Source organism: Homo sapiens, chromosome 8 (assembly GCF_000001405.40).
Source record: "Homo sapiens chromosome 8, GRCh38.p14 Primary Assembly".
NCBI classification, from domain to species: Eukaryota; Metazoa; Chordata; class Mammalia; order Primates; family Hominidae; genus Homo; species Homo sapiens.
Window position 1 is genome coordinate 39,449,892 of NC_000008.11, and position 576,716 is coordinate 40,026,607.

The 576,716-nt window shown below is 36.6% G+C and overlaps 4 protein-coding genes, 1 long non-coding RNA gene and 4 pseudogenes across 18 annotated transcripts, besides 17 other annotated features; 6 read left to right on the plus strand and 3 right to left on the minus strand.

Moving 5' to 3' along the window:
- Positions 1-1,153: 1,153 nt before the first annotated feature.
- On the minus strand, positions 1,154-73,098 carry ADAM3A (ADAM metallopeptidase domain 3A (pseudogene); annotated as a pseudogene). Of its 4 annotated transcripts, none has more exons than NR_024107.2 (22): positions 72,862-73,098; positions 64,210-64,264; positions 62,687-62,765; positions 55,905-55,981; positions 55,450-55,627; positions 54,083-54,148; positions 51,024-51,095; positions 50,601-50,767; positions 49,443-49,524; positions 43,220-43,356; positions 41,934-42,117; positions 40,372-40,466; positions 27,805-27,955; positions 25,532-25,630; positions 24,619-24,814; positions 24,042-24,129; positions 23,591-23,771; positions 17,732-17,809; positions 15,954-16,068; positions 5,448-5,613; positions 4,159-4,209; positions 1,154-1,270 (listed from the first exon to the last, which is right to left on the minus strand). The product of NR_024107.2 is annotated as an ADAM metallopeptidase domain 3A (pseudogene), transcript variant 1 (transcript). The 4 variants fall into 4 exon arrangements; NR_073423.1 differs by having other exon boundaries at positions 27,805-28,052; NR_024106.2 differs by lacking the exon at positions 27,805-27,955.
- Positions 30,796-30,845: a silencer, noted in NCBI's record as "silent region_19141". NCBI's record gives its function as "represses an Ori minimal core promoter by ATAC-STARR-seq in GM12878 lymphoblastoid cells {active_cell/tissue: GM12878}" and the evidence as "EXISTENCE:reporter gene assay evidence [ECO:0000049][PMID:35858748]".
- Positions 72,465-72,991: an enhancer, noted in NCBI's record as "H3K27ac-H3K4me1 hESC enhancer chr8:39379875-39380401 (GRCh37/hg19 assembly coordinates)". NCBI's record gives its function as "activates a minimal SCP1, AML or CMV promoter by ChIP-STARR-seq in naive H9 embryonic stem cells {active_cell/tissue: H9 hESC(naive)}" and the evidence as "EXISTENCE:reporter gene assay evidence [ECO:0000049][PMID:30033119]".
- Positions 72,992-73,517: an enhancer, noted in NCBI's record as "H3K27ac-H3K4me1 hESC enhancer chr8:39380402-39380927 (GRCh37/hg19 assembly coordinates)". NCBI's record gives its function as "activates a minimal SCP1, AML or CMV promoter by ChIP-STARR-seq in naive H9 embryonic stem cells {active_cell/tissue: H9 hESC(naive)}" and the evidence as "EXISTENCE:reporter gene assay evidence [ECO:0000049][PMID:30033119]".
- Positions 113,221-130,243, plus strand: LOC100130964 (ADAM metallopeptidase domain 3A-like). The gene is made up of 5 exons (NR_046245.1): positions 113,221-113,235; positions 116,815-116,926; positions 123,353-123,517; positions 125,690-125,747; positions 130,074-130,243. It is a non-coding gene; the product is annotated as an ADAM metallopeptidase domain 3A-like (long non-coding RNA).
- Positions 130,244-134,676: 4,433 nt separating this feature from the next.
- Positions 134,677-280,174, plus strand: ADAM18 (ADAM metallopeptidase domain 18). 4 transcript variants are annotated; one of them, NM_014237.3, is made up of 20 exons: positions 134,677-134,786; positions 135,385-135,461; positions 156,416-156,471; positions 159,151-159,229; positions 159,594-159,670; positions 160,638-160,815; positions 179,483-179,548; positions 187,373-187,444; positions 187,646-187,812; positions 188,574-188,655; positions 195,447-195,583; positions 198,453-198,636; positions 213,904-213,999; positions 218,107-218,305; positions 227,540-227,645; positions 230,146-230,335; positions 242,709-242,789; positions 256,899-257,013; positions 273,857-274,016; positions 280,007-280,174. In NM_014237.3, the coding sequence occupies exons 1-20, from the start codon at positions 134,732-134,734 to the stop codon at positions 280,047-280,049; spliced, it is 2,220 nt and encodes a 739-aa protein (NP_055052.1). In that variant the 5' UTR covers positions 134,677-134,731; the 3' UTR covers positions 280,050-280,174. The 4 variants fall into 4 exon arrangements, 3 of the variants coding, with proteins under 3 accessions (NP_055052.1, NP_001307242.1, NP_001177885.1); NM_001320313.2 differs by lacking the exon at positions 187,373-187,444; NR_135201.2 differs by lacking the exons at positions 160,638-160,815; positions 198,453-198,636.
- Positions 134,843-135,342: an enhancer, noted in NCBI's record as "H3K4me1 hESC enhancer chr8:39442253-39442752 (GRCh37/hg19 assembly coordinates)". NCBI's record gives its function as "activates a minimal SCP1, AML or CMV promoter by ChIP-STARR-seq in primed H9 embryonic stem cells {active_cell/tissue: H9 hESC(primed)}" and the evidence as "EXISTENCE:reporter gene assay evidence [ECO:0000049][PMID:30033119]".
- Positions 200,512-201,106: an enhancer, noted in NCBI's record as "NANOG-H3K27ac-H3K4me1 hESC enhancer chr8:39507922-39508516 (GRCh37/hg19 assembly coordinates)". NCBI's record gives its function as "activates a minimal SCP1, AML or CMV promoter by ChIP-STARR-seq in naive H9 embryonic stem cells {active_cell/tissue: H9 hESC(naive)}" and the evidence as "EXISTENCE:reporter gene assay evidence [ECO:0000049][PMID:30033119]".
- Positions 201,107-201,700: an enhancer, noted in NCBI's record as "OCT4-NANOG-H3K27ac-H3K4me1 hESC enhancer chr8:39508517-39509110 (GRCh37/hg19 assembly coordinates)". NCBI's record gives its function as "activates a minimal SCP1, AML or CMV promoter by ChIP-STARR-seq in naive and primed H9 embryonic stem cells {active_cell/tissue: H9 hESC(naive and primed)}" and the evidence as "EXISTENCE:reporter gene assay evidence [ECO:0000049][PMID:30033119]".
- Positions 201,346-201,546: a silencer, noted in NCBI's record as "peak6997 fragment used in MPRA reporter construct". NCBI's record gives its function as "represses an SCP1 promoter by STARR-seq MPRAs in K562 erythroleukemia cells {active_cell/tissue: K562}" and the evidence as "EXISTENCE:reporter gene assay evidence [ECO:0000049][PMID:32103011]".
- Positions 201,701-202,294: an enhancer, noted in NCBI's record as "OCT4-NANOG-H3K27ac-H3K4me1 hESC enhancer chr8:39509111-39509704 (GRCh37/hg19 assembly coordinates)". NCBI's record gives its function as "activates a minimal SCP1, AML or CMV promoter by ChIP-STARR-seq in primed H9 embryonic stem cells {active_cell/tissue: H9 hESC(primed)}" and the evidence as "EXISTENCE:reporter gene assay evidence [ECO:0000049][PMID:30033119]".
- Positions 277,040-277,761: an enhancer, noted in NCBI's record as "OCT4-NANOG-H3K27ac hESC enhancer chr8:39584450-39585171 (GRCh37/hg19 assembly coordinates)". NCBI's record gives its function as "activates a minimal SCP1, AML or CMV promoter by ChIP-STARR-seq in primed H9 embryonic stem cells {active_cell/tissue: H9 hESC(primed)}" and the evidence as "EXISTENCE:reporter gene assay evidence [ECO:0000049][PMID:30033119]".
- A 13,669-nt stretch (positions 280,175-293,843) lies between the features above and the next one.
- Positions 293,844-388,336, minus strand: ADAM2 (ADAM metallopeptidase domain 2). Of its 6 annotated transcripts, none has more exons than XM_005273468.1 (21): positions 388,240-388,336; positions 387,245-387,321; positions 384,053-384,108; positions 374,928-375,006; positions 371,695-371,771; positions 371,111-371,279; positions 359,519-359,575; positions 338,778-338,849; positions 338,194-338,360; positions 337,083-337,164; positions 327,134-327,270; positions 319,501-319,684; positions 317,262-317,360; positions 316,957-317,152; positions 311,285-311,390; positions 305,837-305,930; positions 299,776-299,853; positions 299,421-299,559; positions 296,581-296,740; positions 294,939-295,002; positions 293,844-294,173 (listed from the first exon to the last, which is right to left on the minus strand). In XM_005273468.1, exons 1-20 carry the CDS (start codon positions 388,292-388,294, stop codon positions 294,969-294,971), a joined length of 2,118 nt encoding a protein of 705 aa, XP_005273525.1. In that variant the 5' UTR covers positions 388,295-388,336; the 3' UTR covers positions 293,844-294,173; positions 294,939-294,968. The 6 variants fall into 6 exon arrangements, with proteins under 6 accessions (XP_005273525.1, NP_001455.3, NP_001265042.1 ...); NM_001464.5 differs by having other exon boundaries at positions 305,837-306,020; NM_001278113.2 differs by lacking the exon at positions 359,519-359,575 and having other exon boundaries at positions 305,837-306,020.
- RPL7AP80 (ribosomal protein L7a pseudogene 80) lies at positions 410,328-410,634 on the plus strand (annotated as a pseudogene).
- IDO1 (indoleamine 2,3-dioxygenase 1) lies at positions 464,000-478,899 on the plus strand. Its single transcript, NM_002164.6, has 10 exons — positions 464,000-464,118; positions 467,984-468,079; positions 468,197-468,316; positions 468,924-469,042; positions 470,209-470,223; positions 472,661-472,760; positions 473,578-473,695; positions 474,830-474,881; positions 475,332-475,480; positions 477,939-478,899. The coding sequence occupies exons 1-10, from the start codon at positions 464,032-464,034 to the stop codon at positions 478,292-478,294; spliced, it is 1,212 nt and encodes a 403-aa protein (NP_002155.1). The 5' UTR covers positions 464,000-464,031; the 3' UTR covers positions 478,295-478,899.
- Positions 480,139-480,433: an enhancer, noted in NCBI's record as "tiled region #12355; HepG2 Activating non-DNase unmatched - State 23:Low". NCBI's record gives its function as "activates a minimal TATA promoter and a strong SV40 promoter by Sharpr-MPRA in HepG2 cells {active_cell/tissue: HepG2}" and the evidence as "EXISTENCE:reporter gene assay evidence [ECO:0000049][PMID:27701403]".
- IDO2 (indoleamine 2,3-dioxygenase 2) lies at positions 484,760-566,501 on the plus strand. Of its 2 annotated transcripts, NM_194294.5 has the most exons (11): positions 484,760-485,327; positions 499,258-499,373; positions 513,717-513,812; positions 529,176-529,295; positions 532,761-532,879; positions 535,617-535,631; positions 537,980-538,079; positions 539,830-539,947; positions 555,436-555,487; positions 563,674-563,822; positions 565,356-566,501. In NM_194294.5, exons 2-11 carry the CDS (start codon positions 499,275-499,277, stop codon positions 565,709-565,711), a joined length of 1,224 nt encoding a protein of 407 aa, NP_919270.3. In that variant the 5' UTR covers positions 484,760-485,327; positions 499,258-499,274; the 3' UTR covers positions 565,712-566,501. The 2 variants fall into 2 exon arrangements, with proteins under 2 accessions (NP_919270.3, NP_001382135.1); NM_001395206.1 differs by lacking the exon at positions 484,760-485,327 and having other exon boundaries at positions 499,096-499,373.
- Positions 484,957-487,496, plus strand: LOC100420480 (polo like kinase 4 pseudogene; annotated as a pseudogene).
- Positions 500,337-501,081: an enhancer, noted in NCBI's record as "NANOG-H3K27ac-H3K4me1 hESC enhancer chr8:39807747-39808491 (GRCh37/hg19 assembly coordinates)". NCBI's record gives its function as "activates a minimal SCP1, AML or CMV promoter by ChIP-STARR-seq in naive H9 embryonic stem cells {active_cell/tissue: H9 hESC(naive)}" and the evidence as "EXISTENCE:reporter gene assay evidence [ECO:0000049][PMID:30033119]".
- Positions 502,201-502,260: an enhancer, noted in NCBI's record as "active region_27278". NCBI's record gives its function as "activates an Ori minimal core promoter by ATAC-STARR-seq in GM12878 lymphoblastoid cells {active_cell/tissue: GM12878}" and the evidence as "EXISTENCE:reporter gene assay evidence [ECO:0000049][PMID:35858748]".
- Positions 513,533-513,722: an enhancer, noted in NCBI's record as "active region_27279". NCBI's record gives its function as "activates an Ori minimal core promoter by ATAC-STARR-seq in GM12878 lymphoblastoid cells {active_cell/tissue: GM12878}" and the evidence as "EXISTENCE:reporter gene assay evidence [ECO:0000049][PMID:35858748]".
- Positions 527,845-528,774: an enhancer, noted in NCBI's record as "H3K4me1 hESC enhancer chr8:39835255-39836184 (GRCh37/hg19 assembly coordinates)". NCBI's record gives its function as "activates a minimal SCP1, AML or CMV promoter by ChIP-STARR-seq in naive H9 embryonic stem cells {active_cell/tissue: H9 hESC(naive)}" and the evidence as "EXISTENCE:reporter gene assay evidence [ECO:0000049][PMID:30033119]".
- Positions 528,920-529,152: a silencer, noted in NCBI's record as "fragment chr8:39836330-39836562 (GRCh37/hg19 assembly coordinates)". NCBI's record gives its function as "represses an EF-1alpha promoter that drives an FKBP-Casp9 reporter gene in an ReSE screen in K562 erythroleukemia cells {active_cell/tissue: K562}" and the evidence as "EXISTENCE:reporter gene assay evidence [ECO:0000049][PMID:32094911]".
- Positions 540,839-541,133: a silencer, noted in NCBI's record as "tiled region #1248; HepG2 Repressive non-DNase unmatched - State 23:Low, and K562 Repressive non-DNase unmatched - State 23:Low". NCBI's record gives its function as "represses a minimal TATA promoter and a strong SV40 promoter by Sharpr-MPRA in HepG2 and K562 cells {active_cell/tissue: HepG2 | K562}" and the evidence as "EXISTENCE:reporter gene assay evidence [ECO:0000049][PMID:27701403]".
- Positions 546,243-546,322: an enhancer, noted in NCBI's record as "active region_27280". NCBI's record gives its function as "activates an Ori minimal core promoter by ATAC-STARR-seq in GM12878 lymphoblastoid cells {active_cell/tissue: GM12878}" and the evidence as "EXISTENCE:reporter gene assay evidence [ECO:0000049][PMID:35858748]".
- LOC100420944 (nuclear transcription factor Y subunit beta pseudogene) lies at positions 547,978-548,601 on the minus strand (annotated as a pseudogene).
- Positions 566,502-576,716: the final 10,215 nt, after the last annotated feature.

Here is a 576,716-nt window from a genome sequence, read left to right on the forward strand (position 1 = left end):
AAGAAGAGCCAGCTCCCTCCAGCCCTGCTCCTCCAGGTCCACCTCAATCTCCCTATCCAACTTCAGCCTCTCACTTACCCCCTCCTAGAAATCCTCACCTGAGACAAGCCCCAGTCTCACTCTTGCCCTTCCAACAGATGCCTCAGATGCCTGGTGAATTTGACCCCAGTAAAGTCCAGATCCCCTTCTCTCTACAGGAGTTAAAGCAAATTAAGGGGGATCTTGGCAAGTTTTCAGATGACCCTGTCCAATATATAGAGGCTTTCCAGAATTTCATCCAAGTATTTGAACTCTTCTGGAGAGACATTGTTACTTTTGAATCAGACCCTGACAGACACTGAGAAGCAGGCTGCTCTGCAAGCAGCAGAGATTTGGGGATGAGCTTTGTATCACATACAGCATCAGGGAAGAGGGCGAAAATTATCCAACTGGAAGAGAGACAGTACTAATGAATTACCCTGGATGGGATCCCAATGGTGAGATGAGAGACTGGAAGAGGAGACAGTTTCAGGTTTGCATAATGGAGGGCGTGTGTAGGACCAGGACCAAGCCTCTCAATTACACTAAGTTATCCATGATTGACCAGGGAGTTGATGAAAATCCCACTGCCTTCTTGGAAAGGCTTAGAGAGGCCTTGGTAAAGCATCTCTTTACCTCCTGATTCAGTTGTGGAACAACTAATCCTGGAGGATAAGTTTATTATTCAGGCAGCCCCTGATATCAGGAGGAAGCTGCAAAAAACAGGCCCTGGGACCAGATAGTACTTTACATAACCTCCTGAAAGTAGCCATCTCAGTCTTTTATAATAGAGACAGGGAGGCCCAGGAAAGACAGGGGAAATACAGGAAAGAGACAAGGGCTTTAATATCCACCAGGCAAGCCCACAAACCCCAGAATTCCCAGGGTGTACCTGTTAACTGCTACAGATGTGGCAAGACAAGCAGACCAGCAGATGAGGGGTTTGAGCGGTGGGTGACCGAACAGGTGAGCCACTCCCCTGCCGCATGTCCTGTGAGGGAGATCAGTGATCTCTCTTGTTTCAGAAGGCTATAAAGCTTATGATGTAACAACTTCCAAAGTTACAAAGACACAAAGCCGCTCATCTCCCACTAAAGGATCATGGAGGGTAGAAGAATCAATAGACACAAGCTTGTATGCTTTTAGTCATATGATTTATTTTTTTCTGTGAAGTTGAAAGTTTTAAGTTAATGGTGAGTTTCTTGGTAATATCCTTTCTTCATCCGATGGCTTTGATTTTATCACTTGGTTACTGTTGCAGAGGAAATGCAGAAAAATAAAAATGTTAAATCTTCATTGTTAATAAAAGCTGTTATTTACTATTCAACTATTAGTAGAACACTTAATTAGTATAATGAGACACTGATTATACTGGTGAAGTCTGTGTCTGTGATTCAGGAAGTTTATAAATCTAAATTTATTTTCCATAAATGGATTGTAATTGCTACATTAAAAGGGAATATTACAAATTGATATTTATATTTTTAATTTACATAGTCTCTAAACTTTACATGGATAAATGAAAATCATCAACAAAGAGACAGAAGAAAAATATAAAGGAAAACCACAAAAAGGAAACAGAAAAAAACAGCAATATAAATATGTGAAAAAATAATAAAGAATTACTATACATTTTTCTCTATGTATCTGAGGAGGAAAAGAACTTCCAAAAACCCTCTGTGCATTTCCAGTGGGTTCTTAAATACACTTGTTCAAAGACAAACTAACTCTTCACTCCCCTCCACTTCCTCACCCCAAACCAAACCAGTTATTTCTCTACTACACAATGTGTCACTGGTAAAAGGTGTCACTATCCATTCTGTCAGAAGAGTGGAGGTTTTTTTAGTTCTCTCTTTTATTCTAACCCATAAACGTCCATCCAGTCACTACTCTAACAGATTGGGCCTCTGTCATACCTCTGAAAATGTTTTTGTGCTTTTCCTCCTCTCCAATCCTGTCCTCATCACACCTTTCTTGTGCATTCAGCAGTCTCTTAACTGCTTCACTACTTTCCATTTGTGACTGAATCTACTTTCCCTATTTTATCCCAGTGAAATTTGTAAACTGCAAGACATATAGTACCAAATCCCTTTCTTACCATCTTAAAAAGTACCTTACCTATGTTCTTAGTCATATAGAAGAATATTTAAACTCCTTATTGTGGCATACAAGATACTTATTTTGGCTTATAGTTACCTACATGGATTTTACATCTCAGCATTCATAAACTTGCAAATTCCCACACTTTGGGAGGCCAAGGCAGGTGGATCATGAGGTCAGGATATCGAGACCATCCTGGCCAACGTGGTGAAACCCCATCTCTACCAAAAATGCAAAAATTAGCTGAGCATGGTGGTGTGTGCCTGTAGTCTCAGCTACTTGGGAGGCTGAGGCAGGAGAATCGCTTGAACCCAGGTGGCAGAGGTTGCAAGTGAGCCGAGATCACACCACTGCACTCCAGTCTGGGCAACAGAGTGAGACTCCATCTCAAGGAAAAAAAAAAAAAGCCAAAATTTTGTAAATAAGGAAGGGTGGTTTTACTTTTTAGCCTTGCTATTTTCCTGCTGTATATCAATAGCCATATTATTTAAGCATTTTTTCTTACATTCTGCATCCAAACTGTCAGTACATTCTGTTGTGTTACCTTCAAAATGTATCCATAAGACCATCCTTACCACCCCTGGTCTGAAGCGCCATCTTTTCTCTCCTGGATTACTGCAGTAGTTTCTCCACATCTACTCTTGCCATCATATAGACTGTTTTCAACAAAGCAGCTTTTTAAAGGGTAAGTCACATGCTTAGAATCTGCACCATCCAGTGATTCCTCCCTTTCACTCAAAGTAAAAGACAGATGGCCTCCAAGAGTGCCAAGACCCTCCATGGGTGTTACTTCTCTGGCCTTATCACAACTGCAACCCTCTTGGTAACTCTGCTCCAGATAGAATGACATCCCTGATATTTCTCCAACATTTCTGACTTATTTTAGCATCATATCATATATATGTTTTGAAAGCTGCTGTGAAGATATTTGCATGGATAATGCCAGTATATGCCTGTGTGGGATAGATTTGATGTGCAGCTGGAATGGAAAAGCTCTATCTTTATCTCTGGGAAAGCCTGGATGTCTGGTTTTGACTTTTTCCCAGGATAAGGGGAGTAGTATTTATGATGAGCCATTTACAATTTAAAATAAGAAAGCTTGGGCCATAGCATCTCTCTAATTCCCAATGCTTAGTGGCAGATAAGGAAACAGAGACCCACTGACTTAACTATAAACAAAGTCAGATATGAGGGAATGGCAGCTAAGTAATTAGATGAACTGTTGATCTCCACTCTTGGTTGAAGTTTTGAATTTTCCATTTACTCCCAGTGATAGGCCTAACACATCAAATATAATTATTTCTTTACACATATGAATTAGAACTTTGAACAATATATATGAATGTATATTTATCCCATCTTAAAGATTAAAAAAAAAGTATCGTTCTGCCTTTGAAGAAAGGTGCATTTAACATTTTGCCTGGCATCTCATGTGTCTCAATCAATGTAAATTCCATTCCCAATCCCCAGTCATATATCAGGCTATATTTGTTCCAGATTGTGGCAATCTTAAGAGTTTAAATTCTGAAGTCGGATTGTCTTAAGTTAAACTCCACTACAATACTCACTAAAATTCTATTTTCCTGGGGAATCAATTTATTTCCTTTTATCCATTTCCTCATCTCTAAAATATGGGTAACAATACCTATGACATTTTAGTAAGGATCAATCATCGTAAATGTGGAGAGACAATCTGTGTAAATCGCCCAATGAGAACCTTACATAAGGCCAGAGGAGATAATGATTGTTTATGAATATTTTACAAAAATATTTATAATCTCTTTAACATCATTCCTTATTACAAAAATGTTGTTCAATAAATCTCTGGCTAAATATTAGTTAACATTAAATATTTCTAAATAAGTATAAAACATAATTAACATCAAATATATTTTCTTATCTTTGTTTTACTATATAGTATTAATACATAGGAGTCAAGATGATGAAATATGGGAATAATAGTTTTCTCATACTGAGGTATTGTTAAAAGTAAAAAAATACTCCATGAGTATTATTTCTTAACAATTTATTTTACGTCACCTTTAACTCTGTGACTGGCTGCTGTTACTACCGCTGTCTTCTGAGATAGATCTGTATAAAAGAGATAACATTAGGAAACACTGTAATCTTGAGCGAAATCAAGAAAAGTTTAAAAAGCTACATTTGCACTAATTAATCAATTAATATGTATCAAGTGGCCAAGTGCAAGCAGAGCAGTCAATTTGGAAACAATGGACATAGACAAGAAGGGGTGATGTCAATTATAAAGACTTCGAGTGACAAAGAGATTGACCTAGTTCCTGATCATCTGGTTCATTGCTATTTTGCTTCAGCCCTACTTCATTTCTTACCCTGGCAGCCCTGAAACCACTTACTGTTATAAAACTTAGGCTGTTGTGACCAGATTTTGTCAGTTTTAATCAATGATCCCAGTTATTCTTTCTTTTGAATTATCAAATCCCTACATATTCATAAAGCAAATTATGGTTTGATGTGGTGTTAGAGTTAAAAAAAAAAGCTGTGCAAGTACCTTACTTATAATTTCAGAAAAACATGAGCCATATTAATTATGCACAAAATACAAAGTATCCTATCTGAGTTCTCTCCCTCATTCTGTACCATCTCCAATTTTTCTTACCTTCTACATATTCTATTCACAAAATTTTCTTCCCTGACTATTTCTGTGGACCTTTTTGGCACAACTGGTTGTCAATGCAAGAGAAATGGGGTTCCTTGGGAAGTCAACAGAACTTCCTAAACAATTGTAGAAAACTTGGCTTTCTATGTGAAAGGCAATGAGGCTTTACTGAATAGCTTTAATTGTTCTTGGCCCTGTAAGAACAGGCAGGATACTTAGATGATTGAAATAAAATAAAAACATAAAGAAATAAAAAAATTAAAACTTTGCTATATGCTGAGAACTTACTCAATATTTCTTGTCTCACTCTGTTGCCCAGGCTGGAGTGCAGTGGCATGATCTCGGCTCACTGCAACCTCTGGCTTCTGGGTTCAAGCAATTCTCCTGCCTCAGCCTCCCGAGTAGCTGAGATAGCTGGGACTACAGGCACATGCCACCACGCCCGGCCGACTTTTTGTATTTTAGTAGAGACGGGGTTTCACCGTGTTGCCCAGGCTGGTCTCAAACTCCTGAGCTCAGGCAATCTGCCCGCCTCGGCCTCCCAAAGTGGCGGGATTACAGGCGTGAGCTTACTCAATATTTCTAAACATTAATCCAAACCATCCTAGAGTCTCTTCTTGGATTCTGAATTGCACTGAATTCTTCCCACAATGAATTTTAATATTAAATTAAAAATAATACATTTACTTACCTGCTGCTTACTGTTCCCACTTTGCTCCGAAATCTCTTCATTTTATTCCATTTAAGACTAACAATAGCAATTAAAATGAGCAAAGGTGAAAAAATGTAGAAACTGATCAAAAGACCATTGTTTTTAGGAGCAGCACGTCGTTTTGGAAGCAAGGGTACACTTTTTTCTGAAAACATGAGAGTACATTTTTAACTATTTGAAAAATGATGAAATCATACCAGAATTTGAATTATAGAAATTTAGAACTCAACACAGTTAAAGAATGAATATATTTGAATTTAAAAGTGTTTTTAGCCTTCTCTGACTGGGCCCCAAAGTGCATTATACATTGTGTATGTCAACTCAATACACTTATACATATAATTGACAATACACAGTCATTGGCAATATGTAATATTGTCATGAATGTACTTATTTTATTGACAGTAAAATTTTTATTCACATAAAATACATATTTATTGACATAAATTTACTTATAATCCCTTCATGTATACTTAATATTTACTTATATGATATAATCTATTTTAGTGTATCATATTTCTTTTTGTGAACTGCATTAAGTACATTCACATTGATGTGCAACCATCACCACCACCCTGCTTCAGAACTTTCTCATTCTGCAAAACGGAAATATTTTACCCATTCAATATTAACCCACCATTTTTCCCTCTCCCCAGAGGAGCCACCATTATTCTACTTTGACTCCATGAATCTGACTAACCTAGGTACTAATGGAAGCAGAACTCAGCACCGGCAACCACCATTCTACTTTGAGTCTGAGTTTGACTGCTCTAGGTACCTCATAGAAGCAGAATTGTATAATATTTGTCATGTTCTGACTGGCTTATTTCACTTAATCATAAGGTTTTCAGTTTATATCTACATTGTAGGGTGTGACAGGATTGTTCATTTCAAGGGTGAATAATCTTCCATTGTATTTCTACACCTTATTATGGTTATCCATTTATTTGTCAATAAACATTTGGGTTTTCCATGTTTTGGCTATTGTAAACAATGCTGCTATAAGCATGGGTATACAAATATCTGCTCGAGTCTCTGCTTTTAATTTTTTTGGGCATATACGTAGATGTGGAACTCCTGGATAATATGCTAATTCTGTGTTTAATATTTTTAGCAACCAGCATGATGTTTTCCACAAAGACTGCATTATTTTACATTTTCACCAGCAATGCAAAGAGTTCCAATTTTTTCATATCCTGGTCAACACTCGATATGCTTTGAATTTTTCTTTGTAATAGCCATCCTAATAGGTACAAATTGGTATTTCATTATGGTTTTTACTTGTAATTCCCCAAGGATTAGTAATATTAATATGTGAAAAACACAACTTTTTCTGTGCTTACTAGCCCACTCCACAGCTTTACATTTCCTCAAAGATGTATTAAAAGTATGCAACTACTTTGCCCATTTTTAATGAAATTATTTGTTTTGTTGTTGTTATTGACTTGTAAGAGTTCTTTATATATTCCTAATATTAATCCCTCATTATATAGATTATTTTCAATATTTTTGCCCATTCTATGGATTATCTTTTCACTCTTGATAGTATCCTTTGATGCACAACAGTTTGTAATCATGATGGATCCTAATTTATCTGTTTTTTTCATTTACTGATGGTGCTTTTGGAGTCATATCAAAGAAATCATTGCCAAATTCCATGTTATTACAATTTCCTATTATGTCTTCTGTTTTAAGGGTCTATAATATTAGTTCTTGCATTTAGATTGTTGATCCATTTTGAGTTAATTTTGGTATATGGTATCAACAAAGGCCCTACCTCATTCTCTTGCATGCAAATACCCAGATATCTCAACATGATACATTGAAAAGACTGAACTTCCTCCAGTAAATGGTCTAGGCATTCTTGAAAATCATTAGACCATACATGCGAAGATTTATTTCTGGGATCCATTTTTTATTCCTCTGGAAAATTTCAGCTTTCTTATATTTTTGTCCAATGTGATATATCAACTGTCAAGAAAGTACAACAAAGTCCTGGAGACTTCTGTCTTTCTGTCATAGCTTTTGTTGAACACATTTGAGAATTCAGCCTTTTTTTTTAACTGCTTGTAATAATATGAGGAAGACTATTGATGAAACAAAATATTATACAATTATTAATCTGACAAATGCAAAGAAACATAAAGCAACAGTTTAGCCTGTAATGATTATCTTAGTCTGTTCAGGCTGTTGTAACAAAAATATCATAAACTGGGTGGCTTACAAACAACAGAAATGTATGTTTCATCGTTCTGGAGGCAGGCAATTCCAAAATAGAGGCACTGGCAGATTTATTCTCCGGGCCTATTTCCTGGTTCATAATAATCTTCTCGTTCTAATCTTACATAGTGGAAGGGATGAAGGATCTCTCTTGGTTTTCTTTTATTAGAACACTAATCCCATTCAAGAAGGCTCTGCCTTCATAACCTAATTAGATACCAAAAACTCCACCTCCAGGTGCCATCACATTATGAATTAGGTTACATGACAAAAATGTTGAGGAATGCAAACATTTAGTCTACAAAAATGTTGCAGTTGACCATATAAATGAAATATCAGACTACAAATCTTTAGATGATGATATCCTAATTTTTTTCAAGTGAAGAATCAGTGAGTCAATGATATATTTCAAAAGACAAAATGGATACATAGAATTCTCATCCAGTAATCATATAATAGGAAGGACTTCAGCAAGCAATATTTTTCATAAATACCTGGGATTTCTTGGACTGTAAATAAGATCTAGAATAAATAGTATTCCAGCTTCTATGGAAGATGTTCATGAACATTTATTGGATATTGTTCACAAGTGGACACAGTGAAGTTAAATATTTATGCAGAGTTGATTGAATGGAGTCAGTGTAGGAGTTTAAAAACTGAGTAATTATTTTAGATGTTTATTAAAATGAACTGAAAATATTTTAATTATAGTACAAACAGGATAACATCAGGAAAACTGTGACCATCAAAGTTGTCTTTTGAAGATGTAAATGCACACACAAAAAAAGAATCACAAAGTATAGTCACCTCTAACCTACTAGAGATGTACTTCAAATGTTCCTTGCAGTCATAGAAAGGATATGTTCTAGATCCATGTTTGACAGCAGGAACTGTATTCAAAACACATAGAACACTTTAGTTATATACCCTTCAAAGACTAGAGTAAATACTGAGCTTTCTATATTTAAAATTTTTATTGAAATTTTTCATAAAGCTGATTTCACTACTTTTATTTCTACTTTTATATATTTCCTGTAATATGTTTTTTATATAAAAAATAGTTTTGGGCCTACAAGTTATAGGTAACTAATAAGGGTTAATTTCAGGCAAAATAGAATTCAAGAGAAAGATAAACATTACAGAAATAATAAAAGCAACAATGCACCAGAAATAAATCTAAACTACACATACAATAATGAAGAAACAAACTAACTGATAAAATGAAAAAAAGTACATAATTATGATTAGAATTTTTAAAAACTCCTCTCTTAGTAATTGATAGAAGTAAAAAGAAATCAGTTGGTCAGTTCCATGAAAAAGCATAAGCTACTTTAACTCATCTAATATGAAATAGATAACATTATTGTTTACATATTTATTAAGAAAATATTTATTTAAGAAAAATCTTTATTTTAAAAGCTCCCCACAGAATAAATCTCCAGACCCATATGAATTCACTGGACATTATTACTAAATATTTTTTAATGCTAATTTTAAGCAATCACTTCTAGAATACAGAAGAGGAGTAAACACTTCCCAATTCATTTTATGATATCAGTTTTAGTTGACAACAAAACAAGACAAAAACAAGTACAAGGAAGAGAGAGAGAGAGAGACAGAGACAGAGACAGAGAGAGAGGCAGGCAATATCTCTCACCAACCTAGACACAAAAATCCTCAACAGAATATTAACAAATCAAATTTAGTAAAGTACAAAAATTAATAAATAATGATGAAGAATTTATTCTATACTTTCAAAATTGGTTCAAAATTAAAAATCAATGTAATTGATCATATCAGTGGACTACAAGGTTCATACATTCCTATCAACCGATACTAAAAAGCATTTGAAAAATTAATACTGTTAATAACAAAACATCTCAATGAATACATATTAAAGGAAGTTCCTCAAACTAATAAATACTATCTACAAGAGCCCTACAGCTACCATCATACTTAATGGTGAAATACTAAATTCTTTTCTGCTAAAATAATTATTAAGGAGAGTTGTTTACAACTCTTATTCAGCATAGGCCTGGAAAGTCTAGGAAGTGCAATAAAATAATAAAAGTTATACATATTGGAAAGGAAGAAAGAAAGCTGTTATCTTCAAAGCTATTTGAAGAGGGCATAATCACTTACGTAGAAATCCCAAAGAACTTGCAAAAACAAAAAAAAATTCTCAGAAAACCGAATTCAATTATATTGGGAAATACAGGATTGATGTGCAAAAATCAATGGTATATTTGCATATTAACAAGGAACAAGGGGAAATAAAAACATAAAAAACACCCAACATCACCTAAAATTGCTCTAAAGATAATGAAATAAAAATGAAATAATAAATGCATAGGATATGGTAAAAATTACAATAGCCTGATGAAAGAAATCAAAGTAGATTTCTTTGATTTCTTTCATCAGACTATTGAAGAATCAAAGCAGATTTCTTTGATTTCTTTCAAATGGAGAGATATGCTGTGTTCATAGACTGAAAGACCCAATAATAATGAAGATGCAAATTCTTCCTAAATTGATTTGTAAAAATCACAGCAAGATTTTTAAATAAAGATAGATGAACTCATGCTAGTATGTATGCATATAGAGAAAGAAGAGCTCTGAGAATAGTTGTAGCAATTTTGAAAAAAAAAAAGAATTAAGTGACAGGAATTCCTTTTTTTCCCCCAATGTTAAAGAATGTGGTACTTGTGTATGGAATAAGACAAATCAATGGAACCGAACAGAGACCTAGTAAAATACCAACAAAAATATGTTTAATTAATTTTTGACAAAGTTGCAAAAACAATTCAATAGATGAGAGATACCTTTTCTAAAAAATTGTGCTAGAATTTTTGTAGTTTCAGGTCTTGGATTTAAGGCCTTGATCCATTTTGAGTTGATTTTTGTATAAGGTGAGAGATGAGGACCCAGTTTTATTCTCCTACCATGTGGCTTGCCAATTATCCCAGCACCATTTGTTGAGCAGGGTGTCCTCTCCCCACTTTATGTTTTTGTTTGCTTTGTCGAAGACCAGTTGGCTGTAGGTATTTGGGTTTATTTCTGGGTTCTCTATTCTGTTTCACTGGTCTATGTGTCTATTTTTATACTAGTACCATGTTATTTCAGTGACTATGGCCTTATAGTATAGCTTGAAATCAGGTAATGTGATGCCTCCAGATTTGTTCTTTTTGCTTAGTCTTGCTTTGGCTATGCAGGCTCTCTTTTGGTTCCATATGAACTTTAGGATTATTTTCGGTGAAGAATGATGGTGGTATTTTGAGGGAAATTGCGTTGAATTTGTAGATTGCTTTTGGCAGTATGGTCATTTTGACAATATTGATTCTACCCATCCATGAGCATGGGATGTATTTCCATTTGTTTGTGTCCTCTATGATCTCTTTCAGCAGTGTTTTGTAGTTTTCCTTGAACTCCTTGGTTAGGTATATTCCTAAGTATTTTATTTTATTTTTTGCAGGTTTGTAAAGGACTTGAGTTCTTGATTTTATTCTCATCTTGGTTGCTGTTGGTGTAAAGGAGAGCTACTGATCTGTGTACATTAAAAAGAACTCATTATATGAAAAAGATACTTGCACACACATGTTTATAACGGCACAACTTGGAATTGCAAAAATGTGGAACAAATCCCAATGCCCATCAATCAATGAGTGGATAAAGAAACTGTGAGATAAAGAAACTGTGAGATAAAGAAACTGTGTGATGACATATATATTTATGATGAAACACTGCTCAGCCATTAAAAGGAATGAATTAATGGCATTTGCAGCAACCTGGATGGGATTGGAGACTATTATTCTAAGTGAAGTAACTCAAGGATGGAAAACCAAACATCGTCTGTTCTCACTCATAAATGGGAGCTAAACTACGAGGATGCAAAGGCATAAGAAAAATGCAATGGACTTTGGGGACTCAGGGGAAAAGGATGGGAAGGGGGTGAGGAATAAAAGACTACAAATTGGGTTCAGTGTATACTGCTCAGGTGATGGGTGCACCAAAATCTTACAAATCACCACTGAAAAACTTACTCACGTAACCAAATACCACGTTTCCCCAAAAAGCTATGGAAATAAAAAATTTTAAAAAATATGCTAGAGTAATTGAACACCCATTTATCAAAAATTTAACTTTGATATATATCTCTCATCCTATATAAAATTACTTTAAAGTGTATTATGGGCTTAAATGGAAACCATAATGCTATACTTTTTAAATCTTCAGGTTCTAATACTCATAAAGAGGTCATATACTTGACACCAGAAGCACAATCCAGTACCTAAAAAAGTGCACCTTATCAAGTAAAAGTCATATAAAGAGAAATTTTATTCTGAGAAAAAACAAATTATAGACTTGGAGAAAATGTGTACAAATCACACATCCAACAAAATACATGTATTTGTAAAACATAACATCTTTCATAAACATGGCATTTTTTTCTTTTTCCCTTTTCAATTTCTTTCATCAGTGTTTAATAATTTTTATTGTAGAGATCTTTCACTTCTTTTAGTTTATTCCTAGGTAGTTCATCTTATTTGTAGCTATTGTAAATGGAATTGCTTTCTTCATTTGTTTTTCAGATTGTTCACTGTTGGCATTTTGTATTCTGCATCTTTACTGAATTTATCAGTTCTATAATGTTAAAATACCTGTACCACACAAAGCAATTTACAGCTTCAATGCAATTGTTCACAGAAATAGAAAAAATAATCCTAAAACGCATATGGAATGACGAAAGACCCAGAATAGTCAAAGTAATCCTGAGCAAAAAGAACAAAACTGGAGGAATCATGTTACCTGACCTTATACTACACAAAGCTATAGTAACCAAAATAGCATGATGCTGGAATAAAACGGATACACAGAAAAATTGAACAGAATAAAGAACCCACAAATGAATCCACGTAATTAAAGTCAATTTATTTTCAATAAAGGTGTCAAGAACATACACTGGGGAAAGAACAGTCCCTTCAATAAATAGTGCTGGGAAAAGTAGATAGCCATATGCAGAAGAATGATGCTAGATCCCTATCTCTTGCCATATACAAAAATCAAATAAAAATGGATTAAAGACTTAAATCTAAGACCCTAAACTGTAAAACAACTAGAACAAAACACTGGGTAACCTCTCCAGGACATTGATTTGGGCACAGATTTCTTGAGTAAGACCTCAGAAGCTCAGGCAATCACAGCAAAAATTGACAAATAGGATCACATCAAGCTAAGAAGCTTCTACATAGAAAAGGAAACAATCAACCAAGTGAAGGGACAACCTACAGAACCAAAGAAAATATTTGCAAACTACCCATCTGACAAGGGATTAATAACCAGAATATGTAAGGAGCTCAAACAACTCAATAAAAAATTAATTTTAAAATGGGCAAAAGATCTTTTAGACATTTCTCAAAAGAAGACATACGAACGGCAAACAGCTATATGAAAAGGGACTCAACATCACTGATCATCAGAGAAATGCAACTAAAAACTACAATGAAATATTATCTTATCCCTGTTAAAATGGCTTTTATCCAAAAGATAGGCAATAATGTGAGAATGTCGAGAAAGGGGAGCACTTGGTACACACTGTTGGTGGGAATGTAAATTAGTACAGCCACTATAGAGAACAGTATGGAGATTCCTCAAAAAAACTAAAATAGAATTACCACAAGATCCAGCAATCCCACTGCTGAGTATATATCTAAAAGAAAGGAAATCAGTGTATCGAAGAGATATCTGCTCTCCTGTGTTTATTTAAAGCAGCATTATTCACAGTAGCCAAGATTTGGAATCAACCTAAGTGTCCATCAGTGGATGAATGGATAAAAAAATGTGGTACATATACACAACCGACTGCTATTCAGCCATAAAAAGGATAAAATCCTGTCATTTGCAACAACATGAATGGAATGGAGGCTATTATGTTAAGTGAAATAAGCCAGGCACAGAAAGACAGATGGTGCCTGTCTGTTTTAATTCATATGTGGGAGCTAAAAACAACAAAAAAATTGAACTCATAGAGAGTGGAATCATGGTTGCCAGAGCCTGGGAAGGGTAGTGGGGATGGGGGGATAAAAAGGGAATGGTTAAGGTTACAAAAATACAGTCAGAAGTAATAAGGTCTGGTGTTCAGTAGCACAATAGAGAGACTATAGTTAACATTGATTTATTGTGTATTTTAAAATAACGGAAAGAGTGTGATTAGAATGTTTCTAATACAAATAAATAATAAAGGCTTGAGATGATGGATACCCCAATTACCATGATCTGATCATTACACATTGCATGTCTAACAAAACAGCACATGTACCCCATGAACATATACAACTATTATGTACCCATAATAATGAAAAATAAAAATTAAAAAACATAATATCTCTCAAAACTGAACATTTAAAAAACACAAACAATCCAATGAGTAAATGGTAAAATGTATGAACAGACTTTTCACTAAATAGAATATACAACCGAATAAGCATATTAAGGATGTTCAAAATCATTATCCGTGAGGAGGTGCAAATGAGATATTAATAAACAGCTAATGGAATGATTAAAATTCAAGAAAAAACAGTGGTACAATCAGATGTTGGTGAGGGTGCAAAAACGTGGTAATTCATATATTGTTGGTGGGACTGTCAAACAGTACAGCCATTCTGAAAAAATATTTAGCAGTTGCTTTTAAAATTATAAGTAGTTTACAATATGTCTCAGCTATTTCAGTCTTGTGCATATATCCCAGACAATTAAAATATTATTTTCACATAGAATCTTCCACATGAATGTTCATCTCAGTTATTCATAATAACTAAAACTGGAAACCACCCAAATGTCCTTCAGTGGATCAAAGGCTAAAAAATTATGGCATATCCATACAAATGAAAACTAGTCATCAATAAAAAGGAATTAAGTATTGGTACATGCAAGAACTTGGATCCAGTTCAGGGAAATTATGCTAAAGAAAAAAATCCAGTTGCACAAATATAAAAACCATATGATTTTGTTTATATAACATTCATAAAACCATGTAATTAGAGAGACAGAGAACCATTTAATGGTTGGAAGGAGAGTTAGAGATGAGGGAAAAGAAAAATATCTATCTACAAAGGGGTAATGTTAGACAACCATGTAGTGATGATACAGCTATGCATTGTCATTGTGATAGTAGTACATAAATCTAAACTGTGATAAAATTGCATAGAACAAACACACACACAAACACACAGACACACAAATGAGTGTAAATATACTAGAGAAATCTGATTAAGGTCTCTGTATTTTACCAATGTCCATTTCCCAGTTTTGACATTGTAGGACAGATTTGCAACATTTTAACATTGGTGAAGGATGAGTGTAGGTTGATTTATTCTTCTTTTAATTTACTTATGTATATATTTATTTCAACTACTTTTTTCATCCTAAATTAACTGAAACTACTTTCTTCAGTATCATCTACTAATAAAGTACCCCAAATTCTAAGTTGTGGGAAGAAGGAAACTCATTCTAACAACCTCTTGGCATATATTTTTTCTTGATCTTCAGTGTCTTTAACTCCTTTGCTCTAAGTTGCCATATTAAGATATTCATACATCTAGTTATATGCCACTTCAGCATATTTGACATATGAATCCATTCCTCAAGCATTTATTCAGGTATACAATTCTAATAGTAAAATAAAGGTTTAGTAAAAACAAATATATTTATTCAGGACTTTTCATCAAATCAATTTAAAAATGTTCAGTGCCACAGACTACTCATATGCTGTAGGCATGAAAAATTTAATGATTTTTCTCTTTCAATATTACAGTTACCTTTAAAGATTGAATTTGATTGTGAATTGGGATATCACAATAGGTGACATCCTTGGAATTCACAGACTATATAATAAAACTGCAACGTTTTCTATAATTTAAGTATACTTACATAGAAAACTCTGCTGTATAAATAGAAATATTCTGGGAACCCTGCTTAAAGTGAAGGGGAGGCCTTTTAAAATGTTTTCTAGGTGAGAACTAAAACTATACAGAAAATTTTGGTTGGCAGAAAGATTCAGAGCTGTCTGGCTCTAGATCCAATTTAGTAGCCACTAGTCACAGTAGTCATTTAAATTTAAATTAAATAAGGTAAAATACAGTTGAAATTTCAGTTCCTTAGTTTCACTATCCACATGTTGGGTGTTTGATAGTTATACAGGATGGCAAAGATGTAGACCATTTCTATGAGAACAGAAAGCTGCATTGAAACACAGATCTAGAGACTAACCTACTGTAAGCCAAAATCCATCATTGATACTTCCTCCTGGTGATGACATTGCTGGCTCACAATCTGGAGGAGCATAACCAGGATCACATTGACAATGGAAATGTTCATTGCAAATCTAAAACCAAAACAAACAAAAAAAGCATTTATGTACAACCAAAAATTCACTGCCTTATATGTGATTGTTAGTCAATGTAAATTTTAAAAATATTACCATTTAATATAAATTTTAAATTTAATATGAAAAATAATTTTAAAAATAAAAGGCAGTATAATAAATGTCCATGCAATATATTTTCAAACATCATAGAGGTATCTTCTTGTTTGTCTCTTACATTTCTAAATAAAGTGAATACCATTCTTGATACAATTTAAATGCTTTTTATTAGAAGGGCGTACAGATTATGATGCTAGAAACTATAGAATGGTGGGAGTAAAAATTTATTATAAATTGTGTTGGATTTAAAAAAATAGTTGTGATGAGGGCCAAATTTTATTTAAAAAAATAGGGGGGGAAAGCCAAAATTTTAAGATGCTTGCTCAATCAGATACAGACACAAAAAATTTATATAGAAAGCTAGAAAAAATGTATAAATGTGATCTGGCAGACGAATGGAAAAAGGGCCAGTAGAGAATTCAGAAATAAATGCATACAAAATTGATTACGAAAGTAAATTAAAATTAAGAAAGAAAAGAAACTGTAAATAATAGATGTGTAAGTAATTTTGAGGAAAAATTGATGTAAGCCACACAGGCAGGCCACTTTTTCCTGAATTACTATAAAAAATATGAATCATCAATATGGCAGAAGACACTGACCACAAAGAGACAAATGCATGCTTAGAATGACTTATAAAGTTTACAACATTTCTATAAGCCAGTAGATAAGTTTACAATAGATGAGCAAACAGAAATGCAAGTGGCAGATATGACCATATATACTTAGGAACTGTATTATTAATTAGCAAATAAATGCAAATTAATAATGGACTTAGCATGTTAAAAGAGACTAAAAAGATTAATACAACTAATCTGGCCAGAATATGAGGAAATGCACATTTTCACACATGATAGGTGGGAGAAAAAACTGGTATAATGTTTCTTGACGACAGCATAATACTTAGGAAAATTCAAATTGTGCATATATTCAGCCCAAATTTTATTTGCTAATAATTTAAGGAAGCATATCAATGTGCAAAGGTAAATTTACAATCATATCTGTTGTACCACTATTTGTAATAAGCTAAAATTTAACATTAATTGAAAGGCCATCAGTGAATGGCATTTTGAATATAGTATGGATGATCCATATAGTGAAATAAGTTGAAGCTGTTGAGGAATGAAACAGATCTTAATGGATTGAAAACTCTGATCTCATAAATCAATGTACATAACAGTGTGTGAATGTTCATATTGTATAAGTACACATACGCTCAATTATAAACAATATGTATGTATATGCATAAAAGCATAAGTAGAGTCCTTAATAAATCCATTTCTAAAATTTAATAATCTTAATCTAATATCATAATAATGGATTCTGTTTCATGGTGCATTTTTTACAAAGTGTAAAACTTATTTGCTCATGAAGCCCATAACAATCTGATTATATGCATAAATAATATGTATGTATAAATAGTGGATCTACTTTCCTTATTTAATGACAATTTTCAAAAAGAAATTTTCACATCTACTACTTGTGAACTTTATTATTATCATAGAACATGTTATTGACATAGATTAAAATAATTATACTGAGAAAAATAGTAACTGTTACATACCCCATTCTGTCCACAATTTGTAGTATATTTTGTTATATTTAGTTCACTAAAATTTCTGCATTCTCGGGAGTGACATACCTAAAATGTTATGAAGCAAACAGCAACAAAAATACTAAATGTAAAGTCAAGAGATAAGGAATCATATTCATACAAATATTATATGCACAGGAGATATACAGAACAGATGAATCTGAATTTCATAGCATTTTAATAAAAACCCATAGGAACAATTCTAAATGGTATGTTATTAATAAGAAATATTACAAATGAGATATTTTCAGAAAGCAGAAATATACATTTTTATTACACACTGGTACAAGAAAAAAGTAGCCAGCTTGTACTAGCAATTTTTAATTTATAGGACCTCTTTTAACACTTTTTATGCACCTTTCTTTTATTTACTCATATAGACCCTTAGAAGGAGATATTTTTGGGCTCATTTTGTATTTGAGTAGTAGGGTGGCTGTGTCAAATGGTGGGTAGTACTTTGAGAAATCTCCATACTGTTTCTCAAAGAGGTTGTACTAATTTACATTCCCAACATCAGTGTATAAACTTTCCTTTTTCTCCACATTCTTGACATCTATTGTTTTTTGACTTTTTAATAATAGACATTCTGACTTGTGTAAGACGGTATCTCGTTAAGGTTTTACTCTGATAGTTGGTGATGTTGGGCATTTTTCCTATGTTTTTTGGCCGCTTGTATGTCTTATTTTGAGAAGTGTCTGTTCATGTCCTTTGCTCACTTGTTAGTGGGGTTACTTGGTTATTTTTGTCGCTGTTGTGTTGTTTGAGTTCCTTGCAGATTCGGATATTAGTCCTTTGTTGGATTTATAATTTGCAAATATTTTTCCCATTCTGTAGATTATCTGTTTACTCTGTTGTTTCCTTTGCTGTGCAGAAGCTTTTTAGTTTAATTAAGTCCCATTTATCTACTTTTGTTTTCATAGTGTTTGCTTTTGAGGACTTGGTCACGTATTCTTTGCCTGGGCCAATGTCCAAAAGAGTTTTTTGTAGGTTTTCTTCTAGGGTTATAGTTTCATATCTTATATTTAGGTCTTTAATCCACCTTGAGTTAGTTTTTGTATATACTGAGAGGTATGGGTCCAGTGTCATTCTTCTGCATATGCTACCCAGTTTTCCCAGCACCTTTTCGAAGATGGTCCTTTCTCCAATGTATGTTCTTGCTGGCTTTATTGAAGATCAGTTTGATGTAAATATGTGGATTTCTGGGATCTCTTTTCTGTTCCATTGATCTATGTGTCTATTTTTATAATTATATCTTGCTGTTTTGGTTACCATTGGATTGTAGTGTAACTTAAAGCTAAGTAATGTGATGCTTCCAGCATTGTTCTTTTTGGTTAGGATTACTTTGACTAATCAAGCTGTTTTCGTGTCATATAAATTTCACATTTTCTTATTTCTGTGAAAAATGACATTGGTATTTTGATAAGGATTGCATTGAATCTGTAGATTGTTTTGAGAAGTATGGTCATTTTGATGATATTGATTCTCCCAATCCATGAGCACAGGATGTTTTCCCATTTGTTTGCATCATCTATAATTTATTTTATTTATTTAATTCAGTGTTTTGTAGTTCTTGTAGAGATCCTTCTCCTCCTTGGTTAAATATATTCCTAGCTATTTAATTTTATTTTTTGGTAGCTATTGTAAATGAGACTGTCTTCTTGATTTTGTCCTTGGCTAGATCATTATTGGTATATAGAAACACTACTAGTATCTGTCTATTAATTTTGTATCATGAAACTTTATTAAACTTATTTATCAAATCTAAGAGTTTTTTTGGTGGAGTCATTAGGGTTTTCTAGACAAAAACTCAATCATCAGGAATAATTTGACTTCCTCTTTTCCAGTCTGGATGACTTTATTATTTTCTCTTGCCTTATTGTTATGGTGAGGACTTCCAGTACTATGCTAAGTAAGAGTGGTAAAAGTGGGCATCCTTGCCTTGCTTTAGTTCTTACAGGAAATGCTTTCAATTTTTCCTTGTTAAGTATAATGTTGGCTGTATGTTGGCTGTATGGTTGTTGTAGATTGCCTTTATGATGTTGAAGAATGTTCCTTGTATGCTGAGTTTATTGCGAATTTTTATCCGAAGAGATGCTGAAATTTATCCAATGATTTCTCTGCATCAGTTGAGATTATCATATGGTTTTTATCTTTCATTCTGTTGATGTGATGGATCAAATTTTTGATTTGCATGTGTTGAACCATCTTTGGATCCCTGGGATGAATCCCACATAATCACGATGTATTATGTTTTTGATGTGCTGTTGGATTTGATTTGCTAGGATTTTCTTGAGGACTTTTGCGTCTGTGTCTTCCAGAGATATTGGTCTTTACTTTTTTTTATGCCGTTGTTTGGCTTTGGTATCAGATGATACTCGCCTTGTAGAATGAGTTAGAGAGAATTTCCTCCTCCTTGATTTTTAACAATTGTTTCAAAAAGATTGGTATTATTCTAATTATTAGTTATTCTATTTATTAGTTAGTCTAATTATTAGTTATTCTATTCCGGAGGTAGAATTGGGCAGTGAATCCACATGGTCCTAGCCTTTTTTGTTGTTGTTGGGATAATTTTTACTACTGATTCAATCTCACTAGTCATTATTGGTCTCCTTGGGAGTTGTATTTCTTCCTGGTTCAATCTTGGTAGGTTTTATGTTTTCAGGAATTTATCTATTTCCTCTAGGTTTTCTAGCTTGTGAGCATAAAGTTGTTCATAATAGTCTCTAATAATCTTTTGTATTTCTGTGGTGAGTTATAATGCCTGCTTTTTTATTTCTCATTTTGTTTGTTTAGATCTTCTATCTTTTCTTCTTGTTTAGTCTAGCTGGTAGTGATAGTGACAGGGGCCAGAGAAATCCTAGGCAGAAGAGGGTGGGTCCCTGGCAAAGCCCCACCATCAAGCCGAAAAGCCTGAGACCGCAGCCCAAAGTGAGAACTCATAACCCTGTTTTCCCGCTCGAATGCTGCCTTTCCCTAAACATCCATGGCCCACCCCACCCCCTCAACCTTTGCCTATGAAGACCCCCAGACTCAGCCGGCAGAGAGGAGAAGCAGCTGGATACTGGGGACTACAGCCGGACATTGGAGAGAAGTGGCTTGACTTCAGAGGGACAGCTTGACAGTGTAACTTGGAGGAGAGTCCAGCTGGAGATGGCCGGACTTGAGGGGAAGATTATCTGCTCGTCCCCTTTCCAGCTCCCCTTTCCACTGAGAGCCACTTTCCCTGGCAATAAAATCTCTCGCATTTACCATCCTTCAATTCGTTTGAGCGACCTCATTCTTTTCTGGATGCCAGACAAGAGCTCAGGAGCCACGAGTGTGGATACAAAAGGCTGCCACACTGGCCCTTTGCCCTCGCTGGCAGAGGACAGCTGCGGGCCCACTGAGCTGTTAACACTTAAGCCATCTGCAGACTGCAGAGCTAAAAGAGCACTGAAACATGTCCTCTGGAGCTTCAGGGGTCGCAGGCACCCCCCTTAGATGCTGCTGTGGGGCCCGCAGGGAGTTTGTTTCTGCCAGCACCCAAAAGCACTTGCTCCGGCTCCTTTACCCGCTCACCTGCACGCTCCCTCCTGCGAGGGGTGGAATGCAGCAGGTCCCAGCGAGTGAAGCTCACTCCTGCCAGCACCGCAGTGGCTGGCTGGTTTCTGTGCTCGTATACTCCAGTTCCCGCCCCGTTTGCTCCTGTGCTCCCTCCCGCGAGGAGTTGAGCGCAACAAGCTAAGTAAACAGGGCATCCCTGTCGTGAGTCCAACGAAAGAGTTGGGGAAATACCGTGGTTCAGTAGTGTATCAATTTTATCTTTTTGAGGAACAAACCTTTTGTCCTGTTGATCCATTGGGTTTGTTTTGTTTGTTTAATCTCTGTTTAGTAATGACGGACCTCTCTTCTCACTCTGTTAGTTCTCATGAGAGCTGGTTTTTTTGTTTGTTTGTTTTTTTCAAGGAGTCTAGAACTTTCCTCCTCTGTCTCTTGCTTCTTCTCTCACCGTGTGATCTCTGCACATACCAGTTCCTCTTCTCTTTCCACCAAGAGGAAGCAGCGTGAAGCCCTCACCAGAAGCAGATCCTGGCACTATGCTTCTTGTTCAGTCTGCAGAACTGTGAGCCAAATAAACCTATTTCCTTTATAAGTCACCTAGCGTTAGTATTCCTTCATAGCAACACAACAACTGACTAAGACACATTAAATCTCACAAGCTAAGGGGCTTCGTCCCTCAAGACTGGCCCCATATCAGGTGCAAGTATCAGGTAAACCATACTTCTGACAGACCAGATATAAATTAGGGGTTCTCATGACACCCTCCACAGGGTAACAATGTTAGAATGGCTCACAGAACTCAGGAAAATACTTTACTTGTATTTAATGGTTTGTTACATAAGATACAACTCAAGAACAGCTACATGGATGATACATTTATGGCAAGGTATTGGAGGAGAGGAGAAGAATTTCCATGCTTTCTCCAGCTGCACCACCCTCCCAGCAAATTGATATGTTTATTAACCCAGAAGATCATTGAATCTCTTTGTTTGAGGGTTTTAATAGAGATCAATTTCCAGCCCTGCCTCTCTTCTTCCAAAAGTCCAGTGAGTCAGGCTGAAAGTTCCAACCCTCTAATCACTTGGTCATCCTGATAACCAGCCCTGTTATAAGGCCAGCAAGGGGTCCCACCCTAAATCGCCTGATGGAAATAAGCACAATTTCAGGTGTGACTGAAAGGTGTTTATTCATTCTCAAGAACAAAAAACACTCCCATCACTTAGGAAATTCCAAGGGTTTTATTAGAAGCTGTGTGCCAAGAATCAGAGGCAGAGACCAAATATGTTCTGTGTTATGCTATATATATTATATATATAAAAAAGATAAAATTAGTATATCTTTTATATATAAAAGATAAAATTAGTTAATATATTTAAGTATTTATACTTCTGTATTTATAGTAAATATTTTTTCAGTTTGTTTTAAATGGTCTTTGGAGGAATGACGTATTACTTTACAATATAGTCAGCATCAGTATGTTCCTTTGATTAATTCATTACTTTTATGTGTGAATATCTTTTCCCATTCTGAGATAAGTATACTTTTCACTTAAATTTATCTTTTTATTTTAAAAATATATTTCTATATGTAAATTATTTTTATAAAAATGTGTGGTAATTGTATACTTTTTAATTAGTCAACTTATTTTTCAGTGTTACTAGTTTGAAAAGCCTTTATTAGGTATCTCAAAATTCTTAAGAAAGATAAAAATTAAAAAAACTTAAACACTATGTTTTATTGTCATGTTTTATGTGAAGGCCACATTTTAGACAAAATATGCTTATGGAAGAAGTAGTAGGAGAGCAGGTTAATGAGAAAATAATTGCTTTACTTCAATTGTAACCAAAATAATTTTTTGTCAATCACTACAAGACTAAATATTTGTCTTTTTTGGGTTTTGTTTTCTTTAAAGTTCTTGTTATTCAGGTTGTTCTGACATTTTTTTTTTGCATCATTTTATTCTTTTTTGTTCTTGGTTTACACAAATCATCACAGATCAGATCCTGGCCTAACAGGGAGTCTTAGATTCTCAAGCAAGACGAAACAAGTTTAAATATCAGTAGTAAAAGTTTAATAAAAATAACAGATAGTAAAACAAGAATTTCTTTAACCAGCCGAAATTCTGATCAGTGTATCTTAAGATCATGATATTGTAACCAAAATTTGTAGCATTCATTATAAATGAAAATTTAATCATCCTCTCAATCTCTCTCTCTCTCTCTGATACACACACTTCAGACACTCACAGACAAATCCACCATATATCGTATCAATAAAAATTTTATTTACCTTGTGTTGGCCACATGCAGTTATATCTTCTGTATAGGTCTCCGATTGTTTTGAACCATTTCTTGCATGTGCGGACAAACATACGTGACCTCTAAGGTAAGTATATTGTATGTCTAAGTCTGTCATTGGTACTAGTTCTGAATGTATCCAGTGACAAACAATCTTTCCACAAAGGATATCACTAGCAACATAAGACAGAAAAAAGTTACCCATTTGTCACTTAGGTACACAATTAGGTTAATAACAATTCAAAAGTGAGGATAATTCAAAATATTACTCAGATCATAACAGCAAAGCTTTTCACAGCACACAATGCCATATTAAATGCAACAAATAAGTCTATCTGTATATACTAGATACTGTCTCTCATTTATTTCAAGTCACTCTTTGCAGTACATACACAAAACACAACGCACGCACTTGGAAGATGTATACTTTTCTAAATACGTACAAAAAATCACAACGGGAACCACAGTTTCCAAATTTGTCATTTTGAAAATTCACTTCTTCTGTACACAGAAGATTAGCAGACTTAGCAACTGAAAACATAAGAAGTCATAGTTACTTATATTAAAATATTAAATGGTAAAAGTGTGGTAAGTCAATAGAAAGATATCTAGACAACAACAAGGCCCAGTCAGTGTAATCTGCTATAAATTTTTGATGTCATCTACTGGCTTTACAAGGAGAAGCACTTACTGAAAACTACACACATGAGAAGAGAAAAATTCATGTTATAGTGTAGAAATAATTAAGAAATCAGTCACCTGCTCTCTTATCTACTATTCTAATAGTCTACTCCCTTTGCAACAACCACCTTAAGTTGGACTAATGTCCTACTGTTGCATCCTGTAGTTATTAGGTCTATTATAACTCTTGACATCATTCAAAGTTGCTTTGATTTGCAATTTTATTTCTAAATTTGAATGTAAAACAACACTTTCAGGGATGGCTCTTGGGTGGGTTACTGACTTTAGAATAGCTACAGTTTAAATATAAACCTCAAAAAAAAAAGGTAAAACAATTACATTTTCCAAATAACTGTGAACACTGTCTATCCCTTTCTCTGCATACTCCTTTAAAGCAATAGCTAGTCTTATTACTGCAGTATTCTAAATCAGCAGCTTTCACATCAGGTACACAAAACTCAGATGTTCCATTGCAATATTCTGGAAAATCACACATATCTACACTTTTTCTGCAGACATGGCCTCTTTCGTGGATCTGTGAGAGAAAGAAAAAAAAATACATTTATTTTTCAGGCTCAATCCAGTTTGCCTCCATTACCAAGAATTGAAATGGACTAAATCAAACAAGGAGCTCCAATGGCCTATCTATACTGCATATTGAGAATGCTTGTTTGAGAATTGTCAGCTTAAAAGCAAGGATATCCAAGAGATGCATAGAATAAAAATCCTGTTTGAAACAAACACTCACTAGAGCATGAAGCCAGACCTATCTTCAATTTTAACCTAAGTTTGTGTTTATTTTTCTTCGCTTGGACATTCTTCATCCAGTTACAACTGATCAATACATAATCAGTATTAATGTTTTTATTTAAAAATTACCGGTAGGAATATCTAAGCACTCATTAGAAATAGGTAATAAAGGCCAGGTGTGGTGGCTCACGCCTGTAATCCCAGCACTTTGGGAGGCTGAGGCAGGCGGATCACCTGAGGTCAGGAGTTCAAGATCAGCCTGGCCAACATGGTGAAACCCCATCTATACTAAAAATACAAAAATTTTCTGGGTGTGGTAGCATGCTCCTGTAATCCCAGCTACTTGGGAGGCTGAGGCAAGAGAATCACTTGAACCTGGGAGGTGGAGGTTGCAGTGAGCTGAGACTGCACCACTGCACTCCAGCCTGGGCAACAAGAGTGAAAGTCCTTCTCAGGAAAAAAAAAAAGAAAGAAAGAAAAAGAAATAGGTAATAAAACTTACCGTACAAGTTTTATTGTTACAGCATGATCCAGTGCCACATTCTGCAGATCTAACTAGAGTACAATCTGCAGGATTACAGCATTTTTTATGAGTGCATGCCTAAAAGCAAATACATTAGATTTAAATGTTTTACATCAGATTTTAGTCAAATAAATAGTTTTATTTATTTTCGAAATAAAGTATCTCTCCAACTTGATTCTAATCACACCATGACTTTTGGATTCTGTATTTTTACACCACTTCATTTAAACTTAATGTACTTTCCCTATAAGAAAAAAAAAGATGACAATGAAAATATTCACAATTTCATTCTAAAGAAATTGATCTATTAAAAATTTAGTGCAATTTTTTAAAAAAATTATTTTTGTTTATAAAAACATGCATGCAAGTTTTTATATTTTTTTACTTACTATACCATAAGTACTTTTCCATATCATCAAGTCCTCTCAAGGGGAGTGGCTGGAAGAGTTTGGAGGAGCAAGATAGAAAAAGCCTACATTTGGCCAGGTGCAGTGGCTCACCTGTGATCCCAGCGCTTTGAGAAGCAAAGGTGGGCAGATTGCTTAAGCTCAGGAGTTTGAAACCAGCCTGGGCAATGTGGCGAGACCCTTTCTATACCCAAAATACCAAAAATTAGCCGAGCATGGTGGTGTGTGCCTTTGGTTCCAGCTATTTGGGAGGCTGAGGTGGGAGGATCGCTTGAGTCAGTCGGGGTGGAGGTTGCAATGAACTGAGATCAGGCTGCTACACTCCAGCTTGGGTGACAGAGCAAGACTGTATATCAATAAATAAATATGAATAAAAAGCACAGATTCTTGTTAGGGATTAAAAGACAAGAAGATGAGGGAAAGTTTTAAACTTCTTAGAGATTAGATAAATGCTCATGACCAGAATGTTGATAGAAATATAGATAGCAAAGGTCATTCTCATGAGGTTAAGATGAAACTGAGGAATAAGGTTTTAGAAGCAAGGGCCATCCTTGCTATAAACTGGCCAAGAACTTGGCTGAACTGTGACCATGCCTGAGGGGTTTGTGGAAGGCCAAACTTAAGAATGATGAACTAGGATATCTGGCAGAAGAAATTTTACATAGCAAAGTTCTCAGAATGTTGTGTGGTTGCTTCTAATTTCTTATTGTAAACTGCTAGAGAAAAGAGGAATAGAGCAGAACAACTTGAAAAACTCATAGTTTGCAATATAGTAAGGAAGGAAAGCGCATTCACAGGAGAGAAAACCAAGGATGTAGCACAGGGACACCTTTGCTTAAGAGATTAACAAAGATAGAAGAAAGCGGATATGGTCAGGATCGGTGTTCCTGCCCAATTCTCCCTACAATGTCAATTGTAATCCCCAATGTTGGAGGTGGGGTCTAGTGGGAGGTGGCTGAATCATAGGGGTAGCTTCTCATGGTTTAACACCATCCCACTGTGGAGCTGTTCTCATGATAAAGTTCTCACAAGATTTGGTTGTTTAAAAGTGTGTATCACCTCTTCCTTCTCTCTCATCCTCCTGCTCTGGCCATGTGAAATACGCCTACTTCCCCTTCACCTTCTGACATGATTGTAAGTTTCCTGAGGCCTCCCCCAGCCATGCTTCTTGTAGAGCCAGCAGAACAATAAACCAATTAAACCTTTTTTCTTTTTTTATAAGTTACCCAGTACCAAGTATTTCTTTATAGCATTGAGAGAATGGACTAATACAAAAGCCAAGTGCTATTCCTCAAGCAATGAAAGAAAGGCCCCAAAGGCATTTCAGATACCTTCGAGGCCCAGACGCCTAGGAGGGCTGAATGGCTTCAGAGGACAAGCCCAGGGCACTCTCCATGAGCTCACTGACCAATTCCACCTCAGGATGCTGCTCCTGGCCCTGCTGCACAATGCCCTGCAGCTACCACGGCCTCAGCTGCAACGGCCATAGGTACAGCTTCTATCGCAGCTCCAGATGGTACAAGTCATTAACCTTGGTGGAATCCACATGGTGCTAATTTTGCAGGCTTGCAGAAAGTAAGAACTGTGGAAGCATGGCAGCTCCCACTCAGATTTCAAAGGATGTCCTTGAAAGCCTGGAGGCCTGTCAGAGACTTGTTGCAAGGGCAAAGCCACCACAGAGTCCCCCCAGAGCAGTGCCTAGTGGAACTGTGAGAGTGGAACTATCACAGAGACCCCAGAACTATACAGCAGCCAGCATGCAATGCCAGCCTGGTGGTGTTGGGTTGATTGAGCCCAGCCAAACCATAGGGATGGGGTGACCCAATGCCCTGGAGCCCACTGTACCTGTTTATAGAAGATGCAGGACATGTCATCAAAGGAAATTATTCAGGAGTCTGAATGTCCATCATTGGCTCTCTTGGGTTTCAGACTTGCTTGAGGCCTGTTACCCATTTCTTCTTGTCTATTTCTCCTTTTCAAAATGGGGTTGTGTATGCTGTGCTTTTAAGTAAATAACTTGTGTTGATTTTACAGGTTCTTAAAGTATCCCCTAACAGACATATTGGCAGTCTTCCCCAAGGGACTCCTTGTGGCTAAAATGAGACACACCAGAAACCAGAATATCATGGCTAGCAAAATGAAGGGGTAGTCATGTATTCTGGTATAATTAATTCTATGCCAGCTGATAACCCTCTCCCGCACCTTGTGGTCCTGCCACAACTCCAACTGGACAGAAAACTGGTCTTATAAACATTCTTTATTGATAAACACTCAGGAACTTCAAGCCAGTTTCAGGCAACTTATAGAGACTGCGCACAAACTGTCTTTGTGCCCTACGGTCCCTTTTTGACATAAAGAGCCAAATTCCACCTCATTTTAGTGATAATTAAAAGTGAAGTGAATGTAGAACATATGTTACATGAATGTTTACTCACTGTACACACGCCTGACTGCCCTCATGAATATTCATAGATTTCTCCCAGTCTTGCTCAGTATGTGTGTAAAGTTGACTCTGAAAGACATATATACCACCTCCCTCTTCCTTTCTGCAGAGAATGAACTTTTGGCTTTCACTGGAAGCTATGTTCCCCAATCTACAGATTGCTTCCGCCTCTGAAAATGTCTTTTCCTTTTCTTCCTTCATGGATATCAAAGTCTTTTGTTAACAGTTCTGGCAACATGGGATGGGATCCAAAGTGGCCCCTGATTTCTTTCTTGGCACTGCCTTGAAAAATTCCTAAGTTCAATTGCATCCTGGTTACACTGGGCAAGAACTGGGTAAGTGCTATTGAATCTGAGAGTTCAGGCTTTTAGATTGAAATCTAGGGAAATGTTTTCTTTAAGAAAGTTCTGCCCATTCATCTGTGGCCTAGACCTACCTGCAGTCCAGCAGGGATGCCTGCACTAACGTTGCACTGGGAAGGCCACCTTCTTTAGGTGAGTACTGTGCGTAACTTACCCAGTAAGGAAATGGTTTTGGACCAACTGCTGTCAGAGACTCTGGAGGTTTACATGTTTAAAAACTATAGGAAAAATTCTTGTTAATATTTGGTATCCTGGATAAAAATAAGTCGGTATGACTTAAAGCTTTCTTGGTCACAATGGGGAACTTTTAACATGCCTCAATCAGTTTATCTACATGTGCAATAAAGAACAGAAGATTCCAAACCTCTCAAAAGCAGTGTGAGGTCTTTTTCAGTTGCTAAAATGAAAGCTCAAAGTGAAATCAAGGATCCCTAGTTGCCTCTTTAAAAGAGACTAAATCAAAACTTAATCAAGATCTTAAAAAATTTGAAAATTCTTCTAAATCGGACCCTAAATCCAAAACTAAAAAGGACACTGTGCCTTCTTGCCTTTCTCCTTGAACTCCACCAATGCCACCCCCATATGCATTAGCCCCATGCTGCCAGTCACTTCTCTCTGAGCTGCCTTTCTTTCCTTCACCTTCTATTCATGAGCAACCCCCTCCAGTTGCTAATTCTGCAACCCCTCTGATCACACCTTTTAAAGGGATTGCTAACTAGGCTTGCAAATTACCTTTTACTGTCCTGGGACAAAGTCTCAGCTTTCTTCTAGCGTTAGTCAAAGAGTTTTCTAATCCTAAAATAGACTCACTTGAGTTTGAATGCCGCTTTAGTTTGATTATAAATGTTTACCAGCCAGGACCTCCTGATGTTCACTAGTTGATTCAAGTCTTAGTGGAAAATGTCTTAACCCAAGGATGGATGTGTTTAGCTGACTGGACTAAGCCCCAAGATGATTTTCAGCATACTAAGGAAATAGCCTTTGAAGTGGTGAGAAAAACAATTGTTGAATTGATTAAAGCCATCTCAGCACTCTTTCCTTGACAAACTAATTGGAATGCCATTGACTCAGAAAAAAGACAAATCTGTCATTGATTCCTTTGACTGATTCAAAAGGCTTTCTTTTTTCTTTTTCTTTTTTTTTTTTTGTTTTTTTTTGAGACGGAGTCTCGCTCTGTTGCCCAGGCTGGAGTGGAGTGGTACAATCTTGGCTCACTGCAACCTCCGCCTCCTGGGTTCAAGTGGTTCTCCAGTCTCAGCCTCCTGGGTAGCTGGGATTACAGGTGAATACCACCACACCTGGCTAACTTTTTTGGTATTTTTTAGTAGAGAAGGGGTTTCACCATGTTGGCCAGGCTGCTCTCAAGCTCCTGACCTCAGGTGATCCACCCACCTTGGCCTCCCAAAGTGCTGGGATTATAGGTGTGAGTGACCGCTCCCGGCCGATTCAAAAGGCTTTCTACAAAATTCTGGTATCAAAGATCTAACTGATGATATTATAAATCTTTTTTAACTCACTTTCCCTCAAGTAAGTTAAAGCCCTTAGCACCCTGCTTAAGCAATATGATCCCAATTGGCCTTCTAAGAGACCCTATGATATAGCTTCTTTGGCCAATCGCTTCTCTAAAATCCTAGAAAAGAAAAAAGAGGCTAAAGCCACCAAGGCACTAGAATGGCAAGAAAGACAGATAAACTCATGGCCTTGCATATTCAACAACTCATAAAGTCTCTCCCAGATCAGCAAACTCCATTTAATAGTTAGAAATTAGTTTCGTCAGTTGCAAGAGGTATAATTTGCTTTTTCTGGCATTTGAAATGAGACTGTAAAAAATATAAATGAGGGCTTCAGAAGGACACCAATAAGGTAAAGAAACCCCCTTCTGCAGAAACAATAAGAGAAATACTTATTGATCAGAACTAGGGGTACTTCAGGGAAACATGGGGGATTTTTCCTCTCCTTTCAGTCAGTTGATTGGGAGAGGTTTATCTTAAAAATTAACAACAGAATAGTCCAAGCCCTAATAGATACTGCATCTGTGCTTAACCTTGACTCCTTTTAAAATCCAACCACCCAGAGTGACCAAGCTATTCAAATGGCTGAGTCACTAACCAATCTAAGACTATCTTCAAGTCTGAACTAGTTTCTTACCAACTAGGGCCTCTTACTGGCATTGCAGCTTTTCACTTCTCCATTTTGCCACAATACACCTAATAGGAAGGGACTTTCTTGAAAAACACCAAGCTTGTTTTTCTTTTACATTGTTTTAAAAGTTTCCTTGCCTGAGGCTTCAGCCTCTGACCTCAGCCATGTATTCCCCTTATTAGTCTCCAGTCATCCAGTTGATCCTGGACATCCAACTCTAAAGTAACTGTTTGAAACCCTTTGGGAATAAATCAATACGAATGTCAGCCCGATCCAGTCAGCACCACCCATTTCTACACAAATAGATCCTAACAAACCTCTACTGAACATAAAATAATATCCCCTCCACCATGAGGCTTTAGCTGGTATACAACCTATTGTCAGTAATTTCATTTTCAAGGGACTTATTAGTCCATTTATACCAGTCCCTGTAACATACCCCTTCTACCTGTTTCTAAGCTAATAGAAAGGGATGGAGACTTGCCCAGGATCTTAGAGCTATTCATAACATTTTATTCCCTTGCATCCTGTTGTGCCTGTTCCACATACCCTCTTATCCAATATACATTCTAACATCCAATATTTTTCCGCTGTTGATCACTATAGTACTTTTTTCACCAACCCGGTTGACCTCAAGAGTCCATTTCTTTTTGCCTTCACATGGAAGGGCCATCAGTTCACCTGAACAGTGCACCCTGAAGGATGCACTGAAAGCCCTATCTACTTTTCCCAGATCTTGCAGGCTGACTTAAAAGACATAACCTTCTCGATACGAACAGACATTTCTCAAAAGAAGACATTTATGCGGCCACCAAACATATGAAAAAAAGCTCATCATCACTGGTCATTAGAGAAATGCAAATCAAAACCACATTAAGATACCATCTCACACCAGTTAGAATGGTGATCATTAGAAAGTCAGGAAACAACAGATGCTGGAGAGGATGTGGAGAAATAGGAATGCTTTTACACTGTTGGTGGGAGTGTAAATTAGTTCAACCATTGTGGAAGACAGTGTGGCGATTCCTCAAGGATCTAGAACTAGAAATACCATTTGACCCAGAGATCCCATTACTAGGTATATACCCAAAGGATTATAAATTATTCTACTATAAAGCCACATGCATATGTATGTTTATTGCAGCATTGTTCACAATAGCAAAGACTTGGAACCAACCCAAATGCCCACCAGTAGATAGACTGGATAGACTGGATAAAGAAAATGTGGCATATATACCCCATGGAATACTAAACAGCCATAAAAAAAGGAGGAGTTCATGTCCTTTGCAGGGAAATGGATGAAGCTGGAAACCATCATTCTCAGCAAACTAACACAGGAACAGAAAACCAAACACTGCATGTTCTCACTCATAAGTGGGAGTTGAACAATGAGAACACATGGACACAGGGAGGGGAATATTACACACCAGGGCCTGTTGGGGAGATGGGGGACTAGGGTAGGGATAGCATTAGGAGAAATACCTAATGTAGATGATGGGTTGATGGGTGCAGCAAACCACCATGGCATATGTATACCTATGTAACAAACCTGCATGTTCTGTAAATGTATCCCAGAACTTAAAGTATAATTTTTTTAAAAAAGACATAACCTTCTCACATAGCTCAACTCTACTGCAATACATTGGTGATTTGCTTTTATGTTCTCCCTTATGAAATACCTGTCTCACTGACACTCTCCATTTACTTCACCAGCTATGTCTTAAGGGCCATAAAGATTCTAAAGATAAACTACAGTGTTGCTGACAATTAAACCTCTTGGACATCTGCTGACCCCTTGGGACTCAACATCAACCCTTTCTGCCTTCAAGGCATATTTTTCTTCCCCATTCCCACTATGAAAAGACAAAACTTAGGGCCTTTCTAGGACTCATGGACTATTGCAGAGCTTAGAACACTAATTTTTCTTTACTAGCACAACCTTTATATACCCTGATTAAGGCCTCTTCTCCTGACCTCCTTACCTGGACTACCGATGGTGAACAGGACTTTAAGTCTCTGAAAGATAAGCTGTCCTTTGCCCAATACACCCCTCAATTTGGGACACTATTTATGACCTCCCTTTTTCCCCTTTTTGTTCATGAGCAAGAGGGAGTTTGAACTGAACCACATGGGGGTAATAATTTACCCAATTGGTTACTAGATTGCCAAACTGGATTGTGTCTATCCGGGGATACCACCATGTTTAAAGGCAGTTGCCACAATCACTGTCCTTATAAAAGCCACCGAGAAAATAGTAATGGGATTTCCTCTCACTGTTTATGCTCCTCACTCAGTTAAAGCCCTTCTCACTTCTCGCCAAATCCAGTATCTTTCAGCCAGTCGATTGACTGCCTATGAAATACTTCTCTTTCCCAACCTATTTTCCATTGTAATCTCCTTAACTCTGCCCCTCTTTTGTCTTCACCAGAAGATTCTCTATGACTGCATTACCTTTACACTCTTCTTTCACCCCATATGAATTTAAAGGAAATGCCCTTACCCAATCCTGATTTTGTCTGGTAGATTGATGGGCCTTCTTTCAGAGACCCTACTGGCTTCTATTAAGCTAGGTTTGCAGTTGTTTCCCTGACAGAAACTATTGAATCAGGCCTTCTGCCCAACAGGCAGAATTCCATGCTCTTACCCGAGTTTGCCTGTTGGCCAAAGATAAAACTGCAAACATTTACACAGATAGCAGATACGCTTTTTGGGTTGCTCATGACTTTGGAATTCTCCGGAAACAGAGGATTTCTAACCTCTTCTGGACTGCTCATCAGAAACAGAGACCACATTTTGTCATTTCTTGATGCCATTCAAGTTCCTAGGACTCTGGCCATGATTAAAATTCAAGGCAATTCCTTTAGACATACCGAAAATAGCAAAGACAAACATCTAGCTGAGAGTGCAGCTAAGTCTGCAGCCTTAAACAATACCCCCCTTCTGTTATGCCTGTCTTAATCCAGGCTCCATCCTTACATCCTGTTTCTTCTAAAAATCTCTTGAAACAACATCTCAAAAAAGGTGCTCAGAACTTGAAAAGGAAAATTAGACAAAACAAGGCTGTACCTATAATCCCAGATCCCAACTATGGGCTAAACCTAACAGACATTCAGTCCTTCTAGAAAATTTACCAAGGGTCACTTTTACTTTTATATATAACCCCACCATTAGAGTTCTGACCAAAGGATCCAATGGTGTAAACAGTGCTGTTGGGGATTGCTTCTTAAGCTAATATATTAGGCAAAATTCACCCTTATACAATGCAGGGAAGTCCTTAAGGGCTACCCTAGGCAAAGTCCCAATGCGAAAAGGGCCTTTCTAAAACTGGACTACTGATTTTATCCAATTTTCCCTTTCTCAGTGATACAAATATGTTCTTGTCATGATAGATATGTAGTTTTACTGGGGGAAAGCTTTCCCCTGAAGACAAGCCACAGTGATGCCAGTAGCCAAAGTACTTCATGAGAAAATTATCTCTACCTATGGAGTTTCCACCAAGTTCCACAGTGATCAGGGAACTCATTTTACTGGACAAGTATTAAAATGAGTTGCTAATGTTTGGCCTATTCTAAGACATTTCAGCGGTGTTTACCACACCGAATCTTTTGGGCTTGTGGAATGAACCAAGAGAATATTCAACTCAATTGGCTAAAATTACAAGCAGCTTCAATCTGCCCTGGCCCAAAGCTCTTCCTCTGGGTTTGGTAATTGTGAAGTCCATCCCCACCAGAATTGCTTTTCCCCTTTTGAGGTGGTCACAGGTCAATCCATATATTTAACCGAAGAAATATTTTCCCCTGCTTAGATACAAGGCGATCTCCTGACCTACTGCCAAGTCCTGGAGGACTTGTTAATGCTCTAAAGACTAACAGCTGGTTGTGAATCCCTTTACAGTCATCAATCAGGAGATGAACCCCAATATCATAATGTCCAGCCTAAAGACTTTATATATTAGAAGAGATATTGCTGAATGACTCCCTCCAATCCCACTAGAAAGGTCCATTTCAAGTACGCTTAATTAACCCATTTGCTGCTAAGGTACAGGTCATTACTCCTAGGTACACATATCTTACCTAAAAACAACACCAGACTCTGCTGAGAACTGGACTTCAGCATCAATATCTGACACTAAGCTCAGGTTGACTAAAGCCTCAATGCCAAGACAAGAAAAGGATGACAACTGAGGTAGACTGCCCTCTCACAAAACTCCAAGCCTATATGGTCTGGATGAATCAATGTTTATATTTACCTTATAATAGTCATTGTTCATATCACTTCAGGAGTTTTCACGATTGTTACTATCCAATGTAAAATAGAACACTTATCTTTGCCTTACTTATTCTAAACTAACATGCCGAGCCTTTATGATTCCTTTATAACTGTTTCCATTATTATAACATTAGCAATCTTGTCTATCCTGGATATCTTATGCCATCCATGCTGGGATAGTTCTGTGTATTCCAATACTTAGACACCCATAAGCCTTTGCAAAACTATAAGACTTTTTGTCTGGCTAAACTCTTTGTTCCAGAGCTTTGTGAATGGTTGTGTTGATTAGTCCAGTTCAAAATAAATTTTACTCTATTCTTTATAACTGTCCCTTTGTCTCACTGCATAGAGTGACATGATAACACTTTGGCTAAGCTGTCCTGAAGTGTTGTTACAAATAGAAACCTATCAGATGGTTAGATTCACCAATAACTTCCCACATTCATTCATGGTAAACATGTGACATTGACAATACTTGTCACTGACTTCTCATGTATCCTTAACATCACCACTTATCTGGATCAACTGCTTTCCCTGTTGTCTCTGAGTCCAATTGCCTCAAGACTCAAATATTACCACCTCTTGGTTTAATTTGTCCCATGTTATTGATGTTAGAAACCCATTCTATACCAGTGGACCTCCTCGATCTTTAAACTAATGGATAGATAAATATAGTCTAAACTGAGTAAAGAAAGGTATGTCCCTACTATTCAAATGATTCATGATTCAATTCAATACTGTCAACATGAATAAATTCATTAGTGAACACACCCTTAAGGGCATCGCTTGTGCCTTCACCAGGCTTTGTGTTTATATGGGACATAGGGTCTGATCTGCCTGGATAGGGATGGTCACACCATTGCCTCAACAGCTTACACATAAAAGGTTCAGGCTTGCTTATGAAAAGACCCCCGTTCTGTCTTTATTATAAAACTAAAAGGTCTATGCTAACAGGATGTAAAGATAATATAGGTAAAAACATCCTAGAACTATTACTTCTAAGTGCTTGGGTTTATGTTACTGGAGATATAATTCAAAAACCTATCCACTACCATTGGTTAGATAGCTGATGACACTGCAGAAAGCCTTACAGCGCAACAAAAAGTTTCTGGACTCCCTTGGTCAAGTAATACTAAATAATAGAATTGCCTTAAATTGTCTCCTAGCCAAACAGAGAAGAGTCTATGCAGTAGCCCATGTAACTGCTTACACTTACATCAACACCTCAGATAAGGTAGAGGTTCCCATAAAAAGAATTTCCAAACAAGCTAAATCGTTATGAGATATGCAAACTACTGATCCTCTCCATCTATTTAGTAGGCTTCCTGTCAGACTGGAAAATTCTTTTTGAGCTGACATTCAAGTGCTTGTTGTAATCACAGTCTTCATCATAGTTTCTTCCTAATAGTTAAATTACTTGATATATATATATGTCTGTGTGTGTGTGTATATATATATATATATATGTCTGTGTGTGTATATATATATATATATGTCTGTGTGTGTATATATATATATATATATGTCTGTGTGTATATATATATATGCAACTGCTGTAAGTCTACTGTTAAAACCAGAATTATGGCAGCATAAGGTGTTCAACTGATAGATAAAGTAAACCTATAAACCTAGCTACAGTCTCATCCCTACAGTGCCGTTCTGGTGCAGGAATGTGTATATGTACGAAGACAGCTGTGCTAGTTAAAAACAAGTGTTACAATCTCCCATAAATAGAGAGTTTTAACTGTAACCCTAATGCCTATGACTTCCCTGTGTAACTGGAGTCTGTTAAGTATTTCACTGAAAGGTACCAGCCACAAGCTTGTTTACTTAGCCTCTGTAAAACATTTTAATAATCTTCCTGCCAGATTGCAGTTTTCTCCCACCTCCAACAAAATATTTTTGACCTGTCTACCCTTTTCCCCTGCCTGGCCTAAGTTATACAATTAGCTGTAAGTCTCTCTGCCACATGGGTCCCTTCAAGGGACTTGATACACTCAGGACAGGTAGCCATGCCACCCTGGCACTAATATGGGACATGGTGTAAATTGGTCATCAAGGCTGCCTACAGCAGGTTTCAACTAACAGGGAAAACAATGAATATATATTCCAACAGACAGGCAAAATGGACTCCCTGTGGCTAAAATGAGATTTAGCAAAAAACAGAATCTCATCACTAGCAGGATGGAGTATCAGTCACATATCCCAGTGTTATTAATTGCCATAAGTTTTCTCTCCAGTAACTAAGCAGAAATAAATCCCTGAAAAGCATTTCTGAAACAACTACAGCTGGAAAATTTCCCAACTGACCCTGACAGGCTGCTAATGCTAGTCAACACCCCCAACGCCCCCGACGCCTGTGCCTTGCAGTCCTGCCATAACTCCAACTGGACAGAGGACTGGTCCTTTATTGATAAACAGCCACAAATCTCAAGCCAGTTTTAAGCAGTTTACAGAGACTATGCACAGATTATCTTTGTGTCCGATTGGTTCTTTTTGATATAAAAAGCCAAATTCTGCCTTATTTTAATGCTAAAACCCTACCCTAAAGTGAACACTGAATGCATGTTACATATATTTTCACCCACTGTGCAGGCACTTGACTGCTTAATATGCAGGTAATTTCCCCCAACCCTGCTTAATATGCAGGTAAGGCTGACTCTGTAAGATATGTGTCAATTCCCCCTTCCTTCTGCAGAACAAGCACTTTTGATTTTCCCAGAAAGGGCATTTCCCAAGCTGTGGATTTCTTCTCCCTCTAAAGTAAAGTATCCTTTCTTTCCTCTGTGGACCTCACAGTCTTTTGTTCATAGATCATAGATGAGACTTTAGCCCACACATCAGTGGATAGGAGATGTTTTAAGATGGCATAAGGTATACAAGAAACAAACTGCCAAACTACCTAGGGATGAGCCCAGCTATTTGGTTTGGTTTTGTGTGATGAGCAAGGAGAAAGGGTAAAGTGGTTGCTACAGACACTGGTTATCTGATCATGTGGCCATGAAACAAGAGCAGCTATGGCAGGTGGATAATGAACACCTTAGACCCTGGGGAGTCAAGAGTAGAAGGAGAAAAAATTAAACTCTCAGCTCTCATCTGTGGGACATTTGGGCTGGCCCTATCAACTCACAATGCTTTGGTGATCATCTTGTTCCAGGCTATCACAACTGCTCTTAACCTAAGTACTGGGTGCCCCTCTTAAGGAAACTTTTCTTAAGAAAACCTTAACCTGAGACCTTTCTCTCTTTTTTTTAAAGGATCTTATTTTTTATTTCTATAGATTTAGGGGGTACAAGTGCAGTTTTGGTCACGTCTGGGCTTTTAGTGTACCCATCACCCAAATAGAGTACTTGTACCCAAAAGGTGTTTTCTTGTCCCTTACGCTCCTCCCACCCTCCCACCTTTCTAAGTCTCCAGTGCCTACTGTTCCACTCTCCATGTCCCTCTGTACATGATTTGTTGATGTTACAGGTAGGCAGCCACTACCCAAGATAAAGTTCTGCACACTAATATAGTTTCCTTTAGCCACATCTTGTTATATATGGATGTCTCCATTACTGTCAAGGAAAAGAAAGACTCTTATGTATTTTGCTCAAGCCTATAGCCACCCCTCTGAATTATATGGCTTGCTGGACCTGTCAACTCAGTAATCCTCCTGGCAAAAACCAGTAGCTATTACTATGAACACTTCAGAAATAGATTTCCTCCCACAGGAAATAATAACTTGCTCCCACTACAAAATGATGCTGAGGAAAAAGAATCAGACATAAATAAATGGAGGTGTATACCTCAAATATATCTAAAGATTCGATGCAATATCTTTCAGGAGATGAGTCTACTTTATTTTTGGTACCAATTGAAAAAAAGTCAGAAATTTACAATAAAATTCAAAGGGCCCAAAATACCCAAGATAACTATGAACCAGAAAAACAGTGTGAGGAATATACAATACAATATCTCAGAAGTTAATAAGAAATGTGTATTTATCCTGTGTCCAAGTGTTCTCATTGTTCAATTCCCACCTATGAGTGAGAACATGCGGTGTTTGGTTTTCTGTCCTTGCGATAGTTTGCTTAGAATAATGGTGAACATCACACACCAGGGCCTGTTGTGGGGTTGGCGGAGAGGGGAGGGATAGCATTAGGAGATATACCTAATGTAAATGACGAGTTAATGGATGCAGCACACCAACATGGCACATGTATACATATGTAACAAACCTGCACGTTGTGCACATGTACCCTAGAACTTAAAGTATAATAAAAAAAAGAAATGTGTATTTATTAAGATAGTGTACTATTGGTACAAGAGGAGCAAAAGCAGAAACATGCACAAATGTTCACTTGATTGATGATCAAGGTTATGATTCAGTGTAATAAAGAAAGGACAGTCTTCAAATAAATTGTGAATGTTTAATTTTATATCTTTATGTGTATATGTGTGTGTATACACACACACACATAAACTACAAACTGATTGCAGATCTAAATGAAAATGATAAAAAGTATGCCAAATATCTTGAGAAAAACAGAGCAACACACATTAAGTCCTATGTGTTATCTGTAAGTATTTGCTGCATGGCAAATACTTAGAGGCTTAAAACGATGGGTCATTTATTATTTTATGTTTTCTTTGGGTCAGGAATGAAGGTGTGGCTTAGATGGCCAATTATGGCTTAAGATCTCCCACACAGTATTGTTAAGATGAAGCTCTCCTGGTTCTGAGTGCTGTTTAATTCATGAATCATACTGCACTTCAATAAACAGCTATATTTCTCTAAAGTTTTTCTTTTCACAAATGGAAGATATCTTTAAAAAAAGAACCAAATGGAAATTTCAAAGATGTCAAATATTGCAATGAAAAATTCACTGGATCTCTTAATAAAAGGAAATATTAGTGGTCTTGAAATACAATAGTCAAATATATCCATATGAAAGCATGGAGTGAAAACTGAAGGAAAAAAAAAGAGCTTCCATGAAAGAAAGCAAAACTTTTACCACTCAAACAAAAACATATTATGAAGCTGAAATAATGCAGTTTTCAATGGAAACACGTTAATGTTTCAAGTAGTGAAATTGTTTACATAAAAATTATATTGAAGAAAATGTAAGAATATGAAAGACATTTAACATATATTAATCAGCATAAGAATATATAAATAAATAGAAAGGAAAAGGGTGGGGCATGGTGACTCACGTTTGTAATCCCAGCACCTTGAGAGGCTGAGGCAGGTGGATAACCTGAGGTCCGAAGTTTGAGACTAGCCTGGCCAACATGGTGAAATCCTGTCTCTATTAAAAATACAAAAATTAGCTGGGTGTGGTGGCAGGTACCTGTAATCCCAGCTACTCCAGAGGCTGAGGTAGGAGAATCGCTTGAACCCGGGAGAAGGAGGTTGTAGTGAGCTGAGATCACGCCACTGCACTCAAGCCTGGGTGACAAGAGTGAAACTCCAACTCCAAAAAAAAAAAAAAAGGAAAAAATACTTAATAGATGAAAATACAAATCAAATAAACCTTTCAAAGGAAAGAACAGCCATTTCACAGCAAAGAAAACTTATAGGGTTAGTCAAACTATGAAGATACAATCAATTTTACTAGCAATTAAGGCAAGTCTAATTGAAACCACAAAGAGATAATATTTTATACAAATACACTGGCAAAAATGACGGAGTCTGGCAATACCATGTGCTAAATCGGGTATAAAATAAACAACCTGTTATACAGTAAACAGTCATTGGATGTGTTAATTAGCACATTTATTTTTGAAATAAATTTCCCATTGCTAAGGCATGATCCACCCACTTGATAACCCAGAAATTCTACATCTAAGTATGTAGCCAGAAGACTCTTATGTACATCAAGAGTTAAGTACAAGACATAATAAAACTCTTCAGAATGGGAGGGGGGAAAAACCTACAAACACTCCAACTGCTCATAAATAGAAAAAAATCAGTAATTGTATATTTCCATACATAATGGATTATTACACAAAAAGTGAATAAATGAGCTACGTCACACAAAATTACATGGATATTTTTAGTAACGTAGGGGATGAAGAAAACAGTCCCAGAAGATTGTGCGATATTTTTTAAATGGTCTAAAATTCAAAGCTGATAAAAACTATGGTCAAATTATAAAATGATACTGTTAAATTAAAAATATGGATAGAATTTGCTTTTTGGACAGAGAAAAGGGTGAAAAATTAGGAATAATTGGGCCATGGATGTATCATTATTGCATCATGTATATTATCATAAATGACAATGAACCAAAGACTATAATTAGTCTAATTCTTTGGAAGCAAGTTAACATAAATGAAGTTGCTACAGATGCAAGGACTAAAATTAGGAGGTAAGAAAATAAATGAAAACACACATTTAATAACTTAGCCAACCAATGTAGCCACTTTGGTGGAATTTAAGGGATGATTAGATGATAATGATATTATTGATGCTACTGATGTGTATGGTACTAAAAGTGATATTGCTACTAATGTTTCTAAAATGATAAAAATCTGTTTTTTAAATTGATGTCACACTTACCCAGGGTTTAGACTCTAAACGTTTCAAATTTAGGATGAGTCAGTTATTGCATGCCCCATATCTCCCTATCTTATATTTGACAAAATAGTAAATATATTTTTTCAAATTTCCCCCTTATACATATCATATCTATATCTATAGATGCCATAAAAAAAAAACACAAAACATAATGAAAGAACAAATCTCTGGATAACCTGTAAGCTTTGCCACTAACCTCTTTATAGCCACAATCACACTGCTCTGTAGGTTCCAAAATTCCATTGCCACAAGTTGAAGATTTTCGGTAAGTCATTTTTGAAACTGTTTTATCCTGAAAACATTTAAGTTCAGGCTGCAGAACTATCCGTTTAAATCCATCCATGCTGCAACTGCTAAAAAACTTCATACCATGGGATCATCTAAAATTAAATTGTACTTCTTAGATAAATGGACTAAAAGAATCAAAGTAATACTCCTCAACAAAATGCTATGAATTCTGAACTACTTCACTTAGAGAAGAGCCAAAAGGAGAAGAGAATGCTTTTATTTTTAATACAGGTGATAAGCAAAAAATGAATTATTTGCTATTGTAATTTGATATGATAGACACTGAGAGAGTAAAGAAAGTTAAAATGGTAACACACTCAATAATATTTGGTACACAATAAGCTCCATTTGAGTATATCCTATTATTGTCAACATTAAGAAATAAAATTTGGTTGATTGTGTTAATGAAAAATCATAATTACTTGTTCTTTGTTAAAATTAATCAAAAAAGTTATCCCAATACTGAGGTATATAAATTGTACAAATTCTAGATTCCTTTTATTTTGTTTTATTTTTTGTATTTCTATACATTTAAGTATACTACTTAATGTGTAATTTTGGGTAATTTTGTAATAATCTCAAACTTAAATAATGCAAATATGGCCCAAAAAAATAAATTTTGTTTTCTGAAACAGTTAAGAGGCCGGCAATGTGTTCTGTGAACACTACATACATCTATGTAGTTCTTACATAGAAATGGGTTATTCTACATCAGCACCCTAGACCCTTCAAAATCATAAAATAATGACTTATTATTAATATCTAATGCTCGGACTCCATTCGGATTTTCCCAAACATCACAATCCTAGCATTTTATAGCAAAATAATCCAGTTCAGAATCAAGCATTGCAAAATTCTCATGTCTCCTTAGTTCTCATGTCTCCTTAGTTTAGTTGCTTTTCAAACTTCTTACTACCTAAGTACTATTTCACTTCATGACACTGAACAGTTTTTCAACCAATGCAACTAGACTGCTGTAAGGTAATCATTAGCATCCACTTTTCCTCTAAATAATATCACTGAATGTAGAACTATTAAGCACATTTCCTACAACATTCTATACTTTCTTTAATGTCTTAAGCACATTTGTATCTAAAACAATTTCTTAAATTATATTGCAAGAGGTTCTACATCAAGGAATACTAGAAATATTTCTTAAGAGAAAACATAGAGCTGATAAAAACAACTCCTTACATCGCATCAGGATTCATTATGCATGTAGTTCCTGGACAGTAACAATTGTAGATATCATCATATGTCAATCCCAGATTAATTCCAAGCAACTGTGCCATAACAACTGAAAAGGCCTCTGCAGTGATTTTCTTTGGATACTAAATAGAAACAAACAAACAAAAACCCAGATTTATTGCCTAAGATATTTTTTCACTCCTTTGATCTTGTCAAACGTTTCTAGCCATACTATATAAATACAAATGCAAATTTTAAAAACTGCTATTTATTTACTTAGAAATAAATTATTTCTAACTACTTAGAAATAAAAATAGGTACAATTTTTTATTCCTTTTGAGTGACAATATTTTTAATCAAAATGACATTGACCTAAAATAAGAATAATTCAATCATATATTTTTATGACATACTATTGAATTTAATTCCAGCAAATTTCAGAAAACGTTCTGAGAAGTAGGAGGATTATTTTAGTAACTACAATATTTCTCAAGAGAACACTTGGAAAAGATACACAGATTTTGGAGAGTTGAACAGGCAATCAGTTTTGACCTCAGAAATAATTTGAGAAGAGTCAATTTTTTAAAGTAGAATAATATAACATCTTACAAGTAGCATTTCTACAAACTTCCAGAAACTTTGTCATTATCTCTATATTTTTCCTATTTCTGAAAATCATATAGTGAAAATATTACCACATATAGTCTTCTAATAAGGGTTTCTCTCACCACAAATTTAAGGGTTTTCCACATCTTATTGTGGCTTAATAGCTTATTATTTAAATCACTGGGTAGTATTCCATTGTATGGATGTTCTAAAGTTTGCTCATCCATTCACCTGTTAAAGGCTATCTAAGTTACTTCCAATCTGTGGCAATTATGAATAAAGCTAAAAACACTTATGTGAAATTTTTTGGTGGATAAAAGTTTTTAACTCATTTAGGTAAATAAATGGATGGTTTACCATAAGGAGGATGATTGCTGGACCATATGGCAAGGGTAAGTTGAGTATTGTAAGAAACTGTAAAACTGTTATCCACAGTGGCTATATCATTCGCATTTCTGTCAACAATAAATGAGAGTTCCTGTTGGTCTCACAGAATTTGGTGCTTTCCATGTATGATGTTGACCGTGACTGGTAAGCTACTTTCTTGTGTTTTTCCTGATCTAAGTAGTAATGTGTTATTTACTCAAAATATGTTGTTTCCTGTTTTTTTTTTTTGTAGATGCTCTCTTTAAGTTAAATAAGTTCCCCTGTATTTTTAGTTTGCTGAGAGTGTTTATTATAAATAGTCTAGGATTTGGTTTTTCTGAATCTACTACTAGAATCATATAATTTTTCTTTTTTAGCCTATTAATATAATGGAGGACATTATTTTATATTCATGATAAACCAGCCATGCATATCTGGGATAAATTACATATATATGTACATTATTATTATATATATGTATGTTACATATATATATATACACACACACACAAGGAGATAGAAACTAAAAAATAATTTAAAAAATCTGTAACTGGATTGGGGGGGATGGAGCAAGATGGCGGAATAGAAAGTGCCACTGATCATCTCTCCTCCTGCCCCTGACTCCCACCAACGACACCAATTTGAGAACTATTGACACAAAAAAAGTGCCTTTATAAGAACAAAAAAATCAGGTGAACACATTACAGTACCTGGTTTGTTTATTTATTTACGTTTTTGAGACAGAGTCTCACTTTTGTCACTCAGGGCTGGAGTGCAATGGCACGATCTTGGCTCACCGCAACCTCTGCCTTCTGGATTTAAGCGATTCTCCTGCCTCAGCCTCCTGAGTAGCTGGGATTACAGGCATGCACCACTACGCTGGCTAACTTTTTTGTAATTTTAGTAGAAATGAGGTTTCATCATGTTGGCCAGGCTGGTCTTGAACTCCTGACCTCAGGTGATCCACCCACCTCGGCCTCCCAAAGTGCTGGGATTACAGACGTGAGCCACCATGCCCAGCTCTGGTTTTAATTTCACATAGCTGAAAGAGGTACTGAAGTAGAAAAACCACTGACACCAACCCTCGTCAATCCTGTGGCAACAGTGGCATGGTGCAGAGAGCATTTCTTTGTGCTGGGGAGAGGAGAACGCAGCAATTGTGAGGCATTGAACTCAGTGCTGCACTTTTATAGCAGAAAACAAAACTGGGCCAAACTCAGCTGATGCCCACCTACGGAGGGAGTATTCAAACCAGCCCTAGCCAGAGAGGAATCGCTGATCTCAGTGGTTGGAACTTGAGTTCCTACCAGCCTCACCACCATGGGCTAAAGTGCTCTAGGGCCCTAAATAAAACTTGAAAGGCAGTCTAGGCCACAAGAACTGCAATTCTAGGTGAATCCTAGTGCTGAACTGGGCCCAGAGCCAGTAGACTGGGGGCACATGGCCTATTGAGATACCAGCTGGTGTGACTAAGGGAGTGCTGGCATCACCTCATCCCTAACCCCAGGCTGCAGAGCTCATAGCTCCAAAAGAGACCCCTTCCCTCTGCTTGAGAAGGGGAAAGGAAAGACTGGGGAAGGCTTTGTTTTGCATGTTGGATGCCCGCTCAGCCACAGCAGGATAGGGCACCAGTCAGAGTCCTGAGGCCCCCTTTTTAGGCCTTAGCTCCTGGATATCATTTCCAGAAGGAACCCACTGCCTTGAAGGGATGGACTCAGTCCTGAAAAACGTCATCACCTGCTAACTGAAGAGGCCTTGAGACCTGAATAACCAACAGTGATACCCAGGGAGTGTGCCATGGGCCTTGAGTGAGCATGTGAGATTTGCTAGCTTTGGGTGAGACTTCATACACTCTCAGCTGTGGTGGCAACAGGGCAAGGCTCCTTCGCTTGAGAAAAGTGGAGGGAAAAGTAAAGGGGACTTTGTCTTGCACGTTAGGTAGCATCTCAGCCACAGGGCAGCAGAGCACCAAGCAGGCTCTCTGGGTCCCTGATTCCAGGACTTGGCTCTTGGGAAGCATTTCTGGACCTGACCTAGGCTAGAGGAGAGTCCAATGCCCTGAAGGGTGAGTCCCAGGTCAGGCAGCATTCACCACCAGCTGACTGAAGAGCCCTTGGGCATTAAGGGAACATTAGCAGTAGTCTGGCAGTGCTCTCCACGGGCCTGTGTTGGTGATGGCAATGAGGTGAGGCTCCTCACCCAGTTTGTCCAAACATGACAAATAATATGCTCCTGAATAACCAGTGAGTCAATGAAGAAATTAAAATGGATATTGAAAAATTTCTTTAAACAAATAATAATGGAAAAATGACATACCAAAACCTGTGGGATATAGCAAAAGCTGTACGAAGAGGGAAATGTATAACTATAAGTATGCACACCAAAAAAGAAGTAAAACTTCAAGTAAACAACCTAATATGTGTCTTAACGAACCAGAAAAGCAAGAGCAAACCAAACCCATAATTAGTAGAAGAAAAGAAATACTAAAGATTAGAGCAGAAACAAATGAAATTGAAATGAAGAAAATAATACAAAAGATCAAAGAAACAAAACGTTGGTCTTTTGAAAAGTTAAACTAAATTGACAGACCTTTAGCCAGACTAAGAAAAAAAAAAAGAGAGATCCAAATAAATAAAATCAGAGATGAAAAAGGAGACATTACCACTGATACTACAGAAATTCAAATGATCATTGGTGGCTACTGTGAGCAACTATATGCCAATAAAATGAAAATCTAGAAGAAAGGGACAAATTCCTAGAAACATACAACCTACCAAGATTGAACCATGAAGAAATCCAAATCCTGAACAGACCAGTAGCAAGTAACAGGTCGAAGCTATAATTAAAATGTCTTCCTGGAGCGAAAAGGCCAGGACTTGATCGCTGCACTGCTGAATTCTACCAAATATTTAAGAAGAACTAATACCAATCTTAAACAATTCTGAAAAACAGAGTAGAAAGGAATATTACCAAACTCATTCTATGAGGCTAGTACTACCTTGATACCAAAACCAAACAAAGACACATCAAAAAAAGAAAACTACAGGCCAATATCTCTGATGAATATTGACACAAAATTTCTCAACAAAATACTAGCAAACCAGATTCAACAGTACATTAAAAAGATCATTCTTCATGGCCAAGTGTGGTTTATCCCTGGGATGCAAGGATGGTTCAACACATGCAAATCAATCAATGTGATACATCATATCAATGGAAATCAAGGACAAAAACCATGTGATTATTTCAATTGATGTTGAAAAAGCCTTTGATCAACTTCAACATCTCTTTGTGCTAAAAATACTCAAAAGCTGGTATAGAAGATGCAGGTCTCAAAATGATAAAAGCCATATATGACAGACGCACAGTTAGTATCATACTCACTGAGGAAAAACTGAAAGCCTTTCCTCTATGATCTGGAATATGAAAAGGACACCCAGTTTCTCCACAGTTACTCAACATAGTACTGGAAGTCCTAGCTAGAGCAATCAGACAAGAAATAAAGGGCATCCAAATTGAAAAATGAAAAGTCAAATTATCCATGTTTGAAGATGATATAATCTTATATTTGAAAAAACCTAAAGATTCCATGAAAAAACTATTAGAATTGATAAACAAATTCAGTAAATTTGTAGGATACAAAATCTACAAACAAAAATCAGTAGCATTTCTATGTACCAACAGAAAATCTGGAAAAGAAAATTTTAAATGTAATAGCATTTCCAATAGCCACCAATAAAATTAAATACCTAGAAATTAACCAAAAAAGTGAAAGATCTCAGTAATGGAAACTATAAAGTATAAAACATTGATGTAAGAAATTGAAGAGGAAACAAAAAAATGAAAAAGTATTCCATGTTTATGGATTGGAAGAATCAATATTGCTAAAATGCCCATACTGCCCAAAACAATCTACAAACTCAATGCAAACCCGATCAAAATCCAATGACATGATTCACAGAAATAGAAAAAAAAAATCTGACAATATATATGGAACCACAAAAGTCCCAGAAGAGCCAAAGGCAAAATAACAAAATTGGGGGAATTACATTACCTGACTACAAATTATGCTACATAGCTACAGTAACCAAAATAGCATGGTACTGGCATAAAAGCAGATATTTAGACCAATGGAACAGAATAGAGAACCCAGAAACAAATCCACACAGCTACAGTAAACTCATTTTTGACAAAGTTTCCAAGAACATACACTGTGGAGAAGACAGTCTCTTCAGTAAATGGTGCTGGGAAAACTGGATATCCATAGGCAGAAAAATCAAACTGGACTCCTATCTCTCACCATATACAAAATTCAAATAAAAATGAATTAAAGTCTTAAATCTAAAACCTCAAACTATTTAACTACTAAAAAAGTTAGAGAAATTAGAGAAATACATAAAAGGATGAGTCCGTCCATGGATTAAACTATTAACGGGCTATCATAAGAATGAGACTGGTGGCTTTATAAGAAGAGGAAGAGTGACCTGAGCTGGCATGCTCAGCTCCCTTGCCATGTGATGCCCTGTGTCACCTTGCAGCATCCTCATCAGCCACAAGCGCTCACCAGATGTGGCCCCTTTACCTTAGACTTTGCAACCTCCACAACTGTAAGGAATAAATTTCTGTAAAATTACACAGTTTAAGGTATTCTGTAATAGGCAACAGAAAATCGATTAAGACAGTATTTATCCAAAAGTAATAAAATCAGAATATCAAGGAGATGTATGCACTTCCATGTTCATTGCAGCACTATATACAGTAGCCAAGATATGGAAATAACCTAGACATCCTTTGTCAGGTGACAGGGTAAAGAAAATGTGGTATATACTTACAATTAAGTACATTTCAGCCATCAAAACAATGGAAATTCTGTCACATGCTACAACATAGATTAACATTGAAGAGATTATGTTCAGTGAAATTAACCAATCACAGAAAGAAAATACTGTATGACTACACTTATATGAGGAATCTGAAGTTGTCGAATTGATGGAAACAGAAAGTTAAATGGTGGTTTCCAGGTGGTTAATGGGTATAGAGTTTCAGTTTTTTAAGAAAAAATGTTCCAGAGATTTGTTTCACAACAATGGGAATATACTTAACACTACTAAAGTGTACACTTGAAAATGGCTAGAGTTATACATTTTATGTTACCTGTTTTCACTCCCAGTAAGAAACCTCTTGTAAAATTACATTTGATTTCCAAAATCTAAAAATACAATTTTCAAAGATTTATCAAAACAGTGTGAGAGATTACCAGAGCAATTCCTGTTGCAAACTTTGGATCGCATGCCATTCCGTGATATGTTGCTCCCACATAAGTAGAATGGTTCCTATAACTGAATAATGAAATTTTTCTTGTGGATATGTGTATTTAAAAATAGCAATAACTTACTCATATTTTATGAGTTGGATTTCTATATAAAGGTATGCTTTCTCCAAAACACAGAAATTACATATAATGTCTTATGCTTTCAGTCATTAAGATTTGGGTATCCCCTATAGTTCATATAAAGTTAAGTCCTAAAAGTTGTTTAACATTATCTAATACACAGCTCAAAACCTAGCAGTGCATGATTCTTTCAAAAAATTAATCATCACTGGAAGGATATAATTAATTCCATGATATAAAAGTCAAAAGTGTTTATTGCTGTAATTTGTATGTAGTAAACCAACCCCAAAAGTGTGAAGAAAGGTAGGACTGAAAGAGATAGAGAAAGATAAAATATGCATCAGATTTACGAAGAGAAAGAGAGGTAGGGTGTAGAAACCATCCTTACATATTTATATCTTAATATTGCTCTGTAATCCTAGACACTCTTTATTCCAATACATTGATAAATATGTTCCACATATTGCTTAAGGTCTTTAAAATTGTGTTTTTGATTTTTGCACATGAAATAATCAAGTTGGTAAAATAAAAGTATATAAAGACTTTTGAAAGATACAAAACAAGTAGGTAAATAGCTACATCTTAGGTCAGTACAGAAATACCAGAAGGAAACCACATGGAGAATAAAGTGGTCTATTTTAGTTATTTATTAATATTTCATACTGTAACAAGCATTTTATGCAATTATTGCATTCAATAAATTAACTTATATTTATGTAATGTTAAAGTGATGGTTTCAATTATTTACTAGTGAGAAGGTCTTTACAAACAGAGAGGTATCATGTTTTTATCACAAGACTTTCCATTTTTCAGCTCGTTACATTTCTATAAGTAAACAGTCTACTATGGGCTACCATGATTTAATTAGTGTCTTACATGGTTATTAGAATCTTAATATTTTGCAGTTTGCCAACACAGTCTTCAGATAGCTTTTTAATAATTATTGTTATATAAAATTTATATATAATTATGATAGCTAAGATAATTTGATAAAACCTTTCTAAATATGAATAAAGTACTTACATTAATAAGTATGTCATATCATGAGACCTTTGAAACAAAAATTTTTGTTTCCAAGGCAAAAATCGCTGTAGTATTTCATCAGCATGACCACTTGTTGAAATCTTATTTTGATCTGACCAGATCTCCAAGGAAGACAGCATAACTGTCATATTAAGCTGGGAAAACATCTGAGAACAGAAATTACGTGTTTTACAATTTTGGGTAACCATAAATATGACACTACTTCTCAATATCTAATGATAATATATTTAATTTACTATTTTTGAAGATAAAGTCGTTGGTGGATAAAATTAGTGGTTGGGCTACATTTACATTTTTACTTTTTGTTAAAATGTAAATGCTATATATATGTACATAAGCACAAATAATTTTACGTCATTAATTGCTATATTGCTTACTAAAATATAAAATATAAATACTCACAGTGTTGATAAGACCAAAGATTTGGAAAACTTTCTCAACTGCAACTGCCACCGTGGAGCCCATATAAGCATACTGAAAGACAAATTTTGTTTCTTAATCGCTAGTAAAAACAACTAACTACCACATTTTAAGTGGATTTAAATATAAATGTAAAAATAATTCAGTGGTCAATTGAAGAGGCACTAAATAGAATTAAGATATATCACAGTTTACCAAGTTTTACACATCGGCCTAGTATTTTATAAATTAATCAATGATATTAAAATGAGGTAATTGTGATTATCTTCCTCTTTACAGATAAAGAAATTCAAAGTCAAAGTGTTAAGGTATGAAGAGTGAATAACCTACTGGTTAGCCCGGTGTGGTGGCAGGTGCCTGTAATCCAAGTAGCTAGCTTTAAAAAAAAATTAATTAATTAATTAATTTAAAATTTTAATTTGCATATAGTTGTTTTTTATTGTCTTTGTCATTTAGTTACTGTTTAATCTGTTGATATTTTGTGATTATATATCAATTGTTTATCAAAATATCAATTTTGTGACTATATATCAATTACATATCAGTATATCAGTTTTGTGTTTATATATCAATAATCACAAGATGTCAACAGACCAAACACTAGATGGCAAAGACAATGAAAAAAACAACTATATGCAAATTAAAAATGTAAAGGACCCATAAAATATAAGTACATAGAAATATTAATAATCAAAGGATGAAAACACATCATCTAGCATCAGGAAAATACTAGAAAAGAAAAAATATGTTATGTGATAATTATATTAACTAACATAATACATTGATAAGAATAAAACTTAAAGGCAAAAAATGGACATGCTTATCACAACATATTAATAAAATAATTCATCAGAGAGATGGAGACTTTTAAATTTGCTTATAACTAAAAACATGGCTGCAAAATATATAAAACAAGATTTAACACAATTAAAAATAGAAATTGACTATCATACTGAGATATTTTAAATAGGTCTCTTAATAACACATAAATTAAGAAGACAAATTAATAGGAAAGATACTCAAGACTTTAAAAACCCAAAGCAATGTTGGATAAAATATACATACATAGAAGCTTATATACAACAATGAGAATATGTATTTTTTTTCAAATACAAATGAAAGTTTTATGCACATTGATTCATATTAACCAATATTAGGCCATAGAACACAGCTTTGAATAAGAAACAGAGTGTCACTTAAATCACATTATCTGAACACAATGCAACTAAGTTACAGTGGACTTGATAAAAATATTTTAACAATGTTATTTTTAGTGAAATGGATACCTCTGTTGTGGTTATATGAGATAATAGTCTTATTCTAGGTAAATACACACTAAAGAATGTAAGAGAAAAGCTTCATGATGAGCTTCACAACTTACTTTCAAATTTAAATGAAGAGTGCACAAGTGATAATGGGATACAATATTAATAAATGTGAGAAAAGAGAATAAGGGCCCTCTTTGTATTATTTTATTCTTGTAACTTTTCTAAAAGTTTCAAATTATTTCCAAAAGAAATGTTTAAAAAGTGCAGATGAAATAAAGACAATTTCAGATGAAAAGAAACTGAAGAGAATCCAGCAGGCTAAAGAGAAATATCATACATTAAGTAACCTACTACAAGGTATGAAAAGCTCTGCAAGTGAAAAATGTATGTGTGTGTGTGTGTGTGTGTGTGTGTGTGTGTGTATATATATATATTCATATATATGAATATTTATGTATATTCATATATATGAAATACACATCTATGAATATATGAATATATATGAATATTTATGACCATATATGAATATATGAATATTTATGAACATATATACATATATTCATATATATGAATATTTATGAACATATATACATATATTCATATATATGAATATATGAACATATATTCATATATTCATATATATGAACATATATTCATATATGAATATATATGAATATTTATGAATATATATTCATATATATGAACATATATTCATATATGAATATATATGAATATTTATGAATATATATTCATATATATGAAACACTTCATTTCCTTAATTTCTTTTTAAAATAATTGAATATTGAATTTTTAAAAATCTATTTTTCAGTTTATAACACATGGAGAGGTAAAATCTTTAAAAACAGATTCATAATGACTTACCAGGGTTAAATGAAATTTTACTGCTCTGAGGCTCTTACATTATTAATGAAGTGGTATAACATTAATTCTAGATCATGATAAGTAAAGAATACTAATCAGAATCCCTAGGGAAACCGCTAAGGTTGGAGACTGGAAAGAGAGGCATAGCAAAAAAAAAAAAAAAAAAAAAAAATAGAGGGAAAAATAAAGGTTAAATATAACCCCTTGATCCAAGGGTAGGAAAGAAGAAACAAATAAGCAAATAATTGATGGTATGTAAGAACACTAATAGTAAAGTATTATTTAACCAACATCCATAGTTATCAATTCTTTTGAGAAAAAACTAAACATTCTATAATTCTTCCTATTTTTAAGATACAGAACTTCTACCGGAGATGGTAAGCAACTATAAAACATAAAGTAATCTTCTGAGGGATAATATTTAATAACAAAGATTTCCAACTGAGTAATAAAACAACTCACTTAAAAATAGAAATACATTGAAGAATTTCAATCAACAATTGGAGTAGATCTAAAAGTATCTGCAGCTAGATATGCTACAATAGATTAGAGTGTAGTGGAACCCTTCCATATGAAGTTATACATTATTGGGAAAATTGATATCGATTTAGAAATCAATATATAAATATTGATCCCCCATGTCACTGTAAAGGCAAGTGAAAACATTTCTTTATCTCCTGCTAGACTGAGACACACAGTCTAGAAATCAATATAAAAATATTGATCCCCCATGTCACTGTAAAGGCAAGTGAAATCATTTATCTCCTGCTAGACTGAGACACAATGCAGATATATTAAAATATATCTGCATTGAAAACGTTGTTTTTTATTCATATTCTCTCTGAATTTCAACAAAAGCAAAGATATAATAAACATACTGATATTGCATACCATGGCTTTATCCATAATGATTTGTATTTTCAGAGTTCTTTTCGATAGCATGGCACCTGAATTTATCTGTGAAATAGAGGACATGAATTAAATAACACATTTTCAAAATTTTTACATTGCAGTTGTCATGTGCAATACACATGCACACACACTCACAGGTGAGATATGGAATATCCATCCATTTAGCTACCCATCTATCTATATGCAGATGGATGATAGATATTCAGACACAGATACACGAATATAGATATAAGTAATAACACAAGAGGATGATGGGTACACCCTTAGCAGGTAGGATTCCAAATACAAATTTTACAAGAAAATCAGAAGCATTTTATTTTATGTTATTGATCATTAGAATTGGCAAAAAGTCACTGAAATGAAAAATCCCATATTTCCTTCCCCTTTTAACATTCCTATATACTCTGTAGCACACCACTACCTCACCAATTTTTTTTTTTTTTTTTTTTTTTTTTTTTTTGAGACAGAGTGTCGTTCTCTCGCCCAGTCTGGAGTGCAGTGGCGCGATTTCGGCTCACTGCAAGCTCCGCCTCCCGGGTTCAAGCCATTCTCCTGCCTCAGCCTCCTGAGTAGCTGGGACTACAGGGGCCCGCCACCACGCCCAGCTAATTTTTTGTATTTTTAGTAGAGAAGGGATTTCACCGTGTTAGCCAGGATGGTCTCGATCCCTCACCAATCTTCAAGGTAAACTAACATCCGTAAACATTTCCCCTAATGTTGCCTTCATTTTCTTATTATTTTTGTACTTTTACTTCTTTATGTTAACTTTATTGGGGTTTACATTCAATAAAATGTGTCCATTTTAAGTATAAACTTATTAGCGAGTAATGTATACACCATCACAATTTATAAATTGGTATTTAGAACAATTGGAAGAATTACATCAAAATATTAAGAGCACTATCTTTAAACAATGAGGTTTCACACAATTTATACAATTTCTAGTGTATTATCTTGCCCCCTTTTCACTTTTACATTTTCTATCAAAATAACACTTTTAAATAAAAAAACGCATGTGCAAAAAAACTTATAAAGCAATTTGATTAAATTGGTAATAATTTTATTAGTAAGATGCAAAATCAATATAAAAATAACTATATGTCTATAAAAATCCCTGCAATTAAGGAAACATGTTATGATGCTTTAGAATTATGTGTGTTTATAACGATTACATTTTCTAAATATCTGAATAAACAAATATATGTTTTAAACGTCCTACAACTGAACTTTTTAATATAAATATCAGTTTAAATTTATTCTCCAAATGTGTCAAATTTCAAAATTTCACTGTGAATAACTTTATCAACAGTAAGACCAATGAAGAACTCATAAATGAGAATACTCACGTCTGATTTGACAAGAATCCTGTAGGACTGATCTATATATTGAGCCACAGGATAATTTTCTTGAAAGGAGGAATGACCAATAGCATCATTTTTAATTCGATAAACTACATGCTTATATGTAGGTGAAGATTCCAATGGTTCAATACCATAACTGATATTATCTAACTGCAGTAATCCTCTGGATATTCAAATACAAAAAAGGAATAAAAATGTTACTGATAAATTTGAATACATTTTATGCTAGTGAGAGTTTTTTTCTGAATACATTTTATGCTTGCCCACCTGGGATAGAGAAAAAGAGAATAGAAAAATAGATCAACAAAACAGGTAAAAAAGAAAAGTATTTAAGAAAATAAAGTTTATATTCCTCTATATTTATTCTACCCTTCAAGAAGTTTCTGGAAATTAAAGGCTCACATAAAATCTCAATGTACATATCTGGAATACGCCATTACCTGAGTCCAGAACAGGTGCGTAGTGCCACAACTGATTTTGGAATGTCTGCAGCATATCCTTGGTAAAAGCAATGACCCTAAAAAGGAATATAGAAAGATATATTCATAAATGATTTGGAAACAAAGTCCTAGCTTTTATCTTTACTTCCTATATATTGTCAAGCATTCATATTTAACCATTATCATAATAGTATTTATCAGGTATTGAATCTCCATATCAATCTACAATCTCTTTCTCTAAGTTCTTTTCTGCTATGTTATTAGCTCGTAAACATTTTCATCAGTAACATACACTTTTTCTCAAAATGAGGCATAATCTCTATTCCCACTTGCTGACACTGGCAGGCCAAATCTACCCCTAGTAGCAGTTATCAGAGCCCAGGTGGACCAATCAATCCTACCCAAACACACATTTACAGCAATGTGCCTGTTACACTCACACCATCAAGACTAACAAACTCAGGCAGGGAAATCCATATCCTGCTCCATGTCAAGCAACAGCAGCAGTCACCTGCACTTGCAGTGGTGCCAGCAGGACCTGAATCTATAAGCCCCTCACAAAGAGGTAGAAGGCAATCCAGGTCCCAACCTCTCTCCAGCAGTAGAGAGTAATCCAGACTCAATAGCTTCTGGCTGTGCACCCAGCAGGAGAAAATGATCTTCATGAGTTACTTCCCATTTCTCCCTACTATAAGTAGAAAAAGATCATTCAGATAGGAGCTATCTTCAACCAGGGTCACTGGCAGAGATAGAATCAAGCACACTGAAATCTAGTAGCAGAGAAAAGACAGGAGAAATGTTCTCCATCCTATGGATCTTTCCTTACCCACCTCAACCGGAAACACTACCTGGCCCAGGGAAGTACGATTTACACCTCTAGCTTAAACGCTTAAGAGGCAGCAGAAGGTCCAATGCAGCCAGAACAATGAAACACAACACAATAATATTGTAAAGAAAAAAATGTTATTGGAACAGTGGACTCCAATAAAACAAAGCTCAAACTGAATGACTGTCTTCTAAAATAGAATATTAAAATAAGATCAAGAGTCTTGACTAAATGTCAAGGATATAATCAAAATAATTCATTATAACAAGGACCAGGAATATCCCAACAAGAATGAGAAAAGAAAATCAACTGATGACATGATAAGTCATAGGATATCAAAAAATATTTGAAAGAAGTAATAAAAATTGCATTAATGAATAATGACAAATTCTCTTGAAATAAATGAAATAACAGAAAATCTTAGGAAATAAATAGAAGCCAAAAAGGGAACAAATGAAAATATTATAACTGAAATATATAATAAACAAACAAGTGAAACACTGAATAAGCTCTATAGTCTGGAGTACAGATGACAGTGGATAGGATCACCAGGTTTAAGGAGAATGGATCACATATACCCAACCTGCAAAATAGAGGACAAGTGGCTGAAAAATATATGATGTTTCAAAAACTTGTAAAACAATAGCAGAAGACCTATAATTTATACTTTAAAAAGAAAAAAATGGGGTTTAAATAATATTTAAAATATTAGTACTGAAATTTTGGTCAGCCAGATTGTGAAACAGGAATCCCGGGACGCTTCTTCTCCCACAAGCATACCAATTCAGCAACATTATATGGAAAAATTACCTTTGTGAGTAATCAGAAACTAATATAGAGACATATACGCTGGGAGGATGCAAAACTAGACTCACTAAAGCTCGTAGAGAGACTTGGATCACTCTCTTGCCAGGAAACCCAAAGATATCTACACCTAGACCTATTTTAATCAAACATTAAAAGATCAAAAACAAAGAGAATTTTGTAAACTACAAAAGAATAGCAACTTGTCGCATACAAAGGAAACTCCATAGGACTATGAGCAGACTTTTTTTTTTTTTTTAAGGAGAAACCTTGCTGGCCACAAGAGAGTGGGATGAAATATTTTTTTAAAGTGCTGAAAGAAAAAAAAAAGCCAAAAAGAATGCTATACAAATCATTATGGATTTCTTATAAAATCTATAAGAAACTCACTTGAGACTTAAGCACACATATAGGATGAAGGTAAAGAGATGGAAAAATAAATTCCATGCAAATGGTAAGCAAAAGGGGCAGAGATTTGTATACTTATATCAAAGAAAATAGATTTTGACACATAAATCATCATAAGAGAAAAAATGACATTTTATAATAATAAAAGGGTCAATATCTGAAGAAGATAGATTACTTATAAATATGTGCACACTCAATATTAGAACATATAAATAAATAAATCTGAAGGAAGAAATAGACACCAATACTATAATAATAGGAGACTTTAATACCTTATTTTAAATAATGAATAGAACATCCAAAGAGAAGATTAATAAGAAAACAGAAGATTTGAATATTACTATAAACCAAATAGTTCTAACAAACATATAAAGGATTTCATTGAACAGCGGAAGAATATACTTTCTTCTAAAGTACACTTGGATCTTTTCCAGACAGATCACATATTAGGTTAAAAAACAAATCTAAAAATTTTAAAAAGATTGAAATCATAACAAGCGTCTTTTCTGAACGCAATAGAATGAAGCTAAAAATAAATAGTATAAGGCAAACTAAAATATTAACAAATATTGAAATTAACACACTATTGAATAACTATTGGCTGAAAGAATTGGCTGAAGAAATTAGAAACTATTGGCTGAAGAAATTAGAAAATACCTTGAAATAAGTGAAAGCATAAAAATAAAAGTAAACAAAAAATATTAAAACAAACGGATGCAGGAAAAGCAATACTACGAGAAAAGTTCGTAGCAATGTATGCCTACATTAAAAAAAAGGCATATCTCACATATGTTTACCTGAAGAAACTAGAAAAACAACGATAAAACTAAGTCCCAAATTAGCAGAGAAAATTTAAAAAACAAAGATTAGAACAGAAATAAACCAAATAAAAATAGAAAAACCAATATAGAAACAAAGAAGTTCATTTTTTGAAACAAAATTGACAAACTTAGCTATGCTAAGAAAATAGAAAGGATGCGAATAAATAAAATCAGAAATAAAACAGAGACATTACAACTAATGCCACAGAAACAGAAAAAGATCATGTAAGAGACTAGTATGAACAATTTTCTGTCAGCAAACTGGATAATCCAAAAGAAATTGATAAATTTCTAGAAACATACAAACAGCCAAGATTGAATCATAACGAAGTAGAAAATTTAAAAGGACTCACAACTAGAATGAATATTAGATCAGTAATCAAAACCTACCAACAAAGAAAAGAGCAGGATCAGAGAACTTTACTGTTGAACTCTATCAAATATTTAAAGAATAATTAATGCCAGAACAACCATTCTTAAACTCTTGCAAAAAACTGAAAGAGGAAACACTTCCAAACTTATTCTATGAGGCCAGACACCACAGCCACATAAATCATTACAGGAAAAGAAAACGACAAGCCAATATCACTGATGCACATAGATGGAAAAAAATCTCAAAAACATCTGAACTCAACAGCGTATTAAAAGTGTCCTACACTATGACAAGGTGGGATTTATCTCCGGAATATAACAGTGGTTCAACATAAGAAAATCAATTAATGTGGTACACCATATTATATAATAAATAATACAACTTACAGGATGAAATTAATAGATGCAGAAAAAGCAAATCTCAGCTTCCTTTATAGGACCTTATACATACATTATTATGAGCCTAATACAAAAATCAAACAAAGCCAGTACAAAACAAAACTTGCAGATCAGTATCTCTCATGAATACTGAGGAGAGAAACCTCAAGATAATAAGTCATGTGTAAAAGGAATTATAATTATACATGTCAGGACTTGGTTGTAATTTTTTAGGTATGCAAAACTATTTCAAGATTTAAAAATAAATCAATTCGATCCAACATGCCAAAAGGCCAAAAAAGAAAAGAAAAACTTGTAATCCTATCAACTGATGCAGAAAAAGCATTTTCTGTAACTAAATAGCCATTAATGAACAAAAAGAACAACATAAACTTTTAGCAGGCTAGAAATAGAGAATTTTCTCAACTTAATACAGAGACTATAAAAAAACCTAAAGCCAAAATTATTTTTTCACAATGAAAGACTGAATATGTTTTCCATGAAATTGGGAATAATCGAAGAATGCCCTCACTACGGTTATTCAACATGGTCCTGGACATTTTAGCAAATTACAGTGAGGCAAAGCAAAGAAATGAAAAGCAGACTTACATACTGGTTGAAAATGAAGAAGGAAAATTGTCTATATTTGTTAAAGACGTGTCTATGTAGGAAGTCTCAAGGCATCTATTAAAAAGCCCTTCTAGAACTAATATGTGAATTTAGCAAGATTGTAGAATAGTAGATGAAACCTGAAAAATGGATTGCATCACTAGAAAAGAACAATATACAGGTGGAAACTAAAATTAAAACACAATATCATTTACAATTGTTCCAATAAAATGAAATACTTAGGTATAAACCTAAAAAATGTATAGGATCTGAAAGCTGAAATAACAAAAACACTAGTGAAAGATATACGTAAAAGACCAAATAAATAGAGAGACTTACTGTGTTTGTGGATTGGAAAAGTTAACATAGTAAAGACATCAGTTCTCCCCAAATTGATCTACAGATTTAACACAATTTCTATCACAATCCTAGCAAGTTTTTTTTTTTTATTTGCACATGGAGTAGCTTTATCTAAATCTTACATGAAAAAGCAAAATATCTAGAACAGAATAGCTTAAAAAGTTTAAAAAAGAATAATAAAGTGGGAAAAACCACTGTAGTTAACAATCCAGAAATATATCCACACTAGATCCATGGATTTTTTTTTGACAAAGTAGTTAAAAGAGCGATTCAAAGCAGAAATATAGCCTTTTAAAAATATAGTGTTGTAACTAATATACATCTAGTCAAAAGACTGAACTTTGATCCAAATTCCACACCTTATACAAAATTACCTCAAAATAGATAAAGAATTAAATGTAAAGTATAAACTTAAAAAAAACCCAGAAAGTCTTCAGAAACTACTGCTATGTAGCGTCCGTAGGTTTGACATGAAAACAACCAATCACAACAAGAAATTGTTGATAAATTAGTCTTCATCAAAAATAAAACTTTTTGACCAGTGGCAGACCATTTGAAAAGTAAGACAAATCGGCCGGGCTTGGTGGCTTACGCCTGTAATCCCAGCACTTTGGGAGGCTGAGGTGGGTGGAACATGAGGTCAGGAGATCGAGACCATCCTGGCTAACACGGTGAAACCCCATCTCTACTAAAAATACAAAAAATTAGCTGGGCGTGGTGGCGGGCGCCTGTAGTCCCAAGCTACTCAGGAGGCTGAGGCAGGAGAATGGCGGAATGGCGTGAACCTGGGAGGTGGAGCTTGCAGTGAGCCGAGATCGCCCCGCTGCCCTCCAGCCTGGGCGACAGAGCAAGACTCCGTATCAAAAAAAAAAAAAAAAAGAAAAGTAAGACAAATCACAGACAGGGCCAAAATATTTGCAATGCACATGTTTGACAAAGGTCATATTCAAAATATAGAAAACTTAAAAATCAACAGTAATCAGCAACCTTAAACTCCAAACTCTCAGATTTCTGCTTGGTTCCACGTCTGGATGCTATGGTCCAGACTATCTACAGTAGGGGGCAAACTTAAACATGAAATTCACCTCCTGTGCTTACATTCTCTCAGGTACAAAATTCCTAATGGGCCTATTGTCACATATCTCAAAACGGGTGCCTCACGTATTTTTCTTTTTCTGACTTCTAATTGTAATTTGGTAGGGAGGGAAAATCCTTTACCAGTTACCATACCGTAGATTTCATCATCTCTCAGTTCCAATATAGCAATAGAGTGTGACCAGTCATTGCCTTTCACTTCCTCCCAGTCACGTGAATAAATGTCTTACAGAGTAATAAATACCTTACAGGGTGTAATAAATATCTTACAGGGTAAAGTGAATTTTCTCACATAATTTCAAACCTTTCTTGACTCTTTAATGTCTTTCAGCCTGTAATCCCAGCACTTTAGGAGGCTAAGGCAGGCAGATTACTTGAACCCAGGAGCTCGAGACCAGCCTAGGGAACATGGTGAAACCCCCACTCCACTAAAAATACAAAAATTATCTGGGTGTGGTGTTGGTACCTACAGTCCCAGCTACTTGGGAGGCTGAGGTGGGAGGATCACCCGAGTCTGGGAGGCAGAGGCTGCAGTGAGCCAAGATTGCACTGGGGTGACAGAATGAGCCCTCATCTCAAAAAAAAAAAAAAAAAAAAAAAAAAAAAAAAAAAAAAAGAAAAGAAAAGAAAAAGAAAAAGAAAAAGCTTTTCTGATATAACTCAAATTCTGCGGTTTCACATGTGGACCTATTAAGGTTTGGTACACTGTCTACTTTCTCGCATTCTCACTCTCACCAGTTCCCTGGAGTCTTTCTGTACGGTAATGTCTACGATTTTCTCCACTGCCCAGGCCCTCTCATATATCAATTGAAACTTCTCAGTGTGTCTTAGCTCCTTCAGACACCTTTTTTCCCCTAAAACTCCTACTAATACTTTCAGACATACAAAGTTTAAATGTCCTTTTTGGAGAAATGATTCCTAAGTTCCCAATTTTCAAAAAAGTAGTTGTTCTATTCAATATGCTTTCATAGTAATTGCCACATTATATTTAATTTTGTAATCTGTTTTCTCAATAATTATGTGGGCCATAAAGCATTCATTTCCTCCTCAACAATGGCACCTTAACCACATAAAAAATGTAAATTTACTTGGCAGAAACCAAAACTTACCTTTGAAAATGAAGAATCTGCATACAATGTTCCTGATTTGTTGTATAAATACACCAGGAAATGTGGGTGTAAAAATGACCTAATTCAATCAAAATAATGACACTTCATTGTAATTATGTCATTAATTAAAAAATAACTTCCAGAATAATAAAATTAAACAAAATTTACTTTCAATACAAACATCTAAAAATGAAATGGACTTATCTCTATATTAACTTGCTGCTTTTTGATAGCATATTGTGAATATAAGAAAGAATAATAACCAGTATAATCAGAAAAATGTGTGGATGCTTTAATGAATTTAAAATAATCATCTAGGGCCAGGTGCAGTGGCTCACACCTGTTATCCCAGCACTTTGGAAGGCCAAACCTGGAGGATTGCTCGAGCTCAGTAGTTCAAGTCCAGCTGGGGCAACATATGGAGACCCCTCATCTCTACTAAAAATAAAAATAAAAATAAATTGGTGGGTCATGGTGGCATGTGCCTGTAGTTTTAGCTATTTGGGAAGCCAAGGTGAGAGGATGGCTTGAGCTCAAGAAATCTAGGCTGCAGTGAGTTATGATTGCACCACTGCACTCCAGCCTAGGTGACTGAGTAAGACCCTGTCTCAAAAATAAAATAAAATAAAATAAAATATAAAATAAAATAAAATAAAATAAAATAAATGAAATGAAATGAAATAAAAAAATAAAAAAATAAAATAAAATAAATAAATAAAATAAAATCAAATAAAATAAAATGGCCGGGTGCAGTGGCTCATGCCTGTAATCCTAGCATTTTAGGAGACCGAGGCAGGCAGATCACAAGGTCTAGAGATTGAGGCCATCCTGGCCAACATGGTGAAACCCCGACTCTACTAAAAATACAAAAATTATCTGGGAGTGGTGGTGCGTGCCTGTAATCCCAGCTACTTGGGAGGCTGAGGCAGGAGAATCACTTAAACCCAGGAGGTGGATGTTGCAGTAAGCCAAGATCATGCCACTGCACTCCAGCTTGGTGACAGAGCGAGACTCTGTCTCAAAAAAAAATAAATAAATAAAAATAAATAAATAAAATCACTGACAGACACAGATTTATGTACAGTAATAAGTAGGTCTGCCAGATTTCAAAAGGGGTTTTCTTTTAGATTCAACTGTAATTTTATGGCTCATATACCTTAGTTAGTATTTGTTAACAAGTAACAATAGATTTTATATATTTACATTAGTTTTCATGGTGTTATACTTTGGTAAAAACAACCCCAAAATTCTTAGTGTCATAAAACAGCAATGAGTGTCCTTCGCAAGTTTACTAAAGATTCGGCTCCATCCTGCCTTCCTTCTGGAACCTAGGAAAAGGCATAGCCCCTCCCTGAAACAGTCTCAAAATGACAACCTGAAATTAATCACTAAAATGAATCACAGAGAAGATATACAATGTTAAATAAATCTAATATTCAGTCTCTTATTTAAGCTCAATTTAGGGTAGTGATTGTAAAAATTTAAGACACTAAAAATAATGAATGAAAAAAATGGTAACTTACTGTTTTTCAAGCAGGAAGTGTATGGTTTCCCCTCAATTTTGATGGAATAAGTGGCCTGTAGCAAAATATTCAGAGAGAAAGTAATTGGTAGAGATTCTAACTTCTTAAATGTTGCAGTTCCTTGAAACATATATTCATTCATATGAATGTAGGTTATATCCTGCATGTATCAAAATTGGAATGTATAACAGAATTAATTGTAATTTAAATAAACACAAGGAGTCTAAATTTCAAAACTCAGATCATTAATCATTAGCATGTATTATTATGAGATTTGAAGTCAAAATGGGGATTATGTTTAGAAATGCTGAGAAACAGTTGAAAAAACTTGAATTTTGTTATCTTTGTTCTATTTTGCAGCTCTCAGCACAAATAAATTGAAAATAAAATAATGCAGCACAGGTTCCCAGTTAAGAATAAAATAATTATTGCCCAGCTGCCAGAGGTACTACCCACAGGCAATCCTCATCTCCTTACCCACTTTGGCTATTGCCTTAGCTCAAAAGAGTCATCTTATACAAAGTCACAACTTTCTGGGACAGCCCACATTTAATTAGAAGCCCCTCCATTTAATGGAGGTTTCTTGTTTCAGATAGATTTAGTATGGTCTTCCAAAAAGATTAAATGTGGTGATATCTTCATGATAAATTGATATTTGTATCAATAATAAAAGTCCCTTTCATTTCCAGAATGGTTTAAGGCAATTTTATTTTTTTCAACTTTATTGAGCTACGACTGAAAAACAAGTTTTATTATTTATTTAAAGTGTATATAAGATGTGTATGATGTTTTAACATACATATACATTGTGAAATGATTAAAACAATCAAATTACTGTATCCATCACCTCACATAGTTACCATTTTATCATTTGTGGTGAGACATTTGAGATCTATTCTTAGCAAATGTTAAGTAAACAAAACATTATTATTAACTATAGTGACCATGATGTGCATTAGATCTTCTGAATTTATTAATCTTATAACTCAAAGTTATAACTCAAAGTTATAAGATTATATAAGAAATTAATAAATTTTAAACATATTTGACCAATATCTTCTCTTTTCATTCACACTTCCAACCCCTGGTGACTACCATCTAATTTCTGTTACTATATGTTTGACTTTTTTTAAGATACTACATATAAGTGAGATAATGCAGTATTTGTCTTTGTGTGTCTGGCTTATTTCACTTAGCATAATGTCCTCCAGGTACAACCAGGTTGTTACAAATGATGGATGGCAGGATTTCCTTCTTTTTACAAACTGAATACTTTCTGTTGTTTGTCTATTTATCGATCAACTGATCGATCATCTATCAATCTACATTTTCTTTATCCATATACCCAGAGATTAATGCCATACTCTTTTGATTATGATAGATATATAATTTACTTTTAATATATTGTATATATTTAAAGTATACAACATAAGTTTTTGATAGTCTTATCTTGATATAGAAATAGATAAGTGATTTTTGCAATCAAGCAAATTAAAATATACATCATTCTAATATAGTTACTTTCTTTTATATTTTCCTTGTTGTTGTTTTGGTGGTAAGAGTACCTAAAATCTACTTATTGGCAAATTACCAGTATAAAACATCATATTGTTAACTGCAGTTCTTCTCTTGCACATTAGATTTCTTAGATGTTTTCATCCTATATAACTACAACTCTGTACCTTTTTACCTATATTTTCACATTTGCCCCTGCACTCTCCTCCTCACATTGAGTCCCTGGTAACCATTGTTTACTCCAAGCTTCTATATATGAAAATTTTTGAAATTCCACATATAGGTAAGATCAGGCAGAATTTTTCATTCTGTGTCTAGCTTATGTCACATAGCATAATGTCCTTTACCTTATTTCATGTTATCACAATGGTAGAGTCTACTTCTTTTTTAAGACAGAATAACATTCTATTTCATATATAAATATATACATACCACAATTTATCCATTCAGCTGTATATGGACATTTTGGTTATTTTCATATCTTGACTGTTGTGAATAATGTTCCAATGAACATGAGAGTGCAAATATCTTTATGAGGTAGTGATTTCATTGTAATATAATTGGAAATGAAGAAGTGTGATGGTGCATCAGGGTTTTTTACTCAGAATTGTTTTAACTATTTTGAGTCTTTTGTGGTTTCATGAGAATTTTAGTTTAGTTTTTTTTTTGTTTCTGTGAAAAATGCCATCGGAATGTCAATGGGCATTGCATCATTGCATTGAATCTGGAGGCTGCTTTGGGTAATATGCACATTTTAACAATATTAATTCTTCCAATCCATGAGTAAGGGATATCTTTCCATTTGTTTCTGTCTTTTTCAATTTTTCTTATCAATTTACAGCTTGCAGTTTTCAGCGTACAAATCTCTCACTACCATAGTTAAATTTATTGCTAAATATTTTATTCTTTTTAATGGTATTATAAATTTTTTTAAAAATTTATTCCTCAGCTAGTTTACTGTTAGTATGTGGAAATACAGCTGATCTGTTTTATGTTGGTTTTTGGATACTGCAACTTTACTGAATTCATATCTTTGTTCTAACCTTTTCTTCATGTAGAATGTTTAGGATTTTCTATGTATAAGATCATGTCATCTGATAATAGACAATTTCACTTGGAGGCATTTTATTTTATCTTCCTGAATAACCCTTCTGGTGCAACTTCCACCTATGGTGAAGTCCAAAGATAATGTTAGTCTTATCTCGCAAAGAGGCAAGTTTCTCTCATCTAATTGTAGGGGAAGGGCTATCCAAGAAAAGTAAGGTCAGAAGGACTTCCTAAGCTAGGGGCTTTACGTCAGGGCCTGCACGGGCACTTCCTCTCTCTTGGCAAAGACTGTGGTATCTCACAGGACACTTAAGGTGACTTAGGTCTTCCCTGCTTAAGACCAGTGGCTGCCATCCAAGTCCCATCTGTGTTTGGAGAAGGCAATACTCCATTTGGCTGTAGTTGGCAGCTCAGGCCTGGCTTGGGATTTTCCAAGTGTCCCCATCCCTTGGCCTCTTCACTGGAAGCACCACATCTCCTGTCACTTGCACACTCCGCCATTGACAGCATGCAACGATTTAGTTTTCCTGTGCTTGTTTCCTGAGAGCAAGGCATTGGCAGTTCTCAGATTTCTTTGAATAAATGTGGGGTGTTATGTAAGAAATGAAGCCACAGATACACTTATTTTATTTTATTTATTTCTTTTATTGAGACAAAGTCTCACTCTGTTGCCCAGGCTGGAGTGCAAGGGTGCTACCTTGCCTCACTGCAACCCCGCCTCTGGGGTTCAAGCGATTTTCCTACCTCAATCTCCCGAGTAGCTGAGATTACAGATGCATGCCACCACACCCAGCTATTTTTTTTTTTAAGCAGAGATGGGGTTTCATCATGTTGGCCAGGCTGGTCTCAAACTCCTGAGCTCAAGTGATCTGCCCACATTGGTCTCCCAAATTGCTGGGATTAGAGGCATGGCCACTGTGCCCGGCCTGATCTCTTTACCTTTTTCAAGCTGTTCTCCCCACACCTTCCCTTTCTTGCTTCAGAACATGCTCACAAAGGCCCCCTAAGCAGTGGGTACTGGAGATAGCAGAGTGAGCAAGGCACAGCCCTGCTAGGTGCAGTGTGGGTGGCAGACAAGGATATTGGAGATTACAATAACCCAGTCTCCTGGTGGAAATGCACAGGGGATGGACCGTGGGAATGCACAAAAATGTGGCCTAGCCCAGCCTTGAGAGGGTTTTGCAGGGGGGGCTTCGTGGGCCCCTGGGTGAGGATGTGAATTCCGGCTTCCACTGGGCCTACACTGAGTGGCCCCGGCCAGGAGGGGTCAAAAGACCTACAGGAAGAAACCGAGGCACAAAATACAATTTTAAAGACTGAGTTGAAGTGAGGACTGCTGTCGGGGACGCACTTCCAAGTTGTCTTTGGGAGTGGTCCACTTGGCCTTCGTTACAAGCAGATGAAGTTCAATGTTTAACAGTAGTGGTGAGACTGGGCACCAGTGTAGTTTTCATGATATTAGAGGAAAAGCTTTCAGCTTTTCCATATTGAGTATGATGTTAGATGTAGGCCTGTCATTTATGGCCTGTATTATTTTGAAGTAAATTCTTTCTGTACCCAATTAGTTGAGAATTTTTATCATAAAAGAATGCTGGATTTTGTCTAAAGCATTTTCTTTATCTATTGAGATGATTATATGATTTTTATCCTTTATTCTGTTAATGTGGCATATTTGTACTCATTTGCATATGTTTAACAATCCTTGAATCCCAGGAATAAATCCCAGTTGATCATGACATACAGTCCTTTTATTGTGCTGTTGAATTTGGTAGTATTCTATTGAGGATATTTGCATCTTTGACCAGGGATATTGGCTCACGTTTTTATTTTGGAGTATCTCAATCCAACTTTGATATTAGAGTAATATTGTAATACTGGCTTCATGAAATAAGTTTGGAAGTGCTCCTTCCTCTTCCATTTTTTGGAAAACTCTGAGAATAATTGTTATTTACTCTTTCTAAAAAAAAGTATTTGGTAGAAATCACCAGTGAAGTCATCTGGTCCTGGACTTTTCTTTGTAGGAGATTTTTGATTATTGATTCAGTCTTACTTGTTACTGATCTCCTCAGATTTTCTGTTTTTCATTATTCACTCTTCGTAGATTGTTTCTAGGATGCTGTCCATTTTTTCCAGGTTATGCAGTTTGTTGGCATAAAATTGTTCATAGCATGATGCTTTTACTTGGTGATGTCAATTGTTATGTCTCCTCCTTTATTTCTGGTATTGCATATTTGAGCCCTCTGCTTTTCCTAATATTGTTAAAGGTTTATTAATTTTATTTATATTTTTAAAAATATAACTCTTAGTTTTGTTACTCTATTCTATGGTTATTCTACTCTTTTCTTTTTTACCCTTTGTTTTCTTAGACCAATTGGTTGTTTAAGAAGGTGTTGTTTAATTTCCACTTATTTCGGAGTTTCCTATTTTTCCCTGTTTCTATTTGATGGAATGTTTTATAGAGGTCTTTTAGGTCCATTTGGTCTAAAGTGCAGTTTAAGTCTAAATGTTCCTTATTCATTTTCTGCTGTATACATCTATCCATGGTTGAAACTGGGGTATTGAAGTCCTCTGTTAATATTATTTCTCATTTCAATTCTGTTTAAATTTGCTTTATACATTTAGGGGGCTCTGTGCTGGGTGCATATACACTTTAAATTGTTGTATCTTCTTGATTAACTGGCCCCTTTATGATTACATTATGACTTTTTTGCCTTTTGCTACGGTTTTTGACTTAAATTCTATTTTTGTCTCATAAAAGCATAGAAACTCCTTTCCTCTTTGGATTTTGATTTCCATGCAATATCCTTTTCTATCCCTTCACTTTCGGCCCCTGCGTGTTCTTAAAGCAGAAGTGTGTCTCTCTCAAGCAGCATATCTTTGGATACTTTTAACCCATTCAGCCACTCTATGTCTTTTGAATGGAGAGTTTATAGTCCATTTACATTTAGAGTAATTATTGACATGAAGACTTACTATTGCCATTTTGATTATTGTTCTCTGGCTGTTTTATATGTTGTTTTGTGCATTCTTCCTCTCTTGCTGTGTTCCTCTGTGATTTGATGTTATCCTGCAGTGGTATCTCTTGATTATTTTCTCTTTAATTTTTGTTTATTTACTATAGATTTTTGCTTCATGGTTTACCATGAGGCTTACATAAACATATAGTTATATCAGGTTATTTTAAGATACTAGAAATTTAACTTCAATCACATACAAAAACTATGCAATATTACTTCTACACATACACATAATTTTATGTTATCTATGTCAAATTTTTCATCTTTTTATATTTTGTATTCATTAACAAACTATGGTAGTGATAGTTATTTTAACACTTTTGACTTTTAACCTTTATGTTAGAGTTATAAGTGATTCATACACCACTAATACAGTATTATAGTATTTTGAAATTGACTTATATTTACCTTTACCAGTGGGTATTACACTTTCATATGTGCTCCTTTTATAATTTATCCTCCTTTCATTTTAGCTTAAATAACTCCTTTTAGCATTTCTTATTAGGCAAGCCTAGTGGTAATAAACTTCCTCAGGCTTTGTTTGTACAGGATATTTTTTATCCCTCATTTCTGAATGAGAGGTTTGTCAGGTAAAATATTGGTTAATTATATATATTTTAGTTATATTCCTATGCACTTTTCAAGTGCATGTCAAATTTCTGTATGTAATTTATTTATCTTGTCCATCATGTATTGTGTAATATCCATTATCACTTATTTCTTCTTCACCCTGTGAAATATATAGAAGTACATCTACAAATTTCTAAATGCATTTTTGAGTTCCTTGTTAAGTTTTATTCTAATTGATTGTTACCATATAACTAGTTTTATACTACCAGTATTTGATTTTTAATTTTCTTTCTTTACTATCATCAATTTTGTTGACTGTTCTATATATTCTTCAGAAGAATATACATTACTTACAGTGGCATAGAGCTAAATTACAGCTGGATTGGCAAAGCTCTATCTTTAGATCTGGGGATCCCTACACATCTGGATATTTCAGATTCTTGTCCAAAACAAAGGCAGTGAGTGATATTTATAATGGGCTTTCAGAACTCAAAACGTCCCTGGCCAAGGAAGCCTCCTCAGTGTTTGCCTAATTATTTTGACAAGCCCTGCTTGACTATTTAAAGAGTCACTGAAAGATTTCAGCTGACTTCTCCAAAAGCCAAAATTTCTCCTGTAGTTCTTGTTGGTAGACTCAGTATGCTTTAGGAACACAGAGATTGTGTTTCTAAACAGGGAGCTCACAGTGAATGTTTCTTGGATTCATGTGTAATAAACTGTAGAGTCTAGTGAGTCCTAAAACATATCAGAACTGGAGAAAACAATATATTCACTCACTGGGTTCATGTTCTATATATATCCACTGGATAAAAATATTTTTGTTGTTCAAATTTTCTTTATCTTTATGAATTTTTTTATGATTTGTCAACCAACATTTGAGGAAAACATTTTAAGATCTCGCTATGGAAATGGATTTGACCATTTCTTCCTCTAGAGCTATGAATTTTCACTTTCTAGGTGCTGAATGCATTTTATTAAATTTATACAACTTCAGAACTGTTAAATGTTCCTAGTGAGCTGAATATTTCATCATTAAAAAACAATGCTTATCTCTCACAGTGGTGTGTGTGTGTGTGTGTTTGTGTGTGTTAGTGGAAATGAGAAAATTGAACAAAGCCTAGTGACAGTTCAAAAAGATATATATCACTATTGTTTGTTAATGAGAGTCAAATGTAATGCAACTTTTCTGGAAGATATTCTGCAATGTTTACAAAAAGTTGTAATGGCTTGCCCATTGATCTACATAAACAACTATCAAAGAAATTTTATGAAACTATCTACGAGTTGAAAATTTGATAAATGTTACATCCATATGACATATCATGAAGTCATAAAAATGACAGAGCCATATTAATTACCATAAAAGTAAATCCAATATTTATAAATAAATGAAAAAGTCAATCGCAGTCATATATAATCGTTAAAAATATATGTGTGCATGTGCATGTGTGTTTAAATATTCATTTAGTATAAATTTATTATTTTTAGAGACTGGTGTGGACATTCACTGTATTCAGCATTCTCTGTATTACCTCAATTTAATTTTACAACATACCTACTTTCCTGTTCTAATCAGATGAAAGATGACATTACTTTCATTTACAAAGGATTTATATATACATGTATAGGCATGAAGATAGTCTTTATATATTATCATGTTAAAAACATGTTGCTTGGTAAATATTAGTATGACCTCAACTATATAATAACACAGATTTAAATGTACATATTTTCTAAAAGAACCCAGTAGACTGAATATGGTTCCTTTGTGTTATAGGAATTTGGGGATTCTTTTCCTGAATCTCTGTTTTAAAACAGTTATCTAACATTCATATATTGAGAAATGAAAAAAATATCAAAGTCTTGCTGTCATTCAGACCAAATGACTCCTTAGCACGGTAAATTAGAACACAAACTAAATTTCACAAAGGGATATGTATGAATTGATTGGGGCCATGTAGTCCAGAAAAAACAAAACACCATAATTTTAAAAGGTGATCTCTTAATTACATGCGTTTCTGAAACATCACCATCATTGGTGTTTGTCTGGATCTTCTGTGGTACTGTAATTTGCAGAACTGGTGTTTCAGAATCTGCATGAGGAAAAGCATATGTGAGCATTCCCAGTGTATTCATGTCACAGTGTCCTTTCTTATCACTCTTTAAGCTTCCATCACACACACACACACACACACACACACACACACACACACACACACACACACACGAGTCCAGTTCCAGGAAGACGCTCCTCCAGGCGTGGGAGGTTTACCCTAGCTCTGCCCAAGGACACTTCAGGGTTTGGTGACTTCAGCCCTGCGTGGGAGAAGTGTGGGCTGCTGCTCCCAGACCCCATCCGGCATCCCCACTTCCCACTGCAGCCTGGGGTCCGACACTTGTAAGCAGTTCTGGGGCCCCCTTCCCAGCCTGGCCTGCGCTTCTAGGCCTTGCCAAAGGCGAAAGCGGAAAGGCGGCCTCCTCTCCTGCAGGGCTCTTTACTTACGTGGGCCCGCGGAGGTCAGCCGGCCCAGGCCTGAGAGGATCAGCAAGAGAGACAGCATTGCGTAGCCGGCGGCCCAGCCACAGGGATGGCCGTTGTCCTTGGAACGGCTGCAGCTCGAGGCCAGGGTGGTGGAGGCCGAGCGGAGCGGAAGGGCCGTGGGGTCCGCGGGGCGCGGCGGGGACCCAGCTCCGTGGATCCCGAGGCGGGTGGATCCTACAGCCCCGCGCGCCCACCCACAGTGGGCTGCACCGGAGGAGGCACGTGGGAGCCTGCATTTCTGGGTACGTGGGCTCTTTTTTCTAAAGAGTTGACATTTACAACGCATTCAGGGGTAACATAGGGTTATAAAGCACATTTCTACTCTAGACCTTTTGCTGATGAAGCCTTGGCAATATGATTGTTCAACATCATAGCCTTCTGGGAAGACAGTTGAATTACTGTAGTGAAGGAAAACAGAAAAAAAAAAAATAAGAATCATAGTATGTTTAGCAGCAGCCAATTGCCAATTTTAGTAATATCTACTTCTAGTTTTCTGCTCTTAAGACTCAGGTGAAAACACAAACAGATACTAAAAACTAAAAAATCAATTTCTTAGAAAACTGTCTAAGGAGTTTAAGTAAAATGCGAAATATGGATATATGGATGTATTTTATTATTTTAGTACGATTTATAAGTATCAGGCAAAAAAATCACACCTATAAAATTACTTCATAAAAACAATCAAAATCCATTTATTTATTGACTTTTCCACACTTTTGTTTCTTAGAAAAGCTTTATGGCTTAGGGAGACTTAATGAAAAGCCAGACATATTTTCCCCCATCAATATGGAGTTCACACAAGGAATGATAATATAGTTAGTTGGAAATAATTTTATTTTATCTCTTACTGTATAAGTAGGTGGTTTGCCTAATTTCAATTTTTTTTCAATTTATTATTTATTGTAACATTTGTATTGTAGTAAAATACACAATATAAAAATTATGATCTTAATGCTTTTTAAGCCTACTTTTCAGTGGAATTAAATACATCCATATTGCTGGGCAACCATCACTATCATTCACCTCCAAAACTTTGGATTTCACCAATTTTTACATAAACTGACTTGTTTGTGATTTCGTGTATTGATTTGTGTACCCAATACAAAAATTGACATACATATTGACATACAGAACTATTTCATGACCACAAGGAACCTATATACTACGGCTATAGAGTATACTGACCTACCTTACTCGTAATTCCTAGTCACTGGCAAACACTAATCCAGTCTCCACAATCCATCTCCATAATATTATTTTTGATACTATATATAAGAAGCATTATATAGTATCTCTTGAAATTTGTTTTTTCACTCATATCATTCCCTTGAGATACATCAAATTTTTTTCTTGTATTAATAATTCATTTTGTTACTTCTGAGTAGTATACATAATACAAATGTTCCACAGGTTATTTAACCATTCATCCATCAAACAATATTTGGGTAGTTTCCAGTTTTTAAATTTGCAAAAAACATTGCTATGAATGTTCATGTACAAGTTTTTATATATAAATCAAATTATACATTAGTTAGACTAAGTGAGAAAACAGTAGACTGAAATAAATGAAAATTCGAAATAAATGAAGAGACATCCCAACTGATACCACAAAAATAGAAACGATCATGAGGGAATACTATGAACATTTATATGCCAAGAGGTTGGATAAAGAAGGAGAGATAGATACTTTTTCACATGCATACAATCTATTAAGATTGAATCATGAAAAATAGAAAATCTGAGCAGGCCAATAATGAATAAGAAGATTGAATTAATAATAAGAAGACTCCCACCAAATAAAAGTGCAAGACTTTATAGCTGAATCTACCAAACATCTGGAGAATTGATACCAATCCTTCAAAACTCTCCTGAGAAATTGAAGAAGAGGCAATTCTTCCAAACTCACTTTAATAGACAAACATTATTCTGAAACCAAACCCAGACAAGGGAATCACAAAGAATGAAAACAACAGGTAGACCGTGGTGGCACACACCTGGAATCCCAGCAATTAGGGAGGTTGAGACGGGTGGATCACCTGAGGTCAGGAGTTCGAGACCAGCCTGGCCAACATGGTGAAACCCTGTCTCTACGAAAAATACAAAAATTAGCCGGGCATGGTGGTGGGCACCTGTAGTCCCAGCTACTTGGGAGGCTGGGGCAGGAGAATCACTTGAACCCAGGAGGCGGAGGTTGCAGTGAGCCGAGATCGTGCCACTGAACTCCAGCCTAGATGACAGACCAAGACTCCCTCTTAAAAAAGAAAAAAAAAAAAAAAACTACAGGCCACTAGTCCTATAAACATGGATGCAGAAATCCTCAACAAAATACTAGCAAATCAAATTTAACAGTATATTAAAGGGGTCGTCCACTGTGATCAAGTGGGATTTATTCCTAGGATACAAGGATGGTTCACAATACACAAATGAATTTATATAATATACCACACTAACAGAATGAAGTACAGAAACCCTATGATTATTTCAAAAGTTGCATACAAAGCATTTGAGGAAATTTATTCATCCTTTTGTAAAATACTCTGATCAAATTAAGTATAGAAGGAATGTTTCTTTATTCAATAAAGGCTATGTATGACAAACACAGGGCTAACATCATAATCAATAGTGAAAGGTTGAAAGATATTTTTTCTCTGAGATTAGAAACAAGACAAGGATATCCACACTCTTCACTTTGTTCCAACATAATATCATTTCTGGTCACAACTAGGCAAGAAAAATTTAAAAATGCATTCTAATGGGAAAGGAAGAAGTGAAATGGACTCTTTGTAAATGACATGATATCATATCTAAAATTATATGTTTTATGGATATAATTTATATATATTAAAACATATAAATATGTATATATTTAATATATAAGTATATATAAAATTATATATAATTTATAATTTTAAATTAATTTAAAATTAAAGACTCCACCAAAAAACTGATAGAACTAATAAACCAATTCAGTAAAGATGCAGAATATAAAATCAGAGTATAAATATCAGTAGTGTTTGTATGCATTAACAAAAAACTGTGCAAAAAAAAGGGATTTAAAAATTAGCCTCTTTATTAAAATACTTGGGAATAAATTTAACCAAGGATGTGAGAGATCTGTGTGCTGGAAATAATAAAACATTAGTGAAAGAAATTGAAGAAGATACAAATAATTGGAAAGATATTCCTTGTTTATGGATTGGAAGAATTAATATGTTAAAATCTCAACGATACCCTAAGCAGTCTACAGATCAGTGCAACCCCTATCAAATTTACAAGAACATTTTCCACAGAATGGAAAAAACAATGCTAAAATTTTTATATACAACAAAAGACCTCAAATCATCAAAGAAATCTTGAGCCAAAAGGACAAAGCTGAAGATATCACACTGCTTGTTTCAAAATATATTACAGAGCTATGGTAATCAAACCTTCATGGTTCTGTCATAAAAACAGACTGATTAAAAAATGGAACAGAATAGATCCCAGAAATAATCCCCACAAAATTTTGGTCAATTGATTTTTGAGAAAGGTGCCAAAAACATATACTGGGGAAATTACAGTTTCCTCAATAAATTCTTTTGGGAAAACTTCATATCCACATGCAGAAAAATGAAATTGGATCCATATCTCATAACATATACAAAAATAAACAAAAATTGCATTAACGACATAATGGTAATATCTAAAATTGTAAACTATTAGGAAAACACAGGGGAGGAGCTCCACAACATTGGTTGGGGAATAGTTTTTTGAGAACTGCATCAAACTAAAAAGCTTTTTCACAGCAAAGAGAAACAACACAGTGATGACATATTTTCTGATTGGCAGAAAATATTAGTAAGCTATAAATCTGATAAGCGACGATTATCCAAAATATGTTGGAAACAACTCAACAGCAAGAAAACAACCTGATTTGGGCAAAGTATCTGAGTATAGACATTTCTCAGAAGAAGACACACAAGTGGCCAAAAAGTATATAAAAATATGCACAAAATCACCAATCATCCAAGAAATGCAAATTAAAATCACAATGAGCTATCACCTCAGACATGTTAAAATAGGTATTATCAAAAAGACAAAAGATAACTAGTGACAACAAGGATGTGGATAAAATAAAACCCTTGTTCATTGTTGGTGGAAATGTAATTTAGTGCAGCCATTATGGAAAACATTATGGAATTTCTCAAAAATATTAAAACATAGCTACCATATAATCCAGCAATTATACTTCTGGGCATATATCCAAAGAATTTAAAATCAGTATATTAAAGAGATATCTACACCAATTTTCATTTCAGCATTACTTACAATAGCCAAGATTCATCAACAGATGAATGGATAAAGAAAATGCCCAGTATTTATTTCTCCTATTCCATTGTCCACAATGGAATACTTTTCAGCCTTAACAAAATGAGAAAATTATGTCATTTGCAACAACATGGAGGAAGCTTGAGGACATTATGCTTAGTGAAATAGGCCAGGCACAGAAAGACAAATATTGCATTATATCACTTATATATGAAATCTAGAAAAGTCAAACTTAGAATTAGGGAACAGAATGATGGTTACCAGAGTTTGGAGGTAAAGAAGTGGAGAGATTTTAGTCAGAGGGTACAAAGTTTCAGTTAGACAGATGGAATGAGGTTTTGAGGTCTATCATACAGTATGCTGAATATAGTTAATAATAATGTAATTCATATTTCAAAAATGCTATTAGAGTAGATTGCAATTTTTCACACCACAAAAATAATTATGTGAGGTGATGAATATGTAATTTATCTTAAGTATTCCATAATGTATGCATATATAAAAACATCATATTGTACCCATAAATAAATATATTTATTTTATTTAAAAATTAATTACAAACACCCAATCTGTAATGTGAAAGTCACTTTTAAGGAAGTAGAGAAAAAAGTAAATTAAGAAAGCAATGATACAAAACCAATGGGAAAGAAAATCTAATGACATGTGATGGTTAATTTCATGTGTCAATTTTGGTAGGCCATGTTGCTCAGATATTTGGTCAAACATTATTCTTGGTGTTTCTATGAGAGTGCTTTAAATGTGGTTCACGCTGGCGGACTTTGAGTAAAGTGGATTGTCCTCCATAATGTGGGTTGGCCTCATCCCATCTGTTGAATACTGGAGAGAATGAAAAGACTGACCTTCCTCCAACAGGAACTTCAGCATCAGGTCCTTTTGCGTTTTCAGCCTGATAGCCTCTGGACCTCAATTGTAGCATCAACTCTTCCTCTCTCCATCCTGCTGGCCAACTCTGCTGATTTTGAACACGTCAGCCTCTGTAATCATATAAGCCAATTCCTTATGATAGACAGCTTTCTATTTATATAAACCTCCTATTGATTCTGTTTCTCTGGAGAACCCTGACTAATATAGTAAGAAAAACTAACAATGGCAGTTCAAGATAAGTGAAATTATCATGAATAAAGTAGCATGAAAACTATTCCAAGTTATTAAAGAATAGAAGTTTATTGAAATAAAGGTGCCCTGAATGAGAAAAAAAATTTCAAGAAACTCTGATAAAAACTTATATCACTGAGGTATAATGAAATTAATATATTGGACTTTGTAATTAAATAATGAAAAATCCTATGGGCATCTTGGCCACAAAGAAAGTCAATAATGAGGTTAGGAAAACTGACTCGTGTTGGGCTTTGACAAAATGGAGTGCTTACAAGTGAGTCAAATAATTTCTATGAACTTAGTAGAGGACATACAGTATCTCAACAATGTTTTACACAGTCAAATTCACATTGTAGTATAAACATTCTCACTTTTTCAAGAATTCTAAGACTGCAATATCTATGGAACTTTGTGGCAATGTTACTTAAATCAATACAGCCAAACAGGAACCGAAATACACAATTTAACAGATACATGTAGAAAATCGGTGGGATCATAACGATAGTTCCAGAAAAAATCATTTGGAAAAATTCCACATCCATTCATGATTAAAAAGTATGAATAGAGAACTTTATTGGGCCCAGAGTGGTGGCTCACACCTGTAATACCAGCACTTTGGGAGGCCGAGGTGGCCGATCACCTGAAATCAGGAGTTTGAGACCAGCCTGGCCAACATGGTGAAATCTCATCTCTACTAAAAATACAAACGTTAGCTGGGCATGGTGGCATGCGCCTGTAATCCCAGCTACACGGGAGGCTGAGGCAAGAGAATCGCTTGAACCTGGTAGGTGGAGGTTTCAGTGAGCCAAGATTGTGCCACTGCACTCCAGCCTGGGGGACAGAGCGAGACTCCATCTCAAAAAAAAAAAAAAGAAAGAAAGAAAGGAAGAAAACTATTGATCTAATTAAGAACATCTATGAGAAACCTACAGCTAACATAATAAATGTAAATGACTGAATGTTTTCCACCTGCTATAAACTGCATGTTTATGTACCCCACAAATCCACATGTGGAAACTCCCCCAAAAAGATGGGATTAGGAGGTCAGACTTTGGAAGGTAATTAGATTAGTTGATAAGAACCCAGCCCTCCTGATGGAATTAATTTTCTTACAAAAAGAGGGCAGCATTCAGAGGATCTTTATCTCTGCTCTCTGCCATGTGAAGACACAAAGAGAAGACAGCAGTCTGCAAGCCAGGAAGAGAATTCTTACCAGATATCAGATCTATGAGTGCCTTCATCTTGAACATTTTTGTCTGAAGAAATGTGAAAAAGCATGTTTGCTGTTTAAGCCACCCAGTCCATGTATATTTGTTACAGCAATTTAAACTAAGATGGGATTGGGATTACTACTTCCATTCAATATTTTACCAAAGTTTCCAGTGTAACACGAAAAGTAACAATAATAAAGGGCATAGAGTTTAAAAAGGAAATGGTAATCCTACTTATCTGGATCCTTACTCTCCACATAAAAAATCCTAAAAAGTCACCACTAAAAGTACCAGGACTAATAAGAATTTAACAAGTCACATGAAATAGAGGAATTAGCATTGTTAAATTGTTCATTATTCCCAAATTGATCTGTAGATTCAGTGCAATACTAATGGGAATTCTAGGAAGCATTTTTTTTTGTAAAAATTGGTTATCAAATTCATAAAGAAATTCAAATATCCTAGAGTAGTCAAACAGTTTTATAAGGTAGAATAAGAAGGACAACTTGTATTTTTCTTAAAAGGAAAGGAGAACATACTTCTTAAAAGACCAGATTGTAAATATCTTAAGCTTGTGAGAAATGTGGTCTGTTGAATCCACTTCATTCTGCCTTTGTAACATGAAAGCTGCATAAATGATATGTAAATAAATGATTATGGCTGTGTTCCAATGAAATATTATTTTGAAAACAGGGCCATAGTTTGCTGACCCCTGCATATTGTGTTATTGGCATAAGAATAGACATATAGAACAGTAAAACAGAATGGAGAAATCAGAAGTAGACCTATATATTATTGGTTGACTTTTTACAAAGGTGCAAGGACTTTCAAAGGGTAAAAAATTATCTTTTCAACAAAGGATGCTGGAAGAATTGTATACCATATAGAATAAAATATACTTTGACTCATGTAGAAAATGAATTAGACATAGACTTATATGTCAAGGCTAAACAAAATTTCTAGTGGAAACTTTAGGAAAAAACAAATTAGTGGGTCACAAACATGTGAAAGATATTCAACATCATTACTCATCAGAGAATGGCAAAGAAAACCTCAGTGAGCTGTCAATACAGACCAACAAGAATAAATATAACAAAAAAGACTGACAATACAAAATATAGGTAAGGATGTGGAGCAATGGGAATTGATTTATTCTTGTTGAGAATGAAAATGATCAAACACTTAGGAAAGCGATTTGGCTTATTTGTACTATTTATACACTCACAATTACCATATGACTCAGGTATTCTATTTATACATATTTACCAAGAAAAATAAGAACACATAACTGCACAAAGACCTGGATATTCAGAGAGGCTTTATTTATAATTGCTAAAATGTGTTAGTAATCCAAGTGACCATCACCAGGTGAATGTGTAAACAAATTGTGATGTATCTATAAATGGTACACTACTTAGCAATAAAAACTAATGGACAACTAGTAATCACAACATTGATGAATACTGAGTGAAAGAAGCCAGATATTTTAAAAGTGCATGCCATATGATTCCAGTTATATGAAATTTCAGAACAGATTATTGATAGTAAGAGGAAGCAGATCATCTGTTGTCTTGAATCATGTGATCTATTGACACAGTAGAGGATGTTGGAAACATTCTTTATCTTAGTTGTGAAAAATGCATATGTAGGAGTGTACTGCAACTCTTATAACTTTATACTTAAACCTGATGCATTTTATTGGAACATAAAGCTCAACAAAGTTAATATAAAAGTTATAAGTATAAAAATGATGAGAAAAGAGAGACATCATTTGGGGTAAAGTTGTTTAGCTTAAAGGTAAGGGTGATACCTTACAGAGTACCCACGAATTTTTCAGAGGATGGAAACATTAAATTCTCTCATTTTTTGAAGACATTAATTAGGAAGAATATAAAATTAAAGCTTCCTGTTGTTTACTAAAATTCTTATTTGGACTCTGACCTGCTTATTTACTAAGTAGATATGCATCCCCTTATTTTCCTATGATCTACATCTATATCTATTGTCAGAGCTATAGCTATATCTATGTGTCTGTATCTGTGTTTGTATAGAACTGTATCTACTTTACCTCTGTGCAGGTGTGTATACATATATGGTATATATAAATATATAGCATATAATAATTTCAATGTAAAATTTTTGAAATTGGTTTAATTCGTGTACTCTGTTTCACAGAAAGAGTCACATGTTGCACTATTGAAAAGAACCCTGAAAATACAAATCATTATGGATAAAGCTTTGGTATGCATTACTGATATATTTCATTATATCTTTGTTTTTTGTTTAAAATCAGGAGGAATATGCAAAAGAAATTTCTATTGTTTGCAATGCAGGCATATTTTACTCTGTTCAAAATATGTGTCTCGGTAAAACAGGACATTAAGAAATGTTATCAATGGTCTTTATATTGACATCGGGAGATATATTTAGGTATTGATTACCAAATTCATATAAAAGTCTAGCAATAATGTACACATTTTTACAGAAGAGCTCTACCACACTATAATCTACTGGATTATAACTAGTAGCAGATATTCTGGATCCACTTCAGCTCTTAGATGAAGCCTTTTACCTAAATTGATTATCATTTTAAAACAAGCTATTTCACTTATTCAATTGGAAATCTTTCTCATTAAATACTATATGTATCAAAATTATGATATGCTTTATAATTGCTCGAGTTCTCTTTTAGCGGCTCTGTATTTTAAAAATGAGAAGAATTATTTATAAGAACATTCAGGTTGCTACAGAAATTATTGTTTACATCAATCAGTTTCAGCAAGAACTTATTGTCAGTAAGTTAAATTAACTGATTTGTTCATTATCATTGATATTTTTGCATAAAGTCTCTTAATGAGTGTCAGAATGTTCTAAATTTTGTTCCTAAAACAAAATGTTTGTATAACTTAATACATTTTTATAAAAATAATAATAGAAAAATATAGATGAATAAAATAATTTATGACAAGGTGATAAATTATATGCATATATTTCTGTTTTTCATATAATGTATATATACATAAACCTTTATTTTATATATGCTATTTTATGAACTGTTTTATAATGTTTTCCCTCATATTCATTAAATACATCATGTCAATTTAATTTCAATATTTATATATTGTCTATTTAATATGTTTAATGGAATTTAATCTATTTTACTAGCAAATGCCTTTCAGGACATTTAGATTTTATTATTATTGTTATTACATGAGGAATAATACTCTTTGGCAGAAAAACAAGATCACAAGCATTGAAATTGTGCTTTGCCGCAGCTAAAATTAAATCCATCAGCCTACTTTCCTGTCCCCACTTAGCCATATACCTTCTTACCATCCCAGTAACAATGGAAACCATTTTTAATGAAAAAGCCATCCTTCAAAAACAACCAGAGAGTTTTTTTGAAATAATATCCTATGATTAGTATTTCCCCTCTTTTTATTTTAAACTTATCTATCTTTAGTTTTAAAGTATAACACTGGGAAACAGCATATTGATTGACAGTCTTTGTCCCTCCCTATCTAGTGAGATAACCCCTGCCTTTTCATTAGAACCTTTAGTTGGTTTATGTTTATCAAAAGTACTGATAACTATATATGTAAGTTAAGTTCTACTTTGCTATTAGTGTTCTTTTTTTCAAATCACTTATTTGCTGCTTTGTTCCTTGTTTCCTACCCGTGGGTTATTGGCTTATTTTTAGTACTTATTTTTATCTTTTATACTGATTTTTTTTTTTTTGCTATCTTCTGTTTCCAGACCTTCATCCCAGCAGTTTTTCTAGTTGCTACAATTAGCACTCTTATCATTATCTAGAATTACCACCTCATATATGATGTAAGAGCCATAAAACAGTAAAGCTTCATTTAACCCAAATCAGTCATTGTTATTATTGTTATTTTGTTGTTATATATATATATATATATATATATATATATATATATATATATATATATATTTTTTTTTTTTTTTTTTTTTTTTTTTTTTTGAGACAGAGTTTGGCTCTTGTTGCCCAGGCTGGAGTACAATGGCACAATCGCAGCACACTGCAACCTCCGACTCCGGGGTTCAAGCAATTCTCCTGCCTCAGCCTCCTGAGTAGCTAGGATTACAAGCATGCACCACCATGTCCGATTAATTTTGTATTTTTAGTAGAGATGGGGTTTCTGCAAGTTGGTCAGACTGGTCTTGAACTCCCGACCTCAGGTGATCCACCTGCCTCGGTCTCCCAAAGTGCTGGGATTACAGGCGTGAGTCACTGTGCCCGGCCCATTGTAATATATTTTCATTCTTATGTGTCATAAATTCACAAGAAATTAATTTTTAATTGAGTAGTTGTTGTTTAAAGAAATTAAAGAAAGAATATATTTTATGTTTCTCCACATATTTACCATTTCCAAGGCTTTTAATTCCTTCTAATAGGTCTGTGTTTCTGATATGTATCTTTTGACTGTTGAATTCTCTTTAGCTTTTGTTTGTCTGAAATTATCTTTACTTGTTAAATACTTTACTTGTAAATAACATCAACTTTCAGAAAAGTTGCAACATTGAGAATTATACAAAGAATGCCTCTATTCTCTTTATCTATATGATTTGTTAATTTGTATCTTATTATCACTTTGCTCTCTCCATGTAAAAGCAAGTTGTATATTGCATCATGGAGCATTATTCTCAAATATTTCAGAGTGTATTTACATAGAACAAGAACGTTATCTTTTATAATCACAGTGGAGTTATATGCCTCAGAAAGAATAGCCACATACTTTTATCTTCTATCACTTCATTGCTCTGTAGTTGGATAATATAAGTGATACGATGTATTATATTTAAAGAAGCTGTTTTATGGTCTAACATGGATCAGTTTAAATAAGACTTTCATATATGTTTGAAAAATATATATAATCTCTGAAGCTTACATATATGTGTATGATATCCGCCATTTGCTTGGGTTTTAAAATCTTGTGTATTGTTACCGTTAATTCATCTGCCTGATCTATTAGTTATTGAGATAAATGCATAGCAATATCTCACTCTAATAGTCAATTCCTATTTATTATTTTATTAGTTTCTTTCATGTATTTTATAGCCATATTATTAGGTATAAGTAAGTTTAGAATAGGTTTTTCTGATGAGTTGAATATTTTTATCAATATGTTGTGATAAGCATGTCCATTTTTTGCCTTTAAGCTCTATAATAGTTATATATTAAACACAACTATTAATATATAACTATCAATGTAACTATTATGTTAACTAATATAACTATCATATAACATAAAATGCTTATTTTCTAGTATTTTTCTGGTATATTGTCATCCTTTAGCTCTTAGTATTTCTGTGTCCTTATGTTTTCAGGGTTTTAAATTTGTTTATACAGGGTTTTCTTTACCCTCTTTGTCCTTTAGTATTTGATCTGTTGATATCTTGTGGTTATTTGGATTCACTTCCACTATCATGCTTTTGTTTTCTGCTGTCTTGCTTTTCATATGTTTAGCCTTGTAAAGGAGCACCTTCCCTCATACCACATATCCTACATTGTGTAAACGTGTAATACGGTTAATTGAGGAAGGTTACATACAGAGAACTAGGAAAATGTAAAACTGTTTCTAAAAGGCCTGGACTCCAAGTTAGGAAGATAACATCTCTTTTGTCTATATCAGAGAGGAAAATTCTATTTCATTATTTTTTTCTGTCAGGAGTCTTCTGCAGACTTGCTGGAGACTATTGAAGATCCCAAGCTATGAATTTTTGTGTTTTCAGCAAACAGAAATGTGTGTGTACACTATTTGCTACAATGTTTCAGAGAAAATACTGTAATTTTTCTCTTGAATGAGGATATATTATTGAAATTAATAACCATTGCAGTACTCAGGGCAGTGTGTTTAGAAGGCACATTGTTTATCCAGGATATATAGTCATGTTGTTTTATTGGAATGAAAATGAATGATGGAAGTATACAACAGTAGACAAAATAGGCTTAGTAGTTGAGTAAAAAGTCTGAGGCCTGGTTCTGATCTTTGATGAATATGTGCTCTTGTGGAACAGGAATTAAGAAAAATTAAGGAGTGTGTAAGCAGAAACTCAGTTGTATGTAAGAAAACCCAATTCCCCCTAAGAAAGAGAAAGAGTTGGAGTCCTTTAAAAATTAACTGCCTGTTTTACTGCGGCCAGTGAGCCTTATCTCTCCTCCTTTCCCAGGCATTGTGAAAACCCTGATTCCCTAGCTGTGCAGCTGCAAGGTCACTAGACAGATAAACTCAAGTCGCAAAACATGTTTTTCCTTGAAAAGTAAGAAATGATGTAATGCATGTCACGATTAATTAAATAACTGTCTTTGTTTCTCGCTTCTGTAATATGCTTCCCCCTGCACAGATCTGCCCCCGCCCCCATGAAATGCTTAAAAGGTAACAACTTGTTGTTCAGGGCTCGGTCCTTTGGATGTTAACCTGACTGGGCCGGTGCACCTAAATAATTAATAAATATCCTTCTGAACCCCATCTGTCTCTCTGATTCCTTAAAAATATCCTGCAACATTGGAAACTTCACTTTTTGACTTTTCATATATACATATATGTAAGGAAGATAATCACAACTATCTCATTTTAATATCATTAATTAATGTATAAAGTCTCTAGGGTTATGCCTCAAACTTAGCAGTTAATTTTGTTTTTGTCTCTTCACTTTAGCACTGCATTATTCTAACATTTTATATTTAAATACATTTACAATGTGATAGTTCAGTCATTTTCACTAGGGATTAAGAAAGAAAATTTGTCTTTCAGTATGCTTATATGGGCTCTGATGTGACAGCTGCAGCTGAGAAAGTTGTCCATATCTTTGGTCTTATCAACACTGTAAGTATTTATCTTCAGTATTTAATAACAAACATTTATTTTAATGCAGTAGCACTGTTTATATAAATAGCATTTTCATTTTTATAAAAACTACAGTTGTGCTAACTAGTTTCATCCACCAATGGATTCTTCTCCAAAAAATAGTAAATTGAATATATTAGCATTATGTATGGAGATGTAATGTTATATTTATGGTCACCCAAAACTGTATATCATATAGCTTCTGTTTTCAGATGTTTTCTCAGCTTAAAACAAGTATTACGCTATCTTCTTTGGAGCTCTGGTCAGATGAAAATAAGATTTCAACTAATGGGGTTGCTGATGATGTACTACAAAGGTTTTTATCATGGAAACAAAAATTTATGTCTCAAAAGTCCAATATCGTGGCATATTTATTAATGTAAGCAATTTATTCACACTGATAGGAGGGTTTTCAAATATTTAATATGTTCACTATCAAAATTATACACAAAATTTATTATATGTATAATGCTAAGACACCTTAAAAAGATTTATTAATACTGCATTACCAAAATGCAGAATATAAAAATCTGATAACCATATAATGCACTAATTAAATCATAGTAGGACATTGTTCTTAAAGTGGACCATTTACTTATGGAAATGTAATGAGCTGAAAAATGTAAAGCTTTTGGATAAACATTGTGCCTTAATAATTGTAAAGCTCTTCTTAGTGATAAATAGTTAAAACCATCATTTTATCATTATTTAAAATGTAAACCAATGGGATGCAAAATATGCAAAAATAATGAAATGCAAAAATTTCATATGATGCTGGCTACAACACAAAACATTAAAATAGTAAATCACTGAAATGGATTACTTTATGATCCCTGTGGTTCTTCTGGCATTTCTATGATAATATAATGTATAGCTGTTAAAACACTTGCTGTGTATCTTTGAAGAGTCTTTACGTGGATTTTTTTTTTAATTTTACTAATTTGATTATTTGGGGCCAAAAACACAATCCTAAAGATCTTAAGCAATACGTAATAAATTTGCAAATCTGTGATGTCTACTGTGGAAGCAGAAATAAGGTTTAGGAATTCAGAAGCAAAATTAACAAATGACTAAAATGTGTGAGGATATCGTACTACATCATCTCTCTCTTTTTTGTAATGAATGTACTGCATGTTCTATCTCTCTCTCTCACCTTTAACATTCCTTACAACGTTTAGTATTGGTTTACTATATGAAAATCATGGCAGTAAATAACCCTGACTTTTAGATTTTAGAATTTTATCCAGCCAGTTATGATGACAGCAATAATTAATTTTGCGGAAATTATCTTGCAAAATTGAAACTCTAAACCTGTTATACAACCCTCATTTTACCCCTGCCCCCAATCTCTGATAACAACCAGTTTACTTTCTATTTCTACAAATGTGACAACTTTAGATTATTTATATAAGTAGAATTATGTAGTATTTTTCTTTTTGCAACTGACTTATTTCACTTAACATAATGTCCTTACGGTTTGTTCATGTTGTAGTGTGTGACAAGATTTCATTCCTTTTTAAGGCTGAATAATAGTACATTGTTTGTGTATGTGTGTACTTGTGATTTTATTCATTCACATGTCAATGGACACTTAGGTTGTTTCATAATTTGGCTATTTTGAATAATGCTGAAAACATAGGAGTACAGATAGCTCTTTAAAATCCTGATTTTAATTCTTTTGGATATACACCCAAGAGTGGGATTGACGGATCATATAATAGTTATATCATTAATTTTTGGGGAAATCACCATACTAATTCCATAGCAGTAGCACCATTTTATAATCCCATCAATAGTACGTAATTGTTCACATCTTATACACCACACTTTTATTCCTAGTTCATTTAATATTTTTATTACAAAAGTGTGTGAAATCTTATGAAATGTATTTTCTACAACAATTGAGATGATCACTAGGTTTTTGTCCTTCATTATGCTAAAATAGTGTATCAAATTGTTTTATTTGTATATGTTGAGCCATCATCGCATTCCAGGATTGAATCCCACTTGGTCATGATGCTTAATCCCTTTAACGTGCTACTGACTTCAATTTCGTATTATTTTGTTGGGGAGTTATGCATCAGTGGGTAATGGGGATATTGGGCTCTAGTTTTCTTTTCTTGTTGAGCCTTTGTCTGGCATTGCTATTAAGGTAATGCTGGCCTCATAGAATGAGTTGAGACGTATTTCCTTTTCTTAATTCTTTGAAAGAGTTTGAAAAGAATTGATGTTAAATCTTCTTTACATGTTTCGTAGAAATCTCCACTGTAGAAATCTTATCCTGGGATTTTCTTTATTCAGATTTTGGAATACTATGTCTATTTTTTTACTAGTTCTGTGTCTTTCAGATTTTCTATTTCTTCACGAGGCAATCTTGATAGTTTGTGTGTGTGTAGTAATTTCTACATTTCCTCTAGTTTATCCACTTTTTTGGCATATAGTTGTTCCTAGAATTGTCTTGTAAAATGTTTTTATTTCTGTGGCATCAGTTGTAATACCTCCTATTTCATTTCATATTTTAATTATTTGAGTATTTTCTCTTGTTTCTTAATCTAGCTAAGGGTTTGCCAATTTTGTTGATCTTTTCAAAAAAACAAAATCTTTGTTTCTTGATTTTTTTCTATTTGTTTTCTAGTTTTATTATATTTGTCCCTGCTTTAATCTTTACTATTTCTTTCTTCTGCTTGCTTGGGTTTAATTTAATTTTATTTTATTAGTTCCTTGAAATGTAACATTAGATTATCGATTTTAGATCTTTCTTCTTTTGTAACGTGTGTGTTTAGAGGTATTAACTTCCCTTCTAGTAATGTTTTCACTGGACCCCATAACTTTTGGTATACTGTGTTTTCATTTTAATTTGAGAGAGTATTTTCTACTTTTCCTTGTGATTTCTTTGACTCGCCAATCATATAAGATTGTCTTGTTTGATTTCTATGTATTTCTGGATATACAAGTTTTCCATCTCTCATTGATTTTTAGTTTCTTTTCATTGAAACTGTAAAATATATTTTGCATAATTTGAATATTTTTAAAATTGTTGAGACTTGTTTCATTGTCTAACAGACATGCTGTGCTGTAAATGTTCAATTGCTCTTGACAAGAACATGCATTCTAATGTTGAGTGCAATGTTCTGTAAATATCTGTAAGGTCTAATTGGTTTATACTGTTGTACAAGTTCATTATTTACTTACTCGTCTTCTATCTAGTTATTCTGTCTATTGTTGAAAGTGGAGTATTGAAGTATCCAACTACTATTGTGCTGCCATTGTTTCCTTCAATTATTTAAAAACAATTGCTTCCTATATTTAGAAGCTCTGATATTTGATGTATAAGTACTTATAATTGTTATATCTTCTTGGTGAACTGACACTTTCGTCTGTAACTAGTGTCCTTTTTAGTCTCTTGTAACAGTTTTGGTTTACAGTATATTTTGTCTGATATTAATATAGCTATTTTGACTCTTCTCTGGCTACTATATGCATGAAATATGTTTTACAATCCTTTCCCTTTAGGCTAATGTGTGTCCTTGTATCTAAAGTGATTCTCCTGTAGAGAACATATACTTGGATCTTGTTTTTCATCTGATCAGCTAATCTGTTTTTGTAATGAGAGTTTATTCCATTTACATTTAAATGTATTACTGATAGGAAAGAACCTATCACTGCTATTTTATTGCTTTCTTTATACCTTGTAGATTTTTGGTTCTCTATTAGTGCCTCCCTCTGTGTTTTATTGATTGTTGTGTGTTATATGATTTCAATTCCTTCTCATTTTCTTCTGTATATAATCTCTAGACATTCTCTCTTTGTGGTTATCATTACAATTAGATGAAGTATCTTAATGTCATAACAGTCAATTTTAAACTTGTAACTTCAGTCAAATGCAAACCTCTATTATTTATAGATTCACTTCCATTTTATGTTATTGATATAACACATTATATCTTGACATGTTGTGTACCCATTATATAGATGTCCAGGAGAATTTTTTGTCTTTTAAATTCTATGAAAGAATTAAAAGTAAATTTGTGTCCCAAAATTATGACAATTTTATCACACTTTTACCTTTATCAGAGAACTTTATAATTTTTATATGGCTTTGTGTTGCTCTCTGTTTTCTTTTGTTTTCCAACTTAAAAGCCTCCTTTCTCTAACATTTCTCACACATAAGGTTAGCTGTCAATGAACTCCCTCAACTTTGCTTTATCTGGAAAATTCTTGTTTCTACTTTTACTTTAGGTTCAGGGGGTACATGTGTGGGTTTGCTGCATGGGTAAGTTGCATGTAACTTAGACTTGATGTACAAATTGGCCTATCACCAAACTGTGACTACAGTACCCAATATGTAGCCTTACAACCCACAGGCCCTTCCCACCCTTCCTCCTCAAGCATTTCCCAGAGTCTGTCTTTCCCATGTTTGTGTCCATGTGCATTCAATGTTCAGCTCCCACTTCTAAGGGAAAATGTGCATATTTGTTTTTCTGTTCCTACATTGGTCCATTTATGACAATGTCTTCCAGCTGTATCCATGGTGCTGTAAAAGACATTATTTCATTTTTTATGGCTATGTAGTATTTCATGGTGAATATGTACCACATTTTCTTTATCCAATCCACTATTGATGGACACCTTGGTTGATTCCATGTCTTTGCTACTGTAAATAGTCCTGCGATGAACATATGGGTGCATGTGTCTTTTGGGTAGAATGATTTATTTTCCTTCGGGTATATACCAAATAGTGAGATTGCTGGGTTGAATGGTAGTTCTAAGTTCTATGAGAAAACTCCACAGTGCTTTCCACAGTGTCTGAGCTAAATTAAATCCCAAGCAGCAGCATATAAGGGTTCCCTTTTCTCCACAGCCTTGCCAGCATCTGTGGTTTTTTTAGTTTTTAATAATGGCTATTCTACTGGTATAAAATGGTATCTCATTGTGGTTTTGATATGTATTTCTCTGATGATTGGTGATGTTGAGCATTTTTTCATATGCTTTTAGGCTGTGCATATTTCTTCTTTTGAGAAGTGTGTTAATGTCCTTTGCCCAATTTTTAATGTGGTTATTTATTTTTGCTTGTTCATTTGTTTAAGTTCCTTATAGATTCTGAATATTAAATCTTTGTTGGAGGCAGTTTGTGAACATTTTTTCCATTCTGTAGGCAGTCTACTTAATCTGTTAGTTTCTTTTGCTGTGCAGGAACTCTTTGGTTTAATTAGGTCCAACTTGTCAATTTGTGTTTTGTTGTGAATTCCTTTTGGGGATTTAGTCATAAAATGTTTACCAAGGCTAATGTTCAGAATGATATTTCCTGAGTTTTCTTCTAAAGTTTTTATTGTTTTAGGTTTTACATTTAAACGTGATCCGTCTTGAGTTAGTTTTTGTATATTGTGAAAGGAAGATATATGGTTTAAATTATTTGCATATGGCTAGCCAGTTATCCAAGCACCATATTAAGTAGGGAGTCCTGTCTCGTTATTTGTCATTGTCTACTTTGTTGAAGATCAAGTGGCTGTAGGTTTGTGGATTTTTTTCTCAGTTCTCTGTCCTCTTTCTTTGGTGTATGTGTCCTTTTTTTGTATCAGTATCATGCAGTTTTGGTTACTGTAGTCTTGCACTATAGTTTGAAGTCAGTATAGTATGAGGCCTCCAGCTTAGTTGATTTTGCTTAGGCTTACTTTGGCTATTAATGATCTTTTTTGGTTGCATATGAATTTTAGAATAGTTTTTCCTAATTCTGGGAAGAATGGTGTTAGTAGTTTAATAATAGCATTGAATCTGTAAATTTCTTTGGGGAGTATGGCTATTTTAACAATATTGATTCTTCTTATCCAAGAGTATGGAATATTTTCCATTTGTTTGCGTCATCTATGATTTTTTTTCAGCAGTGTTTTGTAATTCTCATTGTAGATATCTTTTACTTTGGTGAACTGTATTCCTAGGAATTTTATTCTTTGTTATTTTAAATGGGACTGAGTTTTTGATTTTGCTCTTAGCTAGAATATCATTGGTGTATACCAATACTACTGGCTTTTGTACATTTATTTTGTATCCCAAAGGTTCACTGAAGTTATTAGTTCTAGAAATCTTCTGGTGGAGTCTATGGTGTTTTCTAGGTACGGAATCATATCTTCTGTGAAGAGAGATAGTTTGACTTTCCTTCTTTCTATTTGGATGCCTTTTATTTCCTCCTCTGGCCTGATTGCTTTGGCTAGTACTTCCAATATTGTGTTGGATAGGAGTGGTGAGAGTGGGCATCCTTTTATTGTTCCAGTTGTCAATGCTTCTAGCTTTTGTTCATTCATTATGATGTTGGCAGTGGTTTTCCCATAGATGGCTTTTATTATTTTGAACTATATTTACTCAATGTCTAGCCTGTAGAAGGTCTTTATCGTGAGGGAATTCTGGATTTTATGGAGGGATTTTCTGCATCTATTGAGATGATCATGTGGTTTTTGTTGTTAGTCTTATGTGATGAATTACATTTATTGATTCATGTATGTGGAACTAACTTTGCTTTCCAGGAGTAAAGGCTGTATGATTGTGGTTAATTAACCTTCTGATGTGCTCCTGGATTTAGTTTGCTAGTATTTTCTTGAGGATTTTTGTGTCTATGTTCATTGGGGTTATTGCCCTGAAGTTTCCTCTTTTTGTTTTGTCTCTACCAGGCTTTAGTATTAGAATGATGCTGGCTTCACAGAATGAGTTAGAGAGGATTCCTTTTTCCTTGATTTATTGGAATAATTTCAGTCAGATTGGTACTTGCTCTTCTTTGTATGGTTGGTAACATTAGGCTGTGAATGCGTCTTGTCCAGGGCTTTTTTTGGTTGGGACGTGTATTAGTCTGTTCTCATGCTGCTAATAAAAACATACCTGAGACTCTGAGACTGGGTAATTTGTAGAGGAAAAAGCTTTAATTGACTCACAGTTCCATATGGCTGGGGAGGTCTCACAATTATGGCAGAAGACAAATTAGGAGCAAAGTCATGTCTTACATGGCAGTAAGCAAGAGAAAGTGTGTAGGGGAATTTCCCTTTATAAAACCAACAGATCTTGTGAGACTTACTCACTATCATGGGAACTGCATGAGAAAGACCTGCCCCCCATAATTCAATTACCTCCTACCACGTCCCTCCCACAACATGTGGGAATTATGGGAGCTACAATTCAAGATGAGATTTGGGTGGGAACATAGCTAAACCATATCGTTCCACCCTGGTCCCTCCCAAATCTCATATCCTCATATTTCTAAACCCATCATGTCTTCCCAACAGTCCCCCAAAGTCTTAACTCATTTCAGCATTAACTCAAAATTCCACAGTCCAAACTCATCTGAGACAAGACAAGTCCCTTCAACCTATGAGCCTGTAAAATCAAAAGCAAGTTAGTTACTTCCTAACTCTGGAATGGAAAACCAAACATTGTATGTTCTCACTGATATGTGGGAGCTAAGCTTATGAGGATGCAAAGGCATGAGAATAATGCAATGGACTTTAAGACTTGGGGGGAAGAATGGGAGGGGACTGAGAGATAAAAGACTACAAATAGGGTGCAATGTATAGTGTGATGAGTATACATACAGGGTGATGAGTGCACCAAAATCTTACAAAGCAACAGTAAAGAAATTACTCATGTAACCACATACCACCTGTACCTCAATAACCTATGGATAAATAAAAAATAAATGTAAAAAGCAAGTTAGTTATTTCCTAGATACAGTGGGGGTACAGGCATTGGGTAAATACAACCATTCCAAATGGGAGAAATTGGCCAAAATGAAGGGGTACAAGCCCCATGCAAGTCTGAAATCCAGCAGGGCAGTCAAATCTTAAAGCTCCAAAATGATCTCCTTTGAATCCATATCTCACATCGAGGTCATGGTGATGCACGAGGTGAGTTCCCATGGTCTTGAGCAGCTCCACCCCTGTGGCTTTGCAGGGTACAGCCCCCATCTTGGCTGCTTTCACAGGCTGGTGTTGAGTGTCTGCCACTTTTCTAGGTGCATGGTGTAAGCTGTCAGTGGATCTGCCATTCTGGGGTCTGGAGGATGGTGGCTCTCTTCTCAAAGCTCCACTAGGTAGTGCCCAAGGTGGGACTCTGTGTAGGGGCTCACACCCCACATTTTCCTTTCACATTGCCCTAGTAGAGGTTCTCCATAAGAGCTCTGCCCCTGCAGCACACCTCTGCCTGGACATTCAGGCATTTCCATACATCCTGTGAAATCTAGGCAGAGGTTCCCTAACCTCAATTCTTGACTTCTGTGTACTCACAAGCCCAATACCACATGTAAACCACCAAGGCTTGGGGCTTGCCCGCTCTGAAGCAGTGGCCTGAACCCTGTGTTGGCCCCTGTTAGCCTTTGCTGGAGTGGCTGGGACGCAGGGCACCAAGTCCTGAGACTGCACAAAGCAGCAAGGCTCTGGGCCTGGCCCACAAAACCATTTTTTTCTTCCTAGGCCTCCTAGTTTGTGATGGGAGGGGCTGCTGTGAAGACCTCTGACAGTAACTTTTTATTACTGATTCAATTTTGAAATGCATTATTGGTCTGTTCAAGATTTTAATATCTTCCTGGTTCAATTTTGAGTGACTGTGTGTTTCCAGGAAAGTATTTAATGTAGGTTTTCTAGTTTGTCTGTATAGAAATGTTTGTAGTAATGTTTGAGGATTTTTTTGTATTTCTGTGGTTTGGGTTGTAATGTCACCTTTGTCATTTCTGATTGTGCTTATTTGGATCCTCTCTCTTTTGTTCTTAATTAATATCGGTAGCAGTCTATCAATCTTGTTTAATTTTTGAAGAACCAACTTTTTCTTTTGTTTTTTTTTATGGATTTTTCCAACTCAATTTCATTCAGTTCAGGTCTGATTTTGCTTATTTATTTTCTGCTGCTAGCTTTGCAGTTGGTATGCTCTTGTTTCTCAAGTTTCTCTGGGTACAATGTTAGGCTGTTAATTTGAGAACTTTCTAACTTCTTGATGTAGGTTAGGTGTTTAGTGCTATAAACATTCTGCTCATGTGCTTTAGCTGTGTCCCAAAGATTCAGATATGTTGTGTCTCTATTTTCATTAGTTTCAAAGAATTTTTTGATTTCTGATTAATTTCACTGTTTACACAAAAGTCGTTCAGGAGCAGATTGTTTAACTTCCATGTAATTGTATAGTTGTAATAGATCTTTTTGATATTAATTTCTATGTTTATTTTGCTGTGGCTCAAGAGCGTGGTTGATATGAATTATTATTTTTCTTAGTTTGTTGAGACTTGTTTTATGGTTGAGCATATAGTTGATCTTAGTGTATGTGCCATGTACAGATAATAAGAATCTATATTCTGTTGTTTGTGGTGGAGTGTTCTGTAGATATCTATTAAGTCCAGTTGGCCAACTGTCAAGTTTAAGTCCAGAATATCTTTTTTAGTTTTCTTCCTTGATGACCTGTCTAATGCTGAAGTCCCACAGTAATACTATGTCATTGTCTAGATCCCTTCATAGTTCTCTAAGAACTTGTTTTATGGATCTGGATAGTCTAGTTTTGGGTTTGTATATATTTAGGATAGTTAAGTTTTCTTTATGGATTGAGCTATTTTATCATTATGTAATGCCATTTTTTGTCCTTTGTGATTATATTGTTTTAAAGAAGTCTGCTTTATCTGATATAAGAGTAGCAACTCCCGCTTTTCTTGTTTTCCATTTGCCTGGTAGATCTTTCTCCATCCCTTTACTTTGAGCCTATGCGTATTATTACTTATGAGATAGGTCTCTTGAAGTCAGCAGACAGTTGCAGCCTCCTTTTTTATCTAACTTGCCACTCTATGTTCTTTAAGTGGAGCATTTAGCCCATTTACATTCAGGCTCAATATTGATATTGAGGATTTGGTTCTATCATTGTCTTGTTATGTAGACTTGATTGTATAGCTGCTTTACAGTGTCAATGTAGTACATGCTTAAGTATATTTCTGTGGTGGCAGGTATTGTTCTTTCTTTTCCATTTTTAGCACTCCCTTCAGGATCTCTTGTAAAGCAGGTCTAGTGGTAACAAATTTCCTTAGCATTTGCTTGTCTGAGAAGAATTTCACTTCTCCTTCACGTATCAAGCTTAGTTTGGTGGAATATGAAATTCTTGGTTGGAATTTATTTTCTTTAAAGGTATTGAAAATAGGTCCCCAGTCTCTTGTGGCTTGTAAATTTCTGCTGAAACATCCGTGGTTGGCCTGATGGTCTTCCCTTTGTAAGTGACCTGGTCCTTTTCTAGCTGCATTTAAGATATTTTCTTTCATGTTGACCTTGCAGAATCTAATGACTATGTGTCTTGGGGATGGTCATCTTGCATAATATGTCACAGGGGTTCTCTGAATTTCTTGAATTTGCATGTCAACTTATCTAATGAGATTTGGGAAAAATTTGTGAACTATATTCTTAAATATGAGTTCTAAGTTGCTTTTCTCTCACCTCTTTCAGGAACGCTATCAAATCATACATTTGGTATCTTGACATAATCCCATATTTCACAGAGGTTTTATTCATTTATTAATATTCTTCATTCTTCATTTTTATCTGCCTGTGTTACTTTAAAGGAATTGTCTTCAAGCTCTGAGATTCTTTCCTCATCTTGGTTTATTCTGTTGTTAATTCTTCCAATTGTATTTTGAAATTTCTATAGTAAATTTTTTATTTCCAGTCTTTCAACTTTTAAATCATTTTGCTGTTTTCTTTTGGATTGGATTTCAACTTTTTCTTGAGCTTCCTTGTCATTCAGATTCTGAGTCTGACATTTCAGCCATTTCAGTTTGGTTAAGAGAAAACACTCTGGCATTTAAGATTGCCAGTTCTTTCGCTGGATCTTTCTAATCTATGAGGGCTGATGATCCTTTATCCTGTGAGGTAACTGTCCTTTGGATGGCACTTTTTGTTCTTATGATCTATAATGCCATTGAAAATTAGACTGTGGTACAAGTTGGATGTAATTGAATGGCTTCATTTCTGGATGCTTTCAGAGGTCCATGGCTCAACTCCACAATTCTGGGCTGCATGATCTAACTCTGGGTGGCTGGGACTGGGTCCACAGCTTTGTCCTCTGGTTTCTCAAGGTCAAGCACCAGCTGGGCTGGAGAAACCAGACTGCTTCCATACCACTGGTAACAATATTGTTTAGGGTACTGCATGGGGGCCGCAGGCATTAGTGCTCTGGAGGAAGTGACAGGGTTGCTTCAGGCTGGAGGTTCTCTGGTGAAGGGAAGTGGGAGCACTGCAGGCAGGAGGTGCTCTAGCAGGGGCACCACAGATGAGTGATGCTTCAGTGGAGGTGGGGGGCATTGCAGGTGGGAGGCACTTTGGTGGGTCACCTGGAGTGCTGTGGCCTAATGCGCTTTGAAGAGGTGGCAGTGGCATTGCATGCAATCACATTCCAGCAGAAAGCTGTCAGCCAAAAAGCTCCAGTGGCTGTCCCATTGTGCTGATGAAAGCACTATGGCAGTGGCCACCTGGAAAAGCATTCTGATAGGATTTCTGTGGCTGCACTGCATGCAGTCATGGCCAGGCAGGAACTCTGGGAAGGGTTGGTGGACAGTGATGTGAGCAGATCAGACTTGCTCCTGTGCCCTGGCAAAGACAGCTTTGCCCTCTCAAGGTCTGTCAGCTTCCACAGCTCAGACCCACCCCTTCCTTAGGAGTCATCCAGGGCTGAAATACATGCTGGCATGCAGCAACCCCATGCACGGTTACCAGCTTCCTACTTAAACTGTTGAGAGTTTTTATCAAGAAAGGGCATGGCATTTTGTCAAATTCTCTTCCTGCATCTGTTGAGATAATAATGTGATTTTATCTTTTGTTCTGTAAATGTGATGTATAACATTGATTTGTATACGTTAAACTAGCTTTTCATGTCAGAGATATGTGCCTCTTGGACATCGTGTAGAATTCCTTTTATCTGTTGTTGAATTCAGTTTCCTAATAATTTATCATGGCTTTTTGCATCAGTGTTCATCAGACATATTGGTCTTTAGCTTTGTTTTCCTGTGGCATTTTTGCTTGGATTTGGAATGTGTTTGTAAATATTCCCTCCAGTTGTATTTTTTGGAAAAGTTTAAAATCGAAGTGCATTAATTCTTCTTTGAATGGTTGGCAGAATTCTGCCATAAAGCCATCCAGCCTTGAGCTTTCTTTTCTGGGAGGTTTTAAATTACCATTTTAATCTATTTGTTATTGATCAAGTAAGGCTTTCTATTTATTTATGATTCAATCTTAGTAGGTTGTATTTTTCTAGGAATTCATTCATTTCTTCTGGGTTATCCAGTTTTTTGGCATACAATTTTTATAATAGCTCCTTAGAGTACTTTTGTAGTTCAGAGACATCCTTTGTACTGTCTCCACTAATATTTCAGCTATTTGTTTGTTGATTTTTTTAATGTTTTTAAGTTCTGCATGTGAATATTTCTGTTCTGATCTTTATTATTTCCTTTTTTATACTAAACTTGGGTTTTGTTTGTTCTTTTTTCTAGTTTCCTGAGTCATAATGTTATGCTATTTATTTGAGATCTTTCCTTTTTTAATGCAGAGAGTTGTTGCTATAAATTTGCATGTTAAATCTGCTTTTACTACATCTCCCATGTTTTGGTATTTTGGGGTTTTTTGTCATTTTTCTCAAGATAATTGTTAGTTTTCCTTTTAATTTATTCTTTGTCCCATTAGCTTTCATTTAATTTTCACATATTTGTGTATTTTTAATGATTCCTACTTTTGACAAACTGTACTTTTATACTGTTATGGATAGGAATAATACTTGATATGATTAGAATCTTTTTATATTTGTTAAAATTTGTTTTGTAACCTAACATATGGTCTGTACTGGAGAATGTGCCATGTGAGCTAGAAAATAATGCGTATTCTGCTACTGTTGAACAGAATGTTCTATGTATTTCTGTTAGGTCTATTTGTTCTAAAGTGCTGTTCAAATCAAATATTTCTTCATTACTTTTCTGCCTGAATGTCCTATTCATTCTTAAAAATGGGATATTTAATTGTCCTTACTATTATTGTATTGTTATTTATCTCTCCCTTCATTGCATTAATTCTTACTTTATACTTTCAGTTGTTTCAGTGTTAAGTGTTTATATGTTTATAATTATTATGTCCTCTTGAGGTATTGATCTTTTTATTACATAATGATATCCTTTGTATCTAGTGACAGTTTTTGACTTGAAATCTATATTTTAATGATACAAGTACGGCCATGTCTGCTGTCTTTTGTTTACCATTTTCATGGGGTATATTTTTCCATCCCTTCACTTTCAGCCAGTGTGTGTCCTTATAAATGAAGTAAGTCTCTTGTAGGCAGCATATAGTGAGGTCTGGTTTGTAATACATTTGTCCATTTTATGTCTTTTGTTAAAAAATTTAATCCATTTATATTTCAAATATTGACAGGTAAGAACTTATTACTGCCACTTTGCAAATGGTTTTCTGATTTATTGTAGATCCTTTGTTTCTTCCTCTCTTATTCCCATCCTTTGTAATTAGTCAATTTTCTCTTGCTGCTTGTATGATTCTTTCTTTGCCTTTCACTTTTTTTTTTTTTTTTTTTTTTTTTGAGACGGAGTCTCGCTCTGTCGCCCAGGCCGGACTGCGGACTGCAGTGGCGCAATCTCGGCTCACTGCAAGCTCTGCTTCCCAGGTTCACGCCATTCTCCTGCCTCAGCCTCCCGAGTAGCTGGGACTACAGGCACCCGCCACCACACCCGGCTAATTTTTTGTATTTTTAGTAGAGATGGGGTTTCACCTTGTTAGCCAGGATGGTCTCGATCTCCTGACCTCATGATCCACCCGCCTCGGCCTCCCAAAGTGCTGGGATTACAGGCGTGAGCCACCGCGCCCGGCCTGCCTTTCACTTTTGACAGGTTGATTATAATGTGTCTCCATGAATACCTCTTTGAGCTTTTCCTAAAGTTGTTAATCTTGAAAATCGATGTCCATTTTCTTCCTCTTCTTCAAATTAAGTTTCCCCTTCTTTCTCTTTTCCTTTTGAAACACCCATTGGTAAGGTTTCATAAGATGATAGACAATCTTCATTTTCTCATTTTTTCTACTTCCATGACTCAGTTATTTTAAATAACCTGTCTTCAAGTTCACTGATTCTTTTACCTGATCAAGTGTGCTTTTAGCCTATTTAATAAATGTTTCAGTTTATTTATTATGTTTAAGCATGGAATCCTGGTGGTTTATTTTTAAAATTTCTATTTTCTTGTTGATATATATATATACAATTTCTTCTAGGTTGTAAAGCTGGTTCATCATTTGTAAATCAATTAATGTAACATGTCTTGTCAATAGGCTAAAGAAGAAAAGACATGATTTTATCAATAGAAGGAGAAAAATTTTTACCGAATTTAAGCCAAATTATGATAAAACTTTTTAGAAAACTAAGAATATAAGAAAACTTTCTGAATTTGAGAAAGAATATCTACAAAAATACAGCTAATATTAGACTTAATGGTAAGAAACAAAATGATTTATTACGAAGATAAAGAACAAGGCAAGAATGTAGCTATGAGCCATCATGTTTGCAGTTCAAAATGCAAACCACACCAAATGTATTGTTGATGGGAATGCAAAATGATACAGTCACGTTGGACAGTTTGACAGTTTCTCAACTTACTCTTCCTGGATGATCCAACAATTGTCCTTGGTACATATCCAAATGAGTTGAAAACATATTCACACAAAAACATGCACATGAATGTTCATGCACATGAGCTGTTGAGAAATTTTCATGCTCAGCAAATATATATCCAAATGAGTTGAAATCATATCCACACAAAAACATACACATGAATATTTATTGCAGCCTTATTAATAATTAACACAAATTGGAAGTAAGCAATATGCCCTTTGATAGGCAAATGAATACATACTGTTAGTTACATAGACATAATGGGGCATTATTTGGTGATTTAAAAAGTGAGACATTAGGTCACAAAAAGATATGACAGACGTTTAAATGCTACTGTTAAGTTAAGCCATCTGAAAAGATTACATATTGTACTATTCCAACTATGTCACATTTTAGAAAATGTAAAACTATGGAAAACCCACTGGTTTCCAGGGATTTATGTCTTACTGACCTAGTTCCCTCTAACATTTTACTTTTTTAGACCAAATAAATGCTACTAACAAGATATACTATTATGTTTTTAGAAAAAAAGTAATAAAAAGTAATTTGACTATCCTAAAACTGTTTCTGAAGTCAAAACTTATTGACAATCCAAACCTTCAAAATCTGTGTATATTTTCCAAGTGTTCACTTGAAAATTAATATAGTCATAAAAATATGCTTCTACTTTTCAAAACGTTTTTCAAATTTATTAGAATTTAATTTCAAGTGTCATAAAACATATTGTGGCATTAATCTTATTTTATTATGACAATACTATTTAGATTAAAAATGCTACTATTCAAAAAATTAACATATTTTTGTTTTTTATTTCTAAGAAAGTAATTAGCTTTGGTATACCAGTTTCTTAAATTTGTATTTGCATATGGTAGTATGGCCAGAATTGCTTGACAAGATCAATGAGGTAAGTCAATTTTGATGTTTTTCTTTGTTTCTTTTTTTAGTATTCAAAGACAGTAACTTTAGAGGGATTTTCAGTTGTTATGACACAGTTGCTTGGAATTAATCTGGGATTGACATATGATGACATCTACAACTGTAACTGTCCAGGAGCTACATGCGTAATGAATTCTAAGGCAATGTAAGGTTTTTTTTTTTAATCAAATATATGTCTTCTCTTGGAAAATGTAGGCATTATTCCTTGATGTGTGATTTTTGCATTGTAACTTGAGTAAGAATGTTATTAAATATATATGTGCTTATTTAAGACTTTACAAGTTTGACTATGGGATTTTGTAGAAACCATGTTTAATAGTATTGCATTCAACATTATAGTATATATAGAGAGCAGATGTTGATGATTGTATACTTGGGTTTACTAAAGTTTATTGGAGCTGTTGAAAAATTTTTCAAGCCCAGCAAGTAAAACGGTTATTGGCTAGCAAGAAGCTTGAAAAGCTTAATAGACCTGGAATAAGGAGATTGCAGTAGGTAAAATGTTTTTAAAAAGTAGAAAGGCTGGCACTGTAAATAGGAATATTCTAGACATAGTGAAAATAAAGTGAAATACCATCAGGCCGAATAACTTTGAGTCAGGGGAAGAAACCCAGGGGTTAATATAAGAAATGAAGGAAAGCACCTGATCATGCAATCATGATACAGGGATTTGAATTTCATTTTACACACATGCACACACACACACATAAACACACACACATACATTTTAATCAATTTATTCAGTATGGGTAATAAAAAATATCTCATAAAATCAATGTAAAATAAATCAAAGGGAAAAACAATAATAATATTTGGGAGGTGGTAATTTTCATAATAATCTATAGTGGTTTATAATGATTTAGATAAAGGGAGATGCCAAGAATTATCCATAGGTTTTCATATATTATAACTTATTAACAAATATTTTAAGAGGTCATTAATTTAGGAAACGAGAATAGTGAGGGTAAATCTTGACGACGTTTTATATACATTGTATCTGGGGTATTTTAAGTAATTCACTGGAGCTGTTAACACAGAATGAGTTATATAGTTCCAGATCTCAGAGAACAAGCGATATAAAATGTACAAGCCATCAGTATATGAGTAACAATTAAAACCACAGACAGATCATTTAGAAAGAAGTTATCAAGTTAAAAGAGGTATCTTAGAGAAAGCTTTGAAAATTGCTTATATTTATAGGCTAAAAATTGAGGGAAAGTCAGTAATATGAAGGATCAGAAAGAAAGAAAATATTAGGACAACAACCATGTTAAGGTGTAATTTTACCTAGAGTGGAATCAGATCACAAGTTCAGGAGATCGAGACCATCCTGGCTAACGTGGTGAAACCCCATCTCTACTAAAAATACAAAAAATTAACCAGGCATGGTGGTGGGCACTTGTGGTCCCAGCTACTCGGGAGGCTGAGGCAGGAGAATGGCGTGAACCCAGGAGGCAAAGCTTGCAATGAGCCGAGATTGCACCACTGCACTCCAGCCTGGGCATCAGAGCAAGACTCCATCTCAAAAAAAAAAAAAAAAAAAAAAAAAAGAATAAAGGAAGGGTTGGGAGCCAAGTGGTAAAAACATCAGGATGTAGTTTAGTGTCTCCAAATTATCTTATAAAATAGAAAGAAAAACTATAAAAACATATGTATATACATACAAACACATAGAGACACACAGACACACAAAAGCATATGCAAGTTCCCCAAAACCAGAACACACAGAATACCAGCAGGTGGGGCCAATCAACTGCCAAAATAAAACCTGCATTTAATAAGTAGTGGTGTGGGAGGAAATGGAATACAATGGGGACCTAAAAATCATACAGACTGGGAACTCAGAAATTTTGGACTAATAAAAACCTCAAAAATTTTTTGTTCCCATGAAGAATGTTTATTTGTAAGTTCATAGCATTATAGGAGCTGAAATTGGTGGAGATTTTGCAAATTGTGGGTGAGAGGAAAAGAGCTATTAACATTACTTAAGATGCTGATATGGTCTCGATCTCTGTCCAGAAAAAATCTGGTAAAAATGAGCAAATGTCTCATCCAGATTACACTTTTTCAATATTATTTTCCACTAAAAGAAATATGGATATCTTGAAGAAATGACTGGTTCCAAGGCTCAGGCAGAGAAAATTAAAAATTAGCCTGGAATGCCTTCTATAAAAAATAAGGAGATTCACAAAGTATCATGGAGATAACACAAAGGCCAGTTAGAAAGGGCTCCAACAGGCCAAAACTGGGACAATTCGAATGTCAAAGATTATAATGGTACTAATGGATTACAACCCATTGAGTAAAATATGAAAACATGATTCCAAACTGATATAAATACATTAATGTATTTAAAATATAATTAGAAATGGATTGTTTACATAAAACCAAAGGGTTTCTCTCCAAGGAATTATCAACAGACAAAGGAAAAAAAAGTAATTTTCCAGGGAATACTGGCATGGACACCTTAATCAACTGATCAAAGTGACTATTCTCAGTAATATAACAAATCGAGATTGTTCACAACTTTTTGTATTGCAATGAAACAAACAAAGCAACACTGCTATAATAATATTGTAAAGATGCATAACCTCAGTCTAATCATAAAAATATATTTTATAAACCTAAATTAAGGTAATTTCTACCCCAAAATTGGCCTGTAATCATCAAACTTATCAAAATCATGAAAATCAATCAAAAAAAAAATCTTAGGAATGTAAGGTAAGGAGATGTGAGAACTAAACGTGATGTTTGATTCTGAACTGCATCATTTTGCTACAAAATGCCAATATTGTGATGTATATAAATGTTTGTACCACACCATTATTTCCTGATTTTGAAGGGTCTGCTGTGCCTATGTAGGAAAATTCAAATTTATGTAAGATCTATATATTAAAATATTGACATAGTTTGCACCTGTGTCCCAACCCAAATCTCATATTGAAATGTAATCCCCCAATGTTGGAGGTGGAGCCTTGTGGGAGGTGATTGGATCATGGGGGCATATTTTTCATGAATGGTTTAGCACTATTCTCCTTGGTACAGTTCTAACACTAGGGAGTGTGTTCTCATGAGATCTGGTCATTTAAAAGTATGTAGCACCCCACCCCTTGCTCTCTTGCTCCTGCTTTCACCATGTGATGTGACTGCTTCCCCTTTGCCTTCCGCCATAATTGGAAGCATCCTGAAGTCTCCCCAGAAACAGATACTGCTATGCTTCCTGTACCGCCTGCAGAACCATGAGCCTATTAAACCTATTTTCTTATGAATTACCCAGTCTCAGGTATTTTTTTATAGCAATTCAAGAATGGCCAAATACAGAAAATTGGTACCAGAGGTGAGGTATTGCTGTAAAGATACCTGAAAATGTTGACGTGACTTTGGAATTGAGTAACAAGTAAAGGCTGGAAGAGTTTGGAGGACTATGAAAAATACAGGAATATGAGGGAAAGTTTGGAACTTCATTTAGAGACTGATTAAATGCTTGTGGCCAAAATGCTGATAGTGATATGGACAATGAAGTCTAGACTGAGGTGGTCTCAGATGGAAATGAGGAACTTATTGGGACCTGGATCAATTGTCACAAATTTTATGCCTCATCAAAGAGCTTGGCTGCATTCTGTTCATGTCTTAGGGATCTGTGGAAGTTGAATTAAAGAGTGATGATTTATAATAACTGGTAGAAGAAATTTCTAGGAAGCAGTATTTAAGTTTGGCTTGGCTGCTTCTAACAGCCTATGTTCATACACAAGAGAAAAGAAATGACTTAAAGCTGGAACCTTATTTAAAAGAAAAGCAGAGCATCAAAGTTTGGAAAATTTACAGCCTAACCAGGAGAAAAATTCAAGGAGGCTTCTGAGTAACCCAAAGTGTAAGACAGGAAGTTTTTATTGCTCTCTTTTACTATTGATCGTAAGTACAAAAAACTTTCTGTTTTTCTTTTCTGTCTACTCTCTAACAGGCCAGTTTCAATAAAGCTTGTATTAAATTTAAGGATTTGATGCAATTTTTAAAAATACATTTCCTGCTTACTAATAGACACAACCCTAAGTTCAAAGATAAAAAAGAAACAGCTGCTTTGTTGAAACAGCTGCTTTGCTAACACATAACAGTGATTAACATGTTTGTAATCATTATTAAGATATTCCTCTTCGTAATGTCTAAAAAAATATGATTGGTACTAGATAATATTGGTAATGTATTGGTCAGTTTGTCTTGATAATGAATGGCCATAAAAGGAAAACACTGCAGAAGATCAGGTGGAAGATGGGGCTAGCCTCCTGCTAAGTGAATCTTTGTTTCAAATAGTAACAAGATTTTTGATCTATGTATCTCTTGGGTATCTTTGCATTCTGGCTGACAATTCTAACAAGCTTTCATATATGATAGCAATAGGTCATTTTAGCTCTTTGCTTTTTTAGTCCACAGTGTGCAATATTTCAGAAGAGTAGAGAGAGCTTCTCCCTTCCAACATTCATTTCAATACTTGGTAGTGGAGGAAAACATGACTGATCTTGTGAAACTGAATTTCCCATCACTGTACTATCACTGTATCTGAGGGTGAGTGTTCAGATTATTACCCTGTGTCAGAAGCAGATTCATGAGATTTATAACCCCCTCATAGTGGAGGTGGAACAGATCTTGAAAAGAAAATTACTTGAACTGCAAAATGAAAAAGATGTCTATCAGACATTTTATTTTCATTAAGCATAAATACTTTCTAGTTTTTTTTGAAGAAAAAAGATATTTTGAAGAAAATAGGATGCATTTTAACTATGAGTGCTTTCACTAGAAATTTTTTTAAATTGGAGTGAAATTCACAAATCATAAAATTGACCATTTTCAAGTGGCCAACTCAGTGGCATTTAGTACATACACAACGTTGTACATCTATCTACTTCCAAAACATGTTCATCAACACAAAAGGAAACCCCTGACCCATTAAGCAGTTGCTCACATTCTCCCTTCCCCTCAGACCCTGGAAACCGCCCCTCTGTGTTGTCTTAATGGAGTCCCCTATTCTGGATATTTCATATAAGTAGAATTGTACAATAGTTGACCTTTTGCATCTGACTTTCTTCACTTAGCATAGTGTTTTTGAGGTTCATCCTCCTTGCAATATGTATCCATACTCCATTTCTTTTTATTATTTGAAAGTATGCTATTTTATGTATATTTACAATGTATTTATCCCTTCATCAATAGATGGATATTTGGGTCCTTTCCAGTTTATTTCACTAGAATTTTTTTAGCAAATCCGTAGTTTAAATTGTTAAGTGATAGAAATGATAGATGCTAATACAATGTACCTTTTGAAATTTTCGACATTTTTTATTAACCCCTTTATATGTATGTGTGTGTGTGTGTATATATATATCTATATACACACATTTTGTTTCCCTTTGTCTCACAGATACATAAAAGAGGACATGTTTGCAGGAAAAGCATAGATCTGTGTGGTTTTACAGAATATTACAATGGAACATCTGAGTTTTGTGTACCTGATGTGAAATCTGCTGATTATGAGCTATGCAATAAGACTGCCTATTGTCTTAGAGGAATATTCCAAGATAGGGATGGACAGTGCATGCAATTATTTGGACAATGTAATAATTGTATATTTCTAGGTTCATTTTTAAACTGTAGTTATTCTAAAGTCAGTAATCCATCCTATAACCATGAAAAGAGTGTTGTTTTTTTAAATCCAAATTTAAAAATAAAATTGCAATTTAAAGCAACTTTGAACTATATCAAGAGGTAAAATGGACTTAATAATCACAGGACCAAAAAAATAGAGCATTAGTCAAATATCAGATGACAGAAAGGGAGCACACTATTAGAATAGTAAATAAGAGAGAAAATGACTGATCTCTCAATTATTTCTACACTAAAATATCACTTTTGCTCTTTCTACCCAAGTGGGTAGTTTTTAGCAGGTGTTTCTCCTTTGTGTATAGACAATAATTACATCAAAAAGTTGTGGTGGATGACACTGAATGGGCATTATTGCTATATAGATATCTCCATATTAATTTACTACATTTTTATTTGTAACTAATTTTTTAAAATGAGTAATTGGGACTTCTTTATTTATGTTTTCAGTTGCTCAGGGTGCTCCTTATCTGTGTTCACAAGAAGTGAATTTGCATGCCAACAATTTTGGAAACTGTAAAACTAGTTCCTATAATTTCGAGTACACATTTTTAAACGTATACATTTTTCTAACGTTGGTATGTGCGTGTGTATTTCAGAGGGTCACTTAATACAAATGAGAGATGTAGCATATACAGGTGAGTTTATATTTTGCACTTTATAAAGTGTTGTAGGTTCTGAATATAGTTGGTGGTGTAATCTAAGTAACATTTTGAATTATCATTATATTTTGAGCTGTTATTTACCTAGTATATTGTGTCCTTAAGTGAAAAATGGCTAATTTTTTCTGCCTTATATTCCCAGACGTGTCCTTTGTGCAAAGCTAGTTTGTCACTGGAAAAGTACAGAACTAATACGACATAAAGATGATGATGCTTAATATACTTACCTTGGAAACCATGTATGTGTGTCTACATTTTTACGAAATTCATGTGGTAGCATAAAGGATAACTCCTATGTAAAAAATGGTACTTTTTGTGGTCTAGAAAAGGTAAATAAAAATTTTACTTGATACTATATGGTGTGTTTCTGCATACGCATAACAGTGTGAGTGAGAGAGATAGGCATCTTTACTGTTTTATTACTGTTACACATGTTTATTACTGCATGATCTTGAGATTCAACATCAGAATTCTTGTTGGTCAAAGGAACTCTTATTTTACTACCTGTCATTTTTTATTTTGAATTTTGCCATAGGTATTTAAATTTTTCTCATATTTGAGAACTAAATCTCTTTGTGAGGCAAGAATCTTATCTGAAATAATATGCCTAAACCTAGAACAAAAAATGAAATCAAACAACATTCCAAAAAATAAGGTCAGAAAATCTGAATAATTAGAACATTAAAGAAATACAGAAAAAAAAAACCCAAGTATTTAGTAATTGGCAAGGACTTGTTTAATTATAATGAAAGTAAAATATTTATTTGCTCATCGACCTACTCTCTGAATTCTTTCTCCAAAATCATGACATACCTATTAAAAATTTGGCACGTGCTTAACAGTAAAACATAGAGTTTAAGCTTTACTTATTTTTGAGAGGCATAATAGATGAAGGTTTTTGAACCAGTGCCATTGAAAAATTAGTTGACTGATGAAAAAGTACAAACTTATCACACATTTTACATAATTTTTATATAGAGCCAATATTTTAAGAAAAGAAAAACAAGAGGAAAATGGAAATTAATAGTAAACTTATCTCAGAATGGGAAAAGTTGTTACCACATAAAAATAATGAAGTAATAAAGAAACATTCTTGTGCTGGTTACATTATAAAGGAATATGTCAACCTTTCAAAGGATGACAAAATTGATAAAACAAACTGACAAAAATGTTTACTATAAATATGACAGGGTAAATATATAATTTACAGCTAATTTAATCATCAATTAATTAAAGAAAAAGCACAAAAATGATGTGTATATGTGCTATACTTCAGAAGACATTTGATCTTTGTCCCTGGTTCCTGGTGCAGAGCACCTAAAACTATTAGAATTTCCTGAGTGACAGGCCTGTCCTTTGTTATTCATAATGAGCCCTTTTCAATCAACATCTGAGTTTATGTTAATGCAGTAACTTAGGGTAGGGCCCCTAGATAGCCTCAGGATGGGGCTGGTCACCAGAAAGACCAAGTGATTAGAAGGTTGACACTCTCAGTCCTACCCAATGACCTTTGGAAAGGGACAAGGTGAAGCTGGTGATTGAGCTCCATAAAGACTCTGTATGTGGCTCATGCCTGTAGTCCTGGCTACTTGAGAGGCTGAGGCAGGAGGACTGCTTGAGCCCTGGGGTTCGAGGGAAGCTCCAGTGTGTTTGAATTGTGCCTGTGAATACTCAACTGCACTCCAGCCTGGGCAGCATATGGAGGCCCTATGTCTAAAAACAAGCAAACAAATAAACTTCTGAACAAAGAGATTCAGAGACAGCTTATGGATTGGTGAACACAATGACTTGCTGGGAGGGTGACGTGTCAGGAGAGGGCATGGAAACTCTGCCTGTACCACCTTGTCCCCATCAAATACCTTGCCCAACGCATCTCTTCCAGTGGGCTGCTCCTGAGTTATACCTTTATACTCCTATACTTTTTTTTACAGTTCTATTTTATTTTTAACAGACAAATGACAGTTGTGTATTTGCATGGTATACAATATGATGTTTTGAAACATGTATATACTGTGAAATGAACAAATCAGTCTAATAATTATCATATTCATTACTTCAAATAGCTGTAATTTCCTTGCAGTGAGAACATTTATAATCCCCTTTCGGGTATTTTGAAATATACAATATATTATAATTAAGTATACTCACCTTGTTGTGCAATAGAAGATCCAAACTCATAATTAGCTTTGTACTCACTGACATGTTTTTCTTTTCTTTGTTCACTCCTCCCCTAACTCCTTGTAACCACCATTCTAGTCTCTACTTCCATGAGTTCAACATGTTTAGATTGCACATGTGAGTGAGATTATATTTGTCTCTCTGTGCCTGGCTTATTTTACTTAATGTCATATAGGCTCACCAGTGTTGTTGAAAATGAATTTCCTGTTATTTTTAAGTCTGAATAATATTTCATTGTGTGTGTGTGTGTGTGTGTGTGTATATATATATATACATATATATATATATATGTCTACATTTTTACAAAATTCATGTGTAGCATAAAGGATAACTCCTATGTAAAAAATGGTACCTTTTGTGGTCTAGAAAAGGTAAATAAAAATTTTACTTGATACTGAATGGTGTGTTTCTGCATACGCATAACAGTGTGAGTGAGAGAGATAGGCATCTTTACTGTTTTATTACTGTTACACATTTTTATTACTGCATGATCTTGAGATTCAACATCAGAATTCTTGTTGGTCAAAGGAACTCTTATTTTACTACCTGTCATTTTTTATTTTGAATTTTGTGTGTATGTGTGTATATATATATATATATATATATATACACATACACATACACACACACACACACACACACACACACACATATACACATCACATTAAAAAATATATATGCATCTGTTGATGGACACTTAGGTTGTTTGCATACCTTGTCTATTGTGAATAATACTACAATAAACACGGGAGTCAGATATCTCTTTGGCATACTAATTTTATTTCCATTAGATAAATACACAACAGTGGGACTGCTGGATCATATGATAGTTCTCTTTTTAGTTTTTTGAGGAATCACTGTACTGGTTTTCCAAAATCACTGTATCAATTTACAATGCCACCAACAATGTATAAGCATTCCCTTTTCTCCACATCCTAACCAACACTTGTTATTTTTAATACTTTTGATAATAGCTAATCCGACAGGTTTGATGTGATGCTTCATGTGGTTGTAACTTGCATTTCTCTGATGATTAGAGATATTGAAAATCTAATTGGGTGCTTTCTCTATGTGACTAGGGTTTATCAAATGACAGCCTTCATCTTGGAAGCTGAGTTTAGGCCATGATCGCTAAACAAGATACTATACTAACCACTGATTTAATTGGGTAGTGCTTATTCTAGAGGACAGAACACTCTAGAAGCCTGAATTCCACAGTCTTATGAGTCTAGTTGCTTTAGGAAACAAAATACCCTTCTAAATCTTTGGGATAAAAGTGCTGTGTGAACTGCATTCAGTCATTGAGAGGGAGAGGGAAAAGTGAGTATTGGATGTTGAGAGCAAAGTAAGTTTTGTGTACAGACTTCTGTGGATAAGTCCACATCTTAGCCATCCCTCCCCTTCCTGTCCTTTCAGCTCTTCTCCCTCAGTTTTTCCTTATAATCTTGAGGCTGCAGCTCTTCAAAGCATTGCCAGGCTAATCAACCAGGCTCCTCTTTGCCACTGTCTTTGATATGGTTGCTTTCCCACTTCATTTTATCCATTGTTGATCTTCCTTTTTATTTCGGTATTCCAGGAAGTTCTTACATCTCTCTTCTTCCAATTGCGTCTTTTTGATTCTCCTTTATTCTCTTTTATTGGAAAAAGAGGGCTTTTGTGTTCACCAGCTCTGTCAATTCAAATTGGAATTCTCTGGCTATTTTAAAAATTCATCAAAGGTGTGCTTTGTTTTCATTTGTTGTTCAACATTGTTCAAACGATTTCAGAGAGATAAGAAAGTAGAGACTTCTTTACCTCACCTTCATGAAATGTGGGTCCTTTGTAAAAATTAAATTTAACATATATTTATATTTACCTCTATCCATACATACCTATATGAAAAGATAGATGCACTTTAACATATATCCACATCTACATCTATCTATACCTATATGACTTTAGACAGATGTACTTTATTTCTTATTTGTCAGTATCAATATACATATATCTTATTAATTTGAATAAAGATTATAAATAAAACACTCATAGATTTAACATAGTAATATACTAAGTCAACAGTATACTACATGGAAATAGGCATTTCCAGCAAGGCAAATTTGCTTAATACTGGTTGTGATACAAAGTGCCTTTGAATTTGTTATTTATAAAACTTAAACAGGAGAAGAGGTTATCAAACTGATCCTAGTCCATGTATATTAGCTAGGAGAGATAAGAACATCTAAGTATAATCATTTGATAACTGAAAAGGAATATGCTTCGGGCATATTGATGAGATCATCAACAGAGAGTTTTTCAAACTAATAAGCTAGCCAGTGAATTTAAAAAATAACATTAACTGCCTTTCTTTTACTCATTCTTATACACAGGACTATAAGTAAATATGATATTCAATATTTTATAAATATATTTAATATTTTATAAAGTAATTTAATTTTAATTTACTTCATTGCTTAATTTTTCTATAAAGTTATAAAGTAATAACATATCATTTTGATAGTGACTTCAGGTTCTATTACTACAATGAACAAAAGTCATCAAATCCAAATTTATGTTTGTGTTTATATCTTATGAATATAGTTCTTGTACAAAATACAGTTGCTCAACTCTTGACTTTGCGTTTAAAATTTTTTCTTGTTATTGGTTACTTTAACATTTTAGTTATGTGATAATGGAGTTTGCCAACTTGTGAGCACATATGCAGATAGAAGACAAGGTAACTGGGAAGAAAAATGCGGTGGACATGGGGTATGTAACAGTTACCCTATTTTCAAATAAAGTTATTTTAATCCTTATCAATAACATTTTCAAGGAAAATAATAAGCTAGAGAATTTTCTGATGTAAAAATTTCTTTTAGAAAATTGCAGCTAAATAAAGGTAACATATTCTACTATTTTAACATATATATGTGATTTATATTTACAATCAAACTGTTACAGGCCTGAGAAGCAAATAAGGTTTGAACCTTGTACAAAAATACAAAAGTAAACATAATTCTTTATTATAATGTTAGAGTCAGATTACTATAATGTTAGCTTTAGAATTTTGAAAATGGATTTAATAAGGATTACACACATATATTTATATATACACATACACATTACTCATAATTGAGTGTATGTGTATACAAATATATTTATAAACACTCATACACTTAATGTATTTATCTTATACACATTGCTTATAATCTAAGTTTTTTTGTGGGAGTAGGGTTTCCTGTTCATCTGTTAAACCCTTTAAAGACTTTATTTCCCTGTATGGATCTTGAAAAGTCAATGAATCTGAAAAATCATTTACTGTTGGTCTTTTGGATAATGTTAAATTTTAATGTAACTATTGCAAATAGTAGTACAAGATACATTGTTGTACAATGACCTTTGCACATTTATCTGATAGTTTAAGTTATTAGCAATGAAATGTGATGATCCAAATATATGCACCACTTAAATATTCATAAGTATCATTATCTTCAAGAAATATCATGACTGTTTTTTTTTTTTTGCCACGTATCATATACAGAAATATACACTTCAATATATTCTGGCCAGACTAATTTATCAGTCTGTTAAATACGTTCTAAACATGCTAAATCAATTGTTAATTTGAATTTATTTGATAACTAATAATTGAGTTCTTCAGAATGCATTTGGCTTGCACTTTGGGACCAGTGTCTTCTTCCATACTTGCATTTCATATTTATATAGGTATTTCATATTTATATATGTATATATATTTATATGTATATATTCAGAAAAAAGTGACCTATCTGCATGTCTTAGATCAGAATTTTCTCCTAAATTACTTATATATCCTATTACTTAGAGTTTCTTTTCTTATTCTTTATTATTTAATTTTAATTTACTTTGTTACTTAATTTTTTCATAAGCCTATTTCTGGGTTCCCAATTCTGCCACTGATTGTTTTCTTTTTCTGTTTTTTTTTTTTTCACCTTTTAAGTTCAAGGTTGCATGCACAAGTTTGTTAACATAGGTAAACTTGTGTCTTTGGGGTTTGTTACATAGATTATTTCATCCCCAGGTATTAAGCCTAGTACACATTAGTTATTTTTCCTGATCCTCTCCCTTCTCCAACCCTCCATCCTCCAATAGGCCCCACTACGTATTTTTCCCCTTTATGTGTCCATGTAGTCTCATCATTTGCTCCCACTTATAAGTGAGAACATGTGGTATTTGTCCCTGCAAAGGAGATGGCATTGTTCTTTTTTATGGCTTCATAGTATTCCATGGTGTATAGTTGTAGGTGTGCAGTCTTATTCCTGAATTCTCCATGTTGTCCCTTGGTCTATGTGTCCGTTTTTGTACCAGTACTATGCTGTTTTGGTTACTATAGCTCTGTAGTATAGTTTGAATTCAGGTAGTGTGATGCTTCCAGCTTTGTTCTTTTTGCTTAGGATTGCCTTGGATGTTTGGGCTCTTTTTTGGTTTCATATGAATTTTAAAATAGTTTTTTTTCTAGTTCTGTGAAGAGTCTCGATGGTAGTTTAATAGGAATAACATTGAATTTGGAAATTGCTTTGGGCAGTATGGCCATTTTTGCAATATTGATTCTTCCTATTCATGAGCATGGAATGTTTTTCCATTTGTTTGTGTCACATCTGATTTATTTGAGCAGCGGTTTGTAATTCTCCTTGTAGAGATCTTTCATCTCACTAGCTAGCTATATTCCTAAGTATTTTATTCCTTGACAATTGTGATTCCTTGATGTTCATCAATGAAAAAATCCTCAAGAAAATACTGGCAAACCGAATCCAGCAGCAAATCAAAAACCTTATCCACCATGATCATCTAGGCTTTATGTCTGGATGCAAGGCTGGTTCAACATACACAAATAAATAAATGTGATTCATCACATAAACAGAGCTAAAGACAAAAACACATGATTATCTCAATAGATGCAGAAAAGGCTTTTGATAAAATTCAACATCCATTCATGTTAAAAACACTCAATAAACTAGGTATTGAAGGAACATACCTCATAATAAGAGCCATCTATAACAAACACACAGACAACATCATACTAAATGGGCAAAAGCTGGAAGCATTCCCCTTGAAAACTGTCACAAGACAAGGTTGCCCTCTCTCACCACTCACATTCAATGTAATTTTGAAAGTTCTGGCCAGTGCATTTAGGCAAGAGAATGAAATAAAGAGCATTCAAATAGGAAGACACGGAGTCAAATTGTCCCTTTTTGCAGAGGACATGATCCTATATCTAGAAAACCCTATAGTCTCAGCCCAAAAGCTTCTTAAAATAATAAACAACTTCAGCAAAGTCTCAGGATACAAAATCGGTAGGAAAAATTACTAACATTCCTATACAACAACAACAGTCAAGCTGAGGGTCAAATCAGAAGTGAACTCCCATTCACAGTTGCCACAAAAAGAATAAAATACCTAGGGATACAGCTAACTAGGGAGGTGATCATTTTCTTATTCATCCACTACATCACATTTGAAATATTTTTTAGTTTTACATATAAATGTTGATATCTGTATCCGAAAGCACACTTGCCCTTTGTTTTTGTTTGCTTGTTTGTTTTCATAAAAGTTGGCTCTGATTGCAGCTATTTTACTTAAACCTATCACAATTCAGAATACATTTTTACTTCAATCACAACATAGTTTCTAGCTTCATAATTTCTATGCCTTTCTAGCATAAGGCATTTCAATCGTATCAAGAATGTTATCTAGTTTTATTTAAAAATGCAAGAGACAAGCCCTTGCATTTTGTGGTGGCTCACTTCTGTAATCCCAGCACTTTGGGAGGCCGAGGCAGGTGAATCACCTGAGGTCAAGAGTTCGAGACCAACCTGGCCAACATGATGAAACCCCATCTCTACTAAAAAGACAAAAATTAGCCAGGCAAGGTGGTGCTGCCTGTAATCCCAGCTACTCGGGAGGCTGAGGCATGAGAATCGCTTGAACCCAGGAGATGGAGGTTGTAGTGAGCCAAGATTATGCCACTGTACTCCAGCCTGGGCAAGAGAGCAAGGGGAAAAAAATATAAGAGACAAGAGGAAACCTTTATGATACTTAGGTATTGCATGAATATTTATCATATTAATATTTTTTCACATGAAAATAAAAACTTATAATAAAATATACTATATTATTATAATAAATCAAATTGTATTATAAATATAAATTATAAAATACTTATAAATAATTTATATTGTATACAATTAATTATATATTATATTTTATATATTATAAAATTATATTATAATTTACATTAACTGTCACAAATAATTTAATTTTTATGTTGTATATATATAATGCTCTTATTTTATTTGCTTTTGGTTTTAGGTTTGCAATACTCTGAATAATTGTCAACGTGATGTTGCATATTCTCCTCAAACTTGTAGGCAAGATAGTTCATCACCAGGAGGAAGTATTGATGATGGGTTTTGGATTTTAGGTTAGTCTCTAGATCTATGTTCCAATAGAGGTTTCTGCTCTCAAAGAAATGGTCTACATCTCTGCTGTCCTATGTGGCTATTGAGCACCTGACGTGGATGGTACAACCAAGGAACTGAAATTTCAACTGTATTTTACTTTAATTTAAATTTATATAACCATTTGTGGCTAGTGGCTGGTATATTGGATAGTGCAGCTCTAGATTGTACTGTCAACCAAACTTTTCTGTACTCTTAATTTTCATCCAGAAGTCAACATTTGAAGAATCCTTTCCTCAGCTTAATTATTAACTGAGGTCCCAAGAGCATTTCTATTTATTTAAACTTCAAAGGACCTGCCAAACCATTTTCCAGAATGGCTGTGTCATTTGACATTCCCACCAATAATATATGAATGACCCAATTTTTTGGCATTCTCACTAACATTAGATGGTATCATTATTTTTTAAGCCATTCTAATAGGAGTATATTAATATCTATTGTCGTTTTAATTGTGCTTCCTTCAGTATGTAGTGATGTTAAACATGTTTACTGTGTTTATTTGGTATCTGTATATTCTCTTCAGGGAAAAGTCTATTCATATATTTTGCCCATTTGTAAAATTGGATTGTTTGTGTTTTTTTAATATTGCATTTTGAGAAATTTTACATTTTCTAGATACAAGTATTTTTTTGAGAATACGTTGCTTCACACGTATTTTCTTCAAGTCTGTAATTAATTTTTTCAGATTAATTATTTTTTAAGTTTTATTTTGATAGGGCATTTTTTTTTCCAGTTTAGGATCATGCTATATTGAACTCTCTACCTGTCCTAAGTTCTAAAGATTTTTTGCAATGATATTTCTAAAAAATATAGTTCTTTATTTTTCATTTAGGTTCATTATATATTTTGAGTTATTTTTATGAAAGATGGGAGATACTAAGACAACACTAATTTTTTTATTTATGGATGTCCAAGTTTTCCAGCAGCATTTTTTGAAAAAGCTATTACTCATCCATTGAATTTCTTCTCTCACCTATGTCCCAAACATTGGATAGATTTCTGTTGGTGTATTTCTTAATCCTCTCTTCTTATCTTTTGATCTTTGCGTCATTTTCTCCACCAGTACCACACTGCTTATTATAGCTATGTCATAATTTTTAACATTGTAAAATAATACTTGTTCTTCAAAGTCATTGTGCCTATTTTAGAATTTCTCCTTTCATATGTATTTTAGAATGAGCAGAATAAGCTTATCTATGTTTATAAAATATCTTGCTGTGATTTCGATACAAATTGTATTAAACCTATAGACCATTTTTGGAAGAATTTGCCTCTCTTCTATTATTGAATCTTCCGGTTTATGGACATATGTATCTCCCTGCATTAGTCTGTTATCACACTGCTATAAAGATACTACCTGAGACTGGGTAATTTACCAACAAAAGAGAATTAGTTGACTCACAGTTTCACATGGCTTGGGAGGCCTCAGAAAACTTACAATCATGATGGATATGATGGGGAAGCAGGCACCTTCTTCTCAAGACAGCAGGAGAGAGAAGAGAGAGAGAGAGAGAGAGAGAGAGAGAGAGAGAGATTGAGATAAGGGGAAACAGCCACACACTCATGAAGCAACCAGATCTCATGAGAACTCCACCATGAGAACAGCATGAGGGAAACCACCCCCATGATCCAATCACCCTACCAGGTCCCTCCCTCCACACATGGGAATTACAATTAGAGATAAGATTTGGTTGGGGACACAGAGCCAAACCATGTCACTCCATTTATATAGGTCTTCTTAGATTTCTTTCATCAGAATATTGTAACTTTCAAAAATACATGTTTTGTTGTTTCATTATTGAGTACTTCATTTTCTTTAGAGCAATTATAAATGATTTTTTTTTTAAATTTTCACTTGTTCACTGTAAGTATACAGATACGCAATTAATTTTTGGGTGTTGATCTTGGATTCTGCAACATAATAGAATTCATTTTTAGTTCTGAGGTTTTTTTCTAAGTACCTTCAGATTTCTATGTAGACTATCATGTTATTTTTAAAAACAGATAGTTTTTTTCAGTATAAATCCCTTTTATTTCTTATTATATTGGCTAGAATTGAAGTGAGAGTAAAGATTCTAGCTTTAATAATGATTTTAGGAGGAGAATAATTCAGGCTTTTACTATCAAGTCTGATGCTAGCTGTAGGGATTTTGCTTTGTTTTGTTTGGAGATAATCCTTATGAGTTTGAGGAAATTTCTCTCAATACCTAGTTTCTGAGATAGTTTTTTAATATATAGCATTGGGTTTTATGAATGTATTTAGTTTCAATGGCTAGGATCATATGATTTTACCTTTTTGTCTGTTGACATAATGGATTACATGAATTTTGGATACTGAACTAATCTTGACTATCTAAAATAAATTCTTCTTGTCTATAATCTATTATTTTATCGTTAGTTATATTTTTATAAAGATAATATTCTTATTATTGCTTTTATTATTTATTTTGATTATCTATTATTTATTGCACATTACTAAATTTGACTTGTTAATACTTTGTTGAGGATATTTGTATTTTTTTTAAGATAATGGTTTATATCTGTCATTCTTTCTTCATTGTACTGTCTTTATTTTGTTTAGGTATCAGTAATACTAGCCTCACAAAATGAGATGTGAAGTATTTACTTCTATATTCAATATTACTTAAAATCGACAGTATTGCTTTTTAAAGAACATTTTCCAGTTAATTCTCATGGGCCAGTAGATTTCTTTTCAGGGAGTTTTTGAATTTTTAAAACAATTATTTTTAAATTTAAAGACAAAATTGCATATATTTATCATGTACAACATCTCATATATTGATCATTTTGGTCATGAGAACATTTTAAATCCACTCTCTTTGCATTTTTAAGAACACATCTTTATTTTCTTAATACATATGTAGCCATTCATAGCATCCATTTCATATTAGCTGAGTTGAGTAGTTTGTACTTTCTGAATAATTGGTCTAAATAATTCTTTTCTACTTCTATCAAATACTGAGACAGAAGTTTTTAAAAGCTCCAATCATGATTGTGGATTTATTTCTGTATTTGTTATTTCACTGTATTTTTCATTCCATCTTGAATCTTCATTAATTGCTGCATTCATTGGATTTTAATGTTTTCGTGTGGAATAGCTTCTTTTATTACCTCTGTAATGTATTTCTTCATATTTGTCTTGAAGTCTACTTTATCTGAAAATAACCCTCAGAGGTCATCTTTAACCTGGGGCCCATTAAATCTTTATTTTGTGTCCTTTAAAAGTCATATCACAGATTATTTAGAGAAGTAGGAATAAAAGTAGCAAAAACCAGCTTTATAAAATCTTAAATTGAAATTTAAACATAGAAAATCAACTTTTTAGTCTACATTTTTATTGTATTTCAATATGAATGAGATGAGATTAGTGCACTTGTAAAAGAGATCCCAGTGAAATTCTTCACCCTTTCCACAAGTGAGGTTATAGCAAGAAGATGGCTATCTATGAATGAGGAAGCAGGCCCTGACCACACAATGTCCCTAGCACCTTGATCTTGGACTTCCTAGCTCCAGAACTGTGAGAAGCACAATTCTGTTGCTTATAAGCCACCAAGTCCGTGATATTTTTGTAATAGCAGCCTAAACAGACTAAGATAATTATCATTACAGATTAGAGTCTTGCTTTATGTTTCTTTGGATTTGTCTGATTCATATTGTGTAATGTCTTCTTGTACTGATTTTTAAAAATTATTATGGGCAGTACAGAAAAATCTGAATTCTCACTTGTGTTCAATAATAGCTAAAATAAATAGACAATTTGTCTTCAAGACTCTTCTGTACCTTCTTGAAAACTGACACATTACTTTGGAAAACAAATTAAGAAAATGAAAGATTTACAAAGAAATAAAAAAGGATCCCAGGAATAAATCCTTTCTCGTATATGGTATAATAATTTTCAACAACACCAACAAGACCATTTGATAGAGAAAGGACAATCTTTTTAAAAAATTGTGTTGGGAAAACTGGATAATCACATGCAAAAGGATGACATTGTACCCATGCTTGTACTATACACAAAAAAATAACTCACAATGGATTCAAGATCTAAACGTGAGTTTTAAAACTATAAAAATATCAGAAGAAAATACAGGGGGAAATCTTCATGACATTGGATTTGAAAATAATTTCTTGTATATGACATCAAAACCATAGAAAACAAAATAAAAAATAGATAAATTGGAGTTTAATAATTAAGAATTGTGCATTAAAGAACACATTCAACTGAGTAAAAAAGAAATATATGAAATGGGAGAAAATATTTGAAAATTATATATCTGATAAATATCCAGAATATGTCAAAAATTCCTACAGCTCAAAACAATAAAACCCGTTAAAAATGGGCCAAGGACTTGAATACAGACATTTCTTCAAAGAAGATATATAGAACACTAATGAGTACATGAAAGAAGATATATAGATGACTAATGAGTACATGAAAGAAGATATATAGATGGCTAATGAGTACATGAAAATATATTTACCATCACTAACCTTTAGAAAAACGCAGGTCAAAACTATAATGAGATAACAATTTTAACCTACTAAAATGGCTAGTATAAAAAAATTTTAAAAAATTGTGTTGACAAGAGTGTGGAAAAATGGAAAGCCTTGCACATAACTGATGGTATGTAAAGTGATCCAGGCTTTGTGGAAAATATTCTAGTGGTTCCTCAAAAAAAGAAGCACAGAATTACCATATTAGCCAGCAATTTGCATATACATATAAACCCAAAAGTATTGAAAGCAGAGACACAGACAGATATTTTTGCATCCATTTTCATAGCAGCATTATTTCCAATAGCCAAAATAGCATGGAAATAAACTTTTCTCATACATGAGGCAGTGAAGAATCTTAAAAGCATTGAGCTCTACCATAGTTTAAGGTTGCTGCATGTTTGCTTAATTTCAACAGTTTTGCATTGCAATTCATTTCTTATATAAAACATTCTGAATCACTTTTCTTTAGACAAATCACTTTGAATCAAGATATCATTGGATTGTCTGCCTGTATGTGTGTGTGCATGCATGCAAATGTGTTTTAAAGTTACTGTTTCCTTGTCTTTTTTGATGGTTACTAAATTTATTTACATTTAATGTCATAATATTTTGGTGGCAATACTGATTGCTTAATTCATTACATTGATATTTTAGTTGTCTGGTTTATTTTTTTCATTTAACTATATAGATATTTTTGCATAGATTTTTTTTCCTCTCTAATTCTCTTGATACTTATTCATTTTTATGTTAGAGGAATATCTATTTTTCTAATTAATACAGTCAAAAGTAGAATAATGTCACATTATACAAATAATGTGGAAATTTTCCATAGAAATTTTGCCATTAACTTACTTTAAAATTAGTTCCCAAGTGTGTCAATAATTTTTCATAAAATTATTTTTGAAACAGCTTATATAGTTCTACTTTAAAATTTACTTTTAAATATTTGTAATTTTAACCAACAACTTATAATTGTATATACTTATGAGGTAAGAAGTGATGTTATGACATGTCATGACATGTTATGATATGTTATATGTATACATACAATGTGGAATGATTGAATCGAGTTAATTAGCATATCAGTCCTATTGAATACTTATCATTTAATCCTCCTATCTAACTAAAACTTTGCATCCTTTGACCAACATCTCATTTTTGCTACGCCCCTAGCCTCTGGTAACCACCATTCTACTTTTTCTATATATGTTTATATTGTGGTTCCATATGAATTTTATAAATTTTTATTTATATGAAATATAGCATTGATATTTTTATAAAAATTTCATTGAATCTGTAGATCACTTTGGGTAGTATGGACATTTAAGCAATATTAATTCTAATTCATGAAGACATGAACATGTGTATTTCTATTTATTCATTATTTCAATTTAAGTACTATCATTTATTAATTTTTAGGATTCACCCTCAGATATGTCAATAATTTTTTATAAAATTATTTTGAAACAGTTTTTTTGCTCCATTTTTAATCTGAAGAACACCTTATTAGATAATATTAAGTTAATGTGTTACATGTAGCCGTTCACAGAAGGGAATATGTTAGAATATGATAGATTAGAATATATCATGTAAATAAAGATTAAATATAGCTAAAAGTTTAAAACTAAATTTGTCAATAATATTGTATATTGCCAATGGCTGTATATTGCCAAAGATATGTGTAAGTGTACTGAGTTGACATAAATATATAATGCACTTTGGGGCACAGTTATAGAAGATTAGAAAACACTTTTAAATTCAAATTTATGTATTTATTCTATAACTGTATTTGAATTTCAAATTTTAAAATTCAAATCAGCAGTATGCTTTAAATATCATATTTGTAAAAGTCACTCTCATGTTTTCAGGAAAAAGTACACCCTTGTTTGTGAAATGACATGCTGTTCCTCAGAAAAATGGCCTTTAATCAGTTGCTACATTTTTCTACCTTTCCTCATTTTAACTGCCATCATTGGTCTTAAATGGAACAAAATGAAGGGATTTTGACACTGAGCAAAAAGTGTAAGTGGAAGGTAAGTAAACTTGTTATTTTGTATATTTAATTTTACAAAAGGACTATGGGAAGAATTTGAGTATAAATTTAAATATTACAAATAGGAATTTTGAGAAGGATTGGGTTAATGTTTAGAAAAACTGAATGAGATATTGAATAAGAAGGTCTTACTATACACCAAAGTTTCTTTTCAGATTTTGGGCAGTTAGGTGTTCTACATATTCTTACAGGGCAAGGAACAACTGAAGCTGCTCATTAAATCCTCATTGCCTTTCAAATAGAAAGCCCATATTGGGGCGGGGCATGGTGGCTCATGCCTGTAATGCCGGCACTTTGGGAGACCGAGGAGGGTGGATCACGAGGTCAGGAGTTTGAGACCAGCGTGGCCAGCATGATGAAACCCTGTGTCTTAAAAATACAAAAAATGAGAAGGGCGTGGTGGCACATGCCTGTAGTCCCGGCTACTTGGGAGGCTGAGGCAGGAGAATTGCTTGAACCACAGGCAGAGGTTGCAGTGAGCCGAGATCATGCCACTGCACTCCAGAGTGAGACTCCGTCTCCAAAATAAATAAATAAATAAAAGCCATATTGGCTGAAATTGTTTGAGGATGTTCTTTGGATTTCCCAGACAACCCCACTTTTCATGCATTGACAGTCATTTGTATCAAGGATATCAATAGAGACAGTTGGGGAAGCAACTTTTGTGAATAGAATATGTAGAAGGTAAGAAAATAAAACAGGAAACGAGGGAGAGAAAGTAGATAGGAAACTGCACTTTGTGCACAATTAATATTCTTCAATGGTTTCTAAAATTATTACAAAGGTTTTTGCAGTTATTTTCTTTGCTGTAACATCATTGCATACTCAGTAAATATTTAGGGACAGAAGAATACGGATAATAAGGATAATAAGTGGATTTCTGTTTCTCACAGTTGAAGATGAAGATTAAATAATGATATAGAATTTCTACTAACACCTCTGTTTGCAAGCTAGATAATTTTATGTATCAACAAGTTAGCAGTAGCTAGCAGTTTAAAGTAATTGCAAAAACCGTAATTACTTTTGCACCAACCTAATAATTTCAGAGTAATATTCTGGATTTTTTGGAAGACACATAATTATCACATTGTTATAAATTAACTTAATTGAATGATAGCTAGCATAAGTCTTCTTTTGCTCTTAAGACATCTTGGAAATATGTGAATATTTACTATAAGTAAATATGAGTAATGGAAAAAATGTTGTAATAAGAGATTAATGGTTACAAATGACAAAATCTGTTCAAGCAGCCTCTTTTACAACCATAAGTGGTTTCAAGGCTGCAAGGGTAAGAAACTAACTAGAGTTGAAGCACAAAAGACAGTAATGAACTGGATGGCCAGGAACTAAGTCATTTCATCCATTACTGATTGACATTACCCCTTCTTGTCCCTGTCTATTCTCTTTATATTGACTGCTCTGGCTTTGACTTGGCCCAATACCTCTATCTCAACCCTTTCTATATTCACTTCCAAACAAAATAACAATAATCTTAGTCAATGTCTTTTAGTTAATATTCTCTGGAGACAGAAGAAAATAGCAGTGCAAGGGCACCTAAATTCATCCTGTATTCTATCTGGATTTATAATTCTGAGTTAGTTGTTCAAAACTTATCTTAAGAAAAAAACGGAGGCTTTATAAATACCACAAAATGAAACTAAATGTATCTGAAAGACACAGAGGCCTCATTAAGGGCCTCATTAATGAAAGAGAAATTATAGTCCAAATAGTTATTTACATAGTTATTAGTAGAAATACTGTAACTGTGTAAATGGTAATGTAAGAATTTGAAGATGTGCACTTATATATCTTTTTAACTGTGGAGAGGCATTATCATAGATATATTAGTATCTCATTCCATCTTCCATGTAGACAGGATAGAAAAAAATAATAGATTTTTAGTTTGAAATTTTTTAAAAAAGTCTTAAAACCTTTAAAAGTTAGACCAACATTAGATAAAGGCCAAACACAAAAATATATGCTGTCTGAGAGGTATATGGAAAGCAAAGTGGATATTGGTACCTACTAATTAACTATCACAAATGTAGCTTTTTTACTCTTCTTGATTTTGCTTAAGATTTTGCTTCTTGATTTTACAATGGCTATTAACCCTAAAACCAATGTTAATCTCTTTTATACGGTTCTACATCAGAAGACAGCAGTAGTAGCAGCAACAGTAACAGCAGTAGTGACAGCAACCAGTCATAGAGGTAAGTGATATAATTCATAATACATACATATTTAAAAATTTTTAACAACACCTTAGTATGAGAAAGCTATTATTCCCATATTTTATCATCCGAACTTCTACATTTTAATATCATATGCTAAGCAAAGACTAAAGTATTTTATGTTATTATTATTTTATGCTTATTTGGAAATATTTTAATGTAACTGATATTAGCCAGATATTTATAAAAAATATTTTTGTAATAAGAAGTGACTTCCAAATTATTTTACATACATTCTTAGAATATTTATGAATAATCATATTTCCTGCTCCTTCATTTAAGATTCTAATGTGTTTAGAAATTGGTAGATCTAATTGATTTACACAGATTGTTTCCCTATATTTACATTTTTTCCTTAATAACACTACATTGGTATTATTATCCTTATTTTAGAAATAAGAATATGGATGTAAAGAATTTAAATAATTCTTCATATGTATAGAGTTTTAGTGAGTTTTGCATTGGCGTTTAACTTAAAGCAATCAAACTCTAGAGTAGAAGCTTACAATCTTAAAACATATAGCCTGATATGTGGCTAGGGATAAGGAATAGAATAAACATGGATTGAGGACCTAGTTGATGCTTAGCAAAATGCTAAGTATACTCTCCCTCTGAGGCAGAAAGACAATTAATTATTTACTATGAAATGGCTTGAAATAGGCATATGTATGTACTATTCAAATTCATATGTGTAGAAAAATAATAAAGTTTGATGTTAGGCCTATCACTGGCAGTAAATTGAAAAGTTCAAAAATTCAATCTAGAGCAAGATCAAGATTTCATCCAATTGTTTATCTCCCATTCCTTCATATCAGACTTTGAGTAATAATTATGTCCATGGGTCTCTATTTCCTTATCTGCCACCAAATAAAACCTTTATAACTAGTAACCTCAGTGTGAAAATTTTATTCATGCCTAGACCAATCTCTACATCCTCCTTAAAAACTTTATTAGAAGCCCATGTCTTACCTGAGGATTCTGGCACTTGGCTACTGCCTTCTTCTCATGTCCTTCAATCAGAATCTCACCATCCTGCTGCGTGTCTTCACCTGAACTCCCTACCACCACCATCGGCCAACCACAGCCATTTTCTCCTAGAGCTTACCATTTCCCTGATTTCTTCCAACTCATAAGTCATAAATGCAACATCTTGCTTTCCTTTTTTCCTCTTTTCACAGCTTCCTTCTGCCAACAGTACCTTCTGGTTGCATTGAAGTCTTGCCTCAATAATTTGAGATAGAGGGTTAGGCTATCAGTCCATAAATAATAGACATATAAGTTGATGATATAGTAAATTGAAACATTATTAATCATATACAAAAGATTATAGCAGTAAGGATGAGTGGGGGAGTTGCTGTTGAGGAAAGTATTGGATAACAATTTTACATATTTTTTCTCTCAATAAGTCCTATAGCACAAGTGATTTGTAAGCAAATAATCTGAAGGAGGTGAAATAATTACTCAGTTTTAATCATTGAAAGGAGTTACCTGAGTTCAAAGGATGAACTCACAAAAAGCTTTTATTTAAACGCAAAGGGTACAGTGTAGCAAGAGAGAGTGCAGGCAAGCATTGGGGGTCAGAAAGACAAGGGGCTCCAAGGTTCCTTAATGTAGATTTTAAACAGCCCATTAACAATCCCAATGCCTTTTTCTCAACAAAAAGTCAAAACCAGATACCCAGGCTTTCCTAGAGATAAAGATTGAGTTTTTCCATTCTAGCTGTAAATCAAATCTATCCTACAGAGGCATGGAATTGGCAGAATTACTCATGCATATATCTAGGCAGTATATTTCCAAGCACATGAATGATATGATACAAAATAAGTTGGGAATGTTTGAAGAATACCAAAGATGTCAGTCCACCTGGAGCAGAGTTACTAAGAGGGCTATAGTTGTGGTTAGATCAGAGAAGTAACACCATGGAGGGTCTTGGAGCTTTTGGAGTCTGTCTCTGTTTTACTTTGAGTGAAAGGAAGGAATTACTGAATAGTTCAGATTCCAGCCACACGGCCTTACTCTTTAAAAGGCCGACTTGTTGAAAACTGTCTGTATGATCACAAGAGTAGAAGTAGAGAAAATACTGCAATAATACATGAGAGAAAAGATAGTACTTCAAACCAGGAGTGGTAAGGATAATCTTATGGATAAAATTTGAAGGTGACTCAGCAGAATGCATTGACTGTTTGGATGCAGAATGTAAGAAAAAGTGCTTAAATAATATGTCTATTGATGTAAAGCAGGAAAACAGCAAGGCTAAAATGTAAAACTAGGCCTGTTTCTAGAATGTGGGCTCTTCATACTTTTTAAAAGTCATTTGCAAGTCTATGAATACTGAGATATAAAAAAAATAGGTAACAGTGAGCCAAGACAAGTAACTGGTATGCCACAATAAGGATTTTAAATGTTTTTCTATATGAGCAAGAACATAAAGTATTTTTGAGGTTGTAAGAGAGATCTGGCATGACATGTTTTGCATTTACCTATTTCATTGGGATAAAGTAGGCAGAATGGATTCTGTCAGAACTGCAGACTGGTGAAGCAGCTAAGAGACTACTGAGTGCACAGGAAAGGTGTGATGAGGGCAGGATTAGAGAGGAGGAAAAGCACAAAAATATTTTCAGGAATATGACAGAGGCAGAATCTGTTGGATTGGTTACTGAATGGATATATTTGGATTAGAATAAAAGAGAGAACTACAAAGACCTCTACTTTTCTGGCAGAATGGATAGTGACACCTTTTACCAATTGTTGCAGGAAGTCAGGGACCCTGAATGGAGGGACTGGCTGGAGCCATGGCAGAGGAACATAAATGGTGAAGATTTCATGGACATTTATCAGTTCCCAAATAATACTTTATAATTTCTTATGCCTGTCTTTACTTTAATTTCTTAATCCTGTTATCTTCATAAGCCGAGAATGTGTGTCACCTCAGGACCACTGTGATAATTGTGTTAATTGTAAAAATTGATTGTAAAACATGTGTGTTTGAACAATATGAAATCAGTGCACCTTGAAAAAGAACAGAATAACAGTGATTTTTAGGGAACAAGGGAAGACAACCGTAAGGTCTGACTGCCTGCAGGGTCTGGCAAAAAGAGCCATATTTTTTATCCTGCAGAGAGCCTATAAATGGACTTGTAAGTAGGAGAGATATGACTAAATTCTTTTCCTAGCAAGGAATGTTAATATTAATACCCTGGGAAAGGAATGCAGTCCTGGTGGGGGGAGGGGGGCTGCAGTCTATAAAGGGCCGCTCTGGGAGTGTCTGTCTTATGTGGTTGAGATAAGGACTGAGATACGCCCTGGTCTCCTGCAGTACCCTCAGGCTTATTAGGGTGGGGAAAAACTCCGCCCTGGTAAATTTGTGGTCAGACCAGTTCTCTGCTCTCGAACCCTGTTTTCTGTTGTTTAAGACGTTTATCAAGACAATACGTGCACAGCTGAACATAGACTCTTATCAGTAGTTCTGTTTTGCCTTTTGTCCTGTTCCCTCAGAAGCATGTGATCTTTGTTCTGCTTTTTGCCCTTTGAATCATGTGATCTTTGTACCTACTCCCTGTTTTACACCCCCTCCTCTTTTGAAACCCTTAGTAAAAACTTGCTGGTCTGAGACTCAGGCGGGCATCATGGTCCTACCGATATGTGATGTCACCCCTGGAGGCCCAGGTGTAAAATTCCCCTCTTTGTACTCTTTCTCTTTATTTCTCAGCCAGCCAACACTTATGGAAAATAGAAAGAACCTACGTTGAAATATTGGGGGCGGGTTCCCCCAATAACCAATGACATACTGTATAGTAGGGAAAGAACTGTCTTAGGTTGGGGTGAGGAAGTGGAGGGGAGTGAATGATGATTATGGTTTTGAACGTGTATATGTGGAAACCTGTTGGAAATACACTGAGGGCTTTGGAAAATTCTCTCCCTCTGCAGATACATATATAATAGAGAAATTAATAGGAACTCTTTTGTATTTCTTCACAGGTTTGCATTGCTCTTTCCCCCTCTGTTTTCTCGTTGGTGATTTCCATTTATTGATGTAAATTTAGAGACCATGTTAATGAAACCTGTGTGACTACCAATTTATAACATTTACTTTTAATGTGGCTATCACAAATTATTCATGAATAAGGAACTTTGCTTTATGAATGTCCTGAATACCAGGCACAAATTATTAATACAACAGTATAGCAAGCAGTGTCTTATTTGAGTAATTAATTGCTATACCTGTAGTTGCATTATAAAAGTAGACAACTTTTATTAACAACGAAAATTTAACATTTCTATTTTTCTATATTTCTTTTACAACAGTAACTACATGATAACATCAAAAGCCATAAGATAGAGAAAGGATATTACCAAGAAACTTACCATTAACTGGCTTGATTCAACAATGAAAACAAAAATCGCCTTTTTTCTCCTTTCATTATGGCTTAAAGCTTTCAATTGCACAAACAAAATAAATTATATGACAGGAAGTATGCAAGCGTGTGTCTATTTATTATTCTACCTGCCATGAATCTTTAAGTAGGAAAAAACCACTTTTGCTCTTTTTCACCCAGAAACCTGTTGTCACGCGCATCCGTGTGAAGACACCACCAAGCAGGCTTTGTGTGAGCAATAAAGCTTTTTAATCACCTGGGTGCAGGCAGGCTGAGTCTGAAAAAGGCGTCAGCAAAGGGAGATGGGGTGGGGCAGTTTTATAGGATTTGGGTAGGTAGTGGAAAATAACAGTCAAAGGGGGTTTTTCTCTTGCAGGCAAGGGCAGAGGCTACAAGGTGCTCGGTGGGGAGCTTCTGATATTCATTGTCCAAGAGAAAGAATTTCACAAGGTCAATTGATCAGTTAGGGTGGGGCAGGAACAAATCACAATGGTGGAATGTCATCAGTTAAGGCAGGAACCAGCCATTTTCACTTCTTCTGTGGTTCTTCAGTTGCCTCAGGCCATCTGGATGTATACGTCCAGGTTTGGGCTCAGAGGCCTGACACCTGTTACATCCTAAACTGAAAACTTTCAGATTCTTCAGATGCCCACAACTGCTCCCGTCTCAAGAGAGGACACCAATAGCCACACCTCCAATAGTTCATGATTCCCCTGCCCTCTCTGTTCCAGGCATTAGGATACCGACTGGAAGAATTGATAGATATTCACTCTCATAGCCCCCAGATAGTCACTAGTATCCCTTCTACTTTAAAGAAATTGCTCAAACTGAGTTTGAGGTCATAGTACCATCAGGTACGTATGCTTCGTTGGCCCTGTATAAACTGATCTGGAAGATTTCTCTGTCCTTTGAGAAAACTCAAACTTGCTGCTCTATCTTCCCTGAAGTTGGGCATTTCTGGGTAAGATTTTCTTGCCTCGGTCTCCCCTCCCATCCGTCTCTTGCTAAGATGGGGGCACTTCTACATATCGCAGAGCATTACACATGGGTTAGGGATCCATCAGCCCACCTGGAGTCCAATTAGGACCTACAGAGTCTTCATCACAAACCAAGATGCTCCTTAGACAGGGGTGGAGGAACCTCACCACAGAGGTCCAGAGTTTCCTATTCCAAATATCCATCAACTGAAAAATGGGTAAACAAAATGTGGTATATCCAAACAATGGAATATTATTCAGCCCTAAAAAGGAATGAAGCACTGACACTGGTACAACATGATTGGTCCTTGAAACCATTATGCTAAGTGAATAAAGCCAGTCACAAACATCAGATATTTACATGTGTATTTGAAGAAGCCTCATTGTCTGGGGTAAGTACCAAGGTTCTCGGTCTCATGGCCAAGGAGATGGAGGTCGTGGACACACACACACAGACAAACACACAGACACACACACACACACACACACACACACACACACAGAGGGAATTTGGAGCAGGAGTTTAATAGACAAAAGGGAAGAACAGCTCTCTGTCTCAGAGAGGGGTCCCAAGCGGGTTGCCAAGTTGTCAGGGTTTTTATAAATGGGCTAGTGAGGACGGGGCTCGTGAGGAGGGGATGTCTTATCCTCCTAGGGCCAGATGGTTTGATTGAGAACAGGTGTGTTATCTGTATGGTGCAGAGTTTTTGTCAGTTCTCATCCCATTCCCTGCCCACATAGGCAGAATCTCAGTCTGTGTAACTTTGTTCTGCTTATCTGGGAGGGAGAGTTTCTGTGTCTGTTCCCAGACATCTTCCTGCATCCGCAGGCATCCCCCTGCCCCCACAAGTCTGCTTTTGGCTTCCCTATCTCAGTGTGCCTAAAGGGAAAGGAATGTGCTTATTAAAGCCCTCTGTTTTACTGGGGCCCATTGTGTAAGTGTGAAGTCTGGTGATTACCCAGGAGACCTTCCCCTTCTTTCTGTGTCCAAGCTGTTGATGTGTGATTTACAGCCTGAACTTTCAGCCTGCTTGTTGTTAGAAGAGAAGTGATTTCTTTGAACTGCCTGAGGTTAGAAAGGGAGGTATTTTTGAGCTGCTTTTTGTTAAAAGGAAAGATTTCTGCCAGGGACTCACTTTACCCTGTCTACCTAAATAATTTCTTTCTGCCTCCTATAACATATTCATTTGTATGAAAAGTCCAGAATAGAGACATCTCTTAAGATAGAAATTAGTTTAGTGGTTGTTTAGGGAGTAGAGGGGTGGGATAAAGAACTTGTTTTGGGGGTGGGAGGATACTTTATGGCTAATGGGCACAGAGTTTCTTCATGATGTGATGAAACTAATTTCAAATTGACTATAGTGATGTTCACACATATCTGAGAACATATTAAAAATCACTTAATTGTATGCTTTAAATGGGTAAATTGCATGGCATATGAATTATATCTCAATAAAGCTGTTTAAAAATACAACCTGGGATAAATTTACCAGAAAATATAACCTGGGATAATTCTACCAGATTTCTCTCATCTTCATTGCCACTAACTTATTTTGGGTCATTGTGCTCAATGGCCTGCTTCTTGTCAATAATAATTTTTGAGCTATCTGTTCAGGCGTACCAGCACTTAGCAGATCCAAGTTTTAGTCCTGATCAGTCTTATTTATTTTATTTGTTTTTTATTTTTTGAGATGGAGTTTTGCTCTTGTTGCCCACGCTGGAGTGCAATGGCACGATCTTGGCTCACTGCAACCTCTGCCTTTGGGGTTCAAGCAATTCTCCTGCCTCAGCCTTCCAAGTACCTGGGATTACAGGCGCCCACCACCACACCAGGGTAATTTTATATTTTTAGTAGAGATGGAGTTTCACCATGTTGGCCAGGCTGGTCTCGAACTCCTGACCTCAGGTGATCCACCCATCTTGGTCTCCCAAAGTGCTGGGATTACAGGCATGAGCCACCACTCCCGGCCCTGATCAGTTTTATTTTTGCACACAATTTTGCACACAATTTTTGCACACATATTTTGACACAATTCATCCCTGAAATAGGGGGTACTGGAGTAAAAGGCTTGAGTGTGATAGATGGGTTGGGTTTTGGACATGTGCCATTTAAGATATTTGTCAAAAAGTTAAGGGAGGCAGTTGCATAGTCTTCTACAGTGGTCTCAATTTTTCTCTCTCCCCTTGCCTTGCTGCCCTTCCTGTCTCCACAGTTTCTTACTTAGAGCTTAGAGTCACTGTTAACAAAACAGTCAGATTGCATTGTAAAGGTTTTCTTTTCCCTTAGAACACTATATTATAATCTTGTGTAGTAAGCAAGGTACACAGTTGAAGTAAAGTGCTTTCTGATTGTCTTTTCAAGATAAAGTTCCATTTTCTTGAATTCTCTTTATTTGCAAAAATAACACTAAATATTAAAGCTTTCCTTTCTCTTTCCTCCACTGATTATAATATAGTTTTATGAGAAAAATACACTGTTGAAGAAATGTGCTTTTTGATGGTCTTAGTGGGATCAACTCCATTTTCTTTTCTGCAAATTTATTTCAAATAATTTTGTGTATTTATAGGGTACAGCGTGATGTTTTGATCTATCTATACATTATAGAATGCTTCAGTCAAGCTAGTTAATATACCCATCTCCTCATCAATTTATCTTTTCTTTGTGGTGAGAACATTGAAAATAAATTTTAGCAATTTTGAAATATGCATTATTATTAACTGTGATCACCATGTAGTGCAAGAGATCATTAAAACTTATTCTTTCAGTCTGACTCATATTTTGTACCTTTAGATCAACATTTTCCCTTTCCCCATCCCTCATCCCACCTTCCCTGGCCTCTAGTAATCATCCTTCTATAAGATAGACTTTATTAGATTCCACATTCAAATGAGATCATACAGTATTTGTCTTTCTGTGCCTGGCATATTTCCCTTAGCATAACGTTCTCTGGTTCCATCCCTGTTGTTGCAAATGAATTTCCTTCGTTAAGGCTGTATACTATTCCACTGTGTATATTTACCACATTTTCTTTATTTACTCATTCCTCATTGACACTTAGGTTGATTCCATATCTTGGTTATCATGAATAACGGTGAAATCGTACCAGCATTAAAAAGTTCAATTTTCTTGATTTTTCCGTATTTGCAAAGATATTTAAGTCAGCAGTAGCATGTAGAAAATTGCTAGTAATAATAGCTAATAATAATAGCTGTTATTTCCCTTTTCCTCTTTCTCCTCCACCTTAGTAAATAAAACCTGCCATAAAACTGTGATATGGAGAAACAAAATTACCAACCTCACTAAAGAAAACCTCACTAAAAAGGAAAATCTAGCTTATTTACCCCAATGTAACTACTGAGGGCTTTAAACAACTTAAACGTCTCTGCAACAAATTTTGTGCAAACACCTATGCTTGCATCTGGCATTTCCCCTCCCCGCCCTGCGGAAGTGGCCCAGCTCTCAGAGCTCCTCAGACCTCACCCCCAGGGTCCTGGGGCAGCACAGGGTCCTCCCTGGCCCAGGCGCCCGGTGGCCGAGAGCCTGCCCGCGAGCTCAACGCTGCTCAACGGTCTCTGTCCTTGGCTGTGGCTCCTGCGCTCTGGCTGAGCCATGTTCCTTCTCCTCGCCCTCCTCACTGAGCTTGGAAGACTGCAAGCCCACGAAGGTAAGTCCATGGGAGCCTCCCCTTTCTTCTTCGACTTTATAGCTGGGCTGGGCTCTTACTGGGAGCAGTTTCTTGTCATTCTGGGACCCTCCCCCTCTCCCTTCTGGGATCCCATGCTGGTGCTTCTGGTGTGTCAGGGACACCTTTCCACGCCAGGCCAGGGGGAACTAAAGGCCTTAGCGGAGGACCTGTTAGCGCTCTGCATCAGCGCCCATGGTCTCAGTGGCCCACACGCAGTGCGTCTTCTGGCATCTTCCCACTCTGTGAAGGAGGGTGGAGGTGGTGGAGTACTAACTGCCTTCAGCGAACTCCTCAGAGTCCTGAGGAAGCAAGTCTCTCATCGATTCTAAAAGGGAACCAGAGGGGCCTGTAGAACTGCAATGTCTAATTTTTTTTTCTTTTTTTGTGTCTTAGCCATTTTCAATGTGCTGTTGATTATGTAGTGAAATTTGTGGACTAGAAAGAGTGTGAGCACATGAGAGAACTTCTACTTAAAATTTTAGGCGCCACCATGCAGTCCGGGATAAGAACCCGTGCTTGACTGAGACGATTGTTGATGCAAAACAAAGACAAAAACAAACACATTTTCTTACTGCAGGTTCTGAAGGAATATTTCTGCATGTCACAGTTCCACGGAAGATTAAGTCAAATGACAGTGAAGTTTCAGAGAGGAAGGTAAATGATGAGGAATATTTATTCTATATTTAAAGCTTTATGGCAATTTTTATTTACCCTTATATTAAGTCAGATCATACTAATTTGTATTCATTGCCAAATCATAATATTTTGCCTGTGCTATTTTGTCTCCTACCGTGTTTTGATCCTCTTGTTCCCCCATTTCTGCTGCTTATTTCCCTGTCTTTTCTCTTCATCTCTTCTTAACATACTACTTGTTCACAATTTCCAAGAAATGCTCAGCAATCAAACTGGTGGGAAAAAGAAATCAATATAAAATATTCATGACCATGGTTCAGCCAACAAATTAACAAATTTTTTATTGTCCAGTAAATGATGTAGAAATTTGTCATAAGTAAAATTTAGACATGCAAAATTTGACCCACAAGCATCAGTCTTAATAGCACGTAATGTACAAAGAAATTTTAAAAAAGCAAAGAAAAAATAAAAATATCACATTTGCCCTATTATGATGAAAAATATTACAATAAGTAAATATTAACTGGAAAAAGAAGTTGGAAAATTACTAACCTGCCTGCTAGATTAAAAACTGATTAAACTGAAGGCATTCAGTCTTGCATGTTTTCTTGATTGAAACACCTGAAATTGACAGATTTAAAATGTTTTATTTTACAAACTGGAAGTCACAATATAGGGGTTTATATTTCTATGCAGTCAAAATGGGCACAATATATGTCAACTCTGAAAATGTTTCAGGTTGAAAGAGTGATTTTAAAATTATGAGTAAGGAAAAGATTAATCTATTAATTCTATTTTGGCACACAATATTGGGACCTACCATGGCTATGTTCTACTAGTGAACAATTATAATAAAGTATATGTCAAATTATGTTTGGGAATCACAATAAAATGAATACTTTCTTTTAGAGAAGTTGGAAAGGATTTTCATATATAAATCTTATTTATCACATTATCCTTCTGAAATAGGATTATTTATTACATATATTCTTTTTAAAAGACAGAGGATTAAAAAATATTAATGGCATCAAATCTGTGTTAGCATGTAGAGTCTAATCTTTAATTTTTAACTCCATTTCCACTACAGTAAGCTGCTTTCTGTTGAAGAATTATTTGCATAAGTTATTTTCTGCCAACACAATCCCATCCCAACACTTTGGGATCCCAAGGTTGGAGGATCGCTTGAGCCTAGGAGTTTGAGGCTGGCTTGGGCAAGTTGGTGAGACCCCATCTCTACAAAAATAACTTAACTGGGTGTGGTGGTGTGTGCCTGTAGTCCCAGCTGTTCTGGAGGCTGAGGTGGGAGTACCCCTTGAGCCCAGCGGTTGGAGGCTGCAGTCAGCTGTGATTGTGTCACTGTACTCCAGCCTGGATGACAGAGCAAGACTTCATCTCTTAAAAACAAAAAACAAACAAACAAAAAACTATCTATCTATCTATCTATCTATCTATCTATCTATCTATCTATCTATATCTATCTATCTATCATCTATTCTGTTTTTTCCCCAGATTTACTACTATTGTACATTGTCATTGCATAATCACTGTAAACTTCAAATTTCTTACTACTTGTCAAGAAGCATATAGCAACTACGCAGGGCTTGATGAAATAGTTTTACTATGAGAGACATGCAGTATTCATTCGTTGTCTACACTTTTGGTATTATTTATATGGAATTCTTGAAGCTATATTTTATTGTATAGGGTATTATTTTCATGTTTTTAAAACTTTATTGAGTTATAATTGATATAAAAATTGCACATATCTAACGTAGACATTTTCCTGAGTTTGAATATATGCATACACCCATGATATCATGACCACAGTCGATGTACTAAACATATCCATCACCTCCAAAAATGTCCTTGCATACTTTTGTTTTGTGTTTTGTGCTAAGAATGCTGAACATGAGAATGATTCTCTTAACATATTTTCAAGTGCACAATGGTGTATCGTTAACTATAGGTACTATGTTATACAGCATATCTCTAGAACTTATTCATCTTTCATTACTGGAACTTTGTATTCATTGAGCAATAATTCCCTATTTCTCTCGACCCAGACCCCTGGCAACCACTATTCTATTCTCTGCTTTTATGATTTCCACTGTTTTATTTTATTTATTTGTTTGAGATGGAGTTTTGCTCTGTTGCCCAGGCTGGAGTGCAGTGGTGTGATCTTGGCTCACTGAAACCTCTGCCTCCTGGGCTCAAGCAATTCTTGTTCTTCACCCTCCTGAGTGGCTGGGATTACAGGTGCATGCCACCACACCTGGATAATTTTGTATTTTTTTAGTAGAGATGGAGTTTCCCCATGTTGGCCAAGCTGGTCTTGAACTCCTGAACTCAAGTGATACACCAGACTCGGCCTCCCAAAGTGCTGGCATTACAGGCGTTAGCCACCACACCCACCTATTTTAGCTATTTTAGATTCCTCATATAAGTAAGTGGAATCATATAGTGTTTGTCCTTCTGTGACTGTCTCATTTAACATAACATAATGTTCTGTGGGTTCATTCACGTCTCAAATAGGATTTCCTTCTTTTTTGAAGCTAAATAGTGTTCCAATATGTTTATATGCCACATTTTCTTTATGCATTCATGTCATTGAACATTTGGGTTGCTTCCAAACCACGAATATTGTGAATAATGTTGGAATTAACATGGGGCTGCAGATATCTCTTCAATTTCATGGCTTTAATTTTTTTGGATATGTAGCCAGAAGTTGCATTGCTGGATTATATGGTAGTTCTATTTTTAATTTTTTGTGGAACCTCCATACTGGTTTTCATAATGGCTGCACCATTCTCCATTCCCACCAATAGTGTACAAAGATTCCAACTTCTCCACATCTTTGCCAGTGCTTGTCACCTTTTGCTTTTGTTTGTGGGTGTGGGTTTTTTTTTTTTTTTTTAACAAAACCCATTATAATAGCTGTGAGGTGATATTTCACTGTGGTTTTGATCCTGCATTTTTCTGATGATTAATGATATTGAGTACTATTTCTTATACCTGATGGTCATTTGTATGTTTTCTTTGGACAGAAGTTTATTCAGGTCCTTTGCCCATTGTTTAATCAGGTTATTTGTTTTGTTTTGTTTTTGGCTGTTGAGTTGTAGAAGGTCCTTTTGACATTTTGGATATTAGCTCTTTGTCATATAGATCATTTGAAATATATTCTTCTATTCCATAAAACAATGGCTTAAATTTTAGGATATTACAGGAACTATGAAGAAGGTTTCAAACTTTCTGTTTTATCTAAGTATACATATGGAAGCCATAGTGCCATTGTTGGTTCAACACTGGGAAACAACTCTCCAGTTGGGGAGAGCTGACCTCAGTTGGGATGTGTTTATTTCCTGCTATCAATGCCTTCTTGCCAAAGACCATTGCAAGCACGCCTGCAATTGAACAAGTGAGGATTATTACACACTGCAGTGAGGGAGAATGCACACCTTGGGGAGCCATGGAGCATCTCTTTAGGAGGTTGTTAAAGTACTTATAAGATTTTGGCTTGTGTTTTGGGAATTTGGGGGAAGTTTTAGGATGCGTGCCTTTGTTCTGGTTTAGATATGGTCAGGAAGTAGGCATAATACTATGATTGTGTATCTTAGTAAGTCTTATCTAGGGCACGGGAAGACCAGAACATTCCTAAATCTGTCATTAGTTAAGAAGCAGCAGCCATTCATGCTAGCCCAATAAGGGCATATTCAATCTTTCTGTTTTTTTGGCTTGGGAGGGCTTACATTTAGTTGGTGTTCACACATGATTATGAAGTAGTCTTGGTTTTGTCTTGATGCATAATTGTCTCACAGTGGTCCTGTGTTACGTTGATGTCCTTTTAAAGTGCTTATATTCAACAGCAGAATTCCAAGTCTAGCTGATAGTGCCAAGCCAACTCCTTAATGTTACTGGCTGCTTTCCCCTTTCTTATTCTTTATGTGATTAATTTATGTTAGGCACATTATATCTTACTCAGACTATAGCCAGAAGCAAGCATTGGAATCATAAATGTCTGCACAAGACATATATATATATACTTCATAATGAATTAAGTTGTCATGGTAAGGTTGAGAAGAACCATCTATGCAGAGTATCTATTCCAAATGACTGTTGTTTATAGCTATTAATATAGAGAATATAAGAATATATGTAAGTACATATTGTGTATAAATTATGTATGATTATGTGTATGTTATGTATATCAAGATGTATGTATATCTTCCTTGACATGCGTATTTTACACACACAAACATGTCAATGATTGTGTACACACATGAAGAAATATATATATAAATATATACACCAACATGGGTGTATGTATGTATATATTTATTATTAATATTTTTATTAGAAATAATTTTTAATTACTAATTTTGTAACATGTTTAAAAATTTTAAACTTTCATTTTAAGTACTCCTGAGTCATATTCTACACTTTTTATTCATTTTTCAATATTTTAAAATGAATGCCATTTATGCAGCCAAAATACACATGAAAAAATGCTCATCATCACTGGCCATCAGAGAAATGCAAATCAAAACCACAATGAGATACCATCTCACACCAGTTAGAATGGCAGTCATTAAAAAGTCAGGAAACAACAGGTGCTGGAGAGGATGTGGAGAAATAGGAGCACTTTTACACTGTTGGTGGGACTGTAAACTAGTTCAACCATTGTGGAAGTCAGTGTGGCAATTCCTCAGGGATCTAGAACTAGAAATACCATTTGACCCAGCCATCCCATTACTGGGTATATACCCAAAGGACTATAAATCATGCTGCTATAAAGACACATGCACACGTATGTTTATTGTGGCATTATTCACAATAGCAAAGACTTGGAACCAACCCGAATGTCCAACAATGATAGACTGGATTAAGAAAATGTGGCACATATACACCATGGAATACTATGCAGCCATAAAAAATGATGAGTTCATGTCCTTTGTGGGGACATGGATGAAATTGGAAATCATCATTCTCAGTAAACTATCGCAAGAACAAAAAACCAAACACCGCATATTCTCACTCATAGGTGGGAATTGAGCAATGAGATCACATGGACACAGGAAGGGCAACATCACACTCTGGGGACTGTTGTCGGGTGAGGGGAGAGGGGAGGGATAGCATTGGGAGATCTACCTAATGCTAGATGACAAGTTAGTGGGTGCAGCGCACCAGCATGGCACATGTATACATATGTAACTAACCTGCACAATGTGCACATGTACCCTAAAACTTAAAGTGTAATAAAAAATAAAATAAAATAAAAAAAATAAAATGAATGCTATCATTCCTTTTGGCTCAAGTATTTTGGGAAGAGGACATTTTGCCTTTAATTTCCAAAATAAATTTTTTCTAGATTTTCTTTTTTAAACTAAAATAACATTTTACATTGATAAATAATACATATATCTCAATGAATTTTCACAAAGTAGACACACCTCCAAAATTAGCACTCGATTCAGAAATAGAACATAAGAGCAAGTCACAAACTCTCTCATGATTCCTTCTGGTTATTTTCCTGTTTATTTTGACTTATAATACTTTTGCTTATTATTGTTCAAAACTGAAAGTTCCAGGCATGTCTTGGAGATATTGCAGGTTTGGTTCTAGACTACCAAACTAAAGTAAGTCACACAAACTGGTATCCCAGTGCATACCAAACTTATGTTTGGTATACTATATACTATAGTTTATTAAGTGTGCAATAGTGCTATGGCTAAAAATAACATTGTATAAACCTTAATTTAAAACACTTTATTACTAAAAAATTGTAACTATCATCTGAATTTTCAGTGAGTTGTAATCTTTTGCTGGTTACAATCAGGCCTTGTCTGATGTTGATGGCTGCTGACTGATCAGGGTGGTGGTTGAAGGTTGGGGTGGCTGTGCCAATTTCTTAAAATAAGACAATGATGAAGTTTGCTGTGTCGGTTGACTCTTCCTTTCATGAAAGATTTCTCTATAGTATGCAATGCTGTTTGATAGCATTTTACCCACAGTAGAACTTATTTTAAAATTGGACTCAATCTTCTCCAACCCTGCCACTGCTTTATCAACTAAGTTTATGTAATTTTGTAAACTCTTTTTTTGTAATTTTAACAGTATTCACAGCATCTTTACTAGGAGTAGATTCCATCTCAGGAAACCAACTTCTTTGCTCACCCGTGAGAAGTAACTCCTCATCGATTCAAGTTTTATTATGAGATAGCAAAATTTCAGTCATATCTTCAGCCTCCACTCCTAATTCTAGTTCTCTTGCCATTTCTACCACATCTGTAGTTATTTTCTCCACTAAATTCTTGAATCCCTCAAAGTCATTCATGAGAGCTGTAATTAACTTTTTCTGAATTCCTGTTAGTGTTGATATCTTAACCTCTTTCCATGAATCGTGAATTGTCTTAATGACATGTAGAATGGTGAATTCTTTTCATACTTTTTCAATAGACTTTGCCCAGATCCAACAGAGGAATCACTATTTATGGCAGCTATAGCCTTACAAAATGTATTTCTTAAGTAATAAGACTTGAAAGTCAAAATAGCTCCTTGACTGGGCTGCAGAATGGACGCTGTGTTCGCAGGCAGGAAAACAGCCTTAATTTCCTTGCACATCTCCGTTAGAGCTCCTAGGTGACCAGGTACATTGTCAATGAGCAGTAATATTTTGAAAATAATCTTTTTTTCTGAGCAGTAGGTCTCAACAGTCAGCTTCAAATATTTAGTAAACCATATTATAGTTATACTATCATCCAGACTTTGTTGTTACATTTCTCATCACAGGCATAAGTACATTTAGCATAATTCTTAAGGGCCCTAGCATTGTTAGAACGGTCACTGAGTATCAGCTTCAATTTAAAGTCACCAGCTGTAATAAGCATTAACAAGAGAGTCAGCTCGTCTTTTAAAGCTAGACATTAAGATTGGGTAGAATGATAGTTCTATTTTTAGTTTTTTGATGTTTGACCCAGCAATTTCACTAACTGGTATCTAAATACCCATTTTACATTGATAAAAAAAGGAATATAGATCATTTTAAAAAGACACCTGCACTTGTATGTTTATTGCAGCACTATTCACCATAACAAAGTCATGGAACCAATCTAAATGTCCACCAACAGTTCACTGGATAAATAAAAGGTGGTATATATACACCATGGAATATTATGCAGCCATAAAAAAGAATGAAATCATGTCTGCTCTAGCAACATGGAGGAACTGGAGGCCATTATCCTATGTGGAATAACCCAGAAGTAAAAAAATAAAATATTACATGTTCTCATTTATAAGTGGGAGCTAAATAAATGGTACAGTTGGACATAAAATGATGAAGAAAATAGACTCTGGGGACTCCAAAATGGGGGATGGGGACAGAATACCTACTGGGAACAATGTCCAATATTTGAGTGATGGGTACACTAGAAGCCCAACCCCCAGCATCATGCATGTAATTCCCATGTAACAATCAAGCACGTGTACCCCTGAATCTAAAATAACAATTTAAAAAGTGCTATGCATGGATTTCCCCTCTCTAGCTATGAAAGTCTCTAGCTGAGTCCTAGATGGTGTATTCTTCCAGTAGAAGGCTGTTTTATCTACACTGAAAATCTGTTGTTTAGTAGAGCGGTCTTCATCAATTATCTTAGCTAGATCTTACAGATCACTTGTTTCAGCTTCTGTATTGGGACTTGCTGCATCACCTTGCATTTTTGTTATGGAGATATCTTCTTAAATCTCATGAACCAACCTCTGTTAGCTTCACTCTTTTCTTCTTCACTTTCTTTTCATTTTCAGTCTTCATAGAAATGAAGAAAGTTAGGACTTTTTTCCAGATTAAGCTTTAGCTTAAGGGAATGTTACGGCTGGTTTGATTGTCTATCCAGACGATGAAACCTTCTCCATATCAGCAATAGCTTGTTTGCTTTTATGTTATGGGGCCATTGATTTTTATTCTTGAGTAATGTTGCTAAAATGTCCATACTACCCAAAGCAATAGGCAGATTCAGTGCAATCCCAATCAAAATTCCAATGGCATTCGTCACAGAAATACAAAATACAATGCTAAATTTTGTGTGGAACCACAAAATAACCTCGAGTAGCCAAAGCAATACTGAGGAAAAAAGTTAGAGGCATCATACTTCCTGATTTAAAATTATATTTAAAAAACATAATATTCAAAACAGTATGGTTTTGTCATAAAAAAAAAATCAGACATGTAGACCAATAGAAGAGAACAGAGAGCCCAGAAATGAATCCAAACATATACAGTCAACAGATTTTCCACAAGTTCACCAAAAGGATACAATGGGGAAGGATAGTCGAAAGACTATCTTCTGTCAGGTTTTGCTTCTTATATTTTGCAGTTCTGTCTTTTGGGGCATACCCATTTAGGATTATTACATCTTGCTGGATTGATACCCTTTATCATTATATAATGCCTTTCTCATTCTCTGATAAATATCTTTGCATTATTTGATACTAATATAACAATTTCTACTTTCCTTTGATTTATGTTTACATGATAAGTTTTCTTCAATATTATTGCTTTCAGCCAGCCTAGGCAATTGTCTTTGATGTGAAATTATTTTTAACAGAATATAGCTTTGTCAATTTTTAAATCCAGTCAATCTGTAATTTTGCCTATTCATATCATTTATATTTAACGTCACCATTGGTGTTACATCTACCAAGTAATTTTTTGTTTTGCTTTTAATTTTTATTTTCTTTTTCATGCTTATGTATAAATTACCAGAATAACATAGTTTTTTGCTGTGGGGTTGGTTCAAGAATATATACTTGTAGAGCTCTTTTAGTGGTTACTTTAGATATTACATTACATGTACGTAACTTTTCACAGCCTACTGTCATCATTTCACCAGGTTAAGCAAACTATTTAAACCTTAATGTGTTTCTAAATATATGTTGAGGAAATATTTAAGGCAATTATAAATGGGCTAAAGTAAAGGAACACAAAGAAATAAGTGTAATAATTTTTGCCTCAATCTTCAAATTAATTTGGAAAACTCAATATGAAAAGGTAAACTTTTGTAATTACCCATACTTTCCCCTCTATGTTTTTTGTTCATTCTGGGTGTTTCAATCCTTCCTCTTTTATTTTTCCTTTTTTGTTTAGAGAAATTTATTTAGTCGTTTTCTTAGTGTAGGTTTGTATGAGACAAATTCTCTTAGTTTCCTGATCTGAGAATGTCTTGATTATCTCTTCATTTATGAAGGATATTTTAAAGTGGATTTTCATAGAATTCTAGATTTATGGGTCTTTTTTTTCATCGTATTTATGTTACGACATTTCCTTTGATCTTCATGTCTTCTTATGAGAAATTTGCTGTCATTTGTTTTTTTTTCCCTAATGGGTAAGTTGTCATTTCTTTCATTACTTTCAAGATTTTAAAAATTTCCTTTAGTTTTCAGAAATTGAACTATGATGCATTTTGCTGTGAGTTTTTTTTTTTTTTTTTTTTTTTGGTAATTGTTTCCTTTGTAGTCTCAATAGTTTCTAGCTTCTTAAATCAATAGGTTTATGATTTTGTCAAATTTGGTAAATTTTCACCCGCTATTTCTTGTGAGTACCTTTTCAACTGTAGCCTCCGTCTCTATTTGGGATTCTAATGACACTGGTAGAATTTTTGTTATAGTACCCTAGGTCCCCGAAGCTCTGTGCATTTTTTGTCATTTTCTGGTAGAATTTTTGTTATAGTACCCTAGGTCCCTGAAGCTCTGTGCATTTTTTATCATTTCCTCTCTACATTTTTTGTAAGTTTCCTCAATTTTCAGATTGGATAATTTCTATTATTCTGTCTCCCATTTCAGTATTTTCTCCCCTAACCCCATGCTGTGGTTGAGCCCTTCCACTTAGATTTTTATTTTGGTAACTTTGTTTTCATGTGTTATTCATTGTACCTAACTGGAATCCTGAATAGGTGAAGCACAGGGCTGACTTTCACTGCCATGGAGGTGGTGCTTCATCACTACAAGGAGGGACTGCAATCTCAGCTCTACACTGGACCCTGTTGACACTGTGCCTGTTGGTAGTTCCAGGTTGCTGTCTTCTCCAGCAAACCATTTACAAGCATGGGAGTCAAAAGAAAACCAGTGAACTGTTTTTATTTTTTATTTTTATTTTTTTAAATATGTATTTATTTGTTTATTTTGAGATGGAGATTCACTCTGGCTGGATTCACTCCAGGAGATTCACTCTGGAAATTCACTCCAGGCTGGAGTACAGTGGCATGATCTCAGCTCACTGTAACCTCTGCCTCAGAGGTTTCAAGAGATTCTCCTGCCTCAGCCTCCCAAATAGCTGGGATTAGAGGTGCACACCACCATACCTGGCTAATTTTTTTGTATTTTTAGTGGAGATGGGGTTTCACCATGTTGGCCAGGCTGGTTTCAAACTCTTGACCTCAAGTGATCCACCCACCTCGGCCTCCCAAAGTGCTGGGATTGCAGGAGTGAGCCACCATGCCCGGCCTGAACTAGTTATTGCTCAAGTCCTTATATCACTGGTTAGTCTGCCTTCTTGTTTCCATTTCTCCAAAATTTTTTATTTTTATTTTTCAATTATATTCCCAGGATTTCTTAGCTTTAAGAGGGAAGAACTTGGAAGAATGAGGCTATTCCATTTTGGCTGGAACCAGAAATCTGATCTTATCCATTTTTAATTTCAAGAATTTCTAAAATAAACTGTGTGTGTGGTGTTTTTTTAGAGCAATATTAGGTTCAGAGAAAAGATGAGAAGAAAGTACAGAATCTTTCAGCTTACCACTGTCCTTATGGATGTGCGGCCTCGCTGACTATCAGATCTCAGATGTTTGTTTCAATTAACAAATCTATATTGACACATCATCACTCAAAATTTCATAGTATACATTAGTGCTGTGTACCATGTGGGTTTGAACAAATGTATAATGACATGTATCCACTAATAGTATCATACAGAATAAGTTCACTGTTCTAAAACTCCTTTGTGCTCTACCTAATCATCCCTCCCCACCAACCAAATCCTTGACATTTACTTATTCTTTTACAGTCTCTATAGTTTGGCCTTTTCCAGAGTGTGTTATAATTGGAATCTTGAAGTATGTAGCCTTTTCAGATGGCTTTTCTTCCCACTTAGTATGCATTTAAGATTCTTTTATGTCTTTTAATGGTTTGATAGTTCATTTCTATCACTGAATAATAATCTATTGTCTGCTGTACCACAGTTTATTTATGTATACCTACTGAAGGATGTGTTGGCTGCTTCTAAGATTTGGCAGCTATGAATTAAGCTGCCATAAATATTTCTGTATAGATATTTGTATGGACATAAGTTTTCAGCTCTTTTCAGTAAATACCAAGGAACACAATTGCTGGATTATATGGTAAGAGTATGTGTAGTATTGTAAGAAACTGCCAGCTTATCCTCCAAAGCTGATCTATTATTTTGCATTTCTACAAACGAAGAATAAGAGTTCCTGTGGCTCCTCATCTTTACTTCAATTGGGGTTGTCAGTGTTTGCGTTTTGACTATTCAAATCAATGTGTAATAATATTTTATTTTTAATTTGCAATTCCTTAATAATGTATAAGGATTAATTTTTTTAGAGCAGTATTAGGTTCAGAGAAAAGATTAGAAGAAAGTACAGAATCTTTCAATATACCACTGTCCTTATGGATGCACAGCCTCCCTGACTATCAGGTCTCATGTTTGTTTGACATATGTCTTATTTGCTTGACATATATCTTATTTGATGAGATGTCTGTTTAGGTTTTTGTCTCTTTTTAAAGTCTGACTGTTCATTTTATTATTGTTGAGTTTTAGGAGTTGTTTAGATATTTTGGTCCTTTATCATATAGGCCTTTTGCAAATATTTTCTTTTAATCTGTGGTTTATCTCTTCATATACTTGACAGTGTCTTTCACAGAGAAGAAATTTTCAGTTTTAATTAAATCCAGTTTATCAATTATTTATTCATGGATCATGCCTCTGGGGTTGTACTAAAAAGTCACTGCCATAGCTAAGGTCACCTAGATTTTCTCCTGTGTTCTCTTCAAGTAGTTTTATAGTTGTGTATTTTACATTTTGGTCTGTTATTAATTTTAAGTCAATTTTGGTGAACTATTATGTTATGTGTCTAGATTTATTTATTTTTTTACGTTTGGATATCCAGTTGTCCCAACACCATTTGTTGAAAAGACTGTCTTTACTTCATTGTATTTCCTATGCTTTTTTGTCAAAGGTCAGTTTACTTTATTTACATAGATCAATTTCTGTGCTCTTTTTTCTGTTCCATTATTCTATTTGTTTATTCTTTAGCCAATACCACAATCTGCTAATTACTGTAGCTTTATAGTTCAGTCTTGACATCAGGTAGTGTCAGTCCTCCAACTTTGTATTTCTCTTTTAGTATTGTGTTGTGTTGCCTGTTCTTGGTCTTTTGCCTCTCCACATAAACTGTAGAATTTGTTTGTCGATATTTGCAAAATAACTAAGTGGAATTTTGATTGGAACTATCTTGAATCTATTAATCAAGTTGGAAATAACTAATGTCTTAATGATATTTAGTGTTGCTATCCATAACATGGAATATTTCACTTAGTTCTTATTTAATTTTTTCATCAATTTTGAAGTTTTTCTCATGTAGATGTTGTACATATTTTGCTAGATTTGTATCTAAATATTTTGAGTTTTGGATGCTAATGTAAATGGCATTGTTTTTACTTCACATTCCCCTCCTTCATTGCTAGTATGTAGGAAAGCAATTGACTTTTGTATGTTTACCTTCTACCCTGCAACCTTGCTGTAATTGTTTTTTGGTTCCAGAAGGTTTTTTCATCAATCCTCTCAGAATTTCTACATAGACAATCTTTTCATCTATGAACAAAGACAGTTTCATTTCTTTTTTCCCAATCTAGTATACCTTTTCTTATTGCATTGGCTAGGACTGGTAGTGTGATGTTGAAAGGAGTAGCTATCTGTGCCTTGATCCTGATCTTAGCATGAAAGGGTCTAGTTTTTCAAAACCTATGTATGATGTTAGCCCTAGGTTTTTTTAAATAGATGTTCTTTATTAAGGTTAGAACATGGCCTGCTATTCTTAGTTTGCTGAAAATTTTTATCGCCATCGTTATTATTATTCAAAGTGGGTGTTGGCCAGGCATGGTGGCTCACACCTGTAATTCTAGCACTTTGAAAGGCCAAGGCAGGTGGATCATCTGAGGCTAGGAGTTCGAGACCTGCCTGGCCAACATGGCAAAACCTGGTCTCTACTAAAAATATGAAAATTAACAGGATGTGGTGGTGCATGCCTGTGATCCCAGCTACTCGGGAGGCTGAGGAAGGAGAGTCACTTGAACCTGGGAGGCAGATGTTGCCGTGAGCTGTGATCATGCCACTGCACTCTAGCTTTGGTGGCAGAGCAAGACTCCGTCTCAAAAAAAAAAAAAAACAACAAAAAAAAGAAAAGGGTGTTGGATTTTTTCTTTTTTCTTTTTTGAGAGAGAGTCTTGCTTTCTCACCCAGGCTGGAGTGCCGTGGTGCGATCCCAGCTCACTGCAACCATCACCTCCTGGGTTCAAGTGATTATCCTGCCCCAGCCTCCTGAGTAGCTGGGATCACAGGAACCCACCAACACGCCCGGCTAATGTTGTATTTTTAGTGGAGACAGGGTTTCGCCATGTTGGCCAGGCTGGTCTCAAACTCCTGACCTCTGGTGATCCACTCACCTCGGCTTCCCAAAGCGCTAGGATTACATGCATGAGCCACTGCGCCAGGCTGGATTTTTTCAAATGCCTTTTCCATGTCTATTGAAATGATCTCATGTGATTCTTTTCCTTTAGACAATGTGATGATTACATGAATTGATTTTCAAGTGTTGCGTTACCTTTGCACATCTAGGGTAAACCTCACTTGGTTGTAATGTATAAAAAAATTTGTATAAAATATGTAAATAGTTTTTATAATGTATAAAAATAATTATTTTATACACTGTTGAATAAGATTTGCTAATATTTTGTGGAGGATTTTTCATCTAGCTTTATAGAAAAAGAAGTATTCCCTGTGCTTCTATCTCTTGAAAGAGATTGTAGAAAATTAGTATACATTATTTCTTAAATGTTTAGTAGAATTTACCAGTGAATCCATCTGGGCCTGGTGCTTCCTGTTGTGGAAGGTTAATTATCGATTCAATGTCTTTAATAGATGTATCTCAATGGGTTTATATATGTATATACACACACACACATTTATTTATGTCTTTGTTAATTTCACTAATCATTTTTCTGAAGCTTTCTAGACACAGATATTGCTCATATATTTTATAACTTTTAAAAAATGTCATGTTTTTGATGCTTGTGTAAATTCCATTTTTATTGCATATTCTTATTATCCATTGTTGTTATGTAGAACTAAATTAAATTTTAAATATTGAGCTTCCATCCTTCATATTATTAAATTCACGCATTAGTTCTAGCAACTTTTTTCATATATTACTTAGAATTTTTTCTGTGTATTATCATGTGTTTTGAAGATTTAAAAAATTTGTGTTTTTTTTTTTAAATTCTGCCTACCAGTTATTCCTTTTCCTTGTGGTATTGCACTGGCTAGAACCTCCAGTACCATATTCAATAAAAAGTGTGAAATAAATTGTCAATAAATATTTATTTCTTGAGATTGCAGAGAGGATGCATTCGATTATTCACCATTAAGTCTGACATTAGCTGTAGATTTTGTTCAATGCCTTTTAATAATTTAAGAAAGTTTTCATCTGTTCTTGGTTATTTCTTGCTAATAAAAACATATAAATTTGTAAATTTTTTTAAAGCACTGTTAAAGAAAGGTCTGTAAACTTTCTTTTAATCACAGTTTTTATTTTTCTGCAGGCCACAAAGTTTTATGGATTATGGCTTTAATCATCATTTGTTTAAAATTATTTCTAAATTCTTATAATTGCTTCTTTGACTTAGGTAATATTTAGAAGTGAGTTATTTAATATCTAAAAACTTGAGAAGTTGTCTAGATATTTCTGATACTGATTTATATTTTAATTTGATTGGATCCAGGTAACTTGCTTTCAGTGGCTTAAATATTTTTAGAGTATTGAAGCTTGGCATAAAATAAGGTATATCTTAGTAATTGTTCTTTGTGGATTTAAAAAATGTGTTTATTTCATCTTGGTGGATTGTGTGGTCTATAAATGTAAATTATTTCAAGTTGATTGATAGTGTTTAATATTCTAGGTCTTTGCTAATTTTCTGTCACTAATGCTATTTCTGTGGATAACTGCTCTCAGTTTGAGAAACAGTTTTTGACTTGCTAACGAGCCTTAATAAGACTGAATGCTTAATCAGGGCACCAGGTTACCCTGGGACCTGAGCTGCCCATGAGGAACTGGGTGTTATCTGACCTGCAAAGCTTATGGTGGGACATGCACAACAGGATTTCACAATCAATTGGAAGGGGTATAAACATGACTGGGGTTTTGAATGTGTCTGAAGGCAGTATGAAGTTACATGATGAAGTGGCCCAAATGCCCACAGTCTCAATTCCTATTTGTATTAGTCTGTTCTCACATTGCTATAAAGAAATAACTAAGACTGGATAATTTTTAAAGAAAAGAGGTTTAATTGGCTCACCGTTGGGCAGGTTGTACAGGAAGCATGGCTGGGGAGGCCTCAGGAAACATTCAGTCATGGTGGAAGGGGAAGGGGAAGTAGGCATGCTTTACATGGCCAGAGCAGGAGGAAGAGAGAGGAGGAGGAGATGCTGCACACTTTTAAACAACCAAATCTCGCGATAACTATCACAAGAACAGCACCAAAAGGGAAATCTGCCTTTCTGATCTAATCACCTCCCACCATGCCCCACCTCCAACATTGGAGATTACAATTTGATATGAGATTTGAGTGGGGACACAGACCCAAAACATATCACTGCTGCACTGTCTTCTGTCTTCCAGCCCAATGTGGCAGGGGCCAGGTGGTGGCACTTTGCTCTCAGTGAAGTGTTTACATCTCCATTTATAAGTAATACTTGTTTCCTCCACATTTGAGTTTTTCATGCATTTTACAGCTTTATGCACATTTAGATTTATATTGCCTTCTTGAGGAATTGACACTTTTATCATTATGAAATGTTTCTGCTTATTCCTAATATTATTTCTTATTATCGTGGTTTGCCTTCTTAGTTTTTAATGTACACATTTAGTTTATTTATGATTAGCATTTGGATGATATATTTCTCTTTGTTCTCTTAATCAACCCATGTCTCTGTGGGCATATAATTGGGTCTTGGTTTTTTATCCAATCTCACATTACCTGTCTTTTAGAAAAATGTATTGTACAATAACGTACATAAGATAAAATATACCACTGTAACTATTTTTAAGTATATGATTCAATGCTGTTAATTAAATTCACACTGTTATGCAACAAATCTCTAGAATTTTTTTATATTGGAAAACTGAATCTGTATACCCATTAAATACTAATTTCCTTGATGGCCTTCCCCAGCCCTTTCCAACCATCTTTCTACTTTTTGTTTCCATGATTTTGACTACATTAGATATTTTATATTAGTGCAAACATAAATGATGTATTTCATGTCTGGCTTATTTCAGTTAGTATAGTGTCCTCAAGATTCAACCTTGTTTTAGCATGTAGTAGGATTTCCTTCTTTTTTAATGCTGCATAATAATCTGTTGCATTTTCCACATTTTATTCGTCTATTCGTTACTGATGGGCATTTGGGTTGCTTCCACCTCTTGGCTATTGTTAATTATGATACCAAGAACATTGGTGTGCAGATAACCTCTTCAAGATACTGCTTTGAATTGTTTTGGATGCATACCCCACAGTGAGGTTTTAAATCATATAATAATTCTATATTTTATATGATTCTATTTTTATGTGATTTTTTGGATGAACCTCTCTAGTATTTTTTGTAATGGTTGCATCATTTTAAATTTCCACCAGCACAAGGATTCCAATTACTCTACGTACACACCAACATTTGCTGTTGCTTGTTCTTTTGATAGAAGCCATGCTATAGAGTTTAAGGTTTTGACTTGCATTACTCTTATGATTTTATAGGTGACCATGTCTCATGTAATAGACTGAAAGTCACAGTTCCACCCTTACTGGAACTGCCTTGAATCCAGATGAGAACTTTAGGGTCATTTCTGCCACACTCTTGTGTACCTTCTTGACCTTCAATCTCTTGCAAAATCCCTCTTCTGGTCTAAGATTTTAAAAATATACCGTTATTTTCCATCTGTATATCTTCTTTGTAAGATTCAGACATTTTGTTCATTTTTAAATTGGGTTGTTTCTTGTTTTTGAGTTTCAAAAGCTTTTTATGTACTCTAGTTAAGTCTTTTATGAGATATGTGATTTCCAAATATTTTTCCCTGTCTATAGCTTTTTTTCATTCTTTTAATAATGTCTTTCTTTGAGCTAGTATTTTCACAAAAATGAAGTCCAACTTGTATTTTTTTTCTCCTGTATGGATTATGCTTTTGCTATCATATCTAAAAACTCATCATCAACACCAGGAATACAGAGGTTTTTGTCCTGTGTTTCATTTTAGATATTCTGTGGTTTTGTGTATTACCTTTAAGTCTACAATTTCTTTCCACACTTGTGCAAGGTGTGATGTCTGTATTGAGATTCATCTTTTTGCATGTGGACATCCAATTGTTCTATCTTGCACACTTGTGCAAGGTGTGATGTCTGTATTGAGATTCGTCTTTTTGCATGTGGACATCCAATTGTTCTATCACCGTCAATTGAAATGACGACCCTTTCTCCATTGAACTGCCTTTGAATCTTTTTCAAAAATCAGTTGAAGGTCTATTTCTGGGCTCTTTTTTCTATTCCATTTTTCTGTGCGTCCATTTTGTTTTGCCAATATCATTCTGTCTTGATTATGATAGCTTTAGAGGAAAATCTTGAAATTAGATAAGGTAATTTCTCCAAACTTGGTTCTTTCTTCTCAAAATTTTGGTGGCTATTCTGTGTCCCTCACTACAGGCATACCTTATTTTATTGTGCTTTACTTAATTGCAATTCACACCTGTGTCAAGCAAGTTACCTGTGCCACTTGTACAACAGCATGTGCTCGTTTTGTATCTGTTTGCCTTTTTTAGCAATAAATCATTTTTTAACTAAGGTTGAACATTTATAGACATAATTTGCTTTACACATTCAGTGGACTACAGTATAGTGTAAACATAACTTTTATATGCACTGGGAAACCAAAAAATATACATCACTTGCTTCATTGAAATACTTGCTTTATTGCAATGGTTTGGAAATAAACCTGCAACATCTCTGAGGTAAGCCTATATTGTTAGTTTTGTGTTTTAAACTCTCTATATGACCCTTGATGAGCACATTAAATGATAATACTTATGTGTTCAATTTTGAAGTAGTAGTTTTTAACTATTAATATTTCTTTCACTTTATTTTTGCCTTCTTAAATTCTTATTAGTTGATATTGGAAGTCCTGGAAATAGCTTCTCTGTTTCTTATTTATTCTTTCAGATCTTTCACTTTTAAAATATTTTTGTGTTTAATTCACAGAAACTTTCTAGTTTTGATGTTCAACCTCACTAATTATCTTTCAGATATAGCCAGACTCTTATTCAGGATAATGATTTACTTAAAAATCATCAGTTACGTGGTCATTTATATCATCTATAATTGATTCATTTTTATGATTTTCTGTCTTTTCTTCAGTAAGAACTCTCTGCTCTTCGCCACATGCTGGCATTGTCACACAGTGGTAAAGCACATTGCTTCTCTGCCAGGCTCTTACACTCATTTGATGTATCATCTTTGGAGAGTTACTTAATCTCTGTTTCTTGAAATGAAAAATAGTTTTTCTGAGGATAAAAAATTACAAAAAAACATACGAAGTGCTTCGGACCATACTAGGCATTTGATAAGCCCTCATTACGCATTAGAAAATTATAGAACTAGTTTTTTGTTACACTCAATCCCTACTCCTTATAATGTCTATTTTTATTTTTCTAAAGATATTAAATATACTTATATTAAGGTCCTGTTTTATTCACACATGATACAGTTTTGTATATGTGTTCGCTCCAAATCTCATGTTGAAATGTGGTTCTCAGTGTTGGAGGTGAGGTCTGGTGAGAGGTGTTTGGGTCATGGGGGTGGATCCCTCATGGCTTGGTGCTGTCCTTGCAATGGTGAGTGAGTTCTCGTGAGATCTGGTCATGTAAAAGTGTGTGGCACTTCCCCCTACCCCCACTCTCCTCCTTGCTTCTGCTTTTGCCATGTGCAAGTTCCTGCTTCACCTTCTGCCATGAGTAAAAACTCTCTGAGGCCTCCCCAGAAGCCAAGCAGATGTTGGTCCCATGCCTGTAGAGCCTGCAGAACGGTGAGCCAACTAAACCTCTTTTCTTTATAAACTACCCAGTCTCAGGTAGTTCTTTATAGGAATGCAAGAACAGCCTAATACAACACACTTTATGGTTTTCTCAGGAGTGATTTGATAAATTACTCCTTTTATTTGTTGAATTTGTTATTGTCCCTTCTTGGTGTAGATGTACCTCAGAAGTTAGATAGATTTTTATTGTGGACTTGCCATTGGAGTGGAGATTGTGTCAGACCTTTTGCTGCCTTTGTTTTGCATTCAGTCTGGGAGAATGCATTGGATTTAACTTAGTAGCTTACATTGGTTTAAGGGAATAATGGGATGAGATTTGCCTCCAGTCTGGGTGATGAGCAGATAGCCTTCTGAGCCTGTGTGCTCCTTTTTCTTTCTGCCATTTCCAGTCATAGGCAGTATTGCCCTGTTTCTCTCTACCCAATTCACAGACTGTTCCAGCTTAAAATTAGAGACTTCTCTTGACATTTGTTTGCCTTGGAAGAGAAATGGTGGGTTTAGTAGGATAGACCTCTGTCTGCATCTGTAGACTTAGTCCAGTTACGCCCCCCTGAAGAATTTAATGGCATCACCTGCTGTTTCTGGATGCCATCACAATAGGATCATGAGCATTGTTAGTACCCAATTTGTGATAGTTTATAACTCTTGTCCCTGGAGGTATAGTCTTCCTCACTAGCTTCTTGTCTGCTTTCAGTCTCTTAGCTCTTTTTCCACAGTTTTATATGTTGAGAGAGAGATGCTAAATGTCTCTAAATAGGTATGACTGCACATATGTATGTATATATTAAAATTTGTTACTGGTTCGTTATATTTTGTGTGGCATGTGTGCCTGCAGCCATGTCTAATTTATCTTGACTAAAAATGCAAGTGTTTTTCTAAATAGAAGCAGTTAATATAGTGTTAATAATGCTAAAATGCTAAATATATATATTTTTTTAAAAATGTACTTTTCATTTTTATTTTATTTTATTTTTATTTATAGGTTTTTGGGGAGCAGGTGGTATTTGGTTACATGAGTAAGTTCTTTAGTGGTGATTTGTGAGATTTTGTTGCACCCATCACCCGAGCAGTATACACTGAACCCAATTCATAGCCTTTTATCCTTCAGCCCCTTCCTACCCTTTCCCCCAAGTCCCCAAATTCCATTGTGTCATTCTTATGCCTTTGCATCCATAGCTTAGTTCCCACTTATGAGTGAGAACATGTGATGTTTGGTTTTCTATTCTTGAGTTACTTCACTTAGAATAATGGTCTCCAAACTCACCCAGGTCACTGCAAATGCCATTAATTCCTTTCTTTTTATGGCTGAGTAGTATTCCATCATGTATATATACCACAGTTCCCCTTCACTTTTATTTTAAAAAGTCACCCCACACATTAAATTGGTCACATTGTTCCTGAATTTATTAAGATATTAAATTCTTACTATTTAGAATAATAAATTCTAAAGATTATGTTCATTTTTAATAGATAGACTCTTTTTATTAACTTGGATGAATATTGTTTTATTTTATATATTTCTGGTTTCCTTCACAATCTTTACTGATGTGTTTTATTTTAGATGATTTACATCATTACAATTGATGGACAACCTTACACTCTACATCTCGGAAAACAGTAAGATATGATTTTTTTTTCATTAAGGAAAAGGGAAAGCTTTAAGTTTAGATTTTACAGCCTTAAAGTTTTTGTGCAGTATTTAAATTCAGGAATGCTGTATAATGTAGACTTGTTTTATCAATCAACTTCCCAATTTAGGATTCATTAGGTTTTGAATATCAGATCTATAGAGCTCTTTCATTTTAATTTTCGCTTGATATTTTCAAATTATGAAATAAACTACATACTTGTAAAATCTCAAATTGCATATAAGCCGTTGAACCCAAGAACAGCAAGTTATATATTAAGTATATCTGGTGTGAAATCAAACATAGTTATGTCACTGGTGTCCGTGTGAAGAGACCACCAAACAGGCTTTGTGTGAGCAATAAAGCTTTTTAATCACCTGGGGGCAGGCGGGCTGAGTCCGAACAGAGAGTCAGCAAAGGGAGATAGGGGTGGGGATTATAGGATTTGGGTAGGTAGTGGAAAATTACAGTCAAAGGGGGTTGTTCTCTGGCGGGCAGGGGCGGGGAACACAAGGTGCTCAGTGGGGGAACTTCTGAGCCAGGAGAAGGAATTTCACAAGGAAATGTCATCAGTTAAGGCAGGAACTGGCCATTTTCACTTCTTTTGTGATTCTTCATTTGCTTCAGGCCATCTGGATGTATACGACAAGTTACACATCAAGTGATTATGGTGGGAAATTCAACTAGTGACACAATTTTTATGATATGCTGATTACAAGTGTGTCTATTTTTAACAAGTTTACTGAACCTACTTTACATGTAAAATTCTCTAAAGTATAAAGTTCAATAATTTTAATGAATTTGTGCACTGTTGCCACCATCAAATATAAATCAGTTTTAGAACATTCTTTCCCCACGTAAGAGCCCTCATGTTTTCTCAGTTAGCCTCTTTCTCACTCACAACTCCAAGCAACAATCTACTGTTTGTATCTTGATTTGTATTTTCTCAACATTTTATAAAAATAAAGTAGCCTCTTCTCTGTCTGCATCTTCAAACATATGTATTTATAGCAACTGTCCCTTGTCTGCCTGCTTCTTTGTAATTGAACAAGGCTAGAGGAAATTATTCTCACTTAATTCATGACTACCCTACTTAATTCACGTTTACTTTTCTTCCTCTACAACTCCACAAGTGTTTTCTGATAGAATCATCAGTGGTCCTCATGTTTTTGAATGCTCTGTTTGTGTTTTAGTCTTAATTTTTCTTAACCAGTTGGCAGCATTGATCATAGTTGACCAGTGTCTCCCCCGTAAAATACTTTCTTCATTTGGCTTCCAGAATACCACAGACTCCTGCTCCTGATTTTACTCTGAAGTACTCTGGGTACTTCAGTGCTCTCTCACTCTCTCTCTGTCTCTCCTTTCTCTATTTTTTTTTTTTTAATTCTTTCTCATCTCTCGAATCTTAGAGTACTCCATAGTATGGTTTCTGCATTCTGGTTTTTTTTTTTCCCCCTAGCTATATTCAATCATCTGGTTGTTTAATTCTTGTGACTTTAAATACCATCCACATGTTGGTTGCTCCCAAATTAACATCTCTACCTTATTCCTCTTAAATAAATGCCATATTCACTTATCTGAGTACTTAGTTGATAACCAAGTATTTACTAGAATCCTCATAGGTAACATGTCCAAATGGAATTCTGACTTTCTTCTCAATTTGTCTTTCTCACAGTCATGTCAGGAATTGGCAAATATATAAGTTTTTCAGGAAAAAAAAACATGTAAAAAGTCGGAGTCATACTTGACATCTTTCTGTCGTTTTCCCCTATTTCCAGTGGATTATAAACCTCTGTATTCAAAATATATCTATATCTATATCTAAACCCTACAAAATATATCCAGAATTAGACCTACCCCACTGATGCTATCTTAGTTCAAAGCACCATCATGTCTTACATCTAAATGTCTCCCTGTTTCTTCTGCTTGTTTGTCCTGCAGATTATTCTCAACACAGTGCTGATTTTATTAAAACATTGGTCTGATGCTGTCTTTATCTGCTCAAACCCTCCAATGCGTCTCATCTCTGTGACACTGTCTCTTACTATAGTCTGTCTTCATCACTCCACACTCCAGTCATATTGCCCCCTAGTTGTTCCTTGTTTGTACAAAGCATATTTCTGCTTGAGGGTCCTTGCATTTTCTATTAATTCTTTCTAGAATAACACTTCTGTGAAAATTCATGTGGTTTATTCCTCAGGTATTTAATCATCTATTCAGAGAGGTTTTCCATGCCACCCTATCTACATTTTGTAACCACCCTCCCCAGGCCTTATCTATTGTCATCTAATTGCTAGTACTATGTGCCCCTGGCTGTCACAAAGACTAAGGCTTTTTGTCTCTTGCCTAACTCTGAATCCCAGCACCTACATGAGGGTCCGTCAGATAGTGAACACTCAGTACATTTGTTGAACGTCATCATACACAGCTATACATACATATGTCTGATGCAGAGGAATCCCAGAGTCTGTCCCAGTGCTAAGTCTAAACTCTTTGATTCACCAGTTCTATGAATTTCAACTGTTATGCCTCACTAAAATCACTCAATTAAATCATGCCATTATATAAAGCTAATTAAATCGTGTTATATAAAATGTATGTAATATTTGTTTTTAACATTATATTAAGATTATGATTCATACTTTTTTATTATTTCTTGGTTTTTTAGATCATTCTTACCCCAGAACTTTTTGGTTTATACATATAATGAAACTGGATCTTTGCATTCTGTGTCTCCATATTTTATGGTAAAGTAAGATACCTTATTTTTTTTGTTAAAGTGGTTATATTATTACCATTAGAATGTGTTTCATGTTGACAGTTTAATACAAATGTTTTATCCTTACTGACATGTTACTGACTTTTGTACATAGAAATGGCATGTGATAGAGATGAAACCCAGCTGCAAGCGAATACTCACAGGGACTCTCTTGTGCCTGTGGTGCAAAATAAAGAGAATTGTCACAAATCTTTTTTTTTCTGAAAATATGCATTAATAATTAATGATCTTATTATTAAATCTTTTAATATTTTGAATCTTCTGACATGTTTGACAATACATTTTTTATTCACAACGAATTTATATACTTGCCTTTCTATACTGTTTTTCAGATGCATTGCCATTACCAAGGATATGCTGCCGAATTTCCAAATTCATTTGTGACACTCAGTATATGTTCTGGTCTCAGGTAATAGCACCTTATAAGAAATCTATAGATGGAGAACTTAAGATAGTCTTTAAAACAAAACTTAGTGACTAGCAGACACAAATCATGGAAGTTTAAGGGAAATCAAAATGGAAAGTTTTCTTTCTAACAGCTTTATTCTATTTGTATTAATGTTAATACTTAGACCTAAGGGCCTATTCCCATGAAATCAATCCAGGGTTATCGTGGAAAATGGAATAGTTTCATGGAAGAAAACTTTAAAATATCTCCTTAAGTATGATTGTTGCATTCTGCATCTGTTTTCTCAAATAGTTATGGAAAATGGCATTAGTTAGTTATATAAATATAATAGGAAAATATAGTATGGTCTCAGCTTAGTACCAGATATAAAACAACTAGTTAAGAAGATCCCTCAGGAATAAAGGATAGGGATAAGTGATTTCTGTTAGTGATGCTGGGAGTCTCACTTATGATAAGTTCATCAGGAAAAAAAGGATCCGGAGCAGAGAAAAAATGCTCCCTCTAACTTTCCTTTGGTTTCAATTGCCTGATTTCCAGAATTGAGTCACATCAACTCAGAAACTTGGCATTCTCTGAATGTGGTTTTTATAGATAACAACCTCATTAGATATATAGTCTACATACATGCCGTCCCTTATCAAACCTCTGGAAGAACAGGAACGTTTTTCCTGGAATTCTCAACAAATATATTTGTTTGTGGCAAATTTGGCCTTAATTAATGTGATTGCCTTACAAAAATGTTCTTTATTGCATTTAGATCTTTAAAATTTAAGCAAAACGAAGCCAGATATGGTGGCTCTTACTAATGATAAACTGCCCCCCCAAAAAATAATGGAAAAAGAAAATGGGCTTAAAATGTGTTCTTTAGTATAGTTTTTTAATTTCTTATGCCATTTCAGATTATCATTTTGAAGGGATCATTTGTGAGATTTTTATAACTATTTTCTTATGCCTTCTAAATTTTCAGGGGATTTCTCCAGTTTGAAAATATCAGTTATGGAATTGAACCAGTAGAATCTTCAGCAAGATTTGAGCATATAATTTATCAAATGAAAAATAATGATCCAAATGTATCCATTTTAGCAGTAAATTACAGTCATATTTGGCAGAAAGACCAGCCCTACAAAGTTCCTTTAAACTCACAGGTGACTGTCATCATTCTGATGTTATGACATACTAGAACATTGCCTGTGTAGTTTTCTTGTAAATCATGAAAGGAATTTAGTTAGCTGTTGAGTAGGAATATTAAATTTTATGTATTTTTCTACCTTTAAATAAAACATTGAAACTTCATCTAAAATATTTGGAAAGTTACATATTTCAAGCTTAATATTTTATGATGTATTATGTAACATTAATTTTTATATTTTTTTCAAACAAAATGATACTATTGAAAAAGTTTAGAAATGCAGAAAGAACAGAGTCACTGTTATTCTAGTACCTTGGTAAAATTACTTTTAATATTTTGTTATATATCTTACATACTACCTGAACATATCTTTCTAAAATGCACAGCCATTTGCATGTTGCCAGATGCTCTTAATTTGCTGGTAGACTAGGTATAGAATTCTTGCTGGCAGTTTCTTTCTTTCAGCACTTTGAATATTTCAATCCATCACCATGTGGCCTCTGTTTTTTCTGATAAAAATATTCTATTATTCTTATTGGGAATTCCTTGGACAAAATGAGTTGCTTCTCTTTTGTTTCTTTTGAGATTCTTCCTTTGCCTTTGTCTTATGGCAGTGTGCTTATCATGTTTCTATGAATGGATCTCTTTGTGTTTACCATACTTGGAGCTCAAAGCACTTCTTGGGTCTGTAAATGGATGTGTTTTGAAATTAAATTAGCTTGTGTGAATCCTGAAAAAAAAAATCCCATGAAGCTATGAAACCAACTATCTGTATGGTTCCTAGAGACTTCACACTTTTATTCTACTTTAAAATTTGTCTCGATTTTGTAGTTCATTATTGCCAAAAGTATTTACTGGGATAAATAAAAAAAGCATTCTTCTCGGGTTTCTGGTTTCAGGTAAGAGATATGGAAAGCTGGAAACAGCATTGCTTCCACATATACATCAGAGTAAAAGTTGGACAAACTGCACATTAATTATTTTTATGGAATACATCAAAAAGCTGAGGTTGCAGATTAAATCATTATCCAACATGTGGAGAAAAAAAAAAGTGCCTATAGGTTGTGATGGGAACCAAATGTATAAAAAATAGAGTTTTTCTTTTTCCTTTTCTTGTGACCACAATTAATTTGGTATCAGTTCAAAATAACCTGCTAAGACTATATGATGTTCTTTCTAAGCCTCATGATAACCACAAAGCAAACATTTTTAACAGACACACTAAAAGTGGAAAGCAAGAAATCAAAACATACTTGATAGAGAAAAAATCACTTAACCACAAAGGAAGATAGCAAGACATGAAAAAAATGAAGAAGTTTATACAAAACAACTAGAAAACAAATAAGAATATGGTAATACCAACTTCTTACCCATAAACAATTACCTTGAATGTAAATGAATTATACTATCCAGCTAAAAGAAATAATGTGGCTTAATTAGTGAAAAAAAAAAAGGGAGGGAGGAGAGCAAAGATGGCCAACTGGACACAGCCAGGAAGGTTATCTCCCACCGGAAAACCAGACAAAGAAGATCAACACATTCTGAGCAAATCTTTGGAAGGAAGGAATTGAGGGTGGGTGGAGGGAGGATGTAGACCCTGTGCTGAATGGGGAGGAAGCTGGGGACCCTGCACAGGGCTGTTAAGAACTGGGACTCATCCCTGGCTCCCAGCAGCTCCTAGGGAAGAGGTGAGTTAAATGTTAGAGGAGTGGCCCACTCTCACTATAAAAACCTCCAGAATTCTAGCTGCAGGAGACCCCATGACCCCCACAGACACTTGATCTGGCAGAGAGAGCTGCTTGGAGAAGTGGCAGGGACAGGACCCCAGCCTGTGCAGAACCCAGGGGGTTTGGTTCAGGAAGAGCTGCAGTGGAGTAAAGCCAGGAGCGCTCATACCCCAAGGCTCTTCACACTCCTCTAGGTGGCTTTGGTTTTTGTTGATTGTTGGACCTGGACAAAACAAGCCTGCCTTGCCTGTGGGACAAGGCCATTCTGATTTGAGCACCCTACTGTCTGACATATTCTTCTGGGGTTCCTCCTTGGCTACATTCATTTGCAGCACAACCTCAGATGCCCAACCTGAATGCTTCCCTGTTGCTGCTGCCATAGCTCCTTCATCAGCAGACCCTGCCTAACCATTGGAGAGATTTAGCAAATGGGCTCTTGCCAACATGCATGTGCTAATAGCCTCCTCCCACCACTTTGTTGGTGCACACTCACCCATAGCCTCCCCCATTATTTTTCTGGTATGTGTGCATGGACCTTGCTGTTGCAGCCTCACCCCTGCCAGTACATGTACACATGCAGACCCCATAGAGCTACCACCGCTAGAACACACCTGGATGCGTGGACTCCACCATGTCTCCCTGTTGCTGCTGCCATGCATGCATGCATCGAACCCAACATGCCGCTACCACCACAGGTACATACATGCATGCAGACCCTGCTACACCACTGTCCAGCCACTGCTGGTCTGCATGCAGGAGTGCAGACCCTGCTGCCATCACCCTGACAGAGCACTTTTGACAGCACCCCCAAATGGAATATTGTTGCCAGCATATCAGGAATAACTTGGCCTCTCAAGCACAGCAGGTACTTAACCTTGATGGGCCAAAGAACAAAGCCATGGGCCTGATTTCAGCCCCCCAGGGTTAGAGCATGCAGCCCAGGAGTACTAAACCAAGTATGAGCCCTCTAAAATCATCCAGAAACAAAGTCGGTTGACTGAACCCAACTTACAAACATGGTCAAACTCTCAAAGCATCAAAGAATATAAAAGCAAAAAGCCCCACCCAAAGGACAAAAACTTTAAACAAACATCAACCCACACAGATCAGGAAGAACCAGCACAAGAACTCTGGCAACTCAGAAGCCAGAGTGTCTTCCTACCTACAAATGACTGTACTGTATCTCTGTCAATGGTTCTTAACCAAGCTGAAACGACTGAAATTACATACTTAGAATTCAGAATCTGGATGGCAATAAAGATCATCAAGATTTAGGAGAAAGTTGAAACCCAATCTAAGGAATCTAAAGAATCCAATTAAACAATGAGGAAGTGAAAGAGGATATAGCCATTTAAAGAAAGAATCAAACTGCTATAATAAAGCTGAAAAATTCACTAGAAGAGTTTCATAGTACAATCAGAAGTATTAACAACAGAATAGACAAAACTAAAGAAATAATTTCAGAGCTCAAAAACTGTTTTGTCAAATCAATTCAGTCAGACAAAAATAAAGAAAAAATGCAAAAGAATGAATAAAACCTCTGAGAAATATGGGATTATGTAAAGAGAACGAACCTATCATTGTCATCCCTGAAATGGAGTGAAAGAGAGAGAGCAAGCAACTTGGAAAACATATTTGAGGATATTTTTCACAAAATATTTCCAAACTTTACTAGAAAGGTTATCATCCAAATTTAGGAAATTCAGAGAACCCCAGGAAAATGCTATACGAGACAACCATCCCAAGACACATAGTCATCAGATTCTCCAAACTCAATGTGAAAGAAAAAATATTGCAAATAGAGACAAGGGACAGGCCACCTACAAAGAACACCCCATTAGGTGAAGAGTAGATTTCTCAGCAAAACCCTGTGAGCCAGAAGAGATTGAGAGCCTATATTCAGCATTCTTAAAGAAAATAAATTTCAACCAAGAATTAAATATCCATCCAAACTAAACTTCATAAGCAAAGAAGAAATAAAATCCTTTTCAGACAAGCAAATGCAGAGAGAATTTGTTCCACCAGACCCTGCTTTACAAGAGGCCCTTAAGGGAATGCTAAACATGGAAACAAAAGACCATACAGGGCACAAAAGAACACTAAGTACATAGACAGTTGACACTATAGAGAAACTACACAATCAAATCTTCTTAACAGCCAGCTAACAACACAATAACAGGATCAAATCTGCACATATCAATATTAACTTTGAATGTAAAGGGGAAAAACACCCCACATAAAAGCATGGCAGGTTGCATGAAGAAGCAAGACCCAACTGTATAATTTCTTCAAGGGACCCATTTCACATTCAGTGACACCCATAGATTCAAAGCAAGAGATGGAGAAAAATCTACCAAGCAAACTGAAAACACAAAACACAGGGGTTGCTATTCTAATTTCAGATGGAATAAACTATAAACCAACAACAATAAAAATGGACAAAGAGCACTGCATAGTGATAAAGGGTTCATATCAACAAGAAGATTTAACTATCCTAAACAGATTTTCACTTAACACTGGCACGCCCAGATTCATAAAGCAAGTTCTTGGAGACCTACAAAGAGATGTAGATAACTGTGCAATAACAGTAGGAGACTTCAACACTCCACTGACAGCATTAGACAAAATATTAAGGCAGAAAACTAACAAAAATATCTGGGACCTAAACTCAGCATTTGACCAAATGGACCTAACATACATCTACAAAACACTCCACCCTAAGAACAGAATATACATTTTTCTCATGTGCACATGGCATGTACTCTAAAATCAACCACATGCTCGACCATAATGCAATTCTCAACAAATTAAAAAAAAAAAAACATACGGACCACACTTTTTGGAACACAGTACAATAAAGATAGAAGTTCACACCAAGAAGATCTCTAAAAACCATACAATTACATGAAAAGTCAGCAACTTACTCCTGAATGACTTTTGGATAAATGATGAAATTAAGGCAGAAATCAAGAAATTCTTTTAAACCAATGAAAACAAAGATACAACATACCAGAATCTCATTCAGTAGCAGGTTGTTTAACAAAATCCCACATGAGCATCTCAGCAGATACAGAAAAGACTTTCAATAAAATTCAATATCCTGTTATGTAAAGAACCCTTAACAAACTAGGTATTGAAGGAACATACTTCAAAATAATGAGTCATCTATGACAAACCCACAGTAAATATACTCAACAGGCAAAAGCTGGAAGCATTCCTCTTAAGAACCAGAACAAGACAAGCATGCCCACACTCACCACTCCCATTCAACATAGTACTAGAAGACCTCACCAGAGCAATCACGTAAGAGAAAGAAAAGGCATTCAAATAGGAAGAGAAGAGGTCAATCTCTCTCTCTTCATGGATGATATGATTTTATACCTTGAAAACCCTGTAGTCTCTGCCCAAAGGCTCTTAGATGTAGCAAACAACTTCAGCAAAGTTTCAGGATACAAAATCAATGTAAAAAAAATAAGTAGCACTTGTATAAGCTAATAACAACCAAACTGAGGGGCAAATCAAGAACACAATCTCATTCACATTAGCCACAAAAAAAATATCTAGGAATATAGATAATCAGAGAGGTGAAAGATCTCTATAATGAGAATCACAAAACATTGCTGAAAGAAATCAGGTGACAGAAACAAATGGGGAAAATATTTTATGCCCATGGTTAGGAAGGAAGGATCAATATTGTTAAAATGGGCCAGCCACAGTGGCTCATGCCTGTAATCTCAGCACTTTGGGAGGCTGAGGCAGGCAGATGATCTGTTGTCAGGAGTTTGAGACCAGCCTGGCCAACATGGTGAAACCTTGTCTCTACAAAAAAAAAATTAGTCAAGAGTGGTGGCGTGCACGTGTATTCCCATGTATTCCCAGTTACTGGAAAGGCTGAGGCAGGAGAATCACTTGAACCCAGGAAGCTGAGGTTGCAGTGAGCCGAGATGGCACTACTGCACTCCAGCTTGGGTGACAGAACAAGACTCCTTCTCAAAAAGAAAAAAAATTGTTAAAATGACAGTGCATCCCAAAACAATTTACAGATTCAATGCTATTCCTATCAAACAACCAACAACGTTTTTCACGCAATTAGACAAAACTATTCTAAAATTCATATGGGACCAAAAAAAGAGCCTGAATAGCCAAAGGAATTCTGAGCTAAAAGAACAAAGCTGCAATCATCACATTATCCAACTTCTAACTAGACTTTAAGGAGGTAACCAAAACAGCAGGGTACTGGTAGAAAAACAGAAACATAGACCAAATGGAACAGGTTAGAACCCAGAAATAAAGCTGCACATCTACAACCATCTTATCTTCAACAGCATTAACAATAACAAACAACTGGGAAAATAATTTCTATTCAATAAATGTGCTGGGATAACTGGCTAGTCACATGCAAAAGATTGAAGATGAACCCCTTCCTTTCACAATATACAAAAATCAAATCAAGATGTATTAAAGACTTAAAAGTAAAAGCTAAAACTATAAAAACTCCAAAATAAAACCTAAGAAATATCACTCTGAACATAGGCCGTAGCAAAGATTTTATGATGAAGATACCAAAAGCAATTGTAACAAAACCAAAAATTGACAATTGGGACCTAATTAAACTGAAAAGCTTCTGCACAACAAAAGAAACAATCAACAGAGTAAACAGACAACCTACAGAATGGGAGAAAACATTCACAAAGTATGAATCCAGCAAATGTCTAATATCTAAAATTTACAAGAAAAAAAAGAATCCTATTTAAAAATGAACAAAGGACATGAACAAGCACATTTCAAGAGAAAACATACATGCAGCCAACAAGCATATGAAAAAATGCTCATCATCAGTAATCATTAGAGAAATACAAATCATAACCACAATGAGATACCATTCCACACCAGTTAGAATGGCTATTACTAAAAAGAAAAAGTTACAGATACTCACGAGGCTGTGGAGAAAAGGGAACACTTGTGCACTGCTGATGAGAATGTAAATTAGTTCAGGCACTGTGGAAAGCAGATTGGAAATTTCTCAGAGAACATGGAACTATCATTCGACCCAGCAACTCCATTATTGGGTATATACCCAAAGGAATAAAAATCATTCCACCATAAAAACACATGCACACATATACTTATCATAGTACTATTCACAGTAGCAAAGACATAGTATCAATCTAGATGTCCATCAGTGATGGAATGCACAATGAAAATCTGTTACATATGCACCATGGAATACTACACAGCCATAAAGAATACTGAAATTATGTTCTGTGTAGCAATATGAATGGACTTGGAGGCCATTATTCTAAGCAAAGTAATGCAGAAATAGTAACTCAAATACCACATGTTCTCACTGATAAGTGGGAGGTAAACATCGAGTACACATAGACACAAAGAAGGGAACAATAGACACTGGGCCTACTTGAGAATGTAGGGTGGGTGTAGGGTGGGGACCTATTGGGTACAATGCTCATTACCTGGGTGACACATTGATCTGTACATTAAACCCCTGTGACATGCAATTTACCTATGTATCAAACCAGCACTTCTATCCCTCCAAACCTAAAATAAAAATTGGAAATGAATAAAGTTAATAAAACCAGAAACCCTAAAACAAGACCTATTTGACGCCTCCAAAGACTCACTTTATCTGTAAGTATACACATAGACTGAAAGTAAATGGATGAAAAGTATATATTTAATACAATAAAAACCAAAATAAATTAGTATTGTGGGATCTGGCCAGCAGCCCGCAATGCAACGAGGCTCTCTCTTTGTTCCCAGGTGGATCGGCAGGTTGAGAAATAATAGACACACACAAGCTAGTGAAAACTGGGTCCAGGGGGGTCACCGCCTTCTGGTCCTGTGGTGCCCAACAATGCATTCGATATACCAGCATTTATTATTAAGTTTAGTAAGGGTGGGGGTAGGTTAGTGAGGGATTTAGGGTCATTTGATTGTGAGGTGAGATGGTCACATGGGGATGAACTAATTCTTTAACATAACATCTGTATGCAGAAGTACAGTATACAGAGATAAGAATTTACAATATAGTGTGTGCATCAGTAATTTCTAACAGAGCCTTAAACAGAAACACAGTCTTTCCATAACCTGTGATTAGCAAGATATTAATCAGCAGTAACAGTTGCAGCAAAAGCTGGTTACAAACAATCCATAGAAACACGACGTGAAGCTAGACAACCGGTTAGACCAGAAATTCTCAGAAGGGAGTATGCCTTAACCCTAAAGAGGCCTAGAAGAGCCGTGGCAAGATGAGGGCATTTATAGCCCTTTCTTATCCATATGGACAGGTGCCCCCCATGTGTCCGTTTATAGACTCCCGCAAGGGTCGCATTCCATTCCCAGAGCTATGAACATCTGCTTTTCTGGGATAGGAATCTTGGTGATGTGAAACCTCCCTGACTGCACGTTCATTCATAGGCTCTCTGCAGGGGGAAGCACATCACGCGCTGTTGGCTCATTCTGGCAGTCCAACTTGGCATTGTCTTTGCACAATCCTGCATACAACTTGGTGTTTACAATAATCAGGAGCATTTCATCTTTTATCGAGCAATAGTTTCAGGGGGTCTCCCTACAAATTAGGAGTAGCTATACTTAGATAAAAATATTCTCCAAGGAAAAAAGTATAAAAAAAGACCAACAAGGGCATTATATAATGACAAAGTGGTCAATACAAGAAAAGGATAAAACAATCACAAATATCTTTGCACCCAATATTGTAGCACCTAAATAGATAAAGCAAACATTAATAGATCTAAAGGAAAAGATAGACACATATACAATAATAGGGGATTTCAACACCTCACTTTCAGTATAGGAGGAAACATGCAGGTATAAAATCAACAAAGAAATACCACGTTTTAACTCTACTCAAGATAAAAGCGACCGAATGGACATTTACAGGAGATCTGATCCAACAACTTCAGAATTCACATGTTTTTCAACTGCTTATGGAGCATTCTCCAGGATAAGTCATATTCTGTGACACAAAACAAGTCTTAACAAAGTTTTTAAAAATTGAAATTGTATTGAATAGTTTTTCTAACTATAATGGGATAAAACTAGAAATCAATTATAAGAGAAACATTGGAAACTGTACAAATACATGGAAATTAAAAGCAACATGCTCCACATAAAAAAACAGTATCATTTCTATATGCCAATAATAACCTATCTGATAAAGAATTCAAGAAAACAATCCCATTTATAATACCTACAAAAATGAAATAACTATTAGTAAGTTTTTATAAGGAGATTGAAGATCTCCACATGAAAACTATAAAACATGGATGAAAGAAATTGAAATAGACACAGTAAATGGAAAGATATTTAATGTTCATGAATTGGAATAATTAATATTGTTAAAATGTTCATATTACTTAAAGAGACTTACAGATTCAATGCAATTTCTGTCAAAATTCTAATACCAGTCTTTACAGAAATAGAAAAAAGTCAATCCTAAAATGTATATGCAACAAGAGAACACCCCAAATATCTAAAGCAATCTTGAGCAAAAAGAGGAAAATATACTATAAAGCTATAGTAACTGAAACAGCATGGTATTGGCATTAAAACAGACACATAGACCAATGAAATAATATAGGGAGCCCAGAAACAGAACTATGCATTTACAGCCATCCTTTTTTATTTTTTATTTTTTGACAATGTTGCCAAGAACTCACAACAGAGAAAGGACAGTCTCTTCAATATATGGTGCTGGGAAAACTGAATATTCACACACAAAAGAGTGAAAGTAAATTCCTATCTCTGAACTTATACAAAAAGATCAAAATGTATTAAAGATTTAAGCTTAAAACCCCAGACCATGAAATTATTAGATGAAAAGCCTAAACGAAACACTATATGACATAGGTCTGAGCAAAGATTTTTTTAGACAGGACCTCAAAAGCACATGCAACAAAAGCAAAAAAAAAAAAAAAAACAAAAAAAAATCACAAAACAAAACAAAGAAAAAATGTAAAAAAAAACCAACAACCAACCAACCAAACAAAAACACTACAACAAACTAAAAAGCTTTTGCTTGCAAATGGGCAAGATATTTGAACAGGTAAACATACTTTCTCAAAAGAACACATACAAGTAGCCAACTGTTATATTAAAAATATAATAATTTATATATTATATATGTAATATATAATATATATATTATATAACAATTTATATATTAAAATATATATAACATATATTTATATATTGTTATATATAAAAATATAACTATATATTAAAAAAGAAATGAAATCCTATCAGCAGCAACAGCATAGATGAACTGATTAACTGGAGGCCTTTATCTTAAATGAGACAAGTCAGACACAGAAAGATAAACACTGGATGTAGTTACTTATAAATGGGATATAAATACTGTGCACACAGAGATGTAGAGTGTGGAATGATAGACAATAGAGATTTGGATGGGTGAGGAGGTGAGAGGGGTAGATAGTGAGAGAATATTTAATGGATACAATATACATTATTTGGGTGATGGATACCCTAAAAGCTCTGAGTTCACCACTACACAATCTATGCATAGAACAAAATTATGTACATTTATATGCCAAAAAGACAAGCTACAGACCTGGAAAATGTGATAATGGACTGATATCTAGACTATATAAATAACTCAAAAGCCAACATTTAAAAAATACAATTAAAGAATAGCCAAAACATTAAGAGGCATTTCACTGAAAAGGACATAGACATGGCAAAAACAAAATGAAACAAAATAAAAATACATTAAAATATTTACATCATCACTACCCATTAGAAAAATGCAAATTAAGAACATCATCAGATACTATTACATACTTAATAGAGCAGCTGAGTTTTTTAAATGTGACATGAACACATGCATGACAAAATCACACACACACACACACACACACACACACACACACACACACACACACACTGTACCCATGTCAATGTCCTGGTTTTGATAAGTTTATGACCACTGGGGAAAACTGGATGAATGACACATGAGTTCCCTGATCTTTGGCATTTTCTAGTGTTTCAATTTTTTTTTATTTTTAAGTATAAAATATGGAAAATAAAAATAATCTATTAATATAATAATAATTTTGGAAGTTAATTTTATTGCAGGTAACATCCAATAATATTGTGAATATTATTTTAATTTATTTAAATGCTCAGATACTAAAGATATTTATTTTTGTTTTGAGACTAACAAGAATATAAAGTCACAATAGTAATGACATGGAATCAACCTAAATGCCCATCAGTAATACACTGGATAAAGAAAATATGGTACATATACACCATGGAATACTATGCAGCCATACAAAAGAATGAGATCATGTAATTGCAGGGATATGGATGGAGCTGGAAGCTGTTATCCTCATCAAACTAAAGCAGGAACAGAAAACCAAACACTGAATGTTCTTTTATAAGTGGGAGCTAAATGATGAGAACACATGGACACATGTGGGGAAACAACACACACTGGGTTCTGTCAGAGGGTGGAGGATGAGAAGAGGAAGAGGATCAGGAAGAAAAGCTAATGGATGCTGGCCTTAATACTTGGGTGATGGGATGATCTGAGCAGCAAACCACCATGGCACATGTTTACCTATGTAACAGACCTGCATGTCCTGTACATGTACCCCTGAACTTAAAATAAAAGTAGGAGATTTTTAAAAAGTGTATATATACATATATATTTAATTTCCAACTTTTATTTTTAACTACTTCTACTTAAAAGTTATTGACAAAACTGGTTGTTTTTCTAAAAACAAGTACATCAGCACACAAGGCAAAATTATATTCTCATTGATTAAAAACAGCATAAGTAAAATTATATGTAATATATTATGTATATTATATACATAATTTTACATATATAATATACATAATACATATATATAATGGCCTCTAGAAAGATTCCATTGAAAATGTTCACAATTTTAAATGTGTTAACCATAAAATGCAATTTTGAAAAAATCATAGGCAATGTAATGAAAATATTAAGATGATATTGAAAAATATATTGCTCTAAAATATCAGAAATATAGCATTAGAAGGAGAGACACCTAAGAAAATAAAGCACATGAGAATCTATCAAGAGCAATTATTTTACTTATGCAATTTTTAATCATTGAGAATTTGTCTTGTGTGCTGTTATATTTGTTTAGAAAAACATCTAGTTTTGTCAATAACTTGTAAGTAGTTTTAGTTATATCAAAATAATACAATCAAACTTATTAATTTTTCATTTCATGTCTTATTTAATGCTATTTACATCATGCTTGTCATATTTTACAGATACGTAACTGAGGTTATAATAAGTTACATAACTTAATAGAAGGCACAGAGATAAAAGATTTAGAGGAGTCATACACAACACACACTGATGTTTGTAAACCTCTAAGACTTTCTAGTTTTCCAGGTTACCAGTCTGTATATATTTATATATATATTTTTTCGTTTCAGTTGCTTTTTGGTATGAGGGGACAGTTACATGGATGAATTGTATAGTGGTGATGTCTGAGATTTACTCCACCCATCACTTGAGTAGTGTTCATTGTACCCAATATGTGGCTTTTAATCCCTCACTCCCCCTCTCACCTTCCCCATTTCTGAATCTCCAATTTCCATGATACCACTCTGTATGTCTTTGCATACCACTTAAAAGTGAGAACATATAGTATCTGTTTTTCCATTCCTGAGTTACTTCACTTAGAATAATGGCCTCCTCCATTCAAGTTGCTGCAAAAGACATTATTTCATTCTTTTTTATGGCTGAGTAGCATTCCATGGTGTATACATTATCCACTCACTGATTGATGTTCACTTAGGTTGGTTCCATATCTTTGAAATAATGAATTGTGCTGGAGTAAACATATGTGTGCAGAATTCTTTTTGATATAATAATTTCTTTTTTGGGGGATAATCAACAGTGGGTTTGGTAGATCTACTTTTACTTCTTTGAGAAATCCCCATACTGCTTTTCCATAGTAGTTGTACTAATTTAGATTCCCACCGGCAGTATGTACATATACTCCTGAGCTTGAAATAAGTTCCCTTTTCACCACATGCACACATTTTTTTTTTTTTTAGTTTTTTAATAATGACCATTCTGGCTGGGATAAAGTGGTATCTCATTATAATTTTTTGTTTGTTTTTTTGTTTTTGTTTTTGTTTTTGTTTTGAGACGGAGTCTCGCTCTGTCGCCCAGGCTGGAGTGCAGTGGGGTGATCTCGGCTCACTGCAAGCTTCGCCTCCCGGGTTCACGCCACTCCCTTCCCTCAGCCTCCCGAGTAGCTGGGACTACAGACACCTGCCACCATGCCCGGCTAATTTTTTGTATTTTTAGTAGAGAAGCGGTTTCACAGTGTTAGCCAGGATGGTGTTGATCTCCTGACCTCGTGATCCACCTGCCTTGGCCTCCCAAAGTGCTGGGATTATCATTATAGTTTTAATTTGCATTTCCGTGTTGATTAGTGATGTTTAGCATTTTTCATGTTTGTTGGCCATTTGTATATCTTCTTTTGAGAAAGGCCTATTTGTGTAATTTGCCTACTTTATGGTGGGATTATTTGTTTTTATCTTGCTGATTTGTTTGAGTTCCTTGTATATTTTGGATATTAGTCCTTTGTCAGATGCATGGTTTACAAATATTTTCTCCCCTTCTTTAGGTTGTCTGTTTGTTCTGATGATTACTTCTTTTTCTGTGCAGAAGCTTTTTAGTTTAATGATGTCCCATTTATTTATCTTTGTTGCATTTGCTTTTGGGGTCTTAGTCATAATTTCTTTGCCTAGGGCAATGTCCAGAAGAGTTTTTCCTAAGCTTTCTTCTAGAATTTTTATGGTTTCAGGTGTTAAATTTAAGTCTTTGATCCATCTTGAGTTGATTTTTGTATATGGTGAGAGAGATAGGGATGCAGTTTCCTTCTTCCACATGTGGCTATCCAGTATTCCCAGCGTCATTCATTGAATAGAGGGTCCTTCCCCCAATTTATGTTTTTGTGTGCTTTGCTGAAGATCAGTTGGTGGTATTTGGCTTTATTTCTGGGTTCTCTAGTATATTCCATTGGTCTATGTATCTACTTTTATACCAGTACAATGCTATTTTGGTTAGTAAAGTTTGTAGTGTGGTTTGAAGTCAGGTCATGTAGCGTCTCCAGATATGTTATTTTGCTTAAGAATGCTGATATGTTTCTGTATCCTCCCAAATCTCATGTGAAATTGTAATCCTCAGTGTTGGAGGTGGGGCCTCGTGGAAGGTGATTAGATCACGGAGGTGGTTTCTCATGGCTTAACACCATCCTCCTAGTGCTGTTCTCGTGGTAGAGTTCTCAGGAGATCTGGTTGTTTAAAAGTGTGTAGCACCTCCCCTGCTCTCTCTTTCTCCTGCTCCGTCCATGTAAGACATGCCTGCTTTTCCTTTGCCTTCCACCATGATTGAAAGTTTTCTGAGGTTTCCCAGAAGCTGTCATGCTTCCTGTACAGCCTGTGGAACCGTAAGCCAATTAAATCTCTTCTTTATAAATCATCCAGTCTCAGGTATTCTTTTATAGCAGTGCAAGAATGGACTAATAAAATTGCTTTGGCTATTCAGGCTCTTCTTTGGTTCCATGTGAATTTTAGGATTACTTTTTTCTAATTCTGTGAAAACTGATCTTGGTATTTTGATAGGAATTGCTTGAATATGTAGATTGCTTTCGGCAGTATGGTAATTTTCACAATGTTGATTCTTCCATCCATGAGCATGGGATGAATTTCCAGTTTTTTCTGCTATCTAGGATTTAGTGTTCTGTAGTTTTTCTTGTAAAGAGCTTTCACCTCCTTGGGTAGGTATATTCTTAATTATTTTATTTTATTTTTGCAGCTGTTGTAACAGGGATTGAGATCTCGATTTGATTCTCAGCTTGGTCATTGTTGGTGTATAGCCATGCTACTAATTTGTGTACATTGATTTTGTAACCTGAGACTTTACATAATTCACTGGTCAAATGTAGGAGTCTTCTAGAGGAGCCTTTTAGGGTTTTTTAGGTATATGATTATAACATTGGTAGACAGAGTTAGCTTGACTTTCTATTTTCCAATTTGGATTTCCTTTATTTATGTCTTTTGCCTGATTGCTGTGGCTAGGACTTCCAGCACTATGTTGAATAGAAGTAGTGAAAGTATCCTTCTTTGTCTTTTTCCAGTTCTTGGGGAATGCTTTCAGCTTTTTACCCATTCAGTATGATGCTCTCTGTGGGTTTGTCATATATAGCTTTTATTATTTTCAGGTATGTTCCTTCTGTGCCTAGTTTGTTGAATTTTTTTATTATAAAGAGATGCTGGATTTTATTGCTTTTTTCAGCATCTGTAGAGATTATTATTTTCAATTTTTTATGTGGTGAATCACATTTATGGATATGCATATAGTGATCCATCCCTCCTGCATCCCTGAGGTGAAACCTTCTGATCATGGGTGAATTATCTTTTTGATGTGTTATTGGATTCTATTTGCTAGTATTTTGCTGAGGATTTTTGCGTCTGTGCTCTCAATACTTTGCAATAGTTTCAGCAGCATTGGTATCAATTGTTGTTTGAATATCTGGTAGAATTTGGTTGTGAATTCCTGTGGCCTTGGGTTTTCTTTGGCAGTTTTTTAAAATTAGTGACTCAATCTCACTGATGGATATTGGTCTAGTCAGGATTTCTATTTCATCTTGATTCAAGCTAGTAGGGTTGTGTGTTTCCAGGAATTTATCCATTTCTTCCAGATTTTCTAGTTTGTGTGCATAGAAGTGTTCATAGTAGTCTTGGATGATCTTTTATATTTCTGTGATGTCAGGTGTAATATTTTCATTTTTATTTCTAAAACTTCTTTTAATCTTGTCTCTTCTTGGCTAATGGAACTAATGGTCTATTAGTTTTGTTAATCTTTTCAAAGAACCAAGTTTTCATTTCATTGATCATTTTAATATTTTTGTTTCAATTTCATTTAAACCTGCTCCGATCTTTGTTGTTTCTTTCCTTCTGCTTGCTTTGGGTTTGGTTTGTTCTTATTTCTCTAGTTCGTTGAGGTTGAGATTTAAATTGTCAATTTGTGGTCTTTCAGTCTTTTTGATGTAGGCATTTGGTGCTATAAACTTTCCTCTCAGCGCTGCATTTGCTGTATCCCAGAGGTTTTGATAATTTGTATTACTATTATCATTCATTTTGAAGAATTTTTAAATTTTCATCTTGAGTTTATTGTTAACCCCAAAATCATTCAGGATCAGATTGTTTAAAATTCTTGTATTTCTATAGTTTTGAGGGTTCCTTTTGGAGTTGATTTTTAGTTTTACTCCACTGTGTCTGAGAAGATACTTGATATAATTTTGATTTTTAAAAAATTTATTGAGACTTATTTTGTGGCCTATCATATTATCTGTCTTGGAGAATGTTCTATGTGTTGATGAGAAGAATATAGTTCTTGGGTAGAATAGTTTGTAAATATGTGTTAGGTCCATTTGTTCTAGAGTATGGTTTAAGTCCTATGTTTCTTTGTTGACTTTCTGCCTTGAAATCTGTCTAGTGCTGTCAGGGGAGCGTTGAAGTCATCCACTATTATTGTGTTGCTGTCTATCTCTTTTCATAGGACTAGTAGTCATTGTTTTATGAATGTGGGAGCACCAAAGTTAGATTATATATATATGCATATATATTTAGGATTATAATATCTTCTTGTTGGATTGATCCTTTTGTTCTCACACTGCTGATAAAGACATACCCGAGACTGGGTAATTTGTAAAGTAAAAAGGTTTAATGGATTCACAGCTCCACATGGCTGGGGAGACCTCACAATCATGGCAGAAGATGAAGGAAGAGCAAAGGGACATCTTACATGTCAGCAGGCAAGAGAGCTTGGGCAAGGGAACTCCCGCAGAAGATCTCATGAGATTTATTCACTTCAATGAGAACAGTATGGGGGAAACTGCCCCCATGATTCAATTATCTCCACCTGACCCCACCTTTGACAGATGGGGATTATTACCATATTTAGGTGGGGACACAGTCAAACCATATCAACATCCTTTTGTCTTTTAAAACTGTTTTTGCTTAAAAGTCTATTTTATCTAAGAATAGCACCTCCTGCTTGCCTTTAGTTTCTATTTGTCTGGAATGTCTTTTCCACCCCTTTGCCTTGAATCTATAAGAATCTTTACATGTTAGGTGAGTCTCTAGAAGACAGCAGATGTTTGGTTTGTGATTTTTTTTTATCCATTCTGCAAATCTGTGTCTTCTAAGTGGTGTATTTAGACCATTTATATTCAACATTAATATTGAGATGTGAGATACTGTTCCAGTCATGCTGATTGTCACAAAGATACTTTGTATTCTTCATTGTGTTACTGTTTTATAGGTCCTATGCATTGTATGCTTTCAAGAGGTCCTATTCTGGTGTATATTGACATTTTGTTTTAAGATGTACAACTCCTTTTAGCATTTCTTCTAGGGCTGATCTAGTAGTAACAAATTCCCTTAGCATTTGGTTGTCTGAAAAAGACTTTACTTATCCTTCATTTATAAAACTTAGTTTTGCTGGCTATGAAATTCTTGGCAGAGTTATTCTTTATAAAGAGACTAAAGATGAATGTCAACACTTCTTGTTTGCAAGGTTTCTGCTGAGAAAGTTAAACTTTTTAGTCATTAAATATCAATTTTAATAATTATATAATTTTGATTATTTTAGTGCCCCCTTTTCTCACTCAACATTATTTCAGTTTGAGCAATAAGTTGTATGGTCATGCAATAGTATGATCACAAAAAACACACCAATAATGAAAGTTTAAAAGACCAAACTCACATATTTTAGAATATTGAAAAAAAATGAGAGTCCCCTTTTTTACAAAATTGCAGTATACATGTATACACAAAGAGAGGATATATAGATGGATAGATAAATAAACATGTATGTCTTGATAGATGATAGACTGATAGATTTAGATGATGAATTGATAGACTGATAGATCAATAGATAGATAGATAGATAGATAGATAGATAGATAGATAGATAAACAACAATAGATATATGAGATGAGGCATACTTTACTTTCCCATGGAAATATAAACCAACCTATTTAAACAGAGACTCTATCCAGTAAGTTTGGGTTATTTGTTTGCTTGTTTACTTATTTTAACTCAGACTATTCTATTGCAGATTCAACACCCTCTTTACTCTTGTATTTTGTGGCCTGTAAATATGCTTAGATCAAAGAAGAAATTTCTCTGAAGTTTCTATATGTGAGAAGGCACTTCAGCTTGTTAGAAATAAAGCTCATGTAAAATTATCAATAAAGTGTTAAATGAGGATGTAATAATTGATGATTTATAGGTGATAATCATATGAGTACACAGGGAAGAACAGAATGTAAAATATCAGAAATAATTCAATAGGTCCAGAGCATAGGCTTTGTGTGTCATTTGATATAAAGCAATAATTATTGATTGTGCTAACATAATAACCTATAAATCATCAATTATTAATAGACAAATCACAATATTTACCTGAATTTCAGTGGAGACTATGAGTTCTCAAATATTTCCTATATCTTTATGAATGGACAATTTTCAGTATGCCACAGTTAGTGTTGCTATAGTCCTTCATAAGACAGTCAGTGAAAAATGTTCAAAGTGTAGAGTTGTCTGCAGATGAAGACAGCATAAGGTGTATTTTTATGTTTATGTTTTTTTTTTCTCATTCAGCATTAACAGAGACTAGACCCTTACATTACTCTGGCAGGTTCATTGTAAATATTTTAAGCTTGGAATATGTTTTGAAGTAAAATTTTCTACATCAGAATTAATTTTTATACTTAAGTCCTCATGAAAATCTTATATGCAATTTTTCGCTGTCTTTACATGTCATCTTTTTCTCTTAAATTCAATACATGTTAACATTTTATAAATCCCGTTGTTGTTGTTTTCCAGATAAAAAATCTTTCAAAACTATTACCCCAATATCTGGAAATATACATTATAGTGGAAAAAGCTTTGGTAAGTATGCTTTCAAGAGGTCTTTCAAGAAGGAACTAAGTATGCTTTCAAGAAAGAACTTTCCTTCTTGCATTCCTGTCTTCTTCCTTTTCTCTCTTCCTCCTTCTTTCCCTTCCTCCATTGTCTCCTTATTTTCTCCCTCTCCTCTCTTTTCCTCCCCTCCCCTCTGTCTTCCCTTTCCTTCCTCTACCCCTCCTTCACTCACTCCCTTTGTTTTCCTCCCTCCCTCCCTTCTTTCCTTGCTTCCTTCCTTCCTCTTTCTTTCACTCTTTCTTTCTTTTTATAACTTAGTGAAAGTTTTGTTTTAATTTTAAAGACATAATACAATTTTCTTAATATTTTAAAATAAAAGATATTTTATTTTAGGGGTGTTAGATAAATCAACATTTGTGACCTTTTACAACCAATTATGAGTAACAGCCCAAACTAGCCTAGAATGCCCTACACTATCGCTTCCTCCACTCCAGCTCAGTCAGTATCTCTTTGACTTTAACTCCTAATGGGCCATCCTTTCTCTTAATCTGCTCCATCCTTTCTGGTCACATTGTTTTATTGAATGCATATTTTTACCATCTTATAAAGCATATTCACTTGATATTTTCTCTTTTGCAAAGTTTTCAACTAATTCAGTTTGTTGCCTTAATGTCATTTTAAAACCTTTATTGCTAACAAAAATTTCACTTCAATAATAGTAGTGTTTATATTTTTTGTTTATTATTCTTAAAATATGTTTCAGCATAGTTTTTGAATAAATACACTTCTGGTTTTAAATGTATATTTATTTTTAAAATTAGTACTATTATATATTTACTAAATGCAAAACACAGACTAATCACTGGAAATTCTACTTTCAAGAATTCATATTTTAATGGAAAAGACAGATATGCAACCAAATAATTATGAGGCACTACGTACATTATGTATGTGTGTATATAAGTTATATATATACTTATATATCTATATATATACTCACAAAGTAACAGGATAGAATTGAGAAAGATGTAGGAATTGTTAAGGAAAGTCTTCATAGAATAGATTTTTAGATGAATGACTAGCATTTAGCAGATAAATATAATACAATCAGGTAGATCCAAAAGTGTAAATTGTAGATTATACATTCTATAGCATCTAGGTTATTTTGTTAATATAATGTCTTTAAGATTTATTCACATTGTTGCCCATAACAGTAGTTTATTTCTTGTATACTAACGTGAAGAATACCACAATTTGGTGCTATTATGAATAAAATTGTTATCACCAATCTTGCTCATGTCTTTTGGTAGACATAATTTCTTTTGGTATCTGCCTAGGAGTGAAATTGTTATATCATGGGATTGGTATGTTACCTTTGGACAATATTGGTAAACAGTTGAAAAGTTATTATAGTAATTTCGTATTCTATCAGCATTGTATGAAAGGTCCAGGAATTCTGTATCATTACAAACAATTACAATTGATAAACTTTTAAAAATCTTAGCCATTTTAGTGGATATATAGTGATATCATATGGTGGTTTTTAGGTGCATTTAACACATGATTGAGTTTGAGCATATTTTCATACCATTGTTTACTATTTGGATTTTTTGAAGAGTAAATGTATAAGTTTTTACCCATTTTAATAGTTTCCTTACTATTTTGTGGGGATTCCTTATATATTCCAAATATGAGGACTTTTTCAGATAGCTGTATTAAGGCTATTTTCTCGTAGTCTGTGGCTTAATTTTAAACTCATTTAATGATGTCTTTTGATAGACATGCATTCTGAACCACAGTTAATTTAAGTCCAATTTATGTTTTCTTAATTTCCTTTTGTTTTTAAGAAATATTTTCTTATTCCAAGGACATAATTTTACTTTCTTCCATATCATTTTATGTATTTTTCTTTACCTTTTAAAATAAGTTTTATGGTATATTTTTAATTGAGCAATGTGTACGCTGTGAGGCAGGGTTCTCTTTTTTCCATATAGACATCCATTCGCTCCATCTCCACTTACGGAAAATGTCTCTTACTCCATTCAGTTGTGTTAGCAATTTTTAAAAATTATGTAGTATAATTGTGTGTGGCCTATTCCTTAGGTTGCTGTTCACTTCCATTGCCCTATTTCTGTTTTATTGAATCAATAATTCACTGTGTTCATTACTGTAGCTTTATTGTTATATAATTTATTTGGTTTTGTCCTTTTTCTAATCTTAATTATTGCTTTGACTATTCTGGGCCCCTTTTATTTAAATCCATTTTGGAATCACCCTCTAAAATTTTCCAAAAATACTGTAATTTTGATTTTGGAATTACATTGAATGGTTAGCTCACTTTGGAAAGAATTGTGATCTTAACAATATTGAGTCATCCAATCTCTGAATAAGGAGAACCCCCTCACATTCGTCTTTACATTTTTTGTTAATTCCTTTCGTCAGTGTTCTATGGTGTTCTTGAACATCTTTGTTAGTTTTATTGTTATGCATTTGATGATTTTGTGATGCCCTAGTAAATGGTATTCTTAATTTAACATTTAAGTATTTTTGCCCTGGTTTCTGAAAACATAGTTGACACACAATTTATCTTATATCCTGTTATTTTTTGCATAATTTACTTGTTAATTCTTGTGTTTCATTTTTGGTAGATTTTTTAATGTTCTATGTACACAATCATATTATTTATGAATTTTAATTTTTTTAATTTCAAATTTTAATTTTTAATTTTTTTCTTTATCAATTTTTACTCCGTTTTGCATTTATGTATACATGTATTTAGTAATTTACCTATTTATTTTACTTTTATTTCATTTTATTGTTTTATTGTCCTTGCTTGACTCTGCAGTACAATGTTAAATAGACTGATGTGTATATTCCTAAATTTTCCCCTAACTTGCAGATTAACCATTCTTGCTAAGTTTCATGTTAGCTCTTAGTTTTTGGTAGGTGATCTTTATAATATTGGGAAGGCTCCCTTATATTCCCTGTTTTCCAAGATTTTTGTCATGGATAGCTGTTTTTCATCAAATTTTTTTTCTGCTCTTACAGAGATAATCAATGGATATAGAGAACCATACTTGTGTTTCTAAAATACACCCTACTTATCACATTTTAATCAATTTTTACAAGTAACCTGATCTTTTATTTAATATTTTGTTTTTGATTTTAGGATTTATGTTCATGAAATAATGGTATGCTATATTCCTTTCTTATAATGATTTTTCTTCTTGTTATCAAGATTATCCTAGCCTCATCAAATAAGTTAGTGAGTTTTCTTCTTCTTATAGTCTCTTCGAGAATTTAGATATTATGAGTATGACCCCTTCCACATATAGTTGGAAGAATTTACTCTGAAACCCTGTAGACCTTAAGTTTTCTTTGAGGAAATATTTTAAAGTACACATTAAATTTCTTTACATATGATATACATAGGGAAGTTGAGATTTTCTTTAAACTTGTTTTACTTTCTACAAGTTAGATTGCTATGGTTTGAATGTGTCCCCTTCATAATTCATGTATTGAAACATAATGGCCAATGTTATGACTTTAAGGCATGAGGCAATTCTGTCATGAAAGCTCCTTCCCTCATGTATGGGATTAAGTCTCTTATAAAAGAGACTTCATGCAGCATTCTGTAGCTTGCCTTTCTGCTTTCCTCTCCACGAGGACATAGCAAAAAGGTCCTCACCAGACCTGTTTGTGGAGCCTTGATGTGAGACTTCTCAGCCTCTAGGACTATGAACAATAAATTTGTGTTCTTTACAAACTACCCAATCTGTCATATTCTGTCATAGCAGCACAAATGGACCAAGACAGAAATTGGTATCAGGAGTGGGTGTTGCCATTGCAAATGCCTAAAAATGTGGAAATAGTTTTGGTACCTGGCAATGGGTTGAAGCGGGAGCTGTTTTGAAGCAAATAATGGAAAAAGCTTGTATTACTGCAAATGGAGAATGAAGGGTGATTCTGATGAGAGCTCATAAGAAGAGAAGTAGGGAAGTTGTGAATCTTTTTAGAGATTAGTGGTTATGAACAGTTTTTAGAAATTACTTAAGTGGTCATGAACAGAATGCTGGTAGAAATATGGACAGTAAAGGCTGTTCTTATGAGAGCTCAGATGGAAGTGAGGTCCAAGGTATTGGAAATTGGGAGAAAGGCCACTCTTGTTAGAAAGTGGCCAATCACTTGGCTGAATTATGCCCATGCCATAGAACTTTATGGAAGTCAGAACTTAAGAATGATGAACTCAGATATTTGGCAAAAGAAATCTCTAAACAGCAAGGTGTTCAGGATGCTGCATGGCTTTTCCTACTTATTTATAGTAAAATTTGAGACAAGATAAATGGTTTAAATATGGATTTTATAATTAAAATGGAAGAAGAATGTAAAGATTTGAAAAACTCTCAGCCTTGCCCTGTAAAAAAAAAAAAAGGTGGGGGATGGGGGGTTGGGGGAAGTATGTATGGGAGAGAATAGCAAGAGTGTGTCAAGTGACCTTTAAAGAAAATTGTGTGGATAGAGCAAGTCAGCTGCTATTTATCAACACAAGAGCAGAATAACCCCAAAGACATTTTGGAGATCTTCAAGGCTGCCTTCCCATTACAAGCCCAGAGTGCTGGGGATTTGTAAGCAAGACAGGTTAAAGAGAGAAGCCAGAATGCTTATAGGACCTTGAGACTTGCACACCAGGGCCACCTCAGGTCTAAGATCCTTTCATCACAGCCAGGCACTTCTCTGCTGCCCTGGCTTTAGCTCAGCTGGGCCCAGGTACATCTCAGACTGTGGTTTCAAAGGGTGCAGACTGTGAACCTTGGCTGTGTCCACCTGGTGCTAACTCTCCAGGCTCACAGAGTGCAAGAGCTGTGGTGGCATGGCTACTTCCACCTATAAGTCAAAGGATGCCTCAGAGAGACCCCACTAAGGCAATGCCCAGTGGAGACATAGGTGCTGGGCCACCCACAACACCCCAGAACTATAGAGCCACCAGGAAGGAACACCTGGGAAAGCTGCATGCATGCATTTTCGATGTGTGAGAGCTGAAACATGGGCTGCACACAGCAAAGCTATTAGGGTGGTGCCACTCAAAGCCTTTGGGGCTCAAATCCCACCCCAATGTGTCTCATGGGTGGGTCATGGAGTCAAAGAGGATCACTTGCAGGCCTTAAGATTTAATATTGTTTGCTCTGTTGGGTTTTCATTGGCTTGGGACCTGCTATTCCCTTCTTCTTGACTCTTTCTTCTTTCTGAAATGGGAATGTCTGTTCTATGTCTGTCCCACCATTGTATCTTGGAATCATATAACTTGTTCAATTTCATAGACTCACAGCTGGAAATGAATTTGCCCCAGAATAAATCTTGCCTTGAGTCTTACTCATATAATGTTTAGGTGAGATTTTGAAATTAGATTTTAAAGTTGATGATAGAACAAGTTAGGATTTTTTAGGACTATTTGGATGGGATGAAGGTATTTTGTACGTGAGAATGACATGAATTTTGGGAAACTAGGGGTGGAATGTTAGGGTTTGAATATGTTCCTTCCAAAATTCAGGTATTAAAACTTAATGGCCAATGTGATGGTATTAAGGAATGGGACCATTTAGAGGTGATTAGTGCACAAGAACTTCTTCCCTTACAGATGAGATTAAGGCCCTTATAAAAGCACTGTGTAGCTTTCTCTTCTGCCTTCTGCCATGTGAGGATACAGCAAGAAGGCCCTCACCAGACCAGATGCTAGCAACTTGTTCTTGGACTTCTCCACTCCCAGAAATGTGAGGAAATAGATTTCTCTTTTTTATAATACCCAGTCTGTGTTATTCTTTTGTAGCAGGGCAAATGGACTAAGGCATAGGTTTTCAAGTAGATTTTTAAAATGATCTAAATTATCAAATTTCTTAGAATGAATTTGTAACACATTCTTTTATCTTTTAAAAATTGGTATATTTGTAGTATCAGCATTTCTAATGTTCACTAATGATATTGGTGAGATATCCCTCTTTGCTCTTTAGCTGCATTTTATTATTTTAAACTTATTATTTTGAAAGAACTTTAGACTTACATGAAAGTTAAGAAACAGTAAAGATTCTTTTCACAACTTCTCCTAAGTTAACTTCTTATATAATCATAATATAGTAATCAAAACATAAAAGTTAATGTTTCTACATTATTAACAACTATTATAAAATTTTTGACATTTTTCCCACAAGTGTCTTTTTCCTAATTCAGTCCTCAATTATAAGATCCTACATTCCATTGAGTTGACATGTTTCTTTTTTCTACTCCAATCTGTGGCATTACTATGATCTTTGTCTTTCATGTACCTTGGCACAATTGGAGAATACGTGCCAGTTATTTTCTAGAAATGTTTCTCAGTTTGGACTTGCCTGAGTTTTCTCGTGGTTACATTGAGAATCCGTTTTATGTTTGACAAGAATATCCAAAAAAGACCTTTTCTTGTTAAGCTGTTGTTAAAGCAGTGTTGGTTTCATAAAACTAATTACAATGTCTGCCCTTTTCCTACATTCTGAATGATTTTTGTACAAATGCCTTTACTTATTCTTTACTTATTATTTAAATATCTGTAACCATTAAGTTTTTTTGTTTTTTTTTTTTTGAGAGAGAGAGAGAGAGAGGGGGCCTCACTCTCTCATGCAGCCTGGAGTGCAGTGACAAAATCATAGCTCACCGCAATCTCGAACTTCTGGCCTCAACCAATTCTTCTGCCTCATCCTTCCAAGTAGCTGGGACTACAGGCATGCACCACAATGCCTGGATAATTTTTTTAAAATTTTTTAAAGAGATGAAGTCTCACCATGTTGTCCACGCCTCAGTCTCCCAAAGTGTTGGGGTTATAGGCGTGAGTCACTGCACCTGTCCAACAATTAACCCTTATATTTCTTTATTAACCTGATATTTTAATGGGAAGGTTTAAAATTACAGAATCCACTTTAATAGTTATATGATTATATATTCTTTGAACTTTATCTTTGGCCATTTTGGCAAATGCCATTTTAAATAATATTTTCAAGTGTATTAAAATGTAATAAGTTATTGACATCAGTACTTTCATACTTTATTATCATCCTTTGATATTATAATCCTCTTTCATTCCTGATGTTGGCAATTTATATCTTCTCTCTAACCTTTTATTCTTTTTAAAAGTATATATGTTTAAGATGTATACATCATAATGTTTTTATATACATAGTGTTACATTTTAATGGTAAAAGTACCTAAAATCTACTCTTTTAGCTAATTTTCAGTATATAAAACAATATTGTTAATTGTAGTTCTCGCTTTGTACATTAGGTCTCTAGACTTACTTATTCTACATAACCCAAACTTTGTATCCTATGAATGCCGTTTCCACATTTCTCCCCACACTCAGCCCTCTGCCCCTTGACAACCACCTTTTCACTTTGTTTCCATGTATTTGAATATATTTGTTTTGTTTTGTTTAGATACCACATATAAGTGAGATCATGTAGTATTTTCTTTTCTGTATCTGGCTTATTTCACTTAGCATAATGTCCTCCAGATTCATCCATGTTTTCACAAATGACAGGACAACCATATTCAAGGCTTAATAATATTTCCGCATGTGTGTATTTTATATATATATATATATATATATATATATATATATATATATATATATGTATATACATAATATATAATCCATAAAATCTTGTCTCATATAAAATAGTGTAGAATTTGCTCAAATCTGCACACATTCTCCTATGTACTTTAAAACAGCTCTAGATTACTTATAATATCTAATACAATGCCTAAATATCATTTCATTCACATGGATTCAAAATAATACTTTCATGAAAAATAAAATTTCTTTTTCAGTATGATTATATGGGATCTGAAATGATGGCTGTAACACAAAAAATTGTCCAGGTTATTGGGCTTGTCAACACTGTAAGTTTTTACTTTTTCACATTTCCATTTTCATGAAAGTTTCTTTAATATAATTTGGGTTCTATCTTGGCCAATGAATAACTTAAATACTTTTTATTAGTTTAATACTGAAAATACTGGAACATGTTGTTTATTTTTTAATGTACCTTTTAAATGTAATAACTTGTTTCTTTAAAAATGTACAATACATCTTATTTTTAGATGTTTACCCAGTTCAAATTGACTGTTATACTGTCTTCCTTGGAATTGTGGTCAAATGAAAACCAGATTTCCACCAGTGGGGATGCTGATGATATATTACAAAGATTTTTGGCATGGAAACGGGACTATCTCATCCTACGGCCCCATGACATAGCATACTTACTTGTGTAAGCACAATGTTCTACATTAATAAAGATATCTGCATAATTATTTTAAATTGGTAATTTAGTGAATTTATTGCGTTCTTCAGTTTTTTGTAAGCCCCTTTGGAAGTGTTTAAAAATTAGTAGCCTTTGTCATAGAGGTGCTAGTGTACTTAAAAATATAATAAAAGTAACAATAATCAGTTTTGTATTAGAATAGTTTGGAGTGTAAGTATTATTTCAAAAACCTGCATTTCATGAACTTCTGTAATGTTGACTTTGCTACAGAAAACATATAATCCTTAGTTTATGAATGATGTAAAAACGGAGACTATTCAGTTAAAATTATTCATGATAAATTAATACATTTCATGTCTACTTTTTACTAGGAGGGATTTGGGTTTTTTTTAATATTTAATATTTAAAAATGCTTATCTTTAGGACTAGTAAGATTGCTTCTTCCACAAATTAAAAATTATTTTCTCTTTAACTTTTGATAACCAAACTAAGTTGAATTTGAGCTAATAAAATTATATCCATTTTAGGAGATATACAAGGAAATTACATTGGTATTAAAGTGAATTGATTAAAGTCAATGATTTTAGTATTTAGATTTAGTATTTAGTATTTAGTATTTTGTAATGTTTATTAGATATTACCTAGTTTGAAGCTTTATATATTTGCAAAGTCATTTTTAAAATTTTATGTGAAGAAGGTTTAATTTAATACATAAGCTTACAAATTGTTTTGCATAACTACGTTAATAAAAAATTATAATAATGTAGTTACAGGAAACATCCTAAATATGTGGGAGCAACATTTCCTGGCACTGTATGCAATAAAAGCTATGATGCAGGTATTGCTATGGTATGTAATTTTTATTCTTCTTTACATCACTATTTTTAGGCCTTATATTATATTTTGTAAGTATTAATTTAAGTAGTTAAATAGTGTAAAACCATTTGATCTTTTTCTGTATATGTATATTCATTATTATTTTATTGGGACAAAATTAATAGAATCTCAGAAAGTTTATTTATTTATAAAGTTCAAACACAAAGAATATTATGTGAACAAACCTTAGTGTAATCACTCACCAACTGGTCATAATGGACACGAACATTTGCTTTAGATTTTTAAATAAACAAAGCATTAGAGCAATGTTAAAGCCTCCTGCACATTTCCTCCAAGTTCAATAAATAGCAAAAATCATGAATTTGTGCTTGCAATTTTACACATACTTTATGCTATTTTAATAAATATATGAATGCATAAATAATATATATTGTTTTTAGATATTGAAAATTTGTATATTGATAAAACTGTTTCCTGCAAAATTTACAACCCTTAAATCATCTTTCTCAATTAGAAAATTTCTTCTTTGTAACCATATAACTCCATGTTAATTTCTTTTCAAAGAAAAGTTTTGTTGAAGTACAAAATATAGTATATAGATAAAATTCCACAAGTCAAAGTTTATAGCACAATTAATTTTTATCGAGTTTATGCATAGGTATAAACACCACAAAGATCAAAAAATAGAATATTATCAACACTTCAGAAGGTACTTGTGAATCATGCGTCCTCCCACCTATTACCCATACCAAAGGAAACCACTATCCAATTGCCTTTGTTTAATTTTACTTCTTTTTGAAGTTTATGTAAGCAGAACACAGTGTGTATTCTTCCCTGCTCTATTTTGCTCAATATTATGTCTATAGCAATCATTTATGTTCTTATGAGTAGGAATAGTTTGTTCATTCTTTTACCACGTATTTCTTAAAAATACGCCCATGAAGTTTCCTGACTCTTCAAATGTGAGTATTATCTATTGACTTCCTATTATTGAAGTTAGAATGTAACATCTTAATAGTTCATCATATCCATATTTCGACTGCTTCATTCCCCCTCTATAATTATATAACTCATTTGAATTGTGTCTTATTCCCTAATGAGCCAAGTAATGAACTAAGATTTTAATCTTAGTTCAATTGCCTTGATTGTGTGCCTTTTTGTTCTTCCTAAATTTAATAATTGCATTATATTGATTTGCACAACTATTTAATAAAATCATACATTGTTTCTAGTTTTCTCCTTGTTTCAGAAATTCGTCTTTCCTTTCTTGGAGACATTCTGGAGAAATTGTCTGTTTTACCAATCTATATTACACTTGATGCATAGACAGGGTTGGAGAATTTTCAGTCTGGTTTCCTTTGTATTATGTGTATCCCTCTTTCATATTTTGCTCATTTTGGTAGAAATGAGCTCCTATAATTTACTGACAAAGAAAAATGGGAAGTAAATTGTGTGAAAGTTATATGATAGACAAAATTTTAATTTTTTTAATTCCAACTTTTAAATTCAAGGGTACATGTACAGGATGTGCAGGTTTGTTACCTAGTTAAAAGTGTGCCATGCTGTTTAGCTGCACATATCATTCCATCACATAGATATTAAGCCCAACATCCTTTAGCTATTCTTCCTGATCCTCTCCCACCTCCCACTCCTCCAACCTCCAACAGGCTCCAGTGTGTGTTGTTCCCCCATGTGTCCATGTGTTCTCATCATTCAGCTCCCACTTATAAGTGAGAATATGTGGTATTTGACTTTTTGTTCCTGCATTAGTTTGCTGAGGATAATGGCTTCCAGCTCCATCGATGTCCCTGCAAAGGACATAATCTCATTCCTTTTATGGCTGCATAGTATTGCATGATGTATATGTACCACATTTTCTTTATCCAGTCTATCTTGGTGGCCATTTGGGTTGATTCAATGTCTTTGCTATTGTGACTAGTGCTGCAATAAATAAATGTGTGCATGTGTCTTTATTACAGAATGATTTATATTCCTTTGGGTATATAGTTAGTAATGGGATTCATGAGTCAAATGGTATTTCTGCCTCTAAGTCTTTGAGGAATTGCCACACTGTGTTCCACAATGGTTGAAGTAATTTACACTCCCATGAACAGTGTAAAAGCATTCCTTTTTCTTTATAACCTCGCCAGCATCTGTTGTTTATTGACTTTTTAATAATAGCAATTCTGACTGATGTAAGGTGCTATCTCATTGTGGTTTCGATTTACATTTCTCTAATGACCAGTGATGTTGAGCTTTTTTTCATATTTTTGGCCACATATTTTTTTTTTATGAGAAGTGTCTGTTCTTGTCCTTTGTCCACTTTGTAATGGTTTTTTTTTTCTTGTTAATTTGTTTATGTTCCATGTAGATGCTGGATAGTAGACCTTTGTCAGATGGGTAGATTGCAAAAATTTTCTCCCATTCTGTAGGTTGTCTGTTTACTCTGTTGATCATTTATTTTGTTGTGCAAAAGTTCTTTAGTTTAATTAGTCAATTTTTGGTTTTGTTGCAATTGCTTTTGGCATCTTTTTCATGAAATCATTGCCCATGTCTATGTCCCAAATGGTACTGCATAGCTTGTCTTCCAGGGTTTTTCAGTTTGGGGTTTTACATTTAAGTCTTTAATCCATCTTAAGTTTTGTATATGGTGTAAGGAAGGGGTCCAGTTTCATTCTTCTGCTTATGGCTAGCCAGTTCTCCCAGCACCATTTATTAAATAGGCAATCCTTTCCCCACTGCTTGTTTTTGTTCGATCAGACAGTTGTATGTGTGTGGTCTTATTTCTGGGTTCTCTATTTTGTTCTATTGGTTTGTGCGTCTGTTCTTGTACCAATACCATGCTGTTTTGGTTACTGTAGCTTTGTTATATAGTTTGTTGTACAGATTATTTCAACATCCAGGTATTAAGCCTAGTACCCATTAGTTATTCTTTCTGATCCTCTCCCTCCTCCTACCCTCCATCCTCTGATAGGCTTCAGTGTGTGTTGTTCCATGTGTCTAGGTGTCCATGTGTTCTAGGCGTCCATATGTTCTCATCATTCTAGGTGTCCATGTGTTCTCATCATTTAGCTCCCACTTATAAGTGAGAACATGTGGTATTTGGTTTTCTGTTCCTGTGTTAGTTTGCTAAGGATAGTGACCGCTAGCTCCATCCATGTCCCTGCAAAGGACATAATCTCATTCTTTTTTATGGCCACATAGTATTTAGAATGATTTATATTCCTTTGGGTATATACCCAGTAATGAAATTTCTGGGTCTAATAGTATTTCTGTCTTTGGGTCTTTGAGGAAACACCACGCTGTTTTCCACAATGGCTGAACTAATTTACACTCCCACCTGCAGTGTATAAGTGTTCCTCTTTCTCCACAACCTCTCCAGCATCTGTTATTTTTTGACTTTTTAGTAATAGCCACTCTTACTAGTGTGAGATGGTATCTCACTGTGATTTTGATTTGCATTTCTCTAATGATCAGTGATGTTGAGCTTTTTCTCATATGATTGTTGGCCACATGTATTTCTTCTTTTGAAAAATGCCTGTTCGTGTCCTTTGCCCAATTTTTATGGAGTTGTTAGTTTTTGTCTTCTAGTAAATTTCCTTAAGTTCCCTACAGATGCTAGATATTAAACCTTTGTCAGATGCATAGTTGGCAAAAATTTTCTCCCATTCTGTAGATAGTTTACTCTATTGAGAGTTTCCTATGCTGTGCAGAAGCTCTTTAGTTTAATTAGATCCTATTTGTCAATTTTTGGTTTTGTTGCAATTGCTGTGGCATCTTCATAATGAAATCTCTGCCCCTGCCTATGTCCTGAATGGTACTGCCTAGCTTGTCTTCCAGGGATTTTATAGTTTTGAGTTTTACATTTAAGTCTTTAATCCATCTTGAGTTAACTTTTGTGTATGGTATAAGGAAGGGGCCCTGTTTCATTCTTCTGCTTGTGGCTAGTTATCTCAGCATCATTTATTAAATAGAGAATTCTTTCCCCTTTGCTTGTTTTTGTTAGGTTTGTTGAAGGTCAGATAGTTGTAGGCCTGTGGTATTATTTCTGGGATCTCTATTCTGTTCCATTAGTCTAGGTGTCTGTTTTTCTATCAGTACCATGCTGTTTTGGTTACTGTAGCCCTATAGTATAGTTTGAAGTCAGGTAGCAACCATGATGTCTCCAGCTTTGTTTTCTTGTTGTTTTCATTTTTTGTTTGTTTTTTGCTTACAATTGCCTTTCTAGTCAGTCTCTTTTGTGGTTCCATATGAATTTTAAGATACTTTTCTCTAGCTCTGTGAAGAATGTAAATGGTAGTTTAATAGCAGTAGTACTGAATCTATAAACTGCTTTGGGCAGCATGACCATTTTAACAATATTGATTCTTTCTGTCCATGAGCATGGGATGTTTTTCCACTTGTTTTTATCATCTCTGATTTTTTTGAACAGTGGTTTGTGATGCTCCTTGTAGAGATCTTTCACCTCCCTAGTTAGCTGCATCCTAGGTATTTTATTCTTTTTGTCACAATTGTGAATGTGAGTCCCTTTATGACTTGGCTCTTGGCTTGATTATTGTTGGTGTATAGGAATACCAGTGATTTTTGCATATGATTTTGTATTCTAAGACTTTGCTGAAATTGTTTATCAGTTTAAGACGTATTTGGGATGAGATTGTGGGGTTTCTAGAGATAGTATCATGTTATCTGCAAACACAGATAGTTTGACTTCTTCTTTGGATGCCTTCTTTCTCTTGCCTGATTGCCTTGCTAGAACTTTTAATAGTATGTTGAATAGGAGTGGTGAGAGAGGGCATCCTTATCTAGAGCCACTTTTAAGGAGATTTTCCTCCTGTTTACTCTTTTGCACTGTTCTGATGACAACTTTGCTGTAATTCTTACCTTTTCCTCACTATGTAATGTATCTTCCCCATTCCTGGGCACTTTTAAGATATATTACTTTGGGTTTTGATATATTAGGGGGTCTGTATTAGATTTCCAGGGCTGCCATAACAAAATACCGCAAACTGAGCACTTGATCAACAGAAATGTATTACTTCACAGTTCTGGATAAAATAGAGTTCTGAAATCAAAATGAACAGAGTGGTTCCTCTTGAGGGCTGCGAACGACAATCTTTTCTCTGCCTTTGCCCTAGCTTCTGGTGGTTTGCTGGCAATCTTTGGCATTTCTTGGCTTATGGATGCATTACCCCAATATTTGCCTTTCTGTTCACATGAAGTTCTTTCTGTGTCTCTGTCACTTTATCTAAATACCTTCTTTTTATAAGAGTGCCATTTATGCTGGAAGTGCAAGACCATATTTCCCTCTCTGATCTAGTATCAAAAGTCTAGCTTTTGGTTTTTGTATCTTGCCCCAAAACATGATGGTCAGCCTAGATATCATTCCTCATATTCTGCTCTGGCTTTAACTCCTTTCAAATTCTGACACTGTAACTTTTAAGCATATTTATTACAGGATAATAGGAAAGGATACTTATTAGTTTATTTTTTCATATTGCCAATTCTGTGTTTTCAGTCATATACATACAAACATGTACACAATCTTTTTTCTTTTAGTTATGCATTACACAGATTTTCTAGTTATACATTTAAATGATAGAGAAAAATTAGACATGTTCTCAGATTTTTGTTTGTAATGATTAAAGAGCTAAGAAATATATCATTATTTATTTATCAAAGATAAATAATATGAAAAACACTTTGAGTCCACACTGTTAGCAAGCATTTTTTAATATCTTCTCACTTCAAATTTATTTTTTGTTTTGTTTTGGTCTTTGAGACAGGATCTCACTCTGTAGCCCAGGCTGGAGTACAGTGGTGCAATCAGCTCACTGCAACCCCAAACTCCTGGGCTCAAGTCATTCTCCTGCCTTCTCCCAAATAGCTGGGACTGCAAGTGTGCATCATCTTGCTGGCTATTTTTAATTTTTTTTTGTAGAGACGGAGTCTCACTATGTTGCCCAGGCTGGTCTTGAGTTCCTGGCCTCAAGCAGTCCTACTGCCTTGGCTTCTCAAAACGCTGGGATTAGAGGCCTAAGCCACTGCACCTGGCCCAAATTTCTTTACTGTGATTGTGTCTGACTCTCTGGCTTCTGTCCTGTCATTTCTTCACTTTAGTCATTATACACAACTTTTCGGTAGGTCCACATTCCAGCCCCCTATACGTATACATAATGTTGGGTCATTTCCCATACTTTGTATCTCAGCCTAAATATAAATTTCACAAAGAAGATGTTCTAACTACCTTACTTAACTACCTTATTTTATACCCCTCCATAAAATTTTCTATTGGAGTACTTTATTTTCTTAAAAGCATGTGTAACAATCTATTTTTACATAGAAAGTTTATTGCAGATTACTGTTGTCTTTCTCTCTTTCTATAATATAAGCTATAGATGTGAACAAAGTCCTTTTCTTTCATACATGCCACTGTATTCCTACCATCTATCATAATGCCTGACACATGAGTACACTGAATTGATATCTATTCATTGGATGAACTGATTCAATGAGAAAGTGAAATAAACATGTTGTATTGTATCAGAAATACCACCTGTTCAAAGCTATAGAATTTTGGCGTGCAAAATTTAAAACCAGAGACTATCATAGTTTGATTACTTGTTTCATGCTTCTTAATCAATAAATTACGGCAGATAAATAAATGGCATACCAAAATAATTGTTGTGAAGTATGCTTAACATAAGAAGTATTAAAATAGAAAATATGATAGGAGTAAAAATATTTCAAGTTATTACTTTTATTTTCACACATAATAATTTTCTTTTTCATGTCTTTTATTTTAGTATCCAGATGCAATAGGTTTGGAGGGATTTTCGGTTATTATAGCTCAACTGCTTGGCCTTAATGTAGGATTAACATATGATGACATCACTCAGTGTTTCTGTCTGAGAGCTACATGCATCATGAATCATGAAGCAGTGTAAGATGTTTTCTTAATTAATTTCATTTATATTTTTATAAGGTTGTTTCCAAAATGTGATAATGTTTTTAAACTTTTATATTCGGCACCACATCAATGGCTAGAAAGTTACATCATGCTTGTAAAGTTATCACACAAAAATTATGTATACTTAGGGATATATACTATAGATTGATCTATATCTTTGTCTGTGCACACACATACACATCACTGACATCGCATTCATATTCTTTCTTGTCATGCCCAACTTTTAAGCAGAGGTTTCAAAACTTAGTTGCTTTGTAACCATCTTAAACAAAAGTCTTATTTTGTAAACAATATTTTTAATTTTCAGTTGTTGGAAATTATATACTCCAGGTAGAAGATAACTTCTGAGTCCATATCTATTTATACACTAATTTTGTGTGAAGAGATTTTAGTGCTCAGTATTTGTAGCTTTTTGCATGAGAGTGTCTTGCAAAAGTATGGTAATACTTATTCCTATTAAAACAAAGTATTTTAAAATAATAGAGACAATCTGATTAAATAACATTATTCTGTGTAATATTCCTCTTACTTTTTCATATTTGTTCCACAACAAATGGCTGTTAAAATAAGCTAAGGCATTTCTTTTTGCTCTTAAACTTTCAACTCTGAAACTTTAGAAACTATACATTTCTTTCCTTGGAGGCTTAAAGGACTACCCAGAACCTCTGTCATCTCAGATTTTGCTCTTTAAGTATTGCTATCTGAGACGATTGTCTAACATAGTGCTATAGTGCTGTCTAATACATGATTGTCTACCTTGGTGCTATCCAATAGAAATAAAATGTGAGTCACATATGTAATTTTAAATTTTCTAGAAGCAATTAAACATAATGAAAATTAAACATAATTTTATGTTTTAATTAAACATAATTAAAAACAATTAAAACAATTAAAATAATCAGGTGAAATTAATTGTGGTAATATATTTTAATGATATATTTTATGTAACCCAATAGATCCAAAATATTATCACTTTAACAAGTAACCAAAATAAAAATTGTTAATTGGTTATGTTCTATTCTAGTGTGTATGTGTATTTGTGTTGGGTATGGATGGTGAGAGAAAGAACAGAGTCCAGGGTCACACCAATGCTATCAGCCTTTAGCAACTGAAAGAATGGAGTATTCAGCAACTGAGAACAGACATGGTTGTCATAAGTAGTTCAATATCACATACAGTATATTTGAAATGTGTGTTGTGCATCTATTAGACATTTCTCCTAGATATACTAGTGGAAATATACATGTGAACATGTAAATAAAGATCTCCCCGGGACTTATATTTTAGTGTGAAACTTAGGTAATATGAGATGAAATTTTGAAAATAAAAATTAATGAAGCTTATTTTTACATAATGCAAAAGTGCTGTATAGAAAAATATTGAAAGTAGAAGGAGAATGAAGAGGGGGCACAATTTAAGATAGTGTTGTCAAGAAGGATCTCTCTGGAGGGTAACATTTGAGCAGACATCTGACTGAAATGTGAAGGGGTGGCCTGCCCCTCCACACCTGTGGGATATCTCGTCAGGTGGGACGAGAGACTGAGAAAAGAAATAAGACACAGAGACAAAGTATAGAGAAAAACAGTGGGCCCAGGAGACCGGCACTCAGTATACCAAGGACCTGCACCGGCACCGGTCTCTGAGTTCCCTCTGTTTTTATTGATTATTATTTTCATTATCTCAGCAAGAGGAATGCGGTAGGAGAGCAGAGTGATAATAAGGAGAAAGTCAGCAAAAAAAAAAAAAAAAATCTGAGCAAAAGAATCTATGTCATAATTAAGTTCAAGGAGAGGTACTATGCCTGGATGTGCACGTAGGCCAGATTTATGTTTCTCTCCTCCCAAACATCTCAGTGAAGTAAAGAATAACAAGGCAGCATAGCTGCCAACATGTCTCGCCTCCCGCCATAGGGCGGTTTTTCTCCTATCTCAGAATTGAACAAATGTACAATCGGGTTTTATACCGAGACATTCAGTTCCCAGGGGCAGGCAGGAGACAGTGGCCTTCCTCTATCTCAACTGCAAGAGGCTCTTTTACTAATCCACCTCAGCACAGACCATTTACGGGTGTCAGGCTGGGGGACGGTCAGGTCTTTGTCATCCCACGAGGCCATATTTCAGACTATCACATGGGGAGAAACCTTGGACAATACCCGGCTTTCCAGGGCAGAGGTCCCTGTGGCTTTCCGCAGTGCATTGTGCCCCTGGTTTATTGAGTCTAGAGAATGGCGATGACTTTTACCAAGCATACTGCTTGTAAACATTTTGTTAACAAGGCACGTCCTGCACAGCCCTAGATTCCTTAAACCTTGATTCCATACAGCACATGTTTTTGTGAGCTCAAGGTTGGGGCAAAGTGGCTAGGGCAAAGTTACAAATTAACAACATCTCAGCAAAGCAATTGTTTAAGGTACAGGTCAAAATGGAATTTCTTATGTCTTCTCTTTCTACATAGACAGAGTAACAGTCTGATCTCTCTTTCTTTTCCCTACAAAATGAAGGAAGAAAGCTTGAACTATATAACAGAAGAGCACACTATGCAGAGGGAACAATAGATAGATGGTTAGATATAGAGATATGTAAATGCATAGATATAGATACATAGATTTAACCACCATACCTTATTGCATTACCTTGATGAGAAAATAGGTTTTTAATGCAATTTTTTAAGAGAATGTTAAAGATAAGCAATATTAAAATTTAATTATCCTTGGTTGAATCTCTGCTAAAGTATAAATTTTGGGGTGGCCATCTTGTGATTTACATGATTATGTATGGAGTGTTGTTTAGATGTGGTTTTATTAGCCAGGCTTATTTGCCTGAGGAATATTATTTTATTTTAGGAGTGCCAGTGGTAGAAAGATTTTTAGCAACTGCAGCATGCACGACTATAGATATTTTGTTTCAAAATTTGAGACTAAATGCCTTCAGAAGCTTTCAAATTTGCAACCATTACATCAAAATCAACCAGTGTGTGGTAATGGGATTTTGGAATCCAATGAAGAATGTGACTGTGGTAATAAAAATGTGAGTAACAAAGATTGAAACTCGAGCACAATTTTTATGTTTCTGATAAAACATAAGACATGTTTGTCATGGTATATATAAATGATATATGCAACAATGCCATTAATTTATAACTGAAATATGAGAAACAGGATGAGTTAAGATGTATAAATCACGTTCCCACAACTCTTAAACTGAGAAGGCAAGTCTGTCATTAACACTAGGTTTGCATTACTGTTGCCAATCATGCCAGCAGATTGATTTTGAATATATTGGCTAAATGAAGTCCTTTTTATTATACACATCTCAGTTCCTAACTCATTTGGCTTCATTCTCTATTTTCTCTACAAACTTTTACTAAATGTGATCCAAATTTTTCCCTATCTCTTGTTCTTGCAAGAATTGCTAAACATTATAATGAGGTTTTTAAATCCTTCTCAGACATTCCTGCATTTACAAATTTTTGAATGACCAAAATTTGTTTTATTTATTCATTTTAAAATATATGTATATACCCGATTATAATTTCATCAATCAAATGTTCAATGAACATTATTTTCAACAGGTGAGATGACATACTTAATCTATTTTAAATGTTATTATCTTATAATATTTAACAATTTGTCTCTATTTCAATAAAGTTTCTTCATGATTTATCCCCCAACAGTTACACGAATTCCTCCTCCCTACATAAACAGCTGTCACCACATTTTAACATACCATTAAATTCTCTCAATTCTTTTAAGTCATCCTATATTTCACAAGGTAAAACCTATATGTATGAGGCTGTGTGTATCTCTATATGTGTATATACACACACATATATCACACTTAAATGTATGTTGTACATATATAGTACACACACACATACATGTATATATATATATATGTTTCCAATTATCTCATATTTTCCCATGCTGTCTTAGTTTTCTGATAAGCTGTACTGTGCTCATCTTGCAGTCTCCTACCCCTAAATATGGTATCATTTACTGCCAATAAATACTAGCTATTTTTTATGAATCATAAAATAAAGCAACACAATCTGGGGCTAGGTTTTCACATTTTGGGTTTCTACAACTATAGAATGTAGGCAGATTGACACTAAGAGCAGATATAGCCAGTGTCCCATCAGTATTCCCTTTATATTTGCTGTTCCGGCAGTATTTTTGTTTCAAATATCAGAGACATTCTGCTGGAGTGTGCTTCCTGTTACCTCAGTGGTATGTGCATCCATTAGCAGGGTGGGCTCAATGTGCTTGGAAACTAATGACCAGCCATCAGATAATTATGATGGTGAGTACCAGATTCCTTTCTCCTTGTGAGGAAATTCTCGGAGGCATTTTCTATATCATAGTTCTTTAACTGTGGCCAGTTGGTTAAATCCAGCTGCCGCCCGCCTCTTCTTGTAAATGAAGTTTTATTGAAATACAGCCTTGCCCATGTGTTTGAATGTTGTCCATGCTGCTTTTGTGCTATAATAGCAGAGGTAAATAGTTGCAACAGATACTATATGACAAGCAAGTCTGGAAATAATATTTGATTTTTTACAGAAAACGTTTGTTAATCAAAAGGGAATTTATTGAGTAATTTGAACTATATGAAAGTTAAATGAAATGAAAACCAAGACATTTCAGAAAGATTCTATACAGAATCTGTGATAACACTCCTGACATCAGAGGCCCTGAAACACCATTACAGTTATCACAGATTCTATATTCAGTCACTTTGAAAACCAATTGTAGGCTTTTTGTAAAATAAATAAAGTTATAAATTTCTACTAATAGCAGTGAAGAAAAAATTTCTTATGCAATACTAAGAAATAAAAGGTATCAAATTCAGAAAATAAGTTAAATTGTCTCTGCAGATGACTTGATCATATATATAGAAAACCCTAGTGTCCAACAAAAATTTACAACTAATAAATAAATTCAGTAAAGTTGCAGGATACAAAATCAATATACAAAAATCAGTAGCTCTTCCTACACTAACAACAAACTGTATGAAAAAGAAATCAAGAACACAGTCTCATTTACAATATCTACAAAAAATAAATACTTGGGAATAAATTTAACCAAGGTGATGAAAGATCTGTATACTGAAAACTATAAAGCATTGTTGCAGGAATGAAAGGAAACAAATTAATGGAAAGATAAACCATGTTCAAGAGCTGGAAAAGTTAATATTGTTAAAATATCTATAGTGGCTAAAGTGATCTACATGTTCAATGTAATCTCTATCAAAATCCCAATAACATTTTGCACGAAAATAGAGAAACAATTTTCAATTTTGAAGGGGTGGCCTCCCCCTCCACACCTGTGGGCGTTTCTTGTCAGGTGGAATGAGAGACTTGAGAAAAGAAAGAGACACAGAGACAAAGTATAGAGAAAGAAAAGTGGACCCAGGGGACTGGTGCTCAGCATACAGAGGACCTGCGCTGGCACCAGTCTCTGAGTTCCCTCAGTATTTATTGATCATTATCGGGCGTTTCTCAGAGAGGGGGATGTGGCAGGACAATAGGGTAAGAGTGGAGAGAGGGTCAGCAGGAAAACATGTGAACAAATGTCTCTGCATCATAAACAAGGTAAAGAAAAAAGTGCTGTGCTTTTGATGTGTATATACATAAACATCTCAATGCCTTAAAGAGCAGTATTGCCGCCAGTATGTCTCACCTCCAGCCCTAAGGCAGTTTTCTCCTATCTCAGTAGATGGAATATACAATCGGGTTTTACACCAAGACGTTCCATTGCCCAGGGACAGCAGGAGACAGATGCCTTTCTCTTATCTCAACTGCAAAAAGGCCTTCCTCTTTTACTAATCCTCCTTAGCACAGACCCTTTACGGGTGTCGGGCTGGGGGACGTTCAGGTCTTTGCCTTCCCACGAGGCCATATTTCAGACTATTACATGGAGAGAAACCTTGGACAATACATGGCTTTCCTAGGCAGAGGTCCCTGCGGCCTTCCGCAGTGTATTGTGTCTCTGGGTACTTGAGATTAGGGAGTGGTGATGACTCTTAACAAGCATTCTGCCTTCAAGCATTTGTTTAACAAAGCACATCCTGCACAGCCCTTAATCCATTTAACCTTGAGTTGACAGCACATGTTTTCAGGGAGCACAGGGTTGGGGGTAGGGTTACAGATTAACAGCATCTCAAGGCAGAAGAATTTTTCTTAGTACAGAACAAAATGGAGTCTCTTATGCCTACTTCTTTCTACATAGACACAGTAACAGTCTGGTCTTTCTTTTCCCCACAAAATTTATAAGAAACCACATAAGACCTTAAAACCCAAGCAATTCTGAGTGAAAAGAGCAAAGTTGGAGGCATCACAATACCTGACTTCAAAATATACTATAAAGCTATAGTAATCAAAACAGCATGATAATGACATAAAAACACATAGATCAATGAAACAAAGAGCCCAAAAATAAATGGACACATTTATAGTCAATTGATTTGTGACAATAAAGGATGTTTACTAACTGGATATTCACATGTAGAAGAACAAAATTAGACTCTTGTCTCACAAAATATAAAAAACCAATGCAAAATGGACTAAAGACTTAAAACTAAGACCTGAAACTATAAAATTATTAGAAGAAAATATAGGAAAAAGCTCCACAACATTGGATCTGGCAATGATTCATAAATATGACACCAAAAACACAGACAGCAAAAGCAAAAATATAGAAATGGAATTATATCTAACTAAAAAGCTTCTACACAACAAAGGAAACAGTCAACAAAGTAAAGAGAGAACTTAAGGAATTAGAGGAAATATTTGCAAACTATACATCTGATAAAAGGTTAATATAAAAATATATAAAGAACTCCAACCACTCAATAGCAGGAAAACAATCCAGTTAAAAATGGGCAAAGGACCTGAATAGACATTGCTCAAAATAAGACAAACAAATGGACAACAGGTATATGAAAATATGCTCAAAATCACTAATAATCACAGTAATTCAAATTAAAATCAGAAAGAGATATTACCTCACACCTGTCAGAATACGATCATCAAAATAGATGAATGGTAACAGATGTTGGTAAGGGTGTGGAGTAAAGGAAACCTTTGCACACTATGATGGAAATATAAATTAGTACAGCCATTACAAAAACAGTATGGAGGTTCATCAAAAACTTAGAACTTCATATAATCCAGTGATCCCATTACTGGATATATATTCACAGGAAACAATAGCAGTATGTTGAAGAGATGTCTGCACTTTCATTTTAATTTCAGCCTTGTGTACAATAGCCAAGGAATCAACCTAAGTGTCTATCAATAAATGAATGGATTAAAAATCTGGTAGAGATACACAATGGACTACTATTCAGACTTTTTTAAAAGAAAAAATTCCTGTAGTTGGTGACAACATGGATGAACCTGGAGGACATGTTGAGTGAAATAAGGCAGGCATAGAAAGACAAATACATCATCTTCTCACTTATTGTGGAATCTAAAAATGTGAAAGTCATACCAGCAAGGAGTAAAATGGTGCTACCAGGGGCTGGGAGTGGGAAACTGGGGTGATGGTGGTCAAAGGATACAGAATTTAAATGAGATAGGAGGCATAAGTTCATGGTGACTATGGTTAATAAAGATGGATTGTATACTTGAAAATTGCTAAGAAAGTAGATTTTAAGTGTTTTTACCACAAAATAATCAGAAGTTTGTGTGTCAACGCATGTGTTAATTAGCTTGATTTAGCCACTTTAGAATGTATACATGTATCAAAACATCATGCTGTACATCATTAATACATAACATTTTTATTTGTCGATTTTTTAAAAAATGTATTTTTAAAAAAAACAACAATAATGGTCATTAAAGTTGAAATATCACTAAAGATCTATACAGATATTAAAAAATGGTAAGATGATATCATGTACATTATATAAGTAAACAACAATCAGATAAAATTGACAAATTATCCTAAAATTGTATTTATAAACACCAACATAAGTCAATATTAAAAAAGTGAATAAATAGCCTTAAAAGAAATCACATCCATAATTTCACAACCTCTCATCAGAGAGAAGTTCATGCCACATGACTCTACAAGTAATTATTTAAAAGTTAAGGAATTCTACTGATTTTAGACTTAGGAAAAAACCTAATATGCCCTAACTTCTTCGAGGATAAAATAATCTTGATGCAAAAATCTGATGAGGATATTTCAAGAATAGTTTTTATGTGTTTTTAATTGATATATCATAGTTGTACATATTTTGGGGGTACATGTTATATTTTGATACATGTATACAATGTGAAATGTTCAAATCAGGGTACCTGGGGTATATTTTCTTTGTGTTGGGAACGTTACAATTCTTCTCTTCTAGCTATTTTAAAATATGCAATAAATAATTTTAAACTATAATTTACTTATTGTGCTATTGAACACTAGAACTTATGTTTTCTATTTAATTGTATTTCTGTACCCATTAACCAACTTCTATTCATCCCACTTCCCTTCCCAGCCTCTGGTAACAACCATTCTACTCTCTGCCTTCATGAGATCCACTTTATATGCTTCCACACATGATTGAGAACATGTGATATTTGCCTTCTTGTGTCTGACTTATTTCACTTAAGATAATGTCCTCCAGTTACATCCATGTTGCTGCCACTGACAGGATTTCATTCCTTTTTTTTTTTTTTTTTTTTGGAGACAGAGTCTCGCTGAGTCACCAGGGCTGGAGTGCAGTGGCGCGATCTCAGCTCACTGCAAGCTCCGCCTTCCAGGTTCACGCGATTCTCCTGCCTCAGCCTCCCGAGTAGCTGGATCTCCTGACCTTGTGATCCACCCGCCTTGGCCTCCCAAAGTGCTGGGATTACAGGCGTGAGCCGCCGCACCTGGCTGATTTCATTCTTTTTATGGCTGAATAATATTCTATTGTGTATATAAACCACGTTTTCTTTTTCCATTCATTTGTTGATGGGCTCAGGTTGATTACACACCTTGGCTATTGTAAATAGTGCTTGCTGCAATAGACATGAGAGTGCAGGTATCTTTTGAGTATACTAATTTCCTCTCTTTTGGATGTATATCCAGCAGTGGGATTGCTGGATCCTGTGGTAGTTCTATTTTTTGTTTGTTGAGGAAGCTTCATACTACTTTCCATAATAACTATAATACTTTAGATTTCCATTAACATGTGCAAGCGTTTCCCTTTCTCAGCATCCACATTAGCATTTGTTATTTTCTGTCATTTTGATAATAGCCATTCTAACTAGGATGAGATGATATCTCATTGTGGGTTTGATTTGTATGTCCCTGATGATAACTGATGAATGTTTTCTTCATATATCTGTTGTCATTTGAATGTCTTATTTTGAGAAGTGCAGGGGATTTTTGTCCATTTTTAAATTGGATTATTTGGTTTTTGCTATTCGGTTGTTTGAGTTCCTTATATGCTTTTATATTAAGCTATTATCAAATGTGTAATTGGCAAATATTTTCTCCCATTCTTTAGGTTGTCTCTTCACTCTGTTAATTGTTTCATTTGCTGTACAGAAGCTTTTTAGCTTGATGTAATCCCATCCATTTTTACTTTTGTTCCCTCTGCTTTTAGTCTTGCTTAAAAAAAAACTTAGCCCAATTTCCCGTAGTGTTTCCACAATGTGTTCTTCTGGTAGTTTCATATTTTCAGGTATTACATTTAAGTCTTTAACTCACTTTTAGTTAATTTTTGTAAATGGTGAAAGATGGAGATCTAGTTTCATTCTCATGCATATAGATATTTCATTTTCCCAGTGCCATTTATTAAAGAGACTGTTCTTTTCCCAGTGTATGTTGTTGGATATATCCATATTTCTCATGAACACAAAATCTTCACTAAATGATTAACAAATTGAAAATAATGATACAACATATACATAAACAGTAACATTATGTTCTATTGTTGGGGATATTGTGGTTTATTTACAGAATGTAAAAAAAGTGATCATCTCAATGGATAGATAATAAATTTTGAGAAAAAAAGGAAAAGAGGGAAACTCACTATATTTAAGAAAGGGTATCTGTAAAATCTACAGTTAACATCATGCATAACAGTTGTTCTCACTGAGGTCAGAAATGAGGCAGTGATATCTGTTGTCATCTTTCACACTTATTATTGAATGTGATAAACTAGCCACCAAAGCAACAAAAAGAAAATGCATAATAGTTGGAAGAGAGGAAATTTAGATTTCATTATTTATAATCATATCATTGTATGCATGAAAACCCAAAATAATCTAGAAATAAATTATTTGCACGTATAAATGAATTTATCGAGGTCACTTGTTACATAGTCAATTCATAAAAATCAAATATTTCTTTATAAATGACTAGAAGAAAAAAATTTAAAACAACAGCATCTACAATAATACCCAGGAACATGAAATACTTAGGAATATATATAATAAAACATGTATAAGACTACTAAATATAAAACTGCAAATCATTAGGAGAAAAATTATGGGACTACTTAATCAATGCAAGGATATGTCATGTTTTAAAATTAGAGGAATTAATATTGCTAAGATGTAATTTTTTGTCCAAATTCATCATCCCGAAGTGCAATTCCAATTCATATGCTAGCAGGAATTGTGTTTGCATATGTGTTGGTATATGTAAATAGACAAGCTGATTTTCAAGTTTAAATGGAAACATGAAAGGCACAAAGCTAGCCAAGGTGATCTTGAAAAAAAAAACAAATTTGGTCCACTGAAATTTTCATAAATCTATTTTCATTATAAAATTATAGTTATTAAGGCAGTATGGTATATGTGCCTGGACAGACACAGACAAATGAAACAGAATGGAATCTAGAATAGACCTACATAAATATCATTACTGTTTTGTGACAAAAAGGACAGAGGAATGCAGTGTAGAAAGGATGCCTTTACAAAAAATGACGCTGGGACAATTCAATATACATAAGAAATAGTCTTTACCTATTTGGTTTATATATAGAACCTAATTTCAGATATATTGTTGATAAATGTGTAAAGGTAAAAAAACACAAAACAAAGTGTAAAACATAAGCGAATATGTAGTCTAATAATTTTCTCTAAATGTCAATATTACCTAATATTTACAAATTAGATGTTGATAAAATAAAATATCAGATAAGAGATTTAAAGGGTAGATTATACAATAGGAGATTGTTTTCTCCACATAAATGTGACAGGAGATATGTACTCAGATAAAGAATACATATAAATCAATAAGAAAATGACAGACTTTCAGAGAAAAGAATTGACCTAATTCTTAAACAGAAACTTTCAAAGTGGATTTACTAATCGCTAATAAATTTGTGAATCGATGCTCAGCATCCCAAAATGCAGATCAAAAGCATAATTTGAAAACAACAAAACACCATCAGAATGGCGAAAAAGAAAAAAATTGGTGAGGATAAGTAGCTATTAGGCACTACTGTTGGTAGTGAAAATTGGCACAAGTGAAAAGTGCTATTTTATTGTAAAGTTGAACACATACATAAATGTGATCCAGAATTTCAGTCTCAGGTATATATAAAACATAAAACATTCATATCATAATAGCAAAGAAAAGAAAGCAGAGAAATAGCCCAAATATTCTTCTTCAGCAAAATGAAAAACAAATTGTGCTATAATCATAAAATAAAGTATGCTGCACAAAACAAAGTGGTTGAATTCAATAAACATTATTTTGAGCAAGATAACCAAGGCCAAGAAAATTATAGTAAGTTAAAAAAATAAAACTATTATAGACTGTTAAAAGTCAAGATCACATTTCCTTTTATTGGTTAGTAGTCACTAAAAAGGTCTTTGTTTGTTTGTTTGTTTTTGTTTTTTGAGACAGCCTTGCTTTTATCATCCAGGCTGGAGTGCAGTGGCTTGATGTCAGCTCACTCTAACCTCTGCCTCCCAGGTTCAAGAGATTCTCCTGCCTCAGCCTCCCGAGTAGCCAGGATTACAGGTGCCCACCACCATGCCTGGCTAGTTTTTTCTTTTATTTTTGGTACAGATGAGATTTTGCTATGTTGCCCAGGCTGGTTTTGAACTCCTGGCCTCAAGTGATCCACCCGCTTTGGCTTCCCAAAGTGCTGGGATTACAGACGTGAGCCACAGTGCCTGGCCTAGTTACTAAAAAGGGGTTAAAGGGAACATCTCAAGACTTGATGACACTATTCATGTTGTTTTGGGGAAATGTCAATCTCTTCTAGAAGTGTATTCAACATATAACTTTAGATACGTTCATTTTAAAGGTAAACAGTACATCTAAAAAGTAATATATTGGAAATTGTATTTTGAATGAAAAAGACGTGAAAGAACAAAGCCTTTATAGTCTTAAAAATGAGAAGAAAGGAAAAGCAAAACAAAAAACCTATGATACCTCATAAATATTAAAAATATAATGATGTCATAGTAAGAACATAACATGTCAGGAATAGACATAACTGTTAAAAGGTTATATTTTCCTATTAAATGAGAATTATATTGTATTATAAAATATCCAGCTGTATGCTCTCTACATTTCCATATCTACAGTAATCAAAACACATAGGGAATTGTTTCGGGAATCTTTGAGCTGAGATTACCAATGGCACTCCTGCTGATGCAAATTAATAATTTGTTGCTTTTTATTAACTGAGTGAAATGAAACATTTATAAATCAAAGAAAAAGAACTTAAAAGAATCTATGGCAAATTCCTTAAATTGTTTTATTAATATAATTGTGGTAGGCAGAATATCATCCTCTCAAAGTTGCCCCCATCTCATCCTTGAACCTGTGTGCATGCTATTTCACATGGCAAAAGGAACTTCGCAGGTGTGATTAAGTTAAAGACCTTGTGATGGAGACAATATACCACATTATTCAGATGCATCCAATTGCTCAGATTTTTTAAAGCAGAAGAAGAAGGAGAAGAAAAGCTGATAGTGATGTGCTATGACAAGAATTTGACTTCCCTTTACTGGCTTTAAAGATAGAGGAAAAAAACATGAGCCGAGGAATTTGAGTGGCCTTCTATGAGCTGAAAAAGGCAGGAAAATAGATTCTACCAGAAAGCTTCCAGAAAAGAACGCAAGCCCACCAACACCTTGATTTTTAGCTCATTGGACTTCTACACTACAGAAGTTTAGATCGTATGTTTGCATGGTTTTAAACCGCTAAGTTTGTGGTAACCTGTTAAAGGTTACAGCAGTAAGAGGAAAAAAACACAGTTACACTAAGTAATAAGTAGGTTGTTTACGCTGGTTTCTTAGTTTACCACTGCTGAGATTTCTTTCCCAGAAATCTAAGTAAAAATAACACTGCATTAGGGAGGGTTGAAAATGGAATAATGCTTCTGGAGAGTACCGTACATGCCCCTCTTCATTATAACCTGAATGTTGGAGGGCAGATGTGCTATTACAACTTTTCTTATTTGAGTTGTGGAGAGGAGTACTTCCTATATTCTCTAATCAACATTTTAAAATAATATATTTTTCAAAATTGAGAACAAGATGAATAATAAATGTAAAGAACACTTCACATTTCCAACTTGATCTCTTGCTAGAAAACATTTAAAATAGTTTTGGGGAATGAGAATGTCTAAGTCTTAATATAGAATGCCTTCAGGGAAATTTGAGACAATTATAATGCATGAATGCATGACTGATTTTTAAAATAACCCATGGAATTTTGAAAATTACATATATTCTTTTTTCATTATAAAGTTCCCTTGCTATTAGATTATGCTTTTTAGTGACTGTTGTTATACATTATCTGATAATTGATTAGTTGTTTGATAGCTAAAATAATTGATTGGATTTTTACATGGAAAATTACCTACGAAATCTTAATTTTCAAACATATTTTCTAAGGATCCCCTAGTACTGGAATGAATAATTTAAAAAAAAAACAAGCAAATACACAAAAAAGCAAGTATGTGTGTGATATATTATGAAAGAAAACCAAATTATAAACATTGAACAGTATATAAGCAATAGCAATTACTAAAAATGTAAAAACTAAGAAGATGGGCAAGATAGTGAACTTAATATAATCAATGAGATGTCTCTGAAATATGTAAAACAAAATACGTGGAATATGCACATATCCATCCATAGAATATGCACCCTGAAATATATAAAACAAAATACATGGACCATGCACGTATCCATAGTTCATAAGGCTTTAATATACCTCTTTCAGGCTATCAAACAACTAATAAATTATCAGTAATTAACAACAGTCACTAAAAAGCATATCTAATAGCAAGGGAACTTCATAATCAAAAAAAGAATACACATAATTTTCAAAATTCCATGGGTTATTTTAAAAATCAGTCATGCATTAGATCATGCTGAAAATAATTATAGATACCAAAAAATCTGAAAATAAACGTGTATTCCCACAACATAATAAAGCTGGATATTAACCTAAAACACATTGTCCCTGACAATCCATCTGCAAAGAAAAAGAAATGCTTTATTTTTAAAGACATTTAAACTGGGGGGAGAGGTGAAGTCTTGAGTTTTTGTATGTGACTGAAGTTTTTATCAGTATACAATAATTTATTTTAACTATAAGATATTTTATGTAAGCCTTATGATAACCACAACGCAAAAAACTATGGCAGGTGCACAAATGAGAAAGGAAGTAAAACTTAACACAAAAGAAAATCACCAAATCACAAGGATAAACAACAAGAGAAGAAGAAAAGAACAAAAGATCTACAAAACAACCAAATAACAACTAAAAAAATGGCAGTAGTCAATTCTTGCCTATAAATAGTTACTTTGACTATAAATGGATTCGATTATTGAATCAGAAGACACAGAGTGGCTGAATGGATTTTTTAAAAAGATTAAATTATATGCTACATCCAGGAGCCTAGCTTTAGCTTTAAGGACCCACATAGGCTGAAAGTAAAGGAATGCAAGACTATATTTCATGCACATAGTAACCGAAAAAGAACAGGGACAGCTATATTAATAACAGATAAAGTAGACTTCAAGTGGAAAACAGTCACAAGAAACAACAAAATACTTAATGAAAATGGTATAATTCATCAAGAATACATAACAATTATAAATGCATCCAATACTGAAGTACCTAAGTATATAAGGTAAATATTAACAGACATTAAAGGAGAAATAGATGGCAATACAGTATAATAGGAGAGGATTTTAATACTCCACTTTCAACAATGGACATATCAACCAGACAGAAAATTAACAAGAAAGTACTGGAAAAGCTGTTTTAAAAGAATAATATGAACATTCCAGTCCTGTAATTAGGAAAATATAAAATAAGCATTAAAAAGTAGTAATTCTAATCAATAATAGCAAATGCAAACATTTATAATCTGTGCAATATTAATGCAATATTGTGCAGAAACAGAGTTAACGTACCAGCCCTGAAGTTGCCATCTTTAGAAAGACCTGCTTCTAAGGTTGGCCTTCAGTTCAGGTCTGAGAAGTTGAAGTTTTAAATGTTCCATAGGTGATAATGTTGGTTTGCTTTCCCAGACTGTGATGTTGAACAATTTAATTTATGGTAGATACCTGCTTCCTTTTGGGATTCTAGAATTTTGGTTACTGTGATTGATCATTTAAGTACATGATCAGGATGCCTATATGACCATACTCAAATAAAAAAAAAACCAAAAAACAACTGTTTCTTCTTCTTCTTTTTTTTTTTTTTTTTTGAGGGAGTCTCGGTTTGTCGCCCAGGCTGGAGTGCAGTGGTGCGATATCGGCTCACTGCAGGCTCCGCCTCCTGGGTTCACGCCATTCTCCTGCCTCAGCCTCCCAAGTAGCTGGGACTACAGGCGCCCACCACCACACCCGGCAAATTTTTTTTTTTTTTTTTTTTTTTTTTTTGTATTTTTGGTAGAGTTGGGGTTTCACCGTGTTAGCCAGGATGGTCTCTATCTCCTGACCTCGTGATCCGCCTTCCTCAGCCTCCCAAAGTGCTGAGATTACAGGCGTGAGCCACCATTCCCAGCCTCTCTTTTCTATATTTTTATAATGTTTCTTTGCAGTCTCTAATTGGTCTGTTAATGGTGCCTATCAATTTGAGTAATTTGTAATATTCTTGTTCCTTTAGGACTATTGGGTTTTATGTATTGATTATCAAGACCTCCACCATGCCAAGACTATAAAACAGTATCAGTACTTTATTCTTATATTTTATTGCTAATTTTAAGGCTTATAGCTTTACTTTTTGTAAAATGTATCCCTCTATATGCTGTGAAATATTTGTTCAAATATTTATTAGCAGTGATACATGTGAACACAGGTACAAATAAGGTGCATGCAGCCACATTTGTATGGGTGAGTGGGTACAAAACAGAGCTTCCATTTGTGAAAAATGGAGGATATTTATGAAGATACAGGTGTCAATGCCCTTTCGACAAAGACTACCTAGAACATATCCGTAGTGTTACAAATTAGGCTTATTTTATATATATATATTTTATATATATATAAAGGCAACCAGATATCATATAAAATCTGTTTCTGTTATCTAATAGGAACAGGGAAAGAAAAAAGCTCTGCTATGCAAAATGGTCAAAATATATGATTATTTAATTCATAAATAAAATTGCACAAATGCAAATTTATGCACAAACTCACTGGTAATCAGAGAAGTAATAATGAGAGCTTTGAGATCAGTTTTTCCATTCCTTGTTACAAATTAAAATGATTGGTCATAATTAGTACTGCTAAGTATTGTGGTACAGGGAGAGCGTCTTCATTAATTACTAGTGAAAGAATATATACACACACATACATTTATACAGCATTATTTAACTTTGGAAGGTTAAACAGTAAATTATACAATGTGATTACCCCTAGAGAATCTGGAGTATGTAATTACAATTTCAACTTCTGCTCTATATTTTATATATTATTTGATTGTATAAGCATACGTCCATTTACATGCATACATATGAAAAAGTGTGAACAAATGGAAATTTCAAAATTAAGAAGAATCCTGCCTTTATATTAAAGGACAAGATCTTTGAAACTAGATCTCTGAGTAAATAAAATTGTTTAATAAAAGAGTTAAGAATATAAAAATATGGTGTAAATGCAGTGTTATTTACATACAAATAATATTTGTTTTTTAAGATTCTTTAAAGTTATTACCTAATTTATTTGTTTATTTATTTGAGATGTAGTCTCACTCTGTCACCCAGGCTGGAGTGCAGTGGCATGACCTTGGCTCACTGCAACCTCTGCCTCCCAGGTTTAAGCGAGTCTCTTGCCTCAGCGTCCTGAGTAGCTGGGATTACAGGCACACACCACCACGCCTGGCTAATTTTTGTATTTTTAGTAAAGGTGGGGTTTCACCATGTTGGCCAGGCTGGTCTTGAACTCCTGACCTCAAGTGATCTGCCCACCTTGGCCTCCCAAAGTGCTGGGATTACAGGCGTGAGCCACTGCACCCAGCCCCTATTTGAATAATAATTGACTGCCATTTACTTTTTAAAAATAATAGGTATAGTCTTTTTTTGTTGATTTCTATTATAGTAAAACATGGTACATAAATATATACTAAGTACATTTTTATTCTACTTACTGCCTCACTCTAACTTTATTTACAATTGGAATCCTTAGTAAACAAATCACCCATGAGACCCTTGAGAAAAGTTTGTTTCTCCTAAAAACCACCTTTTCATTCCCCCAAGGATATGTTTTGGTGTTGGTAACTTACGAGTTAATTATGAAATATTTTAGCTGATGAATATTGCTGACCAACTGCTATTTTAGATGTTATTTCTGCAGTTCTTACACTTGCATGTACCTGTGGCTATTCTAGAAATAGTAAAATAGGGTCTGGCATGGTGGCTAACTCCTGTAATCCTAGCACTTTGTGAGGCTGAGGCAGGAGGATCATTTGAACTAAGGAGTTTGAGACCAGCCTGGGCAAGATAGTGACACCTAGTCTTTACAAAAAAAAAAAAAAAAGAAAAAAAATATCTGGGCATGATTGCTTACACCTCTGGTCCCAGCTACTCAGGAGGCTGGGGTGGGAGGATCACTTGGATCTCACTGGTTGAGGCTGCAGTGTGTCATGATCACACCACTGCATTCCAGCCTGGGTGACAGAGTGAAATCCTGTCTCAAAAAAAAAAAAAAAAAAAAAAAAAAAAAGAAGAAGAAAAGAAATGGTAAACTAATACAGCTTCATTGGAATTATACAATTATATTGTATAACTACAAGTTTGTACACAACAGAATATTAAATTGAAATTGAGATTAAGAAACAAGAGCTTTTAAGTGGTTAAACTGTAATAATATTTCTTCCTGTAAAATTTTAGGAATGTCAATTTAAGAAGTGCTGTGATTATAACACATGTAAACTGAAGGGCTCAGTAAAATGTGGTTCTGGACCATGTTGTACATCAAAGTGTGAGGTAAGTTACTAACATTCATTAAAAGCAAATTGAACTGTGGTAAGAGACGTCTGTATTAACTGAATCAATGTGCAATTAATAAAAAGAATATATAAGGAATTTAGTGAAATAAAATGTAGAGTGCATGAACAAACACAAGTTTAAAGGAAAATTGCTATAAAATATAAAAGTCATCTCAGACAGGTACGGTTGCAGTTACTATATGCATGGGCTCCACATACTGAACCACTTAATACGTGCAAACATGAATTAGGTGCATTAGCATGATGCATGTGAGATTTATTCCTGTTGTGTCTATTAGCAAATAATTCCTTTTTGTTGCTGAATAGTATTGCAAATATTGTAAAGATATGCCAGAGTTTATTTTTATTTTTGTCTTTATTCCCTAAACAATACAGTATAACTATTTACATAGCATTTATATTGTATTAGGTAATATAAGTAATACAGAGATAATAAAAATATATGAGAAGATGTGTGTAAGTTATATACAAATGTTACAAGATATTATGTAAAGGACTTGAGTGCCCATAGATTTAATATGCCTGAGGGTTCCTGGAACCAAATGCCCATGGATTCTGAGTGATGATTCTATTCTTTAGTGTTAAAATCACAAAGTTTACCATCTTCTAAATTATCAGATAAAAGGGAGAAAAAACACACATTACTACATCCAAAAAGTTATTAACTCTCAAATAAATTATAAAGTCAAATAAATGATGAATGATTATGGAAAAAATTGTAGCATGAATAGCAGACAAAATATGCAGCATATAGAATGTGTAAAGAACTCTCATTGATAACTGAAATGCAAATCATACACATACAATTGAAATGAACAGTATTTATTGATATTGGAATGATTACATAATTATATATTGTACAAGAGTTAGTAAATATGGACTAAATATTAATGCAGTAATATAGTATTATGTCCAAGACACACATTTGGATAAGAAAACAAGTTCCTTAGTAGCAAGATATTTTATTATTCCAATTCTGGTAAATCACCTCTATGTAAATATTCTATGTATTTTTTTTGTTGAATTTAGCTATTAATGTATAATTTAATATACTAAAATTCTGTTAGTGAATATTCCCAAGTGTCAGAAGAAACATATTTAAGCTTATAACTAGCATCATAAAAAGGATAGGTGATGTCATCACTCCTCTCTCACATTTCCCTGTGCCTCTTTATACTCAGTCCATGACTCCACCCGCAGCCCCTGGTAACCACTGATCTGTTTTCTGAAGCTGTAATTATGCTTTTGCAAAATTATCACATAAATTGAATCATACAATATGTGCAAATGTGAAGCAGGCATCTTAACATAATGTATTTGAGATACATTCATGTTCTTATGTTTATTAGCAGATCATTCCTTTATAGTGACTGCATATTAGTAGTATTGCAAGGATTGTAAGGATGTACCACAGTTCATTCATCCATTCCCCAGTTGAGGGATATTTTGGCTGTTTTCCATTTTTGGTGATGAAAATATGGCTACTTTAATATTCATAAGCATATTTGTGCATGAACATAGTGTTTCATTTCACTTAGCTAGATACCTAGGAGAGGGATTGCTGGATCATATGGTAAATATGGAACTTTATAGGAAATTGAAAAACAGTCTTTCAAAGCAACTGTACTATCTTGAGTTCCCACCAGACACTTATGAGACTTACGGTTGCTTTGTAAATTGAATGTAAACACTAAAACTATAAAATATATGGTTTTGTGTTATCTTTGCTACTGATTTGTTATTTGTACCTTTTAAAAATCATTTAAATCATTGATCCATACAAATTATTGATTATAAATTACTGATTAACCATTGCTTTATGAATCATTAATTAATCAGGCTAATTTCATATTTCATTTCATGTGTAGTGAATAATTCTTATAATAGAACATGATCATATACCATAAAAACAAAATATGTTTTTACTATTTTTGCTGTATAGTCTTTTATCTTTTAGAGTAAATAAAAGAAGAAAAAAAATTAAATGAATTAACATCATTTGTTTCATTTCAGAGGTCTATTTTCTTTTGCAGATTTCTGTTTACTATCATATTTCTTGTACCTGAAGACCTCCCTTTACTATTTCTTGTCATTTATGTCCTCTGAAAATAAATTATCTCAGTTTTTTTTGTTTGTTTGTTTGAGACAGGGTCTGGCTCTGCTGCCCAGACTGGAGTGCAGTGGCACTATCTCTGCTAGCTGCAACCTCCACCTCCTGGGCTGAAGCCATCCTTCCACCTCAGCCTCCCAAGTAGCTAGGACTACAGGCACACACCACCATGCCCAGCTAATTTTTGTATTTTTTGTAGAGATGGGGTATTCCACCATGTTTCCCAGGCTGTCCTTGAACTTCTGAGCTCAAGCAATCTATCCCCCTAGGCCTCCCAAAATGCTGGGATTACAGATGTTAGCCACCACGCCTGGCTACTCAGTTATTTTTTGTCTAGGAAAGTCTTTGTGTCTCATCCTTTTTTGAAATATATAGTTACAGGGTATGGAATTCTAAGTTGAAAAAGTTGTTTTTAAATTTCATCACTTTTAAGTTACCATTTCTTTTATTTATTATGCATCTTTGTTTCATTATTGAATATTGTATTAGTTGGTTTTCATGCTGCTGATAAAGGCACACCTGAGACTGGGAAATTTACAAAAGAAAGAAGTTTAATGGACTCGCAGCTCCTCATGGCTGGGAAGGCCTCACAATCATGGTGGAAGGTGAAAGGCACATCTCACATGGCGGCAGACAAGAGAAGAGAGCTTGTGCAGGGAAACTGCTTTTTATAAAACCATCAGATCTTGTGAGACCTATTCACTATCATGAGAATAGCACAGGAAAGACCTGCCCCCTGATTGAATTATCTCCCACCGGGTGCCTCCCATCACATGTGGGAATTATGGGAGCTACAATTCAAGATTAGATTTGGGTGGGGACACAGCCAAACCGTATGAAGTATTAATTTCATCAAACTGGATTGTATTTTGTGTGTGTGTTTGTGTGTGTGTTTGTGTGCATGTGTGTGACATCAACATATATAGCAGGACAGCATTTCAACATGGTGAACTTCACTATGGATGGCAATCTATTAGGTCAGGCCACCACAAAATTTTGGCAATAACTGTACACCTCACCTAAGTGATGCAAGGAGGCGTTTATGCTCTTAGATAATAATAAACATATAAAAATGAGGCCAGGTGTGGTGGCTCAAGACTTGGCGCGGTGGCTCATGCCTGTAATCCCAGCACTTTGGGAGGCCAAGGTGGGTGGATCACCTGAGGTCAGGAGTTTGAGACCAGCCTGACTAACATGGTGAAACCCTGTCTTTACTAAAAATACAAAAATTAGCCAGGCGTGGTGGCATGTACCTATAATCCTAGCTACTCGGGAGGCTGAGGCAGGAGAATTGCTTGAACCTGGGGGATGGCAGTTGAAGTGAACTGAGATCATGCCACTTCACTCCAGCCTGAGCAAAAGAGCAAAACTCCATCTCAAAAAAAAAAAAAAAAAAAGATGCTGATATGATGATAGCTATCATATATGCACACTGCACTGCTTACTATGTATTGTTCTAAGAACTTTTTCCATTACTCCTGTTCAATACTAATAAGAACTCTATGAGAATTTGTCTTTTATTCCAAGCTTACAAAAGTAAAACAGATAGATTGTGTTTCTCACCCATACAAATAAGGTAGTAAGAGTGAGAGACTGGGACTGAAACCAGGAAGTCTGGCTCCTGAGTTTCTCCAAGAACAAAAAGGTAGAGACAGTGTTCCTATAGTTCCAAGGAACAGGTATGTTTAATCTAATGCTGTTTGAGTCAGCTTATTTCAAAATGTAGAGCACAAAGGAGGTGAGCAGCTGCAAACTCACTGTCAAAAGGAATTCTTTCACGTCTTTGAGACAGTTTTCTCTGGGCTTCACAATGAATACTGTATTTGATTTTTTTTGGCAAACTCACGGACTTGGGAACTCTGGTGTTCCCTCAAATATCAATAATTAGAAACATTTTATGTGATAAATCTTTTCACTAAGCAATTGAGAAAAATGATTTACAGAACTTAATTTTATTTTTCCTTTTCCTCCCAGTTGTCAATAGCAGGCACTCCATGTAGAAAGAGTATTGATCCAGAGTGTGATTTTACAGAGTACTGCAATGGAACCTCTAGTAATTGTGTTCCTGACACTTATGCATTGAATGGCCGTTTGTGCAAGTTGGGAACTGCCTATTGCTATAACGGACAATGTCAAACTACTGATAACCAGTGTGCCAAGATATTTGGAAAAGGTATTGCTCTTTCTTTCGTATTTATTTTACCTTACATTTGCATCTCTCTGTAGAGTACATTATGTACCACACAACTCTAGAAGTGGAAGAAACTGAACCACAAGATTAATAAAAATTAAATTTTAGTTAAAGAAGAGTAGTTTTTTAAGAGTATCTGAGGTTTTCCAAGAAAAAGACCATACATTATTTTTATTGTGGTTTGATTTTTGTTTTTGATGATTAGCTAGCTGGGCAAAAATCCATATTTACAGCTCATCATTTATATAAACATTAAAATCAGTAGATTCTAAAATTTATATAATTTCCTATTACTACCCACATTCATGATTTAATTTTAATGGCATGAAACTTACAAGGCTCAGAGTGAATTTCATTTAAAAATAATCATATTTCCTAACTGAGGAATAACTGCTAAGATAATGGTGGTCTTAAGCCACCTGATCAAAATTCATTTTTATGTTTTGTTTTTCAAACAGCTTTGAGAGTAATTTTAATAAGACTTGTGCATATATTCTTGCTTTTCTGGTGAGCAATTATTCATAATATCCAAATATAATTTTGTATTTTTAGAGAAATTAAAATAATAGAAACAGATCAAAATTACCCAGTGAAATGCATATATATATAATTATTTTCTAGTTGAGTAAAGGTGGTTTATTTGCCCAGTGGTAAGCTCAGGAATATAATTTGTACCAAATTACATTGTATATGGTCCATCTTGTCTTCCTAATTATTTGAGTAATAAATTTCAGATTAGGAGGCTTAAACGAAATTCAACAAAAGCTGCAGAACTATGATTTCTTAAATCACAAGTCAGTTCTATTTTCTGTGTGCTATTTTTCTAGAATGCTACTTTTTATGTGTGTGTGTTTTGTTTTTTTAATACTTATTTCTGTTTGAATAGTATTGTTATTTTTAAGCAGGGTTTAAAATATCTCTTAAAGGTAAAATTAAATAATACTTTCTGTAAGGTTCATTAAGTAGCGTCTACAATATATTCTTTTATTTTTTAATTAAAAAAAACTTCAACCTAGAATTCATTTACTTGACACATGACATCTTTTTTGAGTTCTTTTTTGTTTTTTTTAAATTTTATTATTATTATACTCTTTTTTTTAAATTTTATTATTATTATACTTTAAGTTTTAGGGTACATGTGCACAACATGCAGGTTTGTTATATATGTATACATGTGCCATGTTGGTGTGCTGCACCCAGTAACTCGTCATTTAGCATTAGGTATATCTCCTAATGCTATCCCTCCCCCCTCCCCCCACCCCACAACAGTCCCCAGTGTGTGATGTTCCCCTTCCTGTGTCCATGTGTTCTCATTGTTCAATTTCCACCTATGAGTGAGAACATGTGGTGTTTGGTTTTTTGTCCTTGCCATAGTTTGCTGAGAATGATGGTTTCCAGTTTCATCCGTGTCCCTACAAAGGACATGAACTCATCATTTTTTATGGCTGCATAGTATTCCATGGTGTATATGTGCCACATTTTCTTAATCCAGTCCATCATTGTTGGACATTTAGGTTGGTTCCAAGTCTTTGCTATTGTGAATAGTGCCACTATAAACATGCGTGTGCATGTGTCTTTATAGCAGCATGATTTATAATCCTTTGGGTATATACCCAGTAATGGGATGGCTGTGTCAAATGGTATTTCTAGTTCTAGATCCCTGAGGAATCACCACACTGACTTCCACAATGGTTGAACTAGTTTACAGTCCCACCAACAGTGTAAAAGTGTTCCTATTTCTCCACATCCTCTCCAGCACCTGTTTTTTCCTGACTTTTTAATGATCGCCATTCTAACTGGTGTGAGATGGTATCTCATTGTGGGTTTGATTTGCATTTCTCTGATGGCCAGTGATGATGAGCATTTTTTCATGTGTTTTTTGGCTGCATAAATGTCTTCTTTTGAGAAATGTCTGTTCATATCCTTCACCCACTTTTTGATGGGGTTGTTTGTTTTTTTCTTGTAAATTTGTTTGAGTTCATTGTAGATTCTGGATATTAGCCCTTTGTCAGATGAGTTCTGATTGCAACAGAATGTTTAGCAAAATGTATATTCCTATAATATATGTTCTAGGATCTCCAAAAAACTAGTATGAATGCATCAAAAATTTCATCCTCTGATGCAGTGTTTTGTTCATCCCCTAATTCATTCATTTCCCATTTTCTCCTTGATTCATTTACTTAGCTTTTTACTTGCAGGCATTTTTCTTCTGTTACCAAAAACCACAGGTGGTATATTATATGGGACATGTTAACTAACAAGTAGTTACATTAAGTTTGCATTCTTTTATTAAGTAAATTTAAACTTTTAAAGAAATGTTGAAATATAAGTAGATTTGCTTAATCAAAATTATACATCGAGTGTCTAAATGCAAAGAGCCTGCAATATTCAACCAGATGGACATTGCCATATGATTATTGTACTCATGGAGCTTAATGACTAAGAGAAAAAGACAGTAAAACAAAAGAAATATAAAACCTATAGCTGTGTTCTTTGCATTTAAAACAATAAAAATAGAATGCTAAAAGAAAATCAAGGTAGTGAATAAGGAAAATACCGCCATCTGTCATCAAGTAGTCTTCAGCTATCAGCTCTTCCAGAATTTGCCTCAACTGCAAAGAGAGCTTTTGCCCAAAGGCACACACTTCTCAAGCCAGCACACATGCAATGATTACGTGAGGTGGGGGTTTTATACAAAAGTCTGCCTCTTTTGGCCCAATCAAACACACACTGGCAGGTTATTTATACCACACAGCTACCTATTAGTCTGTTCAAGAACTTGTTGGATTTGCATCCCAGTTTGAATTCTCCTCTGCTCCATCCAGCTTCCTTCCCATTTCCAAATATTCTGATCTTTAATAAATAGCCTTCATCGTATGCCTCAATTAGATGTCAGCTCCTAGATGTCCCAACTACTAACAGTTGGTAATGAGAGTGGAGTGAGTAAATACAGACTGAAAGATGAGTTTTCAAATCCAAATCACTCTCTGCCAGGCTATCAGTGAGCACCTCATCACTGGTGGAAGTTGATAATATACTCTCTCAGCAGATTGGGATAGTATACTTGTAAGAGAGAATACATTAGCTGGTACAATTGAAATTAATGGGGCAAATAGTAACTTTAAGGGTAATGGCATTAAATGGCTATTGCCAAATACCATTGAACTTAGGAAAATATAACAAAAGGGCATGCATTTGAAAGCAAAGCGTGAGTCTAGAGGGCCTCTGCTAACTTATAAAGAGCCCCTCATCTTTTAAAAAAGAGGTTAGAGAGAGATGAGGAAGACTTAATTGAGAAGTTAAACTCTATATAAGTTTGAATTCCTTATCAGGTATATTTTTCAGGTTTGGGGTTCCAATTGGGAGAAGAATGGGACCTACCCTTGGGATGGAGACAATTGAAAATATGACTACCCTAATTTTGAGGCTCCAGGCTTCTTTGAGTCTATTGAACCTATAGAATGGCTTAGATCTGATTCCTCCCCCGTCCCTCTTCATAACACGAAGTGTATTCTCATCAGTATCTTCTCGCTATCCTTCGTGGCCACTAGCTGAAAATAGAGAAAAGGCACAGAATAATAGAGACAGGGATGTGATGGACTTTATAAAGCAGTAAGGAAACTATACTCCAAAAAAGATTTGGTCCTAGCCAGCAGTTACTGCTGGCATCAGGGAAGTACACAAGGGACTGAGTTCTGAGAACCTGATCATGAGATAGAATAGAGGAACACAACATGGGATGGGGGGTATTTATTGTTTTGGAAACACTCTCCTAAAGTACAGCATTTAACATACTGGCATGGATCCTAGAAGACAGTAAAATCTTTCTACTAGGATGGCTTCCAGCAGCATGGAAAAAAAAAGATTACTCGCCCTAAGTGAAATTTAAATGACAGAATTGCCATAGCAGATAGTGGAAAAAAGAAGAAAAAGGCTCAGGGAAGTGGGAATACTGTAATCTATGTACTGTGTATTTAAGGCCAAATGATTTGGCCAAACAGGAAAGCCCAAGGCCATAAGGAATGTGCTAGAGAAAGGGATACCATATTCACCATAAATTTCAAAGATGGCTTCCTCTGCAGGTCAGAGTGGGAATGCCACTACACTCACCGGTAGCAATGGATATGATAAGATCTGGAAAAATCAAGACCAGATAGCAGTGCTTACCTACCAGAAGCCAGATGAATAATGTTGTTATAAGCAGTAGATATGCAGTAGCAGACATGGGTACCTTCCCTACCAAGTGTCAGGGAGAGAGTTAATATAATACGATTTCCCTGTGTTCTGTGAGCAGCCAATGAGGGTACTACTCAATTTGTTTCATTAAAGGAAATGTATAAAAATAGATGACCAGGAGACTGTGGAGAGTTGTCTCAGTAAATATCGCAATGTTAGGTCCACACTCTGAATCTAAACCAATTTTCAGAGCCAGAACTCATTGACTTAAGTGGGAGCAAGGGCCATAGAAGAAAATCCCCATAACACCTTGTTAACTGTTCCTCTCATATGTTCCCATATGGACTTACAACCATTTAATCACGTATCTGTTCACTGGGGAAAAGAAAATATCCAAACATTTTAAAAACTAGTGGACACAGACTGCATTGACATTAATATCCAGAAGCCCAATGTGATCATGGTCTCCCTGTGAGAGTGAGGACTTAGAGACACCAGGAGTTAAATAGAGTCCTGGCCAAGTTTCAGTTTACAGTGGGTCTGCTAGTTCCATAAATCCATTTGGTTGTTATTTCTCAGACCTAGTGTATATAATTGGAGTTGGCATATTTAATAGTTTGTGCAATTCCCTCAGTGGGGCTTTAATGTGTTTGATGTCTGTAACCGCCTGTTTCAAGAAATTAGTGCTACTTTTAAAGATCTAAAGGATGCAGGGGTGGTTGGCTATATATTACACACATTTAATTATTCAATATGATCCCTGCAGAAACAAGATGATCCTGGAAGATAATATTTAACTACTACAAATGTAATCAGGTAGTAGACTTGATTGCATTCACTGCGCCAGGGTATGTCCATGCTAGAGCAGATTAGCATGGCCTCAAATATGTGTGAGAAGTGTAACCCCTGATTTGGCAAGTGTATTATTATTATTATTATTTATTGTACTTTAAGTTCTAGGGTACATGTGCACAACGTGCAGGTTTGATACATAGATATACATGTGCCATGTTGGTTTGCTGCACCCATCAACTCATCATTTACATAGGTATTTCTCCTAATGCTATCCCTCTCCCCACACCCCACCCCCCAACAAGCCCCAGCATGTGACGTTCCCCGCCCTGTGTCCAAGTTATCTCATTGTTCAATTCCCACCTATGAGTGAGAACATGCAGTGTCTGGTTTTCTGTCCTTGTGATAGTTGGCTGAGAATGATGGTTTCTCTGTCTCTTTCAGTTCTGCTCTGATCTTAGTTGTTTCTTGCCTTTTGCTAGCTTTTGAATTTGTTTACTCTTGCTTCTCTAGTTCTTTTAATTGTGATGTTAAGGTGTCGATTTTAGATCTTTCCTGCTTTCTCTTGTGGGCATTTAGTGCTATAAATTTCCCTCTACACACTGCTTTAAATGTATCCCAGAAATTCTGGTACGTTTTATCTTTGTTCTCATTGGTTTCAAAGAACATCTTTATTTCTGCCTTCATTTTGTTATTTACCCAGTAGTCATTCAGGAGCAAATTGTTCAGTTTCCATGTAGTTGTGCGGTTTTGAGAGAGTTTCTTAATCTTGAGTTCTAGTTTGATTGCACTGTGGTCTGAGAGACAGTTCGTTGTGATTTCTGTTCATTTACATTTGCTGAGGAGTGCTTTACTTCCAATTTTGTGGTCAATTTTAGAATAAGTGAGATGTGGTGCTGAGAAGAATATATATTCTGTTGATTTGGGGTGGAGAGTTCTGTAGATGTCTATTAGTCCTGCTTGTTGCAGAGCTGAGTTCAGGTCCTGGATATTCTTGTTAACCTTCTGTCTCGTTGATCTGTCTAATATTGACAGGGGGGTGTTAAAGTTTCCCATTATTATTGTGTGGGAGTCTAAGTCTCTTTGTAGGTCTCTAAGGACTTGGTTTATGAATCTGGGTGCTCCTGTATTGGGTGCATGTATATATTTAAGATAGTTAGTTCTTCTTGTTGAATTGATCCCTTTACCATTATGTAATGGCCTTCTTTGTCTCTTTTGATCTTGGTTTAAAGTTTGTTTTATCAGATACTAGGATTGCAACCCCTGCTTTTTTTTGCTTTCCATTTGCTTGGTAGATCGTCCCCCATCCCTTTATTTTGAGCCTATGTGTGTCTTTGCATGTGAGATGAGTCTCCTGAATACAGCATGCTGATGGGTCTTGACTCTTTATCCAATTTGCCAGTCTGTGTCTTTTAACTGGGGGCATTTAGCCCATTTACATTTAAGGTTAATATTGTTATGTGTGAATTTGATCCTTTCATTATGATGTTCACTGGTTATTTTTCCCATTAATTGATGCAGTTTCTTCTCTACATCGATGGTCTTTACAATTTGGCCTGTTTTTGTAGTGGCTAGTACCAGTTCTTTCTTTCTGTGTTTAGTGCTTCCTTCAGGAGCTCCTGTAAGGCAGGCCTGGTGGAGACAAAATCTCTCAGCATTTGCTTGTCTGTAAAGGATTTTATTTCTCCTTCACTTATGAAGCTTAGTTCGGCTGGATATGAAATTCTGGGTTGAAAATTCTTTTCTTTAAGAATGTTGAATATTTGCCCCCACTCTCTTCTGGCTTGTAGGGTTTCTGCCGAGAGATCCACTGTTAGTCTGATGGGCTTCCCTTTGTAGGTAACCTGAACTTTCTCTCTGGCTGCCCTTAACATTTTCCCTTTCATTTCAACTTTGGTGAATCTGATAATTATGTGTCTTGGGGTTGCTCTTCTCAAGGAGTATCTTTGTGGTGTTCTCTGTATTTCTGAATTTGAATGTTGGCCTGTCTTGTTAGGTTGGGGAAGTTCTCCTGCCTAATATGCTGAAGAGTGTTTTCCAACTTGGTTCCATTCTCCCCATCACTTTCAGGCACACCAATCAAATGTAGATTTGGTCTTTTCACATAGTCCCATATTTCTTGGAGGCTTTGTTCGTTTCTTTTTACTCTTTTTTCTCTAACCTTGTTTTCTTGCTTTATTTCATCAATTTGATCTTCAATCATTGATACCCTTTCTTCCACTTAATAGAATCGGCTATTGATGTTTGTGCATGCCTCACGAAGTTCTCGTGCCATGGTTTTCAGCTCCATCAGGTCATTTAAGGTCCTCTCTACACTGTTTATTCTAGTTAGCCATTCATCTAATCTTTTTTCAAGGTTTTTAGCTTCCTTGTGATGGGTTTTAACATCCTCCTTTAGCTCGGAGAAGTTTGTTATTACCAACCTTCTGAAGCTTACTTCTGTCAACTCATCAAAGTCATTCTCCGTCCAGCTTTGTTCCGTTGCTGGCGAGGAGCTGTGATCCTTTGGAGGAGAAGAGGCACTCTGATTTTTAGAATTTTCAGCTTTTCTGCTCTGGTTTCTTCCCACCTTTGTGGTTTTGTCTACCTTTGGTCTTTGATGTTGGTGACCTACAGATGGGATTTTGGTGTAGATGACCTTTTTGTTGACATTGATGCTATTTCTTTCTGTTTGTTAGTTTTCCTTCTAATGGTCAGGTCCCTCAGCTGCAGGTCTGTTGGAATTTGTGGGAGGTCCACTCCAGACCCTGTTTCCCTGGGTATCACCAGTGGAGGCTGCAGAACAGCAAATATTGCAGAACAGCAAATATTGCTGCCTGATCCTCCCTCTGGAAGGGTCATCCCAGAGGGGCAGCCGCCTATATGAAGTGTCTGTTGGCCCCTTCTGGGAGGTGTCTCCCAGTTAGGCTACATGGGGATCAGGGATCCACTTGAGGAGGCAGTCTGTCCCTTCTCAGAGCTCAAATGTCATGCTGGGAGAACCACTGCTCTCTTCAGAGCTGTCAGACAGGGATGTTTAAGTCTGCAGAAGTTGTCTGCTGTCTTTTGTTCAGCTATGCTCTGCCCACAGAGGTGGAGTCTAGAGGCAGTAGGCTTTGTTGAGCTGCAGTGGACTCTGCCAAGTTTGGGCTTCCTGGACACTTTGTTTACCTACTCAAGCCTCAGCAATGGCTGATACCCCTCCCCCAGCCAGGCTGCCACCTTGCAGATTGATCTCAGACTGCTGCGCTAGCAGTGAGCAAGGCTCTGTGGGCATGGGAACTGTCGAGCCAGGCACAGGAGAGAATCATCTTGTCTGCCGATTCTAAGACCTTGGGAAAAGTGCAATATTTGGGTAGGAGTGCCCCATTTTTCCAGGTAGTCTGTCACAGCATCCCTTGGCTAGGAAAGGGAAATCCCTCGACTCCTTGCTCTTCTTGGGCAGGGGCAACGCCCCGCCCTGCTTCAGCTCGCCTTCCATGGGCTGTACCCACTGTCCAACCAGTCCCAGTGAGATGAACCAGGTACCTCAGTTGGAAATGCAGAAATCACCCATCTTCTGCATCGATCACACTGGGAGCTGCAGACTGGAGTTGTTCCTATTCGGCCATTTTGGCAAGTGTATTATTTTCTATTCCTATTTGAAAAGAAGATTAGAAACAGTTTACATTCACATAGAGTGGATAACAGGATTCATTTAGAATTTTTCTCCAGGGTTAAGTTTACTCTGTTTCCCTCCATCATAATATAGTAGAAGAGATTTGGACTTCCCATAAAATGTAACATTGGTCCAATCCATCAGTGATTTTATACTAGTCAGACAAAATAAGCAAAGTATAGCCAGCATGCTGGAAGGACCAAATAAACACATGTGCTACAAAGGACAGGAGGTAGACTCTGGAAAACTATATAAGTTCCAGAGGTTTCTGTCCATAAGTGACATGCTTCAAATTCCTCATTTCATTAAGAAGAGGAAGTTACAAGGTCAAGCCCAATATTCATTAGATTAAGAAGTATTTGCTCCCACCAGAAAGAGAAACATATTGTTTTAAAAATAATATAACTTATTGCAATAGATATAATCATTTTCTGTGTGTGTAAGATAAGACAATTATTTCTTTCTACTTGCATTGACAGGGTATGCATAGAAACAAAAGCATGATCAACAAGTACATGATCTTTTTGAAATTAAATTTCCTTAGTCTGTTACTGACAAACATTTAACTCATATTAAGAATGATAATTCAACTGACATGTTTGCATTTTAAGGTGCTCAAGGTGCTCCATTTGCCTGTTTTAAAGAAGTTAATTCTCTGCATGAAAGATCTGAAAACTGTGGTTTTAAAAATTCACAACCATTACCTTGTGAACGGAAGTACGTATGTAGAAAATGATTGCTTCTTTGAATCATAAAAATTATGTATTTTTATCAAGAGACACTAAGTAGTAATGAACACTAAAATTTTATAACATGGGAATATTTTCAAATACCAATGCATATATTTTTTCTATGAAATTCAGGATTTTCTATTATTTTCCCTTGATATCATCCTAAAAATGAGATTGGACAAAAAAAGGCTAATACTTAGTAACAGAAGAAGAAAATGGACACACACTGCCAGAAATCAGAACTGCTACTCTGTATTGAGAATTCAAATGAAGTTTTGTATTAAGTCTATAAATAGCAACAATCTTAAAGCAAACCTCAAGCTTTGATTTTTAAGACATAGAATTGTTGAGAAGAAGAAAGCTATTTTTGTTTTTGCTAATTGTGTCCAAAACATCAATATGTAAAGCATGGAAGTATCTATTAATAACTAAATTCAGACTATTGGGACATAGTGTTACTATAATCCATGTAATAAAGGGATTAATGAAATCCAATACTTTAATAAAGGAAGTGCCTACCCTGTAATGAATGCTTCCTTAATTTTATCTTCCTTAATTTCATTGAAAATTAAAGAGCCACAAAAATGTGTAACAGAGCCAGATTCACAAAATAAGAGAAAGGGAATAACATAAAAAATTTAGATATAATTAATTCAGGAAGAAGCAGACATTTAGTCTCAAAGACTTATAGCCAGGAAAAACCATAAAATCCTCAGGTAAGCACCACTATCAGTATTGTTCAAAGCAATACAGTTCCTTTATTAAGATGAGAAATGGATGAAGAAGGTATCCAGTTGGGTGGGACTAAAGTAGTATCCTCCATCACCCTCCTCCATATGTGAAATTACCATGGATTATGTATGCTGTGGAGAGGATGCAGAACTTCCCACTTGCCCCAACACAGGAGGATTAGTACATGGAAAGAAGAAAGGTGGAATCACAAAGAAAGTACTGATGAGTGGGGATCTCAGGAGGAGACCCGGCATAATCAGCCACACCTATTGGATATTAATACAGAGCACCAGGGGCCAGCAGTCTGAGTTACACCACAGTGGATCCCAACAAAGACAGAAGATGGTGGCATGACAACCCCACTTAATCTTCTTCCTGATGTCCAGAGGCACATCTGCTGCCTTTAATTTAAGATTATTCATGAAAAAAAGATAAAAGAAACCTGGAAGAAATTGTGAAAGTTAGCAAACATGACTCCATTGGACTTTGTCTTATGTGATAATAGTACATGAATTTTCCTGAAATAACATCATTAGATGAAACTAAAATTGAGTAGCATACATCGTCTGATCTAAACAGACTGTGATTCCTTTTCAAAAAAGAAAAAATAGTTCTAAGAATTTAACCATAAATGCAAATTTTGGGAAAATGGACTTGGAGGAAGAATTTGTACTCAGTAGCCAGACTGGAAGGATACATACATACCATGCAAGTCTGGTTTAGAATATATTCTATAGAAAGAGAGTGGAACCAAAATCAAAAGAAATATCAAGACCTGGGAAAGTAGAAAAGTTATGCTGGAGGGAAGACAAAAGTGAAATGTAATTTAGGTTCTGGCTCTTAATCTCATTTCAATCTTTACTTCTTGGTGTAATTAAGCTTATTCTTCTGAAAAAGCCTCAAATGATTCTTTTAGGACAAATGGGTAAAATTCCCTAAGAGGAGCCTTTTGATGAAATAATAATGACATGTTCAATAGAGACAGATCAATGGCTAAAAATGATTATTCTCATTGAGGATGAACTTTGATAATTAGATTTCAATAATTTCAAGTACAAAAAGTGACATAGATTATCTTTCAGAGCATAGTCTAGAAATACTCTTAGCCTCATAGAGAAGCCAGTATTTTACCCAATGATAGATTACAAATGGCAAAATACAGCATCCATGGGATAAGATAACCTTTGGTATGTTTGTGGCATAGAGGGGATCTAAAAGTTCTTAAATTTTTAACAGATAAGTTAAATATACTGGAAATATCTGTATGCTGGGAGAAATTGTGGATCAAAATGAAGGTTGTGTATACTGCAGAAATGTACTTTCTAGGTATCATGACAGGAATGATAGGCACAATAAAATGTGCAGAAAGAGAAATGCAATTAGCCACTCTCAGCAAATTTTGTTTAATAAGTGACCAGGCTGGCCAAGCTATATCAAAGTGGGGCAAGTGACTAATTCTCCCAGAGTGCGGTAAAATATGAACGGTCTAAGACAACTAGAACTTAGAGAACAAAATTGGGCTCTATAATGGGAATGAAGTCGTGTCTTCACGCTGAGTTAAGCATATACATTTCAATTCTGCTATTAAGACAGTTGCATTTAGTTGTTGTGCACCATAAAATAATGTTTCAGTTTGGCATTTTTCAGTTGTTATACTATCAATTAACAGTATGTTACCATTATGCAGTACTCACTTGGAACTTGTTATCATTAAGAGATAAACTGATAAGGAACTTTTTGCTTTCCACTTCCAGGGATGTTCTCTGTGGAAAATTAGCTTGTGTTCAGCCACATAAAAATGCTAATAAAAGTGACGCTCAATCTACAGTTTATTCATATATTCAAGACCATGTATGTGTATCTATAGCCACTGGTTCCTCCATGAGATCAGATGGAACAGACAATGCCTATGTGGCTGATGGCACCATGTGTGGTCCAGAAATGGTAACAAAATGTGATAATTTATATTCAGCTGTGTTAAATTATGTGAATTATCAGATACTGCATTCCATGATGACTATCACAATTATATTGAATGGATTTAAACTTGTGCTGGCATTTATTTCCCATGTGATATTTAAATGATAATTAAAACAAGCCTAAGTTATCCAATTACATTGCTTTTTGGATTAAAATATTATCAGTCCTTATGTTAAAAAAAGTACATATATATTTTAAGCACAAGATTTTACTAACTGACATCTGGTAGCTTTAAATTGTAAAATGCTAATACAAAGTTTTCCATTTTCCTTGCTTCACAAAGAACATTAATTGACTTTACATATTTCTTAAATTATTTGATTTGTATCTGATCAAAATATAAGTGTACAAAAGGTTTGGAACCAAACAAGAATCTATACTAGGAAACATTGCTATAGTGCATATACAGGCTCATGCGTATATACATGCATGAATATATATGAACACTTCTATCTATGTAGTCATAACATAAAAAGAGAACAAAAAGGCTTTAGAGACTTGGTTAATCTTGCAATATAAGGGCACATGTTCCAGAAAACATGATAATATGTGGCATCTGAAATTTCACATAGCAATTATAGAGTGTTGCACTTAAATGTCATTTGGTGCTTATTTGATGCGTAAAAATAAAACAAAACCTAGAAATGGAGGATGTGTTAGTCAATTGTTATATCTGGTGTCAGCAACCCTAATCCCTTGAGAAACCTCTATGTGGTAATCTGCTCCTGAAATGACTCTCAGTGATCCCACTTTCTGTCATTCATTCCTTTGTGTAATCCCTTCCTTTGCCTGTGGACTGCATCTAATGACTTGCTTTTAACAAATAAAATAGGGCAAAAGTTTTGGAATGTCACAAGATTAGAGGCTAGAGACAAGAAAGAAGATGAGAAAAGACAGTGACTTCTGTTTTGCATGGACTCTCTCCCTTGCCTTCTCAGATTGCTTGCTTTGCTGAAGCAAGCTGCCTTCAGGGAAAATCCTACAAGGAAAGCAATTGTGGGACAGTGAAAATCTGAGGCCCTCAGTTCAACAGCCTGTGAGGGACTGAATTCTGCCAAAACCACACAAGCAAGCTATGAAGAGCTTTGCAAGTCGGACCAACAGGTGAGACTACAGTCCCAGATAACAGATAACACCTTGATTTCAGCTTGTAAGAAGACTGTGAAGCAGAGAACCCAGATAAGATGTGCTTGAATTTCAGACTCACAGAAGTTGTGATATAATAAATACGTGTTGTTTAATGTCATTAATTTTGATGATAATTTGTTATGCAGCAACAGAAAACTGATGCAGATTTGATACCTGGACATATGGTGCTGCTGTAACAAATACCTTAAAAATTGGGTATGAATATAGAACCAGGAAGTGGGTAGAGACCAGAAGAATGTTGAAGACCAAGATACAGAAAGCTCATATTGCCTGAAACAGACCTTAAGTCCAACTCTGCACTTTGAGGACCTGGCTGGTGAGGGCTCAAGTGGTAGTTAGGAGTATATTATTGAAAACTGGAGGAAGTAAGGTTCTTTTTATTTAGTGGCAGAAAGCTTAGCATATTGTCTTCTACAGTACGTGGAAAGTAGAATGTGTACATAATAAACTTGGTGATCTAGCTTCTGACCCCTTCTAGCAGCTTATAATATAATAAGAAATGAAAGAAATTGAAGGAACTGTTAAATAAAACATAACCATTGATGATTTTGAAAATTCTTAACTTCTCCAGACAGCAAAAGATGCTAAAACAAAGAAATGGATTCCAAGAACTATCAGGAAAACATGGTCAAGAGTGAGACTGTAAAACATTAGTTAAGAGTAACAAAAGATTAGTCAAGATCAACTCTTAACTAATGTTCTACAGTAAAAGGCTCAGAGTGTTATTCAGTTAGACAAAAGTCCTTTAAAGAAAGAAAGGCTGCCTCACAGATCCTCTACATTTAAAAAAATAAGGCATCTGGAAACTTCAGAGCTTTGTCTTTCAGCCATCTCAGCAGAAGCCTAAGGTAGAAAACGGTTCATTTCAAAGATATTTGTGAGCATGTCTTTTGTTTAATGTAATAAATGCCAAAGAGATTCACGGGAGGTTCACAGTTTTTGAGAAACCGCCAGTAAAGAGAATACAAAATGAAAGGAGGCTATCGGACCCCCAAAATTCTACTGAGAGGAGGCAGGCTGAGATAATTGCTCAAAGTCAAATATGTGCTACCTTTCCTGAAAAAGGAAGGAATACTTAGAGAGTCAAATAAGAACTGAGAAGGCAGAACTGAGAGCCAAGAGAGATTTTTCACAGACCTTGAAACCCAAACAAGGAACTCCCAACATGAGCCCTTCTAGATATTTCAGAATTGCTATGGACCAGTAATTTCTTTTTAGTTCTAATCCCCCCCCACACACACTTTGAATTAAAATATCTATAAGTTATTCTATGCCTTTATTACCATTATATATTGATGGGCTTGGGGCCAGATTACTCTCTAGTGTCAAAGATCTACAAATGGAAGAGCTATACTCAAGGAAGTATACCCATGAACCTAATCCACAGCTGGAGCTAACTCAGATGAAGAAATAGGCTTTGAACTGATGCTATAATGAAATGAGAATGTTGGAGAGCTTGACAATTAATGTGGTTTTTATGTGTAAAAGATATGTAACATTAGAAGATAAACTGTGCTACTCAGCTTTTAAAATACCCTCCAATATCTTATCTTCTTCTGTTCACTCCCTTTATAATACACATTCCCTACCAACCAAGTGAGGGATGGACATAGTGACGTGCTTCTAACAAATAGAGTATGGAAAAAATGATGGAATATAACTTGCAACATTAGGATATAACAGACAGTATTTTCCGTTTTGTTCTCCTGCCCCTTCTTCATTGCTTACTTGGATGAAATAAGCTACCATGTTGAAGAGTAATACATGGGAAGAAAGTGAATATGGCCTCCATCCAAAAGACCTTGAGGAAATGAGCATGTTAATACAACAGCCTTCTGACAACCACGTGACAAATTTGGAAGCATATTCATTTTAGTAAAACCTTCAGATGAAATTGGCTGGCATTTTAATACCAGCCTATGCAAATATCTGAAGCAAAAGACCAAGCTATGCCATTCCCAGAATTCACCACTCACAGAAACTGCGATAATATGTGTATTGTTTCCTTTTCCTAAGATAAACTTCTAAGAGTGCAATTTCTGATTTGCAAGATAAGTATATTTTTGGTTCTATGAGAAACTGCTAGAATCTTTGGTCAAGTGGCTATGCCATTTTTCATTTCCACCAGCAGTGTGTAAGTGAGCAAGTTTCTTCATATCCTCAACAGCATTTGGTGTTAGCACTACTTATTATTTACTCATTTTTATATGTGCATAGTGATATTTGCATTCTTTAATGGTTAATTATATTCAGTATTTTCCATGAACTTATATGTCATCAGTGTATCCTCCTGAGTAAAGTATCTGATCATGTCTTTAGCCTATTTTTAATCAGATTGTCTTTTTTAAAAGTTCAATTTAATTGTTCTTTAAATATCCTAAAGGCAAGATGGCAAATATTTTCTCCTACTCTGTAGTTTGTTTTACTTACTTTTTTTGGTTGAATTGTATATTTAGTTTTATTTGACAAACAAAAATCACTTTGAAACACCAAGATGGGAGGATCAGTTGAGCTCAGGAGTTCAAGACCTGCCTGGGAAACATAGCGAGAACTTGTCTCTAAAAAATAATATTATTTTAAAAAATTAGCCAGGTATGGTGGCACACACCTGTAGTCCCAGCTACTTGGGAGGCTGAAGCAAGAGGATCTCTTGAACTCAGGAGATTGAAGCTTTCACACCACTACACTCCAGTCTGGTCAACAAAGCAAGACCTTATCTCAAAATAAATAAATACATAAAATAAATAGATAAATAAGTAAATAAACAATAAATTGATGAGTTTAGAGATAATTATACATCTGTGAAATGATCACTACCTTCCATGTCATAAGCTATTTATAACTTCCAAAATTTTTTCCCAATCTTTTATTTATTTATTTATTTATTTATTATTGTTACCTCTCTCATAGCAGCATTTAATATATGGCCTACCCCCTAGGAATTGTTTAAGTATATAATACATTATTGTTAACTATATAAACTGTGACATACAGTCAATCTCTAGGAATTACTTTTCTTGGATAACCAAAATGTTTTAACTGGGGCACGAACTGGGCCCCGAGGGCTCTGGGCAGCCCAATCTCAATGGATTTGCTGGTTACAGCCCATGCCACACCTCTCACAGGTTGGAATTGTGTGTCTGGGGCTCTCTTAGGCTAGAGTTTCACACCAGTGACTCAATCAGCCTGAGGTTGAGGGGGCAGTTCTGTACTCATTGTTGCCCTGGTGGGGGCTGTCTGTGCTGGCCTCACTCTTGCTCCCAGCTCCACTGGGCATTGCCCTAGTATGATGAGAGAAGAGACCACTTCTTATATAGTTTCTTATAATTTCTTATAATTTCTTGTTTGCTGAAAAGGTAAAAGTTAATAAGCAGAAGTGAAATTCATAGTCAGACAGCCCGGTGCCTCATTTCAGGCCTGGTAGTTAAAATTCAACCCCTGACCTCACCACTGTGTTATCCGTAGATTCTAGACATTGTATGAGGGAGCATTGTGAAACTCCCTGTTCTGTTCTGTTTCACTCTGATTACTGGTGCCTGCAGCCCCCAGTCACGTACCCCTCACTCGCTTAATTAATCACAACCCCCTCACTCTTTAAAGTTAGCCCTTAAAAGGGACAGGAATTACTTATTCAGGGAGCTCAGTTTCTAGTCAGCTGATGCTCCCAGCTGAATGAAGCTCTTCCCTTCCACAATCCAGTGTCTGAGGGATTTTGTCTACAACTCTTCCTGCTACAATGACAGTTCTCTGCCTGTGCTGTGAGGGCATCTGGGGCATCCTTTGAAGTCCAGGTGAAGGCAGCCATGCCTCCACAGCTTGTTCATTCTGGGCCCTTGTAAAGATGGCACCATGGAGACACCCCCAAGGTTGATTTGAATGTGCCGTCCAGAAGAACATCTCCTTGGGTCTCATCCCACCTGGGCCCAGTGGAGTCATACCCGATATGGTTGAAGAGCGGTTTGCTATAATGCAGGGAATAGAGACTTGAGGCATCATGAGCAGTAAGTGCCAAATTCCTGTGGGTGCATGAGGCTCCTCTTTTGACATAGATCTGCTCCTCAGGCCTGGTAACTCTGATCCTGTAATGGGAGTGGCAGCACTGATAATCTGTGAAATGCCTTCAGGGGCATTCTTCCATTGAGTTGGGGAATATCACCTGGTTTCTAAACCTTCTTAATCTCTTTTTCAAAAGGTGGCTTGGTCATATCCTTGGTGTTCGCTCCTGAACATGCTTTTTCATTCTTTACAACATGGCTGGGCTAAGAATTTTCCAAATTTTTTAGTTCTGCTTTCCTTTTCATTATAAATTCCGTGTTTAATATTTCTTTCTTTCTTCTCACACTTTACTATAAACTGATTTAAAAAAGCATGCTGCACCCTCCACCATCTGCTAACATATTTCTTCTTCTGTGAAGTATCTTATTTCATGGCTCAGAAATCCCACCTTCCACAAAACACTAGGACACAAACACAATTTAGCCAAGTTCTTTGACACTTTATAACAAAGATCGTCTTTCCCTCATTTTCCGGTACCTTGGTCCTCATTTCAATTGAGACCTCATCAAAATGGCTTTCACCTTCCATTTTCCTACCAATGCTCTGATCACAACCAGCTAGGTAACCTGTGAGAAAACTGAGGTTTTCTCTAAAGCTGTCCTTTTCTTCTGAGCCCTCACCAGAATCATCCTTAATTCTCCACTTACAGCAATGCAGGCTTTTTCTAGCAAGCACTTCCAAACCTTTTTCAGCCTCCGGTCAGTAGTGAGTTCCAAAGCCACTTCCACATCTTTAGGTATTTTTTATGGCAACATTCCACCTCTCGGTACCAATTTCTGTCTTAGTGCACTCATGCTGCTATAATGAAATAGCTGAGATTGGGTAATTTACAAACAAAAGGAACGTACTGCTTAACAGTTTTTGAGGCTGGGAAGTCCAAGATCAAAGTGCCAGCAGATTTAGTGCCTGGTTAGGACTCATTATCTGCTTCAAAGTTGGTACCTTACCGTGTCCTCGCATGACAGAAAGGGTGAACAAGCTCCATTGAACCTCTTTTATTAAGGCGCTAATCTCATTCATGGGGATTCTACCCTTGTGACCTAATCGCCTTCTACGGGATCCACTTTTTAATATGATTGCACTGGAGATTAGGTTTCAACAGGTGAATTTTGGGGAACACAAATATTCCGACCACAGCATGTTAATATCTTGGTTAAAGTGTTTCCTTTTTCATTTCTAAAATGACTATAGCTTGTTTATCTCTTTTGTTCTTAAATGATTACAATTTCTGACATACGAAAAACAACATTAATTAAGAAAAATTATTTTCAGACTCAGATATTTTTTATTCATTATTTGCTTTTAAGAAATGCGTAGGAATCAGAACTCTGTGCAATTGGAAGTTTCTTTGTTGAACTATTAGTTATTGCACATCACTTGCAGTGTATTATGTGACTAAAGGTATGTTTCCATTACTTTGTTTGGTGCATATTCATATGAAGCCAAGAGATCTAAGGGGAATTTGTTGAAAGTTAGCTAAGAGTGCCTTCATCACAGGATGTTGACCACATTGATTTTTTAAAATAGATTCCTATTTTTTTTTACTTGAAATATCTTTTGTCCAACTAGACTTCCAGAATGGATTGCAGAAATACAGATATTAAGTGAAACATGTTCAGTTATAATATTAGTATGTATTTTAATATAAAGCTATTTTTCACATGCCCATGTGGCCTTTTGCACCTATATATAGGAAGTTCTTGTGCTACTTAGAATACGATAGAAAATAATCTCAAAAACATTGAAAATATGTCTATGCAATATTCACATAAATTTAGACGCATACTTAAATGGCCATGCATGGCACTTTATTCTGTTTCCTAAAATTATTTACAATGCATAATTTGTCTTCTTATTTTGATCATCAATGTATAACTTTAAATTAAGCTGATGATCCAGTGAGAAATGGTAGTTAACTTAAGAGTTCATCAATTGATTATTAATTTCTTGTCATCTCCCTTCCTCTTACATACACTGGTCTAAATTAGACAATTTTATTCTATTGTACTGTATTTTAGGTTCAGGAGGCATATGTGCAGATTTGTTACATGGGTAAATTACATGACACTGAGGCTTGGTGTACAAATGATTCCATCACCAAGGTAGTGAGCATAGTACCCAATAAGTAGCCTCCCAACCCAGGCCCCTTTCCCCATCCTCCCATTTCAAGCAGTCCCAGTATCTATTGTTCCATTTTTTTACTGCCATGTGTATTTAATGTTTAGCTCCCACTTATAAGTGAGAACATGCAGTATTTAGTTTTCTGTTCCTGCATTAGTTTGCTTAGGATAATATCCTCCAGTTGCATCCATGTTGCTGCAGAGGACATTATTTCATTCTTTTTGTGTGACTGCATAGTATTCCATGGTGTGTGCGCACCCTGTTTTCTTTATCCAGCCCACCATTAATGGGCGTCTTCATTGATTCATGTCTTTGCTATTGTGAATAGTGCTGTAATAAACATATGAATACATGTGTCTTTTTGGTAGAAGGACTTATTTTCCTTTGGATGTATATCAATAGTGGTATTGCTGGGTCAAATTGTAGCTCTGTTTTAAGTTCAAGGAGTAATTTCCAAAGTGCTTTCCACAATGGTTGAACTAATTTACATTTCCACCAGCAGTTAATAAATGTTGCCATTTCTCTGCAGCCTTACTGGCCTGCTATTTTTGGACTTTAACTGATGTGAGATGGTACCTCATTGTGGTTTTGATTTGCATGTCTCTAATGATTAGTGATGATGAACTTTTTTTTCTATTTCTTCTTTTTAACTTTTATTTTTAAGTTCAGGGGTACATGTGAAGGTTTGTTACATAGCTAAACTTGTGTCATGAGGGTTGTTGTAAAGATTATTTCATCACCCAGGTATTAAGCCTAGTACCCATTAGTTCTTTTTTCTGAACTTCTCCCTCCTCCCAGCCTCCACCCTACCAAAGACCCCACTGTGTGTTGTTCCCTTCTATGTGTCCATGTGTTCTCATTATTCAGCTCCCACTTGTAAGTGAGAACATGCAGTATTTAGTTTTCTATTCCTGCATTAGTTTGCTAAGAATAATGACCTCCAGCTCCATCCATGTCCCTGCAGAAGACATGACCTCATTTTTTTTATGTCTGCATAGTATTCCATAGTGTATATGTAGCACATTTTCTTTATCCAATCTGTCATTGATGGGCATTTAAGTTGATGCCATGTCTTTGTTATTGTGAAGAGTGCTGCAATGAACATACATGTGCCCTTATACTAGACTGATCTATATTCCTTTGGGTATATAACCAGTAATGGGATTGTTCTGTCTTTAAAACTTGGAGGAATCACCACGTTGTCTTCCACAATGATTGAACTAATTTACATTCCCACTAATAGTGTGTAAGCATTCCTTTTTCTCCACAACTTTGACAGCATCTGTTAATTTTTTCACTTTTTAGTAATAGCCTTTCTGACTGGTATGAGATGGTATCTCACTTTGGTTTTGATTTGCATTTTCTTAATGCTCGATGATGTTGAGCTTTTTTTCCATGTTTCTTGGCTGCATGTATGTCTTCTTTTGAAAAGTATCTGTTCATGTTCTTTGGCCACTTTTTAATGGCTTTTTTTTTCTTGTAACTTTGTTTAAGTTCTTTATAGATGCTGGGTATTATACTTTTGTCATATACATAGTTTGCAAATATTTTCTGCCATTCTGTAGGCTGGTCTGTTTAACTCTGTTTGGTTTCTTTTGCTGTGCAGAAGTTCTTTAGTTAAATTAGATCTCATTTGTTAATTTTTGCTTTTGTTGCAATTGCTTTTGGCATCTGCATCATGAAATCATTGCCTGCGCCTATGTCTTAAATGGTATTGCCAGGGTTTTTATAGTTTTGGGTTTTACATTTAAATCTTTAATCTGTCTTAAGTTAATTTCTGTGTGTGGTGTAAGGAAGCAGTCCAGTTTCAATATTCTCTATATGGCTAGCCATTTATCCCGGCATCATTTATTGAATAGAATATCCTTTGCCCATTGCTTGTTTTTGTCAGGTTTGTCAAAGATTAGATTGTAGTAAATGTGTGGTCTTGTTTCTGGGTTCTCTGTTCTGTTCCTTTGGTCTCTGTGTCTGTTTTTGAATCAGTACCATGCTGTTTTGGTTACTGTAGCCCTGTAGGATAGTTTGAAGTCAGGCAGCATGATGCTTCCAGCTTTGTTCGCTTTGCATAGGATTGCATTGGCTATTCAGGCTCATTTTTTGTTTTATGTGAAAGTTGAAATAATAGTTTTTTCTAGTTCTGTGAAGAATCTCAGTGGTGGTTTAATGAGAGTGACATTGAACCTAAAAATTGCCCTGGGCAATGTGGCCATTTCAGCTATATTGATTCTTCCTGTCCTTGAGCATGGAATGTGTTTCTATTTGTTTATGTCATCTGTGATTTCTTTGAGCAGCGTTTTGTAGCTCTCCTTGTAGAGATCTTTCACCTCCCTAGTTCGCTGTATTCCTAGGTATTCTGTGTGTGTGTGCGGCAGCTGTGAATGGGAGTACATTCCTGATTTGACTCTGTTGACTGTTGGCTCATTTGTCTGTTGGTGTATGGGAATGCTAGTGATTTTTGCACATTGATTTTGTATTCGGAGACTTTGCTGAAGTTGTTTATCAGCTTAGGAAGCTTTTGCGCTGAGAGGATGGTCCTTTGAGGTTGAGCTCCAGTTGGGCTGGAGTTGCCAAAGTGCTCTCAGACTGCTGGCAATACCACTCCATAGGAGATGGTGGAGTCATGGGTGTAGGTGTGCTGGTGGGTGTGGCAGGTGTGCCACTAGGGCAGAGGCACTCCAGCATGTGGCACCATGGGCAGGGGTGCTTAGGAGGGGATTACAGGAGCATGGCAAGTGGAAGGTGTGTGCACTCTAGTAGGGGTCACCCTGGGCAGTAGGGGTGCTCTGTTGGAGGTCCCATGGGCAGGGGGCACTTCAGCAGGTGTAGTGGGAATGTCATAGGTGGGAGGTGCTACAGTGGGTGGTGCTGCAGGTAGGAGGCCTAATTTGGACAATTTTATAATCTTCATATGGCATATACAATTTTTTTCTTTTTATACTGTGAAAAAATATACATAATGTAAATTTACATTTCTACCCATTTTCAAGTGGACAATTCATTAATTACATTTGTATTGTTGTGCAACTGTCACTACTACTTACATACAGCACATTTTTTGTCATCCCAAACTGAAACTCTGTACCCATTAAAAAATAAATCCTTGTTATTCTCTCCCCACCAACCAAATGTTGGTGAGGGTGAAGAGAAAAGGAAACACACACGATTGGTGGGGATGTAAATTAGTTCAGCCACTGTGAAAAGCAGTTTGGAGATTTCTCAAAGAACTTAAAACAATTACCATTTGACCCAACCATCCCACTTCTGGGTATACGCTCAAAGGAAAATTATTCACTCTATCAAAGAGACACAAGCATTTGTATGTTCATTGTGAAACTATTCACAATAGCAAAGACATGGATGGAATCAACCTTGAAGCCCATCAATAGTAGATTGGATTTTTAAAAATGTACACCATGGAATACTATGCAGTCCTAAAAAAGAATGAAATCATGTCCTTTGCAGAAACATGAATGAAGCTAAAGGTTATTACCCTAAGGAAATAATGCAAGAACCAGATGATATATATGCATCTCTTACACGCATATATTAAATCACTGCTTAATGTTTTTTCTTGTTTTATATGAAACAAGAAAAGTTTATAAGGTACAATGTACCTTAAAATATGTACCATTTGTGTATATCAATTAATGTAATTCACTGCACGTATACAACGTATAATGATCATATCTAACTAGCAAGCTCATCACCTGAAACTTTTAAAATACAAAAAGTAACCCATGTTAGCGAGAATGCAGAGAAAGGGTAACTCTTATACACTGTTTGTGACAATGCAAATTAGTACAGCTAATATGGAAAACAGTATGGTGTTTCTTCTAAAACTAAAAATAGAGCTACCATGTGATCCAGCCATCCCACTACTGGGTGTTTATTCAAAGAAAAGGAAATAAGTATATTGAAGAGATAGTTGTGGCAATAAACTCCCATGTTTATTGCCACACTATTCACAATAACCAAACTATGGAATCAACGTAATTGCTCATTAATGGATGAATGGATAAAGAAAATGTGGTACATACACACAACAGAATCATTATTTAGTGATAAACAAATAAAATCATGTTATTTGCAGAACATGGATGAACTTGGAGACCATTGTATTAACTGAATTAAGCCAAACACAGATAAATAAATATCATATATTCTTACTCATACATGGAAGCTAAAAATAGTCTTGGATATCTTTTTATTTTTTGCTGAAATGCTCTGGCTAGAGCATCTGATATTTGCTGAATATGAGGGACAAAAGTGAGTTGACATATGCAACTTATAATCTATAAATTGGTTTTATGCAGATTTGAGGAAGTAATTAAAAAGCTAATTTTTATTCATGTTTAGTATTGTTATGTTGTGAACGACTTAAACAGATTTTATGGTGACACTTTGAAATAAAAAAGAAGCTTGCAAAGTCAGAAAAAAATAGAAAAACATAAATGAGGCAAAACACCACATATCTGGGTGATTATTCACCACCATATTACACATTTTGCCATAATAAAAGTTTTACAAGAAATAAATATTGTTCTTGCCATATTATTCTGAGGAATCTTATAACAAAGATTCAAAATTTATGAATTATACTTAAAACCTAAACAAAATGATTTCTGTTCCAATTTTTGAGAAGACAAGTCATTAACATCTAATCAATTATTCATAACAAAACATTAACATAATATAGAAAACTCATACGATGAGTGTCTCAATCCAATGCAAGCTATAAGTATAAAAACTGAAACTATATATAACCTTTACATTAACCATGTCAGGGCAAATGCTGTCAGTTTTTTTGCTTGCAATTACTTTGTTGTTTAGATTTTTGTATTTTTGTATCAATAAATTAAGATAATGTTAATCATATTAATATTAGTCATATTAATATTACTAAAAGTCTTTCAACTTAAGCATCTCTTATACATATATAGAAATCATTAATGTTTTTTCTTGTTTTATATGACATTTGTGAATTGTAAAATTTTTGTTTGTTTTGTTTTAGTACTGTGTAAATAAAACCTGCAGAAAAGTTCATTTAATGGGATATAACTGTAATGCCACCACAAAATGCAAAGGGAAAGGGGTAAGTCACTTTTGTATCTGAATTGCATGTTATTCTTGTGGGTAATTCAAATAAACATCTGTTTATGAGGATTGAGAGTCTAGGTTGACTTGCCTAGCTCTGGTAGACTAATATAAAGAAAATTAACTGACCTAATTTCAAACTATATAACATATTAAGTGAATTGTACCAGATACGTATTGAACTGTAAGCAGTCACAACTTAGTAATATGTTTAAATAAAAACATTTATTCTTCTTCAACACAAATAAATGCATTTTTACTTATATCATGAACATATTTCTTCTCCCACACACATTTAATAATTAAGGCATATGAGTATACAATATTTTACAGAGTATACTTAAAAACACGTTGACATATCAGGGAATATTTTTTTCTCATTGAGAGACTTCCAATAGGAAATGCAACTTCACGCAAAAAGCTTTTTTTATTTCTTCTGAATTGTCTATTTTAATCTGGTAATTTAAATTTGTTACTTTTATATTGCAGTTCCATTTATTAAAATTTATAATTTGAGTTTTAAAAAATTATTTTCCTAAAAGAAAATCAGTGTGTGATATAGCCAACATTGTAAGAGTAACCTCAAATTCACCAGAATGCATTAATATTTAATTCTATAATTTCTAAAATAGTTGGATTCAGAGGATATAAAATGCTACTACATTGTCAGTAATTTGCCATCAGTTATTAACAAAGAAAATAGCCACATTTTAATGTTTTTTTTTCTGTAATTATAATTTTTGGCTTGAATTTTTTACTTCCTCTGTTACATTTTAGTTCTTCAGCCTTATTATTTTTTACAATATCTCAACACAAAGTTATGCAATATCTCAACACAAAGTTATACGTTTTTTGTATAACTTTATACATATCTGATATGTGTAACTTATATACATTTTTATACATTATCAATTTTTGCTACCATGTTTCATTGGGTTCACAATTGTTTTCTTAATATATTATTATTTACGTTCAGTTGTTGTTTTACTTCTACTTTTTAGATTTTTTTGATAAAACCTTTTACTATGAAATATTACATTCATAAAGGAAATACATAAGGTAAAACTTCCATATTTATTTAATTTATATTTCTACATATGTTATATTTTGTAGTTAAAATGTTTAAAAAGAAAAACGACTTAAAAATAATTATAAGTAATAGAAATCTTACTGAGTCTAAGCAAATTTGCATAGACTTTCTAATGACAGGTCTCAATAGACAGCTTTATCATTTATCATTCCAGTTCAATTTTATTAGCATGTAGGTGTTCTGAAATACCATTATTCATGAAATGTTGCCAGTTATAATAGAGTTGTTCTCTTTTTATTAATGATATACTTTTCATTAGTTGCCATGAACATTTATAATTTATTACTCTGAAAATTAGTAATCTAAGCATCAGTATAAAGAAGTTAAGAACATAACAGAATATTAAATTCAGACTTTTATGCATGATTCAATATAAGTGGTAGATATTCTTGCCTTGTCCTTATTGTGAAAGAAAAAATTTCAAGGCTTCACATTTTAGAGTAATATTTGCAGAATATTTTTTATTATAATTTTCAATTAAAATTATTCTTTTATTTCTAGTTTGTTTTCTATTATGAATAAGTGTTAAATTTTACCAAAGACTTTTTCTGCATCTATTGACTTTACTCTATGATTTTCCCCTTTAATCTGTTAATGTACAAATATATTTATTGATTTTTAAAATAGTAAGCCAACTTTAATTCCCAGAATAAAACCAACCATGACCTGTTTTTAGTTCAATTTTTGAGTATTTTATTTGATATAAATGTTTCTATCTTATGGATTTGATAGTTTTATATCTTGTACTTTACGTTTCTGATTTTGTATCAAGGTTATGCTATTTTGGTGGTGCTTCTTCATTGTGTATTTTCTATAGTAGCTTTAAAAAAATTAGCAGACATTTTTCAGAGCAACGTTTGGTTTACATAAAAACAAGCACCAAGTACAGTGGACTACAATATATCTGCTCCCTCTCCCTCTCTGCTTCCCCTATTATTTTACATCTTGCCTTAGAGGGATGCCCTATAATTCCTGTGCTACTAATTATACATTATTATTAACTACTGTCTACAGTTTACATTGAGTTTAATTCTTTGTACATTCTATGGGTCCTAAAAATATATAGGTCTTTCAAAATATGCGTCTTAAAAAATATATGTGTCTTAAAAATATGTTTCCATTATTACAGTATCATACAGAATAGTTTCACTGTGCTAAGAATGCCCTGTGATCCACATATTTAGCCCTTCATCCTTTTCCATAAACTCCTAGAAACCCATGAACTTTTTACTGTTTCTTAGTAATATTTATTTATGATCCCTCCATGTCTTTTCATGGCTTTATGGCTTATTTGCTTTTATCATTGAATAATATTCCACTGTACAGATGTACCACAGTGTGTTTGATCATTCATCTATTAAAGGACAATGTGGGTTTTTCTTTTTCCATTTTGGGCAATTGTGAATAATGTTGCTATAAACACTCATTTACAGGTTTTGGTGTGGACATAAGTTTTTATTTCAGTTGGGTAAATACCAAGGAGCACAATTACTGAGTCATATAATAGCAGCATGTTTGTTTAGTTTTGTAGGAAATTACTAAATTGTCTTTCAAAGTAGATGTATCATTTTGCGTTCTCACCAACAGTGAATGAGAGTTCTTGTGGCTTGACATACTCACCAGCATTTGGTGTTTTCAGCGATTGGGATTTTAAGCATTCTAATTATTTAGTGGTAACTCAATGTTGTTTTAATTTGCAGCTCTCTAATGACATATGATGTTGAGCATCTTTTATTACACTTTTTTGAAATATGTATATCTTCTATGATGAAGCATCTTAATCTTTTGCCTGTTTTTTTAAAAATATATCCTCCATTATCCCCTTCCCCTAGCCCCTGGTATCCACTATTCTACTTGAGGTTTATATGAATTGACTACTCTAGATACCTCATATAATTGGTATTATACAATATTTGTCCTTTTGTGACTAGCTTATTTCACTTAGCATGATATTTTCAAGCTCCATCCATGTTGTATCATGTAGCAAAATTTCATTCTTTTTAAGCTGAAAACTATATCATTGTATGTATATACCACATTTTGTTCATCCATTGATTTGCCTCTACCTTCTGGCTGTTGTAAATAATATTGCTATGAACATTGGTATACAAGTATCTGTTCAGGTCTCTGTTTTCATTTCAATTATTCTGGGTATATGGCCAGAAGAATTGCTGGAGCATATGGTAATTCTATTTTCAATTTTTTTCAGAATCACCATATTATTTGCCACAGTCTCATCAACAATGCAAGCACAGGGGTTCCAATTTCTCTACATCCTGCCCAATATTTATTTTTATTTTTTAATAATAACCATCTTAATAGTTGCAAAATGGAATTATCACTGTAGTTTTGATTTCCATTTCCCTAGTGATTAGCAAAGTTGAGCTTTATTTCCCTTATTGGCAATCCATATACCTTTAGATGATTTTCTATTCAAGTCCTTTGAGAATTTTTAAATTGTGCTTCCTTTTTATTATTGAGTTTTAGAATTATTTATATATTTTGGATATTAATTCCTTATCATATATGTGATTTGCTATTTTTCCATTCTAAATGTTGTCTTTTCACTGTCTTGATAATATGTTTTGTGTACAAAAGTTTTTAATTTTGATGATGTTTATTTATTTTTTCTTTTGTTGCCTGGTCTTCTGTTTAATATTAAAGAAATCATCAAATCTAATGTCATGAAGCTTTTCCCTTATGTTTATCTCTAAGAGCTTTAACTTTTTAACTCTTCCTTCAGTTAGATCTTTTATCCATTTTGAGTTAATGTTGGTATATGTTTGAGATAAGAGTCTAACTATATTTTTACATATGGATATACACTTTTCCCAGCATTTGTTGAAACAATTGTCATTTACCCATTGAATGGTCATGGAAGCCTTGACAGAAATAATTTGACTGTAAATGTTAGGGTTAATTTCTGGGCTCTCTATTCTCCATTTGTCTATATGTCTGTCTTCATGCCAAACCACATTGTTTTCATTATTGTGGCTTTGCAGGAAGTTTTGTCCTCAGGAAGTATAAGTTATTCAACTTTATTCTTTCTTTGAAAAAACTTTTAAGGCTACCTGAAGTGCCTTGGGATTCCATATGAACTTTGTGATGCATTTTTCAATTTGTGCAAAAAAGCATCATTGGAATTTTGATCAAGATTGTTATGAATCTGTAGATTGGCTTGGGTAGTATTGTCATCTTGACAATATTAAGTCTTTCAAATCATGAACATGAGATGTTTTTAAATTTATATCTTCTTTAACTTCAGCAATGGTTTGTAATTTTGAGTGTATATGTCTTGTCTCTCCTTGGTTTTAAGTTTGTTCTTAAGTAGTATTCTATTCTTTCTAATAATATTGTAAATGGTATTGTTTTCTCAATTTCCTTTTTGGGTTACGCATTGCTAGCCAGTGTATTAAAATGCAGCTATTTATTGTATGTGTGTTGATTTTGTATCCTGCAACTTTGTTAATTTATTAGTCTAAGATGTTTTTGTGGGATTTTTAGGGTTTTCTACATATAAGACTACATTATCTGCAAATATATTTTATGTTATTCTTTCTTTCCAATTTGGTTGCCTTTTTATTTCTTTTTCTTGCCTAATTGCTTTGGCTAAAATTTTGCTGTATAACATAAATTTTTGTATGTTGTGTTTTTATTTACATTTCTCAAAATATTTTCCAATTTTCCTTGTGATTTCTTTCTTGAATGACTGGTTGATTTAAAAGGTAGTGAATTTTTTCACATCATTTATTTTGTCTTCTATATATTTTAAACATCAGAAACACAATAATTATTGTTTTCTACAGTCAACATTTATTTATTCTTGCTTAATCATATATTTACTCTTTCTATTTCTTGCATTCCTTTCTATATTTCTGTGTTTATTTCTGTTAAAAATTTTCCTCAGCCTGAAGAAAGTATGGTGGCTAAAATTAACATTTTTTCTGATAAGTGTTTTTTTGAATGTTTTATCTTTAGGTCAGAATTTTCTTTCAGTAGTTTAAAAAATATAATCTGTTTTATATTGACTTACATGATCTCTTCTGAGAAGTCAGATGCATTTTACTTTTGCTTCTTGAGGAACACCTGCTTTTAATGTTTTCTTTTTGACATTGGTGTTCAAGTGTTTGCATATGATTTGCTCAAGTGTAGTTTTCATCATACTCGTAACTTACAGAGCTACTGGATTCTACTAAGGATTATCTTTCTTAAGTTTTGGACATTTTTAAATCATTACTTAATTTTGCTTTTTCTATATTCTCTATTTAATCCTTTTGGGATTAAATTTACACCAAATTTATGGTTTTGTACTGTGTTCCAAATACATGTTAGATTTTATTCTGAATCTCTCAAGCTTTCATTCTTTGTTCTTCAATCTGGGTGTTTTAAAGCTATTTTCTAGTTCTATTATTATTCCGCCATTTCTAATTTGCTTTTACAGCCTTGTATTGTGTTCCTGACTTACTCATATTATTTTTCCATTTTTAAATTTCTTTACTTTTAATAGATTTCAATTGTGTGGGGAAATTTCATCTTCTCTATTTTTAGAATTTATTAATCAATTTTTCTCATATCTAAGCCATAATTATTTGGCATATTCTTTTTATATCCTTGTAAAGTCTATATAATTTGTAGTGATAACTCCACTTTTTTCCTGGTATTGTTAATTTATGTATTATCTTTTATTGTATTGACACCCAGCTAGTGTCCACTGGAGACCCTTTTGGTGAATTGCTTGGTGTGTGAGAAAATACCCCAACACATCAGGAGTCACAGAAGTGTTCTTTGTTGATTACATTAATTTTCTGCTACCTCTCACAGTAGTTTCAATTGCCTGATTTTCTTCTTGATACCTTTCTATTTCCTTACAAACCTCCTTAAATAATTTGCAATGGAATGTTTAACAATGATGGTAAGTTTTACAAGAGAGGCTTTATAGTTTTCTCTTGGCAGAAATAGTGTGGGTCTGATTAGTTTAAATCCATTTATGGATTGAGCTATGTAAATACAAGTTCATAGCTTTATAAATCTAAGACACAGTTTTATAAATCTCTTACACCATATTTCAATGGTGTAAGTATCTAAATCTTTCACCTAAAAAACTGCAGCATCTTTATCTCCTCAGCATCAAGAAACTCTAAGAATTACAGCAGTGCTTTAGAGAAATTTTTGAATTAGATTTTAGCTTAAGAATATGGAAAATGTGTTTAGGGAGATAATGGCTGTATGATCTAGCCCTTCACAACTCCACTTTCCAACCCCTGCATTTCAAGAAAATGATAATAATTCTGTTGTTTATTTTTGTCTCCTAAAAATTGCCCTGATTACTGTCAAGCTGGAGTTATACTTCTAAATGTGCCAAATTGGTAAGGGCCTCTTTGAAAAGAGGACAATCATTAGTTTGAAATTATCATTCCTTAAAGAACTAACAAGTCTCACTTGTTTTTTATGGTTTTTCAGGTTAGTAATTGCATGTTGAATTATTCTAAAGTTTAATAATGTACATCATATTCATTCTACGTTCATGGAAGCTTCCAATATTTGCTTAACTTGCTAAAAAATTTAGGAAGAAAGACTTTAATTTTATTGAATTATTTTTTATTATTTAATTATATCATGTGTTTTTTTCCATTAATATCTTACTTGAATGAATCGTATTAGTGAATTTCCTAAAGCTGAATGATATTTTAATTTTTAGGATAAACCCTCCTTAGTTTTGGTTTATTATTTTTTAATACACAAGTGAGATGTGTGGTGTTAATATTATATATGAATTTGTCTTCTTAAATATTCTGTGTGTAGAATTTTGGGGGCTAATATGAGATGTTTTATGATCTTGATATAAAAATAATGCAATACTTATAAATCACAGTTTTTCATCTAATAACTGGACCACATTTATACTGCTGATTGAATACAAGTGTGCCACAAGGTATTGAGTCTGATGGCCTGCAGGTGATGAGGTTGTAGAGTAAATATTGTTTCAATGAGAAGGATCTTCAAGGAGTGACAGAGCAGAGCAGAATGTGATAATGGGACCCTATTGCCCCAGGAGGCAGCAATGATGATTAGAAAAATCTTGAAATTTCTGATATTTCCCAATGAGCTGAGGATATCCAAAGAAGTACACAACCACCTGTGCAATTTTTTCAGAAATTGGTTGTAGAATGTATGTGAACAAGAGGGACACAAAGATTACAGAGAAATGTATTTTCTGGACACTCAGAGTGCATAGGGTGTAAAACAATGTGAAATGGGGGACTGAATTGGCCAGAATATTCTATCTGTGTGTGATTTATGCCACTTTGATAACACTTAAATTAACTACAATGTGATTTTTCTTAAAGTGCTTGCGTATTCTAGAAATTAAAGTTATGGCATTACTTGGAAAATGGCATTAAAAATTGATTTTTAAGAAAATCACATAATGACTAGAAATTTTAACATCAAATTTATCAACAAATAAAAAAGAATGTTGTTGAAGCTTAAAATGATTTTGTCATGAATTGTAAATGGATGTACAGTAATTTCATTTTATAATTGCTTACTTATGTAAGCAGTTTTCTCATTCAGAATTTTATAGAGCTTATCTGCCTTCTTGGTATTTCTTGGTCAGATGTATGTGACAAAGTAAACACAAAAATTGATATGAGAATATTCACAAAGCAATTCTCTCACTGAAATTTGAAAAAATGTACATAGAACTTTTAGGTAAATGTAATAGTAAATATGTGTCCTAATATTTTGCAATTAATCTTTCTTAAACAATTATGAAATCTAATGAAAATTTAATAAAAATAAGTTATCCCAACCTCTTTTTATTTAACTAATTGGGACATTATTAACATTAATTTCTGAGTATAACATGACATGAAAAATTCAGATTATAGAGTGATTTGGGGCACTTTTTATATTTTGTTTCTATGATATTAACAAGGTTAAGTGATGTAAATATATTTGCTTCCAAAATTTTTGCTCAAAACTAATAATGAATTTGGACCTGCTGTTCATATAAGACTTAGAATAATTGATTATATTTTTAACTTTTTTCCCCACCAACTATTGACCCATATAAGTTAAAATTTATTGTAATGCACTTTGGGAGGCCGAGGCGGGCGGATCACGAGGTCAGGAGATCGAGACCATCCTGGCTAAAAAAAACGGTGAAACCCCGTCTCTACTAAAAATACAAAAAATTAGCCGGGCGTAGTGGCGGGCGCCTGTAGTCCCAGCTACTTGGGAGGCTGAGGCAGGAGAATGGCGTGAACCCGGGAGGCGGAGCTTGCAGTGAGCCGAGATCCCGCCACTGCACTCCAGCCTGGGCGACAGAGCAAGACTCTGTCTCAAAAAAAAAAAAAAAAAAAAAAAAAAAAAAAATTTATTGTAATGTAAGTGTGGTTTATTTGTATTTTATACAAAAATTGGCAATTTTATCCATCTTTTAATTTTTTTCTAAAAATATATATATTTCTGATATATCTTATTTTTCTCATTCTTATTTTTGATATGTTCATTGTGGTGTATTTTTGCTTGTATTTGCTGATATATGTATTGTTCTATTTCCTAATTTTCACTTTTTAATACGTTGTGATAATCTCTGCGTTTTATTAAGATGCTTGTTGTTCCTGACATTATATGCTCTTTATTTCTTATATTTCACATTTAAACATTTTTCTTTTTTATTTTTTAATTAATTATGAATTAATTTTTGGCTTTCATTTTAAGTTCAAGGGTACGTGTGAAAGGATGTGCAGTTTTGTTACATAGGTGAACATGTGTCATGGGAATTTGTGATACTGCTTATTTCATCACCCAGGTATTAAGCCTAGTATCCATTAGTTATTTCTCCTGACCCACTCCTCCTCCCAATCTCTGCACTCAGGTGGGCCCCACTGTGTGTTGTTCCCCTCTATGTGTCCATGTGTTGTCATCATTTCGTTCCCACTTATAAGTGAGAACGTGTGGTATTTGATTTTCTGTTCCTGTGTTTGTTTGCCAAGGATAATGGCCTCCAGCTCCATCCATGTCCCAGCAAAGGACATGATCTCATACTTTTTATGGGTGCATAGTATTCCATGGTGTATATGTACCACATTTTGTTTATTAAGTCTATCCTTGATGGGCATTTAGGTTGATTCCATGTATTTGCTATTGTGACTAGTGCTGCAATGCACATATGCCTGCATGTGTCTTTATAATAGAATGAGTTACATTCCTTTGGGTATATACCCAGAAATAGGATTGCTGGGTTGAATGGGATTTCTGTCTTTGGGTCTTTGAGGAATCACCACACTGTCTTCCACAGTGGCTGAACTAATTAACACTCCCACCAACAGTGTATAAGTATTCCTTTTACTCTACAACCTTGCCAGCATCTGTTATTTTTTGACTTCTTAATAACAGCCATTCTGACTGGCATGAAATGGTATCTCATTGTGGTCTTGATTTTTATTTCTCTAATGATTAGTGATGTTAGGCTTTTCTTTTTTTCATATAACTGTTGGCTGCATGTATGTCTTTTTTGAAAAGTTTCTGTTCATGTCATTTGCCCACTTTTTAATGGGGTTTTTTTTCTTCTTCTTGTAAATTTAAGTTCCTATCAATGCTGGATATTAGACCTTTTTCAGATACATAGTTTGCAAATATTTTCTCCCATTCTGTAGGTTGTCTGTTTACTCTGTTGATAGCTTCTTTTGCTGTATGGAAGCTCTTTGATAATATCCCATTTGTCAATTTTTGCTTTTGTTTCAATTGCTTTTGGCATCTGCATCATGAAATCTTTTCCGGTGCCTATGTCTTGAATGATATTGCCTAGGTCTTATTCCAAGGTTTTTGTAGTTTTGGATTTTAATTTTAAGTCTTTAGTCCATCTTAAGTTGATTTTTGTATATGGTGTAAGGAAGGGGTTCAGTTTCAGTTTTCTGCACATGGCTAGCCAGTTATCTCAGCACCATTTGTTGAATAGAGTATCCACTCCCCATTGTTTGTTTCTGTCAAGTCTGTTGAAGATTAGATAGTTGTCGGTGTGTGATCTTATGTCTGGGTTCTCTGCTGTTCCATAGGTCTATGTGTTCTGTCCTTGTACCAGTACTATGCAGTTTTGATTACTGTAGTCCTGTGATATAGTTTGAAGTCAGGTAGTTTGATGCCTCCAGCTTTGTTCTTTTTGCATAGGATTGCCCTGGCCATTTGGACTCTTTTTTGCTTCCCAGTGAATTTTAAAATAGTTTTCTCTAGTTCTGTGAAGCAAGTCAATGTTAATTTAACGGGAATAGCGTTGAATCTATAAATAGCTTTGGGCAGTGAGGCTGTTTTCACAATATTGATTCTTCCTATCCGTGAGCATGGAATGTTTTTCTATTTATTTGTGTCATCTGCGATTTCTTTGAGCAATGTTTTGTAGTTCTTGTAGAGACCTTTCACCTGCCTAGTTAGCTGTATTCCTAGGTATTTTATTCTTTTTGTGGCAATTGTGAATGGGACTTCATTAGCGATTTGGCTCTCCGGTTGACTGTTGTTGGTGTATCAGAATGCTAGCAATTTTTGTACATTGATTTTGTATCCTGAGATTTTGCTAAAGTTGCTTATCAGCTTAAGAAGCTTTGAGGCTGAGACAATGAGGTTATTTTTAGATATAGGATCATGTCATCCACAAAGCGGAATAATTTACCTTCCTTTCTTTCTATTTTAATGCCTTTATTTCTTTGTCTTGCCTGATTGCCCTGCCCAGAACTGTAAATATTATGTTAAATAGGATTGGTGAGAGAGGGCACCTTAGCTCATGTCAGTTTTCAAGGGGAAATGCTTCCAGCTTTTGCCCGTTGATTATGATGTTAGCGGTGGTTTTGTCATACATGGCTCTTATTGTTTTGAGGTATGTTCCTTCAATAGCTAGTTTATTGAGAGTTTTTAACTTGAAGGGATGTTGAATTTTATCAGAAGTCTTTTCTGAAGGAAATTGAGACACACACAAAAACATTCAAAAGATTAACCAATTCAGGAGTTTATTTTTTGAAAAAATTATAAGATAAATAGACCACTAGCTATACTAACCAAGAAGAAAAAAGAGAAGATTCAAGTACACACAATCAGAAATGATAAAGGGGATATTACTACTGACTGCACAGAAATACAAACAACCATCAGAGAATATTATAAACACCTCTATGCACATGAACTAGAAAATTAGAAGAAATGGATAAATTCCTGGACACATACACTCTCCCAAGAATGAACAAAGAAGAAATTGAATCATTGAAAAGACCAATAACAAGCTCTGAAATTGGGGCAGTAATAAATAGCCTACCAACCAAAAAAAGCCCAGGACGATAGATTCACAGGTGATTTCTACCTGAGGTACAAAGATGAGCTAGTACAATTACTACTGAAACTATTCCATAAAATTGGAAAGGAACCCCTCCCTAACTCATTCTATGAGGACAGCATCATCCTGATACCAAAATCTGGCAGACACACAACAAAAAATTAAAATTTTAGGCCTATATCTTGCATGAACATCGATGCAAAAATCCTCAACAAAATACTGGTCAACCGAATTCAGAAGCACATCAAAAAAGATTATCCACCACAATCAGATAGTCTTCATCTCCAGGATGCAAGGTTGGTTCAACATATGGAAATCAATAGATGTGATTCATCACAAACAGAACTAAAGACAAAAAAGTCACAATTATCTCAAAAGATGCAGAAAAGGCTTTTGATAAAATTCAACATATTTTTAAATTTTTTATAAATCATTTTTAATGTTTTATCTTGCCATGACTTGCCCTAATACAAAGTAAATTCTATAATGTGACTTTGTTTTGGCTGGGGGGACCCAGTTACCTGGGAATTTAAACATTTGTTTATTTTTCCTTATTTGTCTATTTCTATGCCCAGCTTAAATAAAACCTATTTCTCCTTGCACATGCAGTTAAGGAGTGACCATTTTTGCGTTTGTACCTACCCTTTACCTTAAACCTCTAACATTTGTGGTTTTTGGGAAATTTTGGACTTGAAGTTCCTGATATTATAAGGGATTATATGCATTATGTTAATTCTGTGTTTTAATTATGTTACAGTTAAAAGTATAATATATTTAGATTTGCTATCCTAGATCAAATGTTCTGTCATGTCCTTGTACTTTCATTGGAGGGGTGGGGAACTGGAATAACACTTTGTCAAAATATAGAGGAAAATATATATGTGAGAAAAATGCATTCAGAGATATTGATATCAAAATGCAAAAATGATGGTCTTCCATATAAATGACACTTTTGTTGTTTAAGAATTATCATATTTTGGTTTACCTTCAAACTTTGAAACTCTGTTCTACTATACAGTTGCTTTTAGTCTTATCAGGGAAGAGTCTGATGCTATATTTAGTCTCTTTACACTGTACAGAATATTGTAAGGTTATCTTTTGTGTGTGTGTGTTCTTAGAATTATTGCCAGGTTTGTGCTTGTTTTTCTTTTTTCTCTTTGAAAGCCAATTGTTACGTAATCTCCAAAATATCACATTTTTCTTCATCTTTTGTTAAAGTTGCTTTGCTCTGGCTGTTTCTTTTAAAGTTAGCAAAATAAAATAATGAGATCCTTTGTTGTCTTCAGGTATTTAAATAAATGTAAATTAATTCAGAAGAGGATTACAGTTGTGGAATAAGTTAAAAAGATGCATAAGGCCAGATCACTCCTGTAATCCTAGCAATTTGAGAAGCTGATGCAGGAGGATTACTTGAGCCCAGGAGTTCAAGACCAGCCTGGGCAACAAAGCAAGACCCCATCTAAAAAAATGCATAAGTGATATTCTGATTCTAATATTAAAATACTGTGCACTAAATATTCAACAACAAAAACATGGATATATAAAATAGAATACTACTTCATGGAATTCAGGGCTATAATTCAAACTCACTTTATTGAAATCTCTTTTGATATGTAGAAAAGAGGTAATCAATTTCAATATACTATATAAACAATTTAGCAAAATGAGTATAAACGGAAAGGACACAATATCTATAGGAAAATTACAGGGAATACTTACACTACTGAATATTATGAGTCTAATTTTAAAAATGTGCCTGTGATGTCTTTATACATACAGGTATGAGAAGAAGTTCATAGTATATTGTTATGGATATTATTTGGTAAAAATCTATTAATGTATATGTGTGTTTGTGGATGTGAGTACGTGTATTTATAAATGCATTTGATATATATGAATGAAACACAACATCTTTAGCAGTTGGAAATGGGACTTAAATAGTGGTTGAGGAATTTCAGTTCTATACACTTTTATTGTTTGAATTTTACAAAATATGTACTTACTTGTTTTATTTTAAAATGAAAATACTAAACTGTAGAAATATTAATACAAAGGCATGAATAATACAGAAACATTGTCAAATGTTAACTTCTAGCAATGGAATCTTATCATAAAGTTGTATTTGATTGTTGATTTATAATATTTGCTTTGCACGTATGTTATTTTATTATGGAAAATATAATTACTTAAAAATAAAATGCACATTATTGACCAATAATGTCAAATGTTGAAAAGGGGCTAGGATAAGGAATTAAAGTGGCCAATCAATTGATATTTATTTTATCACAATGCTTTCTATAGACATTGAAGTGCATGAATAGAAAATGTCCAAATAGTGACAACGAATGTTTCCAAATTACTAAATAACAGTCATTTAAAAAATTTAACCTCTCTGAATATGAAGACTACAACTTTATTAAATCTTATTTTTTAAAGACGATTGAAGAAGACATTAATGCTCAATGTATAGAGGCCAGAAATAAACTTTCATGTAGGTATTTTCCCATTTGGCCATTATGTTGTCAAAATTTTTACCACTTTTTCTAACCTATTTCTCACATTATATAGTCATAATAATCTTAAGAAAAAATAATTATTCTATGAAATTTAGTTATTTATATCAGATACAAAGACCTTGTATCAGATACAAAGACTAAGACGACTCAAACTGTTTCTGTATTTTTCTGTTTCAGATATGTAATAATTTTGGTAATTGTCAATGCTTCCCTGGACATAGACCTCCAGATTGTAAATTCCAGTTTGGTTCCCCAGGGGGTAGTATTGATGATGGAAATTTTCAGAAATCTGGTAAGTGGAAATTTGTTTTCTAAAGCAAAATAGAAGGTTGTTTTATATAAAGTTAATTAAACAAATCTAAGTCATCTTGAATGGTAGCTTCATCTACATTGCAGCAGTCCCTCCTTATTTGTGGGGGATACATTCTAAAACCCTCAGTGGATGCCTGAAACTGTAGATAGCACCAAGCTCTAAATGTACTATGCTTTTTCCTACATATACATATCTATGATAAAGATCATCAATCAGGCTCAGTAACAGCAATGATTAACTGTCCTTCCATGTTTTATGCCATGGCGTCTCCTTTGCACTTTCATTACTGAAGGTTCTACTGGTCTTCCAGAAGACTGTGGCAGCTGATTTTTCATCAGGAGACACAGCCTCTCCAGCAATTTTTCTGTTTTTCAGTCCAAACCTATTCCTGAATCTGTGTAACCATCTCTTACTTGCAATAAATGGCTCACTCATTTCAGGGAATTCCATGCTGAAGTATTTCTACAGGTTCAAATGTCTTCTGGTGCAACACGTTGCTGTTAATCAGAACACATGTTCTGTTCATGTCTTCTACTTACAAATTTAACGTCTTTTCTGTCTTAACTAAGCATTTATCATGCACTGCAGTCTTAACTTTTGTAGTTTGAGATACATCTGCAAAACCGGTGCAGATTTCTTTCTCCTTCTTTACAATTTTATGAACTGAAGATTTGTTTTAACCATAGATCTTAGCAATGAATAGTTTCCTTATTAAGGAAAATATGTATGTATGTATATTTTGTATGTATATTTTGTCAAATGTTGACATTTGTAAATATAAACATACAAGTTTATTTAAATATTAAAATATTTATAATTATACACATACATTTGTAAGTATACATATACATTTTTTCTTACATATATTTGGAATATGTATGTATTAATATATTTTCCTTATGAAGTCAAGAGTATTCACCCTTTTCCTTAAGGAAAGAATTTTTGGCTTCTCTTTGGCATATACAAATTGATGACCTCACTAATCTTGCCCTTTGGGATCATGATGAAGTAAAATAAGGGTGATTTGAACAAAGCACTGTAACGGCGTAACAGTCAACCTGATAACCAAGATGGCAAAGTGACTAATGGACAGGTAGCATATACGGCATGTATTCGTTGGACTTGGGAATGATTCAGGTCCTGGGTGAGACAGAAAGGAATGATGGGAGATTTCATCATGCTACCCAGAACAGCATGCAGTTTAAAACTTATGAATTGTTGATTTCTGGAATTTTTCATTTAATATTTTCAGACAGTGGTTGCCCATGGTTGTTACTGTGCAACCAAAACTGTAGATAAGGGGGAGTGACTACTGTAATCTTACACAGTATTTATAATCAGATATTCTCAGAGATATTCAGCTTCAATTAACTCAAATAAGTTAGAACACAGTACTAATAAGTTTCAACAAATGTCATTCAACAAAATTTTTAAAATCTCATATAGAATTATAAAAACTAAACAAATGATTTTCATTCCATATTATTACAAACTCTGTAGGCTGTTAAAAAACAACTGTACCATACAGTATTTATTCTCAATGAACTCTGGAAAAACATGGCAAAATATAAATGCATTTCTTTAAGAAAGGATAGTAAAATCAATCACATTTTGAGTGATGGCATAACATTTATGCTTTATTTGTTTCTATAAATGAAGGCAATATTGAAACAGGATAGTTCCCTGACCCCTTCTTGGGACCTGTGACAGGGGTGCCTCATTTGCACAACCTGCAGTTCTCAACTCCTTGCAGGAGGGAGTGTGTGAGTGAATGAGGTGGGAACTGGAGTGCATGAGCACTGGAACCAGCTGGCTGCTTCAGTGCCAGCAGTGGCAAACTCCACTCACTGGGACCTGATGTGTTCCAACCCTTGAAGGAGGGAGAACACAGGTGCAGGGTGCAGGGGCCAAGGTGCAGGGGCCAAGGTGAGCACTTTTGAGCATTGGCAGGAGCAAACACAGTGCGGGCCCTGCGCCCGCATCTGGAGAGGTTCCAGTGACCCTTGAAGCTCCAGAGGGCATGTTACAGTGCTCCTTTAGCTCTGCCATCTGCTAACAACTGTGAACAGCTCAGTGGGCCCTCTTCCTTTTCATGTGAGGTGGTAGCTCTCTGCCAGCAAGGGCAAAGAGCCAGTGTGACAGTCTTTTGCATCCGCACTCATGGCTCCCGAGCTCTTGTCTGGTGTCCAGGAAAAATGAAGTCATGTGAGCAAATTGAAGTATGGTAAATGCAGGGGATTTTATTGCTGATGAAAGTGGCTCTCAGTGGGAAGGGGAGCCGAAAAGGGGATGGGGTGGGAAGGTAATCTTCTCTTGAAGTCCAGCCATCTCCAGCCAGATTCTTCTCTGAAGTTATGCCATCAAGCTGTCCTTCTGAAATCAAGCCACTTCTCTTCAATGTCAAGCCATAGTCCCTGACGTCCAGCTGCTTCTCCTCTGTGCCAGCTGAGTCTGGGGTCTTTATAGGCACAGGATGGGGGTGGAATAGGACCATGGGTGGTTTAGGAAAAGGCAACATTCAAGTGAGAAAACAGGGATATTAGTTCTCACTTTGGGCTGCAGTCTCAGGCTTTTCAGCTTGAGGTTCAGCCTTAGTTGGGGACCTGCCTTTTTCTGCCTAAAATTTCTCTGCCTCCCATCTCTGTCAATATCATAGGCTACTTATTGATTCAATTATTCATTCATTCATACATTCCCTCCACAGACATGTTATTGGGTGTCTGGTGAGGCAATAAAATTGAGATTCACATTTTATAAAGTCCACCCAGGCAGCAATGTGGTAAATAGGTTTGGTGATGTGAGTCTTAATGAATGAAAATTACTGGAAAGCAGTAGCTTTAATTTTAAGGTCCCAAAGTAAACAATAAAAGGAAAAATAAGTTGCTACATAATATCAATTTTTGTGAATAACAATGAATAAAGGCATGTTGATCAATGTGTTTTATGTATGCACAGTTATAAAAAGTTTGCATGAAAATATCAGAGAATGAACAGAGCATGAAAATAATGCATTTAAGTTTGGATAGACAGAGGTTTAGTTATCTGTGGGAAAATTAATGTGACAATATCACTGCGTGTTTGATGCTGGTGTCGTTAAGGGTATCAGGGAATGGTCATACTTAGTTTATAGGTTGTTTAGCTAATCAAAGTAACTCATGGGATGATACAGTTGTGTAGAGTGAGATGAGATAAAAACACTGGAGATAACTTCTGTAAGCAACAGTGATTCAGAAACATCTCTGAGATTATTAATCTCTGAAAAAGAAGATTAAAAGGAACAGCAATAAGGACTTCCTTTTTTGGCTGTGACAGAATAATTCTAGAAAATTGTATGAGGTATTTGTCAACAAGTAAACAATTCTGACATTTGAGAAAGGAAAAATAGATGAAATGAGTTACATGTTTCTAAGGCAATATATATTTTTCTTGTATATACTTAAAGGGTAATTCAGATAAAAAATGAGAAAGAATGTACAGAAAAGACATTTGAAAAAATAATGACTCCAAATTTTCTCAACAAGTTGAAGAAAGTCAGTACTTGTATCCAAGAAGCTAAGTGAATCTCAGGCAAGATAAATATAAATAAACTTTTGTTCATGAAAACTACTTCTGTTAACAAGGCTGCAAGTCCAGGCTTTTTTACCCTAGACTGATTTCTTACCTTAGACTAGCCTGACCCAACTTCGTCAACATGGTAGTTCAACTAGGATGAAGCTATATTTGAAAGCCATTAGGTTTGCTGCTTCAGGGTGGGGTGGGAGGAAAAAGGGAATTACTATATTTGTTGGAGTATTGTTGATTACACTGGCAGTTATGTTGTCAGGAGAACATGGAGGACTAACTATCCTGCTAGGCTGATATAACAAGTATGTTTAGAACAAATGACAGAGCAGAAAATAACTAGGAATTTAACAAGGAAATTCAAAATTACGTGGATATATGGAAAATTTAGAATGCCATATGCATGATTATTGCAAGATTCATGCTAGAAAATATCAAAGAAGATAATGAGCTGTCACCTGAGGCTAATTCCTAGGCTCAGCGAAAGTCTGGCTCAGTGTAAAAGCAGTGCTCCAGCACAGACTCAGCCTGCACTGAATAGAAGAGTTAAGAGTTATTTTGTTTGTGCTTGTTTCCTTTGTTTTTTGGCTATGTACTTATTATTAGTATTAAAAATTAGCTCCTGTTTTCCAAAAAGTCACTGTCAAAACATTACCTGAACAAAAACTCTGGGAGTCAGACTTCAGTGACTACAAAGCCAAAAAATACAGTCTTTGCAAAAATAGCCTGGTAAGTCACTAAACAAATGAACTAATTAAGTCTTCAAAAATCAAGAAACTGGCAAACCCTGAGTAAGGTAGATGAGGAGATAATCAGAGTTTCCTTGTTATGACAGTCAAATAGCCAATTTTCAACAACAATGAAAATTCACAAGGCTTAAAAAGGAAAAGGAAAGCATGACCTATTCACGGGAACAAAATTAATTGACAGAAATCATCCCTGAGGAAGCTCAAAAATCAGACTTACAACGGCTTTAAAATGTACTCAAACACCTAAAGGAAAACATGGACAGAGAACTAAAGAAAATCAAGAAAAACATGTATGGACAAAATGAGAATATCAATAGAGATAGAAATTACTAAATGGAACTGAACAAATTCTGGAGCTGAATGGTACAATAACTAAAATTAAAAATTCACTACAAGGGTTTAAAAGTGAATTTGGGCAGAGAGAAAAAAGAAGCAGTAAACTTGTAGGCAGAACAATTGAAATGGTTGAATCTGAGGACCAGAAAGCAAAAAGAATGGAGAGATTTGATCAGGGCCCAAGAGACCTGAAGACCACTACCAAGTGGAACAACATTCTCATTTTGTGAGTACCATATGGAGAGAATAATGAAAGAAAGAGAGAGAAGGACTATTTGAAGACATAATGCCCCAAAACTTTTAAAATTTTATGAAAATCATAAATATACAAATCCAAGAAGCTTAATGAACTGCAAACAGGACAAATTCAGGGCACTGAACACTGGCGCAAGCACTAAAAAATATTAAAAATGAAGTATAACATGGAATAATATAAAATGGTCAACTAAAATCAGAGAAGGCCCCCCCCCGAGAAAAAAACAGTGAAAGATAAAAGATAAGAAAAACAAGGGCAATAAATAGCAAGGGCTAAAACAATAAAACAATAGATATTAATTCAAATATATCAATAATCACGTTCAATGTTAATATCCATCCCATAAACAGAACCAATGACAAAAACCACGATTATCTCAATAGATACAGAAAAGGCCTTTGATAAAATTCAACAGCCCTTCATGCTAAAAACTCTCAATAAACTAGGTATTGATGGAATGTATCACAAAACAATAAGAGCTATTTATGACAAATCCACAGCCAATATCATACCAAATGGGCAAAAACTGGAAGCATTCCCTTTGAAAACTGGCACAAGATAAGGATGCCCTCTCTCACCACTCCTATTCAACATAGTGTTGGAAGTTCTGGTCAGGGCAATCAGGCAAGATAAAGAAATAAAGGGTATTCAATTAGGGAAAGAGGAAGTCAAATTGTCCCTGTTTGCAGATGACATGATTGTATATTTAGAAAACCCCATTGTCTCAGCCAAAAATTGCCTTAAGCTGATAAGCAATTTCAGCAAAGTCTCAGGATACAAAATCAATGTGCAAAAATCACAAGCATTCCTATACAATAACAGACAAACAGAGCGCCAAATCATGAGTGAACTCCCATTCACAATTGCTTCAAAGAGAATAAAATACCAGGAATCCAACTTACAAGGGATGTAAAGGGCATCTGCAAGAAGAACTACAAACCACTGCTCAATAAAATAAAAGAGGATACAAAGAAATGGAAGAACAGTCCATGCTCATGAATAGGAAGAATCAGTATCGTGAAAATGGCCATACTGCCCAAAGTAATTTGTAGATTCAATGCCATCCCCATCAAGCTACCAATGAGTTTCTTCACAGAATTGGAAAAAACTACTTTAAATTTCATATGGAACCAAAAAAGAGCCCACATTGCCAAGACAATCCTAAGCAAAATGAACAAAGCTGGAGGCATCACCCTCCCTGACTTCCAACCATACTACAAGGTTACAGTAACCAAAAGAGCATGGTACTGGTACCAAAACAGATATATAGACCAATGGAACACAACAGAAACTTCAGAAATAACACCACACATCTACAACCATCTGATCTTTGACAAACCTGACAAAAACAAGAAATGGGGAAAGGATTCACTATTTAATAAACGGTGCTGGGAAAACTGGCTAGTCGCATGTAGAAAACTGAAACTGGATCCCTTCCTTACACCTTACACAAAAATTAATTCAAAATGGATTAAATACTTAAATGTTAGACCTAAAACCATAAAAAGCCTAGAAGAAAACCTAGGCAATACCATTCAGGACATAGGCATGGGCAAGGACTTCACGACTAAAACACGAAAAGCAATGGCAACAAAAGCCAAAATAGACAAATTGGATCTAATTAAACTAAAGAGCTTCTGCATGGCAAAAGAAACTACCATCCAGGTGAACAGGCAACCTACAGAATGGGAGGAAATTTTTGCAGTCTACCCTTCTGACAAAGTGCTAATATCCAGAATCTACAAAGAACACAAACAAATTTACAAGAAAAAAACAAACAACCCCATCAAAAAGTGGGCAAAGGATATCAATAGACACTTCTCAAAAGAAGCCATTTATGCAGCCAAAAAACACATGAAAAAATGCTCATCATCACTGGCCATCAGAGAAATGCAAATCAAAACCAAAATGAGATATCATCTCACACCAGTTAGAATGGCAATCATTAAAAAGTCAGGAAACAACAGATGCTGGAGAGGATGTGGAGAAATAGAACGCTTTTACACTTTTGGTGGGAGCATAAATTAGTTCAACCATTGTGGAAGTCAGTGTGGCGATTCCTCAAGGATCTAGATCTAGAATTACCATTTGACCCAGCCATCCCATTACTGGGTATATACCCAAAGGATTATAAATCATGCTACTATAAAGACACATGCACACATATGTTTATTGTGGCACTATTCACAATAGCAAAGACTTGGAACCAACCCAAATGTCCATCAATGATAGACTGGATTAAGAAACCGTGGCACATGTACACCATGGAATACTATGCACCCATAAAAAAGGATGAGTTCATGTCCTTTGCCGGGACATGGATGAAGCTGGAAACCATCATTCTGAGCAAACTATCACAGGACAGAAAACCAAGCACTGCATGTTCTCACTCATAGGTGGGAAGTGAACAATGAGATCACTTGGTTGCAGGGCAGGGAACATCACACACCAGGGCCTGTTGGGAGATGGGGGACTGGGTGAGGGATAGCATTAGGAGAAATACCTAATGTAAATGATGAGTTGATGGGTGCAGCAAACCAACATAGCACATGCATACCTATGTATCAAACCTGCATGTTGTGCACATGTACCCTAGAACTTAAAGTATAGTAACAATAAAAAAAGACAGAGACTGTCAGAGTATATCAGAAGAAATTTAATAAACAAGACCAAACTCTATGTTGTCTACAAGAAGCACCCTTTAAATGTAAAGACACAGGTAAATTAAAAGTAAAAAATTGGAGAAAGATCTTTGTGTGTGTGTAACACCAGTATCAAAATAAATGAGGCAAAATCTGATTGATAGAACTTCTAGGACAAATAGAAAAATCCTCTATAAGAGTTGACTAGTCTAACTCCCTTCTCTTAGTAATTGACACATCAACATGTAGAAAATCAGTAAGTATAGTAAGTCCTCACTTAATTCCATCAAGTTCTTCAAAACTGTGACTTGAAATGAAAGGACATACAATGAAACCATCTTTTCTCATCAATATTATAATGAAACATTGTTGAAAAAACAATTTTTTCTTTGAGGACCTGCTCATATTGTTTCACTTAAAGTTGCATTTTCCAAGAACTTGCAGACAGACAATGTTAAGTGAGAATTTACTGTATATAATTGACCTTAATACCATGATCAGTCAACTTGATCTAGTTATATTTAGAGAATATTCCATACAATGAGAGCAGAATAAACATTATTCTCAAGACCACACAGAACATTCTCAATTGTAGATCAAATTCTTTGTCTTACAATGTACCTTAACAAGCCTAAGCAATGAAATCCTACTATGTATGTTCTGAGACCAAAATGAAATTGAACTAGAAATCAGTAACAAAAAGAGAACTGTAAAGCCCTAAAATACTTGGAGATTAAGCAACAAATTCACAAATAACACATGGGTTAAAGTAGTCTCAAGAGAAATTTTAAAATAATTTTGAACTAAATAAAAATGAAATACAACCTATCAAAATTTGTGAGACCCATCAAATGCAAAACTTACAGAAAAATGCACAGCATGGAATGCGTATATAATATCTAAAGTCAGAAATTTAAGCTTTCACCTTAGCAAACTAGGGAAAGAAGGTTAAAGTAAATCCAAAATAAAGAAAAGAAAACAGTACAGTAAAAATTGATAAAATAGAAAAAAAAAAGCAAATCAATAAAGGAAAATCAATGAAAGACTGGTTCTTTGAAAACATCAGTTACATTGATAAACCTCTGGCCATACCAAGAAAAATGGAAAAAAGACATAACTTATTAGTATGAAAATGAAAGAAGGCTAACTGCTGATCAAATGAACATGTAAGCGGTAATAGAGAAATATTGTAAATAACCCTATTCTCAAATATTTTATAATCTTTATAAAAAAACAATTCATTGAACAACACAATAAAACAAAACTCACACAAGATGAAACAGATAATTCTAATAGGCCTATACATACTAAAAGAATTAAATCAATAATTAAAACCCTTCCGTTAAATAAGCTGTCAGGCCCAGATATAGCCACCGGTGAATATAACCAAACATTTAAGTAAGAAATTACGCTAATTCTCTGCAATACCTTTGAGGAAATAGAAGCAGGGGTGTGACTTCCTAACTCATTCGATAATGCCAGCATCGCCCCCAGTAGCAAAACCAGAAGACTTCACGAGGACGGGAAACTACAGACCAATGTCTCTCATCAATTTCTCATAATTGTTCAGATTTTATGTCTCTCCTTTCATTCCTGATTTTATTTATTTGCATTTTCTCTCTCTCTTTTTTCTAGGTAATGTTTTATCAATTTTGTTTGCCATTTTAAAAACAGCTTTTAGTTTCACTGATTTTTGTTTGTTTGTTTTTCTGTTTTCTATTTCATTTATTTCTGCTCTAATACTTGCTATTTTTTTTCTGCTAATTTTGGGCAAAGTTCATTTTTCTCTTTCTAGTTCTTTGAAGGGTAATGTTAGGTTGTTTATTTGAAATCTTTCTCTCTCATTTTTTAAAATGCAAGTGTTAATCACCATGAACCTCCCTGTTAGTGCTGCTTTTGCTGCAGCCCATAATTTTTGGCATGTTGCATATTCATATTCATTTGTCTTGAGGTATTTGTTTCCATTTTGTTTTCTTCTTTGACACAAAGATTGTTCACTAGTGTTTTGTTTCATTCCCACATTCTGTAAATTTTCAAGTTTTCCTTTTGCTATTGATTTCTACTTACATCCCCTTGTGATCTGAGAAGATACTTATTCTGATTTCAATCTTCTTAAATTTGTTAACTTTTATTTTTATGATATAACATTTGATCTGTCCTGGAGAAAGAGCTGTGTGAACTTGAGAGCAACACGCATTTTGCTGCTGTTGAGTGGAATATTTCGTGTATGTATGTTAGGTCCATTTGGTGTTTAGTATGATTCAAACTCTCTGTTTTCTTATTGATCTTCTGTTGGGATATTTTATATATTATTGAACATGTGACATTGAAGTCTCCTACCATCATTGTATTGATATCTATTTCTCCGTTTAGTTCAGTCACTGTTTGCTTTATATACTTATGTGGTCAGATGTTGGGTGCTCAGATGTCATACCTTTCTGGTGCATTGACTGTTTTATCATAACATAAAGACTTTGTCTACTGTGACACTTTTTGACAGTCTATTTTGTCTGATATAAGTCTGACCACTTATGCTCCATTTTGGCATTTGCATGGAATATTTTTATTTATGTATGTATTTGCATGGAATATCTTGTATTTATTTGCTTTGATTACTCTTTTTGTGTGTGTGAAATTTGTATAGTTGTGTGTTGCGTGTCTGTGATTAGCTACTTGTGGCTCATATAAAGTAACTTATAAAGTCCATTTTAAGCCATTAACAATCTAAGCTCAATCACATAAAAAAACTACACATTTACACCCTCCTCCACTCTGTGTTATTGTTGTCACAATTCACATCTATTCATATTGTGTATCTTGTAACGTATTTTTATAGTTATTTTTAATACTTTTGTCTTTTAACTTTTACAGTAAAATTAAAAGTGATTTACTCATCACCATTACAGCAACACTGTATTCTATTTTTGTCTCTATATTTATCTTTGCCAACTAGTTTTATAATTTTTTATCCTGACATTTTGCTGTTTAGCATCTTTTCATTTCAACCGGAAGAACTCCCTCTAGAATTTTTTGGTAAGGTAAATCTATTGGTGATGGATTCCCTTAATTTTGGTATGTTTGAGAAAGTCTTTACAAAAGAATGAGTTGGATTCTTATCTTACACCATACATACAGATGGACTCAAAATGAATTAAAGAAAAATGTGACCTATATATGTAAAACTCCTAGAAGAAAGCATGAGAGAAAAGATTCATTACATTGATCTTGGCAATGATTTCATTGTGGGACTATATCAAACTATAAAGCTCTATACAGCAAATGAAACAATCAACAGAGTGAAACCTATTGAGTGGGAGAAAATATTTGCAAACCATGTATCTGATAAAGAGTTAATATCCAAAATATATAAGAATATATAAGAAATCCCTATGACCTAATAGTGAAAACAAACAAAGAACAAAATACCTTATAACTTGTTTAAAAAATGGGTTGACTTGAGTAGACATTGCTTCAAGAAAACACACAAATGGCCAACAGGTATGTGAAAAAATATGCAAATAACACTAATCATCAAGGAAATAAAAATCAGAACCATGATGAGATATCACCTCATACCTGTCAGGATGACTATTATTTTTCAACAAATAAAGGATGTGAAGAACTTGGGACCCTTGCATACTGTTGGTAAGGATATAAAATGGTGCAGCTGTTATGAAAAACAGTATGGAGGTTCCTCAAAAATTGAAAATAGAACTGTCATATGATCCAGCCATCCCACCAATGGAGACATATTTAAAGAAATTAAAATTAGCATCCCAAAATTAACAATTTTGTATCCATCATAGCACTATTCACAATACTCAAGATGTGGAAACTACCTAAATGTTCATCAATAATGTGTGGGTAAAGGAAGTGTGGCATATACATGTAATGAAGGACTACTCAGCCTTTAAAATGAAAATTCTGCAATATGCAGTGACATGAATAAATCTTGAGTACATGATGCTAAGTGAAATAAGCTGTCAGAGAAAGACAAATGTTCCACAGTTCCACGTATGTGAAGTACCTAATATAGTCATATTCATATAATTAAAGAATAGAATGGTGGTTGTTGGGGTGGTAGTATGATGGGGTGGAAAATTACAAATTAATGGGCATAAAGTGTCAGTGAAGCAAGATGAGTAAGATCTAGAGATCTGCTGTACAACATTGTAGCTATAGTCAACAATAAGTACACTTAAAACTCTAACAATCTAGATCTCTCGTTAGGTAGGTGCTCTTCCTACACAAAAGAAAATAAAAAATTTCACAAAAAATAGCATCAGAAAATAAAATACTTGCAAATAAATTTAGCCAGAAAATGTGAGATTGTGCACTGGAAACTCCAAGTCATTACTGAGATAAATTAAAGAAGATTTAAATAAATGGAGAGGCATGCAATTTTCATAGATCAAAAGATTCACTATTGTTAAAAGAGCAGAAATCTCTAAATTTGTTTATCCATATAAGAAAATTTCTGTCAAAATCATCCATCAGGCTCTTTTGCAGAAGGTGATAAGCTGATTGTAAACCTTATTGTAAAACTCAAAGGACCAAGAATAGTTAAAATGACTTTGAAAAAAAAATGTTGGAGGAAATACACTGCCCAATATTGAAACTCACTATAAAGCTACAGTTATCAAGTCAGCGTGGTACTGTCATTAACAGACATACAGGTCAGTAAAATAGAATAAGAAACCAGAAATAGACATGCAAATATATGGAAAATGGATTTCTAATAAATGTTCAAAGCAATACAATGGATAAACTTTAGCTTTTTAAACAAATTGTGCTAGAATAATTATATATTTATATGTAAAAAAGATAAACTTAGAGCTGTATTTCACACCATGTTCAAAAATTAACTCAAAGTTGATTACAGACCAAAATTTAAAACTTCTAGAAGAAAACATAAGAGAAATCCTCAGGGACTTTGAGCGCAGATTTTGTAGATATGACACCAAAAATATGACCCCAAAATGTGATAAGTTGGACAACATAAAAAAATTAGGACTTTTGCTATTCAAAAGCCACTGTTAGGGGAATAAAAGGGCAAGCCACTGCCCCTTAACAAATATTTGTAAAATATATACCTGATAAAGTATTTGTATTCAGAATATATAGTGAATCCTTGAAACTTAATTTAAAAAACCAACTCTATAAAAAAGGGGGGCAAAATAAGCACATGTAAAGACGCCCAACAACATAGGTCATTGGAGAAATGCAAATTAAAATCACAAATAGATGCTACTCATTCCTTTAAAAATTGTTTACATTTAAAAGGGCTGACCACATTAACTTTGGCCAAGATGTGAGGGTAGGAACCATATACTGATATTTAAAACACTGATATTTAAAACAAAATTTATAGTTTCAGAGATTCTTAAGGAGGTAAATACAAATCACATAAATCAGCTATTATACAATTTACCCAGTAGAATAGAATGCTGATGCCCATACAAAGCCTTCCATATAAATGTATATAGTAACAATTTTTGTAATAGATAAAATCTGGTAACAATGTAAATATAAGTCAAAATCTATATAGTAACAATTTTTGTAATAGATAACATCTGGAAACAATGTAAATATAAATCAACAGATGATGGCTAAACAATGTGTAGTCTCTCAATACAGTGGAATACTATCAAATAATAAAAAGAAATAAACTGTTGTTATATACACCAATATGGATGAATCTCAACATTTATGCTAAATGAAACATGTTAGACTACAAAGAATACATACAGTCTTGTTCTATTTATATATAAGTATAAAAAATGAAAGCTAATTTATAATGAAAGAATGCAGACCAGATTAGTGACTGCCTGTGTGGGGAGTAGCAACATGGCAGGATCAATGGGCTTGGGAAATGTGTATGGATTATGGATATATGCATTGTTTGCATTTTTATGGTTTCATGGCGGTACACAAATAACAAAACCTATCAAATTATGCACTTAAAGTGTGGGCATTTATTTCATGTCAATCATCTCTCAGTAAAGCTGTTAAAATAACAAAATTAAAATAATTTATAAAAGAATTTACACTATTTTGTTGCCAACTCTCGGGCACTAGTTAAACCCATTCTTTATCAAATAAAATATTAGAAACACTTTATATTAAATGAAAAAACTAACACATCAAAACAAAAAATATTTAAAATATTTGCCTCATGGGGTTTACATTTGTGAGCTTTCATCCAACTGTACAGTGGTGTTTGCATTTCATTTTATATGAGGAATAACTATGAAAAGAAGAAAAATACCAAAGATAAGCAAAAATGAAGACACTCATTTACTACTAATAGGAATATAATGGATACAACCACTTAGGAAAATCACTGGAAATATTTACTAATGTTCAATGTGGGAATATGCAAGCATTGACACTTCCCGTGTATGCATATATCTGATTTTCAAACATAATGTTGACCAAAAGACATGCTGTAGAATATTCACAGCAGCACTATTCATAATACCCCAAATTTCAAACTACCCAAATGTCTGTCAGAATATCAGAAATTAATACCTGCTATTTCTATGCAAAGGTATAGTATGCATCAATTAGAATAAACATTTTGCAACTATAAGCAACAACATCTGTGAATTTCAAAAGTCAGTAATAATGAACAAAGTCAGAAAACAATGTGCATGCAGTATAATTCCATTTATATAACATTTAAAATCTGTCAAAAATGATCCACACTCACCCTATTCAATAAATGGTGCTGAGAAAGTTGGATAGCCACATGCAGAAGAAAAAATCTATGTATTTCAACATATACAAGAATTAACTCAAGACAGGTTAACAACTTAAATGTAAGACTTGAAAGTATAAAAGTTCTTACTGAAAACCTTTTCTGGACATTGGTATAGGCAAATAATTTATGACTCAAAGACCTCAAAAACAAATGCAACGAAAGTAAAAATGGACAAATGGGGCTTCTTAATTAACCTAAAAAGCATCTGCAAAGAAAAACTAATAATCAACAAAGTAAGTGGACAACCTACAGAATGAGGGAAAATATTTGCAAACTATATATCAACAAAGTACTGTTATCCAGAGTCTATAAGGAACTAAAACTCCAAAAGAAAAAATATAAACAACCCCATCAAAAAAATGGCAAAAGACATGAACAGACACTTTACAAAAGAAGACATCCAAGAGGCCAAAAAACATATGAAGAAATGATCAGCATCACTAATCATCAGAGAAATGCAAATTAAAACTACAATGAGTTATGTTATCAGGATGGTTAGTATTCAAAAGTCATAAAACAACAGATGTAGGTGAAGATGTGGAGAAAAGGGAACACTTTTATACTGCTGGTGGAAATGTACATTAGTACTATAACCATGGAAAACAGTATGAAGATTTCTTAAAGAACTAAAAATAGAACTACCACTCAATCCAGGAGTCCTACTACTTGCTAGCTACCCAAAAGAAGAGAAATCATTATACATCATATGTTCGTTGCAGAACTAGTCACAATAACAAAGTTATGGAATCAACCTAAGTGTCCATCAGTGGAGGACTGGATAAAGAACACATTATATATATATGCACACACATATATATTTATCATGTAATATATATTGATATCATATATATATCAATGGAGGACTGGATAAAGAACACATGGTGCATATATATTTATTTATATATAAAATATCTCCTCTCATTCTATAAGGTTGTCTGCCTACTTTGTTGGTTATACCGTGTGTGTGTGTGTGTGTGTGTGTGTGTATATATATATATATATATATATATATATATATATATATATATATGCCGTGTGTTTTTTATCCAGTCGTCCATTGATGAATACATATTTATATTTCTTTATATATATATCATGGAATACTACTGAGCCATAAAAAAATAAAACCATGTCTTTTGCAGCAACATGGATGGAACTGGAGGCATTAACCTAAGTGAAATAACTCAGAATCAGAAAGCCAAATACTGCATTGGCTCACTTATAAGTGGGAGCTAAACAATGGGTACACATGAACATTCACAGTGGAATAATAGACACTGGGGACTCCAAAACATTGGAAGGTGAAAGAGATATGAAGGGTGAAAAATTACCTATTGAATACAATGTACACTATTCCGATGATAGGTACACTAAAAGCCTAGACTTCACCACTGCACAATATATCCATGCAGCAAAACTGCACTTGTACCTCCTTAATCTATTTTTCAAAGTGTATACAACATGAAAAGATACAAGTATAGTTAATGTGTCTAAATTAATAGCAAGCCAAAATGAAAGGGAAATAAGATTCATGCTCTTAGAGGCAAAATTAGTGATTTTCTTTGGGAAAGACAGTGTCTGGTAAACTAAGTTGGGGAGTTATGTTTCCTAGATTTGTTGCTGGTTACATGGTCTTGTTCAATGTAAATGTCTTTTGAGCAGTACAACTTTATGGCACACATTTTTGTTACTATGTTATATACATCAATAAATTTCACTAAATAAATAATAATTAAACAAACCATGATCATTGTAACGTTTGGAGAGGAGAAGGATTAGGAAATGTCCTGCAGTGCTTTGGAATTATAACAGGATCCTTTTTGAGACCTGGAGAGTGGGTATGTGCATATTCATTTAGTTAACTCATTGCTGATTTTGCTAATATATTTACATATTGTATACTTCTCAGAATTGTGTGATATCTCAACTTTTTAAGTATTAAAAAAACAAAGGTAATAATATGCTTATAGAATGTCAATGAGTGGAAAGATATACACATACACACATGCACACAGATGCACATGTTATGTATAGATATATAGATATAGATGCGGATACAAGTATAGGTATAAGTATGAATTTTGTTTACATACATAGAATATAAACACTAGATGGAGAGAAATGAGTCATTTATAAATGGTTTTCTCTAAGGAAAAAACTGATTTGGCAAGCGAGTGGGATGGTGGTTTCTCAAAGTATACATTTTTTAAAATTGTAACTTAATCCCTATTACTGTATTAACTTGTAAAGTATTGATGTTACAAATAAGCTGAATGCAGCAAACAGCACTCTAAACATGTATACAGCAGGTTAATATTAAATAAATATGTGTAAATAAACAGAAAATCTATGAAAAATATAGCACTGTAGTTTGCATTTATGTTCTATTTTTCCTAGTAGTTTGCAATGCATTAAAACTTCATTATATATACACGTATATGATTAAGTGAAAAAATATAAATTTATTTAAATATCCACTGAGTCCCCACTAATTTATCATATGATTCATTTCTAGGTGACTTTTATACTGAAAAAGGCTACAATACACACTGGAACAACTGGTTTATTCTGAGTTTCTGCATTTTTCTGCCGTTTTTCATAGTTTTCACCACTGTGATCTTTAAAAGAAATGAAATAAGTAAATCATGTAACAGAGAGAATGCAGAGTATAATCGGTAAATATGATATAGAATCAATGTATTAGGTTTAATTATCCTAGTCATTAACCAGTGTCATGCATTTTATATAACATTTGTTATATTAATTCTTAAATATACTATTTTAAATCTAATGTAAGTGGTATCTTTATAATTTTGTGTTTCAATAATTTGTTATTATATTGGGGCAAGCCAAAATTCTCAATGTTCTAGAACTTTTCCTGATGAGTATCCTATGCTGTACCAAAGACTTACTAGGTCAGAAAAGAATATAGTTGGTAAATTATTTTAAGTGCCCTTCTAGTTAGATCTCATTACACATTGGTGTTGGTTTTACTTACCATTTTAATATCTTTGTTCTTGTAATCCGTTCAGATTTTCTGTTCTTTATTAAGTCATGTTTGGAAGCTTGTGAATTCAAAAATATGTCCCTTTCTTCAAAATTGTATAATTTGTTACACAAAGTTATTCGTAGTATTTTCTTGTAATCATTTTAATGTCTGTAGGGTCAGTATTGAATTATCATACTTTATTCCTAATTTTGTTTATTTGCATTTTCTTTTTTTTCTTGTTCAGACCGGTTAAAGGTTTGTTAATTTTGCTGATATTTTAAAAGATCCAACTTTTTGTTATAATTATTTTTTGCTAGTGTTATTCAGTTTTGTATTTCATTAATTACAGGTTAATATTTCTTATCTACTTTTTTTTCCTTGCTTGGGGATTGGCTAGTTCTTTTTCTAGTAGTTGTAAGGCCAATGCTTACATGATTGTTTTGAGATCTTTGTTTTTCTGATACAGGCATTTAAATCCGTAAATTTTCCCTTAGGCTTAGCTGCATTCTATACGTTTTGATAGCATATATTTTCATTTCCATTCAGTTCAAAATATTCTGTTTTTTCTTGTGAATTCTTCCCTTGGACTCATACATTAGTTAGAAGTATATTGTTTAATTCCCAAATATTTATAGATTTCCCAGGATTTTTGCCTTGTTAATTTTCAACTTAGTTGAGCTCTGATCACAAAATATACTTCATTTGATTTCAATCATTGTAAATTTAAAATTTTTTAAATTTTTTGAGAATTTTTATAGGCCTAGTATATAGTCTGTCCTGAAGACTGTTCCAAATACACTTGAATAGAAGGTGTATTTACTATTGTGAATACCCACTGCGTGGTGGGGAGTTCTATAGAATACAGGTAGGTCAAGGTGGTTGATGGTATCGTTTAAGTCTTCTATATCCTTGCTGATTTTTTGTCTAGTTATTCTATCAGTTTTATACCACTTCACGGAAGTATAATTGATATACAAATACGTATACATACTTAATATATACATCTTGATGAGTTTGGAAATAAGTATACCCCTTTAAACCATCATCACCATCAAGGCCATAAATATATCACCTCCCAAAGTTTCCTCCCAAATTTTATATTATTGTTGTTGCTTTACCAAGGTAAGAACACTTGATATAGATCTACCCTCTTAGCAAATATCAAGTATACAATACAGTATTGTTAGCTATAGGTACTGTGGTGTATAGTAGAGCTCCAGAATTTATCTTGCATAACTGAATCTTTGTACCCTTTAACCACCACCTTCCCATTCTCTGCTCCCGCATCTCTTGGCAACCACTGTTCTACTCTCTGCTTCTATGAATTTGATTATTTTTGAGTCCACATATAGTTAAGATCATGCAACTTTTGTCTGACATATTTCACACAAATTTTGTCTGGCATATTTCACTTGGCATAATGTCCTCTACATCTATTCATGAGATAACAAATAAGAGAATTTTCTTCATTGTTAAGGATGAGTAATCTTCCATTACATACATTTGGCACATTTTCTTTATCTATTTACCCATGATGGACATTTAGGTTGTTACCATATCATAGCTATTGTGAACAATGCTACAATGAACATGGAAGTGCGGATATCTCTTCAAGGTCCTGATTTCAAGTCCTTTGAATTCATACCCAGAAGTGAGGTTGTCACATCATATGGTAGTTCTATTTTTCATTTATGAAGAACCGTCATACTGTTTTCCATAATGGCTATACCAATTTATATTTCCACCAACATTGTACAAGAGTTTCTTTTTCTTCATGTCTTTACCAACCTTGCTCTCTTTTCCCTTTTTTCAATAACAACTATGTTAACCTAAGATGTAAAGTAAGCCATTCTAAATGGAAAGTAATATCTCATAGTGGTCTTCATTTATGTTTTCCTGATTATTGGTGATGTTAAGTACCTTTTGATATACCTGTTATTCAATTGTATGTATTCTTGAAGAAATGTCTATTAAGCTTCTTTGACAATTTTTAAATCAGGTTATTTGCTTTCTTGCTATTCACTTGTATGAGATCTACACACACACACACACACATTTGTGTGTGTGTGTGTGTATATATATAATTTGTAGAGACAGTGTCTCCGTATGTTGCGTAGGCTTGTCTAAACTCTTGAGCGCAAGTGGTCCTCCCGCCTCAGCCTCTCAAAGTACTGGGATTACTGGCATGAGCCATGGTGCCTGGCCACCCATATATATTTTTGATATTATGAAACCCTTTATCAGATATATAGTTTGCAAATACTTTGTCTCATTCTATAGGCTGCCTTTTTATTTCATTGATTGTTTCTTTTGCTATGCAAAAGCTTTTTAGTTTAATGCAATCACTTTATTTCTGCTTCTATCGCATGTGCTTTTGGTGACATACCCAATAAAATCATTGCCCAGACCAATGGCAAGGAGCTTTCTCTCTATTTTCTGCTAGAAGTTTTATAGTTTCAGGTAAGGATTAGGCTTTAATCTCTCTCCTGATTTCTTGGAAAGTCAGATAAACAACTTAGTTTCAGTTTGGTTACATGGCACCTTAGGGTGAATGGCTCCATTTTAGTTTCTTCTGTTGGAGACTAGTGCAAGAACTCAGCTCAAAAATAACCTCCCATAAATTTTATTTGACAACCATCTTACAAAATCTTTCTAAGATGCAAAATTAACACACACTTAAAACTTTTGAATAATTTAATATTACTTTCATAAAAAGTTTATTTACTTACCCAATTAGCTTAAATCTCAAATGTGACATTCTTTTACCAAAAGTAGTTACTTTTGATAGAGAAAGCTAAATTATTTTAACTGCATTCCCAGAGAAAGTTGTATACATCCTAAAAATGAATTTATAATTTATTTCTAGCTATGACATTTCTTCAATATGTCTAGTTTCCTATTAGCCTCTGACCTACTTGAACACAAGGATGGCATCCCTATATTTTGGAAAGAGCTGCTACAAAGGTCCCTGAAATGTATTCAAGTCCTTTTCCCCATTGTCTTGGATATTAGCACTTGGCTCCTTTTTAGTTATGTTAATATCTCTAGCAAGTGGTTGCTCCACAGCCTACTTGAATTCCTCTCCTTTCAAAGCTTTCCTTTCAAAGCTTTTTCTTGCTACAAAGCTAGGCTGAAAATTTTTCAAACTGTTATGCTCTGCTTCCTGATTAAATATAAATTTCAACTCTAAATCATTACTTTGCTCCCCCATCTGATTATGGATTGTTAGAAGCAGCCAGGCAACATCTTGAAAACTTTACTGCTTAGAAATTTTCTCTGCCAGATATCCTATATGGTCATCTTTAGTTCAAGCTTCCACAGATCCCTAGGGAATGAACAAAATGCAGCCAAGCTCTCTGCCAAGGCGTAACACACATGACCTTTGTTCCAGTTCCCAGAAGTTCCTCATTTCCTTCTGAGACCTTGGCAGCCTGGACTTAACTATCCATATCACTGTCAGCCTTTTGGTCACAGTCATTTTAACTAGTCTCTAGGAAGTTCCAAATGTTCCCTCATCTTCCTGTCTTTATCTGAGCCCTCCGAACTCTCCCAACCCATTACCCAGTTCCAAAACTGCTTCCAGATTTTCAGGTATCTTTATGGCAATGCCCCACTGCTAGTACAAATTTTCTATGTTAGGCCATTCTTGCATTGCTATAAAGAAATATGAGAAATTGAGGTCAATTTATAAAGAAAAGGGACTTAATCGGCTCACAGTTCTGCAGGCTTTACAGGAAGCATGGTGCTGGCTTCTGCTCAGCTTTTAGGGAGGCCTCAGGAAGCTTACAATCATGGCAGAAGGTGAAGGGGCAAAAGGTATGTCACAAGAGAAAAGCAGGAGCAAGCGAGAGAGTCAGGTGAGGATGGTACCACACACTTTGAAATGGCCAGATCTTGCAAGAACTCACTATTACCAGGACAGCACCAAACCATGGGAGATTCACCCCATGATACAAACACCTCCCACCAGGCACCACCTCTAGCACTGGGGATTATAATCCAGCATGAGATTTGGGCAAGGACAAATATCCAAACAATATATTCACATTTTTTTTTAAAAAAGCAGCCATCCTAACCAGTCAAAGAAAATTAAGAAATTTAAATAATGAACATGTATTTCCTGTTTTGATTACTTGACTGATGAACAGAGATTTTAATAAAATCATGAGTAACTGTATTATTTATCATGCCTTCAGTGATGTATAGTAGACTTCAGAAATGTGTTCAAGTCATAGAGAGTCAGAAAGTCATTATTCTTTAATAGCAACACAATAAATCCTGAGGTATTAATTATTATCAATTATCATGTGAATTAACAAAATATATAAAAAATAAAGTCTTTAAGGTGTATAGGACTATTTAAATAAATATGACATACAACATATATCACAACGAAAAGCACATGGTTAAAAAGTAAATACTTCAGTGAAATAAAAATCTTGGCTATTTGGAAGTTATTTTTTTATGTTATTATTGTTTGTAAGTCAAACAAATATTTTATGTTTAGAAGGAAGTGTGGAAAAATGAATTGTAAAAAAGCCAACCTTATTTTGTTTCCTTCTACAAACTGGAGAAGACAATCAATATTTGATTTTGTTTTTAAATATTGCATGAAAGGTATACAAGCAAGAGTATTCCATAGAAGGACAACTTAAGCATGTCTGGCAAAAAAATTGAAATTAGGTAATTCTATTTTTATATTTTTGAGAACTGCCATACTGTGTTCCACAGTAGTTTTACAATTTTTCATTCCCACCAACAGTCCAAAAGGGTTCCAGTTTGCCCATATTCTTACTAGGATTGTTATTTTCTGCTTTTTTTAAAAAACATATTGGCCATCCTAATGGGTGTGAGGAGATATCTCACTGTGGTTTTGATTTGCATTTCCCTAATGATTAGTGATATTGAGCATATTTTCTTGTGTTTGTGGGCCACAGAGGATGGGAAGTTTTTGTTGAATACATATTATTCAATGAGGAGTTATTCTTTACTGAGCACAGAATTTCACTTTTGCAAGATGAAAATGTTTCTGGAGACAGATGGTGATAGTTTCACAATATGAATGTACTTAGTACTACTGAACTGTACACTAAAAATGGTTAGAATGTGTATTTTACTACACAAAGTATTTTTATAAAGTGAATAAGGAAATTGTGAAAAAATTAAAGTCAGCAACCTGAATATTAACTATAAAATGAAAATTATTTCCATGTTAACTCTATTGTTTTCATGTGTGAACTTCATATTAATGGGGAAAAAAATAAAGACTAACCTTTTATTTTGTCTCCCTAAGCTGTAGGTTTTTCTAAGAAACAAAGTGTATAAAACTGAATAAATGGATTTTGATTGTTTTTACATAGTCATTTCATAGTTTGCCTGGTAAATTATAAATCAATGCTAAGGTACAAAAACATATACATTTATTTTATGTTTAGCTTTTTAGTTGGACTCCTTATAATATAGATAAGTTACCTATAATATAGATAAGAACCAAATTTATCTATAATATAGATAATGTAACATCTATAATATAGATAACCAAACTTATCTATAATAATCTTTGATTTTTAGCAATTATAAAGTAGAAATTCAGTAGTAAATATGGTTTAAAATAGGCAATTGGCTACTACTAAACATATTGTGAATTTCTATTTTTTCTGTTTTTCTTCACTATAGTAATTCATCCGTTGTATCAGAAAGCGATGACGTGGGACATTAATATTGCACAGAACTTCCATAGCAAATAACCTAAAGGAACGAATGTGCTTTATTTATAACCTTACGTTATCCCCAATGCATTGTAAATGTCAAACTTTTGGAAAATAAAGCCTGCGTGCCCTCCCATGTGCCTCCTCCAGTGCCTCTTGCTGTGGTTGGGAACACCCTGACTCCAAGTTCCAAGAGTCTCTGGGATCCACAGACCTGGGTCTGGGCCGTGCCCTCCAGAACCCACCGTTCTTGGGATCTGCTCGGCCTCCCCAGCCCTGGCCAGAAGCAGCCCCCATTCCATGCTCAGCAGCCATCACTGTGGCGAGGCCGCTGGCCACGCAATGCTCTCTTGCTGATCCTCTCAGGGCTGGGCCGGTTGACCTCCGCGGGTGATTGCAAGTGAAGAATTTTTGCTGCGTACGGGGACTGCATTTCAGTGTCCAGAGAGGAAGCATGTGTCACCCTCCCTGTTCCAGTAGCTCAGGCCAAGCTGTGCAGAAGAAACAGAGCTTGTTGCTCCAGAGCCCCAGAGCTTCAAGGCCAGGCGGGCATCATCCCCTTGGTCTTGAACCTCAGGCCGGGCTGGGGAGGGGCACAGTCAGAGCCTGCCCAGTTTCAGGGCCACTGTGCCATTGGCATCTGGTTGAACCTGCTAGTTGGAGGGCTTAGCCCAGAACTCAGACAGCTGTTCCTCACTTACCTGACTCTGCTCAAGAGGGTGCATTTCCTGGAGAGGTGGGGGAAGGAGGGAGGCTGGATGGGGTTTGACACCTACAGCCCATATTTCCTTTCCCATTCTGGGTTGAGGTCACCTAGACCCAGAGTGTGGGGGATGACTCTGGGTAATACTCCCTCTTCTCTTCTAGGGGAGTCTCTTCCTGGAATTGGACAAAGTCTGGTTTTGTGGGGTGTGTGTGTGTGTGTGTGTGTGTGTGTGTGTGTGTATTGGGGCTTGGAAGTATAGTGATGTAAGATGAGCAGACGAGTGAAGAAAGGATGCTGTGATACACTGGGAATGCTCACATGTTTTTCCTTACTGCAGATTCGGAAACACCATTTCTACAAATTGTATGGCCACAGAATATTAAGAAAGACACCAATAATGTTGATGTATCTATACACATTCATCTGTGAAATTATGTTTGTGCTCATATTTACTTTGTTCTTACATTTTGCCTGAGTGAAAATAAATGGTTTACTTACTTTTTCTTTCATTATTCTTCAAGTAGTATATGCATACTAGGGAAATAATTCTTAAATATTTAAAAATACAGTCTCAGAAAAAAACAAAAGAAAGCATACCAAATTCCTAGCACATAAAAAGGCTAAACAGCCAACTTGAACTTGATTTTAACTAGCTTTATTGAGACGTAACTAACATATCATACAATTCACCCATTTAAAGCATGCAATGCGCCAGGTGTAGTGGCTCACTCTTGTAATCCCAGCACTTTGGGAGGCCAAGGTGGGCGGATCACGAGGTCAGGAGATCGAGACCATCCTGGCTAACACATTGAAACCCCATCTCTACTAAAAATACAAAAAATTAGCTGGGCATGGTGGCGGGTGCCTGTAGTCCCAGCTACTTGGGAGGCTGAGGCAGTAGAATGGCGTGAACCTGGGAGGCGGAGCTTGCAGTGAGCAGAGATCATGCCACTGCACTCCAGCCTGGGCGACAGAGCGAGACTCCGTCTAAAAAAAAAAAAAGTATGCAATGTAATAGTTTTAGTAAGATCACAGAATTATGCAACCATCACCATAATCAATTTTTGAACATTTCATCACCCAAAAAAGAAGCTCCAGAAACATTAGTAATCACTCCCCATTGTTTTCTCCTACTTTCCTTTACTTCACCTTTACTTCACCTTTACTTCTCCTTTACTTCACCAGCCCCAGGCAATCACTTATCTACCTTCTAGCTCTATATATTTGTTTATTCTGATCCTCAAAAGACAAGAAAAGCAAGAATAGAAAACAAGGGATTACTTTAAACTAAAAAGCTTTGATATAGCAAAAGAAACAGTCAATAGAGTGAAGAGACAACCTATATAATAGGAAATATTTGCAAATTATACATCAGGTAAGGGGTTAATATCCAAAATTTATAGGTGACTAAACTCAATAACAAGAAAACAAATAATATTATTTTGAAATGGGCAAAGGACCTGAATCGACATTTCTCAAAAGAAGCCATCCAAATGGCCAAGAATTGTATGAAAAAATGGTCAGCATCACTATCATCAGGGAAATGCCAGTGAAAATCACATGCAATGTAATGTCACTGCACACCTGTAGAATGGATCCTTTATTGACAAAAAAGTGCACAATTAAACATTTATGCTAAGAGATTTTTTCATACAAATTCTTAGAATTAGAAAATTTAGCAAAAGATACTTGAGCTCTGAAAAATTAATTAATACCATATGTACGATAATGGTTAGAAAGCTGAAAAGTGTTAAAGGAAGTGACACATCCAAGTCTCAATCACTTACTGGCTGTGTTTCAAAACAATTCTAATTTTCTTAACAGTAAAATAGGTAAAGTTATACCTAACTTGTGAGTATGCTGTGAGACTTTATGAGATATTTTATAAGGCGTTTAACCATGATACATAAAACTTGTTTTTCACATTTTTTGTTATTATGAGTAAGGTACAGGTAAGTTATGTTGTTGAAATATAGATTTGTGCCTTAAGCAACTGTGTATATTGTGATGCCATTACTTGATATCCAGAATGTAGAAGGCAAAATATATGTCTTTATTCTCAAACAATAGGATAAAAGAGGAAAGGAAAATATTTCATTGGCTTGTTTCCTATACAGTTTGTATCAAATACAGTTATAAGATACATCATGAAGTTCTACATATGAAAACCAATCCATGTAATAGAATGAAAGAAAAAAACCACATGGTCATCCTAAGTGAAGGAGAATAAGCATTTGATAAAATTCAGTATACTTAATGATAAAAAAGCCTCAAGAAGCTAGGAATAGAGGGAAACTATCACAAAATAGTTAAAAGTATATATGATAAACCCACAATGAATATCATATGTAATGGTGAGAGTGAAAACATTTACTCCAAGATCAGGAACAAGGTAATGATGTCCACTTTCACTGCTTCTATTCAACACAGTACTGGAAGATCTACTTAGAGCAATTAAGCAAGACAAAAAGCATCCAAACTGGAAAGACAAAGTAAAATCTCTGTTCTCAGTGGTAGAATCTTATCTATAGAGAACACTACACACAAATGCACACACATCCACACACACACACACACACACACACCATGCTATAACTAATAAATTCAGTGCAGTAGCAGGATACCAAATCAACACCCAAAAATTAGTTGCTTTTGCCCAGGCATGTGGTTCACATTTGTGATCTCAGCTACTTGGGAGGCTGAGGCAGGAGGATTGCTTGAGGGAAGAAGTTCAAGACCAACCTGGGCAAAATAGCAAGAAGTCATCTCTAAAACAAATTTTTTAAAAAATTAGCTGGCCCTGATGGCACACTTGTAGCCGAAAGGATCGCTTAACCCCAGGAGTTCAGGCCGCAGTGAGTTGAGATCATACCACTGCACTCCAGCCTAGGTGACAAAGCAAGACCTCATCTTGGAAAACAAAAGGAAAAAACTGTTGCATTTATTTACACTAACAATAAACAATCTAAAAGGGAAATTAAAAATTAAATATACAATAGCATTAAATAGAATGAAATAATTACAAATAAATTTAACCAAAGAGCTGCTGAAAGATGTGTACAATGAAATCTACAAAATATTGTTTAAAGAAAGTAAAGACATAAGTAAATGGAAAGTTATCCCATGTGCATGGATTAGAAGACTTTATATTTAAGATGCCAGTATTATGTAAATTGATCAGATTAAATGCAATCCCAAACAGAATCCTAATGGCTTTCATGCAGGAATAGAAAAACTTATTCTAAAATTTATATGGAATCTCAAAGGATTCTGACTAGCCAAAATAGTTCTGAAAAAGAACAAAGTTGGAGGACTCACACTTTCTGATTTTAAAATTACCTAAAAATCTACAGAAATTAATACAGCTGGATGTAAAGACAGATATACAGACCAAAGTAACAGACTAGAAAGACCAGAAACAAACCTGCAGGAGTATAATTAAATGATCTTTAATAAAGTACCCAAGACAAATAGGGGAAGGGCAGTCTTTTAAACAAATCATGTTGGGAAAACTAGATTTCCACAAGCAAAAGGATAAAGTTGGACCCTTACCTAAGGCCACATACAAAAATTAACTCAAACTATATCAAAGACTTACATGTAAGGGTTAAAACTGTAGAAGCCTTAGAAAAAAATATAGGCCAAAAGCTTCATGATGTTTAATTTGGGAATGATTTATTGGAGATGATATCAAGGTACAAATAACAAAAGAAAAAAATAGACAAAACAGACCTTACAAAAATTAAAAACTTTTAAGCAAAAAAAAATAGAGTGAAAAGGCAACCAACAGAATGAGAGAAAATATTTATAAATCACAACTTATAATGGATTAATATCCAGAATAGATATACAACTTCTAAAATTCAGCAACTTCTAAAACTCAAAGCAAAAAAACAGTTCAAAAGGACTTGAATAGACATTTTTCCAAAGACAAACAAATGGCCAAATAAGCACATGAAAAGATGTTTAACTCCAGAAACATTAAACAAAAAAATACAGAATCCTGAAAATAGCAAAAGACAAATAACTTTGTCACATACAAACAATGCTGAATAAGAATAATAGTTGATTTATCATTAGAAACCATGGAGGCCACAAGAGAGTAAGATGAAATAGTCAAAGTTCTGAAGGAAAGAAATGATCAATCAATAATTCTATATTGAGCAAAACCATCCTTCAAAAATGAAGAAGAAATTAAGACATTCTCAGACAGACAAAAACTGAGAGAATTTGGCACTAGCAGAGCTACCCTATAAAAGAACTGAATCCATATGAACAAAAATTAGGCACCATTAAGGGTAACTATGAAGGTAAATATAAAAGACAATATAAGTTTATTTTGGTTGTAATTTTCATATCCTATCTTATTCAAAAGACAGCTACATAAAGCAATAATTATGAATCTAAATTGATGGGTACACAATAGTAAGTATGTAATTTGTGACAATAAGACAAAGTATACTGGAGCAGAGGACAGAGCTACATATAAGCTAAGCCTGTATACTATTGAAATTAAATTGGCATTACTTCAAACTACATTGTTATAAATTTAAGATATTAATGTAAACCTCAGACCAGTCACTAAGGAGACAATTCAAAAATATATGTTAAAGAAAATAAAATTAAAATAGTAACTCAAAAATGTCCATTTACCTCAAAGAAAGCAGTAATGGAGGGAAAAAAGGAAGAGAAAAGACATAAGACACAGAGAAAACCCAGGGTCCTTTCCAAGATGGCTGAATAGGAACAACTGTGGTCTGCAGCTCCCAGTGTGATCGATGCAGAAGACAGGTGATTTCTGCATTTCCAACTAAGGTACCTGGTTCATCTCATTGGGACTGGTTGGAGAGTGGGTGCAGCCCACAGAGGGTGAGCTGAAGCAGGGTGGGGCATCGCCTCACCCAGGAAGCACAAGGGGTTAGGGGATTTTTCCTTTCCTAGCCAAGGGAAGCCATGACATACTGTACCTGGAAAAACGGGACAGTCTCACCCAAATACTGTGCTTTCCCATGGTCTTAACAACTGGCAGACCAGGAGATTCTTTCCCATGCCTGGCTCGGCAGGTCCCACACCTACGGAGCCTTGCTCACTGCTAGCGCAGCAGTCTGAGATCTACCTACAAGGCTGCAGCCTACACCTACAAAGAAACATAGACTCCTAGACAATAATAGTGGAAAAATTCAACACTCCACAAACAGCATTAGGCAGATCATCAAAGCAGAAAATTAATAGATATTCAGGACCTGAACTCAACATTGGACCAGATGTATCTGTTTGACATCTACAGAACTCTCCACTAGAAAATAACGGAATATACATTCTTCTCATTGCCACATGGCACATACTCTAAAGTCAACCACGTAATTGGACATAAAGCAATTCTTAGCAAATGCAAAAAAAAAAAAAAAAAAAAACAAATTATACCAAACACACTCTCAGACCACAGTGCAATAAAAATATAAGTCAAGACTAAGAAAACCACTCAAAACCATGCAATTACATGAAAATTAAACATGCTCATGAATGACATTTGGGTAAATAATAAAATTAAGGCAGAAATCAAGAAGTTCTTTGAAACAAATGAGAACAAAGATACAGTGATACGGTTTGGCTGTGCCCCACCCAAATCTTGAATTGTAGCTCCCATAATTCCCATGCGTCATGAGAGGGACCTGGTGAGAGGTAATTGAATCATGGGGGTGGGTATTTCTTGTGCTGTTCTCATGATAGTGAATAAGTCTCACAAGATCTGATGGTTTTATAAAGAGCAGTTCCCCTCCACATGCTCTTTCTTGCCTGCTGCCATGTAAGATATGGCTTTGCTCCTCTTTTGCCTTCTGCCATGATTTTGAGGCTTCCCCAGCCACGTGGAACTGTGAGTCCATTAAACCTCTTTTCCTTTATAAATTACTCAGTCTTCAGTATGTCTTTATTAGCAGCATGAGAACAGACTAATACAGTAAATTGGTACCAGTAGAGAGGGGTGCTGCTGTAAAGATACCCAAAAATGTGGAAGCGTCTTTGGAACTGGGTAACAGGCAGAGGTTGGAACAGTTTGGAGGGCTCAGAAGAAAAGAGGAAAATGTGGGAAAGTTGGGAACTTTCTAGAGACTTGTTGAATGACTGATGAAAATGCTGATAGTGTTATGAACAATGAAGTTCAGGTTGATGTGGTCCCAGATGGAGATGAGGAACTTGTTGGGAACTGGAGAAAAGGTGACTCTGTGCTTTAGCAAAGAGACTGGTGGCTTTTTGCCCTTGCCCTAGAGATACGTGAAATTTTGAACTTGAGAGAGATGATTTGGAGTATCTGGTGGAAGAAATTTCTAAGCAGCAATGGACTCAAGAGAAAGCAGAGCATAAAAGTTTGAAAAATTTGCAGCTTAATGATGTAATAGAAAAAGAAAAACCCATTTTCTGGGAAAAAGAAAATCAAGCCAGCTGCAGAAATTTGCACAAGTAATGAGAAGCTGAATGTTAATCATCAGGACAATGGGGAAAATGTCTCCAGGCTATGTCAGAGAACTTCTTGGTGGAGTTAGTCAGAGGGTTGTTGTAGTGTAGGTCAGAAAAGTAAATCTCATGTAAGTTGTCTTTGTTTTGTGTTGCTATAAAGGAATATGTGAGACTGGGTACTTTTTTTTTTTTATTATAAAAAGGTTTATTCTGCTCACAATTCTGTTGGATGCAAGATTGATCTCTGGTGAAATCCTCAGGTGCTTTTACTCATGGTGGAAGGTAAATGGGAACAGGCACGTGCAAATCTCACATGGTGAGAGAGGAAGCGAGACATAGGGGGAGGTGCCAGGCTCTTATTAACAACCGGCTCTTATAGGAACTAATAAGGGAGAACACACCCGTTACCATGAGGATGGCACCCAGTAATTCATGAGGGATCTGCCCCCATGACCCAAACACCTCCCATTAGGACCCACTTCTAATACTGGAAATCAAATTTCAACATGACGTTTTGGGTGGACAAACATCCAAACTATAGTATTAGGTCTTAATGTCAATCAATATAACTTACACTTTAAAAGACTAATTTTTTGCAAATAGATTATAGATAGGCAAGGGGAAAAGTGGATGAAGCAAGTATGGGGGCTGTAACAATAGTCAAGGAGAGTAACGACGGTGGTTCAAACTAGGAATGGTAAGTGTAGTCAAAGTTTGAATATTTTTTGAAAGTAAACCAATGGAGATAATTGACAAATTGAATGATTACTGTGACATCATTACTTTATAATCCAGCAATTTCACTTCTAGGTAAATATCCAAGAGAAATAGAAACATATGTCCACAAAAAACTGGTACATTAGAGTTCATAGCAGCATTATTCATAATAGAGAAAAAGTGGAAAGAGTCCAAATGTCTGTCAACTGATATATAACAAATAAAAATATAATAATGAATGGATGAAATGTACTTTATTTACAAAATGTGGTGTAACAATGAAATGCTGCATTTTTGGCCAGGTACGGTGGCTCACACCTGTAATCCCAGCACTTTGGGAGGCTGAGGTGGGTGGATCACCTGAGGTCAGGAGTTTGAAACCAGCCTAGTCAGCATGGTAAACCCCCTCTCTACTAAAAATACAAAAATTAGCCAGGCGTGGTGAGGGGTGCCTGTAATCCCTGCTACCTGGGGGGCTGAGGCAGGAGAATTACTTGAACCTGGGAGACAGAGGTTGCAGTGAGCTGAGATCATGTCACTGCACTCCAGCCTGGGCAAAAGAACAAGACTCTGTATCAAAAAAAAAAAAAAAAAGAAAGAAAGAAAAAGAAAAGAAATGTTGCATTGTCATTTTGACACTGTAACAGCACAGTGGAGGATTTGCAACAGAAGCCATGTGACTCATAATGCCAAAAACGTTTATTATCTGGCTCTTTACAGAAAAAAATGTATGCTAACCACTGGACTAAATACAAGTTATGTGATAACTGATTGAATTAGAAAGCAAGGCCCATATGTATGCCTCTATGATAAACCTCTTTTAAATATAAAAATTTAGATAGGTCAAAAGTAAAAAGACAAATGTATCAGGCAAACACTAATTAAAGTAGGTCCAGGTACTTATCCTAATTTCAGATAAAATAGATATTCCAACAGACAGTTTTCAGAGAAAAAGGAGACATTACAAATTATAAGGGGAAAATTCTCCAAGAAGACATAACAATACTAAATGTGTATGCTTGACAGAAAACTGACAGATCTGAAAAGAGAAACAGACACGTCCTCAATTATAGTTGTAGATTTCATTATTCCTCTTTCAATATCTGTTAGAACTGCTGAGAAGAAAATCAGTAAAGATATAGATGATGTGAAGAAAGCCATCAAGCGAATTGATCTAATTGGCATTCAGACACCCAACATCCGGATACACAATCTTCTCAAGTGCACATGGACCATTCACCAAGATAGATCATATTTTGGACCATAAAATAAATAATTACTACTTTGGAAATTTTCTTGCTGCTTTAACTGCACTGTAAGAAATTTGCAGAAGAACAATGATCGCAAGTAATTTATAATTAAATGTTCCTAACCAGTGATGAGAAAGTCAGTGGCGGATTATACAGGGAGGGTAGATTTATTTTACAAATAAACTGGGAGAACTCTATTCTTATATCTGTGGATGCCTGAATGTTTAGCTGTGACTCTTGACTTAAGTGAGAGAAGGAATATGTATAATTTGCTGTTTAAGGTATAATTCCCTGAAAACCTCCAGGACCAATTGACTTACCTGGAAAACCTGGTTATACAACCTGGATTTTCATTCTGTACATAAATGCATAAAGGCTCCACTGGGAACTTCTTTCATGAGCTTTCCTAGAGACAGAATTTATTCCACAAACCTTTGTCATTTCATGAAGAGATTAAGCCATGAGTCTCTGTGTACAGATATTAATAAGAACCCCAGGGACTTTGCATGTGGATGTCTATTGGATCCCTGGGGCTCACCAGCACTCTCTCTTGTGACACCAAATCCTTCGTCTTTGAATAGAACATTTAATATGAGTATGCTCTACTGAGGCTTTGAGTCCCATCAAATATCCAATCTTAAATATCTTTATATGGGCCGAATCTGTAAATTATGTTCTCATCTTGAAACATATGAGCCTGAGAGAGATTCTGATAAAGATTTTATATTTCAAATGTATTGTAAATTTATAGTGTTCCTTGCTGAGGCAATTACTAATCATATTAAATTATTCCATGTTCTAGTGTTGTTTAGCCTTTATTATCTCTAAGTTCTTAAGACTGTGAAAGATTGCTTAGTACCAAATAAATAGGTAGGGAGGTAGAGATATAGATAGATAGATAGATAGATAGATAGATAGAGATGGTAGATTTAGATAAATACATTATAACTGACACAAAAGTTTCTGAGAAAGGAAGTTTACTTCATATTTAGCTTTGCATCTAACGAAGCAGTGCATTTAAAAAGAAAATGAGAATTAAAACTCTGACCACAACCATTTCCTTAATTAAAGTAATGTTCTCTTATTGCCCCGGTGGAATTCTTTATTGCCTAATGTTTGATATTGAGGAGGGCATGGACCATTCTAAAAGTTCTCATTTAGTATAGCTGCAAAAATTAGTTAAAGGGTAAACTTTAATCAATGTCCTTCCCCTTCCTCCCATGAAAAGGACAATACACCCCATTCACACATAACACCCATACCAATTATATGTTCGGGTAAAAAGAAAGTAACCATGGTGCAGTCTTTAGAATCAAACTTTACTATCTGTAATTTCACATTTCCACTATGGTATTTCCATTTCACTCACATACATCTTAGGTCCTTCTTGTCTCTCGGAGGGATTACGGTACATTGAGTTCTTGTAGGTAACAGTTCTAAGATAATTTGCATACCAACTCAGGCCACTTTACTCAAACTATTGATTCTGCCCCAAAAAAGGCTGGACCAATATATTTTGGCCTCCCTGTCAGTCTTTTTCAGATTTATGGCTTTAAATTGGTTATTAAATTCAGCTCATTCTTTAACTATTTTCTGTTCTAAATTACAGTCCTCATGATTAGATTTGAACTCCACTGGACTAGAATAGATAAATTTCATATGCCATTGGTCTATGAGTTGGGGTTGGCGCTGGAGCAGGTCACTTACCTCTCAAATATTGATAAAGTGCTATCAACTTCTTAGTAGAAACTTCATTTATTTCTTTTTTTTTAACCACATATTTAAAACTAATGAAACAATTTCAGTCAGTGGGCCTGTTATTATGTCTACTTTATCTTTTCCTTTTTGTATTAAGTCCACTTTTTTTCAATTGACAGATAAAATTGCATGTACTTATCATTGTAACATAATGTTTGGAAACATGTATACATTGTGGAGTGATTAAATGTAACTAACTGATAAATTCATTATCCCAAATAGTTAACATTATTGTGGTGCAAACACAATCTGCTTTCTGTGTTTTTCAATAATAAAATACACCATCATTGACTATAGTCAACACGATAGATCTCTTGAGAATATTCCCCCTATTTAACTGTAAATATGTACCCTTGGACCAACATTTCCCCAAACCCCTTTTGTCTTCTAATCACTTCAGCTTCTGGTAACCATCATTCTACTCTCTACTTCTATGAAATCAGTATTTATAGATCCCACATGAGTGAGATGATGTGATATTTGTCTTTCTGTGGCTTCTTTTACTTAACGTCATGGCCTCTAGTTCATAAATGTTGTAGCAAATGAGATAATTTCCCTTTTTATGGCTGAATTATTGTATATATGTACTGTATTTTCTTTATCCATTCATTGGTTGATGGACATTTAGCTTGATTCCATATCTTGACCCTATTGTGTGTGCTGCAGTAAACCAGGTAGTGCAGACATCTATTCAACATACTGATTTTATTTACTTTGAATACATAACCAGTGGTGGGACTGCTGAGTCATACAGTACTTCTATGTTTAATTTTTTGAGGAACCTCCATACTGTTTTCTATAATGATTGTATTAATTTATATTCCCAACAACAGTGTATAAGTGTTCTGTTTTTTCTGCATCCTCATCTGTACTTGTTATCTTTTATCTTTTGATAACAGCCAATCTAACATTATATCTTATTGTGGTTTTGATATACATTTTCTGATGAGTAGTGATATTGAGCATTTTTTAGTTTACCTGTTGGCCATTTGTATGTATTCTTTTGAGAAAGTCTATTCCTTTATTGTGTCCATTGTTTAATTAGGCTATTTGTCTTCTTGGTGTTTGAGTTTGTTAATATTTTGAATATTAACTTATTATCAGATGTATAGTTTGCCAATCTTTTCTCTTTTTCTTTAAGCTGTCACCTCACTCTGTTGAGTCTCATTTGCTGTACAGAAGCTTTTTAGTATGGTGCAATTCTATTTGTCTATTTTTGCATTTGTTGTCTGTACTTTGAGGTCATATTCCAAAAAGTCTTTACCCAGACTAAATGTCGTGGAGCTTTTCCCCTATGTTTTTCTTCCCCTATACTTTTACAATTTCAGGTCTTATATTTAAGTCTTTGATTCATTTTGAGATAATTTATGTATATATTAGATCCTATATATCTAAGATATATAGGATCTAATTTCATTCTTCTGCATATAGGTAACCAGTTTTGTCAACATCATTTGTTGAAGAAACTTTTCCTCATATGTATTCTTGGTGCCTTTGTCGAAAATCAGTTGGCTGTAAATGCACAGATTTATTTCTTGGCTCTCTATTCTGTTCCATTGGTCTACATGTCTGCTTTTATGCCAGTACCATGGTGTTTGCACATTTTGAAGTTAGGTAGTGTGATTTACTTACAAATTACCCAGCCTCAGCCGGGCGTGGTGGCTCACGCCTGTAATCCCAGCACTTTGGGAGGCCAAGGCGGGCGGATCACCTGAGGTCAGGAGTTCAAGACCAGCCTGGCCAACATGGCGAAACCCCATCTGTATTAAACATACACACATTATTCGGGCGTAGTGGTGTGCGCCTGTAATCCCAGCTAATCGGGAGGCTGACGCAGGAGAATCACTTGAACCTGGGAGGCAGAGGCTGCAGTGAGCCAAGATCATGCCATTGGCACTCCAGCCTAGGCAACAAGGGTGAAATTCTGTCTCAAAAAAAAAAAAAATCCAGCCTCAGGTTTTTCTTTATAGCAATGCAAGAATGGCCTAACACTATCTTTAATTTCTTTTAATAGTAATTTGTCATTTTGTATGTATAGGTGTCATAGTTTTCCTAGAATGGTTATTTCCAAGGATTTAATATGTTTAGTGCTAATGTAAATAATATTCTTTTAAATATTCTAGTGTTTACATTTTTATTTTATATGTAAATGGGATACTTGTGTATTAAATTTACACCCAATGGATTTTTCAGATTCACTTGGTAGTTAAAATATTTTATCTATAGATTATCTTGGATTTTCTGTGTTTATATTATAATAAGATTTTCTTTGTATAAAGATTCCTATTTAAAGTTTATTTTTTACTTTTTTGTAGCCATATTTACTGACTACTATTTCCACAAAGATATATAAAAATGTTAATAGTGAATTTTCTTAACTTCTTCACAATATTAGGAGGAAAGACTAGAAAATTCAATATTAATTATTTTCATTATATAAATGTTTTGTTGATCCCTTTCATCAGATTAAAAAACTTCAAATCTATTTCTAGTATCTTAAAATCTGTGTGTCTTGCGTGAGTATATGCTTATAAATCAGATAATTGAGTCAAATAGTTTGACTGTTTTAGATACCTCATATAAATGGAATCATGCAATATTTGCCTTTTTGTGATTGGCTTATTACACTTAGCATAACGTCCTTAAATTTCACCCATGTTACTGCATATAACAAGATTTCCTTCTTTTTTCAGGCTGAATAATCCTTGTCATGTTTTGTTACTAATTTTTGCTGACCTCATGAAAGGAATCAGCATGTGTAGGACTGAAATAATATCATCCTTTACTTTAAATGTTTATATACTTGAAAATGTATCTTTTTTCAGCAGCATATGGTGAAAAATTTTTCCAAATTTTAGGATCATTGCCTTTGATTGATTTCAGACCATCACACTATAACATAACACATACCATTGCAATTTGAAATGTAACAGTGGCTTTTAATCATAGTACCACCTCATTACATTATGATATTTCCTTATACCATGCCCCTACTGACAGAATTAGTGTCTACTAACCAACAGAAATAGCGTAAGATAACTTTAAAAAAACAGAAATTTGTAATGTAAAACTCATTATCATGCATTTTTAAATAAGTAAATTATCTGTGAAATTATACATATATATCATATTTTCTGGTCAAATTAAAATCACAATATGCAGGTTTGAATCCCAGGAAACCAGGTAATGTACATTCTTTTCTTTCCATTTTTTTGTGTCCATCCATCACAGATAATTACTCTAGAAGACTGAATAAATGAAAAAAAAAGTCACCGTTATCAACAAGTTGAAATGATAGCTAGTTCAACAAATAGCATGCAAGTAACCTTATTGCAAAGTAGACTTATATCATGCAATTTATTTTTAGCCAACATTTTAAATATACAAATGCTAAAGAAGTAAAATTAACTAAAGAAAATAATTAAAAAATAACACTGTAATAAATTTTTAAGTGGAAAATTTCAAAATCATTTATAACTTGATCATGTCTATTATAAATTCTGAAAAATATAATTCCGAAAAATAGTCTCCAATTTATTTTTATTATATATAGCTATATGACTGTCACTACTTAATATATATTTATTTAATATATTACGTTCTTTCTCTCTCCTCCCCCCAACCCCCCCATCCTTAAAATATTTGGAACTCACTCATGTCCTTTGCAGGGACATGGATGAAGCTGGAAGCCATCATTCTCAACAAACACACACAGGAACATAAAACCAAACACCGCATGTTCTCACTCATAAGTGGGAGCTGAATCATGAAAACACATGGACACAGGGAGGGGAACATCACACACCAGAACCTGTCGGGGGTTGGGAGGCAAGGGGAGGAAGAGCATTGAGACCAATACCTAATGCATGTGGGGCTTAAAACCTAGATGACGGGTTGATAGGTGCAGCAAACCACCATGGCACATGTATACCTATGTAACAAACCTGCACATTCTGCACCTGTGTCCCAGTACTTAAAGTAAAATAAATTTTAAAAAAATGAAAGAAACTCACAGTGATATCATGGCATCTCTGTTGTCCAGACTACCCTTTAGGTTCACTCTCACTTTCAGGTTGCCTGCATATTAAAAATAAAAATAATATTATACTTTCTTCAAGATGATTTTACAAACCTCTGTATTATCTGTCAGTCTTGAAACAGTTCTGAATTTTTACCTAAGAACTGGGTTCACCCATTATTTGAGAATACCCTATCACTGAGAACATCTCTGCCCTGGTAATCAAGACTAATAATGAACATCTTTGCATCAGTGAATATGAAAAAAAAGCACAGTGATATATGTTTACCCGAAAAGAAACTTAGATCATTGTTATATTCATAGTATTATTGGTTAAGTATCTTTAAACTTTTTGCCATTCATTTTCAACCCTATTAATTTCTATTCATTTTACTAGCTATGCTTTTTTCCCTGAAGATATTTGATATCAGTTATTCCACAATAGTTATCCAATATAAGAAAACCACTTTAGTATATTTAAATAATGACTAAGTTATTACTCGTTTAGGTGCTGTATATTATTTCAGCAATTTCAAATCAACTTTTAAAATATATTCCATTTTCATTTACATTGTCATTTTAAGTATTTTAATGAAATTCAATTCATTTCAAGTAAAATGAAGGACATAGTTATATAACTCCCAGGGAGAAATCATTTGGTAGCATTTTCCTTGAAAATAAATAAACCAGTTTTAATGTTTACTTGTATTTTTATAGCACATATTCAGATATTTTTATTTTTAATAGAAGTTATTTGTTTTATATTTTCTGTAGACTAGCTGTGGCTATCATCTAGATTTTTAAGTCTTTTATTACTTATTAACTTTTAATCTTTTTCTACTTCTAATTGCTGTGCTTCAATTTACATTACTACCAAAAAAAAGCTAAATTACTTTCCTGGGTTTTCCTACTACCTTTCATTAAAATAGCATAAAAATTCACTAAGATATAGAAATATTACAAAGTTATTTAAGTATTATTAAGTTAAAATACATATTTAACAAGATCAAATAATAAAAGAAGATAGATAAACTTTAAAGATAAACTTTAAACTTGAATGGACAGCTAAACTTTAGCTAATCTTGCCCCTAAAAAGTCCAGATTCTTATAAGATTAAAATTGCAATTATTATATGTGTATATATGCATGTGTATGTGTGTGTGTGTGTGCATGTGTGTGTGTGTATATATATATAATTTTTTCTTTTTTGAGTCTCAGTCTCACTCTGTTGCCTAGGCTAGAGTGCAGTGGCACAATCTCGGCTCACTGCAGCCTCTGCCTCCCAGGCTCAAGTGATCCTCCCACCTCAGCCTCCTGAGTAGCTGGGACTATAGGTGCATGCCACCACGCCTGGCTAATTTTTGTATATTTTTGGAGAGATGGGGTTTCATCATGTTGCCCAGGCTTGTCTTGAACTCCTGGCTTTAAGTGATCCACTCGCCTTGGCCTCAGAAAGTGGTGGGATGACAGGCGTGAGCCACCACCCCTGGCCATTAGTTATTAATATATGAGTTATTAAATTCCCATATAAAGACAATAATTGAATTTGAATTATTACTCATTACATCGACCACATTGCTATTTACTATGTTCATAAATTATACAAATAACAAATCTTAAATATGAAATCAATATACTCATCGCTTGAATAGTCCTCAGTTCTCCATTTTTTCCTTTGGAAATTAACTTTCACCATTATAGCAATCAGTACACAGAAAATAATAAAGAAAGGAATGAATAAGAAAAATGGCCATCTCATTGGTTTGGAATGGTAAATGTTCTCAATGTAGCGCCTTTCTAGAAGAAAAAAAAATCAAAGATTTGAAAGCAAGCACCAGAAATATAGTAAAGATATTTCTGTATTTTACTACGTCTACCAAAATAAAATCTTTGAACAATTTAATAATTTAAAAATTAACATATTTTCTATGAAATAGATAACTTGAAAATATAAATGCCCAAAGTGACTCTTGTAACTCTTTTTAAAATGGATAGCTATATATGGTGGGCTGATACTTTGCTGAGGATTTTTGTATCTCTGTTCATGAAGAATTTTTTTTGTGATTTTCTTCTTTGTTGAGTTCCTTGTTTGAATTTGGCATCAGGATTATGTTTTCCTCATACAATGAGTTGACAGGAACTTCCCCACCACTGTTTTCTGAAAATAATATTGCTTTCTTCCAAGAATTTGGTTCAGTTCACCTGTGAAACCATCTATGCCTATAGTTTTTTGTTGTCGTTTATTTTTGTTGGTGGTGACCTAAAAAATCATAAACCCACAGATTAAGAAGTGTGGTTTCTGACTTTTTGTTTATGCCCTTTGGTTTATAATCCAAATAGTCCTTTTCACATCTGACTACCTTTATCAGCCTGTTTCTTGCCTATAGTTGATTGGGGACCAATGAACGTACATGCTACCTTGATCACTTTCAGTCTGAGCTAATATAATTCCTTGAATTTCTCATGTATCAAATAAAAACACAATCCATTAAACAAAGGCCACACTCGCAAATCTCTTTGACATAAGCCTTTCTCTGTATTGGATCCTGTGAGGCTGTTATGAAATGACCAGTTTAAAATTCTTAGTAGCCTTACTGTTTGAAACTTTTTATGATGCATTTACATAAAATACTTAGAAGGCCTTTTGTATAGAAGAAAGAGTCTCTAAGATATATCAACTTAAGTTTTTCTGAGATTTTAACAGAGGTGTTTACAGTCAAAGGCCTTGCTTAATTTTGATTTGAGATAAAATTTTATTGCTCTAATCTCAAATTTGGCCTTTCATTGTTTCTTACTTTAAGAAACTTGTGGAGAATGAAAATTAGTTTTACTTTCAAACCAATAAAATCCTTGCTTGGACCAATGTCCTAGAGTGCCTTATTAACATTTTCTTCCAGTAGTTTCATAGTAGGCATGAGTTCAATTTTCCACATTACCAAAGGCAGCAGTGATGCCAAACAATTTACCACTTCATAATAATGGTTTCACTTTCTGCAACGTGTTTTTAAACTGTCCTTGAATTGCTCACCAACTTCAACATGTACTAAGACTTCAATAGTTTCCTGCCTTTCTGTCTTCCATGCACTATCCAATTTCAAAGCTAAGGTCACATTTTATATTTCTATTACACAACATATTGGGAGCTAAATGTTTTTTATTATTTATTGCTGTATAAGAAATTACCTCAAGGCTTAGTAACTTAAAACACTAGATTTTGCTCACAATTTTGTTGGTTATGAATTTGAGGAGGGCTTATTAGATGGTTGTATTTTTGTTTCTGAGTGCAATCAAATTTCAAATATTGCTGATAATTTTCAAGAAGTGAATGAGAGAATGAGATTTCAGGGAATGAGAGAAGTAAGGGCTGCAAAATACCTGGCTAGAGTCTGTAGGAAGACCACGAGAGTCCTAGAATGTTAGTTCTTCACATTTTATTGATCAATCATACCACTAAAACCAACCTGGAAAGGAGTGGTCTCCACTGCTCATTGGGAAATGGCATGTGTGTGCATGAATAGAAACAATTAATTGCAGCCAATGGGAAGATAAGCTAATTGTTGCTAGTAAAATGGAAATAGCTTGAAAATACATTAATTACAAAGTTTTAAACTTACTAATCTATTACTATATAACATTAAATATAATATTTCCAGATACTGGAATTAATAACTACCTATGACTCAAAATCAGAAAAATGGCTCTACTTGTATGTACATTTAGATTTTTATATCAAAGAAAATCTCCTGGTCCTAAGTATTATTGGATATGCCAGTTAACTTCTGGCTTTCTCTAAAATTCATCTAGGCTTTTCCTCTGCTTTGATCAATATCACAGGGAACCGCACTGCCCAAGTTCCTTGACCTGCTGTCTTCCAGTCAGTTTTGATCACTGGGAATCACTAAGTAATATCTGGAGGATTCGAAGAGTAAAAATAGCTCTGATATTATTCCCCCTTCCTCTCCAGAATCTCCAACAGTGACTGTATATTCTCTATACCTCCAGCTCATGCTGGACAGTTACTCTCCCTGTGGTTTCAATCCTGCTATACATCCCTGACCATAGTTATATATCATGCTAAATGGCCCAGAATCTGATTCTAGTAATACCACCTCTTTTTATTGTCCCTACAACCCTAAAAAGTGGTAGTCATTTTCTGGGTTGCCTCACCTTTCTCTGATTAATCTTCTCATCTATGCAATTACCGGATGCCTTACACGGTGTTCTTTCTGTTTGAAAGACTAAAGTGATTTCTGTCTTTATGCCTGGGCTCTGACTGATATATCATATTTATAACATATGCTACATATGTTGTAATATATTACTCTCTGGAAGTGGAAGTAACACATACACATTCATGTGCAGTTTAATGTCTAAACATAGTCTAGATATAAATTGGTAGACAAAATATTATTTGTTATCCAATTTAATAAATTCAAATTATGTTTTAATTATTTTCTGATTTATTATTAATACTTACCAGGGAGTCTGGCTGGTATAGCTACAGGTGGAAAATTGCCACTGTCAATACTCCCACCAGGCCATAGATCTGATTGAACTGAGCAATCTGGAGGTAAATATGAAGCACTACAGTGACAGTGCTTTTTGTTATTGCATACCTAAAAGAAGGAGAAATATCACCTTATAAGATAAGCAACTAGATTTATATATGTTCAAGTAGAATTATAAAATAATATGTAGGTCAGCTAAGGCCAATTTTCCTATATGTTTTGGTGTGTGTGTGTGTGTGTGTGCGTGTGTGTGTGTGTAGCAATGCAGTTTCCTAAAATTAGGCTCAATGATTTCTATTTTCACCTCATAGTACTGCTACTTACACCTCTATCATTGCATTTGTCAGTAGTACAATCATAACCCAAGTATGAAGAACTCACACATCTTTGATTCCTGCAAACCTAAAAAGGATGAGCAAAAATAAGTTAATTGACATGCCATCTAGAGTTGCCATTTAATTAAAAGCATTCCATACCATACCATATTACCATGGACTAATAAAAAGGGTATTGATTTAGCAACAAGAATTAGTATACTAACAATGAATAGTTAATGTATTGAGCTACTATGTTTCCAGCACTAGATGAGACTCTGATTATCTAGGAGTAAACAAAACAATAACAGCTTCTTCCCTGCTTAGACTGGGATAGCAGGGACAAATATGAAATGAGTAAAACACAAATAAGTACGTAATAAATGCTGTAATGAAAAAATTGATTTGTGAAGCGTAAAATACAGGAAATGTGTCAAATATTTGAGAACAGTTAAAACCTTCTCATTGAGCCCTGATGATAGATAGGACTTAATTAGTATAGAAATAAAAGACAGAGTATTATAAAAAAAGAAGTAATATTTAAAATGATTCTACCATGGAAGACCGTATTGAACCTTTGAGAAATCTAAAGGGCAGTGTGGCCATTCAGTCATTCATTAAATAAATATTTGAGTCCTACAAATGTACCTGGCCCCAAGAAGGCATCAGTGAACAACACAAATCTCATCTTGTTCATACCATAACAAAAGAGAGAGAAACAGACAAAAAACTCGATATTATATGAAAGAAGATATTATTGGCATGATTGTGTAGAATCTTATATTCTTCATGAGCAAGTTGGTCAAATATAGCAATTTGCTATATTTACATATTGGAAGAAGGAAAGCTGATAAAAGTAGGTTTTGGAAAAGAGAATGGAAAGGGCAATAGCCTATAGATACAAAGTTAGAATGTCATTGCTGTGGTCCACAAAAATGATAAGCATACAATGAAATTGAGTGGTAGTGAGGATAGAAACCAGTAGATGTATTTGAGATAGAAAGTTGAAACCAGCTGAGTTGGAGTAATATGCATAGTAAAAAGAGATGGGTGAATGACACCAAGGATTCTGACTTGTTTAATTCTCTTGCTGGTAGTTAAATCAACTGAGATAAAGAAAGTTAAGCATAAAGACAAAGGTTTAGTAATTGTTTTCAGAGATCTCTTTCAACCTATATCAAATAATGCTATGTTTCAAAAGAACAAGAAATGTTTAATGCACTCATACAAATACTCAAAGCGACTAATGGTAAGCCCAAGAACATGTAATTAGAAATATTTTTTATTTTAAAAGTTTGCTAAAGAATATTGGCAATATTTTGGGAGATTTTTCCTCTTATAATATAGGATCATAACACACTAACTTTTAAAGTCAGAGAGTTAATCTGTTCACATAGTTTTTGCCCAACATTATTGAGTATGAAAAAATACATTATTAATTGTGTTGGCTAATTACGGCAATGCATACCTCCATTTAAGATTTATGGGGAAATGGACTAATGATGAATAGATGGCCAGGTTATTTTGGATGGCTGTGGTAGTAGTATAAAAAGTACTAGCTCTGGATACTGGATACAGATTAGTGCTGCTGTAGTTATAAATCTATCTATTCTGTTAGCATGCTTCCTTCACACTTAACTACAATTTAAATACAGTAGTTAGATATATAATTTGCAGAGCTATTGTCCAGAAAAAAGTAAACCTAATTTTCAGAACCATTAAATATATTAATTGTCTAGAGAAACAAAAGTTGAGGAAGGGTTGTTGGTATTACTGGTACCCTTTTTCTGCAATGAAGTGTTTTTGTGGGTTTTTTTGTTTGTTTTTGTTTTTGTCTGGGTTTTGTTTGTTTGTTTGTTTTTGCTTTAACATGCCTGTGGCAGAGTGCTTAACTTCAGTTGTATCATGCAGGAAGCTTTGCTAGGGAAAAGCAGCATCCAAATAAAGAAGCTAGCTAAAAAAATTAAAAATTATTTATAACCATATAGCAATAGTAATATTACATAAAAAAAACAATTCTTTTTTATTCTTCACCAAACTCTCTAAAACAGATTTATTTTTGTTTTGAGATAAGAATCATAATGCAGCCTCCTTTATTATCACTAGGCGGAATAGGTTCCTACAGAAACCTTCTTGTTATGTAGGAACTAAAATGCTAAATGAAATAAAATCTGTACATACTCTTTTTTTTTTTGAGATAGGGTCTCACTCTGTTGCCCAGGCTGGAGTGCAGTGGCTTGGTCTCAGCTCACTGCAGCCTATGCTTCCTGGGTTCAAGCAATTCTCGTGCCTCAGCCTCTCAAGTAACTGGGATTACAGGCTTGTGCCACCACGCCCACTTAATTTTTGTATTTTCAGTAGAGACGGGGCTTCACCATGTTGGCCAGGCTCATACTCTTTTTTTAAAGGCATAGTTGTACCAGAGATAAAAATCATTTTTAGGTTCAGAAAATGTGAAACAGTGTGATTTTACAAAAGCAACCAAAACTGAAGGCAGCACTCCTCCAGTGGCCACCAATGACCAAGCATTTTGGATTTAAATGATCATTTGCACCCCCTACAACAGTGGCAGAATTAGAAGCAGGTTATATCAAACTTTCAATAAATAGTCTGGGGAGGTACATCAGAAAAACGGTGATATAGAAAACAAAACAAAATCTGGCTGAAATAACATTATAGGAGCTCTGGCAACAGTCAAAGGTCTACAGCAACCAGTAAAATACTGAAGAACACATTGTCACAGTCAAAATGGTAGAAAATTTTATGGCATTTTTGTCTGAATGAGGCAGCAGCTAAATTCTCAATCCCTTCCCTCAAACTGAAGGATGCAGCACAGATTTTATTGGCAATACTCTAACTTGTCTGGTAGCTGCCTTAAGGACTGGTTTCTGATTTGCCTAACTCAAATCTCAGATGGAAAGAAGCAGTATAGACTGCTAGGGAAAGGTGCAGGGAGAGTAACATTTGCAGACACCTGGGGCAAAAGATTACGGTGGAGATGTAATTGTAGCTCCCACAATAACGACAGTGTCATGGGAGAGACCTGGTGGGAGGTAATTGAATTATGGCGGCAGGTTTTTCCCATGCTGGTCTCCTGATAGTGAGTAAGTCTCATGAGATCTCATGGTTTTATAAAGGGCAGTTCCCCTGCACACACTCTCTTGCCTGCCTCCACGTAAGACATGCCTTTGTTCCTCCTTTGCCTTCTGCCATGATTGTGAGGCCTCCCCAGCCACGCGGAACTGTGAGTCCATTAAATCTTGTTTTCTATATAAATTACCCAGTTTCAGGCATGTCTTGATTAACAGCATGAGAACAGACTAATACAGTAAAATCGGTACCAGGAATGGAGTGCTGCTGTGAAAATACTAAAAAATGTGGAAGCGATTTTGGAACTGGGTAACAGCCAGAGATTGGAATCATTTGGAGGGCTAAGAAGAAGACGGGAAAATGTGGGAAAGTTTGGAAGTTCCTAGAGACTTGTTGAATGGCTTTGATCAAAATGCGCTTAGTGATATGAACAATGAAGTCCAGGCTTAGATGGTCTCAGATGGAAATGAGGAACTTCTTAGGAACTGGAGAAAAGGTGACTCTTGTTATGTTTTAGCAAGAAGAGTGGCAGCATTTTGCCCCTGCCCTAGAAATCTGTGGAACTCTGAACTTGAGAGATGATTTAGGCTACCTGGCAGAAGAAATTTCTAAGCAGCAAAGCATTCAAGAGGAAGCAAAGCATAAAAGTTGGAAAAATTTGCAGCCTGATGATGCAATAGAAAAAAAAAAAACCCATGTTCTGGGGAAAAATTTAAGTCTGCTGCAGAAATTTGCATAAGTAATGAGGAGTCAAATGTTAGTCATCAAGACAGTGGGGAAAATGTCTCCAAGGCATATCAGAGACTTTCATGGTAGCCCTTCCCATCACAGACACAGAGGCCTAGGAGGGAAAAATGGTTTCCTGGGCAGGGCCCAGGGTCCCCCTGCTCTATACTGCCTCAGGACTTGGCACCCTGCATCCCAGCCACTCTAGCTATGGCTAAAAGGGTCCAAGGTACAGCACAGCCCACAGCTTTAGAGGGTGCAAGTAATAGTAAATCCACCGGAATAGTAAATCCATTACCTCCTTAAAGCATAAATTTCACAGGACCTATAAAACAACAAAACACACACACACACACACTCACACACACACACACAAAACAAGGTATTCAGGCAAGAAATAGCATGAAAATGGGGCAATTTAAAAACCTGCCAACTTGCCCAGTGTTTGTAGAATGGCTCTATTCTGTGAAAGTTCTTTACTAATTAATTTAGTATTATCTTAATGTTGGGGTCAACCTGAATATAAAGCTTATGATCATCCCAGGTCCTTTCTGAGCATGCATCTTTCCTAAGCCTGTGTGTGGTTTTTTAGTTTCTCAAATACATGGTTGATTTAAAATGTATTATTTTTCCAACTCATCCCATCCTCGTCCTAGTGTTCTTAGATGGCTACTTGATGGGACATCACTTTTGTCATGAACACTGTGGCAGGGTACTGCCTGTCATATATCCTTCATCCCATTCACTAACTGTGGATATAACCAGAGTTCCAATCAACCCTTTTGAAGGCCATGTAAAGGAGGATCACAAACAAGATCTATAGCTAAAAACTGGACTGAGTCTGGATCATTGATGACATAATGGCACCCAATAACTGCTCTGGATGGACAACCTCCAAAATTACTTTGTATTATGGGAAAAAAATAACTACCAACGATTTAAGCCACTCTTGGTGGTTCCCATTTCCTGTGCAATTCCTACCTCACATAACGTATTTTAGCCTATTTAGAAACAATGGAGAATTTAAAATGTAAGATAGTCTTGGGCATTAATTTGGTAAGACATTTTCAAAGTAAATTTAATAAAAGCAAATGTGTTGCACAATTTTTTAAATGACTTACATTTTGTGTGAGAATTTGAATGACAGTTTTTTTATTTGTATACACTCTTACTTACTAATTTTCTAAATGAATATTAGTAAAGTTAGCATAGTTTTCCTTTCCCTCTTTTCTTCAATAAGGGGCTTACTGTATTCTGTTACTTATTAAGCCAGAGAGGCTTTATAATTTAAACATGAGACTAATTTGAGCTTGCACCTCCTTGTGTATATACGTGTTTGTATGTATTTCATATTTCATATAATAAAAAAATCTAGGAAGGCAAAAACTGTTGATATGTATGCATAGGTACCATATTGAATGCAAAGTAAGAAAGATAGTTATGTAGACAGATAAATATTCTACAACTCCATGTGTGTGTGCATGTCTATGAAAAATTGATGGAAGGTTCATAAAAATTAAGTTATTACATCTCAGATATGCGACTGGATTGATTTTTTTCTTTATTCTGTGAGTTTGTTTATTATTTTCATCAGTAAAATGGGCATATATTATTTTAATGGCTATTTTAAAATGATTATATCAAAAGATAATTTATGACATTAGATGTATTCTCTGTGTGATATGAGATATTTAATAAAATACAGTAAATGAACAACGCAGTTCTCAATTCAGTGAATACACATAATTTCAATGAAAAAGTTACTAAATAACCAGCGAAATAGTCATAGCAATGTCATATATGCATGATTGCAAATATTTTATTCTTTTAAAGTTTGTTTTTTCCTGATTTTCTGTATTGAATATGCACTTAAATTCTGAGAAAAAATACTAATTATGTATCATTTAAGAACAGAGTCTAGGCCAGGTGCAGTGGCTCACGCCTGTAATCCCAGCACTTCAGGAGGCTGAGGTGGGTGGATCACCCGAGGTCAGGAGTTTGAGATCAGCCTGGCCAACACTGTGAAACTCCGTCTCTACTAAAAATACAAAAATTAGCCGGGTGTGGTGGTACCACCTGTAATCCCAGCTACTCAAGAGGCTGAGGCAGGAGAATCACTTGAACCTGGGTGGCAGAGGTTGCAGTGAGCAGAGATCACACCACTGCACTCTAGCCAGGGCAAGAGTGACACTCATCTCAAAAAAGGGCAAAGTCTAAAATATTAGGAAATTATTTGGGAATAAAAGACTACCTACCTTATTTGAACCACAAGAAGTTCCATCTTTTATCCACATCTTTTGGCTGTCTGCATGATCACTGGCAAATTCCACAGCAATGCAGAGATGTCCACTTATGTTGGCATAAATAATAGTGGCTCTTGGAATTTGTAATAAAAATTTACCTACATATTTACATATTAATTTTCCGCACTGCAGATTGCTATAATTTATCCACAAATAAAAATTATTAATTTTAATTTAGAGAAGTACAAGAATATAATTTTTAAAATAGATAGATTTAAATAAAGTATTCAAGGTTTGCAAGCTAATACATGCAATTCGTTTTAAAACACCAAAAAAAGAGCCTTGCCTAAATTGCCAATAATAACTGAACATTTTAGTAATTAATTATGAACTAAGGTTGGTGCAAAACTAATAGTGGTTTTTGCCACTTTTTTAATGGCAAAAGCCGCAATCACTTTTGCACCAACCTAATATTCCCTAGTTAGCCTGACAACTTTTTTTGTGATTCCTTCACTTTCCTTTGAATCTGAAACAAAATCAAACCCAAGCTCAAATGAATTTAACATCTGTTCACCTTTTCAGTGATTTTAAAAATGAAGATTTCAAGGTCACTCATATTAATTAACAAAAATAACCATTAATTAATACTACAGGGTTATCACTATATATATCACATAGGTAGTATGTCCTACAGATTAATGTGAGCATTTGCCTACAGTACATGCTACAAACCATAAGATTTTTATTTGGCCCTTGCATCCTGTTTGGAATCTTAAATGCTACCACATGACCATTGCTACATCAGAAGATTCAGGAAACCATGGAGGCAGAGAGACTAACCCTAGATCAACTGCATATGTTGAGATAGACAACATATGTTATCTAAATAGCCTCCTAATCAGCAAAATCTCAGCAGTGATGAAAATCTAAATGTCTTCAAGCAATTTTCTATGGCCTGAACTTTTCTCCCTTTGGCCAAAAGAAGACAACGAAAATGGGCAACCCAGCCCCTGAAGTGGCCAGGAGTCATCGAGGAAGGACTTGGAGTTGATAAAAGCTGTTCTGCACTCATAGTGCACACACCAGTTAAACATTAAGTAATTTCATAGAACATCAACCTTAGGCAAAGCCATTCTGTGATCATGAAAGATTAAGAAAATAAGCAAGCTCACTTCATAGATCATGTATGAACACAGAGGAGAAACAAACATTGTCCAAGCCACAGTTACTGGACATTCCCAGGATTCAACTAATATGTGTGACTATTGCTTCTTTAGCAATTACAACTTTAGCTTCACTTTAGTCTTCCCTCTTCATATATAAGATTAAGATATACAATCATACAATTATTAATATCTCTACTTTAAAACATCTAATTTACAGCAAAGGTCTATTTCCTGAAACCTTCCTAAAATCACCTAACCCAAGTCCAAATCTCTAGAACTGGCATACTCCACAATTTCTCATGATGCGATTTCTCACCACTCAACATGTAAAAAAACCCAACTTGCTCAACTACGGCTGCCTTCTTGGTGGTCTTTGGCTGGAAGGCATTGTAGTAAGGTAGAACTGTAATCTGAAACACACATGCTCACACTTTGAAGACACCGGAATGTAACCAGAAAGGAAAGGACTATATAACTGAGCTTTAAGAATGGGAACTGCAGCACCAGATATTCTGTAGATGTGGCTTTGTTTAATAATTTATGAAAGCACATCCAAGGTTGAAGATTCTTAGCTTGAATAATCCCAGGACATTATTAAAATACGGGTCTAATGTCAGTTAGTTGACTGGAAACTTAGACTGAGAACTGAAATCTGAATATAAATTTCAGGTTTATATTCAGCCTGAAACCTGGATGACTACTGAACTAATTAAGCTTGTGTGGTGAAGAATCCAGGGAGCACATAAAAAGCATCTCCCAGAGGCATAACGAAATGAACAATGTTTTCAGCTCCTGCTCAGAGACAGGTTTGCTTTATAGTTTGAGTCCAGCTATGTTAAATCCTTTCCATTACAAAATTCTAGCCTTCAGAAAAGCAAAAGTGAATGCAATTTCCGTTATGTATTAGTCATATTATATGATACAAAGTTAAGAAATATGCTAAACACACATAGAAAAAGTAAAATATAACATAGAGGGCAAATAAATTACTAGATACCAACACCAATACTACACAGACATTTCATTCAGCAGAGAAGCCCTTTAATGCAGCTTATATAAAAAGGATCAATGATGAAAAGGAAAATATAGTCATAATAGCTAGAATTTTCTTTCAGTAAGTATATGCTTTAGCAATTATAAAGCAAATTTCTGTGCATTTGGAACTTGAGTATATGAGGAAGCAACTTGTATACTAAAATGTACTTTATGGCACTTAATTGGAATTAGAATTATCACTAAGTTCATGTCTTAAATTCAGAGATTTACATGAATGAATATGTGATACATGTATGTGCATATATGAAATGCATGTTCTAGCTCCATTGACTGACAGGCTTGAGAGGTAATGAGAAGAAAAAAAAAGAAATAAAGGGCCACCATATCTGAAATTTACTCTCAAATATTTCAGAAAAGCAATTATAAAGCAATATATACATATAGTTACAAAACTGTATGTGTTTATAATGTGTGTATTTGTATATTTGTGTGTATATTATATGTAATGAAAGAGAGAGACAGAGACAGAGACAAAGAGATAGAAAATGATAAGCCAAATGTGTTAAAATGCTAAAATTTGGAAAATTTGAAGGGTATACAGGAATTATTTGCACTATTATTCTAACTTTTATATGTCTGAAATTGTTTCCAAATAAAAACATTAAAAAATAAAAAGTCAGTAAAAATAAAAAAAATTTAAAAAAAAAAGAAATAGTAGACATGCACACAGCTGGTGCTTAGGTATTTATTTTCAAATACCATCTTCTAAGAAAAGGAACCAAGGCTCCTTGGATGAATAGCTGAATCCAGAGCAGAAGTAGAAGAAGCTCAATGCAACCTACAACATCTTTTCTTGTGCTAGAAAAATTTGGAAGTTATTAAAAAGTCCTACAGACTTTTGAAAAGGACACATTAACCAGCTCAAAGGGATTCCCAATAGTCAAAATTAAGAGAATTTGAGAAAGTATCAAAATAATGATAGTAATGTATTTTATCCTATTAAATAAAATAACAATTATTGTGTCTAAACTGATATATATATAGATAAGTAAATAAAAATATAGAAGTGACTACTTCTTCCTACAGTACATTTCTAGATAATAAAGGCAAAGTCAATAATACAGTTAGAAAATCACTAATGGATTTTAAAACTAGTTAGTTAAAGTTTGAGGAGAAACAGAATATGCCCAGGGTCTCAATATAACTCCTCCAAAATTACATATTAAACCCAAAAGGAAAATAGTAATTTCACAGTTGAAAGATTTAGAGAATAATGACTTTATCAAAACATTTAACCTAAAATGTCCAATACTGAAAGAAAATGGCATGTACCTTTAAAAAAATCCAGGGTACAACAACATCACTTCAGTGATAAACATGCCAAAATGTATCACTTACACATAATTATGAAAAATTTCAAAGAAACCTAAATTGTGGGAAAATTCTACAAATTAGTTAACCGATAGTATTAAAAAAAACTAATAAAAAGAAACACAAATAAAAACAAAAATGTTCCAAATTAAAGAACTCTAAAAATACATTAGGAGTAAATGTAAATATCTGACACTGGGTTTGTTCCTGAACAAGGAAAATAGCCTAAAATTACTCAAAACAATGAATGAAATTTCAATATGAACTATGTTTGATAGCTACAATAAGTTATGTAAGAAAATATCTTTATTTTCAAGATAAACACATGGATATATTGAGGAATAAACAAGCACAGTTTTCAACTTACACTCAAACCTTTCAGAAAAATAATTATGAAGAGAGGAGAGGAGAGAAGAGTTGGAACAACAGAAGGGTAAAGCAACAGGAAAAATGTAAACAACCTGTAAACCTAGGCAAAGGGTATATGGGAATTCCTTGCACTATTCACGAAAACTATAAAGTTTATTACAGAAGTTTTACTTTACTTTTGAAATAATATCAACATAAAATTTTACAGCAAAGGAATGGGTATCAGTAACATTCTAGTTCTAATTTATTTATTTATTTTTTATTTTTGAGGTGGAGTCTCGCTCTGTCGCCCAGGCTGGACTGCAGTGGCGCGATCTCGGCTCACTGCAACCTCTGCCTCCCAGGTTCAAGCGATTCTCCTGCCTCAGCCTCTCGAGTAGCTGGGATTACAGGCAACCGCCATCATGCCTGGCTAATTTTTGAATTTTTAGTAGAGACGGGGATTCACCAGGTTGGCCAGGCTGGTCTCTAACTCCTAACCTCAGGTGATCTGCCCGCCTCAGCCTCCCAAAGTGCTGGGATTACAGGTATGAGCTACCCCGCCCGGTCTTCTAGTTCTAATTTACAAAATAATAGTAACAGATAATAGTTAGCACTCATATAGTACATACTATGTATCAGTCACCATTCTAAGTGTTTTTCATACAGCGTCTATGTTTCCCACTGGCACCAAACTGGTGATGCGTTATTAATATTCATATATTACATATTAAAAAAAACTGAAATACGTGCCTGAGGTCACACAAATAGGTAAAGAGTGGGATTAGGATTTAAAATCAAAATGTCTGGCTGTAGAGCACATGTTCTTAAATACCACGCTTTGGCCAGGCGCGGTGGCTCACGCCTATAATCCCAGCATTTTGGGAGGCCGAGGCAGGTGGATCACGAGGTCAGGAGATCAAGACCATCCTGGCTAACACGGTGAAACCCCGTCTCTACTGAAAACACAAAAAATTAGACGGGCGTGGTGGCAGGCGCCTGCAGTCGCAGCTACTCGGGAGGCTGAGGCAGGAGAATGGCGTGAACCCGGGAGGCGGAACTTGCAGTGAGCCGAGATAGTGCCACGGCACTCCAGCCTGGGGGAGAGAGTGAGACTCCTTCAAAAAAATAAAATAAAAAAATAAAAAAAAAACACATTTTGCTCCTTAAGCAGTAAAAATTCGTGTATTTTAACTTCTTTACTATGAGGATTGTCATGCTTTGTAAAAATTAAAGTAATAGCACCACTGCATTCCAGCCTAGGCAACAGAGTGAGACTCCATCTCAAAAAAAAAAAAAAAAAAAAAAAAAAAAATTAAAGTAATAGCATGCACAATAAAAATGATTACTGATGGGTAATTAATGTACCTGTATGAAAACTAAACACTTTGTGGAAAAGTACAAGGGATAATTTGGTTATAGGAGAGGAGAAATGTGTCTATGATATTTATAATTTGAATAAACATGGTCTTACTTTATGTTCAGGGGATATTTTGCTTACATAAACTTAATTGTTTGATGGTATTTTCAAATATAAGGTGATAAATAGAAGTTCTAAGACAGATTTCTGAAAACATACTCAGCTTCACACTGTGTGTATCCTGAATCACTTATACCACAGTTTCCAGATACATCAGTCTTTGAATTAAGGTGAGAATAACATTCTGAAGGGCCAAACTCTACTTCTGAAAATAAAAAGGTGAGGTTAGTCATATTAAACTTATATTAATTAAAAATAAATAACAAATACACTTAAAATTCTGAAAGGGTTTAAGATATTCATTGTACAAAATAAGATCATACTATAACATTCAAAATAAAAACTAGATTTAAGATCACACAAAACTACTTCAATGAAATGTTTAAAAATTGAAAGGACTCTGGTCTACTATTCAAAGACATATCCTAGACATACTCCAGAGTTAGCCACTGTATTGTTTAACCTCTAATCATAGTAAGTCTATAAATGCATATCTATTAGTACGTAGGAAACTTTTTTCACATAATTGACTTATTTGTCAAATAAACAGTTTTAGCATGAATGTCTTTTCAAGTCAAACAACTAACCAATTATCTTGTTTTACATCATAATTTCCTTAGACAAGAAATATATTGGAGTCACAATTGATTCATTCACCCTCCCATCATCCAATCCACATGCATAATCTGTATAATTTTAATTCTCATAAGATCCAACCTACATGGCCGGGCGCGGTGGTTCATGCCTGTAACCCCAGGACTTTGGGAGGCCGAGGCGGGCGGATCACGAGTTAAGGAGATCGAGACCAGCCTGTCTAACACAGTGAAACCCCGTCTCTACTAAAACTACAAAAGAAAATTAGCCGGGCATGGTGGCAGGCGCCCGTAGTCCCAGCTACTTGGGAGGCTGAGGCAGGAGAATGGCGTGAACCCTGGAGGCAGAGCCTGCAGTGAGCCGAGATCGCGCCATTGCACTCCAGCCTGGGCGACAGAGCGAGACTGCGTCTCAAAGGAAAAAGAAAAAAAAGCTTCAACCTACTTAAAAAGCAGTTTATTTCTCATAACCTCCAACTGCTCTACTTGATGGACTCGGTCAAAAATCTTTGACAGGGAGACTTAACCACTACATAATGTTGCTGCAGCATGAATGCTCAATAACAGAGTGGACAGACTCAGATCTCAGCTGCGACCCACAGATGATGTAGTGAACTGAAAAGTAAAAGTTCATTTTGTCCCAGAGGTCATTTGCAAGGCTGGTTATGGGTAAGAAGTCAAAATTTTAACCTTGGCTATGGTAGCAAGCCATTGCTGGTAGACAAAAAATAGGCCAAAACAAAGAAAGCCGCAATCTACAGATCAAAATGAATTTTAGGCATCCAAGAGAAACTACTGAAAGACGGTGTGATGATACATTTTATGTATCAACTTGGTTAGGCTATAGTCTCAAGTTATTCAATTAAACACTAATCTAGGCATTGCTCTGTAGGTATTTTGTAGGTGTAATGAAGTCTACAATAAGTTTATTTTACTTAAGAAATATTATCCTAGATAATGTGGATGGGCCTGATTCAATTATTAATAGTTGAAAGACCTTTACAGCAGGCTTCCCTGAAAAAGAAAAAAATTCTGCCTGTGGACTTCAATTTATGCTTAAAATTTCTATTCTGCCCTTTTAATTGTCTTGCCCTACAGATTTCAGGCTTGCCTAGCCAGCCCCACAATCTGATCAGCCAATTATTTGCATAGATATATACACAAAATTTTATATACAATAAAATATCTATATACCTATATCTATCTATCTACAGAGAGGAAGAGAGAGTGCAGAATTACATATCCAATGGATTTTGTTTCTCTGGTGTAGTTCTGGTTGATAGAATTGATAAACAAAGGGGTCGGTGATGTTTTAACTTGGGCATATTCTCATTTGTTCTCAGTGTCTCATGACAGATGAAAGCCAGCAGGCTTACAGCTAATGAAGAGGTCACATCTCCGTTGGAGCTCTGTGAAAGCGCTATGCCCAGAGGCAGCCAATAATTTATCTAAATATTTTATCTAAACTTTCCATTCCCTGGAAAAATCTCTGTTACCAGGTGGCTAGGGCTACTTGATTTGATTTAGAGCTCAGTTAAGTGAAAAAAAAAATGAATAAAAAAAATCTTGGCTTTCAGAGTGAGGTAAATTAGATAGGTTGGTCATAGCATCCCTTAAATGAGAACAAACTTGCAAAATAGATGGCGAGAATAAACCTCCCAACAGTGCAAAAACTGCATCCTGGGATACTGGTTAGAACATCCTGCAGCAAGGAGGTAAAGAAACATAAGGGAAAACACCCAAATTGGTTCAAGTGCAGAAACCCATGATTTGTGTCCTTGGAGTGACCTATGTTCATTATAATAGTAAAAAAGGCACCCTTGGGTGGAGAATTAAAATGCTAATGAGAAATGTGATGCATGTACTGGCATGTACAGCAATAGCACATGTGCATTCAGGAGACCACCTACAACATGCTAAACAACAATGCCCACTCCCACCCTTTTATGAATAATCATGTTAGGCTCCAATAAAGGGAGTTTCCTCAATGCCAACCGACGCTCTTATTCTTGTGCAGCCTGCTATCAGAGCGTACTTTGCTTTGCAATGAACTTCTTTATTTACTTTCCCTTTGGACTTGCTCTCAAATTCTTTTCGGCAGTGAAGTAAAGAATCTGAACCGGTTCACTGACAACAAAGGCATTACTGAAATAATATAAATCTGCTACCAACATCACCAGTGCCTAAGGCTGTGATTTCAGTTGAGGCAAACAAGAGCTCACTGGAAATTTTAAAGGAATTCCTGGAGAGTTAGATGACTATGTGAAACAGAATAGCTCAAACCTATTGTTCACTCTGGGTCAGATTTATCAGTCACAAAATGATTAGCTGTTTTTCAGTTGCCATCGACCCCCAGGTTGCCAATCAAATAGTCTGAACCTGAGCAGGCTGGAACTGAAGTACTCAGTTTGAAATATTCAAATCTAGGAGCATGGAACAAATTAAGAAGCAAAGGGTCAGATGCAGTGGCTCACTTCTTTAATTCCAGCACTTTGGGATGCCAAGGCAGGAGGATTACTTGAGACCAGAAGTTTGAGACCAACTTGGGCAACACAGCAAGACCTCACCTCTACAAAAAAAGAAAAAGAAAAAATAGTGGGCATGGTGACATGCATCTGTAGTCCCTGCTACTTGGGAGGCTGAGGCAAAAAGATCACTTGACCTTGGGAGTTGGAGGCTGCAGTGAGCTGTGATTGCATCACTGTACTACAGTTTGGGCAAGACCCTCACTGCCCTCTTCCCCTCAAAAAAGAAGGGAGGGGAGTCCTGTTTTATTGCAGTAAAAACTTAAAAGCTGAGGACCTGGCACCGCCTCTTTGCATGACCAAATCAGAGCCTTTCTCATCTCTCTCATAGTTACCATCTGCCTATATAACCTGCCCCCAGACGCCAGCTTAAGGAAACAGATTTGAGCATTGCCTTTTGTCTCCTTGCTGGTGGACCTCACAATAAAGCTTTCTCTTTTCTTGGAAGCTGGTGCTATTAGTGTTGGCCTCTATGCACATCCGGAAGTGAACTCATTGCTTGGTAACAATGTAACTGGATCTAAAATGCTGCACACAGGCCAGGCGCAGTGGCTCAAGCGAGTAATCCCAGCACTTCGGGAGGCCCAGGCAGGCAGATCACCTGTGGTCAGGAGTTCGAGACCAGCCTGGCCAACATGGCAAAACCCTATCTCTATTAAAAAATACAAAAATTAGCCGGGTGTGGTGGTGTGTGCATCTAATCACAGCTACTCAGGAGGCTAGGAGGCTGAGGCAGGAGAATCACTGGAACACGGGAGGTGAAGGTTGCAGTAAGCCAAGATCACACCACTGCACTCCAGCCTGAGCGACAGAGCAAGACTCCGGCTCCAAAAAATAAATAAATAAATAAATAAATAAATAAATAAATAAATAAATAGCTGCACACATACCTAGAATAGTTCTGAGAACAGAGAGTTTTCTAGTCACTCCTTACTCTATGATGTTTAGGTCCTGAACAAGCAGGAAGTGAAAGCTAAGGCTGTCTTATAAACTGCTTGAAGTTTGAATCTGTCTTCTCATAGAGATACTTTTGGCATAGGGTAGAAAACATATAGCCAAGGCATTAAAGGAAATTGGAAAGACTATTGGTGGCCACTAAATAATACTGATGTAGAGTGCTCCTTAGGAAGCACTCTGGGTCCATATAATTGAAAGAGAAGACTCAAATAAATAAAATCTGAAATGAAACAGAAAACATTACCACTGATACTACAATGATACCTTATGATATGAAGAATATAAGAGACATATATAAATAGAACAACTATATGCCAACAAATTTGATAACAGAAAAAATAGATAAATTCCTGGACACATCCAACTTACGAATATTAAATTATGAAAAAAGTAGAAAATCGGAATACACCAACGATTGAGGAAATTAAATCAGTAATTAAAAAGTTTGTCTTTTGCTCCCTCTTCTTTCTTTCTGCCTTTCTGTCTCTTTCTGTCTCTATTTTCCTTCTTTAATCTGAAAATCATCCACATTGTGGTACCAAATTACCCATTTTCCCAGGACAACACTTTTTCATTTTGTAAGTTTCTTTCTTTGCATCTTTGTTTTGTTTTTCTTCAAACCAACAGTCATTCCTAATTTTATGTTCATTTTGGTTAGTGATAAGTGCTTTGCAATCCCTTTTTACACAGAAATTAGAGTTAGACTTGCAACTTGTTCCAGTTGAGAATAAAGGTGACCACCTATCTGTTTCTATGAACATCCTAAATGTTTCCTCTGTCAATTGTTCCTGATTTTTTCGATATGGGGATGAAATACTGTTGGCATTGTTGCTGTTTCCATATTATTTAGCAAACAATTTTGTATATAGTTTGCACCATGGTTTTCTTTTTTGTTTTTAACGTCAGTGCACATCATCCCTCAATAACTTCAGAGTCCCTGGATTTTCATGAAATTTCCTTATTGTTTCCACAGGTGATTTTATGCACCTGAATGTGTGTGCCTGCATTAAATGTGGTTTGAACTGTATTTATATGACAACTTATAATTACTTTAATGTCTATAGTCATATTACTTATTCCATATTTACCAAAACAAGGGATGGATATGAAGTAAAAGTATAGTTTGTGTTCTCTCTACTTTCTTCCTTCTTGAACTCAGAAGTCCCATAGACTTTGAATCTTTCCCTCTATTATTTTGATGAAAGTAATTAATAATGTAATGATTTCACTTTTAATTAAATTAATTTTTAATTTCTAGCTACTGATATTTTTTCTGACAGTATTCTCTTTTTTTTTTTTTTCTTTTGAGGTGGAGTCTCACTCTTTCTCCCAGGCTGGAGTGCAGTGGCGTGATCTCAGCTCACTGGAACCTCAGCCTCCTGAGTAGCTGGGATTACAGGCATGTGCCACCACTTGCGGCTAATTTTTGTATTTTTAGTAGAGACAGGTTTTTGTCATGTTGGCCAGGCTGGTCTCAAACACCTGATCTTGGGTGATCTGCCCGCCTCGGCCTCCCAAAGTGCTGGGATTACATGCGTGAGCCACCGCGCCTGGCCGTATTCTTCTCTTTCTATAATTCTTTAGAATATTTAAACTAAATGTGACATTTTAAAAATCACAATCATGTATCAGCATCTATTTCTGTTCAGTTTCCAGAAAAAAACGCATATATGAGAAATCAAATGATAATAAATACCTTTGCCAAATGTGTCTGTACATTGTTTATCCCCACTCATACAAACTCCATCTATACAGATCCATTGATTCAGTCCACACGGATGCCCAGTCTGAACATAGTGGTTTTCTGGGCATGATGCAGATGATCCATTGCAATATTCAGGGAGGTCGCATTCTTCAAAGGAAGGCCTACACATTCTTTCTTTTGACATAAACTGATGGGATGAGGTAAATGATATTGAATTAAGCAGAATGAGAATACATAAGCATAATAATGATAACTACTTATGTAGGTAATATTGAAATTTTTCAAAAAGCTCTTACTAGACAGTTTTCGCAGCATGGTCCTTCAGCACAGTTTGAACCGGCTTTAAATCTACATGTGGCAATATCACAGCATGTTTCTCCAATAAGGGCACAATCCTGTAAGGCAAATCAAATGCTCTGAAGTATTTTCCAACTTGTATTCATATTGGACAGGCATGTTCATAAAGACAACATATTATATAACATACACATAGGTGCTTAACTTACATGTTGGCAAACAGAAAAATAAAACCACTTATTCATTTACTTAACAGACATTTATTAATTACCTACTAATTGCCAGACCATGTGTTGCTCATATTGCTATAATAGGTTTGGTTACACTGATAAAAGGATTCTCTGAAGCCCTGGGGTCCACCATAGCCAAGTCACTGAGAAGAGCTCTGGCTCTTGTAGACAGAGATAGTTAAATACAAGACGTAAAATAAACAGAAGTTATAATTTAAAAATTATATTGCAGTGACTACTTCTTATTAGAGTCTTCTGAATATAATATTTTAACAAGTTTCTGCATTTTATGGTATATTGTTGATTTATTTCATTTTTAACTCCCTAATTAAGGTCTGGAAAATGATATTATTTCTGAGAATGCTGAAGTTGTCACCTTTATATCATTCACTCATATCTTATTATGCCTTGTTTTATGCTTTAGTTCATCTATGCCCAGTGAATATGCTTTTAAAACTTCTATTACTAAAGTTAGTAAAAGCAATAGATAAGAAGGCTAAAAGACAATGCATTCACACACACACACACACACACACACACACTCACATTTTTTAAATACCCAGAAATTTAAAATAGGGTAAATTGGAAAAAGAAATTTGATAAATCACAAAAAGATAAATCATGAGTTTAGTAGTCTTCATATGAGTTATAGCAAGATACTTGGAAGCACAGAGTTGTCAGTATTTTTCACAGCTATTCTAAGAATTGTCACTGTCATTGCTATCTACTGTAATTCTAGAGGGGAAAGTTATATCTCAGTGGTTTAAGCCTCAATTATATAACATTTCGAGAGCTTAGATACATGATTGTCAAATTGAAGAAGAAATTTTCAAGATGTTTCCATTCAAACCCAACCAAGCAAAAACAAGTGGGTGACGAGGAACAATTTTTTAAAAACATATCACATATCTCAGGATCTATAAACATACTTTTAAGGTTGGAAGGCTACATGAGTGACCATTGTAGGGCACAATGAAGTCTACTTAGTCTTTGTGATCCTTTTGAGCCTGTACCATTCACTATGAGTTTCAATATCTCCTTTCCCTTATTTCATTCCCTTTATCTCTGCTCTCCTCACCTCCCTTCAACCCAGGTGCTTTATCTAAGATTTCTGTGGTTTGAGAAAACTAGCTCTTCTTAATTATGTATGTTACAAATCTTTTTGACTTAAATATCGACCTGGATTAAAATATTCAAAAACCACAAATGTACTCCCTAGGTTTTCTGGCTCCATAGTGAAAGCTTTAAAATATCTCTCTTTCTGAACAACAAAGGAATTTAGGTTAAATACTAGTTTTAAATTTTAGGCTTAAAAACTAGGGAAGTATATACTCAAGAGGAAAAGATTGAACCTACATCAACTCAGCTATGAAATTAGTGGCCTTGAAAATTGCTTATATGAGAGATTAGAATGGTGCTTACCAGGGACTTCAGGGAGGGGAAAATAGGGAGATGATGGTCAAGGGGTATAAAATTTCAGTTCTGCAAGATGAATACGTTCTAGAGATCAAACATGACTACAGTTAACAATATTGTATCATATACTTGAACTTTGCTAAGAAGGTAGATTCTTAGTGTTCTTGTCAGAAAGGAAAATTTTTGAAAAGCAAAAGAAAAGGAAAAAATAAAATGCTATGGTGAGATTACAGGTATGTTAGTTATCTAGATTTTAGTAAATATTTCAAAATGTACTCATATACTCAATCATCAAGTTGTATAACTTAAATATATACAATTTAAAATTGTCAGCTATACCTCAAGAAAGCTAGAATAAATAAAGGAAAATTACCTGTATATTCATACAAATCCACGTAGATCCACAAAGCACTGAAGCACTACACCAATATATATAAGTGCACTCATTAGTTGTTATAATACCTACATGCCCTCCTGAATCATTTGCAGAAAATTTAGCTTGATGAATTAAGGAAAATGGCAGTTTCTCACTCGAATTAATAAGTAATTTTTGCTGCAATTTCAGTGCGTAGTCTTCCGAATTAGTACCAACCTGTTCAGTCCCACAGTCACACTCCTCTCCTGCTTCCAGCTTTGCATTACCACACACTGCTTGCTGTTTGAAAAAAGGATCTAAGCGAGGCTGATTGTGAAGACACTGGGACTTCTGCTTTGAAATAAAATGTGCAAAGTCTTCGAAGCTGCAGTTACTAAAGATCTTCACACCACTGAAATGACTAAAGACACATCAAACGTCAAATTTTAATGTAAGGGTTTCCATAAACTACCTACCCTTAGAATAAACCTATACAACAGCATTCCACAACAGACCAAATTCCCAAGTCTGTGAGTGTCAATGCTTTCAATCTCTGTGCATGGGAAGTCAACTGTGCAAGAATGTAAATATTTTAGTGGAAGTAAATTACTAATCCATAAAGTTTTATTGGCTCTCCTATGACACTTATTCATGACACTGCTCTCTCTTGTTTAAGCTCCTATTTTCCAAAGTGCCCCATGCTGTTTCATTTGTGCTCTTTCTTTTTATAACTTCTAAGTGCTGGGACACCCCTGTATTAATAAAGAAAACAGGCTTTTCTTTTTTTTCTTTTTTCTTTTTTTTTTTTTTGAGACGGAGTCTCACTCTGTCACCCAGGCTGGAGTGCAATGGCATGATCTCTGCTCACTGCAATGTCCATCTCCCGGTTCAAGCAATTCTTCTGCCTCAGCCTCCCAAGTAACTGGGATTAGAGGGACACGCCACCACGACCTACTAATTTTTGTATTTTTTTTAGTAGAGATGGGGTTTCACCATGTTGGCCAGGCTGGTCTAGAACTCCTGACCTCGTGATTCGCCCACCTAGGCCTCCCAAAGTGTTGGGATTACAGGCGTGAGCCAACGCGCCCAGCCCAGGCTTTTCTTTTTTTAAGAAATCTATATTTATTCATAGGTTATTTTATCCATGTCTATAGTTGCAAATAGCGTCTATGCCCAATAGCTCCGATATTTGTTTCTCTGGCGTTATCACCTGAACTCAAGTCCAGAGTCTAATGCTTTATTCAGTGTTTCTTCTTAAGTGTATTTTATTGGCACCTTAAATATAAATTCCCAACACTCTTGATTCTTCTCCCCAAAAACACCCCTCACAAAGTATAACACAGTGTTTCAGAATGTGGACTCTGTGGCCAATCAAAACAAATGAGTTAAAGTCTTGGTTTTGCCATTTACAGGTTGTTTGTCCTTGTAAAAGATTTTAAAATTATATGCAGTTTAGTTTCCTCCTTGCAATATGAAGATAAATGTTTTATTTATCTCATAAAGTTGTGAGAGTATCATACATGTAAAGTACTAAAAACTGTGCCTATCCATAGTTTGTACTCCTAATATTTTCAAATTCACTACAGGGAAATTCCAACTGCCTAGTTGCTCAGGACAGAAACCTTGAGGTTATCTTATATTTCTCACAAACCCCTTATCTGCCATGAAATTTTGTCAAATCTGTCTACTTTCTATATATTCAATATGTGTTCTCCACAACAACCACTTACAGACTTTATGGTCTTTCACTACAGATTAATGCAATAGCCTACTAGCTCATCATATGCTTTGATTCTTGCCCTTTGCATTTTTTTCCTCAAAACTCAATCAATTATGTTTCCTAAAAAAGTGGCAATTTCATATTACTTCCATGTTTAAATTCACCTATAGTTACTCAATCATTCAGAGCAAAATCAGTGCGATGTATTCACCAACTCCTCCGAGGTCATTCTCCTCATCAACCTCAACTCACTCTGCTCAAATAGGTGGACCTCTTACTGTCCCCTCCATCAAATAGTCTACTATTTCCTCTGCCTGGAAAACTATTCCTTAGTATGCATGCATGGTTCCCTTTCATTCATTTCACATGTCTATACAAAATTTATGCAAACGGATATTTCCAAGCACACTTTAAAAATACCGCTTCCTTACTACCCTTTATTCCCCTTACTGACATTTGTTTTACTTCAGAATATTTACCAACAACTGGAATGTTACTAATTTAATCATTCATTAACTATCTTCTGCTAGTTCTTTTAAAGGAGTGCACTATTGAAACCACTTACTATAAATAATAAAGTTTAATTTTGTTATAATTTTGATTATTCTAAGTAGTATTAACAATGTTTAAAAAGATTATAATCACGATGGCCTATATTTTGATGGAAGACATTGTTAATAGGAATGTGATGAGTTTTAAGGTAATAAACTTGATGGTATCAAACTCTAGTCATTTGGATTATCACAAGAAAATGTTATTCACTCGAAGACCTCGAATAAATTTAGAATTTTTGAAAAAACTAACAGTGTTGGTATGACTTTTTGTGTGGTTGCATCCTGGCTGAACATCCCCTTCAGTTCCATCAACCTTAAATAATGAATTTATTATAAATTGCCAAGAATTCAAATGATTACTATCTAAATACAAGGAACCATATAGAAAAAAACTGATAGAAATTTAATATTACTGAGAACCAGGCAATGCAAGATACATTTACCATGTGTGAACTGGTTTATAGAGTATACACTTTCTGGTAATGAAATTAACATTGTCATTAGAAAGTCAAATACGGGAGGGATAGCATTAGGAGATATACCTAATGTAAATGACCAGTTAATGGGTGCAGCACACCGAAATGGTGCATGTATACATATGTAACAAACCGCACGTTGTGCACATGTACCCTAGAACTTAAAAGTATAATAAAAAAAAAGAAAGAGGGGAGAGAGAACGGTAAAAAAAAAAAAAAAGAAAAGAAAGTAAAATATCAAGCATAATTGCATCCGATTAGAGTACTTTTTTGCAGCTTGAATCTTCATGGAGATTTGCTGGATGCTTTCATTCTCTATTCTCTCACTTTTTTTTTATAATGGAGCCTCTGGTTGTTAGTTGAATGCATGACTTCATTGTACAATGTCTAAATTTCTCAGTTTTTAATAAATGAGTGAACATATATAGAAGTCAAATAATTGACCTAAGATGAGCCATAAGTTCAAGTTCTAGGAGGTAATGAGATAGACATGTTTTTGTAAGCTCCTTTATCCAATTGGTCACTTTAAATTTGGTTAATTGTTGTAATTAAAACTTCCATTAGGGATATGAGATTATTTTGGGAATGGAAGCCACTGTGTAGAAATACAGTGTGAAATTATACTGTGAAACATCACACAATTAAAAGAATGGTAATTTCTCAAAATAAACTTTTCTTTGATTGTAGCCATTATTCCTTTGTGTTTTCTGTAACTTGCAGCAAAATCTAAATACAGACTTAATCCCAATATAGATCTCAATCAAGATATTTCTTTATCAACCACATTTCAACCATTCATTTTCTCACCACAAAATTACAAAGTATTTGCAAAAGAATGAAATGTTCTAGTAACAATACAACACAAAATAAAAGAATGGAGCATCTTTTTCCTTAATCCATAATCAAAACATCAAAACATGTGTCTAATATTTTGTATTTTAAAAAAAGTACGATTCGCTAGGAAGAATATTAATATAACCTATATTTAAATATAATTTTGAAGGAATTACTACAGGCATCTTAATTACTAACTAAAAACAGAAAAATAACACCTCAACACATTCTCTCACTTTCTGTTGTACATGATGGAAGGAATCAATTTGAAAAAATGAAAAACAAAGAAAGACAAAACTAAACACAATTATTAAATAAGTCTCATGAAATTCAAAAGATAGACATCTAGAAAGTATATTTTTGGACCACAGCAGATATTAAATCAGATAACAAAAAGATACTTAGGAAATCCACAAATATTTGAAAATCAACTAACCTACATCTAAAATAGCTAGACAAAGAAGAAATCACAAAAAATTGAAAATATTTCAACTAACTGGAAATGAAACACAAAGTATCAAAAACGTGTGGTGTGTAATTGAAGGTCAAGTTCTAGGAACTTGTGATTAGAGAGAAATGCACAGCTTTAAAGGGTTTACACAAAAAGAAGGGAGGTTATTTGAATTTTTACATTAAAAATCTAGAAAAAAGATGAATAAACTTACCACAAACTAAGTAGAAATAAAGGAAAACAAAGTAGATAGGCCATGGGAAAGAGTCAATGTAATTAAAATATGATTCTTTAAAAAAATTAATTAATTTGATAAAATCTAAGTTAGAGTGATTATAAAAAGAAACTCAAATGATCAGTACCAGAGATAAAAGAGGGCATATCACAAATTATCCCATTGACTTTTAGGGGAAAATAAATGAAAGCTATAAAAGATTTTATGAAAAATTAATCAATTTTGAGGAAACAAAATATTTATTAGAAAAGGAAAAATAACCAAAATCTAAATATCTCAAAAATGACCAATTAAACACCTTTCCAAAAAGAGTTATCCAGTTCCGGACAGCTTCACTGATAAATGCTATCAAACAATTTAGAAAGAAATAGTATCAATAGTACAAAATCTCTTTTAGAAAGTTATATGAAGCCCGTGTAACTGTGATACTAAAACCAGTCAAAGGAATTGCAAGAGAATTACTACTAAAGATCTGTATCACTCATTAATATACAGGCAAATATACTTTGCCAATATTAGGGGAAAAAATCCAGCTACAAAAAGGATTAATACATTAAAAGGATAATTCCTCATTCCTTGATGCAGTTTATCCCAGAAAAGCAAGATTATTTAAACAATTAAACATGAATAAAATGTATTTCAATGTATCAACAGAATAAAGTAGAAGAAACACATGAGCATCTCAATATTTGATAAAATATATTCATAATGAAAACTCTGATAAATGAGGGTTACAAAGCTTTCTCAATCTGATTAAAAGTCTCTCTGTAAAACCTTCAGTTAATGTATTTATTGGTGAAAAGTTACAAGTCTTGCTCATAAATCAGAGTGAAACAAAGACAGCCACACATCAAACTTTTGTTTTAAATAGTACTCGAGGCCCTAAGCACTGCGATAAGGCAAGATATAGATGTTTTAAAAATATAAAGATCAAAAAGGAAGATGTATTTATAATATATAATTACATGTGAATACAATTCTCATGAGACTAAATTAGAAGTTCCAGAATAGAATATGTTAGTGTAGCAAAGCTGCAGGATACAAGCTCAATAAAAATTAATCAATACCATTTCTATATACTTGTCACAAACAATTGCAAATTTCATAGTCTCATAAACATGGTGCAATTAGAAAAACAATAAGAAACCTATTTCCAAAGGAAAAATAAAAAACAAAACTAAGGAACAGGTCCCAACCATGATGGGAATAACTTATCAGGCAACCTAACAAAATTACCTGTTTCAAAATTGAACAGAGAATACTTTGACATTATCCAAGAGGATGTGGAGGGCCCAAAGAACTTCTTATATTTGTGATTTTCTTATCCTTCCTATCTTTTCTTTACCATTACAACTATTGTAATCATTATAATCAACATTGTAAACAGCTATATTGTGGTTGAGATAAATAAAAGTTTAATGAATAATGCTCAACATTATTAATACAAACTATATAAATGTCATCTGTCTTTGTTTAGATTGGCCAGGAGAAAATACTCTAAAGCATGAACTTGATTGTAGGAATTTTATGTGGGTGGTGATTCTAGGAAGCAGGAATAAGGGTGTAAGGATGAAGAAAGAGAGGGGGAGGAAAGGTCGATATCAGCATGTATTATTGAGATGGCAATAATGACTTCTTTCTGCGGGGCCCACAGGAAAATGTACAGAATATCTTACAGAATTTTCCCTAGTTGGTCAGGAATCTGGTGTTTCACTAAAGTGGCTGAAGTTTGCTCCTAGAGAAGGAGTGCGTACATTTCATTTTAAGACTTTTTTTTAGAGTGTCCTAGGAAAAAGGCTGGTTGACATTCATAGATGTCAAAGACCTGGTCCTTGAGTGCTTCTTTTGAAGTAAACGCTGTTCTGGTGGAACTTGAAAATAAACATCTGAATGTGTTGTGCCCATTCTAAATAAATCCACATACTTCTTCCCTACACTTTCTTGTCTTTAAATGTCCAGTTTTATAGCATCTAGATCGTTCACCAAGTATCCAAGCTATTTGCCACAGCATAGGAATCTGTGTAGATTCCAATCTCTGGCACTTCTCTCATACAAGGTGGAAAACCCGATATATTGTTTACAAATATGTGCATGGGGCATGGGGACATTTACCATCCCCACAGTCTTTAGGTCTAAATCTAATAGGACTCTATATGAAACTGACTTTTAAAAAATACTTCAACTAACATATTAAAATTGGACTGAGGTTTGTTTTTCTCCATCAACCAGTTTTAGAAAATCCCTACAAGGATATTAGTGTATGGTGACTGAGAAATATTGGTGCAATAGATGTAGGTGACATGAAGATCTGGGATCCCTATTCCCTTATTTACTTGTACTCTCTGGACCTTCTCTAGCTTGCTCCCAGATTTACCATTTTGGTCATCAGATAGATTGATATGCTCACTTGATCTTATACATATATTTTTGTGGCTCTAAAACACCTCTTTTATGATGAAAACAGTAAACTTCAATAACATAGCAACTTACTATTTCCTAGATGCATGCTCAAGGCTGCAAGAGCCCAATAGCCCATTGGAAGCTATAGCAGAACTACAGGTCTGCACTGCAAATCTCCTACTGATACTTGCCAGAGATTCCACATGTATGTAATCTACCAGGAATATCCTTAGTAACATTGTATTTAAATAATCACAAGAACCAAAGACAAGCCGTCTTGCACCACAGCCTGGACCTGCTGCAGTGCACTTTTCACATTATCTTTTGCCAGAGGTGCCCTTGTTGCTATCAGATCATGTATTGATGTAGGCCCACAATCCTTTCATAAAGGTTTGTTTTCTAAAGCCACTCTGGGGTAACTATTTTAGGACAGGTCCCCCATCCCTGCCACCCCAAAAATCAGAGCCTGAGACAAGAACTTAAGCACAAATATTTTAGGGAGCAGCAGTGCGGGAATGGAGACAGTGAGATGTTTCCTGCTGCAGGCAATGAGGCTTGATTCTCTAACACATCTGAGAAACAAAGAATGCCTCCAAGAATATCCATCAGAAAGATAAAAGGCTGGCTCCAGTTACTGCCTGGTTTCCTTAAATCCCCTGGCTATTTGATCGTATTTCTACAAACATTCATAATGTACTATAAGAATAATGTTGATATCAGCAAAAAAAATTCACTAGATCGTTGAGGCCTGATTAGAATACTGCAAACGACTTTCTCTCATGACAAAGAAAAAGCTGAATGGCAGCATCTCTGAAATCAACAGATGCTGAGACTTCAGGCTGAACCAAGGCAAGTTGAAGGAGACTCATGCAGACAAGTTCATACTAATAAATACTTTTTGTGTAGTGATCTCAAGCTTGCATTTGGCTTATCAAATTATGCATCAAATTGTAAAATTATACAAGTAAACATATTGATAAATGTAGTGTTAGATCACATGTGAGAAAGCCAGTGTGACATTTGATTACAAGTGATATTGAGATAAATATGCATCGTGGGCATTGGAATACACATTTTGGTCCTGGAGTCCTCAGTCACAGCTGATCGCCATTATTATTTAACAACTTAAACTTTCTTCAACTAAATACATTAAAATTACATTAAACTATATATGTAAAGTATAAAAGTCAGAAATCTTACATTGCTTCTGGATTCATAATGCAGACAGCTCCTGAGCACTGGCATTTGTTAATGTCATCATAAGTGATCCCCATACTAAGGCTCAATAATTGAGCTAAAATAACTGCAAGTGATTCCAGACTTATGGTTCTGGGGTGCTGAGAAAAAAAAATAGATGTACACGTTTTGGGAGATTATTTTGTTTACTGGGAGAACAATGCAATTATTAAAGATCACATGATAAAATGGAATAGGGGCATCTGTTATCCCAAAAGTGCCATCCTTGTTGGTCTAACTCATTATAAATGTAAGAAAATTATGAAAAATAAAATCTGAAGTTTTATCGGTATGTAAATGGATGACTCATTTGGTGGCCTCAGACAAAGAAAAAAAATTGCCCCAGGAATTTGTTAGCTATGTCTAACAACAATTACAGTCATATTTATATTCACAAAAGATAATATCTAAAGATAAATGCATAGAAAAACATAGTGTCAAATTATGAAATTTGGTCATTACCAGAGGCTGGGAAGGGTAGTACAAAGTGGGGGATAAAGAGGAGATGGTTTAATGAGTAGAGAAACACAATTAAATAGAATAAGGTCTAGTATTTCTAGGACAATAGTGTTACTTCAGTTAACAACACTTACTGTATATGTTGAAATATGTGAGTGGAATTGAAATGTTCCTAATGCAAAGAAATGATAAAGGCTTGAGGTGATGGATATTCCAATTATCCTAATTTAATCATTACACATTGTATGCCTGTACCAAAACATCACATCTCCCCATAAATATGTATAACTATTGTGTACCCATAATAAAAATTAAAATTAAAAAAATTGATTCCTCAATGATAATATTTTATATAGCCATTTCATAAATGTTTTTATAAACTCATAAGTTAACTCACTGAATTAATTAATATTACGGTAATAATGACTGATATAAGAATTCTGACTTTTCAGTTGTTTCAATTTTATTGGGAAAACTAAAATATATAATTTATATTTATATAATTTTAATATATAATTTATATATTAATTATATATTAAATTATAAACATATAATTTAAATTTATAACTTCTCTTTTTGTAAGAGTAAGATGCTTATTATAGCACATTTTGATCACACTATAACATGAATTTTGGGAAAAATCCACATATCCTGCTACCCCTTCAAATATATCTACTAACATTTTGATGAATATACTTCATGATAGGTTTCTAGGTATACATTTTGATTTCTTCTGTTGCCTCTCTAAGTCAGTTTTCCATCATTTTCTACCTTGCCCTCCACCCCAAAAAGATGACACAAATGGATTATGTCAGAGGGATGCTTTGCCCTTGAGTTTTACCTTGATTTTTTCTAATGGAGAGAAGAGAATGAGATGTGAATGAAAGTGAGGTATTTACTACATCATTGCAAGGATGCTTACGTCTCTTTGAACCCTTGATGGGACATCTACCTTCTGTCTGTGACTCTGATAAAATGACTCTCTTCCCTCCATCAACACTTGGTACCAATTAAAGTTCTTTATTACTTGTGTGGAGGTACTGCAAAGGCTCTACATTTTGCATGCACATGGATAAATACTCCATTTATCAAATTTCCACATTTTAAATGTATCATCTGCTTTCAGAGAGACAGTGTTAGGAAGAAGAAGGAGGAGGACGAGGAGGAGGAGAAAGAAGAAAGGAATGAAAAGGAGAAGGAAAAGAAGGAGAAGAAGGGGAAGGAGAAGGAGAGAGAATGATTCTACAGGGAATAAATTGAAGGATTCAGCTAAATTTCAAGAAGCTAAATACTGTAGTAGTATATTAATACTGGTACTGTTATTTTAAACCCCCTATTTTTGAGATATTGTAGAAAAGGCTTACTGACCCATAAATGCATCTTTATACTTTTCTCTTTTTCTCCTGTTTCCTGTTATCTCTTATAATTCACTAAGATGGAAACAACAAGATCCAGTGATTTCACTTTAGGCATTTGTATAAAAGCAGGGTTTTTTTTTTCCTTCATGTTCAGTTGCTCTTGCCTTCCCTGTATTCTTACTAGTACATATATTTTTGATCTTTCCTTTTATTGTATTTCCTTTCAAAGACACTTTCAAATGTCTTTGATCATTATAGGATCAAAATACCAAAGACTTGATGGTTTAATCAAGAGAAATTTATTTCCTTGCAGTTCTGTGAAATTTCGCAGTTCTAGAAGTCCAAGATCAGGGTGCTGGCAGGGTTGGTTGGCATCTGCTGAGACCTTTTTGGCTTGTGATAGGTTGCCTTCTTGCTGGCCTTTCCTCTATGTGCGCATGGAGAGCCTTATCTCTGCTGTCTCTTCCTCCTCTTCTATGGACAGCAGTCCTATTGAATTAGAGCCCCCCACCATGACCTATTTAACCTTTCAGGTCCTATCTCTGAATATAGTCACATTGGAGGTTAAGGCTTCAACATATGAATTCGGGGGGACACAGCTCAGTCCAGACTAGTATAAAAAAATTTTAAAGATATGGAAAGCAGTAAGAGAATTTCCTACAGGTTCTTGTTATTATTATCTCTGATTTGAAAGGCAAGTGACAATAAAGCACAACTATATTTAACACTGAATTTAAAAAATATATATTTAGGGACAAAAAATTTCAACAGAGCAGACAATTTTCTTTTGGTGAATATACCTGTTTAGAACCATAGTTTTCAAATAATAACAGCAACAAGCATTTATTAGGCTTCTTATATGCCAATCATCAGACTGAGAAATTTGTAAACAAGTGGGGATTTATTGAGACTTGTTTTTTGCATAACATGTGAGCATTCTCTATAAATGTGCCTGCCATATAAGTTTTTTTAGAAAAACACTCGTCTCTAATTTTATGTATCAACATTCTATCTATGCCTTTTTTTTCTTTAATGAACACATGTTATGTTTTGTTCAACTCATTATTTAGTCAAGAAACTGGTAAGATGTTCACGCCAATTCAAAGAGTGTATTAGTCTTCTCTCATGCTGCGGGTAAAGACATACCCAAGACTGGGTAATTTATAAAGAAAAAGAGGTTTAATGGACTCACAGTTTCACATGGCTGGGGAAGCATCACAGTCATAGTGGAAGAGGAAGGAAGAGCAAAGGCACATCTTACATGGTGGCAGGCCAGAGAACGCGTGCAGGGGATCTCCCCTTTATGAAAGCATCAGGTCTCATAAGACTTATTCACTATCACAAGAACAGCATGGGAAAGACTCACCCCCATGATTCAATACCTCCCACCGGGTCCCTCCCATGACACATGGGAATTATGGGAGCTACAATTCAAGATGACATTTGGGTGGGGACAGAGCCAAACCATATCAAAGAGCATTTGAGAAGCTAGGAGTATATTAATAAACATGTTAGGATAGAATTGTAGGTTTTAGATACAAAACTGATTAGTGTTTTAGAGAATAATGAATAATAATATGTGGGTTATCTCATCCACCAGAGAGAAATTATTTGCATTTCTACCAGACAAAAATCTGCACATTAACCTCTGCCACCCAATAATTGCAAACAGCCCAGTCAATAGAAAGTCAAGTCCAGAATATCATTGAAAGAACACTTAATAATTTATTTTGCCTATATTCACAGCTGTTTCACTGTTTGCATTCTATTTCAGTAGATTTTTAGAATATACCTACATATATGTTCAGGATCATTATATAATGCTACTAAGATTTTGTTTCATCTTAAGTAATAGAAACAAAATACATATGGATTTTTATTTAAATAATATTTTGCTGCTTTATACTAGTATTGATATATAAATTATCCTATGGTTGTTATTTTTTGGTCTTTCTCTTACCCTTTAGGGGTTAAAATTCCTGTGATATTACAAATGGGTTTGAAACTTGTAGAGAAAATGCGATCAAATAATCTTTGCCTTTTACAGTTGAAACTAAAACATTGTTATCTCTTTCAATTATTGCCCTTTGGAATTATTATAAAGCTTGTTTTGTGTGGCGCTTTCATACCTTTTCTTTTTTTTTTTTTTGAGATGGAATCTCGCACTCTCGCCCAGGCTGGAGTGCAGTGGCGCCATCTTGGCTCACTGTAAGTTCCTTTCATACCTTTAAAATAATGTTTTGGATTTGATACAGTTTCATATACATATCAATGTGTGTGTTTATATGTTTATGTGTAGTTATGTACCCATATGTACACATTCATGTAGGTATAATTTATGTATACTTATGTGAAAACACATATATACACATGTATTGGGGAAGTGCATACGTGTGTACTTGTGTGTGTGTGCGCATGTGTGTGTGTGTCACATGAACCTGTATAACTACTACTTTGTACTAGACACAAAATATTTTCATCACTCAGGAAGTTCTTTTCAGCAAGTTTCCAGGCACTACCTCCACATAAAATAGAATCTTTATTTTGATCTCAGTACAATGGCTTATCTTTACTTGCACTTTAGCTTCATAAAAATGGCACCATTAAGTATTTATTATTTTATTTCTGGCTAGTTTTTCTAAAAATATAGTTTTGGAAATTCATTAATTTTGAGTGTAACTGTACTTCTTTTAATTTCTGTGTAGTGCACTACAGGATATGGATATTCCACAATATGTTTATGAATTTGATGGATAAAATGCCTCAATATTGTTGATACTAATCTCTCTTGATCTAAAGTTTCCATAAAAAGCAATAAAAATCAAACAGTTTTGTTGAAATTGCAAGCTGATTTTAAAATGGAAATGCAGAGGACTTGGAATACCTAAAACAGTCTTGAAGAATAACAGACTAGTAGGGTTTACACTACCATTTTTGATGTTTCACTATCGAGGTAGAGTCATTATGACAACGTGGTGTTGGTGGAAGGACATACAAAAACACCAATGGTCATAAAAGATTCTGGAAAGAGGCCAGCGATATGGCGACTTGATCTCTATTACAAAGGCACAACTGTATTTATTTGGAGGAAAACTAACCTTTTAAATAAGTTGTTATGAAGCAATTACCTATCCAATGTGAGCTAACTGATTCTGTCCCCTATTTTACACCAAACAAATTTCTTTAATGTGGATTATACATCTACATTGAAAGGCAAATCAATCAAGCTTGTGTTAGAGGATAGAATAGCTTCATGATCTTAGAATGGGCAAACATTTCTTGAAGATGTCTCTTTTTACATTAAGTTTGCTGAGAGTATTCAATCTTGCTTTTTTTTGTCCTAAGTAGGTTCTAAATTTAACAAATGTATCTTCTGTATCTATTTTTTAATAAAGTAGATTATAATGATTGATTTCAAATATAAAATTCATCTTGTATTCCTAGAATAATTTCTATGTGTTCACCATGTCATACTCTTTTGATATATTGCAAAATTCTTTTTGTTAACATATAGTTAACATAAATCTCAAATCATAAAACAAGGTGAGAATTAGCCCCTCCTTTTGTATTATCTAAAGTAACTTATTACAAGCATTAAATATTTTGGAGCCATTTTTTGGAAATCATGTGGGCCTAGATGTTTTGTTTGTTTTGGAGAAAAGTGCTTTAATTGGAGACTCAACTATGCCAATGGTTCAATGGTGATGCAGATTTACTTTTCTATTTAATTGAGAAAATTTATTATTCATAAAATTTTATCCATATTTATTGCCATTAATTGGTTGAGGATAAGCCGTCTTATATGTGTAATGTCTATATGATCTGTGGTGATCATGTCCCTTTATTCAACTAATATTTGGATAATTTGTTTTTTCAGCTTTTTTTGAAATAAGATACCCATTTTGGTAGGTTGTTATAACTTGTATATATCTTCAAAAAATTAGTTTGAGCTTTGATGATTTTCTTCATTATATTTTGTATTTCATTGATAGCCAATATTATCCTTAAAACTTATTTCCTACTTTATAGCGTCTCTTAGCTTAACTCACCATCTATAATGCTTTTTGGAGATGGAGTTAGATCATCTACATTCAAACTGACCTTATTTTTATTTATACATTAAAGCTATAAATGCACTACCTCTCAGCTCTGCCTTTTTGGGATCCCATAAGTTTAGATACCCTGTATTTTTAATGTCACTTAGCTCAAAATGAGTTATCTCATTATTTTATTTGCAAATCTTTCGAGATTTTTAAGTGATATTTCTATTAGTTGGTTCTCATTTAAATCCACAATGCTCAGACACTTTTCTCTGTAAGATTTCAATCATTTAATATTTATTGATACTGCTTTATTTCTCACCATATTATTTGCTTTGGTAAATACTCTACATTAGCAATGTTTCTCTTTGGTATAAGATTTTAGAAATATATATTTTGATAAAATGAAAAAATACATTGCTGAGGTAGGTTGTTTTTTTCCATTCTTAAATATGATTATGGACCTCTTTTTCCTTTATTCTCTCACATTTGCTCTATATATTTTGAAGCAATGTAATTATATGCATACAACATTATGATTGCTATCTTCCCCTTCATCATAATTAAATATTCCTCATTATTTCTTCTAGAACATCCTTCCTTTAGACTACTGCTATGGACCAAATTGTCTCCCTCCCACTCCAAATTCTTATGCTGAAACCGTGACCCCTAACATGACTATATCTAAAGACGTATAATTGTCGCATTGTAACCCTTGAATATATATGATGTTTGTCAATTAAATATTTTAAGGCCAGGCACAGTGGCTCATTCCTGTAATCCCGGCACTTTGGGAGGCTGAGGCAGGCAGATCACAAGGTCAGGAGATCGAGACCATCCTGGCTAACATGGTGAAACCCCCATCTCTACTAAAAATACAAACAATTAGCCAGGCATGGTGCCGGGCACCTGTAGTCCCAGCTACTCAGGAGGCTGAGGCAGGAGAATCGCTTGAACCTGGGAGGCGGGGTGAGTCAAGATCGCGCCACCCCATTCCAGCCTGGGTGACAGAGCGAGACTCTGTCTCGAAAAGAAAAAAAAAAAATTAAGTGAAAAATCATATGCTGATTATTCTTTCTTGTTTGTACTCAACCAAAAACTACTTGTGCTGTGGTTTCACATATAAACTTTTAGGAAGGAGCAGCATTGGAAGGATACAGACTCTAAATTGCAATCTACAGCCCTGCAGGATTAGGTAGAAAGGGTGGTGGGAATTTAAACATCAAAAGGCAGAACTTCAACTATTCTCTTCAACATCTTACTTCTGTGAACATTGTTTATAGCTGATTTTTCCAGTGAAAGGGCAGGCAAAATAACTGTGGAGAATAAGAAAGAATACTAGAAAAGCTTTCTTCCAATTGTCGTTACTAAAGAGACCATTTTTCTCTGCCCATGAGGCACAAATTGTCCAGTAAATTATGGCATTTTCTTCTTCCTGGAAGCTAGCGTGCCTCTAATTTAAAAATTTTGTTGTGATTGTTGAGATGGAGTCTTGCTCTGTTGCCCAGGCTGGAGTGCAGTGGTGCAGTCCTGGCTCCCTGTAGCCTTGAACTCCTAGGCTCAAGTGATCCTCCTACCTCAGTTAGGACTACAGGGGCCTTCCACCATGCCTGGCGAATATTTATATTTTTTTAAATTATTGTAGAAATGAGTTCTTACTATGTTGCCCATGCTGGAAGCCCGCCCTGTAGAGAAAATCAGTTCTGCTCTCCTCTTTGTTAATCAGTGAAGGCCTTGCACTCTCCATGGGAGAGTCTTGTGATTTCTTAGTGTGGCATGTGATGAAATAAACAAGCCAAATTCCAGCATTTGAGACCAGATAAATCACTTGACCATAAGTATAAGTCACATTCTCCAAACTTGTTCATAAATATTGAAGATTAATTTTTGTTGAGCATTTTCTTCATATGTTGTTGGCCATTTGTATGTCTTCTTTTGAGAAGTGTCTGTTCATGTCTTTTGCCCATTTTTTAATGGGGTTGTTTGTTTTTTGCTTGTTCAATTGTTTCACCACCTTATAGATTCTGGATATTAGGCCTTTGTCAGATGTATAGTTTGTGCATATTTTCTCCCTTTCTGTAGGTTGTCTGTTTACTCTGTTGATATTTCTTGTTGTGCAGCAGCTCCTTTGTTTAATTAAATCTCACTTGTAAATTTTTGCTTTTGTTGCAATTGTTTTTGAGGACTTAGTCATATATTATTTGGCAATGCCAAAGTCCAGAATGGTGTTTCCTAGGTCTTCTTCTAGAACCCCTTATAGTCTGAGGAGTTACATTTAAATATTTAATCCATCTTGAGTTAATTTTTGCATATGGTGAAAGGAAGGCATCTAGTTTTATTCTTCTGTGTATGGCTAACCAGCTAATCATTAGAGAAATGCAAATCAAAACCACAATGAAACACCATCTCACACCAGTCAGAACGGCTCTTATTACAAAATAAAAAACAACAGATGCTGATGAGGCTATGAGGAAAACAGACTGCTTATACACTGTTAGGGGGACTAGAATTAGTTCAGAAACTGTGGAAAGCAGTTTGGAGAGTTCTCAAATAACTTAAAACAGAACTACCATTCAATCCAGCAACCCTATTACTGGGTATATACTCGAAAGAAAATAAGTCAATCCCAGCACTTTGGGAGACCAAGGCGGGGGGATCACATGAGGTCAGGAGTTCAAGACCAGCCTGGCCAATGTGGCAAAACTTTGTCTCTACCAAAAATACAAAAATTAGCTGGGCTTGGTGGTGAGCACCTGTAATCCCAGCTACTTGGGAGACTGAGGCTGGAGAATTGCCTGAACCCAGGGAGGTGGAGGTTGCAGTGAAACGAGATTGTGCTATTGCACTCCAGCCTGGATGACAGAGACTCTGTCTCAAATAAAAAAAAAAAAAAAAAGAAAGACAGAAAGAAAATAAATCATTCTACCAAAAAGACACTGGCACTTATATGTTTATCACAGCATTATTTACAATAACAAAGACATGGAATCAGCCTAAGTGTCCGTAAATGGTGGATCGGATAAAGAAAATGTGATACATATAAACCATGGAATACTATGCAGCCATAAAAAGAATCATAGCCTTTGCAGCAACATGGATGCAGCTAGAGACTATTATTCTAAGTGAATTAACTCAGGAACAGAAAACCAAATACTGCGTGTTCTCACTTATAAGTGGGAGCTAAACATTGGGTCCACTTAGACATTAAGATGGTAACACTAGAAACCAGGAACTACCGGGGGTGGAGGAAGGGTTGAAAAACTAACTAGTGGGTACTATGCTCAGTACCTGGGTGACAGAATCAATCATATCCGAAACCTTAGCATCTCACAATATACCCAGGTGACAAACTTGTATATGTATGCCCTAAATCTAAAATAAAAGTTGAAATTATTTTTATCTCCATTTAATTGATTCATCTCTTTATTGCTTCACTTAGCTTCACTTCATTTGTTCATTGCCTCTAAGAAACTCCTGCAGATATTATACAAACACTCACACAACAAAAAGGCAAGTTCTGTTTGTCAGAATAGTGATAGTATTATGAAATAACGGCAAAAATATATCAGTTTTGAATACACTAACATTCTCTACTAGATAATTAATGTCAATTAGGACATTTGGTTCCGTTATTCTTTACTTATACCCTATGAAGCATTTTAAGGCGACTGATACTTTCAAATGTTTTATTTTAATCTGGTTAATAATTATGTTCACTACATAATTAGGAAAACATATAAAATCTAAGTTTTAGCCGAAATTAATTATTAAATATTAAGATTATGAAAACTTGAAGAGCACTTTACAGTAAGACTAAACTAGTTCACTACCTTAACTTTCTAGAAAGGATATCTTGAACTCATGATAGGAAATTGAAAAATTTTTATACATAGTGAATTGAATGAGTACTTCTTATAGTTTAAACATTTCTGTCAGCAACAGTGACAAAGATGCTTAGAACAATGCAAATTTTAATACACATAAAAATTAAATATGAAAATGTGTAACTGTATACTAATTTATGTAGCATACTTTCTATACATAACCATACCATACCAGAACAACACCTCCTGCATAGTTTGCATCACACATCTTCCCTTGAAAGGTTGCACCAACATAATTTGACTTTTCTCTGTAACTTAAGTTTAAAAAGGGATCATAATCATATAATTTTGTAAAAATTAATATGAATTTTTATAAGACAAATTTTACATTTATGATAATCATTAATATTTACATCTAACATTAATGTAACATAGCATAAGATGTGACTAAATCTTTCTGCTTCTTTTAAAAACAATAAAATAAATTTTAAAAACAAAGTGTATTTTATATGGATTTCTGTAACATAACAAAGATTCATTTTATGTAGATTTAAAAAAACTAAAACAGAAAAACTGAAGAAAAAACAAAAAATAATAAAAATAAATAAAATTCCTTAAAAGTAAAAAGCTAAGGCAATGCAACTTGTTAATGAGCAGAATCACTCTATGGACTAAAGTCTCTCATTATTCAGACAAAATTAGCCTTCTAGAGACATGAAAAAGCATGTCATATTTATGGGACAGAAGATAAAAAGTAAAATGTTTAAAACTCCATGTTTAATCTTAAAAACTCTCTCTCTCTATATATATATATACACATATATATACACACATAATATATGTATATATATTCTGAATATTGATAAAAGAAAAACAGAGTCTATTAAATAGAAAGGAAGGCTAATGTACTAAAACCTTAAGCACAATGCAGATATATTAGAGATATTAAAACATAGTGTTTCAATTACTTTGCTTACTTTTTAATTTACAACAACAAATCATAACAAGAAGGCTGAATTACTATATTTATAGAATTCAGATGTTTCTCCAAATAGATATTGTGAAAATTTTATGTATTGTGTGAGATTTTTAATAATGTGGTATATACCCTAGGGAAAGAAGTAATATGGGAACAAGATTGGGGAGTGAGTTTTAACTTCAAACCAATAAATAAATTGATATCAGTAATTCCAATATAAATACCATGTTGTGAAAAATATTTACATGGCGTGTGTGAGAAAAAAATAGATTTTTTTAATACACATTTATCAACAGTAAGATATTCGGTCAAATTGCATAAATTTTCTTCAGATAAACTTTATATAATGTCAAGATATCCTTACACAAGTAAAAATGCCACATCATGAGGACGTAAAACAAGATAAGATGTTTTCCATCTTAAAAATGTGTGTAATAACTCATTAGCTTCTCCAGTGGTTGCAATTTTATTTTCATCTATCCAAAGCTCCAATGAAGACAGAATAATTGTAATATTAAATGAAACAAAAATCTAAAATAGAAAACATACAAAAGTGTGCTCAAAAGTCACAGTTTTTAAAAATTAGATATATATGTTTGAAAACAAATTTATGATAAATATTAAACAACTAAACTATAAGTCTGCATTTCATCTTTTAAAGTAGATTAGTAAGTTTAAAATGTTACTAATAATAAAAGTAATACTTGAGATTTTATAATGCTTGCATTTAAGGAAGCCCCATACCCCATGCTTTATATAATTTAAGTCTTACAGTAGCCAAATTATGTGCATACAATTATTATTCCCACTTCAGATAAGTAAAATTTAAAATAAAACTTAATTTCCCTTATGCCACACAACGTGTGGATTCATGTAGTGTCATAATGAGGTGTAGAAATTGTTTTAGTAACACAAGAAGTGCAAAAGTACTAAGAAGCAAAGACTTACAGCATTCGTCAATCCAATCAACTGGAAAACTTTTTGAGCGACAACAGTTGTATCAGACCCCATATGATTATACTGTAAAATATTATTACATTTTAGATATAAATATATATTGCTTAACATTTAATGATTGTTATTGTTTCATTTAAAATTCAATTTGGTGAAGTAATAAATTATTTAAATTACAAACATATTAGTTTTTAGACATTATTTTCTTATACAAATTATATGTTATATGTTCAGTATAAAAACTGAAAAATATGAATTGGAATTTATATTTTTTCCATAGAAATTTAAAAAGTTTAAACATTATAAAAAGGTATAATTCTACTATCAACAAAATAATTATAATAATTATTAAAAGAAAAGTTTAGCTCTAAACCGGAATGTTTAGATGTGTGTATAGGAGACATAGTACATTTTTGAAGATACAATTCACCTAAAAGTAAAGGAACTTAAAAGATATACCATACAAACATCACTAATAAGAGAGCTAGGATGTCTATCAGGAAGATATAAAAATTATAAACATGTATGCAACCAAAAACAGAGCCAGAGAATTACACAAGGCAAAAAATAACAGAATTGAAGGGAGAAATAGAAAATTTAACAATCGTATTTAAAGACTTAAGTAAACAGCTTTCAATAATAGAATACCTAGGCAAAAATATCAACAGAGATATTGAAGACTATAACAAAATTATAAGGCAATAGATATCTATAGCACATTTCACTACAAAACAGCAAATATGCGTTTTTTAAGTGCCCATGGATCATGATCCAGAAATAAAGCACAGAAAAATGAAAATTATTCAGAATGTCCATAACAATTTTAAATAAGAACAAAGTTGGAGGATTCACATATCTCAATTTCAAAACTAACTATAAACTACAGTAACCAAGACAATTTGTTACTGGCCTTTTATTAGATTTACAGATCAGTGAAATTGAGTGCCCAGAAATAGATTCTAACATTTACAGTCAATTAATATTTGAAGAAGAATCCAAGAAAATCAAATGGAGAAAGATTAAGTTTTCAAAATTAAAAACTTCCTGCTTCAAATGACACCATCAAGAAAACAAAAAGACAACCTTCAGAAATGGTAAAAATATTTGCAAAATATATATCCCATAAAGATCTAGTATATAGAATATATAAAGAACATTTACAACTAACAACAAAAAGGCAACCTAATTAAAACATGTGCAAATAATGTGAATAGACATTTCTCCAAATAAGATATGCAAATAACTAGTACACAAATGCAAATATTCTCAACTTCATTGTGTATTAGGGAAATGTAAATCAAAACCACAAAGAGAAACAAATTCACATCCATTAGAATCACTGTAATTCAAAAGACACACATTAACAAGTGTTGGTGAGGATGTGAAGAAATTGGAATTCTTATGCATGCTGATGGAAATATAAAATGGAGCAACCATTTCTGAAGACAGTTTGTCAAACGTGAAAAGGAGTTATCTTATAATCCAAAAATTCACAGTTCTCATTCTTCACACCTACCCAATACGAGTTAAAATGCATGGCCACACAAAAATTTGTACACAAATGTTTATAGTAATGTTATTCATAATAGCTTAAAAGTGGAAAAAGTGAAATGTCCATCAACTAATGAATAGGTAATCAAATTGCGACACAATAGGCTATTTTACAGTAAGAAGAAACGCAGTACTAATCCATGCCATAACATGTATAAACCTGAAAATCACTACGGTAAATGAAAAAATAGTCATAAATCATTACATATTGTATGATACCATTTAAATGAAGTGTGCAAAACAGAAAAATCTGTATGTTCAAAAAGTAAATTAGTGATTGCTTGGCCTGTGGTACAGGAAAGTAAGGGCAGAGGGATTGGGAGTAATTGCTAATGGATGCAAAGTCTTTTTATAAGGTGATGAATATTCTAAAATTAGATTATTGTTATTATTGTTTGCACAAATCTGTAAATATACTAAAAACCATGGAATTTTACATTTCACATAGTTTAACATCATAAAATATAAGTTACATTTCAATAAAGATTTTTAAAAACAACATCAAAAAAGAAGCAGTTAGAACTTCCAAATCTTCTCCTCTTTTCAAGGAGATCAGTGGTACATCTCTCCACTATAAGCAGGTTCTAATAAAGGGCCTTTGGAAAGGGAACAACTCCTGAAAAGAGAGGATTAAATGTAATATTTTAATGTCCCCAATTAACACTCCAACCATGTCTAATTAATAGTGCTTTTCCCCCATGACAAAAATATGAAGATACAGAGCTTACCTAAAGAGCAGAGTGCTCCCCACTTGAAAATCCCATGCATCTAAACAGTTTTCAACTTTGATTTTAACAACTAAATATAGAAATATAATTATAACACTTACAATTTAAAAAAAAAAAAGGATGTAAGGCCTCGAATGGGGTGACTTATGCTAAAGTTTCATGTTAATAAACTAAAACCTAAGTTGTTTACTTGAAAGAGCTGACCTTTCAAGAATCCAGGGAGAGATAATAGCCAAGCCAGCCAGTTTTAATAAAAACAGAACATTCTCAGTAACCAATCAAAAGGGGCCCAGTTAATCTAAGTTAGCATAGTAAGAATGTCCTCTCTGCTTTAACCCATATAAAGAATGTAGCCTGATGCTAACAAGTCTATTTTTGCACTATTGCTGTTTCCTCATTTCTGATAAATCTGCCTGACACAGCTTATGTCTACTGGGTGCTGCCTGGTTCATGAATTGTATTGAAAATCAGTTAGATCTTTGAAACTCAGCTTGTTAGGATTCTGCTCTCTGACAGTCTTTGAAGATGGTATCTGAAGGAGGGTTGTGGCTATCCCTGTAACCCATTAGGTATGCAGATGAGGTGACTGCTGGCTCCTTTAGACTTCTCTGCCTTCCTCACCAAACCCAGAATTTGTCAGTAAGTTCCTCTTGAATTTCAGCTGTACTCTCTTCGTTGAGCTCTCTGATACTTTTGGCTTTCCAGTTCAAGGTCCTTTTGTGTTGTAGCAAAGCATATGACCTTTGGGTGTTTTGTGGTGCTCCATTAGACAGACAAGGGCTGAAGCTTTAGAGGTAAAAGATAGCTGTTGCCACATTCACAGGGATTTTGTTTCTCTCCTCCTTGTTTCTTATCTTATATGCAAAGGTAAAAAAAATCTTTGACTATATTGGTCAAAGGAATCTCAGAGCCGAGCCACAACTTGACTGATGGGCATGGATCAAACACTTAAAAACTGTTAAAGTGTCTGCCACCTAAAACTAGGATTCCTGTGTTAGGATAAGTTGGTGACAGAATGGGTTAGCTTGACACTAGTGCACTTGCCACTTGCCAGCTTCAAGAAAAATTTCCATTCAGTGAAGAATACTATAAAATATCACACAACACAGCAGTGTAGCACTACCATCTTGGGCTTTTTTTTTTCTCAGCTCCAAGAAACCCAAGGCACAATACAAGAATGGGATCTTTACATTCTAAAGTATCCAGTACTCTATCTTCTGGTATACCTGCTTCTCTTATGCTCAAAATGTATGTTCCTGGAAGCTGTAAATATTTACAAAAAAAAATGGCAAAACCTTACTAAACATAATTTAGAATTACAATGGCTTTTATGAGGAATGTTATAATTGCACAAAATCATCCATCTAAGAGGTGCACATGAAAATAAGCACTCCCAAATTAGGCATAGAGAATGGTACATCTATTTTCATTGATATGAAGTAGTTTCTATAAGACCTCAGGATTCTAAAATAGCTTCACTAAAATATTATTTACAAAAGACTGTAAGACTGATGAAACCCCTATTGTCCCTCTCTTTCCTCCTCTGCTTACTAATATTTTCACTTAGTCGAATTCCCTCCTCAAAGAACAAAATAAAGGTTGATAAATGCCTTGTGAAGTTAGGCCCTCAAATCAATCAGATGTGCTTCTTTAACCACCTTTATATCTTGGTCAAGATCCTGAGCTCAGAGCAGTGGCTAAAGGCATTGCTGTTCTACTGGAAAATCCCAAGAAACCATCCCCAAAGTATTTTGTCAAAAAAAAATTGTGAAAGGACTGCAAATCAATTTTATAAATAGAAAAAGAATGAACCAGCCTCTGACTATAAGTTAAGATTAAAAGCACTATTTTTAAAACATTCTGGTCTATGCATGTTGAGCCCATACATAGAAAATGCTTTTTCTGCCCTCCGTGGTAATAGGTTTAACTCTGAATTCAGTAATCTAGTTAAAAAACACAAACTGGGTCGGGAAGACAGTGATATAGCCAAAATATGCCTTTATGGCACAATGACTAACTCTAGTCAGTTATTTTGAGACCTCTTTATAAGAAAAAGTTGCATAAAATCTCCATGTATAAGGTATCCTCCCTCCCTGCACCAGGACTAAAATCATAGAAACTCTTACTTGGGAGAAAAGGCATTGGCTTAAATCTACATAGCAAGCCTTGCATTTATGTTTGAGATTCTTTTCACGATCATGTTGTCTTAATGGACTTTTACCCCCACCTTATTTATTTCAGCAAATGATAGTATTTAGGTCTGAAGTCTACGTTCTGTGCCTTTTAAATGTTAATTCTCTACCTTATCATACTTAAATGCCATCCCTTTAGAAATGCAAAATGAGAGCAGCCATCTGTAGATTGTTATTAAGAAATAGAATGAATAAAATGGACCTTAATTGGGTTAAAACAAAAGTTTAAATGTAACATTACCAAGGGATGGATGGACCAAAGGGACACCTTGGCTACTTCCCTAACATTAAAGGGTGTTAAGCAAGTCTGCCCTATTTATCCATTGGGAGAATTTTTTAAGCTAGAAGGTAGAGATTACAATGAGAAACCTGACTTGTAACCACTTGAGGCAATGGTCAGGTAGGTTAATCAAGATCAAGACTGAAAAAAGGACAAGGGTCCTTTGGCTCAACTCACTGATAAGAACTCAAAGTCTTTTGCATAAGAGTAGGTAAAATGATCAGGGCAAAAGAAATTTCCAGACTCCTTGGTATGGCAGCCTCATGTGCTGTGGTGCCAAAATCTATTGGTAAAGCCCTCACTTGGGCTACAATTTGATTGAGAGAACATAAAAATATAAAGATTGATGGGTTTCGAACTGGAGAATTTCTATTTGAGGGACATTAACTAAAGCTGCCATGTCACATTTCCTCAGACTAAGGAAAGTCTATACAGCCCATAATGTCCAACAATGGGCAGAAATAGCCTCGTCAGAGAAATAGTTTGATAGAGAAGTGAAATGGAAATTTGGAAGATTTGTTGTCTAAAAAGGAAGAGGGCAACGACAATTGGAAAAGTGACAAATAAAAAATCTTAAAAGTCTGTTTTAGCCATCTGGGTGAATAATCTTGTTCCATTAGCTACAAATATAATTCTGATCCAGATTTGCATGTGTTTTTATGAACTAGTGAGTTTTGTGTGTTACTGTATCAGGCATATGGCTAAAATTTTAGACTAAAAACTGCAAGACCTGCTTCTGTGTATGTTGATGTATGCCTTGTAGTATTTATGTATGTTTGTATGTCATATGTACAGAGTATTTTTCTATCTTTAAATGGTATTGCCAACATTAATATATGTTAAGGATCTCTAGTTAATTGACTTGAAGAAAATAAGTGTTTATATAAATGAAATATTCCTAAAACTGCTAGAAATATGGGAATGAATTCAAATGCTTTTCATGTACACTTGTTTGTGGATAACTTCAGTGCATGAAAAGTTAGCTATAGCATGCTGGTTTATTTAAAATAAGGGAGGAGACCACCCCTCATATAGTCCTTTACCCAATTTCTGCCTCCAAAGAAAGAAGAAGTAAAAACTAAAAGGCAGAAATGAAATCCACAGGAAGACAGCCTGGCACCGCACCATGGGACTGGTAGTTAAAGATCGACCCCTGACCTAACTGGTTATGTTATCTATAGATTCCAGGCATTGTATGGAAAAGCACTGTGAAAATCCCTATCCTGTTTTGTTCTGATCTAGTTACTGGTGCATGCAGCCCCCAGTCACATACCCCCTGCTTGCTCAATCAATCATGACCCTCTCATGCACACCCCCTTAGAGTTGTGAGCCCTTAAAAGGGACAGGAATTGCTCACTCAGGGAGCTTGACTCTTGAGACAGGAGTCTTGCCAATGCTCCTGGCTGAATAAACCGCTTCCTTCTTTAACTCGGTGTCTGAGGGGTTTTGTCTGCGGCTTGTCCTGCTACCAAAATAGACAAGTCTTTGGAGTTGTCAGCATTTTCTACCTAGGTTTCCTAATATAATAATTTCATGTTATCTCTATATTATGCAATTCATAAACAAGAAAAATAATTCAATGATGAATAGCTTTGTTTTGTGTTATACTTTATCTACTAAAAAAAAATCTCCCTAAATATCTTTGGTAATTTACACTTTTAAAGTTTTGCTAAGTTAAGTTGAAGAATAGATAATTATGGACTATCTAGATCATTTTCAAATAAGGCAAATGGTGAAACATCAATTTCTGAACATATGTGTAAGCTGTAAACACAAAATAAAATTCTAAGGCCACCAATCATCTGAATGACCCCTCCTCTTGGCTATAGCATTCCAAAATTAATCTGAAAAACAAGTTCAGGCCATGATGGGAAGAGGGGTGGGGGTCAGACATGCCTCAGTATACCTCCTGCTTTTTAGAATTCAGGAAAAGACAACAGCACAGACCTTAAGTCTGATAAGAAACATTTACAATCTATTCTCTCTGAAGCCTGCTACCTGGAGGCTTCATCTGCATGATAAAACCTTGGTCTCCACAACCCTTAATTGGAAACCAGACATTTCTTTCTATTGATAACTCCTTCAATCATTTAACAATCAGAAAATTTTTAACTCTACCTATGACCTGGAAGAACCTGCTTCAATTTTTACTGCCCTTCCAGACTGAACCAATGTAAATCTTACATATATCATTTGATGTATTATGTCTCCCTAAAATCCATAAAAGCAAGCTGTACCCCAACCACCATGGGCACAAGTCATCAGGACCTCCTAAGACTGTGTTAAGGGCATGTTCTTAACCTTGGCAAAACAAACTTTCTAAATTGATTGGTACCTATCTCAGATACTTTGTGGTTCACAAAGTTTATATACTTTTGGCATCTTGTTTTTATATGGTATAAAGAAGCTAAAAATATTTGGATTTGTAAATAGACATGAAAAATTGTACCATAAAGAAACATGTTTCTCACTGCACTTACATAATAATTAGGCCCAAGTTTAATGAGACTAGATTTATTCTGCAAACCCAATGGTCTTTCCTTGATTATCTTTAGTAGAAATGGGGAAGCTGTAGAGAGAAAAAGAACATGTGTCAGAAATAGAGTATATACACTCATTATTAGATTCTCTTTTTTTTTCCTTTATTTCTTCTTCTAAAAAAAAAACAGGATACATGTGCAGAATGTGCAGGTTTATTACATAGGTATATGTGTGCCATGGTGGTTTCCTACACCTATTGACTCATCCTCTAAGTTCCCTCCCCTCAGCCCCCACCCCACAACAGGCCCTGGTATGTGTTGTTCCACTCTCTGTGTCCTTGCATTCTCAATGTTCAGCTCCCACTTATGAGGGAGAACATGTGGTGTTTGGTTTTCTGTTCCTGTGTTAGTTGGCTGAGGATGATGGCTTCCAGCTTCATCCATGTCCCTGCAAAGGACACAATCTCGTTCCTTTTTTAGGTAGCATAGTATTCCATGGTGTATATGTACCACGTTTTCTTTATCCAGTCTATTATTGATGGGCATTTGACTTGGATCCATGTCTTTGCTATTGTAAGTAGTGCTGCAATAAACATACATGAGCATGTGTCTTTAGGGTAGAATGATTTATATTCCTTTGAGTATATACCCAGTAATGGGATTGCTGGGCCAAATGGTATTTTGGGTTCTAGACCCTTGAGGAATCTCCATACTGTCTTCCACAATAACTGAACTAATTTACATTCCCACCAATAGTGTAAAAGTGTTCCTATCTCTCCACAGCGTCTCCAGCATCTATTATTTCCTGACTTTTTAATAATCGCCATTCTGACTTGTGTGACATGGTATCTCATTGTAGTTTTGACTTGAATTTCTCTGATTATTAGTGATGTGGAGCTTTTTTTTCCATATGTTCATTGGCCAGATAAATGTCTTCTTTTGAGAAGTGTCTGTTCATATCCTTTGCCCACTTTTTGATGGGGTTGTTTTTTTTCTTGTAAATATGTTTAAGTTCCTTGTAAATTCTGGATATTAGACTTTTGTCAGATGGGTAGATTGCAAAAATTTTCTCCCACTCTGTACTCCGTAGGTTGCCTGTTCACTCTGATGATAGTTTCTTTTGCTGTGCAGAAGCTCTTTAGTTTATTTAGATCCTATTTGTCAATTCTGGCTTTTGTTGCAATTGCTTTTGGTATTTTTGTCAAGAAGTCTTCACTCATGCCTATTTCCTGAATGGTATTGCCTAGGTTTTCTTCTAGGGTGTTTATGGATTTGGGTTTTACATTTAAGTCTTTAATCCACCTTAAGTTAATTTTTGTATAAGGTGTAAGGAAGGGGTCCAGTTTCAGTTTTCTGCATATGGCTAGCCAGTTTTCCCAGCACCATTTACTGAATCGGAGATCCTTTCCTCATTGCTTGTTTTTGTCAGGATTGTCAAAGACCAGATGGTTGTAGATGTGTAGAGTTATTTATGAGGTCTCTGTTCTGTTCCACTGGTCTATATGTCTGCTTGGTACCAGTACCATGCTGTTTTGCTTACTGTAGCCTTGTAGTATGGTTTGAAGTCAGGTAGCTTGATGCCTCCAGCTTTGTTGTTTTTGCTTAGGATGTTCTTTGCTATATGGGGTCTTCCTTGATTGCATATGAAATTTAAAATAGTTTTTTCTAATTCTGTGAAGAATGTCAATGGTAGTTTTATGTGAATAGTATTGAATCTATAAATTACTTTGGGCAGTATGGCCATTTTCATGATATTGATTCTTCCTATCAATGAGGATGGAATGTTTTTCCATTTGTTTGTGTCCTCTTTTATTTCCTTGACTTTTATTTCTCTTTGAAGAGGTCCTTCACATCCTTTGTTAGCTGTATTCCTAGGTATTTTATTTTCTTTGTAGCAATTGCAAATGGGAGTTCATTTATGATTTGACTCTCTGTTTGCCTATTGTTGGTATAAAGGAATGCTTGTGATTTTTGCACATTGATTTTGTATCCTGAGATTTTGCTGAAGTTGTTTATCAGTTGAAGAAGCTTTTGGGCTTAGATGGTGGGGTTTTCTAAATATAAAATTATTCATCTGCAAACAGACAACTTCACTTACTCTCTTTTTATTTGAATACACTTTATTTCTTTCTCTTGCCTGATGGCCCTGGCCAGAACTTCCAATACTATGTTGAATAGGAGTAGTAAGACAGGGCATCCTTGGCTTGTACAAGTTTTCAAAGGGAATGCTTTCAGTTTTTGCCCATTCAGTATGATATTGGCTGTGGGTTTGTCATAAATAGCTCTTATTATTTTGAGATATATTCCATCAATACCTAGTTTATTGAGGGTTTTTAACATGAAGGGATGTTGAATTTTATCAAAGGCCTATTCTGCATCTAGTGAGATAATCATATGGTTTTTGTCTTTGGTTCTGTTTATGTGATGGATTACATTTATTGATTTAGGTATGTTGAACCAGCCTTGCATCCCAGGGATGAAGCTGGCTTGATTTTGGTGGATAAGGTTTTTGATGTGCTGTTAGATTTGGTTTGCCAGTATTTTATTGAGGATTTTTGCATTGATGTTCATCAGGGATATTGGCCTGAAGTTTTCTTTTTTTGTTGTGTCTCTTCCTGGTTTTGGTATCAGGATGATGCTGGCTTCATCAAATGACTTAGGGAGGAGTCCCTCCTTTTCAATTGTTTGGAATAGTTTCAGAAGTAATGGTACCAGCTCCTCTTTGTATTTCTGGTAGAATTCAGCTGTGAGTCTGTCTGGTCCTGGGCTTTTTTTGGTTGTCAGGCTATTAACTACTGCCTCAATTTCAGAGCTTGTTATTGGTCTATTCAGAGACTCAACATCTTCCTGGTTTAGTCTTGGTAGGGTGTATGCATCCAGGAACTTATCCATTTCTTCTAGACTCTCCAGTTTTTTTTGCATAGAGGTGTTTATACTATTCTCTGATGGTAGCTTGTATTTCCATGGGGTCAGTGGTGATATCCCCTTTATCATTTTTTTATTGTGTCTGGTTCTTCTCTCTTTTCTTCTTTATTAGTCTAGCTTGCAGTCTGTCTATTTTGTTAATTTTCTTCAAAAAACCAGCTCCTGGATTCATTGATTTTTTTGGAGGGGTTTTCATGTCTCTCTCTCCTTCAATTCTTCTCTGATCTTAGTTATTTCTTGTCTTCTGCCAGCTTTTGAATTACTTTGCTCTTGCCTCTCTAGCTCTTTTAATTGTGATGTTAGACTCAATTTGAGATCTTTCTAGCTTTCCAACATGGGCATTTCGTGCTATAAATTTCCCTTTTAACACAGCTTTAGCTGTGTCCCAGAGATTCTGTTAGGTTGTCTCTTTGTTCTTACTGGTTTCCAAGAACTTCTTGATTTCTGCCTTAATTTCATTATTTACCCAGTAGTCATTCAGGAACAGGTTGTTCAATTTCCATGACATTGTGTGGTTTTGAGTGAGTTTCTTAATCCTGGGTTCTAATTTGATGGCACTGTGGTCTGAGAAACTGTTATGATTTCAGTTCTTTTGCATTTGCAGAAGAGTGTTTTACTTCCAATTATGTGGTTGATTTTAGAATAAGTTCCATGTGGCACTGCAAAGAATGTATATTGTGTTGATTTAGGGTAGAGAGTTCTGTAGACATCTACTAGGTTCACTTGGTCCAGAGCTAATATCAACTCCTGAATATCCTTGTTAATTTTCTATCTTGTTGATCTGTCTAATACTGACAGTGGGGTGTTAAAGTCTCCCACTATTATTGTGTGGGAGTCCAAGTCTCTTTGTAGATCTCTAAGAACTTGCTTTATGAACCTGGGTGCTCCTGTATTGGGTGCATATATATTCAGAATAGTTAGCTCTTCTTGTCAAATTGTTCCCTTTACCCTTATGTAGTGTCCTTCTTTGTCTTTTCTGATCTTTGTTGGTTTAAAGTCTGTTTTGTCAGAGACTAGGAATACAACCATTTTTGTCTTTCCATTTACTTGGTAAATATTCCCCATCCCTTTATTTTGAGCCTGTGTGTCTTTGCACGTAAGATGGGTCTCCTGAGTACAGCACACCAATGAGTCCTGACTCCTTATCCAATTTGCCAGCTTGTGTCTTTTAATTGGGACATTTAGCTCATTTACACTTAAGATTACTATTGCTATGTGTGAATGTGATCCTGTCACATGGTGCTATTTGGTTATTTTGCACACTGGTTGATGCAGTTTCTTTGTAGTGCCATGGGTCTTTAAGTTTTGGTGCGTTTTTGCAGTGGCTGCTACTGGCTTTTCCTTTCCATATTATGTGCTTCCTTCAGGAGCTTTTGCAGGACAGACCTGGTAGTAAAGAAATCCCTCAGCATTTGCTTGTCTGGAAAGACTTTTATTTCTTTTTCACTTATGATGCTTAATTTGGCTGGATATTAAATTCTGGGTTGAAAATTCTTTTCTTTAAGAATGTTGAATATTGGCTCCCAATTTCTTCTGGCTTGTAGAGTTTCTGCTGAGAGGTCTGCTGTTAGTCTGATGGGCTTCCCTTTGTAGGTGACTTGGTGTTTCTCTCTGGCTGCCCTTAACAGTTTTTCCTTCATTTCAACCTTGGAGAATCTGATGACTATGTGTCTTGGAGTTGATTTTCTCATGGTGTACTTTAACAGTGTTCTCTGTATTTCCTGAATTTGCATGTTGGCCTGTCTTCCTAGGTTAAGGAAGTTCTCCTGGATAATATACTGAAGTGTGTTTTCCAGCTTGCTTCCATTCTCCCCATCTCCTTCTGATACTCCAATCAATCTTAGGTTTAGTCTTTTTATGAAGTCCCATATTTTTTGAAGGCTTTGTTCATTCCTTTTCATTCTTTTCTCTGTTCTTGTCTGGATGTCTTGTTTCAGTAAGGTGGTCTTCAAACTCTTATATCCTTTCTTCTACTTGGTCAATTCAGCTGTTGATACTTGTGTATGCTTCACGAAGTTCTCGTGCTGTGTTTTTCAGCTCCATCAGATCGTTTATGTTCCTCTCTAAACTGGTTATTCTAGTTAGCAATTCCTCTGACCTTTTATCAAGGTTCTTAGCTTCTTTGCATTAGGTTAGAACATGCTCCTTTAGCTAATCATAGTTTTTTATTAACCATCTTCTGTCAATTACTCCATATGATCCTCTGTGCCAGTTCTGTGCCCTTGATGGAGAGACACTGCAATCATTTGGAGGAGAAGAGGCTCTCTGGGCTTTTGGGTTTTCAGCATTTTTTTCATTGATTATTTCTCATATTTGTGAGTTTGTCTAGTTTTGATCTTTGAGGCTGCTGACCCTTGGATGAGGTTTTTGTGGGGGCCTTTTGTTGTTGATGCTGTTGTTGCCACTTTCGGCTTGTTTTTCTTTCAATAGTCAGGTCCCTCTTCTGTAGGGCTGCTGCAGTTTGCTGGGGGTTCACTTCAGACCCTATTCATCTGATTTGCTCCTGTGCATGGAGATGTCACTCAAGAAGGCTGGAGAGCAGCCAAGATGGGTACCTTCTCCTTCTTCTGGGACCTCTGACCTTGAGGGGCACCAACCTGATGCCAGTAGGATTACTCCTCTATAGGGGGTCTGACAACCCCTCTTGGAAGGTCTCACTCAGTTGGGTGGCATGGGGAATAGGACTTGTTTAATGAAGGACTTTGTTCCTTGGTGGAGAGGGTGTGTTTTACTAGGGGGAAACCCATTCATCTGGGCTGCTCGGATAACTCAGAACTACCAGGAGGAGAGGCTAATTCTGCTGGTCCACAGAGACTGGGGCCGCCCCTCCCCCTGGGGGCTCAGGCTCAGGGACATCCGGGTTCTGTCCCTGAGCCTCTGGCTGGAGTTATTGGAGATGCTGCAGGGAAGCCCCACCCACTGAGGAGGATGTGTCAGGATTAGACCTAGAGAGGCACGCTGGCCGCATACTGCCACAGCCAGTGTGTTGGGCAGTGGGAACAAATCTTGGGAACAAGCCATCCAGCCTTCCTGGTTCCAGCAGGGGAAAAGAGCAGCCTGGGACTATAGAAATGGGTGCCGCCCTTCCCCCGCCCAGGGAGCTTAGGCAGTTGCTAGTCCCAGAGCTGGCTGCTGCCCCTCCCCCAAGGAGCTCAAATGGTGTAGACAGCAGGCAGCCTCAGCCAGTGCTGGCTGCCCCTCCCTGGGGAGTTAGGTAGGCTTAAGCATATTCCAGCTGAGAGGCTATAAGAATCTGCGTGTTCCATGGTTGAGACACTAGGCCCCAGTGGCGTGGGTTCACAAGTGGGATCCATGGGTTTCACAGTTCCGTGGGAAAAGCAGTTTCCCCAGCTGGGTTGTGTGCTCACTCACTGCCTCCCTTGGCTGGGGGGAGGGGATTCCCCTTCCCCGTGCGGCTCTCAGGTGGGCTGCCACACCACACTGCTCTTCCTTCTTTCCGTGGGTCATGCCAGCCTTCTAGTCAATTTTGATGAAAGAACCTGGATACCCTGGTTGCCGCTGAAGGATTCACAAGCCTCTTATGGCTTTTTTTCAATGGGAGACTCCGAATGCTGCTGCTTCAAGTCGGCCATCTTGGCCCCCCCACCTCATTATTAGATTCTAGCTCTGTTCATTGTTTTTGAGGTTTTGTTACCCACCTATAAACTGAACTGAATCCTGAATTCTTCTTATTTCCTTCAATATCTGTGTGTGACCCTTCACACTCACATCTGCAGTTTTCTGCACTTTTCTGACTTGGAATCACTAAAAACGAAAACTACCTTTATTACTGGAGCCCCTACAAACTGGAGCTGGACAACTTGATGTAAATCTTAAGAGAAAACCTTTGTGCCCAATGTGCGAGACACTCAGAGAGTTCACCAAGGCACCTGGTGCTATAACCAGGGACTACCTAACTGCAAACCAGAAAAAAAATAGGCTTTAAGCTCAGATCTGAAAATATTTTCAACTAACTGCCCTCTGAACTCAGAGAAAAAAAAATCGTTTGTTCTAGCCATCAACTTTTGTTTTTCTTTTGTTATTTTAGTTGATTTGGCTCATGGTGACTTTGAGTCAAAAACTGAACCTCTATAACCAAGAATTATGACCAATTATTGGGTACAATTTTGCTAGTAGTTATTCTAGTAATCTCCGGAGTGCACTGCCTCCTCTCATGAATCTTAATGCTTGCTTGCAGCTATCCCCCACACAACAGTTGATCTAATTCTACAATTAGAACAAGATTGAGAGCAACAGAAAAGATCGACCATGGATCCTGAAATTGTGATTTAAAAATTTCACTCTGAGACTAAATAAAAAACTGCAGCATCATGATGACTGAGAGTGGCACTAATGCCTTAAATTTTGATCAAACCGCTCGGTATCACTGAGTCTGGCAAAAGGTGGAAACTTAAAGAAAACATGGCAGGCCTAAAATGAGTCACTCATACTAAAAATCCACATGACCATCTAAACTTAAGTTGTTTATTTGTAAGATCTGGCCTTCTGAGAATTCAAGGAAAACATGATAGCCAAATCCCTAAATGGTCCAGTTTTCAAAACAAATAGGGGATTCTCGCAACCAATCCCAAGGTGCCCAGTCAACCTGAGCCAATATAATGACGTTCCCTCTGTTTTATCCCGTACAAGCAGAGTGATCTCATGTTAAACAATCCACTTTTTTTGAGCTATGCTTCTTCCTTGTTTTTGATAAAGCTGCCTTAAAAAAGGCGACTTTTCTGCTGTGCCTGGAGCTCCTATTTTGAAGACTGGATGATGCCTCGTTCATTAATTGCTGATAAAAGCCAATTCGAACTCTAAAACTCAGTTAGTTGTAATGTCCTTTAGCATAATTAATTTTGGGGATAGAAATCAGAATCAAAATGAAAATAAGACTAGACTGAAAAGATATTTGGAGTGGTACTGGGATTAGTAAATACCGATGACCCTTTTAAGGAGCGTTATAAGTGAAAGTAAAACATCGACATGTTAGCTGGAGAGAAGGACGATTATCTTTGCTTATTTGTTTTGTTTTGTTTTGTTTTTAATATGGGAGAATACTTATTTGCTGATGGCCAAGAACTAATAAGGATTGATGTGGGCAAGAATTGTTAGAGCCACATCCTTAAGGAGCTGAGTGTGAATGTGCACGTTTGGAATTCTAGTGTTAGACTGGAGCACCATCTCATTCGTGGTAATGGCAAGGAAAACAGAGTGCATGATTAAGTATCCAGGCTAAGTGTTTGAGCAAGTGACAAGAGTTTGTGGATGTTCTCTTCTGATTTCTTTTATCAGCGAAATATGAGTCAGCAAGGCAAGACAGTGGGGAGCATAATGACGTTTCAGGATTTATGGAACTAAAGTGAGAATATGCCCTATCATTGTGTGCTTTATTGCAGTTGTGAACAAATTATTTGATGACTTGGATTTAACCAGGTTTGAGGTTTTTCCAGAGAGGCAACTAAAGGGAAAATGGCAAGGGAGTTGCAGGTGTTCGTAGGGAATGACGGTAATCATGAAACCATAGGATATGTGGTTTTCAATGGAAGAACTGAGTACATGGAAAAGGACAATGCAAAAATTGAAGAATTAATGGATAAATGTCTTGGTGGCATAAAATATTAAAGTCTGGAAATGGGAAAGAGAAATATAAGAGGGAGTATTCAAAGATTGAGAGGCTTAAATATAAGAGTAGAGAAGAGTAATGTGATAGCAATCCTGAAGTATAATATATGATGATGAAAGTCAGTGGCTGAGGCAGGTTGATGAACAATACTATTGAAATAGAGAAATCAGGGAATTAAAAAGTAAAGACACTGGAAGAAATAGTTACGTTGACATTAAAATTATAAAAAATTATGATATGAGTATTATTAAAATATGGGACAGTCATCAAAATGCTAAACACTTCAGTAAAAAATAAGTATGGTAAAGTTTAAAAATAGCTTCATATTTTTGGCTTCTGAATGCATGGTATTTTGCATTCTGGTAAAGTGCATAGCTTTACATGTCTTGCTTAAAATACTCTTAAAATACTTGCAGTATCTTAGAGTATACTTCTTCTCTACTCCTTGATGAGATGTGTGGAGTGATCATGATTGTCTTAGTCCATTCAGGCTGCTATAACAAAAATATCACAAGCTGAGTAGCTTATTAAAAACACATTTATTTCTCACAATTCTGGAGGTTGGAACATTCAAGATCAAGACACTGGTAGATTTGGTGTCTGATGAGGGTTCATTTCCTTATAGATGGTACCTTCTAGCTGTGTCCTTATAGACTGAAAGGGGCAAACAAACCTTTTTAGACCTGTTTTACAAGGACATCAATCCCATTCATGAGGGCTTTGACCTCATGACCTAATCACCTCTCAAATATCCCACCTCTTAATACCATCACATTGGGGATTATGTTTTGATAGGGACAGGAGGCAGCCAAATGCCTAGGCAGATAGGCGCAGGTCAAGAAAAGTGACTAGGGGATCTAAAGGTGACTATGACAAGGAGTAGAATGTTTTATTAAAAATATCTAGTTTACAAAGCCAATGAAAAGCAAATTCATAGAAATAAACTTGGAAAATGTAGTGAGACTCCTGAAATGGTAAAAACGATAAGCTCTGCAAATCCTTTGCACAATAAACAAAGATAAAACAAGACAAAATTGTCAAAAATCATTTCAAGATTCTGGAAAATGACCAAAGGAATACAAAACTTTAAGAATAATTTATTAAAGAAAAACTATTAATGCTATGGTAAAAAATAATAATAATAATGGGAATTTGTGGCATTTTAGCTGAGCTGTTCCCATCCTCATAGCTAGCTCTAGCCTGTGGCAATTCTACCATAACAGCTCAAGCCAGGAATCTAATAGCTTCCCTATTAAAGTAGAATGACATGATTTGTAGCTGACAGCAGGGAGACCACACGCTTAGGTACATTGTCAAAAACAATAGTTATCTGTGGCAAATGAACAGGGAAGGCCAACATCACATCTAAACATAGATTGTGAAACTGGTGATTTTAAGCAACAGATCAGAAGATTAGCCAGAAACCTAGCATGAAATTGTGGACAATGCAACAGCCAAAATGGTCTCGAAAGCACCCATATAGTCATGGTAGTCAGGAATATTCCATATATATATGAAGTAGCATCCATGCTCAGGGGAAATTGGAAAGGGCCAAGCTATGCACAATTTCATGGCTGACTCACTAGTAGAGGAGATGGGAGTAAGTCCTGCAGAAAGTAAAACTTGCCTGAGTGAAAACTGCCTGGATATTGAATACTTTTTCCAACACAAAGGTAAATCCATTGGCAAAGAGTGGAAGCCTTATTTTCGCAAGTTGTTGGAACATAGACTCTGACCAGTCAATAAGATATGCCAACCCAAGGACAACCACTAGGAATCCAGGCTCAAAAAATGAAAACGGGAATTGAAAAAAAAAATGCAAAGACATCAGTGATGACACACTGCTAGAGAGGCAGAGTCTTCAGAATTGCTCCAGCAAAGCGCTAAACAAACAAACAACAGAAGAATAGAAACAACGATTTCAAGATAGGCTTTCAGGATTCAGAATTGCCCAACTATATTATATTAAAAATGTCCCGTTTTCAACAAAGTATGACACATAATAAAAAAAAAGTTATATATAATATATTATAAATATTATATTATTTGTAATATTATTATAAACATATTATATATAAATATATATAAAATGCAGGTAATGTAAACTATGTTCTAGTGTTTTATTAGAGGTAAAACTTGTGAGTGACAAAATAGAATATTTAATTGAGAAGATTTCCAAGCAAAATGTTAGAGCATTGAGTGGCATTGTGCCTCCTGACTGCTTACCCTGAAATGCAAAATGATAGAGAAACTGTAAAGCAAAGCAGAACCAAAAGTTGAAGATTTGGAGATTTCCTGCCTATCTTTGTTGCAAAGATTGTTCTAAGGAGAACCCTAAGGAAATGGCTGCACAATCATTTGACAAAAACTTTATAGGATTATATGAGTGAAAACACTGCCTGTTTTAACTGAAAGGGATAGAGACAGGACACAATGAAGGAGGGCTGCCAGACTTCTTAGATTTGACAGGATGGAACGATACAGGTGAAATGAGCTGAAAATGAGCGCTAATAATAGAGAAGAGGAAAAGATACCCTGAAGGTGATTCAGAGATGATCGGAGCCACTGCCTTAATTTCCACAGTTTGGATGGCCTTTGCCTGTAGCCTTGCTGGCAGGACCACCCAGCGACCCCACCCATGGAAGTGACACTGCCCTCCCAGTAGACCTGGAAAAGGGGCATCAAGCCAAACAGCATTATTCTTGAGGCTTACAATCTAAGTAAATTTGTCTTGCTAGACTTTCGGACTTGCTTGGAAACCATGGCCCTTTGCTTCCTTCCTATTTTTCCCTGTGGAACACAAAGTTCTACTTATCAGGTTTCATAGCTGGAGGGGAATTTTGCCTCAGTATGAATTGTACATCCTGACTCACCCACGACAGATTGAGATGATATTTAGATGAGACTTTGGACTTTAAATGTTAGAGTTGGAGCTGTTAGGATGGAATGAACACATTTTGTCTGGGAGAAGGACACGAATATGGGGAAGTGAGGGCTGGAGTTCTATGGAGTAAATTATCTCTCTCCAAAATTTCATATTTTGGAGCCCTGAGCCCCATTGTAACAGTATTTGGAAATGGTATCTTTGGGATATCATAAGGTTTCAATGAGGTCATAGGGGTGGGCCCCTCAAGATGAGATTAGTGCCCTTATGGGAAGAGATACTAGAGAGTTTGCTTTTTGGTGGCCATCTGTAGGCTAGGAAGACAGCCCTCACCAGAATGTAACCATGCTGCTACCCAGGTCTCAGATTTCCAACATCCAGAATAAATATACTACACTATATATACAAAGAAAACCTAAGAAAACTGTTAGCAAGCTGAAGCCAGAAATATATAAAAATGATTATGCATCATGATCAACTGGAACTTTAAATTACTGTAAGACACTTAACTGATATAATGACCAAAAATTCCCATAGTCATCTGAACAGAAACAGAATGTACATTTCACAAAACTCAACACCTACTCCTGATAAAAACAGTAACAATGACAACAACACAGCAGCTAATATTTAATTTATTAGCACATTAAATGGTGAATCTATGGCTTTCCCACAAACATTGAAACTACAACACAAGTCTTCTCTCAACTTACACTTAATCATTGTCCTGGAGGTTCTAGCAAAGACAATATTGCAAGAAAATAAATAAAAAGGCTTCACATTGGAAAGGCTAAAACAAAGTTATGTTTTATCACAAAATGATCCTGTATGCAGAAAGTCCTAAGGAATACACACACACACACACACACACACACACACACAATTACAAGTAATAAACATTTTTTGCAAAAATCACAAGATACGAGATCAATTAACTTTTTTTACACTACCAAATGAACAATCAAAATGAAAATATGAGAAGTAATCATATTAGAAACAAGATTAGGAAATAGGAATAGATTTAACAAAAAGCAAAGGACTCATATACTGAAAAACTACCAAATATTGCTGAGAGAAATCAAAGAAGATCTAAATAATGGGGTGGATATATGATGATCATGGATTAGAATATTCCAAATTGTGAAAAAATATCCTTCCCAAATTGATCTATAGAATTAACACAGTCTCTATCAAAATATAATCATCCTTTTTGCAGAAATGGATAAGGTGGTCTTAAATGGAAATTCAAAGGACACAGAATTGCTAAATATTTTTTAAAACATAAGGAAAAAGTTGGCCAGGCACAGTGGCTCACGCATGTGGTCCCAGCACTTTGGGAGGCCGAGGCAGGTGGATCACGAGGTAAAGAGATCGAGACCATCCTGGCCAATGTGGTGAAACCCCGTCTCTACTAAAAATACAAAAATTAGCTGGGCATGGTGGTGTGTGCCTGTAGTCCCAGTTACTTGTGAGGCTAAGGCAGGAGAATCACTTGAACCCATGAAGCGGAGTTTGCAGTGAGCCGAGATCATGCCATTGCACTCCAGCCTGTGGGACAGAGTGAGACTCCATCACAAAAAATAAATAAATAAATACATAAAGAAAAATAAACATATTGATCACTTATTTTACCCAAGTTTACAATATTTATCATTAAAATACTTAATCACCACCTTTCATCCCCAGTATAAGCCATTATTTTCCTGTCTACAAAAAAAATGTACAGATGGGAAACTTTTATTTCTTTTTAAATAATATCCAAAATGTCAAGCATTATTTTTAAAATTCAGTATAGTTCTAGAATACATACAAGTTTCTATAATAATTCTAAAACTATTTGTAAACTATTATAGAGGTAGCAATTATTTTCTTTATGTTGCTATTTATAAAATTAAACACTATATAAAATTTGATTCTCAATTTACTACTGATATTAATAATTTAAAGTGCATTAATGCAGAGCTAAGGCAAAATTATCAATTCTTTTCTGTTAAAAATATATTCCAAATTATTATTACAATCCCTCATTGCAAATATTAAGGGACATAAATAAATCAGAATATACTTACCAATTGTTTTTCAACTATAACATGCATTTCTATATACTTTGCAAAATCTTGCTGTGGCTGAAAAAATCCACAAATTTTACATCAAAATTACAGAATTACTTAAGTATTTTTAGTGCATGTCACTACTATTAATGAACTAAATATTGAAAAACACAATTTTGCATATAGAAATAAAACCAGATAATATAAGCAACACTAGATATCATAAAATCATTTTCATCTATTTGTCACTTTTCTGTACCTAATCAATTATTTAATTTACTTGGGAAACAACTTCCCTCTATCTTCCATTCTCCATATTTTCATTGGTTCCAAGCTATTCATATTATTCTCTCTTTTACCAGGCCTGCCTTACAAGAGCTCCTGAAGGAAGCACTAAACATGGAAAGGAAAAACCGGTACCAGCCACTGCAAAAACATGCCAAATTGTAAAGACCATCAATGCTAGGAAGAAACTGCATCAATTAACGAGCAAAATAACCAGCTAACATCATAATGACAGGATCAAATTCACACATAACAATATTAACCTTAAATGCAAATGGGCTAAATGCTCCAATTAAAAGACACAGACTGGAAAAATTGGATAAAGAGTCAAGACCCATCAGTGTGCTGTATTCAGGAGACCCATCTCATGTGCAGAGACAAACATAAGCTCAAAATAAAGGGATGTAGGAAGACCTACCAAGCAAATGGAAAACAAAAAAAAAGCAGGGGTTGTAAACCTAGTCTCTGATAAAACAGACTTTAAACCAACAAAGATCAAAAGAGACAAAGAAGGCCATTACATAATGGTAAAGTGATCAATTCAACAAGAAGAGCTAACTATCCTAAATATATATGAGCCAAATACAGGAGCACCCAGATTCATAAAGCAAGTCCTTAGAGACTACAAAGAGACTTAGACTCCCACACAATAATAATGGGCGACTTTAACACCCCACTGTCAACATTAGACAGATCAAAGAGACAGAACGTTAACAAGGATATCCAGGACTTGAACTCAGCTCTGCACCAAGTGGACCTAATAGACATCTACAGAACTCTCCACCCCAAATCAACAGAATATACATTCTTCTCAGCACCACATCGCACTTATTCCAAAATTGACCACATAGTTGGAAGTGAGGCACTCCTCAGCAAATGTAAAAGAACAGAAATTATAACAAACTCTCTCTCAGACCACAGTGCAATCAAATTAGAACTCAGGATTAAGAAACTCACTCAAAACCACTCAACTACATGGAAACTGAACAACCTGCTCCTGAATGACTACTGGGTACATAACGAAATGAAGGCAGAAATAAAGATGTTCTTTGAAACCGATGAGAACAAAGACACAACATACCAGAATCTCTGGGACACATTTAAAGCAGTGTGTAGAGGGAAATTTATAGCACTAAATGCCCACAAGAGAAAGCAGGAAAGATCTAAAATTGACACCCTAACATCACCATTAAAAGAACTAGAGAAGCAAGAGCAAACACATTCAAAACCTAGCAGAAGGCAAGAAATAACTAAGATCAGAGCAGAACTGAAGGAGATAGAGACCAAAAAAAAACCCTTCAAAAAAATCAATGAATCCAGGAGCTGGTTTTTTGAAAAGATCACCAAAATTGATAGACCACTAGCAAGACTAATAAAGAAGAAAAGAGAGAAGAATCAAAAAGACACAATAAAAAATGATAAAGGGGATATCACCACCAATCCCACAGAAATACAAGCTACCATCAGAGAATACTATAAACACCTCTATGAAAATAAACTAGAAAATCTAGAAGAAATGGATAAATTCCTGGACACATACATCCTCCCAAGACTAAACCAAGAAGAAGTTGAATCCCTGAATAGACCAATAACAGGCTCTGAAATTGAGGCAATAATTAACCAAAATAAGTCCAGGACCAGATGGATTCACAGCTGAATTCTACCAGAGGTACAAAGAGGAGCTGGTACCATTCCTTCTGAAACTATTCCAATCAATAGAAAAAGAGGGAATCCTCCCTAACTCATTTTATGAGGCCAGCATCATCCTGATACCAAAGCCTGGGGCAGACACAACAAAAAAAGTAAATTTTAGACCAATATTCCTGAGGAACATCAATGCAAAAATCCTCAATAAAATACTGGCAAACCGAATCCAGCAGCACATCAAAAAGCTTATCCACCACGATCAAGCTGGCTTCATCCCTGGGATGCAGGGCTGGTTCAACATATTCAAATCAATAAACGTAATCCAGCATATAAACAGAACCAAAGACAAAAACCACATGATTATCTCAACAGATGCAGAAAAGGCCTTCGACAAAATTCAACAGCGCTTCAGGCTAAAAACTCTCAATAAACTAGGTATTGATGGGACGTATCTCAAAATAATAAGAGCTATTTATGACAAACCCACAGCCAATGTCATACTGAATGGGCAAAAACTGGAAGCATTCCCTTTGAAAACTGGCACAAGACAGGGATGTCCTCTCTCACCACTCCTATTCAACATAGTGTTGGAAGTTCTGGCCAGGGCAATCAGGCAAGAGAAAGAAATAAAGCATATTCAATTAGGAAGAGGGGAAGTTAAATTGTCCCTGTTTGCAGATGACATGATTGTATATTTAGAAAACCCCATCATCTCAGCCTAAAATCTCCTTAAGCTGATAAGCAACTTCAGCAAAGTCTCAGGATACAAAATCAATGTGCAAAAATCACAAGCATTCCTATACAATAACAGACAAACAGAGAGCCAAATCATGAGTAAACTCCCATTCACAATTGCTTCAAAGAGAATAAAATACCTAGGAATCCAACTTACCAGGGATGTGAAGGACCTCTTCAAGGAGAACTACAAACCACTGCTCAACGAAATAAAAGAGGACACAAACAAATGGAAGAACATTCCATGCTCATGGATAGGAAGAATCAATATTGTGAAAATGACCATACTGCTGAAGGTAATTTATGGATTCAATGCCATCCCCATCAAGCTACTAATGACTTTCTTCACAGAATTGGAAAAAACTACTTTAAAGTTCATATGGAACCAAAAATGAGCCCGCATAGCCAAGACAATCCTAAGCCAAAAGAACAAAGCTGGAGGCATCACACTACCTGACTTCAAACTATACTACAAGGCCACAGTAACCAAAACAGCATGGTACTGGTACCAAAACAGAGATATAGACCAATGGAACAGATCAGAGCCCTCAGAAATAGTACCGCACATCTACAACCATCTGATCTTTGACAAACCTGACAAAAACAAGAAATGGTTTTTCCCTATTTAATAAATGGTGCTGGGAAAACTGGCTAGCCATATGTAGAAAGCTGAAACTGGATCCCTTCCTTACCTTATACAAAAATTAATTCAAGATGGATTAAAGACTTAAATGTTAGACCTAAAACCATGAAAACCCTAGAAGAAAACCTAGGCAATACCATTCAGGACATAGGCATGGGCAAGGACTTCAGGACTAAAACACCAAAAGCAATGGCAACAAAAGCCAAAATTGTCAAATGGGACCTAATTAAACTAAAGCGCTTTTGCACAGCAAAAGAGACTACCATCAGAGTGAAGAGGCAACCTATAGAATGGGAGAAAAGTTTTACAATCTAACCATCTGACAAAGGGTTAATATCCAGAATCTACAAAGAACTTAAACAAATTTACAAGAAAAAATCAAACAACCCCATCAAAAAGTGGGTGAAGGATATGAACAGACACTTCTCAAAAGAAGACGTTTATGCAGCCAACAGACAGATGAAAAAATGCTCATCATCACTGGCCATCAGAGAAATGCAAGTCAAAACTACAATGAGATACCATCTCACACCAGTTAGAATGGTGATCATTAAAAAATCAGGAAACAACAGGTGCTGGAGAGGATGTGGAGAAATAGGAACATTTTTACACTGTTGGTGGGACTATAAACTAGTTCAACACTTGTGGAAGACAGTGTGGCAATTCCTCAAGGATCTAGAACTAGAAATACCATTTGACCCAGCCATCCCATTACTGGGTATATACCCAAAGGATTATAAATCATGCTGCTATAAGGACACATGCACACGTATGTTTATTGGAGCACTATTCACGATAGCAAAGACTTGGAACCAACCCAAATGTCCATCAATGACAGACTGGATAAAGAAAATGTGGCACATACACACCATGGAATACTATGTAGCCATAAAAAAGGATGAGTTCATGTCCTTTGTAGGGACATGGATGAAGCTGGAAACCATCATTCTGAGCAAACTATCACAAGGACAGAAAGTCAAACACCACATGTTCTCACTCAGAAGTGGGAATTAAACAATTAGAACACTTGGACACAAGCTGGGGAACTTCACACACCAGGGCCTGTTGTGGGGTTGCGGGCGGGGAGGGATAACATTAGGAGATACACCTAATGTAAATGACGAGTTAATGGGTGCAGCACACCAACATGGCACGTGTATACATATGGAAGAAAGCTGCACGTTGTGCACATGTACCCTAGAACTTAAAGTATAATAAAAAATAAATAAATAAAATAAATATATGTAAATAAATGTGTGTGTTGAAAAGGTGGGCAGAAAAAAAAAAGAAAAGAAAACTACACAGATGCATGAGAGAATGCCAGGAGCTGTGTGTGTTGAAAAGGTGGTCAGATGCCAATTTTAAAAATCCACAGGCCAGGCGTGGTGGCTCACACCTGTAATCCCAGCACTTTGGGAGGCCGAGGTGGGTGGATCACTTGAGGCCAAGAGTTCGAGACCAGCCTGGCCAACATGGCAAAACCCTGTCTCTACTAAAAATACAAAAAATTAGCTGGGCATTGTGGCTCACACCTGTAATCACAGCTAGTCAGGAGGCTGAGGCAGGAGAATCGCTTGAAACTGGGAGGCAGAGGTTGCAGTGAGCCAAGATCACACCACTGCACTCCAGTCTGGGTGACAGAGTGAGACTCTGTCTCAGAAAAAAAAAAAAAATCCACAATAGCCAAGCCATTTTATTAAGACAAAGTAGCCCTAAAAGGAGACAAAAGTGCTTACATACATGATGTTGAAAGAGGACTCCAAATTTAGGACAAAGGTTGCCTTGGCCAAATAAAGACTAAGGAATTGGATCTAGTCAGAAATATCAGAGAACTCACAGTATTACACTGATCCATTTGCAATATGTATGAATGAAATATTCAGATTTAAAAACGTCAAAGGTCCTTGGTTAAGAATATTCAGGAAGTTGGAAGAAAAATGTAGGTGATTGATTTATCCATCAATAAATAGACAGATAGATAGATATGGGGTGTGTGGGTGCGGGTGTCCATGTGTGTGTGTTTCAATCGAACAACCAACATGTCCTGTATTGAATTATCAACTCAGGAGAAAATTTGGACTGGGACTGAATATCTGTAGGTTACAGTAGGTAAAGCCATAGAACTATATATATATATGATATATATGTAATATATATATTATATGTGATGATAACAAGCTCAAACATGAGATATAACAGAGCAAATATCAATATTTAAAATGTGAATGTATAAGGAAAAGTCAGAAAAAGTAAGAAAGAATGAGAAGCAAGAGACAGCATTATTGCAGAAAATAAGATGACTAGAAAGTTCTAGGGAATTTTTACTTTCACTCTTTAAAAATGTATCTCAATATTTCAAAAAGCCAATTTAACAATGGATCACCACTGATTATTTGTGGAGACAGAAACTGCATTTTTGTGAAATGAATAGTTAATGAGCTGTCAGGATGGATAGTTCCACTTATTCTAATATAAAGCTGGTATGTGAAGAAATGGAAAGTGCTAGGTATATAATAGATTCTATTTTATTTCATTTATTTTTAAATCTATTTTTAGTATTAAGGAGATATGATTATGTTCGTATAATGAAGGAACTGTAGATGATAATTCAAAATATTACACATAATAAAATGATTAATGGAATAAGGTTATAGGATCTTTCTGTTTAGAATTATAAGGATGGAACTCAAGTGAGAGAAAATAATAGATACTCAAATTTAGGAATTAAATTTTTATGTTGGAAGTAGGTGGAGGATAAAATGAGGCTAGCAAATAAAATGAGATAGAATAGGAATACAGATGGTTGAGAACTGTGATTTCCCCATTGCTCTACATTTTCAGATGTTTCTTTGAATATGCTTATTTATTCATGTTTTGTAAGTGAACTTAATAATCAACTTGGCAAGCACTTCCTGGTAGAAGCTTCTTGGTATTTTGGGAAATGGGGCAGGGAATTACATGAAATTTTTAACCAAAACAAATGAATAACTTTATGACCTTTTAAATACAGCAGAAAGAATATTTAAATGATAATAATTTTTATTTCCAAAAGTGAGGACAGCATAAAACAGCATGAGGGAATGAACAGAATGAGAAAAGATATGAATTATTTAAAACAATAATGTGAGTAATAACAGTAGTAGTCCTATGAAGTGTATAATATGTATAAAAATAAAAACATATAATGATAGCACAAAGTAGAACTTTTAAAGTTTTAAATAGTTCCACCACAATTAGATATCAGTTCACACATAATAGGATGGCTATAATCAAAATGACTGGTAATAAATGTTGAAAAAAAAATGTGGAGGAGGTCAGGCACGGTGGCTCACATCTGTAATCCCAGCAGTTTGGGAGGCTGAGGTGGGTGAATCACCTGAGGTCAGGAGTTCAAGACCAGCCTGGCCAACATGGTGAAACCCCATCTCAACTAAAAATGCAAAAAATTAGCCGAGCGTGGTGGTGTGCACCTCTAATACCAGCTACTCGGGAGGCTGAGGCAGGAGAATCACTTGAACCCGGGAGGTGGAGGTTGCAGTGAGCAGAGATCACGCCATTGCACTCCAGCCTGGGCAACAAGAGTGAAACTACATCTCAAAAAATAAAAAACAACAAATAAATAAATGTGGAGGAATTGGAACCCACAGATGTTGTTTCAGGAGATATAAAATTGTCAGCCACATTGGACAAATAATCTGGCAGCCACTCAAAAGGTGAAACACAGAGTCTGCGTATGACCTAGCAGTTCAAATCTTAGTAATTACCTAGAGAAATAAAAACATATATCCACATAAAACATATATTAATGTTCCTAGCAATATTATAATATTTAAAAAGTAGAAACAACCAATTTGTTCATCAGCTTATGACTATATGACCACGAGTGGTATATTTATACCCAGGCACATGTTATTCAGCCATAAATATAAAAGAGGTACTGATGAGCTTTGACCACCTTATAAGTGAAAGAAGTCACAAAAGATATTGTAAGATTCCAGTTATATAAAATATCTTGAAAAGGCAAGTCTATATCTATGACAATAGATTTGTAGTTTCCCGGGAAGACAGGGGAATGAAGAATGACTGCCATGGTTATAAAGTTTCTTTGTAGGGCATAGAGTCTCTGTCACAACTATTCAAGTTTGCCACCATAATATGAAAGTATACATAAACAATATATAGAATAGCAGTAATAGATGTTATTTATACAAACAGCCTGTGGGCCAGATTTGGCCTGAGGGCCATAGTTTGTCAACTCCTAATTAGACTAGCCACTAAAATTATTATGTTGTAAAAATTGTTTTGTATTCACAGACTATATAAGAGCAAAATATATGAAACAATATATAATGTAAAAGCTCATTAGAGGAGAAAAATAAAAATACTTGATTAATAAAAAAGATGTAACATCATGATTAAATCCTTGAAAAAAATAAATAGATTAGATATAAAAGAAGAAAGAATAAAGGAATAAGGAACATATAAGACAAATAAGAAATGACAAAGTGGTAGATTAAATCTAAATTATGTAAGTGTGTGCATTAAAAGTAGATGCAATAAATAACCTTGGCAACTAGAAAAGTTGAGCTCATAGAAGTAGAGAGTGACATCGTGGTCATGAGAGGATAGGAAGGGTCAGGGGAGGAACGGATGGGGAAAGGTTGGCTATTGGTTACAAAAGTACAGCTAGATAGAAGGAGTAAGTTCTAGTGTTCTATAGCACCATAGGGTGACTATAGTTAACAATAATTTATTGTATGTTTTCAAGTAGCTTAAAGAGGCAATTTTGAATGTTCCCAACATAAACAAATGATAAATGTTTAAGGTAATAAATAAGCTAATTACCCTGATTTGATCATTACACATTTTATTCAAGTATCAAAATATCATTTGTATCCCATAAGTGTGATTATTATCTGTCAGTTAAACATAAAATTGTCATATGTGATTTAAAACGTTTAAAAACTTAGTAATATGTGCTTTAAAAGAGATACACTTTAATTAAAATATTATTAGCTACTCTGACCACACAAAAAAGAAAATATTTAAATTAATAAAATCAGAAATGAAAAAGAAGATTACTAAAAATCGTACCGATATTTAAAGACCTATAAGGGAGTCCTACAAACAACAATATGACAAGAAATAAATAGATAAAATAGAAAAACCTCTATAGACACACAAACTACCTAAATTGACTCCAAAAGAAATTAGAAAATTATAATAGACTTAATGAGAAAAAATTTAATTACTAATAAAAATCCTTCCCTAAAAATGTCCAATCCCAGATGGATTTTACAGATGTTGAAATAATTAAATCAATCCTCCACAAAGTCTTCCAGAATAGAGGAGACAACACTTCCCAACTCATTTCGTGAAGTTTGTAACACCCTGATACCAAAGACAGAGAAAAATATCATATGAAAACAAGTCTGCACAGCAATATTCTTTATAAATATAAATGAAAAAAATCTTCAAAATTATGCCAGCAAACTGAACCCAGCAATACATAAAAAGAATTATGCACTATAACAAAGAGAGACTGGATACAAGGTTAGTTTAATAATCAAAAGTCAATTAATGCAATACACCACATTAACAAAATAACGATAAAAATGAAATTATTATCTCAACATACGTTGCAGAACAAAAATATCTGACAAAATCCAACAACCCTTAATGACAAAACAAAAATCATTAACAAACTAACACTGGATGAAACCTTCTTTAACCTGATAAAGGGCACCTGTGAAAAAATTACAAATAACATGCTTAAGGGTGACAGACTGAATCTTTTCTCCCTAAGATTGGGAAAAGATGAGAACATCTCTTTTTCACCTATTCTATTCAACATTATAATGGAAGTAGTAATCAGGACAATTAAGTAAGAAAAAGGAAATTTGAGATATCCTAGTTGGAAAGAAACAAGATAAACTATCTTTATTCAAGATGGCATGACCATGTACATAAAAAGTCGTGGAGTTCAATAGAGAACTAATAAACAAGTTTGTCAAGTTCACAGAATACAAAACCAATATGGAAAATTCACTAATTACCAAATACTAATAATGAGAAATCCAAACTGATATAAAATTTAAATAACATCTAAAGTAATAACACTTCTATAAATAACAAAAGAAGCTTTACTGAAGACTTAGGCTTAAATATATAAAACATTGCAGAAATAAATTAAAGAATATCTAAAAACTAAAAGCTACCTACTGCTCATGGACAGAGTTAATATTGTTAATATAGCAGTATTCCTCAGGTTTATCTACAGATTCAACACAATCCTGGGTGCCATTTTTTGGAAATTAAAAATAAATAAATTTTAAAATACGTTTGGAAATGCATAGTAGCCAGAATAACCAAAATAATCTTGGAAAATAAGAATATTGAAGGATGTACACTTACCAATTCCAAATCTTACTACAAAAATACAGTAGTAAAGAAAACGTGGTAGTGGCATTAGAGTAGACATAAAGATTAATGGACTATAATTTTAAGTCTGGTAATAATACTTAACATTTATTGTCAACTGATCTTTGAAAAAAATCAAGAATGCTCAATGAGGAAAAAATAATCTCTTCAACAAATGGTGTGAGGACAGCTGGATATTGATATAAAAAAATTTGAATTTCTACCTCATCCAATAAAAAATATTAAAGTATCATATATCAAAATGAGATTAAAGAATAAAACATTTAGAAGAAACATAAGAATAAATGATGTGATATTGGTGTGATGATTAATTTTACCTGTAAACTTGGCTGGGCCACTGTGCCCAGATATTAGGTCAAACATTAGCCTGGATGCCTCTGTGAAGGTGCCTTTTAGACAAAATTAACATTTAAGTTGGTAAAGCTCTAGTAAAGCACATTACTCTTCATTATGTGGGTGAACTTCATCCAATCAGTTAAAGCCGTTTTTAGAAAACAGAGTATTTTCTAAACAAAAGGGAATTCTGCCAGCAGACTATGTTGGTCTTAAACTGCAAATCTTCCTTGGATAACCAGCCTGCCTGCTTACCCTGTAGATTTTGGATTTACCAAGCCTTCACAATCATCTGAGTCAATTCTATAAAATCTCTCTCTCCCTCTCTCTGTATGTACTCTCCCTCTCTGTGTATGTACACAAACACACACATATATATCTCCTATTGGTTTTCTATTCTCTGGAGAACCCTGATATAGATGTGGGTACCAGGAATGAGGTGCCAAGAAAAGAGAATCTTAAGCGGACATCTTCTGAATTGGTGCTGGGGTTTTGGGAATTTGCCTTCTACTTTGACTAGATTTAAAGACAATTCTATAGAGAGAAGATAGTTCATGGCATGATGTAGCAACAAAGACAGGCAAAATATTACCACTGAATACTTCTGATCAAAGACTTATGAAGGCAAGGGTCTTGGTGACCATGTATATGATACTTTTGAACATTTTTGTCAAACTAGCAAATATAATGAGATTGGCTGCTCCTAATGTTGCTGGACAAAGTGGAGAAAGAAGAGAATAAGCCAAAGTATTTGAATTACCATCTCAAGTGATGCATAAATTATCCAAAAGCTTCTTTGTGTGTCTTGAAATAAATTTTTATATCCCATAGCCACAGAGCTGAGATTACTGAAAACCAAACCCAGAATCTTATCCTGTCAGTGGATGAATTACAGTGCAAACTGAATTCCTAACCTCCCATGGTACTGCCGTCAAAGAGAAAGCATTGAGTGGGAAGCAGTGGGATCCTGAAAATTGGAATGGGAACCTAGAGAAGAACCCTAATGAAGCTGGGGCTATAAAACTCCTAAATGCTGGTGAATCTTGTTTGCTAATAGAAGCAACCTCTCTCTCACTTTCTGAGGATATTAAATAACCCTGAATCCCCTGAGGAAAATATAATGACCTCCCCTGAGGCAGTTCCCTTACAAGATAGGGGTGACTCTCCTCAGGACCCTAGATATGTATCTCCATTTTTTATGTGGATGGCATTTGTGTTTGTTACACCAGAATTTTAACATAATGGCTATGGGGAAAGGAGTACATCTGCTGACAATAAAGGTCTAGATTACAGAAAAAGATGCCACTAACAGTTGAAAATGTCATGATTGGAGTTCTGGAAAATTACAAAACTAGTTTTAAGGCTTAATGATATAAGTTATGAAGTTTCTGGTACATGTATCCATACATGTGGCTATATGTTTTGGTGTTTATGGGTGTGTAAATATGTAATTTATCAACTATAAATTTCAGTGCTTACATTGCTGTATAGTAATAACCATAGAGTTTGTTCAATTAATCACCTACCTCTACGCTTTGTAATTTAAAGGACAGATCTCTTGATTCAATATCCTTCTCATTATATAAGGAAACATCTGCTTTCTTATGTTTTACTTGGTAAATTACATGTTCAAAGCCAACTGAAGACTCCAGGGGTTCTATTCCATAACTAACATTTTCAAACTGTAGTACGCCCCTAAAAATTTCAAAAAAAAATTAATAAGTAAAACAATGCCTTGTGGAAAAGCCAATAAAATGCCACTTAGCATTATTTTTTCATGGTATGCAGATTATTTTTAGCCTGAATCTAAGGTGATAAAATAGGAGAAAGTTACTGGGTATCCACAAACTTACTGAGTGACACCGCATAGTAATGCTGTTAGCATTTGCCTAGCTATTAATATTTCATGGCTTCCAAATATATTTAAAAAATCATAATCCTGCATAAGGGCAGGAGCCATCATAAGTATTTCCATACCATGCTTTGTGAGTGGCAGTTTTCCACAATAGTCATGCCACACTTTAGAACCACTGAATATTATGTTAAAATGTTTAAAATAATTTTGAAGTAAATATTTTATTTTGTAATTCATAAAACAGTAAATTACAACCTGAGTCCAGTACATGTGCTAACCATCACCACAGATTTTGGATAACCTTCAATATACCCTTGGTAGTGGCAGAAATTCTGAAAGATAAAATACACATATCTCCATTAGAATGGTTTGTGTTACAGATACAATTTTCAAATATGTAAAACATATATGTGTTTTGTTTTTATGCATCAAACACTCATGTTTCAAAAATGGATTTATAATGTTATTAGATGAGCATATGGCTTGGTTTTCCAAAGTACTCCCCACAGATTTATAAAAAATGAGTATATTTTCATATTTCTATAGGTTTTAAATTAAGCATGACATTCTCAGTTGTTAAGAATGAGGTAAACATCATCAAAACTTATATTTTTCATACTTTTCTGACAATGTTGCATGGTAGATAAGCAAAGTTAATTTTTAATTCCATCAAAATGTTTTCATTTGCAAATTTCACCTGGATTTTGTATTTACTTTTGCTTTATAGTTCATCTTTCTACTGTGATACCTAAAATCTTAGTTTGTACCACTTTCCAAATACCATACTTCATGGACTCAATACACTGTATTTCTATTTCCATCTTATTTAGAAATTTATGTGAAAATATTTGTGCTTTTATTTTTATCACCAATTGGGGTATACTTCATACTTTATATAATGAAGGTAAAAATATCTTGAACATTCCACAGCTTTTATCTTCTTCCTTCCAGATGTGGTTTATAATATCCAGATTGATAACATTTCTAATTCTGTGGAGTATCAGGAAGTTACATCAACCTTAAACACAGGATGACATTGAGAAACTTAGAAATGAAAGAATAAGTCATTTTTAAGTCACATAGGATAAAATTTTCATGGAAGAATCAAAAAGCTTCACTTATTACCCAATATCCTTTCGCAGTTTATTTTTATCTTTTATTTTTATCAGTCAGTTTTGCATTGTTTGCCTTCACTATAATATCTTCTTGTTCAATATTACATTTGCACTTGAAAAGTATGTGTATACACTTGATATATTTGCTGAATTTCTTTCTACTTCATTTAGAAGTTTACAAAGTTTCTTTCTACTTTATTATTAGAAGAGAAGTGTTTAAATCTTCAAATATAAGTATTATTTGTCTGTTTCTTTCATTTCCGTCAATTATGCCTTCCATAATTTGAGGATTTGAGGTCTGTTTTTTTTTTGTTTTGTTTTGTTTTTTGTTTTTTGCTTTTTATGATGGAGTCTTGCTCTGTCGCCAGGCTGGTGTGCAGTGGCGTGATCTCGGCTCACTGCAATCTCCTCCACCTGGGTTCCAGTGATTCTCCTGCCTCAGCCTCCTGAGTAGCTGGGACTACAGGCACATGCTGCCATGCCCAGCTAATTTTTGTATTTTTAGTACAGACGGGGTTTCACCATTTTGGTCAGGATGGTCTCCATCTCTTGACCTCATGATCTGCCCGCGTTGGCCTCCCAAAGTTCTGGGATTACCGGTGTGAGCCACCACACCCGGCCTGAGGTCTGTTTTTATGTGCACATACATTTTAGATTGTTTAAGCATCCTGGTAATTTTACCTTTTAATTATGATGACTATCTGTTTGTCCTGGAGAGATCACAAAATCCAGGACAATGATGAATGGCTTACACTTGTCCTACTCTGGATGCAGGGAACAAACTCTTTCCTGGTTTAGCTGGCTGATTTTTTTTCTTTTGTAGATAAGTCTTTATTTATCAAGATAATATGACTTTAGGAATGGGAATCATGTGTGGACTTAAGATAAATAAATAATCCAATAAATACACCTGTTCCCAACTGAATTTAATGAGCTTTTTCCTAGGATAGAGGTAGGCCTGCAACCTTGGCAAACACAATTTATTTTCAAGGCAGCATGTTTTTACTACATTTGAGATCAACTTGCAACTACTTACCACATTCAGATTGTTGATGCTTTGAATGCTTTGTAGCATTCTTGCTTGTTTTTTTTTTTTAACTGTACATTTATCTTTCATGGTTACCTCTTGGGAGGTAGGAAGCAGAGTTATGTATGGAAGAATGATACAAAATACAGGTGTGAGATATTGTGATCTCCTGTGCCTCTGTCTTGGATTCTCACTCTATCTTCTGTCCTCTCTCTCATGCATGCAAATACAAACACACATACGCACACACACATATGTATGTGTGTGTATAACACTATGTAACAGTATATTAGTTATATATTTATATAGACTACTCTATAACTGACTCATAGAGTTGTGTACTCTCTTGGGCAAAACTTAAAGCAACTAACCATATCTATTACTTCTTCTGTTGAAATCCTAGCCTCTCTAAAAATGCTTTACTTTCAAAACACTTGATTGAGTCGCTATATAGAAATCAAGAACAACAAATGGAAAACACAACAGCAATTAGTAGAGCAGGGCTGAGGTTAAAAAACAAAAGAACAGAGGCCAGGAGTAGTGACTCACTGCTGTAATCCCAGCACTTTGGGAGGCCAAGGCAGGTGGATCACCTGAGGTCGGGAGTTCGACACCAGCCTGACCAACATGGAGAAACCCTGTCTCTACTAAAAATACAAAATTAGCCGGGCATGGTGACACATGCCTGTAATCCCAGCTACTTGGGAGGCTGAGGCAGGAGAATCACTTGAACCCAGGAGGCGGAGGTTGCGGTGAGCTGAGATCGCGCCATTGCACTCCAGCCTGAGTGAAACTCTATCTCAAAAAAAAAAAAAAAAAAAAGAACACTTCAGGCATGACTAATCCTGGCAATTTTATTCACTCTTCTTTATTATTTTTTAAAAAAATTATAGACAACATTAAATTAAGCTCTACATGTTCCAAATAGATGAAAATTTAATATACTCCTAAACGTGTGTGAAACTTCATGTGTACTTATTTGGTCCTTGAACATACTTCAAAGAAGATTAGATTCTTATTTTCTCCTCAGATTTAGCTTTCCTGATACAAGTCATGGTTTTTCATTTTACATATTTCACAACATATTTAGTCCCTATCACCTCAGGTACATAAGCCCTTAGCATGTGTCTAAATAGTTTAGAAACACTACAATCATGTCTTTTTAGTTAATCATCTGTTTAATAGGGCTAACTCAGTACATCAGTATACATCATTAACAGGAAAACATTAAACTTATGCCAAGAAGCCATGACCCAACACTTTAGACTCTAATAACATGTGGACACTAAATAAGGTGATCATAGACACTCACATGACAAAAATAAAAGAGATCATAAAAAACATACCTGAAAATCTTGGTCAAGTGGTTTCATAATTCCTGTGCCACTATAACTGTAAACTCTAAAATTATGGGGTAAAAAGTTTCTGTAACATAAAGATAAAATGGAAAAATTTGATTCTTAACCTTTTGTTTTGAAACATTTATTTTATTAATTATAGACAGGTAGGTTGACACAGAAAGAGCAAGAGAAACAGAGGGATATTTTCTAAATATATGGATTTTGTTCTAAATTTTACTCAAACATCTTACACTTCACTCACTCTATTGTTACTCTGTCCTCCTAGCTGTTTTCCAAACACAACAGGCAAGCTTGGACCTCACGATATTTGTACCATTTTGTTGGCCATTCCTGGAAAGTTCTTCAACATAGTTCATTGTTCTCCATCTACTTTAAGTCTTTGCTTATACATCAACTTCCCACTGAGGTTTATCTTGAAAATTTTATTTAAAATGTCAACTTGTTCAATCACCAAAGCATAGGATTTTTAAACCATACTCTAAATTTGCTCTATAGTTTTTGCCCAAGCATATATTACCTTCTCACATTCTTTCTACTCTATTTATTTATTATATAATTATTCATCTCATTTGATGATAATATAAACTTAGAGATTTGCATCTATGTTGTTACTAATACTAATGCACCCCAAGCATTAGTATTGTTTGCCAAAGTTACATAAAAAGTTAAGCTAATCTCAGAAGATCAGAGCATTTTTGTTTCAAAATTGATGACACAGTATCAAAAAGCTTTATGTAAATCAAGTAGGATAAAGGGAAATAAAAGTCAGATATAAATATATCATCAAAAGAAAAAAAAAGACTAACAAAAGCCCAGATGAACTTTAAAGATCTTTAAAGTTTCAAGAAAAAAGGATGTTACTTTTGAAGAAACGAATAATTCTTAATAAACCAATTAACAAATAATACAGCTACTTCATCAATAGAAAAGGAAAAAAAAGTCAGAAAACAATGGAATGATGATTTAAAAGGCAAACGACATCTTTTTCAAAGACATCTTAGAATTTATTCCAGCAAAAATTTATAAGAATATAGTTAAGTTGTTTCATATGAATTTTAGCATTGTTTTTTATTTACATTTCTGTGAAAAATGTCATTAGAATTTTGAGAGGGTTTGCACTGAATCTGTAGATTGCTTTGGGTACTATGGACATTTTAGCAATATTTATTTTTCCAGTTCATGAACATGCTTTATCTTTCTATTTATTTGCTGTTTTCCTTCATTTCTTTTAAGAATGTTTTATAGTTTTCAATGTACAGATCTTTTACCTCCTTCATTAAATTTGTCTAAATAGCCAAAACGAGCTTGACCAAAATGAACACAGCTAGAGGCATCATACTACTTGACTTCAAACTATACTGTATAGCCATAGTAACCAAAAGAGCATAGTACTGGTATAAAAATAGATATATAGACCAATGGAACAATATAGATATAAGAGAAATAAAACAACGCATTTACAGTCAGTTGGTGTTTGACAAAATTGTCAAGAAGACACAATGGGGAAAGGACAGTCCCTTCAATGAAATCACATAGAGAAAACTGGACACCCACATGCAGAAAAACAAAATTGCATCGTTTCACACACCATATTAAAAAAGCACTCAAGGCCAGGAGCAGTGGCTCACGCCTGTAATCCCAGCACTTTGGAAAGCCGAGGCGGGTAGATCACGAGGTCGGGAGATTGAGACCATCCTGGCTAAAATGGTGAAACCCCGACTCTACTAAAAATACAAAAAATTAGCCAGGCATGGTGGTGGGCGCCTGTAGTCCCAGCTACTTGGGAGGCTGAGGCAGGAGAATGGTGTGAACCCAGGAGGCAGAGCTTGCAGTGAGCCGAGACAGCGCCACTGCACTCCAGCCTTGGCTACAGAGCGAGAAAAAAAAAAAACAAAAAAACCAAAAAAAACTCAAAATGGATTAAAACTTAACCATAATAGTTATGATGCTAAAACTACTAGAAGAAAGCATAGAGGAAATGCTTGACATTGGTCTGGGTGATGATTTTTTGGATATGACTACAAAAGCACAGGTAACAAAACCAAAACTAGACAAAAACTAGACAAATGGGAGTACACAAAATTTAGAAGCTTCTGTACAGCAAAGGAAACACCACCACAAAGAGACAACCTAAAGAATGGGAGAAAAGATTTGCCAACTATACATCTAATAAGGGGTCAAAATCCAAAATGTATAGGAATACAAACAACTCAGAAAAAAAAAATTGAAAATGAGCAAAATACCTAAATAGACTTTCTCAAAAGAAGACATACATATGGCCAAGAGGTATATGAAAAACTTCTCATTCTCACTAATCATCAGAAAAAAGTATATCAAAACCACCATGGGATAACACCTTACTCCTGTTTGATTGGCTATTATCAAAAAGACAGAGGAGAACAAGTGTTGGCAAGGACATGGAGAAAGGGGAACACTTCCACAATGTTGGTGGAAATGTAAATTAGTACAACCATTATGGAAAATAATAAGGAGGTTTCTCAAAATGTTAAAAATAGAACTACTGTATGATTCAGCCGTCCCTTTACTGGGCATATATCCAAAGCAAATAAAATTAGTATGTTGAAGAGATATCTGTAATAAACATCTCCCAGGTTTATTGCAGTAGTCAAGATACGGAATCAAGCTTAAGTTTCCATCAATGGACAAATGGATAAAGAAAATGCAGTATATATGCACAATGGAATACTAGGCAGTCATAAAAACAAAAGAAATTCTTTCATTTGCTACAGGCTGGATGAATCTGGAGGGCATTATGTAAAGCAAAATAAGCCAAGTTTAGAAAGAAAAATATTGCCTGATCTCATTTATATGGAGAGTCTAAAAAATTCAAACTCATAGAAGCAGAGAGTAGAATGATGGTTTTTAGGGGCTGAGAGTGGGAAAATGGGAGATGATGGTTAAAGAGAAGAAAGTTTCATTTAGAAGGAATAAGCTCTGGAGAGCTTTTGTACAACAAGTTGACTGTAGTTAGTAATGTTTTATACTTGAAAATTGCTAAGGGATTAGATCTCAAGTATTCTCAACCTCAAAAAAGGTAAGTATTTGAATTGATGAATATGTTAATTAGCTTAGTCATTTCACAATGTATACATATCTAAAAATATGTTGCGAACTGTTTATATATAATTTTTTCTGTTAATTAGACCTTTATATAGCTGGAAGGGGAAGACTATGATTAAATAAAGATTTAATGACAAATAAAAACACATATAATTTAAAACAAGCAGTCTTATAATAGAAATATATTAAGAATTTCTGAGATATATCAAAATTAGCTTCAGATAGAAGCACAGAAATGTAGGGAGAACTAAAGATCACCAGAATTGGTAAATTTTGGTTAAATTAAAATGAATACTGACTTTATAAAAAATAGTAATACTTCATGGGGATTTAAAAATATACAGGTTTGTGATGTGTGAAAAAAAATAATGAATGGGAAGCAGAGGGTAAAGGGTGTTAGAGATTTAAGGATCTAAAAACATATGGTAATTGGTAGGAGGACTAATTTGTAATAGATTCAATTACTCAAGAGTTGATATGTTAACGTAGAGAAACTACTAAAAGAAGAGTAAAAGAATGTATAACAAATAATTTAATTGAGGAATAATGTATAATATAAATTAGTAGATTCAATCGGATAGAGGCAATGAAGAAAAAAGAGGAATATAAAACAAAAGATAAAACAGAAAAAATAATGTTTCCAAAATCATGTGAAAATTTAAACAATCAAGAAGAGTAAGCACACCTTAAAACTAAAGGACAAGTCTGGTTATAAACACCTATTATAAAGTCATAGTAATTAAAACTATGACATTTGGACAGATAAATTAGACAGGGTCTAAGAATGAGCATTTAAACAAAGAGAAGAGAACAAAGAATCCAGAGACTTCTTTATATACAGTCATTTAATTTATTAAAAAAGATTACATTACAGTGCAGTGAAGAAATATCATTTTTAAATTGTGCTGGGTCCACTGGATGCTAATTTGAAAGAAAAATAATTGCCAAAACATCTATGATGAGGAAAAAGGTGAAAAGGCTTTATCTTTAGGCTATCAAGATTTATCATAAATAGACAAATAGACCAAAAAGTTTAATCAAGAGCTTGGAAACAGATAAAACCATATATAAATGTATAATATATAACCATCATCACACAGAAGACATGTACAGAAAGATAGAAGATTCAATAAAGCTACTGAAACATTTGAAAAATCATACAGAAAAACTAAATTGGTTGTCTACCTTATAGCATATTCAAAAGCCAATTTCTGTTTCAACAAAGACCTGAATGGGAAAGGTAAAACTAAAAATATTTTAGAGGATTATATAAGATTTAGTCATGGCCTTTGAGTAAGAAAGGATTTCTTATACAAGATACAAATATAACTTACCATAATGGAAGAATTATCTTTACCAAATACCATAAGTGTGAAAACACAAGGAGAGAAAAGGTCAGATTAGAAATATCTTTTGACAAAGAACAAATGTCTTAAACAGGCACTTCACAGGGGAGAAATTCCATATGGCTAACTGCTGTATTTAAAAAGTTAGAGAAATTATTTACAGTTGGAGAAATACATATTAAATTACTTACAGTTAGAGAAGTTACTTACAGTTAGAGAAATACATATCAAATCACAGTAGGACATAAGTATATAATTATAAGCATTTAAAACTTAAAACATCTACCACTATTAATAGAATATATAATTCAGAGGAGTGTGTAAATTAGTATACTACTTTGGAGGAAATGTAATTATGAAAGTGCATGTAACTTAACCCATCAGTATGCTGTTAGTCATATGTCCTATAAAATCTTGTGCATAGGCCCAAAATAATATACATTTTAACATAACCAAACTAGACAGAAACAAAATGTTCAAAATAAGATGAAATAAATTGTTGTATAATCATGAAATTGGATGCTATACAGTAATAAAAATGAATAGCTTGGAATTACTTGCGACAACATTGAAAAAACCTCACAAACATTAATTTGAGTGACTAAAACTAGAAAAATCATCATAATTCATTTATTTAGAGTTAGAAAACAGACAAAAAGAAACCACATTAGCTAGGATAATAAATTCTAAATAAAATCAGAGAAATGGATATCACAACAATCCAGACAAGTAGTGAGACGGACTGAGGGGCTATTATAGCAAATGAAAAACAGCACAACTTCTTGAGTGCAGTCAATATATGTGTAAAGTCAGAGAGTTACATAAATATTCACTTCACGACACTTATTTAACTGCATAAACATATTTTATATTTTAATGTATGCCAATTTTATTATGCAATGAACATTTAAAAATTTTAAAGATAATTGACAGTGATTTTTGTGACAGAAAGGAGACCTATTTCCCAGTTTCCATCACCACTCTTGATATTGAAATGACAGATGAACAATAATTTTCAAATACAGGACTACACTATAAATAATGGGGTAATAAACTGGCCCATAGGTCAAATCCAGCTGATAGATTGTTTTTGAAAATGAAGTGGTATTGCAAAATAACCACACCCATCATTTGCATACTGTTTATGGCTGCTTTTACAACAGCAAGTAGTTGCAAGAGAGTATATAGAGCTTGGAGTCTAAAATATTTACTGTCTCCCCTTTGCCAAAAAATTTCCTGATTTGATTGTATTATAGGGTTAATTGGAATGATCAAAGCAATAGAAACAAAGGCTGGTACCACAGCTGAAAGAGTGAGCAGGTGAAGCTGTGGAAAGTAAGATGGATTCTGGATCAGAATCATACCTTAAGAATAGGTGGTTTAATGTCCTCTGGTCATTAGCATGAGAACACATTATTTACGACAATAGTCGCAAGCATCAGAACACATTGATGTGAGCATTTAAATGAAAGGAATAGAGCTAGAAATTTCCTCTGCAAGTTGCTAATAGAAACGAAAAAAAAAATCAATACCTGCTTCTGTCATGTCAGTGTTTGTTTCATCCCAGAATTTATATTTTGAAATCTAATCACCAATGTGATGGTTTTAGGAGGTGATACTTTAGAGAGATGATCAGGCCACAAGGCTGGAACCCTTATGAATGGGATTAGTGTCCTTATGAAAGAGATCTCAGAGAGTTGACCTGCTCCTTCTACTGTATGAGGGCACAGCATGAAGGAGCCATTTAAGAACCAGGAAATGAGCCTTCACCAGGCACTGAATCTGCCAGTGCCTCAATCTTGGACTTCCCAGCCTCTAGAACTATAAGAAATAAATCTCTGTTATTTGTAAGCTACCCAGTCTATGGTATTAATATTTTGTTACAGCAGCCCAAACAGACTAAGACACCTGCTGTACAGAGACCCTGGACAAAAGGATGCTACCCAATACTGACTGAGGCAGAAATAGCATCACATGCAGAAATGAAAACTCTAAACTATATCTCAGGCAGATGTGAAATGGATTCCAAGCAGCCCTATTATTATGGAACCCTGAGCTGATAAAGTGTAAACTTTTGACCCAGCTAATTGTCATGGCAGGAAACAAGCAAAAGCATCCATAAAACCACCCCTGAAGAGAGGCCTCCACAACACAAAAAAGATTAGAGGATGGTGGAAGATAAAGTTCACTCAAACGAGCTCATCAATGATAGTTCCAAACATATGGAAAAGTCCAAAGCTTGAAAATTGGGAGAAATCATGTAGAAAAATAGCAATAATCAAGTAAATTATGAAACTTAAGAATAAAGAGGTTTTAACGTTGAAACAGATAAAAAACAGAGATAAAAAGCCATAAAAGATTTACAAAGCACAAATGTGTCACTTTGTACAGAAATCCTAACCATGAAAAATATAGTCATTGAAAAATATTCTTGAAGAGTAGATTAGACATACATAAAGAGTAAAATGGAAATCATCGAGAATAAAGCACGAAATCAGGAATAACAGGAAATGTGAATGAGTACATAGAAATATGTGATAGATAAGTGAGTCAAAAATTGCTAACTTGATTCACTAAAATTTATATTAAGAGGCCCCAATTTTAAATATACATTTAAAAGCATCCCAGGAAAGGTTAGCAGAGTGAGAAAAAGCAACAATTAAACTTAAAAATTGATAAGAATCTCCATGATTCATGCAAGGATGTTAATTCTCAAATTGAAAATTCAGAGTCCTTAGAGATATAAACAAAAAGAAATCAATGACTACCATGTCATAGACAAACTACAGCATCTTAAAAGATATCAGAAGTACTCATTGGCTTGGTGTTACTCTAAATATCCTACTAATCTGGATCTCTTCTCAGGTTTCTCAAGGACACCTTGTGCAATGTCATAAAATTGGTTCCTGGTGTCCTTATTTTGTATATTTGAAAGCCCTCAGAAATGGTCATGTTGCCAGGAAAATGCACAGTTTGGTGCTAGCTCTGCATACAGTCCAGGCCTCGTTGTCTTTTGAAAGTAAATATCGTTATCACCCTGAGTGTCTATAAACTGTTGGCCATGCCTGAAACTAACTAGTTACCAAGATAGCCTGGGTAGGGACTGACAGGGCTTGACATAGACCAATAACAATAGCCACTAAAGGCTTCAGTACTCCACCAGTGTGGACTACCCAACAACACTTTATGCTGTCCCATCCCATAATATTATACACTTTATTCTCATCTGATGCAGGTAAAATGTAAAAACAATGAAAGCTTTGAATTTTACTTTATTATACATTTGGTTATTCATTTCTAAAATGTTTGATTTGTAATATTCTATTTCTTACTACTTTATTGATATTTTACAATAACGTTTTGAATGTTTTTGAGCCAAGAGTTTTTTGGCAACTGCTCTTGAATTTACAAATATCTGGTGATTCTCTGATGAAGGCTTTGTAATTACATTCTAATTTTATTGTGCTAGTCACTGAGGATATGGTTACTATTCAAAAGATTTTTTTATTTTAGTATGTGATTTTTTTTCTTAAGTACCTTTTCACCGCTTGTGTGCAAGAAAATAACCACATTATATGTATGTAAGGTATATAGTATGTGATTCATCCATTACATCACCATAAATTGTACTGTATATTCTATACATTTTTTCTAATAGAAAAAAGCTTAAGAAATCTACTGTTATGCTTACATTTTAATTCAGATATTCTTATATGTCTAATCATACTTTACATATTTTGATCTATATTAAACATTTATAAATACTGTATCTGTGATGCAGAAAGTAATTTCAGAGGATGCTTTACTACTGGTCACTGACTTGCTCTCAGTCTCATAACTTGACATTCTAAAGTAACAACTGTTGGGATTCTATGTCAGTTTGCTCTATGTATTTCTTGCAGAAGGCAGCACTTTTTTTCTTCAGAAAAAAGTAATTTTGAGTCTTTTTTTAATGTTATTTCTTCAAACTAGTACCGTCCATCTTATAAATAGAAAACATTTTCCAAAATTTATGATGTATAAAAAGAGTGCAGCTATGAATTCTAGAAATGATATGGATGCGTTTTTGATTTTTGTATTGATTTGGTAATTTCATTTGCAGGCTTCTGCTTTTGATAATTTGTAGAAATCTGTTCTTATCACTAGAAGAATCATTTCAATTTTCACTTTTCTTTATTTCTTAGTATATTGTGCTTGTTTTCCCCAAATTCATCAACTGGCCTGAGATTGAATTTGGCTAATTACAAATTTTATTTAATTTTAACTTAAGTCCTTAATAAGTTTTGATAAAGTATGTAAACTAGTTTAAAATGTGTCATGATTCATGACATCCAGCAATCTGCTATGTTCTTTGAAATATACCTTGAATATAAAAGAACTTAAAAATAAGCCATATATATTTTTATGAGAGATAGAAAATTATCAAAATTCATCCTTTATGAAACCTCTTGGATCACCAAATAAAAATTTGGTGCTACTGGGAACAAGAAGGAGGGGCACATACACTCTGAATTCAAGTTCTAGGTATGTATCATATATAGGCTTAAATCATATGATAAGGGATGAATGAATGGCAAGAAGCTAGAAATATTTTCAAATACAAAATAATTACATTCTGGACAATTTCAAGCAAAAATTATAAGTAGAACAAAGAGAATTGATAAAATAATGATGATTACCTACTTTTGCATTAAATTCACAGTATATGGTTTCCCTTCAATTACAATTTTGTAGGATGCCTGGCAGGAGAGCACAGTAAAAATACAAAGAAAATGAAAAAAAATGTTAGAAGGGATAACCATCATTTTACATTAATGATAATTGCATTCTAAAACACATTCATTTAATAAAAGGAGAAAAAATAGAATTTAATGCTGATTTATTTTAATGGCATTTGACATTATAATTCTAGATTTCATAATCAAAATAATGAATAAAATAATATATATACTTTATTTGTTTATTTTGAAATGTGTATGTTGATTTTATGACCTGCAACTTTATTGAATTCTGTTTGATCTAAGAGATTTATGGTGGAGTCTGGGGTTTTCTATATATGGGATCATGTCATGTGCTAATAAAGATATTTGACTTCCTTCTGATTTTGGATGCTGTTTATATCTTTACCTCTGCCCTTGATAGTTAGTACTATCAGTACTATGTTGAGAGTGGGAATCCTTGTCTTGTACCACATCTTAAAGGAAAACCTCACGCCTATTATCCCAGCACTTTGGGAAGCCAAGGCAGGCGGATCATGAGGTCAAGATTTTGAGACCAGCCTGACCAACATGGTGAAACCCCATCTCTACTAAAAGATGCAAAAAATTAGCCGGGCATGGGGCGGTTGCCTGTAATCCCAGATACTGGGGAGGCCGAGACAGGAGAATCACTTGAACCTTGGGAGGCGGAGGTTGCAGTGAGCCAAGATCACACCATTGCCCTCCAGCCTGGGCGACAGGGCAAGACTCCATCAAAAAAAAAAAAAAAAAAAAAAAAAGGTTTTAGTCCCTTTCCACTAATTATGATGTTAACTAAGGGTTTTTCATAACTGGCCTTAATTATATTCAGGTACCTTCCTTCTATACCTAAACTGTTAAGAGTTTTTAACCAAGAAAGGATGTTAGACTTTGTGGAATGCTTTTTCTGGGTCTCCTGGTGTCTTCATATCCACATGTGTCTGTGCTCAGATTCCTTGTTCTTGCAAGGACACCAGTCATATGGTATTAGAGCTGTAACTTACTATTAATTACTATTCTAGTAAACTCATTTTAATTTAATTACGTCTTTATAGACTCTGCCTCCAAATATGCTTACGTTCTGAGGCACCAGGGGTTAGGACTTCAACAAATAAACTCTGCTTTGGATTTGGGACACCTGTTCTGAAGATTCGACTTTATAAAGCCATTTCTTATTAAAATATGTTTACTATTACCTCTTCTTCTTTTCTCCCCTATTTCAGGAATGCCAATCACTCTATGCTTAAGCTTCTAATTCTGTCCTTTTCTCTTAGCCTTTCACATGTTGCATTTCATCTTTTCAGCTGTCTCTGTTCTACTCTAAATTCCTGACTTTTATATTTTCATACTGCATTTCCCACTTTTAGAAGTTACATTCAATTATTTTTAAAAATCTAGTAATTTTAGGCCATGTGCGGTGGCTCACGCCTGTAATCCCAGAACTTTGGGAGGCCGAGGCAGGTGGATCAGGAGGTCAGGAGATCGAGACCATCCTGACCAACGGTGAAACCCCGTCTCTACTAAAAATACAAAAAAACTAGCTGGGCTTGGTGGCAGGTGCCTGTAGTCCCAGCTACTCAGGAGGCTGAGGCAGGAGAATGCTGTGAACCTGGGAGGCGGAGCTTGCAGTGAGCCGAGGTTGCGCCACTGCACTCCAGCCTGGGCAACAAGCAAGACTCCGTCTCAAAAAAAAAAAAAAATCTAGTAATTTTAGGTTGAATAATCTTATGGTTTCTAGCCTTTATTAACTGTAATAATTCAAAATATATAGTTTCATATTATGTTTATAGTATTTGTTGAATTAATTAGCATAATAGCCTAGTTTGTTTTAAAAATACTGTTAATTCATTACAGTATTTTAAAAATAAACTAGGCTATTATGCTAATTGTGTATTTAACTCCCTTTAACTCCTTAACTCCCATTAACTCCCTAAGCAACTGACGGTCAACAATTATCCCTTGCACTATTTTTTTGTTGGTGGTGGTGCTTTGTTTTGGTTTTGGTAACCACAAAATCAAAAAGGAACTTTTTGATGACCAGCTATTCCAAGTTTCTCATTTACAAATGAGAAAATAATGAGCCTGATTAGTGCACAAAAGCATAAATACACATAGCATTTGTATCTGACACTGTTCTAGGCAAGAAGAATACAGACATTAACAAAATAGACAATTTTTTCCTCATGAATTTGACAGTTGAAAATGGGCATTTTTTTTTACTTATTGCAAATAACTATCTTATAACAATCAAGTTATTCTTGTTTGAAATACTTCTCTCCAAATAGATTCTCTGCTTATTTTCTACTATTATTAACATCTCCATAATAATTTTACATTAAAAATGTTTCATAAAATATTGTTAAAAGCCTCACTGCTTTTTTCTATTTAAATGATTTGTTTTAGTAATAGATATATAGATATGCATTCCTTTAAAAATGATTTAAATAACATCTTAAGCTATAATGTCTGTATTAGGATGACAAATGGATATATGCTAAGGAAATGTTTGCATTTAAATTACCAGAACATCTGCTACCAAACCAAAAAAAAAAAATTGATGTCTCAAGAAACCACATTCCACTTCAGAAATGGATTCTAGAACTTAGTGAAAATGATAAGAAGATTTTAAATTCAAATTTTAAAAAGAGAGTAATAATTCTGAACTAAAATAATCTAAAATAGCATGAAAGAAAGAGTTCTAATCATTAACATATTCGCAATCAGGGCTAAAAAAATCATTAATATAACACATCATTAATTCAAGTGATCATCATCCCATATAAGCAAGCCAAGGCTTACTTAGCAACAATGACAAAAAATTCCTCCAAATACAGCCTGAACGGTGAGTGAGAACAGAATCTCTAGAACAATCAAGCCAATGATTATTCAAAGACATCCAAGAGGAAGACAGATTCAGAAAATGGACTTGGGGCTTTGATAACCAGCATCACTGCACCATTATTTCTGTGAAACATTGTTGATCCTGGTTCATTTTCAAAAGGGCTTTTCCATTCAGGGAAAATTTGGTATAAATATAAAATTCAACAGGTGTGCATGAATGAAAAATGGCAGATTAACTTCTTAGAAACAAAATCTTTACATCATTTTAAATTTGTAAATACTGTTAGTGATTCATTACCTGCGATTCAATTCCTTCCTTTATTATTGACCGTATTTTCTCCGGAACTGTAATTTGCACAGGTAAACTATCAAAATCTGCAAAATGTGCAAAATGTTTTATTAGAACAATGCCCATCATTTCAGAGCGTGTTTTATGAGTTTTTCATCTAAATCTCTAATCTCTATTCTATACGCTGCTTCTCATTTTTATTATCTTCCCATTTCTTTCTAAAAATACAAGGAGGTTTTTTTTTCTGTTTTTCTGTTTTTTTTTTTGTTTTTGAGACGAAGTCTCACTCTGTCGCCCAGGCCCAGGCTGGAGTGCAGTGGTGAGATCTCTGCTCACTGCAACCTCCGCCTCCCGGTTTCAAGCGATTCCCCTGCCTCAGCCTCCCCAGCAGCTGGGACTACAGGCACGCACTACCACCCCCAGCTAATTTTCTATATTTTTAGTAGAGGGGGATTTCACCATGTTGGCCGGGATGGTCTCGATCTCCTGACCTCGTGATACGCCTTCCTCAGCCTCCCAAAGTGCTGGGATTACAGGCATGAGCCACCGTGCCCGGCCATATTTTTTTAAAAAAGAAGTAGGTGTATTGCTTTAGGAGTATTGCCCTGTAGGTAGGATCTGGTAACCTTGGGTCAATAGGTTCAAGCCCCTCAGGACAAATTAACTCACTCTGGACTCTTCAACTAGAGAGTACAGAAGTTGGGTCTCAACTTTCACTGTCGTGAAAAATGCAAAGCAGGATCTGAAACTACAATTTTGAAGCAACCTCTTAAGGCCTAGGACCTCCTATCTTATCTTTCCTAGGTTTCCAGGACGTGTGGGAAAGCCCTTATTCTACGTGGATTTTGGGTGGGGAAGGCGGCAATGTCGGGGATGAGCTTGGAATTGCTGAGTTGGAAACCCCTCAGGAAAGCATCCTCCCAGGGATGTCAATGTAACTTGGAGGCAAAGGGAGAGTAGCGCTGAGGGTCCCAAAAGGCCAGAGGAGGGGTTTTTCTGCTTACTACTGTCCATCCGCAGCCCGCCGAGCCCGCTGAGCAGAAACAAGACGCGCCACATGGCTTGAAGTCCTGGGTCCCAGCCGGAATAATGGCAGTTGGTGGTTACAGGGCAGTTGGAAGCGCGAGATGACGCCCCGGCCACGCAGCCTGGAAGAGGTAGGCGGCTGGGAGAGCCCAGGTGGGCTGAGGTTGGGTGTGGTGCGCTGTGGAACGTGCGAGCTCCTGAGCCCTGTCTCTTGCAGGACAAGCACTCCACTGGACGTGATGCCTAATTAAGGCAACAGCAACAACAAAATCACTTCCAACAGCTGAGGAACAGGAAGATTTATAAACACTTCTTAAGTAAAATTTCAATTGAATATATATAAACACGTATCAGGAGTTCGAGACCAGTTTCCGCAACATGGTGAAACCCCGTCTGTACTAAAAATACAAAAAAAAATTAGCCAGGCATGGTGGCGGGTGCCTGAAATCCCAGCTACTCGGGAAGCTGAGGCAGGAGAATCGCTTGAACCTAGGAGGCAGAGGTTGCAGTGAGCAGAAAGACCTTACCACTGCACTCCAGCCTGGGTGAGAGAGCGAAATTCCGTCAAAAAAAAAAAAAAAAAAAAAAAAAAGAACGAAACAAAAAACGAAAAAAAGTATATAATAAATCATAAGTTCACAGGTCAATTAATATTCAAGTGGAAAAAAAAAACAGCGTAACTAGTACCACGATGAAGAAATGAAAAAGAACCACCCAAATCCCCAGATTCCAACCTCACAACCATGACTTCTAAACAACCAAAGATTCGTTTTGTCTGTTTTTGAACTTTTCGCAAGTAGAAGCAATCACCATCTACTCTTTCATGTCTGGGTTCTTTTAATAGGATGATTGTAAGGTTCATACAAAGCAATAGTTCTGTTTTATCCTCATTGGTGTATATTACAAATTCATTAAATATAACACCACTTGTGTTTCCATTTTACTGTTAATGAATATTTTGTTTGTTTATTGTTCCAGCTATTAAAAATAATATTTAGCTATAAACATTCTTCTACATGCCTTTTGGTGTAATAAGTAAGGATTTCTACTGTGTATATTTCTAGAGTGAAGTTGTCGGATCACAGGGTATGTGTTGGTAGATACTTCCGACAAGTTTTCCAAGACTGTACTAATTTATACTCTCACCAGAAGTATATGAAAATTCCACTTCGTACACATCAATGCCTTGTTGTGTTGTTGTGTTGTCTGTAATGTTCCTTCATTGTAATGAACTTACCAACTTTTATATCAAGACATGCTGCCCTCATAAAAGAAATTAAGAAATGTTATCTCTTCGTTTAATCTTTGAAATAGTGTAATGCTGTGAATATTTATTCTTTTAATGTTTCTTAGCATTTAGAAATGGAGTGATTATGACCTGGAGTTTTCTTCATGAGAAGATTTATTTACTTTTTTATCTAATTTCTTTAAAATATTCATATTTTTTTCTTTTCGTGTTGGTTTGAGAAAGTTATGTTTCTGAAGGAATTTGTCCATTTCTTTGGGGTTGTTAAATTATTGACAAAAGTTGTTCATAATGACTTCCTCTCCTCTAGCAACTTTTTAAGGTCTATAGCACCTGCAGACATATCTCTTCTTCCATTCTCAATGTTGATAATTTGTGATGTTTCTCTTTATACTGGGTAAATAGGTCTTGGAATGTATAATTTTTATTAAGTTTTACAGGAACTCGGTTTTGGATTTCTTTATTTTTTTCTGTTGTATGTTTTCTGCTTTGTTGATTTTGTTCTTGGGTTCTTTTCCTTTTTTCTACTTTGGGCATAATGTTCCTTTTCTAGCTTCTAAGATTGGAAGTTTATATTATTTATTTTAAACATTTCTTCTTTTAACCTATGCCTTTAAACTACAAATTTCCATGTATTTCCAAATTTCTATCTATTCATTGCTTTAACTTCACCATTGTATTCTTATACTTTATTTTGATATACTTTACTTTCATTAATATTCAATTCTAAATGTTTTCTAATTTTCATCATGATTTCTTTTTGCCCCACATGTTTATTGGTGTTATTTAAATGCCACATATTTAAGCATGTATTAATTACTTTTTTATTGATGTCTAACTCAATTCCATTGTGATCATAGATTGTATTTTGAATAATTTCAAGTCATTGCAATTCACTAAGAGAAAATTCATTGCCCATTATATGGTTCATTACATTGAATGTTTCGAACTTTAAAAGAATGCAAACTTTAAAAGAATGCAGACTATTTAGCTGTGGATTATATTATTCTTTAAATGTCAACTAGATCAAGTTGGATAATACATTTTCAAATATTTTATATCCTTATTAATTCTTGTTCTTTTATTATGTCCAACTAAGAATACTTTTCTATTTTTCCTTTGTGTTTTATCAATTTTTAATTATCATATTTTGAAGATAAGTTATTTTTTTAAAACTCATTTAGGGAGGTTTTGTCTTCCTGATGAAGTGAACTTATGTCATTATAATGTCACTCTTTGCCCATACTGGCTTTTTGCCATTAAGCTTATTTTATCTATCACTTCCATAGCCAGATTTTTAAAAAAATAATTAGAATCTGCTTGGGATATTTTAAAAAAATATTTCACTTTAAAGGCATATCCTTAAAGTTTGTGTGTGTGTGTTTGTGTATAAATAACATACAGATTTTTAAATTCAGTATGATGAACCTGACTTTAATTGAAGTATTAGGTCCATTTCCTTACAGTAATTACAGACATGTTAAGTTTATGTCTCTCACCTGCTAGCAGTTTTCTATTGTTTTCCTACTAGTTGTCTGGTCTTTTATTTTTACTTTCTTACCTCTTTTGGATAATGGAAGCTGCTTTAAATTTAATTTCACCTGGTCTCGTTAATTTTTGAATATACTATTTGTTCTTTTGGGGGTTTTTAATGTTTAGAGATTATATTATATATCTTCAACATATTGCATTCCACATACCCATAATAAACAAAGTAAGAATATTGCAATAAGATAATTCAATTTAATTTAATTTAATTTTTATAGCCACATATTTTACATATATACATATATGTATAATTAATAGGCTTTTTTAGGGCTGTTCTAGGTTCAGAAAAATACCCAGTGGAAAACTGGGGTTAAGGTCACATATCCTTAACCCCACATGCACAGCATCTCCCACTGTCAACATCCTATATCAGTAAGGTACATTTGTTAAAATCCGTGAACATTGTACACATGGATACATCCTTAACAACCAAATCCATAGCTTACATTAGGGGTGACTCTTTGTGTTGTGCATTCTATGAGTTTTGACAAGTGTAATGATGTGCATCTATCATTATAGTGCCAATCAAAATTGTTTTCTTGCTGTGCTCCAATTATGCATCCCTCTCTTCTCTCTGAGCACTGATTTTTTTTACTGTTTCCATAATTTAGCCTCTTTCAGAATGTAATAATGGAATCACCAGTAGTATAGCCTTTTCATTTTGGCTCCTTTCACTTAGAAATTTAAGGTTCCTGGCCAGGTGCAGTGGCTCACACCTGTAATCCCAGCACTTTGGGAGGCTGAGGTGGGAGGATCACCTGAGGTCAGGAGTTTGAGACTAGCCTGGTCAAAATGGTGAAACCCCATCTCTACTAAAAATACAAAAATTAGCCAGGAGTGGTGGTGGGCACCTGAAATCCCAGCTACTTGGGAGGCTGAGGCAGGAGAATCACTTGAACCTGGGAGGCAGAGGTTGCAGTGAGCCAAGATCATGCCAACACTCCAGCCTGGGCAACAGAATGAGACTACATTTCAAAAAAACAAAAAAGAAAAGAAATTTAAGGTTCTTTCACTTTTTTTCATGACTTGATAGCCCATTTCCTTTTAGTGTTGAATATTTCATTGTATGGGATTTATTACTGTATCTACATCTCTATCACAAAATGTTACGTTGCTATTTTATTTACTTAATTTCAGTATCAATTTTTACAGGTCTTATATTTACACAGAGAAATTCTCTCTGCTCTTAGCTTATAAAAATTGTTTTTAATATTGTCTTCATTTCTGAAGTGCATTCCTGATGGCTATAACATTCTACATTAACAGGTATTTTTTTCCTGGTATCTTAAGCATTTCATCCCAGTGATTTTGCCTTCCGTTGCTTCTAATGAGAACTAGATTTTGCCTTCTGTTACTTCTAACATCACTCTTCATGTTGTTCCCCCCCAAATTTTTTCTGGGCTTGTTTTAAATAATTTCTCTTTATCTTTAGTTATCAACAGTTTGATTGTGATATGCCTAGATGTGCAATTCCTTTATATTGGTTATCTCAGAATGTGAAGTGTTTTCTGGGTTTGTGAATTTATATCTTTTATCCATTTTTAAAACTCTCAAATATTTTCTCTTTATATATTTCCCTATCTTATTTTCTCTTCTCCTCATATTGTGAGTCTGGTTATATTAGATTAGGTCATTTTATAGTTTCCCAGGATCTGAAATTCTCCTCTGCTTTTTAAATTATTTTCTTTCTATGTTTTAGTTTGAAAAATTATAGTGATAGTCTCTGCATTAGGAAAATATAATCTTCCAGTTGGTCCTCAGCTTATGATTGTGAATGTGTTATCAAATCTAGCATAATGATGGTTCAAGAAAGTATTATGGGTATGCTCATAAAGCACAGAAATAGAGAGGGGAAAGAGCTTATTTAGATAAATAATGACAAATACTTCCCAAATTTGGAGAAAGATGTAAATCAAAGTAGATGAAACTCGAGATTATCCAATCAAATCCAATCCAAACAATACTAAATCAAGACTTATTATAATCAAACTGTCAAAAATTAAAGAGAAGATCCAAAAAGTAGCAAGAGAAAGGAAGCACATCACACACAAAAGAAATCCACGTTGCCTATCAGATTTCTCAGCAGCAGGCCAGGAAAATAATGAGATGATGTGTTCAGAGCACTGCCAGAAAGAAAAAAAACAATAAACAAAACCTGTCAACCAGGAATACTTCACTAGGCAAAGCTATACTTCAGAAATAAAGAAGAGATAAAGACTTTACCATACAAGCAAACCTGAATGAGTTTATCACCACTAGCCCAACCTTGTAAGAAATACTAAAGGAAATTCCTCAGGATGAAAAAATAAAGATGCTAATTAGTAACATAAAAATACAGAGAAGTATAAAACTCACTGACAAGAGTAAGTACGCAGTCAAATTAGGAATACTGGAATACAGCGATGGTGGTGTGCAAATTATGTATCTCTTTATTAAGAAGGTTAAAAGAGAAAACCTACAAAAAAATAATAGCTATAATAATTTGTTAAGAGGAACACAATATAAAAGAATGTAAACTGTGGCATCAAAAACATATGTAGGGGGAATAAAAAGGTAGGGTTTTAATGCAATCAAAGTTAAGTTGTTACCAGCTTAAAATAGGCTATTATAACTAGATGATGTTTTATGTAAGCCTCACGGTAACCACAAATCAAAAACCAAGAGTGGATACACAAAATGTTAAAAAGTAAGACATTAAAGCATATCTGTTTTAATCCTTTTTCTGTTGCTGTAACAGAATACCATAGACTGGGTAATGAATAAGAGAGGTTTATTGAACTCATGGTGCTGGAGGCTTGAGAAGTCCTAGAATATGATGCTGGCATCTGGTGAGGTCCTTTCTGTGCATCATGACGTGGCAGGAGGCATCACATTGAGAGACAGAGCAAGCACACTAGTTCAGGTCTCTGCTTCTTCTTATAAAGCCACTAATACTGTCATGGAGAATCCATCCTGATGACCTCACCTAATCCTAATTACCATCCAAAGGCATGACCTCCAAAAACCATCAACATATAAATTTTGGAATTTCATTCCCAAAACAGGAAATTTGGGGAACACATTCAAACTATAACAATATTATGACAGAAAACATAATCACAAAGGGAGATGGTGAGAGAGGAAGAAAGAAAGAATCTACATTTAAAAAATACAGAAAACAATTAGCAAAGCAGAAATATATAAAGAGTTGTTACAAGTCAACAAAAAAGAAAAATAAGCCTACAAAAATGGGTAAAGTACTTCAACACATATTTCTCCAAAGGTGGTATAATATCAATGACTAATGACCCCATGAAAAGATGCTCAAGATCATTACTAATTAGATCATTAGTCATTAGGCATTAGAGAAACAAAATCCAAAACCGTAATGAGATATTGCTTCACAAGCACTATAAATAATCAATAAAATGGAAAATAAGTATTGGCAAGGATTAGAAGAATCCGAACTCTTCAAACACTGATGATGGGAATGTTAAATGGCACAGTTCCTTTGGAAATTAGTCTGGAAGTTCCTCAAAAAGATGAAAAATAGTTTGTCATATTGCCCCAAAATTCCACTCCTAGATATATACCCAAGAGAAATGACAACATATGTTCATTTAAGAACTTGAACACAAATGTTTACAGCATGATTATTCATAATATCCAAAAGGTGGAAACAGCTCAAATGTCCATCAACTGCTGAACAGATTAATATAATGTTGCTTGTTCATTCAATAGGATTTCAGTCAATAAAATGGAATGAATTACTAATAATGCTAAACCTGGATAGATCTTATAAACATCATGTTACATAATTTCATTCATAAGGGAAAGTCCTTCCTAAAAGGCCCTGCCTCTTAATACTATCACACTGGGGATTAAGTTTCAACATATTAATTGTGAGGAGACACAAGCATTCAGATAATTGCATTGGTGTTTGGTGTAGCTGTTTCTTCTTTTTTTCTTTGCTTTTTCTCTTTCTCTTTTTTTTTTTTTTTTGACAATTTGCATGAAATAATCTTTTTCCATTCTTTTACTTTCAACCTATTTGTGTCTGAATTTAAATTCTATTTCTTATAGAGAGCATATAGCTGGATTTTATTTATTTATTTTTCTAATCTCTTCCTCTTGATTGGTGAGTTCAAATTACTGATTGACATATAACACAATTGCTGATGAGGTAAGATTTAACTCTATCATTTTGCTTTTTTTTTGGTATGTGTTTAAGATATTTTCCTTCTATTCATTTATAACTCTTTTTTTTTGGTCAAATAGATATTTTCTAGTACACCATAATAATTCCCTCATTACTTCTTTTAACATATATTTTTGAATATTTTTGTAATAGGTCCCCTGAGAATTAAAATTAACACATTAATTTATAACAATATAGTTCAGATTAATACCAACTTAATTTCAGTTGTATACAACAATTTTGCTCTTATAGAGCCCTATTTCTCTCTCCTCCTCTCCTTTGGATTTTATTGCCAAATAAAATACATATTTATACACCACCCAAAATATATTTATAATCAATGCTTTTGAAATTGTCTTTTAAATCAGATAAAATAAAAAGCATTACAAACAAAAATGTATTTATACTATAAATTGCATTACCTACACATTTACCATTATCTCCTGTCTTTATTTCTTCATGTGGATTTTAGTTACTCTCAAGTATCCTTTCATTTCAACTTGAAGGACTTTCTTTAGTATACCTTATAGGGTAAGTCTGCAAGACACAAATTTCTTTTTTGTTGTTTATATGAAGATATCATTATTATCATTTTTGAAGGAAAGTTTTGCAAGATGTTGAATTTTTGGTTGACATAGTTTATTTTTCAGCACTTTGAGTATGGCACCCAATTATCTCTAGATTCCATGGTATACGATTAAATCATCTTTGAATCTTACTGAGGATCTTCTACAAATAATGAGTTGCTTCCTTCTTGCTACTTTCAAGATTATGTATCTCTGGCTTTTGACAGTTTCATTACTATGCGTTAGGTATGGATGACTTGATTTTATCCTTCTTAGAGTTATTTGAGCCTCTTAAGTGTGTAGATTATTGTTTTTCATCAAATGTGGACGTTTTCAGACCTTATTTCTTCAAATATTCTTTATGCCTTTTTATCTCCTCCCTTTCTTTTGGGACTCCCATTGTATGTTTGTAAGTCTGATTGTGTGTCACAGGTCTGTGAAATTGTCATTTTTTCCATTCCTCACCTAAATTTCTTCAACTGATGTCTCTTTAAATTCTTTCTTTGCTTTGAAACAAAAGCAACAAATACTGCATATTCTCTTACAGTTGGGAGCTAAATATTGGGTACACAGGGACATAAAGATAGGAACAACAGGCCCCAGGGAATGCAAGAATGGGAAGGGAGGAAGGGAGGGAGACCAGGGTTGAAAAACTACCTATTGGATAATATGCCCACTTCATGATTGACAGGTTCAATCATACTCCAAACCCCAACACTGTGCAATATACCTTTGGAACTAACTTACACATGTGCCCCCAAGATCTACAATAAAAGTTCATTTAAAAAAAGAAATGGGGAAGCATATTTTTATTTAAATAAATAAATACATTCACTGCTTCTCTTCTGCCTGCTCAAAGCTGTTGTGGAGCCTTTCTAGTTAATTTTTTCTTTGAGTTATTATACTTTTTAGCCCCAGAATTTCTTTTTTGATTATTTTTTATAATGTCTATTCTTTTCTTGATATTCTCTATTTGGTAAGTCATCATTTTCATACTTTCTTTTAATTATTTAGACATGGTTTGTTTAGGTCTTTGAATATATTTAAAATCGATTTCATGTCTTTGTCTAGCAAGATCAACATTTAGGATTCCTAGGGGAAAGTTTCTATTGCTTGTTTCTTTCTTGTGTATGGACCATAATTTTTCTGTATGTCTCATAAATTTTGCTGAAAATAGAACATTCCAAATGATATCATACAGCAACTCTGGAAGTCAGATTCTTCCTTCCTCTTAAGGATTACTATGACTTCTGCTTGTTATTAATAGTTGTTTGTTTAGAAGCTTTCCTCAAATCATTCTGCAAAGTCTGTATCCATTGTTGTGTGCAGTCACTGAAGTCTCTACTCAGATTCGTGGTCAGCTAATAATTAGACAGAGCTTATTTTAAATGTCTGGTGCCAACAAGCCTCCCAATGGGCTCTGTGTGCCTACTCTGTCATATCTTCAACATTGAACCAAACAGTTGAAAATCTTCTTAGCCTTCACCACTTGCTTGCTCAGAGCTTCAAGGTCAGCCAGAGATAAGAGTTTAGGGCCTTCTCTTGGTCTCAGGTATCTTCTGTGCGTGTGGACAGCTCTACACATCCTTGTTGCCTTTCAGAGTTTAGGTTTTCAAAGCTTCTATGAATATCTCACTCCCCAGTGCCTTGTGTTAAATATTTTGGTCTGGCTGTTGTTTGTTCAAACTGTTATCCATTGCCTCAGGCAGCTGAAAATTTAAAACACCTGCCTGTAAATTGTTTTTTACAAAGGATCCTGAGAAGAAAAGCTTTTTGTATACACATTCTAGTTCTGAGTCAATCTAATACAAGCATTCTTGCAAGTGGAGTCTTCTGGAGAATGACCAATCAGGTCAAATTAATGTCAGTTCTTTTAGGGTGAGGCTTTCAAAGAGTTCCATACTTGTGCTTCCTCCAATGCTTACCAGGCTGCACTAGAAATGCAGGCTGTTATTTTTCAAGGACATTGTAGATCTGGAGAGTGATAGATAGGCTAGGACAAATTAAAATACCACAAAGTTTACTGTCCTTACTGAGATTTAGCTGTTTGTCTTGAATAAATGTTATCTGGGTGGCTGCAAGCCTTTGAATTTCCAGAGTTATGAAAAAGTTGATTCTGAGAAATTTTGACATTTGCTTATTGCTTATGGAGAAGAGAATTTTCAAAGATTAATATACCGCCACTTCTGAAGATACCCTATAGTCATGTAGAACTATTTTTTAAACTCTGTATAGATCAAGGCACATAACAAAGCTGTTCTGTTATTTTCACCATTATTGAAAGTTATGTTTTATGCACAATTCAATGTGAATAAATATGAATCTGTATTTTTTGCCTTTCCTTTCTTAGACATATAGTCTTCTTTGTCTGGAGTAAGAAATTTAAATGTACTTTTGTATTTACCTCAAAAACTCAAGCTCTAATGAATCATATATCACTATCATGAATAGTAATAGGTCTCTAACCCAATAGTTTAAGGAAAACATAGATTTATTAACATTTATTGAGAAGTGCAAACAACTCAAAAGTTTGGGCAGACCAATTATTATGCAATTTACCTGACTCTAATTCTTTAAGAGTTTCCCCATCGATTACTGAATACCTGTTGTGTCTTTTTCCTTCAATTACCCTGGAGGAACCATGTATGAATAAGTGTCGTCCTGTTTTGAAGGGGGTCTCCCCTAGGTCTGGTCTGACCTTTGGTAGTCAATTAAATTTAGACATAAGTGCTCCTTCTTTAGATTTGGATCTCCTGTTAAGAAACCTGCTGGGTTGAGTGAATTATTAGTAGTTAAAGTTAAATCATCTTTTTCTAGCAAAATAGCCTTGTATTTCAGGATTCTGGAGTCAGCAAGCCACCTCCCAGCTTTTTGATTTAGTATTGCTTTAACTTGGTGGGGTGTGCTTACAGTTCCCTTAAAAGTTAACTTTCTGCTTTCTTCAACTAATATTGCCATAGTGGCAACAGATTGAATGCGTTGAGGCCACTCACAGGTAATAGGGTCTAAAACATTTGATAAGAAGGCCACAGGCTGCTGGTGGCCACTGAGTTCTTGGGTAAGCATTCCTATAGCCACTCCATTATTTACATCGACAAAAAGATGAAAGAGCTTTTCTAGAGAAGGCAAAGCTAAAACTGGGGCAGTCATAAGTCTTTCTTTCAGTTCCTCAATTTGGTCGACTTCCTCAGAAGTTCACAAGAGATGGTCAGAATTTTCTTGAGTAAGCTTCTGGTATAGCAGCTTACTGTGTAAGGTATATGAGTCAATCCATAAGCAGCAGTATCCAACTAATCCTAGAAACTTTCTGAGCTCATGCTTAGTTTGAGGCAAGGGTAAAGACACGATGCCTTCAACTCGCTCCAGCCCTATTCTCCACTTGCCTGCACTTATTAAATGGCCTAAATATTTGACCTCAGGTTCTACATACTGAAGCTTTTTCTTTGAGACTCATAACCTCTCAGAATGTAGATGATCAAGGGTACATATGGAAAAACTGGTTACTTTTTCTACATCCTCTCCTGATATGAGTATATTATCAACATACTGGAGCATGCATATGTGATTTGGAACAGAAACCTTTTCTAGCATTTATTCTAGACTCTGACTAAACAGGTTGGGTGTGTCTGTGAACCCTTGGGGCAAAACTGTTCACTGATACTGTTGTTTTCACCCTTACTGGAGGTCTTCCCACTCAAAGGCGAATATGTCTTGGCTATTTTCAGCTAGGGGTCATGCCCAAAAAGCATCTTTTAAGTCTATTACAGTAAACCATTGATGATTATATGGAATTTTACTGAGAATAAGTGTAAGGGTTAGGGACAACGGGGTGAGTGGTTTGGACTATTTGGTTGGCAGTTCTAAGATTTTGTACTAACAGGTATGATCTGTCTGATTTCTTGATGGGCAGTATTGGGGTGTTATAAGGAGACATACAAGGCTCAAGAAGCCCATTTTTTATGAGACTTTCAATTATGGGCTTTAACCTGATCCGTCCTTCTAAAGGGACAGGGTATTTCTTCCTCCTCACCACTTCCTCTGGGGTTTTTAGCTTGATGTGGATTGGGGGAATGTGAAGTTTTCCTTGGTTTCCTTCTCTGGACCAGACATTGGGGTGAATACATTTCTCATTTGCGGTGGTGACTAAATTTAATGAGGTAAGGAATCCTTTTGGACTAACTTGTAAGCCTATACCTAACTTCAACATTAAGCCTCTTCCTAATAAGTTAGTTCCTGCCTCTGGGGTCAATAAAAATTGGATATGAGTCAATCGTTCTTGGTATTGAACTTCTGTACTTTCTGAGACTTTTGCTTTAAATCCTTCCCTTTTACCCCAGAGACTAAAAGGTCTTCTGAAGAGCAGGCAATGTTAGATGAAGGGAAACAAAGGGAGGAGCAAGTGGCCCCTGAATTAACTAGAAAGGTGATAAGTTCATGATTGGGTCCAACATCTAAATTTATCAAGGGCTCCTGGTGGGACTTGAAGTAAGAGAGAGTCCCTGACCCCCCTCAAAGGTCATGAGGGGCAGGGCTTCTCTCTCTCTTTCTAATTCAGGACATTCTCTTTTGAAGTGGCCTGCCTTTCCACATCTGTAACAGCTATCTTGTCCTTATTCCCTCTCAGCTCTCGGATTTTGTGTCTTTGTTCCCCTATACTCTTTAGAGACTCTGGTAGATGAGGGCCTGCGTCCTCTGGATGGAGGCTTGGGTCTTTTCAACAGCAGTCTGGACCCTTTGTAGTTTTTGGCCCCCTGGAGGCTTTGTTTAGAAGTATGTGGATTTGGGGCCACCTGCTAGAAAGTGGATAGCATAAGTTTTGCCTTTTTTTTCCTGTTTCTTTTTATGTCTTCTAACATATACTTTTTGAGCTTCTCTGAGAAATTCACTCAGAGGTTGGTCTTCTCGATTTTTTAATTTTTGTAACGTTTTTGAGATATTTAACCAACTCTTAATGATGAAGTAGAGTTTTAACAGTCCTTGTCCAAGGGGGTCTTCTAAGTTTAGGGCTGAATATTGTTTCATTTGGTCCTTCAGTCTGTCTAGAAATTTCATAAACCCCTCATCTCTTTCTTGTTGTATATCAAGTGCTTTGGAAAGGTTGTGGGTTCAGGGTACTGATTCCCTAATTCACTTTATTATCATTTCCCTTAGGTCTTGCATATTTTCTTGGTGAGCTGGGTTATTATTGTCCCACTGGGGGTCTCGGCCAGGAAACTTTTGATCCGCGGTAGGAACGTCTTGATCGGGAGCGTGTTCACGCTCCCAAATTGCCATAGCAGCCCTACAGATCATCTCTCTCTCTTCACCAGAGAAGAGTATGCCTAGAATGGACACCAACTCGACCCAGGTGTAAAAGTGTGGTCCCAGGAATTGATTAACTTGATCTGCACCCCATAAGGGTCACATAAGAATGGCCTGAGTTCCTTCCTTAAATTCTGGACTTCTGAACTAGTTAAGGGAACACTTACAAAGCCAATAGCCCCCACACTTTGTGGTACTTCTTTCAAGGGGAAGAGAGTCAGAGCTGACTCCTTAGATGTGGAGGGAAATGGGAAATTTTGGATATCTCTTTTAGATTGTTCTACTTCACGTTGGAGTCCCTTCAGGGAGGCGCACTTAGGCTGAGAGGGAACAGATTCATGGGTGATGATTCCCAGGAATCAGGATTGTAAGGAGGAGAAATAACGTGGGCAGGGGAAGAATCTGGGGCAGGATCTGGGGTGGCAGCTGCCTGAGGGGAAGTATTGGGGGCACTGAGTGGGGGAAGGTGGTATGGGGATCCCATGCACAGGAGTCCTTTGGCATGGGAACCAGCTTTTCTGAGTCTTCATTGTGGGGTGCTAGATTGGGTGTTTCCCTAGTTTTTTTAAGGGATTGAGGAGGACAGGTCTCTGTCTCCAACAAAGAGCATAGTCTAGCTCCTCTTGAGACACTGGATTGTTTTCATTTACATGTCGAATTAGGAGTTGACACATTACATCCTCATTCGACCCAAATTTTGGCCAGAAGATTGAGGGTTTAAGGAGGGGACTCTGGGTCCAAACAAAACAGCAATATTTTATCATTTGTTGCTTGTTCTTATGTTTAGTTCTCTCATTATTTTTCCAATATTTTAACATGAGACCTAGGGGACAATTTGGGGGAATATCTTTATTGCTATTTTTATCCTTTTTACTTTCCATTGTGCTTGGGGTATTTCCCATGTTGGGTCCTAGTTAGGCTCAATTTTTGTATTAGAAATCTCTTGCCTATCCTTCCCTGGAGGCTTATTAAGGCTCATTTCCCTTGTATGAGGAATGTTTTGCCTATCCTTCCATGGAGGCTTATTAAGGCTCAATTCCCTTGCATGAGGAATCTCTTGCCTATCCTTTAGTCCCACCTGCTGGAGATTTCTGGCACCTTTCTCTTGCTTCGTCTGCTCTGGCCGCTTCCCTTGCAGGAGTATTTCAGGTCCCTCTTAGCATTGATGGCAGCTCAGTATAAACCCCTGATGGGACCCCCAAAGGGCCGCCCTAAGCCATATGAGGTGACCACAGAACTGCATATTGGACTCACTCACTCCTCACAACAGTAGTGCTTGTTACCATTCACACCATTTTAACCTCCAGACTCCCGACCACCAAGGAAATATTTTGTCGCCCCTGCGACTTTTCTTACCTTGGTCTGTGTAGAGTTTACCTAGTCGCTGTGGTATGTGAGCCCCCTTTTCCCAAGCTGCCCGTTTGTTCCTTTCCTGCATTGCTGAGAGTCTGGGTTTATTCATCATACTTGGTGGGTCTCGATTCCTCACCTTGAGGCTACCGCAACAAGGTGACTGGGCGCGCCTCCACACGGGAAAGTACTGGAGACCCCTCCCCAGAGGAGAATGGGCTCCCTGTACGGGCCACCAAAATTGTTATAAATGAATTTCCGATGCCACAAAAGAAACAGCACTCAAACATATATTTAGTTTCCTCAGCAAGGCAATTTACTTTTGCAAAAGGGTGCCACTCGTGTCAATCAAGATCGCAAGTGCACACCAAACAAAGGAGACCAGGGAGTTTTTATATCGTTAACGCGATCCCTATGTCTGTGTCCTTCCCCATGGGCTGGGGTCAGACCACACAATCTGAGATAACCCGATTGGCTACTTATAAGTATTTTTTTTTAATATGGAAGGGAGGGGGATGTGAGTTACAGTGGTGGAGTGTGTGAGACGTGCAGTTTCAGGGGAACAATGGGTACAGGTAAACAAGGGAACAGATGTGAGTTACTGATTAGAACTCACGGGAAGTTGCAGCCCACATCATGCACACAGTTACTGTTTACAGTAACTAGGGGCAAGGAGAAACGAGAAAGTTGAGTTTGAGAACAAAGGGTAAGGAAGTTAACAGGCTAAACCTTTTGAAGAGAAACTCAGAAAGATTCATTGTATTTTACATGTATTTGAGTACCTGCTTTCAATTCTTATGAGAATATACTTGGAGTGGAATTGCTGGGTTATATGGTATTTTTATGTCTAACCTTTTGAGGAATAGCCACACTTTCCAAGTGGCTAAACCATTTTTCACTCCTAACAGCAATATATGAGGATTCCAATCTTGACAGTATTTATTTCTTCTTTTCTTTCTTTAATATAGCCATTCAAGTAGATGTGAAGTGATATCTAACTGTAGTTTTACTTTGCATTTCCCCAATGACTGTGATATTGAGTGTCTTCTCATGTGCTTATTTGGTAGTTTGTACATCTTTGGAAAATTACCTGTTAAAGTCTTTTGGACACTTTTTAATTGGGTTCCCTTTTTGTTGTTCAGTGATAAGACTTATTTATATATTCTGGATTCTAGATCCCTTATGTATATATAAATAATATACATTTTATATCTAAATATGGTATTTTCTCCCATTCAATAGGTATTATTTCACTTTCCTGATAATGTCCTTCAATATGCAAAAGTTTTCAGTTTTGATGATGTCTTATTTATGTGTCATTTTCTTTTTTTTCCCCCATGCTCTTTGTGTCACATCTGAGCACTCATACTAAATATAAGGTCATGGAGTTCTGTCCATTAGTTTTCTAAGAGTGTTATAATTTTAGCTCTTATATTAAATCACTGATCCATTTTGAGTTAATTTTGGCATATGGTGTGAGGTATAATCCCAGCTTCATTATTTTGCACATAGATATCTGGTTATCCCAGCACCATTTTTCAAACAGACTATTCTTTACTCAATGTATGGTCTTAGCATTCTTGTTGAAAATAAATCGGTCATATGTGTATAGAGTTTCTTCCTGGACTCTCAGTTTGGCTCTGTTGTCTATATGTCATTCTTTATGCCAGTACCACACTGTTTTGACTACTATTGTTTTGTAGTAAATTTTGAATCACCAACATGTGAGTTTTCCAGCTTTGTTCTTCTCTTTCTACATTGTTTTTGTTATTCTTGGCCTCTCTGAATTCCATACGAAGTTGTGGCATGACTTTTACATTTCTGCAAAATAAAAATCTGTGAAATTTTCATAGGGATTGTGTTGATTCTATAAATAGCTTTGGGTAGTATCATCATCTTAACAATATTAAAGTGATGATAAGTAAATATGCATGAACTAAATAAATATCCATGAGCACACGGTATTTATTTAGTTTTTCTTAAAATCATTGAGCAATGTTTTATAGTTTTCACTGTACATAAAAATCACATACTCCTTGGTAAATTTTATTCTTATATATGTTATTTTTATAAATGCTATTGTAAATTGAATTGTGTTTCTAATTTTCTTTTCAGGTTATGTGTTGCTGGTGTAAGTACTACAACTGAATTTCGTGCTCTGATTTTTTTGTGTGTTGATTTTGTATGCTAAAACTTGGCTTAATTCATTTCTTAGCTTATCTGTGTGTGTGTGAGTGTGTGTGTGTATGTGTTTATTCCCTGGGATTTTCTGTATATTGGATCAGATAATCTGTGAATAGAGATAACTTTACTTTCTTTCTTCCAATCCTGATGCCATTTTTTTTCACTTTGCTATGGCTGAAACTTCCAGTACAATGTTAAATAGCAGTAGTAAAAGTGAGCATTTGTTCCTTGATCAAAGTTGTGAACATCAAGTATCTGAGACAGGTCTCAATCAATTTAGTAAGTTTATATTGTCAAGGTTGTGGACGTACCTGCGAGACAGTCTCAGGAAGTCTTGACAACATGTGACCAAGGTGGTTGTGGTGCAGCTTGCTTTTATACATTTTAGGGAGACATGAGACATCAATCAATATGTGTAAGATGTACATTGGTTCTGTCTAACAAGGCAGGACAACTTGAGGCTGGGCTTCCAGGTCATAGGTAGATAAGAGAAAAAAGGTTACATTCTTTTGAGTCTTTCGTCAACCTTTCACTGAATACACAATTTACATGTGAGAGGGGGACAGAGAAAGAGTCACTTATGCTTTAGTCTGGTTCAGTGAATCTACATTTTTACATAAACAATAGGGCAGAGAAGGCAATCGGATATGCACTTGTCTCAGGTGAGCAGAGAGATGACTGAGTTTTGTCTGTCCTTTGCTCTGCACCTGTGAAGATAAGCTATCGATTTACATTACCAAGGTGAAGTTCAACAGAACTGTCTTAGAGCAAAGATCTTGAGGCCCACAAGGAAAGTCCTTGTGGGCAAATTGTGAAGGAAGAACGTAACTGTTTTTAATCTTTGTAGCTATCTTATTTAGAAATACAATGAGAGGTAGGTTTGCCTGAGGCAGGTCCCAGCCTGACTTTTCCCTTTGGCTTAGTGATTTGGGGGTCCTTTATTTCATTTTCTTTTAACAGTCCTAACATGTTCTGTGTGCACTTGAGAAGAGTGTATGTTCCGCTGTTGATGGGGAGAGCATTCTACATATGTCTGTTAGGTCTAGTTGACCTAACATGTTGTTTAAGTCCTCTATTTCTTTATGATCTTTTTTCTGGTTATTCTGTTCATTATTGAAAGTCGACTAGTAAGTCCCTATTTTTGTAAAACTGTCTATCTCCTCTTTCAATTATGTCAGTGTTTGCTGCTTATTTTAGGGCCTGTCACTCAAGAGAGGTTACAGCCCACATCATGCACACAGTCTTCCAGGCTGCCAAGAATACATGTGATTTCGTTTTTAGGCCTGGCTTCTGAGATATTGTTCCAAGGTCGAAGCAGCTTATTATTTTAACAGTGTTTGGTCAGAAGTTGTGTTTAAATCTCTAGTGCCAGTGAGGCTTCTGCCCTCTGTTGTTGGATCTGTGTGCAGCATGAGGAATATTTCCAAAAATTTTTTATATCCTTTTGTCATTATCCTGAGCGTGTGGAGCTTAGCACTTGCATACACCTTCCCAACCTCAAAGGAACAATAATGAAGGCTAAATTAAGAGATTTCTAGATAAACAAAAAACTGGGAAAGTATGTTATTACCACTGCCCTGCCAAAGATACTCAAGGAAATCTTTCCAAATAAAGGAAAGGACACTAGACAGTAATTCAAAGCTGTATGTAGAAATAAAGAACACTGGTAAAAGTAACTACATAAATAAATATAGAGGATGACATTATTTTTAATTTTTGGTTTATAACTTCTCTTTTTCTTTACTACTTGATTTAAAAGACAAATGCATAAAATAATTATAAATCTATATTGTTAAGCACATAATGCTTAAAATGTAATTTGCAACAATAACCAAAACACAAGGATGGGAGATAAGTAGAGCTATATAGGAACAAAGTTTTTAAATACTGTAGGGGCTAAGTTGGTACTAATTCAAAATAAATTATTGTGTATTTTAGATTGTTAATTATAATCCTCAGGGTAATTACTAAGAAAGTAACAAACTGTGCCATATAACAGAAACATACAAAAAAGAAAAAAGAAGGCAAAGTAATAACCTAGAAAGTCAAACACAAAAGAACACAGCAATAAAAGAAATACTAAAAAAATACTAAATAGTAAATAATAATAAATACTTAAAAAATTATTGTGGATACATATAGAAAGGCAGGAGTCCTTTTTTAACAGTAACTATTTTAAATGAAAATGGATTCAACTCTTCAATTTAAAGGAAGAGATTAGCAGAAGGATAAAATAACAAACAACCAAAATGACCAAATTATTTATTGTCTAAAAGAAACCCATTTTAGATCTAAAGTCACAAACAGGTAAAAAGTGAAAAGATGTAAAGATATTCTGTGAAAAGAGGAATCAAAAGAGAGCTCTGGTGGCTATCAGACAAAATAGACTATAAGTAAAAATCGTTACCAGTGACAAAGAAGTGCATTATACATGGATGAAATAGTTTTTTCATCTAGAAGGTATAATAATTATAAACAAATACTACCTAACAACAGAACCTAAAAATATATAAAATGAAATCTAAAGGGGAAAATATACAGTTCTACAATAATAGTGGACAATTTCAATACCTGACCTTCAATAATGAATAGAACAATGAGACAAATTATCAATAAGAAAATAGAGGACTTGACAACACTGTACACTAACTAAATCTAATAACATACACAGAACACTGCACTCAACAATAGCAGAATGTCAATTCTTCTAAAGTACACTTGGGACAGTCTCCAGCATAGACCATATGTTTGGTTGCAAAACAATTCTCAATAAATTTTAAAATATGGAAATTATACAAAATATTTTCTTTGACCACAACAGAATAAAACTAAAAATCAAGAAGAGAAGGAAAACAACTCACAATATGTGGAAAGTAAACATCACTCTTACCTAATGTGCCAAAGACGAAATCCCAAGGGAAACTGGAAACTACTTAGAGATAAATATAAATGAAAATACAATTACCAAAACTTAGAGGATGCAGTTGAAAGCAGTGCTCAGAGACAAATTCATAGCTGTAAATGCCTAGATTAAAAAGGGTAAAGATCTCCGACAAATCACCTAAATTTACACCTGAAGGAGCTAAAAAAAGAACAAAATAAATTGAAAGCTAACAAGAGAAAGGCACTAGAGGTTAGTATAAAGGTTAGAGCAGAAATTGTAGAGCAGAGATAAATGAGATAGAGAACAGAAAAACAATAGAGAGTATCAAAGTTTGGTTATTTGAAAATATATTTGAAAAATATAGATTGGCCAAGGGAAAAGAAAAAGAAGTCTTGAATTACTTATACCAGTGATAAGCACAAGACAAAACTTTTTTGCACTTAAGGCCTGATTGGTTGTATTTAAATGTCACCTCTACATTAGAGGACCAGAAGAACACCTTATTTAGCAATTTAAAACATAGAATAAAAACGCACACAACGGTCTGGAAACAGTGAAGAATGCCCACTTTAATAATAATAATACTAATTTTTTTATTAATTTTACATTTGCAAAATAAATTTACATCACTTTTCTTCCTCTTTGGTTCATTTTATACAACTCAGATGGCTCTGCTTTTGTTCATCAGTTGTCACACTAAAGTAAATAAATATGTTAAATTATGTAGGTTTGCTGTAATAAACCCAAACCAGTAGAGCTAGATCTAGTTATTCCAGCAATCTTATTTGCAACTCATTCCGATTGTTGAAACAATTATTTATTTTTATAATTTTTAAAAACTTTAGCCAGATGAGATATTGTGTGTGTGTGTGCATGCATGTGTATGTACACATAGAAGTTTGCTAGAGAGCAGCGTGAGAGACTGAGTACCACCGCCCAGAGAGAGGTAAGACAAACAAGCTTACATAATGGTCCAACTAACCCTTAAAAGACTTGAGCGGTCAAAGACTCAGTTACCCCCAAAATAAACCAGAGGCTGAGCAATGGGGGAACTAGGGGATCTATCACCTCAATGAAGTGTCAGTGACTGACACGTTTAGAAAGCAAAGACTAAAGCAGGATGTCTGGACACAGCTTACCTGTTACACTGGAGGACACAGAGCAACAGTAGCCACTTTTCAGGCAAAGATCAGGGAATGTGATCCGTCTTGGGTCTGCAGCTGAGGGTCCCTGGCACTTCCCCAGAGGGCACTGGCAGCATGTCACTGGCCCTCCACTTCACCCACTGACAATGTCTTAATGGTCCCAGAGTGTGAACCTGGGCATCCCTCTTATTGGTCCCAAGGGTTCTCCCAAAACAGATACTATTCCTTCCAGAGGCTTGGCCAAATCCACTGCTACACTTCCACGTGCAACTCAGCCCCAGAAAGGGAGTCTCTTTTTGTCCTGTGGGGTCTCTGAGTTTGAGGTAATGCCAACATACTGGAGGTTGTAGAAAATAACCTATGTAGTCAGGCAGTCACTTTAAAACTTAAGCAATCTACATGCAATATTAGCTAGTTTTTACATCTCAGTAACACTTTTTACCAAAATAGTTTCTCCACACAACTTATAACGTATAGGACAAATTCAAAAATATTGCTGGAAATGGCTGGGTGCGGTGGCTCATGCCTGTAATCCTAACACTTTGGGAAGCTGAAGCGGGTGGATCACTTGAGGTCAGGAGTTCCAAACCAGCCTGGCCACCATGGTGAAACCCCGTCTCTACTAAAAATACAAAAAAATTAGCTGGTTGTGGTGGCAGATGACTGTAATCTCAGCTACTTGGGAGGCTGAGGCAGGAGAATTGCTTGAACTGGGAACATGGAAGTTGCAGTAAGCTGAGATCACCTGCTACACTCCAGCCTGGGAGACAGAGGGAAACTCTGTCTCAAAAAATAAAAATAAAAACAAATAAATAAATAAATTGCTGGAATATAATATAAATATGTTTTAAAATTCAGTGTTGAAATTCCTATGGGAAAGAAAAGGAGACACACTACTTTTCCACTTTCTATTTCGTGTCTATGGCTTCAAGTGCAAAAAAGTTCTGTCTTGGTGCTTATCACTGGTATAATGATTATTTTTGTTTTCCTGACTTTGGTCTTAGGAACATGAACCTCTTTGTGGCTTTATGGTAATGGAGTATTTCTAGTTGTTTAATCTCAAGAAATTTTTTTTACAATGTGTAAGTGATTATTGTTTTCAGGTTAAATGATTGGTATTAGTGTATATAAACTAAAATTATCTCAAAATGTATTATTTTTCTTAACTTGTTATTTTTAAATACTGAAAAATAAATGAAAATTGATAAGCCTTTAGTCATATTGAGCCAGTTAAGAGTTTTTCTTTCAGATTTTATAATCAAGAGTTGCTTATAAATATTTATGGCATCAAACTCTTCCAAGATTAGTCATCTTAAAAAAATGGGACATGAGTCACAAACTGGTTTGGTTTTTCGAGAATTCTTGATGTGAATTCCACCTTCACTTGACCATGTGTATCCACATGAACGTACTCTCTCTCTTGTTCCTTGTTACCAAACTAATCTGAGAGAACGTGGACTCATCACATCATCATTATCATGCTCAAATACTTAAAATGATTCCTTTGCCCAACAGACTCTTTGTTTTGGTACAGTGGAGTCATAACTGGTGAGATGGGTAGGTTTTAAAGACTGTGCCTAAGGACAAAATTGGGCATGCTCAAAATGATCCTTGAACATCTCCTAAATTACCAATAAAGTTCCCTTTACTGCGGTAAAAAAATAAAGATCAAGCTGGTGGTCTTCCTGCCTGCCCTGTGTCGTAAAATGGTGTCCCTTACTGCATTATCAAAGGGAAGGCAAGACTGGGTTGTCTAGTCCACAGGAAGACCTGCACCACTGTCGCCTTCACATGGTTTAACTCAGAAGACAAAGGAGTTTTGGCTAAGCTGGTGGAAGCTATCAGGACCAATTACAACAACAGATATGATGAGCTCTCCCATCAGTGGGGAGGCAATGTCCTGGGTCCCAAGTCTGTGGCTCGCATTGCCAAACTCAAAAGGGCAAAAGCTAAAAAAATTGCCACTAAACTGGGTTAAATGTACACTGCTGAGTTTTCTGTACATAAAAATAATTAAAATAATACAAATTTTCCTTCAAAAAAAAAGGAATCTAGAAAGAGAACCACAAAATAACCTCAAAAAGTACAGGAAAGTAAATAACAAACTGAAAACAGAAATGAATGAATAAAAAAATAAAATATACAAGAAAACATTTTTAAAAGCTGGGATTATAGGCATGCACCCCCACGCCCAGCTAAATTTTGTATTTTTAGTAGAGATGAGATTTCACCATGTTCGCCATGCTCGTCTTGAACTCCTGGCCTCAAGTGATCTGCCCGCCTTTGCCTCCCAAAGTGCTGGGATTACAGGCGTGAGCTACCGCTCCTGGCCACAATTAAGTACTTCTAATTCTGCTGAAGCAGCAGACAAATCAGGTTTTACTGTTGTGGCTGAGGTAATAGTCCTTGTTATAGGGCAAAATAAGGCTGTCCTGACGTGCTGAAACAAGAGATAATAATGCCGAAAACTAAGCAGTTATACCAACTACACTACACTAACTACACCTGAATTAAGACTATTTGAGAAAACATGTCCTGGGTTATTCCACCAGAAAACAAAAACGATCCTTCACTAGCTAAGGTTCTGGATGACATGAAAGAAACAAAACAAAATGTATAGTAGAAAGAGTATCTCTGTCAGCTCAGACTGCTCTTTAAAAAAATACCATAGACTGGGTGACTTAAAAAACAGAATTATTTTTTCTTATGAAGTCCAAGATCAAAGAGGTGATTTGGTTCTTGGTGAAAGCTCTCTTCCTGGCTTGCAAGTGACCTCTTTCTTGGTGCATCTTGGCATGGTAGAAGGAGGAAGCCCTGGTGTCTCTTACTTTCCTTAAAAGGGCACTGATCCCATCACCACAGTTCAACCTGCATGACCTAGTTACTGCCGGAAGGCCCTGCTTCCAGATACTTTTTCACTTTGGGAGTCAGGGTTTTAACACATGAGCTTTAGAAAGACACAAACATTCAGCCCATAACAAAAGAGGAAGCTAAAAACATCAACAGTTGCCTTGTTACCCATTTCAGAAAAGACTTTTAATAGCTATGAGTAAGTCTCTTATTTCCTTTCTCATTCTACATGAAGATTGACATTTGTCAAACTTACGGTTCATTCTTTTTTTTTTTTTTGAGACGGAGTCTTGCTCTGTCACCCAGGCTGGAGTGCAGTGGTGCAATCTCGGCTCACTGCAAGCTCCACCTGCCAGGTTCACGCCATTCTCCTGCCTCAGCCTCCCGAGTAACTGGGACTACAGGCGCTGGCCACCACACCCCACTAATTTTTTGTATTTTTAGTAGAGACGGGGTTTCACCATGTTAGCCAGGATGGTCTCAATCTCCTTACCTCATGATCCGCCCGCCTTGGCCTCCCAAACTGCGGGGATTACAGGTGTGAGCCACCACGCCCAGCCGGTTCATTCTTTAATTAGAGAACATGCAGGCCAGTTAATTCCCAGAGATGAGGGCAGTGACTGAGGAAGCTTTGTGTCTCCCTTTCTGAGAAGATGAATGTGTCTTCATTTGCATGAGTAATGATGCCTTTTAGGAAGCCAGTTACGTGTAAACAGTATGCTGCATGAAAGTTTAAACACAGCACTTTGGGAGGCTGAGGTGGGCAGATCACCTGAGGTCAGAAGTTTGAGACCAACCTGGCCAACATGGCAAAACCCCGTCTCTACTAAAAATTCAAAAATTAGGGCCGGGTGTGGTGGCTCATGCCTGTAATCCCAGTACTTTGGGAGGCTGAGGCGGGCAGATCACCTGAGGTCGGGAGTTCCTGAACAGCCTGACCAACATGGAGAAACCCCATCTCTACTAAAAGTACAAAATTAGCTGGGCATGGTGGCGCATGCTTTAATCCCAGCTACTTGGGAGGCTGAGGCAGGAGAATCACTTGAGCCCAGGAGGCGGAGGTTGCGGTGAGCCGAGATTGCACCACTGCACTCTAGCCTGGGCAATAAGAGCGAAACTCCATCTCAAAAAAAAAAAAAAAAAAAAAAAAAAAAAAAAAAAAAAATTAGCTGGACGTGGTGGCACACGCCTGTAATCCCAGCTACTCGGGAGGCTAGATAGGAGAATCACTTGAACCTGGGAGGTGGAGGTTGCAGTTAGCTGAGATCACACCACTGCACTCCAGCCTGGGTGACAGAGCAAGACTCCGTCTCAATAACAACAACAACAACAAAAATTCAAACACAAATAAAAGGGTATGTTTATGACTATTTGCCAAAAAAGAGAACATACCAAGTAGTACCTGTCATATCTCAGCTTCAGTTTCCTGTCTAAACCCTGCTCATTCTGACAGCTATATTCCCTAAAATCCTTTGCCAGTTCACTTTTTTTTTTTGTGGGGGGTTATTCTGCCAATGGGAAACAATGGCAGGAAATATAATGGCAAGAGGAAAAAAATTTTTTTCTGATATTTGACAGTGGCAGATACAGTGGTAAAAGGAGAGGCAGTCAAATGGTAGGAATGGTGAGAGTGAGCAGAGAGTGTAGACTCAGGATACACAGTGTGGTTCTGACTGCAATGGCATCTTTTATGAAGCAGTTGCAAGCTCTGAATAATATTCTTACTTTTGTTCTATTTCTGGGGATGATATTAGCTTCCTGCAGTTGTCACTGATTATGTAATTTCTTTTCCTCCAGAACCTTCAAAATTCTATATAACCAATAATTTATAAAATTCTGGAAGATCTATTAAGAAAATTTAAAGTGTAACCTGAAGCTTGCACAGCTCACTGCCTCACCCACCCGCCCCCCAACTGCTCCCCCTCACAGTTTTTAGGCACAGATCACTTCAACTATGTATATACTAAAAATCAAAGGAAAAATTATTTGAACCTTAAACAAATCCTTCAAGACATTAGAAAAGCAGGAGGTACTCCATAAATACCTTTTATAAGTCAGCCTAACCTTTATATTAAACCTGACAAGACACTTAGGAAAAGGAAAAAGTACAGGTTAACATTATTCACAGAGTAGGCTGGGCGCAGTGGTTCACGCCTGTAATCCCAGCACTTTGGGAGGCTGAGGTGGGTGGATCACCTGAGGTCAGGAGTTCAAGACCAGCCTGGCCAACATGGCGAAACCCCGTCTCTACTAAAAACACAAAAATTAGCTGGGCTTGATGATGGACGCCTGTAATCCCAACTACTTGGGAGGCTGAGGCAGGAGAATTGCTTGAACCTGGGAGGTGGAGATCACAGTGAGCTGAGATTGCGTCACTGCACTCCAGCCTGGGCGACAAAGAGAGACTCCTTCTCAAAAACAAACAAACAAAAAACATTATTCACAGAGAAACTATAATCTTAAGAAAGTCTTAGCACACAGCATTTAGTGTTATTTAAACAATGTATCATTAATAAGTTGTACTTTCCAGTAATTCAAAATTGGCTTAACATTTAAAAATAAATAAATATGACTTCCAGCTTCTACATTGGGATGTTGAGAAATAAAAGAAGTTTTCATTCTCAGTCTTACAACACAAAAAGGGCCAGATCAATTTCAAATTTATGACTTTTTGGAACTCTTTGGAGGGCTGGTATCATGGAGAAATTAAAACTGTTGCAAAATCTAAAGACAGGCAATGTCTGCTTTAAGACACAAACAAGCTATCATTTTAGGCAGGCAGAACTAAACACTTTTAAACTTTTTTAAACCAAACACTTTTAAACATTTTTAAGCTAAAATAGGTGAACAATTGGTGATGACTGAGTGAGGGCTGGAAAACCGTGTGAAACACCTGGGACATGTAGAAAGTGAAGGAATCTGTATTTCCTTTTGGTCTCTGTCTTTATGAACTTTATGTGGGCTCTAACAGCAAAATGTGCAAAGAGCTCTAAGAAGTATTTATTGTGATACAGAGCACGAGGAGGAGCCCAGCAGTCATGAAGAAGGAGCAAGAGTTCCTTCTCTTTTACATCCACTATAAAACAAATTGGCTTTCTTAGTGCATTAATGGACACTAATTGCAGCGGGGGGAAAAATGGCTGCAAAAAGAAAAAAAAATCCTACTCTCGAAAAAGGGCCAAGATTAAGCACTGAGCGCAATAACCACATTCAGAGAGATGCAAGAGAATGGAGAAGGCCACATCCCCAAGACTCAGGAAGAAAATGCATGCTCCAGACCAATAATGAAAACAAGAGAAGGTGCGTCCCCACCCCACCACCACTCTAACCACCAAACTAAGTTAGCTTTAAATAAAAAGTGACATCCATCTCTAAAATATACATAATAGAAAAAAATTAAAAATAACATGTGACAATAGAATACTTCTGGGAGAGAGGCAGGAAAGTGTTAACCTAAAGAAATGAACTGAGGCAAAAATTAATAGACAATTAATTTGGGCCACGGTTGAGGGCAGCTACCCAGAACACACTTCACAGTTGCCTTGAGGAGTGCTCTGCTCAGCCTTTGTTACAGCAGGGTCTTAAGGCAAAAGGGAACAAGGACTGGACTGACACAAAGCTGCTTGATAGGAATTCCCATTGGTTTACAGAAATAATATTGATTAGTAGCTGGCTATATATTGTTGATCTATAGGGTATCAGTTATGGTGTCCAGCATATGTAATTTTATGGCTACTTGACATCTGTATGTCTAGAGCCCACATAAGAAGTGGTTTCAAGAGGTAATTATTTAGTTCAAAGCGGTAGCGGAATGTAACTGCAGTCACACACTGTCACATTTCAGTGCCTCTCTGGGCCCGATAATTAAAGGAGCTCATGTTCATCAGATAAATTTTTTTTCTTTCTTAAAAGGAATAGACGATAGAAAGAGACCCTCTCTTATACACGGCACAAAAAGAATAACTAAAACTCAGAATCAGACATGGATCTGCTAAACTAATGCTCCACCAAAAGTATAAGCAACCTCTATAGGAATTTGAAGCCCATGGTGCACTGAAAGTAACCATGTGACGACAACCAAGTGACTCCTAAAAAGATTAGCAGGATGGGTGCAGTGGCTCACTCCTATAATCCTGAGGTCAGGAGTTCAAGACCAGCCTTGCCAACATGCTGAGACCCCATCTCTACTAAAAATACAAACAAAAATTTAGCTGGGCACAGTGGCGTTCACCTATAATCCCAGCTACTCAGGAGGCTGAGGCAGGAGAATGGCATGAACCCAGGAGGCAGAGGTTGCAGTGAGCCAAGATGGTGCCACTGCACTCCAGCCTGAGCAATAGAACAAGATTCTGCCTCAAAAAAAAAGGAAAACACACACACAAAACAAAGAAACAAAAAGATTAGCACATAGCTGTGCACTAGAGGCTTAACAGATGACAAGGCATAACAATTTCCAGACAAAAAGTATTGACCTCAATCATTACTGTTCTATACAACCGGCCTTTCTGTTGTTGTTGTTTTTGAGATGGAGTCTTGCTCTGTCGCCCAGGCTGAAGTGCAGTGTTGCTATCTCAGCTCACTGCAACCCCCGCCTCCCAGGTTCAAGCAATTCTCCTGCCTCAGCCTCACGAGTAGCTGGGACTTCAGGCACATGCTCCCATACCTGACTAATTTTTTGTATTTTTGTAGAAATGGGGGTTTCACCATGTTGCCCAGGCTGGTCTCGAACTCCTGAGCTCAGGCAATCCACCTGCCTCAGCCTCCCAAAGTGCTAGGATTACAGGCGTGAGCCACTGTGTCAGACCTATACAAAATGTCTTTCTTGCTGAAATATAATGCAAAGCATACAAAAAAGCACAAACATACACACTCTCTCTCTCTCTCATTCTTTCTCACTCCCTCCCAAAGGTCCAATCATCAAATCTAGAATCAAATATATTGGGGGGACACGCCCCCAATATTTCAACATAGATTCTTTCTATTTTCCATAAGTGTCGGCCAGCTGAGAAATAAAGAGAGACAGTATAAAGAGAGGAATTTTACAGCTGGGCTGCCAGGGGTGACATCACATATCTGTAGGACTGTGATGCCCGCCTGAGTCTTAGACCAGCAAGTTTTTATAAAGAGTTTCAAAAGGGTGTAAGAACAGAGAGTAGGTACCAAGATCACATGCTTCAAAGAGCAAAAAGCAGAACCACTAATAAGGGTCTAACAAAGATCACATGCTTCTGAGGGAACAGGACAAAGAGCAAAAGCAGAACCACTGATAAGGGTCCAACAAAGATCACAGGGCAAAGGGCAAAAGCAGAACCACTGATAAAGGTCTATGTTCAGCAGTGTATGTATTGTCTTGATAAACATCTCAAACAACAGAAAACAGCGTTCAAGAGCAGAGAACTGGTCTGACCACAAATTTACCAGGGCAGAGTTTTCCCAACCCTAGTAAGCCTGAGGATTCTGCAGGAGACCAGGGCTTATCTCAGTCATTATCTCAATTGCACAAGACAGACATTCCCAGAGCAGCCGTTTATAGACCTCCCCCTAGGAAAGAATTCCTTTCCCTGGGTATTAATATTAATATTCTTGCTAGGAAAAGAATTTAATGATATCTTTCCTACTTGCACGTCCATTTATAGGCTCTCTGCCAGAAGAAAAATATGGCTCTTTTTGCCTGACACCGCAGGCAGTCAGACCTTATGATTGTCTTCCCTTGTTCTGTAAAAATTATTCTGTTCTTTTTCAAGTGCACTGATTTCATATTGTTCAAACATACATGTTTTACAATCAATTTGTACAGTTAACACAATTATCACAGTGGTCCAGAGGTAACGTACATCCTCAGCTTATGAAGATAACAGGATTAAGAGATTAAAGTACAAGACAGGCATAAGAAATGATATAAGTATTATTTGGGAACAGATAAATGTTCATATTTGATGTACATTTAATAAACTGACATATATAAGCACATACAAATCATTTAACATAATATGCTATGCAATACATTGAAGCCTTTTCCACCTCACCTCTGAAGTGTTTCCTCTTCCTTCCTCCCCATCACTGTCATCATCTTCTGTCTCTGCTGCTGCATTATTTTTAGGGCTACCTCCTCCAAGCAGCAAGTTAATTGTTTTGTTCCAAGCATTTGTGCTAGTTGACATTCCTCCTCCTCCTCCTCTTCCTCCTCTTCATCCTTCTCCTTCCTCCTCTTCTTCTTCTTCTTTTTCTTCCTCCGCCTTCCTCCTCCTCCCCCTCCTTCACCTCCCCTTCCCCCTCCTTCTTCTTCTCCTTCTCCTTTTCCTTCTCCTTCTCCTTCTTCTTCCTCTTCTTCTTCTTCTTCTTTCTTCTTCTGGGTCCAGATGTTCCATGAGAAGTTTGAATTCTAGATACTTTTTTACTATACTCCCATGCTGGATAGTTTGTAAAGAAAGGTTTGTTGTTAAGAGATTTGTTTATCTCAGGGTTCTGCAGGCCGTAAAAGAAGCATGGCTCTGGCATCTGTGTGTGGTGAGGGCCTCAAGCTGCTTCCACTCATGGCAGAAGGTGAAGGGGAAGTGATGGGGAGCCAGTGTGCTGGACTTTTTAAACAACCAATTCCCATGGGAACTAATAAAGGGAGGACTCATTCATTACCATGAGGACAGCACCAAACCATTCATGAAGGATCTGCTGTTATGACCCAGACACCTCCCATTAGGATCAAAATTCAACATGAAATTTCGAGGAGACAGATATCTAAACTATGTCATTTGTGTAAAAATACAAAATAAAATAAAAAACCTGGCAAATTAAATCAGGAAAAGCCATGAAGGGAGGGTTCTCATGCATGAATCCCTGATAACACAAATGGCCAAGTGCAGTGGTTAATGCCTGTAATCCAAACACTTTGGGAGAATGAGGTAGGCATATCACTTGAGGTCAGGAGTTCGAGACCAGCCTGGCCAACATGGTGAAACCCCTGTCTTTACTGAAAATACAAAAAATATTAGTCAGGCATGATGGCACACACCTGTAGTCCCAGCTAATGGGGAGGCTGAGGCATAAGGATTGCTTGAGCCTGAGAGGCAGAGGTTGCAATGAGTCAAGATCATACCACTGCACTCCAGCCTGGGTGACAGAGCAAGACTCCATCTCAAAAAAAAAAAAAAAAAAAAAAAAAAAAATCACAAAACACTCTATGTAAACCGCAACCTTGCATAAAAAAGTCATCTTATACAAAACAATACTTCTGTGAGGACATCTGCTCAGCAACTGCTTCTCCAACCTTAAACTGGTGCCACCCTTTTGTATCCTTGACCCAAGGATTATTACCTCAAAACAAAATATTCATAAGATTAATCAATAAAATAATGGAAAGGCACAAATAAGCTATGTCATAAATGAAAAGGTCATATTAGCTACAAAAGTTAAAAAGATGAAAACAGATCACAATAAACAATGTGACAATAAATTGCCAAATTCAGATGAAACAAAAAAGTTCCTAAAAAATATAACTCATTCCATTGATTCAAACATAGAGACAAATGAGTATTTCCATATTAATTAAACCATTTGAATCATTATGTCAAAATCTTCCCAAATGTAGCTTCAGTCCCATAGCTTTTCTGGTAACTCCTACAAAAAAAAAAAAAAGTGAAACAAATAATTTCAATCTCCTAAAAACACTTCCAGGGAAGAGAAAATGAAAGGTGGAAAAAAATCAAAGCACCATTAAGAAAGACAAATTGGAGGGAAATTTCACTGATTAATATGGATACAATCACCTTAAACAAAGTATTAGAAAGCTCAATTAAGATTCCTAATATAAATGTATAAACAAATTTGATTCAATCCAAGAATGCAAGATCAGTTTAATATTAGAAAATGAATGAAGGTGTTCTGTCCTTTAATAGATTTAAGGTGGTTTAAAAAATAAACAACAGCACCTTAAAAGTATTGAAATAGCATTTTATAAAATCAAACTTCATGGCTGGGCACAGTGGCTCATGCCTGTAATCCCAGCACTTTGGAGGCCAAAGCAGACAGGTCACGAGGTCAGTAGTTTGAGACCAGCCTGGCCAACAAGGTGAAATCCCATCTCTACTAAAAATACAAAAATTAGCTGGATGTGGTGGTGCACACCTGTAATCCCAGCTACTGGGGAGGCTGAGGCAGAAGAATGGCTTGAACCCAAGAGGCAGTTGCAGTGAGCTGCGATTGTGCCACTGCACTCCAGCCTGGGTGACAGAAAGACTCCATCTCAAACAAAATCAAACTTCAGATTTTTTTCAATGACCTATGAAGCATTACCTGTTATGGAGATTTCTCTGTCCATAAACAAATCAGACAGATACATGGAACAATGATGTTCAGACACTGGACAACAGGTAGCACAAGACAAGGATCTCTGAGATACGGAAAGGAAACAAGGGGAGCTCTGTGATGGTCCCAGCTTAATAATAGGAGGTAGCTCTCAATATATTAAGGGGAAATCAAAATAATCTGGCATTCTAACTGAGTTGAGGAGATAAGATCAAAATGCAGAAAGGGTGAGTTTGCAGCTATTTGTAAGCAAAAGTACCAAAGAGAGGAAAACTGCACAGAGGTAGAGCTTGAGAAATATGCAAAGGAGATCTCTTGAGTGTTTGCCTGAATTCTACTCTGGGCAGGCATGGAGTGAAGTTCCACAGAGTTAAGGAATTAGCAGAAGACCAAGCAATTTCTATAACTCACACAAGACTGGAAACGGTCTTTGTTCCCATCTACTAAAGTAGAGAGGTATCATTGGGTCCAGAATTGGTTCCTTCCAGTGGGTTCTGGGTCTTGCTGACTTCAAGAATGAAGCTGTGGACCCTCGTGTGAGTGTTACAGTTCTTAAAGATGGTGTGTCTGAAGTTTGTTCCTTCAGATGTTCAGATGTGTCCAGAGTTTCTTCCTTTCAGTGGGTTCGTAGTCTTGCTGACTTCAGGAGTGAAGCCGCAGACCTTTGCAATGAGTGTTACTGTTGGGAAAAGGCCCCCCAAAATCTGGCCATTAACTGGCCCAAAACTGGCCATAAACAAAATCTCTGCAGCACTGTGACATGTTTGTGATGGCCATAATGCCCAAGCTGGAAGGTTGTGGGTTCACCAGAATGAGGGCAAGGAACACCTGGCCCATCCAGGGTGGAAAACTGCTTAAAGGCATTGTTAAACCACAAACAATAGCATGAGTGATCTGTGCCTTAAGGACATGCTCCTGCTGCAGATAACTAGCCAAAGCCATCCCTTTATTTCAGCCATCATTTTGTTTCCCATAAGGAATACTTTTTGTTAATCTATAATCTATAGAAACAATGCTTATCACTGGCTTGCTGTCAATAAATATGTGGGTAAATCTCTGTTCAAGGGTCTCAGCTCTGAAGGCTGTGAGACCCCTGATTTCCCACTCCACACCTCTATATTTCTGTGTGTGTGTCTTTGATTCCTTTAGTGTCGCTGGGTTAGGGTCACCCTGACCAAGCTGGTCTCAGCAAGTGGTGTCCATCGTGGGGGCTCGAATCCAGGTCAAAGGGTCACCAGAGCAACAGTTGGAGAATGTGGACCTAAGCTGGAGGACACCCGAGTACTCTTAAAGCAATCCCCATGGTGAGTAAGAAGGGGAGCTCAGAAGCATCAGGGTAACAATGGGACAAGTGTGGGCTCTGGTTCGTTCCACTTTAGAACCTTTTCACACTAATGATGAGGAGGAAGGAGAGTATAATGAAGGAGCAGAAGAGGTTAGAGAGCAGGTTTGTTTGCCAGCTAAAACAAAAGCAGCAAAGGAGGGAGAGGTTCATCCCTACCCTTCTGCATCCCCTCATTATTATTTTGAAGAAAAAGAGTGGCCTGACCCTCCAGATCTTTCTTTTCTGGAGGACACTGGGCAAAAAGTAGTTGCCCCAGTGACTGTTAGAGCAGCACCTCCAGTGACTACTCTCAGTTCTATTCAGGCAGGAATTCAGCAAGCTAGATGAGATGGTGATACAGAGGCTTGGCAGTTCCCTGTTAGAGTACATCCCCTAGATCAACAGGGAAATATTATAGCTACATTTGAGCCTTTTTCTTTTAAATTACTCACAGAATTTAAACAAGCTATTAGTCAGTATGGACCAGGGTCTCCTTTTGTAATGGGACTGTTAAAGAATGTTGCTTTTTCCAGTTGGATGATTCCTACTGACTGGGATCCTCTTACTTGAGCTTGTCTAACTCCTGCTCAGTTTTTACAATTTAAAACTTGGTGGGCAGATGAAGCTTCCATTCAGGCTGCTCGCAACACCCAGGCCCAACTTCAAATTAATATAACTGCAGACCAGCTTTTGGGTGTTGACAGCTGGGCAGTTTTAGATGTACAAGTGGTCATGCAGGATGATGCCATAGAACAGCTTAGAGGAGTGTGCATTAGAGCTTGGGAAAAAAAGTCACTTCAGGTGCAGAACAATACCCTTCCTTTAGTGCTGTAAAACAGGGACTGAAAGAACCGTATGTGGATTTTATAGCTTGGTTACAGGAGTCTCTTAAAAAGGTAATTACAGATTCGGCTGCACAGGATATAGTGTTTCGGTTATTAGCTTTTGACAATGCTAATCCTGATTGCCAGGCTACTCTGTGACCTATTAAAGGGAAAGAACATTTAGTTCATTATATCAAGGCCTGTGATGGTATCAGAGGTAATCTGCATAAAGCTACTTTGTTGGCACAGGAAATGGCAGGACTGAGAGTGGATAAAGGAAATACTCTGTTTCCTGGAGCTTGTTTTAACTTTGGGAAGCATGGTCATACTAAAAAAGAATGTAGAAAAAATCAGTGAGTCAGGCTGCCAGATATGGAAAAAAAGAAAACTGCTGAGTCTGAAATATGTCCAAAATGTAAAAAAGGAAAACATTGGGCTAATCAGTGTCACTCTAAGTTTGATAAAGATGGGAACCCGATTTCAGGAAATGTCATAAGGGGCCCATCCTGGGCCCCTTTCCAAACCAGGGCATTTCCAGCTCAGGCCATTCCCTCACCCCTGTACAATATCTGTCCCCCACCACAGCTGGTAGTGCTGCAGTAGATTTATGCTGCACAAAAGATGTGAGCCTTCTGCCTGGGAACCCCCGCAGAAGGTTCCAACAGGAGTCTGTGGACCCTTGCCAGCAGGGACGTTAGGATTACTTCTCGGCAGGTCTAATTTAAATTTAAAAGGGGTAAAAATACATACAGGAGTCATTGATTCAGACTACAATGGGGGAAATTGAAATTGTTATATCTACTTCTGTTCTCTGGAAAGCAAAGCCAGGAGAGCGTACAGCACAGCTCCTGATTGTGCCGTATGTGGAAATGGGGAAAAGTGAAATGAAATGAACAGGAGGAGCCAGGCTCGGTGTCTCATGCCTGTAATCCCAGCACTTTGGGAGGCCAAGGTGGGCAGATAACAGGGTCAGGAGATCAACACCATCCTGGCTAACACAGTGAAACCCCGTCTCTACTAAAAAATACAAAAAAAATTAGCTGAGCGTGGTGGCAGGTGCCTGTTATCTCAGCTACTGAGGAGGCTGAGGTAGTAGAATGGTGTGAACCTGGGAGGCGGAGCTTGCAGTCAGTGGAGATTGCCCCACTGCACTGCAGCCTGGGTGACAGAGCAAGACTCCATCTCAAAAACAAACAAACAAACAAAAAAATGAACAGGAGGATTTGTAAGCACAAATACACAAGGTAAAGCAGCTTGTTGGGTGAATCAAATTACTGATAAACATCCTACCTGTGAAATAACTATTCAAGGAAAGAAATTTAAAGGTTTGGTAGATACAGGAGGACATTTCAATCATTTCTGTACAGTAGTGGCCATCCATGTGGCCAATTCAACCCACTCAATTTAACACAGTTGGAGTTGGCAAAGCCCCTGAAATATATCAAAGTAGTTATATTTTGCACTGTGAAGGGCCCGATGGACAACCTGGGACTATTCAACCAATTATAACTTCTGTACCTATAAATTTATGGGGGAGAGATTTGTTACAACAATGGGGAGCACAAGTTCTAATTCCAGAACAATTATACAGCCCTCAAAGTCAACATATGATGCATGAAATGGGATATGTCTGTGGTATGGGACTAGGAAAAAATTTGCAAGGTTTAAAGGAACCACTTCAAGGGGAAAGACAAAGTTCCTGCCAAGGTTTAGGATATCATTTTTGATGATGCCATTGTTAAGTCTCCAGAACCTATATCTTTAAAATGGTTAACAGAAAAGCCAATTTGGATAGAAGAATGACCACAGAGTAAAGAGAAACTGAAGGCTTTAGAGGACTTAAAATTGGCCTTTAATAGTCATAGATTTAAAGACTGTTTCTTTACTATCCCCTTAGCTGAGCAAGACTGTGAAAGGTTTGCGTTTACAATTCCTGCGGTAAATAACCTGCAGCCTGCTAAGAGTTTTCATGTTCCACAGATGGGTCTAGTAAAGGTAAAGCTTCTTATTCTGGCTCAAAAACTAAAGTTTTCCAGATGCCCTATACTGCAGCTCAAAAAGCGGAGCTTGTAGCTGTAATTGAGATATTGATTGCTTTCAATATGCCTATTAAAGTGATTTCTGAGTCTTCATACATGGCTCATTCCACACAGTTAATTGAAAATGCTGTTACGATTTCATACAGATAATCAACTGATGACAAAAACAAAAAAGGGGGAGAAACAGGGATTAAGGGGCAGTTCACACACAATTGAATCTAGCATTATTAACTTTAAATTTTTTGAGCCTGCCCAAAGGCCAGATGTTATCAGCAGCTTAACAGCATCTACAGAAACCAGCTGCAAAGACAGAAGCAAAACAATTGGTTTGGTGGACAGATCTGATAACAAAAAGTTGGGAAATAGATAAAATAATAACTTAGGGTAGAGGTTATGCTTGTGTTTCTCCAGGCCAAAATCAACAGCCAATTTGGATACCATCAAGACATCTGAAAACTTATCATGAGCCAGATGCTGAGGAAGAGATTCCAGGAGCATCCCAAGGACCTCTTGGTTGCAGCCATGTCGAGGCTGATGCTGAGGAGGACCCCAACTGTCATGTGCAACACCCATCGAACACAGCCTCCCACCTGGGGACAGATCAAGAAACTGTCACAGATGGCAGAAGAAAACCTGAGGAAAGTGGGGCAAACAGTCACAATGAGTAATTTAATGGTAGCTATGACACCGGTGATCACCATTGCCATGAGTATTCCTTCAACAAGGGCTGACACAGAGAACAGTTATACTTATTGGGCATATTTATCAATCTTGGCTGGCAATAATGCCTGAATGTAATCACTCCGTGACACAGTTACACATGCTTTCTGGTCTCAGTATTTACCATAATAAATCTGCTCCTATAATTGAGGCATACTGCCCTCAAAAACCTATTTGTAAACAAAATAGAACCTGGCCAGAAATAATGAATGTTCTTGTTTAGGAAGATTGCATTGCAGAACAGGCAGAGGTGCTGTGCAACGATTCCTATGGAATCATTATTGATCGGTCCCCTAAGGGGATGTTTAGCTTAAATTGCACCACTCAGTCTGTGTGCCATGGCCACACTATGTTCAGCTGGTCTGAACAAAATGGTCAGATGGTAGAAATGGAAAGAAGTATGGCAAGAATTCTATTATCTGGAACCATGGCTGTATAGTGACACCTCAACCTCAAATGATATGGCCTGCTCTAGGAGCTTAATGTAAGGATTTGTGGAAACCATTAATAGCTCTTAATAAGATCAAAATTTGGGAAAGAATAAAAAAGCATTTAGAAGGACACTCTACAAACTTGTCTTTGGATATTGCAAAATTAAAGAACAAATATTTAAAACATCCCAGGCACACCTGACCTTAATGCCAGGAACTGGAGTGCTTGAAGGAGCTGCAGACTGATTAGCAGCTAGTAACTGATTAAAATGGATAAAAACACTGGGAAGCTCTGTGATTCCAATAATGATTGTACCTTTAATCTGTGTTGTTTGTCTTTGTATAGTCTGCAGATGCAGATCCTGACTCCTGCAAGAAGTAGCTCACTGTGACAAAGCTGCCTTTGCTTTTATCACTTTGCAAATCAAATAAGGGGGACATGTTGGGAACAGGACCGCCCCCCCCCCCAAAATCTGGCCATTAACTGGCCCTAAAACTGGCCATAAACAAAATCTCTGCAGCACTGTGACATGTTCATGATGGCCATAATGCCCACGCTGGAAGGTTGCGGGTTTACCAGAATGAGGGCAAGGAACACCTGGCCCACCCAGGGCAGAAAACCACTTAAAGGCATTGTTAAACTACAAGCAATAGCATGAGTGATCTGTGCCTTAAGGACATGCTCCTGCTGCAGATAACTAGCCAAAGCCATCCCTTTATTTCGGCCATCCTTTTGTTTCCCATAAGGAATACTTTTAGTTCATCTATATTCCAATCTATAGAAACAATGCTTATCACTGGCTTGCTGTCAATAAATACGTGGGTAAATCTCTGTTCAAGGCTCTCAGCTCTGAAGGCTGTGAGACCCCTGATTTCCCACTCCACATCTCTATATTTCTGTGTGTGTCTTTAATTCCTCTAGTGCCACTGGGTTAGGGTCTCCCTGACCCAGCTGGTCTCGGCATGTTACAGCTCTTAACTGTGGTGCGTCCAGAGTTGTTTGTTCCTCCCAGTGGGTTTGAAGCCACAGATCTTCTCAGTGAGTGTTACAGCTCTTAAAGGTGGCATGTCTGGAGTTGTTTGTTCCTCCTGGTGGGTTTGTGGTCTCGCTGACTTCAGGAGTGAAGCCACAGACCTTCGCAGTGAGTGTTACAGCTCATAAAGGTAGTGTGGACCCAAAGAGTGAGCAGCAGCAAGATTTATGGTGAAGAGTGAAAGAACAAAGCTTCCACAGGATGGAAGGGGACCTGAGAGGGTTGCCACTGCCGGCTTGGGTGGCCAGCTTTTATTCCATTGTTTGGCCCCACCCATATCCTGCTGATTGGTCCATTTTATGGAACACTGATTGGTCCATTTTACAGAGTGCTGATTGGTCCATTTTTACAGAGTGCTGATTGGTGCATTTACAAACCTTTAGCTAGACACAGAGCACTGATTGGTGTGTTTTTACAGAGTGCTGTTTGGTGCATTTATAAACCTTTAGCTAGACACAGAGCACTGATTTGTGTGTTTACAATCCTGTAGCTAGACAAAAAAGTTATCCAAGTCCCCACCCAATCCAGAAGCCCAGCCGACTTCACCTCTCAATCCCCCCTCTAAACAGGACATCCTAACTGCTGTTGGGAATTGGGGGATGACCAGTCTAGCTACTTCCTGCTGGATAGGGGCAAAGAAGGGGCCCTGCAGTTATAGTGTCCTCCAGAGGGGAACTCTTTAGGCCAGTGAAAGGGTCAGTGGGTCAGTCCAAGAGTCCTTGGTGGAAGATGTTAGTTGAGCTCATTTGGCATTCCATTTGTGAGACCATCTGTAGCTTGATGGCCTTGATCCTAGAGGAAACAAATTTGACAAAGAGGCTAAAAATACAGGGCCTGAAGGTGAGTAATAGCAAGATGGCTGCCATGGGACCTAGGAAGGGGAGAAGCCATGTTACCAACCTCAGAAGTTGGTATAAGAATTTGAAAGGTGTTGTCTGATTTCAGAAGCATTTTCCTGTAAATGTTGGGCAGCATCTCATACTATCCCTGACTGGTTAGTGTAAAAACAACACTCTTCCCCTAAGAAGGTGCAGAGTCCTCCTTTCTCAGCAGTGAGGAGGTCTAGGTCTTGGTGATTTGGAGAGTCACTGCTGCCAAAGAGTCTATTTGGGATTGTAGAGTAAGGATAGATTTCGTTATTTCTTGCAAACTGTCTGAGAAATCCTTTGAGAGTGTGTGGTAGTAGGATAATGAAGTAGATAAATCGGCTATTCTGGTTCCTGTAGCAGTAGCCATTCCCAACCCTATAAGTAGAGGTATTAGTTGTATGGCTCTGCACTGATGGACTTGAGCTTTGAGGGGTACCGATAGGGTCTGATTTCCTGGGGCAATGTTAATGTTGGGACTTAGAAAGACTAAGGTGCAGGTGCCTGTCCAGTTAGTGGAGAGGCAGATATAGGTCAACATTCCACATAAGAATATACCTTGGCTGGGTAGACAGAACTGGTTGTGTATGTTAAAAAGGTGTGTGACTTTGTTGTTTTCATTTTCCCATACTCCTAGAGTACTTGCCAAGGTAGCTCTGCTGAGCAGCTGGAAAAGAGTGTTGGGAGTAAACTGAGTGGCTCCCTGTGTTCTATTTTCCCATTGGAGAAAAAACCATTTTGTATCTACTAGGAACCATTAGAGAGAGTGATTGAAAGAGGGGATGAGAAGGCATTCATTAGTGGTGGGGGCCCTGCTGCAAGGGGTCCAGGGGTGAATGTTCAGGCTGGGAGTAAGTTTGCCATTATAAAACCTGGACTGTTCGTTAAGCAGGGAGGAGGTGATGATTTTTGCGGGCCCTGAGAAGTAGACAAGCCATCTGAATGGAGCTCTTTGGGTGACTCAGAAGTTACTATGATCAGTTGGGGCTTGAAGTTGTAGAGTGTAATTACACAGATGGGGTAGTAGGTGCCCCAGGGGCAGACCTGATAACAGGTTGTGTTGGATGCATAAAGGGGCTTGGAAAGTTAAGATCGTATTCATGGTAACAGGGCCGTGTATGGGCTTTTCATTGCTTGTGTAATAGGTGAGGTTGGAAATGTAAGAACATAAAAGTTGGATTGCACATCTTGTTAGGGTATTCTTGGCCCTATCAGAGATGGAGAAGTTGGCTAATGATTGCATATTTAGAAGTCTGAAAGGGTCTTTCCCTTCGTAATGAGGGTGGTAGGTTAAGTTGTTAAAGACCCAATGTTTTGTGGGAATGGGAGTGGCAACGTAAGCAGAGGTTGATAGAGAGACACAAAGACAACAGTCATTTGCCAGGGAAGGATTGGACTGGTTTAACAGAGAGTGGGTTAAGTTGAGAGTCTTGTAGAGGCAATTAGGAGCTAGTGGAAAGGGAGGGGTGATTGTATGAGGTATCCAAGGAAGCAGGAGGTATAGGTAAGCAAAGAGTAAATAGGAAGGTAAAGAGTGTGCTCTGGAAGACGAAATCATTTTATCCAGGCTGAGTTAAAGGTAGGAGTAAATTGCAGTCAGAAGGAAGGAAGATAGAAATAAGGTTGATGTGATTAGGATTTTTGTCCCAGCAGGAACTACAGTATATAGCCCTATCACAAAGAGTATGGTTAGTATGCTGCTTAATAATATAATGAAATAGTAAAAGGATTCCATTAAAGGGGTAAGGAGGGGTGTTAAAGATAAAGATTATGTAGGTTTTCACTTATCTTTTTTAAGGAGGATGGAGTTTTTCTTCAGGATCAGTGGTAGGAGCCTTTTTAGTCTGGGATATTTCCTTCTGAAATAGGAGATGCAAGTCCTCTAATGGTTCTCAGGTTTATCGAGGCTGGTCTGGCTGATCTTGGGACTCCTGAGCTGACAGTCCCACAGGTTCCTCAGGGGGTGTCCAAAATTTAACTCAGGTGTGGTGAATCCAAGATTCCACTCCTGCCACCTTAACTGCAGTGGGGGTAGAGAGGATTACTGAGTATGGTCCTTCCCACAGAGTCCATAGATGGGGAGGTAGAGGGGAGAGATTTGACCTACGCTAGATCTCCTGGTTGAAACAACTCTGTTCCCTTTTCTCTGGACATCCTTCAGAGCTATCCCTGCTCTCTCTGTGACATAGATTTTAAAGGTTTTGTTGATATTTTGAAGAAGTTATATCTTTGACCATGTTGGCCATATTCTGATCAAGTAGGAGGTCATTTGTGAGAAAAGATCATCCATACAGCATTTCATATGGACTGAGCCCATTTTGCAAGGAAAATTTTGGATTCTCAACAAGTCCATGAGGAAAAGAGTAGGCCATGGGAGATGAGTTTCTTGTGTTAGTTTCCTTAAGTGCCTCTTGAGTGTTTCATTGGCCTTCTCAATCTTCCCTGAGGATTGTGGCCTCCAGGTGCAGTGAAGGTGATATTGTATCCCAGCGCCCTGGAAATTCCCTGAGTTATCGTGGCTTTAAAAGTTGGACCATTGTCAGTCTGTAAGCTTTGGGGAAGCCCAAATCTAGGAATTATTTCATGAATTAGGACTTTAATCACTTCCTGAGCCTTCTCTGTCTTGCAGGGGAAAGCTTCTATCCAATTTGTAAAGGTATCAACACAGACCAACAAGTTTTGAAATCCCTTTGACTTAAGCATATGGGTGAAGTCTAACTGCCAGTCTGCTCCAGGATAGTGACCTATTGTTTGTTCCCCCAAAGGGGGCTTACGATGGACCAAGGGATTACCCCTTTGGCACACCTCACAGGCTTTGACTACCTGTCAGATGGTCTGGAGGAAATTTGGCCCTGTAAATAGGGATTTGGCCACTTGATGAGTGTTTTCAATACCCATATGAAAAGTTTGGTGGAGGGTTTTAAGTATTTTCCACTGGCTGTCTTTGGGTATAAGTACCTTTCCTTCTTCTGTCATTAACCACCCTGAGGGGAGAAAACTATGCCCCCGCGAAAGTTCCCATTCTGTTTCAGTTGGGGAATACTGGGGCTTAATCTCTTGTAGGGGGTTGTTCCATACCAAGGGTCCTTCCATAGGTATTTCTAATGGGAGGTTTTGCCTGGCAGCAATTTTGGCCCCAGCATGTGCCTGACTGTGTCTTTCTGCCTTTTCTCCTTCATCTTTCTGATAGCTTTGGCAGTGTAAGACTGCCACCTCCTTGGGTTTTTGCACTGTGTGCCATAACTCCATAATTTCCTTGTGGTATTTAATGGGGGTTCCCCCAGAGGTTAGGAACTCTCTTTCTTTCCATATTGCAGCATGGGCATGTAGGATTAGATAAGCATACTTGCTATCTGTATACACATTTATTCTTTTTCCCTTTCCCAGTTCTAATGCTTGGGTAAGTGCCACTAGTTCTGCTAACTGGACGCTGGTCCCAGGGGGAAGAGGCTTACTTTCAAGTATGGTTACATCACTAACTATGACATAACCTGTCCTTCATATCCCATTCTCCACAAATGAACTTCCATCAGTATATAGGTTAAGGTCAGGATTAGCTAAGGGGACTTCTAACAGATCATCTTGGGTGGCATAAGTCTGGACTATAATTTGTTGGCAGTCATGCTCGATGGATTCCCCATCCTCTGGGAGAAAAGTGGCAGGGTTGAGGGCCACGCACATATGTATTTGAACCACCGGTCCCTCAAGAAGTACTGCCTGGTATCTAAGTAGATGGTTGTCTGATAGCCATAAACTTCCTTTGGCACCTAGTGTGCCATTTACATCATGAGTAGTCCAGACAGTGAGATCCTTTCCTTGTATTATTTTGATAGCCTCTGACACTAAGATGGCCACTGCCACAACTACCCATAAACAGTGAGGCCAGCCTTTTGCTACTGCATCAATTTCCTTACTTAGGTATGCCACTGGTTGTGGGGTTGTCCCACGAGTCTGAGTAAGGACTCCAAGAGCTATCCCTGCTTTCTCTGTGACATATAAAGAGAAGTTTTGTCCTGTGGGAAGGCTTAAAGCTGGAGCTTGTACTAGGGCCTGCTTTAAGGTTTTGAAGGCTGTTTCTGCCCCTGGTTCCCATTCTACTAGATGAGTATTTGCCCTCTGGGTCTCCTTGATTAGAGTATAGAGGGGCCCGGCTATCTAGCTGTATCCGGGGATCCATAGTCGGCAAATCCCCATGATTCCAAGGAACCCCCACCACTGTTTTAATGTCTTAGGGTGAGGATAAGCCAGTATAGGCTGTATTCATTCCTTGCTGAGCACCCTGGTCCCTCTGGCTAAGATTAGGCCTAGATATTTGACCTGCTGTAGGCAAAGCTGGGCCTTCGACCTAGACGCCTCATATCCTTGATTAACTAGAAAGTTCAAGAGATCTAGAGTAGTCTGCTGATACGAGGCTTCCGAACTGGTAGCCAAAAGTAAATAATCCACATACTGAAGGACCAGAATGCCTGGACTTAAGAAGTGGCCTAGATCTTGTGCCAGTGCCTGACCAAACAGATGAGGGCTATTCCTAAACCCTTGGGGCAAGACTGTCCATGTAAGTTGGGATGTGTGGTCTGTGGGATCCTCAAAGGCAAAGAGAAACTGGGAGTCAGAGTGCAGGGTAATACAGAAGAAGGCATCCTTGAGGTTCAGAACCGTGAACGATTCTTCTTCCTCTGGTATTTGAGAGAGCAGGATATAGGGGTTCGGTACAACTGGATACAGAGGAATTACCGCCTCATTGATTAGTCTAAGATCTTGCACTAGTTTCCACTGACCATTCAGTTTTTGTACTCCTAGAATTGGGGTGTTGCAGGGACTGCTGCATTTCCTTACTAAGCCTTGAACTTTTAAATGTTTAACAATATCCTGTAATCCTTTATGAGCTTCAGGCCTTAAGGGATATTGCCTTTGATAAGGAAAAGTGGTGGGGTCTTTTAGTCTGATTTGGACTGGGTGGGAATTTTTGCCCTTCCAATTTGTCTTCCCAATGCCTAGACTTCAGGTTTGATTCCCTCCTCAAGTAAGGGACAACAAATGGGTAACTTGTACCCCATATTCATGTAGATAATAGCTCCAGCTTTGGCTAATATATGCCTCCCTAATAAGGTTGTGGGGCTTTCAGGCATGACAAGAAAGGCATGTGAAAAGAGCAAAGTCTCCCAATTACAACTGAGGAGGTGGGAGAAATACCTGGTTACAGGCTGTCCCAGGATTCCTCAGATGGTAACAGACCTTGAGAACAGTCATCCAGGACAGATTAACACTGAGAAGGCCACGCCAGTGCCCAGGAGGAAGTCAATTTCCTGGCTCTCAATGGTTAAATGTACCTGGGGCTCAGTGAGGGTGATGACATGAGCTGGCGCTTGCCCCAGACATCCTCAGTCCTGTTGTTGGATCATCTGGTTGGGGGCTCCTGGCCCAAAGAACCTTTTTACTCTGGAGCAGTGTGCCTTCCAGTGATTGCCTCAGCATAGTGGACATGGGAGAGGGGGCAGCTTGTTTCTCATTAAACAATCTTTTTTAAGGTGTCCTTGTAAACCACACTGATAACAAGCCTTACTGGGTGATTGGCCTGCTCCATTTTCTGTCCCTTCTGAACCACCAAGGTTTGTTTGTCTGAGGGCCATGACTAAGGCTGTGGCCTTTCTCTGATCTTGCTTTTCCTTTTGGGCCTGTTCCTGTTGGTCCCTATTATAGAACACTGAGGTTGCCTGGTTTAATAATGCCTCCAGATTTTGTTCAGGGCCCAGGGCTCGCTTTTGGAGCTTTCTTCTGTTATCTGCAGCTGATTGGGTAATAAACTTATCTTTTAGAATCAACTGACCCTTGAGTGAGTCATGTGACAGGGGAGTATATTTTCTTAAGGCCTCCAGTAGCTGCTCGAGGAAGGCAGAAGGATTTTCTTCCTTTCCCTGAGTTATGGTAGACATCATTGAATAATTCATGGTCTTTTTCCTAATTCTCCTTAGTCCTTCTAGAACACAGGTCAACAGATGTTTGCAACTCCAGTCCCCATGATCTGAGTCGAGGTCCCAGTGGGGATCCATAATGGGGATGGCTTGCTGACCGGTAGGGAATTTGTCCCTTTCTTCAGCTGTCATTCTATCATTTACTTGACTAAGATACCAGGTATCTCCAAACTCTCGGGCTGCAGCTAAAGCCTCATTCTTTTCATTAAAGGCCAGGGTTTGACCTAACAATAGCATGACATCTCTCCAAATGATATTGAAGGTTTGCCCTAGACCCTGTAGGACATCTATATACCTATCAAGATCAACTGAAAACTTCCCCAGGTCTGCCTTCATCTGCTTTAAATCAGAGAGGGAGAAGGGGACATGTACCGGGGTTAGGCGAAATTCCCCTCCCCCTACAGCTTGAAGGGGACATAACCGATAGCCTGGGGGGTTTTGTGGTCCTTTGGAGATTTCTTTGCTTACTTCCTTCTGGGCAAGGGAGATTAGAGGAGGCTTATCATTAACAGGAAGGGGAGCTATATAGGGAGGCTAGGATATGGGGGTAAGCTGAGAGGTCCTCCTGTGGGATGTAAATTGCAAGCTTGGTGTAGTTTTGTATTCTTCAATGAAAAGAAAGCTTGGACATAAGGTTTTCACTCTATTGCCTTCCCTCTTACAGAAAACGTCAAGCTGCAGGATAGTATTATAATTTATACTTCCCTCAGGTGGCCATTTTTCCCCATTAGAGAGAGAATATTGGGGCTAGGCCATAGTGCAGAAAAAAAGAGCCACCTCTTTTTCAGGGTTTGTGGGTCAAATTGGTCCCAATGACTGAGGATGCATTTCAAGGGTGAGCCTGTTGATGCCTGAGTGTTTCCCATCTGAAAGACAAAACCACCCATGGTTTTGGTTTGTTTGTTTCTCCCCCTGCCCAAGAACCTGCAACAGTCCCTGGACCCTGCTGATTGGAATAGTTGCACTCACTGACACAGCAGCAGAAATGCTAGTTTTCCTCCTAGACCACAAGGAGGACCAAGGATGGTAGGATTTAGAGGCCCCTACTGATGCATCCTTAAAAGCCTGCACCCTTTCCTGTCCTCCTAGACCACAAAGAGGATGAAGAAAAATTGGATTTAGTGGCTCTTATTGATGCATTCTCAAAAACCTGTTAGAGTCCTAAGCATTCTCCTGTTAGTATTGGGACTTTACTTGTGTCCTATACAGATGTTATGCCCCAAAAATGAAGTGGAGGGCCATATCCTGAGGGAGGGAAGGGATCTCCAGAGCTGGAAGAGATATGCCTTTTGTCCCCACTTATATGAATAGGAAGGATATAATTTCTGAGGCTCCCCATATCCTAGCTTCGGGAATAGCTTTTATTAGGCCTGCTTATCTGAGGAGGGATCCTTAAATTCCAGCTAGTCCCCCCTACAATGAGGCTTTGGGCAAAAATTATATCTTTCTGATTGGTGAGCCCAGGTGCCTAAAGAAGGTAACAGAGTCCTGAAGTTTATACTAGAAATCATTCTTACAGGAGAAACTAGAAGAGCACCAGAGACAGGGAGTGGTTTTTAGAAGCAGGACTATCCTTGAAGAAGAGAGGCAAGAGGAAGTTTGTCTGACAGGCATTAGGACCCAGGAGGCAAGGGTCAGGATAGATAGGATAGATGGGCAAGTCTCGCTTGGGTGACATGACTTTGAGAGTTCTGCTCATGGCTGCAAGGTCAACCAACATCTTGTTGGGACCCTGGAGCTGAATGGCTTTCCTCTCTGCTGACCCTCAGCTCAGTCGAGAAGTACAGGAAAAGTGGAAGTTCGTTCCAGGCAAACCAACGCTCCCAACTCTGAAGAGTCGGGGGTTGTTAGAGAGCCCTTTCCCAGAAAGCCTGAAACCTGTGTCTTTAGTCCAGTGGCCATGCTAGTTGCTTTTAACTGGCTGACAGGTGTTCAGTATTTAACCCCCGAATTCTAAGGAAAAATAGGGCAGAATAGCAAGCAAAAGTGGTCCGATGGTACTCACTGCTTGGCGATATGTGATAGTCCCTTTGTGGTTGCCAAAATGTGTCTGGAATTGACTCCTTCCAGTGGGTTCTTGGTCTCGCTGCCTTCAAGAATGAAGCTGCGGACCCTAGCAGTGAGTGTTACAGTTCTTAAAGATGGTGTGTTTGTAGTTTGTTCCTTCAGATGTTCAGATGTGTCTGGAGTTTCTTCCTTTCAGTGGGTTTGTGTTCTTACTGACTTCAGGAGTGAAGCTGCAGACCTTCGTAGTGAGTGTTACAGTTCATAAAGGTAGTGTGGACCCAAAGAGTGAGCAGCAGCAAGATTTATTGTGATGAGCAAAAGAACAAAGCTTCCACAGCGTGGAAGGGGACCTGAGCAGGTTGTCGCTGCTGGCTCGGGTGGCCAGCTTTTACTCCCTTCTTTGGCCCTGCCCACCTCCTGCTGATTGTCCATTTTACAGAGCATTGATTGATCCATTTTACAGAGTGCTGATTGGTCCATTTTAACAGAGTGCTGACTGGTGCATTTACAAACCTTTAGCTAGACAAAGAGCGCTTATCAGTGTGTTTTTACAGAGTGCTTATTGGTGCATTTACAAACCCTTAGCTAGACACAGAGCACTTATTGGTGCATTTTTACAGAGTGCCGATTGGTGCATTTACAAACCTTTAGCTAGACACAGAATGCTGATTGGTGCATTTTTACAGAGTGCTGATTGATGGGTTTACAAATCTTTAGCTAGACACAGAGCACTGACTGGTGTGTTTACAATCCTTTAGCTAGACTGAAAAGTTCTCCAAGTCCTCACCCAACCCAGAAGCCCAGCTGGCTTCACCTCTCATCATTAAATATCATTAAATAGGAGGTATTATGTAGAGTCCTTGGAAAAATCTTACCAGACTAATAATAGAATCTGAAACCACCTTAATGAGCTTAAAAGTAAATCTTGAAAAAAGTAAAAGTTAGCCATTAGGAGCTTAACTTCATGCAGGAAAAACAGTCTAACACCTTTCAAAGGAATACATTAATGTTCAGCAGTCAGCAACACAAATTTGCAATACCCAGCATTCAATGAACTGTTATGTCTAACAGAGAAGCAAAAAAGTGTGACTCATACACAAAAAATAGAATTTTTTCATAAATGACAAAAATGGTAGAATAGATGAAGACTTTCAAACAACTATCATAAATATTATACATATGCTCAATATTTTAAAAATATGAACATGGGCTGGGTGCAGTGGCTCACACCTGTAATCCCGGCACTTTGAGAGGCCAAGGCAGGTGGATCACCTGAGGTTGGGAGTTCAAGACCAGCCTGACCAACATGGAGAAGCCCTGTCTCTACTAAAAATACAAAATTAGCTGGGCGTGGTGGTGCATGCCTGTATTCCCAGCTACTTGGGAGGCTGAGGCAGGAGAATTGCTTGAACCCAGGAGGTAGAGGTTGTCGTGAGCCAAGATCATGCCATTGCACTCCAGCCTGGGCAAGAAAAGCAAAACTCCATCTCAAAAAAAAAAAAAACCTCTCTCTCTCTCTCTCTCTCTCTCTCTATATATATATATATATATATGAATGTGATCATGAGATAAATGGAAAAAAATCCATCAAATGGAACCTCTAGTGATTAGAAAATAAAACATTTAAAATAACTAAGGAAGATTAACAACATATTAGAAACTGTGGAAAAAATATACGGGAACTTGAAGACATGGCCATAAAAATGACCCAAAATGAAACACACAGAGAGGAAAAGAAACAATAAAAGAATGACCTAATGCTGTGTCTTAGTCTGTTGTGTGCTATAACAGAATACCAATCACCAGGTAATTTATGAAGGAAAAAAGGTATTTTTCACTGTTTTGGAGGCTGGGAAGTCCAAGATGGTGGGGCCTGCATCTTGCTAGGGGCTTCATGCTGTCATAATATGGTGGAATGCATCTCATGGCTAGAGAAAGAGCAAGAGAGAGCCAAACTTACTTTTATTACAAAACCACTCTCACAATAACAAACCCACTCACATGGGATGATGATATTAATTTATTTATGAGGGCAGATCCCTCACGACCTAATTACCTATTAAACTCAACACTGTTGCATAAGTTTTCAACATGTGAACTTTGGGGAACAAATTCAAATCATCGCAGTCATTAACCTCTAGGATAACATCAAGTAATCAAACTTGAGTAATTGGAGTCCTTGAGGCAGGGGAGGGGAAACAGGAAACATATTTGATGCAATACTGGCTGAAAATTTCCCAGCATTTGAACTGCAAACTCCACATTCCAGAACCTCAGTGAGTTCCAAGAAGAATAACCACAGAGAAAAATTTTCACCTTGGCCTATCATAATCCAATTGCTGAAAACAAGTGATAGGAAAATGTTAAAATAAGTCAAAAATGAAAATTCACCTTGCTTCCAAAATTGCAAATATAAGAATGACAGTAAATTTCTGTTTAGAAATCATGAATGCCAGAGATGGGAAAAGACAACTATATGAAATCTTAATGACTAAAAGGAAAATAACTGCCAATCTAAAATTTCACATTGCAGCCAAAGGCATCTCTTTTAAAAAGTGCACCAAAACATTTACTTTTAGGCTTGCGGGCCATATAATCTCTATTGCAACTATTCAACTCTGTCATCATAATATTTAAAAAGCCACAGACAATACAGAAATAAATGAATGTGGCTGTGTTAACAAAAAAATACAAATAGTAGCCAAGATTTGGTCCGTGAGATGCAGTTCCCCAATTTTTCAATTATAAAACAGATATTATCAAATTGAATTAAGAAAAGCAAGACAAAATTGCATGTTGTCTACAAAAAAAACCCTATTTTAAATATAAAGGCAGAGAAAGAATGAAAGTAAAAAGATGGAAAAATATACACCATGCAAACAAAAATAATGAGCAGAGGTGGCTACATTAATGGCACACAAAGTGAAATTAAAGACAAGAATATTTCAAGAAGTACTTCTGCAATAATAAAGGGATAAATTTATCAAGCAGCCATAACAATGCAAAATGTGCATGCAACTAATAACAAAGCTCCAACATGCAAGAAATGAAAACAAACAGAACTGAAAAGAGAAATAGACAAATTCACAATTATACTTAGAGATTAATTCCCACATTCTCTCCCTGGAATTAATAGAAAAAATAGAAAAAAATAACCAAATATGTAGAACATTTGAAAAACATTATCGGCCAGGTGGAGTGGCTCATGGCTGTAAGCCCAGCATTTTGGGAGGCTAAGGCATGTGGATCACTTGAGGTCAGGAGTTTGAGACCAGCCTGGCCAACATGGTGAAACCCCGCCTTTACTAAAAATACAAAAATTAGCTGGGCATGGTGGCAGGGGCCTGTAATCCCAGCTACTCAGGAGGTTGAGGTAGGAGGATCGCTTGAATCTGGGAGGTGGAGGTGGCAGTGAGCCGAGATCACACCACTGCTCTGTCTGGGTGACAGAGCGAGATTCCATCTCAAAAAAAAAAAAAAAAAGGAAAACATTACCAACCAACTTAAACTAAGTGGCATGGAATGAATTAACAATAAGACATTGCATGAATTCAAAAATAAACTTCTTTCTCAGTGAATAAGAGAACATATACCATGAAAGACCACATTATGTGCCAAAAAGAAAGATTCAATATGTTTAAAAGGATTCAAATCTTACTAAGTATGTTTTCTGACTGCAATATATGAAAAAACTCAAAATATTTTAAAGAATATTTAAAAATCACACAATTCTAAATAAACTACAGCTTGAAATAGAAATCACCAGGAAATCTGGCAACCATTTTAACTGAATAAAACTGAATATACAAGATAGCAAAATTTGAGGCATGTAGGTAAAATAGTCCTTGAAAGAAATTTAGTTTTAAATGCTTATATTAGAAAAAAAAATGCCTCAAATAAATGATCAAGATGTAGTCTTAAAAAAATAGGAAAAGAAGAGCAAAACGAAGTGAGCACAAGAAAGAAAATAGTGACAAATAAAAAGTAATAAACTAGAATGTGCTCAATAGAAAAAAAATAGTGAAACCAAAAGTTGTTTCTTCATCATGGACTTGATAAATGTTTAGCCAAATTAATTAGGGGAAAAAAAAGCAAGAAGATGCAGAATTGCCAATATCAGAAAATGGAGAAGGGACATTATTTCATATCTTACAGATAGCAAAAAAAGATAATATATATCATAAAATGTTATGCTAATAAATGTGACAACGTAAATGTGACACCAAAAGCCACAAATTAACAAAGCCAATTCAAAAGAAAAAGATTATTTGAATAACCACTTAATAAATAAATTAAAATCAGTTCAAAATGTCAGATAGAAAACTCCAGACCCAGGTGGCTTTATGAATGAATTCCCACATTTATGGAAGAGATAATACCAATTCTACAAAAAATCCTGACAGAAAATTATGTTAAATGGAAAATAATGGTGTGTTTTTTGTTCCCTTTGACTAATAAATTATGAATAATGTAAACGATGTTGAGGTTAAGGTGTGACTACTTTTGGCCCATGTGATACTTAATGAGAATAGGAAAAGGCACCCACTGCAAAGAACAACCATATATGGCTTCAGCATAAACAGCCCTGGAGAAAGCTTTTTTTTTTTTTTTTTTTTTTTTTTGAAATAAACTCTTTCTCTGTTGCCCAGACTGGAGTGCAGTGGCGCAATCAGCTCACTGCAACCTACGCCTCCCCAGTTCAAGAGATTCTCCTGCCTCAGCCTCCTGAGTAGCCGGGATTACAGGTGACTGCCACCACGCCTGGCTAATTTTTTGTATTTTTAGTAGAGATGGGGTTCCACCATGTTAGCCAGGCTGGTCTGGAAATCCTGACCTCAGGTGATCCACCCACCTAGGCCTTCCAAAGTGCTAGGATTGCAGGCGTGAGCCACCGCACCCGGCTGAAAGCATTTTTTAAATGGATAATTTGTCCAATGGACTTTCCACAAATTCCGTGTTCACACTATTAATAGGAACAAGGTTATTTGTATTGAATGTTGCAATACAACAGACAGACAAATTCTCAGACAGACAAATTCTGTCTGAGACTCTGTACAAAGTTCTAACAGTATTGTACAGTTGTAGAGTTGTAAAGTTGTAACAGAGTTGTACAGTCCTATACTGTTGAAAAGTCTGTACAGGAAGCTCCAACAGATGCAGCATTAGCATTTTCTCTGAAACTTATGATAATATGTTATTTGCACTTTTTAAAACTTTTTGTAACAAATTTTTTGTAATAGCTTCTTCCATGATTTCATAATTTAGCCAGTATTCATCAAATGATGTGTCAAGATCAACTATAGAACTCAAAAATCAGAAAGAAGTGTTTGAAGCATCAGTACAATGGAACAAAATAGAAAACCTTAATAATGTATGTAAACTAAGGTTTACAATCACCACAGTGGTAAAGCAAATGTTAAACATTTTTGTCTGTGAATATCAACTTTTCCATGCTGGGTCAAAAGTTTAGGATCATTTTCAATTTGTCTACCTGTGAGGTGCTCATCATATAATTTTGAAATACAGACAAGTAATGCTAATCTCTGAATTTCAAGAGTTAGGAATTTTTATTAATTTTTGTCAATAATTCATACTTTCAAAATTCTTGCCAAACTTCTTCTTTAATGTATGGGCAATATAGTTTGAGACATTCATTGAATTGCTGGGTAGATTCAAATCATACATAGTATAATACTTTGTGGTTTCAGAATCTCCATTACAAAACAAAACTGCCCATCATCTTTTAAAAGAGGTCCTTACAGACTGCATAATGAAAACGTTTACATTTGTATATTTGCTGAAAATAAGTTAAAACACTGTCCATAATATATCATTTCTTTTTAGTAAGCTTCTCACTATAGTGTTTGCTCTTAAACATGCTTTTGTTTATTTACTTATTTTTATTTTATTTTATTTTTTGAGACAGAATCTCAGGGTCGCCCAGGCTGGAGTGCAGTGGCAAGCTGTTGGCTCACTGCAACTTCTGCCTCCCAGGTTCAAGTGATTCTCCTGCCTCAGCCTCCCCAGTAGCTGGGATTACAGGTGCCCACCATCACACCTGGTTAATTTTTGCATTTTTAGTAGAAATGGGGTTTCCCCATGTTGGCCAGGCTGGTCTTGAACTCCTGACCTCAAGTGATCCACCCACCTTGGCCTCCCAATGTGTTGGGATTACAGGCGTGAGTCACCCCGTCCAGACTTAAAAATGCTTTTGAACTGCATAAGTGGTTGAGCACTCGTCTTGCCATGCTCTAAGAGATACACTAAAGATACACTGATTTGATGACTAAATCCAAAGTAGGCTGGGCATGGTGGCGGGCACCTGTAATCCCAGCTACTTGGGAGGCTGAGGCAGGAGAATCACTTGAACCCAGGAGGCAGAGGTTGCAGTGAGCTGAGATCACTCCATTGTTCTCCAGCCTGGGCAATAAGAGCAAAACTCCATCTCAAAAAAACAAATCTCACCATTAACAAATAAAATCCGCCGGGTTGTGGGGGCCTATAATCTTAACACTCTGGGAGGCCAAGGTCGGAGGACAGCTTGAGGCCAGGAATTCAAGATCAGCCTATTCAACGTGGTGAGACCCCATCTTTATTTAAAACAAAACAGGCTGGGCGCGGTGGCTCACGCCTGTAATCCCAGCACTTTGGGAGGCCGAGGCGGGCGGATCATCTGAGGTTGGGAGTTCGAGACCAGCCTGACCAACATGGAGAAACCCTGTCTCTATTAAAAATGCAAAATTAGCCGGGCATGGAGGTGCAGGACTGTAATCCCACCTACTCAGGAGGCTGAGGCAGGAGAATTGCTTGAACCCGGGAGGCGGAGCTTGCAGTGAGCCGAGATCACGCCACTGCACTCCAGCCTGGGTGACACAGCAAGATTCCGTCTCAAATAAATAAATAAATAAAATAAAATAAAATAGAATAAAATAAAACAAAAAATAAATAAACACAGATAACTATACAATGTTCATATTTGCTGCACCAAAATAAAAATACTCATGCATAAACAAGAAAACATTTGGGTTCATTGCTGATGCTCTGTAACAAATTGGTCCCCCACTCATCAGGTGTGGCTAGAATAAAATAATACCACGCTTGTATTCCTCAAAAAAAACTACTTTTCTGAATCTTTTTCTAAATGGTAAAATCCCATGACCTGTGAAGATCAAATCCAGCCAGACATCAGGTACAATGGGGTTTCATTCTGCTCTAAGAAAAAAAATGGGGCTGCTAAGGAGCATGTTAGCTTCAATGTAGTCAGAATCCACAAGATGGCGCTTGAGTCTAAAGAACAGGTCTTAGTGTCCTTGTGTCCTTCAAACCAGGCCTCCAAAAATCTTTCCTACTGGGACAGTGCATTTTTAGCACTTCATTACTATTAAGCTCTATTTATCTCAATTAAATTAGAAAAAAAAATCTGGATATTTTGCAGCATCTATCTTGGGATAGATTCCCACCAAATTTATGAGAGATTTTTAGGTTTATGAAGAAAAAAAAAAACCAAGATGATATTCATCATCAGGGATTTCGGAAATGCTTAACGTAAGTCCTTACTCTTTCATGACACACCTTCCTATCAGTACTTTTGTTCCTCAACTCTTATATCGGATAATTCCAAATCCTAATGGACCCTTCACTGTTCTCAGAGTTCTCACCCAAAGAACTGCTTTCAAGTATTTTTGACACTGGAGATACGTGCTTCAGAGTGATCAAAACTACTCATTGTACATTGGGAAGATTGGGGTGATCAGGGTGGTTCTGTAATACATTTCCCAAGGAAGGAAGGGAGGAGCAGGCATGAGTCTCTTTTACAGGGTCTCAGGAGTCAGAGACAGTGATCAGGTAGCACTAGATCTTCAAAAACATTGAGGATGGTAGCTACATTAACCATTTCTGGAAGCTCTACTTAATTAATCATGGGGTTCACTTGGAACCATTATGTTGAATATTATCCTCCCTATCACAAAGGATATCACAGTCTGACTTCACTTTGAGTTTATAAGCAGCTTAATGTTTTTACCTCCAGCCTTAAATAGCCTGACGATTTCAATCTGTAGTCTTTTATTAGCTTTCTATGTATTGCTATCACGACTGCAATTTAAAAGATACATTTTTACATATATTTATAGACATGGCTAAGGATATAGGCATAGATATATGTATAATAAATAAATTCATATTATCCACTTCAAATTTGAAACCATGTAATTTTCCTTCTGACCAAGGCTCGTTCAGACAAGTGGGACAAGATCCATTTGCAGCTATGTTCCTGTGACCCATTTCACCAGGTAAAGTTTGTGTCTGTAAGCCACTCCATGTTATGTGCTCTCTCAAATTCACAGAGAGGATTTGGGAGCATTATTGGGCTCTCAGAATTTTTAGTTTTTTGAAAAGGAAAGGTTTAAGGGGCAAGTTTTATTTGGTCTGTGGTTTCCATCAAGACTTGGATTGTCCAAGCTCATGCAAAATCTCTGTGGCTGATAAAATTCTTTAGCCTCAGGATCAGACTATTTTCCTAACAAGTCCTGGGTAAAATTGTTTTACTCTCCTCTGAACTGATAACAGGTAAGGGATTATGACATATTAGTGAGGTTACTGAGTGCCCCAACACTTGATGGTCACTGGTATACCAAATGTTCTACAAAAAATAAATAGGGTATTGTTTTAAAACTCACTCCCCTAAATTAATAGGAATGATAGACTAGGTAGATTTCCATGCTTTCCTACTCCCTGGTGGTTCAAAAACTCCTGAATTAGTCATGTGGCAAAACTGAAGATTATTATGCCCTACTTGCCATCTGGCATGTTAAACTTACATAAGTTCTCTAAGTTATTAATATTTATAAAAATATTTTGCATAATTTGACCTGCTAAACAATAGGAGACTCTTCCCCAGACAATACCAGCAATAATCTATTCCTTCATTTAGAAAAGTGCATATATGCAAATGACTGTGGCTATTATTAATTGTCGTTTAACAAGGTATATAGGCCTCTTTTTCATTAGCCAGCACAGCTGCCCCCAGAGAGAATTTTACTTACCTGTTTGCACAGGTAAGTTACTTATTTGCACAGGTAATTATTTTCATAGTTACTTATTTGCACAAGTGACTTATCTATTTGCACAGGTAAGTTAAGTTTATAAAAATGAATTGAGATCTACGTTATACTAGGTGTACTTTTCTGTATGCATATTTTACTCTAAGAAAAAACATAGTGTGGAGATGTGGAAATGTTTAAAAAATGCTGGGGAGAATAATTGTATATGATCAATTTGAAAGGTGATTCTGAAACATCTGGTATAGCTTAAGATATTCATACCAAAACCCAGGAATTCCCCTTTTTTGGAAGTAAACCGTAAGAGTTTTATTCATACATTTTGACCACAGCCCTCATAAGTAAAAATATCTTACGTGGGCCCCAGTACATGCCCATACACATTTGCACATTAGTAAATCAAAAGCTCTATTAAATTATAGTTACCTTTGTATGTCTGGTACACCTTGAAATTTTGTATTGTATTCTATTCCATTGAGCTCTTCAAAAAGATGTTTGTCTCAATATACTGTAGGAATTTTATTATTTATTAATGGGTCTCAACCATCTGTAATCATCCAGTGGGTTCACCTTGTCCACTGCCTAGACAGAGCCGATTTCTCAAGACAGGGGAATTACAATAGACGAAGAGTAATTCACGCAGAGCCAGCTGTGCAGGAGACCAGAATTTTGTTATTACTCAAATCTCCATTTAAAAAAAAAATTTGTTATTACTCCAAATTTTGTTATTACTCAAGTCTCCCAGAGCATTCTGGGAGCAGAGTTTTTAAGGACAACTTGGTGGGTGAGGGGAAGCCAAGAAGCCAGGAGTGCTGATTGGTCAGGGATGAAATCATAGGGAGTTGGAGCTGTCTTCTTGCCCTTATTTGGTTCCTGGGTGGGGGCCACAAGATCAGATGAGTGATCTGGGTGGTGCCAGCTGATCCATCAAGCGCAGGGTCTGCAAAATATCTCAAGCACTGATCTTAGGAGCAGTTTAGGGAGGGTCAGAATCTGGTAGCTCCAGTTGCATGACTCCTAAACCATAATTTCTAATCTTATGGCTAATGTTAGTCCTACAAAGGCAGTCTAGTTCTCAAGCAAGAAGGAGGTCTGCCTTGGGAAAGGGCCGTTATAGTCTTTGCTTTTTTTGTGTTTTTGTTTTTGCTTTTTTGTTTTTTGTTTTGTTTGTTTGTTTGTTTTGAGACAGAGTCGCACTCTGTCACCCAGGCTGGAGTGCAGTGGTGCAACCTTGGCTCACTGCAACCTCTGCCTCCCGGGTTCAAGCGATTCTCCTGCCTCAGCCTCCTGAGTAGCTGAGATTACAGGCATGCACCATCGTGCCTGGCTAATTTTTTTATTTTTAGTAGAGACGGGGTTTCACTATATTGGCCAGGCTGGTCTCAAACTCCTGACCTCAAGTGATCCACCCGCCTAGGCCTCCCAAAGCGCTGGGATTACAGGCGTGAGCAACCACACCCGGACTCGTCTTTGTTTTAAACTATAAAGTATATACTAAGTTTCTCCCACAGTTAGTTCATCCTACTCCCAGGAATGAACAAGGACAGCTTGGAGGTTAGAAGCAAGATGGAGTCAGTTAAGTTAGATCTCTTTCACTGTGTCAGTCATAATTTTGCAAAGGTGATTCACCTCTAGTTGGACAAAATTCATGGTTTGGAAAACATTGCTGTAAACATGTGTATATTTACTTCAGCATTATTAATAGGAACAAAAAAGTAGAACCACATAAATGTTTGAATATAGATATAATATATTCATGCAATGAAATAAATTCAAAAATAAAAATGAATGCTTTGGAGTTACATTCATTAACTTGAAACATAATACTGAATGAAAAATATACCCAGAGAATATATATTTGAAATCTGTAAAACAATACTATATAGTTTTTATAGATTCATATCTGCAGTAGCAAGAGAATAAAATTATGTATGGGAATAAGACATTGAAATCACAATAATGCTTTCTTTTATGGAGCAAGGGAGATGCATGGGGCTTCAGTTGTGATTGTAATGATTTGTCTCTAATAGATCTGCAGTGTTCTGAAAGTGTGTAATGTTTCATGTCTTAAAAATATATCTGAAGCCATATGACATTCTATTTTTGCTATTCTATATTGTTCTTTTTGCTAATTTGAAACTATTCATAATTTGGAAAAGAATAATAAAATGTGGCCAGGCACAGTGGCTCATGCCTGTAATCCCAGCACCTGGGGAGGCCAAGGTGGGTGGATGGCTTGAGCCCAGGAGTTGGAGACCAGCCTGGGCAGCATGGCAAAGGCCCATCTCTACAAGAAATAGAAAAATTAGCCAGGCATGGTGGCATGTGCCTGTAGTCCCAGCTACTCAGGAGGCTGAGGCAGAAGAATAGCTTCAGCCCAGGAGGCAGAGGTGGCAGTGAGCCAAGATTGCGCCACTGCACTTCAGCCTGGGCTACAGGAGTGAAACCCTCTCTCAAATAAAATAAAATAAAATAAAATAAAATAATAAAATAAAATAAAATAAAATAATAAAATAAAATAAAATAAAATAAATAAAATGTCCTGATTAAATGGGTACCAGAAATATCATGAGCATTAAGAATTACCATAAAGCTTCGGAACATGGTTCTAGACAAGTTGTTTTTTGTTTTGTTTTGTTTTTGTCATTGTTGTTTTGTTGTTGTTGTTGTTGTATTTTTTGACAGAATCTCACTCTGTTGCCCAGGCTGGAGTGCAGTGGCATGGTCTCGGCTCACCACAACCTCCGCCTCCCAGGTTCAAGCGATTCTCCTGCCTCAGCCTACCGAGTACCTAGGATTACAGGCGCCCGCCACCACACTCAGCTAATTTTGTTTTTTTATTAGAGACTTGGTTTCTTCCTGTTGGTCAGGCTGGTCTCAAACTCCCAACCTCAGGTGATCTGCCCACCTTGGCCTCCCAACATGCTGGGATTACAGGCATGAGCCATTGTGCCAAGCTGAAAACAACTTTTTGTTGGTTTAGTAATATCCATCCCATCCGCCATCGGTGCATTCCAGGAGGGATTTATTTGTTCTCATTTATGGGAATTAATGCAAGCATGGACTCATATAGTAAAAAGTGCTAAGGAATCATAACCCACAACCATGATTCTCACTCAGCTTGTTCTTCAGAAAGGCAACAATCAAGAAGAGAAGGGAATTTGCTAGCATCCGTGGGATGAGAATGGGGAGGAATTATTTGTTCCAGCAACACAGTCTCATCTGGCCCTACCTAAATTTAATCTCAAGAAGTTTCTTATTACTAGATCCTCTTTTACAGATAAGGATAAAAGGATTAGAATGTCTCAGTCCCAGGAAAATATAAGGGAAAAAACATTTAGAAGTTTTAACTTGGCTGGGTGTGGTGGCTCATGCTTGTAATCCCAGCACTTTGGGAGGCTGAGGCAGATGGATCACCTGAGGTCAGGAGTTCGAGACCAGCCTGGCCAACATGGTGAAACCCCTTTATTACTAAGAATACAAAAATTAGCCAGGTGTGGTGTGGGTGCCCTACTAAAAATAAAAATTAAAAAAAAAATTAGCTGAGTGTGGTGGTGGGTACCTGTAATCCCAGCTACTCGGGAGCCTGAGGCAAGAGAATCACTTGAACCGGGTAGGCAGAGGTTGCAGTGAGCTGAGATCATGCCATTGCACTCAGCCTGGGCAACAAAAGCCAAACTCTGTCTCAAAAAAAAAAAAAAAAAGTTTTAACTTTATTAACACTGCTGGTGGAGAAATCCTGGTAAACACTTTCTTAATTAAAATATATATATATGGATACATAATAGTTGTACATATTTGTGGGGCACCTGTGATATTTGGATACAAGCATACAATGTGTAATGATCACAACTGGCTAATTGGGATATCCATCACCTCAAACATTGATCATTTCTGAGTTTTCAGAGTGAACATCACAAATCTACTCTTCTAGTTATTTTGAAATATACTATAAATTAATTGTTAACTATAATTGTCCTACTGTGCTACTAAATCCTAGATCTCATTCCTTTTCTTTTCTTTTTTTTTTTTTTTTTGAGATGGAGTCTCACTCTGTCACCCAGGCTGGAGTGCAGTGGCGCGATCTCGGCTCACTGTAACCTCTGTCTCCCAGGTTCAAGCGATTCTCCTGTCTCAGCCTCCCAAGTAGCTGGGACTACAGGGGCCTGCCACCATGCCCCCCTAATTTTTTGTATTTTTAGTAGAGGCAGGACTTCACCATGTTGGCCAGGCTAGTCTCAAACTCTAAATCTCGTTTCTTATATCTAATTGTATTTTGGGCCCCTTTAACCATCCCCTTTGTCCCCACTCCCCACTATCCTTCACAGCTTCTGGGAATCATTATTCTATTCACTACCTCCATCATAGAAATTTTTCTCAGTCCCATATGTGAGTGAGAACATGTGACATTTGTCTTTTTTTTTTTCTTGGCTTATTTCACTCAACATAATGTCATCCAGTTACATCCATGTTGTTGCCAAAGACAAGATTTTATTCTTCTTATGAGGGAATAATAGTCCATTGTGCATATACACCACATTTTCTTTTTTTTTTTTACACCACATTTCTTCTATCCATTCATCTATTGATGGATACTTAGGTTGATTCGTATCTTAGTTATTGTGAACAGTGCTGCAATAAATATAAAAGTGCAGATATTTCGTCAATACGCTGATGTCTTTTCTTTTGAATATATATCCAGTAGTGGAATTGCTAGATCATATAGTAGTTCTAATGTTAGTATTTTGAGGAACCCCCATATTGCTTTCCACAGTTGCTGTACTAATTTACATCCGCACCAACAGCGCAGGAACACTCCCGTCTCCACATTCTCTCCAGCTTTTATTATTTTCTATCTTTTTTAAATAGCCATTTTAACTGGGGTGAGATGGCTGACTGTGGTTTTGATTTGTATTTTCCGGGTGACTAGTGATACTGAACGTTTTTTCATTTACCGGTTGGCTATGTGTATATCTTCTTTTGAAGTGTGTCTATTCCGATACTTTGCCCATTTTTAATGATTTTTTTTTTACTATTGTCTTATTTGAGCTCCTTATACATTCTAGTTATTAGTCCCTTGTCAGTTGTATAGTTTGCAAGTATTTTCTCCCATTCTGTAAGTTGTCTCTTCACTTTATTGTTGTTTCCTTTGCTGTGCAGATTTTTTTTTTTTTTTTTTTTTTTTTTTTTTTTTTTTTGATAGTCTCACTCCCTCACCCAAGCTGGAGTGCAGTGGCATGATCTCGGCTCACTGCAACCTCCGTCTCCCGGGTTCAAGCAAGTCTCCTGCATCAGCCCCCCTAGTAGCTGGGATTACAGGGGTACGCTATCATGCCCAGCTAATTTTTGTATTTTTAGTAGAGACGGGGTTTCAGCATGTTGGCCAGGCTGGTCTCAAAATCCTGGCCTGAGTTGATCCGCCCGCCTCGGCTTCCCAAAGTGCCGGGATTACAGGCATGAGCCACTGCACCCAACCTTGATTTTCATTTTAAAATTAATTTTTCTCTTTAGTGTTAGATTGGATAATTTCTACTAATTTGTATTCAAGTATACTGTCTCTCTCCTCTGTCATTTTCATTCTGATACTGAGCCAATAAAGTACATTTTCACTTAGAAGTATTGTATTTATTTTGTACTCTATATTGTAATTTTGCATTTGGTTTAATTTCTTTGATGTTAATGTCTTTTTATTACTTTTAAAGCATATTCCCATTTACCTAATGGAAGATGGTTATAAAGTGTATAATATTCTCAGGATTGATACCTATTGATTGCATTTTTCCTTGAATTTAGGTCAGATTTTCATGGTTCTCCAAATGCCATGTTAATATTGGATTATATCTTTAGCTTTTTTTTTTTTTTTTTTTTTTTTTGAGATGGAGTTTCGCTCTTGTTGCCCAGGCTGGAGTGCAATGGTGCGATCTCAGCTCACCGCAACCTCTGCCGCCTGGGTTCAAGTGATTCTCTTGCCTCAGCCTCCCAAGTAGCTAGGATTATAGCCATGCGCCACCATGTACGGCAAATTTTATATTTTTAGTAGAGATGGGGTTTCTCCATGTTGGTCAGACCTGTCTTGAGTTTCTGACCTCAGGTGATCAGCCCGCCTCGGCCTCCTAAATTGCTGGGATTACAGGCGTGAGCCATGGCGCCGAGCCTATCTTTAGCATTTTTAATACTACTATCCTTCTAAAATTTTCTAGTGAATGCTGATTTTTAGAATTTGCTTTAGCAGGCAATCAGGCTATTTAGGTTCAGACCACAGTTATTAGCCAAAAGCCTGAGAAGCAATCAGACCACAGTTCTGTCTTGTCCTCTATGGACAGTAATTTACAGTGAGTTCAGCTTTCAAAGCTTTTTCTATGCTATTTGGGTCATGGACCAGGCAGACCCAAATAGCATAGAAGCACTCAAGGTTTAGTCTGAGATTTGAGCAGTCATTTATGTCATAGTTCTCTTCTTGAAATATAGACTACTCTTCTTTGAGTCTGTTCTGTTTACACACAATTTAGAATAAAGCCCAAAACTTATATTAGGTCATAGTAGAATTAGGGGATGCCATTTTTTAGTGCTCTCCTGTTTTTTTATTTCTCCCACATGCTTGAATGCCCTGGGGCCCTTTTTCCAGTTTCTTTGTTCAGAAAGATGTGATAATTCAGAGCTTTAGCCTTCTGCACTGATGTGCGATCATGCACAACCAGAGTCAGCTTTAGAGTAAAGTGTTGATATAAGACAGAGGGAAATACTGGGCATTCTTCCCACATTCTTCAGACATTTGTCCTAGTTCCTTCTCCTAGTCCCTCTGACCAAGAGTCCTTCTCCTAGTCCCTCTGACCAAGAGTCCTTCTTTCGGGGCCTTAGGTACCTGTGCCACCACCTGTGTGGCAGAGCAATGCCACAGCTATGGACTGGCTTCACAGTGGAGCCAGGAGAGAAAGGAGATGAAAAAGAAAAATAGAGATCTCCTCCCATATCTAATATGCAAGAATAACTTTTTCCAGTCATTTGGCTAGAAAGAAGACCTTTTTACTCAGTACCTATTGCACTCTTCTAGGATTTAGACCAGTTTGAGGTCATAATCAGGAAAGAAGGGAGAAAAAAAATTTGCAAACCTCAACCTCCTATGTGTTACTATTCAAATTTTGACTTTAATCCTTAAATCCACCTGATATTGTTTACTTTAAAATTTACCAGTAGTTTACCTTTGTATTTTGTCCAGAGAATCTAATTGTGATCAATGGGAAAATAGACTGTAGTCAGTTAACTCCATCTTTGCTGCAACATGCAAATATTAAATAAAAAATAAATGAAAAGCAAAAAGTAAAGAATTGCCAGTGTATTGTTCTATCTGTGGAAGCCATCTTTTAAAAAGTCATATGAACTGTTCTATTTTAGAATAGTATCTTACAAAGATCTGTACAGAAGTGTTGAGCCTGAGAAATCAATTCCCCAAAATATAGCACCCTGGTATGATGACTATTTTATTTTATTATTTTATTTTATTTTATTTTATTTTATTTTAGTGAGACAGAGTTTCGCTCTTGTCTCCCAGGCTGGAGTGCAGTGGTGCAATCTTGGCTCACTGCAACCTCCACCTCCCGGGTTCAAGTGATTCTCCTGCCTCAGCCTCCTAAGTAGCTGGGATTACAGACACGCACCACCATGCCTGGCTAATTTTTGTATTTTTGTAGAGACAGGGTTTCACCAGGTTGGCAAGGCTGGTCTTGAACTCCTGACCTCAGGCGATCCTCCCGCCTCGGCCTCCGAAAGCACTGGGATTACAGGAGTGAGACACCTTGCCTGGCCCAATGATTATTTTAAATTAAAATAATTTAAAAGCCCTTGGTGACCAACATGCACTGGAGGTAACTGTTCTCTGGAGTTACTTTATCTGCCTAAAGTCTGGAACTACCAAAGAATAAAACAATGACCACTGGTCCTTTTTATGTGTTTGCATTAACTTAATTCATATCAAAGGAAGAAAGACACACCTGGACAGAGTTTTGTCACAAACCATCGCCTTCTATTTCAGTCTAATTCAGTATTTCAAAGAAAATCATTTCATAGCCATTGTCTGCTCTGCAGGCTCAACAGACCTTGTTACAGGCCTTTTTGAGTTCTCCAAGTCCATTCATTTCCCCTAAAAAATCATTTTATATACCCCAAATTGTCACATTTACCCCACTTCTTCCCTATGAAAAGTGGTATATAGGCATCTCTACCCCCATCGGGTTATTGGGTAATCCTTCTCCTACAATCCCCCTATGCTATGCACATTAACATAAAATTTGCATGCCTTTTCTCCTATTAATCTGCTTTGTCATTTGATTTTCAATGAACCTTCAGAGGGCAAAAGGAAAGTTTTCCCTCAGCTCCAACAGTTTTGGCCCAGTGAACAGGACAACCAAAACTGCTCTGCTCTTCCGAAAATTGCAGTCAGGGAACCTGGGACCCGGCAAGCCAGCAGAAGGGTAAGAAATTCTTTCCAGTCAGAATCTTGGTCTGTGTTTGTCTTTGGAATCTGGATGAGCGGATAGTAAAAAAACCATGTTTGTCTCTCTTTCCATATGTAACATTAACAGGAGAAAATCATTTTTGACTGGTCTTGGGTGTAGCAACTCTGGTGTATTTTATTGTATAGATATTCATATTGTCTTATCTTTTTTCTCCCAGAAATAGATTTTGTTTCTCCATTGTCTTTGTCTTTATGTGTTGTTTTGTCATAAAGATGGGTGTCATAGGATAGAACATGGGTCTAAAGTCTCTATAAGCCCCTTGTCTGAGCTGGCCCCCGAGAGACTGGTGATGTTTACAGTTTCATCAGACCTATGTACAATTGTACGTGCTGTGAGTCCCCGAAATAAAAACTGGATGAGGGTCCCCTTATATCTTGTTTTGTGTTTGTGAGAACTTGACTTGTTTGTTACTGGTGGGAGCACTCGCTCTTGTTTTTCACCATCTGGGGAGTATGATTTTCGGGACATAACTGGTGGCCAGTCTGAAAGGGCCAGAACCCTAGACACCTAAGATATTAAGCAGCACACTCTTAGGTCTGAATATGCCAGACTCTCAGGGGACTTTGTCCTATCTATAAAGGACCTTTGTTGTCTCAACACATGCTACCTGGTTAGTTCTGGAAAAGTCCAAACCCAGGAGGGTCTGCTGGTGCAACAGATTAAGGGGTCTGTGACTGGCACACCCCACAACTTTGTGGGATAGTGTGGCACTGCTGCACACACAGACAGCACCCTGCGCCATCTGTGGTAATGAGTCTTTTGCTACCTTAGCCTATTTCTGAGAGTGAATTTTTGAGGAATCATGAGGGCTACATCAACTGAACCGATTTTTAAAATGCCACTTAACATTCATAGTATTGTAAACTTGGAAAGTTACCTCTGGGACTTTGCATGAAAAAAGCTGATTGGCTTCAGTTGCTTTGCAATAAAGAAACTGGCTATATTTAAGTGAAAACTTTTTAGAGGGCTCTTGCCTTAATCAGCTGTTATTGGTACTTATATAAGAAACAAAAGAAATGTAGCCTTAGAAACTCCTTTGGCAAGATTTCAAAAAGGCAGAAAGCAGATTGTAAATGTACTTAAAATCTTTTTGCTTCAAACTGCCTGCTTTGGGGTTCCCGCTGAACCTACAAAAAGATACCCCAGCTTGTAGTGTAGGGGCTAGGATTCTACTCTTCACTGCTGTGATCTGGGATTGGATTCTCATTCAGGAAATCAGACCCTTAGAGATCTAGATCTTTGCAACTCAGGAGAAAAAGAAAAATGTACAACAATTAGCTTGAATTATTTGTTTTGAATTTATGTTTGTGTGACTCTCGACTGTTTGGAGAGTTACATTACCATTTGATATTGATCTTTTTCCCTTTTATGGACCATTTTTACTTTTCTGTTATTGAAGTCTCTTTAGGGGCTGGCTCCAGATCTTGTGAGGACTTCCTCTTCATGCCACTTTGAGGTGCCTCATATCTGTCCTTTGTTACCTCATAAAGGATTTACTGGCTTTGGTTCTGAGTCACTCAGTAGATACCTTTGGTTAGAAAGGAGAAATAAAAGTTCAAAAACAAGGAATACTGGTTTTTTGTCCCAGCTGAAATCTGATAATAATAAATTCCAATTTTTAAAAAAAGAACTCTAAGGTCAGAAAACAGCTTAACTAAAAGCTGATATTCAGGCTATAATTTTTACTTTATTTTTTTAATTTATTATTATTATTATTATTTTGAGACAAAGTCTCACTCTGTATCCCAGGCTGGAGTGCAGTAGCATGATCTCGGCTCACTGCAACCTCTGCCTCCCAGGTTCAAGTGATTCTCCTGCCTCAGCTTCCCGAGTAGCTGAGATTACAGGCACCCACCACCATGTCAAGCTAATTTTTGTAGTTTTAGTAGAGATAAGGTTTTGCCATGTTGGCCAGGCCGGTCTCAAACTCCTGACCCAGGTGATCCACCCACCTCAGCCTTCCAAAGTGCTGGGATTACAGGCGTGAGCCACCTTGCCCGGCCGTACTTTGTTTTATTTTTCACAAAGACTTTTCCCTTTTGGATCTTCTTTCTACCCTGTGTTGGTTTTTGTTTTGTTTTGTTTTGGGCTTTTTTGTTTTTCCAGTCAACTGAAGCTCTTTTTAAAAATTATACATTTGGTCCTTTTTTTTGCTTCCTTTCTTATTAGAATTATTTTTACTGAGAAAAAAAAGTAAAATTTCATTGGTCTTTTTGGAAAAGCTTAAAATATTCCCGATGGGCTTCTCTAAGAGTTGTTTTCCCATTTACTTCTACTTCACCTTTCTTTTGCCACCTTTAATATTACATTAAGGGGTCTAACCAGGACTTTGACTCTCATGAGGGGACCCTGTGACCCTTTGAAGAACACACAAAAAAAGTGCCACTGGCCTCTTGGGGCGGGGGGATGTTCCCTGTCTCCATTACAGAGCTCCAAGAGGTATGGGCAGGTTCCTCTCAGGTCTAAAGATTTGCCCTCTGTTGTGTTAAGCCCCCTGATGTCTGGCTTTTGGATACATATCTGTGTGTTCTGTATTTTATGTCTACACATATTTATATTTCTATACATATGCTTGTATATTGTCTAATGGTAATAAATTGACTTGAAAATAAAAACACATATAAATTAAGTAAATAGGTTCAATGCTTTTCAAATTCATATGACCTTAAGAATCTTTGCTAAATAAAACTTTTAAAATTATTGGTAAAATAAAATAAAAATTTCTTCAGAATTTAATTTATACATTTTTGCCTGGGGCTACTGCTCAGGCAGGTTTGGACTGTCTCTGCTAAATGTAGTAAGGTCATAAAACTATCTCTTCTATGATATTTTTGGTACTTCTTTGATTTGTCTGTGAGCTAAAGCTACTACAGCTGGTGGCTGGGCTCCCCCAATGCCTTGCACACATCTTACTGTGAGCCTATGTTTTTGCTTTTGAGTTTCTAGGTCTTGGAGCCTAGAAAGATTGCCATGATGAAGCCTGAAGATATATGTGTGTCCACAGCACCTGGGCTACCAGCTGCAGGGCAGAGTCAAGCTCAGTAGGGCCCTATCCTCCCACATCCAGCTCTTCCTCTTGGTCATGCTGGGAGGGGTCAGATCCTCCAGACATCATCTTCATAGTTCTGTCCTCTGTCCCGGGCTTTACACTTGGTGTGTAAATCCAGGACCCAGGTGGACCCTCCTTTTCATAACCATCGTGGGTGCCCATGGGCATTTGGATCCAGGACAACCTGGAGGATAGAGTATTGGGGAGGATACCTGTGCCCAGTATCTTAAAGGCCTTGCTCAAGATGAAATTGGCTGATTTAGGGTTGACATGGTTTAGCTGGGAAAAAAACAAAAAACAAAAAAACAGGCCAGGCACAATGGCTCACGCCTGTAATCCCAGCACCTTGAGAGGCCAAGGCGGGTGGATCACAAGGTCAGGAGTTCGAGACCAGCCTGGCCAATATGGTGAAACCCCATCTCAACTAAAAATACAAAAATTAGCTGGGCACGGTGGCGGGTGCCTGTAGTCTCAGCTACTCGGGAGGCTGAGGCAGGAGAATGGCGTGAACCCGGGAGGCAGAGCTTGCAGTGAGCCAAGACTGCGCCACTGCACTCCAGCCTGGGCGACAGCGCAAGACTGCATAAAAACAACAACAGCAACAAAAAAAACCCAAACAAACAAAAAGCTTAAGCTTAAATGGCTACTATTGTTTTTCATGAGGAATTCAGACATAATTGTTGATGAGTCAATTAGGTAAATACAAATAGAGTAAATGTTTACAAATAAATTTATCATAGTTTCAAAAATCTTTTTGGTAATTGACACTCTTAAAGTCTTAAAGTCATGTTATATTAAATTAAGTAATAGTTAATAGTGAAATATCTGAGTTATTTCTAAGTTAAAATACTGACACATCAATTATTAAGCATAAGTTTAAGTTTGAATACTCTGATACCTTATTTTGATGTGATATAGAAAAGATAAATATATTTGAATCTCTTGATAAACATGAAAAATTGAGGAAATATTTTTAAGAATTATAAAATGGTTTTCATTTACAAATACTGATATGAAAGAGTTCCCTTAGATTTTCACTAAAAATTAAGATACTAAGAGTTAAATTATAATTAATATATGTAATTAAAACCACTAAAAATAAGGTAAACAATTTTGTATGCAAAGTGTATACAAAAAAAGGCAAGATACGTTTTTGGTGAGAACGCTTATAAGGAAGTCATGAGTATGTGGTTTGGTTAAAGGAAAAGTAATTTTGTCTAGTTTAGAGGTTACTTAAAAGTTGTTTCAGACCAGGCACAGTGGCTCATATCTGTAATCCCAACACTTCGGGAGGCCAAAGTGGGAGGATTTCTTGAGGCCAGCTTGGGCAACAGAGGGAGACCCTGTCTCTACAAAAAAAAAAAAAAAAATTTTAATTAGCTAGGTGTGGTGGTGCACACCTGTGGTCTCAGCTACTGTGGAGGCTGAGGGCTGAGATGGGAGGATCACTTGAGCCGGGGAGGTCAAGGCTGCTGTGAGCCATGATCAGGCCATTGCACTCCAGCCTGAGTGACAAGACCCTGTCTCTAAAAAATAAAAATAAATAAAAAATAAATAAAGATTGCTTCAGACTAAGTGAATGGAGAAAAAAAATGATATAGGTAAAACTAAATGGATATAAAGACTTTTAAAAAGTAGAAGAGTAGGAAAAAATTATAATAGGTTATAGAAGGTTTATGAAAAGTTTATCTTGTGTGCAAAGCTGACTGATATCAGAGAAATTTGTTTACACGTCATTAAAATTAGCTTTAGTATTTAAAGTACACAAAGACAAAGCTAGTGGTTGATTTTCTCTTTTAAATAATATTTTTGCATAGGATTAATAAAAAGAAAAGATTTTTGTACATGTTCTGAGTAAAATGCAAAAAAACAAAAAAAAAGCAAGAGAGAGAAACAGATTTTGTGTGCCTCATGTCTTGTCATGCTTCTTCAGAAGGTGTTTTGATTATTTGCAAAACCGAGTCTCTTATCAATCAAACAGCAAAGGTTTTTGCTTTTTGAAATCTTCTAATTATCACTTTGGCTAAATGAATGACTATTATTTTTTCATTGGACCTATGATCCTATTTTGATCAAGTATTTGAAACCTTTAATGTATTTGAGAGGCTTCTCACAATTATATTTCAAAATCTAAAATTAAGTATTTTTGACCTCAAACTAACTTTGAGATATTCCAAAAAGCTGCTGAAGCTTCCAAAAGAAATAATAAACAGGCTTATTTGATATGTTCATTATGTAAAAAGATTTTCAAATAAGAAATAATATTTAAGGCCGGGCGCGGTGGCTCACGCCTGTAATCCCAGAACTTTGGGAGGCCGAGGCGGGCGGATCACGAGGTCAGGAGATCGAGACCATCCCGGCTAAAACGGTGAAACCCCGTCTCTACTAAAAATACAAAAAATTAGCCGGGTGTAGTGGCGCGCGCCTGTAGTCCCAGCTACTTGGGAGGCTGAGGCAGGAGAATGGCGTGAACCCGGGAGGCGGAGCTTGCAGTGAGCCGAGATCCCGCCACTGCACTCCAGCCAGGGCGACAGAGCGAGACTCCGTCTCAAAAAAAAAAAAAAAAAAAAAAAAAAAAAAAAAAAAAGAAATAATATTTAACCTTTTCAAAATTATATTTGTATTGTCATGTTATTAGTATTTGCTCCAAAATTATATGAGATTCCTAAAAATTGGATTTGTTTTGTTATATGTTATTAGTCATAATTATGAGTATTATGTTAAATTGTTGTAGGTCATAAAAGGAGAAAATGACCTAGTTTTCTTGTTAATTCCATCTTTAACCACGGCCATTTTTAGTCTTGCTCACAATTAATTTTTTTATGCTGATCCTTTTTTTCTGAAAGCTCTTTGCAAATCCTAAAGTGTTGTGTCTTCAAGAAAGCTCATGGAAAGGACTGCAACAAGTACTCTTGGCTGGGCACAGTGGCTCATGCCTGTAATCCCAACACTTTGGGAGGCAGAGGTGGGTGGATCACCTGAGGTCAGGTGTTCGAGACCAGCCTGACCAACATAGTGAAACCCTGTCTCTGCTAAAATAAAAAAATTAGGCCAGCATGGTGGCAGGTGCCTGTAATCTCAGCTACTCAGGAGGCTGAGGCAGGAGAATCACTTGAACCCAGGAGGTGGAGGTTGCAGTGAGCCGAGATCATGCCATTGCACTCCAGCCTGGCCAAGAGCAAAATTCCATCTCAAAAACAAACAAACAAACAAACAAAAACAAAAAACAAACAAAACAAAAAACAAGTACTCTTGAATACAAGTTTCTTATAATTTTAAGATTGTATTATAGCACTGAGTAAACAATTTCAGAACTCTAATTTTTAAAAAGTCATAAAATTGTTAACTCAACATCAAGCAAAACAACTAATTACATTGGACTAATGTAATTTTAATAACTTTTTTGTTTAAAATATTGCTGATTCTTTTTATGTTTTGCTTTACAGAGTTAAGGAAAATGTTTGTTCTGTTAAGCTTTACAGAAATGGGTAAAGTATACTTTTTTGAACAAAATTGAAACATTCACTTTTCTCTCTACCTGATTGATCCTGAATTTGGAAACTATGAGTATTTCTATTTTATGGCAAAATAGTTATTTGAATCAGTTCATTAAGAATCTGTTCCCTTTTGCCACAGAACACAGTTGGAGACTCTGGTTATTTTACCAAGGCTTTGACTGAAATGCCATATTTTCAGATGTGACCAGACAGCTTTAAGAAACTGAGGTTGATATTATGAAGCCCATAGGAGCTTTTGGAAAAACTGGTCTAATATCCTAAATACACGGTTCACATAATGGGCTTGTGGTAAGTAAGAATGTCACTTTCTGACATCCCAGGAACCTCAAGTTAATTGGGGGACCTTGAGAAAAGAGAAATTCACTAATTTGTACAGGTATTACTGACACAATCTAAGAGCAAATCCAATCCTTGACTTGGCTTTCTAGCCTGAAGAGGTTTCTAAAAGTTTAATCTGAGATTCCTTACGAAAAGTTCCAGCAAAGTGAACTTAAAAGGAGCCTGTGTTACAAATTGATATTCTTACTGCACTTTATGCAAATAATCAGGCCAAGTACAATAAGACGAAAACTTAATATGCAAATAAAATGGCTTTGCTTTTATTTATCTTTGGTAGAAATGGGGGACTGAAGAGAGAAAAATCATGTTTCAGGAAAGAAAAAAAAACTATAATTAGATTCCAGTTCATTGTTTGTTTTTTCTTTCTTTCTCAGATTTTTTTATTTGCCTGTAATCTAAACTAAATCTTAAATTGTTAGTCCTATCAAAATCTGTCTTTGAATCTCCAGGCAAGCATTTTCAATTTTCCTCCTACATTTCTGACTTGGAATCACTAAACGTTAAAATTCCCTTTTTCCTAAGACTCTACAAGCTGATACTAGCTAACTTGGCTTTGAAGAAAAATCACTGCAACATTTTATAAATGGACAAACTTTGCACACAAGCTACAATCCAGGAAAATCTGTCAGATTGCTACTGATATTCTCAGCTGTCCTGCAGACTTTAGAAGAAACTAGTTTGTAAACTACTCCAAAGATTAACCTTTGTTTTTCTTCCAATTCTGTAAAAAATGGCTCTTACTGTAGATCTTTTTGTCTGCATTATATATAGAGTCATAGCTTTAAGATCCCATCTACAAAGCCATCTCCTGATATAAGACAAAACTGGCCTTTTCCCAGAAGTGAGAAGACTAATTAGACTGGCCTTTTCCCAGAAGTGAGAAGACTGGTTTAATGAGATCCTTTGCCATTCAGCTACTAACTCAGTTTTTCTCTCTACAACTACCAACTCAACTTTTTGTGTATGAAACATTAGAAAAGTTTCAAACAGGGGAATTACTGGGGCTCAGAAAAGGACACCCAAAAATATGGCACTCTGATATGCTGGTTACTTCAAATTAAAGGCTCCCGGAAGCCAGTAGACACTGGAAGAAGTTGTTCCCCGAAGTTCTCTTACCTGCCTTAAGTCCAGATCTGCCAAAGAAGAAAACAATTACCTCTGGTCCCTTTTCTGTGTTTTCATTAACTTAACTCATGTTACAGGAAGAATGACTAAAGTTTGTCAACACACCTGGACAGACTTTTGTCACACATCATTGTCTTCTATTTCAGTCCAATTCAGTATTTTATTTTACTTATTTATTTTATTTTATTTTATTTTATTTTATTTTATTTTATTTTATTTTATTTTATTTTATTTATTTTTGAGACGGAGTCGCCTTCTGTCGCACAGGCTGGAGTGCAGTGGCACAATCTCGGCTCACTGCAACCTCCACCTCCCTGGTTCAAGCGATTCTCCTGCCTCAGCCTCCCGAGTAGCTGTGATTACAGGCACATACCACCATGCCCAGCTAATTTTTTTGTTATTTTTAGTAGAGACGGGGTTTCACCTTGGCCACACTGGTCTCGAGCTCCTGACCTCAGGCAGTCCACCCGCCTCAGCCTCCCAAAATGCTGGGATTACAGGCGTGAGCCACCGCGGCTGGCGCCTGGTTATTTTTTAGTGATTTTTAGACATCTATAAAAACAATATCAGTACTTTGAGGTCTAAGATGATGTTTTCTTCCTTAAGGGAGTATTTAATTTTGTTTTATTTTGGCAACTAAGGGCCTTAATTAGCAAAATCTGAATCACGTTAATTCCCTTTCAGAGATATCATGAAAGTTTCCTCATAAGCCAATTATAAAAGTAAAATTAGTTACTACAAGCAAAGTTTTTAGAAAATTCCTGACTCTAGTAAGTGCCCAGAAAAATTTGAATGTAATTGATTTGCATGAAAAATGCTGTAAAACATAATAACATAAACGTTAATGGTGAATTCAGTGATGTTGGTATTTCCATGACTTTTTTCATTCTCCTTACATGCTGTAAATTATTTTTTAAATGAAAATTCTTTTATTAAAAAAAGCTACATTTTATAAATTAGTATAACATAATGGTAAAGAGAAATGTGAATGTATTAGAAAAGATGCTCCATTGAGAGGAGACACATTTGTATTTATCATGACCTTGAATGAAGGTCCCTCTGCAGATCCTATCATAATAGTCCTTGTGTCAGTGAAGTCCCCTGTGAAACTGGATAACAGGATTTTAAGGTAGAGATGTTCCTCAGGCAGATGGAAATGTAGTCTATAGCTGTGAAGATAAGTCAGGCAATGAAATAATTATAGAGAAAAAATAATGTAAGCTATCAAAGACAGATGTATACAAGGGAGACAGAGTCACATAAAGTCTCAGATGTAGGAGGCCATAGAGCAAAACGCTGAGTTCTGGCTTTCAGGAGTTTTCTAACATAACAACCTGATCACCAGTTAAAAGCTAAGGAGAAAGATGAAGAATCAGTATGAGATCATAAAATTATGATGCTCTTCTAAAAATATGCGAAATGAGGTTTTTAGGGAGGTGTAGGTATGGCTGAAGAAAATCAAGGTGAATGAAGACAAGATCAATTGAGAATGTAGTTTCAGAAATAGCAAAGAAGCCAAAGTTTGAGGAAGTTAAGTGGCTAGGGATAACATTGAGGCACTAAAGCATTATTGGTTCTGCAGTCAAGGGTAGGATAGATTGTTTTTTTTTTTTTTGAGACGGAGTCTCACTCTGCTGCCCAGGCTGGAGTGCAATGGTGCAATCTTGGCTCACTGCAACCTCTGCCTCTCGGGCTCAAGCAATTCTCCTGCCTCAGCCTCCCGAGTAGCTGGGATTACAGGCACATGCCACCATGCCCAGCTAATTTTTGTATTTTCAATAGAGACTGGGTTTCACCATGTTGCCCAGGCTGGTCTTCAACTCCTGACCTCAAGTGATCCGCCCTCCTCAGCTTCCCAAAGTGCTGGGATTACAGGCGTGAGCCACCACACCGGGGGGTAGGATAGATTTAGTGAGATGACTGGATAAACGGAATCAAGAAAAAGCTTTGTCAAAAACTTATGCTTCTTAAAAACTTAATCCTGGGACAGAATCATCTAAAACGTTGTTCCATGTCTTCACTTTGACTCACCCATAAAAACTTCAAGTACAAAGAATGAAAAATAACCACATATTTTCTAATGCTCAATATTTTATTTGTAGTGTTGTTTTCTATATAGATATGATAGGTCTTCATGATTTTTTGTTTGTTTTCCTTGAACTGATTCCCAAAGTATTAGCCTCATGAATCATGTAGTCATAAGAAACACAGTCATTGTATTCTCTTTGCTGTATAATTTTGGTTTCAGTTTTCCTTACATTTCCTATTCAAGGAACATTTTCCTGTAAAATGACAGGTTGAAGAAAACAGCCATAATTTAGTAGAGAATAGCGCGAGAGCTATTCTAGACTGTAACGAAAGCCATATGCTATCACAATTTAATTTATTTCAAGTACTAATAAGCTGATGACAAAACAGCGATGTCTTTTAGTTTACTCACACGAACTATTTCTCTTTTCTCCTTTTGATCATCTAGAGGAACGGGCAACTTGGTTTCTTCTTTAGCTTCCTTGTTCTCATTAAGATTGAACAATGCCTCTAAAGTGAACCACAGACTTGCATGCAAGCTGAAAACCTTTACCAAATGCAGTCTTAATTTGTACTTTGAGAAAAACATTTTCAAGGTATTTTATCCTTTTCTCCAACTTTTGACATATTACAAAGTACCCAAATATGCCAGACTGTTGCCTCATCAGCCCCCCGCAGTCAGGTACAGTTAGATGCAAGGCAATCTTCCTAAAAGTTACTTATTAGAGATGTGAGAAGGGCAAATGCTATCATTGGAAAAACTGACAAAAGTCCCAATAGGAAAAATAAGGAAGTGGAGAGTTACTATGTTTCTAATTTTTCATGTGCTTCTATTTTTTTCCTACTTCAGAGCCATTGACTAATAGTTGAGTATAACACAGGTTGTGTTTCCGGGCTGCTGAAACATGACACTAATATTTTCAAAGAACTGTGGAAGCCTAAAAGGAAGCCAATGAGAAATAACTAAATGAGAGTTTAGGACTGCAGCCTTCATTTTCATTCAAAGATTTAAAAGTTTCCATAAAGTAAAATGTTCTTCTCCGGCCACCTGTTTTCATAGTTCTGTGTTTTCCTTCAGGCCTTTCTGGCTTCCTATATGGCAGTAAGAAAATGATGTGCTTAATGATTACAAATTTCATATGGAATACGAACTTTCAGTTTGTACATATGATGCACAGAGATGCTTTTGTGGTTTTATTGGTTTTCATATTACAAACAAAGAAACTAGAAAATGAAACCATTCCAAAAGTGGAAGTAATTTCTCACTGCCCCTGTGATAAACTGTGGTCACTGGCTGTGGCAGCAACTATTATAAGATGCTCTGAAAACTCTTCAGACACTGAGGGGCACCAGAGGAGCAGACTACAAGAATGGCACACGCTATGGAAAACTCCTGGACAATCAGTAAAGAGTACCATATTGATGAAGAAGTGGGCTTTGCTCTGCCAAATCCACAGGTAAGAGAAGGCAGTAAAATGTGGGAAAATGCATTCTTCTTCTCATTCCTTACCTGGCCAAGTTAACTTCTACTGAACAACTGTGGTTCAGTAACTTCTAGTAAACAAACACATAAAGCTGTGTAAAAATTAGAGAGCTGTAATAACTGCATCTCACTTAATTTGTCTTACATTTTCTCCCTAGAAATGGAGTCATCTATGCATTTCTTACTTACCTAACATGGATACGGAGAGTGGTGAGAAAGGAAACTATAGAAAGTGTATCAGCTTTACATAAGAATTATATAGTAAAATACAAACAATGAGGTTATTACAGTTGTATTTTGAGAAAAGGTGTTTTGCAAAAGCCAGAGTTTTAAATGAGCCATGAGTCAAACAGAAATCCCTTTCTCTTAGGGATATAACTTAAATTATGCAAAACATGTGTTTCTAATTTGATGGGGTTTATGAGATTGCACATCAAGCACCTTCCATGTTATATTATCATTGCTTGTTATTTACTGAGCGTAAGATTCAAGTGAGAGTCTGAACTACCTTTTTTCTTGTTTGCAAGTCTTACCTATAAAGTACAAGGTATGTGGAAAAAAGGTTTGCCTTAAAAACTACATTTTCTAGTCTGTCTTCTAACGAATGCTATGTAAACCAATTTATCATCAATATTTTAATTATCAAATACAGCATTTTTCTAAGCAATTTACAAATTAACCCTTTCCATTCTCATAGCCATCCCAAAAGTTATGTATGTTATTTATTTATTATTATTATTATTATTTTGAGATGGAGTCTCGCTCTGTCACCTGGGCTGGAGTGCAGTGGCACGATCTCAGCTCACTGCAACCTCTGCCTCCTAGGTTCAAGCGATTCTCCTGCCTCAGCCTCCCAAGTAGCTGGGATTATAGGCACCTGCCACCACACCCAGCTACTTTTTTGTATTTTTAGTAGAGACGGGGTTTCACCATGTTGGCCAGGCTGGTCTCGAACTCCTGACCTCAGGTGATCCACCGATCTTGGCCTCCCAAAGTGCTAGGATTACAGGCGTGAGCCACTGCACCCGGCCAGAAACGTATGTTATTATCCTCATGTTCCTAATGAGAAGTATAAGGCATGCAGAATGTAATTATCAAACTATGTAGCTAGCAAGTGCCAGAGGCCAGTATGAGCCTAAGCAGCCTGTCTCCAGAGTCTATGATCTTAAAACCATTATTCCACACTGCCTCTCTTAAGAAGGGATAATAAGACATTGCTTATTTTCTTTCTTTCAATCTTCAGTTTAACAAGGTACATGGGATTCCAGGAGAAGATTTCTATGAACATGTTATAATAATTCTGTAGACGAGTGTATTTTTGTTTGTAGCTCAAACAGTTACAGTCCACATACTAGAGAGCACCTTTAAACACAGCAAATGTTTAGTCAGAGATTTCAACCTAACTGTGCTTAGAAATGAAATCCTGTAAACAATTTGGTGATACTGGCAAATTTAAAGCATCTACCTCCTTCCAATCTAATTTTCCTCTTCAGATTGTTAATTAAAGAAAATGAAAAGTATACTTTAATTTTATTGCCAAAAGCACTAGTTTGCTTTATTCATGCAAAACAATAATACTCAAACTTGCTATTTGCCCGCAGATCTACAAAAATGCTGGGACTGGATGATTTCAAGGATGTACTTATCAATGGTACAATAAAACCATCTTTTTCAGAAACTACTAAACTTTGTATCATGGGTTTTGTTTCTCAGATATTCGATTCTCCTTAAAAATGCAACAACTGTGATAATTATGAATACCTGTAGAACAGATTCCAAGGAGTAAAGCAAAACCCCAAAAGAAAACAAACGAAACTCTTCCTTAGCTACTTAAAAAAAAGATTCTCGGCTGGGGACGGGTGGCTCACGCCTGTAATCCCAGCACTTTGGGAGACGGAGGCGGGTGGATCATGAGGTCAGGAGTTCGAGACCAGCCTGGCCAATGTGGTGAAACCCCGTCTCTACTAAAAAAATACAAAAATTCGCAGGGCATAGTGGCATACACCTGTAATCCTCGCTACTCAGGAGGCTGAGGCAGGAGAATCGCTTGAACCTGGGAGTCGGAGGTTGCAGTGAGCTGAGATCACGCCACCGCACTCCAGCCTGGGTGACAGAGCGAGACTCCATCTCAGGAAATAATAATAATAATAGTAATTCTGACAAGGTGCAGTGGCTTACACCTGTAATCCCAGCACTTTGGGAGGCTAAGGTGGGTGGATCACTTGAGGTCAGGAGTTTGAGACCAGCCTGGCCAACATGGTGAAACCCCTGACTCTACTAAAAATGCAAAAAAAAATTACCCAGCATGTTGGTGTGCCCGTAGTCCCAGCTACTTGAGAGGCTAAGACAGGAGAATTGTTTGAACCTGGGAGGCGGAGGTTACAGTGAACTGAGATTGCGCCACTGCACTCCAGCCTGGGTGACAGAGTGAGGCCCTGTCTGAAAACAATAACAATAATAACAATTCTGCTAGCTGAGATGCTGCAGAAGCTAGATTCACTGTCCCGGAAACATGAAAAAAAATTATTGGTTACTTTTATTTCTTCACTGAAGATCTTTCCTAGAAATTATGAACCAAAAAATGTCTGTTTTATCTCTCATAATCTATCTGCTTCTTAGTCCAAAGGAAAATAATATGTTTTCTGATTCCATATAGATAGATACAAGGCACAATCTCTAATCTAGCAGAATTTGAATGATCCTCAGTATGATTCATTTTTAATTTATATTATACCATTTAGGGATCCTCTGAACCAGAGCATATTACTGATTAAATTTTATACTTGTTGAAAGTGCTGTCAAATAAAATGATCATCATTGTGCAGAACAAAAAAGTATTCTGTTATTTGGAGAAAATCACAACAACCAAAAAAATAAGATGTACTAGATGGTGAAACATAGAATAAAAACAACAAAAATACATTTATTACATTTCTTTTGAAAGTTGGAAACTTCACAATAAACTCGATATACAAAAATCGTTATGTAAACTGTATAAGCCTGGGTTTCCTTATTTATGATACAGAGATAACTTCTTGGGCCATTACAATAATTAAATATGTATCTTTTATATATATGAAATTATCGAGCAGAGTGCCTAGTCCACTATTGACATTTAAAACATCTCATTTTCCTTCCATTCAAAGAACTTAAAATCTAGCCAAGATAAACCAAAGTAGGCCAGGCGCAGTGGCTCATGCCTGTAATCCCAGCACTTTGGGAGGCCGAGGCAGGCAGATCACCTGAGGTTAGGAGGTCGAGACCAACTTGGCCAACATGGCAAAACCCCATCTCTACTAAAAATACAAAAATTAGCCAGGCATGGTGGCTCATGCCTGTAATCCCAGCTACTTGGGAGGCTGAGGCAGGAGAATTGCTTGAACCCAGGAGACAGAAGTTGTAGTGAGCCAAGATTGCGCCACTGCACTCCAGCCTGGGCAACAGAGTGAGACTCCAATTCAAAAAAGAAAAGAAAAGAAAAACCAAAGCAGCAGATAATAATTGTTTAACAATTTGAAAAGGCATAATCCATAGAATTTATAGTGGAGGAGATTGGTTTCAAATAGAGTAGTCAGGAGGATTTTAGTGAAACCTTTGAGGTGAACTTTGAAAAGCTGCAAATGGCAGTGTTTGAAGAGAGAGGAAGAGGTGGAACACAGAGAGGGTCTTCAGCCCTGCGTGTGCAGATGACAAGACAGAGGCTGGTGTTTCCAGACAGGTAAGCCATATGCCAGGGCAACATTGCACAGAATGGATGTGAAGGCAAGGCATACTATCAGTGGGAAGCCAAATCTACAATAACTGCTACTACTAAATAAAGATCTTTTTTTTTTTTCAAGGAAAATCTACCTGATTTTTATAATGACTGGATGTTCATTGCTAAACATCTGCCTGATCTCATAGAGTCTGGCCAGCTTCGAGAAAGAGTTGAGAAGGTTTGACATATGTATTACATTTGTCTTCTTGTATAGCTTCTTAACATTGTTAACTTGGTTTTGAAGCATAAAACATTACTGAGATTGATTTGAGTCAATTGCTCCATTTGTTTTCAGTTAAACATGCTCAGCATTGATCATCTCACAGACCACAAGTCACAGCGCCTTGCACGTCTAGTTCTGGGATGCATCACCATGGCATATGTGTGGGGCAAAGGTCATGGAGATGTCCGTAAGGTTTGGAGATTTTCTCAGATTTCTTATGCTATGTGACAGATTTTCATCTAATTTACATTTAACTTTCCAAAAATTTTCTAAAAGCATTATAACTGCATCATGCAAAGTTTAGATAACACGACAAAATGATAAAGAAAATATGCCCTGGCTTGACATGTCCACTGTTATCATTATTATATTTTTAGTCTTTTACTTCATTTTTCATCCTGTATTTTATCTGGCAACCCTAATTACATAAAACTAATACAGACTGCAATATCTAACCTTTAAAACACACATGGGCCTCCCAGCACTTTGAGAGGCCAAGGCCGGAGGATCACCTGAGGTCAGGAGTTCAAGACCAACTTGGCTAACATAGTGAAACCCCATCTCTACTAAAAATACAAAAAATAGCCAGGCATGGTGGCAGGTGCCTATAATCCCAGCTACTCGGGAGGCTGAGGTGGGAGAATCACTTGAACCTGGGAGGCAGAGGTTGCAGTGAGCCGAGATCCTGCCACTGCGCTCCAGCCTGGGGGACAGGAGCAAGACTCCATCTCAAAAAAAAAAAAAAAAAAAAAAACAACAACAACAACAACAAAAAACCTAACTACTGTATTTTAATCAGGTCTTGCCAAGAAATATTGCTGTTCCTTACTGCCAACTCTCCAAGAAACTGGAACTGCCTCCTATTTTGGTTTATGCAGACTGTGTCTTGGCAAACTGGAAGAAAAAGGATCCTAATAAGTATGTAAACAGTGATAACAACAGGAATTTTTGGAGTGTGTGCCGATTAAATAAAACAGGGGTTGTTCATTGGCTTAATTTTGGGCAGCGCAGCTTTCCTCTCAGCTGGGTATGGTTCCTCTCAGTTCCTCGGCTGGGTACGGTTTCTTGGACTGCTGTGTCTACCACTACAAATGTACACATATGTGACAGGTGTATAGTTAACACAGTAAAATGCACAAATCTTAAGTGTTCAGCTTGAATTTAACTATTATATACATACATACACCCACCATTCTCAGTAAGATACAGAATTTTTTATCACCTCAGAAAATTTCTTTGTGCCTCTTTCAATTCCCTTTCCTGCCACAGACAAATATATTTTTATTTGCCTTATCAAAAATTAGATGATTTTTGTTATTGGGTTTCATATCAATGAAACCACAGAGTATAGACTCTTGTGTCTGGCTTCTTTTGATGAGCATGTCTTTGAGATTCTATTAATTTAATTTTTTAGCAGCCAATTGTGGTTAAGAGTCAACACATCTTTAATTACAGGCAGCAATGACTGGTTTCTCAGAGCAGTCTGCTCAGGATATAGGTGATTTTTACCCATTTAGGCATAAGATCTGCTACAATAAAGGAAAGGGAGAACCAAAGCCCACGTCTCTGGGTGTGTGCCTGTAGAAAAATATTCTGCAAATGGGAATATCATAAAATGAAAGGATTCAATCTAGAAAGTTTCTTCTTATTAAAAATTAGTTTTTTTAAAAAAAAATTCACCGGGAATGGTGGCGTATGTCTGTGGTCCCAGCTACACAGGGAGTTAAGGCAGGAGGATCACTTCAGCCCAAGAAGTTGAGGCTGCAGTGAGCCATGTTCGTGCCACTGCACACCAGCCTGGGTGACAGAATGAGACCCTGTCTCAAAAAAATAAAAATAAAACAACTAGTTTTGACTGTCCATGTGTGTTCCTTGCATATTTAATTATTTCATTCATTTGTAAGTTATTAAGTTAAATGTAATGCCTACTGAAGAAACATTTTAATAAGCTTTTTCTTTTTACCTATGTCTTACCTCTGATAGTAGCATTCAATCAAATAGCAACAACTCATCATTATTTGATGTTAAATTGGTTTTCTTTCTCTCTTCCAATTGGTCCATTGCTTCATGGCTGCTTTCATAAGGCCCCTGACTTATGAGTAAGTATCTGATTCTTGTTTGATTCTAAGAATTATTTGTTACTTATAGTTGAATGTAGGTTTATCAATAGACTCCAAATGCATTTTTAAATGATTAATTGAATTCAGCCAAAAAATAATTTAAGTGACTATTTAGAGAACAAATAATCTCAGTCTTTAATTGTATCTATGATTGTGTTACAACTATGTCTATCTGATATTATAGCTATAGATATATACAAGAATACTACTCAAATACATCTGTAGGAAATTAATATGCAAACATACAAAATGCACATACATCTGTGTATCTATGATTTAATAACTCCCATGTCCATAACTAGTTACCGGTGTCAATAAGTAACCATATACCAACTTGTTCTTTTTGACCCAATCCTTACTACTTTTGACCTATAATATATACTAAACATAGGCTAAGAGATGGAAAACCTGGGCTGGGTGCATGGCTCACGCCTGTAATCCCTGCACTTTGGGATGCCGAGGCAGGTGGATCACCTGAGGTCAGGAGTTCAAGACCAGCCTGGGCAACATGGTGAAACCTCGTCTCTACTAAAAATACAAAAAATTAGCCGGGCCTGGTGGCGGGCGCCTGTAATCTCAGCTACTCAGGAGGCTGAGGCAGGAGAATCAATTGAACCCAGGAGGTGGAGGTTGCAGTGAGCGGAAATCACGCCACTGCATTCCAGCCTGGGTGACAGAACAAGACTCCATCTCAAAAAAAAAAAAAAGATGGAAAAACTAAGGTAAATATCATCAGTATAAACCCACCTTGGTGAAGCTAGACTAATGAAGAGGAAAGGCAGTATATGAAAATTATGTAAATTGCGATATGATAAAGATAAGGCATAAGAAGTTAAAGTATTGGGATCCCTAACCAAATAAAAGGAGTGATGGGGGAACCCTTGAAGCAAGTTATTTGAGGAATTAGCTAGAGGAAAAAGGTAAGAGTATTCATAGCGGAAGAAACAGCAAAAGTGAGACCTTGAAGTGACAAACATCTTGGTGCGTTATCAAAGCTGAAGGATGGCTAATGTCACTGATAATAAGTGATAAAAATAACAGTGTGAGAAAAAGATTAATTTTTTTTTTTAAAGATCGCTGGGAAAAGTGGGTGAATCACCTGAGGTCAGGCATTCGAGACCAGCCTGGCCAACATAGTGAAAACCCTCCTCTTCTGAAAATGCAAAAATTAGCGGGGCATGGTGGCACATGCCTGTAATCTCAGCTACTCGGGAGACTGAAGCAGGAGAATAGCTTGAACCCAGGAGGCAGATGTGGCAGTGAGACGAGATTGTGCCATTGCACTCCAGCCTGGGCGACAGAGTAAGACCCCATCTCAAAAAATTAAAATAAAAATAAATAAAGATTATGTAGGATTTTATTAGCTATGATAAGGAGTTAAAACAGTATCTTAAGGGAGAAACTGGAAGGTTTTTAAAAACGAGGATGACATCAGCAGTCAGTCTCACTTTACAGATGAGAACACCAAGGCAGACGGTGTCATATCTTGCTCAAGGTCACACAGCAAGTAAGTTGCAGAGATGGTCTGGCTTCAGATACCATGAATTTAACCACCACAAAACTCATAGATATACAGATAGTAAGACTATGTTTGCACCAACGCCCAAACTTCAATTAAAAAGAAAAACAGGGTCTAATCAGTTATTTGAATTTCGCAGTCAATTCCTTTGTAAAGCATATAAACCACTGAGAAATTGAATTAGGCTCACAAATTAAAATGTGAATATGAATATAATTATTTAAACAAAAGACTACCTCTTAAAACTCTACCTCGCAGATATCCTGTGAGAAGTTGACGGGATAATAGAAACAGAACTAGTTTGGGAATTTCTAATTCTGAGTGTTTTTTGTTGTTGTTGTTTTGTTTTGTTTATTTGTTTTCTGAGACGAGTCTCGCTCTTGTCGCCCAGGCTGGAGTGCAATGGAGTGATCTTGGCTCACTGCAACCTCCGCCTCCTGTGTTCAAGTGATTCTCCTGCCTCAGCCTCCCGAGTAGCTGGGATTACAGGCGCCCATCACCATGCCCACCTAATTTTTGTATTCTTAGTAGAGACGGGGTTTCACCACATTGGCCAGGCTGGTCTCAAACTCCTGACCTCAGGTGATCCACCCGCCTTGGCCTCCTAAAGTGCCGGAATTACAGATACAGATGTGAACTACCATGCCCGGCCCTAGTTCTGAGTTCTAATATGAAACTTTAGGTCTCAGTTTAACCTACTTACTATTAATTATATGATCTTGGACAATGGGCCTAAAAAAGGAGTCTTAATATTCCCAACTACATAATGGAGATAGTAAGGCCTGCCACACCTCTCTCATAAAATTATGTTGAAACTAAAATAGCATAAATAAAAATGTCAAAAAATATCCCATAATTTTTGCTAAACTTCTTGCCTTCCTTATCCAATTTCCTCAGGAACATGGACGTTTTGTTCTCATTTCGTGATGGAGACTGCAGTAAAGGATTCTTCCTGGTCTCTCTATTGGTGGAAATAGCAGCTGCTTCTGCAATCAAAGTACGTCTATCCTCACTTCAAAATTTATATGTCAATTTACGTAAGCAGAGCAATCACTTCGGAGCCTAAACTATACTAAGCATGAGTTAACTTTATCCTTAACAAGTACAACATGGGATCATTTAATTGGGGGTAAAGGATCAATTATTTATTTTTGTGTATTACCTAAAATATAAAATCTCAGAGCCATATACTTAAAATCCAACTTGAAACCTCTGTAGGAGATAAAAATTTTCAATAAAATCTGGCTTTGGAACTATGATACAGTGTCATAAATTCAATAGTTTTGATTATCAAAAATAGAAATGAAACATATACAACTATATAAATATCTTTAAATTAAATGCTATGTGAATAAAAACAAATCCAAGCTTCTATAAATGTAAGGAAATTAGTCAAATAGAGTGTCCAGCCCAGGAAAGAAATGTAAAAATCCCAAATTTAATTTATGGATTAAGACGGGGGAATTTGGCAGGGCACAGTGGCTCACACCTGTAATCCCAGCACTTTGGGAGGCTGAAGTGGGCGGATCACTTGAAGTCAGGAGTTCGAGACCAGCCTGGCCAACATGGCGAAACCCCGTCTCTACTAAAAATATAAAAATTAGCCGGGCATGGTGGTGGGCACCTGTAGTCCCAGCTACTCAGGAGGCTGAGGCAGGAGAATGGCGTGAACCCGGGAGGCAGAGCTTGCAGTGAGCTGAGATCGCGCCACTGCACCCCAGCCTGGACAACTGAGCGAGACTCCGTCTCAAAAAAAAAAAAAAAAAAGAAAGAAAGAAAACCTTAAATGTTTGTGTTTTGTTTGTTTGTTTTAGGTAATTCCTACTGTATTCAAGGCAATGCAAATGCAAGAACGGGACACTTTGCTAAAGGCGCTGTTGGAAATAGCTTCTTGCTTGGAGAAAGCCCTTCAAGTGTTTCACCAAATCCACGGCAAGTGTTGTGTGCAGTGCAATAGTCTAGGCTGACAAGTCAAATGTTCCAGGTGTAGAATAGTTGAAAAAAGGGAAGCAAAAAGCAACTATCACTTAGTATGTTTTCACTTTAGGTATTTTATCTTACTAAACCATTCCACTTTCTATGTGGTAGGTTTCATTATCTCCATTTTATAAGTAAAGTCATCTAAATTCAGAAAGACAGGGTAAATGACTTCAGATTCCACAGGCGGTGAAGCCAGAGTTCCAAGCTGGGTCTATTTAACACTAAGGAACTTCCTTGCCTCCCGCTAAAAACCTTAGAGAAACTTTCCACATGGGAGGGTGGTTTTAAGTCCCGAAAAAAAAAAAATAGCTTCTGCTTGATAAGAACTCCTTCCTAATTCTGTTTTTTTACAAATTAAGAAACAATACAGAAAAGTCATTGAGGTCAAAAGTTGTTGCAAAATTAACAGCTAAAAAACTACCCACAAAAAAACACACAAAAAAGTGCATAAGCAGTAATTTGCAATAGGAAATCTGCCCTACTGAACAGACTCAACAAATACTTGATTGTTTCTCTCTGGGTTTTGAGTTATTGCTGTTTAGTCCTTGGCAAGAAGCTAGATTTTCAAATCAAGTAGGGTAGGAGACTGAGTGCGGTGGCTCATATGTGTAGTTTCCAGCTACTTGGGAGGCTGAGGTGGGAAGATTGCTTGAGCCCAGGAGTTGGGGCTGCAGTGAGCTATGATCAATACATTCCAGCCTGAGTGATGAAGTGAGACCCTGTCTCCAAACAATTTTTAAAAATTTTAAAAATAGAGAGGGAAATCTAGTTTCTAGGGTTTTGTTTTGGTTTGTTTTGATTTGTTTTTTTTTGTCTTTGGTTTGTTTCTTTATGTAAACAGTTTACTTGTTACGTCAGTAAGCACGTAAAGTAAAGTAGTGCTAAATAAATAGATACAGTTTAATGGGCTTCCTGGAAGAGGGTAGGAAAGTGAATGCTTATCTGCAGGGGCTTTGTTTAGCATAGACTGACCTAATGCCTTTTCCTGCAGCCTGTGCCAAAATCCATTATCAGTTGTACACAACACCTTGATTTCCCTGTATACCTCTGATGCTGCTTAATTAAACATATTCCATCTTTTTACAGATCATGTGAACCCAAAAGCATTTTTCAGTGTTCTTCGCATATATTTGTCTGGGTATGTAGTCTTATGTTTGAATTTGTTTGCTCTCACTTAACAAAGAACACCACCAAATTCTCTTGGTTGGTCCCTAATATCCATTGGGTTTGGCTAACAATTTACATCCAAAAATTCACATGGTAGAAAAATACTAGACTGTTCTGTTATCACTTGGCCAGGAATGTACTGGAGTGGGGGACAGGAAAGCTAGTTATTTTAAAAAGAGTGGTCTGTGCTAGTACAAAGGTAAGATTCCATTCCTAGAATAGTTATGCCAAATCTGCTCAGGATTATATTATTTACTATTCTCATGCTTGAAAATGAGCAGGGGCAAGGGGGTATGAAAAAAGGATCATGAAATCCATCTCTTGTCACCTTCTGTTCAGCACTAGTGCAAGATTTGGTACCTGAAAATTAGCAATTAACCTAAAGAATGATTTTTCTTTTTTTCTTTCTTTCCTCTGATAGCTGGAAAGGCAACCCCCAGCTATCAGACGGTCTGGTGTATGAAGGGTTCTGGGAAGACCCAAAGGAGTTTGCAGGGGGCAGTGCAGGCCAAAGCAGCGTCTTTCAGTGCTTTGACGTCCTGCTGGGCATCCAGCAGACTGCTGGTGGAGGTGAGTGGAAAATAACAAGAAATAATTATCTCTTATGTGAATACAATAGTATTTGGATATCTACAAAGCACCTTCCCATCAGCATCTTATCTGAGCTTATCTGATAGTTTTAGCAGAATCAGGCAAGTAGGGATTTGGTTGCCATGATCCCATTTTAAAAATGAAGATGCAGAAACTTAATGAGAGTCAGTGACAGGTTCCTTGTGAACCAGCTAGAAAGTGGCAGAGCTGGCCAGGTGCGGTGACTCAAGCCTGTAATCCTAGCACTTCGGGAGACCTAGGCAGGTGGATCACCTGAGGTCAGGAGTTTGAGACCAGCCTGACCAACATGGTGAAACCCGGTCTCTACTAAAAATACAAAAACTAGCTGAGTGTGGTGGTGGGTGCCTCTAATCCCAGCTACTCGGGAGACTGAGGCAGGAGAATCGCCTGAACCCCACAGGCAGAGGTTGCAGTGAGCCAAGATCGTGCTACTGTACTCCAGCCTGGGCAAAAGAGCAAAACTCCATCTCAAAATAAAAATAAAAAATAAAAAGCCAGGTGCAGTCGCTCACGCCTGTAATCCTAGCACTTTGGGAGGCCGAGGCGGGCGGATCACAAGATCAGGAGATCGAGACCATCCTGGCTAACACGGTGAAACCCTGTCTCTACTAAAAATACAAAAAAGTAGCTGGGCATGGTGGCGGGTGCCTGTAGTCCCAGCTACTCGGGAGACTGAGGCAGGAGAATGGCGTGAACCCAGGAGGCGGAGCTTGCAGTGAACCGATATGGCGCCACTGCACTCCAGCCTAGGCAAGAGTGCGAGACTCCATCTCAAAAAAAATTAATAAATAAAAACAAAAAGAAAAATAAAATAAAATAAATTGGCAGAGCTTTCCTCACACCCAAGTTCCATCTTGAAATCTGAACATGTCTATAAAGACTGGTTGACTCCGGTGAAGCCAATATCACATGCTCTGAAAATGTATGATCAGACTCAGAAAGAGACACTCACCTGCAAATGAGACAGGGCTGTTAGTGGGGAGATAAAGACCTCAGTGACAAGCAGAGTCTGGGCCCTGCTCTTGTTCAGCTGTCCCGTGGCCCCAGCCACCCAGAGCAATGCCTGCACCAAAGTTTAAAGGTGAGCCACATTCATTGTATGCCTTCTAGGGGCTTAGCTGGAGGGGAGGAATAAGCTCCAAGAAGAACTTCTTTTTAATTTTCTCTGTTTTGTTAAACTTCTGTTTAACAGTCAAAGGGGAAAGCATCGGGCTGGGTAAAAACATGAGTTTTTCTTAATTTGAGCACTCATTTTTAAAATTTTTTTATCATATTTAACTTTTTTATTTTAGATTCAGGGGATACATGTGCAGGCTTATTACACAGGTATAATGGGTGATGCTGATGTTTGGGCTTCTAATGATCCCCTCACCCAAGTATAGAACATAGTGCCCAATAGGTAGTTTTTCAACCTTTGCTTTCCTTCCTCCCTCCCTCCCCTATTTGAAATCCTCACTGTCTATTGTTCCTATCTTTGTGTCCATGTGTACTCAATATTTAACTCCCACTTATCGGTGAGAACATGTGGTATTTGGTTTTCTGTTTCTGCATTATTTCACTTAGGCTAACTTAAGCTAATGGCCTCCAGCTGCATCCATGTTGCTGTGAAGCGCTTGATTTCATTCTTTTTCATGGCTGTGTAGTATTCCATGGTGTACATGTACCACATTTTCTTTGTCCCATCTACCATTGATGGGCACCTGGGTTCATTCCATGTCTTTGCTGTTGTTGAACACTCATTTAAACACAATCTCTTAAACTCTCTTAAGAATCAGTCATAATCTGTCAAATGCAGATTATATATGCCCCTTGTCTATACCATCAGCTTCTTACAGTAGAAAAGAGAGAAAGAAAGTGCAAACAAAGGCCAGGCGCGGTGGCTCATGCCTGTAATCCCAGCACTTTGGGAGGCTGAGGCAGGTGGATCATCTGAGGTCAGGAGTTCGAGACCAGCCTGACCAACATGGAGAAACCCTGTCTCTACTAAAAATACAAAATTAGCCGGGCATGGTGGCGCATGCCTGAAATCCCAGCTACTCCGGAGGCTGAGGCAGGAGAATTGCTTGAGCCCGGGAGGCACAGGTTGCGGCGAGCCGAGATCGTGCCACTGCACTCCAGCCTGGCCGACAGAGCGAGACTCTGTCTCAAAAAAAAAAAAAAAAAGCGCAAACAAAAATACTTATTGTGAGAAAATGAGTTTAGCTCATTCAGTTTTCAAAATTAATAATATTTTACAATAATTACGATTGCTAGTAGCAAGACTAATAGCCAAACATTAGCCTTCAAATAGAATGACCTTGACCTCAGTGAATGCTATATTGGTGATCTCCTGCCCACTCTGACCTCACTCTGCCTTTCTCTCCTGGATTGGGGAATGCTGTGACCTCCGTATTTCCTCTTTCTCTTTTTCCTATAGGACATGCTGCTCAGTTCCTCCAGGACATGAGAAGATATATGCCACCAGCTCACAGGAACTTCCTGTGCTCATTAGAGTCAAATCCCTCAGTCCGTGAGTTTGTCCTTTCAAAAGGTGATGCTGGCCTGCGGGAAGCTTATGACGCCTGTGTGAAAGCTCTGGTCTCCCTGAGGAGCTACCATCTGCAAATCGTGACTAAGTACATCCTGATTCCTGCAAGCCAGCAGCCAAAGGAGAATAAGACCTCTGAAGACCCTTCAAAACTGGAAGCCAAAGGAACTGGAGGCACTGATTTAATGAATTTCCTGAAGACTGTAAGAAGTACAACTGAGAAATCCCTTTTGAAGGAAGGTTAATGTAACCCAACAAGAGCACATTTTATCATAGCAGAGACATCTGTATGCATTCCTGTCATTACCCATTGTAACAGAGCCACAAACTAATACTATGCAATGTTTTACCAATAATGCAATACAAAAGACCTCAAAATACCTGTGCATTTCTTGTAGGAAAACAACAAAAGGTAATTATGTGTAATTATACTAGAAGTTTTGTAATCTGTATCTTATCATTGGAATAAAATGACATTCAATAAATAAAAATGCATAAGATATATTCTGTCGGCTGGGCGCGGTGGCTCACGCCTGTAATCCCAGCACTTTGGGAGGCCGAGGCGGGCGGATCACAAGGTCAGGAGATCGAGACCATCTTGGCTAACACGGTGAAACCCCGTCTCTACTAAAAATACAAAAAATTAGCCGGGCGCGGTGGCGGGCACCTGTAGTCCCAGCTACTCGGGAGGCTGAGGCAGGAGAATGGCGTGAACCTGGGAGGCGGAGCTTGCAGTGAGCCAAGATTGTGCCACTGCAATCCGGCCTGGGCTAAAGAGCGGGACTCCGTCTCAAAAAAAAAAAAAAAAAGATATATTCTGTCATAATAAATAAAAATGCATAAGATATAATAAATGTTGCTTCATTTATAACCATAATAAAATATTTATTTAGATGAGACCTACTATAAACTGCTTTCAGCAGGGCTAATAGACTCCTATACTTTCCCTATGTTAATGTGAGACTTTTTCATAATTACCTGTCAACTTGTCTATATTCTTATTACATGATAAGCTTCTTGATGCCAGGGACACTCTGTATTGTTTACCAGATTTATACATCCCAGCTTTTTTTTGTTTGTTTGTTTTTGAGACAGGGTCTCACTCTGTCACCCAGGCTGGAGTGCAGTGGCATGATCTCAGCTCATTGCAGCCCTGACCTCCCAGACCTAAGTGATCCTCCTACCTCAGCCCCCTAAGTAGCTAAGACTACAGCTGTGCACCAACATGCTCAGCCAATTTTTGTATTTTTTGTAGAGACAGGGTCTTGCTATGTTGCCCAGGCTGGTCTTGAACTCCTGAGCTCAAGTTATGTCTGTATCTTATCATTGGAATATATGATAATCCCAGCACTTTGGAAGGCCAAAGTGCTGGGATTATAGCATCCCTCCCAAAGTGCTGGGATGCAGCCAGGTGTGGTGGCTCATGCCTGTAATCCCATGTGATTATGAAAGATATGATTTGGCCTCCCAACGTGCTGGGATTACAGGTGTGAGCCACCGCACCCAGCTGCATCCCAGCTTTTAGAAGACACTTAGCAAATTTATGTTCAATAAATACATAAAAGAATAAATGAATGTATGATAAATTAACCTGGGCTAAAGAGAAGATTCACCTTTGAAATAACACTTCTCCTGAGAGATCCAGATTATTGGGCACTCACATTCTGGCATGTATATATTTAATAATAGAACCCTAAGAAGCTAGAGCCTGAGAGGAATTTAAGAATTATCAAAGCAAAGCTCTTCATTTTAAAGATGGCAACATTGAGGCACAAAAGGGTGAAATAACTTACTGATGGCCACACAATTAGTTGGTTAACAATGGGAGAAAAAAATTTTGATGACTCACGTCTTTGTTCTTTTTGCTCTACTTGGAGTAGACTAGGTTGAAGGAAAAAATAATTTTGGAAGGGAAAGGGGAGGAAATGAAATGACTAGGCAGGAACTCATGAGATTGTAAATGGTCAGCCAGAAATCAAGTTATGTTATAGAAGATGAGAGGAGGGGGCTGGGCGTGGTGGCTCACGCCTATAATCCCAGCACTTTGGGAGGCCGAGGTGGGTGGATCACGAGGTCAGGAGATCGAGACCATCTGGCTAACACGGTGAAACCCCGTCTCTACTAAAAATACAAAAAAAATTAGCCGGACGTGGTGTTGGGCGCCTGTAGTCCCAGCTACTCGGGAGGCTGAGGCAGGAAAATGGCGTCAACCCAGGAGGCAGAGCTTGCAGTGTGAGCGGAGATCACGCCACGGAACTCCAGCCTGGGCGACAGAGCGAGACTTCGTCTCAAAAAAAAAAAAAGATGAGAGGAGGAAAAAGCACCATGGTCTTATGGGTGTGGAATTAGCAAGCACTTTGAAGTTATGAAAACCTGAGTTCTGAGGAGCTCTGAGCTCTTTTAAATACACAGGAATTTAAACGAGTATACCCAAATAGGTTTGAGGAAGGAAATGTAGCCATATATTTCTAAAAACCAAACTTCTAAAAACTATTTTAATATTGTTTCTTAAATACACCGTAATGCAGTGAAATCTTCCTGCTCACAGCAGACTTTCACTAGATTCCATAGAAAATGCACCAAATGTCAACGATAACGGTATTTATCAGGCCGGACACATTTTCTTCTTTATGCTTCTGTCAATGTTTCTGCAATGAGGACATATAATTCTATAATGAAAAAAGTAAATATGCATCATGCCCATGTACCTACCAAATACATATATGTGTGTGCACATGCATGTAAGTTTTGTTTTTCTTTCTTTCTTTTTTTTTTTTTCCCTGAGACAGAGTCTCACTCTGTCACCAAGGCTGGAGTGCAGCGGTGTGATCTGGGCTCACTGCAACCTCCGCCTCCTGGGTTCAAGCAATTCTCCTGCCTCAGCCTCCTGAGTAGCTGGGAATTACAGGCGCCCACCACCAAGCCCAGCTAATTTTTGTATTTTTAGTAGAGACAGGTTTTCACCATGTTGGCTAGGCTGGTCTGAAACTCCTGACCTCAGAAGATCCACCTGTCTTGACCTCCCAAAGTGCTGGGATTACAGGTGTGAGCCACCGTGCGTGGCCTGTGTGTAAGTTTTAAGGGATAACCAGAATGACCATCACATTCTTGGAGTTAAATGTGGTACAGAAATCTCTAACCTGAGAGTCAAGAGACCAGGTCATGGGTTCCATTTGGACATCTTTCAGCTTTGTGACCATTTTATGTCTGCAAAATAAGCATAACAACACTAGCCCTGCCTTATTCACAAGGTTACTGTGAGGCCTGAGTGGAATATGGTGTTGAAGTATTAGGAAGCTATAAAGTACTACTAGCATAGGTAAGTAACTTGCTAAGGATCTTTTTTTTTTTTTCTTTGAGAAGGAGTCTTGCTCTGTCCTCCAGGCTGGAGTGCAATGGTGCGATCTGGGCTCACTGCAACTTCTGCCTCCCAGGTTCCAACAATTCTCCTGCCTTAGCCTCTTGAGTAGCTGAGACTATAGGCACCTGCCACCATGGCCAGCTAATTTGTTGTATTGTTAGTAGAGACGGGGTTTCACCATGTTGGCCAGGCTGGTCTCGTTCTCCTGACCTCAGGTGATCCACCCGCCTCAGCCTCCCAAAGTGCTGTGATTATAGGAGTGGGCCACTGTGCCTGGCCTGCTAAGGATCTTTTATTGGCCTCCTAAGGATCTTTTATTGGCTCCAGGTCAAGATGCTATCTATCTTGTGTTCTCCCACCTGCAGCACTGATGGCCCACAACCCTGGAAAGGCTACACTTCAGGCACATCAGGCATTTCTCTCTTCCAGAGTTGGTTTCACCTAATTAGTATTGACGTGCAGAGAGTCTCTGGTTGCTAAAGAAAGACCCTGTAGTCATGCCTTCTCCTTTAGAACATCACCTTTATTCTGATAATAAGGGAGAGAGGGAAAGGAAGTAAGGAGCATTGTCATAAAAATTGCACCCACTGCTGCCTTGTAGGTGAGAGAGGGACTGACACTGGGCTCCACGTGCTCCTACAGAGGGTGTGAACACTAGCTCCAGAGTCTCTTCTGTGTTTCCACATAATAGAAACCAAAGGCCAGGCATGGTGGCTCACACCTGTAATCGCAGCACTATGGGAGGCTGAAGCGGGTGTATCATGAGGTCAGGAGTTTGAGACCAGCCTGACCAACATGGTGAAAACCTGTCTCTACTAAAATACAAAATTTAGCCACGCATGGTGGCGTGTGCCTGTAATCCCCACGCATGGTGGCGTGTGCCTGTAATCCCAGCTACTCAGGAGGCTAAGGGAGGAGAATCGCTTGAACCTGGGAGGCAGAGGTTGCAGTGAGCCAAGATCGCGCCACTGCACTCCAGCCTGGGTGACAGAGTGAGACTCTATCTCAAAAAAAAAAAAAAAAAAAAAAAATAGAAACCAAGATTCCTGAATTACTCTAATTAAATCATCTCTGGAGTGGGAAAGGCACAACAAAATGCTTGGTATGTTTCATGAGAAGCCCTGCTGCTTCTGCCCACCACTCGCCCGCCCCCATCCCAGGCATTTTCTGCACATCGCAGTGAGTGCTCCTCCAGGGGTAGGGTGGGATCACCAGATGGTGAAGGTGGTATCCTATCACAGGAGATGGTTTTAACGAGATGTTATGTATTTTAAGTAACATGGTTCCTATTTGAATGAAATTAAAGATAATTCTATCCCAGTCTGTGTCATGGGAAAAACAGAAATTCATAGTGGTGGTGGGGCACGCTGGCTCATGCCTATAATCCCTGCACTTTGGGAGGCCGAGGGGGGGCAGATAACTTGAGGTCAGGAGTTCGAGACCAGCCTGGTCAACACGGTGAAACCCTGTCTCTGCTAAAAATACAAAAAGTAGCAGGGAGTGGTGGTGGGTGCCTGTAATCCCAGCTACTCAGGAGGCTGAAGCAGGAGAATCGATTGAACCCAGGAGGCGGAGGTTGTAGTGAGTCAAGATCATCCTACTGCACTCCAGTCTGGCAAACAGAGCAAGACTCCTTCTCAAAAAAAAAAAAAAAAAAAAAAAGAATGAAAGAAAGAAATTCATAGTGGTGTATTTCTTCACATGGTTGTTTTCCATAAGTAAGGATAATTTAGCTTAAAATATGTATCGTTTTCATATCAAGGCTCAAAAAAGTATTCTGTAGCTCTTGCCTCATATAATTCAGTTTTGCATATTAAATGTTGAAGTTATTTATGTATCATTTAATCCTATTTTTTCACTCTACTATATTAAATATAATCTCACAAGGAAATAAGATATATTTTTCTCGGTTCACGCCACTCTGAACTTCTCATGCCCTTTAAACAAGAGCTAGTGCAGTCATGCAGTTGTAATGGTTGGAAATTAAAGTTTGCTCATTTCCACATAATTGTTTTATGTCAATAAACAATAAACAATTGAAAAGTTAGAAGTTCACACAAGCCAAAAATTTTTCATATAAACATACACTTAATGGTTTATAAGATTCTTGCCAAATATGAGACAAAATGGCCCACACAGGCAGAAATTCCATCTCTAGATCCTCTGGGAAACAGCAAACTTATATTTAGAACTCACACCATCAATTACTGCTCCTAATGGTCTTTATATAAGTCATTTAATCTTCAAAGCAATTCTATATATTATTACTCTCCTCATTTTACAGATGCAGAGGCCAAGAAATTTGTTCAAGAATATAGCAAGGAAGAGACAATGCTAGGGTATAAATTTGCATAGTCAGGCTCTAAAGATGAGCTCTTAATTACTATAATATATAGGAGGCAACGTATCCAGCTTCTGTGGGAATACCTCTAGAGAAGGGGATGTCAATAACACATATACAGCTCAACTCCCTTTTGCACAGACACTCACTCTTTCAGTTGCTTGACATTTAAATATCAATAAAAATGTTTTAACTTTCTCTAATCTCAATTAGCATACAGAGACAAGACATCATATTGTGTTTCTTTGGGGGTGATTACCTCTGTAATCGTTAGACTAACAAGAAAATTGTGTGTGATAGAGGCACAAAATAGAAAATGATTCTTTCTGTTTGAAAAGTTGAGGAATGTTTTTTACAGGAGGTAAGTTTGATACTTAACTTTAAAGTTGAATTGATTGGTGTACCTTCATTGAAAATTTTCTCCTGAATGCCCAGCATTAAATAAATAAGCAAACATATAAGTTGCTTGTTGACCTAGCCTCATATATAATGCAAGAAGTAAACATAAACATATAAATGTTGTAAATGAGCATCAGAATCATCTAATATATAGAATCTTCTGGGAGAGCTACTTTTTAAAACTATAAATTAATGATGATAGCTAATAATTACTTAATTCTTTCATATGCCTCTTACTGTCCAAAAAGTGTCATATACATTAATCACTTGATCAAAACAATGAATCTAGAGACAGGTACTATTACTAGTACTTCTTTTTCCTATATGGGAATTGATACCCAATATAGTTCAGTAGTTTTCAAGAGCCACACAGCTATGACAAAGTAAAAGATTGAACCCAGGCAATCTGACTGCAGAATACTTCAAACCGCTACACAATACAATCTCCTCTCTTGGAAAATGTTCTTTTACAAGGGAACTAGGTTCCTTTTGAACTTTGCTATCACAGTATTGGATAATTGACTGCGCAAGTCTCTCCTCAAATTCCCAACTCATGCATGACTTTTTATTACGTTGTAGCAATAAAAGAGCAGTGGAGGTGGGGTGGAAGAAGACTCATTTTTGTCTTCATTACTGCTATGTGGAGCAAGGGCCCAAGCTTTTAAAAACAAGAGCTCAGAGACATGGCCCTGGCCTTGGAAGATGCCCTAGAGACGCTGAGGTGGTTGTACTTTTGCCATAGGAGTGGCAGCCAGAGAACTGAGCCCAATGAATGCAAAGGCTGGTGCCTGGAAATATTGTGACTTTGCCACAGAAAGAAGATGGAGAATTTTAAAGTTGGAAATCTGCCTGGTAAGGGATCATTTGCTGGTGTCTGCAAAGTTGAGTCCATACACACTGGTTTGGAAATTTCAGTCCAGATGATAGTTAAGAAAGCAGTAAGAATACAGAGAGTCCACAATGAGATGAAAATGCACTGCCAGTTGAAACATCCTCCTACACTGGAGCTTTATAAATATTTTAAAGACAAGGATTGGATTAGATTTGACATTAGAAATGTACCATAATACAGAAGGCAATGGACACCTAAAGAACAGAATGAAAACCTTCTTAGGAAATGAAGCTTGACACTTCACCCACCAGGCCACCACAAGAATGTTGCATTTTCATTATTATGGTAAGTACACTGGTAACTTCTTTTCTAACCTCGTATGCATAATGTAAACATCAAGACTGACAATTTGGGGCTAGCAACTCAATTGGAAAATCACTGTTCTCTATTGTAAAATTCCTAATTATGTTTCCCTAGAAATTGCAAAGTGCACATGTACTTGCATTTAATGTTTGGTCCATGGGCTGAATGCTTTGTGCATTACTTTTCTGGTTGTTGTTGTTGTTGTTGTTGTTGTTGTTGTTGTTGTTGTTTTGAGACAGAGTCTCACTCTGTTGCCAGGCTGGAGTGCAGTGGCATGATCTCGGCTCACTGCAACCTCTGCCTCCCAGGTTCAAGCAATTCTTCTGCCACAGCCTTCCAAGTAACTGGGATTACAGGCGCTCACCACCACACCCTGCTAATTTTTGTACTTTTAGTAGAGACGGGGTTTCACCATGTTGGCCAGGCTGGCCTCAAACTCCTGACCTCAAGTGATCCACCTGCTTTGACCTCCCAAAATGCTGGGATTACAGGCATGAGCCACCTTGCCCAGCCTGTGCATTACTTTTGAGGACACATTTGACAATGGCACAGTCAAGAACACCACATAAAGTAGTATTGGCAGATTATGAAATAGCAATTGTTTTGGAAGACAGCAAAACCTGAAGTATTTTCAGACATGTACATTATGAAGTATTATACCTTCTTTAACTATGTGCAAGTTAAAATCAGTCATAACTGAAAATCAAAAGGGCAATAATGAACATACTTCATCCAGAAGAGGTATCCACAAAACTTCTGAAAGAGGTCTTAGTATATCCAGGGATGGAGATATTATTACAATGTATTATCCAAATGATGGAAGTTTTCTCTTGCTGATAGAATGCATCCACCTACTAACATCAGTAAGTACAGGTTTAACAATTTACCAGAAATGTACTGGAGGAAATATGAATATGCTTCCAGATTTATTCTACCTAAAGGATCTGGCTCTATTTTACAAGGTCATCTATTTTACAAGGTACTGTAGATGCATTTTGATGAAAAAAATTACCCTGCTATTGATTTTGAGGTCTGGTATTATGATAGAGCAAAAACTATCCAAAAGAGATTTAATTCAAGTCATTGCAAAATCTTGGAAAATGTGTGAGAAATCTTACACATGGAAAGGAGGAAGTAAAGATGGTAGCTTAAACATGTGTTCCACTGTGAACAATTCTCTGCAAACCCACCCCCAAAAGTCAAGGAGGCTGACAGGCTGAAGAAAGAGGCTGTCAAATCTAGTTTCTCAGAAAAAGAAAAATTAATAGGGACTTAAGAACAGAAGCCATATATCTGCCCTGAGATGAGCTGGTGGATCCTCACACTGTTACCCCCAGACCCAGGGCTTATATACCACAGGGAAAGACAATTGCAGTAATTTGCTTAACGGCAGGATTTACGGCAAGTACATGCTCTTAAGAGTAGATTAAGTAGTAACCTTAGAGGCATTCCTAGAACTGGAGTTAATCAGAAGTCAACACAGTGGATTAGCATCCAAGATGGAGTTGCTTTAGCCTCCACAAAGAGAAAATGAAGATAAATTTGGTCCATGCTAATTAGGGGGTGTTCCATTTGTTTGAAACTGAAATCTATAATTTCCAAAGAAGAAAATAAACGTGGAAGTCGTCCTTCCTTTTTGGTATGCATAGACAATCTGGCAGTGTTAGGCCCCTAAGGCCTTATCACCTCCTCCTTCTGTGGGTCAAACTTTACAGTGAGAGGAAAGACATCTTTTAAAAGAAGAATAATCATGACTAGTTTAATCATGACTAGTTCATCTTCCCTGCAATAGATACCCATATTTAACATACCTATTGTACAAAGAATATGATTGCACAGCTACAACTTTGGGACAAACTCCTTTTCTGCCGCTTTCAATGATCGTCTTCCAAAATCAGAACAGCTTTTGAATTTTATTTTGTGAAAAATGTCGTTTGAGTGACACAGTAAACTCTGTGGAGCTCTGTGGATACAGTTGAATGATGGCTCCCAGTTTATCATGCAGGTGGGATTATATTCCAACAGTTATGTTTCACAGAAAGGCAAAATAACCAGGTACGGAAAAAATGAAAAATTTGCAGCTTACATCAAACAGAAATTGCAGTGTCTTTCATCTCTTTAAAGTTTTCTAATCAAAATTCTAGTTTTCATCAATTAAAACTTTATTTAGGTAGATACATTTAATAAGTAACTTTTTGTTGGCTTAAAGGGAATGAACTTTATGTAATGTAACTGTCTATTTCAGGAAGCTTTTCTATGAGAATTTAAAACTACACCAAAATATCTTCTTTTTTTTTTTTTTGAGACAAGGTGTCACATTGTCTCTCAGGCTGGAGTGCAGTGGTGTGATCCTAGCTCACTGTAGCCTTGAATTCCTGGGCTCAACTGATCCTGCTACCTCAACCCCCCACGTAGCTAGGACTACAGGCCTGCACCACCACATCTGGCTAATTTTTTATATTTTTGTAGAGAAATGGTCTGGCTACGTTGCCCAGGCTGGTCCCAAACTCCTGGCCTCAGGTGATCCTCCTGCGTCAACCTCCCAAAGTGTTGGGATTACAGGTGTGAGCAAACCTGCCATCTCAAAACATGTGTATTTTAATGAGACAACAAAGATCAAGGGAACTTTAGTCCTTACAATGTAATGATCAAAAAAGTGAAATAGATAATCAACATAACATTGCTTGTAGACCATGCAAACAATCTTATTGCATTTGTATATTTGTAATGAACTGTTTTATAATAACAAAATGTAAAATGTGTATTTTATTTGTCCTTTTATTGTTTTCCTACTTCTTAGACATGTTAAGAACTATGGAAAAAGATATGGGAGTTTGTGAAAATTTAAATAATTCATATTTATATTACAAGAAACAGATATTAGAATATGTTTGTTTTATATTTCTTTTGTAGCAGAATTTTCTAGCCAGGCATTGTGGCTTACACCTGTAATTCCAGCACTTTGGGAGGCTGAGGTGGGACAATCACTTAAGCCCAAGAGTTTGAAATCAGTGAGGGCAACATAGTGAGACTCTATCTCTACAAAAAATTCTCTATCTATATCTATATAAAGGAATTTTGTGAGGAAAACTATATATTTTGTATATAAATGAATTTTATCAGGAAATATATCTGTAAATGAATTTTATAAAATATAGCATCACTTTATCCTTGATTTATTTCATTTAATAATTATTTTAAAGTAATATACTAATAAACTCATTTTAAAAACTGCTATGACCATAAAACTATTAGAGATAACATAAGAGAAAATCTAGGTGACCTTGGGTTTGGAGATAACTTTTTATATATAACACCAAAGGCGCAATCAATGAAAAAAAATGACAAGCTCTATATCACATATCAATATTAAAATGTGATCTGTGAAAGGCATCGTCAAGAGAACAAAAAGACAAGCCACAGACTGGGAGAAAATATTTGCAAAAGACATATGTGATAAAAGACAATTATCAAAATATACAAATAATTCTTAAAACTCAAAAATAAGAAAATGAACAACTCAGTTAAATAATGGGCAAAAGATCTCAACAGAAACCCCATCAAAGAAGAAACACAGTGGCAAGCATATGAAAATATGATCTACATCATATGCCATTAGGAAATTGCAAATTAAAACAATGAGATACCACTACATTTCTACATTGGTGAAAATTCCAAGTACTGACAGCACTCTCAGTGCTGGTGAGGATATGGTGCAGTAGAAATCCACACTCATGCCGGGCACAGTGGCTCATGCCTGTAATCCCAGCACTTTGGGAGGCTGAGGCGGGTGGATCACCAGGTCAGGAGTTTGAGATCAGCCTGACCAACATGGTGAAACCCCGGCTCTACTAAAAATACAAAAATTAGCCCGGTGTGGTGGCGGGCGCCTGCTACTCGGGAGTCTGAGGCAGGAGAATCGCTTGAACCCAGGAGGTGGAGGTTGCAGTGAGCCGAGATGGCGCCACTGCACTCTAGCCTGGGCGACAGAGCAAGACTCCATCTCAAAAAAAAAAAAAAAAAAAAGAGGCCAGGAGTGGTGGCTCACACCTGTAATCCCAGCACTTTGGGAGACTGAGGTAGGCGGATCACTTGAGGTCAGGAGTTGGAGACCAGCCTTGCCAACATGACAAAACCCTGTCTCTACTAAAACCACAAAAATTAGCCAGGAGTATTGGCACATGCCTGTAGTCCCAGTTACTCGGGAGGCTGAGACAGGAGAATTTCTTGAACCCGGGAGGCGGAGGCTGCAGTGAGCCGATATCGCACCACTGTACTCCAGCCTGAACGACAGGGCGAGACTCTGTCTCAAAAAAAAAAAAAAAAAAAAAAAAAAGGAAAGAAAGAAAGAAAGAAAAAAGAAAATTCCGTGATTGCAGTCTTTACGTATTTATTTGTTATTAAGTACAGTAAAATAAAGAAGGATAGATGTCATGGAAAATGTCACGAAAATAAAAGAGTTAAAAAAAAAAAAAAGTAGGCTGCAATGCCAGATGCCTGAAAAGTTAATCAACGAAAGGACTTAAATGTCCCCATTGAATTTAGGAACAAAGAAGTAATTAATGAACTGGGCAAAAACACTCAATGTACCAGCGTTATCGATTTAGAAACTGAAACTAAGTATATCTGATGTTGCTTTTAGGAAACAAGTAAATGAGGTCCTAAAAAGTTAAACTGTGACCATATTTTCTTTCCTTTTTCTAATTTCTCCTTGGGCCATTTCCAAAAAGCCCTAATACCCCGACTGATAGAAATGGATACCTTGCTGTGCACTGGTACTACTGTGATTCATGGAAAGCTGATCATGCAACCCAAGACGCCAAAATTCCCAGCCTTACTGTTACGAAAGAAAGTTTCTAAGCACAATTGTCTCTAGCCAACTTCCTCTTAGTAAGAAAGAGGCCAGGCAGGGCTTCATGCAGGGTACAGCCCTGAGTTTCTTACTGCGTGGTAAGTTTCTGGGGCTGGGAGTAAAGCAGCGTGACCGAAAGCAGTACAAAGTTCTACCGGACACGCAGATCCCGGTCCTACAAATATGAGGTCCATAATGAGACTGAGATATCATTCATCCAACAAATATTTATTGAATACCAAACATTGGGCTTACGGCTAAAGGAAAATACAAAGTTGTGTTGGATATGGGTTCTGTTTTCAAGGAGCTTATAATCTAATAGGAAAGATGAGGTTACTACATTAGTAGCAATCAGACCAGATAGAACTGGAAGTGTGATGTAAATGAGGTACAGATTGATTGTAGAATTTTGCAGAAAGAAAACAATTCTGAAGAAATGTTCATGGAAGTATTAGCAGTTGAGATGTATCTTAAAAGATAAGTGGGGTTCCTGTTGGAAACATTCAAAACTCTCTCTTCTAGCTATTTTAAAATACGCAATATATTATTAACTATGGTCACCTTACTGTGCTATAGAACACTAGAACTTATTCCTACTATCTAACTATAATTTTGTACCCACTAACCAACCTCTCCCTGTCCCTCCTCCCCCTATTCATCCCACCCTCTGGTAACCACTGTTCTACTCTCTGCTTCCCAAAACAAAGAAATGATCACTGTTTCGGTGATGGAGATGTCAATTACCCTGATTTGATCATTACACATTGCATACATGTATAGAAATATCACATGCAACTCTTAAGTATATACCATTCTTATGTACCAAATACAAATAAAATTGAAAAAAAAAAAAAACTTTGGCTGGGCGCGGTAGGTCATGCCAGCACTTTGGGAGGCTGAGGCAGGCGGATCACCTGAGGTCAGGAGTTCCAGACCAGCCTGGCCAACATGGTGAAACCCAATCTCTTCTAAAAAATACAAAAATTAGCTTGGTGTGGTGGCAGGGGCCCGTAATCCCAGCTACTCAGGAGGCTGAGGCAGGAGAAATGCTTGAACCTGGAAGGCAGAGGCTACAGTGAGCCGAGATCATGCCACTGCACTTCAGCCTGGGTGACAAAGCAAGACTCCATCTCAAAAAAAAAAAAAAAAAAGCCTCCTGAGTAACTGGGACTACAGGCATGCGACAATACTCCCGGCTCTCTTTTTAAAAATGAGAAGTAGAAGTAGTGGTGACTGTCAAGAAAGTATTTTGGAAAAATACTATGAATAACCAGACCAAAGAAACCAAATACCAGTTGTTTCAGGAGCAGTAAATCATTTTTGAGGGCTTGAGCAAAGGTCTTGCTAGAAAGGTGCTTAGGGGTCAGATTTTGGACATAATGCCAGGCCAAGAAAATTTGCACTTTATTTCATTAACAATGAGGAGCTCTTGAAAGTTTTATTGGCAGGACCTAAGATAGTTACAGACCCACAAGTAACATGGGTCTAGACCTTGGGAACAAGAAAAGTCAAGATCGAGTATGCAGACTTGGGAACCGAGTATAACTAATGGTTAAGATTAAATAAAAATACATAAGAACACTGAGATAGAGAAATGGCTCATTAATGCTGCAAATGTCTGCATGTTTAGGGATGAAATAGAAAAAGAAGTCAGAAAAATACAGTTCAAACAATAGGAAAGAAAACCAGAAATGCATGATTCTAAGAAATGAATGGGTGGACATGGTGGCTCACATCTGTAATCCCAGCACTTTGGGAGGCCGAGGCAGAAGGATAGCTACAGCCCAGGAGTTCAAGACCACCCAGAGCAACACAGCAAAACCCCATCTCTACAAAAAACAAAAATAAAAATTAGCCAAGCATGGTGGTACACACCTGTAGTCCCAGCTACTCACTCAACAGGCTGAGGCAGAAGGATCACTTGAGCCCAGGAGGTGAAGGATACAGTAAGCTATGATTGCACCATTGCACTCCAGCCTGGCTGAGAGAATGAGAGCTTGTTTCCAAAAATAAAAAATAAGAAAGAATTTTTAGAATGAGAGGAAAACAACATGAAACATGAGAAAAATAACATTCCCTGTTATATGGTAGGTGCTTCGCTTATAGTTTCTCATTAATTCATCATGTAATGTCTCTGGGATAAACATTATGGATTTCCTGCAGAAACAGAAGCTCAGAATTTTATGCCAGGTGTTGAAAGGCCATGTAGCTAATAGATGATAGAACACAGACTCACACTCTGGTAGTCCTGAGTTAACAGTAGAAAAGTCCTGGGCTGGGCGTGGTGGTTCACGCCTGTAATCCCAGCATTTTGGGAGGTTGAGGCAGGCAGATCACCAGAGGTCAGGAGTTTGAGACCAGCCTGGCCAACATGACTAAAGCCTGTCTCTACCAAAACCACAATTACCCAGCGTGGTGGCGGGCACTTATAGTACCAACTACTCAGGAGGCTGAGGCAGAAGAATTGCTTGAACCTGGGAGGTAGAGGTTTCAGTGAGGCAAGATCAAGCCACGGCACTCCAGCCTGGGTGACAGAATGAGACTCTGTATAACAAACAAACAAACAAAATCAGTAAGAAAGTCCCAGACTAAGAGGCATCAAATCAGGATTCTACTCCAACTCTGATGCCAGCTTCCAGGAATACACTTGATAAGTTGTTTCATTCCCATAAATCTTGGGTGATTCGTGTTTAATGAGAGCATTGAACTGAATCATTTATTCTATGACTCAGTTCTAATATTTCACAATTCTATGGTTGTATAATATTACAGGAAATTCTTGAGAAGGTGCAGAGGGAATGGATGAAAAAAACCACATGACTAACATAAAAAATAATGGGGCCATCTTTTCATTTGAGATTGAAGGAAAGAACGAGAGGACAATTAAACATGCAGAGTCTGAGAACTTGCATTTAGGAGGCATAAGATGCTGAACTGCAAAATTGGTTAGATATTGGGCTGAAGAGAATTGAGAATTTTTTAATAATAAAAACTCTTGGCAGGGCGCAGTGGCTCACGCCTGTAATCCCAGCAGTTTGGGAGGCTGAGGTGGGTGGATCACTTGAGGTCAGGAGTTTGAGACCAGCGTGACTAACGTGGGGAAACCCCGTCTTTAAGAAAAATGCAAAAAATATTAGCTGGGTGTGGTGGTACAAGCCTGTAATCCCAGCTACTTGAGAGGCTTAGGCAGGAGGATCACGTGAGCCCAGGAGGTGGAGGTTGCAGTAAGCCGAGATTGTGCCACTGTACTCCAGTCTGGATGACAGAGGGACACTATCTCAAAAAACAAACAAACACTCTTAAGAAATTAGGTGTAGAAAGAATGTTCCTCAATACCATAAAGGCCATATGTAAGAAACCTATAGCTGGCCGGGCGCGGTGGCTCAAGCCTGTAATCCCAGCACTCTAGGAGGCCGAGGCGGGCAGATCGCGAGGTCAGGAGATCGAGACCATCCTGGCTAACACAGTGAAACCCCGTCTCTACTAAAAATACAAAAAATTAGCCGGGCGAGGTGGCTGGTGCCTGTAGTCCCAGCTACTCGGGAGGCTGAGGCAGGAGAATGGCGTGAACCCCGGGGGGCGGAGCCTGCAGTGAGCTGAGATCGCGCCACTGCACTCCAGCCTGGGCGACAGCGAGACTCCATCTCAAAAAAAAAAAAAAAAAAAAAAAGGAAACCTATAGCTAACATCATACTGAATGGTGAACAGTTGAATGCTTTCGTCTAAGAACTGGAACAAGACAAGCACGCCAACTCTCACCACTCTTACTCAACATAGTACTTTAAGTCCTAGCCAGAGCAATCAAACAGGGGAAGTGGATAATTGAGAATGGCTCGAGAGGTGCTGTGGCTCAGTCCTGTTGTCCTGGCACAGAAGGAGCTGAGGCCAGGCGTTCAAGAATGGCTCCTAGATGTCTCATAAGGAACCATAAATCAAACAACTTTCAAAACTGAAACCTGCGTGAGAACGGTTGCATTAGTTAATCTGGGAGCTTCCTGCTTTTTTTTAGCTTTCATATTTATCTTAGAGAAAGGGAGGAAGGAGAGATGTGTATGGATACATAAGCATTCAAATACATTTGTGTATAATCTTATGACCAGAATTCAGGTCCAATGAACAAAAAGGTAGGGTCTTCGGAATTTCCCCAGTGAGATCTATGACCTGAATATTATTACGCAAGGATCCACTTTGGGATTACAGGCGTGAACCACTACACCCAGCCCAGGACTTTCCTGCTGTTAACTCAGGACTACCACAATGTGAGTCTCTGTTCTGTAATGCCCAACCTTGTTTTTACTAACCCCGCTTTTAGACTCCCCGTTTTCCTTTAATCACCTAGCCTTGTTTCCACCTGAATTGACTCTCCCTTAGCTAAGAGAGCCAGACAGACTCCATCTTGGCTCTTTCACTGGCAGCCCCTTCCTCAAGGACTTAGCTTGTGCAAGCTGACTCCCAGCACATCCAGGAATGCAATTAACTGGTAAGATACTGTGGCAAGCTATATCCGCAATTCACAGGAATTCGTCTGATTGATAACGCCCAAAGCCCCGAGTCTATCACCTTGTAATAGTCTTAAAGCCCCTGCACCTGGAACTGTTTACTTTCCTGTAACCATTTATCCTTTTAACTTTTTGCCTAATTTATTTCTGTAAAATTGTTTTAACTGGACCCCCCTCCCCTTTCTAAACCAAAGTATAAAAGAAAATCTAGTCCCTTCTTTGGGGCTGAGAGAATTTTGAGCGATAGCCGTCTCTCGGTCGCTGGCTAATAAAGGATTCTTAATTTGTCTGAAAGTGTGGCGTTTTTCCAACTCGTTCAGGTACAACAGTTCTAGCATCTATTAGCTATGTGGCCTTTCAACACCTGGCATAAAATTCTGAACAATGGCTTGGAAATTAAGATACCTTAGCTCTAGTCCTTGCTCTGCTAATAATTAATAGAGTGAAACTGGACAGGGTTATTCACATGTGTGTGCCTCAGTTTACTGTTAACTGAAGAATGACAAAGTTCATAAATTTGAAAAGGAGAGGTTTCTTATATGGGGTTGCAACCTGCAGGGTGGCCATGCTACAGTCTGGGAAGCATTGCCTCTGGCTGGAAGCCAGAAACAGGCACTTTCAGGGTCAGAAGAATAAGACAGAGATTTATGCTGAATGGGGTGACCAAATATACATATTCAATAGGCTATAGGAGGAGTTATGAATATTTATGAAAGGAGAAATGTGTACATGTGCAATTTGGCTTCATGCCCCTTCATGGGACCTACATTCAAAAAATGGCAGCCTTAGCATGATCTGAGGGAGGATCTTTCAGCCCTCTGAGGTCAAAAGTGAAGGAGAGGACAGGAAACCCTCACTGTGTGTTCTCCGTAGGGGCCAGAACCACTGCATGTTTGGTGAACCTGGCTGGTTGTTATGTTGAAACTGCAAAAGGGAGGGATAACAGTCAGGTGCTTGTTTGATACCAGGGGTAGAGGAGACTTTCAAAAGGGCTGGTTTCTGTTTAGCCCTTAGGGAAGAATGTCTAAAGAGAATTACCTACAAGGGTATAACGAGGAGTGTCTGACATTCCATCTAGTAATGAACTAGAACTCAGTTTTCAAGTTAACTCTGGGACCCTCTTAGCCAAGAAGAGGTCCATTCAGTTGGTTGAAGAGCTTAGGATTTCATTTATATCTCTCATCACTAATCTGCAAAAGCTGGTAGTGAAACCGCCTTTGCAAAATTATGACTGAGACAGCGAAAGAGATCTAACTTAATCGATTCCGTCTTGCTTCTAACCTCCAAGCTGTCCTTATTCATTCCCGGGCATAGGCTGAACTAACTCCGGGAGAAGCTTAGTTTATAGTTTTTAGTTTAAAACAAAGATAGTAACAGCCCTTTCCCAAAGCAGACCTCCTTCTTGCCTTGGAACTAGACTGCCTTTAGTGGGACTAACATTAGCCACAAGATTAGAAACTGTGGCTTAGGAGTCATACAGCTGGAGGCTACAAGATTCTGACTCTCCCTAAACTGCTCCTAAGATCAGTCCTTGAGATATTTTGCAGACCCTGTACTTGATGGATCAGGTGGCACCACCCAGATTGATAAAGTGGCTCATCTGATCTTGTGGCCCCCACCCAGGAACTGACTCAGCACAAGAAGAGAGCTTTGACTCTCTATGATTTCATCTCTGACCCGTCAGCACTCCTGGCTCGCTGGCCTCCCTCAGGCCACCAAGTTGTCCTTAAAAACTCTGCTCCCACTGGGCGGTGGCTCATGCCTGTAATCCCAGCACTTTGGGAGGCCAAGGCAGGCGGATCACAAGGTCAGGAGATTGAGACCATCTGGCTAACATGGTAAACCCTGTCTCTACTAAAAGTACAAAAAATTAGCTGGGCATGGTGGCACGCACCTGTAGTCCCAGCTACTCGGGAGGCTGAGGCAGGAGAATCACTTGAACCTGGGAGGCAGAGGTTACAGTGAGCCGAGATCATGCCACTGCACTCCAGCCTGGGCAACAGAGTGAGAGACTTCATCTCAAAAAAATAAATAGATAAATAACCTCCGCTCCCTGAATGAATGCTCCCGGAGACTGATTTGAATCATAATAAAACTCCAGTCTCCCGCACAGCCTGCTCTTCATGAATTACTCTTTCTCTATTGCAAATCCCCTGTCTTGATAAATTGGCTCTGTCTAGACAGTGGGCAAGGTGACCTCACTGGGCAGTTACAGTAGTACCCACTTCATAAGTGAAATCACTTATCTTAGTGGTAGGGTCCCAAAAGTTGTTTGGTAGGAGAGGGTTGAGGCTGGGAGAGGTGGCTCATGCCTGTAATCCCAGCACTTTGGGAGGCCAAGGTGGGTGGATCTCCTGAGGTCAGGAGTTCCAGACCAGCCTGGTCAACATGGTGAAACCCCATCTCTACTAAAAATACAAAAAATTGGCGTGGTGGTGGGTGCCTACAATCCCAATTACTTGGGAGACTGAGGCAGGATAATCGCTCGAACCTGGGAGGCAGAGGTTGCAGTGAGCAGAGATCGCGCCACTGCACTCAAGCCTAACCAACAGGGGCAAAACTCTAGGACTAGAGCTAAGGTATCAAAAAAAAAAAAAAAAAAAAAAAAGAAGTAGAGTGTTTAATTAAATAATTTGTTCTTGCTGTAAAATGTAAAGTAGATATTCCTCTTCAAAGACTTTCCTCCCCGTCTAATTAGGAATAAATAGTAACTTCTCTTAGAAGCAAAATTTATTCAAAGACCTGTGCTAACATTCTTAAATATCTGCTAGCCACAATAAGGAAATCAATGTACTTTATGTTCTTAGCTCCCACAATTTAGCCTAAATATTTTCCCTGGCATGTTTATACTGGTCTAAGCAAGCATTAGGTCATAGCCTGTTCCTCTTCCTTATTTAAAAGTGTTTTTACCTTTCTCAGCGTTCCACAAGTTACTTCCTCCTTCCTTTGTTCTCCTCTACCTGTGCCTCTTTTAAAAAGTTCTAAGTTGCTAGCCAATTGGGACAAATACAGAATGTAAGGTCCCATTCCAGCCAACGGAAACTGGACACAGCAGTAGGGTGGATGTGTCAGGTTATAAATGACCCTGTCTCCTTTGTTTGGTGTACTCTAGTGGCAAAACTGCTGGCAAGTGTACCTTTTCTGCAGGAAGTAAAAATGGCCTTACTAAATAAATTAAATTTATGTTCAAGTGCTATTTCTTTTTTTTTTTTTTTTCGAGATGGAATTTCACTTTTGTTGCCCAGCCTGGAGTGCAATGGCGCGATCTCGGCTCACTGCAACCTCCACCTCCCAGGTTCAAGCAATTCTCCTGCCTCAGCCTCCCGAGTAGCTGGGATTACAGGCATGCGCCACCACGCTCGGCTAATTTTGTATTTTTAGTAGAGATGGGGTTTCTCCATGATGAGGCTGGTCTCAAACTCCTGACCTCAGGTGATCCGCCTGCCTTGGCCTTCCAAAGTGCCTTGGCCTTCCAAAGTGGCGTGAGCCACTGCGCCCAGCCTCGAGTGCTATTTCTTTACGGCACGGAAGAACAAACATTTCAAACAATGCTATTACCAAGTTTGTTAGTATTTATTATCTCATTTGCTAAACCTAAAAAATATATATCCTTCTTTAACGTGATCGAATATTTCAAAAAGTTATTGTGTTGTTTCTTAAAATAAATCAATCATAATCCTAGACTATGTTGCTCAAACTACATACAACACCTTCTGAGCTTCTGGCAGGCCCTTCCTCCCCTCCCTGCTCACCACAGATCACTGGAATAATTGTCTGCATGTAACTTCTAATTTTGAAGTGGTTGTGGTTTATCAAACCTGGAACATGGCACTTCCAAGTACATGAGCTAAGGTCACAGTAAGACTCAAGCCCCTTCAACAGAATACCTGGAATTTCTCTGTTAAAGATTTTCTCCTTTACCTGACTACATGTTTGTAATGCAGATCCCTCCAGGAGCGCTTACTTATAAACTGTCCTGGATCACTAACGCGACATTTTGATGTAAATTAGTTTATCTTGACGTGCTAATGGTAGAAAAAAAGAGAACATGAGGAAACTTGGGTGCTTTCAGGGCTGGTAGGAAGGATTAAATCTTTGCGGCAATTTCTGAGAAGGGGAAGGAAACCTTGCTAACAATTTTGATAGTTTACTCCATTTGGCTGGAGTAACTCTGATCCATTTGTCAAATTCACGATGGAGCAGGTACCTGTTAGGGTACAGGTTTGATAAACCACAACCACAGGTCTATTTCATTTCTCCTTTTCCAAAGTGGAACAAATTTGTCTCTGGGGTTAAAACTGCTTTTCTCATATTGGTGTGTAAGAGAAAATGAGGGAATTTCTTTGAGTTTGTTTGGTTTGTCTGTTTGTTTAAGCAGCATTTTTTAAATAATTTACTCAGCCCTGTCTCAGAGAAAGTCCATGATGATCTGGAATTCAACCTCAGGGAAAAGTTCTCTCCTGTGCCTGAGACACTGCGCAACTAACTGGAACCGAAGGATGGAACCTGGGTGTTTAATTTATTAGGAACAATTGATTCTTCAGTGACACTTTCCATGCAGATACTTCAAACAAAATAATGGAGCCCCACAGACCGAATGTGAAGACAGCAGTGCCATTGTCTTTGGAAAGCTATCACATATCTGAAGAGTATGGCTTTCTTCTTCCAGATTCTCTGGTAAGGATAGAGCCTTGGTAAGGATAGGTCAGAATATGTTTCTTGAGATGTTGGTTGGTTTGTTTTTTAAAAATGTATGTGATTATTAAGAGACCAATATAAATATCAAGTTGTTTACCTGAGAAAGATGCTACAAAGAGCATAGATTATCATTACTATCAAAAGAGAAGTGACAGATACCACAGAGAACAGGTCAAATGGAACATTTTTTGTTTCAGTTTCTTTTGACTAGATTGTCAGGCCAGAGAAATTATAAGCAAACCTGTAGTTATCAAGAAAAAGCATGAACTTAAATATAAATAAAGAACAAATATAGAGCCTCAGCACCTGGAACATGGCACTTCCAAGTACATGAGCTAAGGTCACAGTAAGACTCAAGCCCCTTCAACAGAGTACCTGGAATTTCTCTGTTAAAGATTTTCTCCTTTGCATGACTACATGTTTGTAATGCAGATCCCCCCAGGAGCGCTTACTTATAAACTGTCCTGGATCACTATTGCGACATTTTGATGTAAATTAGTTTATCTTGACTTGCTAATGGTAGAAAAAAAGAGAACATGAGGAAACTTGGGTGCTTTCAGGGCTGGTAGGAAGGATTAAATCTTTGTGGCAATTTCTGAGAAGGGGAAGGAAACCTTGCTAACAAACAATACCTCTTTCTTAATTCTACTTAGGGCTCAAATTGTAATGCAAATCTTTTTCATCATTTAGCCCTTATAAACACTGTTTTTCTCATCTGGTGTGGTCCAAGGCCTAGAACATTAAAACTATCAAAGCTTTTACAGACCATCAGGTGTCATCCCCCTCTTTCTACATCTGAGCTAGCTGAAATCCAGAGGAAATGACTTGCTGAAAGTCATGAGTGGCAAAAGCAGAACTAGTTCTGCTTATAACTCTTGACTTTTAGTTATTATTATTATTAATTATTATTATTACATCCTAAATGAGGGCCAAGGCCACTCAGTTAAAAATCGTGGGGTCCAGGCCAGGTGCAGTGGCTCACGCCTATAATCCCAGCACTTTTGGGAGGCCAAGGCAGGTGGATCACTTGAGGTTCAGGAGTTCAAGACCAGGTTGATCAACATGGTGAAACCCCGTCTCTACTAAAAATACAAAAATTGGCCAGGCGTGGTGGCACATGCCTGTAGTTCCAGCTATTGGGGAGGCTGAGGCAGGAGAATCCTTGAACCCAGGAGGGGGAGGTTGCAATGAGTGGAGATCATGCTGTTGGGAATGAAGTTTTTGGTGTCACAGAAAAAGAATGAACATGGGAACAAATGATCTCTCAGCAAAAGGACCTTTACTTTCTGCAGAAAGGGTGCTACTCAATAGCTGTCCAGCCACGAGAGCACACCAAACAAAGGAGACAGAGTTATTTATAACCTGACGCATCTACCCTACTGCTGTGTCCAGCTTCCATTGGCTGGAATAGGACCTCACATTTTACACTTTACCCAATCGGCTATTAGTTTAAAACTTTTTTAATTGGATAAGGGAACAGAACAAAGAAAGAAAAGCAAGTTGCCCAGGGATAGTTAAGGAAACATCTCCATATAAGGAATGGCATGCACTATGGGCTGGGGCTTTTCTAGTTCTGTCCAGACATGCCGGAGCAAGCTACGACAGCTGATTTGGACAGCCACTAATAGTGGCTAGCAATCTTATAGTAAGAAATTGTGACTTTTTATAATCTTTGAAGAACTTTCCCATTTCTGACAGTGCCACTGCACTCCAGCCTGGGCAACAAGAGCGAAACTCGTCTCAAAACAAAACAAAACAAAACAAAACAAAACAAAACAGCTCTCTACTCTTGGAAGCAGCAGAGTTTTTATCTTCATTTATATCACTCCGGTAACACTCAGAAGTAGACAAGCCTCAGGGTAGGTATTCAGTAAAAGCCCACTGAATTCCACACTATTCTTTAATCATAGTTAAATGGCAAATTAGGCTGGAGGGTGGGGGTGGAACCTCTCCAAAATTACTGCAATGACTGCAACATCGGACCCCAAGATTTTTTTTTTTTTTTTCTGAGATAGAATCTCTTTCTATCGCCCAGGCTGGAGTGCAGTGGCACTGTGAGAAATGGGAATGGACCGGACTGTTTCCTCTGACACTGCCACTAGGTTGACCAAGTGTCCCTATTTGTTAGGTACTGGATGGACGCCTGACATGCAAGACTCTCAGTGCTAAATCAGGAAAGTGCTGGGACAATTCGGATGAGTCGGTCACGCTAAGTTGCACTTAATAGCTCTTGTGACTTTGACTGAATTACAAACATCCCCTGACCCTCAATTTTCACATTTACTGGATGGAGATCTGGTGCCACCTCCACTAGATTGCTATGGAGAATGAATGTGAAAGCATTTTCATAAATCCAGTGTAAGGACCAGAAGCCAGTCTTCTGACCTTGAGCCAGTGCTTGTTAAAAACTCCACTCTATACATCTAACCCAATTCAGGAATATCCTGCCTAGTTCCAAAGGAAGAAAAGACCAAATTGCTCTTATTGGGATTAAATGCGTACACTGAGCTGAGGAAAAACAGTATTACAAATGAGCTAAACATGACGTAGATCCACAGTTGTAGAATTCCCCTCTTTGTTCTTTCCTCTTTCATAACTACGGAAACAGATGAGAAACATTTACGGCATCAGGTTCTTGTGATGCTCCCTGCCTGATATGCTATGGTTTTGTTAATGGAATGTCCATTCCTGAGCTTATGCAGAAAAAAGTCCCTTGGGAAAGTGGTTTTACTGTGTTATGTTCATTTTCCCCATAGTTCTCAAAATGTACTTCCTTGTTTCAGTTTTAATTTTCTTTCATTGGTGTGACCATTTTCAACTGCTCCCTTTCTGGGAAGAGGTAGCAGACGGACATTTTCATCAAAATCTGCCCCAGGTTGCTTCACAGATAAGGAGGGACCCAGCCACTAAAATCACCAGGCAGAGTGTTGCAAGAGTAGATAGAGAATCACAATTGGCTGCCCTGCTCAAGGGGACACCAGATCTTACTTTCGTTTAGTTGAAAGGCAAGCGTCAGAGTCGGGAGGCTGTACCTTCATGTCCAGTGGCCTCACAGAAGTTCCTTCAGTATCTCTTTTAGATGAAACTCTTTTAGAAGTTCCTTCAGTATCTCTTTTGGTTTCTCACTATAGATAGTTACTTGAACATGTCTGAAGAAAACGTGGTCAAGACAGTGAATAAAAAAAATTCTGGTTTTGGGAAGCAGTCTGACTTAGTTTCAAATATTCTATCCCACTGTTTCTGTCAATGTTCAAACCTTTCCAAGCTCCAACATTTATTGTGGAAAATGTGTGCCTCACCAACTCATGCAAATAAATGTTTCATGTGCCCTACGTGTGTAGAGGGGGCATGGATGTGTGTTTTTGGAGGGAGGGCTAATTTTTCTTTAGACATGGAGAATACGAGGAAATTAGCTTGGCATCAAGAAGGTTACAGCAGGAGACAAGAGTGAAGAGAACTGAGAGAGCCCGGAAATGAGGCTCTGGAGTTCAGATTTTTTTTTTTTTGAGATGGCGTCTTGTACCCCAGGTTGGAGTGCAATGGCAAAATCTCAGCTCACTGCAACCTCCGCCTCCCGGGTTCAAGCGATTCTCCTGCCTCAGCCTCCTGAGTAGCTGGGATTACAGGCATGAGCCACCATGCCTGGCTAATTCTGTAGTTTTAGTACAGATGGGGTTTCTCCATGTTGGTCAGGCTGGTCTCAAACTCCCAACCTCAGGTGATCCACCCTCCTTGGCCTCCCAAAGTTCAAGGATTACAGCCATGAACCACTGCGCCTGGCCTAATTTTTGTATTTTTAGTAGAGACAGGGTTTCACCATGTTGGTCAGGCTGGTCTTGAACTCCTGACCTCGTGATCTGCCCACCTCAGCCTCATGAAGTGCTGGGATTACAGGCATGAGCCACAGGGCCAGGCCTGGAGTTCAGATTTAACACATCCTGTAAATGACATGATGCATCTGATATTTGAAGAGTTTTCCTCAAAGAATGTTACATGCAAGGTGGTTTAGAGTTGTTGTTTCCGGCTATATAGCAAAAGTACTTGGGGAGTTTTAAAAAATACTGATGCCGAAGCTCCACCTAGAATAGTTCATTCAGAATCTCTAGCATAATTGACCTCAGTACTTGAAATATGATTATTATAAATGTTAGTCAACTGCTTTTTTAGGCTCTATGACTGATAGAAATCTTTCACTTTTATATCATCTCCAGTTAATGAGTCCCATAAATTGAAATCTAGTGTTTAAATTTTTACTTCATATTTATTTTTACTGATTGTTTTATTATTATTATTTTTGAGACAGAGTCCGCTTTGTCGCCCAGGCTAGAGTGCAGTGACGCCATCTCGGCTCCCTGCAACCTCCGCCTCCTGGGTTCAAACGATTCTCCTGCCTCAGCCTCCTGAGTAGCTGGGATTACAGGAGCCCACCACCAACCACACCCAGCTAATTTTTGTATTTTTAGTAGACGGGGTTTCGCCATGTTGGCCAGGCTGGTCTCGAACCCCTGACCTCAAGTGATCCACCCGCCTCGGCCCTCTGTCTCAAAACAAAAACAAAAACAATAACAAAACTTTTCTCTTCTACCCGAGATGTTTAAGTTTAAATCACACCATTTGTACAAAAATTCCCTGTCTTGTCCTTAAAAATAATTTGTAATCACTAGCTAGTTTTGAGATCGATTGCCATCTAACCGAATGCCATTTGTTCTCTCTCTCTAGTTTCAACTTAATAACCCTTTCTGCATTTTCTATTCTTTCAAAATTTTTCCGGCCATTTTATTGTTTCTATTTAGTGAAAATTTATTCACTGGTTTCTATGCCTAAGGGCATTTAGGAAGTTGCTTAGGATACAGACGTGATAAAAAGACCAGTGTAAAAACTCTCCACTCCTAGACATTATATTCTAGTCCTCATCTCCTGTCATTTAAGTCCTCAGTGATTCTATGCACTTTTGCTTTTGGTTTGGGCAGATGCTCTGAGTTTAATGTTTCTCTGAGATGAGGACCCCCTATTCAACTCACAAATCCCATAAGGAGGCCTCTGTGCCTTTGCTGGTGCCCCAGACAGGGTGCTGATGCTTACTTATCTTCAAGATTGTGAAGTCAGATTTAATAGTATAGTCGTTTGCCAGAGCTGCTGTAACAGTAGCCACAAACAGTTGGGCTTAAAATACCACAAACAGGAGGGCTTAAATCACAGAAGTTGATTTTCTCACAGTTCTTGAGGCAGGAAGTCCAAGATCAAGGTGTCGTGGAGTTGGTTTCTTCTGATGTCTTGCTCCTTGGCTTGTAGATGGCCTCCTTATTATTGTGTCCTCACATGGTCTTTTCTCCACTATGCACAAATTCCCTATGTCTCTCTCTCTTTTTTTTTTTTTTTTTTTTTTTTGAGACAGAGTTGCACTCTGTCACCCAGGCTGGAGTGCAGTGGTGCAATCTCGGCTCACTGCAACCTTTGCCTCCCGGGTTCAAGCAATTCTCCTGCCTCAGTCTCCTGAATAGCTGGTATTACAGGTGCGCACCACAAAGCCCAGCTAATTTTTTGTATTTTTAGTAGAGATAGGGTTTCGCTATTTTGGTCAGGTTGGTTTTGAACTCCTGGCCTCAAGTGATCCGCGCACCTCGGCCTCTCAAAGTGCTAGGATTACAGGCATAAGCTACTGTGCCCAGTCTCCCCCTGTCTCTTTGTGTCCAAATTTCCTCTTCTTTAGGGACACCAATCAGATTAAATTGGACCCACCCTAAAGGCCTCATTTCAATGTACCTCCTTCAAGGGCCTATCTCCAAATACAGTTATATTTTTAGGTACTAGGGCTAGGGCTTCAGCATAGGAATTTGGGGGAGACACAATTTAGCACATAGCAGAAAATATAAGGCCAGGAAAAAATATTCTGGCATGCTAGATGGACTCATTAACAAATATTAACCAATATAAACCAATTAACAAATATTTCTTTAATATTTGCCTTTTTTTTTTTTTTTTTTTTGAAACAGAGTTTCACTCTTGTTGCCTAGGCTGGAGTGCAGTGGCACGTTCTTGGCTCACTGAAACCTCTGCCTCCTGGGTTCAAGTGATTCTCCTGCCTCATCCTCCCAAGTAGCTGGGATTACAGGTGCGGGCCATCACACCCGGCTTATTTTTTGTATTTTTAGTAGAGATGGGGTTTCACTATGTTGGCCAGGCTGGTCTCGAACTTCTGACCTCAGGTGATCCACCTGCCTTGGCATCTGAAAATGCTGGGGTTACAGGTTGCCTGGTGATTTTTAAGAGGAATGACTGAGCTCTCATGCCAGGTGGGGGGAGGGGACAGAGAAAGTTGAATACTCTGACGATAGCCATGATCCATAGCTCTGAAGCTTAGACTCGAATCTACCCATCCCGCAAGGAAGAAAACAAAGAAATAAAAAAGAAGAAAAGAAATCTCCCAATGTCAGGTCCCACCCTCTTTAGAAGTAATTTCAGCAAAACTTTGTTGCTATTTTGGCATGTCCTCTACTGTAGTAGCTTGTCAAAATACTGTCCCCAAACGTTTTCTATATTTCTAGATTTTACTGTTTAATGTATAATAATAATGTTCTAACATTAAAACGTAACCATAGCAATGCTCCGACTCACTTGATCTTTAAATATATTGTTGAACTCAATTTTGTGACATCTTCAGAATTGTCTTTTTGTATTCATAAATAGCAACAGTGGATAGTTGCCTTGGTTAGTGTTATTATTTCAAGGATTAATCTTTAGGTTACGTTTTCTTCATAAGATGCATTAGATGACTTTTTTTTTTTTTTTTTTGAGACAGAGTCTTGCTCTGTTGCTCAGACTGGAGTGCAGTGGTGCAGTCTCAGCTCACTGCAATCTCCACCTCCTGGCTCAAGAGAGTCTCTCGACTCAGCCTCCTGAGTAGCTGGGATTACAGGCACGCACCACCATGCCTGGCTAATTTTTGTATCCTTTTTAGTAAAGACGGGATTTCCCCATGTTGGCCAGGCTGATCTCCAACTCCTGACCTCAAGTGATCCATCTGGCTTGGCCTCCCAAAGTGCTGGGATTACAGGCATGAGCCACCACACGCAGCCAATTAGATGCCTTCTCATGCTTTTCTGTGTTCTGAAACAGATCATCTATCCGTTGATATAGCATAGCTCTTCAGACTACAGACATTTTAGGCTATAAGTTTTGAATTACATTTTCTATTCCCTTTATGCTTCTTGTTCTAGTTAGGTTTTTTATTTCTAAATAAAAATATGAATTTTTGCAATTTCCCAAATGCGAACTCAACTGAAATTTTCAAGTGTATTAGCAAAATTTATTCATAGCAGCCTCTTACATTTCATTAAGAATTGATTTTTTCTTATTCCCTGTTGAAGTTTGTTTATAAAATATAGTAATAGTAATAACTATATAGAAAGTGTTCACTTTGTAGTAGGCCCTGTGTTAACTTTAACTACACTTTTTAAATCTAAGCCTCATAGTAGTCTTGGATGGATGCGGTGGCTCACGCCTGTAACCCCAGCACTTTGGGAGGCTGAGGCGGGTGGATCACGATGTCAGGAGTTCAAGACCAGCCTGGCCAACATGGTGACACTGTCTCTACTAAAAAGACAAAAATCAGCCGGACGTGGTGGTATACACCTGTAGTCCCAGCTATTTGGGATGCTGAGTCAGGAGAATTGCTTGAACCCAGGTGGTGGAGGTTGCAGTGAACCGAGCTCACACAAGTGCACTCTAGCCTGGATGACAGAGTGAGACTCCATCTCAAAAAAAAAAAAAAAAAAAAAAAGAGATCAATAAATAAAATAAATAAATAATCCTCACAATAGTCTTCACCATTTGCAAATGATCCATTTGACAATAAATGAATTCAGCACTATCATGGAAATATATTTCCAAGGTGACCAGTTTTCTCCATTTCCACCCCACTTCAATCCACCTTCATGTAGCCCTAGGACTATTGTCTCCTCCCCTTGTTTCCTTATTTCCATTCCTGTTCAGCTGTAACACATTCTGTTCATAGCAGTCAAGTGATGCTTACAAATGGAAATCAGGCTAGAGGTGGTAGTTCACACCTATAATTCCAGCATTTTGGGAGGCTGAGGCAGGAGGATCACATGAGGCCAGGAGTTTGAGACCAGCCTGGGCAACATAGCGAGACCCCATCTCTACAAAAATAAAAAAGAATTAGCTGTGCATGATCCTATGTGCCTGTGTTCCAGCTACTTGGGAGGCTGAGGTGGGAAGATTGCTTGACCCAGGGAGTTTGAGGCTGCAATAAGCTATATTTGTACCACTACACTCCAGTGTGGGTGACAGAGTGAGATCCTGTCTCTAAAAAACGTAAAATGAAAATAAAACCTTGATAGTTTGCTCTTTAAAACTCTTCCTACAGGGCCCCTGTGATGCTCACCTGTCTCTAGAAGGGCATGTAATAGCTCTTTCTCCTTCACTTTACTTTGATGCAATGTCAGAACAGCTTCTTTCCATCAAAACTTAAACCTTTGATTTCATTTAAAATCATCTGCTTCAAATTCTAATCTTTCTGATAGTTTAGGTTCTAATTTTTCTGATGTTAATATTGTCACCCAAGTTTCCTGTTCATATTTACCTGGTTTATTTTATTTTTATTTTTATTTATGTATTTGAGATGGAGTCTAGCTCTGTCACCCAGGCTGGAGTGCAGTGGTGCGATCTCAGCTCACTGCAACCTTCGCCTCCTGGGTTCACGCCATTCTCCCGCCTCAGCCTCCCGAGTAGCTGGGATTACAGGGACCCGCCACCATGCCCGGCTCATTTTTTGTATTTCTACTAGAGACGTGGTTTCACCGTGTTAGCCAGGATGGTCTTGATCTCCTGACCTCGTGATCTGCCCGCATCGGCCTCCTAGAGTGCTGGGATTACAGGCGCGAGCCACCGCGCCCAGACTTTATTTTATTTTTTGAGACGGAGTCTTGCTCTCTTCCCCAGGCTGGAGTGCAGTGGCTTGATCTCAGCTCACTGCAACCTCTGCCTCCCAGGTTCAGGCGATTCTCCCGCCTCTGCCTCCCAGGTTCAGGCGATTCTCCCGCCTCAGCCTCCCGAACAGCTGGGGTTACAGATGCCTGCTACCACACCCAGCTAATTTTTTTCTTTTTTTGGAGACAGTCTCACTCTGTCGCCCAGGCTGGAGTGCACTGGCGTGATCTCAGCTCACTGCAACCTCCGCCTCCTGGGTTCAAGCGATTCTCCTGCATCAACCTCCTAAGTAGCTGGGATTACAGACGTCTGCCACCACATCAAACTAATTTTTGTATTTTTAGTAGCTGAGATTATAGGCTCGTGTCACCACGCCTGGCTAATTTTTGTATTTTTAGTAGAGACGGGGTTTCACCATGATGGCCAGGCTCGTCTTGAACCTCTGACCTCAAGTGATCTGCCCATCTCAGCCTCCCAAAGTGCTGGGATTACAGGTGTGAGCCACTGGGCCTGGCACCTGGTTTATTTTTGTGCATGCTTTTATTTTTAATTTTCCTATGCTACTTTCTTAGCCAAAATTTATACTTAATCTAATCAAGCATTAATCTAACAAAGAGTTTAGTGTTCATATAAAATACAGTTTTACAAATCTGTTTTTCTTTAAATTATAAATTTGTTAAGAAAATTATCCAAAGAATGATCCAGAAACAAAAGAATGGCTGTGTGTCTTTTCAATATCATCCTGGAGCATTGTCTCAACCATCTCACTTTACGGTGACTAAAACATCTAGAGGTTTTCCCTTTGTTTTCTGTACTTCTTAGTATTGATTAATACTGTTGTGCTACTTCAGTCTGAAGTTCCATGTTAATCTGTAGATTTTTTTTTTTTTTTTGAGACAGTGTCTCGCTCTGTCGCCCAGGCTGGAGTGCAGTGGTGCGATTGGCTCACTGCAAGCTCTGCCTCCCAGGTTCAGGCCATTCTCCTGCCTTAGCCTCCCGAGTAGCTGGGACTACAGGTGCCCGCCACCACGCTGGGCTAATTTTTTCTATTTTTTTTTTTTAGGAGAGACGGGGTTTCACCGTGTTAGCCAGGATGGTCTTGATCTCCTGACTTCGTGATCTGCCTACCTTGGCCTCCCAAAGTGCTGGGATTACAGGCGTGAGCCACTGTGCCCGGCTGTTAATTTGTAGATTTTTATACAGAAAAGCAGCAAAATATTTCTGTTGAGTAGAAAATATAACTCATTATGTGTCTAACCTAGCAATTTTATGTCAACACTATTTTCTCAAACCTCTATAAACTTTGGCTGGGCACAGTGGGTCACACCTGTAATCTTAGCACTTTGAGAGGCTGAGGCAGGTGGATCACCTTAGGTCAGGAGTTCAAGACAAGGCTGGCCAACATGGCAAAACCCCATCTCTACTAAAGATACAAAAAATTAGCCAGGCATGGTGACATGCCCCTGTAATCCCAGCTACTCTGGAGGCTGAGGCAGGAGAATCTCTTGAACTCAGGAGGTGGAGCCAAGATCATGCCACTGCATTCCAGCCTGAGCAATAGGGTGAAACTGTGCCTCAAAATGAATAAATAAAATAAATAAATAAGTCAGAGATTGTGAATAGGATGTTGGATATACCCAAGTTATGAATTAATTAGGAGCTTGAACCCAGGAGGCAGAGGTTGCAGTGAGCTGAGATCGCACCACTGCACTTTAGACTGAGCGATAGAGTGAAACTGTGTCTCAATCAATCAATCAATCAGAGATTGTGAGTAGGATGTTGGATGTACCCAAGTTATGAATTAATTAGGAGCTTGAACCCAGGTTTGTCTCAGATCCTCAGGGACTGAAGACTTCCAAGTGAATTATGGGTAATGTATAGGTCTATACTACTCCAAATTTACAGTTTTCAGACTTCCCTGGGTTCTCATGGACCTTCCATGTCATTTCTATGTTTAGGTTGAGGTCCCTGGTCTTTTCTCCTCTGTAATTAATTTCACACCCACCCCTATCTCAACTCACACAACTTGATCTTCACTCCCATCTGCTAAGAAATTGAGTCCATAAAAAGTGAACTCCTTTAAACTCTAGATCTTCTACTGCTGCAAGGACAGACATTCCATTCTGGCTCTCTCTCTCCTCCTTTGCTTCTTCCAGTCCTTTGCTCCTTCTGCATTCTGTTACTCTCCTCTCTCCTTTGTCTTCAATCTCTCCCTCTTGCAATAGCCAACTATAAACTGCTCAAGCTTCTCATTCTTAAAAGATCTCTCTGAAATGCAAATTCCCTACTGCCTTATGGCTCTCCTTCAAAAGTAATCTACATTTTCTCTATTTTCTAATTCCTCAACACACTAACGTTTGAACCCTGCTTCTATGACCCTGACCTAAATTTCTATTAAATGTACATAGATAAACTAATATATATTTGTGACTTCCTAATATTGTTTTGTTTTTTAAAGAGGTCAATCTTACTTTAACTCTGTAATGATGCGGTTGACCTTCTGATGATTCTCTACTTCTGTGAAATCCTCTACTGTCTTGACTTTTTAATTAATTTATTTTTTTTTGAGACGGAGTCTCGCTCTGTTGCCCAGGATGGAGTGCAGTGGCACAATCTCGGCTCACTGCAAGCTCCACCTCCCGGGTTCATGCCATTCTCCTGCCTCAGCCTCCCGAGTAGCTGGGACTACAGGTGCCCGCCAACACGCCCAGCTAATTTTTTTGTATTTTTAGTAGAGACGGGGTTTCACCGTGTTAGCCAGGATGGTCTTGATCTCCTGACCTCGTGATCTGCCTGCATTGGCCTCCCAAAGAGTTGGGATTATAGGCGTGAGCCACCGCACCTGGCCCTACTGTCTTGACTTTTATAGGGTCATTCTATTCAAGCTCATTGAGCGTCTGTCACTATGTTTTTGATCTGTATTGCTGGAATCAGTTCCTCTATCTGCCTTGTGAATATTCTCCATTGTGCTAATCTAGGCTTCTCCTTTCATTTTTCATATTCCCTCACATGGCTTTATACACTCTTGTGGTTTTAACCACAATATAGGGTTTTTACTGTAGTTATGCTTTCAAATTGTATACTTCTTTTTTTTTTTTTTTTTTTGAAATGGAGTGTTACTCTGTTACTCCAGTCTGGAGTGCAGTGGTACGATCTTGGCTCACTGCAACTTTCGCCTCCCAGGTTCAAGCGATTCTCCTACATCAGCCTCCCGAGTAGCTGGGATTACAGGCATGTGCCAACACGCCTGCCTAATTTTTTATTTTTAGTAGAGACAGGATTTCACCATGTTGGTCAAGCCCGTCACAAACTCCTGACCTTAGGTGATCCGCCCTCCTCGGCCTCCCCAAGTGCTGAAATTACAGGTATGAGCCATCGTGCCCAGCCCCAATTGTATGTTTCTAATATGACTTTTCTCCTGAACTTTAAACTGTGTATCCAACTTCTCAGCACAGTCATATCTTTTGATTCCACAGGTAATTTAATGTCAATATATTTAAAAATGAATTTACCACCTTTATCCCCACTCTTTGACTTTCACCTGCATTTCTGTTTCAATTCTTGTTTCCATCCATTCATTTGCTCACCTAATTCATAAACATGGAAATCATCCTCAATTCCTCTTCTTCTTAGCCCAAAAATTCAATTGTGCAGGTTATGCACTGAGAAAAAGAGCCTCAGGTTAGGGGGATAAATCAGAGATTGGTGAACTTTTTCTGAAGGGCCAAATACTAACTGCTTTAAGCTTGCTTACCATATGGTTTATGTTGCAACTACCAACTCTCCTGCTGTAATGTAAAAGCAACCATAGATAGCATGTAAACAAATGAGACAGGCTGGGTGCCAATGAAAATTCACGAAAATTAATGTAGTTTACTGTCCCTTGGGTGAGAGTTGGGGGTCACTGAAATTCGGACTATGTCTTACTTGGCTAAACCACAGGCCTAGAGTGGGCCATAAATGGAGCTATTGGGCTAGTGATTTTCTTGCCTTAAGCCCCCAGCCCCAAATTTAATAATCACATCATTTTAATTTCATTTTCCAAGTGTATCTTTAATATATGGCTTCTCCTTTCCAAATTCACTGTCATTACCTAAGTTTAGTCCTTGAACAATATTTTAAAGGCTTCCTTATCTGACTTTATATCTTAAAGTCCTACAAATTTATCTTCCTAAAATTCAAATCAAACCATGTCACCAACTTACAGAAAGGGAAAATTCATATATTCTACACACAGCACATTTCATGTAACTTTCTAGGCTCATCTTTCATCATCCTTTTGATGCAGGATTTTCTGCTCCTCAGCTCAGCGAAATCCAGGATCTTGTCTCATGACCAGGAAGAATTAGGCAGGTGGACATAGTGAAGGGTGAGGATGACGGAATTTATTAAGCAAAAGGGGAGTTCTCTGCAAAGAGAGGGGTTTCACCAGCAGTCTCCCACCTCACAATGGAGCACCAGGACTTTCACACACAAACTGAAAAGGCTAGGCTCCTCCCCAGCATAAGGCATGAATTCCTGGTGGTTCCACCAGTTTTCCTACTATGCATGTGGGTGTGCCCAAGCAAACCATAGGTAGTATCAGAAAAGGCAACATTTGATTGGTTAAAAGGCATTATTCACCCAAGCAAACCATAGGTAGTATCAGAAAAGGCAACATTTGATTGGTTAAAAGGCATTATTCAGAAAGAATCAATCGGGAAAGGGTGAGCCAATAGGGGAAGTTCTCCCTCTGGGTCACGGGTTTCATCTGGGACCAGGAGTCTGGCCTTTCAGCCTTTAGACTGTTTTAGGCTTGAAGGTGGGTTTCACAGGGACCCTTCCCTATCTGCCTAGGCATCTGTCTGCCTCCTGCCTCTATCACTTTCTCTTGAGTTTTATATTTTAGCAACACTGAGTCATCTTTGTCCCAGGAAGCACCTACATCTGTTTATCTGCTGTCCCCTCTACCTTTACTACCTTCCCTTCTTCACATTTATACCCAGAAAAGTCACTTCCCCTCCAAAAATTGGGATCAACTGTCATATTTTTATGAATATTTCACTTTAATTCCTCACAACAGCTGACAGAATTAACTACTTCCTCTTCTTTGCAAGTTATTTGGCTCACACAGATATCAGTAATTAAACATATTTTACTGCATTGGCATATATCTGACTAATGTGTTTTTCTCCCGTACTAGGCAATATGCTCCTTAGTCATCTGTGTATCTGAGGTGAGCACAGGGCCTAACTAGCATATGGTGCATTCTCAATGTTCGTTCAACTGCATTGACTTGAATTCCCCTGAAGACTGAAATGTGAAAATAGCTACTCTCGGAAGCCCCTTTCCAGAGAGGTCTAAAATATTTACATGTTTCTATTTTAAATGCAGAAAGAACTTCCAGATCATTATAGGCCTTGGATGGAAATTGCCAACAAACTTCCTCAATTGATTGATGCTCACCAGCTTCAAGCTCATGTGGACAAGGTATTCTTCTCTTCACCCCCTCATCACATTCTGTTTTCATCATCATACCACTTTTCTTTCTTAGCCTTGTGGAAGTGTGTCAATTGTCCTGGGAAACTGTTCATTACCATTGAACTTATCAGCAAAGCTATATCTTCCTTCCTGAAAAACAGAATGACCCCTTCGTAATCTGATACATGTGTTTTCCTAAGGTTTTCAGAGCCAGCACAAAACAATGCCTGACACATGCCAATAACTCACCAAATGTTTGTTTAAAGAAGAATCTGGGTGGGAATGATAAACTAACTAATGGACAAGGTATCGCCTAAGAAGGTCAGCTTGGAAATTCTCAGGTTCCTCATTCCATGTACGTACTCAAGGCTCTGTTGTTACTGAGGGGGTCTAACTTGATTTTGTCCTAGGTGTTATAGAATAGTTAAATGGAGGGAATTTCTGAATTATAAAATTGGCCATGGGTTCTACAAAACATCCAATAAGCCTGTAAATTCCACACAAGTGTTGATTAGGCTGATACAAAGGTAATTGCAGTTTTTGCCATTACTTTTAATGACAAAAACCACAAACACTTTTGTACCAACCTAATAGCTATGTAACCCTGAAAAAGTTACTCAACTCTGTAATCCCATTTCCTTATTTATAAAATGAGAGAAACTCTGGTCTCACAGTATTGTTATGGGAAGTAAATCACTTTCAAAGTGGCCCTTTTGTAGTTCTTGTCCTATAATAGCATTCAGTATACATTCATTACTTCTCTGTAGTCTCTTCTCCATCTGTCCTAATCTATCAGTTTGGAGTACCACATAATTGCGGAAGTCCATGAAAAGTTTTCCGCTCTCCAAAATTTCCCTTTGCTGATGGATAATATTTAATGTCTAGAATTACAAATTCTTTTTAAAATACTCATTGAATGTTTGCTTTGTGCAAAGCACTAGAACCTTGTAAAAGATGAGTAAGGGACTGGCTTCAATGTCTGTGAAGATAGCAAACTAAACAGAGTAATTTCTTTGCCTGATAGATAAAATGTTGTGTTGACATGACCAAAGAAATCCAAAAATAAGAAAAAAACTATCTGTAAACACAGAAAAATAGAGAAAAGTTCCAATGATGGAATAAAAATTTAAAGGATTTTTTTGAACGTATTAAGCAAATCATGTATAAAATCCAGAAATAAGTTTACAGGACCCATGTCAAGGATTTAACCAAAGCAGAGGGAGATCCCCATGAGTCCCCTTTTCCCATCTCAGAATAGCAGAGAAGAGAAGCAAGGGAAGCCTGGAACAGTTGGCAAGAGGGCAGGTTAGAATTCAGTTTGTGAATTATGAGGTCGTCTGCCGTAGGCATTTACCAGGCTTTATTTGATTTAACTGCCATAAAGGAAGAGAAGGACTTGTTAAATTGGGGCTCCTCTTAGCACAGCATTGAAACCAGTCCCTATTCCTTCTTGGCCTTTTGGCTAAAATTGAGTGTGAAATCTATCACCTAACATTTGTACTGGGTTTAGGCTGGGTGTGGTGGCTCACGCCTGTAATCCTAGCACTTTGGGAGGCCAAGGCTGGCGGATTGCCTGAGCTCAGGAGTTCGAGACCAGCCTGAGAAACATGGTGAAACCATGTCTCTACTAAAAATAGAAAAAATTAGCAGGGTATGGTGGCACATGCCTGTAGTCCCAGCTATTTGGGAGGCTGGGGCAGAAGAATCACTTGAACCCAGGAGACAGAGGTTGCAGTTAGCTGAGATCACACCACTGAACTCTAGCCTGGGCCACAGAGTGAGACTCTGTCTCAAAAAACAAAACAAAACAAACAAACAAATATATATATATTAAAATACAAATTTTTACTGGGTTTAATAGTGTCTTCCTAGAAGTCATGTTCATGCATAATCTGTGAAAGTGGTCTTATTTGGAAATAGGGTGTGTACAGATGTATTCGAGTTAAGCTGAGGTGATACTGGATTAAATTGTATATGATGAGTGTCCTTATAAGAAGAGGAAAAATTAAACACAGGAACATAGACTCAAGGGAAAACATCACGTGAAGATGGAGGTAGAATTGGAATGATGCATTGACAAGCCAAGATGTGCCAAGGATTGCTGGCAGTCACCAGGAGTTAGGAGACAGGCATGGAACAGAATGGAACAAATTCTCCCTCAGAGGCTCCAGAAGAAACCAACCCTATTGATACCTTAATTTGGGACTTCTATGACTTCTATCTTCCATAACTGTGGCAGAGTACATTTCTGCTATTTTAAGTCATGATGTTTGTGGTCATTAGTTATGGCAGCGCATAAAACTAACACAACACTCTTGGTCTCTATCGCTTCTTTTTTTTTTTTTTTTTTTTGAGACAGAGTCTCACTCTGTCTCCCAGGCTGGAATGCAGTGGTGCAATCTTGGCTCACTGCAACCTCCAGCTCCCAGGTTCAAGCAATTCTCCTGCCTCAGCCTCCTGAGTAGCTGGGACTACAGGCACCCGCCACCATGCCCATGTAATTTTTGTATTTGTAGTAGAGACGGGGTTTCACCATATTGGCCAGGCTGGTCTCGAACTCCTAACCTTGTGATCCACCAGCCTCAGCCTCCCAAAGCCCTGGGATTACAGGCCTGAGCCACCATGCACGGCCTCTATCCCTACTCTTAATTGCCTGGAAAATACCTAACAAATGAAGGCCAGTTTTTAGACTTTACCACCAAAGGCTGAAATTGAAACAGGAATTGTTTGTGAGAAGCAAACACAATAGTTTCGAGAGACTGAATCAGTTAGCAATTTCCTGTGAGAGGCAAATGTAATAGTTTCTAGAACCACAGATGGAGCTATAACAAAAACATGTGTTCTCTGGATCCTTTACTTGCTACAGACAACACAATAAGTGAATTTACAGCTTTGATCTTACAGTGCACCTAAGCCAACCACCTTGTCTTAGAATGTCTCAACATACCTATCTGTATCTTGAAACAAAATATATTAATTGCCTTAGACCCATTCACTCACATTTCCTAGGAAGACATGATCAGAGGGAGCTATGCAAGAAGAAATCCAGCAGAACTCTGGAAATACAATAAGAAAATCCATATTAGACACTAATCTTAATAAAACTAACCTTCGTTCATGAATTTGAATAGACAAAATTACCAAATAATATGGAAAAAATGGGCAACTCAAAAAGAAGAGGGTAGCCCACTTGGCATTCAGGACCAATGGCCTCCAATAAATAAGATGATATTAGTGCTTTAAATATTTTATTTAGTGTATCCAGTATATTGCCTTCCTAAATTAAGTGAAAGCTGATATATAAAAAGAACTATTAGAAATAAAAAACCACACACATCCCAGAACTCCTCAATATAAACCTAACAAATTCAGTAAAACATTGATTGCAAAAAATATATATAGTGACTTAGGGACTTCCTTGATAAATTTCATAAAGCATAAAGAAAAATCAAAGAGTGCAAACCATCAGAAAAATACAAATATATAAAAAAGAGAAATACAGGTGATCCAAATTCCTTTTAATGGAATCCCATAAGCAGATGGGTGGAGGAAAAGTAAAACTTCCAACATATAAGCACAAAATTTTTAGACCTTAAGAAATATTTGAGTTTTTTATATCAGAAAGACAGTGTTGGGGTGAGGGTTGGGGGGCACATGTAAATACTCAGATAAAATTGTGAATTTTCTAGGGTAAAGAAATCTGCATATTCATAGAAAACAAAAATGAAAAATAGTTTATTTACAGAGTAAATACATACGACTGTTTACCTGTAATGCTAAATATTAAAAGACAGTTTCTTTTCTTTTTTTTGAGACAGAGTTTCACTCTTGTTGCCCAGGCTGGAGTGCAGTGGTGCTATATCGACTCACTGCAACCTCTGCCTCTGGGTTCAAGCAATTGTCCTGCCTCAGCTTCCCGAGTAGCTGGGATTACAGGCACCCGCCACCACACCCAGCTAATTTTTGTATTTTTATTAGAGACGGGGTTTCACCATGTTGGCCAGGCTGGTCTCAAACTCCTGACCTCAGGTGATCCACCCGCCTTGGCCTCCCAAAGTGCTGGGATTACAGGCGTGAGCCACCGTGCTGGCCTAAAAGACAATTTCATACCTATTTGTATGGCTAATTTTTTAAAAATCTGGCCATATCAAAATACTGAAGAGGACGTATAGCAATAGAGACTTTCATTCATTGCTGGTTGAAATGCAAAATGGTACAGCCAGTTTGAAAACTAGCTTGGCAGATTCTTATAAAATGAAACATAGATTTACCATGCAACTCAGCAATGGCATTCCTAAGCATTTATCCAAGTAAATGGAAAATGTATGTTCCCAGAAAAAAAATCCATATATGAATGTTTATAACAGCTTTATTCATAATCACCAAAAAAAAAAAAAAATCTGGAAGAAAACAGGATATCCTTCAACCGGGGAATGAATAAACCAAATTATAATAATTGTAAATTGTGGGATGGATAGTGGAATAGTATTCAGCGATACAAATGATTGAGCAATTAATTTGTGCAATGACAGGGATGAACCTTAAATACATTTACCTAAATGAAAGATGTCAGGCCTATATTGTATGATTCTTTTCAAATGACTTTTTAGAAAGGGCAAAACTAGAAGGATTAAATATAGCTTTATGGTTACTAGAGACAGGTAAGGAGTGGGTAGTTGACTGCAAAGGTAATATATAGGGGAATGTTTAGCATGATGAAACTGTTTTATATGGCACTCAGGTGATGGATATATGGCTCTAGGCACTGAAAAACCCATGGAATTGTATGTCACAAAGAATGGACTTTCATGTATGCAAATTTTAAAAAATAAACCAGAAAATTGGGAGAATACTAGGATGGAATGCAGACTGTGATAAATAAAACTAACTGGACTCTCAGCAAACTAACACAGGAACAGAACACCAAACACCGCATGTTCTTACTTATAAGTGGGAGTTGAACAATGAGAACACAAGGACACAGAGAGGGGAACATCACACACCGGGGCCTGTTGTGGGGTGGGGGGCTAGGGGAGGGAGAGCATTAGGACAAATACCTAAAGCATGAGGGGCTTAAAACCTAGATGATGGGTTGACAGGCGCAGCAAACCACCATGGCACATGTATACATATGTAACAAACCAGCACATTCTGCACATGTATCCCAGAACTTAAAGCAAATTTTTAAAAAAGTAAAAAAAAAAAAAACAAACAACAACACCTAACTGGACTACAAATGCACTATATAACTTCGATGAAGAGAGTGGGGAGTAGGGAAAGGAACGGACTTAAATTACTCCAGAAAATAGTGTTGTGTTGTGACTAGAATCTATAAGGCTTACGGTAAATGAAACTTTACAGGATCACTATACTCTAATTGGTAAATCAGTTTTTCATGGGGTGCGGGTGAACAGTTGTGAAACTGCTTTACATGTAGTCATACCTTTGCATTTTGCAGATATTTCAATTTTTACAAATTGAAGATTCGTAGCAACCTTGCATCAAGCAAGTCTGTCAACCCCATTTTTCCAATAGTGTGTACGCATTTGGTGTCTGTGTGTCATATTTTGATAATTATAACAATAGTTAAAACTTTTTCTTTACTATTACATCTGTTACAGTGATCTGTGATCAGTGATCTTTAATGTTACTATCATAATCGTTTTGAAGGTGCCATAAACTGTGCCCCTATAAGTCCTGAAACTTAATTGATAAATGTATGTGTTCTGACTGCTCCACTGACCAGCCATTGCCCCATCTCTCTCCCCCTCCTCAGGCCTCCTGATTTCCTGAGACATAATAATATTGAAATTAGGCCAATTAATAATCCTACAATGGCCTCTAAGTGTTCAAGTGAAAGGAGTTGCATGTCTCTCACTTTAAAAATCTAAAACTAGAGGCTGGTCATGGTGGCTCAGGCCTCTAATCCCAGCACTTTGGGAAGCCAAGGCGGGGAGATCACCTGAGTTCAGGACTTCGAGACCAGCCTGGCCAACATGGCGAAACTCTGTCTTGACTAAAAATGCAAAAATTAGCCAGGCATGGTGGTGCACACCTGTAATCCTAGCTACTCAGGAGACTGAGGCAGAACAATCGTTTGAACCCTGGAAATGGAGGTTGCAGTGAGCCTAGATTGTGCGATTGCACTCCAGCCAGGGCAACAAGAGTAAAACTCCTTCTCAAAAAAAAAAAAAAAAATATCTAAAGCTAGAAATGATTAAGCTTGGTGAGAAAGTCATGTCAAAACCAGATAGGCTTAAAGCTGGGCCTCTTTTGCCAAACAGCCAAGCTGGGAGTGCAAAGGAAAAGCTTTTGAAGAAAATTAAAAGTGCTACTCCAGTGAACATACGAATGATAAGAAAGCAAAAGAGCCTTATTGCTGGTATAGAGGAAGTTTGAGTATTTTGGATAGAAGATCAAACCAGCCACAACTTCCCTTAAACCAAAGCCTAATTCAAAGAAAGGCCCTAATTCTCTTCAATTCTACAAAGTCTGAGAGGGCTGAAGAAGCTGTAGTAAAAAAGTTTTAAACCAGCAGAATCTGGTTCATGAAGTATGAGGCTAGAAGCCATCTCCACAACATAAAAGTGCAAGGTGAAGCAGCAAGTGCTGATGGAGAAGCTGCAGCTAATTATCCAGAAGATCCAGCTAAAATCATCAATGAAGGTGGCTACATTTATTTTTTATTTTTGTTATTTATTAATTTATTTATTTTGAGACAAAGTCTTGCTCTGTCCCCCAGGCTGGAGTGTGGTGGCATGATGTTGGCTCACTGCAACCTCCACCTCCTAGGTTCAAGCAATTCTCCTGCCTCAGCCTTCCCAGTACCTGGGATTACAGGCATCTGCCACAACGCCTGACTAATTTTTGTATCTTTGGTAGAGACGGGGTTTCACCACATTGGCCAGGCTGGTCTTGAACTCCTGACCTCAGGTGATCCACCCGCCTTGGCCTCCCAAAGAGCTGGATTACAGGCATGAGCCACCACGCCTGGCCAGTGGCTACATTTAAAAATAGGTGTTCAATGCAGACAAAACCATCTTTTATTGGAAGAAGATTCCAACCAGGACTTTTTTTTTTTTTTTTTTTTTGAGACAGAGTCTCACTCTGTCGCCAGGCTGGAGTGCAGTGATGCGATCTCAGCTCACTGCAATCTCTGCCTCCCGGGTTCAAGTGTTTCCCCTGCCTCAGCCTCCTGAGTAGCTGGGACTACAGGCACGTGCCACCATGCCCAGCTAATTTTTGCAGTTTTAGTAGAGACGGGGTTTCACCATGTTGGCCAAGATGGTCTCTATCTCTGACCTCGTGATCCACCCCCCTTGGCCTCCCAAAGTGCTGGGATTACAGGTGTGAGCCACTGCGCCCGGCCCAGGACTTTCATAGTTAGAAAAAAGTCAATGCCTAGCTTGAAAGGACAGGCTGACTCTCTTGTTAGGGGCTAGTGCAGCTGGTGACTTTAAGTTGAAGCCAGTGCTCATTTACCATTCCTGAAATCTTAGGGCCCTTACCAGCTATGCTAAATCTACTCTGCCTGTGCTCTGTAAACGGACAATAAGGCCTGGATGATGGCATATCTATTTACAGCATGCTTTACTGAATACTTTAAGCTCACTGTTGCGACCTACTGCTCAGAAAAAAATATTCCTTTCAAAATATTACTGCTTATTAACAATGCCTCTGGTCACCCAAGAGCTCTACTGGAGATATACAGGAAATAAATGTTGTTTTCATGTCTGCTAACACATTTGTTCTGCAACCTATGGATCAAGGGGTCATTTTGGCTTTCAAGTCTTATTATTTAAGAACTATACTTTGTAAGGCTATTCCTGACACAGATAATGATCCCTCTGAAGAATCTGGGCAAAGTCAAATGGAAACCTGGAAAGGATTCACTATTCTAGATACTATTAAAAGCATTCATGATTCATGGAGGACGTCAAAATAAAAACATTAATAGGAGTTTGCAAGAAGTCAACCCTCATGGATGACTTTGAGGGGTTCAAGACTTGAGCAGAGGAAGTCACTGGAGATGTCGCAGAAATAGTATGAGAACTAAAATTAGAAGTGGAATCTGATTTTATAACTGAGTTGCTGCAATCTTACGATTGAACTTTTCTTTTCTTTTTTTTTTGAGACAGAGTTTCGTTCTTATTGCCCAAGCTGGAGTGCAGTGGCGCAATCTTGGCTCACTGCAGGCTCTGCCTCCCTGGTTCAAGCAAGTCTCCTGCCTCAGCCTCCCGAGTTCCTAGGATTATAGGTGCCTGCCACCATGCCCACCTAATTTTTTGTATTTTTAGTAGAGATGGGGTTTTTCCATGTTGGCCAGGCTGGTCTCAAACTCCTGGCATCAGGTGATCCACCCACCTTGGCCTCCCAAAGTGCTGGGATTACAGGCGTGGGCCAACACCCCGGCTGCATGATTGAACTTTAAGAGATAAGTTGCTTCTTATGGAGCAAAGAAAGTAGTTGCACAACACAGAATTTACTCGTGGTGAAAATACTGTGTTTGAGCTGCTGTTGAAATGTTGCTGAACATTGTTGAAATGATAAAAAAAAATTAGAATGTTCCATAAACATAGTTGATAAAGCATCAGCAGGGTTTGAGAGGATTAACTGCAATTTTAAAAGAAGTTCTACTGGGTGCCGAGCGTGGTGGCTCACGCCAGCACTTTGGGAAGCCGAGGCAGGCGGATCACTTGAGGTTGAGTTTGAGACCAGCTTGGCCAACATGATGAAATACCACTACCTCTACTAAAAATACAAAAATTAGCTGGTCATGGTGGCAGGCTCCTGTGATCCCAGCTACTTGGGAGGCTGAAGCAGGAGAATTGCTTTAACCTGGGAGGCAGAGGTTGCAGTGAGTCAAGATCTCGCCACTGCACTCCAGCCCGGGTAACAGAGCAAGACTCCATCTCAAAAAAAAAAAAAAAAAAAAAAAAAAGTTCTACTGGGGAAAAAATGCTAACAAACAGATTGCATGCATGCAATGGATAAATCTCTTGTGAAAGGAAGAGTCAATTGATGTGGCAAACCGCCTTGTTTTCTTAAGCCACCCCAACCTTCAGCAACCAACATCCTGAACAGTAAGTAGCCATCAGCATCAAAGCAGGGCTCTCCACCAGCAAAGAGATTATGACTCACTGAAGGCTCAGATGATCATTAGCATATTTTAGCAATAAAGTACTTTATAATTAAGGTATAAAGTACTTTATAATGTACATTGTTTTTCTAGACATAATGCTATTGCACACTTTATAGTGTGAACATAACTTTTACATGCACTGGGAAGCCAAGAAATGTGTGTGATTTGCTTTATTGGGATAGTCACTTTATTGTGGTGGTCTGGAATTGAGCCCTGACTATCTCCAGGGTATGCCTGTACATACTGGGGTTGAACAATAAGTAAATAGATGATGGATGATGTTTCACTGTGAGTGAGGGAAGTTATAGATCAGCAAGGGGTAGGAGGGAAAGCTAGAATTAATAAGTGCCACTGGATTAGAGTTGGAGACATCAGTATGAAGTCATGTTTTGTTTAATATTTATAAATATATAAGAATGTATAATACTACTTACATATGCCTATATAATGAGTTATATGTATTTATATATACACACACATGCTTCCTAGATCTATCCACTGCAAGGATCTAGAATTAGTGACATCCCAGTAGCAATGAGCAAACCCACTGCCCAGATAAATACCCTTCTCCAATAACAGGAGCCTGGTCTTCTTGAAGAAACAGCTGATAATTTCCTTTCCTTAGGAAAGGAAACTGTAAGTATGTAAGAAATACTGTGAAACAATGAAATCAGTAAATTTTATGGTCATTATAATCATTGACAATGTGACTGTGAAATAAGAAAATAATTTATAAAATATTATAATAGCATTCTAATTGTGCATTGTGTGTAGGTATATATACTTGTGACCAAGTTGTGTTAAAATGATACAGCTAAACTCCATATTTCTTTTTAACAAAACTGGGGACATAGTGGAGTGAGAGCTGTAAAACGAAAATCATGGGTTTTCTTGTGTTTCGTTTTCTTCTTTTTTTTTTTTCTGAGATGGAGTCTTGCTCTGTCTCCTAGGCTGGGGTGTAGTGGCACAATCTCGGCTCACTGCAACCTCCACTTCCCGGGTTCAAGCGATTCTCCTGCCTCAGCCTCCCGAGTAGTTGGTATTACAGGCTCCTGCCACCACGCCCAGCTAATTTTTTATATTTTTGGTAGAGACTGGGTTTCACCAAAATCAGGCTGGTCTTGAATTCCTGACCTCAAGTGATCCACCTGCCTTGGCCTCTCAAAGTGCTGGGATTACAGGTGTGAGCCACTGTGCCCAGCCAAAATAATGTTTGTATTGGTGTGCTATGCCAGATTATAAAACAAATGAACCAGAAAAATAATATACAGTTAACAGCAAAGTAAGATTTTTCCTATCAGTTTTCATGACATGTTATAAAACCATAGAAATTCTGACCAGATGGCATCAGGGCAGCAATAAACAAGGGAACCAAAAACTTAATAGAGGACCTACATACAGACCCATGTGTGTATGGAATACATACTAAACATATGACAGGGTGAAATGTTGGGAACACGATGGTAAAAACATGAATAGTAATCCATACATAGAGTTGGCACATAGCAAAATGATTAACTGGCTCTGCTCTTTTCACCACAAACAAAAATAAATTCATTCAAGATGGATACAAACTTAAATGTCAAAATCAAAAATGTTTCATCTGTTGGAAGAAAATGTAGGAGAGTATCTTTATGTACTGGGATAAAGGAAGAATTTTCTAGGGCCCGGCACGGTGGCTCACGCCTGTAATCCCAGCACTTTGGGAGGCCGAGGTGGGTGGATCACCTGAGATCAGGAGTTTGAGATCATCCTGGCCAACATGGTGAAACTCCATCTCTACTGAAAATACACAAAATTGGCTGGGCACTGTGGCTCACACCTGAAATCCCAGTACTTTGGGAGGCCCATGTGGGCAGATCGATCACAAAGTCAAGAGATCTAGACCATCCTGGCCAATATGGTGAAAACTCATCTCTACTAAAAATACAAAAATTAGCTGGGCGTGGTGGCACGCACCTGTAGTCCCATCTACTTGGGAGGCTGAGGCAGGAGAATAGCTTGAACCCGGGAGGCAGAGGTTGCAGTGAACTGAGATTGCACGACGGCACTCCAGCCTGGTGACCTGGTGACAGAGCGAGACTCCGTCTAAAAACAAAACAAAACAAAACAAAAGCACAAAATTAGCTGGGTGTGGTGGCATGAGCCTGTAATCTCAGCTACTTGGGAGGCTGAGGCAGGAGAATCACTTGAACCCAGGAGGCAGAGGTTGCAGTGAGCCGAGATCGTGCCATCATGCCACTGTACTCCAGCCTGGGAAACAGAGAAAGACTCCGTCTCAAAAAAAAAATAAAGATTTTTCTAATATGGCACAACATTGGAGTTTTTTTTTTTGTTTTTTTTTTTTGTGACGGAGTCTCACTCTGTCGCCCAGGCTGGAGTGCATTGGCGTGATCTTGGCTCACTGAAAGCTCCACCTCCTGGGTTCACGCCATTCAACATTGGAGTATTTTTATGACATACTTGATATCCTTAAAACAGGACCTCTGTTCATCAAAACAGGCCAAAAGACAATGAAAGCCAAGCTACAAACTGAGAGAAGATATTGTCACACATATAAATGAAAAGAAGATTTGTATCCTGAATATACAAAATCTTGTAAATTGATTGGAAAAACAACCAAATAAAAAACAATGTTCAACAGACATTTTGTGGAATAGAAGACACAAGTTCCCAATATATCATCTGAAAAATGCAAGCTATCATTAATAGTCAAGAAAATGAAAGTTAAAACCATAATGGGATAGCATTTTATAACCATACAACTGAAAAATGCTTAAAGTCTGGCATGAACAGGTATTGGCAGGAATATAAAACACCTGAATCTTTTATTCACTGTGGGTACAACCTCTCTCAAAAACTGCTTGTCATTATCTGGCAATGTTGAAAATATAAATCCTATTAAGAACTTCCTTCTTGTCTATATAAATACCTTAGAGCTTCCTAGGCCTGTGTACCCTGAAAGGTATGAAAGTATCGTTTATCATAGCAAAAAAACATAAAATAACTGTGAAAATAAATAAACTGCAGATGCATCCAGTAATGATGAATGTCAAAGCCATAATGGTGATGAGAAAAGGAAATCATAGAATATCCTGTATTCAGTATAATTCTATTATGTTAAGTTCAAAAGCATTCAAACTAAATAACCAATATATTTTGAGATGGTGTCTCACTTTGTCCTCCAGGATGGAGTGCAGTGGGACCATCCTGGCTCACTGAAACCTCCACCTCCCAGGTTCAGGCTATTCCCCTGCCTCTGCCTCCCAAGTAGCTGGGACTACAGGTGTGCACCACCACACCTGGCTAATTTTTGTATTTTTATAGAGATGGGATTTCACCATGTTGGCCGCTTGTCTCAAACTCCTGACCTCAAGTGATCTGCCCGTCTCAGCCTCCCAAAATGCTGAGATTACAGGTGTGAGTCACTGTGCCTGGCCAATAATATATTGTTCAGTGATCATACATATATGAATTTTGAAGGATATATAAATAGCGAGGAAATAACAAATACAAAATTCAACAAATAGATACTCTCAAGGAGCAAGCAGGATATTACAATCAATGAGAGGTACACAGAGGGTTGCAAAAATTTTGGTCAAGTTCTATTTCTTAAGCTGAGTGATGAGTAAATAAGTGTTTACTTATGTCTACTCTTTAGGTTGTAAATAGATATTACATGTGTTTATATTCACGGTGTACAAATTCATGAAATGCTTCTAATAAATAGGAAGTTATAAGATGCATTTCAAAGTGTTCAGCAGAAAATAGTGCAAACATGTTGCCCTGAATCATGTTGCAGATTCTAAAGAAATGTTCACAATGGTTCCGAGAAGCTCCTCAAACTGCATTTTTGCTTTTAGAGGGAAAATCACATATTTGGCCCTCCCAAACTGAGGCCAGAGACTGTCAAAATGTTAGCTGAGTAGCATTAAGAAAAGGGCTGAAGGTAGAGTACCTTTCCATTTTGATGGAAACCCACAAATTAGTATTTCTGTTTTTAGTCCGATATTATTTCTATTAATTCATAGACTTTTAATACACCTGTCATCAGGGACAAATAATTTTGTGCTCATGTCCTCAAAGTCATTTACAATTCAGAACAAATTGACTTAGAAATAAAATGTGATTAATATTTTTTATTTATTTGTGAGAAAAGTATTAATAATTTTCTAATAATGTATCTTTCAAATGTGTCTAGACGTAATAAAAATAATTATATAACACTCAAAATAAATTATTAAACAACAATGAACTAAAAAAAATTTTAGAACATTTATATGAAAGATTAAGATCCATAATACAAAATGTATTCTATGAAATCAGTAAGATGAATGATTGATGGGGAAAGATGGGCAAATAATATAAGTAGTTAAGACAGTGAAAGATATTTGAATTGATGATAAACAGGCAAAAATGCTCAATCTCAAGAATAAAACAAAAATGCCAATGAAAACAATGAACTACCTGGTTTCGGCTAAGAGAGTGTCAATAAATTTAAAATGTACTTAATAAATAACTGCTGTTATAATGCTCACCTGGTTCTTGTTAAAAAGCAACATCTCAAGGCTGGGCATAAGTAAGCCTAGCACTTTGGGAGGCCAAGGCGGGAGGATTGTTCCAACCCAGAAGTTTGAGTTTGAGACTAACCTGGGCAACATAGTGAGACCCCCATCCCTACAAACAATTTTAAAATTAGCCAGATGCAGTGGCACATGCCTGTAGTCCCAGGTACTCAGGAGGCTGAGGCAGGAGGATTGCTTGAGCCCAGAAGTTCAAAGCTGCAGTGAGCTATGATTGCTGTACTGCACTCCAGCCAGGGTAACAGAGCAAGATCCTGTTTCTAAAACAAAACAAAACGAAACAAAACAAGTAACATCTCAACAGTACTCCCTCCTTCCAGCTGTGCCTCCCCTGCAAGCCTAGGGCACATTCTAGTTGTGATTCTGAAAGCCAATTTTATTTTTATTTTTAATTTTTGTGGGCACATAGTCGGTGTATACATTTATGGGGTACATGAGATGTTTTGATACAGGCATGCAACATGTAATAATCACATCAGAGTAAACGGAGTGTTTGTCACCTCAAGCATTTATCCTTTCTTTGTGTTACAAACAATCCAATTACACTTTCAGTTATTTTTAAATGTACAATGTTATTGTAGCCTCCTGTTGTGCTATCAAACACTAGCTCTTATTCATTCTATCTAGCTGTATTTTAGAACCCCTGGGGATGGTGAATGAGAGCTCATTTTTGGGAGGAAGAAGTGCGCAGTCTGGCCATGGGGAGGACAGCGGGTGAAGGACCAGCCTGAGGATACCCCAACCTCAACCCGGGCCTGCGCTGGAGGAGCCCCAGCTCTGTGCCCACGTGGCGGTGCCTGGAGATTAAAAGGACAACAAAAACACCCCCTGCCGCCCTCCTTTCTGGCGCTTCGGACCCGGGAGGGGACCACCCGGGAAGATCCAGATCAGTCTGTGTCTAGAGCTGGGGAGTGGGCTGGGGCGAGGGGAAGAGGCGAGCAGAGGGGACGCGCCTGGTAGCCGAATTCAGAGGCCGCTGCTGTCAGGCAGGGCAGCCCCGGGCAGCGCGGAGAAACTGCTGATACTTGTTTACCAAGTGTTGCTTTCAACCATGATACCGCCTTTACGCGTCACAGTGATGCTGTGTCTTCCCCATTATGGCAACAGGGCTATAGGCATGGAGGGCGGGGGTGGAGGGGGTGTGAAAAGCCCCAGGCAGCGTCAGGGGTTGTGCTCCTGCTCCTGTTTGATAGAGAGAGGAACACCCACCGCACAGGGCTGTTGCAGGGTCAGCGATAGCAAGCAGGCCACAGTGTTTGGATAAGACAGGCTTGTAAAAGTTGCCATGCAAGACTCCTAGGAAATAAGTCCGCTCAGTCCTGGGAGTTAAGTATCCTACAACATTCCAGCCAAGCAGTGGCTTCAGGGATGGAGACGGGAGGCTGCCACAGCCATGGGGACAAACTGTGGGCTCGGGTGGGCGGTTAGGTTCTTCCTGAGCAAAGTCGTGTGGACCACCTCCTATACTACAGGGTCCTGGGTCTGGGGATAAATGGGTGTGTGTGCGGGCTCTTTGTACCTTCATTAAAATATAACCCATTGCCTTCCACCCAAAGGTCCCTTCACATCCCAGGTCCCCGGCCCCCGTTACCTCCCCTGTCCCGGTTCCCATCCCTCCTCTGACGGCATTTGGACTTTCATGAACAGATGCCCCTGCTGAGCTGCCAGTTCCTGAAGGGTCACCGGGAGCAGCGCCTGGCCCACCTGGTCCTGAGCTTCCTCACCATGGGTTATGTCTGGCAGGAAGGAGAGGCGCAGCCTGCAGAGGTGAGGGCCAGAGAGCAGCTTCTCCTGTTACCCGGCAGGTTACCTGCGCCTGGAGTAACGTGCTCCCTGCTTGGTGCTACCCTGTTTTCCTGGAAAATGGGTACTTTCTTCTTCTCGATGGGCATCAGTTTAAGCAACGATGAAGGGCTCATTTATTATTTATTATTATTATTTTTTTATTTTATTTTGAGCCAGTCTCACTCTGTCACTCAGGCTGGAGGGCAGTGGGGTGATCTTGGCTCACTGCAACCTCCCCTTCCAGGTTCAAGCAATTCTCCTGCCTCAGCCTTTCTTGTAGCTGAGACTACAGGCACCCACCACCACACCTGGCTAATTTTTGTATTTTTAGTAGAGATGGGTTTCACCATGTTGCCCAGGCTGGTCTCGAACTCTTGACCTCAGGTAATCTGCCTGCCTGGGCTTCCCACAGTGCTGGGATTATAGGCGTGAGCCACTGCGTTCAGCCTGAAGGGCCATTTAAATGAAGGATTTTTTTATTTTAATTTTTCTGACTAAGAGCTAATTTGTTTTTTAAACTGGTAGCTATTTCTTCCTTTTATAAGCTTTTGAATGTTTGTTTGTTTGTTTTTGGCACTCTCTTCCAAGAATGTTTGAAGACCTGCATTTGAAGGCAGATTGCCTTTTTGCTTTAAAACAGGGTTGCACCATGTTGCCCAGGCTGGAGTGCAGTGGTGCAATCATAGCTCACTGCAGCCTCAACTCCTCCCAGGCTCAAGCAACCCTCCCACCTCAGCCTCCTGAGAAGCTGGGGCTACCAGCATGTACCGCCACACCCAGCTAATGTTAAAAATTTTTTGTAGAGATGAGGGTCTTGCTGTTTTGCCCAGGCTGATCTTAAACTCCTGGCCTCAAGTGATCCTCCTGCCTTTGCCTCCTGTGCTGGGATTACAGGCGTGAGCCACCATGCCGGGCCTGAAGACAGACTCTGAGAATTCATAAAAACCTCACAGCATTTTGTACTCTTATGTATATAAATTATCTAGGTTGCTCTTCATAATCCTGTAAAGTAACAAGAGCCATACCGGCCCATTTTACAACTGAAAAGCACAGACACTTATTTCCTTAATCAAGGTCAGACAGCAAATTAGTGGAAAAGCCAAGGCCAGAACCCAGGTCTTCTGATTTTACTAGTGCAGCCTTCTTTCCCCAGGGGACACATTGACATTTACAACACTCATCTTTATTTTTTTTTTAATACTGCTTTCTATCCAGCCAATTATTAGTCTGTCTTTTAATAATTCATCCAAATCTCTTCTGAATCATTGCATAACTTTGTACAGTTTCCACCCACAGTGTCTTTTACTTTTATTTTTGGAAGTAACTGTTTTTAAAAGTTACTGTTATTTTTAAAAGTGTGCCTTCCCCAGAAATCAGGGAGTTACCCATGTCCTAGAACTCCACGGTGAAGAGAACAGCCTGTGCCCATCGTGTTTGCCTGATTGATCCTACCTCTTGTCTCTCGGGGAAACACAGGAGACTCAGGGAAGAGGAAAAGTGTAGAGTCATTGCAGCCTTGTTATTTGTCAATGCATCTCTTTTCTTTTTCTTTTTCTTTTTTTGATACAGAGTTTCACTCTTGTCGCCCAGGCTAGAGTGCAGTGGCGTGATCTCGGCTCACTGCAACCTCGGCTTCCTGGGTCCAAGGGATTCTCCTGACTCAGTCTCCTGAGTAGCTGGGATTACAGGCACCTGCCGCCACGGCCAGCTAATTTTTTTTGTATTTTTAGTAGAGACGGGTTTCACCACGTTGGCCAGGCTGATCTCGAACTCCTGACCTCAGGTGATCCACCCACCTGAGCCTCCCAAAGTGCTGTGATTACAGGCATGGGCCCCAGCACCCGGCCAGTGCATTGCATTTTTTTTTTTTTTTTCGAGACGGAGTCTCACTCTGTCACCCAGGCTGGAGTGCAGTGGCACGATCTTGGCTCACTGCAAGCTCCGCCTCCCAGGTTCACGCCAGTCTCCTATCTCAGCCTCCCAAGTAACTGGGACTACAGGCGCCCACCACAACGCCTGGCTAATTTTTATATTTTTAGTAAAGACGGCGTTTCACCATGTTAGCCAGGATGGTCTCGATCTCTTGACCTCGTGATCTGCCCGCCTTCGCCTCCCAAAGTGCTGGGATTACAGGCGTGAGCCACCGTGCCCGGCGTGCATTTTTAAAAGTGTGTCTGATGCTGAAAAGTTTGAAGTCTAGGCACGTCCCAGTGGGTCCTCTTTATACCATCCCCTCTGCAAACCATTATCCTAAATTGGGGTTTGGGGGAGAGAAGAGTGACAGTGGAAAGAAGTCTCCACCTCCCAGCTGTGCCCTGGTAGTTCCAGGGGACCCGGAGGCTCCCCACACCCACCACCCCGCCTCAGATCACCTTTCACTTTCTTTGTTTCTCCTCCCTTGACTTTTCAGCTCAGAAAGTACCTGGCTCTCCAATGCCTTCTGAGGAAAGTTTACCCGAGGTTCACATTGCAAGACTCATTAAAGCTCTTTAGTGTTTTCCACCCGAGAAAAAATTCAAGGGAAAAATGAAGACAAAAGCAGGGCATTCTTAATGGATATTTTATCTTAAGGAGAAATGAAAATGGAGATGGAAGAGGGGGCACAAGGATGGGGTTTGAATCTAGACTCGTTCAGCCTTTACCTCCGATAGAGAACCTCATACAGCTTTTCTGGACTTCTGGCTGATAAAGAGCCGTGGAGGGTTCCTTGGATAAAAAAGGTTGAAGGGGGTCTGTCCTGTGGTGGCTTACTTGAAGGTATTACTGGGTTTGACTTATGGAGTAAGAGACGGAGTCAGTTTCCCCACAGGCTGAGGCAGTCTGTCCTCATGCTTTTCTAGGGCACTGTGGTCTCCCAGGCTCATACCTAGGTGCACACACAGGTTTCTGCATCTAGCTTTGTATCTCTATGAGTCGGTCAATCAATAAATCTATCTATCATCTGTCTACTGATCTATCATCTATCTATCTAGCTAGCTATCATCTCTCTATCATCTATCTATGTATCTATCATCTCTCTCTATATATGTGTGTATATATATATATATATGTATATATATATTTCTATCCTTCCATCTACTTACCTATCTATCAAAATTTTTTTCCGTTGATAATATTCTCGGGCCCCAGTTTATGTTTAATTGTTTTGGTAATGCCTTTCTTTGCACAGTCAGTTTACAGAGGTTATTTTATATTCTATATGTATGTGTGGTCCAGCGTTGTAATTTTCACATATATTGCACCGTGTACTCATAAGCAGTATTTCCACTGGGTCATTAACAGAAAGATATGTGTGCGGCATATGAATGTGCATCACTCAGGTAATTCAAGCTTGGTTCCCAGATCATTTCTGTACCACAGGATTGCCGAAATAAAAGACAACCATGGTTATTTCCTCTGCTGCAAGCTTTCTAGAATATGCTATTTGTCTGGATTTATATCTGAAAGGTCCTGCCAAGGAATCTTGCCCTTCCATTTGTCGAAGTCTCCAGGAACTTGGGGCTCCCTCCTATCCTGGTCCACTCAGACTTGGTGCTGACGAACTGGACCAAAAAAGATCCAGACGGGTAAGGAAGGAAGAGAATGCTTTGAATTTCCATAACTTTCCCCCAGGAAACACCCAGGCTTTTTTTTATAATTAGGGAAGTTCATATTTATGGTCTGCCGTATGGTTCCAAAGAAGGGGTGAGCTTGACCAAAAATTCAAATATCACAGGCCCCAGAAGTTTCCTCTTAATCCATTCTGAACACATTGGCTCAGACCATTTTGTCTTGTTTGTTTCCACATGACGTGTGAATTTCTCAACCTGACCTTCAAGCTCCTGCAAAATCAGCTTTTATTTGTTCTTTCTCTTCAAACTGTTTATTCCCTAAGATGCCCTCCATTCATATCAGGTTAAAACCAGTTGGCTTTGATAAGTAATCATTATATAATGATCAGAAGAGAATGATTATGGATGAATTCAGAGCAGATGCTCCAGGTGGGTTGGATTGAGAATTTGATTAATAATTCCATCTATTCCACCAAAGTCACATCATTCCTTTGACAGTTGGGCTGGGAATAGGGGCATTTGTCTACAGAAGGAATAGCATGAGATTTTAACAAACAAGAAATTCAACAAACAGAATTAGACAGATGATCTGAGATGTTAAATTTTCCTTTCACCTTAATTTTTGCAGCCAAATTTATTTCAGCTCTAGATGAAAGAGACAGCACTTTCTTTTGTGGCTGACTACAACAGCTGAAGATTCACTGAGGTTTGATATGAGGAAGAACTTCCTCAGCCATGGGATTGCCAGAGGCGATGATGGGAATCTACTTAAAAGGGTTACATATTTAGTAGACAGCCTAGATTTTAAGACTAATTTATGTGCCCCGGCCGGGCCCGGTGGCTCACCCCTGTAATCCCGGCACTTTGGGAGGCTGAGGCAGGTGGATCATCTGAGGTCAGGAGTTGAAGACCAGCCTGGCCAACATGGTGAAACCCCGTCTCTACTAAAAATACAAAAAAATTAGCCGGGCATGGTGGCACATACCTGTAATGCCAGCTGCTCGGGAGGCTGAGGCAGGAGAATTGCTTGAACGAAGGAAGTAGAGGTTGCAGTGAGCGAAATCATGCCATTGCACTCCAGCCTAGGTGACAAACTCTGTCTCAAAAGAAAAAAAAATTATGTGCCCCATTGGAAGAAGTGAGATTCGGCCATCTCATCTCTCTCGGGAGCTCTGAGCCCTGGAGTTTTATGTTTTCTGCAATTATGAATTGTGATCCTTGATTAATTATGCTTTAATAATAAAATGGGTGACTACTGAAAGCTGCTGAATCTGGGTAAGAATTTGGATGAAAAAAATAATATATGTGCGTAATTTATTCTGTTCAAGGTACTGAATATTGAATAAGCTGGATTTATTACTCAAAGAGAAAGACAGAATAAGAGAAGGTTGAAGGGAAAAATGACTGTACTAGAATGGTAGTCAAAAATGCAACAACAGGCAGGTGCAGCGGCTCATGCCTATAATCCCAGCACATTGGGAGGCCCAGGTGGGCAGGTCACCTGAGATCAGGAGTTTGAGACCAGCGTGGCCAACATGGCCAAACCCCCTCTCTACTAAAAATACAAAAATTAGCCAGGTGTGGCAGTGGGTGCCTGCAATCCCAGCTACTCAGGAGGCTGAGGCAGGAGAATCACTTGAACCTGGGAGGCAGAGGTTGCAGTAAGCTGAGACTGCACCACTGCACTCCAGCCTGGGTGACAGAGTGAGATCCTATCTCAAAAACAAACAAAACAAAACAAAACAATAACAAAAAAGCTATTAATAGCTTCCTAGGGAGTAAGAGTGAAGGGCTAGTTTAATTCCAGAGATGCGGACACAGTCCTGGGTCTCACCAATTATTCTGCTTGGTAATTACCTTTTGAAGCCTTTTAATATGCCTAACACAGAGCTAAGTGCTATGAAGAAATGAAAGAAATAGAAGCAAAGTACTCCCCATGTGGTTAAATAACAAGACACTACATGACAAATGTCAAAGAGTGACTCAAACAATATGTCCTTTAGAATTTCAGAGAAATGACATCAATGCAGGCTTTACAAGTCAGTAAAAATCTTGGTGATGAGGCAGAACTTGATGTAAGGCAAATCCTAAAAGTTGAGTAGGAATCAACTAGCTAGAATAAAATGTGGGGTTGTGGTAAATACAAAAATGTAAGATGAGTGAAATAACTTATTTATTTATTTATTTATTTTCAGAGACGGAGTCTCCCTCTGTCTCCCAGGCTGGAGTGCAGTGGCATGATCTCGGCTCACTGCAACCTCTGCCTCCTGGGTTTGAGCAATTCTCCTGCCTCAGCCTCCTGAGTAGCTGGGATTGCAGGCACCTACCACCACACCCGACTAATTTTTGTATTTTTAGAGAGATGGGGTTTTACCACGTTGGCCAGTCTGGTATCGAATCCTCGACCTCATAATCCACCTGCCTCAGCCTTCCAAAGTGCTAGGATTACAGGCATGAGCCACTGTGCCCAGCCTAATAATATATTAAGATGGCCACAGGCCAAATATTCTGGGGCTGGAATGTGAGTGGAAATGTCGCTCACCCTTTATCACATAGCACCCCATAGTCCAGCCACAACTTGCAGAATTCAAAGTAAGTGTGGATGTGTGTGTGCCTGCAGTGCCTTGCACACAAGTGTGCATGCCTGTGGACATGTGACCCTAGAAGTTATTAATATATCTGGTTTACAAACTGAATTGTTCTTTTATTTTTTTTCTCTCTTGGTGGTCATCAATAACTGAAATTGGGCTAGATTCCTGGAAATTGGGTAAGTTCTCAGAAATCATTTACGCACTTTAGAATCCAGGCCAAATTTAAAATCTTACAATAAAACAAAGAACAAAGCATGCTAAATTATATGTATAATATAATATCAACCATATAAAATGCATAAAAAATATACTAGAAGGAAATGTGCCTAAAATTCACAGTCTAAAATTTAACAGTGATTGCCTCTTCCTTGTATAGATAAGGGATTTTTTTTTACTGTATTTTCCAGTCTGTACATAATAAAACAAGTAATGTGCAATGCAAACAAAACAAAATGAAACTTTATCAAATTTCAGTAACTCCTTGAAGTTTAATTTTTTTTTTGAGACTGAGTCTTAGTCTGTTGCCCAGGTTGGAGTGCAGTGGTGTGATCTCGGCTCACTGCAACCTCTGCCTCTGGGTTCAAGGGATTCTCCTGCCTCAGCCTCCCGAGTACCTGAGATTACAGGCACCCACCACCACACCTGGCTAATTTTTGTATTTTTAGTTGAGACAGCGTTTCACTATATTGGCCAGGCAGGTCTTGAACTCCTGACCTCAGGTGATCCACCCGCCTTGGCCTCCCAAAGTGCTGGGATTGCAGGCGTGAGCCACTGCACCCAGTTGAAGTTTAATAGTGTGAAAAAAATATTTCTCATCTCACTATATCTTCTATGGGAGGCCAGATTGCAGATTGTCTACAGAAAAATCCCTTCAAAAGACCTTGTTATTACATAGACTGGAGCTCATGGGGCAGGTCTGGTCCACACATCCTTAGGCTCCGCTTCTCCTGGAAAACAAAAATAGCCTCTGATCCAGTGTTGCCTCTCCCATCACCAAACCTCAGCTTCTATCGCCAAACTCATCAAATAAGAGTGTCCAGTAGAAAAACTGGGCAGATGGGGGCACAGAAGGTGAAGACATCATTTCCCAAGCTAATGTTGCTGCTGGAACAATGTAAGTCTTGACTTTGTCTTGGTTTGGTTTGGTTTGACATTGGTTTGTTTTTCATCTTTGTCTCATGCTTAAAATGTGAAGGGCAAATATGATCCTTAGAGTTAAGGTTTTAGGTTTTGTAGATGTTTTACTCCATTTAAATGACAGCAGATCATTTAGAAATGATTCCTCTGTAACAGCCTTCCAGATCCCATTCGATTGTACAGCATTGAGATAGATAGATAGATAGATAGATAGATAGATAGATAGATAGATAGACGGAATTTGGCCCTGTGTTCCCACCCATATCTCATGTCAAATTGTAACCCCCACATGTCAGGAGAGGGATCCAGTGGGAGGTGACAGGATCATGGGGTTGGATTTCCCCAATGCTATTCTCATGATAGTGAGTTCTCACAATATCTCATTATTATTATTATTATTATTATTATTGCAACAGAGTCTCACTCTATCTCCCAGGCTGGAGTGCAGTGGTGTCATCTCGGCTCTCTGCAACCTCTTGCCTCAGTCTCTTGCGTAGCTGGGATTACAGGCATGCCCCGCCATGCCCAGCTAATTTTTGTATTTTTAGTAGAGACGGAGTTTCACCATGTTGGCCAGGCTGATCTCGAACTCCTGACCTCAGGTAATCTGCCTACCTCGCTCTCCCAAAGTGCTGGAATTACAGGCGTGAGCCACTGTGCCTGGCCAGTTCTCACAAGATCTGATGGTTTAAAAGTGTGGCACTTCCCCCACCTCCTGCCGCCATGTAAGATGCTTGCTTACCCTTCCACCATGATTGAAAAGTTTCATGAGGCCTCCTAGCCATGCTTCCTGGTAAGCCTAAGGATCTCTGAGTCAATTACACCTCGTTTCTTTATAAATTACCCAGTCTCAGGTATTTCTTTATAGCAGTGTAAGAATGAACTAATACACACATAAACAGATTAGAGGCAGCACTGGCCTGAGTTGTGAAACTCTTCCCAGCCTGGTCCTGCGATTAGCTGGCTATATGACCTTGGACAAGCTGCTTTGCTTCTCTGGGCCATGGTTTCATACCTGCAAAAAAAAGAGCATGGACTTGGCTGTTGCCTGGGTCTCTCTAGCCCTGTGGAGAATCAGCTACATCTCTTACTAGGAACTTCTCATTCAGCCAGTTATTCCACTGCGGAGATGGTCCAGGACCATTAGGGCCATGCTAGACATTGGGAGGCTGCCTGTCAGGTGAACATGAAATTGAACTTATCTGTTCTCTTTCCTCCCTGAATGTTGCTGAAGGTAGATGCCCATCCTCAGGGCTGTCTTACGGAGAGGAGAAAGTTGTGCAGTGATTCCACCCTGCAGTTATCTAACTCGGCAGGGAACTCTGGGCAGTGAGTACTCACGGTACAGTCTCCACACCTCTAATCATGTGCTCCTCTCCTTCCCAAGGAACCTGGAGACCATCATCTCATTTCCTGGGGGAGAGAGCCTGCATGGTTTTATACTGGTGACTGCTTTGGTAGAGAAAGAAGCAGTGCCTGGGATAAAGGTATCTTCTCACTTGATAGCACCTTTTCTTTTTAAATGAGCTTGAGCTTTACTTCCCACTCAGTGCCTTTCCTGCAGTGGATTTCTCAACACAAATGAACATAGACCTTGTCCTGCTTAGTTCAAGTCTGAGAGAAGAGATCTAAGCTCTAGGCCACCATATTTGCTCCCTTTTCTCAATTCCTATAAAACTCGGAATGGACCTTTTGTCCATTCAACAAACAGGCATTGGTTTGGGCAATGGGAAATTGGATCGAACAAGACAGACATTTTCCCAGCCCTGACAGAAGCTTATGATGGATACAGTGGATGAAGATGGATTAACGTGGATTACAGGTGTGAGCCACTGCACCGGGCCTCAAACTGGAAATTCTTCAGGAGTCAGACAGGTATCAGGAAGGCTGGATAGAAGACAAAAGACAGTGATGCAGCTTGTGATCAACTACAGCGTTAATGCCTTGCCTAAAAATATTTCAGTTAGATTTCTGCCTTCGCTCTGTCGCTCAGGCCAGAGTGCAATGGCGTGGTTTTAGCTCACTGCAATCTCCACCTCCCAGGTTCAAGCAATTCTCCTCCCTCAGCCTCCTAAGTAGTGCACGCCACCACGCCTGGCTAATTTTTGTATTTTTAGTAGAGACAGGGTTTCACCATGTTGGTCAGGCTGGCCTCGAACTCCTGACCTCGTGATCTGCTTGCCTCAGCCTCCCAAAGTGCTGGGATTACAGGTGTGAGCCACCCTGCCCAGCCAACACTACCTCCCTTGATAAGCATATGTTGAGCACCTACTGGTCCTCAATAGGGTGACCCATTTCTGCTATATTATAGCGCTTTCTTTCTCTCTCAGTAGTTAAACTCCATGGTTACTTTAGTTCTCATCCATGTGTTTAGTCCATTAGAAGATACAGAGTCAAATATCGGCCTTCCAAGTGTAGTTCAGATGAAGTAGAGACTCAAGGAAGACAAGGAAGTCTTCCCAGCAGAGGGGATTCTAGAGCTGGGGGCTCTGTAGAATCTGTCTGTGTATTAGTCCATTTTCACACTGTTATAAACATACTACCTGAGACTGGGTAATTTATAAAGGAAAGAAGTTTAATTGACTCATAGTTCTGCATGGATGGGGAGGCCTCAGGAAACTTACAGCCATGGAGGAAAGTGAAGGGGAAGCAAGAACCTCTTCACGAGGCAGCAGGAGAGAGAGCAAAGGGGGGAGCTGCCAAACACTTTTATACAATCAGATTTTGTGAAAACTCTCCCTCGTATCATGAGAACAGTATGGGAGAGCCCACCCCCATAATTCAATCACCTCCCACCAGGTCCCTCCATCAGCCTGTGGGGATTACCATCCAAGATGAGATTTGGGTGGGGACACAGATTTCAACACAGATTTAAATCTGACTTTATATGAGAGCTTCGGAGCAAGGATGCCCCAGTTGGAGATGCAGTAGAACTGATCATAACGTGACAAATCCGAGAGAAGAAGAGTAAAATAATAGTACTCAGGCCCTTGGGAGGTGCAAGAAGTAACAGCCAGATGAAATTCCAGAAACACTTACCTAGGGGTCTGTCTGGGAGGTCCCCAGGGAGCTTCTGGCTGTCAGGCCAACCCCACAGTGGATCTAGCTTAGGACGTTCCCAGGAAGCTCTGACAAACTGTCCGGTCCTCCCCTGGGTTCCAACAGTATGAGGCTTACTCTGCCTGCATGGACTTTAAGGGAGTGCTAATAAGTTGTGTACATGCATCTCATCCCTAGGCTCTTGTTCAGGCCACGAATGCTATCTTGCAGCCCAACCAGGAGGCCCTGCTCCAAGCCCTGCAGCGACTGAGACTGTCTATTCAGGACATCACCAAAACCTTAGGACAGATGCATGGTAAGATGCTTCCGAAGCTCCTGAAGGATCCCCCAGGGGTCCTGGGCTCTGCTTAGGGGAAGAGGGCCTGGGGACCAGGCATGTCCTGAAGGGGGTGATAATACATTCATCCACCAGATGACGCTGGTGGACTATCTTTGTTTTAGGTTAAACACATATTATCTTGGAGAGCTATTGTCACAGCTTTGTATTCTCCCTCTCCTTTATATTCTCCCGTGATTAAGATGGTTTCCCTTCTGCAGTGGCCAGATATTTCTTAGGCATGTTGAGGTCTTGCCTGAAGCTTGAGAGGAGGGGATGGGATGCACAGTAATGTTGGTCGCGCGTGCCCCATCCTGCAGTGTTAGGTACTGCAGAGCAGGTTGTCTACACTCTGTAATGCCCCTTTTATTCTAACCCCCTGTGTTGGTTCCTGAGATGTCTGACCTTGGTTTTAAGCCTTGTCTAATGGATGGCCTGTATTCCCTTTCTGTAGCTAGGGCAGGCTGATTTGTCAAAGGTAGGAAAGTTGTCAGAATCAAAATGGAGTCACTTGTGTTGAATAAAAATTTTTAAACCTTGACAAATAGAGCTGGGGAAGGCTACAAAGAGAGAGCTCCCGTGTATAAATGCCTGATAACAAAATCTTTTCCAAAGGACTGAAAAAATCACCACCTTGCACAAAGGCCATCACAACCTTACATACACAAAAAAATACTTACACAACGACATCTGCCCAGCAACTGCCTTTCCAACATTGGCCTTGTGCCACCCTTTTTATTGATGCTCATAGCCAAGGTTAATGATCTCAAAACAGTTACATAATTGTCCTCATTTTTCCTTTAAAAACCTTTGTCTTCCTTTATCTTTCTGAATACCCACATGGTTTATTATGGCACATGTATTCCCATTGCAATGCCCTATTCCAGAATAAATATCAGTTTCCATTAGGGAGCCTCTCCCTGTTAATCTGCTTAACACAGGCATGGTCAGTTACGGGGCCCAACCTTCCTGGACCGGTTACATCTTATTCTGGTTACTGCATTCAGTTTCCAACATCTGGGAGGCTCTTCAAATTCTTCTCTCAGAGGAATCTGAAGAATGTATGTGTTTAGGAGGATGTGAGAGAGGGGTGTGGTTTCTTAACAAGAGAATATCAGAGTCTAAGTATCATTTTCCCTGAATCTTGCTTCCCTGCAGGAAAGAAAGATTCTGGGAAAAGAGAGTGTTTACAAGAAGCAGGACTGGAGGGAGGGAGAAAGACGCTAGGTACTGCCAAGCTTTATTATCTTGTATTAAAAAAGTAAATATAATTTGTCATCCCAGCCTCTCAGCACTAGTAGAAATCTATCTGAAGTCACAGGATTAGGTATTATCCACTTCCTGGTTTTATAGTTTATATTTGTATTTTCTCTATTTCCTTGAATTTTAATTTTAAAGCCCTCATGATCACATCAGTAGGTCTTCTGCCAAACAGCTCCCTTAAGTTGTATGGTGGCTTTGCCAAGCTGAAATGAGATGAGATGTGTTTTAGCTTTGCCAAGAAAGCCTGAGTCCATCACTTAGGATAGCAAGGCTATTAGGGAGATAGTGCAGGTGTCTTCAGATCACATGGATGAGCAAAAGGAAGCAATTTTGGAAGATTATGAGAAACCTTCCAACAGGTCCCAGTGTACATAGCAGTAAGATGGTGCATGCAGTGTCTAACTGTCACAGGCTTTCCTAGGGCTCACTTTCAGACTCACTTCTTTTTTTTTTTTTTTTTTTTTGTGAGATGGAGTCTCACTCTGTCACTCAGGCTGGAGTGCAGTGGCACGATCTTGGCTCACTGCAAGCTCTGCCTCCCGGGTTCAAGCGATTCTCTTGCCTCAGTCTCCCTAGTAGCTGGGATTATAGGCATGCACCACCATGCCCAGCTAATTTTTGTATTTTTAGTAGAGATGGGGTTTCGCCATGTTGGCCAGGCTGGTCTCGAACTCCTGACCTCAGGTGATCTGCCTACCTTGGCCTCCCAAAGTGCTGGGATTACAGCCGTGAGCCACTGCGCCCAGCTCAGACTCACTTTTTAGGCCCAGGCCAACCTGCTGTGTTCTCCTGCTCAGCTTCTGCAGGAGGTCTCATCGTCTAAGGAGGTCCCAGGGCTACCGCCCTTGTTTTCTCAAAAGGCACATTTTCCCACACAGACATAATTTCGTTTCAGTGTTTTACTCCTAGTCACATTCATCTATATGGACAAATAGCTGAATGGATTGGACTGTGTTTTCTAAAGATGGCCCCATGCCATCCTGCGCGCTCCTCCACAGCGTGGCCTGGGCATTCCTTTCGACCAGGGGTGGACTCTGTGCCCCTACTTGTGATGTACGTGTTGCCAATAGAATGTAGTATAGGGGATAGCACAGACTTCTGAGGCAAGACTAGAAGAGGTGATGCAGGTTTAACCTTGTGTCCTGAGCCACTAGGTAAAAAGTCCACCTACCCTGAGATCACTCTGCTGTGCAAACGACACAGGCAAACCACATCAAAGAGCCATGTGGGTTCTCCAGTTGGCTTCTGCCCAGGAGTGAAGGTGCCCTCAGATGGTTCTAGGCTCCCATCCCAACTTATGTCCTGTCTTGAAGTCTTCCCAACTGAGGCACCAGCCACTGTGGAGCAGAGTCAAGCCATTGCCATCTTGTTCTGCCCAGATTCCCCATCAACAGAATATAGTGGTTTTTTCACACCTCTATGTTTGGAGTGGTTTCTATGCAGCAATAGTAACCACAAGAAATAAAGTTATAAAAATAGTAACAAACACTAGAAACTGCAAGATTTAAGGAATCACCTGAATGCTCCAGTCATTGTCTCTGGTTTGTAATGATAAACTTTCTTCTGCGTGATAAATAGAGCTTGGCTGGACTTTTTCCCTCTGCTTCCATTCCCCAAAATGGAGCGTACCAAACAATTGCTTCTTTCAGAGCCCAGCTTTAGCAAGAGTCATGAGCTCTAATCCCTTCATCCATAAATACTTCCTTTCCAGGCACGTAGAGCCCTTCACACTCAGGGCTGAGTAGAAAATGCCTGTTGCAGACTGCAGTGGCGTTTTGGAGAGCCACCCTCCTGGTACCTGAGTCACTAGTCCTTTGCCCAGCTTTTCTCAGTTTTGTAAAGCGCTCACTTCTGAGTGGAAGACAGAACCAGCCCGGTCTATTTTCATAATCTGCCCCCATAAGGCAGAAGTCCACACGGTACTGGAAACATAACCATATCTATGTCAGTCTGCCACTGCCTGCCGCCTGTCAACCGTGCGTGTCTGCATCCAGTCCTTCTTTGGAGCTGCTTTCCAGCGACTCAGCCAGATCTGAGCTTTCTGACTCATTGGAAGGTTAAACTATTTTCAGACTTTCAAGTGTTGAGATTATTAAGACATGTGTTTTTTTTTTTCTTCTTTTTTTGGCATGCTTACTGATCGCCCCTGTTCTCTAGGAAGTAATGTTCTTCTTGGAAAAGGTGAAGGATATTTTTCTCCCCAAAAAGCCATGGAAATGTTTGCCTTTATTTACTTCCAAATTAACAGAATTTCCAGCTTTTGCTTGACCCATCGGCGCATTGGCAGCGTTAAGAATTTTTTCTTTTAGCAGTAATGAGGAGTCGAAGGGTTTCTTCCTAACCATTTAGTGTATGCATTTAAATCAGGTTTCTTTTTGAGTAAATTGGGGCTAAGCTGTAGTGTGAACTTCTGCTACTGTTCCTTTCTCATTAGTTCACTTGATTTCATGGAAGGAATTTTCCATCTCAGCCTGTGAACTTATTTTGTCTAAACTCAATTGGAAAGTAATTAACACTGAGATTCTTCTTTAATAAATTCTATATGATAATAAAATCATACAAACATCTCTTTATTTTTCTTTTTGACCTAGAAAAGATGTTCACAGGCCAGACCTGGTGGCTGAAGCCTGTAATCCCAGCACACTGAGAGGAAGAGGCGGGTGGATCACATGAGGTCAGTCCGAGGGCAGGGTAGCCAACGTGGTGAAACCCCATCTCTAGTAAAAACACAAAAATTAGCTGGGCATGGTGGCACATGCCTGCAATCCCAGCTACTCAGGAGGCTGAGGCAGGAGAATCACTTGAACCTGGGAGATGGAAGTTGCAGTGAGCCTAGATCCTGCCACTGCACTCCAGCCTGGGCGACAGAGTGAGACTCTGTCCCCAAAAAAATAAATAAATAAAAGATGTTCACAATATATTGTTAAGTGAAAAAAGCAGGCTACATAACTTGCATAATATGAGTGCATTTTAATAAAAATATACATATTTAGCAAAATAAAAGGACAAATGGTATTTATTAAAATATTTACGTTGATTATTTCAACACAGAGGATGATAGTTGATTTTGCTTAATTTCTTCCCTCCTTCTTTTCAATTTGAATTTTCTATAATGAAGATTGTTTCTTTTTCTTTCTTTCTTTTTTTTTTTTGAGATGGAGTTTCGCTCTTGTTGCCCAGGCTGGGGTGCGATGGCGCCATCTCGGTTCACCACAACCTCTGCGTCCCAGGTTTAAGTGATTCTTCTGCCTCAGCCTCCCTAGTAGCTGGGATTATAGGCGTGTGCCACCACACCCGGCTGATTTTGTATTTTTAGTAGAGACGGGCTTTCTCCATGTTGGTCAGGCTGGTCTCGAACTCCTGACCTTAGGTGATCTGCCCACCTCAGCCTCCCAAAGTGCTGGGATTACAGGCATGAGCCACCGCGCCTGGACTGATTATTTTTTAAATAGGGTTAGAAAGTGAGGAAGTTACTAAACTCCGATTAGCCCAAATATGCCCCAGTGGGTCCTTCTGGCAGAGTAAATGTCTCGGTTCAGCCTGAATCTGGGAAATTGTTCCTACGGTTCAGCCTGAATCTGGGAAATTGTTCCTACCTTATAAACTGGAGTATCCTTCAGAAATGACATTTACTCAAACTTCCTTTTAGGCAGACTGCATAATAGCAATTTTTAATATTAACCATTTAAAAAAAACCTTCAGATTAATTAACACCAAAAGAATAATTGGGAAAATACAACTCCTCACTTTAAAAAAGAAACAACCAAAGTAAATACTAAAAAACTATATGATGTTATATTATCTAAGCTTAGTTTACTGCAAAGATCAAGAGCACACTACTAGTTGACGGCCTCTATTCACACTGTTCATAGCCCTCGCTCGCTTCTCCAGCCATTCACTCACTCATGCAAAAGGTCTGTACACACAATGATGCCTGATGGTATAATAGGAACCTTAACATTTCAATTAAAAGGCAAAATGAGGACACTTACCATCAGCCTATAAAATTATTCTTATTATTCTTCTTCTTCTTCTCCTCCTCCTCCTCCTCTTCTTCCTTCTTCTTCTTCTTCTTCTTCTCCTTCTCCTTCTCCTTCTCCTTCTCCTTCTCCTTCTCCTTCTCCTTCTCCTTCTTCTTCTTCCTCTTCTTCTTCTTCTTCTTCTTCTTTTTTTTTTGAGATGGAGTCTTGCTCTGTTGCCCAGGCTGGAGTGCAGTGGTGTGATCTCGGCTCACTGCAACCTCTGCCTCCCAGGTTCAAGCTATTCTCCTGCCTCAGCCTCCCAAGTAACTGGGATTACAGGTGCATGCCACCACGCCCGGATAATTTTTTGTATTTTTACTAGGGATGGGGTTTCACCATGTTGGCCAGGCTAGTCTCTAACTCCTGACCTCAAGTGATCCACCTGCCTCGGCCTCCCAAAGTGCTGGGTGTGGGCGGCAAGCCACCCAGGTGCCAAGGCAAGAGACAGAGGGCACGAGCTGTTCCAGTATAATGAGGAAAATATATAGAATAAGAATAGTTATACTAGAAATAGATTATAGATATGATTACATATGAATATCATTCTTCATTAGTTTGTAGCACTACTCTTTATTCCAGTATTATAATAATCTTTGTTCTACAATTATAACCTAGGAAAAACCAGGCCATACAGAGATAGGAGCTAAAGGGACAGGGTGAGAAGTGACCAGAAGAGTGTGAGCCTTCTGTTATGCCCGGACAGGGCCACTAGAGGGCTCCTTGGTCTAGCGGTAACGCCCGCGTCTGGGAAGATGCCTGTCACCTAACGGACCGTGGTCTAGCGGTAGCGTCAGTGCCTAGAAAAGGCACTCTTTTTAAATATACTTTTTATTTTTGTTTAATCTTCCCTGATTTCCTATAGATCTGAGATATGTCATGCTTATTTTCATTGCTATCTAAAAATCTCAATAAACTTTATACCTAAGAGTAAAAAAAAAAAAAAAGAAAAGAAAAGGCGCTCGTTACTTAGCCGACCGGGAAAGGGAGTCTCCCTTTCCCCGGGGGAGTTAGAGAAGACTCTGCTCCACCACCTCTTGTGGAGGGCCTGACATGAGTCAGGCCTGCCTGCAGTCATCTGGAGGCCTAACCGTCTCCCTGTGATGCTGTGCTTCAGCGGTCACGCTCCTAGTCCTGAACACCTGGCTCCGCCTTTTAGATAGCAGTAGCAGAATTAGTGAAAGTACTAAAAGTCTTTGAAATGCAGAAGTAATGGCGTAAGCTGTCACGTCTCTCTCTCCGCCTCAGCTGCCAAACAGAGAAGGGTCCCCTGTCCAGTGGACACGTGACTTGGGTGACCTTACCTGTCATTGGAGACGACTCATACTCCTTACCCTGCCCCTTGCCTTGTATCTAATAAATAACAGCTCAATCTGGCATTTGGGGCCACTACTGGTCTCCGCATCTTGGTGGTAGTGGTCCCCCGGGCCCAGCCGTCTTTTATTCTATCTCTTTGTCTTGTGTCTTTATTTCTACCATCTCTTGTCTCCGCACACGAGGAGAAAAACCCACAGACCCTGTAGGGCTGGCCCCTACAGCTGGGAATTACAGGCATGAGCCACCGCATCCAGCCAGCCTAAAATTCTTCTGAAGGATAATAATATAGTACTTGAAGACACGGTTTGAAAAAAATCATACTAAATGAAAGGGCACCATTTTACAAGCACTAGAACTACATTAAACTTAAATGAATTCCAACACTCTTAATAATGTAACTCAAAAACAAGTCTAGTGTTAACAAAAGCTCCAATAACTAAAACTACATTAACAGGCACAATGAACATTGTAAACGCCGCTAATTGGCACCAAGTTTAATAGGGCAGACAATATTTTCTTCTGCATTCACACTTACTCAGTTACACTGTTGAAAAATGCTGCTGCTCAAGCTATGAATGCTTTACAAAAGAAATCATTTTAATAAATACAGTAAATGCTAAAACTCTAGCTAAACTATTATGCAAGATATACAACCAAGACAAATACAAATTCATAATACAAGCAACTTGCATTCAAAATGAACTCTACCACTATATTTTATTAAAAGGGCAGACTTTATGAATTAACCCAGCTGCTTCCTGAATTACAAAAGTGGCATGACTCAATATGAAAATAAGAAACTGTCTACAAATTTCTGACAGTAATAAATTGTAATATACAATACATGCAGGAGTCTTACGGAAGAATAAACTCTCCTAGGAAACAAAAATATTTTATACTTTTAAAATCCAAAGTAAAAAAAAAAGAAATCATTGCCAGATGCGGTGGCTCATGCCTGTAATCCAAGCACTTTGGGAGGCCAAGGCAGGATCGCTTGAGCCCAGGAGTTTGAGACCAGCCTGGGCAACATAGCAAAACCCCATCTCTACAAAAAAATACAAAAATTAGATGGTAATGGTGGTGAGCGCCTGTGGTTCCAGCTACCCAGGAGGCTGAGGTGGGAGGATGCACCTCAAGGCTGCAATGAGCCAAGGTCACACCATTGTACTGAAGCCTGGGGACAGAGTGAGACCCTGTCTCAATAAGTAAATAAATAAATATCTTTTATGAAAAAGATTCTCTAGTCAGAATTAACACCTCAACTAGCCAAACATCAGGAAGTTACATTACAGCTACTTAATACACAAAGGGACACATTTTCACCAGTCGTTGTCTTCTGATATTTCTATTCCAGAAACACACACTCTCACTTCCCTACACTCCCCATCCCATCATTTCTTCAGAGCATGGAAACAGAATTTGTTGAACACCAGAAATCTCTTGCTATGGTGGTACATAAGTCATAACATTTGTTGCTGCCCAGCAGCAGGTATGAAGCCGGCTGGTGACTGGCTAGCAAATGCCTATTCTGTAAGCTCCTCACTTAGCCCATCTGTAGCTCTGACTTCTCCACCAATTCCCTTCTCTCCTTTCACAGCCTTTCTGAGTTTCTGAGGGATAATTTCAGAGGTTCCATATAACTGTCAAAGCCTATGGTAGACATGGCAAAGTGAAAATCCTCTCCACTGGCCATTTCTGTTTCTCTTGGGGGCATCTTTCACTTGCCTCAGGTGTTATAAAGCTGATGAACACACGTACACGTTGTTTAACACTTTCTTGGGCATTTCCCATTTGAGATATGGCATGTTTCATTATCCTAGTGACATGTGCAATCAGAAAATGTATATTTTGTTCTCTGCAACTTTCTTTTGAAAAATGTATATTTGAACAAAATATACATTTTTTGTATCTTCATGACCATTCATGCTGTCCTCACTGTCATCATGAGGCTCTATATAACATAATGACTCCTCCAGGGCAGTCTTCGGAAATTCCCAGTGCAGAAGCACGTGTCATACAGCAGTCCCCATTCATCTCCAGTGCAGCTCTGGCTGGCTCCCATGTCTGATCAGCTGTTTGGTTGGACAGAAAATGACTGCAAGGGAATCAGTTCCAGTGTGAGCTCTGTTTGCAGAACTCAGACTCCCCTCCCTCCCATGTTAATGCTTTTTTTCTTCTTCTTTTTTTTTTTTTTTTTTTTTTGACAGAGTCTCATTCTGTCACCCAGGCTGGAGTGCAATGCTATGATCTCGGCTCACTACAACCTGTGCCTCCCCGGTTCAAGCAATTCTCGTGCCTCAACTTCCCGAGTAGCTGAGATTACAGGTGCACACCACCACACCCCACTAATTTTTTTGTATTTTTAGTAGAGACGGGGTTTTGCCATGTTGCCAAGGCTGGTGTCAAACTCCTGAGCTCAGGAAATCCACCTTCCTCAGCCTCCCAAAGTGCTAGGATTACAGGCGTGAGCCACCATGCCCAGCCCCATGTTAATGCTTCTAAAGTTTGCCCTCACTTCTTTAGAAATTCCTTCAGTACATCCTTTAAGACTTCCTCTAGTGAGTGTCTGCTGGTGGTAAACTCTCCCCTCTAAAAGTTGCTTTATTTCTCCTCAATTCCTGAAGGATATTTTTGCTAGCAGCTATATTCTTTTAGATGTTGAACATATCGGTACAAAAGCTTCTGGTTTCCATGGTTGCTATTGAGATGTTAGCTGTCGGTTTATCTTTCTCCCCTGACTATGTGTACCTGTTTCTCTGTATCTGTCTACTTTTTGGGTTGCTCAATTTATTGGCCTTGGGCTTCATTCTGCTGCTGCTTTTTTTTTTTTTTTTTTTTTGAGATGGAGTCTTCCTCTGTTGCCCAGGCTGGAGTGCAGTGGTGCAATCTTGGCTCAATGCAACCTCTGCCTCTCGGTTCAAGCGATTCTCCTGCCTCAGCCTACCGAGTAGCTGGGATTACAGGCACCTGCCAACACGCCAGGCTAATTTTTGTATTTTTAGTAGAAATAGGATTTCACTATGTTGGCCAGGCTGGTCTCAAACTCTTGACTTCAGGTGATCCACCCACCTCAGTCTCCCAAAGTGCTAAGATTACAGGCCTGAGCCACCACGCCTGGCCACAATTTTTAAACTTTTTATTTTTACAGGCACCTGCCAACATGCACAACTAATTTTTGTATTTTTAGTAGAAACAGGATTTCACTGTGTTGGCCAGGCTGGTCTCAAACTCTTGACCTCAGGTCATCCACCACCTTGGTCTCCCAAAGTGCTAGGATTACAGGCGGGAGCCACCATGCCTGGCCAAAATTGTTAAACTTTTTATTTTCTTCCTCAAGAGGATGAGAAGAAAGGTCAATTGTAAGCTTTAGAAGTCTTGCCCAATAGCCAATCTGAGAATATTCTCCGTAAACATTCACCAGAGGCAGCCAGTGACCATGGGATACTTTTGGTGAGAGGAATTGATTGCTGGGGTCAGGAATGGGAGGAAAGCATACTTCTCATTAGATACCTTGTTGAACTTCGTAAATTGTGTGCCAAATGCATGTCTTACCTAGACTTCATAAATTAATTTCTTTAAAAATAATCAAAGACAATTTTTTAAAGACTTATTTAATTTAAGGTGATTATAAAACATCCAGTATACTTTCACTATTAAAAAAGTAAGTATTCCTGTCTGGGCTTGGTGGATCACACCTGTAATCCCAGCACTCTGGGAGGCTGAGGTGGTCGGATCATGAGGTCAAGAGATTGAGACCATCCTGGCCAATATGATGAAACCATGTCTCTCCTAAAAATACAAAAACTAGCTGGGCGTAGTGGCGTGCCTGTAGTCCTAGTTACTCAGGAAGCTGAGGCAGGAGAATCGCTTGAACCCAGGAGGCGGAGGTTGCAGTGAACTGAGATCGTGCCACTGCACTCCAGTGTGGCAACAGAGTGAGACTCCATCTTCAAAAAAAAAAAAAAGTATTCCTAAACAGCATATTATCATGATATATTATTTTGTTTTGTAGGGTTTTGAACCTTGTCTAAAAAGAATTAAAATGTATAAATTTCTTCCTGCAATTTCCCTATTTCACTAAGGGTCATTCACATTGGTCATATAGACATAGCACATTTTCACCACTATATAGCAGCATTTTGTACAAATAGACTACAATTTACTTATTCTGCACTTATTTCTGTTTGTTTGTTTTGCTATGAAAAGCAATGTCATTACATATATTCATGCCCATAGCTACAAGTTTACATATTTCAGGTTTTCTGTAGGGTGGACACCAGGGAGTTGAATTGTTCAACAGGACTTTACATTCATCTTTAGTTTTATTGGCCAACACCAAATTGTTCTTCACAATGTTTGAACTAAGTTGAAATTCCACCTCCCCATCACATTTAGTTTTGTCAACTTCATTTCTTCATTCATTAATTCATTCATTCAGTCTTTTGTTTATTTGTTTATTGCCAGTCTGATAGGCGTATAGTGGTGCTTCATCATGGTTTTACTTTGCATTTCTCTGATTTTCTTTTTAAATTTTTAAAAAATTATTTTTATGTAGAAACAAGGTCTCGCTACATGGCCCAGGCTGGTCTTGAACTCCTGGCTTCAAATGATCCTCCCACATTGGCCTTTCAAAGTACCGAGATTGATTATAGGCGTGTGCCACTGTGGCCAGCTGATTTCCCTGATTTCTGATGAGTTAACAATCTCTTCTTTCTCTCTCTCTCTCTCTGTGTATACAGGTACTCACCATTCGTGCCTATTTTCTGTAAAATATGTGGCTTTCCTCATTTTTTTTTTTTTTTTTTTTTTTTGAGGCAGAGTCTCGCTCTGTTGCAGGCTAGAGTGCAGTGGTGCGATCTTGGCTCACCACAACCTCCACTTCCTGGGTTCGAGCAATTCTCCTGCCTCAGCCTTCAGAGTAGCTGGGACTACAGGCGTGCACCACCATGCCCAGCTAATTTTTGTATTTTTAGTAGAGATTGGGTTTCACTATGTTGGCCAGACTGGTCTCAAACTCCTGACTTTGTGATCTGCCCACCTCAGCCTCCCAAAGTGCTGGGATTACAGGAGTGAGCCACTGCGCCCAGCCATCTTTCCTCATTTTTATACTAATTAGGCTTTTATCTTACTTGTTTTTTTTAATGTTTTTTGTACACTCTGAAGGCTGATTTTTGTTAATTGTATGTGTTGCATTTTTTATGGTTTGTCTTATGCCTTTTGAAAGTAAAAGTTCTTAATTTAAATATAGCCAACCTGTAAATCATTTGTGAAAGTCTGTGGTTTAAGAGGTCTTGAATAAGAAATTATCCCATCATCATAAGTCATAAATACTTTTTTGTTGTTGTTGAGACAGAATCTCATTTTGTTGTCCAGGCTGGAGTGCAGTGGGTTGATCTCAGCTCACTGCAACCTCTGCCTCCTGGGTTCAGCAATTCTCCTGCCTCAGCCTCCCAAGTAGCTGTGATAATAAGCATGTGCCACCACACCAGTCTAATTTTTGTATTTTTAGTGGAGACAGGATTTCATCATGTTGGCCAGGCTGGTCTCAAACTCCTGACTTCAAGTGATCCACCTGTCTCAGCCTCCCAAAGTGCTGGGATTATAGGTGTGAACCACCATGCCTGGCCCATAAATACATTTTTATGTATTTTCTTCTAAAGTTGTTTTGTCTTTCACTTTTTAGTTTTTAATTCACATATAATTACTACTTGCTACTTATAATTATCTGTAAGTAGTATGAGATGAGAAATAAATTCTATTTCCCTCCTATGGATAAGCACAAACCTGCAGTATTAGCACAGTCTTATGTCAGATTTTCTAAAATGAATGGGTGTGTTTTCTAGGCTCTCTGTTCTGTTTCATTATCTGTCTTTTCCTGCAACGATATCATCTGCCTTAAAAACTCTAGCCTTGTGGTATTCCTCATTTTCAAGCAGAGCAAACCCCGTCACCTTGCTTTTCTCCTCCAGCATCGCTTGTGCTATCCTGGACTAAGACCTTCATATAGACTGTTAGAATCATCTAGCCAAGTTCCATTTTAAAAATCTATGTTGGAGCTGGGCGCGGTGGCTCACGCCTGTAATCCCAGCACTTTGGGAGGCTGAGGAGGGCAGATCACTTGAGGTCAGGAGTTGGAGACCAGCCTGATGAAACCCCGTCTCTACTAAAAATACAAAAATTAGCTGGACGTTGGGCACTTGAATTCTAGCTACTCAGGAGGCTGAGGCAGGAGAATCGCTTGAACCTGGCAGGCGGGGGGTGCAGTGAGCCGCGATCATGCCACTGTACTCCAGCCTGGGTGACAGAGTGAGGCTCCATCTCCAAAAATAAATAAATAAATAAAATAAAATATCTATGTTGGAAATTTTGTACAAATTTTATTAAATGTCTACATTAATTTGGAGAAAAATGACTTGATTTTGATTATCTATTCAATATTTCTGTATTATGAATAAGGCAAAAAGAGAGGCAGAGAATAGCATAAAATAATAACTAAAATTCCTGGGTAAACCACCTCAAATCATTTCTTCATATGGCTCAATATTCTTTTGTGACATGGCCTGAAATATATCCAGACAGAGAACTCTTCTCTTCAATACATTTCTTCTTTTAGGTATTCATATTGAGTTTTCCTGTCCATGAACATGGTATAAGAGAGTATATCCCTTCGGGAGGCCAAGGTGGGTGGATCACCTGAGGTCAGGAGTTTGAGACGAGCCTGGCCAACATGGTAAAGTCCCATCTCTACTAAAAACCCAAGAATTATCCAGGTGTGGTGACACATGCCTGTAGTCCCAGCTACTCAGGATGCTGAAGCAGGAGAATTGCTTGAACCAAGGAGGCGGAGGTTGCAATGAGCCAAGGTCATGCCATTGCACTCCAGCCTGGGTGAAGAGCGAGACTCCATCTCAAAAAAAAAAAAAAAAAAAAAAAGAAAACGAGAATATATCCTTTCATTTACTAGTTTTTCTTCAATTTCTTTCAAGATAAAGGGCTTACCTATCTTCTGCTTTATTCATAGTTACTTGATATTTTTGTTTCTAATAAATATGGTGTCTGTCTATTTACCTGCCTCTTACCTGTTCATTTCCAGTTTCAAAAATGATGTTGATATTTGAATATTAACCTTAAATCTAGCACCTTGGTAAACACTATTATTCATTCTAATAATTATCAGTAGATTATATGTGTTTTTTATTTATAAATCATATTGTTTGAGTAGCATGCTTTGCTTCTTCATTTATAAAATTTACAACTTTTATTTCTTTTTAATAATTTTTTTCTTATTCTCCTGGCTAGGACTTCTAACACAGTATTGAGTGGAAGTGCTGATCCTTGTTTAGTTTCACATTTGAAAAAAGATTGCTTTTACTATTTCACTGTTAAGTATAATATGCACCATAGGCTTTCTGTGGATTCCTTTTATCCATTTAAGAACATCTCTTATTCCTAATTAGCTGAAGTTTTCTGCATGTTTGTTTTCATCATGAGTGGATTTTTTTACATCTATTGAAATCATTTTACATAGAAGATATTTCACACCTATTGAAATGGTCATTTCACTTTTCCTTCTTTAATATGTTAAGTTGGGCAAAATATTAAAGTATCACCTGTCATTCTGCTTCAGCAAAAAGTAGTAGTGTCTTAGCAGTATTGGTGAAAAGACAGCATCAAATAAAAAAGATGTAGAAGTAGGACCCAGTAAAAATCTAGCGCATGGGGCATTGTCACATGTAAGCAGACAGAATGTGACACCACCAAGGAGCATCTGAAGGGCTGGAGGCTGAAGGAAGACATGAGTCACCCAGGCTCATGGACACTTCAGAGAAATTAGGGAGCAGGAAGAAGAAATAGGATCAAAGACTACGTATGTTGGTTGGAAAAGGAAGCTGATGGTATGGAGATGTTATTATTTAGGTCTCACATAAAAGATGTAGATAAATAGGTAGATAGGTAGATAGATGATAGATAGAGAGATAGATAGATAAATACATAGATAGATAGATGATAAATAGATGTTGTTATTTAGGCCTCACATAAAGATGTAGACAGATTAGACAGACAGATGATAGATAGATAGATAGATAGATAGATAGATAGATAGATAGACGATAGATAGATAGATAGATAATCTCAGAAACAGAGACACAGTGATCTCAGTAAGATAGGCATATGCCAGGTGACAGAATTCAGAGGGGTCCCACTACGTGAAAACAATAGAACAACCTTCGAAAAGAAATTTAGTACAAATAAGAGGGCAGGCTTCCTTACATACAAGTTAGTAAACTGGAAGAATCAGTTATCCTCAAACATTGGAATAGATCAAAAATAGTTGTTTATATTAATGAAGGTAGCTAAACATGAAGCTAAGTGAACCTGTCTCTGACCTAGTGTGGCAATCCCTGGGCAAGGGACACTTGCTCCGCTCTTGTATCCTTCACTGAATATTCAGACTTTCAGTTAAGCATCGGTGAATTTAGTTTTCATCTCTTGTGAAAACCTTGAGAGAGGTAATTCTCTCTGCTTTTCTTCTTTTCCCTTCCTTCATTTTCTCAAACATTGCCTGTTTAAAATACGAAATTTTAAAAGATGGCCTTGTTCTCTTTTTTGTTGTTATTATTAAGTACAGAGAAAGGAAGAACCACAAATAGCAAAGGGCAACATATGGAATAGTTTAGAAGTTCCGGGAGCACCCATGAGGGCAACTGCAGAAGAGAACATTCTATCCCCCGTTGCTGCAGCTTTCATTCCAGGTCTCCATGCATATCAGATAGGGAAGGAACTCCGGGACAGCAGCAGGGCCCATGCACATGTAACCAATTGCTTTCTTTGCCTGTAGTAAAGTTCACATTTTGATTGCTTCTCCAGATTATGTAGATCCAGACATATTTTATGCAGGCATCCGGATCTTTCTCTCTGGGTAAGTATAGTTCAGTTGTTTTCCTGTGTGAAGTCTCTGTAGCATTGACTGAATGTATAAGGGGACGAAGAGACAGAAGCTTCCTAGCGTAAGAAACATACCAAGTGACTCTTGCTAGGGATCCACTCTCAGGTAAAAGAAGTGGGATACCATCTGCACAACAAATAACACTGAGGGCTAAGTATTTCAGTTAAGAGTGTTTGTTCCTAGGCAGTTCAGATCCATTTATATTCACTTTTCTTAGAATCCTAGCTCAATGACAGAAGAAGAAAAACACAGTATGTCACTCACACAGTTCTATCACTTACATCTACTTTTTCTTCTTGTTATTAAGGCATGTAGAAGGCTGGGGAGTGTAGTATAGAGTTGGATAGCATCGAAGCTTTCTTCTAAAGTTCCTGGAAGAGCTACACTGTGGTTTGAACGAATGTGTCCCTCCAAAATTCATATGTTAAAACCTAATTGTGATGGTGAGGTATTCGAAGGTGGGTTCTCTGGGAGGTGATTATGTCTCCTCTGAGAGGAGAAGACAATCCCCTGAGTGGAACTAATGCCCTTATAAAGGGGCTGGAGGGAGTTCACTTGGCCCTTTTTGCTCCTTTTTTCTTCCATTCCTTGTCCCTTCCACTATGTGAGGACACGGGAGTTGAGGCATTACCTTGGACGTGGAGACCAGGCCCTCACCAGACACTGAACTTGCCAGCACCTTGATCTTGGACTTCCCAGCCTCCAGAACTGTGAGAAATACATTTCTGTTATGGGTAGTCCCCAACTCAATACAGTTTGACTTACCATTTTTTGACTTTATGTTGGTGCAAAAGCATACATATTCAGTAGAAACTACTTTGAGTACCCATACAACCATTCTGTTTTTCACATTTGGTACAGTATTTAATAAATTCCATAACATATTCAACATGTTGACATAAATAAGCTTTGCGTTAGGTGATTTTGCCCAACTGTGGGCTAATGTAAGTGTTCTGAGCACATTTAAGGGCAGCTAGGCTAAGCTAAGGTGTTTGGTAGGTCAGATGTATTAAATGCATTTTTTGTCTTATGATATTTTCAACTTACATTGGGTTTATCAGGATGTAACCCACTGTGAATTAAGGAATATCTGTATTTACAAATTACCCAGTCTAATGTATTTTGTTGTAGCAACAGGAACAAACTAAAACACTACCCCAAACCATTTTTTTCATATTTTCTGAGTACTCTTCTTTTGTCACATGGCTTGAAATTTCTTCACATAGAGAACTCTACTATTATTTTATTTTATTTTATTTTATTTTATTTTTTGAGACAGAGTCTTGCTCTTTTCACCCAGGCTGGAGTGCAGTGGTGCCATCTTGGCTCACGGCAACCTCTGCCTCCTGGATTCAAACTACTCTCCTGCCTCAGCCTCCCGAGTAGCTGCGATTACAGGTGGCTGCCACCAAGCCTGGCTAATTCTTGTATTTTTAGTAGAGACGGAGTATTGCCATGTTAGTCAGGCTGGTCTCGAACTCCTGACCTCAGGTGATCTGCCCACCTTGGCCTCCCAAAATGTTGGGATTACAGGCTTGAGCCACCACGTCTGGCTGATAACTCTACTTTTAGATACTCTCTTTGCTTAAACAAATTAGCCATTCCTTCCTTGACATGTTTTAATCAGATTGCCTTCCTATTAACTTCGGAAATTAAGAGTTTCTGCTATGTTTTTGTTTAATTTTTAAACAGTGAAAAATGAAAGGTGGAGGCAATGGCTGGATGAGGTGAATATGTCAAATAGATATCATCTAGTGGGCCATCTTATTAACTAGGAGACACCTGAAGTGCTATCAATAGAAATAATCTGAAGCTGTGTCTGGATACAGCAAGAGACATGCAAATGCTAAAAATCTACTATATTACATTGGTGCAAGGACAGAGTAGCAACACATACTAAGTATTTTCTCCAGATTGGGTGTGTTTGACGTGTGAAGCACTTCAAACAGAGTCCAGCCTGGGAGGGAGTGGGGATGGAATCCTCCTTGTAGAGGGTACAGAGTGGAAGCAAGAAGGTTTCCAAGATTGAGAGTAATGGGTGTATGGTTTATGGGGGAAAGGGAAAACAAAAAGAAGGGTGCAGAAATGGAGCTGGGAGTGTGTTTTAGTATTTAGGCTTTCTCTGTATACCTTTGATAGGATTAGAAAAAGAAAAATGGACCATTTTTAAAAATTTCATGCTACCACATAGCAGGCTTATACTATAGATGCAGAAACAGACTGGGATTTAGGAAGCACCCCAATTCTGGAAAATCCCTTTTTGCTTCACATTGCTCTCTAAATCTGTATGTTTTCCCTTGTTACGTAACAATTTACCACAAATTTAGCAGCTTAAAACAATATGCATTCATTGTTTCACAATTCTGTAAGTCGGAATCATAGGCAAGCTCAACTGACTTTTCCATTTAGGGTCGCAAAAGGCCGAAGTCAATTTATCTATTGGGCTGGGCTCTTAACTGAAGATCTGGGGAAGAATTCCCTTCAAAACTCATTTAGGTTGTTGTCAGAATTCAGTGTTTTGTGGTTCTAGAACTGAGATCTGTTTCCTTGTTGGCTGTCAGACAGGAGCTGCTCTCAGCTTCTTGAGGCATCCAGTATTCCTTATCATGTGTTTTTTTTTTTCCATCTCAGCACTGGCACTTTTTTTTTTTTTTTTTTTGAGACAGAGTCTTGCTTTGTCACCCAGGCTGGGGTGCAGTGGCACGATCTCGGCTCACCACAACCTCCATCTCCCGGGTTCAAGTGATTCTCCTGCCTCAGCCTCCCGAGTAGCTGGGATTACAGGCACCCGCCACCAGCCCGGCTGATTTTTGTATTTTTCATAGAGATGTGGTCTCACCATGTTGGCCAGGCTGGTCTTGAACTCCTGACCTCAAGTGATCCTCCCACTTCAGCCTCCCAAAGTGCTGAGATTACAGGCATGAGCCATCATGCCCAGCCAGCACTGACAATTCTAATCCTTCTAGCACTTTGATTCCTTCTCACCTCTCCTTCTGCCTCTAGCCAGAGAAAACTCTCTGATTTTAAAGGTCTTATGTGATTAGATTCAGCTTACCTAGGTAATTCAGGATAACTCCCTATGTCAAGGTCAACTGATTAATAACCTTAATTACACCTGCAAAGTCCCCTTTGCCATAATATATCATACTGACAGACATGCTATAGCATAATACTAATAGTTCTAAGAATTATGATAAGAATCTTGGAAAACCATTTTTAGAATTATACCTACCACAGTATCCTTCAAGGGATAAATTGATTCTACTTCTTCTCTATGTCAGAAGCATCTGATGAGGATGAACTATATATTCTGAAATCCCCATGATTAGATGTGTACTAGAAGGTGATTTTACTTTCATTAAAATAAATTCGGAGTCATTGACACATTTTATCTTTGATTTACATAAATGCCTCCGCTCTGTTTCTTACCCTCAAAATATTTCCCATGTAGCTAAGTGGCCAGTACCGAATCCTACATGCATTAATAAGTGTAGATGGACAAAAATATCTGGATTACTGAGAATTCCCATTAGCATTGTCTAGAAAAATGTAAATTTGCTTTTTTGTTCTTGATTTATCCTATTTTTGATTTATTATTTATATTTATTTATTTATTTATTTATTTTTAGATGGAGGTCTCGCTTTGTCGCCCAGGCTGGAGCGCAATGGCGCAATCTTGGCTCACTGCAACCTCTGCCTCCCAGGTTCAAGCTTTCCTCCTGCCTCAGCCTCCCAAGTAGCTGGGACTACAGGCACCTGCCACAGTGCCCGGCTAATTTTTGTATTTTCAGTAGAGACAGGGTTTTGCCCTGTGGGCCAGGCTGTTCTTGAACTCCTGACCTCAGGTGATCTGCCCACCTTGGTCCCCCAAAGTGCTGGGATTACAGGCATGAGCCACCACACCTGGCCTTTTTGCTTACTTTTTAAAAACATTTTTATTTAGGAGAATGGAGATATTTCATATGTAGATGACACATATTCATTCCCTTTAGTTCCCACACACATTCAATTTCTTGAGGAAGTTAGCCTTTGCAAAAAAAAAAAAATGATCTCATTTTTTTTTCCCCACTAAAACTTCTCATTTTCTTGGGGTTGCTAGAAAGTTGCTACAAGAAAGGCTAAAAATAATTGTGCCTACAGATATTTGAAAGGAAAATAGTTCCTCTTTTTTCACAGTAGCAGCTTGGACCTGAGAATGTATGGGAGCAATAATTGGGCTGCTCAAAGAAACACAATTTCCCTTCCTCAGACTAGAATTACCAACCTAGAGAACATGAGTTTTTAAAGTAGATGTGCTTCTTTTATCTTTTTGGACTTGTATGCTGGTGTTTTCTCTGTCACCTTCACTGTGGAAATCCTCTTGAGGGTGAGGCACTGAAAGCAGATTGATTAATGTCTCTTGGCCATTTGAGACATTGGATGGCTCTTTTAAGTTGGCCACGTTCTTTCAAGAACTATGCTTGGGCTACATATTCTGGATATATAATACATACTTGTAGGATGTTATTTTTAAATCATTCATTTATCACATATTTAGTGAGTGCCTACCCCATGTCAGTTCTAGGTGCTGGAAATAGAGCAGTAAAACCAACCCTCAACTTGGCCCCTCTGGAGCTTACATTTCAATGCGGTGGGTGGGGGGATGGACAATTAATACACAAGTAAATCTAATAAAAGCGTCATACAATATACATTACAATGGTAAGCACAATGAAGAAATGGAAAGCTGGATAGAGAGTATTAGAGACTGTCGAATGTAGTGGCCAAATTTTCCTGTTTATTGTGGTCCAAGAGTGCCACAGCCCTCTATGACATTTGAGCAGACACCTGGAGGAAGTGAGGGAGTGAGCCGCCAAGAAGGAATGGCAAGTGCAATAACCCTGAGGTGGGAGCGTGTTGGTCGTGGTGGAAGAGCTGCAGGAAGCCAGCAGGGCCGCAACACTCAGGGGAGAATAAGAAAGAGTGAGGTGACAGTAGAGACCGGATCATGTAGAGCTTTGTCAGCTTCTTTTCTGAGTGAGATGGACAACACGGACACGTTTTGAAAAGAATAACAATGTGATCTGCCTTCAGTTGCAAATCATCTCTGTATTGACTGAGTAGGAAATAAACTCCAAGAATAAAGACGGAAACAGGGAAAATATTTAAGAAGCGATCATTACAATCCAGGGTGGTGGCTTGTACTAGGGTACAAGGGCTAAAGGTGTTGAGAAATGGTCAGATTCTGGATATATACTGAAATCAAAGTTGATGGAAAGATATGAGTCAAAGATAATTTGCAGGTTTTGGGGTCCTGGTTCACTGAAAGAACAGAGACATCATTTACTCCAATGAGGAAGACTATAGGAGGAACAGGTTTAGCAAAGAAGAAAGGAAATCAGGAGATCAGTTTGGGGACACGGTCATATCAAGTAGGCAGTTGGATGTATGGGTCTGGAATATAGGGGAGTGGTCTAGCTATCAGTGTAAATAGCTTTTTACATTTGTAAATAGTCAGGATATAGGCTTTTCTTTTTCTTTTTGTGAGACACAGTCTTGCTCTTTCGCCCAAACTGGAGTGCAATGGCACAATCTCAGCTCACTGCAACCTCTGCCTCTGGGTTCAAGCGATACTCCTGCCTCAGCCTCCCGAGTAGCTGGGACTACAGGTGTGCACCACCATACCAGGCTAATTTTTGTGTTTTTAATGGAAATGGGGTTTCACCATGTTGACCAGGCTGGTGTCAAACTCCTGACCTCAATCGATCTCCCCGCCTGGGCCTCCCAAAGTGCTGGGATTACAGGCATGAGCCACCCCATCCAGCTGGGATATAGTTGTTTTCTAAATCTATGAGGCTAGAGAAGACCATTTGGGAATTGAGAGCAGTGAGCAGTCCACGGACTGACCCTTTGAGAGTGCAACATTTAGCAGTACTCAAGATGGGAAGGAGCTAGTGAAAAAGCCCCAAATGACTACATAAGACCATCAACCAGATTACAAAGAAAGACCCGAACATGTGTGCCCATATATCACCCAACAGCAGTTATGTCTTTCATGTTTCTTCCCCATAAAATGTTGTTCATCAACTTTATTAGACTAGGGTCTTAACATTGGACAAATCACAAAACCTCTCTGGAGCCTATTTTATTTTTCAACAGCTGTAGGAAGCAAATACAAATTGGAAATCTAAGGCTCAGAAAGATTTGTACAAAGTTACACAGTAATGAAAGGGGAGCCGGGATTCCCACTCACTCTAAAGAATATGATAAAATGGCTAGTATTCACTGAATGCTTAACATGTTCCAGGCCCTGGGCAGGTATTATTTTAATTAGTTCTCACAATAATCCAATAAGGGAGATACTAATTTACTCAGATGAGAAAGCTGAGGCTCAGAGAGGTTAATGAACTAAGCCAAGGCTCACTGTTAATAAATAGCAAAGGTAAAATTAAATTCCATATCTGCTTGAGATAGAGGCCTTGCTCCTAATAGCTGCAGCCTGTCAGGGCCTGGCAGCAGTAACCTCTCCTTTCCTCTTCCCACCATTCCCCTGCACTGCTTTCTGTACCGCATCTCTTTTCAGAGTGATGTTGCCCCAATTGCGGAGGCCACTGTGCTGTTTATCCAGTGAAAGCTGTAGCACAGCCAACCCAAAGCGTCCCCAGTGAAAACAACCTGGCTCCTTACAGCACTTCCAGCCTCAGAGCAGTATTTGAAAAATATCATGAACAGCAAACACAGCAGTCTGTCTGTGGCTTTTATATGTGTATATGGTGTGTGTGTATGTCCCTTCTCTTGAGCAAAATAACTTTTAGAATTATAGAAAAAAAATGTGCAACATCAATGTGGATCTGCTGTTTAAACTCATAACAGAGAAAGTAGCTTGTTTCTGGCTATAGGAGGAAAAGACGATATTCCTTAGTAAAAATGGAAATCCACATATGGGGTTCTTGTAAAAATGAAGATAGAAAATTGCAAGTTTGGGGATCAAGTTCTGGTTCTATCATCCTTTAACAGTATGACCCTGGAACCTTAATTGCTTTGAGTCTTTGTTACTTTATCTATGAAATGAAGTATTTAAAAAAACTCCAAAAATCTGTCCTGATGTACACACAAGAGGTCAAATGAGAAAATGAATGTGAAGATGCTTTATAAACTATACAGCATGGTAGGTGCAAATGTGACATGAACTTGTTTTGGACACATTATAAAGTCACCCCCACAAACTGTGATTGTTCAAGACTATGCAAAGTCAGACACAGGAAAATAAGTAAAACAGATGGAGGCATAAAGAGGGGGAACTCAGAGAAAACAGTGAAGAACAGGAATCAGGAAGACAAAGGAGAGGAAAGGTGGGGAGGAGAGGAGAAGGAAAGGGGGAAGGGAATGGAGGAGAGGAGAACAGCTGCTTCACAGAGCATGGCCGGCAGCCCAGTCCCAGCCTTTCTGCATGTCCCTGACTTCAGCCTCTGGCGAGGCACAGGCTTACTCTGTGCTTCCTGCTGTTACTCTTCTTATCCATCCTTATTATCAATACCTGTGGTCAACAAAGTATTTGATAAAGGCATCCTCAAAGTCAGGTAACATCTGTACGTTATAGATTACAAAGTTGAGTAATATCCAGAATTGGTAGTTTAACGTGATGACTTCTTAACAATTATCACTGTTTCAGGGAAGGGCAAAGGTGTGTGTGTGTGTGTGTTCATCTGTGTGTATCTGTGTATGTAATTGTGGGTGTTTGTGTATATTTGTGAGGCTCTTTACTTGGCGGAGTTAAAAAGTATCTGCTCATCAAGGTTGAGATTAGCAAAGGAAGTGAAGATTTTTCCAGAGCCCCTAAAATGTGCCTTTTGACCAACACTGAGGACATCTTTATAACTGAGTATGTGCAATAAATATGTCTTGGGACCTGTGCCACAAATTCCTCTCTAAATAGCCTTTACCTCTCTGGAATAACCCTTTAGATGAGGAAGAAAAGGGCTGTGATTTTATAGCTTGTTATGAAGCTGGAGTGAAGATGATGCTTCAGTACTTACCCTACAAAGATACCCCCAATCCCTCACCCTAAAATTACCATTGAAATCATGTTCCCTTTCTCATTCACTCTCAGTTTCCATGTCAGAAAATATACCATTACCTCCCTGCACCCCTTTCATCTCTCTCACTTTTCTCTTGCTTAGATGGAAAGACAACCCAGCAATGCCTGCAGGGCTGATGTATGAAGGAGTTTCCCAAGAGCCCCTGAAATACTCCGGCGGGAGTGCAGCTCAGAGCACAGTGCTTCATGCCTTTGATGAGTTCTTAGGCATTCGTCATAGCAAGGAAAGTGGTAAGTCAGACATTTTGTTTTCCCTTGAGAGTAGAGGGAGGAAGAGGAGAGGTGTTTTTTTTTTTTCCAATTGATAAAACCAAATATAAATTAAAATGTCATGAAGTTTATACTTCTCTAAGTCAGCCAAGAAACTGCATGACTGCCAATGTTTTTGTGTCAAGCCAATTAATATTGGAATATCAGATGTCAGCTTGATCTTGGGTTTTACTTCCAAATCTTAAAATGTTGCTCTGTTTCCAACTGTTCACTATCACTTTGGTTTGGATCTTTAGACACTAGCTTCCTTTTTCTGAAATGGGGGAGAGATGTGGAGTTTGAAGGCTATGAGTCTGGGCCAGCTGGAAACAGGTCTGGGATCTTCCAAGAAAGTCCTTCCCCACAAAATGGTGCAACTTCTAGCCAAATCTATTTATACCAGCAGAGGGATCTATCACCCTGGAAGCTTGAAATTGTTCATTTTCTTACCTGCCAGGATCAAGTTAAGTTTTTAACAGTTGCAAAAAGACACTTCATACTATGGAGTTTTCAAGTTGGATTAGAAGAAAAAGAATCACCAGAACTTAGTGTCGTAGATTCAAGTCACTTCTCTAAAACTGTCATAATTTTTCACGGATTTTGGCATTTGGTGACATTAATGGTTGATTTACTTACCATGCATAATATTAAACCCATAACGAATTTCCTATAAATATCTATTGATTTGATTTTTAAATCACTTGGCTTCAAGAGGCTATTACTAAAACAGTGACTCATTCTTTATCTTTTTTGCCTTCACGGGCTTTATATAACTTTCTCCTTTTCTTGTGCTCCCTCCAAAACAAAGCACTGAGAAAACAAAATTCACCAGAGTATTCAGCTAGTCAGTTCAAGGGTTTGTGTTCTACATTTGAAGATATTCCTTATAGCAGCTACCAACGGGATACTTTGTTTACATTTGTTGTGTAGTAAATATTTATATATTGGCAAACAAATCTAGTTCCAACTCTGTCATCTGAGATGTTCTTACTTTGTTTCCTCTTCTCCATCTCCTGTCAACTGTTAGAAATATACATTTGAGTACGTGAAGTCTGCAAACAAAAGGGCCAAGGTAGATTTGAGTTAGAACACCAGCAACAGTTTCTGGTGCATTCTTGTCTGAAAAAGCAGAGAAGATTGGGCACCGTGGGTCATGCCTGTAATCCCAAAATTTTGGAAGTCTGAGGCAGGTGGATCGCTTGAGCCCAGGAGTTCAAGACAAGCCTGGGCAACATAGCAAGAACCCGTCTCTACTAAAAGGAATACAAAAAAATATTAGCTGGGTGTGGTGGCGCACACCTGTAGTTTCAGCTACTCAGAAGACTGAGGTGGGAGGATCACTTGAACTCAGGGGCAGAGGTGGCAGTAAGCTGAGATCACACCACTGCACTCCAGCCTGGGCAACAGAGCAAGATCTCATCTAGAGAAAAAAAAAATAAAAAAGAAGAAGAAGCAGACGAGCTCTGCTATATTTCCATGTGGAGCTATGACGTTATGCTGTATTGTTTCTTTCAGGTGACTTTCTGTACAGAATGAGGGATTACATGCCTCCTTCCCATAAGGCCTTCATAGAAGACATCCACTCAGCACCTTCCCTGAGGGACTACATCCTGTCATCTGGACAGGACCACTTGCTGACAGCTTATAACCAGTGTGTGCAGGCCCTGGCAGAGCTGCGGAGCTATCACATCACCATGGTCACCAAATACCTCATCACAGCTGCAGCCAAGGCAAAGCATGGGAAGCCAAACCATCTCCCAGGGCCTCCTCAGGCTTTAAAAGACAGGGGCACAGGTGGAACCGCAGTTATGAGCTTTCTTAAGAGTGTCAGGGATAAGACCTTGGAGTCAATCCTTCACCCACGTGGTTAGGAGGCTGCCCTCTCCCCAGCAATGCAGAGCCCCCATGGAGGGCAGGTGGGCCTGGAGAATGAGGGTCAGGGTTCTGCCTGGGATCATCCAGGAAGGATCTCAGCCCTATTCATGTTTCTGCTCTACAGAGCACTATATTCTCCTTGTTGAGAGCTGTTGGCTTCACAAAGGAGAGTTGATGTGGCCAAGCCTTTCCCTCCCTACCTGATCACTGCTTAACGGCATGTATAATGGATACTTCCTCATGCAGAACCCCCAGAGGAGTGACTGTATGCCATTCTCTTTGCCAAGTAATAGAAAACCAATCTAAATGTCAAAAATCAGATAAAATTGCCTGGGGATACATTACTTGTTGATTTTCTTAAAAAACAAATTCACTTAACAATTCATTAAGTTCATACTGAGCACTGCCTCCAAGATTAAAACCAGGATTTCTGTGGTCCCAGACCAGCCCTCTTCTCCCTGAATGTGTTGAGTTGGTGGCAGGAGGTTGGAAATGCTCCAGTGGAGATGGGAAGATAGAGGATGCTGACAATAAGGACTTGGAAGTCACTAGTGTGAAAATGAGCAGTTAATGATATGGGAACGGATGAGACTTTCCACGTGGTACCTAGATTTGCAAATTCTATTGTAATGCCTTTATTTTTAGAAGAATTATTCTCTCTTCTTACTCTGAAAATCTGTATTTGTAAAATGAATGAATGGATCCTATATAAGTAAATAAGAAAACTGGGAATAAGTAGTAAATCAATGTGTTTAGTGTGCAAATAAATGTAAATGCTTTTATTGACTTAGTTTCTTTTTTTATATATATACTTTAAGTTCTAGGGTACATGTGCACAACGTGCAGGTTTGTTACATATGTATACATGTGCCATGACGGTGTGCTGCACCCATTAACTCGTCACTTACATTAGGTATATCTCCTAATTCTATCCTTCCCCCCTCCCCCCACCCCACCACAGGTCCTGGTGTATGACATTCCCCTTCCTGTGTCTAAGTGTTCTCATTGTTCAATTCCCATGTATGAGTGAGAACATGTGGTGTTTGGTTTTTTGTCCTTGCAATAGTTTGCTGAGAATGATGGTTTCCAGCTTCATCCATGTCCCTACAAAGGACATGAACTCATCCTTTTTTATGGCTACATAGTATTCCATGGTGTATATGTGCCACATTTTCTTAATCCAGTCTATCACTGATGGGCATTTGGGTTGGTTCCAAGTCTTTGCTATTGTGAATAGTGCCACAATAAACATACATGTGCATGTGTCTTTATAGCAGCATGATTTATAATCCTTTGGGTATATACCCAGTAATGGGATGGCTGGGTCAAATGGTATTTCTAGTTCTAGATCCTTGAGGAATCACCACACTGTCTTCCACAATGGATGAACTAGTTTACAGTCCCACCAACAGTGTAAAAGTGTTCCTATTTCTCCACATCCTCTCCAGCACCTGTTGTTTCCTGACTTTTTAAAGATCACCATTCTAACTGGTGTGAGATAGTATCTCATTGTGGTTTTGATTTGCATTTCTCTGATGGCCAGTGATGATGAGCATTTTTTCATGTGTCTTTTGGCTGCATAAATGTCTTCTCTTGAGAAATGTCTGTTCATATCCTTTGCCCACTTGTTGATGGGGTTGTTTGTTTTTTTCTTGTAAATTTGTTTAAGTTCTTTGTAGATTCTGGATATTAGGCCTTTGTCAGATGGGTAGATTGCAAAAATTTTCTCCCATTCTGTAGGTTACCTCTTCACTCTGATGGTAGTTTCTTTTACTGTGCAGAAGCTCTTTAATTAGATCCCATTTGTCAATTTTGGCTTTTGTTGCCATTGCTTTTGGTGTTTTAGACACGAAGTTCTTGCCCATGCCTATGTCCTGATTGGTACTGCCTAGGTTTTCTTCTAGGGTTTTTATGGTTTTAGGTCTAAAATTTAAGTATTTAATCCAACTTGAATTAATTTTTGTATAAGGTGTAAGGAAGGGATCCAGTTTCAGCTTTCTACATATGGCTAGCCAGTTTCCCCAGCACCATTTATTTATTAAATAGGGAATCCTTTCCCCATTTCTTGTTTTTGTCAGGTTTGTCAAAGATCAGATGGTTGTAGGTGTTTGGTATTATTTCTGAGGGCTCTGTTCTGTTCCATTGGTCCATATCTCTATTTTGGTACCAGTACCATGCTGTTTTGGTTACTGTAGCCTTGTAGTATAGTTTGAAGTAAGGTAGTATGATGCCTCCAGCTTTGTTCTTTTTGCTTAGGATTGTCTTGGCTATGCGGGCTCTTTTTTGGTTCCATATGAACTTTAAAGTAATTTTTCCAATTCTGTGAAGAAAGTCATTGGTAGTTTGATGGGGATGGCATTGAATCTATAAATTACCTTGCGCAGAATGGCCATTTCCACGATATTGATTCTTCCTATCCATGAGCATGGAATGTTCTTCCATTTGTTTGTGTCCTCTTTTATTTCATTGAGCAGTGGTTTGTAGTTCTCCTTGAAGAGGTCCTTCACATCCCTTGTAAGTTGGATTCCTAGGTATTTTATTCTCTTTGAAGCAATTGTGAATGGGAGTTCACTCATGATTTGGCTCTCTGTTTGTCTGTTATTGATGTATAGGAATGCTTGTGATTTTTGCACATTGATTTTATATCCTGAGACTTTGCTGAAGTTGCTTATCAGCTTAAGGAGATTTTGGGCTGAGACGATGGGGTTTTTTAAATATATAATCACGTCATCTGCCAACAGGGATAATTTGACTTCCTGTTTTCCTAATTGAATACCCTTTATTTCTTTCTCCTGCCTGATTGCCCTGGCCAGAACTTCCAACACTATGTTGAATAGGAGTGGTGAGAGAGGGCATCCCTGTCTTGTGGCAGTTTTCAAAGGGAATGCTTCCAGTTTTTGCCCATTCAGTATGATATTGGCTGTGGGTTTGTCATAAATAGCTCTTATTATTTTGAGATATGTCCCATCAATACCTAGTTTATTGAGAGTTTTTAGCATGAAGTGCTGTTGAATTTTGTCAAAGACCTTTTCTGCATGTACTGAGATAATCATATGGTTTTTGTCTTTGGTTCTGTTTATATGATGGATTGCGTTTATTGATTTGCATATGTTGAACCAGCCTTGCATCCCAGGGATGAAGCCCACTTGATCATGGTGGATAAGCTTTTTGATGTGCTACTGGATTCGGTTTGCCAGTATTTTGTTGAGGATTTTTGCATCAATATTCATCAGGGATATTGACCTAAAATTCTCTTTTTTGTTGTGTCTCTGCCAGGCTTTGGTGTCAGGATGATGCTGGCCTCATAAAATGAGTTAGGGAGGATTCCCTGTTTTTCCATTGACTGCAATAGTTTCAGAAGGAATGGTACCAGCTCCTCCTTGTACCTCTGGTAGAATTCGGCTGTGAATCCATCTGGTTCTGGACTTTTTTTGGTTGGTAGGCTATTAATTATTGCCTCAGTTTCAGAGCCTGTTATTGGTGTATTCAGGGATTCAACTTTATCCTGGTTTAGTCTTGGGAGGGTGTATGTGTCCAGGAATTTATCCATTTCTTCTAGATTTTCTAGTTTATTTGCATAGAGGTGTTTATAGTATTCTCTGATGGTAGTTTGTATTTCTGTGGGATCGGTGGTGATATCCCCTTTATCATTTTTTATTGCATCTATTTGATTCTTTCTTTTCTTTTGTATTAGTCTTGCTAGTGGTCTATCAATTTTGTTGATCTTTTCAAAAAAACACCTTCTGGATTCATTGATTTTTTGAAGGGTTTTTTTGTGTCTCTATCTCCTTCAGTTCTGCTCTGATCTTAGTTATTTCTTGCTTCTGCTAGCTTTTGAATGTGTTTGCTCTTGCTTCTCTAGTTCTTTTAATTGTGATATTAGGGTGTCAATTTTAGATTTTTCTTGCTTTCTCTTGTGAGCATTTAGTGCTATAAGTTTCCCTCTACACACTGCTTTAAATGTGTCCCAGAGATTCTGGTATGTTGTGTCTTTGTTCTCATTGGTTTCAAAGAACATCTTTATTTCTGCCTTCATTTCGTTATGTACCCAGTAGTCATTCAGGAGCAGGTTGTTCAGTTTCCATGTAGTAGAGTGGTTTTGAATGAGTTTCTTAATCCTGAGTTGTAGTTTGATTGCACTGTGGTCTGAGAGACAGTTTGTTGTAATTTCTGTTCTTTTACATTTGCTGAGGAGTGCTTTACTTCCAACTATGTGGTCAATTTTTGAATAAGTGCAATGTGGTGCTGAGAAGAATGTATATGCTGTTGATTTGGGGTGGAGAGTTCTGTAAATGTCTATTAGGTCTGCTTGGTGCTGAGCTGAGTTCAATTCCTGGATATCCTTGTTAACTTTCTGTCTCGTTGATCTGTCTAATGTTGACAGTGGGGTGTTAAAATCTCCCATTATTATTGTGTGGGAGTCTAAGTCTCTTTGTGGGTCTCTAAGGACTTGCTTTATGAATCTGGGTGCTCCTGTATTGGGTGCATATATATTTAGGATAGTTAGCTCTTCTTGCTGAATTGATCACTTTACCATTATGTAATGGCCTTCTTTGTCTCCTTTGATCTTCGTTGGTTTAAAGTCTGTTTTATCAGAGACTAGGATTGCAACCCTTGCTTTATTTGTTTTCCATTTGCTTGGTAGATCTTCCTCCATCCCTTTATTTTCAGCCTATGTGTGTCTCTGCATGTGAGATGGGTCTTCTGAATACAGCACACAGATGGGTCTTGACTCTTTATCCACTTTGCCAGTCTGTGTCTTTTAATTGGAGCATTTAGCTTATTTACACTTAAGGTTAATATTGTTATGTGTGAATTTGATCCTGTCACTATGATGTTAGCTGGTTATTTTGATCATTAATTGATGCAGTTTCTTCCTAGCATCGATGGTCTTTACAATTTGACATGTTTTTGCAGTGGCTGGTACCCGATTTTTCCTTTCCATGTTTAGTGCTTCCTTCAGGAGCTCTTGTAAGGCAGGCCTGGTGGTGAGAAAATCTCTCAGCATTTGCTTTTCTGTAAAGGATTTTATTTCTCCTTCACTTATGAAGCTTAGTTTGGCTGGATAGGAAATTCTGTGTTGAAAATTCTTTTCTTTAAGAATGTTGAATATTGGCCCCCACTCTATTCTGGCTTGTAGAGTTTCTGCCGAGAGATCAGCTGTTAGTCTGATGGGCTTCCCTTTGTGGGTAACCTGACCTTTCTCTCTGGCTGCCCTTAACATTTTTTCCTTCATTTCAACCTTGGTGAATCTGACCATTATGTGTCTTGGAGTTACTCTTCTTGAGGAGTATCTTTGTGGCATTCTCTGTATTTCCTGAATTTGAATGTTGGCCTGCCTTTCTAGGTTGGGGATGTTCTCCTGGATAATATCCTGCAGAGTGTTTTCCAACTTGGTTCCATTCTCCCCGTCAATTTCAGGTACACCAATGAGACGTAGATTTGGTCTTTTCACATAGTCCCATATTTCTTGGAGGCTTTGTTAGTTTCTTTTTACTCTTTTTTCTCTAAACTTCTCTTCTCACTTCATTTCATTCATTTGATCTTCAATCACTGATACCCTTTCTTCCAGTTGATCGAATCAGCTACTGAAGCTTGTGCATGTGTCACGTAGTTCTTGTGCCATGGTTTTCAGCTCCATCAGGTCATTTAAGGACTTCTCTACACTGGTTATTCTAGTTAGCCATTCGTCTACTCTTTTTTCAAGGTTTTTAGCTTCTTTGCAATGGGTTTGAACATCCTCCTTTAGCTCGGAGAAGTTTGATTGTCTGAAGCCTTCTTCTCTCAACTCATCAAAGTCATTCTCCATCCAGCTTTGTTCCGTTGCTGGTGAGGAGCTGCGTTCCTTTGGAGGAGGAGAGGCACTCTGATTTTTAGAATTTTCAGCTTTTCTGCTCTCGTTTCTCCCCATCTTTGTGGTTTTATCTACCTTTGGTCTTTGATGATGGTGACATACAGATGGGGTTTTGGTGTGGATGTCCTTTCTGTTTGTTAGTTTTCCTTCTAACAGTCAGGACCCTCAGCTGCAGATCTGTTGGAGTTTGCTGGAGGTTCAATACAGACCCTGTTTGCCTGAGTACCACCAGTGGAGGCTGCAGAACAGTGAATATTGCTGAACAGCAAATGTTGCTGCCTGATTGTTCCTCTGGAAGCTTCATCTCAGAGGGGTACCTGGCCGTGTGAGGTGTCAGTCTGCCCCTACTGGGGGGTGCCTCCCAGTTAGGCTACTCGGGGGTCAGGGACCCACTTGAGGAGGCAGTCTGTCTGTTTTCAGATCTCAAACTCCATGCTGGGAGAACCACTACTCTCTTCAAAGCTGTCAGACAGGGACATTTAAGTCTGCAGAGGTTTCTGCTGCCTTTTGTTCAGCTATGCCCTGCCTCCACTGGTGGAGTCTACAGAGGCAGGCAGGCAGGCCTTCTTGAGCTGCGGTGGGCTCCACCCAGTTTGAGCTTCCCGGCCACTTTGTTTACCTACTCAAGCCTCAGCAATGGTGGGCACCCCTCCCCCAGACTCACTGCCACCTTGCAGTTCAATCTCAGACTGCTGTGCTAGCAATGAGAGAAGCTCTGTGGGCATGGGACCCTCCAAGCCAGGTGCAGAATATAATCTCCTGGTGTGCCGTTTGCTAAGACTGTTGGAAAAGTGCAGTATTAGGGTAGGAATGACCCGATTTTCCAGGTGCTGCCTGTCACAGCTTCCCTTGGCTAGGAAAGGGAATTCCCTGACCCCTTGCTCTTCCTGGGTGAGACGATGCCTCGCCCTGCTTTGGCTCACACTTGGTGGGCTGCACCCACTGTCCTGCACCCACTGTCTGACAAGCCCCAGTGAGATGAACCTTGTTCCTCAGTTGGAAATGCAGAAATCACCTTTCTTTTGTGTCGCTCACGCTGGGAGCTATAGAATGGAGCTGTTCCTATTCGGCCATCTTGGAACCTCCCTATTGACTTGGTTTCTATCTCAAGAGCTCATTCTACCTGGCAGCAGAAAATCAGAAAATTTTAATCAGGCCAATTTATTTATTATTTATTTATTTATTTATTTTTGAGACAGAGTCTTCCTTTGTCACCTAGGCTGAAGTGCAGTAAAACCACAAAGATGGGGAGAAACCAGAGCAGAAAAGCTGAAAATTCTAAAAGTCAGAGTGCCTCTTCTCCTCCAAAGGAACGCAGCTCCTCGCCAGCAACGGAACAAAGCTGGACAGAGAATGACTACCTCCTGGGTTCAAGCGATTCTCCTACCTCAGCCTCCTGAGTAGGTGGGATTACAGGTGCCCACCACCATGCCAGAGTAATTTTTCTTTTTTTTTTGCATTTTTAGTAGAGATGGGTTTCACCATGTTGGCCAGGCTGGTCTTGAACTCCCAACCTCAAGTGATCCACCCACCATGGCCTCCCAAAGTGCTGGGATTACAGGCATGAGCCATTGCACCTGGCCAATCAGACCAATTTAGAATAAAATAAATTCCATTAATTGAAGGTTGCACCTCACGCTCCACGCTGTGCCCACACATATACCTGGAATAGTTTCTAAATTCCAGGGGACTGATCTAGTATCTTGATCACTGAGCAGACTCTGCCCAAGTTCACATGTGCTAAGAAGTCCCTCTCCTCACGTGGACACTGGTCAAGTGGAACCTGTGGCTTGTGTCATCATGTCTTGAAGCCCTTCACATTCTTCAGCCCTCAAGGTCCTATCACAGTACCTGGAAAAATATCTGACTACTTCCCACATGACCTAGGAATATTTGGAGACTGTTATAACCACAACAACCATCTCCTGTCTCCAGTGCCATTGGGGAAAGAGAATTTTGCAGCCTTGTGAACTCTCGGAGGCCCTTGGTAGGAAGCCATGAACCAGTGTCTTCCAGCTGGGGCACGGGGAGGGCTGTTCCTGTCCTATCTCCACAGAGCTTGGTCTGGCAAAGATGAGGTAGGCAGGAAAGACCAAGAGCTTCTTCTCAGAGACACTTACGGATGCTCTTCTCTGCTGCTGACACTGCCCTCTCTTTTCTAACCCATAAAGGGGAACCTTTTTCTAGTCTGGATGGGCCAAGGAAAACGCCTGGCTCTGATAGTGTCCTCTCTGCCTGTTGTTCAGGTCACAGTCTCAGCTCAAAGACTTAGCCTGCCATAACTCAGAACGCCTTTTCTCTACACATGCTGTCCTTGTGTTTGAAAAGTCTATTTTGAACCTCAAAAAGTGAGCATGAATATATTTATTGTTCTTTGATTTGCTCTGGGATCAGTAAACTCAGACTGTCTTAACTGCCTGGGCTGTGTGTGCCATGGTCCAGGGATGTGGACAGGTGGCAGGAGAGGACAGAAGCACATTGGTGAATAATCCAAAGCATTATTCTTCCCCACTGTCACTCTCAGGTATAAAGCACATGACCTTTAGAATAAGACCTATCTTTGAATTCTGACTTTCCTGTTTTTAAAACAATATGTTTTTTGACCAATTTCAGAAAGTCACTAATTCTCAGATTCCTGTTTCTTATAAAATCGAGATGATCAGATGGGTCTCAAGGTAGATACAAATAAGAGAAGTGATAATGCCTGTCACGAAGGGAAAATGTCAACAAAAGTTTATTTGATTATGAGGTGGGGCTCAGAGCATAGGTTGTGTAGATGTCAGTCAAGAGAGAACATTATATTCCTCCAGCTTCTTGAATCCATAGCAGTAAAATGACTGTTTCTCATTTGGATATGTGGGGAGGTAGAAACTGACAAAACTACGGGCTTCAAGAGCTGAAAAACCAGGCCAGGTGCGGTGGCTCATGCCTGTAATCCCAGCACTTTGGGAGGCCGAAGTGGGCAGATCACCTAAGGTTGGGAGTTCGAGACCAGCCTGACCAACATGGAGAAACCCCATGTGTACTAAAATTACAAAATTAGCCAGGCATGGTGGTGCTTGCCTGTAATCCCAGCCAGTCGGGAGGCTGAGGTAGGAGAATCGCTTGAACCTGGGAGGTGGAGGTGGAGGTGAGCCAAGATCGTGCCATTGCACTCCAGCCTGGGCAACAAGAGTGAAACTCCGTCTCAAAAAAAAAAAAAAAAAAAGAGCTGAAAAATCTGGGTTTGTATTCCAGCTTTGTCACTGACAGACATGTTTCCTAAACTTTCAGGGCCACAGTTTACTCATTTATAAAAAAGGTGATTTCATAATTACTGTATGGAGCTAAATGGTGGTTATCACATTACCATTCCCCCTGTTTGATCCTTGAACCGGAGAGAATCATGCCTAGGGGTTCCTAAGAACCAGAACAGAAATTGGAACTGGTGTCTAGTTGGTGAAGAAAAGGGATAATATGACACCCAATCAAGCAAGCAAAGTGAGAGAAGGTCTGGATTTGTCTTGAAATCATGTAGACATGTAGTGAGTGATGACAAGGACCCTTGAGAATTTAAGAAAGGATGCCACGGTCACTTTAGCTTTTAAACCTAGACCTGTACTAAATGGGGACCTATTTTGTGCCTTAGTGTTACAGGCTTAACGTGTAATCATCTTAATTGGTTTACTTTTAAAGGATTCAAGTGCACTCAAAAAGACCACAAAACTTGATACAGAATTTTCAATAAATATTGAATAAATGGAAAACTGGATAAATTAAATGGGGGGTGGGAAGAGAAGCGTACAAAATTTTATCTTTCAAAGCCTTCAGAATATGTTGTGTTGGCTTGTTGTCATTAAGCCTTATACATGAGGATGAAATAAAAGCAAATGTTTTTATTTTATTTGCTAATGAACAACAATGAACCAATTAACCTAGTTCATATGTAAGGTATGATTTTCTGGAGCAAAGAGTTCCATTTTCAGCTTGATGTATAATGGTCGAGGTAAAGCTTCCACTACAGAAGAGAACACAGTTTTCTCAAGATTCCTAGGGATGAAGCGTATGCATACCAGTGAAAAAATGACTATCTCATGTAGAAATATTATTAGGACAATGTAGGGGTGTGACTGTTGAGCTTGAAGAAATGGCAGAGCTGGTGTTCAAACCAAATGTAGACATTTACTTATAATACAAGATGTACAAGCTGTTTACCTTGCTTAACTTTTTTTTTTTTGAGACAGAGTTTCGCTCTTATTGCCCAGGCTGGAGTGCAATGGCGTGATCTCGGTTCACTGGAACCTCCGCCTCCTGGGTTCAAGTGATTCTCCTGCCTCAGCCTCTACAGTAGCTGGTACTACAGGCATAAGCCACCATGCCTGGCTAATTTTGTATTTTTAGTAAAGATGGAGTTTCTCCATGTTGGTCAGGCTGTTGTGGGACTCCCAACCTCAGGTGATCTGCCCACCTCAGCCTCCCAAAGTGCTGGGATTACCGTCAGCCACCGTGCCTGGCCTGCTTAACATTTTTGAGTCATAATAGTCACATTTTACCTGAAGATCATAGCTACTTTGCAGTGTTTTTGCGAAAAGTCAAGCTCATATATATTGTTAAAGAGTAGGCCCTGAGTGAATGGTTGTACTGTGATGATGCTGCATGTTCCCTGAAGATCCTCCTGGTCTGGATAAGAAGACATGTCTAGGGAAGAAGAAGCAGTAGGAGTAGGAAGTGTGTGCTCTCCCACCCTGTGAGTTCTGAGGTGAGTGGAGAAGAGGGAGGAAAACATGCAGTCGATAAGTGCTGCAGAGGCCAAGCACGGTGGCTCACACCTGTAATCCCAGCACTTGGGAGGCCGAGGCGGGCGGGTCACCTGAGATCAGAAGTTCGAGACCAGCCTGTCCAACATGGCGAAACCCCGTCTCTATAAAAAATACAAAAATTAGCTGGGCGTGGTGGCTCACGCCTGTAATCCCAGCTGCTTGGGAGGCTGAGGAACGAGAATCACTTGAACCGGGGAGGTGGAGGTTGCACTGCACTCCAGCCTGGGTGACAGAGTGAGACTCTGTCTCAAAAAAAAAAAAAAAAAAAAAGAAGAAGAAGAAGTGTTGCAGAAACCCTTGGAGCATCTGTGGAGTCGTGTGTGCATGTACATGGAAGTAAGAAGCAAA

Coding starts and splice junctions, on each gene's coding strand:
- ADAM2 (NM_001464.5), bottom strand. CDS start 388,294: ATGTGGCGCGTCTTGTTTCTGCTCAGCGGGCTCGGCGGGCTGCGGATG. Junction 299,854..305,836: donor CTTCTTGTGGTTCAAATAAG/GTAGGTAGTCTT, acceptor CATCCTTTTTAG/GTTTGCAGGAATCAAAGATG. Junction 299,560..299,775: donor ACAAATGCAATGATAGAGGT/GTAAGTAGCAGT, acceptor TCCTTCTTTTAG/GTATGCAATAACAAAAAGCA.
- ADAM18 (NM_014237.3), top strand. CDS start 134,732: ATGTTCCTTCTCCTCGCCCTCCTCACTGAGCTTGGAAGACTGCAAGCC. Junction 159,230..159,593: donor CTGTGTCTCCATATTTTATG/GTAAAGTAAGAT, acceptor ACTGTTTTTCAG/ATGCATTGCCATTACCAAGG. Junction 214,000..218,106: donor GTTGTACATCAAAGTGTGAG/GTAAGTTACTAA, acceptor TTTTCCTCCCAG/TTGTCAATAGCAGGCACTCC.
- IDO2 (NM_194294.5), top strand. CDS start 499,275: ATGGAGCCCCACAGACCGAATGTGAAGACAGCAGTGCCATTGTCTTTG. Junction 513,813..529,175: donor TTCAAGCTCATGTGGACAAG/GTATTCTTCTCT, acceptor TTTCATGAACAG/ATGCCCCTGCTGAGCTGCCA. Junction 529,296..532,760: donor GAGAGGCGCAGCCTGCAGAG/GTGAGGGCCAGA, acceptor TATATCTGAAAG/GTCCTGCCAAGGAATCTTGC.
- IDO1 (NM_002164.6), top strand. CDS start 464,032: ATGGCACACGCTATGGAAAACTCCTGGACAATCAGTAAAGAGTACCAT. Junction 468,080..468,196: donor TTCGAGAAAGAGTTGAGAAG/GTTTGACATATG, acceptor ATTTGTTTTCAG/TTAAACATGCTCAGCATTGA. Junction 472,761..473,577: donor CAGCTGCTTCTGCAATCAAA/GTACGTCTATCC, acceptor TGTTTGTTTTAG/GTAATTCCTACTGTATTCAA.